Here is a 525490-nt window from a genome sequence, read left to right on the forward strand (position 1 = left end):
CTGTGACTTGCCATTAAATAAAATATTGCTCAGCTTGCACAGGGATGACAGTATCTGATCCTTCATGCTTATGACTACTAGTTATCCAGGAAAGCCTGGGATGAGGAGTGGGGAGCAGATTGCTCATGTAGGATTATAGAATTGCATTCTTACCTGGTGTGATTGGGTACAGATATATCTTCACAATTTGGGGAGAAATCCTTGTCTTCCTTGGTCAGGACAGTCCTAGCCCTCACTGAAACTGTGTTCATCCATATCAGCTGAGGATCTAATCCCTAGCCTTTGCCTTAGGATGCTAAACACAATAATTTCTACTTTGTAATTACATTGGACATAAATGTTTGAGAACACTTTTAATTAATATCAGCAGTGGCATGTTTGTATTGTAAAGGTGTGGTGGAGGGTTGTTGGTTTGGTTTTTATAATTCCTTTTGCCTTTCCTGTAAGTATTGGATGTTTTAAATACAGTTTCAGATTAGCACTTGGGACAAAATACAATTAGAAATGTTTCCTACATACAAACTTTGTCAAGATACAGGCATTTTTGTGAGGACATAATCAGATTGAGGGTAAATTGAATTGCGATAAGCATATTGCCATTGATTTAGGCTTGCAGTGTGACTCACATCTAGAAGATTAAATGTGAAGATGGTCTAACAGACTGTTCAGATTATAGACATACAAAAGACTAAGGCCAAATGTAAGACTTTTCCATGTTCCATCTCAACAAAGGGACACCCTGAATGCTGCAGGTTCTTCCCTCTCTCCTTCCCTTCTCCTGGAAGGAGAGGATCTGCTCTGGCAACACATCATTCCAACACTTGCACTGATTTTGTTTCATATTGTTCAGACAGCACTATGTCCAAGCCTTCCATTCCACTCTCATCTTAGCTGTTCCCAGCCTACCAAACATCCTGCCTCTTGGTTTCACCTCCACATTAACCTTCTGCTCAGTATGGAAAAGTCTAGAAGTGAGTGAGGAACCCTTCCTCTGGCTTGAGGAGATCATTTCGTGTCAGCCATTTCCCCTTGGTGATCATGGCAATCCTACCACACGTGCACAGGGAAATTAAATTGGTGGCACCGGGAACAGTGGGGGACAAAGACCCCCTTTTTGGCCTCAGTGGGTGTGTTGGATTGGGCCCTCAAGGCTGAAGGCAGTCTGCTTTCTCCCCAGGTTAGCTTGTCGTTCAGGATAGTTTCTCTTTCTGGAACACAGCAGGCCAGAAAACTTCCTTGTACATACAGCATGAAGTTGTTTTTTGTTTTTCATTGGAATTAACTCTCCGTGTGAACAGAATATCAACGTGTGTGTTAGAACATCTTTGAATCCTGCTAATCCTTTAGTCTAGGAGCCCCAGCCACCTTCATGTTGATTTTCACAGGCAAATGCTTGTCTTTGAAGTCAGGATTGGGCAACCCTTCAATGGGTGGCCAGTTAGTCACACCACAAGTGTCCTGTGCGGCTACTCAAGTAAGAAACTGCTTTGCAGTGAGCGTAAGCAATTCCTGCTCTGCCCTTCAAGCTATATGGGTTTTGAAGCAATCCAGCAAATACTTCAGTGATTTGAAAATCGCTCACTTACCACTTTGTACTTTTTTAAAAACTCTTGCTTTTGATAGTATAGTAGTAAATTTTTTAGCATTTTTGTGGCTTTAACCTTCTGTTAATATCTGCACTTGTTTGAGTGTACATATATAAATATATATAAATATAAAAAGGGAGCCTTAATGGATTTGTTTTCATAATTTAATATTTTTTGTATTTGCTCTTGTATAATTGTTTTTAACTAAAGGTATTACAAGAATGAGGGTGGAATACTTAGAACCAAAGTTATGCTTAATAAAATCTACTACATGCTTGGTGTATGTGGTGGTGTCTGTTATATCCTGAAAAAAAAAAAAAAACCTTGGGGGCTGCACTGAGATATCTGCATTGTTTAAAATTCTGCAATGTGGGGGGAAATATCAAGATCATAATGGCACTTGGTTCCCTAAAACCCTGCATCCCTGTTTGTATGTGCAAAAGTTGGCAGAAAGAGTTTGCTGCATCTCTTAGCAATATAATTTTTTGAATATATTTGATGCAGAAAGTTTTTAACAGGACTGTGCAGCTGTTCAGGTAGCACAAAATGAAGCAGAGCATGAGGGAAAACTTCTGATGGGAGTCAAGTAATTTGTGGAGATCATTCCCTATCCTTGGAATCGTCAGCCTAGCTCCATTTCAAACAGGAGTGAGAAGAGAGTATTGAGCCTGGTTCTGAGTTCAAGTCCTACAATGCTCCTTTTAATTTAGCCAATGCTCCAACCTGTGGTTCCAGTAGGAAGGACTTGGTCATGAGAAAGAAAGCACAGGCACAAATGATTTGCTGGGTTAGGGTCAGACAGCTCAGTGCCAAAGAGCAAAATCCTGTGTCCACAACTGACAGGAAAAGTAGCAGGGGATGAACAGGGCTGGAAGAGGTGTGTGCCTTCAGTTCTCCACAAAGATCCTCGGCTCACACTGGTGAGCCCTGGTCAGCCAGGCAGGTGGCAATGGAGGGGGAGCTGGAGAGGAGCACAGGGCGAAATGAAGTGGGGGAGGAGGAGGAGAGCAGTGAATTCAGACCAGATGTCAGGAAATGCTTTTTTCCTTCAGGAGCTGCTCAGCATGTGGAATGGTCCTGGCAGTACTGCTGATGCAATGATGCTGGACCCGCTCCAGGAGCTCTCAAATGCGGGGGAGGTAAGAAAGAACAGAGAGTTAGTAAGGGGTGAGTTTCTATGGCCTGTTGGAGATACTGCCCTGTGCTCTCCTACCTCAAGTGTAGCAAAATGTGCTTTGAATTATCCTTTGATATTTCACTTCAGCTCCAGAAAGAAAATGGTGAGGCCATGTGATCTGCTTTTGTAGCATGTCCAGAAGAAAAGATGACCTCCTTTTGTCTGCTTTTTTGGGTTGCATTGAGCTAATAGGTTTTGTCATGTAGGCTTTGCAAGCACCAGTCCACTGGGGACTTTGCCTGTGCTCCTGTGGCCATAGGCAGATGGGTTGTGTCATGCCATAGCTTTGTGAAAAGAAGTACCTTGAGGTCCCTTAGCTACTCTTAAAGGGTCCGTGGATAGTGTCTGTAACCTAAAATGCCTGGTGGCACTTGTGACCAGTTTCACTTAAGAAAGTAACTGGAGACCAAAGAGCTGCTGCTGTGCAGTTTCCATGGGATCAGAACTGATGTCTTTGGGGGGAAGAACTGGAGGGCAAGTTGGGTTCTGAAGGCATTGCAATAGAGCACAAATGCTTGATGAGATCTGGAGGAGTGGAAATACAAGATACTTTCCCCCTCCCCCTGCCAGTTTAAACAGTGCTCTATTTGGAATCTTTCATCTGTCTGAGTTTGTGGTGCTCTTGTCAATATTAAGGATGACTCTCCTCCATGGAAGTGGCATAAACCATGGCCAGAGGAAGTATATGGTGGTGGTAATAGAGCACAGATGTCCTGACTGTCACTCCAGTGCTTGTGTTCCACAGCTCATGTTTTGGCATTGCTGCAGTCCTAGGTGAGGGCTGCAGTGAGTCCATCCCACGGCCTGCGGTGCCTCTTTGGGGTTAGCAGGGACTGCTTCTGTTCTCTGGGCTGACTTCTGAACCTCAACTACATGCATTTGAGCTAATCAGCCACTTTTCATTGATACCAGAGGAGAGCAGTCAGCCCTGTGGAGTGTGGTTACCTTCCTTTGACTGTGGAGGAGCCTACAACGCCTGACTCGTAGAGAACATTGTCTACGTTGCATGGATTCTGAAGCTGGGCAGCTCAAATGCCACCTCCAGACCACCTGCTCTTTTTCATGGAGTTTGCATCCCAGGATAGATGAGGCACCTGGATGCCTTTAGTAAATTTGGCCCTTCATGTCTGTGTGGTTCATAATGTGATAAAGAGCCCGTCTCTGCACTGTGCCCACTGGCTCTGGTGCTCAGTGCCATGGAGTCAGCCCAGCTCCTTGGAGGGGACAGGGGGCCTCTGCAGGGGGCTGCAGAGGAGGGACCTGCCCCAAGCCAAATGCTGACCAGCAGGAGGGGAGGTGGCATCTCCACAGTGGTGGGAGGGAAGGAGGAGGATGTGAAGCACCTGAGAGGGGGCTCCAATAGCCAGAATCACCCACTGCTACAGCCATAGTACTTAATTATCTGAGTAATCATTTTTGGAATTAACTCCTATTATGCACCCAAGTCTAATCTCTTGGGTGCATGGCATGAGCAATTTAACAGAGATGGAGGCTGGCACATGGAAACTTCAGCCTGATTAAATGGGAAGGAGAAACATGTTTCTTTCCCCCTCTTCAGCTATTTGGAAACAAATCTTTAATAATGCAATCTAAATGCCAAGTCTGCTTCATTGTGCTCAAAAATTAAAGAGCACCCAGCAAGCCTAAGCCCCTTAGTGGGGTTCATTTGAGGTATGTATTGCTTGGTATGGAAAGGCAGAGGGAGCTGCCTGTGGAGCGCTGAAACCTGCCGGCTCTGGAGTCAGGACATGGCAACCCAGCCCGCCTGAAATGGTCTCCCTGGAGGGGTTGTGTCCAGCTGGTTATCTGTCCTTCCTTTGGTAAATGAAACCTAAAATATTCTCTGATGAAAAGCTAATCAGGAATTTGCTTTCATCAGTAGCAGCAGAAAAAGAGAGAGACCCCCTGAACTTACGCTGTCAAACCTGGAAAGTCCTTCATCACTGTGGCTGTGGGCCATACGGGGTGATTATTGTGCAGTTTGAGCACTTGTCTTCATTCAGCTTCGTTTTGGTGCTAATCTGAGTGGAATTCTGCTCCATGCAGTTTCAGGGAACCACCTTCATGAGCTGAGCTCAGCAACAAAGTGGATTTGGGGAATTTGCTAAGCACAGTGGACCCCATACATCACAATCTCTGGTATGTTAGGGAAATTTTACTCTCATTTTTAATACAAATAGAATTAACTTTCTAAATACCAAGGAGTAAATTCTCTTCAGACAGAGATCTTGCATTTTTTATCATTTTTTTGTTGCAAGGGAGCTGCTTCTGCTTTATAGCAAGAACTCTATTCTCTGTGTACTAGGAAATTGTTATGTTAACCAGACCAGAGATGATCTGCAAACTACCTGCAGGTCCCTCAGCAGTTAGACCCACTCAGTCCTGATGCTGGAAAGCAGAGATTGCTGTCAGGGAAGGAAAAAGGAGGTGCTAAAAAGGAGGAACAGACAGTGGGAAGGCGAGTACGTGACTGATGAAGGCTTCCACCTTGTACCCAAGGTTAAACATCAACTCTGAGGATGATGCACACAGCCTGCATCTGTGTTTGCATCTAATGTACCATGTGCCTTTTTATTTCCCCTGAAGCCTCATTGTGTTTTTGATTCCTTTCCTATTGTTTCCTTTCACCCCAAGCTCTTCCTGCCTATTCAGGCCTCCCTGCCTTTGGATTATTTCCCAGGGCTGGTTTGTAATGAAAAGCGTTTAATTAGCAAAGAATCCTTGGGATGGATCCTAAAATGGGTGTTTGAGGCTGACTACTGCAGTGTGGAGGGAAACCCAGCCCAAGCCCTTGCATGTGGGGAGTGGAGATGGGAAATATTGGGTATGCAGAGACCAGGAGCAGGTGGAAATAAAAATTCTGAGTGGCTGTCTGACAGAGCATAAATGAGAAACCAATATAGATATCTCAAAGCTTTTATCTCAGAGCCCTACTTAAAAAGAAGGACCGTGATGAGAAAAACCCTGTTGGGGTGAAAAGGAAGATGGCAAAAGTTTGCTCCTTGATTCCTTCTCTACTGCCCCTGACCTTGTGAGACCCCACCTGCAATGCTGCATCCAGGTCTGGGATCCCCAGCACAAGGACATGGAGCTGTTGGCGTGGGTGCAGAGGAGATCACAAAGATGATCTGAGGGCAAAAGCATCGCTCCTAGGAAGACAAGCTGAGAGAGCTGGGGTTGTTCAGCCTGGAGAAGAGAAGGCTCTGAGGAAACCTCATTGTGGCCTTCCAGTACCTAAGGGGGTCTTAAAAAATTGAGGGGGAGCAACTTTTTATGTGGGCAGATAGTCATAGGACAAGCAGAATGGTTTTAAAGTAAAGAGGAGAGATTTAGGCTATATGTTAGGAAGATGTTCTTAACTCGTCGGGTGGTGAGTCACTAGAACAGGTTGCCCAGAGAAGTCATGGATGCCTTATCCCTGGAAGTGTTCGAGGCCAGGTTGGATGGAGCCCTGACCAGCCTGGTCTAGTGGAAGGCAGGAGCTAGGTGATCATTAAATTCCCTTCCAACCCAAGCCATTCTATGATTAGCAAGAAGCCTAAAATACATAGAAGCAATGCGTGGGCAAACTCAAATTGCGCTCCTTAAAGCCATAAAAAGCCTCTTCGAAGCATTTGCGGTGCCGGCGTTTCCTTACCCAGGTCTTACCCAGCGCGCAGCTGCCAGGGCCGGGATGCAGCGAGGATGCTCCCGCAGCCCCCGCTCAACTCCCACCGGCTGCTGCCCTCTCCTGGGCAAAGCGGAGCGGGATCGAGGGGTTGCCTTTCCTTCTCCCTCCAGGGCTTTCCTCTAAAACACCGCGGCGCTGAGCTGTCGAGACTGAGTGACTGGTGCTTTCTTGGGAAAACGCGTAATTATTTCGTGATTTTTGTTATGCAGATGTCACTAACACTTCCGCTAAGGCATCGCTGGTTCACCGTGTTAAAAAGCCTTGACTGAGTGTGTTTCAAGACCTCAGTAACTCAGGAGCTGGATTCACAAAGGGGTGTTTGGTGTCTTGTGTTCAAACGCTCGGTCTGGTTTGCCGTGGAGCAGTCTGTGATAGCTGTTGTGGAGTCCCTGGGGCTATCCACCGACAGATCCCTGCAGAGATCCAAGGCGTTCTCAGGATGATTTGGAGATGTGATAAGCCCAAATGTGCCAGGGCTGTGCTTGGAACAGCCTTCTCCAGTAGCCAGTCCTTCACCTTACGTGGTGACAGCCACCACTGTTGCAGTCTGGGGTCGTTGCAGAGGATTTACCTCCTGCTGCAATTCCAGCAGCAAGCACGTCCCTGTGCTGGCCCCCGTCTGCCGCCTTCCACTGCCCACACCAGTAGCAGTCGTGTTCATCCTGCTGCCACTCAGGAGAGCACTGATGTGCCCCCTGTGGTCTGGGAGCCCTTTCTGGCAGGAGAGAGACCCCAGGCAGACCCTCCCTCTGCCCCAGGGAAGGAGTGCAATGGGACCATCAGAATGCAGGTGGGGAGAATCCTCCATTCCTACATATCCCACTCGTCCGTCTGCATTTGCCATCCTGGTTTCCATACCTACAACTTTTCCCTCTCTCTACCCGTTCAAACTCTCTCCTTTTCTTTCTAAAAATGTCCCCCATCCTCGGCTCCATGCCTCGGCTGGCAGCAGACTCCTCCTGTTGCTATAACAACGAGCAGCAGCCCAGCCAAATTGGCCAGACCCTGCCACATTTCCCTGCCTGCATCCAAATCATCACTCCCTAGGTGTGAACACACTCTCTCCTTCCTCAAGTCTTTGCCATCTGCCTGCAAGGGGGAGATTGCTCCCTTTGGGGGGCTGCTTCCCTCTGCACACCCCATGTGCCTCCTTTCCCCTCTGTACATACTTTGTAGCCCTCCAGCTGGGTCCACACACATAACCTGGACCACACTGACTGTCCCACATACCCTCTGAGCTAAACCACCATTCTTTTGGCCCATAAATCCCATGCAGGTTAAAGTATGAATGGAAATGTGGACAATTCCTTGAAATACAGAGAAAAAGATGTGTCCAGGGTTGTATCCTGGTCTGGTCTGAAAGCTGGAAGGTGTGTCCAGCACAAAGGCACAGGGGAAAGAATTTTTTTCTAAAGTAACTTCTCTGGGTGTCCCTGCCCTGTGGCATAAGCCACACATCCAGCCCAGGAGTACCCACTGGTGCTGTGTAAAGCCTCTCTGTTACTGCAAGGGTGCTGTGGGCAGAGCTTGCTGTCCTGCAGAGAGCAGAAAAACAAGCCCTGCCACACTTGAGCTCCTTGAGGGCCCTACTAGCAGACATTCATGGTGGCTTTTCCACCCTGGATCATGAGCTCCAGTTAAAACTGCTTTTTCCAAGCCTTTCTGGGCTGGCAGCAGCAGACTGGAAGATGCAGATGGAAACAGTGAGTTCCTCTCCGGCTGAGAGAGTGTGACACGAGGCTCCTCATTCTGAGCTGCATCTCTGCTGCCCTTTCCTTGGGCAAACTGCTGTCCCCATGGCTCATCACAAGGACTTCTGACCACCCTGCTGAAAAAGACCTAGGACAGCCTCCCAGGATAATGCCAGACTGGAGGGACATCAGGAACCTCGAGTGCTGTGCTCAGTTTTGGGCCCCTCAGTTCAGGAAGGACATTGAGGTGCTGGAGCTCGTCCAGAGAAGGGCAGTGGAGCTGGGGAAGGGGCTGGAGCACAAGTCTGATGAGGAACAGCTGAGGGAGTTGAGGATGAAGAAAAGGAGGCTCAGGGAGGGATCCTATCACTACAACTCTAGGGAAGGAGGTTATAGCCAGGTGGGGGTCAGGCTCTTCTTCCAGGTATAGGACAGGAAGAAATGGCCTCAAGTTGCACCAGTGGAGGCTTTGATCAGATATTAGCAAAAATTCCTTCACTAGAAGGGTTGCCCAGCATTGGAACAAGCTGCCCAGGAAAGTGGTGGAGTCACCATCCCTGGAGGCATTGAAAGGATGTGTAGGTGGGACACTTGGGCACGTGATTTACTGGTGGACTGTCAGTGCTGGGTTAACATTTGGATTCAATGATGTTAAAGGTCCTTTCCAACCTGAACGATCCTATATCCTCTGCCATCTTCTCACTCAGGACAGCTCCAGCTGTTGCTTTACCTGTAACATTTTCCATTTTCCATTCCTAGTCTGGAGGCCAGGGGAAATCTGGGGGTTTCACGGAACAAGTATTGAATAGTGCAGCTTCCTCTAGTGAGGGGGCTGGCGAGGTTGAGGAGCTGTTCTCCTCCACCACTGTTTGTTTGACAAGCAAGGTGCATGGCCAGAGAGACCTGCTGAGAGTTTGTTCCCTATAAGTACCTTTGTGTGCATTTTTCAATTCTCCAGCCCCTTGGTGTTTATATCTCACCCTCACTAACTGGAGTGAAATCACTTTAAACCCAGCAAACTGGAAAGCTCTCTAGAATAGTTCTGTCAGTTTCTGCTCCTTTTAGCAGCGAACTGTTTTTGCACTCTTGGCTGCAGCTGGAGCTACGTATCTGCTACTGTTAATTTTGGGATTATTTTTGTGGCCTCAACTGCAATATAAATTTTCTTCTTTATATACAGAGCTTTGGATTAAAGAGCTGTTTTTGGATTTCTGGTTTCAAGAGCTTCCTTATTCCAAAGCTACCAATCTCTTATTTTTTTAAATTACTTTTAGGTGCAAAATGTTTTTGGCTCGGTGTACAGATGGGCTTTTCACACAACCTGGTTTTGATAATTGGGAAAAGGCTTCAGACAAATTTGAGCTGCGACTGCCACTCTTCCATCAGGAGGACACATATGTTCCTCCTGTGACCACAGGGGACAGTGTCCCTTTGTGCTGAGCTTTCCACCCTCTGAGGAAGCAGTGAGGATATCTTTAATGAAACCGGTAAATATTATTGGTTCTCTTACCAAAGAGAGGTGTGGTCCCATAAGTGGATACTCTCAGCTACCCTTTTTTTGTTGGCTGCACTCTGTACCTCTAAGCAGGCTCAGCTGGAATCCATGGCAGGCCCAGGCTGTGCCATCCCAAAAGCAGCAACCAGGCCCAGATGTTCTTGTCCTCACCTTGGCTGAGGAACCAACCTGCTGCTTCCCAGCCTAATCTCCACCTCCAGTGGTACTGGCCTGCCTTCCCCAGCTTGGGGATGCTCCAGAGACAGGGACAAGGGCAGCTGACCCAGCAGTGAGATGGAATGCTCCACAGAAGACATCCTTTGACCCAAGTTGACTGATCCAGTGAAATGGAAGAAATTCCAACAGCAGATCACCTTGGTACCAGAGGTCCTGCATCCCCTATTTTCTCCAGGGAAAGCATCATTCTTTCATTGATCCCATCCAAATGGGAATGTGTGAAGTATCCTGGATTTCCACCTGTCATTTCAAGGGCATTTCAGCCCTGCCACGTTACATTAAGTAGTGGTTTTCTCACTCCATGTATTTTTCCATTCCCAGTTTTTAAATCATCCTGGTATGTAGGGCTGTGTGTAGAGGAGCATGAGAGGGAATTAAGCCTCAATAGCTTGGATGTCTTTTTCATCCTCTTGCTGCAAGATTTCAGACCTGAGCTATGCTTCTGAAAAGCTGTTTATATAGGCCCTTGTCAAGTTTATGCCAAAGAAGTTCTCCCAAATTTGTTTGTTCTCACCTTGAGTTGGATTTGTTCAACCAAGCATTCAGGAAAAGATAATGGCTTTTTTATCAGCAGTTATTCTAATTCCTAAAGATTTTAGCACTATCTGCTGCATTTCATTCTGGATTCTAGGCTGAGTTTGTAATTGGATTTTTTTACCGGTGAGTTAAAATGCAGCAATGATGACATCCCTAAACTTAAGCTAATATAAAATTGAAGGTATTTGGAATAGCTAAGCTTCCAAACAAGAGGAAATAATCTAAGAAAATGCCTGCATAGTTAAGTGATGCTATTCAGTGAAGGCATTTTGTACATGCAGCTCCCTCAAAGCAGCTGTCTTCATAAAGGCCAGTATTCAGCCAAGGAAGTTTCAAAAAACTCTCATTGTCTTCAAAATGCCATGATTATCTCAAACATAAGAAGGATGGGACTAGCAGACATCCTTCTTCCAGCCATGACTGACTGATTATTTCACCCCTTTTGAGGCAGGGGTTATCTCATGGAAAGAGCACTGAAGGCAGTTCAGAAATACCTTGGCTGATATTTAAGCTCAGAGGTATTTGCATTACAGGCAATGTGAATGTCAGCGTTCTGCAGGAGGTGCTGGGAGTGGTGCTGGAGATGTTTGCAGTGGGTGCTCTGCACACGAGGAGCTCCAGGACTCTGCCTTGTGTTTAAATGTGGCTGGAGCCCACAGCAGTACGAGCAGAGCTCTGAGGTTTTGTGTCTGTGCCAGGGGGAAACTGCCTCAGGATAACTCATTAAGCAAAACAAAGTAGGGGCAGCTGTTTGGGCCACCTCATATGTGTAGTTTGTTCTTTTCCTTTGTGCTAAAAAACAGTTTTAATGAGTGGCTTCGTGTTGCGAAGGGCCACTTCAACAGTTTCTTCTGTTAAAAATTAAGTGTTCTTTTTATGTGTTGTAACATTCCTGTTTTGTAAGGAGGGTTGAGGAAGTGTGGCATTTAGCCTCATTCAAAGTTGTTAATATTCCCGAAAATCTAGAAATGTCTTATTTCCTGAAGTCTGTTGCTTTCATCACAGATCACTGTGGCAGGTAATACCGTGACCTATGTGTTTAATTATTTCTAATCTTAGCTTTCAAGCCAGTTATTTGTGCAGTTTTATTTTCTCTCAATTAGGTATGTTCAGATTTGTTACATCCCTCTCCTCAAATATTTTCTGTGTTGGTTACCTGGAACATCAGTCACTGTGAATCAGAGATGCACAGACCATCCCCAAATCATGCATGTGGGCTCCTGTGTCATCCCTTATTGCTCCCACATGACATCAGTGGAGAGAGGAAGCCTGATCCTGTGTCCTGAATGAGGAACAAGGAGCCAGGAGGCTCCTGGGTTTTATTCTTGGAGCACTTTCCAGCTCACTGTGTGGTCCTGGCCTCCTCCTTGGGCTCCAATTCAGCCAACCATCGCTGCTCTTTGCTCCTGGTGAGACTCTGAACGTCCCACTGAGCTCAATGGGAAGTCAACAGAATAAATGCTTTTGTGTTTGGGTCTTAACTTTCTGTTACCAAGTGTTCTGGTGTCAATATGTTGTGCATGTCACACACTCAGAATGGAAAGAAATGAAGGTGCATGAAAAACAGGAGTGAGTATCTGGGTTTCTCACTGCTGTTTGTAGGCTTAGAAGTCGAAAATTAATGAGGTGTAATTAAAACAAAAATGCAGCGTGCGAACACAAGTCCAGAGCACCAATTAACCTGACATCTTGTCTGTGGGGTGAGAAGATATGGATTGAGATGCCATTTTGGCTGATGTATTGCACATGTAGGTGCAGACCTGTGGAGTTAACATCTGTTCTTCCACCCTGTGTTAAGAAACAGAGACTCTGATGCTGTGTGGAGTGGGCGCTCCAGGGAGTGGGCAGCAAAAAGAAAAAAATAGAAGATTACACAGAGGTCCTGTGAGACACAGGTGCCAGGGATGGGGATCCTGCTCCCGGGATCCTTCCTAAGCATGTGCAAAGAATGTGGGTTCCTCAAGCAAAAAATCCTCAGACCTGTTCTGGCACCCAGAGTTTTCCCTCTGCCTCACTCTTTGCCTGGGCAGAGTAATGAGCTGCCTTCAGGTATGATTTAAAGGTGGTCATGGTGATTTAGGGATGGAAATACCCTTACTTTTTAACGTGATTTGTCTGCCTCTAAGTGCTGCTTTGAAAATATATTCCCTGCTGATTAAAATTAATGAGGGAGTCTAGAAGAAGGAAAACAGTGTTCAATATTCTCTGCTTTCTGAGTTTTGGAAGGTTGCCTGGGAATATTTCTAAATTTTGGAAGCTTTCTGAGAAAAATCTGTAAAACTGAAAAGCACGAGGATAGTTCAGCTGACACGGGTTATTTTTGTGCCTAGCTAATGAAAATCAAATAAATACACTTGTTCTCAAGCTGTGTTTTCTCTCTGGAAAACCAAACCATAACTGGCTGAGATGCAAATCCCTCTCACCCTGTCTTTTGGAGGGTCAAGAGCAAGATCTCTTGTTGGCAACCCCAATCTTATTTGTCTGTCCTGTGGGCCTCATCCCATCTGTTAGCCTGAGTTTGTAGCATAATTCAGGTTGGAAGGGACCTCTGGATGTCTCTGATGCACTCTAAAATCGGGGCCAGCTTAGGGGAGGTCACTGACAGCCTGCTCCAGCTGAGTTTTTATTATCTCAGTGGACTCGATGATCCCTGTGGGTACATCCTATCTCAGGATAGTCTGTGATTCCATGATCTCCAAGGAGAAGATTTCACTGCCTCTTAGATCAGCCTGTTCAGTGCCTCATCATGTTCCTCACCCTTCAGCTGGGTACCTCTCTTATTTTTCTGGGTTCTTTTTTTGGGCTTACTTAGGTAAGGGCACCGGCAGATTTTAGTTACCTGAACATTGGTGTCTGGTCCCATTTTAAGTGCCAGTGGGGACTGTCACCTCAGGTAAACCCCTTCCCAGGGTTGCCTGGGAAGTAGAGATGGGGACAGCTGGAATTATATGGCAGCCCAGGCCAAGAAAATATTCCTGGTGGAGAACTGTCTGTGGAGCTCGCAGTTTCCCAGCCTGTCCAAGCCCAGGAAGGATCAAACCTCCTTCCCGTGCCTGATGAGCTGTGCTGCCTGAGGCTCACAGGTAAAGCTGAGCTGGGGCTCAGTCCCTGGAGAGGTGGATAAGGGATGGAGAGGAAGGTGCTGCCAGTCCATCATGGTGTGAATTGGCAGATCTGCTGCAGTGGTGCTGCATCGATTTTGGCTTTTCAACCAGTTGAAACTCTGCTCCATTATGAGAGGAATATTGTATAATTACTGGAGCTACAGCCTGAGGAGGACCTGACAGTCAAAACCTCTTCACACAGAGTTCTAAAGATTTAATACATATAAACCATCTTATGTCAGTATTATAATAATACAGATATTTAATGTATAATGTTAAATTTATGACATGACCAAAGGGTTTATCCTCTGATAGGTGACATCCTCGGCTGTATGAAGGGCTGGTGGTGTGGAGAATGATGAATAGTCAAATGAGCTGCAGGGGACAACCACAGCCAGGCAAGCCATAAATTTAAGCTCTTTGTTCTCTGCCGAGACCAACCTACAGTGATTATATAAAAATATGACATAGGTGCATTCTCTACCTGAAAAGGAGAGGTTGACAACACCAAGATTCCCCTGCACAGAGCCTCTGTTTTTCTTGCCAGAGGTACATTGCAACAGACACAAACATTAGCATTTTCTGCTTCACAAGGCAATTGCTGGATGGGGAGTTTTTCATCCAATAGTGTGGAAATATAAAATGTTTGACAGAGGCAGAGCCTGAATGGCATGTATGAATAATCAAAGGCACCAGCCTGCATCTGGGGTTTACAAAATGCTGTAGCACACTGAAGTTTTTTTCTAAACAACCTCCTTGAAGCTTGAATTCTTGAGCTTCCAGACTTCTCATGGCCCAGAGGCACTAAAGAAAAAAAAAAAAAAAAAGATGTACAAACAGAATTTTAAATAAAGCTCTCTCCAGAGAGGAAACTAAGAAAGAATAAGACTTTTCTCCTGTAAAGGAGAAAAAGACCTGAACACACAGGTCCTTTGTTGCATTAGACCCTTGAACTTCTCTACATGGTGCTATCATTTCCAGTGGCTTTGTCTCGGGGTCCCTAACACCAGGAAAAAACAATGTGGGATTGTATGTCAGCTTCATTTTGAGGGAGACTTCCAGGAACTAGAAATCCCACCTAAGCTGTAACTGTTTTATTTTTGTGAAGCAGCAAAACAGAGTCTGGAGGAAGGACTCCCTGTGGAGTTAGTCAATGGAGCAGCTCCCTCTGCTCTGGCACAGCCAGCAGGAGACCCAGCCCAAAGAGCTGGTGGTCTGTCTGAACTCACAAACTGTTGGAGGCTTTGAAACACTCTGTATGTTGGTCACCAAAGCTCCTGCCTCTTGCTTAATTATGTAAATCTCAGTCCTGATGTGAATGGCCAAACTGCAATTTATCAGTGACCTGCGTCTTGGCTTTTAATTCCTAACAAAATCCCTGGAACGTGAGCATACATCCAACATCACCATTCAGGACATTTAACTTTGGGAAAGATTGCCTGTGTTTGTCTTCAGAGAGCTGGAATTGAGTGAGGGTCCTCAGGTGGGTTTGAGCCCTGGCAGTCCTTGAAGGATTCGGATACGTCACAAGGATTTAATTAGGAGCAAATATGTAGTACCTTGTTTTATACATCTGGCACCTGCTGCTCATTACAGGCTGGAGACTTAAAGGACAAGCTTGTTGTGGTCCAGAGACTTCAACAGAAGTGCTGCAGACATCTGAGGATAATCCTGCACCACTGACCCAGGTGGGATGGAGCTTTCTGCAGGAGATACCCTTCACTATGTGCAAACTTTGAGTAAGGAAAATAAAAGTCCAAGGAGTGTATAAAGGAAAAAGCTTGTCTACTACAAGAAGTTACAGGTAAACAGCTGGTGCCTAAGTGAATTTTGCAGAGAAACTGGCTGGTTTCAGCACATTAAGGCATTGAACAACCATTTAAATGTGGTTTGGAGTTTTTTTTTCTGAGCTTCTGGCTCAGCAGATGAATGGGAAAAAAGAATGAAAAAAAACGAAGTGAAGAAAAAGCTGCTGTCACCTCAAAGTACTCCGGGTTTAAATATCTCCTTATGCATTGCCACATAAGCATTTTGATCCCTGACAAATAAAAGAGCACATACCCTTGGGAAAGAATGTAAGGAATTGTTTTCCAGGAAAAACCTTTTAGGGATGATTTGCATGCTGGGGAGAGGAAGTAATCTCAGTTGTGCAATTCCTAAGGTATTGCAAAAATGTCTGGAGATGTACCTGTGCACTAACGACTCCCAGGACTACAGAGCAAAGTGAAAGGAGTAAGGGATAAGCCTAAGAATGTTCCTCTGGGAAATTCATTGCCCTGTGATGAACAAGAGGCCTTTAACCCTTTGAAAATGCCTCTAGCATACTGGAGATGTGAAAAATGTTCCCTGCACAGTAGTTCTCCTGTGAAACCAACAAAAAAATTGGGTCATATTGCACCCACATTGTTACAGAACACTGGTCTAAGTGTTGCTGAATAGAATTTCCTTCTGGCCTGGAATTAACATTTACTTAAATAAGAGGATCCCACTGGGGATCCCCCGCTGTTGATACTGTTTTATGCCTCTCTTCCTGCCTTCCATGTCCAAGGGAGAAGGAAAGAATGGGTTGTTGTTCTTCAGCTGCCCTGACCTGGCATTCAGTCCTGCCAAGCTGTTGCAGGGTGTCTTGGGGTACAGCAGGCACCAGCAACCAGCCCTTCCTAATTCTCCTGCTAGAAACAGCAAACTAAAGGATCTAAAATTACTGTTTCCAAACATTCAAAAAAGTCAAACGGTAATTAAAAAATTCATGAAACAAGCCTTAAAACTTTGCTTGAAAAACACTCAGTGGGATAGTTTCATTTTCTGCCTACAATTTGTGTACAGCTTCCGGGGCCAGACACTTTGATAATGGTGGACAAGCTGTCTATGCAGTCATGTATGGTCAGGAGGCAGACCTATTGACAAATATGCCAAATCTTTCTAAATACCAAAGGATTTAGCAGTTATTTACATACAGCCCTCAGTTTTGTAGAGCTCTTGGTGAAAAATAGGGAGAAGTGTCTCTGGAGAGCCTTTCTCCATGGTTCTGTGTTCCTAGGGAACTCCTGATAATTCATGCTTTTCTGCTTCTCCATGGTGGTATCTGAACAGCTTCTTGAGCCTAAAGCACATGAGTAATATCTGTCAACACTGATTGCAGCTTTACTGCTGCTGAGACACTGTAATGTCAATTCTTCTTACATTTAGCTTCTCAATAGCCCCACTCTGAATTCAGATGTTTGCTATAATTTAATAAAATACTCTAACAAATATATTTGTGTCAAACAGAAGTGTCCTCAGTGGTAAGTAATAAAACACTTAATCCAGCTGCAGAAGCATGAAGTGTAATATTTCCTGTAATCATTTCCTTTTCTGTCTAGCAAGATGACCTTAAAATCTCTCAGAATGTGTTGAGCTCCAGTGTTGAAGCAGTTCTGATTTGCTCTTCATCATCTAATGAGTTTTTTTTTTTTCCTTCTCCGGTCTCCAGTCTGAAAGGAGAAGATATAAAAGAGTAAGTACTGTGCCTATCGCAGCACTGAATGATCTCAGCCACACATCGCTCCATTTGTTTTAAGCAATTTAATGCTTTCTTTTTCTTTGTTTTGATTTTTTTAAATGCCCGCAAATTTGAAAAGACAATTAAAAAAAATTGCTTTCATTTGAAAACAATATATTCTGCTTTGATTTTTAATTCAGTTAGGAAACATATAATCTCATGGAATAGAGCAAGAACCTCTTTCCCCCTCTTTCACTGCTTTTTTTCCTGCTTCTTTTTCTTTTATCACAAATTACTGTTGAGTATCTGTTAACTACCTGGACTCCAGATTCTGGAAGAACATTTCATGTTTCCCCCTACAGCTCATAGGAAGGACTGGAAGAGTTTTGGATGCCTCCCCCTGAACTTGGGATTGGTAGCAAGTTGGAGATTTTTCCTTTTTTGATATTTCCTCCCTGGGGCTTTTAAGCAAGAGAAAATTGTCAATTATGAGCTGCAAATAGCAAACACATGAGGGTGCAGCAGAGCGCACCATGGAAAGGTGTGAACATCCAAACACCACTGCTCCAGCCTGGTATTATTAATGACTGCTACCAAGGGAAGGGAAGGGAAGGTACCACATCCTCTCATGTTTTATTTCTTTGTCTGGTGCATAGAAACTTCTTTCCTTTCTGTGCTGTGGCAGATCCTCTCCCAGATCCTCATTTATTTACACAGCCATTTAAAATACGTATATTTAAAAAGCAAAAAACGAGTGTAAGGAAGAAAAAAACCAACAAAAATCCCAGAGGGACACACTGAAGCTGAGCTTCAAAGTCATTCCTTCCCTGCCACCTCCTGTGACTGCACATTACTCAGTTATGGAGCACCCGTGCTCCATTTAACTCGCTGCCACCTGCACAGCGCAGCCTTCCCATGTTTATTTGGGATGAAAGAGGAATCTCAAGGGAGCGCAAGGGACAGGAGGTGGAGGGGACCCAGCCTGGCCATGGGACTGTGACACAGGCTCCTGGCCCAGGCCAGGTTCAGTGCTTGGCTTTGCTCAGACATCTGCTGCCCTCCCCAAGCTCAGCTGCCCCATCCACCCACCGCAGATGGGACTCACTGGGAGGCACTGGGGACCTGGGAGGGCCACGCTGAGCAGCAGGGCTGGACACAGAAAGGTATCAGCTGGTTCTCAGCGGGCTCCTTCTCCTGCCACTGAGATGCTGGAGCTGTCAAGATATAGTGAAGCAGATCAGAGGAGTTCAGACAAGCTGGAAAGAAGATTTTAAAAAAGAGCTACAGTGGGAAATCAACCTCTCTGCTCTTTTTTATGGCTGTAGCACATTGAGTCTTATTCAGCAAGAGTTGGTGGGGGTTGAAGGAGAGCAAAGCCCGTAATTTCTACAAAAGCTATATGTTCTGTGGTTTTGATCTCCCTCATCTCACTGAAGGTGGTTCATAGGGGTCAGGATTTGTTTAGGGTCAGCACTTGGACAAGTGAGATCAAGGGAGCTGTCTGAGACTGGCCAGAAGAGAAGGGGATGTGACCTGGGCATCTGGGGATGCTTCTTAGAAAAGCATCACGGCCTTGGGAAGCAGGAATCTAACTCTGAAACTGATGTTTGCTTTTCTGGAGTAGCAGTGATGCCTCTTCTGGATAACAAATCTACTTGCCATAGCAGAATCTGATGTGCCTGAAAACTGGGGCAGAAAATCCTGAGGCTGTTGTGCCCAAACAAACTGAAGCTGTGTCACTGTGCTTCCTATAGGCAGCCAATGTACAAAATAAAAGGACAGGGTCAGATTTCTTCCCCTGACTTTGTGCTTATTGCCAGTTTTACTGCATCATTCCAGCATCTAATTCCAATTCCCAGTGATTATGCCCTGGGTAAAGATTTACTAAGAGGCATAGACAGGTTTTTGAGTCGTATAGAGGACTAACAGTCAGCAATTAGACAATTCTCTTGAGTGTGACAGAGTCAGGTGCTGGTCCCTCTTCTGCTTCGCCTAAAATTTGCATTGAACTCAAGCTCCTGCCCCCCAGGGACCTGCCTTCCTCCTGGGCATTCAGAGATGTCGTAAGCTGCGTCTGTCTTGGCTGGCATTTATCCACTTTCTATGGTAATTGAGATGATGGAAGAAGAGGAAATAAATGAGAAAGCTTGGGAGGGGCAGCAAATGCAAACTATTATACAAATACTGTATTTGATTTAAAAGGTGTAAATGATTTAAAGGCCCAGTACTTAAAATTATGCCCTCATTTATTATTAAAGAGAATTCAGGGCTAAATTTTTAAATGACATAGCCTGTTTTGTTGCCAATTCTTCAAAAAAACAATTATGCAGATCATCACTTTGTGAAGAATGGGTTGGCAGCATGAGACCAGCTAGAGCTTTAAGGCTGAGCTTATTATTCAGGCCACTGTCCTCTGACAGATATAGAGATCCAGGTTAAAACCTAATTTTATTCCTTGCTCTTTGGGTTCCTAGTGTCTGGGAAGACTGGCCAGCAAGAACAGCAGCATATTTACCTTGAAGGCTTTATAGATTTTATCTTAACTATAATGTTGTGTGTCATCAGAAGAAACAGGTGTGGTATTCAGTTGTCTTCTCTCATTTTCACCTGCACCTGTGAGATTTGGAGAGCTGTCACTCCCCTGCAGGTAGGGCACTTTGTCTCAAATTAGAATAATTCCTCAATATTCAACAGAGTCTGGTGTAATTTCCATCACAGCATCCGAGTGGAATTTGATCCATACAGACCCTGTGGATCTGTTCATTACTCTGCCCTGATTAAGCAGACACATCAGTGCATCTCTATTCTCAGTCACAGACTCCTTGGAGTTCACTCTTCAGGAACATTAATTACTCCATGGCTTGATTCTGGGAAGCCCCTTTCTCATGTCCTCCAGATTGTGCTTTCTCTTCACAGGGCCCATGAATGGCTGGAGAACCATCACATCCCTGCATGTGTGCTCAGAGCACAGATCTGGGGAGGGACCTGTGTTCCTCTGCTGCATCCCCCTGACTGCTTCTGCAAGGGAGCAGATCCAGGGAATCACGTGCACAGGCAGGGAGACAGCCAGCAACAGGCCTTTCAGACACCTGCAATATATCATATGAAAATGAAATACACATTTAATTGGTGTTGAGGCTTGTGAAATAATTTGTCTTCTCTGAATTTGACCACTTTTTATTTTTTTTAAACATCAAGGCTGATGTATAACTACCCCCAGATGTCTGCTGCCAACAGCTACTCAGATAAACCTATTTGGTCATGCAAAGATGAGTATTGTATGAAATACAACAGTACTTGGTCATCGCAGTATTTTTTTCAGGTGAAAAATTGGTGAAGCACAAAGAGCACGTGGCTCATGCATGTGGCATGCACAGACATGCACAGCCACCTCTAACCCATGTGTCCCTTTTGGGCACAGCCTGGCAGTAAAATCCATGCAGAATTTTTTTTTATACAAAAAGCAATCTTTTAAGTCTAATTTGCAACTCCACTGTGTGTGGTTAGGAGAGGAGAGCTTTAGCTGCAGTACTTGTAATCTATAGTTATATAGGTTCTCTGAGAAATCAGTATCCTTCCAATTGGAAGGCTGCAGAGGGTTTGGATGCAGCTGGATCCATATCTGCAAGCAGGTATGAAAAGCAGAGTCCAGAATGGTCCTGGAGCAGCTGCTCTCTGGCTGCTCACATCTATCCTGTGATGCCATGATGAATTTTTGCCTTTTCTTTTATACCCCTGTTATACCTTTTTACAGCTTCTGTATTCTTAGTGCTTTTTGCCTTCATTCTTGGACTTGTTTGTTCAGCCAGGAGACCAAACATTTTAGAAGCTTTGTAGGTAGAGGTTAGTGTGCCCCAGACCCCAAGGTCCTCTCCAGAGCACATTCTGTAAACCAAGATAGAACCATCCAGGGGAAGGTTCTTCAGGGGGAGGGGGGCTTATTCAAGCCTCTCATTGGGGAATTTTTGATAGATATGCTAATTAGTAAGACCTATAATGTTATACCAGATCTTTTGGGGATGTGCACTGTGGCGTGCATTTCAGTACATTCGACCTGGACGTGTGCACCTAAGGATCCTTAAAATAAGTACCAAGGTAAAATCCCTTTTTCCCTTCCAACCGTGTTTGACTCTTGATTTTAAGACCAGGAAAAGGCATCACCTGAATCACAAAATATCAGGTACTTTCAACAGAATTCTGAACACTGGATCAAAAAATACAAGGAAAGAGCAAGTGGACTGAAGGGTTTTATCAGCTTTCTGCAGCTGCATTTATAACTGGAATTTTTGCATATACTGATGTTCAAGTAACCCTTTTTGAATCTTGTTTTGCAGTTGCCAAGAAAAACTAAAAATAATATTTTTTTTTTCACTTTACCTTTACAATAAAAATGGCAGGGGAAAAAGGTTGTCCTAAGCAATGTGAAATTCAAAGTATTTTCAAAGTTAATAGCTTTTGCCTCTTCTTCTTTTATGGGACAAAATTACCTTCAAATCTGCTTCATGGAAAACATTCTCAATGTTTTCCAGCTCGTGCAGACTGGTGACTGTGCTGGTGACCAGAGGGGTTACTGCTGAGGAGAGTCACTGCCTTCAACCTGGCAGCTGAGGTTCCCAGCCCTGCATTCCCCTTTGAAATGAGCTGCTGCTTGTGTTGGAGATAAAAGCCATGAGTTTTTGTCCTGCTCAACAACAAGATGAGCTGTTCATTATCTGGCAGAATTTAAAATATAGCCCTCACCTTTTTCACCAACTCCTGAGCTGTTGAGCTTGACATTTTCCCATTAGGGGCCAGGTTGTCCAGGCAGGATTACAGCAGACTTCCCTGGCTCTGGCCTGCTGCCTGCAGCCTCATGGCCCCAGGTGCCAAGAGCTGGAGCCAGAGCTTGAGAAAAGGTGCAAGGTCAAATTGAGGGGAGGTAAGGAGTCATCCTCTGCAGACACTGCTCTCCCAGAAGAGAGGCTGCCTGCTTGAAGTCACTCTCTGACCATCAGTGCAGGAGCAGTGGACTTTGCTGTAGCTAAGAGTAATCCTTTGTAAATGCACCACTGAGAATAAACTTAACAGCTGGAAGTGGAAGTAGGAAAAAAACATTGCCTTGTCTTTGTAGCACTGAGGCTGTTCTGGAGGTAAGAGGAAAGACGACCCGCACTTCTTTGAGCCCAGAGGTGTCGTCTCTCTCTGGCAGAAATAGTCCTCTCTCTTGTATCAAAGTAACTGTAGGGTTTTCCAGTGGGATCCTGTGATGCTGCACAAACCTACCTCTGTGCATCACCCTGGTGCCAGTTACCCCAGGGCCACCCCTGTGATCAGCCATTCAGACCCTCACACTGAGAAAGGAGATTCACCGGGGCAGCAGGAAGAGGAGAAAGGCCCTAATTGACAGGAGTAGAAAAACCCAATTACAGAGATGAAAGAGGCAGCCCAGGCATATGTTTCTCGGCTTTGGATCATCAGACCTGCCAGTTCTCATTATTTTCTAGCAAGACTTACTCTCTCCCAAGAAGAGGCTCTGGCAATGTATGGCTCTTTGTGCCTGCCTGACTCACCTGAGCCTGGGTGAGCAAAGCACCTGGAGGCAAAAGCGGCAGCGTCGGTGCATCATTCCAGTAAGGAAAAAAAAAATGGATTGGAGGTAGATCAAAGAAAGGAGGAGTAAACAGGGAGACAGGGGAGAGGAGAAGAAAAAGCATATCCCTGGAGAATAAACTAATCAAAACCATGGCATTAAATAAAACAAAGCATCTCCCATTAATAATTGAGGAAGCACGCCCGCGCGCTGCGTGCGCCGTGGGTATCTCATTTGTCTGAAGAATGGAGGGAGCAAAAGGGAGTGAAGCAGGTATGAAAGGCATAATTTCCCTGTGTCTTTAATGAGCACTGCTGCTTGCTTTTTTCCCCCCACACACCTCCTTTCCTCATTACGCTCCCTTTTTCCTTCACCTATTTGTCATCTGCAAATGTCTCGCTCTTAAGAGGATACTGGTGTGGTGTCAGGTCTGAAGGAGACAGCAGAGCTGCTTTGTCCTTGGGTGATTGCCTGGACTTGTCCCCTGATTAGGGCCTTTCTTCAGAGGAGAGGGAGGGGTCAGTGTGCGGCATCTTTGTGACCCCAGACAGTATCCAAGTATCCGATACACAAAGAGACGGTGTTTTCTTGAGGTGGTGAGACACAAGGATGGGTGTGTAAATATCTGGCTCCCACACACTGCATATCAAATACAGATTTGGAACTTTAATTTGGAAGAAATTGGGCGCTTTAAATTAGGAGAGGGCAGGGTTGGTGGTATAACCCAATCTGATCTTTTTCACCTGTGCAGATCTAATTATTTCTTATGTGATTGACTATCATTTCCATGCAGAGCGATGAGTGAGGCTCATGGGACCTTGCCTTGCTGGCTGCAGCCACGGGCGATTGCAAAGGAAGCAAAGGGGGTTTAATCCAGTGGCTAAAGGGGCCAAATACAGCCCTTCAGAGCTGTATCCCATGTGTCCCTAGGACAGCTCCCTGTGTGAAGGGTTTAATGATGCCTGGTGGCACACATGTCCCTCTTCCCAGGATGCCCTCTGAGGAGACTGCAGCTCTGTTTAGTCTGTCTTTAAACATCCCCATCTGTAGGGAGAAAAAAGATCTGAAAAAAAGCCTGCCTCCATTCAGGTTCCTGTTTGGGTTTCCAGAGTCTGAAAGCTGATCTGCTGTCCCAGGCCTCCTGCCTGGTCCAAAGAGAGGAATAGGAGACTCCTGACATCTACCACCCATGAGAACTGATGCTGGCCCATGGGCTGAGCCCACCTCTCCCTCCAGAGCACGGGAAGCCCAGGGCCACCCAGATGGCCACAGCTGCAGGAACACAGGCCCTGGTGAAGAACAAAGCTGAGAAGGAAGCTAGGCTTCTGACTCCTCCCAGTGCTGCTGACCAGGCTGTGCTGCTGGGCAGGGAGACAGGGCTGTGCCCTGGTGTCTCTCCAGCTTCCTTTCCAAAGCCATTTCTCCAGGCGGTGACCATCGCCTTTCCCAGCCAACAAAGAGCGGCCACACACCAGGACCAGCTTCCAGACAGGGAGGATGTGGGAGACACCGACACCCTGTGGACTCACACTGCTCTGGGCAAGATAAAGGAGATGTTGTGCAATGGCTTGTAGAAAAAGGGCAGGAGTTTTGGGAATGTTTCTACAAGCAGCTTAGAAACCCCCTAAACTTCCAGCCACACAGATGGGGAGCCAGTAGCCCTTTGTGGGACCTGGAAATTCAGATATTCCTATTTCAGTTTACATGAACAGAATCAAAACTGGGCATTGCTTCCAAAGGACACAGGGGCATTTTCAAGATTGTAAAGTGTACCAAAGTAGCATGGAGAGACCCCAGCAAGGATCAGAGCTTTACTTTGGTTAAGTTGAAACTCTTCTTCCAAAAACATGTAGTCTAAAGTTTCATTAGTCATTTGCTTCCAAGCCTTGGTGAGATTTGGAACTGAACCCCCCAGCAGCAGCCCCCATGCAGGATTTGCATTGGTTTTCATACTGGGCTTGGTGTGCATAGGTTGGGTTCCTCTTGGAGAACACACAAGCTCTGCCACCACCACTGATTCTGTCTAGGACCAGAGAGAACCCTGTGATTTGCACAAGCTGATACTCTTCAGTGAGCCCCACATTCTCATTTTACAGTCCTTCTGAAGGGCATGGAGATGGAAGAGAGCCTAAGGAAGTTTTCAGTCTAAAGGAATTCCAATAGCAAATTGCTGAACTACCTGCAGCGGTGTGTAGCCTATCACTGGAATCAATTGCACTAGCAGGGAAATTCTGTTAAAAATCAGTTCTACATTAAAAAGGACTCTAGGGAGTCCAGAGAACTATTACTTGGACTGAAGTAGCTATTTGCTATACCAGTGCAAATATGTTTGTTTGCTAGTGTATCTGGTGAATGTATTTGACTTCCACACCAGGAAAATCATTTAAAGCTATAATATAAAATAATTAGTGGACACAAATATAGGCATGACTTTTGTCATGCACCACAGATGTGTCAGAGCTCTTTAGGCGTCTTTAGGGTACAGAATAACTGAGTGTTCTTAGCTGGAACAGAGGTGTCTGGGGGGTCAGGGGGCCAAGCAAAGCGGAAGTGTCTCAGTGGAAAGCAGAAGGTGCCAAAGGCACAGCTGTTTTCTCTTTGGGTGGCAAGAATGGCACCAAAAGAGACCTGCAGGTGCCAGGCTTTTGAAAGCAAGCTGAAGGACACATGAAAAACCACTGCTGTAAGAGTGAGAAGCAGCAAAGGTGCACTGGAGGGTCTAAGCTGTTTTTTCACACGGCACAGATTTAAATTATCGTGCTCCTTGCCACGGGATGATCTTGAAAATTTTCAAGGGTTCAAAGAGAAATTAGACAAATCGATGGAAAAAAAATTTCTTACAAACTGTATCATACAAAAACACTGAGTCAGAGTCAGGAAGCTTTTAAGTTGCAGATTTCTGGGTCTGGGGAAAGTACTCAGGGATGGCTAACAACCCTCTCAGTGTCCTACCCTTGCCTTTTTCCATGAAAACTCATGGTCCCTGTCTGGACTCTCCTTTGGCCTCCACTCATGTATCCATCCTTATGCTTTTATAGCACAGTGTTCAGGGGTCACCTTCAAAGTGAATGAGCAGAATATCTTAAATGAGCAATGGAAATAAGTATTTTCAAAACACCAGTGAAACTGTGGCAGTTGCAACAAGTTATCAGGGAAGCCAAAGTTAAACTGGGTTTGGAAAGAAGCTGGACTAATCCATGGCAAACACATGCATCCTGCACTGTTAGACACGAGGGCCCAGAGGCAGTGTGAGCCGTGGAAGTGACTGTGCTGCTGGTGGTTTGGGGCCCTGTGAAGGTAAGGAACACTCAGTTTCTTATCTCCTCTCTTAATATCCAGCATTAGCTGTTGTAAAAATATACAACATCCATTTCAGCAGACCACATTAAAGAATGTTATCTTAGCCCTCACTGCTGCAGGGGCCCGTGGAGACTTTTATCAGCTCCAAGCTTTTACCACTCAGAGGAAGGGCTCCAGCCCAAATATGCAGGTGGGGAAATGATGAACTGGCACAGGTACAGCTCTCTGGTGATTATTGACTCTCTGAACATGGTAAGTCTGGTGTAAGTGGAAGCCTGAGCCCTCAGTTTAAGCTGAACTACTAAACTAAGGCATCTCTCCAGCTGATACAGATCCAGCCTCCTCCATCCAGCTTGCCTTTGAAACACTCAGTGCACAACCTTCTCCAAGGAGGAAGGACCCCATCACAAAAGATATTTTACTCAAACTGAGCCTGAAACACTGACAACAATTTTTCTCTGAGCAAACCAAAGGCATTTCTTCCAGCTGCACAAAAATCCATAATCACTACATAGCAAGATCTAAACCAGATCTTTTGGCAAAGGAAGCCTATCTTAAAAATACCTTGGATTTATGAAGATGCTACTGCATTATAAAGCCAGTATATTCAGCATTTCTATAAAGAGATTTTACCCAGGCACTCATATTTAACTTCAGCTTCCATCCCTGCAGCTCCCTAATCTGTGAGGGGGTGTTGATAACATATAGGTTTTTCAGTAGGAAATTCCCTAAGTTGTAAGAAAAAGTCCTTTTATTTCCATGAAAAGCACAGAGCAAATTTGCTTTAAAACCTTTATTTCCCCATAAAAATTGATAGAGGAAAAGCCCATAGTCTTCCTGGGGTTCAGCTCTGTAGAAAGTGGTGATATGGAAATGGAACTGAATGGAAACAAGATTTTGTTGTGTTCTTATTTGCATCACTGCGCACCTCATGACTATAGCAAAATAACACATTTTTCTAATCAAAAGAAGCATTATATGAGCTACTGGCACTGAGAGGAAATTAATTACATGTTTAAGTGCTATATTTGATATTTAAAAGGCTTGGTAGGGAAGGTAGAAGGTTCTCTTTTCTTATGAGTGACATTTCTCAAAAGGATGCTGGGATTCCTATGAGGGTAAAATATCTTTAGTTTATATGGCAAGTGTCAGAAGTGTATGTCTCACTCCTGATACATTTTTGATTCCGCAATATATTCATAATACGTCAGACATGCGAAGAAGTTGCTGAAAAAACGCGTTAATGGAAGAAATATGAGTTGAATTCGTGTAGAGCCCCTCCAGAATACCAATGAGTAGACTGATCCATCAGAAATATCCACAAAGACCCAATGCATTAAAAAACCCCTGTTGCTGCAAGTTGTATGATTAACTTAGCTGTCAGATGCTTGCTGTTCTCTCTCTCGCTTTCTAAAATCATAGTTTAAAACATAGATTTTCACAGTCATCTGCCCTCCAAAGTCAATGCAATAATTTCATGCACTCCAGAAGGAGTTTCAGTTGGAGGAGCTCAAAGGACTTTTCAAGCAATACCCAGGCACTGCATGAAATCGATGGACTGGCTCTGAAATGGATGAGGACAACTTCGGACGAATCCAAAGCCACCCAGCAGTTTCACGCAAAGCTGGGCTCCTGTTTTCTCCTCGTGGGTGTCTGGTAAAACTTTTGTAGTGAAGTAGTGTTTCAGCTGAGCGCCGGCTCAAATGTAGGAGAGTTGATCCATTTGGGGAACCATGGGCGGAGGATCGTGGCAGGCACTGCACGAAATGCCCAGCTCAGGGCGGGGGAGTGGAACTGAGCTCGGGAATGTCTGCACTGGTGCCCATGGTGGCGGCTGCAGTATATTCACTACATACAAGGAGCAGTAAGAAAACACTGACATCAGCAAAGAGGGGAAGATGTGGTGTAGTTGCCACCAACTGTAGATACAAAAATGCTGCTGTTGGGGTTTTAGTTTAGTCCTAGTTTTTTTCTGTTAAAGGAATTTTTCCCTATGCATGTTGCTAGGGGAACAAATGGCTGAGTGCTTAAGAAAAAACAAAGGACCTGGCTGCTCTTTTTGTTTCACCTGGGGGTGTGGGCAGTTGGGTCTCGGCGTTCGGAGAGAGAGAGAAGCTGATGGTTCTTTTCGGCCGTTTTTCTTTCTGCGGAGAAAGATCCCAGGATCCCCGGCCCGCCTTCCCTGCCCCGCTGGAGGCTGGGCTGTGGCCACCCTGCCCCGCTGCTGCTTCGAGCCTTCTCTGCGTTGTAGCCGTGCTCGCCCTGCCTGCCCAGACCTCCAGGGGGTTCCCCGTTTGGATACATTGCGTCTGCCATCCGGGATTTGCGCTCGTCCCTGCCGTTCCAGCCTGCTGTTCCCGAGGGTCCGGCCGGACACCGGGATCGGCTGCCCAGGGGTTTGTGAAGCCTTTGTCCCATCCCTTCCCGGGATCCCAGGCCGCCAGTGCCGCGTGCTCCCCGAGCTCGCTCCGGAGCGCCCCCTGCAGCCGCGGGGGAACCATCGCACCTGCCCTGCTCACCGGGAGCCGCCAGCGCCCCTGCCGGCTGCGAGCGGAACTGCACCCGAGGGGAAAGGGCCCGACAGCCGAGAAGGCTGGCACTGGGTTTGTGGTTCTGTTTGCTGGTACTGCCAGAGTTATTGCTGTTTGTTTGACTGGTTATATATATAATAGTAAAGAACTGTTTTTCGTATTTCCCACATCTTTGCCTACAAGCCCTTGATTTCAAAATTATAATAACTCAGAGGGAAGGGGGTTGCATCTGTCATTCCAAGGGAGGCTCCTGCCTTCCTTAGCAGACACCTGTCTTGCAAACCTAGACAGCTGCTAGCAAGGATTTTCTTGCTATTTTCTAAGTCCGTGAGAGACTTTTCTCTCTCACAGAAGAGGTAGCAGAGTATGTAAACAACCAAGCCACCTGCAACCTTGAAAAGTCTTGTTTATGGTATAGTAGAAAAATATTTTGACAATAGATGTTTTAGGATTTTAGCCAATCACCCCAAGGGGTGGCTGATCCTTTGTCCAATTAGACTATGAGGAAAAAAGTCTATAAAAGAGTTTGTAAAATAATTAAATAAATCAATCTTGCTGCACAATTCCTGCCTGCTGGATCTTCTCTCCTCCTCCTCCCTATGGCTGCAGGACACAGTGACATACCCTAGGGCCCAGGCCTGTGGTAATAGCCACCTCTGGCTCAGTGGTGACATCCTGCAGTAGGTCAAGATAATTCACAAAGAAAAAGAAAGTAAGCAAGATTTTTCCCCCCAGTTCACTTCCCTACATGCATATAAAGAAATCTGGAAGTACTTTTGTCATGCTTGCCATCAAAAAATTGCCCTTTTTTTGCCTCTCCATGTATTGAGAAAGTACTTTGATTTTGGAGAGTGACTCAGCGATCTCTAATGCATATTAGAAATTTTTTTCAACATTTATTTAAAAAGTAGGGACCTAATGTCATTCCATCAAAGGCTTTTTCAGAGCAATATCCCCCCCAAGGTGTATAAAAGATAATTAATGAATCACACATTAAAATAAAGCAGAAATCCTGAGCCTGGTGGCAATACTTGTCTTCAGTATATTGGATTTTGGTAGTTAAAAAAAAAAAACCAACACAAAAAACCCTAAAAATCTTTTCTTCTCTTAGGCATTTAATTTACACGCTCTTTTATGCCAATTTTCCAGTATTTGAAAGAGTTTTTAATAATATGCAAGTTTTAAGAGTATAATTTCTGGTTAAAAAAGACAAGACTTTATTCTAAGCTCTTTAACTGTGGTTGGAAAAGGGCTCCTTGGCCTCTTTTTAATTAATTCTCCTGGGAATGTCTATGGACTTCCCCAGTTTCAGCACTGATCAACAACATCCAATGTGTCTTGTTGTTGTGCAGTCTCCAACTCAACACAAGTCATGGCAAATCCCAGTTTTTCTGAAGTTCTTTTGATTTCCAGACCAAGAATCTGAACTCTCATGCTGTAACAGCATGCCCTTAGAAAAACATCAAAGAGGCCAAGAATTATGAGGATTAAAAAAAAAAAAAAACAAACATAAATAAGAAGACAAGGACTTTAAACTGTATCTCCTGGATTTGGCTTCTGTGCATACACTCACTTCACTGAGCTTCCTCCTTTGATCTGGAGAACTGTGGAAATCTTCTTTCTTTAAGTAATCAGAAGTTCTCTCTCAGGGTAAAGTGTTCTAAAACTCACTGGAAAAATAATGCAAATTCCTGTAACTCCAAAATTTTAATTCAAAGAAAATTGTTGGTACAAGAAGCAAAGATTCTTATCAGCAGCTCTGGTCAATATTATCTCACATCTTATTTGTGGAGCAAACAGATTCTTGTCCAGGTGAAGTTGTGATGCCGAGATCCATGCCAGTCCTCATGAGCTGTGCCTGGGTGGATGCTCAGGGTCAGTCCAAATTTAAGACCCCAGCGATGACACTTCTGTCAGGGTGAAATCTCCTACTGGTGAGCTGGCAATGAGGAGCTTCCCAAAGAGCTCTGCTTTAAGATAAGGTCTGAACTGAGCTGATACACATCTTGTACACAGACAGTGGGAAGACATCCCATCCATCCATGGAATGATGAAAAAAAGAGAGAAATGAGGGATTAAAGCAGAATACAACAGACAAGAGGAGATGTTCTCATGCTGTATATGTTTGACTACTTCTGTCTCACCTGTTATGAGGTCATTAACTCTTCAGTTTGGGATTGTGTCTGTCGGCAACTGAACAAATAGGTCCCATTTTTTACAATGAATCCTTAAGCTGCTGCAACCTCTGGAGATGTTGCAACATAACCAACAGTATTAAAAAAAGATTAATGTGAGGGAATTTGAACAGTAATGGAGGTAAGAAAACACCGGGCAGAGTTTCAAAGGTGAAGTCTGAAAGGACTTAAGGAAATGAATCATTCTTACTGTTGTTATTATTCATTTATATTGGGCCATAAGTGCACGTGTCAAATCTGTGAAGCGGAAGTCAGAAGAATCAATATTTTCTTATTGCATTTATGTATTTTTGTCAGAGTTTCATAAATTGCTGCCATTTTTGGAATCAGGTTTTGAACGTCATGCCAAATCCAGCTGTTGTTCTATTTCTAATAGAAAGCATTGCTGCCATTTATTGTTAGGCATAAAATTGAGGAACTAACCATAAAAGGATGCTCAGTACTGTAACTCTGACAAATGCATCTCAATGAAGGCTGTTATCTAGGGATATATAAATATTGAATGGGGAGACGCTTGTTTCCTTTCAGCACATTCTCCTGGATAATCCATTTGGCATCACAATATCAAAAGCTTTATTTTATATATTAAAGAGATTTGTTTCTCTGGTCCCTACTCATTCTGCCTCTGGTTTGCCTTCCCATTAAACTGGTTGAAATTCAATAGCAGGTGCCACGGGTAGGAGAGAGGATTATTAAAATACACCAGGCTGAGCAGGTCTCTCCCAACCTGACACTTGTTTTTAAGAGCTGCCACTGTTTAAAGCTGATTTTCTAATTACTGCTGGGCTTCTGGTACAAGGAGACAGGGCAGTTCACCATGGAGGGGCAGCAGCAACTACAGTGGGTGGGACCTGTGTAAAAGGAGAATGAATGACAGGAGATGCAGGAAAATTATTAACTCATGCACTTGAAACACCAGCAGACCATACACATCTGAGCAGCCATCTGCGTTTGAACAGTCCCCTGTATGGAAACGCACATATTCAGATTAACTATGTCAGACTTCCTCAGGGGATGGAGAGATTATGTGAAGAGGGGATGGAGGGACTACTGTGCTATGAATAGCAGGCTCCTTGGATATGTCAAGGGACAACTCACTGGTTTATCCTATAGACAGGCACTGGGGAGAGCTGCATGGTCCTGCTATTGATACACAGTGATCCTGTTTGGGGCTCCGGCTTCTGCACTCTTCTTTCCTTCACCTAAGTTGGTTGTCGAATACAGAACTAACAAAGGAAGAGAGAGAACAATTTCAAACCTTTGAATGAGATTATGTGGCACCATTGCCCATCAGAGCAACCTCCGTCTTCAGGTCATGGGTCAAGGGGTCCCTCTGTCCTGTGTTCCTACAAGCAGTGCCAAACATCCACTTGATGGCTTTTGGTGCTAATACTTTCCTGCTGAATTCTGAAACCCCTTTCAGCCTCACAGTCTGCTGTGCCAATAGAAAAGTATGATTTTGAAGGTCAGCAACATTGCCTTTATTTATGTGTATAAAATTAATCCAGGAATGTGTTTTCCCCATTAACTTCAAAATACAGGATTTTAGGGTAGCATTATGGTGTTCAGCATCGGCCCTTGCACAAACACAGTACTGGGAAGGAATCCACAGCAGAAATATACATGGGGGAGAGAATGAAAATGAATTAAATAAGAAATTGGCTGCTTCATGTTTCACAATTCTTGCAAAAGCTGAAGACTTCAGGGGCCTTCTGTGAGTGTCATTCCAGATGACCCAATTAACTCTTGTAGATGGGCAAAAGGAAAAGGGGAGGCCTATAGGGGAGTGTCTGTGAGTCTTATTTCTGCATCTTCAGAAATAAGACTCACAGATTTGGGTCTGACAATTTCTGGGAACAACATATTCCATTTCCCTCTTCTGTGTCTTCTCCTGCACTTTGTGTAGCCCAGTTTGCAAACTCCCTGGGCTGATCTCTTTGAGACAACTTAGTTTTCTCCTGCAGGGAAGTACAGCAAAAAGAAAGCAGCACCCCTGACTCTGTGGAGCCTTTGGAAATTATTATACCTTTGGGATATTAGCAATTAACTGCATAAACTATAAGTTTTAAGGAGATGCCATTTTGCAAATGTTTAAACAGATGTACCAAGAATATTTTTATATTTTTACTGTCTGACCATCTGTAAAGCCAGGTGTCCAAATTACACGCCTTAAGAAGATTAAAATAGACACACATATAGCTAATACACTCAGAAGCTCAAGCACACAATTGTATGGCAGCTGTGAAATGCGATGTCTGGGCTGGGTTTAGGAACCTCATATTTCTACACCAAGGAATGCATTTATTACTAAGCTGGAGAGGGCCAAATAGAAGGACACTAGGGTGGTGAGGATATAGAGAGGCAAAGGGAACTGGTCTTGGTAAACTTTGAGGAGAAAAGCAAGGGTGTAACAGCAGCTTTCTGACACTTGGAGGAGCTGGTATGGAAGCTGAAGCCAGACCCTCGTCAGAGGTGCAGTGATCTCATGGTGGATGGGAGAAAGTTCTTGGAGGCTTTCAAAACTCACTGGCCACAGCCCTGAGCAACATGATCTGATTAGGGAGCTACCCCACATTGTACAGGGGACTCAGGGACTTCATGAGGTCCTTCAGCCTCTATTGTCCCGTAGGTCTCTGCTTCTGTGAAATGAGGTTCCTCTTTCTGTTTCTGGAGGGGTCCATGTGGTGCTAATTTCTCGTATGCAGATGGTGCTGGCTGCCAGAATAACTAAGTACCTTAAACTGCCTATTATGCCTCACAGCTCCTGGCGGGATGTGGCAGAGTTATTATTTCATTAGAAAAATGAGGGACTTGTGTCAACCTCTTCTCAAAAAGGGAAATTAATTTCAACCCCCTTTAGCCTTTAGATAGGAGTCTGATTGATTTGCAACTGCAGCAGTGGCTCCATGCAAGCCTTCCCTACACAAAATCACTCCTTCAACCAGGACTGAGAGAAGAAGGTCCTTTAGGGCAGAGAGAGGTACCTGAGCTATTTTTTCATCCCTTTGATGCTGGACAAAAATTTTAAAGTGAGAAATAATGGACTTATTAATGGACTTGCCTCATTAACTGCTACCACTTATCAGAAGGCGGCTGTGGCTACTGGCTCTGTCCTGTGGCACTGGGGAGTGAATTCCAATTTATTTTATGAAGGTATTTATGAAAGAATCTCCCAAATTTGTACCAAATTCTGCACTTTTCCTCAATCTTTGTGGAATTATTGGGATATTAAAACATTAGTATTGGTATTAGTTGGGGGGATTATCCATCCTCCAGAGCTCCTCTGTGCTGAACCTGGTGACCTGCTGCCCCCAGTTTATGAGCGGGGTGTTAGGACAGCAGTGTTTGGTTGGGTTTTTTCTACCTGTCAGAAGCATCAAGAGATGATTTCTTCCAGGCATATATTTTGAGAACTGCCTATTTAAATTTAGCAGACCTGAGTCACTGCAGCCCTAGATCTACCATAGTGTAATAACTCTAGTTTTGCACTGTCTGTCTCTCTTCATTATGGGAACCAGCTGTTTCCCTGTGATAGTACCAAGGAAATTGTAGTTGTGTAAGACTGAGAAAATGGTTAGTCATTCTATGTGGGTATCTTGGTAAAGAATTTTAGTCCATGTCATGTGAAAACACTTGTGGATTTTCCTTTTTTTTTTCCCTGATGACGTTAAGAAAATCCCCATTGGAATCTCTCACTAGCAGGTGTGGGTCACTCCTTGTATGTAACTCAAGTCATGCAGAGATGACTTTCTAAGGCATTTATTTATATTTGTATGAATCAGGCCAGTCTCAGGAACTTCTGAGATGAGAAGAGCAAGGATAGACAGCGACTCAGATGGGTGGAGACCCCAAATTTTATCCTTCCACAACAAGATCCCCATACCTTGCTGTCCCACCTGTCCAGCCAACACCCACAGAGACTGCACAGGCTACAGGATACTCTGAGGTTTGTGCTGTCTTTTTGTTCAAGGCCAGGCTCGATGGGGCCTTGAGAAACCTGGTCTAGTGGAAGGTGTCCCTGCCCATGGCAGGGGGATTGGAACTACATGATATTTAAGGTCTCTTCCAACCCAAACCACTCTGTGATTCTATTTGTGGCCCACCATTGTGAGGACAGTACTTGGTAACCTTGCGTGAGCGCTCACCTCAGTCTCATGCATGCATTGTCTGTATGTTCCTTTCATTCTCATTCTTTCAGCCTCCACTTGCTGATAATAATGAGAATAGTAATTCCACCAGGGAAATTTACTGAACTGAGAGAAACACAACTAAATTAAGATGTAATTTTAGAAGAGATCTAATAGAAAAAATAATGCAGAAGAAAAGGACTGATAGAAAAATAACATTTTAATTTATGCTAGTGCCATTAAAATCCTAGACAGCCTAATTTCCATCTCTCTTTGCATACCCTGAGTATGCCAGTGTGTGTATTTCTGGAATAATTATGTCCGTGGGGTGACCTGCGGATAACAGAGTCAAGTAACTTCATGTAAAAACAGCTGAGCTCTTCCAAGTTGCATGAAGGTTTTGCAATGGGCAGGTGATCCATTTGGCCAAAAAAATGAAGCTGCTAGGTGGTCCTAGACGTCTGTTCAGAAGAAGGTGGTCCATGAGCTCTCCCAGAGCTTGGGGTTTGGGAGTGGCCAGCAGCAAAATTCAGTTACCCAGTGGAGTGGTGGTGTTCGTGTTCAGCTGATGTTACTCTCAAGAACTGTCCCTTTCCTGTGAAAACTTGGAAAATTCAGCTTCTGTTATCCAGTAATTCAGATAAAGCTGGAGTAAATCCATCACCTGGGGCTATTTTCCCTTTCTGCTGTGCCCTTGCCTCTCTCCTCCAAGCCATGGGTGGGCTGAGAGGGCGATTCAGCAGCTGCAGAGGAAGGAAGGACAGCCAGCTGGTCAGATACACATCAGCCCTTCTCACCAGTTATCAGGTGAAATCCAGCTGCAAGGTTTTGCTACAGCATACAGTTTGGTTTTTGCTGGAGTAATTCAATGGGAGATCCCTGACTTCCTATGCATTCTGTTGTCCAGGGAGATAAGTCTATGCCATGAGCATTGGGTCAATTCCCCAGGGTATGGGAACAGGGTCACTTTGGCTTCCATCGGCATTTGAGATTTACAAGTTCCCTGCTGGTTCAGAGAGCTTGGCATAGTGAGATTTGCATTACTCTCAGGCAAATCCAGCTTTCAATTAACAATTGTGCTGTGGAATTGGAGGAGACATATAGGATAAATGCCTGGGGTAGGAATTTGGCCAAGTGACTTAATGACCTCATTTAAACTAGCCTATTCTTTTTCCTGATCAGTGGAACTGTTTGGCAGTGAGCCTTTGAGTCACAGAGCGAGCTTGGCTGTCAGCAGAGAGCCCTTTGGCTGGGGTAGCATTTGTACATCACCACCCATTTTGTGGTGATGTCTGCACAGCACCCCCAGAAACAGCCCCCTGCACTGCCTTCCAGCTCAAGGATGCTTCACTGTCACACACAAGCAAAAGGACAAGCACAGAGTCAGCTGGTGCTCAGGCTCACCCAAGCCTCCCAAGAACACCAAATATAACAAAATAAAATCAAACCCCAAAGCAGATTTTGAAGGATTCAACTCCAACCCCAAACTTGTGGAGGTGTTGGCAGCTTTAGCATAAACCTTAGCTCCCAATCTGCTGATCCTCCCTGAAATTGTGTTGTGCAATGCAGCCTGAATTGACATCTGCACAACGATCTATAGATGCTCTTAGAAAAGGAAGTGCAGTTCCGCTCTGCAGATACAGGGCATGACTCATCCACTAATTAGAAAGGACACCGAGAGTGTGTGAAATTTTATTGTGCTGCAGAGTTCCATTTGTGGGTCAGGCATGATCAGCAGACCATGAGACTGAACAGCTTGGGAACATGTAACAATTAATAATGAAATACAGCTGCATTCATTTGTAATTTGTAATCTGTTATTATCTAGCAGGGGCAGAGGTTTTGTAAATACATGATAGGAATTTCGTACAAAAGGCATTTTCAGCAATATGAACTTTCAACTGCTGGCAGTATTTTGGTTGTGAATGTTTTTAAGGGCTGAACTCTTTCTGGGGGGAAGCATTATCCTGGAGATGTGAATCCTGTTCTTAATCCTAAGGGCTTTGTTCTATTTCTCCATCTTCTCTAGTAGGTGATTCCTATGAAATGAGCATGAAACATCTTGGGAGAATAAGAATGCTTCCATGGTTGTTCAGGGAGAGTACCAGGTGAAAGGCAAGGGAAGATCAGGGGTGCCAGGCTCTGTTTGTGCCAAGGGCACTGGAAATTCAGTTCAGTTTTTAAATTCCATGACTGGAAGTTAATATTTGAATACCAGAATTCCTTCCCCTCTCTTTCTTCTTCTCTTGTCCTTGCCCTTTCCCCTTCATCTTTCTCTTCCTCATTCCCTCCCTATATTGGTTTCGTTGAGTCCAATTAATATCGTTAGAAGTTGCATGCAAATAAAGAGAAAAATAAATGGTGTTCCTTATTAACATTCCTGGCAAAGCTCTTCCACTTGCCAGGGCAGGCAAGCTTAACCCCAAGCCTAGGAGTTAATAAATGGCAAAATGAGGATAACTTGGTTAATCCAAACTCTGCCCCTTTTCACATATGCACTCTCACTATCTTTTTAAAAAATGTGCTCTCAATGTGCAGGATAGCAGTTTTGAATTCTTCACATCTTCTTCATTCAGAGTATGAAATTCAGCATATTTATGCCTCAGCTAAAAATTAAATCCACAATTCCCTTGCACTGGACATAGGGAACTTCCCATATAACCTTTGTGGATCTTCTCAGGATGATGCTTGAACATCTCTCAAATATTGCTTCTTCTACCCAAAAACAATCCTCTGAGTTTGAGAAATATAATTTCTACTATAGCAGGGGACTGGGATGCAGAAAGGATAAAAAAGGCTTGCTTAAAGTCACAGGATAAATTTTTTGGACAGGTGAGAATCAAACGTGTTTTGCCTACCTCTTGAATCTGGCTTCAGTCATTAGGCATTGCACAACAGAGCTCAGATCACTCTGAGCCTGATCATATTGCCCTAAGAGAAAACCTGCATGGGCTAGGAATCCTAGGAAAGTGGAGAGACAGAGATCAAAGAGCCAAACTTTTTTTTTATGATTCCAGAGGTCTTGGTTTCCCTTCATCAACTGCATATGGACACTTAAATTAAAAGAACAGCCTAACTGGTACCTAAAATACAGGTACAATGTAGATGCCTGTGTTAGATAACATGGATTCCACCCTCTGCTGGCAAGATATAGACCAAAAACTTCTGTTCTGGGTCATTATTTCTACCCTGTGTTCCATGTTTGACTTTGAGGAAAGTGGATTGGAATAATTTCACTTGAATAATGACATTTACTAAATGCCACTGAGGTCTGCTCCCTGCTGAGACAGTTCCAGGAGGAAATTAACCTTCCATTAGGCCTGGGTTGCCCCCTGGATGCATTCCTCTTTCTGGTATCTACAAAGTGAGCAAAGTGTCTGATTTAAGATCATGGTGGGGCTCTCATCTCAGATAAGAAGAAAAACTCTAACTACCAGGATGGAAATAACATGCACAATGTGTACACATCATGGTTTCAAACACCTTGCCAGCTTCCCACATTGCAATCCCACTCTGGCCAGAATACTTTTGCTCCATGAAATCACATGAAGTCATGAGACAGAAAGGTGTCTCATGAGCTCTTTGTAAAAAGGGTCTGTCCACAATCACACTAGTTATCTGTGGGAATCACCTTTCAGTACCCAGTGCATGGAGCTACTCAATGCACAGAGCAGCCTGCTGAGGAAATCAGGTTTGGTCACACCTTTATACAGTGCCAAGGAAATTGTGTCCCTCCTTGGCCATCAGATCCAAGCCTGTGTGGTGGAGTTGGCATCAACTGTTCAGCACTTCCTTGCTCCCATTTTAGCTGCTGTGACTTTGGTGGTGGCAGTGTAACAGTCTGAAACTGGGACAAGGTGAAGGAAAACAAAGGACTGTGATTTCAAAGGGTGTCCATGAGCCAATTAATTAGTCATGTTAGAAAAGTTGTGCTAAGAAAATAGGTCAGTTGCTTCCCCCATTTATCCCTTTGTAGGCTCTTGACTCCAGTGGACCAGAATTGATTTTTCAGAAGCAAAGTCTCAGGACTGCTGTCTGTCTGACGTGCTGCTCCCACTATCGATGTGAAGTCTGCCTTTGCAATGGTTTACCTCCCTTGAAATGATTTGAAAAAGGATGTGTGAAGTCAATAAAGAACAGGCCATTTTTTCACTGCACATTTCCTGTTTTAGTACCAAAAGGAAAAAAAATTACTCTGCAGACAATAGGAACCTCTATGGCCATTGAAAAGATAAAGTCTTGCCTTAAAGCAGGTATTATTGTTTTTTTCAGGGTAATGAGACCTCTCTGTGAGCACTAATAAAAGCTGCAATATGTGAACCTAACTCTTTTTGTACCTGTAACAAAACCCATGTATATCTTAAAAGGTTATGTGGACATAAAAAAAAATCTAGTCTAGAAGCCACATGAAAGTCAAGATAACCTCCTGAGAAATGTAACATAAAGTAGCAAAGAGAGGGCAACATTTCATGATAGAATACATAGATCATACAGAGCACGTAATGAAAGACATAGATTTTATGGTGAAATGGCATTCTTTACTGATACGTGTGTTATGTGGATGGGGTATTAAACAAAATAGATGCACTTTTTCATCAATTGAACACAGCACTCCACAACACACAGAGCAGAAAAACATGACATCAGTGAACTAAAACTACAGGGTTGTGGAACTGGGAGCAAAACCAATTTCAGCTTGTAAGGGTGGATGCAGGGAAACTGCAGCTTCCCCAAGCCAATTCCTCTGCCTCTACCACAGGGTAGAAGCCTATCACATTTTTGCTGCAAAAGACAGAGCTGGGAAACCTGGGGGAAAATTACAGGTGGAAACCTAGAGAATGGCTTGAGCTGGGATAATCAGAGGAGTAGGCAAGACTTGGTAATTACAGCTTGTGCTCTGGATTCACTTTCCAAGAGCTGTTCCCTGCTGCTGGGTGAACATATGTGCATTAGCATTGTTTAACATTAATGTGTTTGTGCTTTTGTAAGAGCCCCTGGTGAACTCAGGCCAGGATGTGGGCTTGATGTAGGACTTCTCTTCCACCAGAAGGTGTGAGGCCAGGGCACTCTTTTCAGGGTAATTTAGTCTGTCACATGATGCTGAAAAACGGGGTCAGTTAGTGCCTGCTGAGAAGTGTGGTGCCATTGAAACAGTGACAAACACCCACAGCCTTTCCATTTACAAATGTTTGCAGTGTCCCCACCTTTTCTCTTTTCTGGACTAGAAAGGCAATGTAGTTCCAGCTTTTGCTTGAGGGATAAATCACATCCTCTAAAGTAAAGAGCAATCAAAAATACATTTTAGGGACTAAGCTGGGTTTTGCTGTGGCTATCCAGTTGTGGGTGGAGTGGGAGCTTCAAAGTTTATGAGGGAAGCCCTCCTGTTGAATCATGAGGTGTGGAAAGGTCCCCCCTTGCTTTCTAGATGCCTCCTGGAATTCTCTCTGGGTGTGCCTGGGTCTAATCTTAGTCCCAGACTTTGTCAACGGTTTAAATCTGACAGATTAAAGAGGTGTGATCAAAGTTTTGTACAACTTTGTCCCTCATGATTAAGGATGGCAAACCAGAGAGATTTTTATAGAAAAATGAATGATTTATTATGATAAATGATCAGTTAAAAATATCTTAATCAGGATTATTTGCTACTCAGTATAGAAGCTAAAGCTACTGGTATGGTATAGTGTATGTATCAAAGCAAGTGTACTAAAGCTAGCAAAAAATCCCAGTTATTAAGTAGAGATTGATGTTTCTCACCCAAACCAATGGCTGTGGGCAAATCTCTTTTACTCAGCCTCAAGCAGTAACCTTGAGGTGTCCCCACCCAATGGAGAATCTCCACACACACTCCAAGAAGGAGAATCTGCTGTTTGAAGGTAGGACTGGACTTTTATAGTCAAAAGTGTTTGACTATCAGTCATATGTCTCCAGGACAGCTGTGTCAGCTCAGCATTTTCAGGTAAGGAAACTTTACAGTATCTGCCACATCTTTGCCTCACTATCAGGATGTTAAGCTTTGGGATTGATGAGTCACACTGGTTTTAGCATAATTCAACACCAAAGCAGCATGATTCCCCCTCAGTTCAGCACTGACAGCCTTAAAAATAGGGCATTTTTTGGTTTTTTAACCCTTCCAGGCAGAGCATCCTGTCTCATCTCTATCTTTGCCAAGAGAAACCAGAACCCTGATCCTCAACCTTCCAACACCTTCCTCAAAGTATCTACGGAGAAATGGGATAAACCCTCTTTTGCAGTAGTTGGAGAGGTAGCAACAAAGAGGTCTGAGGCAAAGGGGTGTCTTCATTGGTCCAGTAATAGCCACAGCCCTAAGTCATCTGGCAGCAGATGTGCTCTCCTGGAGCCCTGAGGGGAGGTTTTGGCAGCTGGAGCTTGAAAATATTTCTGTTCCCTAATGCCAGAAAGTGTTGGTGTCTCTTCCTGTGGAAGGCCCTTAAAAAATACAGAAAATAGCCACAGACACAACAGTAGCTAGATGTGATGCCAGTGGAAGATTTCCAGCTGTTGGTGACGTACAGGGAATAGGGAGCCCATTTTCAAGGGAGACTTGCTCAAGAGCCCAGTCCGCTCTCTGTCTGTTTAGTCTCTGTACAGCAGCCACTCAGTGTGCTTTTAAAAAGAGCTTTGTCCTCTAATTGTGCCTCCTGGCATTGCATGTCTGCTCCTAATGAGGGGCTGGACATCACATTGCAGATGGCTTTCTTATGTTTCTGGAGTGGTACTGAAGCAAGTAATAGAAATACTGCGTGGATCTGGTCGTGGACAGATTTTAATTCTCCTCCCACCCATCTCTACTAAAAGTTTTGAAGGTCAAAGTCCTCTGCTTAGTTAAACTGTGGAAAGGATGAGTTCCTCATCTGAAGTCCTTCCTAAGGTCAGCATAATGATGCCTCTTGGCAGAGGGACATGGGCAGGGGGAAGGATGAAGCATCCCTCCACTTTCTGGAGGGCAGTGATGAGAAGTGGAATTAGGTCTGTCCATAAGTCAGGCAATAAACCCCCATTAGTGAAATGATGACAACCTATTTGGGCTATTCAGATGTGTCCCTTTGGAGCCATAGAGAGCTGTTTAGAAAAGATTAAAGCTTGCTACAAAGGCTATAAATGAGAATTATCGGCACATGATGACTCCAGCCCAACTCCCGTCTGCAGCACTTCATGAAGCCACAGGCGGCACTGGGAAGCAGGTTCCCTGCTCCAAGAAAGGCAGATCCTGATGGCTTGTATTTCCTATCTCTGACAAGTGCCCAATCACCCAAGGGCAGGACAGGCTGTGGGACAAGTACACATCTGCAAAGAACCACTGCAGGCCTGAGACTTGTCAGGGCTGTGAAAGCAGATAAAAGGGATCATGATTCCTGCCTTGTGGCAGCAGGGAGATTGCAAAGAGCAGTAACTGTGTCCTTTCTCACTGCTGGCTTTACTAATCCCATCTCCACTGCTGTAAGCATCATCAAGAGAAACACCAAGCCCTGGTACAAAAATGTGATGTTTTTGGTTTGGTCTGGGTGTGTATATGCTGATTCCATGCAGATTGTGTGATACCAGCCAGAAACTGCAAGCTAGTAGACCAAAAGACTGGAAGAAGAATTTTTTTTGGCCTAAATTACCTACCAAAGAAGTTCAGAATTCTATGCAGAGTTGAGACTTTTCTGCTCAGTAGTTTTCCAAAGTGTCTTCCTTCATTTGAGGCAGCAAAACTGACAGTAATTCCTGGAGAGTTGGAGCCAGCAGAGTAGCAGCACCACATGCTCAGCAAGGCACTTGATTGTTTTTACTGTTTTCATCCAACCATACAACTCCATTTCTCACTGTGACTCAAATAGCATTCAGTCAGCCTGCTAGGGCTAGAAAATTCATATTGCACTGTAGTTCAAGGAAAATTTCTTCCTTTGAAAAACAAACTAGTTCCACCTGATTAAATTTTCTGGGTTTTTTTCCTGACATAGCTAGTGATGGATTACTGGAGGAGTGTACCAAAGTGTGAAAACAGCAGGGAACTTTATTATAATATCTGTAATATTTTTAATAAAAGGACCCTGTGGAAAGTAAAGGAAGAAACTCACAAACTTTATGCCCCCAGCTGACTTTGATATCTATAAATCTGCTTGTGAATAAAACCACTGATCTGTGTGAGACTTTGTAGGAGTGGGATACTGCTATGATTTATAATTATGACCAGGATGAATATGAATTGATGAACTTAGGGTGCTCTGTTGGTATTTTGAAGCAGAGCTCAGATGGACAGCTAGGGCTGGAGCCCTTCTAGTTGTGCTTATTTCAACTCCAATTAATATGCCATGTTGAACAAAAAAGATCCTGTAAGTCACTTCCCAGCTGCCTCTCTGAACATTTTGATTATGACTCTGTAATTTCACAAAGGTCATCACTGATTTTTATTATTTATTGAGATTTTGGATAGCTGCCTTCCATCCAACTCAGACAAGAACAAACAGCTCGAGGCTGTCAGGTGATGATGTGCAGACATACCTATCATATTGCAAAAGCAGGATGTGTCTGCATTAATTTCCTTTTCCAGCATGATCAATAGCTATGAGGTTTATTGACTTCACACAGCACCCAGCCTGACAATAAAGTATATATCACCCTATAGACCAGTCATCACATCTATGCTTATCTTTGTTATCAGACAGTCCTTGTCTGAATCACCCACCAATAGGGTTGGAAATAAAAGGACAGGGTTTTAAGGTAAGAAACAATAACATTTTTTTTAAATTTCAGCTGAAAACAAGCCTTTATTTAACCCTTCTTTTTTTCTCGGTACGAAGTGTTGTGTAAGGGACTCATTTCCCTTCACCTGCACTTGAACTCCTGAAATTTTATCTTTGGGCTGGGTACAGGAAATCATACTCAATATCACCTCGACTGCAGCCTTGCTGGAGTTCATCAGCTGTGATCTGAATGAAAGTAATCCAGTGTCTCTATTTGCATGCACACTGAAAAACAAAGGCTTGAAGAGTGTTAACAAAAACTCCTCTTGGCAGTTAGCATATCTGTCTGAAAAAGGAAAGTTCTGACATGATTGTCAGTGCTCAGCACCTTTTACACGTTTCACATGAAACAAAACTCAGGAGTACCCCTGACTTGTCAGCCCCAGGCCAATGTCCTGCTGCTGAGTGTTTCTTGCTCCTTGTTGGCCTTGAGTGCTGCTCTCTGCCCCAGAGACTGGCATTCTTTGCTGACTCTGTAGGAGGATGGAGCAGACATTGCTTTGACCCCGTCTTTGGGGCCATTTCATGAAAGACATGCGTTTTCTCTGGCACACACATTTACTGGAAGCCTCCTACAGTCCAGGCTGGCCATGAAGTGAAAGGCAGGATGATGGACATTACATGATGTGTTTCAAAAAGCAAAAATGGGGATGTGCTCAGTTCTTGTGAGAAATAGAGACCTGCTAGGCTCAAGAAACAGTGCTAATCTGGATTCAAAGACGGAGATTTCTGCTGGCAGGCCCAGAAGAACTTCTGTGCTCACCATTTGCATTGTCTACCTTTAGGGAGCTTTTTGCTCCAATTGCCTCCTCCTTTTGAAATAGGATCCCAACCCAGCAAACACATTGCAGAGGAAGCTGCAGTGCTCCACCACTGCAGCTGCAATGCAGCCTCTGGAATGTCTGACAACTGAATTAGAAGCTGAAGTAGCTCCACATTAATACTCTCTTAACAAACACATTACTTACATCTATTTGTTGAATGAATTTCTAGAGGATCCATGATCACAACAGCAAAGAGTTTGGGTCGTTTCTGAACCAACATAAATGAGAAGCAGGTGTGTATTTGGTTCCTAGAGACCCACGTGAGATAAGGCCAAGAGCACCATGCTGAGGGACAGCCAGACCCCGGTGAAGCTTTGGTTAGATCTCAGTTTTGTAAAGCATTGAGCCATCTGGCCCCTGTCCAGCAAAGCACTTCAGCGCATATTTAATATTAAGCTTGCAAGTAATGCTGTTGACGGCAGTGGGCATTTGGAAAATATAGTCTCCTTTTATAGAGGTCTCTTTATTGCCTCCCTTCAGGTGTTTCCAGTCTGTTTTTCCATGGGTTTGCCAAATACTCGGTAGTTTTCACGAAGGAGGTGGACAAAGGTGATCACTGAATACACCCGCCCAAAAAATGCATCCAATTCCTTTGCACCCAATTCCTTTGCCACAGTCAAGGGACTAAGATACTGCCACATGCAGCACAGTGCATTCTTTTCCTCTAATCACAGTCCTTAAAATATTCTTGTTTTCCTACTATTTCCAAGGCCAAAGTCTAAGTTCAGTGAATATGCACAGAACATTATGAAATCCACAGGCAGCCCCTTTTCCATCAGATTTTCCATTCCACTCCATCAAATAACTTCTCTCTGTACAGGAGAAACTAAATGAGGAAACTGAATTTTACCATGGGTAATTTCAGAAAGACTTCTCTCTTCTCATTAGCAAAATGCATGAGAGAGGTGTATCTTCTGGTGCAGATTGTAGTGGAGTTTAATCAGTTTCAACTGAGCCACATCAATGTATATCCCAGCACAGTAGCTCCAGTCTTTATTTAGTAGCTGCATATGTAAATGCATGCCTATAAAGATTATATATCTTGAGGGGCTTGTGTGCCCATTTTTTCATGCCTCCTTTATATCACAGGAGCAGAGATATGTGTTATACTGATGAGGCCAGGAAAAAAATCACCACTTACTTCTAAATATTGTATTGGTATTTGTTATTTTAGAGATAAAAAATTTTTGGTGATATTTCATAGATCTTCCTCATCCACGCATTTCTCCCAGTACTGATAAGAATTTTATATAGAATTTTATTATTTCTGTGTGAAGGTTAATCTTGGCAGTGTAGCTAAGGAATTACACTTCATTGTAGTACATGAATAAGATTGTCCTTCTGCCTTGTTATGGTCCAGAAATTTGCCACACAATGTTAACATGTACACTTTAAAAAAGGTTTTATTTGATTTGTGCTGTGAAAATTTGTATTCACAGAAGCTACAGTTCCCTAAGTGTGTGCACACACCTGAACAAGCCATGCCACTCCTGAACTGCTAGGATGTCTCATTCAAAACCTCTCCATTCTGTGTTAGTTATGTCAGGGAAAACAACCAAATAGAAGAATATGTGTGTGAATGGATAATTCCTCCCATTGATTTCTGCAAATAATTACTGATTCAAATTACCATGGAGAAGTGTATTTTCAGTTCCTCACCTCCTGCTTGGAAGAAAGGAAACCTAACTGTATTCAATTATTGTATAGCAGTTCTACATGTGACAAAGACTTGACTCTATTTTAGAGGCAGGAATAATTACATTAGCAATATTGTTACCATGGTGTCACCACTGCTTCGGGAATTTATTATATTGTAGTAAATAAAATTCAGGCTCCACAATAGCTTCCACAGACAAGTTTAATAAGAATTCCACCTCATTATGAATATATGTATAAAACATCTGTAACTCTTGTGGCTTAGAGGAAAGTGTCATGTGATGTTAGTATAGGAGCAGCAGAAATAGGTATGAGTGAAAAAAGAGTAAGGAAAAAGGAGTGATTTTCCATGGTTAAAATCTTCTGCTATTTCTTTTGGGACTGAGCCATGTTTATTCTTTCCCACTCATCTCCCTTCATCTGCTATGGACGTGTCCTCCTCAGCATTTGGAGGCTTTTTCTATATCATTTTGTCACCTTTAAGTCTCAGCCCTTGTCTCAAATCCTCAGCCCTTCCAGGAGCTCAGGCTGCATCGGGTGAGGGATTATAATGACAGAGGTGTGACCTCACTGATGAGGAGGGCTTGAGCCTTTTTCTGCAGAAAAGATTTCTGCAGTGGTTCCTTTGTGATGGAAAGTTGCACAATAGTTAATATTTTAGCAATTTATTCCCCATTAGAGCAGTTGTTTCATATCAGTAAAATACCACCTGTTACAAATTGCTTCATGCTTTTGAAATAATTTAGCTGTTTTTTCTGCCCTTCAGTAAGCAAGGAAACTGTTGAGATAGAAAGGTTTTCTTTCTTATAAAAATGCAAGCATAAATCAATGCCAAGGTGCAGCCACTGCAGGATTATTACTGAAATGGGACCCTGCAGGCCATCTATGTAATGGTACTGTGTAAAGCAACAAAGAAGAACAAGGCTTAAAAAAAAAAAAACAACAGGCAATGAAACTTTGTGACAATTATGGTTTTAAAGAGGGGGAATTCACTTTTTTACAGCAGATCTGTAAGGAGATTCTCTTCCCCGACTGCAATGCTGTTAACTGCCAGGTGTGTTTGTCACGAATGAGTGATTCAGGGTTGCTCAAAGAATCACCACCAAAGGTATTGGCAAAATGTTTTTTATATAAATTTATCAAAGTGTGACTTAACAAAGTTCGATGGCAAGGTTCACACTATTACTTACTACATGGATAAAACATGCAAAGGAAAACTGAGTTAGAATCAATTTAGAATGAATTATATAGAGACCAGAGGTACGAAAGGGTAAGTTAGACCTGCCTGTCGAGCCACGAGGTTCACAGTGGGCCCCCATTGTTTCCTAAACTCCTGATGGATCTTAGGTCCAATCTCAGTCTCAAACTTGGACCATGGTTTATGTCTAAAAGAATCAACTAGACAGATTTTATTATCACTGATTTGGCATGCTATCAGCAGCTTTCTGAGGGTCTGTTGGAAATAAGGGGTCTCTTCACCTTGGCAAAGGAAGGATATCTCAGTCTCAGGTAAAGAATCTCAAACCTTGAGAGTCATCCCAGCTCAAAAGTCACCAGCATGCAGTTGAGTTATAACTGAGAAAGAGCTTGAACTGGACTTATCCAAAGACATGTCCCTGCCTCAAGGAACAACTTTGAAGGGTATCCCAGCTCAAGAGGGGATCACCACCACAGAGCCACACTGCCAGGCAAGGAAATCCCAAAGAAGGTTCTCTTAGGCTCTCATATTTACAGGATAAAATGGTTGACTCATAGTCAACTTGCATAATCTAGGAAGGGTATGAGACTCCTTGTACCGAAAACTTTCTTTGTTCCCTGACAAATGAGTCTTAGAAAAATCACTGCTATTCATGTGTCAAATGCATGATCAGTGTTCCAAGATCATGTGCATCGATGCTCGCTGTGTCACTTTGCCCCTTTGTGGGTTTCCTGGAGGAGTTTTTGACCTAAATGTGACTCATAGAATCAAAGAACTTGCTGAGTTGGAAAGGATCCATTAGGATTGTCATGTCCAACTCCTGGCCCTCTGCCCTACACCCCAAAAATCACAACATATGACTGCAAACGCTGAGGCCTTTACCTCCTCTGGACACTGTCAAACTTCTGCTGCTTTGGTTAAGGGGGTCCAGTGCATCCATCACAGTGTTAACACTGTGAACAGATTTCTAAAGAAATGGGAATATCCATTTATATTTATATAAATTATTTTGGTGGTGGAAGTGATTCATTTAGATGCAAAGTTAATTAGCATTCTTGGTACAAAGATTTATTGGGAAAGAGTCAAGGGGGAAGAATTTCCCCCATGTTTTTCTCATCTGATGCCTTAAGAGAAGCTTTAAAAAATGGAGGTTGGACTTTTTGTTTACATCTTTTCTTTTACTCTTTCTGCATCTTTGTGGATGTGTTTTCAACTATGGTGCTTATAAGCCTGTACTCCTGTAACCAGGAAAAATCTCAGAGAAAGTTAGGTCAGAGTAAGTTAATACTTTTAATAAATAAGCAAACTTAAACAAAACAAGACCAAACTCCTCAATTCCCCAATGCCGAAGATATTTAATTAATGTGAGCCTTGCTTGCGTGCTGATAACTCCTAATGAATATGAATGTCTCTGAGTAATCTGGGAAAGGATTTCTGAGAATTTTGTTTGCACCTGAGGCATTGTTGTAGGGAGCCTGGTGTGGCATCAGTGAGCTGAGATACAACACACAGGGGCTGCTGAGAAGAGATTGGTTTTGATTATTTTGATTTCTTCCTTTAGCCATAGAAGGTGAGGGTGCCTCTCAGGGAGTTCTTGCACAGCCATGTCCCACCAGATCCTCAAGCTGCAGTGGGTCCCTGTGGCTCAACTCAGGGGATGACTCTGTGGCAGCCTGTAGGAATAAGACACCAGGGATGCTCTGCCAGAAGAGTGGGAACCAGTTTAGCAAAAATAAAGTGATGATACAGCTGTGAGCGGGGCAGTGGAGTGTCCCCCTCGGTTTCTAGAGTGTGAAGACTCCATTTTTCAGAGTGTTTTGGCAAAATGAGTGGAACCACTCAACACTTTCTCTTAAACATTCACTGCCCTGGTAGTAGGACTTGGGGAATGAAATGAAAACAAGCCTCAAGCAGGACTTGCTTGGTTTGACATTAAGCGTGGATCAGAACTTTGCTTTTCTTTGCTTTTCCTCTTTCCCATGTTCTATCATGGGGTTTTTTTACAGGAAGCCTCAGGAGGAACACTTCCAAACCCAGACTGTGGACCCTGATTAAACACCTCTTTTTTTTAAAAAAAATCTTATCCTTCTGTTGCTGTGAATAAATGTCTTTATTTCTTCTAGAAATGGGTATCTTCACACACGTGACATAATCTGCAGGGTCTGACCCCAAAACCACTCATATATGTCTCTCTCCTACTTTCAGTGGCATTTGGTGAAAGAAAATGTCCCAAAATCTCCCTGCAGCCTCAGTGTAATGGGTGCTTTAATCAGGATCACTTTCATTAAGATAATTTTTTTATATTCCTCATTGAACTGAAAGACTGTCCAATCAATAACAATTTTATTCTACAAATCTCCACCACTTAACAGAGAACACATTTTCAGTAAAAATTTTCAATATCCTCTCCCAGAGGGTAGATTTTCAGTAGAATTTGTGTAATCAGTTTGCAACCTTTTAGCAATTGTGACTGTTTCTCAAAGGACATGCACAATTTGAAACTCTTATGGGAAGATTCTAAACCAGCAGCAATTGCAAGAATGACTTGTTGCTGTTTATTTTCTTCTCTTCCTGGAACAGATGGGCACAGCACAGAGCCAACACTTAGCCAGGGCTGTTTGGATCCAGTCTCACACACCTGCCTGCAGGGCTTTGCTCTGCCCACAGTGCCCAGGCAATTCAGCACATCTATTTCCTGCCATGGAAGGTATATAAATACCTCTGTCAGCTGCCACAGCTACCAACCTCCCTATGCAAGCTGGTCCTTGGAGTTGGGAACTCCAGCCCATGGCTCTCAGCATTTGGCAAACTTGAGTCTTCACCACATCCCATCTCCTTTTACCTGCCACTTTTCAGCTATACTAATGGCCCTGAGCACTTCACATGTTCTTCACCCAACATTTCCCTTTTGAGGTGTCTTCTCACTTAAAATCATAACTTATGTGGGGGATTCCTGTGGCCTAACTTGAGATGTCTGCAAAAGTGATGACTAACCCTGAGCCAGCTGGCTTGGCTGTCAGCACTTTCTTTCTGTTGCAGTCTTCCTTCCTACCACTGTTTGGCAACCTGGAAAAATCTGGAGTGAGTCAGCTTGTGAGACATACTTATTGGCTGGCTAATTAATGTCATTCAGAAAGACTGAGTGAATTCTTCTTTTCGAATTCCTGTAACTCCCCATTGACTATCAAGGGGACCAACACACATTTTTTTAATTGAGAGGCACAAAATCCACCCCAAAGGCCTAACAACGGATTGGAAACATGCTCCAGCACCAGGAGAGAATAGAGGTGTGTGTTTGTATGTGAAATTGCATGTGGGACTCTTCTGGAAGAGGAAGAGACACCCCAGACAGTGGAAGAAGGTGGCATAACTCAAGACTATCGAACCCAAAGCTTGTAAAGAAATTTCCTTCTCTCTGGAAGGAATCACTCAACTTCCAAGGAAAAATGGTCTTTAATAATGTTATTGCTTCTCCTATTCTATCCTACTAAGTAAGTGTGTCTTATCAGGTCAGTGTTTCCCCCTGGCTGTCAGATGGTAGCAGAAGGGAAGGAGAGTTTTGCCAGCAGACAATGGGCTGCAAGGCAAGAATGATGGGGTTCAAGTTGAGCAGGGACAGCCTTGTCCAGAGTTTGCCCACTATCAGGGCCCCTGGCAGGTTTTTTAGCTCAAACACTGTTACAATGGAAAATAAACAGTTGTGTTTGTCCAGGCTGATAGCAGGCATTTGCCCACAGCAAATATATCTATATGCAAAAGGCCCTCTTGGTGGATATGCTCAGAGTAAGTCTGGATAATGAGATGCTCATTGCTTCACTGTCAATTCTCCACCAGGCAGCAGTTTAAATCTTTGCCCCCCATTTGTGTGCCGTATTTGGTCCATAATGTACTTATTTTCAAGTGTCATTTTTAATTTAATGCATGAGAGAACTTATTACCCCTGGCAGAGTTAAATAGTTAAACCAGGTTCTGTCAATTCCTCCCGATCTGTTGACAAGTGGAATAATATTGCACCGTGATTAGTTTATATGAAGACTCATGGACAAGCTGAAACCCCAGGAGGCATGCAGGGATTTATGCTCTGCATGCAGCAGGCAGAAGAGGCATCTGTGTGTTTTTCTTGTAAGCTCCAATGGCAGAAAGTGTTAACTTGAACTTAAGACAGGTTTGGGTCCCTGAGCACCCCAAAATTTGAGTTTGCCTAATTACTGAGTTTGCAATGTCTGGAAGATGTTCCCATGTGCAAAGTTTAACACCATCCTTAATGATAGCAGTCAGTATCCCTGGAGGAGCAGGATCTAGGTGTGAGCTGTGGATAATGCCAGTAAAAGACACTTCCATGAGGAGTTTCCTCACCTGCTTCTTTCATGAGCTGTATGAGACCCTGTGAAATAATTTTTTGTGTCCCTCTCCTCCTTTTTTTTGTCCTGTGTGAGGGGTGTTGCGGGCTGCCTTTCTTTTGCTGGGAGGCAGCGAATTGGAGGCAGCTGCCAGTTTTGCTCAGCTGCGGAGAGCTGTGACTCACATCGTCCTGCCCGATGGAGACTCCTTGCTGACTTTTATTTTGCTCCTCCTACTAAGAAATGAAAGGTCCCTCTGACTGAAATAGCTCATTATTGCATATGGGGAAACATAACACTTAATGCTGCTGTGAAGAATCCTTAAACAGGAAATTAATAGGAAGGAAAATCACATCCCTCAAAAAGACCCCAATGCTTTGGATCACTCTGAAGAAAACCTGTCATGAAATGGTTTTATACATATCAACACTCATGGAACAAGATGGTATTTTCTTTATTGCTAAGGATATTTGGAAAAAGCATCACAGCTTGTGTTTGGGTGGGTAAAAATAATGAGTACCAGCTCTTACATCAGTTTTTTCACCAGTAGATCTTATAAGAAATCTGTATCACTGGCCCCATTTCACAGGATGAAAATTTGAGGCACAGAGCAGGAAAACAACCTGTTCCTCTCTCACTCAGAGACCAGTGGCTTTGCCAGAAATGGAGCTCAGGTCTTCTGAAGCCTAATAGAGCTCAGCCTGACAGCTGAGAATGCTGATCTCCATACATACTCCAATTTAATGTTTTCATTGATTTTTTTTTGTTTGTTTGAAGCAAGGGAATGTTTATTTCCCAAGAGTGAAGCTCTCTTGTTTCCCATATAGCAATTGTGAAGGCAGATAATCCTACCATGCTGCTGCCTGAGAGCATAGAATCCTCTCAGGGTGACTTTTCTATCTTCTGGTTTGCCTCATCCTTGGCACATTTACTGGCCTTGCTATCACAGTTATCTGCAGTGGTTGTTCTAGGAATAGAGGTGTGGAGAACTGGGAAATGGCCAAGTCCCTCAGGCATGTCCTGGGTGAAATCAGCCCTTCAATTATCTCTTACCTCAATGCAATGCTCATGGCAAAGGTTTTGGTCTCCTTCCTGGGAAAGTGACCCTGCCTGGTGGGTATTGTCTGCGTGGTGGGGAGATGGAACACTACCAGGGCCTTTCCCTCTAGAATGCAGGATGGAGCTGTAGCACTCTGTTCTCATTGATATCCTGCCTGGCAGCCTGTTCATACTGAGTCACCTCACAAAACCTCTGCCCTTGTGATGAGCAGCATCAGGACCTGCTGTGGAGGGACCCAGGGAACAGGGGAATAATTCTCCATGAACATCACCAGGCTTGGGTGTTTTGGAAACAATGAACTTGCTCCGGTGGCCTCGCTCTGCTCAGCAGTGAACCTGGAGCTATAAAGAACAAAATGACGTGGATAATGGCCTTGCATTCCCCAGAATAGCTCTGCAAGAGGCAGCCTGCTGGCTTTGTGAAGAAGAATTCCCACATCAGGTGAGACTCTTGTTGGGTTCCTATTACTGAAGTGCAATATTTTTAGTAGGAGACTGATTTGAAAAGGGGAATTACTTTGAACTTTCCTAGTTTAGTTCTACCAATTTTAAATACAGTAGATTTCAAAGGTCTCTGTAATAAAAAGTGTGGCACAGCAGGAGTCACTGCATAGTGAAAGCTGTAATTGATGATGGTTGAAGCTGTCAGATTTGCTAGGAGCACTGATCAGCCAGTCAAGGGAAGCAAAATAAATTTCACTGAGACCATCATATTTCATTGGATGTGACTGGAGTGAGCAAGTTTGCAGCAGCACAGCCACCATGGGCTGACACAGGAGGCCCTGAGTTGTGTTACAGTGGTGCAGTGACTGATGGATGTTCTTGCACCCACATCAGTAAAATTTCAGGCTGAGGCTGTGGGGATGCAGTTGCACTGAGCACTATTTCAGCCTTGCTCCTCAGGAGGGTTTCCCACCTGCTGTTTGTGCTCTGTTTGCAAATTCAGGTGATCACCTTTCTCCAGGGATGAGATCACAGCCCATGTCCTTCTGGAGTTACGTCTCATGCTGAAAATACAGCTTCTGTTGAACTCCACAACATCTGCTTGCTTTGCCAGGCCAAGTCAAAACACCCTCCTCATTTCCACTTCCCGTGTTTTGATGGAGGGATTGTTGACCACTCCTACAGTCCTAAAAGGGTATTTGTAGTCAGTCACCTTTGTCACTGCATTTAAATGTTGATATTCTGTTTGGTATTGTGCAGGTGAATACAAAAATAAGGTTCAGAACATGGATACACTTCATACAGAGAGGAGGGAGGGGGAATTTTCCTTCCCTGAGTCCAGGACTGTCAAGGATGTGACATCTGCACTAGCAAGGCTGTGCTGGCATCTCCAAACAAGTGGAGCAATTCTTGTTGTTATTAAAGACACATCAGTCTTTTCCTTCTGAAGACATTAGAAACAAATATCTTTCAACAGGAAGGAGTAAATCTGGCCAGATACTCCTGAGGGCTCTAAAAAGGAAATGATCTATAAAATCTAGTGTCATCTACCAGGAACATATTCTCTGAAGGATGAGGCTCAGACTGCACCCCTAACAAAGGATGTGTCGGGATGGTTTGTGCAGTTGGGATGCTGTGGGAGAGAGAGACAGAGAGACCAGGCAGAATTAACCTCCCTATGACCAGACTGTTCAAATATGTTCTTTCATTTCTTCTAGCTATGTCTTTCATGAGAACTGATAATTACAATTGGGTTTGTTGCTTTGTTTTTATTTTTTTAGGTGTGTAAATAAATATATTTCTTTTCACTTTACCTGAATAAAAGTTAAAGGAGATTTCTGGTTGCATGTGAAGTGACAAGACATCTCTTGTACACAGCCCTTCCATGGTCAGGAAGAGGAAGAAGTGTCTTCTGATAATCAGAGCTGTCCAGAAGAGCCTTTGAGGTGGGGAAGGAGACTGCACCCAGAGTGTCCTCACAATGTCTCCTACAACAGAATTCCCAGAATCATGTGCAGGTTGGTATTTTTACAGTCCTGCTGGTAGCAGGACTTGGTAGGACTTCTAAGATGCTTCTCAAAGATTTCTAAGATGTTACTCGAAGACATTATTTCTGAGGAGCCTGTTGGAAGTGTGCCTTGCTAAGGATGTGACCCCAGGTCCCTTCCCAGTGCAGACTGAATGTGTCACAGTGCTGCAGGTCACCAAAATCTGAGTCTGGTCAGCTTTGCTGAATCCTCTACATGCAGAGAAATGGGGAAATAAATAGCAATAAACAGCAATCCCAGGTATCTTCCTGCTTTCCCAGATCTCTATGGGAGGTGCAGTGTTTTGGGGTGCCCTCAGTAGCAATCAGGCCTTTGTTGCCCATCTGCAGATGTTTTGAGCTTTGCAGGAGGGAAGGAAGACCATCCCTCTATGTCCTCTTCAGGAACTGCTTTGTTCTCCTTCTCTACTGCATTTTGTGCATAACTGATGCTGCTGAGTGTCCCTGTGGAGCAAATAAGAGATTCAGTCCACAGATACCACATCCTTGATGTACAAGAATGATTTATGGGATCAGAAATTAATTAGATTGCAATTATAGGGTGTAAGTGCTGTGTCACTCTTAATAATTGGGTGATTAAAGTCAGTTAAAAATAAAGCTATGGTGATAAAACACAGTGGAGCCGAAGATGGTTGTTTCCCACTGCTATCAGGGACAGAGAACCTGATTTTGCAGAAGAGAATGTTTAGTCACAAAATAGAATGCTGTGGAGATGACCCAGGGGAGGAGACAAATCATGGACAGCATGTGCCCATCCCAGCTGAATGTGTGGGGCTGTTGCACATCTCCAGCATGTAGGAGATGGATGAAAATGGAACAAGCTGTGCCCATTAGCTCCCCTTGGGTATACCAGGAGGGTGGTATGAGATGCATTTACTCAGAGACGCCTTTGCACCAACCCAAACAGTCCATTTCTCATGGCTGAGGGGTTGCAAGGTTGGTGTAAACAGACAGACATTATGAAAGAGACCTTGGAACTGCACTGAACACCTGTACTGAGTGTATCTACCTGCTTTTCACCCTTCATGAGTCCTAAAGCAGTAAAGTACAAATTTTAGGAGCATCTTTACCAAAATACTGGTGCTCCATGGCTGTTTTGGTTGTGGGATGAAGCCCCTGCACATTATTGGTCCTTTTTCATACCACAGCCATAAGCACATGTGGTCTATATGTAAACTCAGATCTATTCTTCACATATATCCATTTCTGTTTTCTTGAGCCCTGCCTCAAGTGTAAAGACACATTTGGCCCTGTGCTGTTGTGTAAATGTCAGCCTGGTAGAGAGGAGCCAGGATGGCATCAGGGGCATGTAAGAAACAAGTGAAACTGGAGAAATGGAGAAATGTGAACCTGTTGTTTTTGAAGCCTGGTGAGTAGGAGTCTGATCCTCCAACTCCAATATTAGTTAATGGGATCTGAATGCTTGACTCCCACACACAGCTCTGAAAATTTACTCCATCTGCTCCATTGCTTGTTATCTTGCCTTTTCTTTTTTTTTTCTCTAGCAGAAAAGACAGAGCCCTCTCTTCCTGAGATAAGATTTGAGAACTGTAACAGTTTGAGTACAAATGTTAATCTTACCAAAGCCAGTTTTAATACCAACTGGGAATTTGGTTTCTTCTCTAGAGGTACTATATCTACCTTTAAAAATAGACCTGTGGGCAAATTAATGCTCAAGTTCACAGATATAAGATAGCAGTAATGGCCAGATTAAAACCTCATATTGTACTGATTTTACCACCCAACTAAAAAATGGATAGTGATCATCTGCAGGGTCAAAGGGTTACATTTTATTGATCTCCCAGAGTTCATTTTATTTTTATTTGTGTTGCTCTTATTACTTCTCTGGCACACACAAACACATAGGTTGTTATAACTCCTTCAAACCAGGCTGATTGGAGTCAGCTGAGCTCAGAGTGACTTACTGGTGCAGCTGATTTCAAAGGGAGCTTCTCAATAAAACAATGGTCAAAATCTATTTTTGTTTTTTTGGCTAAGATCTCTTTTCACCATTTGTTCTTTCAATTACTTTTTTCACTCTTTTGAAAAAGTGTTGTCAAATTTTCTTTTATCTATTTCTATCTGATTTTTGTCTTCTTCTTTCTGATTTTTCGGCTTTCTTTTGTTCTTGTGGGGTTTTTTTGTTGGTCTTATTAAATGGCTCTAGTAGCAATAGCAGTGACATGACCCCCCTGTTTCACTTTTAGCATTTTACCATCTCTGATAAAACAAAACAGAAAATTTTACCCAATATATTGATTTCCACAGAACATCCTTGAAATGCTGTAAAAATTATATTCCTCTCTTTACAACTCAATAAGGGAAACTCAGGCACTCTTTTGCTAAAAAAAGACATGACACCTTATGCTATGTTAAAGCCCTAAACTAAACTTTGTATTAATTAGCAAAGCAATAAAGATATTCAGGCTCATTATTTGTGAAAAGACACACAGCACTTACCCTGATGCAGCAATCACTCAGCCATTGGTTAATATCGAGGCTACAAATTGCTTCCTAGATGTATTCCCAGAACATAAAACATGTACATCACATTACTGTTTAACAAACATCACTGCCTAATTTGAGCTATACAGGCTTTTATTTATGTCCTTTGCAGTAAACATAGCATTAAATATGATGTCTGGATAAGAACTTTCCTAAGAACACTTGAGTCACAAAGGAAGCTGGGAGCCCTAAATTGATTGTAAGTTAATCTGACATTTTAAAGGAAATTGTCATTATCTAATTCACCAGGAGCTGTTCTGAATGACTGTAAAAAAACTGTTTTCATTTTGCTTAGATCTAGCACTGTAAAAGGTCACATACTTCTAAGCAGACCTCCTCAAATTACACAATACACTTGGAAAGATTTGCATTAGCAGAATTGGTATTTTTAACTGTATTTTAATGAAGACAGTCAGTGTTCTTTGTCTCTGAAGAAAGGGAGGAAGGAAAGGCAAACTAGGATGCTGAAGTTCAAACACCTGCTTCTGTGTGTGTCACTCACAAGGCTTAGCACATAATTGACTTTTTTGATTTTCTGTTTGATTAAATTTAGAAGTAGAAAGAGAATTTTACGTCAACATAAGACAAATATAATCTTTTCATATTAATTAATTTTTTTCCAAATAAAATTCAACAGTATTTTTTTTCCCCCAAACAAAACACATACATCTTTATTTACCCTATCAGAGCAGAGTGGGAATTCACTTGCACTTAGCTTGAAACTATATCTCTTTTCGGTACCATTTGTTTGCTGATGCAAAGCAGAGAAGTTCCTGACTCTCTTCACTGACTTTACCTGTCTCTTGTTAAACTCTGGTGCCTCAGTGGTGTTTGGACAGAGCTGCACCTGTGCTTGTTAAGGTGTGTCCCAGGTGAGACTGACCCACAAGAAGATCCTTTGAAGATTTCAAATGAAGGAATAAGGGAGGGTGGAGAGAGGTAATTGGGGTGGTTTCTGGGAGAGAAGGAAGAGTCGTTATCAAGAGATATCACTGAAAGGTCTATCATCTTGTTGGCCTTGGAAAACAGCTTTGTTTAGGTAGAAGTTACCAATTTTATGTTTGTATCGAAAATCTATTACCCTGAAGGAAGAATCGGAATGGGTTATAGAATATTAGCATTTCCCTGGCCAGGAGAGAGGAGATATAGGCTTCATGGATGGCTTGCAGCTGCTTGATTCCTGATTTCCAGATGGTGGGCTTGGCTCTTCCTTCCTAAGGACAGCCAGTTTGTCACAGGCAGGTAAAACCCACTGGCCAAGGAAAGTGTAGTTGAGCCAACTGAAACTGGTTGTGTGGGTTTTGGTTGTTTATTTTTTTGAGACTCAAACAGGTTGTGAAAAAATTTTAGGTCTGTTGCACCTAAATGGGGCTACCACGACATCTTGTCTCTATGGTGGCTCCTGCATGGAGCCATAAGGAATTCAAATAGCAGAAGAGCAAATGCAGCTGTCCATGACTTTTGTACTGTCTGCCCAGATTAACAAGCAATACAGGCCAAGAGAGTGACTCTGTCACTAAACCCAAGCAGGGTAATCAGGATGCATCTGCCTTGAGGGGCTGGAGACATGCTCTGCTCAGGGGGTTTTGTGGATCAGGATGTTCACCATGACTTTGGATTTAGCCTGATGGTCTCATGCATTGTGCGGACCAGGAGAGGAGTGGGGCCCTCAGGAACATGTTGAACACAAGAGCAATGGTGTTGATCCCCACTGAGAAGGTGAGCACGAGTATTTCTGATTGTGGAGTCCAGCTGGGGGCCCTGAGCCATGTCAGAGATCCTTGGAGAGACTGTATTGAAGTACTGTTTGTTGGGATCTCAAGGAAATAAAATGATAAGTATTCCTGTTCTCTTCTAAAAATCCCATGTATTAGTCATGCAAATGGAGTGTCGTTCCCTGGTGACACAGACCCAAACTAAAACGTTTTTTTTTTTCCAGCTTTGACTCTGTGTTTTGTTAACGCCACTCTAAAGGCTCTGCTCTGCTCTTCCACACTCCTACCTGTGCCACTCCACATTCTGCTGAGGACAGTGGGGACATGAGAGCTGTCAAGTTGTGATAATGGTGCAAAATTCATCGTCTGAATATTCCATCTCAGCACAGCCTTTGCATACCTGAGCACTTAGACGTTGTAGGCCTGGGACTGTGCAATATCACGCAGGTAACATTACCCTCAGCTCAAGCATGTACTTCACTGAGTGGCAACATCTTGTGGAAATTAACAGGCATTTGCTTTATCCAAGGGAAGGCACTCCAAGTAAAATGCACATCTCTGAGCTACGAGCTCTCTCTGTGTACCTAGAAGAGCTGGAATTTGTTTTCTCAGTGAGAACCTGATCTAAATCCTCCTCAATTTCAGTAGGAAAATGTATTGAACTCAGCAGACTCTAATTTAGGCACCCAGTGTAGCTGAAAATGCAGAGTAAAATATTATTTCACATGTATTTGCTTTGGAAGGAGTGAAGTGTGTTTTTTCAGCTGCCTGTGTGAGTGAAATTGCATGTTTAAACTGCTGGTGCAAGGCAGCCAGGACTTCTCCCCCGTCTGATGGCGGGGGAGAAAGTGCATTAACACCACATTTGAATCTGGAAAATTAAGGAAACAAAAATGCAGCAGAATGGCACTATAAAGCTTAAGGTTTATATGTGCATGTGGAGCCAAGTGTGCCATCAGCATCTCTCAAGTTTTTGCTTTAGGAGGGCGCAGGGCAGCTCTCCCTTCTCCACCCTGCTGTTGCTGTTAAATGTTTTACTGAAACTCAGTGGGAGATACCACCCAGAACACACTCTAATGATGTACAAGAAGATGTCTTCTAAAGAAAAGCCTCCGTGGTACCTCAGAGACAAAATATTTGGTTTGAGCTACTTCGCTGGAGTGATGAAGACTGGAGATAAACTCGGTATTCTGCGCATCTCAAAATCCAGGGGAGCCCCCTGAAATTCCACCTGAGAGGTGATGCCCACATGCTCTGCAGGGCCGAGTGAGGTGTCTGTGAGTGGCTTAGCAGATAGGTCAGCTGGGTTAACACAGGGTCACAAGAGTTTGAGCTCACTCCCTTGGTCCATTGTGGGCATCAGTCCATGGTGTTCCACACCGTTTGGGAGTGTTCCAGCCTCTTGATGCTTGACTGAGGCAATTGTCTTTTGTGTATTTCTCATCTGCACCTTCCTCCACTTTTTGGGTTTCTGGAAGAGCCTGGCATGAGCCCAGCAGGGCCTTTTGGATTGCAGATTCATCTTATCACTTCAGGTTGGTTGGATGCCAAAATCTTTGCGGACAAGGAGATGGAGCTTTCCATCTCCTCACTGCTCAGCACTGTGGAGAGCGCTGGCCCTTCATTAGGCAGTCTCAGGGTCTTGGGAGAGCTTAAACACATCTTGTTGTCCCTTGTGCTAATGTGATTGGAGATGCTGAGCTCTCTGGGGTCACCACAGTGCTATGCTCACACCTAAGAGCTGTCACCTCTCTGGCCCACGGCTGAGAGATCGTGAGGACGAGGAACTTGATAAACTGCCTTAATGGCAAAGCCCAACATGGGGATGGGGAAAAATCAGTGTTTCTCTTGCAATAAGCTGAGGAGGGCTGGGAAGCCACCTTCCCAGCTGCAGAGTGACACAAGTAACAGTTTCTCCAAGGGGTTAAACTTGGTCTCCTAAAAAAGAAATTAGTTTCTTCCTTCAGGTGTGGTACCACACTTGAAACCAACAAATAAGAAGTGGTGAGAAATGGATCTGTACACAGACCTGTGTCACTGTTCATACCCACAGATCTGAAGGGGTGGCCACTCAGTGGACCTACCTGCTAATTGCTATGGTCTAGAACAGCATTTAAATACATTTAGCTCTTTCTTTCCCCATAATATGAAAGCTACTGTGCATAATGTGCTCTATGGCCACCCGATTTCTAGGTGTAGAGTATCCCAGCCAGAGCCTTATCTGTCTACATCATTTGTCAGAGACACCAGACATCCAAAAATCTCTGGCTGATGTGGCACCTTCTCAATATCCCACCAATTTGGGTTCCTGGCAAGAGGAAAAAATAGGAAAATAGAAAAAACCACATCTGTGGAAAACTGGACATGCAATGTCCCTACATGGGCCTGGAGACCCAGTTCCTGGGTGCCCAGAGCTGTTATAGGGAGAACCTGATTAGATCAAGTGGAGAATAAAAGTGTCTTTAAAAATTGAGTTAGATGGGCGACCATAAAAGACTGGACTTAGGATTCATAAAACCAATATTCATTATGAAGTTGCTTTACTGTGAAATCACTGTTGGCTCTTTAATACTGTTAAGCATAAAATACAGTAACTATTCTGCAAACTAATTGCCAAGAAAGCAGAGGCAATCCATCTTGGCATTTGTTTATGTGCAATGAAGTTTTATAATCTAATTTGCAGATTACCAGCCATGATATTTAAGGCAATTAATGGGCTGAGCTGAATTGCTCACTCCCTTATGTGAGGTTTTCACAGAACATATTTCTGGACTAAGGAAGGGTACTTAAAATTCTGCACTCACTTCTGTTTATTAATGGCTGTACTCCTCTGGAACTGTAGATGTTACCTTGTGAACACAGTTCTGTTTTTATTACTGGTCCTATAAATTAGTTACTTGTAACAGTAATTCAGAAATGAATAAAACTAATTTTCCTTTTTATTCCAAAATTTACTTCTGTTAAATATGACACTGTTACCCTGACTACATTATGGAACAGCAACTGAATGATGAACTCTTTACGCTCCGATAGCTCGCTCTGGCAAGCACCAACATACTGACTGCTGTAAATATTCTACATGCAAAAAGCCTTTGCATCTTACTGCTGCGAGCATAATTTTTTTCCCATCTTAAACCACTGTTTCTTCCACCTCGTTGTGGATTGTCAGCTCCTCGGTGTGAGCAATGCATCTTACTTAGGTCATGCCACAGCAGTCAGTGCCGAAATAGCTGTGGTAGCCTGGGAGGTTACAGTGCTGTGCTGGAAGCCAGGTGAACAAGTTGTGAAAGTATTCTTCACTTTTCTCTTCCTTGAGCCCACACTTTGCTCTGAAGTGAAGGATGATCCCAGTTCTAGTAAGGTATATGCACAGTGTCTAACACCACAGGGTCAGCTACAGCTCGGATGGAAATCCAAGATGCAACTGTGGTACAAACAAATAGTTTTGACAGATCAAGAGTAGATGTTATATTTTCAGCCTGTGCTATTTTTATTCCTCAGTCCAAGGGGGATGACAAACCTCTTTGCATATCCCATCCTTGCCACTCTTGGTATGGTTTCCTTGTTTCTGTATGGGAACCTTCTGAATAATCACTTTAGTCTCCTTCTGGGTTTGTCTCAAGTGGTGGCTGAAGAAAACAGTAAACAAATGGAAGCATCCTGAGTAGTCAGCAGCCCCCAGGACCTGGGCCTGTGGTTTGCATGCACCCTCAAAGCACTGCAGTGGTGCTTCCTGATCTCACAGCATGTACAACCAGCAACCCTGGCAATTGAGGGCAGCTCCCAATGCTAATGCTCAAGCTGAGATTTGCTGACAATGTTAAAATAGTCATTTGGGATTCTGCAGTAGCCAATGGAGAGAGCCCAAACTCTCCAGAGAGTACTCATCCCATTGGAAGATTAATGGGGTATGTAACCTGCCCTCTGGAGCTGCATGTGTTAGTCCACTCACTGGTGAGGAAGCTCTAATGAGTTGTCTTTGGCTGGATGTCTTCACTTATAAATTGTTTTTACTAGGTTGGGTGGCTCCAGGTCTGAGGACAGAAGCTGAGAACAGACAGCTCTCAGTGATATTCACATTCAGGTACTTATTATTGGGTTTAACTTGTCTGGCTGTCTGCCCTAAAGCATTGTGTAGCAGAAGTCACTCAACATCCCACCAAACAAAACCTGAATGAAGTCCACAGCCAGAGAGGCTGTTCTGAGGCTGAAAGGCAGAGGCTCAGTGAGGAGAAAGGGGTTTCACAGGGGGATATATGTGGGCCTAAAGAAATGGACATGCAGCTCCCTGTTGCATCACAGACTGTCTCTGAGGATAGAGGCAAGACTTACAGTGCTGCCCTAAAAGGACCCACAGGGCCTGACTTCAAAGTGTAGAGCCCTCAAACCCTCACTTTCGAGGCACTAAAACTGGTCCACTTGATGTGCTGAGGTTTTCACTAAAGTTTCAAAAGGTCAACCACACCTTTCAGACCCAACGGCAGTGCATGGGACAAAGACTGGAATTCCCAGACCCTCCATAATTCCTAGCCACTTACATATAATCCTGTGCAGAAGCACTTATCCCTGTTTGTGTCATGATTTTTGTAATGGGACTTGGGTGGCCATAAAGACAGGTGCAACATATTGGCCTGAAAACATATTTAAAAGCCGAGTGAGTGTGTAATGAGATGCACTGAGAAGAAAAGGATTTCAGTGCTCTAGTCTTCCCCAGAGGAAAAGAAAATTGCATGATCTGTAGAAATATGAGGCATCATGTACCAAAGGTTTCAGGTCTCATCTGAAATAATGTAGATGGTGTTGGTCAATGCTGTTCAGGGAAGACAAATCCTAATTGATGTGGGTAGCAAAGGGTTTCTAATGGAAAGAGACAGTCTGTTCCTCAGCAGGCTGCTGGAGAATTCATAGAGAGAAAAACAAAAGCTCAGAAGAAATTTGGTTATCTCAAATGAGAGATCTCAAATCTAGAGAAAAATCATTAGGATCTAGAGCTACTTCATTGAAATATATTGTCAGCACAAAGATTCAGTACTAGTTATCAATAAATGCAGGTGGGAAGTTAAAAATGCAAAGCAAAACAAAATCTGAAAAGTTTTTTAGCATAGCTACACAGAGCTTGACTATAGAAGAAGAACAGGCTAGCCTTGTTGATGAGAGATCACTTCCCCCAGGCTCTGAATACTATAATAAAAAGAAAAAAACCTGAATTGGTTGAAAAGTGCTGCTTAATTTCTCTAAATTCACATGTCCAGGTGCAGATTTAGCTCAAGTAGCACAAGCAGAGCCCAATAGATCATGCAACAGCACTGAGGAATAATGCATTTCTAGAGAACAAACGTAACTGCAGCGGTGATGCACATTAGCAGACTCCACACCCTCTACTGGGACTCTGTGTTCAGCTGGACTCATGATATCTGAGTCTGCTGAGGCCATAATCTTGTAAATGTCAAATTAATATTAAACAATCATAATATGAAACCCAGGCCTTTCAAATTGAGTAAGATGGTTATTGAATGTTAATTACTATGCTGCTATTAAGTCATACTTTGAGTTACGACATGTTTATTTTTCTAGTTATTAACCTTCAGGGGTTTTTAAATTAGGAACGTCCCAGTGCACCATTAGTGTTAAGATCTCACATGATAAATTAAATAGAATATACGGTGGAAGAGCATCGGAGGTCGGCTTTTGGAATATTTAATGTCAGGTTTTTCTTTAATCTATATATTTTCTTGACAGAGGTTTAAATGCTACAGGCTATTTCATAAAGTAGAGGGAGTTTGGAGTTTTGCTTGGAACTGGACTCCTCTCCTGGCCTGGTTGGTGTGGAGTGTGATAGCTGGGTGGGTATGTACTGGGGAAGACAAAATTCCCTCTGCTGTGGGCTGGTCCAGCTGCTCATGGGTGATGCCACATCTGGTTGAACCTGCCCTGTTTAGGACAGAAGTAGCTCATGTCCAAGGCTGCCCAGTCCCTGCTGAGCTCAGAACAGAAGAGTGGTGCTGATGGATGGGAAATACAGGAAGTGCCATTGGGTGTCAGCTCCCACTGGCCAGAGCTCAGCAGGAGATGCTTTGCCTCCCAAATATCAGGTGCCAGCTACCAGGACTCCTGAAACCTTGCACAGGCTGAAGGGGGACGTGGAAGACAGGAGGCCTTCTGATGTTGAGAGGCAGAAGAAAGCAGGCCAACCTCATCTAAGAATTGAGAGAGGCAATAGCAGTGTGACAGATGGCCCCATGCAAGGGCAGTAGGTCTGCTCAGAGTCCATTCACTGCTGCTGATGGGAAGCCACCCCGCTTCCCACTCACATTTCTTGTATGTGAGTATGGTCTGCAGCTGTAAACCGGAATCCTTGCTACTCACTTACCTCTCTGGACATTCCATTTCTCATATGTACCTACAAGAGCTTTTTCTGGCTTTCTGAGGTTTCTTGAAAGTGGGCATTTTCTTGAAAGGCTGGGCATTGCATCATGGTTGGCATGGAGGACACAAGAAGCCTCAATTCTCTTCCCAGCCCAGGCAGCTTCTGCAAGGGGACTCTGGTCTGGTATTCTTGTTTTGCCAGGTCTCACCCTCACACCTGTGGGAGAGGTGTGCAATTTTTTGCAAGGATTTTTGTACTCCAGTGATTGTCACCATCACGAAGAAGTGTCCAAGAAATATCTCTGCCTCTGGCAATGACGGTATGTCAGGAAAGTTTTGTGCAATCTCACTCTTGTCCATACAATTGATGATATTTCTAGGACACCTCTTATTCCATAGCAGTGTCTGTCAAAGCTAATTAGTGTTCAGACATAAGTCATCTGGAGAGTGAGACTGCTTAGCAATGAGCAGCCTGTGGGTTGCTTGCACAGCTCTACAGACAAATGATTCAGAGGTTCAATCAGGGAAGCTTTCAGCACTTGGATGGAGCCAGAGCCTCTGGTTTGTATCACTCATGAGCAGCGCTCTTTTCTTAGTGAACAGTTGCCAAAAAATGCAAGGCAAGGGAAATGTGCCAATCAACATATTAGAGATGAGTTTGAAATCAATCCTTCTCCTAGCCTGTGTCATATTCTAACCTGGTATCCATCTAACCTGGACAGATTTCCAGCAATGTTTTCTGTAAACCTCCTCATTGAGGGAAAAAAGAAAATATTTTCTCAAATATTTAGTAGGGAACCCTTCAGTAAATTCACCCTAAGGAGAGCATGGCAGTGAAGGAAGAGGCTGACCAGAGACCTTCCCCCTCAGATGTCTACACGTAGTGGCTTCATTTGGCAGTCTGCTGGCTCCAGGAAGGACATTTCTCCTCCTAGATGGTATTTCTTTGGCAGCCTGGAGTGTTATCCTTATCACTGCATTTTTAATTATCAAAGGCTTCTAGGAGAGTTTTCAGAAGGAGTGGTCCCAGCCCTGCTGGGATCTGTTTGTGGGGCATGACAAGTAACTTTTAGAGCAACTGGGTTGATGGAAGGGAGTACAGGAAGGTAAGGAGAAAAGCAAATTCAGTAAGTTCCTTCCAGATCTTTTTTAAAGCTGAGTGAATAATTCCCAATGAATAATTTAGTTGTTGGCATCAAGCTTTTATCTTCCTTGGAGGATATGCTACAAGCAAAATGTGGGTGCTCACATCTGTCTGAGTATTTTTTTGTGTAATTCTCTATAGCTTGGTTAAGCATCTTAGACTTCCCAGCTTTGTTACTTTCTTGCAGTTCGTTGTATGAAGTGGTTCCTCCTTTGTGGATTAAAGCAGAAGCACTTCTGCTATGGCCATTCATCACGCAAATTTGATTTCTGTGACTAACACATACTTGAAAATAATCACTGAAGTTCCAGTAAACAGTTAAGATGCATAAGGAACACATGAATGGGCAAAGGAAATTGAATAAACTCAGACAGCTTTTCATACTCTCGCACCATATATCCTTTTCACACCACTGAAAGCTCATAGTTCTTTAAATTTAAGGTTAAATATTTACAAACATAGCATGAACTTTGATATATCTCAAGTTCCAGTGCTTGTTGAGCTCTCCATTGATTTCTTGGATTTGTAATTGTCTTGTAAATGGGTGTGATTCTGGTCATATCACTGTTCATGGTAACATCATCAACCTTAGTGTACTATTTTCATGGCAAAAGAGTATCAGGACTTGCTTTATTAACTCCTTATAAATTGAGGTGACGACTTTAACTCCACTTGATAAAATAATTTTTTCTGTATATGCTTTTGCTGAAACAAGGGGCCTCCTGGCAATTGTCATATAACTAGACAACATTTCACTCAAACACACATCTGTGGTGCAGGAAGGCAAATCAAAATTCATAACGGGATTTTGTTCTCTCACAAATGTCACAGCGACTGGAGGGACAACTTTGACTTTGTGTGGTTAAACATGCACGGTAGCAATACATGAGAAATTTACTTTTGCTGAAAACTAGAGCTCCCATTTGCTCATTGAAGAAAAAAACCCGGGAAATAATAACAAATATAAGCTCTGTACCAGATGTACTCAAGTCTTGCAATTAACTCTGAATTCTGTCTTGCCTTTATTCATACCTTTAGTAACACCTTCTTCTCAGCTTTCTGCTGAAGACAGCAGGTGCCCATCAGTTTCTGGATGTCCATGAACAGGCAGCATAATGTGCTTCTAGCAGAGGGTTTTCCTGCCACATTGCATTACCAGAACCTCAACTTACATCCCCAGCAACCACCAGCTCTAACAAAGGTGACCCACCATGATATTTTGTATCTGTGCTTATTTATCCCTGTCAAAGTTCTACCAGTGATAACACTGGAATTGGAGGTTCTGTCTATATATAAACCAGTCTGCAAGTGCTTTGTGTCTTCTTACTGGTATCAATTTTAATTAATCCAGAGTTTGCGGTAATATTTTTTCTTTGAGTGATTGTAAGCAGTTACTTTGTTGACCAATTGTAGCAGCTATTTATCTCAAAATGCAGGGGGAAAAAAAGAACACATCTAATCAATTCTTTTGCTAAGGTCTCAGAATCACAGAGCAGAGAAACACAGAATCAATGAGGTCGGAAAAGGCCTCTGAGATCATTGTGTCCAACCTATGACCAAACACCACCGTGTCAACCAGACCATGGCACTGAGTGCCACATCCAGGTTTTCTTAAACACCCGCAGGGATGGTGACCCCACCACCTGCCTGGGCAGCCCATTCCAATGTCTAATCACCCCTTCTGTGAAGAAATTCTTCCTATTATTCAATATAAACCTCCCCTGCTGCTGCTTGAGGCCATGTCCTCTCATCCTGTCGCTGGTTGTCTGGGAGCAGAGCCCGACCCCCACCTGGCTACAATCTCCTGTCAGGAAGTTCTAGAGAGTGATAAGGTCACCCCTGAGCTTCCTTTTCTCCAGGCTAAACACCCCAAGCTTCCTCAGCTGCTCCTCACAGGACTTGTGCTCCAGCCCCTTCCGCAGCTCCACTGCCCTTCTCTGGACTCCTCCAGCACCTCAATGTCCTTCCTGAACTGAGGGACCCAGAACTGAGCACAGCACTCGAGGTGTGGCCTCAATGTAATAGTTTTAGGCCTTGAAACAAAATCACAAGTCTGTAGTTTTAACTGTATCCAACAAGTTCCTTCAAAAATTTTTTCTTCTTGTCTCTTGACAACCTGCAGTGAATAATGATCTATGTTTTTCCTCTTGTGCTACAAAATTTATTCACTTAAATAGTAGAAAATGGCTAAGCTATAGGTAAGTTTGCAAATATACCTTGAAGCCATAGATCATATGCTTGTACACAGATGGTTCCCTACAGATGATCATTAGTCTGAGATTTGCAGAGCTCAGGAAAAACCTAGGAATTTCTCAAGGACAATACAAATCATAACTAGCTCCTGGTGTTTGATGAATTTTTACCTTGCCCAACTGTGGAGTGAATTCAGGAGCTAGAGATGGAAGAACCATCCATATTTCCAGGTTCTTCATTTTAGTTGAGTCCAAAAATGCAGGAATAGGCGGTTTCCTTAAAACCTCTTGGCAAAGGAGAAACCTTGCTTGTCAAACTCGAGAGCTACTGAACACATAATTTCTGCAGTCCCCTTCTTACAGAACTTCAGATTGGGTTAGTGTAGGGGAAAATGTAATAGCCTTGGGATATTTGTTATGGTGCCGTTGAAATAGATTTAGTTACATATTTTATCATCTGATGCTTTGAGACCTTAATCTTTTATTATGCATATTTTCCCCTTTCAAGAGATGTTTAAGTAGCCTGTTTTTCCTCTCCTTGCAACAGCCAACAACCTGTTTGTCTTCAGGGATAAAGACAAATCTCTTGGAAGGGACTGCAGCAGATCACATTGTGTGACAGCTCATAGTTTCTGATGGTTGTGAGGAAAGGGTGACCCACTTCAGGCAGCCACAATGGGCACTGCGGTTAGAAAACACCTTGGAACTGTCTCAGCTCTTTGGTGGGTTGAAGCAACTGGCTGAAGGCCAGAGCTCCCTGATGCTTGGGTACCTTTGTGGGTTTAAGGAAGCTGGGCCCTGGTTGTCTCTCAGTGGAGATGACTCACACACAAGGAGTGGAGATGAGCATGGCTGCTGGCAAGTGTGATCCCAGGAGCTACGTTCACTGCAGGGAAAGAGCTCAGGTCTCAGAAAGAAATCAGTGAATGCCACCTTTAGGTGTAGGTCAACAGACTTTCCCTGAGTGTTGATGTCTGTGACCCAAAACCAAGGAGGGAGAACCCCAGAAAATGCCTTCCTGTGTGTCCATGAGTGAGTTTGCGCTACCCCTTGAGAGGTGACCCCTCTGTGTAGGAGTGGCTTCCCCCTCCCACACCTCTTGGTGGAAAACGTGGGGAGAGGAAAGCCCTTGCCATCACCACCCAGGCTTGGGGATACAGTGAGGACGGGAGTGGATTTCACTGAGCTATGGATTTAAATGAAACAAACCCAAGTTTCCCTATCTGTCACATGCCACATAGGAAGGGGGAGGTATGGCTATGCCACAGATGTCCTGGATGACCTTCCCAGGGCAATGTCTGCAATCCCACGTGTCACTGTGTTCCCTTTGGTAAAACATAGTAAAAAGTGATCAAGAGAGTTTGGACAAACAAGTACTCCAGAGCTGTACATGTCAGAGCTGACCTGCCAGATGTAACTTCCAGAACACAAGGAAGGATTTCTGCTGCCTTCATGGAGACAGTAATTTAATTCTCTCTTCTATCCTGGTGCCAATTTCTATAAAAGTTGCAGGAATGACATGTGTCAGAGAATTCAACTCTGGTTGAATTTGTCTGAAACTTTTAATTGGGTTCCAAAATCATGGGGGGAGGGAGGGGAATGTGCACGTGGGAGTTGGAATATGAACAGACATTGTCATTAGATGGAGCCTAACATTTTAGGAAAGGAAGCCAAAATTCTGCTTCTTCAGAGGGGTGATATGAGTGTTGACACACTGAAATCCAGGAGGCTTCTGAGCCCCACAAAATAGGGGTCTGACAGGTCTGTCAGGGCACAGCTGCATTAGAGGACCGGCCTTCCTACCAGGATGCTCTGTTTATTTTTAAAGCCTTTTCAAGAGCCATCTTCCATTCACACCTAACATTAAGCAAGGTGCTTATTTTCAGGGCTAATTTGTCTCTGAGTCTTAAGCGGGCACATTTTCACAATTGGCCGTCTGCGGCCCCCCGAGCTGCGGGAGCTCGGCGGGGGATGGCAGCGCGTCTCTCCTCGGGAAGGGAGGGAAGGGGGGGCTGCCTGGCTGCCGTCTCCATGCGGTACAGGCAGCGTGATCAGAGCGCTAACACAACAGCCTGTGTAATTACATGTTTCTGGGAAGTGTGTTAGCTCCATGGGGAGCTGAGTCCATTTGGAGGGAAGGAGGAGGAAGAGACTTTCTTTGGGGGGGCGTAAGGTGAAAAGGGTCAGTGAGTAACCCAGCTCTCGCTCGAATACGATAAAGGTAATTGTTGCTCTCAAGTGAGCATCGGGTGCTTCCTGGCTCTGTCTGCTCTCATTGCTCATGCCTGTGTTATGCAGGCGTCTGCTCTCCTGAGCAGGCGAAGCAGGGCTTTGCGAGAAGAGAGAAGAGGTTTGACCCTGTTGGAAGCGGTACGTGGCGATATTTGACGTTGTTTCTGTGCTAGCATCACCAGGGCAGGGAGGAAAATGCAGAGTCAGGGGCACGGCACTTCTGTGCTACCTAGGATTTATTTAGGTGGAGGAAGGACCATGGCAATTAAGAGCAATTAATTACAGTCTGCGAGCTGGGGCAGGGGGAGGATGGCTTGGACCTAACCTGTCATGTAGGTGTTTGATACATGTCCTATGCTGCTGCTGCTGCTTTCTGTGGTGGCGTGCGCCTGAGCTTTAAATATCCTGCAGTTCCCGATATCTTGTTTCTCCAGCCGGCTCTCTGTTTCATTTTCCTCTTCTCTCTAGTGTAAAATTTGGCCTAGCTTAAGCTTCTTTCCCTGGCTGTGAAGGTTATTTCCTTCCCTCCTCTCCTCCCCACCCCCTCATCCATCCTCTCCTCCTCTTGCAAATGCTCTCCGACCCTGATTTGGGGTTTCTCTCCCTGCAGTTAGCTGTGGTCTCTGTGGATGCTTTGCTGTGACGGAGGGCCGAGGGCTGACCAAGTCGTGGGGAGGATTTGTATGTAGGAAGAGAGGAGATGGCTGTGCAGCGTGCTCCCGAATCTGCTCTGAGCCTGCTGATGGTAAGTGCTTGCTGAAATCCATTTGGGAAGGGGGGGTGGGCGAGGGGAGCTGCACCGCATGGATTCAGGGCTCCAAATCCACAGGAGGATTTTGTGTGAGCCAGTGCTTGGCTTTTACAGGTCCCAGGGAACTTTGCAAAGGGCTCATCTGGGGCTTGCAGAGACATTCCTCCCACGATGGGTTTTAGCACATCTGGACCAATGCTCAAGGCAGGATTTTGAAGTCACCTTTCCAGCAGAGCTGGCACTTGCATTCGGGGTTTATCCTGAGCAGCAGATTTCATTTATCTCATTAAATCTGTGTCCTGAATTCTCACGTCCTCCTGCTTTCTCCTGCTTTTGCCCTTGCTGATTGTGAGACAACTTAAAAGATGAGAGGGAGAGCTTGATTTCTCTGCTGGTTGAGAGGCATGTTTTTAGCTGTGACCAGACTCAGCTGTGGTATCACTTGGGGAATGGTCCTCTAATGCAGTGAATGCCCATTCAGCTTGCTGCAGAGTGTGTCAGATCTCCTACTGACTGCAGACCACAGGGTAATGACTGGTATTTATCTGAGCTATTTGCTACAACATGTTGAGCCACTGACCTACTTCTGAAAGTTCTGCATATTTATAATATTTTAAAGAAGATTATTTAGCAGAATACGTGCCTGACTCTAGAAACATGCCAGTGTCCTGCTGCAATTAAAATAAACCCTTTTGGTGGGGTATTAGAGAGTTGCTTAGCTTTACTGATTTTATTTTTTTTTTTCCCCTCTGGTACTTCTGTTGCCATTCTCTGTGCAGCAGCATCAGAGATGGTTTTAGTGTTTTAGATCTCTGCTGGATGTTTTTCTACCTAAATGTCACTGTAACATTTCCACTGGAGAGTTGTTACAAGTAGCACGTGTGTGTGTGCACATGTGCGTGAGAATGCATAGATATGTAGGCATTATATACATATTTATATAATTATTGTCATTATTACTGATCTCTCTTCTGATTGCATTAGGAAATGGTCCCTAGCACTCAGAGGCATGATGAGTTTAGTAAAGGGAATGCTGCAGGATAAGAGCCCTGCAGTGCCTAAGGTTGTTAACAAAGGTCAAGTTGAGAAAAGCAAATTTTATGTCCATTACTCAAAATGTTAAACATGCTATTAAGCCTCCACATGGTTTGTTTTATATTTGTCAGTGACTGACTTGCTGTGCAAGCTCATTTTATTTCTTCTTGCTTACCTCTGGCCTTCCTGACTTCCTAAACGACCTCTTTCTAATTTCTCTTTCAAAAATAAATTGTTGAGTGTCTGTAACCCCTGTGTCATTGTTTGGGCTCTATATGCTTTTAGTTTCAGTACCCTCTGAATTCTCTAGTTGAACCTCTCTTTCCCCAATTTCTGTACTCCTTGAATAGACCTTGTCAAACTTCAGGGCAGTGCCAAGCTGTCAGCAAATAATTCTCTTCTAAAATGTGTCTTTCTGTGGCTACATGGCCTTGCCTCGGTTGCTATTTTTAGGTGTGTCAGGTGTTTCTGCAGCTCTGGCCTGTAACCAGAACTCCTTGGGTGTCCTCACCTTGGGCACAGACCCATGTGGATAGGTTGAGTTGGGTGTCCCCGGCCAAAGTGGTCCCTGCCTTTGATCCTGTGGATGGCTGGGGGCTGGTAGGGGTGAGATGTATTTCTGGGCTGAGAGTGGATTCATGCACTGCTCTGGCATGGTCTGGCACTAGAGGTTGGTTATGGGTGTGGAAAAGGTAATTTGCTGTGGAAAATGGTCCACTTTGCAAACCGCTTCTTTTTTGCCTTGGGTTTTTCTTGGGTTGTGAATCAGCTTAGTTAACTATAGAAACCTCATCCTTTCCCCTCTGCTCTGCCTTGGCTTTGATTGCACGCTCTAGCAGGGTCCCCTTGAATCAATAATAAATTCTTGCATAATTCATCCCACAATTAGCAGCTATGATGGCATCTCTTCTAAAACTGCCACCCTCCAGAGATTTAAAGATTAGATGTCTTTGGGAAGTCCACAGAAGTAGGTTTTAATACTTCAGTGAGCATTCTCTAGTGAGAGAGTTTTCTTTTAGCAGGGAGGAGAATTTCAGTACTGCATTTCCTCTGCAATAGGATGCAGAATGTGCATCCAACCATCCACTTTTCATGAGACATAATCAGCAGCAGTATTTGGCAGTGCTGCATCATAGTCTGAAAATATCTCCTTCTCAATGGGGTACCTCAGAGCACTTTGTGCTGCAAATAAAGAAACCAAGGTACAGAGCCATTCATTGCCTTTCCTGGAATTTGATGCACTAAGTGATCCAAATCAGGACTTTGCTCATCCCAAAAGCCTTTCTGGTTGATGAAGGAAGATGGACATCTCTGGAGTGTGGGCTTTCTTTCCTATAGAAGGACCATCTGTAGGACATGTGTGCCCCAGCAGAGGCGCTCATGGGACCAGGTGGCACTTCAGGGTGCCAGCCGTGATGACAGCTCACGATGACTTACCTGTGTCCAGTGAATGTTACCCAGGACATGGTGCTGGTGTGGCCCAGAGCAGCTCCCAGGCAGCAGGTCAGTGGGGAGCTGCACATTTCTTGTGCAGCCATTATCTCATTACACCTGCAGTCGTAGTTGGACAGATCCCACTTCTCTTTAGTGACAGAAATATTGACTATATAATTAATTAATCTAAATTTAATTGCTTTTTGTTTTTATGATGGTTTCTAGCCAGTTTAATACTCAAATGTGCCTTTCCCTCTGTTTGTAGTGATTATTTCTTCTTCTTCTTCTTTCTTTATTTTCCTCCCAGACCAGGGAACAAGGCTCAATTAAGGAGATTTTCAGTCTTAAACATATATTTTCCTGGAATAAATGTATTGTTTTCATACAAAGACTGCAATCTGCAAATATAACTGCAACTTATCCATTCTGGTAAATATCTTGTACTGCAAATGACTCTGGATTGTGCCTGGTCTGCAGGACTCCTGCCTCTACCTTGCTCCAGAAATCACAGAAGATGAGGGATGTTGCCTGGTTCAGTATGAAGGAAATTGGGCTGAACTGTGCCCAAAGTGGCTCTGCCTGTAGCATTATCAAAGCATTAAAACAGAGCTTCCTCAGCTTCTGTGAATCAAGAGAGGGGAGCCTCCAAGCATGAAATAGCAAATATTTTGTTAGGACTGATAACACCTGCTGTGTTAAGATCATTAATACTGATGGGAGAGATACCAATAGGTTTTTATGTCTATCTTATTAGTATATTGTAAAATTTTAAAGCTGCAGACATATTGATTGCACATAGTTTAACAGCACAATAAGTTATGATACCTGGTGTCTCCTGAGACAGCATTACTGCATCTCATGAAAATACATCTTAAGGACTTGACCTTCAAACTACTCTAGGTCATAACACTAACACTAATTAATCTGTGTTAAATGACAACAGAGGTTCCAATGAGCAAGGTATATGGCTCAGTGTTTACAAATTAATCTAAAATGATCTTAAAATGCTAGGGAAGAGAAGCACAGTTCTCTCTTTGCAGTAAAGCTTCAGCTTCTAGCTCCAGCTAGCTGCTCTCACCCTCTTTATCAAAATGAAGTTTTTCCCTGGTTATAATCCAGCTTTACTCTTTCTGATCTGTATATACAAATACTTTCCTCCAAGAAATAACAGTATAACATTAGAAAATAAATACACTTGTAAATTAATGTTAACTGCTTGTGTTTGGAGGAGCATCATTAATTTCAGGGGTCTTCATGTGATATTTTCACATGGTTAAATTCATTATTTTGGGTCTTGGATGAGTTGCATCCAAACTGAGGCTGGAATAGAGGTGTATGTGAGATTCCTTCATTACATAGGACTTGGTTATTTCTATAGTTTAGGGAGAAAAAGGCCAGCAGGGAATTTGGAGCAGTAACTCAGTCTGTGGTGTTCACAATGCCCAGGCTGAAGAGTGAGAAATTGGGTGGCCAGCGCAGTATTGAGGCTTCTGACCTTGGTGTTTCCTTGTTCTACTGGGAGGCAGACACCTGCAACAGAAAGATGTGAAAACTGCTCAGTTTCTAAACTGCATCAGCATTAATTGGCATCTGACTGCCACTGTCCACTGAAAATTCCAGATTTCTGATGTGATTCCTCCTTTTTGAGAGGGTTCTCCTGAATCATCCTTCCATCCCTCAAGCGAAACGACACTGGAGTCCTCAAAACAGTGTGAACCTCCTTGATCTGATAATTTTTCTGAAGTGTAGCACTGAACTCTACAGAATTGCTCTTAAAACACACTCCAAGATTTAACTGTATCCTTTCTAAACCCTATGAGGGCCATGACCTGCTTGGTTGGCTTCTGAGCTGTTGGACCTGACAGCATTCCAGATATTCCATAAATTATTTCGTATGCTTAACTGCTATGTTTTATGTCTGAAGTCCACCCCTGTGAAGACAAATTTGGTAACTAAAATGATATAGAGCTTCCAAGCCCCATTTAGACCTAGGACTGCCCCCTCTCCCCCCAGAAAGCTGTGTTCTGTCCCCCTCAAACCTCCAGACAGATTGCAGCAGCCCGGCTCAGCTTGGAGGATCATATTAAAACCTTTGGGAGCAGCAAGCTTACAGTGGAAGGATGAGGTCATTTTCTGCCTCTCTCATCTCAGGCTTAAATTATTTCTGCATTGACAGTGTGCAAAAGCCCTAGACATTCAAACCTCCTTGCCACAACCTTATCTACAGGCCACGCTGCCCTGGAAGGTCAATGCTTGACACGCTCTTTCCATGGAAACAAAACCCACTCATTGCTTTCTGTGGCGTGGTGAGGAGGTTAATGCAGCTCTCAGCTGATGCTGAGGCGGGATAACGTGTCAGCAGTGCGTGACCAATACTCGCCACTCTGGGTGTGAGCAGCACTGCTTGGGAATGAATAACGCCTTCCCCCGGGATCCTGCTGTGCCGCTGACATCTGGCCCTCTTCAGCTTCATGCCCAAAATGAGCTCTGTGGGGACACTTGCACAGCAAGGGGAGGTGATTATGCAGCCCTCTCCACCCTACTTATATCCACACTATATCCACAGATATTTCCACCGTGCAGTTGTGTGGGCTCCACCCGCAGCCTTCCCAGAAGGTCTGGGCAGGAGATGATAACGTACCACGGCACCCGGAGGTCGCTGGGGAGGATCTGTGCTGGCAGGAATCTCCCTTCCTCCCTGGCTCTGTCCTTGCTCCAGCCAGGCAGTAATTTGCTAATGGGCTTCACAAGCAGCAATAGCTGAGCTGTGCTGGTTGCTCTTTTAGAGGACAGAATGAGAGCAGCAAATTCCTGCTTGGTGCTGTGTGGCTGCATGCTACCGTGGACTGGGAATTTAGCCATTTCTTGTTGATAATTTCCCCTGTAGCACTGAATTATTTCTGAACTTTACTATTTGCCTTTGTAAACTTGTAGTAAGACTTCAAACACAGTGATTTAATTCAGCTAAATGAGATTAAACACTCCCCGGCATTACTCTTGGCTTCCCTGTGGTGGATGTCACCTTTTACCCATCTGAGCTGCACGACTATAAAATTGTTATCCTTCAGTTCTGCTCTAGTGCAAGTCATCAATTTTCTTTTCCTTGTCTACTTGAAGAAGTAGACCATAATGTTTGCACATCTGAATTCTCACATTTGTTACTATGCCTTATAAAAGGAGAAAGAGGGATTACTGGATTATCTCTTTTTTTATTATGTATATGGCTTTCACTTTGCATTCTAGCTGTTCATTCTGAATAACTGATAAAATTATCTCATCAGAGATGTGGCCATTGATTTTATTTTTTTCCAATTCTATAGAGCATTGCTATTTGTAGAAGAGAATTAGTGGGCACTTGAGTAAATGATCATTATGATTAATAGGAGCATTTCTACAATTAAATGAAAAGTAACATACTAACAAATTGAAAAGATCTCTAAATATGTCAACTTCTTTTGACAGTATACAAAAGAATCATATTGCTTTGGCTTTTTAAAAAGAGAATGCATTGGGAAATTTGACTGATATCCCTAAACTAAAATAAAACGTTAAAAAAAGCTATAATTGCCCTAATAAAGATGTGAGGTTATAAATAGCTATTAGTATATGGGAAGGACTTGTAACGTTGGACAATTGCAATTTTTCCTGTTCTTTGCCTTCTGGTTACGAATGTCATACTTCTGTAATTACTGTACTCATAATTTCTCAGCAAGGCAGTGATCCAGCCTGCTGACAAGCTGAGGTGGTTAGCACATCAGGGCTCGGAGATGTACAAAAGTCCCACGTGGATCCTTCTTCAGTACATCCCATGAAAATGGAGATTTTTGTGATGTGGCACCTAAAGCTGCTGTGCTCAAGTGGCCAGTCCTGCCAGCACCAGCAGTGGCTGCTTTGTGTCATGTGTCTTGCTGAAAACAAAAGCCACCACAGTTAGTGGCTGATCCCCCACCAAAAGCTGGATGGGGGGGGGGTCAGTCAGGGAGAGTGGATGGAGGTTTGTGCTCTCAACAGCCAGCATGCTGTTCCCAGCTCTCCGAAGCCACCACAAAGGCTGCCAGGGAATGTGTGTTTCTGCCTTTGGCATCACTGGCAAACCTTGGGTAAACACCTCCCTCTGCTCCTCCTGCCAGACACATACATTTTGCCCCCACATGTCTTAATTCTTTCTGCTTTTAACTTTCAGCAAGCACAGAAATGTGCAGAAGTGCACTGAAATCGGCCATTTCACAAAGAGGTTTTAATGGCACTGAGCATCAAACTAAGCTGAACTCAACATTTATTTCAAGAGATATGAATTTTCTTATTTAAATGAATTCTGGCCTGAAACTACAGCTCTCAAAGCATGTGATTAAAGTTCCTGCTTGCTTTTTGGAAGGGCCTTATCATATTAGGGAGTCCTGCTCAGAGCCCTGTTAGCATGCACTTGTCCAACAGCAACGCCTGAGACCAAGATTTGCTGGAAGGCACTGTGGTACCAGTTGTTCCTTGAGAAGCCTCCCAGGCATGAAGACACCCACAGAGTGTCTGTATTTCATGGAAACAAAAGCCACAGTGAATGCCAGAAACCTATTTAGAGGGGTGGATCTACAGGCACAATCTGATCAGCTTTTTGCATCCTTCATGGGATTGAAGCTGGTAATTCCCAAATCAAAGCCAGCATCTCCTGGTGCTAGCTCCAGTGCCTGGCCTTAGCTCTTCAGGTCCCCAAAACCTAGTGATAGTGCTGAAATACAAACAACTGACCAGGAACAATGACACTTGAGCCCACAGTGCTTGGTTTTCAGGGCATGTTACAAAAGCCTTGCCGAAACAATAAAATGTAGTGAATGAACATGAATTGGGAGAGCACAAACCTGGATGCAAAAATAATCTACCCCAATATCTTTGTAAATCTGTTGCAGGGATATTGGGGCACCACAAAATTTGCCAAAAGCCAGATGGCCCTTCTCCTTCCTTTCCTTACCCCAGCACACACTGCCCACCTCTTGCCACTGAAGGGATGTTCTCTGCAATGTGTCCCTCACTGTTCTCACTTCTCTCAATCCATTTACAACCACCAGAGAGACGAAAATTATTTTGGGGGAGACTTTTCTAGCAGAGAGGCAGAATTCACACAGAGCCTTGCTCCACAATATTTTTCTGTCTGTGGGCAGGCTGTGATAATCCTCGTATTGCAAGACACTCGGCTTTAGCTCCCCGTAATTTGCGCAAACTTAATGGAGGAGTGTTGTAGAACATATGTTTGGCTTAATATAGGTTCAAGGGGTTTTTTAGTCTAATATGCTAAAATAAAATCCAGGACACCTTTAGAGTAAATAAGATTGACAAGTTTTTCATTTTTTAATAATATGAGGCTAATTGAGCCGTAGTGGTCAGAGCACATTGTATTTCCTGGTAATTAATTGCTGGCTGCAATAGTTGACTGCATAAAACTACGCCTCGGGCCATTAACCCCAGGTCATTAGTACTCAAGGAAATGTCTAGTGAAGGTCATTATTACTGCTGCTACATAAGCTACTGTAATAGAAAAGAGTTGACATGATCTTTTCAAGAACCCATTTTCCCTGTTCTAGTCTCATTTCAGATAACTGGGTGCAAAGGCTCTTCCCAATTATTCTGCATTTACATTCACTTTCAGGGGGTGAGAGGTTGCTGAGAGGTTGTTATTTAGCTTTATGTGGCCTGAAATATTGGCCTTCCCAAAGAATTGACACAGGTTTGTGCTGTCAATCCCAAGGGGATGGACAAAGCCCCAGTGAAAACCCAACAGATTCTTCATGTTGGCTTCTTTAGCAGCAAGGCACAGACTCTGGGTGGTTGGCTGTGGGGTAAATGGGGCAGTTGTTGCACCATGTGGAACCAGTGGTGTTTGTGCCCTGATATCTCTGCTTTGGATTGGGTTTCCAAGGTTTTGGTGGTGGACCAAAATCAGCCTTCTCATGTAAAACAGCCTTTATTTTGGTTATCCTGTCATCTCTGGAGGGGCTTCCAACTCCCAAATCAAGAAGGAGCCATAGGGAGATTTGTGTTTGTGCTGTCCCTCAAACTGTTCTGTAGGTCAAAGTCTCCAGAGCAGCAGAATGATATTGCTACTGAAAACTAAAATTAAAAAATAACAGTTGTGAGGACTAATTTATTTCCTCCCCTGGTGTAGTTGAGAATTCCTTTTTATTTTTTTTTTGTTCAAGACAAAGTGCTAATGGAACAAAAAAAAATAATGAGAAACATTTTTAGTACATTTTTTAGTACTTTAACAAGATATTAGTAATAATAGCACTTATTTACTACCTTAAAAACAGTTTTATGTTGAATGCTGTTTTCTCTAATCATGTGTTTAAAATAGGGTGAGTATTTTGCAGAGACCAAAGTCCTTGAATCAGTATTATGAGACTGCTGGCTCTAATGACTTTGTGAGGAAGCACTTCGGCTCTAAATAGACAAAATTACAGACTGAACAAGACACAGTGATGGCACAAGAAAAAGAATGGGGAAATTTTGTAATATGCTGATGTTCCTAGCAGCATTTGGTTTTTTCTTCCCCACTTCAAAATTTTGGTTTGGAGTCAGGAGTTAAATAATCTATATGGAGAGACCTATTTTGCCCTCTTGATCAATACAGAAACTTCTTTTGTCACCATCCTTATATAAGCAAAGGGTTACTTGTTCTGAGTCCCCTGCTGATGGAATGTGTCTCTTCTACTCTCTTCCTCTGGATCTAATATCATTCACTGTCTTGCAAGAAATAATAAACTAACCATGCTGCTTATATTGGTTCCAACACAAATGTTTTTGTATTGTGGGAATGTTTTCAGCTATTCTCCCACCAAAACTGTGCTACTAGACTTCTTTGGTCGGGCAGGGCTTAGGTCAGTTTAGGGAGTTTCTGATTTTTGGATGTCCCACTTAAATTTGAAGATCTAAATAAAGAATCATCCATGTGAAGTTTCTGTGAGAGCTCTGATTCACCAGTAGGAATTAAACCTTAATTGCAAAGTCCAGAGGTGCCTGGTTTCTTGGACATGGATCCTGTTTTGAATGTTCTTGTTTGGTTTGTCTCTATTTAGGGATTACCCTTTCCAAATACAGGTTACAACATTAACTTTCTGCATTTCTTCCAAGAAAATGTATCTGTGCTCACATTGCAAATAAAATGTGCCTGCTGTGGCTAAGCATGGATATATTTGCGGGGAAGAGGAGGAAATGAGTGCTATCCACTTGCATGATGAAATGTAAACTGATTGCAGAGTTACTGAATATTTTAAGACTGTATGACCCCACAGACAAATTGAAAAACCTAGCAGTTTTGTACATGATGGGAATAAGGAAAATGTCCTTTTTGAAATCAGCATCATTGTCCATGTATAATAAACTAGGAGTGGCTTAATTGCGAAAGCTTTTGCAAATTGAATAGTATAGTAATCTCTTATGAGAGTCAGTTTTAATTTTTAATAATCTTTAATTAAATAAGCATTCTCGTCACATTTGGTATTTGTGCATTAGCACAACAGTCTCTGGATAGTCAGTGTCATTCTCTCATATGCAGGCTGGTGTCAATTGATTTTCCATGGTCAGTAGCTGTAGTTGAATCTGTTTAAGTTCCATAAAACTTCCCTCATTGCACAAAACCATTCCTGTCTGAGGGAGAAGGATTTGTGCTTTCTTCTCTTAGGATCATGCTGGGAATAGAGTGTAAATCCATATTATTCTACTTATCTCCATGACATTTCCAATTTCTACAGATGCAATCAAAAGAATTTGTCTCATTGATCTTCAAACTCTGACGATTTCACACTCTGAGCTGAGTGGTGTGAGCTGTTCAGTCGCCCCATTGCTTTCCATCAATAAAAGTTTTTACCTAGATCAAGACAGCACGTTTGCTGCATATGAGCTATGAATCTTGAAGATTGTTATTGGTATACTGGTGGAATATTTATCTTCAAGCTGAAATAAATTCTTAGATGAGTCATTGCATACATACCCTCTCCTGATATTTTTAGGTGCTAAAGCCACTATTTCCATGAGGCTGGGTTGGGGAAAATTGTCCATAATGTTTCGGATGTACAATTAAAGTGCCATCTGCCTCTGTGATGCAGCAGATGTATAATTGATATTCACTGCTGATTTGCCTCTTGATTTTCTGCAGACATTGAATGCTGTAATTGTTTATACAGTATGATCCTGAATACCCATGTGAGAATTTTCCTCCTCTCATGTTCCTAAAAGAAGTATCACTACCATCCTCAATACTCAGGAGATGGATTCATTAAAAGATAATTTGCAGATAGCTAGACTAAAATCTTACAGAAATCTAGTGAGTAAGTAAAAGAACAAGTTTTCAAAAGGAGTGGCTTATTCCCATAGGATCATGGCTTAATATAGGAGAGCTTGTTGGGAAAACATAAAATGCTGATGCAAAATCTGGTTACCTTTGTACACTGATTGCAATGCAGGTTGTAGCTAAGAATAAAAAAATAAAAAAGAGAGTTATTTTATTTTCTGCTCCTTTTTTGCAAAGATAGAAACCTTCTTCAGGGGAAGAATTTTATGTAGAGTAAAACCAAAAGGTCAACTGTAACATCAAAAGAACTATCTTCTCTAGGGCAAAGACAATTTAATACAAAACAGAGATAGAAAACACAGCAGTGAATTCTGAGCAGATGGGAAAACAGAGATATGCTACTTTTTTTTTTTTTTAAATCCACTGTCTTTCCAGTTCAAAATACAATCACTAAAATCTTGATCAATCAGCAGGTGTTAATTTTACCCTATGACTGGTTTCTAAAGTTCTTCTGAAAATACTCTAGACCTGAATCTGCTTATGCTGAAATAACAGCAAAATGTGACCAGTCACCTCAGTGGCAGGAGGTTAGTGGCTCTACTTCATATTGCTGCCCTTCTTTTTGACAGCAGTGGCTTTTAAACACATTAGTTAAACTCACTATGAAGCGGCAATGATTGTCCAGGGCTTTGCATTCGCTTCAAAAGAAGGAAAAAATGGTGATGTAGAACCTGAATCTGGCTTTGCTGCAAGTAACATTCTCAGTAATCGTTTCTTAAGCCCATGCCTGGCTCCCAGGAAAAGTCAGCTCTCTGGGCACCCAGAGAAACCAAGGCCCATTATGTTGCAACTTGTTCCCTTTTTGTGAGGTGTTGGCTGTACTCAGCGTAATCCAAAAGAATCCCCTGTGTTTTCCCGGGGCTGAACACTTGTTCTCACATCTCCATGTCTCTAAGGTAGCAGTGTACTTGTAGGTAAGGGACATCATGCTGATGGTTACAGAGTGTGACTCCTGAGGCAGTCTAAGCAAAGGACCAAGTGAAGGGCTGAGGGTGCAGCAGAAAGAAAGCACAGGGGTGTGGATACTAAAAAGCTAGGAGCAGAGGAATTTTCCAGCTGCTGCAGCATCCTGTGGAGTTTTTCTTTCTCATGCAAGCTAGCTGAGAAACAGTTTGAGGTTTTTGTAAACCAAGGCTTTATCTCACAGGTGCAAACTTGTATGCTGGTCTTGCTTTGATACACTGAAGAAAATATTTTGAAATGGGTGTCAGAGCCTCCGCTAATCAACCTGAGAGGTGGATGGTCAAGCGACCAATGGGGTCATGCCACCCTTGTGAACAAAGCTATATAAACTGATTTATATAATTAAATATGGGCCATTTTAGCCACTTATCCTGAAACTGGACTTGTGTTGTTCTTTGCCAGCAACATAGAGGATGCAGAGGATGGTTTAGGGAGGGGAGATGGAGTCAAATCCAAGCAAATGAGGTGCAGTGCCCAACAGATCAGTCTGGTTCTGTTCAAGTTTTCTTTCACATCTCTGTTGCTGTCTGCAGGAATCCACCAAGTTAAAGAGAACCAGAGAGACAATTCAGGAGAATTTGACTATGTTAATGATGTTGAACATTTGCAGGAGGGAGAGGAACCGCTTTTCTCCACGAGTCATTTAGTCACAGCCTTGATGGGTGCTCTGGGATAAACACAATCAGAAATCCAGCTACAGAACAATGTATGGGTAATTTTATGCATGTTTCTTCTTGTTGAGGTCTAACTGGGCTCTTCAACATGGAGAGATGACAAGATGTGAAGGGAGGACATTTCACACTGTTGCTCACGTGTTCTTGAAGATTTTATTTGATTTTATTTTTAAATTTTTATTTCCTGTATCTTTCACTCACTCATGTAGCAAGCTTTTGGATATGTTTATTGCATAAAGATTCATCTTCAGATCTGGCTTATACTTACTGAGAAGGTCACCCCTGAAGGGGTGGTTGCAGTCTCACAGCAGATATGGTGCAGTGCTTGGGTTGAGCAGACAAGAAATTAGGAGACATTATTATTAGAGAAGGGTATGCAGAGTGGACTGGACTGTGATTAAACAGAGCTGAAACTTGCTCAGATATGGAGGCAGCACGAAACTGGGATCCCAGATCCTCTGAGCAGAAGGTTGAGCACCTCCCTGTGCTAACTCAGCAATACCACTGTCCTGCTGCTACCCACTTGTCTGAAGTGTGGCTTATTCTCTTAGTTGCACTGTACTACATATAAATAAATCAGCCATAGAGAAATTGGTTTTGCATTAGTCACTGGCTGGATGAAAAGCTTAGTTCATGTTAACACAAAATGAGTGTTCTATCACTGTTTAATTCACATGGTTCAAAACGAAACTCCAAGGACAAATTTAAGCTTTTATTCAAATCAAAAGGTCAAGATTAACCTTCACTGGTTACTTACCAGGTTTGCCATTCCTAAAAATTACTTGAATATATGGAACTGCTTTCTTTTCAGTAGCATGAAGGACTAAGAGACTATAGCAGTGGAAGGGAGAGCTGCAGTACCCGTTTGGGAGTGGGAATTCAGGGAGATGCTGGTTGCAGCTTCTGCAGCATGTTTGTGTTTGTATAGGACAGGTGTTAGAAAAAGTGAAGAACTCATCCTTGGAGCAGGAGTGTAGAACACAGGACTCCTGTCACCCAACTGAATGCTTCCCAAACCAGGAGACTTAGGGAAAGCAGAAAGATTTGCCTTGTGGATCCTTCATTACCCTGTGGTCCTGGGGGCTGTGCTCTGGGAGACATTGATATGGAGCCCTCCTGGAGCTCACACCCCTGCAGGGTTAGGAGAGTCAATGATGGTGATTTCCATTTTGGGGGGCAAAATCTCTGTGGAAAACAAAACAATGTGTATGGGAATGTTTGGCAGGCTAATGGCACCTAGCAGCCTTCCAAACAGCAGCTGCCCATCAGCAGCTCTGGTGACACCTCACTCCTCTGAAGACATCACATGCAGGTGACAACACACACATTCATCAGAAGCCTTTAGAGTTGTTTTGGCCCTCTGCAACACTGCTGAGTTTATTTTCTGTGCTAACCAATTGCATCCTGTGATTCCCATAGGACTTGCAAAAATATGTGAGCAACCCTAGGGGACCAGAGCCTTGTTCCCCCAGGCAGTGGGCTGGAAGGACCTCCCTGTGGGAAGAAACAAGTGTTCTCGCCTCAAAACCTCTTCTGCTACAGCTTTGTTTGGTTCAACTCTGGTCCTGTCAGTCTAAATAGGAAGGCAGCTTCCCCTCAGAGAAGCATTCAAAGCTTCACATAAAGTGTCTTCATTTTTGTCGTGTGGAGCTGTGCGGGGCAGATATGAGCTGCAGCATGTACAAAGGCACCACAGTGAGAGAAACCACAGCGAGGGCTTCCAGAGCACAACATCTGGTGGGGGAGCTGGAGTCTGCAGTGATTAGAAAAAGGGTTGTGTTATTGCCAGAATCAAATTATCTGAAGGTGTCCTGCTGGTAAGCAGCAAGTACAAGCTGTACTGAGTTCTAAATTGGTGAGTACAAGAGAGATACTATTAGATCTTTAAATCTCTCTTTGAGTTAAGTTGGGTTTTGTCAATATCCTCATCTAAAACCTAATGCAACATGTCTCAAGACACAGGCCATGTCTGAAACAAATTTTATTTTTGCTTCTGCACATTAATATTCTGTTCTCCAGTTTTGGGGAAGGTTTCCCATCAGAGTTTTCCCTTAGGAGTTTGAAGGGCTTTAGTGAGAAGCAGAAATCAATGGCTCACTTGTCCTAACAGGTCTCTGTCTTTCTTAAAAATAATTCCTTCTAGTTGTGGGGGAGAAAATCCTCCACAGGACAGAAGTCAATTGTAGCTGAAAATTAAGCTTGCAGGGAATTGGAATGGGATTCTGTGGGATGATCTTTGTCGTCCAAGGGATCAGGCCAGTTAGGTGTTCCCTGCATCCCAGCTGAGATGCAGTCTCTGGCCATGTGGATGCTCCCCTTCTGCTCTCAATGCTCTTCTTTGACGTTCTGTGTGAATTGATTTTCCTTTGCTTTGCAGCAGATAGAATTTAACTCCTGGGTGTCAGCTGAAGAACAGTAACCTCAGCTGCTTCAAATCCAACAGTTAAAGTGGTCTTATCATTCCCTATTGCGCTATCCTTACAACGATCTCAAAAACCCAGAAATATCATGTTTTGGAGGTATATCTAAGTTTTTAGCACAGGATGAGGCATCACTGGCAGTGGTAGGTGGATTTGCTCCTCCTGCTAGGAATTCACTGCTATCTCCCTTCCACATCCCAATAATCAGCCAGGGTCATCTAAACCTTATTCCCTCACCCACAATTATGCACCTCTATGTTACCCTCCTGCTGCTGTGTTTGCACTATTGCGGCACCTGGGCTCTTGTTAGAGGCAGGAACTTAATTCTAAAAGAAACTTTGCAAACATGGTAAAAAAATTAATATTTCCTTTTCATCCTCAAGTCCAAATCTTTTAGATCACTGTAAATTGGACATTTGTCTCCCTTGGCTGGCAAGGATAACTGCTCCATTGCAGGTTTTCCTCTGGGGAAATTTATAGGAAGATTTAAATATGAAGAGAATGGTCCCCTTTAAAGTTGCATATGCTAAAGGAATGTGACTTATGAATCCTGTTAGCAGTAATGGCTGCATGAGAGTATCAAATACTTAGCCAAATCAAGATTTTGCTGTGATGCATCTTGCACTAGAAGGGTTGCTATAAATTTTTGAACTGTGCCAAACATTTTTATGTACCTCGGGTATGCAGGCTATGTTTGATGCTTATAGAAGTTGCATCTGTTTCGCTTTTGTTGCCGGCTACTGGAGGAACACATGCATGTGTTTGTGTAGCTGAGCAGAATTAAAACTCATCTGGTTTGCAGTCTCAACAACAAAAAATGCTGCTGCCTGCAGTAAAAACAGGAGATAATATTAAAATGCAAATAAACCATCAACCTTGTGTTGGGAAGAGACCGGTGTTATTTGCATAATTTCTGGTGGCCAGCATAGGTGGCACCTTCTGGATAGAGCAGATTCAGTGGAGAGTAGCGACGCACTTGAAAATTGCCTGTATGAAATATTTATATAAAACTTTGCTTCATGCAGTGAATATTTGAACAATTAAAAATCTGTTCTCTGTCGCTTTCTGGCCGTGGGCTAAGCTGAGGGCCTGGCTTGAGGATGGTGGTGGTTGTAGCCTGGCAGCTGAACAGTACCTGTGGGATCATGCTGGAACAGATGGGAAGACCAGCAAACTTAGACGACTGTCATGGTCTAACGCCAGCCAACAACTTAACCCCACACAGCCACTCACTCACTTCTTCCCAGTGGGACTGGGGAGAGAATTGGAAGGGTAAAAGTGAGAAAACCCACAGGTTAAGGACAATTTATTGATTGAAATAAATAAAATAAAACAAGGTAATAAATTTTGGAGCCTACCAGAGACCTAGAGAGGAACTTTTTACAAGGACATGTAGTCAAAGAACAAGAGGCAATGGCTTTAAAATACCAAAATTTGTCTGTGGAGATTCCTGTGACTCCTGGTTGTTTTGTGGGTCCATTATCTTTGAAGAAAAGTCTTTGTTTTAGTGTCATGATAATTGCTTGACCACTGCAGAGATTTTAGTGCTTCTGCAATTTGTGGGAACACCAGAGTGGTCTCAGGGGCTCAGCCTGTCCTTCAGCACCTTTCTGAGCTGGGGCACAAGTCTGCAGGATTGTTTGGATATCAAACTGTCTCCCTTAATGATGAGGCCATTTCACAATGCACCAGTGATATGATTAAAACAAATTCTCCAACACTACATTAAAAAATACAGACCAGAAGCAGGGGGCTGTGCTTGCACCTTTTTGTTCACTTTTTCCAGCGGGGCTAAATCGTTTATTTTCTTTCAGATTGCCCACTTGAATCCCGCTGAATCAGGACAGAAAATTACTGAACGCATGAGAGGAGTGCAGTAATCATTTGGGGTCAGTGAGCTATAGATTGCAATATTTGGCAGAGTTATTGCACTTGCCTGCGAGCCACAGCCGTGTCCCCGCTGCACCCAGCGGGAGAGGAGGGACAGGCTGCTCTGCATTTCTCTCCCTTGGCCTTCCCCTTGTGCCCCCTGGGTCATCAGCCCTTCCTACCTGCTGAAGCCTTTCACCGCTCCATTAATGATTATTTTTAATCAAAGAGATCAGAGTTCTTTTTCCCAGTTGCCAGTTTAGTTCTTATCACGCTGCTGATCATTGCAGCTCACTGAGAGGATGAAAATAACCATCCAGATCATGAAGTTCAGACATAGGAAACCTGAGTAGCCAAGTAACCAGCTTTATTTGATCTGATGCCTTAATTTTTTTCCTCTGTCTCTGCATTCTATGAGGTATTTTACTTTGGCTTCCCCAAGGCAATCTACCAATAATTCAATGACAGCTCCCCAGTCTTACTCCTTGTTTTTTAAGCTTCTGGATACTAGACTTGAATTTTGAGGACCTGTTTTCAAGCACTGGCATGTATTTTCTGTATGCCCTTGGTCAGTCTCCTTCACTTCTCAGAATATTCATGGTTTTGTAAAATGGCTCAAAGTCCTTTTTGCAGGACCACTTTGCCACCTGCAGTGTGCCAGGTCCTTTGGCAAACCACTAATTCAATAATGAGAGAGAGGAGAAATTAGGGTAACTGGCCCATGCACAAAGATGAACATAAAGCCAAAGAAGGAAACTCTTGCTGGACTGGATTCAAACTCTGTCTCCTTACCAAGGACAACTTGTGTGAGCAGAGGTTCACTCCACGATGAGCAAGCGCCAGGCTGCTGCTCGCCATGGAAGATGGGACTCCTGGCTCCCTAAAACTATTAATTAGTTGGAATTGAGGCTCTCACTGTTGCTTCCATGACTCAGTCTATAACAGCAGTGGGAACTTTCAAAGTCAACTTTATGACCATACTCTGCCAGCCTGCTTATTAATGATATGCAAATTATAGAAGTTCAAACATTTGCATTTAATGCTCATAGCTGTTTCTTTGATTGCTAATGATGTTGATTCACGAAGAAAAAGCTTTCTAAAATAAAGAGACTATTTCATGTACCACACCAAAAGCAAATGAAAGGATGTTGCATGCAGCAATTTTTGGTCACGTTAAGCCCTGTCCAAACACCTCAGGACTCATAAATTAGGTGGAAATGAAATGTGATTTCATTGAGCTAATGAGATAGACTTTAATTTTTAAACAGAATTATAACTTAGAGCAAACAATAAACATGGACATTTAGTCATGAACTCCTGTCCTGAATTTCACTGCACAGTTGTCACAGATCTTTATTATTTATTCATGTTACAAGGTCAGCATGGCCACTGCCCATGTCCTAAAAGACTTATTCCTGGAGCAAGTTGTCCACCTCTAAACTTATGGTATGAATTACCTTTGCTACCTTATGAAGGACAAAATGCCAGGCTCCTGACACAGAAAAAGGTTCTCAGAACTTGTTACAAGGGTGGAAAAAAGAGATTTTTTTTCCCCTTGAATTGCTTTTTCAGACAATGAAACATCACTTGATTCTGTGTAGGCAAGTTGTTCACAGGGTTGAATTCATCTGGTCTGATCAGCTTCTTTCCTGTGAAAGCCATAAAAGGAAAATTGCTATGTCTAGGACACTGAACTGTTTTGGAGAATGCAACTGAAACTGGACAGATTGTGGCTTTGAAGTATCCACTTCCCTTTCATTCACCATAAAGAAAATGTAGTTAAAGCTAAAAGAGACAGATCCATCCTTGGCAATTTCTTGGTTCAGTTCCTGATATCTTCCTGACAAGTTTTTGTAGAGGTGTGATCCTACAGAAACACAAACTGCGCTTGTAGCACTGTCTCAGTTGTAACATCTCTTCCTGGAGTACGAGGCTCATCATCAGTACAGAAATGCAGCTTGCCCTCATGAATAATTTAGGCAATTGTGTGTCTGACTGGTAACTCCAGTGTTTACTTGTCATAAAGATGTCACCTGTTCAAAATGTGTCCTCAGACTTCATCATGTCTCTGCTTTATGAGGAACTGGGCTGGTCAGGTGTGTGGGTACATGCATACAAAGATGATGGCTCAATGAATAATTAGGAAGAAAAGAAATTTCACTGAGATAAAGAATGTGAATTTTGAAAAGTGGAGAAAAAGCTCAACAAGGCTGATCAGCAGATCCTGATGATTCAGCTAGGTCCAGCCTATTTGAAGCTTATATTATCAGACAAACTGAGGAAAGGTTTATCCTCAGATATTCTTCCTTAGAACCTCTACAAAAAATATTCTACAGCTGAAATAAAATGATGACACTTGGAACTTTGAGTACTGATGCTATTACTTGAGAAATGCAACTGCATCAGTTTTGTGCTATGTACAATACAGAATTTTGCTTGGAAATTTAGAGACATTTTGCTCTTCATAATGTTGCCTTTGTCTCTTATGACACTTTCAATCTTTTTGTAACACTATATTTTGCTGTGAAAAGGATAAAATACTGCAACAATAAATATTAATAAATGGAAACTGGATCAGGAAAGTTGTCATGGCTGACAGCCAAGTTACAAAAGATTGTCTGCTTTGACTCTTACACAATGATATTGAGAAAGGTACTGTATAAACTATTTTCTGGCTTAAATTAAATAATAATCTGTGTGTCTGCAGATAGAAAACACAGTCAGGATTGACATGGTTCTTGGGGGCTTTTTTTTTAAATCTATCTTGACAAATATAAATCAGAGAAATAATACCAGCAGTGCAAACAAGGAATGCAGAATAACATTACTTCAGTGATTTAAGCAGAGATTTTTATACAGAAACTCTCAAAGGAGTTGAGATTCATGGGCAACCTCAGTAAGATACATATTCTAGTGACAGTCAGCAAATGCTCCATTTTGCCTTAGGAAAGGTGCTGTTTTTCTTTAGTAGAGGAAAAAGTTTTGAAGGAATTGACATGCTGAGATACTTCACTCTTCTGTTCCTCCTGAGGCAACCTTGGAAGAAAGGCCTGGTTTGGATTTGTAGGTAGATGTGCCCATGACTCTTGATGTGCACAGTCAGGTGAGCTGACAATCTACTGCAGATGCACTTGCTGTGCAGCAACTGTAATGTATGGATTGATTTGAACTGTTCTGCAAGCAAAAACTTCTCAGACCACCTGGACACACCTCTGGTTTGCATTAGATTTAATGTTATTTGAAAAGAGTGTAAACAACTTGGGGAAAAAATGACTGCACGTTAGACCGACCTTAAAATAAATCTGCTTCTGCAGAATACTAAAATCTGAAGAAAACTGAAAGATCAGTTGTCAGAGATCCCTTTAAGTCACTGAGGCTGGGACCCATGTCTTCTAAGAGGCAGCTCATAGGTTCAGACACTCCATTAGGATACCTGCATATGCAGCACAGCTTTATGTTACCACCATCAGTGGGATTTAGACAGTGGAGCTGAGAGATGCTCCAGGCAGGAGGCAACTTCTATAGGCAGAACTGAACCCCACTGATTGTATGATTAATGTGCAGTCAGTGAGAGGCAGAAACCTGGTCACAGGCATCCAGATCCACTGGAGATCCCTCAAGATATTCAAGGCATCCATTCACTTTTGTCAGGTGGATGTGACCTAGGATCAGAAGAACACCTCTGCATCTCTAGAGTAGCAGCTGTAAAGTTCTAAAGGGCAGCTCAAATGGACCTACACCTCTGTGTATGGGCACATGGGCTGTGTTCAGAGGGTTACTGTCTGGTAAAAGGGGAGTTGAGAAACCTCAGACTTGCTCTTAACCATAAACCCACAGGTTTTGAGGACATCTTCTGAGGTCTGGGTTAGCTGGCTCTAATTCACATATACCCAGGCACTGGTGGTTCTGTAGGCACATTTCTGTGCCAACCTTGTCTTGCAGTCTGGGGTGAGGCTTAAGTCTGCATTCTTGGGGCCAGGGCAAGGTACCAGAACCATTCTGATATATCAGTATTGATGCACATCTCTCAGTCCTTGAGATAACTCCGGACAAGATTGTATCCTGGTTCTGTGCAACCACACAGCGGGGTGTGCCACAGGTTAGATTTAGGGAATAAAGACAGCTTTTCCATTATTTTCTCATTCTACTCTGCATCAGAGTGAGTGGGATGAGAAATTATGGAATGTGGGGGAAAAGGATGCAACTTACACCTAAGAGAAAAAGCAGTAGATAAAGGGATGTTTCTAAGTCTTAGTCTCCAGCTAGAGCAGGGCAGCTGAACCTATCTCTGGGGAGAATGGATGGAGCTTGTATCCAAAGATACAACCCAGCCTTGGTGAACATGTACAAGTTACCCGTACTGTCCTCTTTCCTGGCATTATTAACACTTTCATATGTTTGTGTTTATTAGCTTTGAAAACAGAGGCTATTAGTAACCAGTAAATACATGTCAGGAAAATGGCAACAATTGTCACATGCTTTAAGAATTGTGCTGAGCTGTTATAACTTCATTGCAGCTTTTAAACCATTTTTTCGTGTCACTTCTGCCCACGCTACAAGTAGGACAGAGCTGCACCACTGCACCTCCTCCAAGACACATAATTTGTGTTGGTGTGAGCCACTAATAGGATTCCAGGACAAAGCACTTTAATCTATTGCTAAGAAAGTGACAAGGTAGTAATATGGTTTGAGGACAGGACACAGCTAACATGCTACTTCTGCTCTTCAAAGACTTAGTTTAATAATCCTCTGCAAAAGTCTTTGTTCTGGTTTCTGGAAGTATTTTGTAACTGCCCACACCTGCCTTGAAATATTGTCTCAAGCCACTGTATCTGCTGCATAATGCAGTCTATAATTAGTTATGCTTTCAGTCTCCAAATTACCGTATAATGGTGTGTTGTGTTGGAGCTGTAACTATTAGCTTTTTTATTTCAGTAGGGTAATGGCTAATGGCTAATGCAATTTAAAGAACCAATGAAATTGTCACCAGCAGATCAGTAGTTTTATCACCATCACTAGATAAAACTCCTGAGTTTGCATACGACATCTGGTCAGGTATAGTGTGTCAGCCTCCTGACTGTCTGGGATAGTGGATACTTCCAGCCTCATTTCAACCCCACAAGCTTCAGTGCTTGTGTGGGAACATATTGCCCTGCTGTGTGGTGGTAATGGTGTGGTGTTTGTGAGCTGGTGGATTTTCCTGGAGTTTAAACCATTTGTGGTGTGTAGTTGAGGTCTACTGTGATTTAGGACTTAACATTTTCCTCACCTCAATGGCATACTGGGCAATTCAAGTTGGATAAGTCTAAATCTCTTCTTTACACAGTAATAAACCAATCTTTAGCTGTTTGGAACATTTGGTTGGGAATTGTCTGAAATATTGCAGGGCTTATAAGATATAAATCTAAGTGACCCTAGGATCCCTTTATAACAGAAATAGAGCTATTTAAATACAGACTCTCATCAGTGCACCCAAAGTTTGACTAGGTGAGCTGTATCCTAAACTCTGTTGATTAGACTTCAAAGGCCATGATGGGAGTCTCAGACAATTTGCTTAGATGCTCAGCCCTATGCTGAGGATTGTAATCTTAGGTGACATAGATCCTGTCCTTGATGAGATTACCAGACTGGAAGCTCTTTCTCTACCATTAACTCATTAAAATGGGACATTATGTCTGCACTGCTTTATATTGTGTTCTACTGAAAGGCGTTCTACTTCTGTTTTTCCATAATGGTATCCATATGACCTGTCTGGATGCTAAAGACTCAACCTAAAGAAGACTTTGAATTCTGCCCCAAAGCATATTCAAACCTGAGGTCTAACAGTGTTGCTGTGCGTGATGCTGAGTGGGAATGCTCAACGTCCTTACTGCAGCCCAGTGAGACTCACCCAAGTGTCTCAATCTGGGAAATGGAGATCTGGAGAATCCACTTTGCTGAGGTGTTGCCTTCACTTTCTGTTCAGTATGAGCTGTCAGCTGCAGGGAAAATGTGTGTGGTAAATGGGCAGAGAATCTGATATTGTGTGAAAAATCTGATATTGTATGAAAAGAATCTGATGTTGTATGAAAAGGCAAGGCTGGAATCACACCTGTTTTATTACTCTGCCTCCAACACAATAGGAAGTGGGGATGTACTGCATTGAGTAAAACACAGCTTCATCTTGTCCCTTGCCCAGGGACCCTGGCAGAGCTGCTGGGTGGTGATAATGAACATCACTCTTCATGCTCACAGCTGTGTCTTTGCAGGGCCAGATCATGGACAGCCAACTCACTTCTTTTGTGCAGTATAAATAATGAACTAAAAAGGCTGATGCTTTCACAAATGATTTAGAAACTTTATTCCCTTGTAGCTCAAAGAAAAACAGGCTGTTAAATATTGTCCCTTTGACATTAGTTGGTTGTATTAAGTAAATATCCTGGAGGTGTTAGCCTTGCAGTCAATGGCACTTTGGCTTCTAAATGCCTTTGTTAGTCCATTGATACCAGCTTTGTAAGAAGAGTTAATGTCTTCAACTAAAGCAAATGATATCTGAGGGAAGGAGAAGAGGCTTTGGGGCATATAAGCCATTCTTCAGGTCATCTGTATTGTGATTCTAGACCTTAGTTTCAAAGTGATGTACGAGCCCTTCAAAACGTCATTCAGTGAAAAGATTTACGATGTCTGACTTCCCTCTCCCCCTCCCTTTGTACTGCTGGTGTAAATCAGAAGTAGTTCAGTGGGACTAGGCTGTGTCAAACTGTCTGAGAGACACGGGCAGTGCAGTATATTCTGGTGCTTGCATGAAGAGAGACAGTAACTCTTCCTTTCTCAGTACATCTTGAAAGATGTCGGACAACCCTTAGCTCCCTGTCCTTTGCTTTTCTCTAGTGATCTCAAAATAGAGAAAAGTTGATAACTCTGGTAGAAAAAATGAAAAAAGTGCCCTTTGGCTGGAAGATGGAAGCTGAAGAATTTCTTTTAAAATACTGTGCGCTGCTAAGTAAAGTCATGGCTATTTTTACTAAATACTGGCTTTTTGGAAGCTTAATTATCTTCATTCTGCTCACAAAAATCAAAACGATACTTGTTGGCAGGATAGACCTAAAATAAAATCTAGTTGCTGTACTGACAGCTGTGAAAGATTTGGATGAACCAACTTTTTTCCCTTTTTTACATTTTTTTCCCCTTGAAGCAATTATAGATATGTTCTGTGACCTGACCTTATCTTTCTCTGGCTTGTCTGTGTACTGCAAGGCTTGTCACAAGCTGCGTGGGTCTCTGCTAGCTGTGCATGCACAGGCTGCAGGGCTAAATGCAAGCTCTGTGTCCTATCTTGTTGCCAGGGAACAGTGCCTGAGCTAAACTCGAATTTTGGATCTTTGCAATGAGCTGCTTATGTGACCTTGGGCAAGCAATTTGTGTGGGGTGAGACTCCTCTCTTCCAGTGTCAGGCTCTCTGTAGTTAAAACTGCAACTTCAGTTTGGTGGAGGTCTCTGCCTATGGGAGGGGAGAGCGAGAGAGGGAGACTGATTCACTATTTTAGACATTTGTCTAAAATTGGGACAAACTTCCCACTGGGGAGATCTGATTCTCTCCAGCTGCAATGTGAGCCCAGACGGCTGCCTTAGACTGGCACCTTAGACACTTTTATTGAACCTTAGGCTGACACTGAACATCTGGACTTCTGCGGGACTGAGAGTGTGTTTGAGCTCTGCATTAATCCCTGTCTGAGCAAGATATAATCTCTGAAGTCTCCACAGTTGTCACCAAGATGTCTCTCTGTGTTTGGTGTTACATGACATGGAGCTACAATGTCTAGGTCTTTTTGTACATCCTTGTATTTCTGAGGATTGTTGGAGATTACCTTTGAAGGCTGAAGACCATTCAAAGTACTCTATGGCCATGGTCAGTCCTTGTCTCCAAGAATTTCTTAGCTGACCCTCTCTCTGAGGATCATTTTCTTTAGAAGTGCCAAGAAGGGAACTTTTTCCAGCAGCAGGGATGGGGTGTTAGTGGATGGCTCATGGCACATGTCACCCAAAAATATCATGAGCCAAATAGATCAAGATGAGTAACTACAAACACACGGCCAGCCTGTGGCACAAAGATTACTTTGCAATAAACACACTGAAAATCTGCTTTGAGGAGCCTGGAAGGTGGAGCCTGAATGTAGAACAGATTCTTTCCAAAATCATATGATCCTGGTGGGATAATTCTGCAGCTGTAAGTGCATGTTCTGCATGGAAGTGGGTGCATCTTGGTTTAAATAATATATTATGAGGAAAGACTCAGACAGTTGGGGCTTTTCAGCCAAGAGAAAAAAAGGCTCTGGGGAGAACTTAGATCACCTCCCAGCATCTAAAGGGAATGTACAGGAGAGCTGGGTTGTTTATAAAAGTATGCAGTGATAGGACAAGGGGGAATGGCTTTAAGGTGAAGGAAGACAGGTTTAGAGTAGGTATTAGGAAGAATTTTTTCACTGTGGCAAAACACTGGAAGAGGTTTCCCAGAGCAGTTGCAGATCCCCTGTCCCTGAAAGTTCAAGGCCAGGTGGGATGGAACTTTAAACAACCGGGTCTAGTGGAAGGTGTCCCTGACCATGGCAGAGGGCTTGGAAATCGATGGTCTTTAACATCTCTTCCAACCCAAACAATTCTATGATTCTCTAAGTTTGGGTGAGGAAGTGAATCATCAGTTTACAACTTTTGATTTCAGGTCAAGCAGGTTTTCCCCAGAAGGAGAGTTAAAAGACTACTTTCCTTATACACATTTCATTTCAGATCCTCTTCTATTTGCTTTAAAGCCATTTCATTCCACCAAAGGGGAAATGCTTTTCCTGTCTCTTCTTACGAACTAAAGCTGAAAGATTTCTTCCATTGACGCTTTGACAGTTTTCTGAAGCATCTACCTTAGCTTTGATCTCCTTCTCTCCTCTCCTTATTAATTTTTAACACTTGTTAAAAGATCTGTTCTATTTGTGAGTTGCGAGAAGGTGTCTTAATTTATAGACTACTTGAGTATATCATTGCTGCAATTTCAAAGTGTAATTTTTTCCCCCTTTAAGAATTTAATTCATGTCCTCAGATACCATACTGCAGAATAAGTACTTTGCATCTTATGCAACTCTCTTGATATGCACCTGACAAGACTTCTGACCTTGTTAGTTATGGAACTAAGAGCTGATTTCTCACCAAGAAAGAGAGCCCTCTGTCAACTACAGCAAAAAACCTTGGATTTTAGTGGAGGAGAAAAAAAATTGATTGCAGGATTGCAGAAAATACCAAGGTTATCAATATTCAACAAGAAAAATGAGTGATTTTGATTCAGAAAATATATGAAAATGCAACTTTCTTTTTTGAAAATCGCAAAGTTTTCTGCCAACCTCTCAAATGCTGTGCTTTCATTTAATAAGTGTTTCTCCTCTACTTACTTATTTTTCAATACTGAAAGTGAACAAGCTTGCCTGGGATGCTAGTAATAAACATGAAAAAGAAATAAATACACAGTCCAGACTTGGGTGTGACCTATGCGAGAGATTAACAGTATTAGTAGGAACATTTCTTGAGAGAGTCCTGATTTTGCTTTTATTTCTTTATGAATGTAAAGTGACCATATTCTGATCTCCTGTCTGTACCATTAAGTGAAGAAATTTGGGCTTTTTTAATTTTTTCATCTAAACAATTCCTTCAATCACAGGACAACCTGCAGCACTTTTGACCATCTTAACGGCAATAAATCCAGGACAGGGATGAAGGCATAGATGGGGTACAGTTTCAGGCTGTTGTTTGAAGGGTGAGGTGCTGCAGTTTTAGTGCCAAATCAGTCTTTTTTTTTACTGGAGAAAGTATTTTTTGATCTGTGCAATGGACAAAATGTCTCTAAGGTTCATCAGCTCGATGAAGGGCCATGCTGCTCCTGCAATACTTGTTCTAAAGCAACAAAGATGAAATAAGCAGGCCATAGTCCAAGAGACAGTGCATCACATCCCACGGGAGGAGGATTAGGGCCCCTCTGAGAGGGTCTGAACTGGCTCCATGCTGCTGGTATCCTCCTGAAACACAGTGGCCTCCCTCGAAGTGGAATTTGGCCTTTGCCAACAGCATTTGACGTGATGTGCATTCCCAGGGCACTGGGTGCAGGTTAAAACAGCAGGAGCAGGTTCTGTTGCCCTGCCTCATGCTGTCTAATAAATGGCAGATCAGGGAAATCCCTTAAAGATGCTTTTCAGCTGTAAAATTCACTTCAGCTCTTCCCCTGCTCTCTTGTGGCATCCCTGCTATTTCCTTTTCTCTCTTTTAAAAAATTTTTATTTCCCCTGGTGTGTGATATTTGATATCAAAGAGCTTTTGTTGAAACCCAGCTCTCATTCATATCCTCAGCCTTTGCTTTTTTCCTCCCCCAGACTCAGGACATGGAATGCCCAAGCCCTGCTTTGGGGACAAGGCACTTGCTGGTGTTTTTGTTACTGGAGCATCACAAATGACCAACTCACCCATCTGGGGGCAGCTTACTTTAGCCATGCCCAGAGACAGACCTGTCTGGCAGCCTATTAACCCTCCCCATCTACTCCAAGGCTCTGATGGGTGCTGAGGGGGTGAAAAGAAAGAATTTTAAATACCCCAATGTAGTCCATTATTTGACATGTGGGAACATTCTTTTCTGAGGGGGTAGAAACCCTCTGTCAGCATCTGTTCATAAAAGGTGGAGTTGAGATCTGGTTGTGCTGCTCTCTGCTAATCTGGGCTGCAAAAAATTTCCTCCAGAATATGCTACAAGTGTTCATGCAAAGATTGATGCACTGTGCTTGCCATTGCTTCCAGGACTCCACAGCCACCCCTCTTTTCTGCTTAGCAAACAGAGGCACAGGAGAGTGTGGATCTGGAGGGAGAAACCTTTCACGCGTTTCATTGACTTCCCCTCCTTCTTTCATCAGGCATGTTTTGGCCCAATGGATCCTCTTTGGTGGCACAAGAGCTTTTTGCATGTGCATCTCATAGTTTGAACCCCAAGTAGAGTCCCCTTCAATCTACACTTTAGCTGCAAAATATCTTGTTTCATCTCTCTTCTGCTCAGAGCTTTGTGTGTCTCTGCTTTTGCTTTCTTCTTTTGTAAGTCGTTTTCTTCTGTCATCTCCATTGTTTTGTTCTGCATGATGAATTTCTGTTGCTTCATAGGGTGGGGGGAGAAAACACAATAACTACTTCTCCATATGCAGGTCCTTCCAAAAATGCTTGTTGTTGGTCTGGTCTCAGCACACCATGGAAATGAAATCCTCTGCTAATTCAAGTGTAAAAATACACATGATCTTGGTAATAAAAGAATATCAACACTGAAGTAGACAAATTTCATAAAACTGTTTTCCTAGAAAGAGTATTTTCATGTATCCTGTAATTTATCCAGTTTTAATAGATTAATTCCCCAAAACTCCACATTTAAGAGAATAAAAGTTTTATTGTTCTCATACCAAGCACAAAAATGCTCCAAGGAAATCACAATGATTATGCATTATTGCAGTGAGCACATCTATACTTTTTGACATTTGCTAATTAAATTTGTTCAAATCGGCGAGGTGTACCTTGAAGAAGGTGCAGAATAAATGTGGGTTTTAGAGGGAGGACGTGCTGGGAGGGAATAATTGTCAGGAATATGATAATATTTGTTTCTTGTGATCCATTTAAAAGGCAACAAAAACAAAATGCAGAAAGCTTTGAAATGCAAAATGTCCCTGTATCAATGGGCCTAAGATCTGCCCTGAACAAGCAGGAGAATCCCAGCTTTGTTTATCATGAAAAGTTAAAACCATGGGGTGTCTGGATTTCAGCCTGGGTGCAGATGTAAGATCTATGTTGACAAAAGCAAATGGAATGACTCTATATCATCTTCCACAATGAGTACAAGTAGGAAAGATCCTGTTTCCAGTGATGTTTTTATTGACCAGAAATTTCATATCAAAGCAGTTCATAGAAAAGCTGCAAAAACCAAACCTTGTTTTTCTTCTGTGTTCAAGAAAGGGGCAGTTTTGATTGCATTTGTTCTTTTCCCTCTGTTCTCTTCGGCTCTTCTCACTCATGTCACTCATGCTGCACCAGAGCCGTTGTGTTTAGAAGTTCTTGGAGAAGTCTCAGCCTTTCTATTCTGTCCATTCTTAGTTGTCTCCCCCTGAACAAGCCTCTCTGGCTTCCCTTTACAGACAGAAACAGAGCTTTGGAGCAGGAGTCAGCCATTTTATGTGCTTTTTTAGGGTGAAAGGAATTTGAAGTTGTATTTCTAGTTAAAAGGGAAGATAAATAACAGCCATTTCCACGTGTGAGTGGTCTGATGGATAGCATGCAAGTTGTCTTTGTCTCCCTACCTTCTAGGACATGTCCAATACAGTTCGATATGTAATTTCTCTTGAGCTAGGAGCTGCTATTCATTGCTTTCTCAAGTCTCTTGTTACCTCCTGTCAATATGGAGAGTCAATAGAACTTATGTCCCAGAGCAATATTTCCTGTGCAAAAAAATCTGTATCTGACTTTGCCTATGAAGACTGCTTTCTGTAAACTAGGACAAAAGGCATGCCAGTTTTAGAAATAATCCATTGTTGGAACATTCCCTACATCTCTAGGGTTGCCACATTTTACCCAGCCTCATCTGGGTATTTCAGGCTCATGAACTGAAGGAGAGGGCCAGGCACTGACCTCTTCTCCATGATGATCAGTAGCAGGACCTGAGGGAACAGCAGGAAGTTGTGTCATGGGAGGTTTAGTCTGGATTTTAGGATAAGGTTCTTCACCCAGAGGATGGCTGGGCACTTGGAACAGGTTCCCCAGGGCAGTAGTCACAGCACCAAGCCTGACAGAGTTCAAGAAATGTCTGGACAACACTCTCTGGCTCTTGGTGTGATTTTTGGGGTTGTCCGACCTTAAACATCCTGTCCTATGATGAGCAAAGGTGTCAAGGTGACATGGCCAACTTTGGCAGCCTGCTGAGTGCTTACTCTGGTACTGTGGTTCGCTTGCAAGAGCATCCTTCTGGGCCTTGCACTGGCAGTTCTTGCCCCTGTGACACGTGGGACCTGAAGTCAGGTGATCTGATTCCTTCTGGGCTTCCATTGGAAGCTATGGGTGAAACTCTGCATGCATGTCAAACGTGTCATAGTGGTGAAAAACCTTGAAAGCTTGCTCAAATCAAGCTTTGAAGTCTGCAGATGCCTTTGCTGCAGCAAAAGCCTGCATGAAATACTCTTTTCATTGGCCTAAAATTAATAGGGTTTGAGAATCCCTTTGGAAATGTGTTTAATACAACTATTTCCTAGAGAAAGCAGAATTTCACCCTGTGGCAGGGGTTGATTTATGCCACACAGCGCTGCGCTACCTGTAGCTTACCTTATTGTTTTAACTCCTCCACAACGTGCCTTCAGCTGGTCCTGCTGAGTGTGCCCTGCATAGCAAATCAGTCCATACAGAGCTTTACATTCCACGGGGACAGAGGCTGGAGACATTCCAATGCATGAAAGAATACAGAGTTAAACCTTTCTCTCCACGTATTAGATACTCTCCATTTATTCATTGGAGCCCAGAGTGCAGCAGGTAGTACGGGGAGAACTCCAGCAATTTTCATTGCCAGATCATTTTATGAAGATTAATGAACAGGGAAGTGAACAGGAGAGCTCAGCAATCTGTTAAATCAGGGTGTTCAAGCCTGTTTGTAACAAGCAAATAGGTCTGGGGACAAAGTGATACAGATGAGAGGTGTTAAGATACATTCACTGATTTCAGAGATTTGCAAACAAAATTCCTGCTGTGTGATCTGTCATTCATTTTGATTATGGATTACAGCCAGCAGTGGAAGGCATCTTTGGAGAGTACTGTGAGGAATCAGTTTCTTATACTGACAGAGTGAAATGCAGGTCCTGTGGACAGAACTAAGCTGTTTCATTTTAAACATGGAGTAAGCAGTGGAGAGAAAGCTTTTGGAAGCTTAAGGTTTTGTTTGATTTTCTTGTGGGTTTTTTTCCTTGTTTTGTTTTGATTTGATTTTTTTGCAAGCATCTTTAATTTTAAAAGATTGAAACATGAGCCCCTTTGTAAAAAAAAAAAACTTACATGAAATATCAAATTTGTCTCTTCTTGCTGCAAACCAAACTGCTTACTATAACATTTGAAAGAGCAGTACCTGACATCTTCTGAGAGTACAAAAGATTGAAATTAAAATAACGTATTTTGTGTCTCTGACACTAAATATTTCTTGCCTAGCTGTTTGTAAAATAATAGTTAGCAGAAGCAATTTATAGCTGTGTATGCTGAAATAATGCCATGCCTGCTTCAATGTGAAGTCCCTGGGGTTTTGCAGATCAGTGATTACCAATGCAGGAGACAGTGCTGGAGCTGAGCACACAGGCCTTCACCCTCCTCTTCATCTCACTAATGTCCAGTCCTGATGGAGACCCGTGGTGACACTGCCCATATATAAACCCCAGATCCTCATTTTTAGGTACTGGGACAGGGCATTCCCAGTAACTCAATATTCTCCACGTCTGATGGACGTCTCAGTAGACAGAGTGGAATCACACACAGGAGTGGTGTGGGCACCAAGAATCCTGTTAGAGTCATAGAATCATGGAATATCCTGAGTTGGAAAGGGCCTACAAGGATCATCAAGCCCAAATCCTGGCCCTGGATTCGGTGACCAGGCACAGGCAGTAAAAGGCCATCCCTTGATTGTGCTATATAACAGGAAGGGGACTGTTCCTTCACCCCAGGTGTAGCCTAGGAAGGGGTAGGACAGGCTCTTCTAAAGACTGTTCTACAGCAGAGTGAATCAGACCCCCACCAGGAGCATGTGCAAGGCAATTTCTTCCTTTCATTAGATGATGACCTTATTTTGGGTAGAAACAGGTTTTGAATTCCAAATTATTTAATTGATTAGCTCATAGGGAGAAGGTTTATGAACTGACACTTGGGAATGTGAAGGTTTCTTGCCTGTCCACATCATCCTATAAGCAATTTCAAAGGACACATGGCAGCATTTGTATCTTCTCTCACTAGAGAAGAGAAGCCCCTTTTATTGTGGTAAAAAGACTGGTTTTGTCCTCCATCTTTCAGAAGAGAACATGGTATTAGTGCTACTGTGAGCCAGGGTTCACTCGTGCTGCTTTTCACTGATGTGGCACAAATACAACCGACTATTTTCTGCTTCCCTTTTTCTGCACAATGAGCAGTTACTTTGACAGCTATCTGATTTTTTATCATTCAATGTTTTTGATATTCATAGTAGAAATCGTAGACAAATTCAGGCACACATGGCTTATGACTGTTATTGATACTTGCTTTCAAAAAATACCTCTTGAAATAAAATCAGTTATGTGGTCAAAGAGATATTAATTTCGTGAGCTGGATGATGGAGTTCTTCCTTTATGGCACTTTAGTTCAATGGTGCAAATATATAGACTAATATATTTGTGTATGTGTAGATGCTTATTTCAAAGTGAGGAATTTTTACTGCCAACTGTACCAAAGCAATATGTTAGGGCAGTAAAATAGGGAATTATTTGCATGTAATTAATTTTTCATTGCTGTACATGCATATATGTGCTTTATTGCCTCTTCAGTAGGCAGAACAAAAAATATACACAGTTTTACCTATGGGCAATTCAACACAGTAATGAGACTCTTCAGGCATGAAAATTCATCTCTGCTTTCTCACTCCCTGTCACACAAATGGGAACTGACTTCTGCTGAGGTGTCTGCCCAAAGTTAGTTCTTCACAAGGAAGAGACTGAAACCCAGAGTATTTCTCTGCAGTTAGTTCTGTATTGTTACATACGCTGAGTGATATACAGCCTTGGCAGACAAAAATCAAAGCACCCCTGCTTGAACACTGAACTCCTCTACACACAAACCCCTCTTCATGTTTGTTGATATATATACTATATAGATATGATGATATAAATATGATCCATTTTTTATTCCTCTGAGTTCAGATCAGATTATATATTTATGGGTTTTTACCTGTAGCAAGTAATGAAAGGAGGGAACTGTGGATATCTGAGTCACTTGCTGAAGAGAAGTGCTGTTGACCCATTTTATAAGAGATGTATTGAAATAAGGTCACAGCAGGCTTGCGTGACCTGTGGGAGTCCCTGAAGGTTGGACTGTCTCTGTTGACTGCTTTGAACTCATACTTTATTGATTTGAGTGCCATCTTCAGATTTAACATACTCTTCAGAAGACAATTTAACTTCTTCCCTAATATTTTTGTGTTGAGAGCAATGTTTAATTTCACAGAGGAAACATTTTGCAGAGAAAGATGGCAAAAGTTAACCTTTAAAATTATAATGATTTATTCCACTAATTTGTTGCAGACTTCTGCTGCTTATCATCAGGGGCTGAGGGAGCTGTTCTATTCATAGGTCATTGCTGTTACTGGATTCACTGACGTTTCCAGACATATCTGCCTGGAAATTGGGCACAAAGATAAGGTTGGCAGAGGTGTATTATAGAATTGCCCATGAATGGGCATTCCTGCCTTTCTTTGATGTGTCTGGTACCCAGCACACTGAACACAATGGGTTTGTGGTATGATCGATGGCTGATCTTAACAATTCCCAGTTTCCTTTGTTATTCTCTACTTTTGCTGAAGCAAAGAAAACAGCACTCTATCTACCAAAAAAAGAGATAACATGGTTTTCAGGTACAGTCTCCCAGAGAAATTATATCAATTTCTTTATGCCTCTAGGTCTAGCTTATAGGAAATCTTTGAAACATTTAACATAGCTGTAGCATCTGTCTCTCCCTGAAATTCTCCCTGCCTTGCTGCAGACCTCAGATGCAGCCCTGTCTGTTCCCCAGGTGAACGGGGCTGATTCCAAACCCTGATCATATATCCATTTGCACTTGTAAGGGTTGGCAGTTCATCTATCAATCACCCCCTGCCACCTTGTCTCTCTTCAGAAGTCAAGCTTTTGATACCTTTTTCCAAGTAAGCCCATGGGAACTATAAAAACCTTCTATGAATATGCCCAAAGTATACATGGGATTTTTTATTTTGCTTCACTGCCAAAATAAAAAACAACTATTTAACAAGTTGACTATATATACTTTAGACAGATTACTAACTCTGTTCTGCCATTACCGATTTCCATATGACCTTTTCAAGAAAAATCAGGATGTCAGGAACTCTAATGATAATAGCTTGGGGTCTTCCAGCAAGTGGGTTATTAGGTAAAATACTTAGTGCAATAACTTCTATCTGGTCAGTGATAATGGTTTAAATGGTCTCTTCTCTCCTCATCATATTCCTCCCATTTGAATGTCCTGAATCAATAGAACAAGTTCAAGAGAAAAAAAAAGAGGCAGAAATCCAGGCTTCTTTAACTATGAATAAAGCCTGCATAGTAAATTGGAGCAGCAGGGGGAAGAGAATTCCAATTTGATTTGCAAATTGACTCTCTTCCACTCCCATTTGCAGAAATAAGGCCCATATGCCCAGTAAGCAGTTGCTGCTCAAGGTAAAGCTCTGCACCACAGAGGGTTTCTTGGCAGCAAATGAAAGGAACATTGCCACTCTGTTACGTACGCCAGCTCCAATAAATCTGTGGATTAGTTTCCTGGCTGCCACAATTGAACCAACTCAAAACCATATGGTTCTCCTTTCTTAAACACTGCCATTCGAAAGGAGCACGGCCGCCTCCCTCCCAGAGCCGTTTTTGTTCTGAGAAGAGCTCCACAACAATAAGGAACCATAAATATGGGAGAAGTCTGTGACTTTATTTATCCCTCTTGCCTAGTCCAGCTGATGGCATGAGATCACAATTGCATTTTATTGGCCTTCTTGCAATTTCCTTCTGTTTACAGTCTGCCCTCTGGTTCCCTTTATGAACTGGAGTGTGGCACAGCATGTTCATCTGGCTTATTTATTTGCAAGGAAGAGTTCCTGGGATGTATTCTGAATCATTCTTGTATAATCCTAGAGAGTCTTATGAAATAGTTTAGTGGTTCTTGGGATGAAAATGAGATTTTGGTTCAGAGATGTATTATTTATTCTGTTTTTCCCAAGTCTCAGTGATATGCTCTTACTTGTTAAGCACTAACCTCCTTCTGTAAATGTGCTGGAGCCTGGCCCAGCTGTTGTTCTCTTACAGATTTATTTGGCTTTTGCCAAAAGTCTTCACCAGCTGATGGGACAAACCCCTTGCGTGAGTGAGAGATACAGGACAAAGCCAAAGGAAAACACTGAATTACAATGGGGGATGCTCAGTCTGTTCATCTGCAAAGCAAGGAATACCTTCCTTCTTGAAATCAATCTTTACAGGCTCTTCTAAGCAGAAGGGTCCCGTTCCCACATGTAAATGTAGGCAACCAGCAGTCAGTGTGGCTGCTGCATCAGCAGAGACTTTGGGCAGGAGTTGTGAGATTCCCACTGGGACACCTAGATGGAAAACAGATTCCCTCTTGAATTATCCTAGTTTGAAAACTTTATCTTCATGCTTGTAGAATTGACAAGGCAAGATTTTTTTAAATTTAAAATCTGTATTTAGTCCTAATTCTGTAGTAGTTTAACTTTTTTGGGTAGTGCTCTAGCTACTTTCAGTCGGCTGCTTTTTTTTCCCTCTCTCTCTCTTTTCTTTTGGGATAAGAGAAGCTTAACCTAAATCTTGATACTGATATAATCTCCAGACCAAATATATTTATACAGGAAAGTTACTTACTCTCCTTTTCAGATTCCTGCTTCTGAAATAAAGCCTCTTAACTGCAACATAAGTGTCTCCACATTGGTGGGCTTGTACACTTCTGCTGAAATCAATACCATTAAAGTAGTTCAATGTTTTTATGGAGACAAAGGTATTCTCTAGAGGTGCAGCAACAATTCAATTCAACTTGCAGTGTTTTCACCAGGTAATCACTGTGCAAACCATTTCTTGTTTTGCCTGGGTGGCATCTCTCCTCTCACCTCTCATTTTGTTGTTGTTGATTCCACTCTTCAAACAGATTTAGATGCATCACTTTACAGAACTTTTTCACTCCTTAATATAGTAGGGAAAGAAGTGTAGATTTCTAGGGGGTTTTTGCCTCCCTCACCAGTGGTTTTCATTTGAGCTAGGTAATGACTTACCCTCTTTCCAAGCAGTGTAATGGAGTCAGAGGAGTCTTAGAAGGTGAAGTGGAAAAAGACACCCCAGATTTGATTCTCCTGGAAGGCAATTTTACTCATTCAGAGACTAAACGCAGTACCCAAATCCTCCTTCTGCTATACAGTAGATTTCTACTTTTCCAAAGAACTCAGTCTAAAATATTTTTTTCTCCCAGCAAGAAATAGCTTTTTCCTTCTGTTATCTGATATGATCTGATGAACTTCAGACCTAGACTCATCCGAGGATTGCTTTTGGCTGTATGGTTGTTTGCAGTTCTGTGGTTTGTCACTAGACCTGCAATTTTGGACAGAGCTACAAAATCAGTGATACTTTGTCTGAGGATCCTGCTGGAAAAGGGATGATCTTGTGCAGAGGATGCAGGAAGGGGGCTTGCATCCTGTTTCTGCCACTGGATGACTGTATGGTCTTTGTCTAATTGGCATCAGTTGTTTCCTTTCTCTCAGCATTTGTTAGTATTAATTGACCTTTTTCAGTTTATTTTGCAAGCATGTTGGAGAAAGAGTTGCTCACTCCTCTTCATGGATTCTGTACACACAAATCCCAGTTGTAGCATCTGTGTGCTACAAAATACACATAACACATTTGCCTTTACCATGTCCCCTAAAATGCCTTGGACAACTATGACCTAAAGCTCTCAGGAAATCCTTAAACATCAAGTACTGAAACTGAAAGCCAAGATCGCCTTCTGTGTCTTGGACAGCCCAAAAGGGAAAAACCAAACCAAATAAGGGGAACTTTGATAAGTGAAATAACTCACCAGCAGAAAAAGCTGAACATGTGAAAGGTGGGCAACACAGAGAAAGTGGGTGAGTAGTCAAATTGCTCTGGAGAAAGACTGGAAGTCTGTCCTTACTTGATGCTCTCACCAGCTCTGTGGTCCCAGTGGGGTCTCAACCTCCCACGAGGAGCAGACCTTGAGCAGAAGTTGGAATCACTTGAGCCCCAGACTCAGCTTTGCAGACTGTTCAGGTTTAGGTATCCTCATTTCATCTCCAGGTGCAGGAGGAGCAGTGAGGCAGGTAACGTGAGTAGCTCACTGGTGTGGAATGCACACTGCTCCTGTAAAATGGAGCATCCCTCTGCAAACCTGTCTCCTCCAGAGTTCTCTCCTGCGCCTTTAATACATCACATTATGTGGTTAATGCACACAGCAAGGTACCAACCCTCCCCAGTTGTGCACATCAGAGCTGTTATCACTTCCCCAAGAACAATCTATTTCTTTGGGACAGATAAAGTCTTTAAGGCAAGTATATGGGACCAAATCTATCCCTGGTGCAATTCCATTGAAGTCACTGGGGTTTTACACCTGAGAGAAATGTGAAGCTATTGTATAAAGGCAGATTTTTTCCCCCCTCCCTTTCATTTACCTCTCTATGAATTTGAAATAAGCTCCTTTGCTTGTGACTTATTTAAGTTTATACTCTGGGTTTTGTCTTTTTTTAAGTATGGTATCCTTTTACATTATTGTTCCTGCTGGAAACACTCAAATGACTAGGCAGCAAAAGGAAAACATGGGCCAGCATCAGCTGCCACTCTCTCCCACCGAAGCACCACAAAGGACTGTACAGTTTGGATTGCTTTTTATCCCTTAGCTCTCCAAGGAGGAAACTTTCATCAAAAATGGGGAAGTTGTTTTATGTTAAATAGGAACAGCATCCTGCAAAGCTGTCCTCAAAACTCCAAAGAGATTTGCCTCAGGATCACTGAAATACCCTCAGCTGATCTCTGAAATGCCCTCAGCTGATCTCAGAGTGTATTTTTCTTACTATAGAGGATTTTTCAGGTAAGGCAAATAGAGATACAGGTCTCCTATTATCTGGGAACTTGCAAAGTGTGAGTCTTTCATCCTCTTTTCCTTCCATCTGAGCTCACATAGATATTTGCTTTCAGAGGAATATTTCTTTTCAACAGAAGGAGACAAATAAATACTGAAGAGGAGTGAAGACTGGGGGTGTGTGTGTGTGTGAATATAAAGAAAAGCTTCTGGGTGCAAGTGTGTGCCTGTGCATGGATGTGATCTCCTTGTTCAGCATTCAAAGTTCAAATTCAGCACACTTCTCCAACCTGGAAGAATCCCACAGTCCCCTCACCTATCCTTCCCTTTCAGGAGTCTGTTCATTTTAAAGGAGTTTTCTGTGCTCAATTTTCACAATTTGGGCAGAGCTATTTCAGGATGTGAAAAAAAATACCAGCATTTAAGCGAGCTCCAGAGCTGGAAGAAAGGCAGTGTCTTTGTCTTGCAGTGCCCCAAAGGTGCCATTTGACTCTATGCCTTCTTCTGAAGAAGCATCTCCCAAAAACTGTCAGAGCAAAACTGCTCAAGCCAGGTGTCTGTACAACCTTCTATAAACTGGCCTGGATTCATCAGCATTACAGGGGCTGGTTGGTAACATATGTTATCTGTGTATTGTAGGGTTCTTGAAAGACTTCCAGGTGTCTCTTAAATACTGTTTTGTGCCCTAGGAATCTCATACCACAGGACCATAATTTCTCTGCTGCTTGGCAGCTGTCAGGAAAGAGAAACAACAATGCAAAAGATTTTTTTTCCCTGAACAAATCAACAAGTGTTGCTACGGACAACATGGCAGAGTTCTCGGGATATGTAAGCCAGGATGAAGGCTGATCAAATACATTCAGGGGTTTAGTATGGGGGTGATATTTTTTAGCAGAAATGAGGGCTAGATAAGAGCAGAAACCTGGACAACCAGGTGGAATGAGACTTGGAAGACTTGGAAAATGAGTTAAGAAGGGAGACAGATTTTTACAAAAGCTCAGTGTTTTGAACAAAGCTGGCAGCTTGGTAGGTTTTTGTTACCAGTGCCTAGGGAGGCTCATTTGGATTCTGAGCAGGGAAAACACCTGACCCTGTGTAGTCTCTACAGTATATGTGCTTGCATGTGTGCTATTTGTCTCAACACCTTGTATTACCAGAGGAGAGAAACAGATGTTTTGAGGACCCGACTCATCTCATCCCAATTTAGCTAAAATAGGACGAGATGGTTCATGACCTACACACTCCTGTTTCCATTAAGAGGACAGGGAGCCCGGGCAGCCAGCTTGGGTCAGGTGTCTCAGCTGGGAACATCCTTTTCCAACCTTGTGCTACAAAATTGTCTTCTCTTCAATGAAATTTGTGGAGAAAATCAAGCTGTGAGTACCCTGGCTGGTGCCATAGGCTACAGGGGCTCATTTAAATGTGTGCAATGCACATTTTAAATAATGACATTTGTGTTTACACATGACTCTGGGAAATAGCTTTGTCTCATCCTTCAAATGCCCCTCTCCATAAAGCTGCATCTTCGCTGACAAATAGAAGATTTAGTGGGTGTTTAGTGTAACTGATTATCTGCTGATTCAATCAATTATGTGAACCTGGAGCCAAAGAGAACATTATGTGGCTTTATGCTGGTATGGCAGCTGCTCTGCTGCTCGACCCTGTGACACGTTTGCTAGCTGGTGTAAATATTTGCATCTGCCAGAGAAACCTGCCCTGTCCCCTACTGCCAAATTGTTCTGCTACAGAGACTGAAATCTTCCTTATTAGTTTGCATTAGAGCAAGCACTACCTGATCAGAATTCAGGTGGAATAAATTGAACAGAAAAAAGAAATATTTGAAAAAAATAAATGCAGCAATATTCCAACAATACAGGTGGAAAGGTTCCTAAGGTGGAGCCTATTCAAAGCCTGCTCTTGCCTCTAGTAGCTTTTCTGTTCTGTCTTTACGCAGTTATCTTTTGTATGGAAGTTGTTTTCCCAGTTGCATGGATGTAAAAGCAAAGAAAATGAGGCTGACAGTGATTCTATGTGGAGTAAATTGCAAAGGTAGGTATTGACAAGGAAAATGATGAGCAATTCTGCATTGGAAAGGCCTTGGAAAGTGAAATTCCTTCTTTGTGGCTGGAACTTCTCTCCATGCAGAACAGCCCAATCATGCAGAGGATCCAGCCAACTGCTTCAGTGACAGTGACCCTTCACAAGCAGTGACTGACACTTTACAGAGGCTTTAACATAGCAATTCTTAGTGTATTCCTCTTCAGCTGCCTGCAGAATGGGGGAGAAATATTCATATATATGCTATTGTATACACTTGCTCTGTGCTCACCATCCCCCAACAAACAAGAGAAACAAATGCACTTCCTACAGAGACTTGTTCATATCTGGGTTTGGAAAGACCAGAGCTTGGCTGCTCCCTCCAGCTCAGCCTGGGTGGTTGAGGCTAAGGATGAGCCTGACCTCATCCCCCTGCTTTACCTCATCATCCTCCCTGCCTCACTCATCCTCCCTGCCTCACTCATCCTCCCTGCTGCTGGAAGAGCAATGGAGATCCCGAGAGCTCTGTCCCAGCTGTCCTTCCCAGCACTGCCAGGGCTCCCTGATGCTCAGGTGGTTCTCCACAGCCCTTGCTCCTGGCAGCAGAGAGGTGGTGGCACTGGCAGAGCCCACGGCAGGAGGTGGAGAGCAGCCCTCACATCGCTTGGCTGCAGGAGGGACACCTGAGGCACACAGGCACACTGTAGGCTCAGAAAGTTTTGTCCCTGCTTTTCCTAATGAGAAACAGCAGCCTCCGGGTCTGACATTTCCAAAGCTGTCATCCACTGGCAAAAAATCATGGCAGTTCATCAGAGTGTTTTGGAGGAAGTGGCTGTGCCTGATGGAGACGGGATGCATGGACTCAGCCAGGTGAAGTGGGACTTGTGCTGTGGGCTGACACAGGACAGCTGGCAATTTTGGCAGCTCACTGCTAGAAAATGGCTAATCTGTCTCTTGCTTCCTCCACTCTGTCTGTCTGTCTGTCTCAGGCTGTAAATCCTTTAAGTGAGGAAATGCACAAAAAAGGAGTCTTCCTGGTGTTGTAGCAGCATGGCAGCTGCTCTATGCCAGCTGCTCCTAAATACTGTGATAACACAGATAAATAATTGAAGTATGAGGTCACTCTGATATAAAAGGGGTCCAAAATCAACATCTATCTTAGCCCTGGGTCTTCATTGACTTCACTTCTCAATTACCCTGAGGAGATTGAGATAAAAAGACAAGACCACAATACAGCTGTTCTAATAAAGCTGTTTTACTGTAGGGATGTAATGCATTAGTTGTCATAGACTGTGAAGAACGGGTCATTCTGTGCTTAGAGTTGAATTTTTAATGCTCACAAGCTGACAAGCTGAAGGTAAAGGCTGAAGAAAGTCAAACGGCAGCACAGCCTGAAAACAGGAATATGAGAAGCATGAAAAGAGCAACCCACCTCGGCACATTGGTTTTGAATTTCTAAGCACTTGGGGGGATGAAATAGAAAAGTCTACACAAAAAACCACATTTTGGACTACAGTAACTTGAAGGACCCCTTGAAATAGTTCTTTGTCTCTTTGGGGGTTTTGTTTTGGTTTCGGGTGTTTTATTTTCAAAGGTCTTTTTTATGGGGCCAAATTATTGCTAAAAAAAAGTTTCCCTAAGGATGAGTAACTATTTCCACAGACTTTTAGCTCCTTGGGTGAAGAGAGGTGACATTCTTGAAGGCTTTGAAAACCCGTCAGGACTGTCAAGAGAAGGATGAGAGAGAAAAGGGATCGGTGTGGGATGGGGCAAGACTGTGGGACCCCTCTCATTGGAGCTGGGGCTGTGTGCAGGGCTGAGTACAGACCACAGCTCCAGGCTATGGAGGCACGATGCTGGCTTCAACTCCTCTGACTCAAAGAATCAGAATCAGAATAGATTCTGATATTTAAATATTTTTACAACTTCCATATCAGGGCAATGCAGCTTTTGCAGATAAACCCTTTGTAGTGAGGGAATAAATGGTGAGTTACAAGCTGTCCAGAGAGGAAGGAGTTTGTGGCATTTATTTGGCTGTAATAAACTATCTGCCTAATTACTTCACATCCTAGGACATCCTTAATGTTTTACAAGAGAAGCACAAAGAAATAAAGGTACAAAGCATGCTCCTACAGCTTATGTTTTCTTGCTGATAAACACCCAATCTTCTCTTTGAGTTGATTTATGCAGCTGTGAATATTTGTATGAAGTATCTATTGAAGTTCCCCTTTAATTTAAGGCATGATAAATACAGCTTTGTTTGGAAAGTTAAGAGAATGCCATACAGGATTTGGTAAATGAAGCTATAAAAACTATGAAAAGCATGCAGAAGCTTCTGTTTTCAATGAAAAGACTCATAGGTTATGGGAAATTACTCCAGCATAACCCATACACATTAGCTTCTAGATCATACCTTCACTGAACACTGGACACTGAAGTGTCAAATCCCTCAGACAAATCTAATGCTGTTTAGAGGCCATAGGTATTGCAGAAGCCACTTCATCCTTGGACAAATTGTTCCAGTAGCTAATCATCCTTGTTAAAAATGTGCATCTGGATTTATATTGCAAACCTCAGCTTTCAGCCACTGGATATTGTTACACTGTTTTCTGCTATATCAAAAAACTCTTGAGTAAAATCATTTATGTTAAGTGAATTCTTCAAGATAATCAAAGAGATAAATCATGTTCTGATGATGATTAAAGGCTACAAAGGAAAGAAAATAGCAAATAACATGTTTGATGTTCAGTTTAGTTGAAGTTTTCTGACAATTGGACTTTACATAGGGCTGTGTTCTCCCAGCAGTTCCTATCAGATGTATATTCATGACATTACACATGCTGAGCCTCAGTAACAGACTCCTCTAAAGAGCCTCTGTTTTAGATGAAGTCAATTCAGGATTAATTTCAGCCCTGCCCTTGCAACTCCACTCACTCAGCAGAGGTTGCTCGTCACCTGAGGTTGTAAGGTTGGTGTTTACACGATTTGGCAAAGGACTCCTGTTGCTCTGGTACCTGACAAAATGGTTAAGTCACAAATATTTGCTAATGGCTAAAACAGTCTTGGAGAGATGTTGCAGTTCCCTCCTCCTTGTAAAGGAAAGTACCTGTAGCACCTCCATCCTGCAGAGCAGAGATGGCAAATACTGACCATGCAAAAGCAAATGTCATTCCCATCACAAGCCATCAGAGTCACAGTACAGAGCCAGAAGATAAAGCAGTATGGATGTAAAAATGTCATACTGCAGTTCATTCATTGGTTTATTTAATTTTTTTTTTCTTTCATGAGGTTAGCAGCCAGAATGAAATTGCTTTTTATAGCTGCAATTAATCATGTTTATTACTGTAATAGCTGGAGACCAACATGATCCCACAACCCAACAGAGGTTTGCTGTGACTGACTTTATGGATAAAGAGAAGACACATTTGCTAAAGGTCATCTGTATTTCATGACAGAATTTACAGCCTCAGCCAGGCAGACAGATGTGGCTGTTTGTTGGGAGCTCCTCTGATGGCAGGAGCTGCCTGCATCCCCATCCGGGCTCTCACCAAGCAACGAAGCAGTGACCAGCAGGATGAGACCCTTGGGCACAGCCTTGCTCCCTGTCTGTGCTGTTGGCAAGAAGACTGTGGCTGTGTGTCACAGAGAACAGGTTTTGTTTCTTTCTTTGGGGATGAAGGCTTCCAGTTTGGTGACCGGAACACGAATCAGCAGCTGCCACCATCTCCAGGTTGCAGTGTTAGCTGAGCAAATGGGTTTACTCAAAATATTGTGGCTACTGAAGAACATCTGTATCTTCCTGCTCCTATATCTGTTTGTATATTGGGCTTGAGTTTTTTTATCTTCTTTAGTGCACCTTACCTACCCCATGGGTAAGAATTAAAATCAGTTATTTTTCCCTTTCCTACAAACCCAAGTGTTGCTGGTTGAAGGTTATGGCTGCTCTGCTGTGAAAGGTGTAATACAGGTCAAGTTCAAAGCTTGACTGGCTGGTGCTGACTGGTTTTGTACTGATAATAATGAAACTGTGGGATCTCATGGGGGACATAAATCCCCCCCAGTTATACCCATAGATATTTATGCAACTGGCCTTGCTGATAACGTCTTCCATCTGTCCCTAGTTTAAAGTTTTCTCAGGTAATTCTGTGAGAAGAGTAAATTTATCCTGTCTGGGATTCAAATCTGACACTTCTGCACTCCCAGGAAAATCCACATGCCCTTAATACATCACTATTGATCATGGTTGGTGCCCAAAAATCAGAAAGATGACAGAAGGTGTCTGCACACTGACCACTTGCTCATACATATATCCAGCCTGAGGGGATGCTGAGCTGACAGTGAACCTGCTATGCAGTGTCCATAATGCATATATCATGGAGCAAGCTGCTCTGGTGAGGTCTGACAGACCTCAGTTCTTGTCTTATTTTACTTTACAGACTGCTTATTCAACTGTAGTTCCAACTGGAGGAAAAAAACACCTTTTTGGTTTTTGGGTTTTTTTAATAGTATTTGCTGTTACAGTGTTCAATGTCAGCTTCATCTTCACTGCAGTTCCTCTAGCTACTGCAAGGAATTGATCAACCTGTCACATTCTCCTCTTACAGGATAAGGGCTCCTCCAGTCTGTACCTCGATAGTGAGACCTCAAGAGATAAGGGGAGTTGGGTTTCTGTGTTTTCTCCACTTCTGTTTTTTACAAATCTTGCCAAGTGCTTCTCCACTTGCATTGCCCAGTTAAAGAGACTTCCCATGCCTTGTGCTTTTGAGAAATCCAAGCAGACCCATCATTTGGTGCTACAGGGATGAGACTGTTGAGGGCCTAACACAGGATCCCTTTTGAACAGCCCTTGTTACTGTGGCTTTGTCTCACCAAGCCAAGGAGCTTTGGGTTTAGTGGAAATTGTGGAGCATCCACACCATCAAATGCCTGCTTGAGTCTGCCACTGCCAGCTCTCCCAGACACCAAAGGTGCAGCACTGGCACATGGCAGCAAATCCTCTTCTCCAGGACCCATGTTTGCCCTGCTCTTGATCCCTGTTATCACACATCAGCAATCACAGTATTAAATACAGCTTCCTGCAGCAAATCCTGGGAGATTTCTCTGAGAGATTTTCCTGTTGCCTCAAGAAACTCCCTTGCTCTTTGACTTTTAATAAAGCAATTAGGAAAAAAAAAAAAGGAATGAATAATATTAAGCAGCACAGTCAGTCACTCACTTAGAAGGCAGGAAATGCTTTGAGCTTCCTTGTGCAACTGCAGCAACCAGCCTTCGTGGTTGTGTCCTACTGTCATGCTGCCCTGGGGGTGTTTGCTTCTGTGCTGGATTTGTGTGGCAAGGTTTTGGCAGCAGGGGGCTACAAGGGTGGCTTCTGTGAGAAGCTGCTGGAAGCTTTCCCTATGTCCAACAGAGCCAAAGTCAGCCAGCTCCTAGATGGACCCAATGCTGGCCAGGGCTGAGCCCATCAGCAAGAGAGACAGCTCCTCTGGGATAACATGGTTAAGAAGGGGAAAAAGTAACTGCAGCTGGAGTGGGGAGTGAGAATATGTGAAAGGAACAGCCCTGAAGACACCCAGACCAGACCAGAAGGAGGGGCAGGAGCTGCTCCAGGTGCCAGAGCACAGATCCACCTGCAGCCCCTGGAGGACCCCACACTGGAGCAGGGCCATGCCCTAAGCCAGCAGTGACCCCAGGGGAAGCCCGTGCTGCGAAAATGTTATATTTTTTGCAAATGTTCACAGTTTAATTGAGTGGGCAGATCTCCACGGAAGAGCAAAATTCTGCAGTGTGATTATGGTGCACAGATGATGCTTGACAACTTTCAAGTAGTTGCTACATGGCCTGAGGTTTGTACAGTTCTGCAGATTGCTGCAAGTGTTGAAAAATGCCTTCACTACACCCCCCTCACTGGCCAACCATCTTACTATTATAAACAACTCTAGCTTTTGCCTGAATTTAGGAGGAGAAAGGAATAATCATCCAGTATGGAAATTTCAGCCTGAATTATAAATCCCAAGAAAATCATTAGCAGGCTGGAAAGGGTTTTCCAGTCGAGAGGGGGACCTGTAATGATGTATGTGTCTATGGTGGTCCAAGGCAAAATTTATTCCTGACTTGAAAGTATCCATTTGTACCAAAGGTTTGCTGTTGCTTCTTCATTCACAGAATAAAGCAGCAGATTTTCACATGCTGTGTTTTACAGATTAGCACAAATATAAGCATTTTGAAAGAACAGTGATGCATTTTATATTTCTGGGCTTTTCACATCAACAGTCACATGGACCCACGTGCAAAGGGCATCCCTTTGTGTCAGATAGACTCTTTTTTCTGAGTACAGTCAATTTTTCTCTCTGTGTATTGCACCATTTTTACATCTTTCCAGTACTATGCTTAGCTCTGAAATGACATATCTCAATAAATTGTGTCATTCCTTCACCATTGATTTTCACATTTTTTTTTATCCTCTTCTGGGACATGAATTTCTTCCAACATTTCCCTGATTATGTAGGACTTGTTACTTCTTTCTTCCTTCCATACAGATTTGGCATCATAAAGTGTGATTGCTTTAGACACTTTAATAAAATAAAATAAAATAAAATAAAATAAAATAAAATAAAATAAAATAAGATAAAATAAAATATGACCCCCAAACGTAAAAACAAATAAGCCAATACTGCATTGGAAATGATCATAAAAAGAAGCACTAGGACTCACTTACAAACACCATGCCTGAATGAAAATTTGCAAATATGGAAAGATGCTTTAATGCATCTTTGATCAGAGGCATGGAGTAAATAGAGCCAGCACCTTTGTAAAAGAGAAAAAACCCCAAACATTTAAAAATAATTAGTCTCTAGTCCTGCCCCTCTGTTTTTCACATTGATAATCCAAGCAAGCGTGGAGAACACTCACTTCTGAAACCAGCACTGAATAATCAGATCAGTCTTCATAATGCAAATACCAGAGCAGACAGTGAAAGTGAGTGCAAGATTGATATGTTTGGAAGCTGTGTGATGCACTCCTGGTAGTCTGGAAGGCTTGGCTGTAATATGAAGGAAGCAAGATCAAAAGCATGACTACTGAGCATGTTTCAGTGTTAGCAGACCATGTCTCTGTTAGACTGCACTATGCTCTGTTAACTGTCTGGTTATATCCCTGTGAACCTGCATTGATTTTCTTGCAGATTGCATTAGTTCCAGTTGCAAAAGAAATTGTATCTGTTCTACAGCTAATGCAAACCTACAACCAGGATTTTCCTGAAGGCTGCTTTTTCATGTCCAATGCAAGAATTCAAATACATCTGTGAAGTGTGCATGGACTTTTAAAATGAACATCCATACTAAAGATACCAAAGAGGTGGTAGCAGTTACCACTGAGGGCACTTGTAAGTCTAATATTTGCTCGATTAATTACTGTCTTCTCAAACTTATGTAACATGAAAAACCATCCTTAAAGTTTAATTCAATCTGTAGGTGTGCTTCATTGCCAAGAGCAATTAAAAGTAAATGAAATTAAAAAACCCTGAGGATCCTGTTGACATCCAGAGATAAGGTTCTGTGACCTGTATGCTGGGATGAAGCAGCCTTATCCAGCTGAGAGGGGGCATCACACTGCAAAGCTGGGTAAATGCCCCTTCCTGTGCTGAGCTCCTCTGCCAGTTATTATATCTCTCTTTCATCATGTCATTGTGTTGATAAGGGATTTTTTTTTCATGAACTGCAGTCTTTCTTAGACCTACTTTTTAATATCTCCTTTTCCTTCCTATCTCCTGTCTTGATTTTTTTTTCTTCTTTCCACTGCATTCTTTCCCCAGGACTTGAATTGGCTTGCAATTAAGGCTGAACAAATCTCTGATTACCCTATAAATAACCAGGTGTTGGATGTCTCTGAAGTGAAGACCATGCCTTTCCCTCCTCCTTTCACTTGCTCATAGTATTCAGGAGAAAAGGGTTTAATGCACTGCTTCTGCTGTTCCCATCACCTCACACTTTGATGTTTTTTAGTATCCTGCTGAAGCAATGTGTTTTTTCTTGGGTATCCTCACCCTCCTTTGCACAGGGGCCTGCATTATTGTCAGGGGCTGAGCTCAGCCCAAGGGGCTGTGAAAGAATTATATGGAAATCCTTTCCAGGGAAATCTGTCCAGGGATGGAATGTACAGAGACATCACAAAAGAGCTGGGATTCTTAAGCAAAGCAAAGCACTGTACGAAAAGAAGGACTTGCCCATATTCCAGATGGCTGTGTCTGACATGAAATTGCTTGTAGAAAGTCACAATACAGCTGAGATTTTTTTTCATCTTCTACTTCAGTCTTACTTTTCCTCTTAGCTGTAAAGCTGGAGAGCTTTGTCTAAATTTTGACACCTGACTGTCAGAAGGCCCCATCATCTCCCTTTAAATCCAGCTAATCCCAAGGGTGAGTAGTGGCTCTCACTGGTTTCACTGACTATGAGAAACGGTCAAGGAACCGGCTCAGGGTTAGTCCATAGTATCTGTGTTACAAGGCTCTAAAACTAGTTGAGAAATTTTCTTGCCAAAAAGTCTCTGAAAGCTGTGAAGAGGGGATTTTAGACTCACTTGTGTATCCTAAGGATCTGATCAGGACTGAGGGCTGAGCGATACAGAAGGATACTTAATCAAACGAGGCTGAGCAAGTGATTCTAATTCCAAACAGAGCAGAATAATTCCTTGTCTGGCAAATATAAGCTTGAAATTCCTGGCCAGTTCTCATGGGAGGGAGCAACAAGGCAATGATTCAAGTGTAGGATAAACAAGGAAATTCAAATCTAAGTCTGACATAAGACACATAAATCAACCAGTGGTGCTTAAGTATTATGGCAAATAATATTTCATCTCTTGTACTGATCTGACAGCTGTGCAACTGCTTACAATGAAGAGAGTGTTGTCCACAACTTTGATAGTCCCGGCTCTTTTGGATTGAATCTAAATATTGCTCCAACATGGGGTTTGGATGAAACTTGCCAAAATTCCAAGTTTGAAAGAGAAAGGGAAGAAATTATTCCTGGAAGACAAATAAAACACAAGGCAAATGGCACAGCACCTAATGAAGTAATTTAAATGCAAATGAGGGAAAAGGTATATGTGAAAACTGCTGGGAATTTTTTGAAAGAAGAAAAGTTTTCCATTCATCAAAACATTATGATGTCATTTCAGGGTAAGCCCTTCTGACGCCAAATATCAGACCAGAGAGGGCTTTGTGTGTGTGGGTTTTGGATTTGCTTTAAGGCTGAGATGTCAACTGCCTCAGAATAGGAGGTTTAAAGTGAGTTGGCTGACAGCCTTAAGGGGAGCAGTGGGAATAGCAACTCAGTAATTGATTTGAGATGAAATATTCATATAATCCCCAGGGAAGAGGCAGCCCAATGCCCTTCTCAGCCCATATCACAGATGTCATCATTAAAGCTGGCGGTGCTCAAAACACACTTTGGCTTGGTTGGCATAAAACCCTCATCGCTTTCTTGGTTGGACTTTAGCTGTTTGGGTTTTTTTCTCCCTTAATCCAGAAGACTCTTCAGCAATCTGGCATGATCTGGAGAGTCCTGACTCAGAAGGACTGTCTGTGTTTCCACTGAAAATAAAAATGGCATCCTGGAAAAACAGATGAATTGTAGCAACTCCTCTTGCAGGGGATGCTCAGCAATTAGACGGCATTAGACTACAGTCAGAATAAAATATTAAAGGAGCATTAAGATCATGGCTGTACTTTACAGGCAGACACATGGCACATGGCTCTGGAAGTGCATCTGTGGCACATCTCGACAGGGGACTAGTAAAGGGATTTCTTTGTAGCATATTACAGAGGTTCCCTAGCCTCATTTAAAGACATTGTCGTGAATTTTAAGCAGGCTGGGGAGAGGACAAGGCTATTGTGATCTTGGAGAACAGGATAACAGCCCTGTAGTGTGAAAGGAGAAGAGATACATGTCATGTCCAGAACGGCCACTTGGATTGTGCTAAATTGATAATTTCTAATAATTGCTGAGCCTCACGCTCTGTGCAGTGAGTGTCTCTCAGTAGCACGGATTTGTAGAAGGGGGAAGGGAGGCTCTGTTTTCTCTGAGGTATAGCTGGAGCCTCCATCGTAAGCCGGTGGAAGCTCGGTTGCCACTGAATTCCACAAAAAGAAGCTGGATGCTGGCGTTGCCCCTAACAACGGTTGCTAAGAGACTTCTGCTGGCATACAGAAGGATGGAAATCGCCACAGATTATGGCCCTATTTATCATAGTTGTATGAATAGTCTTGTTAAGGGAATGCATGACATATAAATTTAGCGTGCACATGATAGAAATGTAACGCACACGTCACAAGATGAGACTGGTCTAGCAGGATATTTGCTGCCTTATAAATAGTCGCCTCAGCCCCTACTTCCCTCTTACTGCTTTTGTGGTTTCTCATTAAAACTTTCGTGAGAGTCTATGAATTATAAAGCAGTGACTAACTGCTTAACAAATTGGCTCTTTATAGAAGAGTCTAGCAGGAGCAGGGAGATTAAAAATCCTGATGGTGTTGGTATAACATTATTATTATTAGGTAGCAGCAAGTGACGTGTGAGGTTGGCCCAATTCTGCTTCCAATTGCTGCAGCTTGAGAGTGGAGCAAGTCCCTCAGCATCAGCATCTGATCCAGAGGATCCAGCCCCTGCCAGCCTGGATCTTAACTGGCCACAAAATGAATGGCTCCTTTTCATCTTTAGATCACTTTATTAGTAAATTACTGTGGCTCTTCTGATATAATTCACTTCCTGGGGTGAAAAGGATTTATGCCAATACTTGTTTTGTGTTTAATGGATTCATTATGCTTTTCATCATAAAATTCATCAATGTTAATTGAATGGATTAGCTAAATGTAATTAGAAGAGGGATATGTAAGGGGGAGGGAGTGTGTCTCTGTGTCTCTGCTTTCTCCTACAGCTCTTTGCTTTAACTACTGCCCAAATATTAATTCCCCTGTTTCTATTACCCTTTCCAATTTGGCTGATCAATATAATCTCTGCATTCAGTGTCAGGGCTTGTATGGTGTATTAGATTGCAAGTTAATTCAGGTCCAAAAGAAACATTATTGGCCTCTTAGGACCAGTGGTTTTGGTGTCAGTGGTGGTGTGGGTTTTTTCCCCAAAATGTTTTATTTTGTAGCAGAGTTTCTTGGTTAGAAAATTATACCAGCTTGTCAAAAATGATGATGCAACCTGATTATTCCCTTCTTAGTGGTGCAAAGTTTGTTAGCACATCTGATAATCACTTCCAGCCCTTGGTAGGGGAGTGTTCAGGGACAGGGTGCCACGTACGGTTGCTGAGTGATCTGGTTTTAGCTGGCTATAAGTAAATGAAGCAGTGATTAGGTTTCTGTAGCCACTTTTCCTGCAGATAAGATAATTGAAGCTGCAGTAGCTGCCTGGGGGAGAAATGTCACACCTGTCTCACCATTTTCTTCATGTCAAGGATGCATTTATGTCACATCTTTATAGGTCAATAAACAGCTGCAAGGGAATTTCAGCCTCAGGATGTTAAAGTAATGGAGCTTCCATCCTCACAGAACATTAATGCTTCTAAATAGGCTAAACCTGGTTGTTTTAAACCTCAATTACATTTACTAGAAGATAGGAAGGTAGATCTCAGATCAATCCTTGCAAGGCAGAGAATACAGACGAGAAGACCCTTGGGCTAGGTCCAGTAATGAAATTAAGCTCTTGAAATGGAAGTGTTGCAAGTGCCAGAGCAGCGATACCTCCTTTGCATTAGGAGCATTAAGATACCTCTGAAGTGAAAGTCTTTAAAGCTTAACTGTGAGAGGTTTCACGATCACCTGTGGACTGAGCTCTGGAGGGAGCCCTGTGTCAGGCCAGTGTGTGTCGCAGCAGGAGAGGCTGAGCCAGCATCCGTGTCCTCGGGAGACCCAGCATCCCTGTGCCGGGTGAGGGTGCCTGGGGCACGAGGCTGTTTGAGGCTGTCTGCACCAAATCCCTCTTTGTCTGCTGGGCTGGCTGGGGAGCTGGCATGTGTCACAGGAGCAGGGCCACAGGCAGTGGCAGAGCTGTCACTGCTGTGGGAGGCTGTGGAGCGTGTCTACACAGCAAGTTTCTCACCACACCAGTGGGGGATAGTTTGATCTAAAGAGAACGGTGCCACCCTGGATTCCTCTGAGGCACACAGCACTCTGCAGCAGAAAGGTGACATCCTGGCTCTGGTGGCTTTAGCTTGACAATGCATCCTGTCTTTCTCCCATCCCTTCAAACGGATGTGCAGGGAGGTCTGGGGAATATGAGGTGGAGTTTGTCTGCAAGGAAGTGTTAACATGCACCTGTATTTGATTTCAAATATACATTTATAGCTGCTTCCGTTTTCCACCTTTACAGTAGTTATGCTCTTTTCCATAGGAAGCATGAGCACGATGTCTTGTGTGAGAACAACTCCACTGTGGGCAATCAGGCATGTTTTTATTATCAGAGCTGAGCAATAATCTCATGGAAAAAAGTTCTGGTGTTGTAATTTTCATTTTAACTTCCAGCCGGTTCTGGAGAGAAGCTCTGTTTGCAGCTGTCCATGCTGTTTGGCCTCTGAAAACACCCCAAGGTGCTTTTGGGGGGAATTTCCCTCATGGGAACTGGAGCAGACATCCATCTGCAATAGAGGGGCTCAGCTGAAACTCTTCATTGCAGGTGAGAGCAGGAGATGGTTGTGGCACAGAGAAGGGCACAGTAAGGTGATACAATGACCTGGGCTTGCTGGGCAGCCCCCAGGTGTGCTGTGAAATACTGATTTCTGCATGTGCAGCATTGTTTGTGTTTGGAACAAGGACGGGATTTGTCCCAAGTCTTCCAGGGCCAAGATGTGGCAGCTGCCTCCCCAGCAGGCCAGGAGGGATCAAACTGCTCCAGGGAGGAGAAAGACACTGAATAATTATTTGGGTAATAAGTTAAGTGGAAGGGTTAAACATTTTTCCAAGTCACCTTTCTCTGCTTTCTATAAATGGATTCCATCCTGAAAGTGAGCTGCCTGTTCCTCATCAAAGTGAGAAGTCCTAGAACATCCCAGGACCAAATGTTATAATCCTTCAAACTTACTTGTTATCCCAGGGACATCACACGGGTCTGCATGCATGTATGTGCCTCTGAACCCTCACATCCAGCATTCTCTCCACCTCTGCTCAGCCTCTCTGTTTCTGGACATGCAGGCTGAGAAGGGAGGATGCCTTTAACCATCAGAGGGCAGGGCCCGCAGAGGGAGCTGTGGCAGCGCTTTCCCAGAGGGATGCCCAGCCCTCTGAGCCAGGAGCACACCCTGGTCCTCCCGCTGATGTCCCTGCAGAAGCAACGTGCGTCCTGCACCTGCAGCTTTGCCTTCCCAGGGCAGCAAAGCCTTCTGCAGAGCCCAGCTTTGCTGTGGCTGCTGAGAACGTGGGGACAACCTACCTGGAGAAACCACAGGGACTGTTCCTTCCCAAAGGCAGGAGCAAGATTTACCCCTGTGTATCACCTCATCTGCACTGCTTTTTGGGGGTCTGTTGCTCACCTGTGAAATGGGTGACTAACTGTAAGACCTTCAGAGGGAATCAGATTAAAACACCATTAAAATTTCTGCCTGGTGCCTGGCTGCATGTGTCCACAGAGAGTCCGTGGGAGCAGGCCTTGCAGTGCCTCCCAGCACTGGTGGGCACTTGTGTCGCTTCGTGGGGACACAGTGGGTCAGCCCAGAAGGTGGATTATGGACAACACATGCAAACAGAGGTGTACAGCAGTGAGGGAGCTCCCTGACCAAGCTGGGGCAGGTGGCTTCACTCCCAAGTACTTGTTTCATCAAGTGTAAGATCAGGAGTAGGTTATTTGCCTTCTTTGAAAAGGGTGGTGAGATTCTTTGTTGAACAGAGCTGTGCAAGAGGACATTATTTACCTTCCAAGTCTGCTTATGGGAACTTTTAATTTAACATTTCACTGCTGATGTTCAGCAATAGAATTTTTTCAGCCTGTCTTGCAAGATCTATTATTGGTGTTCACTGGACCAGATCGAAGAGAGAAACTGATGTCTTTTATTGCTTGATCTATACATGGTTTGCTACTTGGGAGAATAAAATATTCCATGCTTATTGAGCATCTGCATTATTGAGAATTGTATCAATGCTTGTTTTATGTTTATTGACATTGCATTTAGACTGGCTATTTGTGCCATGTTGCATTTGATCAAGCTTAACTTTCTTTCTAGGTCGCCGCAATCTCTTGCCCTGATAAAAGGTAAAGGGGGGAATTCCTATTTTAAACACAAAATAATTGTAATTTAATTTTTTTTGAGATATGCATATTGATGCATACAAGCCTTGATTTCTGCACAGTCCACTGGGGAGTCATTTTGACTTTGAAGTGCAGAATTGTGTTCATATTTAATAACCATTTCTTTTTAAAGTGAGGCTTAATGGAGGTTTGTTGGTAATTATTCTGCCTCATTGATAAAGATCCCAAACACACAAGAGTTTCAAATTATTTCACAGCTGATTTATATGCACAAAGCATAATTAGAATCATGTAATTTCCTTGCTAGTTTGGTTCTCATTTGAATATAGAAAGATGTCACTAAGAAAAACTTTCATACTTTCTTGTTTGACTGACACCGAAAAATCAAATATGAATTGCAACCAAAAAAACCATGTATAAAGTGCTGCACACTATTACTGAGTACTATTGAAATACTGCTTTGAAGGCAGAATTATAAATTGCCTCACGGGTGCTTTTAATGTTCTCCCTACTATATATTATCAGAGACCTTCACGAATGTCAGTTTTATAAACACCTCTGTGAGAAGAGAAGATGCTTTTACCACCATTTTACAGATGAGGAGCTGCAGTACAAGAGATTTTTAAGGTCAAAAATGTCCACTCAATTTAGCTACATTATTGGAAACACCTAGAACTTGATTTTTCAAAGCATTACACAACACAGTATATAGTTGAAGTGCTACCAAGACTGACTTTACTATTCAGTATTATGCCAGACCTAATTCTAGGATTTCCTCTTGATTTTAGCCTGGAGAAAGGTGAGAGCAGCAGATTAAGTGAGGTGTCTAGTGCCAAGCAGTGGCAGAGGAAGGGGCAGAGCCTAAATCTCTCCCAGGGTGTCCAACAATACCTGCCCAGGAAAACTTAACATCAGTGAGAATGTGTGTCGTCATCAGAAAAATGATGCTTAGAGAAAATTGGGGGGTTTGTGAGAAAAAGACGATGTAGAGAAATTTCCACATTTGGAAGGGGGCTGAGGGAACATGTAAATGGCTGAAATAGCCACTGGTGACATTTTCAGATTACTAACTTTTGCATTGGGAGCTGATTGGTTTTGCTTGGAAATTTTTCAGCATTACCAGCAAAGTTAAAGTCCAAGCTTATACTGAAATAGTGATTGCTACATTCAGGAGAATGAAGGAGTGTTTGAATTACCAGACAGCAGCACTTTTCAGAGACTTGTCTTTCCACCCTGGCATGGCATGAGAAAAAAAAAAAATCCCAGTTTTGAGTTTGTGTAAGACAGGAGCCCTTGTTCAGCTCTCTATTTAACTGCCTGCACTTGTGTTAAGCCTAAGCCCACTACTTTTTCTTCCTTTACCTTTCTGCCATATTTTTTGCATACTTCCCAGACTCAGTAAGTGTGTGGACATCACCCTCCTAAGTTACTCAGCCACGATGGATTGTAAGCAATTGGCCATCCTGCTTCCCAAATGAAGCAACAATCCTTCAGGGAGGATAAAAAGAAAATACATGATCATATAATGAAAGACTGTTTCATTATATATAAGTACCAGGTGTGGGATTGAGCCTGCCTAATTTAAGGTCCCAATTTGTATCTATAATTTAAGTGCCTAGCAACCCAGTCCTGGGAGGTGGGGCTGAGAATCCCTGTGCCACTGGCTGACAAAGAGAGGAAGGTGCCTTCGGACATCTCCAGAGGGAGGTGCCAGCTGCTGCCATTGGATGCATGTGGTGGGCTGGCAGTGGAGCCGGCTCAGCCTCCTGCCCCTGCATTTGATTTTTCACTGGGTAGTTTGCTCTTTGGGGTCCCTGGCTTGAGCTCTGGTTTGGACATGGGTACACCCTCCTGGAATTACAGGTGTCCAGAGCTGGGCTGAGGATCCCTGGAGAAGAGAAGGTGTCACCTTGGAGCACTTTCCAGTACCTGAAGGGGGTCTACAAGGGAGCTGAGAGGGGATTTCAGCAAGGGCATTAAGTGACTGCACAAGGCGCAATGGCTTTAAACTGAAAGAAGATAGGATGGCTTTAAACTGAGAGAAGGCAGGTTAGATTAGATATTAGCAAGAAAGTTATTACAGTGAGGGTGGTGAGGCCCTGGCACAGGTTGCCCAGAGAAGCTGTGGATGCACCATCCCTGGAAGTGCTCATGCCAGCTTGGACAGGGCTTTGAGCAACCTGGGTTAGGGGAAGGTTCTCTGGCCATGGCAGGAGGGTTGGAACCAAATGATTTTTAAAGGTACCTTCTAACCCAAACCATTCTATGATTCTCTTAAGAGCTGCTAGAAGGCACTCTAAAATCCCATGTGGATTATGCTCTCCCCACAAAGGCACATCTTCTGTTTCCCAATTCTTGGGTGCGGGGAGTCAGCCAACCTGCTGCAGCTGCTCAGCCTGGGAGAGGCTGTCCAAGCAGTTTACAGAAGACATCATTAAAAGCCACAAGAAAGCAGGAGTTTGTGATAAGAGAACTGACAGGATCTAAATTAAACAGTATATGCAAGGTGCTGTGCATTTGTTTATAAAACATGCTCTTACTCAGAGAGAAGGAAAGATCTTGATACATCTCTGTGTTTCTTGTCCTGATGTGCACAGGTTAGACCGTGTACCGTGAGTCCTCAGTAATGACCCCTTCTCTGTTTCCTAACTTGGTGACATTTGCCTCCTCTTACAGGCAGATGGAATTAATTTTTCCATCTCTCTCCACTGTGGACCCATTCTGTCTATAGGGAGTCTGTTGAATTGTTGGGGATTCTGTTACACAGCCTATTTGACACCTCAGGTCAGATCTGAACCACAGACAAAGAGAAATTGAATTCTTCCTCCTGAATTTCCACTTTCTTATTCTTCTACAGGTCTCAGTTGAGTTCAAGTTATGCTTTTACCAAGTGCCACAGTCTAACACCACATGTATGTTAACTGCACTTCAACTCACAGACAGCTGAAGCATCGTATGAAAAAAGGCTCATTTAAATTCTGTGTTATAATGGAGTGACAGATCCATACACTCAAAATCATGAGTAATTTTCCTTCCCTAATGGTATTGGCTTAAAACCCATAATAACAGAAAAGTTGTGTTTTGTTGTGATTGGGTTTTTTTAAACTTTATATTTTTCATCTGCATTTTGCAATTTCACATTTGAAAATGTATCCCTCAAGAACAAAGGTTGGGAACTTTAATTCCATGCTTTCTGGTTTTAAGAAAGATGAGGCACAAAGCTGAAGGGCACAGATGATATGTTTAATATACAGGCAATTCCATCCTGCCGCATATTTCACCAAAGAAAATACCTGATATAAGCTGTATATAGTCCATGCTCTGTTTATCCTACCCTGTTCCCTAATTATGGAGCTGTCACAGCTGTGTTGGGGACAGGAGAGCTCTCAGCTCCACAATGAACTTGGTCCATCACATATTTTAGCCCAAACCTTATTCACCAACCCATCTTTCTTCAGTTACTGAAATCAGCATTTTCTATCATGTTCATCACTCAAGAGCACTTCAACCAGACCTGATTGTCTAATGTGACCTCTGAAACCTTTGGAAAATCCTTGACAACTTCAAATGCTGTACAAAGCAAAAAAAGTGGGGGCAATTGTTCACCACTTCCAGAGAGGTAAAGAAGAGCAGAGAAGATGCAGTAACAAATTGTTTAGCATTTGTCAGCATATGACTCAGAGGTCCTTGTCTTGCTAAGCTCATAAGAATCTCTCATATGCCACTTAGGCTGAGTTAGTGCAGAGGCTTTACTTACTGCATCTGTGTTTTGACTTGAAAGAGGTGGGATCCTCTGTACAAGGGGAAAATTGTCTTGAAATCAGGCTATTTCCTAACGTCACCCCATCATACAATAAATGAGTTTTATGGTACAGTCACAGTGTTTGAGGCTTTTGGCCATGTTTCCTCAGAAAGCAGTGTGACCTTACAGCTGCAGGTCTGAAAAGTGAAGCAGTTGGTGCCAAGGACCTCTCTTATGCACTAATTTCCAGGCATTTACTCCAGGCAAGCTTTAACCACCTCCCATAAACTGCCTGGTCCATCAATGTTTGGAGCACATTAGGTGTGTTCCTGCAATGCTTCTGCATCATATTTCAGTTGGGGTTTACCTGGAAGGAATCCAGGTCACTCGCTTCAAGACGACTTTGTGAGGTGAACCACACATCAGTTGAGACAAACCAGAAGATTCACTCCAAAAGAGCATTCCCCGTGTGAAATAACACATGACTTTACACACACTCCTTGTTGGCAAGGTGCAGTGGTTGGTCTGGGCAGAGAGGACTGGTTCCATGCTTGTGCTTTCTGGCAGAGCTGCAAGGGTTGTGCTCCTTTAACTTGGCAATGCCTGTGCTGCTGGTCCTCAGGCTGGTTAAGGAGGCCGCTGTCTCCTCCTCTGGATCTGTCACGAGTTGGGTGGTTCATGGCTTCACAGATGAGAGTTGGTAGAGCAGAGCATCACTAATCAACAGGGCTTGTCCCACAAATCTCACTGGCAATAAGGTCACTCAGGGACTTAGAAAAAGCCTCAGTATGGGGTATAAATGAACAGGGAGTCAAAACAAATGTAGGAGAAACCACATTGGTCTGTTGTCCTAATTGATAAAACCTGTGAGCTCCATCCTCTGCTCTGGCTGTAACATTGGCCATGTAGTCAGACAAGGAGTGTAAGACATGAACTGATAAAGACCAAGGTCACTGTGGATGACTTGGTTTGTTGGAAACACCTTCAGGCTGCTGTGAAGTTTCAGCTGATGTGGGTAAGGATGAACATCTTCCTACACCCACTCCAGATGTTTTATAGGTCTTAACAACACCATACAGTTTTCTGTAACCATTATGGTCCTTCAAGAGGTGTGATTTCAAGAGATTTCTTAGGCTTTTTGCTTTCCTAAGTCAAATTTACTGGCTGGTGGAAAGAGGTTTGCTGTAATCTACTTTGCAAATATTTGCTTCCCCTGATCATACTGTAGTTGAATGTATTTCTGTCAGGCTTTTTATAGGAGTATGAGTCTTAAAGTTATGGACATTAAAGATTGTTAAGGACAGGGTTTGCAAGATGAACCCTTCAAGATGCAGCACTGGGATAAACTAAGAGTCATGTGAAATAAACATTCAGAGTTTGGGAGTGATTTTCCAGATCAGAATTATGCAGTGATTTTCCTGAAATAAAAGGAGAAGGCTGATTATTGCATGGGTGCTTTTCTCAGTCAAAGGTGGATGCATTCTCACAGATGTAATCTGAGCAATTTTAAGATGCCCTTTATGATGTTAGACCCTACCCCGCAACCTCAGTTGCCTTAACAGATCTTGTGAATGCCTCTGGATCATCTCAGTATGAACTCAGCTGGGTTTAATAACCTTTTGCCCCATAGCAGTCCTGAGTGAGCCCAGAGTTATTTTTAATCACACGTGGTGCCTCTCACTGCAAGTGATCCATGCAGCCCCAAAGATCAGCAGGCATCAGTCATCCACAAACCACTCACACACCGTATGAAACACGTAGCTCGTGACCTCCTGCTCCCTGAAGAATAGTCAATATTGAAAGCAGTCCCACAATATTCAATGCCACAGGCAGAGGTCAGATCAGACTGGCCCTCGTTAATGCACTGTGTCAGTATTTCTTTAGTGACCTCATCAGTCCTCTAAGAATTATCTGCCTTTAAAAGATGCCATGTCTGCCTCCTTATGAAGAAAGCCTTCTGGATGAGATTTGATCTCACATGTCCCCACTTCTAAGAGAGAGGCAGGATCATGGAAGTGGCAGTTTGACCCCTTTAACTCAGGGGGATTTTAACGCTAAAACTTAATGACACTTATATTTCTACCTGTCCTTTAAGAGAGAAATACAGCCATTCTGAGACTGTGGGTTTCTGAGAGGTGTGTAAGGGAAGCACCAGTAAATGTACTTGTTCAAAAATGCTAAAAATGTGTCTGCAAGCATTTGAGATGAGATTCAAGAGCAGATGGTCTTCGAGAACGAGGGATTGGCAACTGCGTCACCAAGTCCTTGAGTTCAGTGTGTTGTAGCAAGAATAAATGATTTTCACTCAGCTCATATTATTCATCAGAGAGTATGTATGTGTGTGCTTTTAAATAAAACATGATTATGTTTCTTTGGGTTAGTTTTTGCATACTGTAGAGCTGAGTATCTTTCATCAGTTGGTTTCATACTGTAAAAGCTGAGTATCTTTCATCAGTTGGTTTGGCTTTCAGACTTTGGGATTTTAACCAAACTAAATAAATATTCTCCAACTTTCTTAAACATGTATGCAAAAATGCTGAAAAAGTTAAGTTTGTCATAAATGTCATTTTTCCACAGAGAGCCAAGCTACCATTTTAATTGTGCTATCATATATTTTAAGGTGTCTATTCCACACATACATCATAAGGGAAGAATGTTGTAGGTAGGAAATAAGTTGGGGAGGGGTTAGGTCTGTTTTTTTGCCACATTCACTTTGTTTAGAGTTTATATTCTTGCTTATTTTCATTGTTTTCTTTGCAACAGCAATGCATTTACATCTATAAAAGTGCCTTATATTCTCTGGGGCTTTAGGAAAAAAAATCAAATGCTGTAAGATTTGCAGCACAACGATGGAAGCTGGCAGTTCTCAAATAGTATGAAATTAGTTTAGTTTAGTCTCATTCTTCTGTATCTCCTACTCATCTACTGCCCTCCCTGAGAATCAGGCATTATCTGTTTTTTTTCCTAGTGTTTCTCTGACACTTTTGCTCTCCCCTTGACAAATGCAATCAAAATATAGAGCAGAGCAGATCTGGTAAATTAAGGTACTAAAGATGAGAGTTGATTCCAGAAAACAGACAATTCTGTGTGGTTTTCAGACAAAACCCACTGAAGGTCATGCATGACCTTTCAGCCAGTATTGCCAGATTGTCAGAGACAAGCTGTGGTTGTGGGAGAGGAAGCAAATTGTCTCACTCACATTTCTGTCACTGTATGATTTGGATTTCCCCCCCAAGAAGCTGTCTGGAGTTTTTAATTACTGCTGATTACCTATTCACAAGAGAGGTTCTTCGCAGAAACACACATCTTCCTGCCCTCTCCTACAATACATACATTGTGAAGAAATAATTGCACAAAACAGCTGCTTCCTATTTCCTCCAGGCTGGCTGCTCTTGGGGAGCTGCACAGTACAGCCCCCTCTGATCACGTCACTCCGCTGGATCTGATCACAGCTCTGCCCCTCACTTCCCTGGAGACCACGACACTTTGCAACTCTTCATGTTCAGATCAACCTCTACTCTGCCAGTGGTCAGCAATTTGCTCTTGAAAATCTTCCAAAGATAGTCTGAGAGGTCCATGGACCTTACACATGATCAGCAGGGACCCAGTGGTTGGTTTCTGGCTTCTCCTTCAGATCCTGGAGGGGTGGCATTGCTCCTCTGGGATGGCTGGGAGGCAAATTTAGAGAGAGGGGTCCCCAGGGAGATCCCAAGTTTTGTTTCATGCCACTGGAAGTGACTCTGGTTTTTTTGTTCATATTACCCAAAGATCCTGCAATTTTGGTATCTCTATACAGAGGTAAGACAACAGCCTTGAGCAAGTTTTGAAGACCTCAGAAGGGAAAAATCCTCATGTGGGCAGCTGTAAGGGAAAGGCAGCTCGAGGAACCAGTAATGAGGCGCTGCTTCTGTGTTTGGGATGGAAACTGCTGGGTAAATAGAGCACTATGAGCAAAAGAGAGGTCGAGTGTGACACCCATCATGTTATGTATTTAATCAGGCTTGCTCATGGAAAGTGGCTTGATGATTTGGGGGAATGTTTTGTGCACTGCAAATGTTAAATGACCCTTGATAAATAAGGAAAACCTATTAACAGGCTGCTCTGAAAGCAATCAGCCTTAATTACCTCAAAATACAGGTTTTGCCAGACTATAAAAACCTGTTATTTATTTTAAAAGTTTTGAAAACATCTGTAAGCTAAATATATTTCAATGTGTATTTGTGTATTTACATACCCATGTATGTGGTGATTATTTAAGGAGAATGGACTTCTGCTACTCGTTGCTGCCATTTCTTCCCCTTTCTTGGCTCTAGTTGCATTTTCTGACTGCAGCAGTTCAATGCCTGGTGTCAGTGAAATGCATATTTTTTCTCTGCATTTTTGAGCTCTTGAAGGAAGATTTGTTCTCACCCTCCCAAAACAAAATCCTCGCCCACAACCTGCATGAGAATCCTTTGATGTCTGCTTACTCAGTATAAATATACAGGATTCTAGATCTCAACCCTCTCCTGTTTGCCAGTCCAGGCACTAATTCTCCCTTCTAATAAAACTTTGCAAGAGGTTAGAGTTGAATGCCACATCTAATCATTGATCAGCCAATAATGAATCACATATATTATGTTAACACACTCATGCTTTTATCTCACTGTGAGTATCCTTTTTTTCCTTTCTTAGAAAGGGGAGGGAAATGTAGCAGACTTTTTGTTGGTGTTATCAAGGGTAAGGAGTGGAATTATTTCAGCTTTTTAAAAAACCAACCCAAAGGCTGCCTTTTCCAGCTGCAGGATTTGCATGCACAAAATGAAGATGCTTGTCTGATGGCTCATGCTGAGTTTGGCATTGCATGCAGTCATTGGTGATCAAAATCTTTCTAATTCAGGTGTTAAATTTTAAGCAACTGTGCTGGTTAATAACAAATTACACAAGGCAGGAATGGCTGCATTTTGTTCATAAGAGACTGGCTGCTGTGCAGATCTAGTGCTGCCAGAGCACCCTCATTTAACAGCTCAGCTGTGCTGCATCCCCCTCCAAAATCCAGTGGTGCCGTTTCCAGCCTTATATGCCATTTCCCCACTATTGAAAACACTGTGATTTGCACAGGAATAGCTAAATGAGTTGTCAAGCTTTATCTTTCTTCCTCTTTGTTGTTGTTTTTGTGGACGAGAAACCTTTTGTTTGTTCTTAAGGGTGCACAAGGTAAGGAATAGCCACCACTGCCATTTCCACTCTCTTCACTTCTGATGGCAAATACTTTGCCTGCAATTGCACACCTCTTGTGTGGCTTGCATGTGTTTTGTTAGCACTGTCAGTCCCAAGAAGCAGGTCAAGAAGGGTGTTGAGAGCTTGACTGGCTGCTGCTCCGGGTCAGTAGAGGCCACACGACTCCTGGCTCCCCTTATTTACCCATCCGCCTGAGCTCCCGTCTAACTGGATTAAGTGATCCAATCCATCATGTCTGTGATAATCTCACTGAAGCAATTGATTGGGAAAGAGTAGATTAATGTAGTCCTGTGAGCCCCACTTCTCTCTGGCTAGTGATACAGCCACTTGCTCCACAGCTGTGGCCAAGCCTTTTTTGAGACAGAGGGTGCTAAGGCTTGTTCCCTACTCTCTTCCCACTCTCTGGACAGATTGCCAGGCTGACAGCAATCACTGGGAAACACTGATCTTCACACTCCTGCCACTGCTAGTCACCAAGGTGCTGAGGTTGAAATATATATCTATTTTATAAACAGACACAATATACTAAAGACAAGGCTAATCATGCCTTAATCCTAACCTTGAATATTGTTATGGTACCTCAAAGTAATTAATTCCTTTGTTTTTACTTATTTTCCCCAAAATGACTTTAACACTGTTTGTTAACCTGCAAATAGATAAAATCATTTGTTTATAAAACCCAAAGATGACAACATAGTGCAAAGCCGATAAGAACAGGTGGAAAGACATAAAAGACCATGACCCTGCACTTAGATTATCCCTAGTGGCTTCTCTTCTGCTTCATTATCTACTCTTGGTGTTCTGTCATCTTGTGGTTGCATTCATTGGAAAGAGCCCCGCATTGGTGCACCCCATTTGATTATATATCTTATATAATATATGTGATTATATAGCCTGGATCCATCACCACGGTTTATTTAGGTTTGATTCTCCTTCACCTCACTCACGGCACTCTTGTCCTTCCCTCCATCAAGATACCACCCACTTTGGTTGTGTCATGTGCCTTGAGCATTGGCCCAAGCAGTTCAGCCCTGCCAATAAAGGCAGGAGGTGATCTTCCTGACCTAATTCAGAACACTTTAAAATTAGACATCTAATTCTGGGGTATTCGCCCTCCTGTCTCCCTATAGTTGATGAAAAGTAGTAGGTGTCTCCAACAGGTGGTTCATGTCATCCCAAAATTGGCATCTAAAATCAGATAAGTGGCCTCTGGACACCTGTGGCTAGAAGAAAACACAATGTGAGGTGACCAACTTAAAATTAGACATCTGATTTTGACATGTCTGAGTTCCAATGATAAAAATTCTTCCCTTAATGACTGTTTTAACTCAGAGTAAGCCTAGCTCACACCTTCAGGCTGGACTTGGCAAAGCTATGTCTTGGATGTTTGAAGTCTTTTCAGAGCATATTGGGGTTTGGGGTTTTTCAGAGCCAGCTGATGACAGTCCCTTATTTTTTGGATTGAGTTAAGGGAAGAGAGAGTTTGTGGACTTGCCCCTCTGTCCCACTGCAGTTGTGGGGCAGAGGCGAGGGTCTGGAGGGTTGGTCAGGGTCCCATGTAAAGGTAGGTCCCTCCCCCTTATGAACTGTGCAGCCCTTGGGTGCTGTGAGGGGCTCCTTCCTGCCCCACTGCATCTGTAGAGCCAGATGGCCTAATGCCACTCTGTGTTGGCAGCAAAGATCAACTCCACCATCACTGGAGAAACAGTTTGCTGGGTGCCCCTGGGCCACCATCAGAGGCCGTGAACTTCCCACCTGCTGAGCAGCGATGACAACTCAGGTGAGGCAGCAGCTGTACCTGACTGCTGAGCCCGAGCCCATCTGACTGCAGAGAATTAATCCCCGACAGCAAAAGCGCATCGCGTGCGGCTGATTATTCACTGTGCGTAGCAGAACAGGTGCTCTGCTGTCAAGCAGAAGGACAAGTGCTTTACCACCTCAGAGGCTGGAATCCAAAAAATGACATTTTTTATTCTATAGCTGCTCCAACAGTGCGGGGTTTTCTGAGCTCCCTTGGGTGGTTCAGAATTGGGGGATACAGAGATGCTTTGTACCCCTGATGCTTCATCCAGTGCAGAATGCAGCCAAGGCTCGGTGCTGTCCCAGGGAAGCAACAGCAGGGTCCATGCAAGCAGCAGGACAGGTGGAAGAGGGCTGTGTTGCCTTTCCCACCTTCTCACCTCTTGTAGAGCAAGCCCTGCGCAGCTTGCAAGTAAATACATTTTTATCAATTGCAAGAGGTGAAAATGTTATGATCAAGGCCTGGTAGGCTTGCACAAATAAAAGCCTGCCAGGATTTAAAAATGAAATGGATTTTAATGAATTTCTTGTCCCACTATTTAACTTTCATGCGTTGACAGCAGCCAGGAGAAACCATTAAAGGTGCAGTTAATGGCAATTGTCAAATTGCAACTCAAATGGGAAAAGCAGAGTGGGTCGATAAAAATAAATAAGAGGGATGGCCCCCCGGGTGGGATGGAAAAGCCATTGCTTTTGTTAGTCTGAAAACAACCTATTTCTCCCCCAATATACAAGGGTGTTTCATTCCATAGAAAAACACAGGTGAAGCAGTAGTGAAGTGACTTGGCCTAAGGCTGCTCATTGTGCTGTGCACCACAGGAGCTGCATAAACCCAAACTGCTGCAAAACAAACAGCAAAGGAGGCTCTCCTGGTTGCTCTTCTGAGTGCTGCTACCCACTATCCCCGACTGAAACACGTCTCAGGAGCATCTTTTCGCCGCAAACCTCTGATTAGTCCTGTATGACTTCTCCCAGAGATTCACATTTCCCAATAGTACTGACCTTCCTGCTGGTCAGGTGCTCTGGTGACACCACTGGAGTCTTCTCTAATTAGAGCTTTTCCAGTCATGGTGCAAAACTTCACATGCACCCCAGGCTTTACCTCTACCAACTCTGCACCTGTCCCAAGGAAAGATGCTGGTTCATCCCTCCCTGGGCACCAGGGTGAACTTCCCAAGTTGTTTTAACTCCTCAGTGCAGACAGATTTGACCTTTGGCCTTTGAAAGTCAAAGGCTATGGCCCTGACACCATTGTACTCTCTAACTTCCACTTCATTTGATCTGTTTATATGGCCACTATTTTCCACATCATTGACAAGGCACTGGGTGGGTGATTTGTCACAGGGCTGACAGTTATAGACCATAATGTGTATAAATAGCCCCTGTTTTTTAAGAAAATCAATGGAAAAATGAGTCTCAAAGCCTGAAAGGTTACAAATAAATGTATTTGTTCCTGCCTTTTGCAGACACAAGGGGCAGGGGTCTTCACTGGAAACAACCACAAAAAACATTAATTTCATGGGCCACCCACAAGCCAAGACCTCAGCTCATACAGGGGAGAACAGCAGCTCTCTTTGTGACACAAGGGCTGCCTTTCTGTGTCAGACTTTATTTTGCCACCACAGACAATTGTGCTGTCCTCATAGGACAGGGTCTGTAGCACCTGCAGGTGTATGAGGCACCCCACAACTGCGCCATAGACTCCAGGGTCCACTGTGGGTTCTTACAGGGAGGAATAAGGATGTAGATCATCCTGCAGTGAATAAATTTTCTTCCTAAGCTAAAAGTTGCAGGTGGACCCTTGTGTTTAACAGCCATGGAAGGACTTAACCACTCTAAAAATATTTATTTATTTCATCTATTTTCTTTTGAAATAGATTTTCTCTTACACTATGGGCTGCATGGTATCTTTTTGCAATAGGTTTCCATTTAATGACAGAATATAATAGCATAAGAAAAGTACTGTGTTAAGTTCATTTTAAACTAGTGCTCAGTGACATTGCTGCACGCCCAGTAGGCCCTATATTATGAGAAACAAACCAGTACTATTCTTCTATTCCTCTTTGTTGCACTGTTTGTGATTTTACAAACCTTTTGCTTCTCTTCATCACTCTTCCAAGCCCAAAAGGTCTCGATTTTATTTCTTCCATTTTGTGGAAGTCCTGCTAAACCTTTGATCATCTCTGTCTCTTTTCTCTGTTTTTTCATGACAAAGTCATCAGAACAACACAGTCTTCAAAACAAGGGTGCACAGAAATTTTTTCAGTGGAATAATGAAGTCTGCATTTTATTCTCAACCCTTTCCCTTAGACTTCCTAACATTCTTTCTCACCACCACTCAGTGTGACCCAATGTTTTCAGAAAAACTATCCAGTGTCTCCAGCATGTCTCTCATGACTGCTATCAGCACTTTAAAAGCAGTATTGCATACACACAGGTAGGTTTATTTTCTCCCCCCAACTCTATTTGCACTAATAGACACTGAATACCATCTGCCATTTTACTGCTACATAATTCAGTGCCCTGAGATCCTCCCATAGCCCCTCTGGCTCTGGAATTGGCTCTCCTGAATGATTTGTGTCACCTGTGAATGTGGCACTTGAGTGCCTGTTTTCTCGGGCTGGATAAGAGGAGCTTAAGGGATAGCAGTGATGCAAGAAAAGACACAGCTCTTGCTTTGAATTTGGCCTCCATCCTTCTCCAGCTCTCAGCAGAGCAGGCTGCAGATTCCACAGGGGTCAGTGGAGGCTTTCTTAATCTGTGGAGCAAACAAAAGAAAAAGCGACACTGGCGGCGCGTGGGCCGAAACAGGAGCTGTTCCATATTGCATGCACACTGTGGGCTTTGTATGGCCTCATTAAAGTCAATGGGAGCTTGCCATCTGCTTCAGCAGGGGCAGCATCAAGGTATAAAAACTCTGCACATTGTTTAAATGATGGTTTTGCCTGAGCACTGGCTGATCCTTGCTGTGACCTGATCTAGGTGTGAGTTATCACTTAGAATCATAAAATCAAAGGATAGTTTGGGTTGGAAGGGACCTTAAAGATCATCTTGGTCCAAACCCCCTGCCATGGGCAGGGACACCTTCCACTATGCCAGGTTGCTCAAAGTCCCACTCAAACCAGCCTTGAACACTTCCAGGGATGGAGCATCCACAACTTCTCTGCTCAGCCTGTTTCAATGTCTCACCACCCTCACCATAAAGAACTTTTTCCTAATATCCAATCTAAATCTACCCTCTTTCAGTTTAAAGCCACTAATCCTTGTCCTATCACCACATGCCCTTGTCCAAAGTCCTTTTCTAGCTCTCTTGTAGCTGCTTTTGGTACTGGAAGGTGCTCTTCAGTTCTCCCTGGAGACTTCTTTTCTCTAGGCTGAACAACACCCTTGCTCAGCCTGTCTTCACAGGAAAGGTGCCTCAGTCCTCTGACCATCTTTGTGGCCTTCTGTTTTTCAGGAGGGAAAGCAGAAGCTGAGAGTAACACAGAGATTTCAAAGATCATGACTGTCTCTCATCTGGTCACATATGTCTGAGCGTGGGGAATGAGAAGCAGATGAAGGAATTCTTGGCAATCTGTCCTATGTGGCATCCCATACCAACAGGTCTCTGTATCTGTCTGGTTTCTCTTTTCTTCAATCTTGCAACTTCACAGCAAGCTGGGAGTCTGCTGGGAAGGTTGTGAGCTAAGTAGGTGACAACGATAGTGAGGCACAATTGCAGAAGCTGTAATAAGCAGTATTGATTTTGAATAAACACGTGAGTAATATTGACTTGGAGGAGCTCTCTCTTAACAAGTGGAAGGACTGACTGAATCCAAAGGATGGAAAACAGTAAGTCCCTCTCTGGAGCCGGGTAAGGCAGGTTTTTGTCATAGATATGAAATCAAGGTCTGTTTCCATCATCCTTTTTCTCCGTCCTGTTGGTAGATAAGAATTACAGGCTTTGCAATTGAATGAGAAATTAAAAAAAGTTTTAGATGGATTGGTAGAGGAAGGGGGACAACGAACAGAGCAGAGTAAGCAAGTGGTGAACAAATCATAGTTCAGAAGAGGTGGCCATCTGAATGATACTGAAATATTAAAGGGAAAAAGAAATTTTAGATGCAGAAAAAACCTCACGATAAGGCCATAATGCTTGTAAGTAATTAAAAATAAAACCAAACCCAAACTCAAAAGCAAACACCATCTCCCCTACTGTGTCAGATCCACACCCTCAGGTCCCCTCACGATAAATGGAGATATGCCATGGACTCAGTGGCCTTTGAATTGGGCTCACAACTCAGGAGCTGGTAGCACTGAAATCAGTCAAACCAGACAAATGGAAAATTATCATGCTGACATTATTGTTTGAACTGAGGCAGAAATGCCTTAACATGTCCCGTTTTTTGATGAGCAGATTCCAGACCTTTGGGTTAAGGATCCAGCTCTCACCTCTGTGACTTGCTTGGGATACCTCTCTGTCCAGGCAGGCAGCCATAGAAAGTTTTCTGTCCTGGGTGCTGCTGCAAAATTACTTCTGACCATTCATGCAAGCCCCAAAGAGCACCATGGACCCATGGACCTCAACACTGACCCCATGGATATGTGGATCATATTATGAGCAGTAATGCCACAGATGCCTAACACAGAAGTAAAGAGATAGAGCTCCTTTGCATAAAATCACACAGAAAGGAAAAGTAGGGCAACTGGGAGGCAAAACCCCCATTTCTTACAACTCCCTGGTTGTTTTTTCTGTATGGCAGCAAGAAGGCTGCTGTATGCAACAGGGGTCTTCTGAAATGAGGGCATCCCTTCTGCACATGCATATTCAAAGATTAAAGAGAAAGCTTTGAAATATTTTCAGAAAAGGGGTCAATTATGTAGATTTTACATGGCTTGTTATTAAGGCCAAAACTCACACAGTTTTCACAAGAGCTGGAGGATACCAAGGCAAAGATGTAAGGGCTGGAGTCCAGATTTGCCTGGAAGAAGGGAGGGAGAATCAAAACATTGTTAATTATATCCTCTCAAGAAGGGCTTGTGGTGCTAGGAATTCATCCCAAGAGAGTAATTTCAAGGCTACAAGATGTAATATGTATTATTGCTGGTCTAAGCAGGAGCAAGGAGGAACTCCAGCTGTGGCATCTTTGGTAGCTTTTTGCAGGGGACTCAAGTTGTAACTTAAACAACCTATTTTGGGGAATATGATATCCTTCCCCCAGCTTGTCTGAAGTCTTCAGCACCAATACAGCAGCTGACTTGAAAGAAAACTGATCAACAATGATTTCTCTGGACTTTGCAAACGCTTTGATGAATTTTGTTACAAAGGCTCTCAAGGAAACCAGAGGCATTTGGTGAAAGGTAAAGTATTGTGCCATTGATTAAAAAAACTAGCCAGAACAAAAAACCAGAGCAGGAGTGACTAGTCGGTTATTACAATGCCAAACACATAACAAAAGGCTATCAGAGGGAACATATTAAACATCTTTTCATGCATAAATAAAAGGTTTCATTTAGAGGAATTAAGACTATCATATTTCTTTTATATCCAATGAAAACTCCAGAAGTATTGCTTTTCTCAATTAATCTCATACACATTCAGAGGTTATTAGAAGGTTACTGAAATATGGTGTCTTGAAGGAAAGAAGGAGCTGGGTTTTATAATGTCCTGTCCAGTGTTTGACGTATTTCTTGAGTCTGGGAAAGAAGGCTGGGTCTTGGTGCGGGATAAGTGGTTTTGTGCTCAGTTTTCACAGTGCAAGAAAGGAAAATGGAGAATGGGTGGGAACAATTAACTTTCTACCTGGACCAAAACCTCACAGTAGATACAATGTTACATTTGGATAGCAATGAAAATTTAAAATCCCAACAGAGCAGCTTGCTGTTCCACAGCTGATCAAAACTGATCACATAAAACCATTTTGCAATGGCAAAGCAGATTTCAGTTAAAGATTTAAAGATCAGCATCAAACAAGCATCACTTCCCATGAGAAAATACCCAGTTTTCTCAAAAAGCTAAAGCATTTGGGCCCAGATAGTAATTTTCAGAGGAAATTGTGGAATCTTATGATGTACACAGCTTACATCAGAGGGAAAAACATTTTCTGATCAGCTTTGTAGACCCTACTATTCCTGACTTAGCATGAATCAGCTATGAGTATAGAAATGATAGGGTAGTAGTATAACACTTTTCTTCTAGACATGTCAAAACATTTCCCAAAGGCACTGATGTCTCTTCAGCATAGGAAGACTGAGGAGAAGGAGAAGGAGAGCTGAAGTAGGTTCTTAAAGCCAGTGTGAGGAATGAGACCTTTACATCCTAGTTCCCCATGCAAGTGCCCTTTACAGTAAATTGTGGGGTATATTATTATCAAATGAAAACCTCTGAGTTGATTTTTCAGAGTTGGCAAAAAGAGGCAATGAATAGTCACAATTGGAAAGCTAACTCTGGCTTTTTCTAAAGAGGAAAAATATAGGACTGCCCATTTATCTCCAAACTGAATCGAAGACTGTAGAACTCTGTGTGAGCATTGTTATTTTCCTTTATCAGCAAGGCATTGTTTTGTTGCATGAAATCTGTATGTTCAATAGATTTGATTTTCCAAGCAGCTGGGTTATCTTGTGCTGTGAAGGCTCTCTCTTAATCTCAGTTGCTGCGCTTTTCTCAGTGCCGTTCCCAGCTGCTCAGAAATGAGTGCAGTGCTTTTCATCTGTCTTTTCATACTCTTATTAGGTGTGACAGTCCCAACAATACCCGTATGTAGGAAAATATGCAGGTTTTAATTTGGTTTTTTTTAAATGTGATCGTCAAAAATTATGGGCAAAAATGTGTTGCTTTTAAATAATGAAAGTTCTGCCATGATCACACACTAATGATGTATTTCTTTGGAAGTACGGGCTTTTCTTTTTCAGTTTGCTCTAACGCATAATTGCAGCCAGTCCTTATATATCCACAGGAGACAAGAGAACAGAAAAGAGCTGAAATATGCAGAGCTGGGCCATAGGTGCTTTCCAAGTGAAGGTGATACACAATTAGGATTAATGTATGTATCTGATCATTTGGCTTCTGGCAAACAACTTTTGAGATACTGGACTGTTGATCAGCCACTTTTTTCTCTGTCTTGATAAGCCCTTTTTGTGTAAAGAAACCCTCCTCATGACATGAGGGGGCCATGATTTTAGAGAACACCTACTGGCATGACTGAAGTAACAACACAACAGGAGAAAGAGGGGGAGCAAAACCCTTGGGAAGATGGGATGCTCCAGTGAAAGACTCTTTGCTCTGAAACTAAACAGTGTTCAATGCTATAAGCAAGTGCTTAGAAAACCAAGCTGGAAATGTCTGAAAATTAGTGTCAGCCTTGCAGCTATCCTGGAGGCAGAGCAACTGCAGTGGGAGACACAGATCCCTCTGAAAGATTTCAGCATGTGGTGTGTTGTCATTTCTGCTCAAGTTTGCACCTTTCAGTGCAAGGAAGTGTTTCATAACCCGACCCCTTGTGAAGGCTTGTCCAGAAAAGGGCCAAGCATGCTAAATCTTCAGATATGATAAAGTGGTGGCCATACACAGCCTTGGCCCAGATATTTTTCTCCTGGGAAGCCCTGGGGAAGAGAGCAAAGGGAACAGGGCTTTGCCAGGAAGCAATGTGTTCAGGAGGGAGGAGGGAGGTTTAGATTTGCAAAGGTGTCCACATTTGCATTTCCTACCAATAGTTACAGCATGCAAAGCAAGTTCCCTTCTGCAGAGTTGTCTGGGCTTCACTGTTGCCAATGGCTCAACAGAACAGGCTGCACTTAAACCAGAGCGAGGGAGAAGTCACCACACATCCAGCTCGGCCAGCCTGGCTATGGGAGTCCTAACCTGAGGGCCAGAAAGTCTTTGTCCCACTGCTCTAAATCCAGCAGATCCCAGACAGCTCTGAGGAACGTAGCACCAGGAAAAAAGAGGACATTCTCTTCTCTGGATCACAATCACACTCCTGTTGTTTTAACAAAATGTGTGAGACAAGGAAATAGTGATAGAATGTACATTTGCTCTTGGAATGCCACCACCAGGCCTAAGTTAATGTCATTTGGATTAGAGGCGGCTATTCACATCAGCTGGAAATGTGGCCAACAAACTGACAAGTAGGTACGAAGCCAGTCTGCCTGCTGTTTACTTTGAAGTATTTTCCTATTTTCTTACTGCAACTGTATTTATGAAATATGTGCTCAGCACACAACCATTGGGGGCTTTTTCAACATCTAGCCAATGCAATATCTGACCCCTGTATTTGAGATGAAGTAATACCGAAACTTTAGATACCTGAGGCTACAATAAGGACTGTTAAACATTTTTCTTTTCTATGTGAAACTCAAGAAAGCTGCTGATCTACACAATAGCCTATTCTGCATTCTTAAAGGCTTATTGGTAAAGGTTTGATCTACAGCCCAACCCTTCTGGGTTGGGCAGCCCAGGGCAAAAGAGACCTTTGTGTAATGTAGTTTACTGAAGTTTTTTAACAAAATAGATTACCAGCAAAAGCTTTATTTTTCTACCCTAAGTGTGCCTAACGACTTTGCCTACGTAAGAAAAACTGATTTAAAAAAAAACAACCAAGCAAAGAACAAAATATAGTAAGTTACTTCTCACCAATGATGTGGAAAATGACACTTCAAGCAGAAACAGGAGACCTGCATTAGACTTTCTCCAGCAGCAGATCAAAGTTTTCCCCTTCTTGTGGCTGTTTGCTCTTTCTGCTGTAACTTATTGCTCTTCACAGGGCAGATAATATAAACCTCATTAATTCACTTTTACTTTTTTATTTCCTTGCATGTTTTTTTCATTTACCTGGGGTTATTGTTCTAATCCAACATCTCCCAGATGAATGGGCGCACAGACTTTGGGGACTGGGCAATGGATTTGGGTTTGTACAGGATAAGGAAGGACAGGAGCCCCTTCACTTGCTACTGCTAGATAAATCATCCCCTGAAACCCTAGTCTGCATGTCTGACACTGGTGCTTAGAGGTGCCATGCTACAGGATGAGTTTTCCTTGGGTGAGACAGTTTTACCTCCCAGATGGTTATCAACAGTGGGTAATAAATCCAATGATGTGTGACCTTTTAAAGTGAAGACCACTTAATTATCTATAGGACACTCATTTAGAGAAAAAATATATCTATTCTGTATTTTTTTAAAAGTACAAGATGTTAAGGATGTTTTTAAAGTGCATTAAAATTAGAAAAACATTCTTTAATAGATTTCCAAATCTGTGTGAGGTCCTGCAGGAATTAAAAGGTGCCTTGAGGTGAAACTATAGCAACTCAGTAGTAGTCAGCTCTGGCAGCCAAACAGACTCTGAAGACTGACTGGTTTAGATCTATGTCTATGACACAGACAAGAAGAGGCTGCTGCTCCCTTGGACATGCAGCATTTGCCAGGCAAGGGCCAAGCAGTGGGCTCCACCTGGGCTGCCCAGGTAAGGGTGTTGAGAACAGGTGGCCTCACTCCCCCCTTTCCACAACCAGCCACAGATGTAGCTGGTACTGGTGGGGATGCCCCATTAACAGGTTAAGCAGGACTATAAGGAGCAGCTTGCTGGTGATTTTTAGTTAGGGGAAAAAAGAGGATCTAAAAATGTATTTGTGCCTGTCACGGTTGATCTGCAGAACTAATCCTTTGCATTTCTTTTGCATCTTCCATCTGTGATTTCACAGTTAATTGACTTATCCATGCAATGTTCCTCTGAGGTATAGATTATCTCCACTTTCGTAGTGGTAAACCCGAGTGCATAGGTGTTTGAGACGTAACTTGCCCTAAACTCTCAAGGGATTACAAGGCAGAGAACAGAGTAGACATGGGTGCCTCCTTTGCATCCCCAAGGTGGGTTCCCTCTTCCCATGGAGACACACAACAAGTCATGCTCCACATGGCAGCAGCCACCACTCTGCACCCACTGCCCCTCACCATTGCCCAAAACCTTCAGCAAGGATCTGTGGGTCTGTCCAGGGCATGAAGTGTGGAGCTGCTCTTGTCCCACACATGTGAGCCCTGAGGTACAAATCAGGCTACTGCTCATGGGCAAATGCCACAGCCCCCACCATGTGGCTGGATTTATTTTTAGCTATCCCAGCATCAATAACCACAGCAGCACCGGCCGCATCGATCGCGCTGATGCTTTGAAGATCAATGCTCGTAACAGCCCTGGCTACAGCTCTTTGAAGTGATCAAAGCTCCATCCTCCACTCCTAAGGCTGAACTTCATCCCTCTGGAAGCTGCGGGTGACTTTCACCTGTTACATGCTTCAGATTACACCTATATAACTCCTGTAAGGATTCATAGAATACAAGCATTGGCCACCGTTGGATCAATAGCAGACAAGCCCCATCCCATGGATTTCTTTCCTTGACTAAATGGACTCCTTCCCCAGACCTTTTACGGTGTGTTTGTACAACGATGCTGCCTTTTAAATTGTTTTAAATAAACAAAGTAAGGTAAAGAAGGAAGGAGAACTAAGAAGTGCTCATATAATCACAAATGCAGTAGCAGGTGAAAAGCAGGTGCGGAAACACTTTACAGGAAATTTGGAGGAAAGTTAAGTGCCTAGCAGTCATTACATCCACGTGATGCTAAGACTTTAGTGAATGGTAATTGTTTAATTTATTGAACTCTGCAAAGATAATGGCCTTTGCAAATATCCCAAAAAAAGGTTTTGGGCAGATTTCAGGCTTTTGCCACGTTGTAGAACACCCACCATGATAGAAGTTCAGCTCCATCATCACAGTGATTGCTTTTCTTGTTGCATGCAAAGTATTTCAGATGGGCAATCAGGGTGTTAGGATAATGAGTAGAAACCTTAATGATATGCTGTCATCCTTATTTCTGTCAGGACTGTGGCACAGGAAACAAAGAAAAATGCATTTTTGTTGGGCAGTAAGGGCACATCTCACCTTTTCCTAGCACAGGTCAAGGGAACTGAGCCTTAGAAGTGCCAGTTCATTCCAGTTACTATAAAGAACTTATAATGGACCAGCTAAACTGGAGCTGTATCACACCATAGATATTTGAAGTTGGCTGAGATGAATCCCACCTCTGACCTGTCTTGATGAGTTTTCTTGTTGTTTCCAGATAAAGAAAGTCTGGGGTCCCTGAGTTTTAACAGCATCCAAAAGTGCCATAAAATCCAGCATCAGATATTAATTCAAATGAGGTTTTTATGCAAGTGGGGATTGTTGTTTAGGCTGAAAACAGGCTGATGATATATATTCATTATATGTAGGAGCTCTCCTGTGCCTTGCTGGGGATGCTGTGCCGGCATCTTTATTTTACATCTTTATTGACATTCTGGGAGATGCATAAACGTCCCGTTAGCCCAGTAAAGATGGCAAAATGAGACAGCAGGGAGACCTAGGATCAGAAATACTCTTAAAAGAATATCTACATGACTGTGGTTCATGCAGTGAAAGGAGCACTTCAAAGGGGATAACACCTCTGCAGGCACTTAGAGCCCCTGCCCCAAGGAACCAAATCTGGGAGTTTCGTGAAAGGGTTTGAGAGGACCAAGAGTTTGAATGAGCTGAATGGACCTCTGATTTGCTTTAGCTCTTGTCTTCTTTCCAATGTCAGTGAAACCTTGGTCAGAAACAATCACAGCTGGGACACACAGTCACCAATAGCTGGCTGGCCAAAGGACATCACCAGGGGGGCTTGGAGCACAAAGAGGACAATGACCCAAGGCGGGGCTCGCAGGCAGCTACCGAAGCAGCCATGGGCATAGCTAGAAATACCCACTACAACATAAGGCAACATGCTATCAACACCAGTTTTTATCTGGGGGAGTGACAGGAGCCCCAGCTGAGATGAAAGGGAAGGGATGTCTGTCTCCTACCCCAGAAGTGATAATCTAAGTGGTAGTGATGACTCTGAGTTTACAAACAGTTCTCTGGTTCTAGAGACTGGGATTCATCAGGGATGAACAAACTAATATAAAAATACCTAAAATGAAAAAATGTAGGATCATCATGAAGAAAAAAAGGTGTCACGTGTTTCCCTTGGTCTTGTGCTCTGGCATGTGATTACGTCCTGTGAAGCACTCCATGAAATAAGGGGAGTGCAGGATCTACCTCAGACGCCATCATATGGGGGATCCTCCTGCCTACAGAGTGTTTTACACACAGATATATTTCCTGAGACCTGCAAAATTCTCCCCCATCCTGCACCCTCGGAGGGATCAAAACTGCACATACACTTTGGAGAAGAGATGGTCTCTGGTGGCTCTTTTCAGTTGGGGTTCTGATTTGCATCAAAACTAACCCAGCCTCTAAAGATTAAAGAATCTCTGCATGAAATAGTATTTTATAGGACTCCTTTTGGGCACCCACAGATTATTATTATTATTATTATTATTATTATTATTATTATTTTGTACTTTGTCAACCCCTTTCTTACCCTGTCTTCAAGTTCTGCTTTATCCCAAGCCCTTCTGTTCACTCCCTCCTTTTCTCCTCTTCTCCAGGTGGAAATACCACCATCCAGGATTTGCACAGTTGTAATGACATTACACTTCAGAGAAATGGCTATTTCTCACTTAATGCCTTGTCTGCCCTGTGAGAGCTGGTCTCCTCTTCCAGCCTACACAGAGATGTGTCCATAGAGCATCCAGTGCATTTATGAGCATTTGCAGAGTATCTGGGAGTCACCTTGCATCAGAGGTTGTGTTTTTAGAGACATGAGGTGGCTATAATCAGATTTCTAACTGAGAATATAATAGCTGTGCTTTAGCAGAGTTGTAGCTTTAGGAAATAGTGTTTAATTTGACAGAGATATTGACAGGGATGGGATTGGAGTTCTTTATTTTGGAAAACCAGCTTCTGTTATCCTGTTCTGTTGATTTCTTCTCTCAAACCAAACACAAACACTCAGTGTTTATTGCTTTCCACATCGTGCCCTGTTTGAATGGTTCCTGAAGTGGATGAATAAATCATCTGACTGTTGAAACTGCATACATAGACCTAATGCTCTAGTGAAAGGCTTTGTGTGTGTTTTGACTGTTAACGTCCAGAACAGCAAATATACCAAGCAGCAAAAGGAAAATATAGCTCAGTTGCTATTTAGGGAAAGAAGTCCCTTCATATTTCTAGCACAGATTTTGTCAGAAGACTGAGAAGGATGCTCAGCCTCATGATGGTACCTGCTGGGAGCCAGGACAGCCAGAGGCCATTTTCTCTGCTGGGGCAGAGATTTTGCACAGCAATTCTCAATTTGAGTCTGTAAGCCCTATCTCTACAACTCCCATTTTTCATCTCTAGGTCTTCCCAGTGAGCCAGGATAGAGGCAAGAAAAAAGCTAGAAAGAGCCTTGCCCAAGCCACCAAGGCAGAGCCTGATCCTGGGAATCTGCTTATTCAAACACAGCAGTCCGCATCTCTGCTGGGGTGGTTTATTTGTGTGATAGGGAGGCAGATTTTCCTTCCTAAACTGCCACACTGGCTTAACAGGAATTGTCATAACAATGGCTGAGATCATTATGTGTTGTAGAGATAAATGCCTTTCAGTTACTGGAGGAGGATGGACAGACCCTGATGGTCCTGCTAAGCAGGGCAGGATGCTGAACTGGCTTTGCTGTAAGCCAGTCTTTCTCAGACTTGTACAATGACCTATGGTCCTCAGATAAGACTTTTTTGTGTCTGCCTTCCAAATCTGGAAGGCAGCTAAATCAGCCTTATTAATACCCTGAGACTTTAATATTCATCATACTGCTTTTGCTTTTGTGGAAAAAGCCTGTTCTGGAAAAAAGGAGGTCATTAGAGCCTTAAAGATGAAGTCCAGTAAAATAACTGGTGTTTCTAGCCCTTACTAGAATTGGTGCTGTACAAGGGTAAGTGGCAAATGATTTTGAAACCACTTACTCATGCAAATGCTGCATCAGTGGAACAGCTTGCAAAGAGCAGGGGTCTTGCATCCTCAGAGGCAAGTCCCTCTCCCTCTGTACACACAGAGCAGATCTCAAAGGACTGCATTGGCAACCTTGGAGAGGAAAACCTTTCTCCATTGAAAATACGCCCTACAACCAGCAACAAACAAACACAGATCCAGTTTCTCAGTGCTGCCAAAGCAACACACCCAGTACAGCACTGTTCCTCCCCTCACATCACCAACAAAGCTGCCAGCTGAATTGCGCCTCTATCCTTGGTGCCTTGGCATGGTACCAAGCAGGAAGCACACAGATCAGCTTTTGGGATCCCAGCAGCTTTTGCAGGGTGGCTAAGCTCAAAAAAGAGCCCAGAGCCTTGCCACTGGTGAGTAAAAAGAGCACATCTCACTCTTAAAATCATTGCCGAGACTCTGGCCTTTCTGAGAACAAAGCTTTATACATGCCAGGAGATTCCTTCAAAGTGAGATCAGATACATCACGTTTTTTTAACCTTTTTTATAACTTCACCTATAACTAAAGAGGAGACTGAAGAGGAAGTGCTATCCCAGAAAGAATGCACCTAGCCATCAGCACAACCCACAGTCAGTGCCAGGCTGCATCCCCCTGGCACCTCTTGGAGATGGGAGTCCCCAGGCTAGCAGTGCTGTGAGCTGCACCCACATGGGTGGGCACCTCTTCCCCATCCCACCCCAGCCAGTGCTGTTCTCACTTCCCTTTGCCATCCTCAAAAAAACCAGCTTGCTTATCACCAGGAGGTGCCAAATCTGCCTGCACAGTCTGGGCAGTAGCAGGTGGGACTCACCACCATGTCCACCACCTTTGCCTTTTTTTTTTAAATGTATCATATAAAAAGGCACATAAAATTATTCATAGTTTGGGCTTTTGGGTGGTTACACCCCTTTTTTTCACTGCTCACCATTTTGGGAAAAAGGAAAGAAAGAAATTTCAGGACATTTTTAGGTGTGTGTTTTTCCTGAATGAATGAAAGAAGGTTAGCTTGATTAATGCATTTATTTTCTGCAGCACAGAGAATTAATTGTTGAAAGCAGATATTTTTATTGGGGGTGGGGGGGGGGCGGGAAAAAAGCTCTAAAAGGGACTGTTTCCTGCAGAGTGCAAGCAAATCTTTCCCATTTTTAGGTACCCTATGAAAAGTTTCCTTTCATGAAAAGCAAGGGAAACCTGGAGAAGCAGTGATGAGAGAAGCACAGTAGCAATAATATTCATACCATTTGGAAGCAAATGTTGTGCTTATGGGAAGTATGCAACAAAAATAAAAAAAACCCAAGCATGAAAGGCACTCCGAGTGTTAAATATTCATTAGTATTCCCCGCACCGCCTGTTCTAAATATAAGATACGTTTCAGCACAGCCCTGGTGTGTGACTGGGATGTTTTCCCCTCCCTTACAGGATGCTGTAGCCATTCAGCTGGCGGGGCGTTGCCATGGCAACACCGCGATGCTACCTTTTGTTAGATGAATGAAATGACCAGTGGCGAGGTCAGCCAGGGGCACACGTGCAGGGTAGGCTGCATCCATTGTCCCTGTCACAGGCAGGTCTGGGGGCGGAAGGCAGGAGGAGATGGCAGCTTTTTTCATCACAGAGCAGTGGAGATTTGGTCCAAATCCAAATTGCCTCCGTTTTTCAGGGCTGGTACAGGCAGCACAACTTGGCTCTGTGTTGGCATCCCCACCCCAAAGGTTAGGAAGTGATCAGCTTACAGAATTTTATTCCAGCTTGGATGCACCTGCAAAGGGTGAACAAGAGGAAAACTGAGGGCTCAAATACATACCACTGAGTTCTGCTGTTTCAAGGACCCTCAGCCAGTAGTCTGACAGTGAACATAAGGATTTTTTGGGCCATTTTTCCTACTACTGGGCACACAGGGCAAGATTCAGCTCCAGAGTCAGGCAGCTAAATTCAGCCATTTACATCTACATGGCTAAATATCAAGAGACATCTCTGCTCTCCTTCTGGCCCATGGAGCTCTGCCAATGTAGTCAGCAGAGCCTAGAAAGAGACTGAGCTCCAAGGCTGAATCCAGGTAGGACATACCAGGTTCCAGCTAGACAGACATTTGCTTTGGTCTGCTGTCTAGAGTCCAGAAGACATTTAAATTATGACAGTCTATGAGGGGGTTACAAGGTTTCTTACTCCCATGATTAGCTAAGTGTGATTAGTCAAGAGTGATTATATTCCCATCTTTTAGGATATGGTGGTTTGAATCCAAGACAGGATGAACCTCTGCAATACCTGTGCAAACCAGACAAGTTGGTCCCTCCTTCTGCAGATGGAGAACCTGAGATACGCTGGGTGTAGCTGCCCAGGATCTGAGTCAAATGCTGCTCCCTTCTCCAGAAAAAGAATGAGGATGCAAGTGTTCACATGCTCCTTTTGCCTTTCCAGTGCCTTTGATCTGAAATCGCAGGAGCAGAGGCTGTGGAACAAGTCTGCAGTAATTTGAGCATTACTGTGAGCTATGCAGAGGAACGAGGTGTCAGACCATGGCACACACTGATTGGGCATTGCTCCCCTGGCTACAGCAACTAAAGCTCTCATTTTAAAGTGAAGATAAACTTCTCTGGCTCCCACAGCTGTAAAATTACTGCTCTGAATGTGAAGGAGGGGGTGCAAACAGTCTGAAGCACACCAAGAGTGTTCATCCTGCTCCTGTAGCACAAGAAGGGCGGGTTGGTGGCTGCCCAGGCTAAAGGAGAGGATCTGCCTAGTTGCTAGCACAGCTCTAATCTAACCTGGTGCCAGGAGTTTGAGAGGAGGACGATGTGGTGCACAATACCCATCCATCCACTGATGGTCCAGCTCTTACTGGAAATTGCCAGGCTTTCCAAAGAGCCAAGACAAAACTACTCACAGGTAGAATCACTTGGGTCCCCAGGTCCCACTGGTGAAGGTGGGTGTGAACAGACCTTCCTGTCACACACACCACTTCAGCTGTGGCTCACAGCAATGCCATGCAGGAGCTGATAACTGACCCAGGGACACAGAGCATCCTTGGGATGCAGCTGGGGGTCACAGCCTGCACTCCGTGGATAGGCAGGCTCACTGCTGGCTCACAGCCACAGGAGCTGCTCAAACAGCACCATACTCTTTCCCATTCCTGCTAATCCTGCTGAGCTGGGCTCTGCTCTGACTCATGCAGTATCAGCACAATTCCCAATCCATTCAGACCAGAGAGGCTTTGAGTGCTGCTGAACCGGAAAGGCCCCAGCTTGCTTTTCTGGTCCCAGATTGAATTACTCTTTTGGACTTTAGAAGAAATGCTTTTTTTTTTTTTTTTTTTTTTTTTTGCTTGTAAACAGATAACATAAGAGAAGCTCATGAGGCCCTGTGGTTTAGCCTAGTTCAAACCAGAGCTGATCTTTAAGAGAACTGGGTGTTCATATGCTGCCATGGCTGCATCATCTACATTATCATATTGCATTAAATCTTGACTACCTGGCCTGACATCTCCAAAATACCCAAAAGCGCCTCTCTCTTTACACTCCTCTTGAGGCTTTGGACAGTCAAATTCCCCTGATGATTTGGACAAGATGCACAGACTTGTAAACCTCTCATCAGAGTCTGGCACAATGCTGTACAGCAGAAAAATCACAGTGGCCTTGTCTGACTGGAGCCTGGAATTCCTGCTGCCATTTATTCAAAGTCTTATTAAAGCCTTGTAAATACCAGTAGCAAAACATATTTATATACAACCAGCAAGAAATGGATGGCCTGCCAGCATTCTACAGTCTCTTTAGCTATGGAAAACTTATCTCTGCCTTCAGTATAATACGATCAGATTTGTTCACATTTGATAAGAACCTGAATTTGGCTGAGAACAGTTAATTATCTTTGAAATTAATATTAATCACTGTAGGGGGTACCTCCCCTCCCTGTTTTTACCCCATAAGGAATAATAAGGAAAATGGCCTAAAACTACAATATCTACATGGTCAAAAGGACTGGAAGAGATAGAGAGGAAAAGGGATGTGTGGGGTTGAACAGCCTCACATGTATCACTGTCTGGGAGCGCTTCTGCTGGGGCTTAAAGAGCAGGAGTTTTGTTTGTCTCTGGGTTCATCCCAGACTTTCCACCCTGGGATGCCATGAAGCAACCATGACACCACCATGAACGTTTTCCTTTGCATCTTCTCCCTCTCAGTGTAGCCTCCAGGAGCCTGGGCTGAGCATGAAGAATACATGGGGTCAGAGAGGGTCCCTGGTCTGAGCAGCCAATTACTTTGAGAAGGAATTGGTCTCTCTTTTTGGTTTTGCAGGAACCTCAGTGGCTGGCTTGAACCAGAAGGCAGAGTTTTAGATGGTGAAAGCTAAATGAGGTGAATCCCTATCATCATCCAGAGAACGTGGTATTTTCAGGAGTTTAACCAGACCCAGCTCAGTGCCTGAATCAGACAGTGACTGTCCCTGAGCTTGTAGCTTTGGGGCCTAAGAGTTGACATTAAAGGGCATTAGAAATTTCCACCTGTAATATGCTCCAACCAGCCTGACAGTGGTTTTTCTAACGCTAAAAAATCTAGTTCTGGTGGTGTAACAGGGTTTTTATTTTGCCTTTGGACAGCAGTTGGGTACTGGTATGTGGAAGGTTAACCCCCGGGCTGAGGAAGGGGTTTCCTTTTTGTGCCTGTGTTAGGAAGTGAGGTGGCCCCAGGGGGAGCTGACCTTCAGCACAGTGATGGGCAGCTGTGCTCATCTGATGGCATTTCAAAAGGGTTTTACTTTGGACTGGTCTAGCCTGGTCCTGTGGACTGAACACTGGTGTGTTTGTAGGTCTGAAACTTGGTTTTAGTTGGATTTTTTTCTGAAAGAGATTCAGTCCTAGCATCACTTCATGACGGAAAACAAAATGCATAAAGCAGGAGCAATAAGGGAATTTTCCACAGGAGCATGCTCTGATCTGAATTAAAATGCCAATAGAAATTCATTCAGGGAGTATCTTTTGCTGACCAACTTTGCAGGAGTATATTCCTTTTGTTTAGTGAGCTTTTCTTCTTTCTCTCCCTGAATTCCCGGCTGACAATTGTCAGGAACTCCCTTTCAGCGTAGGTTTGGTCACTCGCTGACAGCAAACGCGCCCAGCAGAAAATGCTCCAACTGTTGGCGTTCCCCGAGCAGGGAAAACCTCCTGGGCTGAGGCTTGGAATGAGGATTACACCCTTTTAAGTCAGTCGCGGGGAATCCACGATCTTGCACGCTGACGAAGTTTTCTGGGTGCTTTTCTCGGTAGCACGGCGAGCGGAGGAGCATCAGCCGCACACGGGCGCGTTCGCAGCTCGGTCCCAGCGGCACAATAGGCAGGGCAAGGTCCCACACCTTCCTCCCCAGCGCTGCCGCCGACCGGAGCCCCGCGGCGGGGCTGGGATCGCCTGTCCTGTGCTGAATGCATTACGTAAGGCAGGGATCGTTTGTCAGCCGCGATGGTACAAACATAGCTGCGGGCAGATTATGCACAGAGAGCGAGAGAGGAGGCAGAGGGAGGAAGGTCTCTCCAGGAACGGTGCTCCACGCGGCTGAGGATTGCAAGTTGGCAGGTTGGCAGCTGGCTGAGCTCCCGTGAAGGGTGTCGCTGGCGGTCCCTGACATGCTCTTGTTCGTGTGGGATGCTTGAGACAGGCACGAGATACTAAGTTGGGGGACGAGGATTGGCATGAGGATCGGACCAAAATGGAAGGGCTTCTGTCTCCGATGAGAACGAAGGTAGGGAAAGATGTTAATATCTTTCGAAGCTGAATTTACCCGAGGAGGGGAAGGGGAGTAGCGGGGCTAGCTCTGTGAATAGGGGGCTTGCCGGGCTTTTGTCTCTTTTCTTTTCCCTCTCTTTTTTTTCCTTCTTCTTTTTCAAAACTATGGTCGTGAATGTAACTCGGCAGAGGAGCAACAGCAGTTGCCTCCAAGAGGGGAGTAACGCATCACTCTTCCTCGACAGAGATGACCTTTGTAAATGAGTTTGCCTTTTGGAGTAGACAGCCATATTTTTGTTTGAATTTCCAGTTGGAGGCTCTCATTGTGTCTGTGTGTCTGTGCGTGCTCCCCAGGGAGCCGGTCGGGGGAAGCGTACCTGCGGCACAGGGACGGATGGGGACACTGGGCTACCCCAGCGTGGTGTTTTCAGCAGCAAGGGAGACATGGACAAGCAAAGTGGGTGGTTTTGTGCCCAAATACCCTGCCAGGGTGAGAGACCTCTTGTTGTGGATCCAGAGCAGAAAGCTGTAAAAGAGAGTGAGCGTGCAGAGCTAAGGAATTGCTGCACTTGTCTGCTGCCTTCTCACACTCCCAACTCTCTTTAAAGGTTTGACATTAATCCTCATTATTAAAGAAACTTGAATTCCAGCGGGGAAAAGACAGAGAAAAAACAGTGATGGTTTAGTTTGTAAAATTTCTTCCTGTGACATTATTTCTTTGTGGTCCTGGGGGATAGACTGAATCCTGATTGTATTTTATTTAGTTACTGCCTCCATCCCATGTGGTAACTGCCTTGAGTAAACCCTTCTGATTCCTGTCCATCACCACATTCAATCCAACCCTATTGTATTCCATCTCAAGACTGGAAGAATTGGAATTCAATGGCAATTCTTGCTGGAAGCAGGGTATCTTCATATGTCTTAGATGCAAACAGTTTTGAAGGGGCAGTCAAACCAGAGTTGTTTCTATAAATGCCAGACTTGAAAAAATTCTGAGAAATTGTCTGGTCCAGCCCTTGTGCTGAAGCAGATGAGCTAGTCTGGTCTCCTCAATTACATCCCTGCCATCCACTATCCTAAATTAAAGGCTCTTCAATGATTGAAAGTCTTTTCAATATTAAAACTAAGAAAAGTGATTTAAATAAAAATAATTTGCCAGCAAATGTCTGCACTGCAATTCTCCAGGGGAGTAATTTTTTTTCCACTTTAGTTCAGGATTTTTTGTCTTGCACAGTAAGTTGATAATTTAAAAAGGACCTGCCAACTTCATATAGCTCTCCATTACCAAGAACAATGCTATGGGCAGTTTTTAGAATGTATGATTTATAAGGGATTATAGACCTAGCCATTCATATCTCTCATTACTGAGGAATACATACATTAATGTTAGGCTTTGTAAGGCATTTCTCAGTATTATTTTTTTAAAATCAGATAATAGAGGAAAGCCCAAGCAGCTGCCCAACATTTCCATCTCATTTCCATTATTAGAAAATGTAACTTTCATCGCTCTAGCTGATGTTTCCATTCTGCTCCTCTAACCAGGCTTGAAATGACTGCTGGAGGCAGTCTCTCCCAGGACTGGTGTGCTCTCAGGCTGATGTGTGGATTACAGTCAGACGTGTGTAGTATCAGCACCTGCAGCATGTGTGAAGCTATAAAAATGACAGAGTAGAGTAAGGGAAGTGGTCCAGGACTGGGTATTCTGTTTGTTCATCTGACCTGCTTTGTAGCTGGAATGTAAATCCTAATAATGCCATCCATAAAGTGTAATCTCAATTGCCACTATCAGGTTATTTATTGATCCTATAGAAGAATATACTTGGGAATATAGACATGACCCTTTGGATCACAATCTGCCTTAATATTAGAGAAGGGGAGAGATTCTGAGCTCCTTTGTGCGTGGGAAAATCTTCTCAAGCCAAAGCAATGCGATTTTAGATCATGTATTGCAATGATGTAAGATCAATGGGATTCTCTGGAAAATCCTGATCCTGACGTTGGTGTTACGTTGCCGTTAATCTGGAGTAGCTCCATGGCAGCTGATGGAGATATTCAAATAGACGCTGCGAAATAAAGGTCAGGATTTGGCCCTTACATCTTTACCTTTCAGAGAAATAACAATGCATAGATCACTTGAATAGATTTTAAAACTAGTATAATTTCCAAGATGCTTCATGGCTGGCAGTGGCTCCCTGCTCCCTGCTAGAAAATCAAGTGTAAAATCTATTAACTCCCCAAATACAACCTTAATATGTGATGACTACACAAAAAAACTTGACAACAGCGAGGCTGCTGATGTGCCGAGACCCCTGCCTGTCACACCCAAATACTGCCTCATTTTTCCCCCTCTATTCCCCCGTCTGTCTGATCCCATCTGTTGTCACTTGTTTTACACTAAGGCTGCAACTGTTGGAGGCTAGTTAGAAGTTTTTTGTCCTTTGGTTTATACAGTGACATGAAGGACAGCGGGCTTCTGGTCATTTCTGGCAGAGCCGCCTGGAGAGAGCCTGGAGCCTCTGGGAGCTCCAAGATTTGAACCTGTGCAAAAACATCTCCCTGTCACAGTGAAATGCACATAAAGACTCTGTTTTATCCTTAGAGTCCCAAGGAGCTCTATTTAGCCTGCTCAAATTTAGACAGAAAAATAAAATCAAACTATTTTCTTTGTTTCCATGGGTAAGTAGGAGGAAGAGCTGACTCCGCAGGTGCTTCTCACAGTCTGTCACCACTGGGTGAGAAAAGCCTCCATCTTCCTCTCATAGCCAAATGCAAGGGTCCCTGGAATGAAAATGAGGTCTAAATCCCTTCAGGTGGGCTTGGATGAATCTCATGGTGGCAACTGAAAATAAGATTGCTGTCAGCTCTTTGGTCCCTATTGCTCACAGAGGTTGTCACTCCATGTCAGAGCTGGCAGAGGGACAGGTGGGCACATCTTGACTAGAAAAGTCCAGTTTATTTTGCAGGAGGGCTGGAGCTGAGACACTGAACAGAGTCGTGGACACGATGTCCTCACTTCTCCAACCAGCTCCAAGGCAGGGCTTGCCAGCAGAGGGCTGGGAATATACAACCAAGATCATACTTCATAGAGGACTTGTTTCTTATTCCACAAGGTAATAACCCATTTGGCTCCTGGGCTGTACTGGGTGATCATACAGTGGGTACTTAGTAACTTAGGAACTCTTTAAAATATTTGGTAAATTGGGTATTAAACATTAAGCGCATTACACCATGTAATGGACTCCACCGCAGCAAGCCGTGGGTGATTAAAATATTTCTGCTTTTGTATAACCAAGGTGCACAAATGCAGGAATTCAAGGGAAAGGGAAGGGTTACAGGGTAAAATGGGCTGCTATATCAAAATTGAAGCAGATCAGTAGAACACACTGAACAGGGAAGTTACTGCGTTTTTTTGTTGATGGTTAAATTTCACTTGATTAGAAGTAATGGTGGGTTGTAAATATTTGGTGGGTTAATGGAGATACTTATAAATATTACCAGAACCAGTTAAATTCTGTAGCCTAGGATATCTGAGCCCCCTTTTTCAAAGCAAATGAATGCACACAATAGCAATGTCCCCATGCCACCTTAAGAGACTGTGAAGTTGATTGAGTACCGCAAAATGAAAAGAATGAAGAAATGCATAAATATTGCACTCCTTTTGTTAGCCTCCATTTTAATTTGTTTTATAATCCTCAACACATGCACAATTTGCCTTAACCCTCAGCGCATCGCCTTCAGCAAATTACACTGGCATAAGAATTTCAGTAATTTCAGTTTCTCTGCTGCTGACACTTGCCAGTGCATGCTACTGAATTTGCAATGAGCACCTGGCTCGAACCATGCAGAACTGGCTACTGCTCTATTTTCCTTTCAGAAGCCTGTGTTTGGCGCTTTTTTGTTTATCAAAGCACTGCTTCTCTTTCAGAACAGCTGAAAGAACTTTTTCAGTGAACTTTTCGTCTGTTCAGAAACACACGAGGAGGGTAAATGGAGATTAATTACTGTCGAATTTACTAAGCTTTGCATCCAAAGATAATGAATTTTGAGTGTTCCTGTGTACAGCGAATTCAGCAAGGGAACTCAGTAAATAATGTGTGTAGTATTTAGATAGTGCTATTTAAGCATTAATGGGGCTGTTCTCATTTATTGAATCTTATTAACTTTATCTGTTTATTGTAGATTTTGGGGATTAGCAAACTCCCATGGCGTTATTGTTAGTTTGTTAAACCCTGTTGTCTCTGTTTTCAAAGCCATTTAGTTTTTGACCACTGGATCTTTCACAAAGAATGGTTAAGTTGTCCTTGTGCCTTACTTAGAGAAGTTCACAGCGGCTCGAAGCAGAGAAACTTGGGGAAGTATCCTCTATGCTGGGAATCCTAAGTAGCAAAGGCTGTGACAGCTGGCCTTTGAGATTGTCAGGGGAGGAAATCAGGAGGGGAAATTACCACCGGGAAAGTGAAGTCTGGAGTTTGGGTTACACCTATGGACTGCTGTAGTCTTTCACCTTTCTTGCATGGCACTGAAAACAAGTTTATATAAGCAGGTTTTTTGTGCAGCTGCATGCAGCAAAACATTTGAACAGATTCTAACCTTTAATCTCGTCAGTTTTCTTGCAGAAGTTCAGGCTAGGATCCTGCACTGTCTGGACAGCTATGCATATTAAAATCACTTTACAGCACTCTTGTAGAAGCCAAGAGGCAGAATAATTGCCTGTGTTGTGAAACCAGTCCTGGTGTTTTTAAGAATACCAAAAGACCAAAAGACAAAAGTTGCCCCCTGTCCCTCCAAAAGCATTCACGTTCCTCCTATGGAGTCTCAGATCCCTGTTTTGATACAACTGTGTTTTTCACTCCCATTTTGAGTATCCCATCAAGATAGACACACACCAGTGCTAATGACACAGAGTGAGATTTCCAAAGCCATTTATTTCTGGGGTTTCTGATCTCCCAGATGGAGTAACTTCATATGGGCAGTGAGCACACAGACACAAACACAACATTTCAGGTTCCTGTGCAACCACGACGAGCTGACATGGACACATGAAGCTCGTAGCCTGGGAAGTGCTGGTGTTCCCTCAGCAGCCCTTCCACAGCGCCCCTGCACAGGCTGTCGAGCAGCTGAAGGGGTACCTCCTTCCCTGCCTTATTATCAGTTTGACACAGAGGTTAATGAGGCCATATGTAATTCTCTGAGCTTGTAGATGGCTAAAAAGAAAGGCAGATCAAGAAATAATGGAGTCCTATGTCTCCTACTGTTAATCATAATTTTATAAATACCTGGGAGAGAGGATGTAGGGGCATAACTCAGAGCAGACTTTGGCTTTGGAACAGCTGTACCATAACATTATGCCTCTGGAAAAGCAGAACCGTTTCTGTTCTGTAACATTTCCTAAACCCATTCAGATTTAAAGACGATATATCACTGAACATAAAGCCGAAAGGTTATTTTTCCTCCCCGGCTGTGCTTTGCAGCAGAGCAGTGAGCTCCATGCCTGACTGGGCATTCGTCAGCAGGGTGGGTTATTTACCATACAGAGAAAGGAAACTTTATATACCCTGGGCAGGAGCCGGAATCTGCGCTGTTAACGGGAATTGCACTGCGGAGCACTGGGAGATCAGAATCCAGCACAGGGACTTGTATGCTTAGTGCAGGATCATGAGAACACAATCCCTGTCCCCAAATGCTCCCTACTGAAGGTTGGGAGGAAATGGGGACATTTTGCTTCTGTTTTCAAAGAGGAAGGATTGTGGTTCCAGTTCTGGTATCTCACCCATGATCCAAAGCCTGGGGGGTACTGTCCATTCTCAGCATCCTCAGGAGCACAACCGAGTCCAGGCTACACTATCCTAGGACCTACCCTTGGCTGCACACCAGGTTGAGTGGGTTCAGCTCTTGCTGAGTTCTCCCGTGACTATCAGACAGCCCCTGAGATGAACCAGGATAGTCACAATGCTGGGATTGCTTTGCCTTTCACAGACAGTTTGATCCCCCCTCTGCCATCATCAGCTCAGCATCAGGACCACATCACTGGGAGGTGCAGTTAGGCTTGGCACACTGTTGTGTTGGAGCCTGGAATGATCACAGCATGCCTTGGTGACCAAAGCTCTCACAGTGTGTGTCAGATACCACTGGGTTCTTTCAGAGGATGGAAATAGGGACTACTCCCATGTGCCCTGCTCACCTCCCAGTATCCAGACACCATGTCTCAGCTCAAGCCATCCTGCACCCTGGCCTCAATTCTCCATGTCTTGCTCAGCCTGTGCAAACCCAGGCTGCAGCAGAAGTGCCCAGGAAGGTCTTACATTCCCTAAGCCTTCATGTGGTTGATGTTGCCTGAAAGTGCCCAAGGACCTTCTCTTGGCTTCCATGGGACCTAAGACTGGGGGGGCTACGTAAAGACCACAGAGGTACCAAAATGAAATTAATAATAACAATCACAGCAATAACAACATAATAATAATTGATAATAATGTTTAAAATGCAGTATGGCAAGGCATGGACTGGAGGGAATAAAATTGATAATGACAGCACTAAGAGCATAAAGCTTGCTAGCTCAGTGTGTGGGTCACAGGCTTCTTTAGGAAGTGCAGAGAAAATACACTGGTGAGCACTCATCTTCCCAGTCGTTTCATTAAGTATTTTACTTAATGGCAGCTGTTGGCAAGGCAATTGGCCACCCTTTTCAAACGCAGGACTCAGACAGAGACACCCACTCTTAAGCTGTGAATCACAGGTTGCATTCCCTGGGGAAGGTCACAAAGTCTGCAAATATGGGAAAGCTGAAAAAATGAGAAAGTTATGAGCGAGATGATTATGGAGCAAAAAATGATGGTTGCCCCAAAATGCCAGCCTGGTAGTTATCTACAGAGAAAAACAGCTCTCCTGCACATCTGCCTGATATATTAGGTCATTTTGAAGGCAGTTGTTGGTAGGGACTGCATGTGTTTAATGTTTGGGACTATATGAAATGCAATAAAGCATTTGCACGATGCATATTTCATGTAAAAAATATCTGATCCATAACCAGTGCATACCAGTATAGCTCTCAGGACCCCAGCACAGACTTCAGTAATGTAGACTTCAGTAACTATTTCTTATAGTATTTTACTGGATTTTAATAAATGTAAAAGATGTGTGCAGCTGGGCTTGTGGGCTTTCTTCCTGAGAACACACACCTAATATACCTTAACTTTTCCTGCGTGGCTCTTTTATCTGCATTGCAACATAAACCCCACCAAATCTATGAGACCAAAATTCTGACCCCGTTTGGGATTCAGCCAGCAAGACAAAAATCCCAGGCCCTTCAGGTTGTTCCAGTTCAGAGACCAGAGGACAGATGCAGGTGTCTTTTTGATGGGATTTACAAACATATTACAATGTCATTAAACATACAAAGTCCTGTTTCCCTGACCACAGCAGATACCAAACAAATGAGAGAGCAGTTTCCCTTCTCAGGGTGGCTTCTTTCATGCAACATTCATCCACACCTGTTTTCCCTCAGTGTCTTGATCCTTGGCTCGGTTATCCTCTGAGGGAGGGATTCCCCCCTCCCTCATACAGTCACAGAGTATCACAACACATGGCAGACCAGCTAAGGGAGTCAATTCCTTCTTCATCTCAAGCTCCAACTCCCCATTTTGGTGATTTGTTTGGGTTTTTTTAGGAAATGCCCTTGTTCCTTTTGTGCAGGAGCTCAGCTGTTGTGGAGGTGCTGTGTTGCAGCTTCCCAGCACCCAACATCTCTCCATGTTCAGAAGAGGAGAATCTTCCCAAATGCAGCTGTCCTGAGGCAGAGACATTGACTTGGGTCCCACATGACAGGCTGAACAGCTATTTAAGGCTGATTTAGTAGTAAATGCAGTATAAATATCAGCAGTAAAAACGCACCACTCCTTTTTTTTTAACAGAATCTTGTTCATGGCTCTTCCATGCAACAAACACCAGAGGAAAGTGGTGGCTCTCATGACATGACACGGGGTCACCTGGGCCACAGCTCTGACGAGGAACAGCCCAAAGCAGCAGCCAAACCCATTCCAGTCCCTCTGAAAACAGGCAGATATCATCACTCTTCTGTTCTTGGTAGCACAAACACTTGCAAAGCTTGCTGTGCTGAAGGAACATTAAAGGTAGAAGCCATCTCCAGAGTAGACAGCACTCAAACCACTCGGGGCTTTGAAGAGAGGAGGTCAAAAACAATATATCAACTCAGTTATCAGCCAGTCCTGTCTTCCCTTCCTCCCCTCCCTCTGGCTCAGAGCTGCAGGAGCTCAGGTCCTTTGATGTAAACCTGTCAGACAGTTTGGTCTCTTCCCTGCTCTGCCCTGCCCTATTCTTCCACATACACATTTGTGTGAGATTTTAATTATAGACATGATCATATTGGTAAGAAAACCCTTCCTTAATTACACACTCAATTAATTCTAGTAGCTTAGGAATTGAAATACAAAGTTAGGAGAAATCATTACTGCTGCATCTAAAGTTGAATCTCTCCATGGCCAGGTTCTGAATAATACTGTGGAAGTCATTTTTCTTTAGAAAAATGGATTTCATTTAGAAGAGATTAAATTGTTTTGGATAGAGGGAGTTCGAGTATTACCTGCTGCCACTGATATTCTTTTCCAGAAAGACTAATTACTTATAAGACTAATCTTTTCAGCAAATATTCCATGATCAGGCCAAAGAATTATATGGCACAAATAAGGCAATATTTAGCCTCATTAGGGTTGGCACAACCCCACCCCTAATGCATTGTGGTCTTTAGAGAGAGATCAGGTAAAATTAGAGATTAAATGTGTCTTCATAACATCAGATACCTCTCTGTGGCACCAGTGCCTCAATGCTCACACCCTCACTGGAATTTGGGTGGCTCTTCTACTAGTACTGATGGCACCCTGGTAGGGATGTCTGAGAAACATCTAGGCTGGAACCAGCTCATCTGAGCTTTAAGGCAGGATCTGTCCTTGATTAGACTGGTGACTCCCAATGGGTGGGACAGGAAGCCTGTGTTGCATCCCCAGGATCCCTGCTGACACCCGCAGCAGCGTGGAAAATAAGGCACCAAGTGGAGGGGAAACATAATCTGAGCTGGAATAAACAGTCTAGGAGGAAGGGAGGATGTGGACAGAGGATTAGGGCTGGAGAAAGGAGCTTGAGAAGAGGCAGCCAGGACTAAACCCCAGATAAGTTCTGGAGTCAGGGGTAGAGGGGCAGAGACGAGGTGGAGAACATGTGCCTATGGCATGGAGACCCCCTACAGCCCTGACCCCATGTCCCTGTTGGATGTGGGTGGTAAAATTCACACATGTAAAGCTGCTTTTTAAAGAGGGAACATCATCAAGATGCAAAGTTGGGAAATACTGGAGCAAAGGACATCCCTGCAGCCCTGTCCCAACTAACAATGCAGTCCCACAAATGGTTTTTTCCACAGGTTTCTCATAAGATGGACAGCGCTCAGATAATGAGCAGCTATTCCTTTTTTGTATTCTCCTCATTTCCTACCAAACAACCCTACATCTTATTTACTGAATACTGCCCTGAGAACAGAATTATTAATTTTCTTGTGTATTTTTTCTGAAATATTAATTACAACAGTATCAAAGTTCATCAAAGCCTGTAATCATACTGTGCTTTGTCTCTGTTTAACTGATGTAGAATTGAGCCATGAAGGAATCGTTAAAGGGTTCTTTCAGTTTTGGGACATTTCTGACTTTTCTGTATCCTCAACATCACACAGCACTTTCTGTGTTCATTGTGTCCCTCTCCATTTTGGTAGAGCCCAGGCTTTCTTCAAGTGATGTGCCAGGGGTGACTCCCAGAAACCCAAAAATAAAGCTTAGATGTCAGGGATCATTAGTAAAAGTTTGGGATATATGAATCACCCATCACCAAACATCTTCACCCAAAGACTTCTTCACCTTCTGCAGCACTCCCCAGCTTCGTTCCTCGTGCACCTTCTGTCTGCCACAAATGCCAAGGAGCTCTTTAGAAAGCAGACACCTTCCCTGGTTCATCCTTAAGGCAGCTCCACCCCACACAAGAAAGAAGGAAAATATGGGTGCAGAGGTTAGGGTGAAGGGAGCATCTGATCATGCAATTAAAAATTGCATCATGAAACATCCACTCATGCCTGGCATTTTTTAACTTTTCACCCTGATATCCACCCAATGCTGTGCATAACATCAACAAGCGTATGACTGCTGTCGCCTGGCTATTTTTTACTTAAGGTAATGTTACTCATTCCCCTAAGAATTCCAGATAAATTGACTGCAGTTAATCATTCTCCCTGCACCTTTTTGGAGTAACCCAGGCTGACAAAACAGACAGCCGTGGGAGGAGGTGTGAGCAGGGCTGAACTGACTGAAATGCCAGGCAGCTTCTGAATGCACAAACGAAAACACGGCACTGGGGAAAACCATGTGCTGAGGGTGGGGAGGGAAATTGTGTCCTCCCATTTGCATCTCTCTGTGTGCCATCTCTGCCTGGAATAAATGTCTTTGTCCACATGAAAGCTGAATCTGATTACTTTCCCCCATTGACAGGGCAGTAAAGAAAGCTTTATAAAATGGGTGTGACTTTTACGATGTGCTGCAACTCATTTTTAGAAATATGTGTCTGCATATGCCAGTAGTTACCCTATTTTAAGTCACTCTTGTGTATTTACTCATGATCTTTGCATTCTTGTTGAGTGTAAATTTTCTAGTTAGTAAACACTACATTATTATTAAAGTAGACTGTCAGGTAGATTGAGAAGAAAAAATTTAACAAAAATATTTTTTGGCATTTCTTTAACCTCCAACCAGCTCTTTAAAAGTTATAAGTACTTTTTTTTTTTTTTTTGGCTTAGACCACAGTTTTGTCACATATGTCTGGGTTTGAGGTTTTTTTGAACATCCTTTTACGGGTGGTAACAATGTTCTGGTGCCTCAGCAAGTGCAAGGGGGAAACATCAACCAAATGTTTCAAATCTCTCCCACAGACATAACAAACCTCTTTTGCCAAGTGAGCTGGCTTTTCTCCTGGATAGAGCAAGAATAAAAGGGAAAGGTGGCAGAACAATAAGGTAAATGAGACTGCATAATGTAGGGTCAAAGTCTCCCCTGACAAAACTCCTGAAACTCAGTAGAGATAAACTGTAGTTTCGCATACACTCAGCTCAGTCCCGGGCTTATTGGTGGGAATGACTCACATAAATATGGGAACATCACAGATGCACAGAAAGATGGTAAATTTGTTTGGGAGGCCATCAAAGGCTGAAAACCAACAAATAACAATGGAGAAAAAAACCCCCAAACTCAAGAGAAGATAACATTTTTTAATTTGGGCAGAAAAAGAGAAAGGGTTTCTTCTTCTTTTCTTTTTTTCTTTTAATTTTTTTTTCCCTATGGAAAGCATGCACCATTAAATCAGCTTAAATCATTAATCTTCCCTGGGAGGTATCACCCACAGTACAAACAGGGAGATGAAATAAAGCTACATTGCCTATTACGTATGTTGTAAAAGAATTAATGTCAGTGGAGAAAAGACCAAACCCAAACGGAATGAAACGCAGGGCAGAGAGTCAGTGATGTAAACTTGTGTTATACCACCACCCTTGAAGGAACATTCCTGGAAGGAACTGTGCCAGTTTGTATTCAGCCAGGAATATCGTGGCCCCTCCTTTGTCTGTGTGATGCTCCAGAAAGCACAGAATAAGGATCAAGAATTAGGAATGATTTAAAACTTTAATTTCCAGCAAATAACTGGTAAATTCAACAAACAAAACCAAAACCAAACCCAACTGAATCTCAGAAGTGAGGAGAGATTCATGCTGATTCACAAAATGAGAAACATAGAAATATTACCAAAAACCTAAAGAAATGGTTAAAGACTCTTAGAAGCAAAAATTATTGCTGAGCATTTACATTAATTTGACAGAATTTATCTACTCTTCTGCTCCATAAAATCTAAGTGCAATACTTAACCTGCAGCCCCCAGCGAGGTCTGGTGTGTGTTACTTCCCAGCCGTGCTGGTGCTCAGAGACGTGCTCTGGAATGCGGAATGAAGGATACGGTGGGGTCTGCGGGCTGAAGGGAATCATTATTACACAGTAATCAATGCTGTGCATCTCACATGGCTTCTCGGCTTCTCTGGCATCCTACCATAGCTGGCAGAGGTTGGGATTGGGGTTTTTTCTGATTTGAATAAGGTCATAGTTTGTTTGTGGGGTTTTGATTTGAATTGATTTTCTTCCTTTTATGATGATGGCAACACTCCTAAATTAGCCAGCAGCACTGAAGCCTCAGTATACACATTTTAGCACTGGGGGATAAATGCACGAATGGTGGGAGAGAATGTAATTCTCCCAAAATCAGTGCAGCTGAAAGTGCAGTGTTTTTAATTAATTTATTCTACATATTTTGTGGCTTTTTAAATGTAGCAGTGAGGCAGGGAGGAGTGGCACCAAGTGTTTTCCTCCCGATAATATGCTGATAAAGAGGATAGACACAGTCCTGCCCAGGCCAGACTTGCAAAGGCAAAGACTTTCACCATTCCCAGGTGGTCCTAGAGAAGGACCGTCTGGACACAGCTTGGGATGGACCATGAAGCCAAGATCCTTCTGCCAGACAGTAATGGGACTCACTGAGTCTCTAAGAGCAACACAGGGTGGAAATTTGGCTTAAAATTTTCCTGTCAAACCTTTTCCAGTTTGCTTGCTTCCAAGATGTCTTGGTCAAAGCATGTCAGCCTCAGACTTTCTCCCAGCCTAAGTCAAGGCTGCAATAGTATCCCAGGGCACTCAGCCGATGGATTCCCGAGGGCCAGGAGCTCTGTGATAACCCAAAGAAACTCACCCACAGGGCCCCTGAACCCCAGAAGTTCTCTGGTGGAAAGGACTTGTCATGGCAAGATCTTGGCTCTGGTCCTTTGGAACTTTTAGGTCCCTTGGTTTGATACCGAGGCCCTGAAGGACGCTGGCGTCCTTGCTGTTCAGTGTCTCAGTTCCTCCTCAGGAGGGATGAAGACATTGATACCCTTTCTGTTGTCAGGACTTCACAGGGATCTAGCTGATGGGCCTTTTACTGGGACTAGGGGTTACAAACACCCTAAAGAATGTGGGTAACCCCTGTTGTCCAGGTCCCAGAGACAACAGGTCAGAAGCGAAATCAGCATTTTCCAGTCCAGCACCATCAACTCCCCATGCTGCCTCATCACCATCTTCTTCCAGCAAACAGGGACTTCAAGAGTTTTCCACTGCGGCCTCAGAAACCTCTTTGTGCTGGCTCCCTGCCCGGTTCTGAATCGTCCTCACAGATTTGTACAAATGCTGTTGAAATAACACACTCCCATGGATAACACCCCATAAACTTCTGCTGCCTTCTCCCACCGCCCTCACTTCGAGACGAGGAATGTTAATGCCTCGAGGGCATCCTCTTAATTGCGTGGCACCCATCCAATGGCAGCATATGTACAAATTAGCTGTGACTGCCGGGGCTGGGGCTGCCTGGGAAGGCCTGTGCTGCTCCTGATGCAAATACAAGAGGTAACTCCACAGAGGAGTCAGCCATGGTTTGGTATCAATGCTCCAGCACAAGACATAAGGATTTTCTGGCTTGACTCTAAAAGAACCCGTGGTAATAATGGGGCCCTCCAGCCAGCTGATTATGAGAGATTAATTAACATCCAGCACAGTGTGAGTGTATTCCATGCCTGATGTAGAAAGGCAGAAGAAAGTGGAAGGATATTTCGGTGAATTAGCAAGTCTCAGTGAGGAAAAAGTGAGAAGCATTGATTTACATCTGTACCATTCTAAATGTGATTGTTCCTAGTCCCTCAAGGCCGTGGATGCCATCTAAGTGAATTGAAAAACAATGAAGGGCAAAAAGAAAAAAAGCAATGGCTGTCAATCTGAAGTGATGCCATTGTTGTGTTTGTTGCTTTGGCAGGCAGAGCTCTCATCTTTAAATGAGTTTGTGGTGTCCTTGGAGCAAGCAACCTCCTTCACCAAGAACTCACAGAACACCACCCCTCACCTTAAGCCAATGCCATATGAAAGCTGATCAGGTTCTAAAGACTGCTTATTCCCCTCTGAAACTGGCATTCTGAGCTGGCTAGGAGGTCTTTTTTCTGGGGATTTGTTATGGGGAACAGGCTGGGCAAGCAATGAGCACTGAGACATGCACTCCTGCCATGCGCTGACCATCTTCCAGGCAAGAAAGCAAACTCTCCTCCAGTCTGATCCAGCTCTTGTTACTGGAAGTTTGGTGGTGTCATTGGAGGCAGCCTTTTGCCCACTGGGACAAAATCTTGGGTCACTCCTATGCTTTATGCAGCTCAGCAGAGCTTTGGTGGAAGGGTTTGGAGGCTGGTTAGCAGCTGTATTCACTTGTCATAAGGCAGCTACAAACTCAAACTGTGCAATTATTGATGTGGTGACTAGCAAGGTGCTCAGGAGCAAAAAACAAGGAAGCGGCCAGGCAACTGCATGAAAATAGAGCCAGATGAAAAGGGAGCCCCAAAAGGTAGATGCTCTGAGATGGAAAGGGTAGATGTGAGCTTCTGAGGATTGCTGGATGCAGAAATGCTTGCAGCTGAACCTTGTCTGACATGCTTGTTGCTTCCTTGGCCTTAGGGAAATTGCTTAAAACTCTGTTTTTCTCTCCCCCAGTTTCCTACACTGAAGTTGTAATACCTGCCCACCCACACATCTTTCAAAAGAATATTCTGAAGCTCTGTCTGTTTGTAAACTGCTCAGGAGACAGTATATGCCAAACTCTCTCAATATACAGCAAAATTTATTAAAAAATTAGGTCTGGAAGGCTCTCAGGCTTGGACACAAAACAGGCACATTTGCACTGTTCACAGTACAAGTATGTCCAAACTGTTCTCAACATTTCAAAGAGATTTGTCTCCCAGGTGACCAGGCTCCTCTCCCAGTGCTCATCTAGTCTTACCCTTAAAGAGGTTTTCCTAAGCTCACTTCATTTCTCCCTGCAGAGAAAGCCAGATTGTCCTTCTCTTGTAATTAATCCGTGCCCTATCTTCCACCTTTCCATGACAATCTGTTTCACAACCCCTCAGGCTTCTCTTTTCTGGACCACAGAAACCTACGTCACTTAACCTTTCTTCACTGGTCATGTTTTCTAAACCATAATCATTCCCATTGTTCTCTTCCAGAAAGTGTCCCATACTTTATTAGAAGGTGGTGTGCAAATGTGGACACAATCTCCACGTGTCCTACACTCTGAATCTCCATTCACCTACATCCTGAATTCATCTCTCAGATGAGATCTGCCTTTAAATATATATATATATATATATTTTTTTTTTTTTTCCATCTAGCATTTTGCTGTTGATTCATGTGCAGTTTGGGATTCAAAACACTATTTTCAAAATTATCTTTTACATGTCATGAAGATTTACCCAGCTGATAAGCTACGGCCTGTATTTGTTGTGAAACCTTTCACAATTTTTCTAATTTGTCAACCTCTGATATTTTTCTCTCTGCACATACCAAAATGCCAATTTTTATTGGCAAAGTGTTGTAAAATTTAAGAGAAAATGCTATTATTGCTACAGGTTTACTTTAACCCTCCTATAAAAATTAATGTAAAATAAAATAAAAGCCCTGACATAAAATGCTTTAAAATCCATGAGCAGGATGTTCATCTCTGTTACATTTTATAGGGTTTAGAGAGACTATAACCCCTATGAATTTAGGGTTGAATCTTTATCACGGGTAAAGATATTTGCTTTGACTTCACATGTAGCAATAAGATTCACAGCAAGCAAGGAGCCAGCCTTTAACCTCCCCTGCAAGCCATAAAACTGAGACACTGCACACTTTGGACCAGATCTTCTTACCCTGAGAACCTCATGCATGCAAGGAGGGAGCAGCACAAGTGGTGGGAGGAGATGGCCTCTCTGTATCTGAAGCATGACCTGGATTTCTCTTTTCCAGGACAAGTAATAAGACCTAGACACAGCAGTGCAGCTAAAACTCCCTCTGTTTCAAGCATGAAATAGTGGAGGTATCTGCCAAGTCCTCAGTGTTGTAAGTAGTTTCATAAGGTGCTGATATTTTAGTGCTGCCCATCAGACCCAGATCAAGTTTGTAGCCAAAGGCCACAATCCCAAATCCCACACCCAGCTTTGTTGCAGACCTTCCCATTATGCTTCCAGTGACTCCATCACATCCAGCAACAGGAGGAGACAACATTTATTCTTTGATCCAAGCCCAAATTTCTGCTTGGCTCACGGTCAGACATTGCATGGAGGGACATATAGTCCTTGCTGGATAATTAAGGGAAAAGATGGACACAATTTGGTAAATAACCCACAAATTAAGCCCAATGCAGTAGCTCTTGACAGCAGGCTGGTGAAACACATAGCTGAGGAAAATTTGGCCCTCCCCATTGCTCCCTGTGAAGCTACCAAGTACCTTGCATATTGATTATTTACTAATCAGGAAATGTACTTTAACAAGTTTATCCCTGTATAAACTTCTCAGGCGTGCAGACGCTTAAAGCAGGCTACATTGCTACCAATTGTATTTTTAATTGCTGTGCTTAGAGAGACTCATTGATCTAATCAGAGCTAAATAAGCCCCATGGTACTTCCCCTAGTAAAGTTTACTGAGGATGTGTTTCTTTCATTTGCTGTAGATGAAACCTTCTGCTGTGTTGTGCCTGGTCAAACGCAACGCCAGCGAGCACAGGCCGCAGCTCCATCCTTTAATAAATTTGTTTTTCCTGCAGTTCAGAATTCCTGTCACCCAGGCAGCAGGAAAGCAGCTGGGTGACATTATCAGTAATTGCTTAATATTGTCATTGCATTTGCTTACAAGGAAAAAAAGCCACAGACTATCAATCAACCAACAGAATATTCATAGTCTATGATAACACTAAGTGCTTTTTGAATGTCATGGCAACAGTCACACAAGCAACGTGATCTCGTACTTGATTACTTCCTGCTGCATTCCTGATAGTGTCCATAAAGCTCCATTAATTTTGCTCCCTTCTCTTTTTTTTTTTTTTTTGTAATATATTTTGGGTTGTGTTTGGCAAGTGTGCAAAACAGACAGTACCTTTCCCCTGAGTCTCCCAGTGAGCAGAGCCTCTCGGGGTATTTGCAGCTCTTCTGTAGCCTGGATGTGTCCAATACTGGACCCAGCATTCCCGAGTGCATTTTAGGAATTATGTCTGGATTATTGCAGCAGGTAATCTCTGAAATCAGATTTGAAGCTGACTTCTGTGAAAAAGATTTAGGATAATCTCATTAAATAATTTGTCAGAAGGGCCTTTCAGACAAGGGAAAATAAATTGATTTGTCTAAGACACATCTGCACCTGACTCATTCTCTATCCTAGTGGCCTTTGTTTTTCAATTGCTTTATCTCATTCAAATTTGTGAGTTCATGGATTTTAAGGGCCAGAAAACATTAGTGGCCTTCTGCATCAGAAGATTATCCAGTGATTTCTGTATCAAGCCTGTAACTTTTTTAAAAGCAAGCGGCATATATTTTTTGCAAGAGATGCTTGGAAATCTGCAGCTGGTCAATATGCCACTATATTCCCCTAGCAGGTTCTTCTTAACATCAAAAGTAACCAACAAAATGAAACAAGGAAAAAGGTGATATCCTTATTTGCAGTCTGAATTTGCTTGGCCTCAACTGTTATCCCTTAGAGCTCATTATGAACTTTGCTTCATCTTGAAGAACTGAGTTCTGTACAAAATCTCCTCATGCAAATGCTAATAGGTTGTAATTGAGTTCTCGCTTAACCTTCCCAAGGATAAACTACTTTAGATAAATTGGTTTAACAAAAGTGAAAGGTTCTGTTGGGCACTGGTGTCTGAACTCATTATAGACATCTTCTAGATTCCTGTTTGACGACCACTGTGTTTCTCCTAAGGACCATTTCTAGTTCCATGAGGACCTGAAATGCAGGGCCCCAAATGAGCATGCTCTGACAAGAAGGTGCAAAGGGGTGAAAGGACCATCATTTGGAAGAATTTCTGTACAGCTCTTGAACAAATAGCCCAATTCCACCACCACCCACCACAAATGGTCCCTGCCTTCTTGATGTATTAAAAAAAAAATTAACTACATTGATAATTTTGTCATAATACCTTGACTATTTTCCTTCTCTCTTTAAAAATCCAAATCCAAAACAAAACAAACAAACAAAAACCCAAACAAACAAAAAAGAAACCGACTAAACAAAAAAACTCAAACAACAGATGCAATGTTTGACCAGAAAAGTAAGGGAAATAAGTAGTTTGGTCTCCTCTGAAAAAAACAAACTTCAGTTTTACCTTTTCTATTAGATCCATTTGTCTTATCCTCAGGATCTTGAGTTTCTTGATTTTCATAGTGGAAATAATGGTGACATTGTGGGCATTTGGTCCATCCCTGCAGGCGTGGCCACCTCTGGGGCAAGTGACCACTTGCATGATGGTGCCCAAGGACTCAGCTGTTCCTCTGCCAAGAGATTATTTGGTTGTATTATTTATAAAGCGCTTTGATAGGCTCGTTTACTGGGAGCTAAGTAATGGCAAGGCCTTTGAGGGCTGGATGCTTGTCAGACGCTAATACATTAAGTCTACAAGCGAAAATCAAACCTCCTGGCTTCAAAGAGGTTTGGTTGGTGTAAATTAACCTGTATTTTAGAAGTTCTGGAGCAGATGTCATACTTTGCCCTGGAGATCTCATTACTGCTCAAATGTATGCACAGATTTTGCCACATTAATAAAGCAGCAGGGCCCCCTCCCCCAGAAAGTGGGATTAGTGGCTGGTGTCTGTAGTTATTTTGGTCAAAAACCTTTTGAAAGTCTGTGTGAGAAGAGGAGGAAGGAAAGTTCAGAAAAAGCCAGTATCTGTCTTTATTAATTACAGGATGATTAATTATTTAATCTGCCCAGATATCTGTATGCACAACTTAGCTGATTCTCATTTATCAGGTTTTCAGCATCATTAATCAAGAGAAATTTTAAATGTGAGGGAAGACAGGTTGATTTAAGGTGTTGTGTGGTGATGACCCCTCCAGAGCACATACTGCCTGGCCCCAGCACCAGGGCCATTGATCATGGCAAGGGATGATCCTGCCTCCTGCTGAGGAGGCCCTGGCATTTGGGCCACTCCATGACTTGCTTTGGGCTCCTCCAGGGCTACTTCTTCAAATTTTTTCATGAAGTTTGAAACCCACCAAGTGAGAGCACAAGCTAGGTAACAAGGGAGTGTCTGGAAATGATTTTGGCTTAGAGCAGCTGAAGAGAAGTTGCCCCACTTCAGCTGAGACTGTCATGGTTCCCCTTCTGGGATCATCTTCTGGGAAGGTGTACATTTTTGGGAGTGCTGGATGGTGCCTTAGCTTAACCCTACTCCACCATGGTGTATTACCTCAAAAGTGCATGCAAGTTTCCAACATGCACAGTCACTGACAAGGTACCAGGTAGTTTGCCATGCCACAGGGCTGATCATACCTACTGATCGGATCCTGAAGTACACATCCAAGCAGAAGTCATTTTCCTACCTTCTTTAAATGTCTAGGAAAAACCCACTGCTGGGATTCAGGAGGGAGAATGACAAGCATGCGTGGACAATAAAGCATCTTACTTTGCTTGGGTGCTCTTCATAGAATATGGAATGGCCTGGGCTGGAAGGGACATTAAAAATCATCTCATTCCAACCCCTCTGCCATGGGCAGGGCCACCTTTCACTAGACCAGGTTGCTCAGAGCTCCATCCAAATTGGCCTTGTACACTTCCAGGGTTGGGTTGACGACAGCTTCCCTAGGATGCCTGTTCCAGTGCCTCACCATCCTCACAGTAAAGAACTCCTTTCTAATATCCAATCTAAACTTACCCTCTTCCAGTCTGAATCCATTCCCCCTGTCCTGTCACTCCAGGCTCTTGTAAAAGCCTCTCCCCATCTTTCTTGTAGGCTCCCTTTATATACTGGAAGGCCACAATTAGGCCACCCTGAAGCCTTCTATTTTCTTGTCCAGGTGAACAAGGGTGCAAAGAAGATGCAGATGGATGTAAGCTCCAAGCTGGGTGCAGAGTGTTTGTTCCATTTTTTCCCCCCACCTTCTTCTTAGGACTTGGAAAATGCCAGTTTATTGGACCGCAGGTGTCAACTCCAACAATTCAGAATAGTTTTAGAATTAATCTGATATTACTGGAACGGCTTTTAGATCCTTAGCTCCTGAAGTCAAGTTTTACTGGAAGCTGGCTGCCAGATTTCATTTTAAAGCACAATTTAGCTTTGTGATTGCTACAAGCAGCTTAAGAGTAAAACCCAAAGCATTATTGCAGGCTTAAAAGTCAGCTAACATATACAAACTCGAATGTTTATTTTTCATGTACTACTTTTTTCTGATTTATGGTGAATATTGACAACTTAGGGTACGTAGAAATATTCATAAACAATTGAGCCAAGGTACCTGGAACACTTGCACACTCACTTTTCATGGCAGAACCTTCTCATTGCTGAGACTGTATATCCTCACCCTGCTTAATTGCTTTGATTGCCACTGTGCGGCCAAACCTGGCACTGACTTTGCCAAAATCTGCAAATCATTCTTGTTGATCCATTTCAAGAGCTAGTTAGAAAAAAAAATGTAAAATCACTGTCCAAATTTGCCTGTGCTACACTGAAGGTAAATGTATGCCTTGCCTTTAAAAATAAATCTCAGTTCAAAAAATGTAGCTGAATAGCAAGGAAGTCTCACAGATCAATTCAGTTATTATTTCAGGATAAGGAAATGGGAGGCTAATTAGAGTCACAATCCTTGTTCTGGCCCTGAGCAGAAGAACAGGGCCATGCCTAAAATCTCAAAAGTCTCAAATACACCTGCTCTGCTATTTCACTCACAGATTCCTGTTCCTGGAGAAAAGACAAGACCCTCACACTCATTAGCCATAGCAGTATCCTGCACATTAAACTTACCCATTAGGCCAATCTCCAGGCATGACTTCAACTGCAGAAGGATGTCTGTCCTGTCTGACAGGAGGAGCAAGGATTATTTTCCTTTCTAAGCAGGGTTAGAGGTTGCCTCTCATCAGTGTCCTGGCAGTGAGTAAGGTGTCCTCCTATCATGATGATCAGGGAAGGGTGGATCAAGTCAGCCAAGGGCACTGTAGACCACAGAACCCCACTGCAAACAGTTCCTGCGTTCCTCCCCACACCTTAGTTTATTTTAGACTTTTCCTTTCTAAGGAGAATCTCCCTCTTTTCCCTGCACACATCTCATTTTCAGGACTGACTATGCATTAGTCATTCTTGCTGTGTTATTTCACTGGAGCTACCTGAGTATAGCTTCAGTACTCAAAAAAATGTGCAAAGCAATTCCGATGCCACTCAGGCAACAAAGTGGCTACTACAGATGTGGGCAGGCAAGAGCTGGCCTCCAGCAGATACCTGAATATAGGTTCTCATCCACTCCTCCTTCCCTCCAGTACATCACAGCAAGGGGCCATGGGCTATTTCTGCAGATTTAATGCTGTCCTGTGAATTCAACCCCCCACCCAGACTGCAGTGATTAATGTGACACCAGAGAAGAAAGAACATAAAATTAGAATTTACCTTATAATGAGACACCAAGCTAGGAGCCAAGGAGCCAAGCTATTTCGGCTGCAAATTTTGGCAACTCCCCTAATCTCCCAGTTTCCTACTCCTACAAAGAATGGAAAATTCCTGTCTGCTTTTTCTCCTAATCTCTATGTAGGTAAATTTTCATTTCACTCTCCTCATTAATACAACATTATTTGAGCTGAGAACTGCTGCCCAATGGACAAGCATCTGAACATCTCTGTGGAGTATTTTTTGACCTCCCTTTCCTTTTTGTGTGTCCATGATGGACTTGTGAGTCATAGAACTCAGAAACAGAGCCTCTTCCCATAATAAAATTCTAATTACAAATTAACCTTTTTTTGATTCCTTGTAAAAACATTATTCTCCCTGTAATTGAAAAAGAAGGGAGCACAGTAACAAAGCACCTGTTTATTCCTGAGCTTTCTCTGAAATGTTAAGTATTATGTTATCAACTGTTGCCTAACTTGTGAACTAATTAAAAGTATAATGTAAGTACATAGGATTTTTCAGGATTCTATGAGTAATAATTGGACTGCCAAAATACTTTGACATCTTAAAAATGCTGCTTTTGCATGGAGCTGCTACAATATGTTTTGGATTTTTAGCCTGACTGCATGTTCATATAATGAGAAAGAAAATTTAACAGTGCTTGCAGATAAATTATCTTTTGCTATTAATCATTTCTCTGCACTGACATCAATTCAATTTTTCTAAAAGCATTTAAATGCTGAGGACAAATTCTGCAGTCTCTTTGCATGCAAACTCTCAGAGAAATCATTTGAGATTTTTATGTACCATCAGCTTGCAGTACATTAATAATCTGATTTAAAACATTGTGAAACAGTGGTAAGCCTCCATTTGATATCAACTAGTTTTTCATCCAGCCATAATTGAAGAGCAGAGATATTTTTTGTGTTGAAGTTCTTTCATATACAAGTCCCAGTAGATGCCAATGAACTGAACACACGAGTTGTTATGGAAAGATCAGAAAAAAGGCTTCTAGTTAGTGGGGAACTTTATCCAGTATTTTCCTGCCTCTTTTTGTAGACTTAAGTCAACATGTTTGATGATTAAAAACATCTGTGGAAGCAAGTTCTGAGCGTAGTGAGGAGAAAAGAAATATTTCTCCTCAAAGTTCTCACTGCAATAAACAATTCTTTTCCTGAGTGTGTAATGGACTAGATCAATAAAACAATTTACGGTAACCACGGGAGAAGAAGAATAACAGCCTCGTTTAACATTTATAGACTGATGTTGCTGAAAGACTTTCTAAATGCTTTAATTAAGCATCACAACAACCCTATGATGTACCATACAGGAAGAGTTATTATCTGTATCTTACAGGTGGAGATCAGCACTAAAGGCCCCCTCTCCAGCCTCTTGCTGATTCACTCCCAGTCATTTACCCCCAACTTTTGAGGATACACCCCCATCTCTATATAACATTATTTATAGGTCAAGCTTCAGAATAAATGCTATTGTGACTAAGACTCAGGTCTGAAAGAGGTTGTTATGAGGAGAAGGTGTTGCTGCTTTGGGTACTGAGAATCTGTTGCTCTGTGTATGGGGAGATCGGGAAAAATCAGAACAGAAATTATGAGCAGACAGAGTGGGAAACGGCATGAAACCAATAGTTTCAGAGCAATATTTGCACATCACATATCCCACCTAAGTGTTCCTAATATTTTTTGGTGTTTGGCTCCAGGTTATCAAAAACCCTAGCTCATAAGAGCTATTAGGGGTCCTAGGTGTGATCCCTTGCAGCTAGCCAAGAGACAATGAAGAAAACAGAGTTTACACCCTGACATTTGATATATAAGTAATTTTCTCCAGCCTTCCTATCAAAAAATTAACCAGGGATTATTTAAATAGAAATATTACAGAGGTGAAAGAATCTTCCTTCTTGTCTTACACTGTTCTCTCCTAAGAAAGGAGGGAGACAGGCTCAGTTTCCCTGTTCATTTCCCAGGAGCATGTCCAGAGATGTCCTTGGATACACCTGCTCTCCATCATCCCTAGTGAGGCCTTCCCACTCCATTTTCCTGGAGAGAAAGGGAGCATTCAAGATCAGGAGAGGTCTTCTCCCAGGACCCCCTCATTATTTTATCTGATGATGTTCAGCACAGAGTGCATCTACTCTGGGGATTCTGAAGAACAACTGCAAGATATACAGTCCTAGATGCTCAACTGGAATACAGCAAAAGTGGCTCCACTCCCAATAGGAGATTTTCTGTGTCTTTGGTTTTATTTATTCCTCATCCTTCCACACCCTTTCTATGAAACATGACCAGGACTCTTTCTTCTGCTGTCCCCTCTGTCTTACTGAACTAAACAGTAGCTTCTGCCCTGCTTTACTCTTGGCACAGTTTTGTTGTGTTGGCTAATGGGCAGCTCTAAGGGAGTGACGAGTTATGAAAATAAACAGGACCAAAGCCCTTGCAAATGCAGCATATCAGGTCTACCAAGGACTGGAGCCTACTTCCTGCACTGTCTTTTCCCAGGCTGCTTTCACTTCCAACTTCAAGCCCTTGACCTTAGTTGGCAGTGGCAGGCGTGCAGGGAACAGCAATGGATGTACTTCAGCGTATGCAAAGATGCTCTTCCAGGCAGAGATCCTGAAATCCCCTCATTAGGTGCAGAATGAGCCATAAGACATTTATTTATTCAGGGATGATTATGTCATCTTCCATTACAAGCACATGTGTTCCCAGGGAACTGAACTGTGTCTGCTTTTCTACATCACAGACCCCTCTGTGGGACATCCAGAAAAAGTTTCTCTTGGAACCACTGAATAACTACATGTCAAAAACTATGTCTGTGCCTATGCATCACCTGCACAGTGGGAGACACACTTGGGTCTTCTGGAGATAAATTTGGCCTTTCAGGAATAAGATATGAGAAGAAATACTGTCCATTTACTATGGCTGAGTACAGGTCCTTCTCAGTGCTTCAGATGGTCTTGTCTTGAAAGCCTTTATCTACTGAAGGCAGTCTCTTCCACAATATTATGCTATAGGACCAGCCTCTGATTCAGGAAACCATTTACTGAAGTTAGGCTGAATTTCATTACCGAGTTTGGGAGACATATTTCTTCTTCTCTCATCTCAAAAAAATTTTAGACCCATCCTGCATTCATTCACTTCAGTTATATTCTGCCTCTCATTGCAGCATATGTCTCTTCAGAGTACATCCAAATCCCTCAATTGTGGCATAGAGTCACCTCCTGGGCCTTGGGCCTTACAGTTCCCCATTCCCGGTTGCAGGTGACCTCACATGGCAGCTGTGTCCAAGCAGCTGAAGTCCCATCCTTGCTGTTGAATCAATGAGAATTCGTTTTGTACCAATCCTTTTTTTCCTGTCAGGAGGCATGGCAGCCTACATTTGAGGAGAAAGAGATGAGAAGCTGCTGGGGGATTTCTGTTTCCCATGTATTTTTTATCCAAGCAGTGTTTGGAGCAGATTGCATTTACAGGCATCATAATTGTCTGGAGTGCTTTTACCAAAGAGTGCCTGGTAAAAATGGCCTTTTGCTTTCCCCTCCACAGCACTTTCAAATATCTCAGTGCAGAGTGCATCTTTTATCTTCAGCAAAACCAAGAGATGGAATTTTAAGCAGGGATTTTTTTTTTTTTTCCTCTTTGGTTTTCTCTTGCTGCTTTTGTTGTTTGCTTGATTTTTTAGTTTATAAGCTAGTCTTTAAGGTCAGGGAAATGTTCTGACAGAAAGGAAAGAGATTATAACAGATAATGTAGTAATCCATTCGTTGTGGCTGCTGTACTACTGAAATATTTATACGTTGGAAACCGCTAATAAAAATGGAGCCATTTACACATAATTTAGTTGATTGAGTTAGCTCTGACTCTTTTGCAGCTGCCTCTGAAGTACACAGTTACTTAAGGTTATTATTTTGAGAAGATTTTTAATTTAGATGGATGCCAGCGATGTAGGCTACTCTTATTAGGAGACATTCTGTGCTGTCCTTGTACTGTGCTTTATATAATTAGTACATACTTAGAGAGTACAGCTATTTAATAACCCCTCTGTGTGTTCCACGTAATGATTATAATTACACCAACAACTGAGCCCAGAACCGGGGTATCCTAAGGGATGTTCTTGTGGTGTAGAACGTCATGAATTTTAACCAATTTCCCACTCAGATTTGGCTGGGATATTCCAGGTGCACACCATGCTTTGTGGAAACTAAGGTCTTTGTGAGGTAATCCCAAGGCCAGACCCTTCTCCCAGCCAACAAGTCACTCACATACTGGGAATATTTAGAGATGCAGAAATGCAGAAAGCCTTGGATCTACATGGACAGTAGAAGCTGTAAGCAAAGTCATCCTCTGGCCGAGTCAGCAGTGGCTAAAATCTAATGCTTGCTCCCCAAAATGAATTTTTGGCATAGTTTTTTCATTTTTAGTAGCTGTTCACATATCACCAACACACTGTACATACTTCTTGGCAAAGAGAGAGCTCTGCAAAGGATGACAGATAAGAATAAAAGCCTAGAGTGCAAGGGTAGCCATGTGCCTACAGGCATTAAAATTAGCCTGCAGTCCCCCCAGTTCATTACACACTCCTCTGCAAGCTACATTTCAGCAGCTGTGGCATTTGATCCAAAGAAGGACAAGGCAGAAATGTATTGAACAAAAGCATTATTTCCTTTCAAGATTATTTTCCTACTAAGAAAACCTAGAAAACCAAGCTCACAGTCTTTAAAAGTAATAATGCTTGAAAAGTTTTGTGTGAAAATTATATTTTTTCCAAGTCCACTGGTTGTTCCTAAGCCAATATGCACATTCCTAATGTAAGGTCTTGAACCATTCTCCTGGCAGGAATCACATCTTAGCAAAATGGTCCAGCAGGCCCCCTCCTTCCCTCTTTGAGTTTGTGCTTCCTGGCACTAGTGACAACACTTGGCCAGTTAAAAAGCCACATCAGGAATAAGAGGAGGCCAAAATTCTCAGTGGTTCTCAGTGCCATTGCTTTGAAATCTTTTCTAAGGATAAGCATTTATATTGAGAGAACAAAGCAGATGGACCCTTTTTCACAGCTTTGTCCATTAGCAGAGAAAGCATCACCTCATAACTGGGTCTCTACTTGAGCTTAGTGTGTGGAGTGAAGGCAGGGAGGCCACTGACCAGATCCGAGTGCTGTCCAGCACTTCCTACAAGCTCCTGGTGCCAGACCTCACACAGAGGTCTCCATTCAGCCTTCTGCCAGGTGGATGCTGGCCATAGCCAGGGTGCCATGGCCTGCTCTTCCCTGCAGTAGTTCACTACTTTAGCCCACTTATTCACAAAACAGTTTATGCTAACAAACTTCAGCAGGTCAGTTGTTTTCAAGTTGCCTCACTCCCATCACAGATCCCATTGCAGCCAGAGGAGACCCAGCTATTTTACACCAGTGAAAGACACACCCTAAAAATGCTGACATCCCTGATTTGCCACAGTGATCTTCTTATTTTCCCCTTTTGAAGGAGAGTAGCAAAAAGCAAGTGAGTTGTAGAATTATTCATGCTAAACTTCTTCAAATCTCTTAGATATTCAACACATTCACAAGCATTTGTTAGATCTTGGAATAATTTCACAGAAAGAGTAATCTGATAACAAATCCTTCAGTATATCTCCCTGCAATCCAATCTGCTCCTTGAGTTACTCCCTTTGGCATCAAAATCCTTTCAGCCAAAATGTCTTTTATGTTCTTCATTGCCAACCCTTTGCTCATTACCGCTTGGGATGTCTAATTTCATTAACTTGCTTGTAAGAAGGAGGACATTGGCCTAGTAATTTTAATTTCTTTGGAATGATAAGAGAGACAGATTTCTAGTGCAAGTTGTTGAAAGGAAATAAAAACATACCTGCAGAACAAAAGACCGAGCTAAATGTATTTTGTTGTGGTACACTGGCAAAAGTTTGACCTTTTCCTGCCTTCTACAGATGTAGAGCTGGCTCCTCTATAGCTAAGTGAGAGACAGTCCATGACAGTGGTTTCTGCCCTACTGTGTCTACAGCCATGCCACAAGGTGTGGAGAGGTGGATACATTTCTGTGCTCAGCACACCAAGAGCATCATAAAGCTGCATTCTGGCTTGATCACAGCTGTTGCTATCTGAAACACCTACCTGAGAAGGGCAGTCTGCCCCAGGCTTCTTCCATACTCCATGGAGAGACAGGCACACTTGGCAAGTGAGCAGAAGTTAGGCTGAATGGCCCGAGTGCTCATTTTTTAACATATTTCTGCTCAACTCGAGACTGAGATCTGGCATGAAACTCTGATGTAGGTCCTTGGCATCTTTCAAACCTACAACACTATCACTACCTATCAACTGAGAGCTCCTTGAGACTCAAATCTCCACACCTCATGCAGGGAAGAGGGCTTTTATTCTAGGAATGACAGTAATGTTGAGGGAATAACAGAAAGAAGATTTTCTAAAATGCACTGTGCCAGTGAACAAAGAAAATGTGTTTCATAGGTTAGCATGTTGCCCGTAAGCAGATCTGACAGCTTAATTTTCTAACATGGTGCCTGGAAAACTTGAAATGAGCTTTTCAGTTAAGTGCACGACACAGTGTCTCCACAGTGTGTCCAATGAAGACTTTCAGCTATATCTCCTCTCCCTGCTCCTCAGCTTCCTCATTCTGTCTCTTTCCTTCCATGAGATACATTTCCAGATATAACTACCAAACCAAAAGTCTCTGTATTTGTCTGCTGGTTTTACCATGGCATACTGAGGACAGGGATACCTCATATCCTTCTTTTACAAAAAAAACCTTCAAGACCTGAGTTCTGGGTATCAGCATTGCACATATGACTGTTTCTAGATAGGAAGAAGATGCAAAAGTGCTTCAGCACACATGCAAATAAGGCACTGTAATGGAGTTATCTTAGGGTTAACAAAACCCAGCTAATTTTCATATCCAGGATGTACAAGACCAGTCAGCACTGACATCCTTGTTCCTATAACGTGAGGAATAAATGGGACACCTCTTCCTGGCCCTGGGAGAGGTCTGAGGATCACATGGTCTAGCATAGGACACATACGGCTCAAGACATGAGGTAGATACCCAACTGCTCCGTGTTATTTCAGGATGGCAAAGTCTTGCACAATTCGTAGAGAAACAAAACTCAGAGACCTGGATGTGTTTAACCAAGCACTTAACTTACAGTGATTTACAGCAGTTGACATTGCAGCACTTAAAGTTTTACCTACCATAATAATGACGTGAACTCTACATCCCAGCTGAACATCCCCGCGAGTAAGCAGTGACAGCAGATAGCGCTGCAGACAAATGTAGCTGCTGTGATCCAGGGCATTCAAGGGAAAAGAAAAAAAGTCCAAGCAGAAGTCCCCAGACTCAGCAGACCACGGGCAGGCACTGGCACAAAAGTATTCCACAGTGCTCGAGAGACATTAAAAGAAAGTCTTTTGCATAAGTCTGATGCTCAGAAATTCATTCTGACAGTGGGCATCATTTTTTCCACCACGTGTGTGCAAGCATTTGCCAGTCAAATGGTTGGTGATGCTGATGGTAAGTTTCTAGCCTAAGATATCCATAGGCTGCAAATATGAACCTTAATTTCTGTGTATGAGGGGGTGTCTGTGACATAACGAGAGAGACTACAGCTCACTCCCCTTGCTTTGACATGCTTTTGGTCACCTGCATCTGGTAATGCCCAGGACACCATGCCTGAATGCCACTGTTGATGTGAAGCCACATGAAGCTGTCAGAGGTGCAAGAACAGATGTTTCAGCCAGCCTTTCCCTTTGCTTCTCCTTTCCAGCATGGAGGCACAGATCTTTAAGGCTGAAAGGACTGTTTTGAATATCAAGCCATGGTCCCTTGTTTGCCAGCAGTAGGCAGTAGGCATTCCTGTGCTTGGGTTTAATGGGGAAAGAGGAGAGTGTACTTCCCCAATGTATTTCTTGCTCACCCAGCTCAGGAAGAAGCCAGTGAAGACTTTCATCTAAGTCCCTGTGCAGCTCAGGAACAAGCATCTCCATCCTGACATCATGCTTTTTCCTCTGGGAGAAGCCACAGTGATTTCTGTTAAAAGTAAAACTAAAATACTTCAGCCTCAAATGCTGGCAAACCCATGATACAGCACTGGAAGATCCATTCCCACAGCCAGCATCCCTCCCAGTCAGAAATGAGTGCCATCTTCCCAGTCCGATGCTGTCTGCCGGTCATTCCCAGCTGTTGGATCTGTTCTCCCAGCCCTCCCCTCCTCTGAATCTTTCCTCCCTGAAGGGAGTGGTGGGTTGTGTTGGTGGCAGCTCCTGACACACACATTGTGTTCCTCAACTCCTTGAGCTCCTGCATGGTTTACAGATGCCACCATGAAATGCTATGGGAGCAAAAATGTTGTCGCTCCATGTTGGAGGCTCAAGAAAATTATAACTGAGTTTCTGGGGTTTTTTTAAAGCTGGTGGCTCTATCTCACTGCCCAGAGTAATTTAACTTTGCAGACTATGAAGGGAGAATGCTAAAGTGGTTTTGACTGGGAGTTAATCCATTAATTCCGGCGAAGTACCCAAATATATCAATCTTTGGCTCCAGCTTTCAGCTTCTAATAATTGCCCAGGGACCGAATTTGGGTGTTACTTCAAATGTGAGATAGTGAGGCAAACAACCCAGGAGTTGATTGCAGAAAATGCAAGCTTTAATCTTCTTATCAGCTTGCCCCCTGCAGAATTTGGGGTGCACCCAGCAGCTGATGGGGAAGGCAGACCTCTGCCTCCCCAGCCTTGTGGGCAAGCTTTGCAGCATGCAGAGCAGAGCCAGCCTTCCCGGAGTACAACACAGCTGGAAATATCGTTTGGCTGAGCTTCTCATTATCTCAAGGATTTTGTCAGCCAGCACTGCAGTAACCAGAAAAAAGATACTTCAAACAGCTCTGATTGTGTTAAGGTCCTTTAGGAGGAAGGAGAAATCATCCTGGGATGTTTTCATTTGGGTTCTTCCAGGATCATGGACTGCAGACCAGTACACAACAAAAGAAGCACTTAGAAACATCTTTAAACAGAAACGAATGAAGCAAGAATCAGGGCCTAATTCTGTACATCAGCTCAGCCAAGAGAGCTCTCTGGTTTTATTGCTGAAAGTATTTTGACCTTTCTGATCCAAGGAGCACTGAGGTGAATCCAGACTGGGATGGGGTTTTTTTGTGTAAATTACAGTTTCAGGTACATGATGGCTCTTTCATATCTGGAAGAAATGGATGTGATACAGCCTGTGTGGAGGTGTGTATGTGCTTATAGCTCATGATTGTTGGGTTTTTAATAGATGCCTGTTGCTCTTTAAGCAGACTGTGATTCCAAGTGTCTTCATGGCTTTCACGTAGTGTGAATGGCACAAAGTTATTGAAAATATTGCTCTTGCAGATGCAATGATTAACATAAAAATTAATTGGACAGCTAAAGAAACCCAAAGCTAAACTTTGCTCAAACAAACGTGCTGTGCATGTGAACCATTGCTGTCTAGTTAGAATTACACACTACACAGACCTCACACACAACCGCTGTTTTTGCCCACAGCAGCACGAAGATGTAAAGCCTTTTATTGTCTTGCTGAATATCTATCCCAAGGGGATGCCATTTCTTACAGGAACCCTTCCCAGCAGATTTTAGCTCCTGCAAACATATGTCTCACCTTTATATGAGAGTGACAGTGAGAACCTGTTTTGTGCCTTTACTCCTGCTTTGGAGTACAATTGTACAGATTGCTGAGCACCTTTGCCTTCCACCAACATCAGGGAACTTCAAAAGGCATAGAGGGAACTCAGCACTGAGTAGGATCAGGCTGTGATGCATCAGTATTGAGGTCAGAATTACAATGCATTAATATCGTTGAACAGAAATATTAGCTGTCAAAAAGCATAGAATTATTCATTTTATGGCTTAGGGAATAGTGTTATAGCAGGAATGATGGGAATATAAATTCAGAGGGTGTTTACAAGGTGGGAAAACACGAGTCAACATAAACGGGCTATTATCTGTGTTTGGAGTTGCCTGATTCTCAGTGAAATGAATGTGGACAAGTTGTGCTGAGTCGGCTTTTTCAAGGTTAGCAGAGACACAGAGCCATTCCCAGGGGAGGAAGAGGAGCAGACGGTGATGGAGATGAGCCACAATACAAGATGTCAGGTTTTGCACCCCACAGCAGGGTTTCCAAAAGCAAATGATGGAAGATGACTATGGCCCTGATGAAGCCATTTGGCTCATCATGATCTATGAAATACTGCCTTTCTCCTCTACCCTAAGCTCCCAACAGATCTGCAAGGGTCAGCGGGGTCAGCTCCTTCTGTCTAAAATGCTGTGGCTTGCCAAAAAGAGGTTGAGACAAGGCACAGAAATTTCTTCAGAGAATTAGATAAATAAAAAACCTTCCAGAATAGCTCCAAATAATACAAAACCTGTGAACTCATTATGTATGTTGCTTTTAGAGCTTAACACCAACACAAAAATACCTGTCAAGAAATCAAGAGGTGAAAATGCAAGAGGGAAAGAAGTGAAATCAGCCACTGTTTGGTAATAAATGCATTTATGAAAAAATATTTTGTTCTTAGGCACCATTAAGTCCACTGGTGACATCAACTCTCAAAGTATGTCACATAAAAACCTGGTCAGGTCAAAAGAAACATTCTGGCCTGGACTTAAAAGGGAAGTTTGTTGCAGTGCTAGGTTTAGTTTAGCAAGCTGCAGCTTTCCCTGGGAGCTCAGCAGGGCTGCTGAGGGCAGGGCAGCCATTCTGTCCTCCCGAGGTCCATTTCGGACGGCTCCGCGCTCTTGCTCCGGCAGCTCTCAGCTCTACAACACAGTGACGGTGAAGGAGGCGAGAAGGGTCTCCCCATGAGGGTTTCAGAGGATCTTTTAATGGTTACATCTTGTCCCAGTGATCCCCAAAGGCACAGAGACCTGGTGATCCGGGTGCAGGGGGTTTTCCCAGAGGCTCAGGGGCGGTACCTGGGCGGAGTTGGGGTACAGGAACCAACAGGGAGATCCCGAGGGAGTGGCCAGGGCTAGGGGCAAGGGAAAGGGTGGGGAAAAATGTGGGATCAGAAAAGCAGTGGGTGAACAGATCACCAGGAACGTTTTGAAAAACTTTTGGCAGATTGGAAAACACAGCAGCCTTCAATTTATATAAAGATGGTAATTCCAAATATTATAATATCTTTCATGTAACAGAACATTATGAAGTTATTAAAATATCTGGCAGAGGAAGCAGTGAGACAAAAAATAAATATTGCTTGTAAAGAAAACCTGAAATAATATTTGGCTTCAAGGGCCATGTCAGGCATGCATATGGGTTGTGGTAAATTGCATATATTAGATATCAGCTTCTAGTTCAAAAATGGTTAATTTAATTTGAAACATTTTCCAATTATTTACCACAATTTAAAATGAAATGGAAAAACTTTTTATTGTGAGGTTTGGGGGTTTTTTCCCCTTTTTTGGAGTTTCATCTATTAATTCAACTGTATCCAAAACTTCAAATAGTTTGGTTATTTTTCAGAGATGTTTAATCAATAACTGTTATTATTTTACTTCCAAGATAGAGTTTTACAAAAAGGCCATGCATTGAGTGCTTCTGAAATACAGAATGTCTTGGAAAGGTTCTAGAAAATATTTCCTAAAAGAAGACTTCAAAATGGTTTTGTGGGAATAGGAAAATCTGTGGTTCTGCCACTGAATTAATGTAAAAATGGAAATAGTCTTTGAAAGCAAGAATGATGAGGTGAATTCTATGACCTGGTGTTTTCAGGTCAGGATAAATAATGAAAATTGCCAAGTTGTAGTCTTAATAATCTGTGAAAAATATCTTCAAGGTATCCCAGTAATGCAGGCATTCTTCCTGTCTCAAAAGCAATTTTACCACACTGGGATTTTTCCTTCTCTCTTCCTCATGACGAAATGTCCCACATCTCAAACACATCATGATATTCCTACTGCCTCCAATTTAATCCACCAATAATCATATTATACTTCCCCTGTATATTGATCTTGATGAAGCACTGGCTCCAGCAGCTCCCTTTGGTGCTTTTAGGTGGAATATCTTCAACCACCAGAATAAAGCCTGGTGTAGCTAAAGACCTGGTGCTGGAGACTTCACTACATGTACATGAATAGTTTGGTATGCACACACTGAGTTAGTCTTCACACAAAATGGGACTGTAAATGTTTGGGCTGCTACTAAAACAAAGCTCCAAGGCTGAAGAATTAATTTGCTTTTCCCAGAGTCTCTGGTGGTACCTGACACTGCAGTAAATGCTCGATCCTGAGCAATTCTGCAACACGCAAATACACCCCGGTGAGAGCAGGGCATAACAGGATCATCACAGCATCCTAGAATGGGACTGGTTTGGGTTGGAAATGAACTTAAACCTCCTCTAATTCCAAACCCTCTGCCATGGTCAGGGATACCTTCCACTAGATCAGGTTGCTCAAAGACTGAGTTAGGTCTCGGACCTGGTGCAGACATTGGGTTGTGGCTGGTCCTTGTGTGTATGTTAGTGTAGAGTGAACTTGCTAAACCCTCCCACTATCTGATGATGGCTCTGATAGGTGTTAGATGTACAAAAATATTATCCTTCCTGCCTCATAAAAACTTGGCATTGAAAGTACTTGATTGTCACACACTCATCACATTTACCTCTGTATTCATGTACCAAGAAAAAAAAAAACAAAATTAGCAAATAAATCTTGAAAGACCTCCAGTCCAATATTCTTCAATTAGTAAGACATCCACAGTAAGTCTTTCAACCCCCACACCTCAACCATCACTCCTTCTTTTTGACCTGACTGAGTTAAAATTTTGTCCTCCCAACCTTCAATATTAAGACTTTCAGGCTTGGGCATTTCTTTCAAACTGAGAGTGAGCGAAGGCCACATGCCCTCCCTGACCCCTCCGAGGCAGATTTTACCTGACTCCTAATCAGGTCTGACATGATGTCCTGTAAATATCCCCTGAAAGGCCCTCAGTACCTTCAACTCTGTCTCGATATTTAAGGGCTAGGTTGTTCCTGTTTGGCTTCTCCATCTTTGTGAAGTTTCTCTGTCCCACTGCATTGGGACAATGTATCAGATAACAGCTGCAGTCAGGATAGTTGCACAACATGCAGGACACAAAACTGATCAGTCTTTATGGAACAGTGCTACTGTCTGCATATTTTTCAAACAGATGATTTCCTGGTTTTTCCTTGCTTAGACACAGGATGGGATCTGAGGTGCTCCAGTGCTCTTCATGGACCACACAGAGAGAGGAGAATTGGCCACTTGTGGCTTAATTTTCAGGATGCATTTAATTCAGTGCTAGTGCTGGTTAGAAAAGCCATGCTTCTTTAGCAATTAGCTATTTCTTATTTGACTTGGGAAATAAATAGCTTTTTATATATCAGAAAGAAACCTGTTGGCTATGTTTTAATGGAGCTTACTAAGCTCTTCTTTATAGTAAAAGCTTTCTGAATTGGAGTTCTGCATAGAAAACCTCTCATTCTGTATTTGAGAAGCTGAGGTTCTCCCAGTAAAGCCAGGAGACTTTTCCCTGCTCCCTTCCCTGGACTCTTGTTCCCAGACTGCCATTCCCTGTTTCAGGTCTGGCTGTTAGCACACATCTCGTGCTTCTACCTGCCCACAGCCCTCATCCAGATCCCCACCTTCTGATCACACTGGCATCCGTAATTGTATTCTAGAGATTAAAAACAGGAAAAGAGAGCCCAGCCCCTTTTTCCTAACCTGTTTTAAGAAAACAAACTACTTTGGCAACTCCCCTTCACCACTGCAGCCCCACATGAGGCTCTCCTCACCAGCTAAGGGAAAGGGTCCATAATTCTGCCCATTTCAGGGGGATCCACAGGGATTGTCACATGAGCAAAAGTCATGCAGGGCAGCTGGGTAAACCTCTCTTTGATCTAGAATCTTCTTTGTGGAGTCAGTAAAGCTTTCAGAAATGGGATCATCAAGTAAAAAGAGTCTTGCTATCTGTCCCTCACCTGCTGCACCGACTTGCCTGGAACAACTGCTGCCTGAAGAGATATCCTCCTTCATATAATGGGTTTTGGGGGGCAAGGGAAGGGAGGGGGAGGCTTAATCGCCTTCCCAGAAAGTTTCACTAGATGGCAGTAAGCTGAGGGAAATGAGGGAGAAACCCCATTTTTGAAGGATTTGGTAAACACCTCAGTTACCAGCTGCTTACTCAGCATTGCACCCCAAAACAAGAGACTGCTCCTCAGAAATAGCAACTCTGTAAAAGGCATCATGGTTTATTTACAATTAATGTCCCTTCAGCCTCTGTGAAGGGTGCCACTGTCAGGAGACTGTCCGAGCTGGAAAACTCCTCCCTTCACCAGCTGCTCTGTAGGGATACAGAAATTTGCTCCTTGCCTCCCAGCTTCTCCCTCTGCCAGGTGGGCTTGTCAGATCACTTCCTTTCCAGCTTTTCTGTAACCCCAAAACAACCTCAAAAGGTCAGTTCATGCCCAGTACCCTGGAAGACCTCCCTGCCCACCCTTAGGACACTCAGCAGGACACTCAGTGCCAGCAGCATAGTTTGGTTTTCCTGCTGCACTTAGATGCTCAGAACCTGCCATTTCTTTCAGGTGGGAATTCTTTAGGTGGGTACTGGGTGTAATCCTTTGATTTGATGCTGGGCACCTCTCTTGCCCCTTTCCTCTTCTTCCTTGGTGGCAGGATGGCTGGTGGCGGTGTCCTGCCCCACACACAGTCTGGGGGCTGCGGTGCTGTGTCAGACTGTGCAGAGATACCTGAGAGTAATGGAGCCACTCACAGAGCTGGACTAGAACGTGCTAATTGCTGCCATGAGGCTTTTCCCTGCAGGTTCCTGTGGATATTGTCAAAGCAGGCTGAGGCTAGCCAGGGAAGCGCCACTGTGGGAAGCGCTGTCAGAAAAGAGAGATTGTCAAAAATTTGTCGAAATAGGTTTGTTTTAACAAAAGTCTGCCCAGGAGACTTCCCAGGCCAGCAGTGAGAAGGAGTATGTCAGTGTGACTAGTCACTGAGTAAGACACTGTCCTCAAGCCCCTGTCCCAGGCAGGACTTGCAGTGCTGCCACAGGGACACCTCCTTCTCCAGGCTCCTGTGAGAAGGTCCAGAAGTCTCTCAAGTTTTGTTTCCTGAAAAAATGCAACAACCCCTGAATTTAAATTCACATATTTCTACCCTAGAAAACCTTCTAGTGAAAGGTCTCTGTCCATGGCAGGGGGGTTGGAACTAAATTATCTTTAAGATCTCTTCCAATCCAAACCATTCTGTGATTCTGTGCTCGGAAGGGAATTTGAGGGGGTTTTTCTCTCTCAAGCGCTCATCCCAGGCTGCACAATGGAGCAAATGAACCAACCTCCCTGTGCATGAAGAGTAAGAGAACCCAGCTCCCTGGCAGACTCAGGGAGAACCACAGGGTGCCCCTGGTGCAAGCACAAAGCTTGAACACCATTTCAAATTTTAGCATTGAGGTGAAAAATCTAGAGAAACTTTTGCAATGAGCTGGGGCTATGTCAACACAGACCTCACTGGAGCAGAGGACAAGAAGGAGAGCTGAGCTACCATGAGTAGCATTCCTCACGGAATGGGATCAGCTGCAACATTGCCCCAAGAAGCCCTAGAATCCCAGTCTCCCAGCTCCACAGCCTGTGTCCCTAACAGGTAGCAGGTGGTTAAATCAGGAGATGGGTTAATTTAGATGAAGAGTGCTACTTGTGGTGGTCTCTCCCTCTTTCTGTTGGCTTTTGGGGGAACTTATACTCTTATTTTAGGAGATTTGGATGACCTGCTTATGGCTAATGTTTCCACATTTCAGTGATGCAGTGCCTGAGTGAGACAGAAGAGCCCCAAAGTCCAAGGATGTATGTTTCATATCAATCTCTCTTACAAACAGAAATAGCCTTGCAGGACCCAATTCTCCCCGGTTTTGTTATAGCCCTTAGTAATTATTTTGAATTGAAAATCCTTTCTAAAGCATGGTTTTAAATGAAATATTTGCTGCTTGGACAGATTTACAAGTTGAGCAACACTACACAGAGATTTTCTCACCTTTGTGTACCCTTTCTTTCCTTCAGGACATTGAAGTGGTGTACAGATGAACAATGAAATGCCATTTTCAGTCACATAAAATCAACCTTACTTAAATGGGTGATAGGAGCTCCCAAATGCATCTTGGCTATCCCTGGGGGTTGGCTGTGCAAGATCCATGCAGCCTCGCTGACATCAAGGATGACACTGCCGTGACTTTCCAGGACTTTATTCCCTTTTGTTCCTCATGCCCACTTAGAATGAAGTTGATATAACAAAATAAAGATATTAAACCCAGCTATACCTTATGCATAGTTGTCATGAGCACACAAGCTGTTGTCCCAGGAAATCTCAGCAATCTTTCAATCTCATTGCTATTAAGCCTCTTAAAATTGCTACAAGCAAGCAACACCAGTGCTTGGATTTGTTTAAAATCAGAGGCAAAAATGAACTTTCAGTAATAACGCTGATGTTGATAATATCAGGCTCTCCTACTCTGGGCATGAACAGTCATCTTCTGCTCATAACCCATCAGGGATTCCAAATCTGTATCAGTTACTCTGAATGTGAAGCTTTTGAAAGCACCAGCTGTGCTGTGTTAATTTGCTACTACAGAGCTTAGCGGGGCCGGGGCACCAAATCGCCTGCAACGCTCGTGGTATTGATGTGGCTGATCAGGAGCTTTCAAGGTTGGTTTGAGGTGATGTAATCTACACCTCACTAAGAAGATTAAATACATTAAAGGGAGGTTACTGCAAGCACTGCACTGTTGCATGCTCGGCAAGACTGCTGTTAATTATTGCAAAGCCACCGATCTCTGCTGCAGGGATTGTGTCAGCCTTTGATTGCACTGGTTTAGGAAGCAAGAGACATGGGGTGCATTTTAGCATCCCAGTTAAAAAGGAGTCCATGGAAAACAAGCAGAGAGATGAGAATACAGCCAAGAAATGGATAGCATCATGATTTTCCTTGCATTCATAGGTGCTGTCCTAACAAGCAGCTGTTTTCTAAAAGCTTTTAGGTTGTCACATAGAAAGATGGCAACACAGCCTGCTACTGCTAATGAGATTACAGACTAATGCCCTCCAGAGAGACCAAAAATCCCCATTCAGTAGAGGACTTAGAAAACAGAGGAGGGGTGATTAAAGGTGAGCTCTTACCCAGCACTGTCACAGCAGTGTCCATCCCCCTGCAAGAAAACCTACTGCACACACCAAGTATGACTCCAAACTCCTCATCCCACTGTGGTCAACCGCAGCTATTTACTGATAAATACTCTTGAGAATGTATTAATTGCCACTTGTTTCATGGGCTAACATCATTCAGTGGAGGAGGGGAGCATAAGGACCATGGTAATAAGCCAGATTTTAGGTAGGGCAAGTCTAGATTTTGAGTAAATCAAACCAAAAGTCCCTGCAATCAATCCCTCTCAAACCACCCCCCCCCCCCGCCAACAAACCAAACCACAAACAAGCAAACAAAAACAATCCACCAAGAAAAGCTCTCTTAAAAACCCTTCAAAGAATTAGGTTTATGACAAAACCAGCAGAGGTTCCCCAGCCCCTGGAATCCAAGGTGTTTTATCAGTTTGCTCAAAGTAGTGTGACATCTACACATTTCTGTATGTAGGGGGAAGAAGATGGCATTGGTATCTTGTATACTGACAGTCTCTGATAGTGTAAGCAAGAAAATAGGGCACAGCGTTATTAAAAAAACAGCCTCTGGTGAATGGAATTCCTTATGGCAGCTGTAACGACAGGAAATCAAAGGAGAGGGCTCATCTCTCAGGTCAGACTTCCTGGGATGAGACATGAAGACCTAGACCTTCCAGTTTTAAGGGGCGGGCAGCTGCAAATGTAGAGCTGGGTCTCCACCTGGATTGGACCTAAAACAGTGAAAGTCAGTGGTTTGGGTAACTTAGTCCTGCCTTCTACTGCTGTAAATGAGAGATTAGCCAGGTCCTTTGTGTGTGTGGTGGGTACACTGGTCTAAATAAATCCTTGTTTTGGACTCAGAGGGAAAGAGGGCTTTCTCATGAGAAAGAAGAGCTTGAGTTTTACAGATCCAATTCCTATTAACACCTTTGATCTCAGTTACCTCAGGCAGTTTCAGTTTTACCAGGTAATAACCATTATCAGCTGCATGTTGCTTCTCCAAAAGAGAATGTCTGTATTGCTCGGGGTGCACATCCCTGGTCTGCCATACCCCCTGACATCACAATGTGGAGGAATTTCACCCAATGAGGAGAAGCAGATGGAGTGGTGATATTTAATATTCCAGTAGCATCAGAAGAAAGGATGCTTTCAGCACTGAAGCCTTGGGGTCTTGGCTCTTGGGATCATTTCTCTAGTTCCAGTGGCCTCTGACAGGAGAGGGCATTTGCAGCTGCATCAGTGCAGACCAAAACTTGGCTGCACACAGACATGTCTGAGTAGTGTTTCCAAAGTGCTTGGTAAAACTTGCCCTGAGCCATAGTTGTGCTTTTAATCTTCTCTCCATAACATTTTCCTCTTTCTCTCAGTATCACTTTATTTTGCCAAAGTCAATATTTCAGCTGTTATTTGCTTTAAATTTGATGTTTATTCTCAGCGTTCAGATTTTATTAGTTCAACTCCTTTTTATTACTGTTTGTCAGCCTTAATTCAGGAGTGTGTGTCATTTGTAGGTGGAGTAGTATGACTACTAAAAGGCTCCCTGACATAATTTGCTGCCCTGTTAACAGCAGCAATAATTTGAGCAATTAGCAAAGCCTTGACATGGGCTTTAACTTCTCTGTCACATAGGAATACCTCTTTGGTGCAGCTGCCATGCCATTTATTACTCCTCCAGCAAGTCCCAGACTGAAATAATGCCCCAGGAGAGTAGCCTGTAATCAGTCCCCTTGCAATGGCTGTGACTGGATGAGCACTAAATAAGTCCTGGCCTTGATTATATTAACGAAGCTGTGTGGGGAATGCCCACCAGGAAATCCACAGGTGGAGCAGCCTGTGTGCTCACATCATCCCCGACAGTCCCTTTGCCAGTGACCATGGCTTTCATAACAGAAGGGTCACTTCAGCTCTTGGAGATCAAACCTGCTGGGATTCTCCCCCAAGAGAAGCAGAACCAATCTCCCAACTGCTCATCTTCATCTTCTCCAGTGGCTCTTGACAGCAGTGAGTTTTGTCCCTTATGTTACATACACCGCTGTGGCCCATTGTATGAGGTGCAGGGTGGCAACATTAGGTCTCCTACACCAGTAAGTACTGGGAAAACTCTTGCAGACTGACAGGGCATCACTGGTTCAGCCAGGTGGCACATCAGAGTCTCAGAGGAGATCTCCAAGGCACCTGGTAGTCCTGTGTTTTACCATCTCATAGTTTGGACAGGGAATTGAGACAGGGATGTCTCACTCAGAATAAGAACTCATGATAGAGCTGGAATTGCCTCAGGCCCTAAAGGCACCTCTGCACCCTGAGACAATCCCTTTCCCTAGCAAGGCAGGATTAGAGCCTGCATCAGAGGACCCATGGAGAGCAATCCAAGCCCCTCACTGGCCAGTCAGGTGGGATTCAGAGCCTGTGGGTCCCGTCAGTGCACTGTGACACAAAAAACAATGCTTTAGCTCTAGGAAAAAACAGTTTCATTAAACTGGAAAATTTCACATTAAAAAACCCTGCACAACATCAGCGCTTAAAGCCACCATGTTAAAGCTCTATTTTTGGATCTTATTAAAATAGATACAATCTGTGCATAAAATAAATTACTTGCCTTACAATTGTCAGTTCAGTTAAAGATTTACAAGTTCAGTAATTAACAAACTTGTTCTGCTTTTTGCCATCAAGACCCTGATTCAGCACAGGGTTTTGGTGAGGTCTGTGCTTGCCTGGCTTCCCTCAGGTGGCTGAGGGCAGGTCACAAGGTCCTAGCCCAGAGGGGTGCTCCCCTCTGCCTCTGCTCTGCAGGCTTGGAGGGCTCCACACTAGGCAGTGCCCTATGAGCTCATTCACCCACACCTCAGCTTTTACTCTGCACAGCCAGACCCACACAAGAGAGTTGGAAGCCACTTCCTCACCTCAGCAGTGTCTGGGATGCAGTGGACACGGGGTGACAATATGTGCAGGTGTCCATCCCAGAAGGATGTGGTTGTAAGATAGACGGCTGAGATCCATGCTTGTTAGCAGTTTGGGCTGGAGGCAAGTTTGAGCTGGCTTGTAAGTGTCTAACGCACTGTGTTGATTAACTATAGATTATCTGTTCAGGAGGGGTCCTTATGATCAGCTAATCTGCCCTGCAACACGACAGAACCCTGCAGTCTCACTCCTGCATTGGCAGAATAAGGAAAGGTCTGTTCCCAAGAACCTCTCCTACTGGACAGGTGCTTGGAGTCAGGTTTGAGTTACATCCTAGACTTACCCTTTCCTTCCACTGAAGTTCATCAGCAGGATCTCAAAATGAGCTTAAAGCTAAGCCAGCCCAGAGTTGATGAACTCACGTCTAAAACAAGTTAAAGTCTCTGCTTCACAGAAACAGACCTCAAGACTGACAGGTTAAAAGACTGCACAAAATAAGGTCAAAGTATACAAAAGAATGCAGTCTGCTTTAGCAGCAACTGGCATCTGCAACCAGGAGCAATTTCATTCTTTTCCTGTGAGTCGCTGCATGACGTGATCAAACAGGAATAAGTATGTGGAATTATAGGCCAAAAAAATAGCGCAATTGAATTGCTGATTTCTCTGTAAGGCTCCCTGAGATAAAAGAGTTGTCCCCAGGGAAAAGAGAGACTTGGGGAAAGCATGAAAGGCATGGCTGATGTTTTTCTGCTTTGCATATAATCCCCTGAAAATTGGAATGTCCAAAAGCTTGCGACAACACAAGCGGGACTAATGCTCTAGGATCACATGAGCCATTATCTGATTCACAGGTGAAGATGGTAATAAAGTGACTGAAAAGCCAGCTGCTCTAGAGAGAGCGAGGAACAGCAGGCTCACTCAGCTATGGGTCATGCCAGAAATACCTCTTGAGATCAAGCAGCAAAAATAATTAGGGTTGGGAAGGCAAGGAGTGAGGTTCCCAGATGGTGTGGGCGATAGATAAGGAGTCGTCCTTTTTATCTGCTGCCAGGCCATCCGTTCATCCAGTTTTGTGGCTGACTCAGATCTCTGTTGACATGCAGGGCTCTGCACCACTGCAGCTCTCAGGGCAGTGTTGCTTCCAGCCTGCATTCAAGGCTAGGCAAGCTGTGTCTTGTTTTGAGGTTTGGTTATTTGCTTTTGTGTTTATACAACAGAAAAGAAACTCTTGCCAAGGCGAAGATGGGTTGACACTCCTCTCTGGAGGATCACAGCTGGAAGCCTGAGGGTGGATAACCTGGCTGCACCACACATGGCTCCCACACCACGCTGTGTAACACCAGATGCAGCAGGGATGACATTTGCAAAACCTGTGGTCCTGCAAGGTGCATGTGGAAGCCCTGCCCAAAGATCAGTTTCATCATTAGTTGCTCATTCAGCAAATATCAATCACCGGGGTCATCTGACCACAGCCATGACTGTCTGCAAGCCAATCTGCCTTTCCTTTCCAGGTCTGCCAGTGTCCACACACAAAGTTGCAATTTGCCCACAGAGAAAGTCACAGATGGTCTTTTACAGCTCCCTGTGTATGTGATTTTGTGCAGGTTTGACTTTGGTTGATGGTACACCTGATCAAGTTCTTTATTGAGGAGCACGTGGAGAGAGTATCCTCTGGTGTTGCATTTGCCTGAATAGCACTAGCATTTACAATTACATTGGCTACAACAAAACTCTCTCAGGCATCCTCAGCCTCCAGGAAATAAGATGATCAACCCTGAGGTCAGGAAAACACCTGTTCCTTAGGGCAGCATTGCATAGGCTAGGGCTGCTTTGCAACTCCATTGCCTTTCTTTCAAAGCACACAGTCCTAAGCCTCCAATGGATAGAGTGGTAGGTTTTTGCAGTGTAGAGATATGTCTTAGAAGGACAGATCTTTGGGAGTGGATGAATAACAGGGCTGGTCAAAAGCAGATGTCTGTCATAGGGCCTGTCTGAAACACAGTAATCAGAAGCTGCCAACTGAGCTACCCAAAATTTTCCTGGCTGTGTTGGTGATGGCAGAGCAGAGCAGCTCCAGACTCTCTCGAGTGTTCACATTAGGGTACCTGTGGTGGAGCCTTTCTTTATGGGTCATGCTGGTAGCACATTGGTGTGTGGGCAACCCTGCCATTACAGACACATATAAGCACCCAGCAGTGCAGCAGCTGATGAGCTTCAGTAGAAGAGATGTCAAGCAAACTGGCTTCCTTGAGAAGGCATTTAATGGATCCATTTTATATGCAGTGCAGCTGCATGCCTAGTGCTATGTTTCAGGTCAGAACTAGTAATATCAAGGTGCATGGCCTGCACAACCAAGATGCAGAGAGGACACAGAGTGCCAACATTCCCTGCACCTCCTGCATTTGGTGGTGTTCACGGAAACCTGATAAGTGCTTGGAGAGGGAAAGGGAAATCTATCAAAATCCTTTGCAGTGTGGCTGTGAAGCAGCCTCCTTCCCAAGCCCATGCTGCTTTTGAACAGCTTCCTGCTTCACAGGATTGTGTCAGATCCTCCCTCTTCGGACAAAGATGCAAGATGTTCCGAAGGGAGGGACATAAACCTCTGGAGGGAGGAGAAACCTCACTGGGGAGAAGAAAAGAAGCTGGGGTTACTGAAGGAAATCCTGTGTTCATGGAAGCTTGGTAGGGGTAGTGTTTGCAAAGATATCACCAGGAACCATCACTCTTCAAGTGGCAGTGAGAAGCAGAGGGAACACTAGGTCGTGCTGTTTCCCTAAATTCTTGTGCAGCAGTGCCAGGCTGGATTGCACATCTCTCACAGAGACCGAGGGATCTTTTTGTGCTGTGGGTTAGCAGAGAACTCTGATCACACTGTTTGGGTGTTGTTGCAAGGAAATTAATTGCATTTTCTGCATGAAATTCCTGGAGAACACAGGCAAAGGGGGAGGGCAGGTTTTTATAGGGGACCAAAGCTCCTGTGCTATAACGTGAGATCACGCCTCTCACTTTATAGGGAAGGAATGATGAGTATCAGCAACAGTTCAGAGAGTCTAATTGGCCTTCCTGCTATTCCTATCATGAGGGGGAAAATAAAGTGGGAATTCTCTAAGGATACAACACAACCATGTGCTGACACGAGGCACAAATGAGTGCCACCTGGGCATGGGAGGAGGTGGCTGTCTCTGTCTTGTACTACTCTAAGTGTGTGGAACACTTGAATTCACTCTACCTGAGGGCTGAGCATTCAGCAAACTGCTGCCAAGTTCTCCCGTGTCCCAGTAGGGAAAGACCTTCAAATGAGTGATTCATCAGCTTTGTTTCCTTTGCACAGTAAAGAAAACTCTGCTCCCAAAGAAGAGTTTCTTTGTGCTGCCACTGTATAGTGTGGCTTGTGCCTCCCAAGGCTTTTCAATGAACACATGGAATCAGTGGGGGGAGTTTGAGCTCTGTGAAATTCATTGCTGTGTGTGCACTTGAGCAGCACACAGGAGCTTTAAGCATTTTTCTTTAATTTAGCAGGGGGCTGTTGCAGCTGCTGAGGCACTTCAAAGACCATTCTGTGTATTGCTCCTGCACCTGACAAACACAAGGCCATGGTGTTGTTAAATTGCCAGTTTGGAGGGAAATGGCTTTTGCAAGTAGCAGCCAGTGCCACCTCACGCTCTTATGTCTGGCTGTAGCCCCACCACATCTGTGTGTGTTTCTCCATCCCTACAGACATCACATGGCTTCAGAGCCACAGGAGGCATGTTGTGGATCTCAGACAGATGACAAAAGGTGAGGTCCATAAATAATTTGCAGGTTATAAATAGTGGTATCTCCCCCAAGACCCCGTACAGGCAGGGCTGGGCCAGCTCTTGAGAGCCAGGGATTCAGACTGTCCAGCAGCCCTTTCCCCACCACAACTAGCCAATAATTTATATGCAAATGTAGTATTTACAAAGCTGTGCTCTTGTACCTGACATTTTAACCTAATCCCTGAGCTGATGGCTGGAAAATGGCCATGACATGTAGAAGACCAGTAAAAAAACGAGACGTTTCTGTTGTTTAGATCATAGAATCACAGAATGGTTTGAGTTGGAAGGGACCTTTAAACCTCATCTAGTTTAACCCCTGCAATGAAAATGTCCCTATGTTTTCCATTGGATCAGATTGTTCAGGGCCCTGTCCAACCAGACTGTGAATGTTTCCAGGAATGAGGCATCCACCACCACTCTGGGAAACCTATGCTACTTTTTAACCCTCCTCAATGTAAAAAACTTCTTTGTTAGGTCTGATATAAATCAACCCTATCTTAATTTAAAACCATCACCCCTTGTCCTATCTCAACAGGCCCTGCTAGAAAGTTTGTCCCCATCTTTCTTACAGACCCTTTTTTGGTATTGAGAAACCACAATAAGGTCTCCCTGGGGCCTTCTCCAAGCTAACAGCCCCAACTCTCTCAGCCTTTCCTCATAGGAGAGGTGCCCCAACCCTCTTTGTTGCCCTCCTGGACCCACTCTAACACATCCACATCTGTTTTATGCTGGGAGTCCCAAAGCTGGATGCAGGTCACCAGGCTTTGTCCTACCTGAGTTAGTAGCAGCCAACAGATGCAGGTAAGAAGGCCAGTTTTGGTCACCCAGGGGCTTGAGGTAGCTGTGAACCTGGGTGAACCTGGCCCATCTGCCTAGCTAGGGAAAGCTGTGACTCAGTGAAACTGGCCAGTGAATTTTTGTCTGCTTGGCAGAAGAAACCTAAAATAAATAGATTGATTGAGCCTGTTGTCTGTGAAAGGAAAGGTGTCAGCCCTGTGAGGGTAAGTGCAGCTCTGTGAGCAGGAATTTGTTACAGGACCTGCACACACTGCCCAGAACTGTCCTGGAGGTAGCGGGGTCACAGAGCACGCTGCCAGAATGAGTCAGAACATGTGCTCATATCACAAAATCATTTGAGGTTGGAAGAGACCTCTGAAGATCATCTCATCCAACCACCTGCTCAAAGCAGGGTCACATACAGCAGATTGCCATGTCCAGGTGGGTTTTGAATATCTCCAAGGATGGAGACTCCACAATTTCTCTGGACAACCTGTGCCAGTGCTCAGTCATCGTCACAGCAAAAAGTGCACCTCTAGCCCTGCTTCCACCAGCCTCAGTCCAAAGGACACAGTGCACAGGTTTCTTGCCTCCTGCAACAGAAGGCTGAGATACCTTGGCAAGGCAGGTGTGATTCATTTTATCTGTGCTGTACCTATTTCACGAAGAGAGGGAATACTTCAAATGCCAAAGCAAGCAATTGGACTTCTAGAAGATCCTCAAAATAATGAAAAGAATCACTGTTCAAGCTGCTCCTATTAATGCTTTTATTTCTTCCCTCAATTTATCTTTTTTTCCCTTTTTTTTTGGCTGTATTATGACAATTTTGAAAAGGACATAGTTCCCCATGCTTCAGCCCAGAAGCTACCTCTTACTAACAGGGGTTAGGAACAATGCTTTTATTTTACTGCCTGGTAGGGCTTTTGGTGGGGGAGCTTTTGGTACAGGGGTTTGGCAGAGACCTGCATGCAGGATGCTCCATTGATCTCAGCTGTTCCTGCCTTCCTAAGCTGTTTTGTGACCATTTTATACCTCAAAGTTACTGAGAACAGGGCATTTGCTTACAAGAAGTGCAGTCATATCTGTCAAATACTATAAGACTGTGGTCCCTTACACAGCATAGTAGCTGCACAAACAGGCACTGAGGCTGCAAAATGGAATAGCTTAATTGGTTTGCTTTCCCAAGGAGATGCTGTGCCAGACAATGAACACAACAGCTTAAATCTGTGCTCAACAATAGTTTTGTCTATAAATAGGGTATTTTAAAGCAATGGGAAGAACATTTGGGGTAGAACTAGATAATGTTTTGCAGGTGAATAGTTTATTTGCTAATAAATGCTGCTTCAGGCGGACTGAAGCTACTCACAGACTCAAGCTGAATTCAGCTAATGTTTTCTGCTATAAAAATGGGGAACCCTTTTTTTTTTTTTTTTTGGCAAACCAGAGAATCTCCATTTTTGCATTTCAATGTGAAAAATTTAAACCATGAAGAAAACTCTTCATCTTAGACTTTAGCTTGATTTTATTTCTTTACTTTGAAATAAATGGTTTGATTTTCTATCCATTCCAGATGAATCCTTTCGGTTTTATAGCAGGCAGGGCAATTTATTTAGAGGGGACTTTTTTTAGTCTGTTCCCACAGGCCTGCTCTGGGGCTTTGCTTGCTTTTTCCAATGGCCTTGGAGTGTGAACATAATGTGCAGCTGGTGAGCTTGTCCTTACAGCTGATAAAGCGAGTTACACCAGGGTCATGTTGAAATGAACCCTGCATACAGGTTGAGTACATAAAATAAGAGTTCTCCTCCAGTGGCCTCATGTTACAGACCTGATTTATGTCTCCAGCACTGTGGTTCTGTTTGGAGCCTGGCATGGTTACGTGCAATCTGCCCAGCCGAGCTTGAAAGCTTCTCTTTTCTCAACTTTCTTGTGCAAGGTAGGGCAGGTAAGAGGCATAAGAAACAGCCTGAAAGGTCAGAGATGGATGGAGGCAGCACCAGCAGGTCTTGCTCCACCAAATGTGTTCACTGTCTGTAACCTGTGGAAAGGAAGCTTGCTGAAATTTCTTGCAGAGAAAATATGTCTTTTCCATGCAATCTAACACTTGAAAAGCTTCATTAATATTGATTGCAAATTGTGGAGAAACTACAACTTCTATCTATGGGTCACAAGGCATTTTTCAAGTATTACCTGAACATCAGAAGATACAAGGGAAGAAATCAATCTAGACCTGATCTTCACAGAGATTTCATGGTGGTGCCTGGAGAAATTATTAAAAACATCTAAGCAGATTAGGCACAGCTAAACCCTCTTAAAAGCAGTGGGGTTTAGACACCTCACTTGCTTTTGCTTTTTTTTGCAGATCATACCCAGAAAAGGGGACATTTAAACTAAGCAGCTTCAGGTTTCTAACATGTGTTTAAACAGACTGTGATTTCCCTGTGCTTCTCTGCAGTCCAGGCAGGGTGTGGGAGGGAGGGAAGGCAAAGCTGCAGCACAATCTTGTGCTGGATCACACCTGGGAGGACTCTCCCTGTGAGATAACATGACCTGTAACACAACATCATAGCTCTACTAGGTCAAACCAAGGTCCATCTGCCCCAAAACCAACAGCAGCCAGCCACAAACACTTGGGAGAAGTGTAAAGCAAGGCAAGGCTGGAGAGATGTTTCCACAGTACATCCTCCCACTGCCCAGGTGTCATCAGTTTAGCCACTTCCTGACTTCACCAAGTTTAACAACCCTTTATGGAATTTTCTGTGTGATATTTTCCCTACTTTCACCATAAGCTATTCGAATAAAAGATTTCTCTTCTTCTGAATCTGCAGCGTCATTGTGTCAGTGCATAGCTCTTAGTCCTGGTGTAATCGTATAAAATAACTTTAAAAAAATAAATAATCCTTCTCTATTCACCATCTCTTTCCCCTTCATGATTTCATACACTTTGATCATATCTCTCCTCTGTCATCTTTCCCAGCCTGAACACTCCTTATCCATTGAATCCCACTGCATAAGAAATTGCTTCCTACCTGTATAGGGAGCCTGTGATTAAAGCTTAGTGTGGGTTGCTACATCAGTCAGTGAGCATACATTCCCCTTGCCCTGCTCTGAAGTACAGATGCCTTTGATATGGCACACAGCAGGCATTGCACTGTGCCCAGTGCCAGCACTGCGCAGGGAATGGGATGGGCAGAGTTGTACTCAGCTGGCTCTGTGAAGGAAATGATAATAAGCCTGTTTAAAAATACTGTCTTTAGGACACACATTTCTAGATACACAAATGCTGCTTCTCTGGGATCCACAGATCCCAAGAAGTCTACAAAACTATTAGGAGAAGCCACAGATCTTGGGGTTTTTTCTTAGAAGTTGTGTGGACCAGAAGCTACTGCAATGCATTCAGACCTCAGTCCATGGTGTGCTTACTCCCAGCTCCCAGAGAGGCTCTAAGGAAATGCAGATTCTCAGCATTTATCATGATCAGTCCGAATGTAAATGACAGAGTCAAAATAACTAAAGGTTGGCAACCACATCAAGAGTCTGGGTGTGTTTCTTGTTCAACTGAGCTCAGGTGTTCTTCTCAGAAGGTGGTTTTTACAACTGGTTGAGAAAGGCTTTCTTCAGCAGCCCTGCATGCTGCCTTCCCCCATCCCTTTTCATTTTTCACACTTGAAGGAAAACCAAAAACTTACAAGTTGGGGAGAAAACACACAGAAAAAGGAGGCAGAACAAGAAAAAGTGATCAATTGTAGTAGGTGAGAAGCAAGTGGCAGACTGTCCTAGAGAAGTGGGAGAAACATACTCAAGATTTCTGCTGCTGTCCTTCTCCATTTGCTGAGCACTGTTTTCTCACCTGTTTTGGGAAAAAAATTCCTGTGCTGCTCATAGAAACCATCCCACCACAAGTTTGTCAAAACTGGCCAGTCATCCTAAAGCTATGAATCTTCTTTTTGTTCAATAGATGGGTTTAAAAATATCATAAAATATTTTTCTAGGTGGTCTAGAAAGGGAAATGCTCCTTGTGTGTGAATGTCTCCCCATTCCCTCAACCCAGTGAGAGTCATCACATAAACCAAGGGTATGCAGAGACTCTTGCAAGTGACTGAATTACCACAGATTAGCTACTTGTTACTCTTAGTTTAAATTAATGTACTTTATATTATAATTTGCTGGAAGCATGTAAACATCTTCAAGCTGATGACTAGTAATCTGTTAAGCCATGATAACTTCTGCTCTTGCAGTGCATCTCCTTTCTTGAGGGAAAAGCTGAAACATTTGATGATAATTTAACCAGTGACAGGTGACTGCTGCAGTGGCAAAAATAAAATTTGCATGTCCTTGGTGCTTGAGTTGGAGCACAGCAAGACATCATTTTGAAATTAAGTGGAACATACATTTTAATGTCTGCAAACATCAGAAAGTTGTTTCAAAGAACAAACAGATCTTCTTCCCTTGGCTTAAATGCTCCTTGATCTTTCCACCACCCAGGTCCAGGGTCAGTTCAGTAGATGTGCTGATGAAACCCAGCCCAAAACCTGTCCTTGGAGGGTCTCATGCACCTTCCAGAAAGGGGAAGCAATTTTACTGTGACACAACCGTCCTCCACAGATGTCAAGTGGTATTTTCACATACTTCAGCTGATTGCTCAAGTGGTGTGGAAGGCTTTTGCCATACAATCCCAGAGCAGCAGGGATCCCCAAGGATGTGCTCCCAGCCATTAGGTCGCTTGTTTAAGTGTTTTCTTCTTGCTTTTTTTGTGCATGCGACATCTCCATGCTGTGTGCTTTTTAATCTTTAGAGGTCTCTCACCATCCCATGCCACCAATCTTCCCCTCTCCAAGCCCTTTGATCAGAGCACTTTCCCCTGCCATACCCATCAGGGTCAGTGGACACACGGCCCCATGTAACTTTTGGGGACATCCCCCACAGACAGTGATAAGCAGCTGATTTCCAGGCTGCTCTTCCCTCCTGGATCTCTTCCCCCCTTCCCCTCATGCCGCTGCCCCTTGCTTTAATGAAGCACAGGCTCAGAGCCAAGCTGCTCTCAAGGGAGCTGAGCTGGGGAGTGGCTGTGAGCAGTATGACAGTGCTCCTCAGGACACCCTCTCCCTCCCAACCTCCAAGCAGGTGAGAAAATGACACAGGGAATTTTAAACACTGAAGTATATGAAGGGTGGTGAAAAGAATGGGGATATTTCCTTTTTGTTTTGGTGGCTTTCCTTAGGTGATGAATGAACCAAGCATGCCATCTGATACCTCTGCACCTGCCTGTTTTCCTCAGCAATACAAGAGCAGTCTGCCAGAGCTGTCTGTCTGTTTGTTAGATATGATTGCTGGAGGAGAAGGGATGTATCAGTGAGGAAGATATTTCAGCTCCAACATTCTCCCAGTGCCCCTCCAACCTTCTCCATTTCTTTGGACTAGGCCAGAATGACATCTGGGGCTCTGTGCTTATTTTACGGTATATAAAGTGTGCAAAGGTATAGAGACAGCCAGAAAACCCTTCTGTGGGTGTTTGTGTGACACCTCACACCCAGGGAATGCACTGCTGGGGTCGATGGGGTCCCTGATGTGACTTCTTAGATATGGAAAAAGGAAAGAAAAAAAGAATGTGAATAAACATTGCTGAGAGAGGAGCCTCAGGAGGGACTGTGCCTCAGCAGAAAACATAACCACCTTCATCCTATTAATAATATTTTTTTCAAGGAGGAAGAGGGTCATCTTGAAGCTGTCTGGTGTCTGGGCTTTGCTAGAGCACAGTGCTCTAATGAAGGGCAGGGTTAGAAGCATTTTGGGGCTGAAGGAATTAAGGATGCTGGCTTGTACCCAGAGTTGAAACAAAAATTGCTGTGGGGCTTAAACCTGTTTTTAATAAGAGTATGTAGCCTGCCAGACCTGGTGAGAGATTAGCAATTTAATTATACAGGCCCTGGCTTCCTGCTTCCCACTAAGTGCCTAAAACCCCTCTAAAGAGGCCCATTACCTTCCCTTTTTTTTTTGCTCTTGCATTAACTAGGCAATTCAGAGCAGCATAAACACAGAGGAAGGACAGGGGTTCCCTTGCAGAGATCTCAGGGTTTTATGGCTAAGTGCCTCCTGATGGATCTGTCAGAGCATCCCACAAGAGCAAACCTGTCACTCCCCGCAGCGACCATTAGCTTTATCTCCACATCCCTGGAAGCGTTTTCTGTTTGTCCCCTCTTGAACTCACTGAGGAAAGCATGGGCATTTTCAGGCACTGGCTGACTTTGAGAGAGAAAGAGGCAAAGTGAGCAGCCTGGCTCTGGGCACAGGGATTTGGGGCAGAAAGCCTCGGCAGGAGCCTTCGGGGATGGCTGAGTACTGCTTCACGTGGGAAACAGGGGAAAGGCAGGCAGAAAGCTGCTGAGAAACATGTGACATTCAACCTGCTGAGCTCCAAAAGACTGTTAGAAATAGGGAGCCAGGAGAAAGAAGTGGCAGACAGGGCCTTTTTGTCTTTTTCTTTCACAGGAAGCAAGTTTATTAAGCATGGTGAGCTCCCATACCATAGGCAATGAATTCTCTGCAACTGTTTTGCTTTCCAGCACTGCCTGTGGGGCATTTTCAGACAGTCCTGCTTCACAGATGATCTTCAGATGCTGGAGTTGACTTGTGTTACTACTGCAAGTTCATCCATGCATGCAACCATTGGTTTCACCTTGGTTTCCTGGGACTGTTTTGGTGTCTCTGGGTTCAGCTCTACTCTGCTGTCCCAACGCCACATCCTCAGCCAGGCACCCACTGATCCACAGTGTCTGGGTCCCACAACTGTACACACTAGAGCTTGTTTTGGCAGTAAGGTTCCTGCTAAGGAGTGCAGGGAGCAGGTACTGCCACTGTTTTACTGAGAACCGGCGAGAAACGACACAATCCAAATCCAAGGAGAAAAGGAAAGGAATTATTTTATTATTTACAAGCTAGGTCATATATTTTTGTACGTGAGAGAGCATGATGTGATTGGTCCCTTTACCAGCCACCTCCTAGAGGGATTGGCTGAGGATCTCTAACACCCATTCAAAATATTTTTTCCAGAGTACCAAAACAAGGCTGGAAAACAAACCCAGGTGCAAGATACAGAATTAGTTTACAAAACCATCTTTCACCGTTTCTCAGCTAAAGCATGAGAAAGAAAAACTTCACAAAATGCTTCAGCAGCTAGAAAATTCCTCTGGTCCTGCCTTTTAGCATCCGCAAGGTACCATATACTTTTAACAGGTATGTTCCTGATAAATGCTCTTATGACACAGAAAAGTAGAGATTTCTCCATCTCCTATGCCTTTGTACATCCAAAGGACAGAACTAGGAATGGGTCAGACCCCAGAGCACCAGGCTGCTGCTGTCAGAGCTGTTGGCTGTTTTACCTAAAATCTTTTCAAACCAGAGCAAAGACATCTACTCTGCAGGCAGCCAGGAAATCTTGCAAGAATGTAATGGAGTGCAATCACTGACAGATTTGTCATCTCTGTTCCATGGCTGAGGCGAAGTACCATGATGGATGAGACTGTGGCCTCTTCAAGCTGTTTTTATGGCATGCTAAGCCAGGCTTTCATTTCTGGGACAGGGAGGGAGAACTTCATTTCTCTTTGTTCAGTCCCTTGGCTCTGGAGGTCAGCCCTCTTTGGGGTCGTGCTAGGGTAGGGAGAGGATATGACAGCAATGGCACTGATCGAAGTGCTGCAGTCTCCCCAGTGCCTGATTTGTGTGAGCTGACTGCATTTTCAGAGGTGAGCCACACTCCACATTTGGGATTGGACAGTCATTTCCCCCAGTCATATTGTCAGGTGTTTCACCTTTACCTGGTGTGTCTTCCAGTCTGATCCCTGGAACCGTACGGGAAATATTTTGGTTGTGTGGGGGCATTGGCAGTGCACTGGTGATTTCTGCTGTGATTTCCAGCCTTACTTGCAGCTGAATGTTGGTGGGTTTTGTGATGATGGGAAGAAGATGTCCTCTGGCTCTTTGCCAGGTGAGGCCCATGTAAACCAAGATATCCCCACTGCAGGGAGATCACAGAGGGTGAAATGAACTTGGGGGGGAGCTGCATGTCAAGTCATGGAGAATGGTATCCCTCTGAGATTCTCACACTCCCTGGACCCTTCCTAAAGCCTTGACTCCTTCAACCAAGAGATTATCTGGCCTCAGAAGACTTAGTCATAAAAAAGGTTTTTTAGCCTTCATTGTCCTGGGGAGGAACATTAAAGTACAATGAAGTATAAAAAATCGAGGAGGCCATGAGAAACAGCCAAAGCAGTATTTTATTTTTTGGATTCCATAGTTGGAGGATTTATTTTTTAGCAAATAAAATCATGCTGAGGTTTGATTCATGTTTTTTTAATTCCTCAGAAGTCTGCAGTGTCATTCTCCTGGTTTGGCATCCTAATTCAAAGTGAAACACATAAAGCCAAAAGGAGTATGTCAAGGAGTTTCTCTAGCTTTCATCATCTTTTTTTTTTTTTCCATCAGAAGATGCCATCCTTTTTGAACTGACTGGCAGTGTGTAAAAAGGAATAGAGGGAAGGGCTTGGTAATAAAATGTTAATGAGATTTTTATTATTGTTTCCAGTGGTATCGGGATAGAACCTTTATGCATATAATAACAGCTAAATATTCAATTACAGAAACTTGTTCTTAGCAAGCTTGTAACAACTCACTGCAGAGCACTTGCAGTGTCCAGCCTTTAGGACAATTTAACAGCTATCAGTACATGCTGCCAGCAACTGGATACACACCATAAGAGGAGATTTATCTTTACCAAAAAAAGGATATGAAAAAATATGCAAGGATGAGGCACAAGCTCCCGCGGCTCTGCAGACCCCCACCGCGGGTGCCGGCCGAGCTCAGGGTCTGCACTCCCCTGCCAAAGGTGAGCTCCTGGCACCAGGGTGGGGATGGGTGCCAGGGGATGTGGAGGGCTGGGATGGTGGGGTAAAGTTTAATTATGGACTTCCTGTAGGAGTTTCCTGAAGATGTAATTTTTGAAGAGGGAGAAGGGAGGGGGATAGCATGACATGGGGAGGTGGGTACTTCTTTGCTGGGGGATGAAGTCCTCTGGGACATCCTCTGTCCAGGTGAAATGAGAGGTTGCTTCACTGCATTAAGTCTCTTCAAATTCAGGCTAGAAAAACAAGAAGAGGCCCCAGGGTCTGCTGAGAGTGGTCAGTTGGGAGCAGGTTGAAAAACCATCCTCCCTAATCCCCATCTGTGGTCAGCAGGGGCACAGGTTTCTGCTCCAGTCTGCCTCTAGAGAAACCTCTTTCTCTCTCTGACTCTCTCCAGAGCAGTTGCCTTTACAGGGTAGATAAAATCACTGAAGATCTCCCTGCTGCCTCTGTCCTTCATCGCCTCTACAGAATTATTTTATCCTGTGCATGTCTAGAGTTTCAGGACATTGTCTATCCTTGAGACATCAAGCTCTGCTGTCCAAAAGCCCATGCATCACATAGCACGAAACACTGCAAGTGTTTCTAAATGCTCAGCTGTACAAAGAGTGCCAGGGAGAGACCCTGGAAGTGCCTGAGGATAATTTCTGTGAGCGGTGCTGGATGGAGGAGGAAGGAGACAAGGGGATGTGGAGTCCAGAGGTTTGAGCACAGGTTGTTATTTTGGTACTTTAGGATGCATTGGGTTCCTCTGTGCTTCTGTGTATCTCTCTGTGAGCGGCACTTGTGAGCAGAGAGCATCATACCTGCCACAGGCAGGTTAATTCACTTCTGCTTCCAACATACCTGGGAATCTCAGCGTGAGGTGGAGGGGTGTCCCATGTTCACTGCAGCAGATGTGGGTGATAAAACCCGTCAGCAAACACAATGTGATGGAAATGGCCTTGGCAGTCCAAAGCCCCTCTGTGTGGACTCCAGCCACAGGGGTAGCATGATGATGGGAGCTGCTGTTTGCATCGCCAGGGCCCCAGCCCTCTTTCTGTGCCAGACTTTGTAGAAATGCTAAAAGCAGAATTATGAGCATGCATCTCCAGGGTACCGTAAATATCATTTTTAATTAACTGGCAATTCTACAGAGGAGACTTTGTGCAGTTCTGTGAGACATGGGAACAAAGTTCAGCCTGTCCCTGTGACAGAGCTCCAAATTTCCCCTGCACTTTCCCAACCCAACGCCAGCAAACAGATGTGCTCTGTGCCTCCTATTTATGCGCTCCCAAGAAATTAGCACCCCGTTAAGCTACACAATGCAGTGCATTTATTTTTATTTCACTGTGCTGCAGCCTTTCAATGGTAACTCCACATTATTTCTTCCTGGAATCAAATCCAGACTAGCATCAAGGGCTTCTTAAATCTACAGCAAATGAGGATTTGAATTTTGTGCAGCAGAACTACTGCCTATATCTTATGATAAAGTAAGATAAAGCAGCTGCCAAGCTGCAAAGTCCAGTGTTTGACTCAGGTCCAAAAGGGAAGGGACAGAGAGGAAGATTCAATTTCCAAATACCTGAAGCTGAGACTGTGATTTGTTTGCAGACCCATTTTAAGGCAATAAACAGCTATATTTATATCTCCTGAATGTGTCTATTATTTCAAGATCTCACCCACCAAGTAAAAGCAACATGACAAAGCAGCACTGTAGGGAGCCAAAAAATGTATAAAAAGCAATTGATCCATTATAGATGCAGTCTCAGGCAAGCTCAGTCTATTTTTAATCATTTTAATAATGCAGCTGATTTGCTACATCAAGGGGGGAAGCTGAAGTGGGATCCCTCACAGCGAGCTAAATAATAGGCTCATGTGGCTCAATGGCATCTGGACATCTCCAAGAGTATGCATGGCTCAGCCATCTCCCAGGGAAATGGTGTCACTGCAGCAGCCCTGCCCAGCAGGTCACCTTGAGACATGGGAGACCCCAGAGACAAATGGATGATGCTTTAGGAAAGCAAGGGAAGAAGTCAGTGGGACGCTGAATTGTGGGAAGTGGGATTAGAAAAGGGGAGGGTTTATCAACAGCATTTAAAAGGTGCATTTCTATTGCTCTGATTCAGGCAGGTGGATTGTGATGCAGGTTGCTGCCATGCAAGGCAGATTTGGGCATGCACAGCCAGCCTAGGAGACTGATTCCTCTCTGTTCTCCATGTTCTCCATGACCCCAGCCGTCTCTCTCCACTTGAAAGAGACAAAACCCATCTGAACAACACCCACTCAGCTTATTTGTGCCAAAACGGCTCCTTCATCCTTGGGTGGCTGGTTTGGCCCTGGGGGAAGTCTGTAAGAAAGAAAACTTGAGGTTTCCCTTCCCTTGCCGAGAGTGGCCTTTAAATGAAAGTGCATGTGAGAGGGACAGGAGACAGATGCCTTTAGCCAAAGGGTGGCTTTTAGGACACTCAGTTAAATCATGAAAATACAACAATGTCTTAGCTCCAGAGAGCTGTGGGAGGCCATCAAGGAGAGAGAGACCACCCACGAGAAGCAATGCAATGGGGACAGTGAAAAAAGTCAGCCATCAGCAGCTATGCCCAGGAAGAAGATGAGATGTTGGTTGAATATAGTGACAATAAAATATAAATTATAGCCACATTTTTTTAACTTGAAAGCTGAGTGCTCTGCAGCACCTGGGACTCCTCAGAGGCAGGATGATCGGGGCTCCATTTTGTTGACTCTAAGCTCACTTCATAAAGCAAACAGGAATGTCCCTGTTAAAGGCTGTAAAAGGGTTGGGACAAGCCTTGGTGCTAAACCTGCCAGGGCAGCAGGACTCTGGTCATTGTTTTTCATGCCCGCAATACCTCAGAGCTGCTGGCGTCTCCCATATGGAGACTTCCTTATAAAAACGTTTATCTTGTTGTCGTGTGGAAGCTGCATTTTTGTCTCCGTTATGGAGCTGTGTCAATCCCACTGCGGGCAAGAGGTCAGGAATGGGACTCCCACGCTCATTCTTCATCTGGCAGCACGGGCCAGCCCCAGCCTGGCAAACCCCTCAGATGCAAGCAGTGGCTCCTCCATCCCATTCCTGGTGAGAGGACTGATGGACATGTGGGATCTCAGCTGGCCCATGCAGCAGCCCCAGATGTGTTGTAGCCCTGCCTGGCAGTGCACTGTGTACCTGCAGGCTTGTCCCACATAGTTTAGGATGGGGAGATGCTCTTGAAGGCACGGAATGTTTTGCCCTCTCCATGTTACTCACCATCATTCTGTAAGTCTCTTTCTCCATATTTTTTCCCCCTAGACCAAAGAGTCCCTTTGCTTACTCAGTCATTTCTTTATGTAAGCCATTATTCTTACATGTAATCATTTTTATTGTCTTTCCTTGAATCCTGCCCCTCCTCTTTATGTCTTTTCTGGATATAAAGGGATCAAAAGAGAGTATTGAAGATGTAAGTGAACCCTGGTTTGATTCAGTGGCATATTAATAGTCTCTTTTACTTGCCTCTTGGTAAATGTTAATATTTTATTTGCTTATTCCACCACTACTGAGCAATGAACTGATGTTTCATAGAATTATTATAATCCAAATATCTTACTCCTGAGTGAGCCCAGAGCCCATAATCTTGTATGTGAAGTTCAGAACATTTTTCCTGCCATGAACATTACTTCACATTTGGCTACATTAAATTTAATTAGCTGTTTTATTGCTCATTTACTTAGTCTCATCATATCTTTCGGTAGGCCCTTGTTCTCACTAGCCTGAATACCACGGTATCACTTGCAAACTGTGCTCTCTCACTGCTGTCCCTCTTTCACAGACTGCTTGTTAATAGGTAAAGCAGTGAGTGTCCTCACCCACACCCCCGGAGAAAACTCAAAATCATCTCCCTGCTCATTGCCTTGACTGCATGGACTCAAGGTTTGCATGTCTGGAGATATATCACAGCTGGATGCCTTCATCAGATGAGGCTGTTGCATTTCATCCTGGATCAGAGATTTTAGGTGGAGCCATAGGCTGATGTCCAGCCTTTGATGCAGCACTTTAATTAAGTCAATGGATAATTATCACCAAGGCCTTCAGCTGACATTGAAAGCTCCTGCAGAATGGGGCTGACTTACAGCACAATGAACCAAGGTGAGGGCAGATGGCTGTGCCCTGGGCCAGCTGGAACCTGATAGGCTTCAGACTCAGCTCCAGATTCAGTGAATTAGCACAATCCAACCTGGAGGTGCCAGGTTGATCAGTTCCTGCATCCAGGTTTTTGTGTGGGAAGAAAAACTGGAGATGGAAAGAAGGTTTTGGAAGCTGATGGTTCCCTGTTATCCAGGTTTACCAAGAGGATGGGATGTCCCTCTTCACCTGCCCCAAAGAGAACAACTTCATGCTTTGTTGAACTCAAGAGGAGAAAGCATCGAAAAACTTGTGGAGGAGATCAAAAGGATTCATCTTCAAATCCTCACTTTGATTATTTCAAGCAAAAAAGTTCATAAAATTTCTCTGCTGGATGCATAGAAAGACAGCCTGACTTGCCACAGCTGAATGGGAGCCCATCCCACATTTGTGGGATGGCAAAGGCACTGCCCAGCATGGACTTTCACCCATATTTGTCACACATGTTCACGACTGAAGCCTTGGTCCCTTGGCTAGAGCAATGGAGGAGAGCCAGGAGGCCTTTCCTAGCACGCTCCATGACCCAGGAATATTTTTTGCCTCATGGACAAATAGCCTCCTTTTTCTCCCTGGACTCCTCAGCTCCCATCTTTGCCACCTGGGCTGGCCCAAACATAACTTCCTGGTACTAATTAAACTCAGATCAGCTTGTTAACCCTTTCTTGCCAACTTTTGGCCTTACTTGGTAAACTTTTTGTTTTGTTGTTACACCCCTGTCTTTGTAAGCCAATGCTTGCAGGGCAACTCTTTCCTACCATCACCAACCACCTTCACCCCTGGGACTCCCCTAGGAAAACAATTCTGGGATCCAGTGTGTCCCCAGATAACATTCCGGCTTTTGAAAAACAGCACATTTTGCTGAAATCTCATTTTGGCAAAAATGCTACAATAATCTCCCCTTTTGAGCTCTTTTCTGATATCTTATTCCCAAATGGTCGAAGAAAACTAGGAAGGAAGTGAGGAGAAAATGTGGGTGTAGAAGAACATCCTGTTCTGCACAGATACTTTGGTGTGTTGTCAGATGGATGCTCTGCTTTAAATAGAAGAGGTCTCATGCTTGCAAAGGCCAAGTAATACATTCTCAGAAATTAGAAAAGATGGAAATAATGATTTAATAAAGAAACTGTTTGGACCTACTGCATTAAAGAATCAACCAGGTTAGAGTTTCTTATTGTCACATGTGATCTCATTTCTGTGTGTTCCTGTAATGCACATGCACAGAGGTTTGGGGAATAATCCCTGGGGAACTCAGAGAAATTCTGTTTCTTGTTTACTGCATTTGAGAGGCTATCTCCATAAAAAAGGTCACTTGGGGTAAGCAACACTGAAGTGAAAACTAGAAGAGATCCAATGGGATAAATTCAGAGATTTTATGTGTTTGAAGAAGTTCTTCTGCTTAGATCTGATTTTGTGACTCTGATTTCTGCTATTTGCTTTTTCAAGGGGTTGAGTGAAACAAATTTCTGCACTTTGGTGCCCTTTTCTTCCACCATTAATATAATTTTACCACAGCCACACCAACTGCTTCGGTTATCACTGGAACAACGTGATTCTTTTTTATTTTCTGCACATTTTCTGTATTTTAGATTTTTTCCCATTGTGCTTTGCTTTGAATCTGAAATTTTATAGGAATTTGAAGGAAAAAAGGAACGAGATATACCTTTGAGTACAAAATGCCCTGCAGTCTCAGTGTCGGGAAAATTCCACAGGACTTTCAGCAAAGCAACTTTTCCCAGCAAGATCATTTTTACCCAAACTTCTGACCATCTCTACAGACAGTTAATATCGACCAGCAGGAGAATTGCTAAGCTGAATATTGCAACTGCAAGAGCCTAAGAGCTGCTATACCAATCTGTACTGTTTTAATAATGGAATACCAGGCCATGTAAAGCTGAGCCTGGGTGAGAACCTGGGAATCCATTCATCCTCCTTGCCATCGCCAGTGGAGCACATGGTGTTTTTAGTGCCAGGTGTTTCTTGAGTGGGCATCAGGGAAGGCATTATATGTTCCCCTAAGCCATTTTCTTGTGCCTGACACTGTTTTCTCCATCCGTTTTGAAATAATCTTGAAATTCATCTTTGTGAAGACAAAAATGAGCCTTTGTTGGAGTCGGCATCTGTCACATGGACACTGTGTTCTGACCCTGGAAGATGTCTCCTGTTGTTTATCTCTGTAACCAACACAATGCAGCTACAGGGACAGTCAAGGGGCACAAGTGACACGCTTGCCCTGTGCTATTGCACAGAGGGAGCCTACAGAAAAGAATCTTTAATTTCATATTTCAGTTTTTAACACTTAGCCTTTGTGCAATAAATGGGGTGGGGAAGACAGAAGCGATCACATGTTTGATTCCAGTAAAGTTCTTGTTGTGGTCAGACTGGTTGGACAGTAGTTGGGTCAGTTAGAGGTAGATAAATGCATGATTCAGTCCATCTGGACCAGTGCTGGCTCATCTGACACAGCCCAAACACTGCTTTCTGTGGGCCAGGGACCTGCAGAAGGCCAGTCATGTGTCTGGTACCCAGCCTGGTTGTGTAGAATCCATAGATTCCTGGAATCTCTGAATTTCCACACATGCTGGAGAGGATGAAGACCTTACCAGCAGCCAGGTCTTCTTCTGCAAACACTTCCTAGAGAGCAAAGCACATGAAATCCTGTCTGCAGTGAGACCTGTGGCCATGCACCCCAGCTCGCTCATTGCCTTACTGCTTTCTGATTCCCTGGGTTTCCACTGCCTTCCCTCCAAATGTATTCCTCTTTGTTTTGATCCATGCTCATTAAAACACCCCTCCACTCACACTGGTGAAGACACTTTGTCAAAGCTTTAATGAAAGGGCAACACATGAATGATTAACAGGCTTTTTTGCAGTAGACAAGCTTCTCGTGCTGGCTTTACTTCTGGAGCAGCCAACCTATTATCTGATGTAGGGCCATGTGTGAATGAGAGTTGGTCCAGCTGGAAAATGAATGACATGTCCTCCTTTGCTGTTGAAACCATCCATCATAACATGTCCCAAATGGTCCGTCATGTTGTTGTCTACTAAAACTCGGCCATCAGAGGCAGCTCCTGTTCCAATGCTGATGGTACATGTCGGAAAATGTGATTTGAGCTATAACTCTGAGAACATTAAGTTGGAATTTATGACTAGAGGTCCCTCTAAGCTCCATCAACTCTATCCATCTCACACCTTTATAAATAATACTGGTCTTCAGTTTCTGAAACCTTTAGAGCAGCCTTGTGGATGTTTTTTCCCAGCATCACATGCAAGGTTTCACTCTCAGATTTCAAGCTATGTGGGTACATGTCTAATACATAAAAAATAATTTGGCTGAGCAATGTGAACATCATGAAAAGTAGTTTGATGAACCTGTCACTGCCTAGGATGCAGAAGACTTTGGCACCAGTCCTGGCCATATCAAGACTGTCAGTATTTCTCCTTTTTGTGCCTCAGTTTCCTTTCTAGTTGGTTCCAGTTAACATTACGAAAAATCCTTGAAGGGAACGTCTACTGGGTTTTGCTTTGGTTGGGTTGTGTCCATCAGTACCTTCCCACTCCATGTAGCTGTGAGAGCTACAAAGTGCTAAGCAAGCAGAAACCTTTTCTCCATTGAGTTAAGTGGGAGCAGATGTGTAGAGGAACAGCAAGCAGTTGGGATCATGTTTTAAACTTTCCATAAATACAATAAAAGGAAGGGTCTAGTCCTGAGCAGTGCTTAGGGGATACTGCAGAGCTGAAGGGGTGGAATGGTGGGAGTATGTGTCAGAAGCGGTGTTTGCAGGGTCAAACCCTATAGTATTATTTGGGGTTATTCCCCTCCATTCATAACCTCAGCAGTCACCACTGCACGCCAGTGCCTTGGGGAGTGGGTAAGGGGATCTATTAATATTCTTAGGAAAAAATTAGTATCCAAACAACTTTTGTTTCCTTGTTTTTTACATGTCTGTGCTCTCCTCTGTCACTTGCTACAGCGCAGAGCCTGGTATGCTGTGACAAAGAGCTATTGACGGAGTGCTTGTGTGAATCGGCCCAGCACTGGTCACAGCCAACTTCTGTGGGACCCACTGCCCCTGTTGTACAATACGCTCCAGTGTGCTGGGCCATTTGTGAAAGGTCAGAAATGAACAGAGAAATGGACTGGAGTCAAAAACAAGCAGTCCTATAAATATCAGTCATAGTCAAAGGCAGTTTATTCCATTCCTCCCCTCTCTCTCCCTCTGTGTGTGTCTCTCCCTCCCTCTGTTGTGGTTTCCCAGATATAACTCCATGCTTCTGGCTGGGGAGCTCTGAAAGGAAGGCAGCACACACATTGCAGCTTCTGCTCCCATCTTGCACACATGGAATAATCCTCAGTCCTGCAAGCAGGACTGACAGCCGGCACGGAGTCCGGGCATCATCTGGACTCTGATGTTAAGTTTTGATTTCCTGGATTTTCCTTTTCTGTGAGAAACTCATTTGTGACAGTTTGAGAATTAGATTTGGCCACAGACGCTTTGGATTGCAACTTCTGACAGCTTTCCTCTGTTTGACTTCACAATGACTTTAGCAGCTAAATTAGAGGATATTGAAGTGACACTGGAGCACCTACTAATGGATGTGTTTGTAAGTAAGCCACAATTTCCTTTTTAAAGTGAGATGACAATAGTCCAGAAGGCAGTATACAAATTTTATGGCATATCCAAGGTGTTGCATTGACTTAATTCCTTCACATTTCCTGATAAACTGTGTGAAATCCAGCTCTACCAATATTTTGTGGTTTAGGCATCTTCTTCAAGCTATAACATACAAAACTGGAACAGTGTGAGATCCAAGACAGGATAGATTTTGCACTGGTTTTGTGTATCATCTACAATTTTTATGTGAAAAGGAGGAGAGATTTTGAGAGTTTGAGGAATATCTCTGTAAAACTATTGCATTGACAGAGATTTAAATTGTGCGTTGCTTGATATCAAGTGTCCTTGACTTTAGGATTTTGTCTGCTATTAGATTATTTTTGACTCTTGGGTTATTTTGCAAGAGATGGAGGAACAAGCAAAAGAGTTTTCAAGATAATCCAGTTTATTACTCCTGGATCGATCAAATACTTAACCCAGTGTTAATCTGGGATTGCTTCCTTGGAACCATCAAAGCTCACTGAAGCAATGTATGATTTGCTTCTACACATCTGAGATAAGAATCTGTCTGCATCATCTCATTTTAAAGTTTCTTAAAAATATCAAAGCATTTCCAAACACATTCTTGCCTTTTCCAACACAGCTTGATGGGTTTTGCCTAAAGGTTGGAGTTGGTCATGTTTTGGAAGGTTTTTTGGGGGGAGGGGATTGAAAACAATAGTGAGGGATTGCCAGTTCATTTGTCTTTGTGAAAAAAAGTCATGCCAAGGTGATCTGTATTCTCTGAATTCAGGCTATAAGAAATAAGATGGAGAGTGACCTTCCGAATTTTCAGAAAAGATTTTTGGCATCTCTTAAGTTGAATATTTCAGATTTCAGGATCTAGTGGTAAGGAATCTTAGGCATCAACCACAGAAGTGAAAAACGGGATCTTGCCAGATTTCTAGCCTGCATTCCAGTTATTGAGGTGTCCATCTGTGCTGTGAAATGGACTCAAGATTCTTTGTGCTGGCATCTCCCCTCAGTACTTTGGAAAGTGCCTTTGCCCCTTGCCCAGGCTGCTGCAATAGGGGCAGATGGACATTATTGGAGATTGCCCTGTGAAAGCCTCTACACAGGGCATGAAATACTGAAATACTCTTTGGGCTGTAATATCTGAGTCAACCTAATGATTATTGGCCGCTCTGGGTTCAAGTCCTTTTCCCAGCTCTCAGTACCATGAATCCCACAGAAAATCCCCAAGGATTTAAATCCCCATGACAAGCAAAGATGTAACATCTGCCTCTCATGACCACAGCATGCTGTGAAAGTTATTCTGTGTGGGAAGGGGCCAGTGCTTTTTTTGGAGTATTTGCAAATGTTGTAGGATAAACTTGGCACCATGATTCCTCTTAGTCTGTTTGTAGCTCAGCATCGCTTCACTGACTTGGGTGTTTGACACCTGGGGTACTGAGACCCTCCTGGGACAGGTGTCACTGAACAGTGGGTGCTTAAAGCATTTTGTCACAGGGTAGCTCCAAGCAGTGTCTCAGAGACTGACAACATCTAGAAAGCCAGGACTGACTGAGGCTGAACAATCCTACACGTGTCTGATTATGTTTGAAGGGCATGAAAAACCTCCTGTCTTGCTGGGAACCACACAGCCCAGTAAGACAGGGAAACAGGGAATCATATCTTCTTGGCTCTTCATGTCCCATTGTCTATTTTAATATCCATGCCTTGATTCCATCCAAATGTCTCTCCTCATGAGATTTTTGGGTTTGGTATTTGGTGGTTTTTTGCAATGAGGGTAACAGTTGGCCAAATAAAATGTGGGCCAAATTCTCCAGAGGTGCAGGTGACCTCAGTTTGTGAAACCAGTGGAGCTCTTCTCAGGTTGTGTTCTGAACTGGTCTCTCAAATTTGTAATTCCAGAAACCCAGTGAGACATCCCCAGCTGGGACAGTGTGGTCACAGCTGAAATTGTGATGCAGGGACATATCTGTGCAGTGCTATGCTGTACCACTCCTGAGCACAGCTGGGTCTGCAGGGGCTGGGGTGTGTGAGCAGCATTGTGCAGGGGACACTGCAGTAGTGTCACAGCTGTGTGCTCTGCAGAGCCTGGGGCTGTATGACCCCGGGGCAGCATGTCCAGGCTTCATGCCTTGCTTCAGGGCTGGGAGTCTAATCCAGCCTCTATGCAAATCAAGGAAAATGGTTCTCCCTTAGGAGCAACCATGTTTTCAGCTAGCTGGGCTCTTCTAAAATCTACCTAGGAAATAAGGCCGGAAGAATTTTGGGTAGCCTAGATCATATGCCAAATGCAGAATCACCACTCTCTGGCACAATTTTCAGGCTTTACTCATACATCACCTTGCCTTGCTGCTGTGTTTGATCTTAAACCACCTATTCATTTACAATGCTAAAAAACCCCTCTGGATGTACTGGATACAGAAAAGTAAATAAAAAACTCTGTATGAAGGAAGGGCGAAACATCAAGCTCTGGCTGTTACAGAGCATTCTAGCAGCTGGATTTGTCCAAGGTCATATACCAAGTGTTTTGCTGCAGCAAGATGGGTATTTTGGTGGGGAGCATGGGGCCAGACTGGTGGGGCTGGATGCACTGTGGGCAGACTGCCAGGTAACAGGACCCTCCTGGGAATGATCTTGAAGTCTGCTCCATGCCATGCATCTTCATCTGTGTCAGGTTTATTGCTGAAAGAGCGAAGCCATCTGTCACCATAATGCTCCTCTTCCAATTCTTCGGTGCCCTCCACTGCTCCAGACCAGGTGATTACTTAAAAATTGGGAAATTGTGGTCTATGGAGCCTTGAGTTATCTTTTTTTTCCTGAAAACTTACTTTTAATGCTTCTTGGACCTTAGGGACGGTAACTGATTCCCGGATCAGTGGACCCTGACAAAGCTCCCTTTAATAGCTTGTACTAAGCTATCAGGCCCATTTTGTCACAGTGTAAAAGGTTATAGCAGACAACAAATAAGAAGCAGCCACCAGTTTCTAACAAAACCTGAGACATAGCTCAGACTAACACACCTTAATGTAATTTGGCTTCCAAGTAATGCAGACTGAAGAAAAACTATAGGGTTGGGCCATATTTTTCCTCTGGACAAGGTTCTTTAACTAAATTCTCCTGCAGGAACTCACCTGGAGTGAAGTCAGCAGTTTTGCAGAGATGATGGCAAGCCTTGCCAGCAGATAAGTCAAACACTTCCTCTGGAAAGCTAGTATTACATGAGAACACTTTTTTAAATATTCTTTCATTTTGCGGAGACCAGAGATTTGCATCTACATGGCACGAGCTGCCACTTCCTTCCAGGACGTGGTGTTCTCGCCGCGTTGTCATCCCACTATCAGAGAAGCAGCTGGTGCTGCACTGACACTTCCTTTCCCCTGTTTCCAAAGGGCACTGGAGAGCTTTGCTGGGCTGTATGAGATGAGATAAAAGGGAAGAGTCTGACATGACATTTCATAATTAGCTGTCATCACTGGCGGGCTGCTTCCGAGCCGCTTGATGAGCTGGGACTTGGCTGTCTGGACAAGCTGGACAGGGAGACAGGGACCAAAGGAGGGGGGCAGTGCAGGGACAAGCTCAGCAGGTCCCTTGGGTGTGCTACAGGGAAAAGAAAATCTGGGTATGAAATGCAGGCTCTGAATCCTTGTTTCACAGCTTGCAAAAGGCATCCCTGAGCTAAACCCTCCTCGCCTCTGGACACGCTAATTATTCTTGTGCAGTCTGTGAAAGGAGACCTTTGAGGTAAACCTCAGGATCAACCTTGCTGCCTTCCAAGCCTTGCCTTAGGCACAGGTTGAGCGAACCTCCGGGATATATCATGCCCAGCATGCATGGGGCACTTTGCATGGGATGTCTGGAAGGGGTTGGAAGTGAGAAGGCTTGTGGAGCCTACCCCACTGAGGAATGCTTTTCCTTACATTATGGATGTGGCTTTAGACCTGCTAAAAAATAAACTTTCAAGCGAACAGGGTAAGGGATATTGATCCTGTTAAGAAAGTGAGCCTGAAGTAGTCAAACATCCTCTGGCCTCAAAAAGGAGACTGAATTCTGAGGATAGGCATGATGGAGCTGTAGTGGATGTCCCAAGAGAGAAAAATATCCCTTCAGATGAAGTCTTTAAACCATGAACCCACTCCAGATACCACCTGGAAGACAACGGGCAATTTATCTCTAGTGGTTCCTGGGGTCTTAGACCCCATCCAAACACATCCTGTCAAATCCACTGTACACTCCCTAGCTCCTTCTACATTCCTGCAAACATCCATTTCCACAGCTGGCTCCTCAGGCTTCCTCCCGCCACGCTCCACAGAAAATATATACTTATGTGTATATGCATATATGTCTTTATATGTATATATAAAAATGTTTCAAATATATTTTTGAATATCTATATCTGTATATATATCATATACATGTATGTATATATGAGACTATCTGATGAAATTGTGAGGGCTTTCTGGCATGGAGAGGAGCTGTGATTGCTTTGCCCTAGGTGGATGTAGCAATCCAGATTTGCCATGCTCCAGCCTCCTCCACCACCCAGAGAAACAGCTGCTCCTCTCCCTCCCCATTGTCAGGTCCTGTCAGAGTTAACACCAAAATATCAAGGCCATGAAACTCACACAGAGGAAATCACCTGGGATGAAGTGGAATCAAGATCTGAGTCAAACTCCTGTCTCATGACAGATATAAAGCTGGATATTTGAATGAGAGGGACTCAAACACTAAGACTGAAAAGTCTGAAATGAGGTTCAGGTCCCTTGGCCATGGCACCACAGGAGTCAGAGTTCCCTGGTAGGCTTTGGCAGTGGGGATGGCACTGAGGTGGACAAGGCCATCATGTCCCAGTAAGGATTTGGAGTGGTAACTACCAATACCCACATATTCCAGCTCTTAAAACTAAGCTGGGAAGAGAGGGACATTTATCTGGCCTGGCTTTTTATTAGTAATAGTGAAACAACAATAAAATCTGCACTGATAATTTTTTATGTTACAGATAGAGAAGCTGAGACAGAGGAACATGGAGCCATTTAAGCAGCGTTCTCCCCCATCTTCCCACTTAGAAAGGAGTAGAAATACAACTTCCAGAGCCCAGTTTGGTGATTTGTTCCCTCCAGAGAACTCCACACAATCGCAAAATAATCCAACCATCAGTGTCTCACAGATCTCTGATGCCAAGGATGAAGTGTGACTTTGGATCTAGTCCTAGCATGTTCTAACATAGATAGCTGTGAAATTTGTCCATTCTTTGTGCAATTACACCACTAACCTTCCGATTTTCTCATGCCATCAACACTAGTAAACAGTAGCCATCCTTACATCTGGAAGTGAGGACAATCTGGAGACAGAAGGGGTGCAGGAAGATGGTTTTGATGAACTTTCTTCAACCACCCTTTGCACTGTGAGCCATGCACACAGCAGTCCCTCCCTGCCATAATCAAACATTCTTGCAGTTGCTATCGACTCCTGGTGCCTGTGTTACGTTTTTCTTAATAACCATTGCAATAATAAGACATTATCAACATGTAAAGTGATCCATTAACCTCTACAGCAGCAATAAATTGTGTGGCTTTGCCAGGCTGCCAGGGCTTGCTAATTGAAGAGCAAGAAGCGAGTTTGTACCCAGAGCAGTCACAAATCATACATAATGCAGAAGTGTGGGTGCTAACCTCACCCCCTGCAATATAATGGCTATTTCTGTGTGTTTATTTATCTGAGAAATTGGCTCTTTGAAGCAGCTCCTAATGAGTTTCTCTCTGGTAACAACAGCATCCCCCAGTTTTTCCTCAGCATCCAGTTTGCAAGAGATTTAAAGCTTCACCCTCTACCACTGGAGTCAGCATGAGTTATGCCAGTGCAGAGGATAGAAGCAGAATCAGGCCCCTTGACCTGCAGTAAAAGCTGAGGTTGCTTTGCAGGATTGTGCCATTAAAGAGATCTAATTAGGTCGTTTGCCTCAGGTTTTGTTTAGACACTTCTGAAAGTGAGAAATGAAAAATAATCATACCAGGTCTTCCCAGTGAATTATATAGTTCAGCATCGTGTTTTGACCAGCAAATAGCATCAGGTCCCTACAGACAGCTCTAAAAGAGGGTAAATGCATAACCACAATCCCCGCAGTTACCTTCCAACCACCAGTTCTTTGCACTCAAGGGTTTCACAACCTAGAAGTGGCACCTTCAAATTTAGCAGCCTACAGTAGATGTTGTTTTATGAATTTGTTGAGTCATTTTTTGAGCCTGGCCCAGGAATCTGAGTTGCCAGGCACAGCTGCCATGGACAGTCCTGGAGCAGAAGAAAAGCCATAGTGCTGTGCTGCAGCCCTGCACACAGTGCCATCAGCTGCAGAGAACCCCCATCTCACTCCCATGACCCTCAGAGAGCCTTTGTGCAGCAGAAGAGCTCTGTGGAGCCTAGGTTTGGTCAACCATGCTGAACAACACACAGACACGAGACAGTAAGAATGAAGAGCTGGGAGTGTGAATGCCAAAAGGGATGTTAGCAAACACAAGGTAATTAAATACAGCTACCAAGGGATGCAGGAGAACCTCTGAGAGCTGGTGAGGCACACCACGAGTGGCCCAGTTGTCATGTTTGTTTTGTAATCGGTGGGGAGACATTGACACTTTCAGGTACCATTCAACCCCCACTAGAGCAGGCAGCTGAAGCAGGTCTGGTGCCTCAAATCTTGCAAGTGCCCATTTCCTTCCAGCTATGACAAAAGGAGTCCAGGTGACAAGCTCACATAAAGGGACCAAAGTTAGGAGAGGTAAGTGCCACTTCAGGTGTCTCCTACAACAGAGGTAGGGTGTTGTATGAATAGTAGGAATTACAGGAAGAGACTCCAGGAGTTCAAGAGTGAAGATCCAGAGAGTCAAACTTTTCACATTTTTTCATCTGTTCAGAAAATACACACAAAACACAACCAAGCTGGGTTTGTGTTTTGCCAGTGTTAGCCGTTCCTCTTTCAGCTTTATGCAGTTTTCTCCTCACTTGGAGAAAAGCCATCATTATTCCATGCCTGCGAGACCTCAGCTACAAAACATAATTTGCCTGAGAAGCTGTTTACCAAGTCTGGCAAAGCTTAAAAAAAACCCTGGTAACATCTCTCAGGGGTCTTCTACTTCCCCTCCTTCTTGAGGGACATGTTGGTCTCACTGCTATTCATGCGGCTTTCTCTTGGGGCAACATAACTCTCTCTCCTTCCCTCACAGACACATATGCTTTCCCACAATATATTATGATTAATCAAAGCAGTGTAACAAGGATGAAGTTTTAAAAGAGAGAAAATTGCACAGAACAAAGAAGCATTTATCTTCGCAGTGTTTGACATAGTCCATATGTCACATATCCTGTTTAAGGCTTAAATCGAGCTCAAGGCTGAATACCTTCCATGCCGTGCTGAGCAAACCCCTACTTCTTCAGGAATTGAAGCAAATCAGCAGTGCTGAGAATTCCCTGGGAATCGCCTGCTCACATTTTAAGATTTGATACTGAAATGCACCAAATATTCACACATTCCTTGCAGTCACCAGGATTTGCAAAGGCTTTAGACCAGACCCCCAGTAGAAATACTGTGTAGTCATCCGCCAGCTAAGAACATGCCTGCTATTGTGTGCATCACACCCCGCCTCTGCTGCACAGCCACCATGTGGGAATGTGCTGTTGTTGCCAATATCTCCTCCTTTGTTTATACTAGCCCTGGAAGTCAGAGGTGGCCCCTTCGATCCCTCCGTGATGTTTGCAGGGGCGTGTCTCCAGGGCAATGGGGTCAGGCGAGTTCCCTCCCTAATTAATTGCTGTCTCTCTGAGTTATGTGGGAAAAGAGCTGACCTGCCAGCACACTAAAACCCAAGGGAAATGTCCTTCCATCTAGCAGAGGCCCTACTTGCTATCTGCTGCTGTTCTGGACAGGGTTTTCCAGGAGCCCATCTGCCTGGATGCTCAGAGACTGGGACCACTTTCCTCAGCAAGGACTGCAGAGAGGTCGGAGGATGCAGAGGAGAACTGGAGGCTGCTCTGGGAAAGCCTGCCTGGTGCCAGGAGGGCAAGAGGAAGGGTGCAGGTTGCTCTGTCCTCTTTCCTGAAGATATTTCCTGGGGTCTCTGTGCCATGATTTTCAGTAGGGGCTGTCCCAGGAACTTGCTGGTTTGGTGGACACAGAAGCTGATGGGTCTCAGTGCTTGGCTAGGTGCAGGCTCAGCAGGTGACATCCTGGGCTTCACGGTCCTCTCTGGCAGCCATTCCCCATGAACACCCAGGGCTGAGGTACACAAAGCAACTGATGAGCAACCGTGTGGATATTTACGAATGAGGACATTTAGGAACACCTGACATGACATTCTGTGTCAACCTACAGCAATGTGCATCAGATAGGAGCTTCTGTGAGTCCAGAAAGGCTTGGTTCTGGGTTTCTGATTAGGCTTATGCTAGTCAGACCCACTAACGTATCTACGAACTGTAGATGGCTAACCAACCACGCTGCAGCATGATGTAAATTTGTGACAGGAGCCCAAATTTCTCATTGCTACACCCCATGGTCTTTGTTGGTACAAGTGATGGACATGCTGCACGTGCAGCCCAACACCACACTGATCACTGCATAAACCACAGCACCAAAACAGAATGAAACAAAGTACAAATCTCTGTTCAAGTGTGGGACCGACCTTCATATTCAGCCTGGGTAGTTGCACTCAGCAAAGGCACTCCCACGCACTGCTTGCCCAGGAGAAACAGGGACAGGATGGTGCCCGTGGCCCCTGATGTGACACAGCCCTGCCACACACAGGGGAAGCCCCCAGGCCTTCTGTGACTGGGGACCACAAACAGCCTCTCTCTCTCACCCCTGCAAGCTGCTGGGTTATTGCCAGCTCCGATGGAAAGGACTCATATGGGAATGGAGCTGCACCCGGTGTGTTTTCCCACATCCCTCCCCAGGCTAGAGTGATCATAACATTTATCTATAAAACACCATGTAAGACTGGAAAATTGTTTTGCTTTTTTTAAATCAAAAGCAAGCTGGATTTGCAATGACAACCTCTGCACATCTTTCACTCCCAACAAGGCAATTTCCTTTGCAGTCTGATTGTGAGTGCAATCAAATATAAGCTAAGTCACTGTAGGGTTTGCAGCCCCAGAGCTCTGGGGAAGCTCTGTTCTCCTCATATTTCCAACAAAATAGCTAGGGAGGATTGTTACAGTGGGAAGTAAGAAATCCCACAAAGATTAATAGGAGCTGCTAAAGAACTCAAATAGAAGTGGTTTCCCTATCAGGACTCCAGGGAAAAATTTGGCTTTGCTACCGACAGACCATAGATATCATCCAGGGTGGAAAACACTTCCAGGAGCTGCAAATTATCCTTATTTTCCCCTCAATCTGTTGCCATACTTGTGTCTTCATGGAATACCAAACTTAAGTGGATTTTTCTGTACCAAGTGACTTTTCAATTTTACAGTACAATGTCTTATTGATAGATCTGGTAGATACCACTCACTACATGTCAGTCTGTGTCACTGCTGTCACTGGTTTCCATTCACTGATCTCTGCTGGGAGTACTCTGACTTGAAACTTGACTCCTGTATTGCAAATATAAGACACGCTTTGCAGCAGTAAATGATTCCTCTCTCCTTTTCATTAAAGACCAAAAGAGAAATCTAGTCCAAATAGCAATCCATTGGATATACTTTCCTCTGATGCACTGTTACCACAAACCACTGTTCCTGGCAGCCTGCAACTAGTACTGAAAAGCATCCACTGCTTTAAAGAGCTTTGTCTTTCAGCAGTTAGTAAATACAGAAGTGTGTCCCTTCTGAGGGTCTGTGGGGACAAGGCCAGGATGTTCCCTTAGAATATTTGGGGGTTTATTTCCTACTGTGCTGTTCAGTTGGAGATTGTCTCTGAAGACAATGCAGTTAAATGAAGCCTCAGTGATGAGCCTGGTGATCTTAATCTACATCTGCAGCCACCTAAATGGGAAAGGGGGCTCTCCAGAGGAAAATTCAGAATCTGATGGGCTGAAGTACCCTTGGATGTGCTTATGACTGTCACAAACACCCAAATCACCCTCTGGGAACAACTAGAAAAACGCTCATGGGAGCATGTTTTACATTACCTACCTGTAGGCAGCCTATCAAATGAATTCTAGTAGACTGCCCTATACAGTTGCCTACCAATATGCTTTGAACAAAAGCTATAAAGCCAGCATCTCATCATCCTGGGTGGTTTCCACAGTCCTGATGATTAAGATTTGGCCTCCTGTCTCCAGATTCATACCACCTGGGAAATGAGGAATGAGGCAGAAGAAAGTGTCATATTGGGTCCAGGTCTGCAGATTTACATGGGGGAGACCTGGAGAGTTGTGCCTGGGGTGCAGCACAGTGAGGGAGCAAGGAGTCAGGCCCAGTGGGATATACAGGGATGTTACTGGAGCTGGTTCCAGTAACATGCCAATTGATGGGTTTCTTCTACTTTTCACATGTGCAAGAGGTTTCCTGTAAAGAATATTTTTATTATTATTCAGCTGCCTTGAGCAATACACAGATCTGCATTTCATTGGCAAGACCTAAAAATCCAGGCAAAAAAAAAAGTGATTTGTGCAAATGACTGAACGAATGCTCCCCTTTCCCCTATGGAGATAATCAGTGTGTGGTGTTTCATGCTGGTACCAGTGGACTGTCTGTGCCTGCTCCCGGGGCCTGATGACTTACAGACACATCTCCATGTGTGTGATGGCTCTTTGTCCCCTCTAGTGGATAAATTTCTATCTACAGAACTGTTTTTTCCATGAGCTGGACCTGCAGGAAGGAGAATACGCTTGCAGGAATATGAGAGCTCCCGGGGTAGGCAGCTGGTGTGGGCAGGAGCCCCACCCAAGGCTTCGGGTCAGGTGAGCAGGGACATTTTTGCTACTCTGCTCTTGTATGAAACATTCACCCCAAAGGTCCTGACTCAGGCATGACTCAGCTTTTATTCAGGAAAAGCTCCCAGCAAGGCTGACTGCTGCCACTTTTGCCCTCTTTCTCCAGCAGTTTTTCCCCAGGGGCTCTGCTGATGCAGGCAAAGGTTCCCCGTGGGAAATGCCAACCACTTCATGCTTGAAAAAAGAGGTAGGCAGGCTGTGAGATAGCAGGGGGGGCATGAACAGACATAAAAAAATCCTGCAACAAGCAAAGACCCTAACTGTACACACATTCCACATAAAGAACCTATATAAGTCAGTCATACTTAAGATGTTTCCATCTTTTCCTGTCTCTTTCACTCTCTTTGGCAAGAGACATATGGAACTAATTATGAACAAAGGCCAATTGTTTTAATATTTAGAGTTTCCCACATCAAGCTGCAGGTTTTTTTTCTTTGACTGGTTTTAATGCATGTGCATATGCTGAGCAGATACAGAGTTTCTCTTTTTTATTTGAAATGTTTGCTTTAATGTCATGTCCCTAACACCTTCATCCCAGCTTTTGGACTTGGATCAAAACAAAGTATTTTTAGTTTTGCATTAAAATGAGAACAATACATGGAGGAAGGGATTGGCTCTCCAACTCGGCAGATTTTTGCCCTCCCAGCTAGACTGCTTCAAGGAAAAGAACATCGGCCAACATCTTTTCCATTTTACTGGGCAAATTCAGAGTACCATTAAGGAATTGCTGGGTTGACAAGCTCCCACCTTGCACACATTAACTCTAAACTGCATGTGGACCAATTCCTCTTGCAGAGCATGGAAATGAACACAGTGTCCAAAACACTTTCTTTCAAAGGCACAGGATTATACCTGGCTGCTTTAGGACAACTCCTGGTGTTATAGACAGACTGTGGGAAGGGGAAATATTTTTCCCCTTTCCAGAGCATGTGTGTACAATTTAGAGTGTAAATAAATTTTCAAATTTTTCTTCCAGAGAAAGAAAACACCATCGTCTCCTAGCCTCTTAAGTGGTTTTATAAGAGAAAAAAAAAGAGGTAGACATTGAGAGTGACTTTGTGAAGTAACACTTCACAATTACAGACTGTAACATAACCATTTTTGTAAGTGGGTAACACACAGAGGCTTCAGGCGTCACCCATCAGGCTTTCGCTGATGTGGATATGTACGGATGTGTGTGTGAGTGGTACTGTCTGTTCTCTGTCCTGATGCACGTGCTGCTCTGTGCCACACAGACCCTGGATCCCTGAGCGCTCAGTTCAGCTGAGCAGCCCAGAGGAGATGCCCGAGCCCTCTGCTCTGGCTGTGTGCTTTCCAACATCTAGGAGAGAGGAATATCTGAACCCAGGAATTAACATTAATCTCTGCACCAGATGGTGATACACCAGATATTCTTTTTAAGGTGAACATGTGATCTACTGTACAGCAAACCAGAGGGGTCTGCAGTCACATGGCAAAACGTATAATAACTCAGATAGAGCTTTGATTAGACAACTGACCTGGTTACCATCTGTAGCAACAAGAAGCGGGCTTGACGTTTTCGGAACCTTCTCCCCAGAAGCTTAATTCTTCCACCTCTATGGCACAGCAATCCTGCTGAGCAAACTACACTGAGAAACAGAAGGAAGCTAAAGATACACTGCTTGAAGCATGTTGTTAAGGTTACAAGGCTTGGGGTTTCCTTTTTTTATTTATTTTTTCCCCATTTCCCCCCTCCTTCTTTCAAACAAGCCACATCTTGACTCATACGGTCTGATGTGAAAACCCACTCAGCTATTTGATAGTTGGGAAATCTAGATGAGACTGTAAGTTATTTCAAGGGAAGCCTGTGTGTGCTGTGAACTCTCTCTCTCTCTCACACACACACACACGGGTTAGCTCTGCACTATGGTAGTACAGTCAGCTGTGACTCCGGGTAGGACCCGAAGACTTTTATTCAAAATACCATATGGATCACTGAGGAGACGCAGTGTGGAAAGGGTAAGCCATGATTTCTTTGTCCTGAATGCATGCCCAGAGGATGAGGAGGGTGTCATTTGATAGCAGTTTTCTGCCCTGTTAGCAGTCAGAACTAATAGGGATTATGTCATGGTGTGAAGAAATTACCAGTGGTGTGTGCCATGGTAGGAATTACTGTTGGTGGGACCTGTGTGCTGATGAATGGGAGTTAATATTTGTCAGAGGCTGTGTGGTAACTTACAGTGGAAATTGGTGCCAGAAGGAACTGTAAGATAACATACAACAAATGTAACTAGTTAAAGACTCTGTGGCAATAGTTGGGGGTAATAATTTCTGAAAAAAAAAATAGTTTCAAATAATCAGTACTCACTGAGAGAGCATGATGGCATATGGCAGCACCAACATAATAAAAGTAATAATAGTAATAATAATAATAATAATAATAATAAATGTCAAATAATGAACACCAGAGGAAAGCTCAGGGTGGTGTGGAAGGGCTCTGTGTAAGTGAGCACAGATGGAGATGCCCACTGGTGTCTGTCCCAGCTGAGATGTGCAGTGAGCACTGGTGGCAATGAGGGCTCTGCAGTGCACAGAGCCTCTCTAATCAGTGCCAGCTGAAGTGACACCACAGGATAGCCCTGGATAGCCAAGGCAATGCTTCTGCTTTCATGCTGCAGCAGGAATAGCAGGGGGTCCTGGGGAAACTGCAATAGTGTTGTTAATTACTTGGAAGCACATCACCCTAGCAGCAGTGCCCAGGGAACCAGGGGGTCCTGGCGCTTGGACGATTGATGGGCAGGCAAAGAAGCGGTGGCTGGGACAGGGGGCTCAGCTCACAACGTGCTGGACACCCACAGAGTGCTCACTGAACACACATCTGGCACACACCAGGTGCTTTCAGGCTGCCTTTGCCTGGTGTGCTGCCTCTGACAGAGCTGGCAGGGGCAGCACAGCCCTCCAGAGCACAGGGACACTTTGCACAAACACTCATATCCCAGCTTGTCACTACTGATATCTCCTGAAACAGTGGTCGGCTCAAGGGAACAGGCACCCTCTGCTCATTCCTGCCCTCAGGGGATTTGGGTTGAGTGCCCCACAGGTGGGCAAGGGGTGCTGCACTCACTGGTGGCTAGTGTAGAAGCTCTACAAGCCCGGAGTGGCTCAGAGTTGGTCTTTTCACCGAGGACAGAGGAAAACCTTTGCTTGAGGCATCTGTTTTGCTGAAAAGCAGTCTGGCTGCAGCGGAAGCCACCTGTGAGTTTACTTCAAGTCTGTTGCACTCAAAAAAAAAAAAAAATCTTCTTTTGTACATTTCAAACCAATTTTTTCTGCATTTTTCTTTCAAAAAGAGTGTAATTTCATTTAGACAAATTCCTTCATTTTTTTAAGGAATACGAGAAAAATCGCAAAAATTAAAAGCTGTTCAAAAAATGTTTGGGTTAAACACAAAGCCTTTTTGTTGTTTGTTTTCTTTCTCCTCCATTTGGCAGAAGAGAAAGCAGAATAACTTTGTGTCAACCTGAAAAATATTTCCTTTGCCTTTCCAGTCCGTCAAGCAAACCAAAGATAATCAATTATTCACACAGCTTTGGTCTGCTATTGTTTGATTGTGGGTTGTTTTGGAGAGCATTCAGAAATGTCCCTCCTGGTAAATCTGGGCTTTGCAGTTCAAGATGCTGGTTCTGAGAGGGGCCCAGGGCAGACAGCCCTGATGCTTTAACCTGCCTTGGGTCAGGTTTTGTTTTGTCCCTGTTCCCTGCCTGGCACTGCTGCTGCTGGACCAGGGTTGGAATCTGGTGGTTTGCAGTTGCTCTTGAGAGTGTGGGGAGGCAGAGTGTGGTGTCCCCTTCCAAGGTGGCTTCCCGCAAGGTGGCAGATGATTTTTCATCCAGACTGAGCTCTCGGCTGCTACAGGGCCACTGTCCTCTGCTGCTAATGGCCACAGGGGGTCCCTCCCTAGCTGGAGAGGCTCATGATTTTATGCAGACTTTGCCTGAGGCTGAGTAGTCTAGAGACAAATCATAAAACTGTAGAATGTTTGGGTTGGAAGGGCCCTTAGAGATCACCTCATTCTGACCCCCCTCCACCACAGGCAGGATGCCACAAACTACATCAGTTTTTTCAGGACCCCATGCAACCTGGCCCTGGACACTTCCAGGGATGAGGCATCCACAACTTCTCTGGGCAACCTGTGCCAGTGCCTCACCACCCTCACAGTAAAGAATCCTTTCCTAACATCTAATTTAAATCTCTTCTCTCTTAATTTAAAACCATTCTGCCTTTTTTCTGTCACTATTTGAGAGACATACCACAGTGCAGAAAATGTGAGCTCACTCTCCTTCGTGCATGCACACATCCCCTTTGGAAACATCCATACTGACCTGCCTGAGCAACAGCTGCCTGAGTCTTTGCTTTGCTCTGTGCATTACTCCATGTGATGGAGAGGTGTAAAAACCAGCAGCACCCTCACAGGGTGTTTCCAGGATATTACCCCATGGCAGGGAGTAGGGCAGAGCACAGAAATGCCTTCAGAAGAAGGTGTTAGAGAATGTTAGTATTTATATAGGAGGCAAGAACAGCTGCATAAGGATGACCAGCGCTGCAGGGGCCTTAGCAGTGTGTACAGACTTAACAGCTCCACACACAGCCCAAGTGACACTGTCAGGGTGGTTGTGTTGTTTTATTTTCACTCACATCCACAGTTTATTTCTCTCCTTCCCACTTCTTGACCTAAGGTTGGGGTAGTTTAGGCTTCTCAGGCGAATGCTGGAGCCTTGCTGTGAGGGTTGCCAGAGAATTTGATGGGATGGCTTTTGCAACCACTTCTTTTTTGTCCTCTGTCTTTTCTGTTTTTCTCTCTGCCTCATCACATAAGTGCCCCATCAGGCATTTGACCCATGAGGCTGTGGTCAGCCTGGCTGAAGGATGAATGGTGTTCTCTCTGCCTGGAACCTGCCCCCACCAGCTAGAGCTGGCAGGGCAGATCCCCTGCACTTAGGGTCCTGAAGCCACACAAAATATGTTTCTAAGCTCAGTCCACAAAATCCCACTGCAGCAGTGAAAGAGCCTGAAATACAGTCCTGAGTGAGCAGGTTTCACATGCAAAGACTGAGATGTGAGATCTGTGCAATGCACGGCACACACCCGGAAGAAGATAGGGCTTTACAAAGGCTATAAAAAGGGCAGTGCTAAATATTAGTAGGTATGACATAGAGACCACCAGACATGTTAGCTGAGGCAGAATTAAGCTTTGTGCTTTGTGCCACAGGGCACACCGGGAGCTGGTGCCAGAACTGAGGCATGAGCTGGGTTCATCTAATTCAATGCCGATGTCTATGAGATGTTTCCATCCTGACCAGCACTTGGGGTGACGTTTGGGATCACTGCAAAGCCAGTAAAATACTGTGTGGGGATGAAAAGGAGGTGCCCTGAACTCACATTTGACTGATTTAATACCCCCTTAAACTGCAGCCAGCTCTACTTTAACCAGCAGATACACCTTGGTCAGAAGAGAACCCCCCCAAAAAAGCCCTACGAGACGTGAATCCCATCCCTAACACAGCATTTCTCAACACAGAGCCCTCCCCACCAGATCTTCCTTCTCTGGGTCTTCTTCCCGCAGCATGTTAAACACGCAGTCCCTTCTCCCTTTGCGTTATTGATGTCAGACGGTTTATGCCTCCCAGCTATGTTTATTATATCCATGTGCTGCGGATGTGTGCGAGAGGAAGACGAATAGAGTCCTGCTAATGTCTAACAAATGCCTAGCACCATCCAGAGATCTCTTTTTGCTGTTTCAAGGCACTGGTAAGGAAGAGCACAATTTATTCCTTCTCTCAAGGCCTCACTGGCTATTTTCCAGCCACAGGAATGTTTCTCACCACAAACACAAGGCATTGGTTTTTTGAGTTAGAAAGCCCACAGAAAGCATGCAGCTTTCTTGTATTAAAAAAGAACAAGTCTGCCCTCTCTTCTGCCTTTGAGGCTCAAAGCCCAGCACTACAGAGACAGTGTAAAAAGGAAGGCCATCTCCAGGTGAAATGAAGTGCTGTAAGAAACTAATCAAGCTGGGGGAGGTCTGGCTGGAAAAGCCATTTTAAATTGGGTTTTGCAGTTTGTGCCCCAGCTTTAGGTCCCAGTTCTCAGCTATGGTAAATTAAAGGCCTCGTGCCCAGTTGTGTCAGTAGATGCTTGCAGCTCAGCAGGAATTTAGTCCAGATTGCTTTTTTATTTCTTGTGCTTCCAAAGACGATAAGATTAAAAAATGCAGCCAAAGCCCCATGCCACAGCTCCACTGGCCATGACACAAATGTAAATCTCTACTATCACGGAGCTGGGACTGCTATTTACCTATGACACTTCCTCTCTGAATGGATATCCATGAACACTCACTTGTATCATGACTTTAAAACACACCAGGCAGAGATAAATCCGTAAATGGATATTTATTGCCATAGAAAACAGATGGCAGAAGACAAAGCTCCCATGTTCTTATCCCAAGCTGCAAGCACGTTAAGAATGCAGCAGGAAACGTCATTCCTCCTATAAATAAATTTCTCTTGAGAAGAGAGAACCCAGGGCTGAAGAAAAAGTCAGTCTTTCTGCTCTGCAGGCCAAGTCTGAAGCAGGTTTTCCCACGCTACTCTGCAGCTTATGGCGACCTTTGCTTTTGGCAAGAGAGGAGATTGCCTCCAAGTGAACCCAGCAAAAGAGTTCCAATGTGTCTTGCTACTGTACAAACCTACCAGCACTTTCATTATTCTGAGCTACTGACTTTCTTTCTCTAGTAGACAAAGCATAATTCAGCATTCAGCTTGTTACTAACAATTTTTCCAGCATGGATTCAAGAGCAGAGTGGTGGGAAACCTCTCACACTGAGGGCTACAGGGTCCAATGGGGTGGAACAGACAGACCTTGCAGCATCCATGGTGGAGTGATCCTGGCCCGTGGAACCCTTCGTGCAAACTCTGTGAGTGATAGTGTGAGCACTCGCTCTGACACCATGACTGAGCAAGTGCTCCAAGGGAAGTTGATCTTTCCAGTTCACGCTATTTCCTTGAAATCTCTTACACTGGCATGCAGGTCCTGCAGCCCTTTGCTTAGCACCTTCACTGACAGTTTTTGGACAGGTCTCTTACCTTGACAGCATCACTACTAATCTGATAGACTGCCAAGGTGACAGCAGAGTTACTCAGATATCATAGATAACAAACAAACAGTAGATACTTGAGTGCAGAAGTTGCCAAAGACAGAAGAAAGACCTTGAAGCAAGGAATTCCTGTTGTCTTAGCTGTTTTCTCGAAGGTACTCAAGTCTCAAGGTGATGAAAAATTATTCACTGTCCCTATAGACAAATAATTGTATCCAAACAAACAAAAAAAAAATTATTAAAAGGCTAATCTTAAGTAGCAAAGCTGTCACCTGTGTAATGCTCTGATATAATCACTTGTGACTGCCGAAACATCAATTTTATCTGCTTCATCTGAGCTTTATCTCTTCTGACCTGTTCACAAGTATTTTGGAGGAATTGGTTTAATTTGAACTCTACCTAGACAGATAAATGCTTAGTGCACCTCTCAGGTGTCTAGAAGTTATAATATTTAGTGACACTTCTAAAAGGTGTAACAAATCAAAACAGACTTCTCTGTGAAACGGATCAGGAGCTGTGCCAGACTTCATGCCCCCCAAATGCATGCAGGTTAACAGTACAAGAGGTAAGAGCATGGCAGAGGCTAATGGATAGTGACTGGTGAACTCTGAAGAATTTGGAACCAGGATACTGCTCAAATTGGCTTTCAAATGGTTGGAGTTTAATTGAATTATCGAGCGCTCTCAAAGCCTGGAGACCTCACGAGCAGAGGCTCCGCTTTGAAATTTCCAGCACTTCAGATTCTTATTTTGATGAGAAAATTAAAAGCTTTTTTCATTGCAAATTGGCATTTGTTGTCTGCACATTGGCCAAACACTGGGGCAGAAAGGCCAGGGAGCAAAGCAAGGGCAGGGCTTCCCCAGGGACAGAGGCTGGGAGACAGAAATGAGCCAAATGCTTTGGATTCAGGTGAAGGGAAGGGGGGAATCTTGTGAATCCAGTAATAAAACTTTAGGGGCATGAAAAGGCTCCTCTGGTTCATGGATCCTTTTGGCCAATAAGCCTGATCAAAGGGCTTTTTCAGGTGGCTGGTACCATGATCACATGCCCAGCAGCAGCCCCAAACTCAGGAGTTGTGATGGTTTAGTATCAGGTTTAGTTTCCCTCCATAGCCCAGAAGGCAAAAACTTACCACTCTAAAGTGGAGGTTCCTGGAAGGGCTTTTCAGTTCAGAGGTTGCGTTTCTTGCAAGGTCAGCCAGTGATAGATAATGCGAAGTGGCAGTTTGGGTGTTTGAAATACCTTCCAACCTGTCCCAACCTAAAGTCCTAGTCCTAACTTATCTTCTAGTCAAGACTTATCCCTGGAAGGGCTTAGACATGCCTTCAGGTGGGTTTTAAAATCCAGACATAGAAAGTCTTCAGACTTTATCAGTTCCTGATCTGTACAGGGGATTGATTGAATGTTGCTTCAACAATTTCCTGAACTAACAGCATCTTCAGACATCAAGAAATGCAAAGTATGGCACGTGCCTTTTTCTAGTTCTTAATTTCTTGATCAATCTTTTCATCCATTTAAGTCGGGATAATGTCAGTGTTTGGAAAAAAAATCAAAACGAAACAGTGGGTGAGCAGCAAATTTACACTTCATAGATCTTTTCCATTTTCACTCTAAAGCCTTCTTTGATGCAGACCAGACACCAACACGCCTGTTAAACACCAGAAGTGACTTCAGTGAAGCTCACAAGCACCAGGGCCCCCCCAGCCAGCCTGGTGGAAATCATGGAAAAGGCTGTTCTGACCAAAAGGGAATCTGTTGTGTAGGTAGTCAGTCACACAGTTCCTATTTTGCTGACTCAAGTTCAGAAAGTTGGATTGAGATTTCAAACACATTTCCAAACTCGTGGCCAAACTTTCTGTCTGAGCTTAGCTTATTTCCTGGTGAAGTATATATCATCCTCATTGTCTCAGTCATTTCTAATGGCTTCAAAGAAATGGTGATTTTTCATCCCACAAGAAAATGGATGTGAATGATTCTTACATTTTAATTGGTTTTTTTGTTGGGACCAAAGTTTCACGCTCTCCAAATTGCATAGGCAACGAGTACAATTAGTCTCTGCTTCCCAAAGATTGCACATGAAAAGCTTCAGGAAAGACAATGGACTGCAAATGATGCCATTTAGTCACCCGCACACACTCTACAAACCAGCTGTATTTCTGGAATATATTTAGAAGGTGCAATTAGGGTTGTGCATGCTTTAAAATAAGTGAGCAAGCTTCTTAATTAAGGTTGAAAATCATTTTAGTTTCCAGTACTCCCTCTGTAAAAGCCACCAATCTTGATGGGGTGGGACCATGGGTATCTACTTTCTCTCCAAGTTTTGCATCAACACAGATTAGGTAAACTCTGTGTGAAATAGCTAAGGACTGATAACCTGCAATTAATGTTGGGGCACTAAGCATCTACCCTTTGGGGATCCATGTGCAGAACAAGTACCATTTTACAGTTTTACTGTTTTAGTTCAGAATAGAAATCCCTGCAAGAGTGAATCAAATCAGCCTTAACTCAAAAGTTCCTGCCACAGGGAGTTTCCACCCTGCCAGCTCCCAACAGAGGAGTGATGAGATGAGATGTGTTTTGGAGAAATTCAACTAGGAGAGATTAAAGGTAGGGGTTGGTGTCTTTACTAGTGTGTGTTCCTCATGTTGGCTTCCATCCAATTGTACCTTCAGCCAGCCTATGTTTACAAGTTCATCATAATAATTTTTATTACTGTTTTAGGACTCTTCATTACTCAAAGAAAAGAGAGCAATATGTGTCTTCTGGTGACAACTCGTCCCAATATCTTCAGAGGCATTGTCCACCAAGTTGAACCAGGGTAGGTTTAGACTGGATGCTAGGAAAAAGTTCTTCCCCAAAAGGTTGGTCAGGCATTGGAACAAGCTGCTCAGGGAAGTGGTAGAATCACAATCCCTGGAAGTGTTCAAAAGTCTTGTGGATTTGGCACTTGGGGACATGGTTTTGTGGCAAACACAGTGGTTCTGGGTTAACACTTAAGCTTGATGATCTTAGAGGTCTTTTCCAATCTTAATGATTCTGTGACTCTACATGTATGACTCCAGTAGATGCAAGGCAGGTGCCAAGCAGCAGAGCCCTGTGCTCCAGCCAAGTCTCTGTGTCCTTGAGGCTGTGTCTACAGAAACAGTTGTTCAATTTTAAGATATTCTGTTTGAGTTTTTGGTGCGGGGACTCGTGGTGCTCACTGTTTCTTTTGGAGACATCTGTCTCCCGTGAGCCTGAGGGAATGTCTGAACCTGCTCTGAAGGACAGATACACGACCATATTCTGGAATAGTGTCCCATATTTACATGCTTTCAGGCTCTGGGTACCAGAAGCAGATAACTGAGTTTGCACCAGTGGCTTGGTAAAAGGCCAGATACCTCACCTGAGAACAGGGCATCTACGGAGGTATGAAAGGGACTGGATCCTATACTTGCACCCTCTCCAAATGCCTATCCTTCTCTGCAGGATAGGTTTAATTTGACATTCAAAGAGATGTGTGTCTCATGTCAGTTTCTCTGCACAAATACCCATATATTTACTCTATTTGAAAAAGATGCTGAGGTTTGGCTGGGTAAGAGCACTGTCAGAAGCTCAGGGGAAGAGCACAGGTCAGTGACCCCCCCCCCCCCGATCAATCTGATCCATGAGAAATTGTCACTATTCAGAGTGGAGAATGCCAATGTCCTTTTTGTCCTCCACAGTAATCCAAAAAAGCTCTCCAACATCTTGCTTTTGTTAACTCATTTGCTATAGATTCCATAGGCACAGTACATCTCTTACCACAAGGCTTGTTCTGCATGGGTTGTAATATTATCCATGATGCTTTGGCGCATCTTAGGAAGCTGAATGGGTTCGGCAACAAGTAACTTTCTGTCTTTCAGTCTTCTCTTAATGCACCTGCAGACAGGGGGAGGAAGATGATCAAGGTTAAAACCCCACAGGTAGTTTACCCTCATTAAAGATCCATATTTTCACAAAAAAACAAGAAAAGTGAATCACCAATGTTTCGCAGTCTCTCCTTTCCTCGGAGCTGACTTCAAAGCTGTTACTGTTGCCTGAGGGCAGAGCCTGGAGTTCCCAATATTTGAAAACACCATCCAAGAAAATCTGTCAAGGCCAATATGATAAACAGTCTATTGCAAGAGGGGAATTTGGCAATCCTACACTCCAACTTAAAATTATTCCTTATAATGTTATTGGACTTTATATATATTACAAGGCTCCACAGACACCGACCCTCTGCAGACCTCTGCAAGACCCAGCCAGTGCCATTGCTCCCAATTGGCAGCCAAGATGCTTTCAGGGTAAAAGCCAAGGTGAACTGCCAACACCCTGCAAATCTGGGAGTGTTTGATGCAGGATCAAACCTCAGGGTTCCCATTAGCTGGAAGTGCAGATCCACATCCCCTTCCTCCCTCTCCAGCATCTCTCCACCCAACTCATGCCTGCAAACCACACCAGAGACTGGGAGGAGGCTTTCTAATTTTCATAATTTCCACTCTGAAATGTTGGAAAGCTTCCTTTTTCCATCCTGGACTTTGTTGTAATGCAGCCATTGTGTATCCTCCCGTAAACTTTCAAATGCACCAATAGTGGCAGTTTCCTGCAGGAGAAATACTTGCTGTAACTGAAGCAAACAGGGTTTGCTTCAGTTACAGCAAGTGGGAACTTGGCCAAGAAGGGTCATAAAACCAGAGGACGTTGATTTTTAAAAGCACAGTTATGTTAGTGCGTTCCAATGTATCCAATCAGTCACTGGAGAGCAGTTAAAGTGGCCTTGGGGCCAACCTCCAGCTTCTGGAGAATGGTGTCAGGGGAAAGACAATTAGGCTGATGCCAGTGGATGACCTAGCCCCCTTTTCCTGACAATCAGTCACAGCAGACTTTGTGGTGCTGGCCAGGCTCTCAGGCACAGAAGTATTTTGAAAGCTTTTCATTCGTGAGCTTTGTTTCATACTAATCCATGAACGCTGTTATCCACCCTAGACTGGGAGGGAAATTGCTGAAAGATCTAGGACAAGGGTGTAGGCAGCAGAAATGTTTTCCTGCAAAGGCCAAGAGATACCTTGGGATCTCTGAACATCCCTTATAGCCCCCAGCACTAGTGTTTTCTCTGAAATCAGCACCTTTTTCCCCAGGAGTCCTCTGTGTAAGGGACTCAGGGCAAAAGAACCCCATTTTAGAGGGAAGGAAGCAACACGGTTCTGAAATCACTGCCTCTTAGAGACACTGCAGATGGAAACCCACAAATCCAGACACCCTGAATCATGTGAAGATGGATCAGGCATCTCATGCAGCCCAGGGTATCTACCGCCTCAGTCTTGCACTCAGCCCCTCTCCCTTGAGGTCAGTGCTTTGCAAGGAGAGACTGCAGGCCTGACCTCAAATTCCCTGGGCACCAGCCTTTGAGAAACCTTCTGCTGTTTCTGTTTCATAACCATTGCCCACTGGGGAGTCACTGACCAACTCTCCCTCCCAGTTCCTAGCTTGGAAAGCCAAGAAATACCAACATGAAAAGGTCCACATTCTCTTATCCTGGAATGAACTGACTACGTCTGGTCACACGGGGACAGAGCCCAGAATACCATCTACATGGGCTTTTCTTTCCCATGACAAGTTTCCCAATCAGAGCTTGAATAAACATTAGGTCATCACCAATTTATAATGGCAGAAATTTATGTCTCTCTTGATCACATTTTTATAGAAGCAGAAATAAACTTTCATTCTAGCTATTTTACCCATATCTGAATCACTCTCTGACAAAACCAAACACACTATTTTGAAATCAAACAGATTCACAGTGGGTGTTCCCTGCCAAGGCAGTGATTCTTGTCTGACTGCTGCCTTCAGTGTTGATTTTGGTGGGCTTCAGACATAAATCTTCCAAAAGACCATTTCTCTCACTGCACAGAATAAGAGCCCCATTGTTACAGCAATGATGCATTTGGGACACATCTCCATGGCTCTTTAGACCAAGGAAGACACTTAATAAGGCTGTTCTCATAGCTGAGTATCCTTTTTCATCTCCTTTCCACGATGGAGCAGAATAGTCCCAGGTACTGTACCTGGGAAAGGTGAGGGTGATTGTTGCTCTCTGTCCCCTCTTCTTGGTGGAGCAATGGTTTGGAGGAGTGTTTATACTGAGATCTAGGCAGAAGCACCTCAACAGAAATGTGCAGTCATTTATGCTCCTTCTGGATCCTGAAATAAACCAAATGAGGCAAATTAGGACCAACTTTGTCTTTAAGTGCCTGGTTCTCACTAGCACCTCGGTCTATGAAGGAAGTTTTCCCTGGCTTTTCAAAGTTGTGACACGGCTTTGTCAATTGATGCCTGTCCATGATAAGGCTGGACCACCACTCTCAGAGCCCTTCAGAGGGGGTTCCTCAACCCACATGTGCATGGCTTATCAAGGGCAATGGACCATGCACCACTGGTACTGTCTGTGGGGTGAAGGCAGTGGCGCAGGGACCAAGGGCAGCTCTCTGTCCTAGACAGAGGTGGAGTGGGAGCCAAAACAGGACAACACAACAACAAAAATCATGAGTGCAGATCAAAAGACCTTCAGTCCCATGGGATCTTCATGTCTGGGTAGAGATCATGCTGTGTCTGAGCTGCATCTGGAGTTGGGGAGGGTGTGTGGGACCTACAGGAGAGGACATGGTGTGGCATTCCAGGCTGACAGGGAGGGCCTGGTGGAAATTGCCCAGAAGAAATGAGGGCAATCTTGCATGTGGTTCAAAGTGGATGGCATGGATAGAATATATGGCTCTAAGCAGTGAAGCAGTGAATTTATTGCAACCACATAAGGCTATTCAACTTGTGAACAACATTAGCTGGGTTTTGATCACTCCTTTTTTTCTGAGCTACTGTGGCGCTTGGGCAGAACTTCCAAGTTCATCATTCTCCTAAAAGTCCCTATAGTTGTTTTCCTTAGACTCAAGACTTCTTTTTAAAAACAAAATCTGCTATATCCTTCAGCTGCAAATGATTTAATAGCTTTTGGCTTTGTGTGATCTGAATATTTTCTTGTTCTCTTGCTTTGCAGCTGTGACCTACTTAATTACAAGCAGGAAACAAGCCCCAGAATCATTAGACTTTCTGCCTGTCTTGAAGAAGGGGAAAAAAATAAAAATCTATGTTCTTAAATACTAGGATGTCCTTCTTAATAACAGGAAGTCGAGCTCCAGATAGCAACAGTGAACATTTGAATTCTTTGTGCATCAAGATAAGAACAGCAAAGAGCTTATGGGTTTTATTTTTTATGTCATGGATGTTTTGGGGGCAGGGGAAATGACAGCCTCTTCTAACAGCCAAAATGGGAATGAGTCATAAATTTCTAAATCAAGAGCGTAAATCCTCTTTGTTTTAGGTTCTGAACAGCTTCAGTCTGCTCTGTCCATAGAGACAATGAAATGACTGACTTGCTTCTTCGATCCGGCAGCTTTCGATCTATTTTATCCTCTTTTCAGGAAGTATGAGCAAACAAGCCAGACAGTGAGTTAGGATCCCCCATGGCAAACCATCAGGTTGGAAGACAGAGCATGAGAAGGTTTGATTAACTTCTCTCCACCTCTGCAGGAGTCTGGGCTACTATTTATACCTCCTGAAACTCAGTACCCCATCTGGAAATGCTGGTGGGATAGCAGCTTTAGAAAGCAACCAGAGAAAAGGAAAGTCAGGACTGCCAGCCTCTGAGACTGGCTGTCCCACAGAGGCACTTCAACCCCCTTGTCCCTGTTTATCAGAGCCCTGGTAGCAGCTCAACAGTACAAATCTCCCAGTGCATCATGAGGCAATAGAAGCTGATGTTTGCTCAGGGTTTTAAACCAACCAGCAACAGAAGTGCAAGTTATCCTCTTCTGTCAACTGTGCATGCATTATCACTGCAGATGGCATGGATCCAGCACTGTCCTACAACAAATGGAGATTTTCCATTAGCAGGAGCCACAGGGGTCTGCGTTTCAGGAGCAAACAGGGTCGAGGTCAGCTCTTACGCTCTACTGAGAAGGTCTAACTGGTCCCAGCTGGGGAGATGTTCTCAGCATGAAGATCTGCTGCCATACAGAAATCACCCTCTGTTGACTCCTGCATTTCCCATCTGCAGATTAATTGTGCTGTGGTAACAGAAACAACCTAGGAGCCCCATGTGATCCAGCCCCAGTGCAGATGCTGTGAGTGAGTGTGCAAGCGTGTGCACACACAGGGCTTTGTGGTTTTAGCAGCACAGTGTGGCTCAGTCTGGGACATCCCCTTCCTCCATGGCAGCCTCCCTACACACACTTAGCATTGCCTGGATGTGTACAGCACTATTCCCACAGGGAGCACACACGTATATATCCAATCTTCACCTCAGGGAACATTTATTTACCCATAGTTATGCTCATTTTGCTAATCAGTGTAGGAGCTTTCAACATAGAGGGTACATTATCGACCCAAGATATCTTAAGTATTTCTGCTTTTTGTTGCATAACTCTGTGGAACATGACCAGTTGGCTTTCTAGAATACTTATTTACTTTGTAATGTGAAACAGTTCCCCTGAGACTTCAGGTCACCTGACAAATGTCAGTGAATTAATCTATTGAGGAAATGGAGACCCATAAAGCTATGTGACTCTTTTAATGCTGTTCAAGAAAAGGATGACTTTTCTGGAATAGGACCAGATCCCTCCTCATTTTCACTCTGAAGGTTATATTTGACCTGCTTATCTTCCTCTCTGTCCAGTGACAATTACATCCTAATCTGCAATATCATTATTTACTAGTAATGATTTTTTGAAAGGAGCTTTGGAATAAATTAAGTATACATTCTTTATTTTAGGCCGGAACAGACTTTCCAACCCATAAGCAAGATCAAACATGAGAAATCTGGACCACTGATTTTCTAAAATATGTTCCCTTTGCCCTCTTTCTTTTAATGAAATGCTCACCCTTGTTTGCGAACAGAAAGGACTTTGTATCAGTCATTGAAAGCAGTGAGTGTTACCACTGGGTCTGAATCAGGCAGATACTTAAATATATCTGCAGGATAAGTTGTAAGAAAATGTTCTGCTGCAATGGGCCATTTGTGCTCTGTGTAGGCTTGTTTTGCATGGACAGCAAGGCTGCCCTTCATTAAATTATCCACCATGCCATAGGGCAGAACTGCAGACTGCCTGTTCATGAGGTACCAGATTTGTCTCCTCTCCCAGTCAAATACTGCCAGTTAAGGGACACCTGCAACATGAAAATGTGTGTCCTCCAAACCACAGCCCTCAGCCAAGGCCATTGGGACAGCTTGACCATCACCTGATAAAGGGTGGGGAGCACAAGATAAATATATAATTCAAAATTATATGAACACATACATAACAGGGGAACCTCTCATAAAGAATCATAGAAAGGTTTGGGTTGGAAGGGACATTAGTGATCATCTAATTCTGGTCCCCAAAGGCAAACACTTGCTCCAGTCACCAAAGGAATAAGCAAAAGCTTGAAACAAGAAGGGTGTAACTGCACAAGTGTATGACTTCTTCTGTGAGCAGTCAGGCATGTTCAATCTGCAGTTTGAGATTCAGACACAGGTTTGTCTCAGGCTCATGTTGTTTCACCCCTGAACCTTGTCAGAGGCTATTTTAGACATTGGTGAATAACATGGAAGGAAAACAGCTCAGCTGCTGGGTGAGCTCTAGGTTGTTTCCTGTTCATACATGCCTCACAAGCAGGCTGTGATTTTTTCTTTTTTCTTCTGGCCAAAAATAATTCTCCCGAGCATTTCTGCACATAATAGCAGAGAGCAGGGTGAAGATGAACCTTGTGGTGATGGGCATGTGCAAGCATGTGCTGCTTTCATTGGAGAACCCGGTCACAGGACGTTACAGTGCCCAGCGGGATCAGAGTTAATCATAAGCTTGGGTTTCCAAAGTGAATAATCGTATTTAAGATCTCACCATTCACTTTCTGCGGCTGTTCTGCACTATTTCCTTAATACATTGTCCTGACCTACATCCCCCCCTGCAGACTCATTCACCATGGCATCCATGGAGAAAGAGGATTGAATAGCAAATCTCTGCACAATCTCTTTCACGTTTCTGCATAGTAGAAGTGAAAATCACTTCGGCTGGTGGAATATTAGGGACAAGTACAAGCCCTGCTTTATAGGATTCACCTACTTTTAAACCTTGTGAAATCACTAACACAAGTTACTTTAGGAAATGAAATGTGTGTTATTTGAGGAGATGACATACTCTCCTCTGCCAGTCAATAAAAATCTCTCTGGAGTGAGGATACGAACAGCCTTACGCAGAAGGAGCTGCTGTTGGCATAATGATAATATTTAGCACTACCAGAGCACTTTACATTTTCAAAGAGCTTTAGAAATGTTATGATCAAGGTGGATGACTGGAATAGTAAATTTTCATTCTGTTATTACTGTGAAGCAGCAGTTCATTTCATTATGGAACATTTTAGGCCATATGGACTCGTGAGAACATCTTGAGGAAATTGGCCAGGATTTCTGACTCATAATCTTCGTCCTAAAATGCAACCAGCAGGGAAGTCTTCAGTTTCTTGAATTTTCTCTGCAGGAAAGTTTTAGGGCTGTCAGTGGTGGCAGATCAAGAGGGCCACAGGGAGACTGCTCATATCTGTGCTTTTGGAAGCATGTGGAAGGTGAGAGTTAGGAGGTAACTGAAGCAGTGCAGGCACAGGCATCATGTTTGCATGGGGCAGCATATCTCTGGGCTGATGCTTCCAAGAAAAACTTCTTGTCTAATAGTTCCAGAGAGGCAACCTAGGGGTGTTGGTGACTCCTCTTCAAGTCTGTAAAGGTTCAGGCATGTTCACTGTCCAGATGTCGTGGCCCAGCCAGACTGAGGTCACAATCTTTTAGCAATCCAAAATTAATGCAGAGCCAACTGTTAGCTGATCAAAGCTCTCAGCAGATCCAGTGTGGACATCTACACTTTATTTTCACTCCTCTTAGATTTGGGAGAGTTTCCTTTGCCTAGAGCATATATGCTGTATAATAGACCTCAAGGTCTCAGGATTTGCTTCTTCAACTCAAATGCCATTCCCAGTTCCTTCTAAACCCTTCCCTCAAAGCTTTCATTATATAGACAAAGCACAAAAATACAAGAAATAGAGCTAATAGTATGCAGTCCTTGCACTCTGGGAAGCTCCTGCTGAACAGACAGAAACCCTCCATGATCCCTCCTTGGATGGCAGCAAGGTCACACGTCAGGGGAAAGACAGAGAAGCCCAGATGAGTCAGCATGAGGAATGACAGCACCTTGACTTGGGTGGAAATAGGGCACTCAGAGGCTCAGGTTCTCAAGTGGATCTGGTGCACAAGGACCATTTGGAAATCTTGGAACTCTGTGGTTCAGTGCAGCTACAGGAGGGAGGTCACTGCTGCAAGTCCCCACCGAGTGCCCTGGCTCTGCCTGGGTACATATGAAGGGAGAAGGGTGGCTCCTTATCCATGTGTTTGATAACTTGGCAGTGGGACATCCCTTAACTGTTCCCATCATATCACACATGACAATGATGTGCCATTAAGGCACAAGGAGAAAATTGCAACTAGTTAAATATCTCAAGAAAGCATCTCCATCATAAGAAAGCATGAAACTGTGACATGAAAGGGAACTCTTGGCACAAAGCTCTGACAACATTAATCCTCTTTACATTGTAGAGAAATAAAGACTAAAAAGGGCCATGAATTTGAAATAGAACCTAAAAGACCACATTGGGCTGGAGCTGCAGGGACGGGGGCCATGTGTGGAGCAGAAACAGGATGTTTCTGGTATGTCTACAGCAAGCCAAAGGAAACTGCCTCCCACCAGGCACGTCCTTCTTTCAACCAAACACATCCACACCCATCAGAAAGTGGTGGGTAGAGGTTTACTCTAGAGCCTGTTGGAGAGAGATGCTGAACTGCTCTTTCCAAGGCCAGAATATACAAAGGTGAGCATGGACCTGTCTCTCAAGCTCCTGGTGCAGGCAGCACCCACCTACACCAGTGCACGGCAGGGATTTGCAGGGTCTGCAGAAAGGAGGAGATGCCTGCAGGGCTTGGGATGGGAAATCCACCCCCAGCCTTCAAGTCTCAGTGACAGTCCCATGAAACAACACAGCAGCTCAAGGGGGGTTGGTTTTTTGCCTTTTTTTCAAGGGAAGTAAGGAGATATTTTTATACCCTAGTAACAGCCTTTGGACTGTCAGTAAAATGTGGGAGGTTTCATAGTAAATGTTTTGGCTGACATTTTCTCAGAAACAGCGGGAAATAATCAGCACACAATTAGAGAGGAAAAGACCTGCAAATTTCTATAGACCTATGTAGAGCGCAAAGGGCTTTTTTTGTCCTAATTTACCTTAGTGAAGGGGAAGTTGAGCATGTTTTATAAAACTGTAATATGATTTTACAGTAATTGCTCAAATGGTACACCAGTGGAAGAGCCAAGCTGCCAATTCTCAATAATTTTTTCTCCTCTCTTCTGCCACTCCCTGTTGCAATAACCTTTTCTGACCATTTTGGATAAGAAAGAGCACATTCTGTGGTGTCTTGCTTGAAAAGAGCTCTTTTGGTAGAGTATGCCTTGACTCTAGAGAGGATGGACTATCTTCGCCCAAGAAACCTCCACGGTTGCAATTCCCTTGTGTCCTGCAAGGTGGGTGTGCAATCTGTACTCAGGCAGCTTTTACCCTCTCAAAAAATACTTTGGGTCTGGTCAGCAGGAAAACCTCTGCAGGAAACCAGACAATCTGCTCTAATCATGAAGGTAAATCTATCCACTGAAATGTTCACTGGGCCTTCTATAGACTCAAGTGACTCCTAAGGAGACTGCTCCAGTCTATCAGTTAAATAAATACATTGGAGAACTGTTTTCAGAAAAGTCTGATTATGTCATCAGCCAAGTGAAAAGGCTCCTTCAGAGCTGCCCTCATCTGTTGAGTAATTACTGAATTGGGACAGGGGCCGAAAATCTCCTTTCAGCCGTTAGGAAAGACTTGATGCACATAAGGAGCAGCTAATTTTAAAACTGCAGTATATCCTCCATTTCCCCTCCTCTCCTCTTTCCAGAATACCAAAGGAGTTAGGTCACATCCCAGAGCAATCATTTGCTGTGGTTTCTTTTCCCACCTCTGCTTTCCTTTATCAAACACATTTCTTTCTTTTCCTCTCTTGCGTTCCCAGGCAGAGATCTTAAGTATCAGGCTGTAGCCTGGGGCAAATATTGTCTAGTCAAGATATATATATAGATATAGATATAGATATATAGATATATAGATATCTATATCTATATAGATATAGATATATCTATATAGATATAGATATATAGATTCCTTTCTTCCAAATGTGGCTTTATAATGGAGATGTTTGTGGTCCCTTGTCTACATTGCTGCTAACAGAAGCAGTATGTTACTGAGTTTACAGGCAGGAAAATAACCAAGAGAGAATGAGCATAGGGAGACTACAGCAAAGGCTCGACACCAAGAAAGCAGGCAGGGACAGGGAGATGAGGAAGGAAAACTGCACTTTGCAGAATGAATAGCTCCCAGCAAGTTTAAAGGAAACATTATTATGATTTTATTACCATATTTTATGAAGCCACTCTGAAAACGAAGTCCTGAAGAAGCAATTAGGCTGAGAACATGAATTTTGCAGCTGTACTTTCCTGGCCCTCCACCTGCCCTGTCAATGAGCTGACAAGCATCCTTGTGCCGTTATCGTGACGCACAGCTCGCTTCGTGTCCTTCAGTCCTCAAAGAACAAATTATGGATGGGGTCATGGTGGGACAGACCATTCAGAAAATCAAGCAGATATTAATATTCCTGCTCCTTCCCTCTCCAGGGAGTTGAATCAGGGAAGACATTGAGGCTTTTTGGAAATGATGCCTTCTCACCTTTGCTAAACCAGCAGTTTTAGGAGTTCAGTGTGTGCAGGTCCCTCATGATTTCAGCTCAAGCTGTCCTGCCTACCCCTCCAAAAAGTGCCTCCGAGGAAGTGCCTCCACATAGGCATTCTCCAGCTGACTCCTGTCTGCTCCCTCCAAATTCTCTGGCCTTTTTGCACACGTTCCTCTGAAGAGAGAGTAAAATGAGTGAAAAATAACACTGACAGGCAGCTGTCTCCAAGGGCACTGGTTTGCACTGTGCCTTTGATAAAAATACTTCCAACTTCAGTTTCTCTACCTGGTGATTAAATAGGAAGTAGCACTCATTAGATTTATTTGGAAAATGTCTTGCAACTTAACTCCATGATTTTGTGGTGATTTAACTGAACTGCAAAATCCTCATCTTTCTGTTGTATTTTCACCCTCAATGGACCAGTTCCCTCAGCTGAACTCATCATAGATATTGACAGCATTGAAGTCTCCACCCAGACAAGCTGCTCCTGCAGGGAAACAGGCAGGGAACTGATGTCTTCTCAATACTTATTTTAGGAAGGAATACCAGGACTGAATCTTTGTATCCATAGACCAAAAAGGGTATTTTGGCATCCAGCTCTTCTGGAACTTTCTCCTGGCCTTAATCATATGAAACCCACCCTTATGAAGGCAAGCTCACCAAGGGTTAAAAATATCTCAACACCAACTGAATCAGAATGATATTAAAAGGCCATTGTTTAATCCATTTAACTTTCCAAAATATCACCCCCTGGGTAAATAAGGTGCTTTGCAGACTGTTGGCTAATTCTCGTGTAAAGATTAAGTTCTGTTATGAGTCCAAAACAAAAAGGCTCCAGAACAGACAGCTGGGTGGGAAAAAGACTGGAGTGTAACTGTGCAATGGTGAGTTAACACACAGAACGAAAGGATGAAATGTTACATGTGGCAGAAGTGCCTTCTCAGATGTTCTTCGGGAGTGTTTGAAAGAGTTAAGTCCAATAGTGGAATGTCTTGGGAATGCTGGCAGACGGAGAGTGAGCGGCTTTTTTCTTCCCTCTGGATGGAGTCCCAGGACTGAGCATGCAAAGTGATGACTTTGGATCCGAGTTTGCTCCAGCGGAGAGCTGGGAAGTGATGCAGCGTTACCAAGAAGTCCTTTGCAAGGGATGTGCAGATGCCTTCCTAAGTCAGGGGAGGTGTTTTTACCTCTTCCTTGCTCATGCTTGGGTGCAGCAGGACTCACTTTGAGAAGATACACAGAGGGAGAAACCACATCCAGAAGGGCGTATGCAAAGGGAGAAAGACACATCCCCAAACAGTTTATTTTGGCTGCTGCTTTTTGTTGTCCATTTTGGTTTGGTGGTTTGGTTATTTTTTTCCCTTGCTTTTTGTTCTCCTTCTTTGATGGAAATTTCAGTGACTCTTTAACCTTGCAGTTCATAAGGCGCCTTGGGATTAGCTGGTTGCCTCCGAGCAGGGAATCTGGGGTGATTCACCCAGGGTGCTGGCATGGCTGCTGTGCTCTTTGGCTTTGAGGATCTGCTCTACAGCTGGGACAGCCTGGTGTGGAGTCTGACATCCCGGGCTCTGAGGACTTGCCGCTTTGGAAACCTGAGGGTCCTGCAGCTCATGCTGAAGCCTTGGTGCATTTCCAGAGATGTTTATCAGGTAGGGTAACAAAACACCAGACCAGACCCTCAAACCCCAATGCTGCAGGGGGAAGACCCCCTGGGAGTCTCACGGGGTCCTGTTCTGTTCCTACCAACCACTTTGGGTTCTACACAAGTGGTGGGACAGAGGGGACACTGTGGGGAGGGGAGGGGTGGCAGGAGAGAGGTTTCAATTTGAAGGATGGTGATGGGGTCTCCTGTGGTGGAACATAGGTCCAAACTCTCCTTCCCACAGATCAGGGGGGAATAAGTGGAAGCAAATTAAGGTTCAATCTGCTGTATCCCCTTTCTTTGAGCTTTATACTCATAAGTACAACCTTAGCTTTTCTGCATCCTCAGGCTGTCCCTACAGCTGCACAGGAATAATTTATAATCTACCCAGAGGAAAGGATGCCTAAAGGCAGCTAATCTGTGGAAAATGGGCATTTGCAAAGGGTTTTAAACTGTAGTAGCACTAATCCCTAAGTGACTTGTGCAATGCCTTTTGACTGCTTCGTCTTGCAAAGTCCCAGGCATCTGATTGCCTAAAATTTCTGGTTTGCTTGATGTATGGTTTATGTGGTATAGAGAGCTTTGGGGCTTGGATGACTGGCTTCTCTGTAGAGTTACACGAACTGCTTGCAGCTTGAGGTATAGTGACACAGCTCTAATAAACTGTGTGCATTTTTGAGATTGATTAAACTGGGTTAAATAAACTGAACATCACAGAAGGAGCTAGAACGGAATGTCACTTTGAAAAGCAACTCATTCCAGTCCATAGGTGAGTCCAGGTTGTAATGACACTGTAAACCAACCAGCTTGTCTGCTTTTTTTATCAGCTTTAGACAATTGAGGCTAGACATTTATTCTGCTGTGGGGACAAGCCCATTACAATATTTATCATCTCCACAGATTTGTCTAATGCCAGACACTGGAGTGACTGGTATTTGCATTTGGAAAAGACATTTTCTGTTACTCCCATTTACTTGGTATTTTGCTTTTCCTGTGCTGTGGAAGTCTCCATGTGTGAAGCCAAGTCATACAGAAGGCAACAGATTAAAAGCCTGTAGAAATTGTGTGTGTTGGTTTGAGGGAGACCAGGGCAGGGCTCTTAGTAATTTCAGCAAACTCTGAACCAGCTTCAAATCATGCTCTGGTTTCAGCAGACTTCAGGAATAGATTTTATAGTCCTTGGAGTTCAGCAGGCATGGGCAGCATTTTTATTTTAAGTATTTGTTTGTTCCAGAACTTGCCCACAGCCAGTAACACAAACCCATAGCCCAGGGCTTGACTTTGAAACCCCCCTGAGAGGTACCACTGTGATGGCTCCAAGTGAACCACGCTGCCCTCCCTGGGCTGTGCTGGCTCTTGGCTGGGGTGAACCCCCAGGTCAGTCTGTGCAGAGGCTGCCTATGGTGTGGGGCTGCCCCACCCTCTCTCTGCAGCTTGTCTTAGAACCTGAACCTGAAGCCAATCAGCTCGCATGGGCCTGGGAAAGGGGAGGAGGAAGCAAGAGGGCTCAATGCTGAACCTCATTTTTACCCTCCACCTGCATAAAATCATCCTCAAAAACTAAGGAATTGGTTTACAGATGTGTCCAGATTCTGATTACTGATAATGTACTCCAGCCCATGCACCATGCATCAGGGAATGCCACTGCCTGTGAAGACTCCCAAGATTGGTGTTCTTTCAGCAGATTTAGGTTGCTGTGAACACTGAGCACATCCACAAGTGCACTTTTTCCTTTGCAAAATGCACTGCCTTGAACCGGCCCCCATGGCATTATATCATGATCCTGGCATGTTTATCCTCTTTGCCAGAGTCCCCAGTGAGATGGGACCAGCAAAGGTGCCTCCCTTCCCACCCAAAAAGGCATTAATGCAGCCTGAAAGACCCTCACAGGGCAGGAGGGACTTGAATAGTTGTTTGTTTCTCAGACAGAATCTGTGAACATCTGCAAAAGCTCAGTAAAACCACGTCACTTTATTTGTCAGTGTCCATGAGCTTGCAATTCTTTGGAGAGGATCTCAAATGCTGGGTCAGGTACCAGGAGAATTGCTGCTGGGTGGAGGTTTGTTGGGAAAGGCATCTCATAGCTCATCACTGCAGAGTTCCAGCAGCAGCAGTGTTATTAGCAGCCAGCATGAGCTGATAGCTAACTCTACACTTATGCATATTAATCCTAAAAGCATTTCCTCCAGTAGCCAGCATCCTCCAATTTAAATGCTGGCAGGGTATTTTAGTAGAATATTGCTTGGACAGAAAGCATGACAGTTTAATCACTTCCCAGAGACAGAAACTTCTTCCACTGCTGATTATTTAGATGAGAAAATAAGCTCTTAACAATGCTAGTTTTTGTTGATACTATATATTAATCCCTGTTGCTACTGCACCTTGAGAGGAAAGCAGATCAGTGTAGGACTTCTGCCTGGTACCAGAACCAGAAAAATCCTAAGAAGAAACATTAATTTTGTATAATTAAGCCAAGCTTTTTCATACTCTGAAAAGTATGTTTTGTGTTTTTCTTTGAGTTAATCACATCTCAGTGCATCTGTGCCTCTGGTGCCATTTGCTGACAGCGAGTTGGGGGTAGCAGAGCAGAGTAGCACACAGCCAGGTTCTGCCTGAGCAGGACCCACACTGCTGGGCACACACCACTGGGGAAAACTCAGCTCCTCCACCAGCCAAGATCATGGTTGCTCAGGTATCGCTCTGACTCAGATTTTTTTTTTTTTTGTATCCTTGCCCTAGTCTTTTGTCTCCACCATACAAACATTCCAAAACTTCCCAGTTGCCTTCTACTCTCCCATCTACAAAATATGTAAAATCTAAAATAAAACTGTACAGAGGGTACAGTCCAGATTTACTGCCAATACAAGAGACAGTGGGTTCTTGGAAAAAAAACAAGTTCCAGGCATCAACATAATCAGTGTAATTCCGTTATGTGTGATTAGAGAGACTTTGCTTTCTTTGCTCTCAGAAAATCAGCACCAGTGCATTAGCAGAGATAGATGGAATAACAGTTGTGGGGTGATGCTAGCTGAAGTGATCAGAGTGGGATCTGAAATACTTCAGTCTCCAAATCCAATCTGACACAGCAACTGGAAGCTTGAACTTGCTCAAGCTGCACTCTGAGCAGCAGTCGTTATAAAATAGGTTAAAACAATCAAAAATTTGTTCCCTCATTCTTGGTCTCCAGACTGGAATTGTCTCAGGAATGCTGAGTGACTCCATTTTTCACTGTCTGTAAGCAATGCTTTGGTACTCGGGCCCTCTGAGCAGTACTGAGAACTGGAGGCTTTGGGTACCCTGAAGGTACCATCATCTGTCTCAGGCTGCATTTCTTTCCCGGCAAACAAATCCTTCCCTACGTCTGCTGTGATTCCCAGGGACACATTTGTCTGCCTAGCCTGAAACAAACCTCTTTGCCTTGGTCTGTTTTCAGTGGGGATAATATTCACCAGTTGCTATATTTTAATTGTAGTTAATGCTTGTTATGTTTTAATTGTGTTTTTTGTGATCCACCATGTGGTTTTCTGACTGCATGATCGGAATTCATTTGAAAAAGGAGATTAACAAATAATAAACTTCCAGTCGGGGCTCTCAGACAGTCAGTTGTGCAAGATGTCACCGAGCTGTCGGATGTATTTTTACCAATGCCCAGATGTCTGACTGCTCTGACCTACTAAACAAATGGCCCTGTGAACTAACACACTGCCTGCTTTTGCAGAAATACTCACATTTCAAGAAGTACTGGGGGTGGGCTGGCTTATTATTATGGGATAGGCAGTCAGTTCTACATTTTAACATCCTGAAGATAATTCACTATTTATTTAATCTCCAAATCCATCAACAAATGTTTTAGTTTCCCGGCTATGCCTGTGCAATGTCAAAGAACATTAGGCAGTGCAGGACCTACATCTACAGTAAAAACGTGTTTATGTGTCTTGACTGTTTAAATTCCCACCAACTGCTCCTACCAAGTCAGAGGCAGACCACTGGATGCAGAGCCATCTCTCAAGGATAGATACCACTCACAGACATTTAATTCCTCACTCTCTGTAGACAGTAGTGTTGTGTACTTTTCTCACACTGCTTCTTATCCACCAAGTGCTTGGAAAAACAGTCAAGTAATTTTACTGCTATAGAAGCCAAGGCACAATCAGATGAAATTACTCATTTCGGGTTATAGGCACAAGTGCAGAATTGTCTGCAGTACCTCATTGCTCCCCAAATGTTCAACGACAGGCAATGGGATTAAGGAAGGAGGTGGGCTGTAAAATTTAGGGGCTGGGTGTTAATCTAAAATGAGGAAGTGGAAAGAGCTTTTGCTGTGCTGGAAGACGTGAATTCATGGAATATTCTATATTTTAGCAAAAAGTGTAATTTTGGCTATTAGGAAGAAATTGTCGGATATAGGGAACTAATTCTTCACTAGGGCAGTGAGGCAGTGGAACAGATTGCCCAGAAAAGCTGTAGATGCCCCATCCATGGAAGTGTTCAAGGCCAGGCTGGATGGGACTCAGGACAACCTGGTCTACTGGGATGTGTCCCTCCCCATGGCAGGGGGGGTTGGAACTAGAGGATCTCTGACCTTCCTTCCAACCCAAACCATTCTGTGATTCTACTTTCCAGATCCTATAATTTTCACTGAGAAGAATGAACCTCAGGTGTGTTTCCCACAGCATTCCCGCTGCTGGATATGGGGTGCTAGTTTTTTTCCCCCAGCTGCCATGGGCACTGGGAGTTAACCTGGAGGGCTTTGGGGTTTCTCCCCCATTCACCTGGTGTTTTGCTGGCACCCTGCTGGGTAGTGCATCAAAAAAGGGACAGACTGTTTCCACTTCATAGTGGACTCTGAGACATCCCCACATCCCCACACCCATATGAGGAAACATGGTCTTTCTCCCCAAAAAGGAACAGTTTGGGAATTCCATTCTTGTTTCAGCATCATTCTTCACCCTGCTTGCCTCAAAGACATCTTACTATGTTCAAGCACAATTAAAGATTCAGGAGCAAAAGCAGCATTTTGCACATCTGCCCTGCTGCTGTAAAAGGCTGTGCAAAGCAATGTTGGGCAAGGGGGAGGAAGGAAAGGGCTGAAATGTTAAACACATCATTTCAGATTGGCAAAATTTCCAGGTTTTGATTTATCGCTTCATCACCAAGTAGATTAATGTGGAATTCAAACACAACCAGCTCTTTGCTTTCCTTCCAGGCCTGACATATTAACATTTCCCATTAATCTAGTCAGCTCCAGCACGATGAAGGCTGAGGAAATGGGGGATTAGGCATGTGGGAGTGTTGGGTGGGCAGGGGAAAAGAGCCAACAAAATTCACTTTAGTTAACTAACTAAAGTAGAGAGAACGGGACCTTATTCAAGTCTCAGGTTGTAGCTGGAGCTGTTTCTGACTCCCTTAAAGACAGCAAACCCAGATCCTTTCTCTTCTGGTGCTGGGCAAAAGGGTTTTCAGTGGGGCTGTTGACTTTCTGCTCATAAGGACAATGGTTGATATGGGCACAGATGCCCCCATGGAGCTGGGCTCGAAGGGCTCTTTTCTGGCCACTGCTCTGTTCTCAGAACATTGTCATGCCCCGCTACAGCTGGGGTTCAGGAGGCTTCAGGCCCTAGGCTTGCAGTCTGCCTAATTCCCACTTTTGTGGGGAAGCAACTATGATTTCTTTTCCCCAGCACTCTTTGCTGATCTAGTCTACAGTCTCTGGAGCTGCCCTGGAGACTTCTCAAACTTTATTGCTACATATTCAAGCATTTATGAGATTTAAACTGCTTCTCTTGGGAAAACAAACAAACAAACAAACAACAAAAACACCCAAACCAACAACAACTAATAAAAATCACACCAAAAAAAAGAGGGAAAAATAATCATCCACCCACAGCTGCAGAAAGGGATAATGAGCCTCACATGTTTCCAAAAGCAGCTCGGGAACTTTTGGCTTGCAGAGTTTCACAGCCCATCTTCATTACAGAAGCAAAGAGAGTTAGACAGCGAGAAGAGGGGAGAGAAAATGCAAATGCTAAAAATTCTTTTTTGCCGGAAACCATATCCAACAAACAGAAAAAAGAAAAAATGAGCCTGTGGGGAAACCTCAAGCCATTTCCATTCAAGTTGTCCATGGAGAAAGCACAAGAAGCACTCACTAAGTTCCCACCCCCAGGTATTTTTATAGCACACTGTAAAGTTGCTTCCAGCATTTGATAGAGACTTCTCTTGCCTTTGTGGGGCTGAGAAGGGCTGGGACAATCTGGTAGGATCTGTGCCACTGCCACCAGCCCCACCATAGCCCCTGGGAGCACTGATGTCAGTGGAGGGGCAAAAACCCTTTTGCCTCCTGTACGAACACCTACTCCCCTCCATAGCCTGTGGGGGCTCATCTTCACTTCCACTGTCCCAAGGCAGCTGTGGGACAGGACAAGAGACACAGAGCTTTCCTGGAGGACTGGGAGAAGCTCCAGAAGTGTGCTGGGCAATGGCTGAACCTGGGCCATTAAACCACCTCAGGAATTGCTGTGCTGCCTTCCTGTTAAAGCTAACATGGAGCTGCACCAGGCTGGGGCTTGTGCTCACTAATTATTAGCAAACACAACACTCTGGTATTTCCCATGGGCTGAAGCTTGTCCAGGGCTGCTAGAAAATGAGGGGGACCTTAAACCATCATTGACCCTCCTATTTGTCTTTACATGAACTTTTAGGGATGGTAAGAGGAGACTGAGTGGTCAAGTCTCATGACTGAGCTTTTCTTTGTTCAATAAATAGAGCAGCCTCTTAAAAGAGGAGGTGTTCTTGGTGCTGTTTTGCTCCTCTGTGAATTTTTCCAGCCTGCCTCCCTGTGAGAAACACTCAACCTGCAGTTCTAGGCTGTTCATGACAGAGGAGTCTGGGTGCCCCAGTTGTGAACATGGGCAAAGTCTTTCACAGTGTTAAAGCCACTCCACTAATAAATGGGTTAGGATTGCCAGAGCAGCTTATAGAGGCCGCCAGCTTGAGCAGGCACAAGCAATGCTGAGTTGTTCCTAGACAGGGTGGATTTGAGTCTGTCCCAAAGCCAAGCTCTCTTGAAGTCCACCACCAATGACTTGGGCGTTCCTGCCCCATCTTTGCTTTAGTCTGCAAGGGATAAAAACTGTGCTCTCCACAGGGAATACAATCTGTCTCAGCTGAGACAGCCTCCAGCAGTTCACCCTACTTATAACAGGAATGCATCTCGCAGCAGGGCAAGGGAAATACTTTTTGATCCCCCAGGTTTACAGAAGCCAGGTCTGAACTGCTTCTTCCTAGTCTTAGCTATTTTCTGCTCAGTGTCTAGAATCATGAGATGAGATGCATCTTGTGTTCCTTTAGTTATCAAAAACTAGGCAATACATCCATGCTGGTTCCTTCCAAGATAGGTGTCTTGTGGAAGTCATTCTCTGGCAGTGCCAAGCCCTTTGTGCGGAGACCAGAAAGAGCTGAGACTGATAAACCCAACTGCATGCTTGAGTATTAAACACCCACAGTCCTGTGATCTAGAGCTCATTTATGTTGTTCTGACTAAATATATGTCATCCAAGGCCTGGGTGGAAGATTCTGTAAACCTGCAGGAAAGTCAGCGACTGTCAGGACAGTGCCCAGCAGTCCTGTTTGAGTCATCAAGCTTCAGCTTCTGGAGTTAACACAACATGCTCTGTACTGGGACAGGCTCCCAGGAACCTGCTTTTGGTAAAGAGCTTTGCTTCCCCAGAGAGACATTTGTGAACACTTCAATCCTCTAAAGTAATTGAAAACAGCAGGGAGTTTTGCCTGGAGCATTTTTGTTTGGTTCAACCCCTTCTCCCTCAAAGAGAAATCCATCTTGAATACATGGCTCACAGTAGCCCCAGAACAGGTCCAGTCCCATCAGGCTCCCATGTGTTTTTTCTCTTGCATAAAAGAACATGATCATGGGGAAAAAATGCTTTTTCCTTCACTGTTGTAACATGCCTTTGAGGCGCCACCAAAGTCCTTGTGCAATGGATGCCATTTCTCTCAGATGTTCTCCTGGAGCAAAGGTGGAGCTGACTGGTGCCACTGAGCCAATCCTGCCCTGTCTGTGTTTGCAGCTGCATCCAAGATGCTGCCATGAATCATCTGTGCTCTTGCAGAAACTCTCTTCACACCCAACCAACAGCATCCAGTTGTTTAGAGAAAAACAGGAGCTCTTTGGAATGGGAGTTTCAGGGACAAAACAGGCCAAATTAGGCACTTGAAAGATGACTCTTTTGTAATAGTGAAAAAGAACAGAACAAAGGCTCTGAAGGCCATCCAAGTGCAAGTACCAGAAGGCACTGAAGTTGAGGGATGGCTTGCATCTCCTCCATTCCCTCTGTCCCTCCCAGGCTGGATTGAGGAGGATAAAACCCTGTGCACCTCTGACACCTGGAAGTGGCTACAGGCAACATTTTCACATGAATTACTTCTTAAGTTTAAATATAAAGTTTAAATTTCTAGCGTCCATTCCTTTTGATTCATCTATAAGACTATTCACTTAAATCTCCTATGATTGCATGTGTTCATGAGCTCACGGCAGAGAAGGGTTATTGTTTTCCTAAATTGGAAGCTGATGAGCCCAAGCTGGAGGGAAATTGTTACAGGATTTCAAACCCTGCCTTTTTTCTTCCTCTCCTTTCAGTCCAGGAAACTTTTTTTTAACCATGTGAGTCCACTGAGACTCCAAAACAACTGACAAAGCATAGTTTTAGCCCAGTCCTATCCCCTGCTCCTGGAGAAGAGCTCTGCATGGCAGCCAGTGCTAAGTCTCAACTACAAAAAGTTATCCAAGGTCAAATTCCTGCATGCTCTGAACTTCCATCTGCCCCCCAATGGGGATTAGTGTCTGTCCAGCACCTGGCAGGAGTCACCCCGTGTCTGTAGCACTGCATAACTTGCAAGCCCCATCGTGTGCAGTTACTCACCAACTTCACTGGTCACTATGCTGCTGGAGCTGCTGAACCCCGGGACTTGAGGGGCTCTCATAAAGCTCCAGGAGGGCAGGAAAGTGGGGTTTACAGTCATTACAAACCTGCTTTGCCCTGCTTCCATGAGGCCTGATCTCAACCCCTCTGTGTTCTGGGGCTTAACACATTTGTACAGTCACTTCCGTGCCAGTAAAGAGGTAGCTGATGATGAAGAGACTTGATTGAGGGCTGGGAGTCTTTATGTTACTGTAAGTTGCTGTACTTGGGTTGACCTCTGCTTTTTTCAAATGTTTTTTTTTAATATTCTTTAGAGCCCCACAGCCACGGGAGCCTAGAGTCATGCAGGTCCTCATGTGCACAGCCACAGCTGAGACAACAACTTTGAGTATCGTCAGGGCTAAAGGCTGAGCTGGGCTTTGCAAAACCTCAGGTGATCAATCAGGGGTTATGCAAAACCAGGCTGCAAATGAGAAACAGTTTGTGCCAGACAAATTATATCAGAGCAGCCACTGGGATGAGGAGGTAGCGAAGGAGGAAGGGGAATAAGCAGCACAGGAGTTGGGTAATTTCTAATTAAAGTGAGAATAGAGCCAGTGTTCATCTCAGAAAAGAGAGGTTCTGGGAAGTTCACTACATCGCATATTCTCAGGCATTCATCATCTGAAATGTCTTTTAATTGCCACTATTATATCATATCACAAACATTCTTGTGATTTATCAGTCATAACCTCCTACAAAGGGATTCTTTCATTCAAGCCATTTTCATGGAAATCTTTTCCCCTTGGATCCCAGTCCTGCAACACACTCAGACCAGGAATCTGGAAGTGGGACATTTTTACTTCTTTTTTCCTAAACACAAGTCGTTGCTTTGCAGACAACATGTTTCAGTAACGGACTGTGTCCCAGTTTCAACTTCTTTCCTCTTCATCCCATGATAATCAGCTCTTAACAGCTCTCCTTCCTCTTATGGTAAAAGCTGAAATGTAAATAATCAGGATGTCCTAAGTGTCAGGAGCCAGCTGAGTCCTGCTAGCCCAGACCCTGGGTCTCTGACACCAGGCTGCCTTAAACATTTGGCTCAGCCAACAGACTGTATTTATAATGTAAACTCCCCTTGTCATCTCCTAACTCCTGGCTCCAATTTTAGAAAATTTAACATTTCTGGGGGTTGTATTTTCCCACCACTTAGTCAAGAGCTGAAATTTTTCCTCTCAGAAAATACACTTGTGTGTCAAAGGCCAACAACCAAAAAAATATCAGTAGTTTTGCAGCCTAAATATAGCACAGAACTGAGATCCTGAATTCCTGTGAAAGAGCCAGTGTAAACAGCCATCGTCTGTGCAACCTGGGAGGGGGCTGCACCCCGAGGCTTTTCCTTCATGTTATCGTGCACCACGGTGCCTGGATGTCCTGGCATGGGTGAGGAGCCCTTTGTGCAGGGACATCCTGCCCAAAGTCATTCCCATCTATGGCCTTCATTACCCAGCCTCAGCAAAAGGCTTCAGAGTTGGCACAGCCTGGAGATGCTGTCCATGCACTGGCTTACAGCTCTGGGTTGTAAGGGTTTGGGTGGGTGGCCTTGATGTGAAAGCCCCAGGTTCAAGTGCTGCCGCTGGTTTTGCAAAGGAGTCGTGTCACAGGGATAAGCCATGGGGATGATCCCCCTGTGAACACAAAACCAACCACAAGGGATTAGGCCTTGGCCCTTTGTTGGGTCCTGGCTCCAAGGAATAATCCACTGCCATCCTGAGTGGGAGAATGTATAAAAGCAAAACTAATCACATACTTACCCATGGATGGTTTAAGAAGCATAAACTCATTCCTGTGATTCATCTCATCTTGGAGTTTGTACATAAAGCAGAACGTTCATGCATAAAAAGTCCCTCCCACCAGTGCTGTCAATAGTGACCAGGAGACCAGTGCTGTCAATAGGTCACAATCCTGGGGGTGACCAGGAGAGATGAATTTGCCTTGCAGAGGTCTAGGATTGCCCAGGACCATCTTCCACCCACTTCACCTTCAGCCTATGCCAGTGTGTCTCATTTATTAATACACATGGATAATGTCTTAACCATTAGCTGTGGATGGGAAAGACATGATAGCCATTAGAGCTTCCCCTCCCTCTTGCATCTGACTTGGAAGGGTTGGAACTAAATGAAACCTGGCCTGGGAAGTGCAGCAGGGAATACAGCATGCATGGTGTTGAAATGGTTTGTGAATGCTCAAGGGTTGGCAGAGCTAATTTCTGTCAAAGCTGATAACCACTGGTTTACCGCATCCCTTTTCATTCTGCTAACCCAACTCTCAGTGGATCTCATTATCCTGGAACTTGTTCAAGAATCCCCGTCTCCTCTAACAGGGCTCCAGACACCTTTCAGGTCTCCAGAGATTAACTAATATTAATACAGAGTAGTCATAAGTTTTCTCAGTGGGGCATTTGCTCCTGTGTCTCACAAGTTTGTTGTGTTTTAGGGATGAGTATATTTGGATGGCCTCTTGGGATTTTCTCCAAAGGTTTTTTCAAAGGAAAGGTCTTCTCCAAATCCTTCTGCTCACATGCATCTTTTTGTGGGATGTGCCGTTCCTCTTTCATTCTCATCTACTATTTGCTTTGGTGCAGTTGGGTTGAGTAGCAGATATGAGACCAGGGCAGGGTGACAAACCAAAAGTGATGACAAGCCTATCGCCTTGGAGAGCTGCAGTACCCCTGAAATGCCATGTAATGGCCTCTTACAGATTCATGCAGACCTGCTTCCCTTCCATCTGCTGTTTCTCCTCTTGCATTCCAGTATTTTTTGCTCTGCCTATTCCTGTCAGGAGTTGCACCCTACCTCCTGTTCATAAGCAAATTAAAGTGCTTGCAGGTGACATTGCTTCTAACCTCCTCTGAGGCAAAACCCAAATGCCACTCAGGATGCCAAGTGCTGCTTCACAAGTCCATGGTGCACCCCAGGAGTGAGAGCAGCTGAGTGATTGAGCACTGTAGTACAGCAGCTGTGGAGCACGGGACCAGCTATTTGAAGAAGACTCCTCTGTTAGTCATCACTGACCTCATTTTGATCCCATCAATATGCTCACCCTTTTTATGTTGAAATATCCAGAAACTCTTCCTGCAAAATGAAACACACTCAGAAAAAAATACTCTGAAAGGATTTTGCTGGGCCCTTTGGGGAATCTGCAGAATCACTATCATTTGACAGTTTTCATGGCTGTAAAAATAAAGGGAGTTTTAAATTAGTACCATAAGAGCCATGTGGAATCTGGAGTCAGACTGGGACAAAGCTGCATCTCAAACCAGCAGTTGTTCTGATACTGTTCTGGACTGCAGAGGCTTTTGGGGGGGTAGTTGAATGCTGGCAAGTGCTGAATAAGCTGCCTCATTTTTGAAGGAAAAACATGAATAGGAATATTAATTTAAAAGGAGAAATTTGCCTTGGATCCATTGTCCTGGCCTGAGACAAGGACACTGGGCTCTGCATCCAACACTGCCAGGGACACTGTAGGATCTTGGGATCTTGCAAGACCTTTGATGCCTGTGGGTCCGTGTTTCCTCCTCCGTTGTTTGGACTTGCTTTGGCACAATCTGAGTTTATAAAAGGGCACTTGACAAGAAACTTCAGGCAAGCTATAAAAGCTGCACTGTGCATAGTAAACCCTTCTCTTAATGAGAGAGAGCACCATCATTCAGCACCGAATTCATGCAGTCAATCCAGTCATGGGCCTTCATCCTGAAAATGCAAGGGACAGCTTCCACACCATGGGCTGAGAGGAGCAAAGTCACTGTGCAGGGCTGAGACCATAAAACAGGAGGCAGAGCTGGATTAACAAGCATGTACAACAGGACCTGGTGTGGAAGCAAGGGTGGGTGTGTTATGTCACCCTGCTGCCCCTGGGCTGCTCAGACCTTCTTGCACAAGCAAGAAATATTCCCTTTTCCAAATTCTTTCAAGTCTCTTGAGCTTGGATTTTTTTCCAGGAAGCCAAAGGAGCACAGTGAAAATCCAACAAATCTCTGTTGTCCTTTTCCAGGCAGCGATAGGACTGATAATGGGTTTTGCTACACAAAAAGAAAAAAAAAAGAAAAAAGAAAAGGAAAAATAAAAATAAAAATAAAAATATCTTGTTTCTTTCCCTGTTTTCATAGAACAATTCCTGGTTTCTTTGGGTTTTACTTCCCTTTCATGAGCCTGAGCATCTGTAGCTGAAAGGTGTTACAACCCACCACCAAATGGCTTCATGAGGCAGCCTTAAAGACGTGCTGTTTGACAGCAGAAACTCAAGTCAGGCACCAGCCTCAAGTATTTGCTGAGTCTTTAGTTGTATTCAGCCATAAAAGTGTTTCAAATGAGGAGCAACGAGAGGACTTGAGCAACAGGTTACCTCTCTCAAAATACGATATTTACCAGTAAGATATCTAACCCAGGGAGTGGACAGAGGAGTGAGGAGTTAGGAGAAGGCACAAAGCTGTGATGCACAGTACCACCTAGTGACAGAGCCCGGCTGCATGAGAAGGGCACCCCCACATTTGCAATGTTCAGGGTTCGTTTCCCCATCCCACCCTTAATATGATTTCCCAACCGTGCCAAATCCATGCATCCACCTTCTCCGGGTGGAGGGACAACACCATTCCAGCAGCTGCCTGTTTTTTCCTCCTTTTTATGGTTTCTTTTTTGCAAAGCAGGGGTTGGATAGCCCGGGCTCCTTGTGTCCCAGCAGAGGCAGCAGTGGGTGCTGTTTTGTTGGCTGTGTGGGGTGTGCAGGTTGGGCTATGCATGCATCTCCCACTGAATCACCCAGGAGGAATTCCTCAGTGCATTGTGCAAACGGAGAAGGGAAAAATGCAAGGTCCAGTGAGTAATGCAGCATTTCAGGGCATCTGAAACGAAAAGAAATGCCACAAACTTGTTCCATTTGTAGAAACGATGTGAAAGAGCAGTGTGACAGGCTCTGCTCAAGAGCAGACTTGTAACCTTTTCCATTAATTTCTTTTCAAAGAATTGGTTATTGAAGGCTAAGCTGCTTTTTATAAGCCTTAGAGGCTGAGTGTATCTTTGCCCTTTTTTATTATTATTGCTGCTCCTCTCCCTTGCTCTCTTTTTACAGAAAGCGGTTACTGTACAGTGGTGGCATTTCTGTAGCTATCTGAGACAAGCCCAGCATCAAGATGGAAATTTTGTCACATTTTGGCAGCGGTGGGATTGCATACAGCAAAGTGAACTAGAGGAAATCCAGTTCTGTGGAATTTCCCCATATTCCAGCCCACAGATTTACCCACGATCCAAGCAGATGTGCTTAAAAGAATTTGATTCCTTCTCCTCATTAAGGTCCTTTTACACACATTCTGGAGTGAGGACTAACAGGCTCCACTCAGTCTCCATGTGTGGGTGAGTGAGCAGAGGCGACTCAGTGTCTGGGGTGCTGTCCTGCAGCTCGTGGGAGGCAGAACAAGAGCCCTGCACCTCCCTGCCAGGCCCCACGCACTTGCAATGCACACACTCTGCCTTAAATGTTTGTGGGAATTACCGTGGGGCTGGGCCTGTGCTCTCTGCGTTGTGTGAACAGACAGGATAGGGGTGTGTGTAAGGTTAGAGTTAGGGTCAGGGTTAGTGTTGGGATTAGTGTTAAGGTTGGGGTAGCCTTTTCATCCTCTTACCCAGGGAAAGGCTCTCCAGGGAGAGGGTATTCAGGCCCTCTCCTGGTCCTCAGCTAGAAGCTTTTCTAGTTGACGGGCAGTCTCTTGCTTGCACACCAGGCAACCTGAGATGATTTTCTTAAACTGACATCCCTTCCCTTACTTTCACTAAAGACTGTTTGGGATGGGAACCCAAACACCAATGCTGCCTTCTTTCAGTTGCTAAAATCTACTAAATTACTGGAGTGCAAAACAATAGCACATTTTTTGGGGCCACCAAGATGACTTTTTCCTGAAAAGGTAGTGTAGAGCCCCTGAGTGCACTGATCCCAGCAAGAGCACCCACGGAATGAGGCCTCTCAGGCACACGGCCATCCCATAGCAAACACAGCATTTCCAGCAAGATTTCTTCTTAGCTTTATTCTTATTGAGCTCATTGTTTTTTTCTTTCCCACAATCCATGGTGCTATGTCCAGCTCCTGAGCACGGCAGCTCTGGAGAAGCTCCTGCAGCTGGGTAAACACTCCTGAGTGAATGGGGCCCTTCACAATGGAGTCACCAGGAAATCCAAACACTGTAAAGGCCAACAATTCAGTGGGGACATAATCATGTCATTACAACCCAAGCACCAGGAAAACAGTCTGAATTGAGTTGCACCCCAAACAATAGGTTTTCCACCCCACAGATCTCCAGGAGTGTCTCTTTCCCTCTTGACTTCATTCAGCCATTCTGCAGATGGATATTAGGATCTTCCCCCCTACCCAGGATGTTTCAGCTACAATAGGCTGCACCAGCCCTATTCCCCTTACAGGCCTGCAGTCAATGTGGAGATAGGATGGAGGGATGATAAATGCAGAAATATTAACATTCTGTCCATGTTTGTACAAGGGTAAATGTGAATTATGACAGCAACTTTATTGCTGATTTATACCAGGCTGACGGAGAGCTGGGTCAGGTTGGCTGCTTCCACAGGCAGAGGGTTACATGGGCTTTTAGGCAGCAGGGTGAGGAGCAGAAGTGGAGGAGTCTCTATTGCATAATGATTTTCCCTGGCATGTGGCAACAGGTGTTGAAAATCCAGTGTCATTTACTTCTGTCTGTGCATTTGTACAGTGGCTTTGTCCACTGTGGTCTCTTCTGGCTCTTGGATTCGTTGCTTCGACCCATGTGAGCTCCCTTTCCCCACAATGTACTAATGGTATATGTTTTTCTGGAATGCAACTGCATGCAAATCAACTCTCATTAATCTCTGTCCATTGCTTCAAGGCAAACTTCCTTTGCTGTAAATTGCAGATTTTACCAGGATCTGACCTTCAACAGAGAAGCCAATATAATACGTGCTGATATGGGCAAACTGGCTGTGAGTCTCAAATGAGCAAACACCAAGCCAAATCCCAGAGTCCAGAATTAGGCAGCTTTATAGTAACGGAGGAGCTGGCTCACTGTGCTATTGGCATACGTGGAAATTAATCATATCCTGCAACAACGTCCACAGGATGTGTTTGATTTATTACTAATGCTGTACACTCCTGCAGCTGCTGATGTGCTGCCAGAGGGTACTGTAATGATGCAGCTGGCACCCCTGTCGTGACAGCCATCAACACAGCCAGTGCCTGGTGCTGGATCCATCATCCTCAGCATTTGCTACCTGAGCTGAAAAATCAAGCCCTGGAGCTGAGAGCTTAAGTTTGTCTCCTATATAAATAATAAGAATGTATTATTCTTATATATTCTTATAAAATGTAAGAATGCATAATGTGCCCAGACCATGGGAGCATGTGTAAAATAAGAGATATTTCAAAATACTCAAATCTGCAGAATAAAACTGGTGTTGGCTCAGCCTTTGTGAGTTTCTAGCACCCAGCTGCCCCATGCTGGGCAGTCAGTGGTGGAGGTGTGTGTGGAAGCTGTGCATCACCCCGAGGCCAAGATGGTTTGTAATTGAGAATAGAAAAACACAGCTATGGCAGCACTGTCTTCCCAAAACACGTCTGACCCTCATGAGATTAGGCCATGGAAAGAGGTTATGGAAGAAATTAACTTCTCATTCTCTGAGGGTTCCTTGCCTTGTTTGAGTCCAGGGCCCTGCCTGATAAGACATTCCAGATTTTAAAATTCACAACCCAATGTTTGGAAAAATTGAAATATATTGACTGTGACAGTATTTATATTACACATTTTTCTTAAAGTTTAAAAAAAAAATTGCACATTAAAGCCTTTTTTTTTTTTTTTTGGTAGGGGAAGTCAAAAATTGTTGTGAATTTTCCCACTTTTTCACAACTAAATATGACTTTTAGCAAAACATAGATTTCCAGGGCATTTTGTCATGAGTACTTTCTCTGCCAAAGTACTACTTTCATTACATCTTTCCAATTTAGCAAAGTAGTCCCTTTGCTCAGGGGGTGGTCATGCAGACAGCATTAAATGTGTCTGATGACCAGGAAAGGGCTGTGTCCATTCTCACAGCAATGGGCTCGTTAGTGGTACCAGTGACAAGAGCAGGTTAGACTTATTTAGTTCACCTCACTTCCCATGGAAGAACCTGATTTATGCAGAACGTGAGTCTGATTTCAGAGCAAGGGTGACAGGTTTCCAAGAGTGAAGATGAAATATGAGGTAAGATAGCTGCTCAAGAAGGTCCCACTGAGCTCAAGGTTGCTTCAAAAGACCTTTCTCCTCTAGGATGTACAGTCATGTCATGAGTTAGGCCTGGCTTTAAATCCCTCAAAATCAGAGATTGAGTGGTAGGGCTGGTTTAAATGCACATAATTCATAGCCATGGACATCAAGATACAAGGCTTTACCTGTTTTATTAACACTGGGATAGTGGTTTTGCCTGATGTCCCTATCTCCTTCCACCCTGGCCAATAAAGCAGGGGAAAGTTGGTGCATGACAGGAGACCCCTGCATCATCTGGAGACCCTTCCCCAGGGCTGGGTCCTCCTCCTCCGGCCCAAGCAGGACATCTGTGACCCAGTGTGGGTGACCCTGGGGCAGAGATCCTGGTCAGACGTCGCCCAGCCTGGCTGTTAATTATCCCACAAGGAAAGGGAAGCGGCTGCACGAATCGTGAAACGAGGGCTGTCAGCATCAGAAGGGATTCGCGCTGGGGATGACAGCCATGACCTGCTTTTCATGCTTTCTTTTTTTATTTGGTGACATGCTGTCATTCAGTGAAAAATCTGGAGTTTTTCTCTCAGGGGTTTCTCCCTTGTTCCTTCAGTACTGAGGATAACCAGCATGGGGATGTGGAACAGCAGTCCCACAGCTTCAAATACCCCTAGCACAGTCTGTTGCAGCTGGGTAACTCTAGTCCTGCTGGATGCATAAAGTCTTATTAAACGGTGATGGTACATAATGCACAGCACCTTCAGGATTGCCTTCAAAATTCCTTCAGCACAGTCACCCACTAGCCCTAGTTCTCACTGAAATACATCCATCACTAGAGCAACAACTATACATCAATTTTGCACATAAACCTATGCATGTGTACAGAGAAGAGTCCTTAAAACAAGCAAACTTCCAACCTTCTTGCAGCAACCTTTGGTTTTATTCTGTGTGCATGTTCTAAGAGGGAAAGGTGTGTTCTGAATCAGGATGGTCCTTGTTGTGCCAGGAATGGAGATACAAGTCCAAAAAGGCGATTCAAACACTTCAGAAAAGTGGGGTTGGTCTCTCAGCACCTGGGATTCAGCATTTACTTGCACATCACCCCAAATGTGTTGCCTCAAGTTAATGCAACCCTGAGTCTCCATTTGAGCTGAGTCAAGATATCTGTGTGCCTAAAGGTGACATTTGGGACAAGGTCTGTCAGCACTGCACCAGGGCAGCATTAGGCACCAAATGCTTTACATGAGATGTGGCAGCATGTTTAGACGTGTGGACATTCAGGCCTGATTTCCCAATCAAAATCTACCATATTCAACAGAATCTTGCTTTAATCACTTCTAGCTCATCAAGCTGTCGATAATTAAAAATCATAACTATATAATAATAATAAGACTAGATAAAAAATTGCTAGAGACTACAGAAAGAGAAATGAAAACATTCTCTAAATTCATGCTGTTGCAAACTGATTTTGACAGACTTTCTGCTGACAGCACCTTGCATCTGCCATACTGAGCACAACAGCAGGCTCAGTATGGGTCACTGCCTAAATGGGAGTTGTATTTTTATTTTAGTACATTGCAGATCTCTTATCCTGGAGGAAAGGAGGCTCAGGGGTGATCTTATCACTCTCTATAACTACCTGAAAAGAGTCTGCAGCCAGGTGGGGGTTGGACTCTTCTCCCAGGCAACAACTGAGGAGGAGAGGAAATGGTCTTAAGCTGTGCTAGGGGAGGTTCAGGTTGGACATTAGGAAGAATTTCTCCACAGAAAGGGTGGTCAGACAGTGAGGGGGCAGAGTCACCATCCTTGGAAGTGTTTAAGGAAAGCCTGGTTGTGGCACCCAGTGTCGTGGTCTGGTTGACAACGTGGGGTTTGGTCATAGGTTGGACTTGATCTCAGAGACTTTTTTAACGTCATTGAGTTCTGTGATCCTGTGATTACAGAAGGGTCCTGCAAAAGGTCTGGATACTGTAGCACAGGGAGAAATGTGCCCATTCACCAGCATCTTCTGTTCCCACCTAGCACCCAAAATGCAGGGCCAGCTCCTCCTGCCTGGCCAATGCCGGATGCAAAGCAGCAGCAAAAGCACTTTTTGCAGTGATTTTTTTGCAGCCATCCTCGGGGGTGTCATTTCCCAGGAAGCCTCGGGTGGCTTTGGGTACCCAGTGCTTCCCACAGCTACAAGCTGAGGAACAAGTCAGAGCATCATGGTTGCTCAAAAAAGGCAAAGCCCACAGAAAGCTGGGTTATGTTTATGCCTCCAGAGTGGGCTGGCATCCTCAAACACCCCTTAGTGATGCTGAGGCCATAATTATGGTCCTTCAGCTGCTGCCAGTAGTACCAAGGCACTTTGGTTGAAGAAGGGAGCAATGAGGCACAAGCCACCTGCTCCCATTCCATCTCCCAAGCTGCCAGTGGGTCACAAGGAGCAGCACTGGAGAAACAGCCCTGTCTGTATGGATACCCATACACAGGGGACTGGGTTTGTCATGTTTATGTAACTTCAGGCTCTGTTTCAGATGAAGACAGGGATTTGAGCAGGCCAGCTCCCTGGTGCTGCTCTGTAATTCAGTCTAAATATCACTTTTTCCTTGGAGGCAACCAGAGGCCACTGCAGATTACACTGGGGGTTAGCCACAACCTTCAGAAAACTACGGAAAAATACAACTGTGTCTGCTGTCCTTTGTGAAAACACTAAATAACAGCCCTACCAAACGTGGTAAATATTCCATTAAAGGCACAGGAGGCCTCAAAGTGCATGTTTTATCAGTCACCAGTACAACATTTGCATCTGGCAGAGATCCTGCTCTGCACCCAGAGCCACGTGAGTTTTCAGCATTAGCATTGCGCCTTGAATGCATTTTTCACCCAACCTCCTCGTTTCTAGGGATGCCATTATCAACAGAGGACCTGGTTTTATTATTAAGTAGCAAATCAATCTGGCTATGCTGAGCACAATCCAATTATTGCTTGTAGTTACTGTAGGCTGAAGAAGTCATAAATAAATGAGCATGCTGTTTAACATTTCAGTCCCACCATAAGCACCCGGACCCTTGTTGGCTCTGTGTGAATGGCTTGGTTTAGGAAGGAGTTCTGGTAGACATGGCAGGGCAGCACTGTCAGAAGGCAGGTAGTGGTGCTCCATGAGGGCCCAGACAAATTCAGGATAACGAGGGGTAAATGCAGATACTTTTTTCTTTTTTTTCCCAGCATGAGGGCCAGCAGGGGCCTCTTCCTGCTCCTCTCATGCTCACCCAGTGGGAGCAGAGTGAGCACACGCTCATGTGTCAGTCCATGGGTGCAGAAAAGCCAAGAAAAGGTGCTTTGTGAAACCCCAGACAGCTCCCAAAGGGACAGGGCTGAACCCAAGGCTTGCTTTCCTTCTCTTACCACCATTCCCAAAGCATCCCAGATGTTTGGTTTTGAGTTTCAAACCTTACTTTTAGACGGCTTCGGTTGTTTGTTGGAAATAAAGCATCTTGTAGAGTACTAGTTGCTCATTACCTCACTAGCACAATGGTGTATGAACAGCCACACAAGTACAACGAAGCTCAGCTGCAATATAAACACATCCACTGCTAAACTGACTCATTTTAAAAAAATTTTTCTTACATCTGGCTTTCTTTGGGGGTTTTTTCCTCTCTTCTTCCTTTCCCCCAGACTGTTTTCCCACTTCTAACTTCAGTTGTCCCAGTTTGTGCAAGCTGTCACAAGTGCTGCAAGGAGGGAAGGTGTCCCTATGCAGGCAGCCTGCAGGGACCTGCCACACAGAGCCTGTGTCCATGTCCGTGTCCCTCTCCATCCCCAGCCAAAGCAGCACAGAACTCTACCCATGCTGTGCTGGTGGTGAGGAGGGTGCTGGTGTTTAACTTGTGCACTCATTTATATTCAACTCTAGGGTCAAACGAATCATTTTTTCTAAGCTATTACTATTACTATTACCACCATTATTATTTGCTCTTTCTGCCAGGGAGTGTACAAAAATGACATTTGCAATTCTGCACCATCATCAACATGATTTTATCCCTAGTCACGTGGTAGGGCAGAAATCAGTTTTCTTAACTAGTTTGGAAGAAAACTGGTGAAGCATCAAAGCAGGTGGCAGCTTCTCGATTCTGTTTGTCAGAAGCAGCAAGCTGTCCTCAGCCATCCGGCAGTTAAAGGATTTTGTTTTGAGGGAATAAAAGGATGAGAGGGAAATGGGGTATTTCCTATGGATTGCCTTGTTTATTTGCTTGGGTTTGCTTGTTTCTCCACAAGGGGAAATCAGCAGAAAAAAGAATTTCTAGTGAAAGCCATGAAAAGGGAAGACTTCCAGATTTCCCTCCAGGCATTTTGCACAGCCCGACACACAATGTTTAGTAAGCTGCTACTGAAATCATCTCCTCTCAAGGGCTGTTCTTTCCTTCCCTGACAGCAATAGAATGGCCTGCTATGGGGCCTCCACTCTCCAGGTCTGGGTGTTGGCTGTATTTTAGCTGAAATAACAATCTGAAGCCTTAAGAACTGACATCCTTGTTTCTTGAGGGAGCCTTGTAACATTGTCCTCCCTCCCATGGACATAGTGGCATGGAAAGCTACTAGGACCAGCCACATCCTGATCTCCAGAGCTTTTCTCATGGGGTTGAAGAGAAGAGCAGTGGCCGCTGCACACTGTCCCAGTTGCTCTGAAGAATCAAAGGCTAGAGCACACTGCACACAGATCCAGTGCATCACCCTTAAAAGTTAAAAATTTAATGACATTGTGGGCTATCACCAGCTGTAATATGACATGACTTGAAAAACCTTCTTATTTCTAGGTAGGCTGTAGCCCAGAAACCTGAATTCAGAGGTCATGAGATTTTTCACTTCATTTAGGAAGTGGCAGCAGAAGGCAGCAGATTTCTGTCATAATCCTCACACTTGACTGTAGGTCTGCACCAGCTTAAAATCTGAGTATGTGTGCTCTTTCCTAGAGGGTTTATTTATTTTGCCCACATGCTGGTGGAAGTACCCAGCACTGGCAGCTGCAGGAACAGTGATGCTGTAAGGGCTCTGAGAATAACCACAGAGAGAACCTATGTGATCACCACTGGAAAAACCCACCATTCACCACCAATTATCACACTCTAGGTCTCAAGAGAGGCTACAATTTTTCCCTGCTCCAAGTCTAGAGCAAATCAGCATTTTTCCAGTAATTGCAGTGTAGTAACTATTGTAGATGTTGACTTTTTAATAGCAAACACTGCTCAAGCACTAGACTTAGTCATGTTAGTTAGCTTTAGTGACTTGGGAATCAATTACCTTGCTGTGGAACGTGACCAAAGATTATAGGGTAGCCTATGTAATAATTTACACTGCCATCTACGAGGGAAACTGTAACTTCAATGTTTCACATAGACACCCTGTTTGCACAGCAATAATTCCAGTAATAACAGACATAAAAAAGGAAAAGTAGAAAAACAGTGACTCCAAAATAGGGGCAGACCTGTGTAGAGAGCACTGGGAGGTGTTGGGAACTTTGCCATTCTCAATTATTTTGCAGAATTATAATGGTGGTAGCATTTGGTTAATGACTGTGCTTTCCCAGTTCAATTCACTTGGGTTGATGCTGCACGGCCCTGCCCAGAAGAAGGCTTGTCCCAGCCCAGGCACTGGGACACAGCCACTGTGTTGTGTCATCAGCAACACAAATCCCACTGTCATCCCTCACTAACAACTTGCCCTCTTGATTGGTGCCAATCAGCACTGCTGATTTCCAGGAGCAGTTTTATAGGCAGCATTTTGCCCATTTTCTGCCCACCTCTCTGCTTCCCAGCACTTGTTCCCACACTTGACTCTTTTATCCCACTTGGGGCAGGAAAAACTTATGGCTATTTCTCCAGGCCCCTTGGCACAAAGAAAACATCTTTCCTTTAACTCCTTTGAAGTGAGACCACCCAGGTCAGCTTTTCAGACTGTGTTTCCAAGCAAGTTATGGAGAAAGCACATTTAATTAATGTTTTTCCTGCTGCAAAAAAGTTGTTGCTGTGACCCTTTAACTATTGGCTTTGTTCATCTTTCTCTCATTTATTTCCCATTTATTTCAGTCCTCCCTTCACATGAAGCTGGCAGCTGAGCTTTTGGAAGCCTCCAAGTACAGTAGTCCCCTCATGAAATAATAACCAGAAAAATTATATGAAAACTGGTTACTGTCATTGTAAATTAACTAGGACCGAGTCCTCCATACACAAATATTCATCACCATACAGTAAAAAGTTTATGTAATATATCAGACTACTTCCTTGACTCTAACCATCAGAGCACACTCCGTTTCCAAAATTACTAAGGGTCAAAAATATTAAGACTGCTTTAAAATAATGGAATTAATAAAATGCGTAGAGTTGGGCTCTATTCTCCTTCACCTTCTGTATTGGGCCCAGAAGAGCAGGTTTTCAGAAAGACGTCATCTATCATGAGATTTGGTGACTTTGCTCTCTCAGATGGTAAGGTCACTGTCACTGCAGCAAGGCAGCTGTCTCTGGGATGGGAGGAGGGGCAGAAGTGTCTGACTACAACAGGGGAGAGGAAAATTAGCATTGCTCTAAACGAGGAGCCTGAGCTAGAGTGGGGAAATAGGATCACTGCCCCTCAGAGATGGTTCAAACCCGCTGGGGACATGTGTCCCTACTCCAGCCACGTGCCCATCAGATGGGGACATCCAAGCCATGGCCCCAGAGAGCAGCTCAGCCCTGTTGCCATCCATTGTGGTGGCTCCTAAGCAATTTGCAGAGAAGAGGAGAGCCTTTTATCATTGGTTTCCCCTGTTATATCTTGAATATGCAAAAGATAATGTATAATGGCAGTCGACTCCCAGTGCAGGTGTTTGTCCCAGTTTTGGAGGTGCAGTTTATTTGTATTTAGTTGCAGTTAAGCAGTGATTGCAAATGTCAGGGACTGTGGGGCACTTGGGTTTCGTTTCCTCTCCTACTGCCATACAACTTTCCATGAGAATGGCTGCAGAAATTCTTGTTTTGCCTGAAAATATGTATTTCACAAACCATGACTGTTTTTAAGCCTGTTCAATTGCTCTAATAACAGCCTTTCCAACACACTTAATATGAAAATGTTTTCAATGTACTCAAAATCTTATCAATAAAGAGTGCAGTCACCATCAGAGTGTTCCTGCAAAGCCAAACCTCAAATATTAGTGAGTTTGTTGTAGGGCTTAATTGCCAGGTATTCTTTATGACCAGTGGAACATGCTGCTATAGCCAATCTGAATATAGTTTCTTGCCATTTTTAAAATGAAACAAGCCCAAAGAGCCATTGCAAAAGGTATCACTTTAACAATAGTTGATTCATGTGCTATGTCTGAAATCTACATTTGCCTCTCAGGGTTTAATGAGTTATACTTGACGCTTAGGATGGAGAGAAGCGTGTTATGACCAAACTCAGGTTATAGGTGAAGATAGAGGGATAATACAAGCCAAAATGTCACTGAGAAATAGGTGGGAGAGAAGAGATTCAACCATAATCATAACTTTTTCCATCTGAAAAACAGGCACCTAGTTTTCCTTAGCCCAGAGACTGCAACAACACTACAGAACTGCAGAAACTACCATTATAGTTGCCATCAAGTACTGGGTTTTTGGTAGATGAGAAGTTCAGTGGAGCTCAGTCTTCAGAGACAAAATAACTCCTGTTTCCCACTCCCAGCAGTCAGGGTGGTCATGGGGAAAAGGTGTTACGGTGCAAATCCCACATCTTGTCTGAAAATCCAGCTCCGAGGTAGTGTCAGCCAGGTTACAGATGTTCTCAAAGTGGGGATTAGATGTATAATGATGACTTTTTATGAATCAGCATGCTGAGCTATCCTTACCTGTAAAAATGGAGCAGGGGATGACAAGTTGAGAGAGGGGAGCATCTTTGAAGCCACAGCTCCTAGGCAAGATGTTCACCCTTTTAAGGCAGAGGCTCTGTGCTTTGAGACCTTCCCAGGACATACAAATTTCAGCTTCTCATCTCTTATTTTTGGGGAGAAATATCTATGCCACTTATCCTACAGCCTCACATGTGTCTGCAAAGCCTGTTACAGTCATTAGGTGAGAGACATAAAGAGTCCTCAAAGAGGCATCAAAACCCAAGACTCTCCTGTCCCAAACAGCAGCCAGCAAGGACTACTGAGTCCCGTCACTGGGACACTTCCAGGCTCTCCTGCCCTTCTCAGAGCTGGTCTTTAGCAGCTCTGGATCTGTGTGGCCCATGCAAACAGAGTACAACATCACAGGGACATGACAGATTGGAGCAAACCGTGCCGACCCCGGGGTGCTCAGAAACCAGGCCACCACTGTGTACGGAGAGGAAAAGAGCAGCCTTTGTGGAGTGAACTCATCAAACCCTTCAGTCTCCTTAGCTGAGGTTTAATAGTCCGGTGGTGACCACCCTGGACAGGGTATCAGGAGAGCTGGGATTTATTCCTGGTGTGCCTCAGGAATGAAAAGGAAATAGTTTTCAGACAAGCAATAGAAGCCCATGCTCCCAAAGACATCAGATAGGCAGCAATCAGAGTCAAGTTAAACAATAAATCAAGTAACACTGAGCCTTTGCTCTAGCAGAGCACCATTCTGACTAGTGCTGTGTTTATTTAGAAGAGATGAGCCCATTTTAAATGTTTTCATATTAAATGTAATTTGGGTGTTTGTTATTGACTGGATCTAAATGCAAACATTATTGGTCAGATAAATATTTTCTGACATATAAGATCTGTTCTCTGCACTTTTATGATATAAGGGCTTACTTGCTCCGAGATTTATTTTCTGTTCACTTCCTCTCTTTGTGGGGATTGCCTCATAAAGATTAAAAAAGCCAAAGTGAACCAAAGTGCAAAGTAGAAATCACCGATTAAACTGTCAGAAATGGAGCAGCCTTTGTTAATCACCGATTCATTAGCTGGGGGAAGAAGAGGGGTCTCAAGCCAGCACAAAGGGTTTGGTGTCACAAGGCCTGTGATTTATTCCTATGTCTCTCTCTCTCTCTCTCTCTCTGTGCCCAATTTGGTACAGGATCTTACCCAGGTAAATTGATCTCTCTATGACTCCATTTTCCCATCTGTTCAACTTAGGTAATGATCATGCCTGAGAGAGAGAGTGAAAAACTTTCAGTAAGAAGAAAGTGTTACCTGAAAAACCACACCTGCATCTGAAATTAGGCTACCCTCTACTAACACCTACAGGAGCTTTCCCTGATTTTGTTTGTTGGGCAAGCAGTGGAGTAGAGAAAAACATTTTAAGAAATAAGAAAGTATAACCAAAAAGTAACAGAAATTGGAAAGCAAGTTTACAGTACTTTTTATTTCAATTGCTAAAGGTGTCATTTTACTGTGTCACTTTAGTATCTCTCAAGCCCTTTTTTCAAGGTTGCAATTATGTATTGAAACATTGTCTAAGTGGCTTTTTATTTTTGCTACATTCATTTAAAAAAGCTTTTAACAATTATTTCAATGCCATTTTGAAATATTCTCAGGATTTTCTGCAAAATGTGAAATAGAAAGCTTTTCCAACTGGTGTAAGTTTTGCAATCCTCAGTAGAAGGCAGTGTAAAACTACAAAAATATTCTTCAAATCTGAAATATTGCAAAGTACAAAGGCTATTTCAGTTCGAAAAGCCAAACAAATGAGAATGAGTTTGGTTTATTCCTCTGTGCAAAACAAAGTACTTCATTATGTAGCTCAGGGCAAGAAGTACATGTAGATTTTGCCTAACAGGAGGCACGTTTTTGGGCTTGGCTCTCTCAGCTGATTCATTTGATGTCCTTCACAGTTACCTGTGCTGCCTTTTGGCATCAAAGAAGGCTTCTGGCTGACTTTCACCAGCACCAGTCAGCTGCAGCATCTGAGGAAGATGTAGGGGGAGAATAATTTTGCCTTTTTCCAGCCTTGTTCTCAAGTTCTTGCTGTTCACTCACTTGGCATTTGCTCAGCAGTTCCTCTGCATGGATGAGGTTGTTCACTTGCCTTTGGATGAAAGAGGTTTTCTCTTACTAGTTGCATTTTACTTCTGCCTGCACTGTGGCCATGCTGGTGGCCTGAGAGGATCTCTCCGGGTCTCCCCCAGGCAAACAGTGCCCTTTGCCAGCACCATGAGCATCTTCTGGAGCCTCTGGCCCTCCCCTGGGGAAAGGCCTCTCCATCTCCCACCAACACCTATCCCTTTCTATGGATGGAGGGGGCCCCTGCCATGTCTGCTCCTTCCTGTGTTAGTTTGCTTTCAGGCCATTTCAGGTGAAAAAGGCAATATTCTGGGAATAGGAAGACGTTTCTGAGGCAGAGCTTTGCTCAGCTCTGAAGAAAAGGGAAGCAGAGTCCCACATGTTCCCTCTAGCCCATGGGAGAAGGGATTTGTGAGGACCTGACCACCATCAAAGAGGGGAATCTCTCAATCCCCCTATTCCTCCTGCAAGGACAGGCATGGCTCACAGCATGTTCCATCGGGAAGACTTCCTTCTTTCTTCCCCTCAGTCCCAGACCCAGGTGGGTGCAAAGAGGAAGGAACTGCAAGAACGGCCCCTTTCTCCAGCTCGTGGGTGACCCCAGGAGGGCTGGTGGCACACCTGGCTCCTCTTTGGTCCCTTATGCACACTTGAGCTGTTTGCTTTGTTTGGCCTCTTGGATGCTGGGATTACCCGGAGCTAAATGGGACACAAGTGACTTACACATGACTCCTGTCGCTTTCCACACCAGCCCCAGACTGGAGCTGGAGGCAGCAGGCAGGATTTGCCAGCCCAGGGTCATAGCACCAACCAGCTGGAGTTGGCTTGTCCCCACCATCCGTTTCAACTGCCTTGTGAGGACCAAGCTTTGCTTCCCTGCATAATAATCCTGCCAGCATGCACTTTCCTTGCCTAATGAAGGGAGGATTTATTGCACCAGCTCTTTGGGAACGTCAAGGTCTGCTTCCTTCCCTCTTCAGCTCTCTGAGATCCTTTAAGTAGAGTCTGTGTGAAAATTAATCAGACAGTCTGGAGGCTTATTTTGTCCAAAGCTAAAGTCCTGCTTCTCCCTTTCCCCCCGCCTTTTGTGCCTCAATTACTTAAGGGATTGTCCTGGAAATTAATGAAAGCATGACATGGGAATAACACCCACAGTTCATCTCAGAAGGGAAGTGTTTCTGTGAAAGGCTTAACTAGAAACATCTCGTGGTTCACCCAGTAAACCTGGAGATCTTCCCGGTCAGAAGTGTGCTGTGCCATGACAGTTGGTGTTGCACGTGCCCTATCTCCCAAGGTTTACAGGTCCAGACCCAGTTATGAGTCAGAGTCTGCTCCTGAGTAATTGCATTTTATTTTTTTGAATGAGATCCCTGTGGTTTCCACCTGGTCTCCAAAGTCCTCAACATGAATTGTCGCAAGGTCATAACTCATCAAAACTTGTTACGGGGGAAAATGGAGTGATGGGGACAGGCTTTGTGGTGGTACACATAACCCTGCATCTCTTTTGCTGGCCCTGGTCCATGGAAGGGGGTGAGGGCAGCCTGGTGGCTTGGGTGTCCAACCAGGCTACGTCAGTCCCTTTTCTGCCTCCCAATATTGAGGCATATTCAGTGTGTGCAGGATACAGATTGTTTCATATGCAAAAAGGTGACACCATCGCTTCTTCTCCAGCTCTGCATCAGAGCTCGTGAGCAGTAAGACCCTTTTATACCATGAATTTCAGAGGGACCACATGAATTAACCCATGGGCTAACCTGACATTTCATTTTCTAGGTCTGGCTGACCTTTGTCGTGGCTACAATAAATCAGCTGCATTGATTTACAGTGAAATTTGTGTGCCTAACAGCTTATGTCATCTCTGGAAATGGAATTCAGCTCCCAAGTTACTTAGGCCCATGTTGCTTTTTAAGTTTTGAGGTTTTTTAATCTTTTACTGCCACTCAGATATTATGAGTTAAGAGTTGTGCAATCAATGAGAGTTAGGCTACTGAACACCTTCCGCAGGGAGGCAGGCAGTTGGATACCTTCAGGAAATCCTGAATGTTCTTTGAAAGCATTTTCCTCACCTTCCATGGGTTTCAGATGTACCATATGGGGGAAATAACATCGACTTCTGTAAAGCACTGCACCTCTTACGGATGCAAATCATGGAGTAAGTGTGAATATTACTTCATGACATGACTCTCCTCCAGCCCGTTAGTGCTAATTAATGCAGTTCTGGGGGTAGACGGTATTCATTAAGCTTTTCTGAAACTACTAGAAATGTTCATGTAACAGCTCACACATTCTGATGGCACCCACTGTCCTATCACCACGTTCCCTATAAAGTACTTTGGTTCTTTAATCTTTGCTAACGAGAGTGGGAATGAATTGTCAACAGTAATTCTCCAGCACAAGGCCATGGTGTTTCCTCCTAGCTTTGTTAACGGGAACCAAGACAAAGGAATCAGCATGTTTTTTATTTTGGCACAGAGGCATCTGGTTGCGGGAAGCTGGATTTTGTGCGTGTCAAAGTTAAATATATGGGTTGCTGTTCTGTTTTTGGGACTTGCCATGATAGGAACCAGCTTGGAAGAAGCATGGCCATTCCCAGATTCTAATCATTGCAATGACAGCAGCTTTGCCGCCTCCAGACTGGATGTTTGTTACCAGGGTGTATTGTTTCGGTAGTGCCAGCTCCAGAGACCTTGTGAAATTATGGAATTTCCTTGAAGAAAAGGGATTTTGCTGCTGTTGCTGCTGCTGCTGCTGCTGAGGTATAACTGGGAAATTTAGAGAGGAATGTGCATGAGATGAATGACTTTTTATCAGGGAAGAAACCCAGATCTGGCCAGTTTCTCTAGGAAAGAAGGGTGCAATGAATAAATGAGAAGAGCTGGGGCAAAATCCTTGTCCAGTTCGGGGGAAAAATCACCCTTTCTGATTGAGTAATCATAATCAGCTCTTGGCAAGGACAATACTCCACTGTCTTTCCACATTATAAGTAACAGTTCCCGTTTCTAAGATCTTTGTTAACTCCATCAGATACCTAGAGGATATCAACTTCACTCAGACCAGCAACGTATTTTTATTACAAATGTTGCTTCACGGATTAGAGGATAAAGGAAATGTAGCAGGAATGTCTCCCACCATTGCAGGAAATGTTAAGCACTTCCTTTTGGGTAAGTGTTGTTCATGGGGCCTTGGATGGGTAGGAGAGGTCATCTCCTTACCAAAGATATGAGGAAGACACAGCTTTAGGTTTCACAGGTGTGAGGGTCCAACTGCTCTTTGGGCACACCCCACTGTAACAGGTGGCATGAGTAAAGATGCTCGCTTGCTGTCTCCAAACTATTCCAAAACCCTTGCCTGTTTTGGGGCAAAGGAAGAGACTGGACTGTTGTAGGGAGTTGGTACTTTCAAGCTAAGTGTGATGAAACTCCCCACACCTGCCCTGAAAGCTGAACATTAAAATTCTGGGCAGAGTGAACTTTGCTTTACAGTATTTGCTGCTATGCATGAAGCAAATTATTTTCCAGTTAGGGGCTTCCAATCTCTGCTGCTGCTTATTCAACCTCCCAGGAGAGCTCTTTTTTCACCGGATTGATAAAGCTGCACCACATTCTGGGTCTGCTCTGGGTTTGGAGGCAGATCCTGCCAGGAGAGATGCCTGGAGGGGCAACGTGTGCCGTAGAGCAATGGGCGAGGAAACTGCCTTGAGGCATTGCTAGTTAAAGGATCATCCTACCCCAAAGGCAGAGTCCATGGCTTTGGCATACTCCAAGAGAGCAACAAGCACAAGCAGGCACCCGTATGGTGAGTGCACCTTTGAAGCAGCCTCACCTCCTATTTTAGTGAAAATCCATGTGGGAGGGTGATTTTTCCTTGCTAGTTCTAATCCGGGTCAGAACTGAACCACTGCTGGGATTTCATGCTCTTCTTCAGCACTGCAGATAGGACCTGCTTGAGACACACTGTGACCTCTGATGAAGGAAAGAGCAGAACAGCATTTGGGAGGCAACTTGAAGTTGTACCTTTCTCTATTAGTAGGTTTAAAATTCCAGGAAGTTTTGCAGTTTGTGTTCTGGTGGTTTGCCCCTCAAGGTCACTGCAGTGGCTGGATCTACATGTGGATTAGATGAACCCATAAAACCACAAACTTTACCCTTGCAATGGAGCCATGGTCACCTGCATTTCCTGCAGCAGGGATGGATACTTTTGCTGCTTCTTGCCCCTGTGTCCTGACCTTGGGATCGCCTCCAGAGCAGAGCTGGGCCACCTCAGCTACTTGGTCTTAACCCTCAGCAGCCAGAGGTCAGAACTGCCTCAATATTTATCCCCTTAATCAAAGCCATCCCATTGGGTGGAGCGAGATGGACTGGTGAGCCTGCCTGGGGCTGCATACACAACTCTGGGTTTACAGCTGGGCCCTTAGAAACAGGAGAGGGAAATGTGCTCGTGTTCTAGCATTTGGTTATTGTATGCAGAAGGACTCTGCAGCCCACTGGCCCCTTTATGCCCAGAGAGTATGTAGGAGCAGGGGGGAAAATCACCAGATGGGATGCTGCCCTATTCCCCAGGGCTTCAGCCGAGCAGGAGCTGCTCTGTCTCCAGCCCCATGGGTGCCCGGGGTCCGCGCTGCCCGTCTCTTCCTCCAGCCGGGGCTCCCCTCGGAGCATCCCCGCTGCTCTTGCCCCTCTCCGTTATCATCTCAAGGTGTGCACGCGTGGGCAGCGGGGGTGAATACCGCCACCCCGCACCCTTCCTCCCTGCGTGCTTCCATCCCTTCATCCCTTCATCCTCCTCCCAGAGGCGAAGGGAAGCCCAGATGTTGGCAGGCCCGAGCCGGGTTCATCTGTTTCACATGACCCAGCGCCAACTGCTGCTCGCTGCCCTCCTCCCTCCTTCCTCCTCCTTCCTCCCCCTCCTCCTCCTCCTCCTCCTCCTCCTCCTCCCTCCCCGGCTCCAGCCTCGCAGCCTCGTAGCGCGGCAGCGGCCGCGCAGGAGCCGGGCGCCAGGGGCCGGCAGGCGGGGAAAGGGAAGAAGAAGGGGGAAAGGAGGGTCCCGGCATCCCGGCAGGGAGGATGGGACTGCCCTAGGAGCGGCAGGGAGCGGCGGCGAGCGGAGGGAAGGGCCGCGCATCCCGCGCACCCCGCGGCGGAGAGGCGGGCGATGGATGCGGGGCGGTAGAGCCGCGGCCTGGAGACGCGGTGCGGCGGGGATGCGCTCGCCCCGGGCTCGGAGCTGAGGGGCCGCCGGGGCCGCCGAGGCAGCGGGAGAAGGTAACGGGGTCTTTGTCTGCGGAGGGGCGGCGAGGCGGGCCGGGGCTCCCCTTCCAGCCCCGGCCCCCGGGGAAAGCCCAGCCGCAGTGTGCGGGCTGCTCCACGCCCCCTCCCTCCATTTACCTCAAACGGAGAGAAATGTGGGCAGCAGCTGCTTTCCCTGTCCTTTCCAAAAATGAAAAACCCAACCCCAAACCCTTGAATTGGGTGGGCGAGTAAAGGAGCCGAGCGTGGCGGCTGGGGGAAGGAGACGGTGTGTGGGGGGGGAGAGAAGCCGGTGCTGTGAATCCTTCCCCCCTTCCCAAGCAATCTGGCTGCCTGTCCCCACTGACTGCCAAGATGGACTGCTCCTTCCCTTCCCAAATGGCTGCAGCAAGTTTAATGCAGAGCCGGGGGCTTCGCTAAGGGGAAAGCCCCCGGCTTGTTTTTCCTTTCCCCTGTGCACCTTTTCCTGAGTCGGGAATAGAAAAGTTGCTCCAGATTCAGGGCTAGAAAAGACAAATGTATAGCTCTGCTTCCAAACTATGCCTGTATGGGAGTGCATCTGCACGCCTTGCAGACAGGCTCCGCGTAAGGAGGGCTCTTGGCCGCATTGTTACCCACTGGCTGCTGGGGAGGGCAGGAGAAAAGTTGTTTTAAACCTCTCTATATAATTTCCAGGAGAGACAATTGTTTCTAATAATAGCCCTGGCAGCGGTTTAGCAGCACAGCACACACAGATCCGGAGCGATCTAGCGAGTCTCTCCCAGGCAAGTCAGGTCGCAGGGAAAGCTGAACTCCCAGATTGTCGGTGTGGTTTGGGATTTTAAAACCTTGTCCTGAACAAAAACCCCGGCACCGCTCGCCCTTTCCGCCGGTGAAGGGGGTGTGGTGCCTGTGCCGGCGCGCTGCACTTCACGGGCTCGGCTGAACCGGGCTTTCCCCGTGCCTCTGGTATCGGGAGAGGTTGAATCCTGGCTCTGCCCAGCGCCAGCTGGATATCGGGGTGTCTCGGACCCGGCTCCCTCTAGATTGGTCCCCAGGGTCTGATCCCCCACCCATGCGTGGAGGGGACTGTTACCGGCGTGGGCGTCTGTGCCATCTTCCCTGCCCAGAACCGCCTGCCAGGCACCTGAGAAATCCCGGTGGAGCTAAACCCATCAGGCTGATCCCTTTCTCCTTTGGGTGATGGCAGAGGGCCTGCAGGAGGGCTCCTGCCTGCACGCTCACTTGGACCGCGATGCTGACCCTGCCCAGGCGATGGTGCACCAGCTCGGCTTAGAGGCTCAGAGCTGCTTGGCTCGACCTCCCCGGCACAGGTTACAGGTAGTCTGTTCTCTTCCAAACATTAATATTTGGAAGGTGGTTTTAAGCATCGGTGCCAGGCAGGTATGTGCAACATTCTGCAGGAGGGCGAGCTGCTTGTGCGGTGGTTTCTGCAGCCCAGATGTGCTGCTGAGCAAGGGGGCTGTGGCAGAAGCCATGAGGAGGTAAAGATTTTTTGCTTCTTGGTAAAAGAGGGAATATTTTGAAGGGTCTTCAGCTCAGTACCACCTTGTGCTGCTGCTAACATCAGCTGTATCCCTCAGAGGACCAAAAAGGTTGAAGGAGTTGGTGTTGCTCATCCATCACACTGTGTGATCAGTTCCCACAGAAGGGAGAAGTGCACCAGTGGGGCATAGCACATGGATTTATGCACGTCTCAAATAAACATTTTGTTCTTAGGTGAATTTTTGTTTTAAACAACAGGCTAAAAATATGGGATCTCTGCTGTTATTTGGGCATAGATGCACCAGTGAGCCACTCACAACCCTTTTGGTCAAGCTACTCATGTCTCCTGGCAGATTGTTTCTGGTGGTCCTGTTGTTGCATGTCTGAACTGGTTATTGCATTAAAAATGCACCTTGATATTTGATGATACCTGTGGTCACAGCATTGGGTTGCTCAGGGCCATAGAGCAATGCAGCATTACTTGATGCAGAGAGAGATCCTGTCAAACTCTTTAGCCAGATCAAGAGCTTCAGCTAGTGCACTGGTTGTTGTTAAGAGGGACAAAAGACTGGGGAAGACTTCCCAAGTCCTGGAGTCTAGTCCCACACATCCCAGGTAATTACAGTGGTGCATAACCCCTTTGTTGCTACTGTTATGAGGTGAATAGTAGCAGAAGGCTTGATCAGTTTTGAATACAGCTTAACAGACAGCAAAGGCAAAGTAAAATTGCATGCATGGCTGAGGGAGAAAACACTGTATTAGGGAGGATCGGAAAGGGGCTGGGGAGTCACTGAAGTCTCAAACTGCAATCTGTTAGGACTGTGAAGGAAGGGTCATGCACTGTGAGAGGGATGATACACGGAGAAGGTATTAAGGAGTCTGTTGATCCAGCATTAACCAAATTTGGGGTCAGGGCTTAGTGGTGTCCCCTGAAGATGTGCAAAGGCACTGTATGACCCACTTCTTGTGAGATGAATTGCTGGGACAAGCAAAGGCTGCTGTCACGCACAGCACCACGCTTATGCTCAGCTCTCAAGAAACATGGTGTCTTTTACTCAAAACACTCTGGGTTTGAGGAAATCAGGGTTCCTTGTTCTCTGAGCTGCACCCAAAATCTCCATCTAGGTGGGAGCCATCCCACAAATGTCCCATCTCTTGGAAAGCTGGGAGGACGCAGTGCTATGGGATCAGTTGTAAGAGCAGGTAACAGTGGCTCCCCAGGGTCCCCATGCTTCTTTGCAGGATGACGTGCACAACTGGCTTCCAAGGTCACTCAGCAATGCCAATGTCCAGTCATCCTTGCTGGCTTGCTCCTTCCAGCAGCTGGAGGAGAGAATTGCCCTGCAGCCCAGTGCAAGCAGAGCATGGCAGCCCAGCAGGCAGCAAGGTCTGACAAGGTTAAGCTCTGACGGAATTGCTTACAAGCCTCCACCAGCTCCAAATCCCAGGTTGTCCCAGACTCTCTCAGGTTCCCTAAGCCAGCAATGCATTGCCCAGCATGGCCTCAGGGACCACTGCAGCTAACAACATCCACTGATATTTTTTCTGCTTCCAGACTCATAGGAACTTAATCCCTAGCCCTTCTGTAAATCTCAGCATGTGCCACGTGCCTAGAAAGCCACAATTTTGTGGGGCTGCACAATGAGTTAGAACCCCATCTTCTTTTCTGGGGATGAACCTTGTTAAGGACCAAAAATGACTTTGATTGTTTTTCTCTCTGATCTGACACTGAGAAGGGATCCCAGACAGATATTTGATCAGTTCTGAGCTTCTGTGAGCACTTTCATGTTGATGAATTGGAAGCATACAAGTTTTGATCCTGTATCCTCTGCTCCAAGTCACCTTTGCTCTCCACCTACTCACGAGTCAATCTCAGTCTGAAGGTTTACTCCTTGCCTGTGTTTCACTCTAGTAGGCTGCCTGCCAAAAAAAGTAGAAGACCCTGATGTACCTCCCCTTCCCAGTGCATCTCTGCATCATGGCTGTGTGACACTCCTCTGAGGCTGCAAGCCTGGTTCCAGATACCCTGGATGCATCTCTGTGGGGTGAGGTAGGGCTTCAGCCCTTGCCCAGCCTTAAAGTGCAGAGGAGGCCAGAGGAGCTGGGACCATCTGATTTCCAGTGCCACCAACAATGTTCTTGCTTACAACCCACTTCGCTCCTTTCCTAACAGATAGACAATACTGCTGCTGTTGTCCTGAGCTTCTCTGTGACATTTTCACGTGGTGTGGAACAGTTGCTGCTTCCTCACCCTCAAGAAAAGATCACTAGTGGGTAGCTAAATGCTCTTTTCACCCTCTGCCTGCACTGGTGGGATGAGGTGGGATTTAGTGTAGTAATCTTTGGGAAAAATCATTGAGACAGAAAAAAAGGTAGGTAAATTGACTTTTTTTTACTTAAATTCACTGTAAAAAGGTCCAATGAAAATCTCCTAGAAAGCTGCAAACCAAAAAGAAGTTGATATTCCTATTTTGGCTAGAGAAATCCTTTTTATGTACACTTCTACACGTAGCGCCTAACATTTTGACAATGGCTGTTGAGCTTGCCAACCCACTAGGCTCAGGCTCTAGTGTTTAGATTATTTATTTATTTTTCTTCTTAGAAGTCCCCAGATCTCCCAATCAAAATAAACCCACCCTTGTTTGGGTTTCCCAGCCGTGTGGGACTGAACGTGGCTGCAGCTGTACCACACACGCTGTAAGCGCTGCTGGCATCCTGTCCTTCCCAGCTGAATTATTTCACACAGGGAAGTGCTTTGCAGATAGTGAAGCAGCCACAGGCTGACCCTGGGTTTACGCAGGACAAGCAGGGGATGGAAAGCTGCTGCATCAAGTGAGCAGCTTGGAAAGGCAGCACAGAATCTGAAGCTGAAATGTGGCACCTGTCCTGGAGAGGGGAGTGTGGATAGAGTTCTTTCCACATTTAAACATGGTTTTGTCCTTGCTGTGCATGGGGAGTATCTCTCCTGGCTACCCCCACCCAGGGTTTTGTGAAGACACCCATCATCCCAACACGTGGCTGCCACGTGTGTGCTCACACACTCATTTCCTGGTGAAATGGGGCATGCAAGGGGACAGGGATGATTTAGGGGATGTGTAATCAAACACAGTGCTTCCTTTGTGCACACACACACATCCTCCCCCAGAGTGGAAACATGCTGGAAAATAAATTTGGACGGTGACTACCACCATCTTCTGCAATTCTGAACTGCAAAATCCAAAAGAAAAAAAGTTCTGTCTGAAGTGGTCTGGGCTCCCTGGGATGCTTTGCATCCCAGCTGGGGTGGTTATGCAGTCATTGAAGGTGGCACCTGGGCTTGTGCTGCAGGAGGTGGTGGGAGCTGGGGAAAAAGACTTGTTCCTCACCGAGACCTGGGAGAACTGCAGGGAAGCACCGATTCTGCTTTGCCTTTGTGTTACACCATGGAATGTGCCTTCTGAAATGTTCTGGGAGTGTTGATAGCAATTCTGAGGGAAATCTGCAAATCCAACGATGCTGGGCTGTGTCCTCACTTTCTCAGTCCCCTCTCACAGGCACAGCTGATTGTGTCCATGGCAGAAGGCTGCTACAAAATGGGTACTGAGTCCATTGAATCCTGGGAGCTTGGGGTTCGGGGGTTTCCGATCCAGCCGCTGAGTTTGCAGACATTGCATCAGGCTGTTCCCTCTTCTCTTCCCATCCTTAACTCTTCTGCATTGATTCTTCATAGTACTAAAGAGCTGCTGAGTTTAGTTCCAGAAGGGAACATCCTTCCCTGGCTCTTAAAAAGCAGAGGCATATAGTAAAAAACAGGTTTGTATTGAGGTGTTTGTTCCAGGTCTCTCCTATGCAGAGGTTACAGACTGTCCATATTTAGTATGTCGTGAGATGCCTGGATGCAGAGATGACCTGGTCTTGCTGCACCAACAGCCAAAGAATTCTCAGTGCAGGTATACAGGTGATACAAGATCCTGGCATCAGTCAGGCAATGAATGGGGCTGTAAAAGCATAGGCTGTGTCCTGAAAGTTGTTTTCCCTTCTTGAGCCCAGAGTGGGGCTAGTCTGAGCTCTGGTCCTCACCAGACACACAAGTGTTCAGCATCAGGAGCTGTCAGGACCAGAGAAGGCAGGTTGGACCTGTTCCTGCCCCTCATGCAGAGTGTGCATGCAGAGCCCATGGGAGATGTCCCCAGCTCTGCCCTGCTCAGCACTGGATGCGCTCGGGAACAAAGTGGGAGCAGCGAGGATCAAACCAGACTTCTGCAAGCAGGACTGGTTTCTGAAAACCTCTGCATCTCTGAGGATGAGTCAGCTGCTTGTCATCCAAATGTGCTCTGCATCTCACCCCGTCCTGCCTGTGAAACCCAGCTGGGGGATGATGCCCACCCTGCACTGACCCTGTCAGCTGCTGCCGCTCATGCAGAACCGCTGGCGGCCGCCCAGCCTGGGCACAGCCACAGCCCTGGCTCTCGACATCAAATGTGTGTCAAACCTGCTGATTAGCAGTGGCTGGAAACAACCCGGTGACACATTTCCCCACTGGAAGCATATCAGTTCTTGGAGTGTTATTCAAAACAAGAAGGAAAAAACCAAAACAAACCCAACAGCTCTGTGCACAGATTAACATTTTGCTTTCCCCCCCCCCCCCAACATCTGGAATGACTTTTGTAAGTGTGTTTTCTATTATGTGTTATATATAACACTGCTCAGTGCTCTCTATTGACTGTCTCTGTTACAGTACCTGAGTGATGCACTGCCCAGTGACTTGGCTCCATTGATCAGGGCCACCACCACTCACACCTCCCAATGCTTAATGATACAGTAGGTACGAAACACTCAATGACCACTGAAAGGACACTTCAAGCCATAAATCTTAATTTGTCCTTTAAAAATATTTCACACATGCTATCACTTCCCCTGCCTTGGGTCACTTTGGTCATCTTCCTATGAACTCACATTGATTTTTTTTTCTCCAGCAAATCACATTGGTTTCAACAGCAAATAAATTGTCCTGTTTTCTTCTATAACTAAACGAAACCTCCTGCGAATGTGTTCTCAGAAGACTTGAATGCTCTCATATAATTACACCCTGCCTGCATGCACAAACAAGTGATATCTGGAACATTTTGCTGCAAGTATGCCACGTTTCAAGTGTGAAACTGTACAAAAAATTAAAATTTTATGTGCGTTTACAAGGAATTTAAAAAGTCAGGTGTAGGAGAGATTAACAGACATGCTAACATCTTTGGGAAGAACAATAATAATAATAATAATAATCTATTGCTATGTACTTTATTGCCACACGGTCATTATCCTATGATGACTCATCATGCTTGCTGCAGAATGTAGTAGGGAATGAACCAGAAGGTGACCAGAAGCCCCTGCAAAGAAGTTGATGTGACTCATAAAAGGCTTCTAAGTCTGTCATTGGTAAGGGATTTCCCTCGTAGATAATTTAGATCCTTTTCCCTTAGATTGTGCTGTGTCCTTTGTGCGTGGCAAACAGGATGAATACAGAGCTCTTCCAGGGGAAGCAAGACCCTTCCAAGGCATATCTTGGTTTTCTTGAAGCACAGCTATGCTCAAAAGTTGATGAAGCACCTGTCCCAGGACCACTCTACTCATCCTTGTGCAAAGACACCAGAGATCCTTTATCCTCTTTCCCTCTGGGCCTCCAATTTTAGCTCTGCTGTTGATATTTATTTCTTTGAGCTGCATTAGGGACTGGCAACCCAAATGATGGATCACAGCTCTTGTATGCAATGTGCAAACATGGGATGAAACTGCAAAACTTGCCTTAAAGGGATTATTATCCAGAAAATAAGTTCACCCTGGGGGAAATAAAAAAGAAAAGCTCACTAAATAAAGATGCTCACAGAGTTTGTCTGAGTTAGATCAGGTGGAGTTTATGTACTGGGCCAGTTATTTTGAGTATTAACTGGGAAGTTGTCAGCATGGAAGATTGTCTACCTGTTGTCTTAATAACATAGGTATGAGGGGGACTATTTTCTGCAATGTTTTTTTCTTGTGATAGTGGCAGTTTTTCAGTCTTTGGGCATTAATTTGACATTCAGAGGAAGAGCACAGTCTGGATGAATAGTCCCAAAGTCTGTAAGGTGGGATGAAGCTGTGGGCTGCCCTTACCATTCCCCTTCCACTTCCCATAGGATGCAATCCTTTGGCTGTAACATTTTCATATGGATCAAGTGGTTTCACCAGACCTAAAGATGCCCATAATGTGAACAGCTCATCATCTGCTCTGTAAGAAGCAATGAAACTCCAAGCAGGACTGCAGCTCTTCCTCTCTGACCAGGACTTGCTGTTGGCTCCAGGCAGGAGCTGATCTATCGGGTCTATGAGGCTGTGCATGAAAGTGTGTCAGGAGAGCATGGAAGCCCCATCCCCTGACTCATTCAAAACTCAGCCACCTGACAATGCTGCCAGCAGGGAAGAGCCCCAGGCTGGCAGGAGGAGGAGTATCTGGGCTGCCTCATTTACACAATTATTTATTTATTGTTTATTCCCTTACCCATCACTGGGTGCAGCCAGCTTGCTGCACATGCAGAAGGCCTGTAGGAGCAACACGGGGTTCCCAAGTGAAAGTGGAGGAGACAGTTAAAGAATCTCGGTCTGAAGCAAAGTTTTAACAGCTCTGGCATGTTTTTGACCTAAAAATGCTGGCCCAAAGCGGGTGTCCATGTTGAACCACCTGCACAACTAACCAGCTGAGTCAAGGTTTATCAAAACACACTTCTGCTGTGTGCAGAAGGGGTTTCAAATCAGTATGGTTTAAGACATCTGTGACCAGTGAATCCTTCGGACTAAAAATAATAAATAATACTGAAGACTGTGTAACCTCCTTGTGGTCAGCCTCAGCTCCAGAGCTCAGAGGATGATCTAACCAACCATATCAAAGCACCTACACTCTCCACTCCTGCCTTGTAAATAATGGGGATAATTCTTGGAAGCTGGTATATTTTTAAACTGGCAAATGGTTTATTTCCTTGCCAAGAAAGGGAAGGGAAAGAATTACAAGAGCAAAGGACTCAAACATAGTAAAAAGTGTTCATTGGGAATGCCTTCTCCTCCTGCCTCAACATCAGAAGGCAGGGAGGGTGCAAGAATTTCTTCCCTTTGTATTTGAAAAGATTTAGATCTGTATTATTTTCAAGGAAGAAAACAATACGTGACCTAAACCAGCACAGGCTCCATTCTAGTGAGGAAGCAGGTCTGTCCAGGAAAGGACTTTCTTATCTCAGGATATAACTGAAATCAGGCCTCGGAGGCCGGCCACGCTCAAAGCGGTCATTTAGGCATCTGCGGGTAATGCCCTGCTCGGTTTAAAATGCAGTGTTGGAATTAGATTTCATTCTAACTACACAGCTCAAGCACCAGGTGTTTTGAGGTTTAGATGCAGCATTCCTGACTTTAAAGTTCGCCTGAGAGTTATTGCTTGATGTTGTAAATGGACTTAAAGACCGTAGGAGACAGTTTTTCATTTCAGCCCTGATACAGTAAGCCACTTAAACACTTGCTTATGTCACACTGAAATAAAGGGGATTTATGGACACAGCTATGGGCTTTGCTGAATCAGAGCATTTTTGCTGAGCACTGTTTAGGGGAAGAATGGAAAATAACCTGTGCAGATGTCCCTGGGTGATGCCGCAGCCCGAGCAAGGCTGGAAAGCTCTGTGTGGAGGAAGTGAGGAGCCCCTGGGCAGGCCAGGAATTCTTTTGTCAGCTCCTAAGACAAAACAGGGAAGTCACCAGGTCACTCAGCCTGTAGCTGGCCTTAATTTTTATCCCATCGCTCCCTGTCAGCATCCACACAATGGCTGGGTCGCGCCGTCCGAGTGGTGCTTCCGACAGGGTGACACTGTGGCTGACACTGTCCCACCTCCTTTCTCAGGCAGGACTCTTGCTTTCTAATTACTGAAGCTGTTCTCCTCTCTCCTGACAAACGAGTTTTTGCAGAAATAGTTGCATTACTTGATACAAACACGTCCCTGTGCAGATCCCCCATGTGATGGGTAACATCAAGCATCACTCTCTTCCTGCTGGATGGGAGAGGGTTTTAAGAGCTGTTTCTTTAACCATGGTTTTGAAAATTTTGCCTCTGTTCACTAATCCTTTGGAAAGGATTTTTCAAGGAGTGGGATAAAGAGGTGCGCAGGGAAAGCCAAAGGCCTCACACACAATATATTTCTCTGGTCCTACCAAACCTGTGGGAGGTGCTTCATCATTGTCAGCTTCTGTTTTCTGGCCAGTCAATCCAGCTCTGTACTGTGCATGTGTTTCACAGAGCCTCAAAGCACTTCCGTAACAGGGAAACCCACACTGCTTTAGAAGGTGAAGTCTTGTTAGGCATCAGCCATTGGCTACTTCCCTTCGTATCACCGTCGTCCCTATCTACAGCGTATCTCTTGGGCCTTTCTTCTCAGCTTCAAACTTACATCTGCCACAAAGTTCCCTTGAAATGGAATACTTAAAAGGTTGTTCCTGTTTATTTGAATACATGACGTCATAGTTCTCTTACCAAAGTACTGCTAGAAGGTGACAAATGCCTGAGAATACAGCTGGGATACCCTTCCCAGGGAAAAAACAACTGGCTTACAGCTAACCTGTCCTGCTCCAGAGCACCAAATAGCCTTTCCCATAAGAAATAATAGCATGAACAAATTTGAATGAAAAAGCATTGTCTAATGGGTTCCTACTTCTTCATACCTGATCCCTGGAAGTGCTCAAGTCCAGGTTGGATAGGGCTCCAAGCAACCTGATCTAGTGGGTGGCATCCCTGCCTGTGGCACAGGGGGTGGAACTAGATGGTCTTTAAGGTCCCTTCCAACACAAATCATTCTGGGATTCTGTGATTCTATACTGGCTTATTTCAGAAAGCTCAGCTCATGTTTGGTACTGTGTTGTTGACCTTGACAGACAGGACAGGCTACATAGACCTCTGCTTACAAGACAGGAGTCTTGGGTCAAAATAAAATCTTTTTTCTCCCTCTTGAAAAAAATAATAACAACACAAACTATTTATCTAGGAAAGACTCGTGGAAACAAATAGTGGAAATGAGGACTGTATTGAGACAGTGAAACAATAGTTTCACCTGACTGTCTCCCATCCTCAGAGCTTTGAGCCAGTGAGGCACAGGTGCCTCAGATATTGCCCATTTTAGTGAAAAGGGAGAGCAGGGGAAGTGAGTGCGTGTGAGGGCTTCGGAGTTGGACCAGAGGATGGCATGAGCAGTGCTCCAGACCATGCTCAGAGGATGGCATGACCACTGCTCACCAGTGCAGGGCAGTGGGCAAGCGCCATGGCTGGGACAGATGAACCAGATTTCCACCAACAATTATCCTCCTCCTCTTCATTACATATTTTTCCCATTGAGTCACACCTAAAGGAGCAGATTTAAGCATTGGAACAGGGTTTCCAGGGAAGCCCTGGAAGTGTTTGAAAAACAAGTAAGTGTGTCACTTCACAATATGGTTTAGTGGGCATGCTGGTGTTTGGTTGAAGGCTGGGCTTGGTGTTCTTGGAAGTCTTTCCAACCTTAATGATTCTGTGACACTCTGACTGCAAAAACAAGCGAGTCCCAAGGGCAGAGCTCAGCCAGTGCTGCTCCTCACCGAGGGCAAAGTCATCTGTGGCCATGTCCCCTCTCCCAGGTCCCCATCAAGGGTCAACCCTGACACTCAGCTCAGACATTCCAAGAACTGTCTCACAGCCATCCTCATCCCAGCCACCATCAGTAACATTTATTAGGTCCAGATGCAGACCAGCAACAGGGAGGATGGTCTGCAAACACATGGCATAAAAAGAAAGATAGTCCATTCCTCCAGGGTCTTGAAGCGTGGGTGTAGGACAGGAGATGGCAGATGGATGCAGGCACATGAAGAGCCAGTGCTGGTCAGTGCAACAGGCAGCTGCTTGCCAGACTGGCCCCAGTTCAGCAAAGTGAAGTGCTGCCACGTGCACAAAGCTGTGCAGACATCAAAAACATGCTGCTTTTCCCCCCTCCCTCTCTTGACAAGCTTAGGAGTTGCCAGGATGAGAAGGTGGTAAGAAGTGGTCAAGTGGGAGCAGGGTGTTTATTCTAAGAGTTTATTGCAATCAGTGGGCTGTCATCTCTCCCTACCGCCTTTCAGCAGCTCTGTCCAAACAGTGGACAGAGTGACACAGATTTTTGTGGATTCAGCACAGTAATTGCCTCCCATACAGGCAGTGAGCGTTTAGGAAAGATTCTGCCTCCAATTATAATTTCTGATGTGATTCAAGGAAGAACACGCTGTATTCTTCTTTATTCCTGCAGTCACCGGCTAAAGAAACGTGCCATGGATATTTATAGAACTGACATTGTAAATAGCATTTGCATTTGGTGCCTTTGAGTTATTTAGTGTGACGGTACTTTCAGCAGGAGGGACTTTTCGTTTTGAAAGGGAAAGGTTCTCTTTGGAGCCATTTTCTCCCATCTCCTTGGCTGTTTGTGTTGGATGGAGCAGTTCTGTGGGCAGTTGTGATAATTTAGTGACAAAGTGACGGCTGTACAGGGATTAGCTGAGTGTGGTGAGGGTTTTGGGGCTGTGTCACAGACAGTTTATAGGATTCTCCGAGACAATGTTTGAGTTACAGTGAAGATGAATAGAGAGGAGGGCAGTCATCAGAGCAGTTCATGGCACAAAGCAAAACAACCGCCAGCCTGCCTTCCCTAGGAAACCCATTGTGTAAATATTTGGGTAGGAGCCTCCAAAGGAGATTTAAAGTCTTGTGATAAAGGTAACTAAAACGTCCTTTCCTTGAGAAAAACAGCTGCGATTCAGAAGATCCCATGAGTAACCACAAGACAGATTTCCTCTCTGTAGCATCTCTGTATTAGAGTAAACGAATGTATATGGCAGAACTTGCTGTCTCTGATGGACCTCAAAACATTTTGCAAAGGTCAGGATCAGTTTTTTCATCCTCGAGGTGCAGAAGCCAAGGAGCAGAGAAAGAATGCATGCCCTGTGTATGATCAGCCCTCCTGCAGACTAATCCAGCTCCTCAGCCACACAAACACATTGCTCCTGGTCTTCACGTGCCTTACAAGCAGTATTTGTGTTTGGGTATTGATTATATATTATCCCTAGTCTTTACACACTCATGTATATAAATGACAGAGCTTTTTAAAAGCATTCGTGCTCAGTTCTTCAAGCACTTGGGGGGTCGTGCTGCATGTGCAGGCACTAAAAGAAGTGGCAGATTTTCAGAAAAAAATGTGACTTACTGAGATGTTTGGGGGGAAGAAAATGTGTTCTGCATTTTGGTGCATAATTTCCATCTGAGCTTGTGTTAAGTCTGGCCCATGAGATGCTCGTGGCCCATATTCACACCCAGCGCGTGCAGCTCACTGCCATATGGATGAACTGTTAGCACTCAGGAGTGTGTAACACACTCCCACCTCTTCACATGCCTTGAGAAGCCTTGGAAATAGGAGGGATTGGTGTGGATACAGCATCCTGGCAGCGCTGCAGCTGAGTGAGCAGCAGGAATAACCATGGAACTCAACTAGGAACTCTCACCTCACTTGAAATGTCTGAGTGTTCTCTCTGTTTTGAGCATCAAGGGCATCTTAACTGTTAGGCTGAACTTGGCTTTTTAATTTCTGGAGGTAGGGAAGAGGGATCTTGCCATTCAGAAGGAAAGTGGAGGACTGTGTTGGTACAGGAAATCTCACTGAGCTCACTGTGAAAACCAGGACTTGATTAGGACTGAACTCCCCTGTTTCCCTGCCACATCAAGTGTCCTCCTCTTCTGACAGGAAGTCTTCTTAACCATTGTTTCTTGTCCCTGTGCTGGGATTTTGCTTTTTCAAGGTGAATGGAAAGCTATGCCTTTGTGCCTCTTAGTTCAAGTTCCTCTTTGCTTAGTTGTCCCCATCCTTCTCTGGGTATGAGCCTTGGGAAAGGAGAACATGTGGTCTCCCTCCATCCAAAGTCTGGCACTCTTCAGCTCATCTTGGTGACCTCCTGCTCCCATCCATAGGGCTTTGGTGTTGATTTCCTTTCTCTGATTGCACAGGGAAGCAGAAAGCATTCCCTGACTCGTTTCCCAGGAGCCAGCAACAGCCCCATGCACGGCAGTGCAGCAGACAGTGCAGAGCAGCCAATTTGCAGTGTCAGAGGCAGCATCTTTTACCCAGACTGTGCTAAATCAGGGCCTTCTCGCTGTGCTTTGAAATGTTCCTGTTTCTTGCTCTGACAAACTAGCAGAGTTTGTATTGATCCGACGATGCAAAAAAGCACATAATGTGGGCTTCAGACACCTGGCGGAATAATAAAGCAGAAAGAAGGGAGGGCAGGACCATCATATTTTAGCTTATATCGAATAGGAAGCCTGTCTCTACCTTCTTTTCTTTTCTCTTGGAGAGCACTGTGCATTTCTAAGAGAAATGAAAAGCCTCATGGCTGGGGGAAGGAAATGCTTCCAACCTGTGGACCTGCTGAGCTTCAAGGGATGTTCATGAAATGCCTTTCAATTAGTCAACCACCATGTGCTGCATTTCAGAGCATTGCTTTATTCAGATATTTATTCATGTTCCCAGCTGTTTGCATTTGGGATTTCTTTTAGCAGTGAAAGCACTAAGGGGTTATGAAACTCTGGGCTGGAAAAGCATGGAGAGCTAAAGCTCCACACAGAAAACAAGTGCTTTGCTGAAACATTAAAACACAAAGTCAGACATCTCAGAAAATGTTCCCTCTTCCCCCTTTCACCTTCTTTTATTCATATTTCAACTTTGTTATAGCAAATGGAGCATAACACACGAAAGCTGGACTGTGTTCCCATCGCTGCCATCACCACAACAAACTCATTGCTTTATCTCTTGCCTTGGGTTAAGTCATATAAAAGCTGGAACATAAGTGCACATTCCCCATCTTGGAGATGCAGTGGATATGTGGCAGTAAGAGGATGAGGGAGATGTCAAAGCACAGCTCAGGCACTCAGAATTTTATCTGCCGGGGAAGCCCAGTGAAGGAAGCTTGCAGTTCCTTGTGCCTGCATGAACATGATCCACACGACTCTTGTTCCAAGCAGGAGAAACCATTGCAAAGCCCTTCTGTGAGCCTCTGGCGTAGCTTTACAGCTGAGCTGAAAGCTGTTTAACAGTGAAAAATCTCACTCACCAAGTAATACACCTTAGGAGAAACTATATTTTGCATAACATTTCTTACTGGAGGAAATTTTTGTAAGACAATTTACTGCCATGGCAGTAACTGGCTGACATTTATGAGAAGCCTTGTTTTACAAGGCTTTCCTTTGGCTGCAATGCCAGGGCTCCAGTTGTGTTGATGGAAGAAGAGAGGGAAAGCAATGTTATTTGGCATGCAGGATACTCAGAGACGTGCTGATGTGAATAACAAAAAGGGGTAAAATCTGCATGAATCACATGGGATTGTACCTTCCACAATTGTAAATTGTGCATAAGTTGAAGGGAAAAGCTCATTTTGACTAAAGTTTTCTCATAATACACTCTGCATCTTGCATGGCCAGCTTGAGGTTCAATAGAGTTGTTGAAACATTTGAATGTTTGCTTTGTGGACGGGGCTGGGAGCAGGGTAAGACTCACTCCAATCCAACCCTAAGGGGAGATGGATGTGGGACAGAGATGTCAAGAGGGAGGACAGAAGCACCCAGAAAAGGCTGATGGGCTCAGCAGGATGAGGATGATACTGCTGGAGATGGCTGAGGTTGCAGATCCCGCGGCAATGGCCACACGTCTGGATTCTTGAATGGGCAAAGTTGATGGAGGAGCATCCACCACTGCCTCCCAGATGCCAGCACATCCAGCCCCATCAGCCACAGGAGCACCCGATTTTAAACCCACAGAGCTGAAGCAGAAAGCTGAACTGTCCTCAGTTAACCCCCCAAGCACACTTCTCCCCACTCTCTGCAAGGCAGCTTTGCATCAGGGGCTCAGCTCAGCTGGCACTGGTGGGGAGAGGTGATGGATAAGGGCAGTAATGCCCAGGGTGCTGCGGCACTCATGTCTTCAGCAGTCTGTGACCCCCCTGCCAGGATCCTGTGGACCCTCTGCTCCCTTTTGGTGATGCTTTAGGACTCATCATGGCAAGCAACATTAATAAATTGAGCTGGGGATCCGTGCAAAGCACAGGAAGGTGCCTTTGTGGGGGTGGGTGGGTCCCTGGTGGTCTAAGCAGAGCTGTGAGACTATGCTGGATCTGTGCCAACATGGGTCGAGGTGTGCGTGAGTGTTGCAGGGCAAGCCCACACTGGTGGGGGTGCCTGTGTGCTGCCTAAGTCGTGCTGAGAAAGGGATTTCCAAGAGCCAAAGAGGCTTAAGGCGGCCCATATCCCATTAACAGATAGTGGGATTGTGCCTGTGCCTGAAGGGCTTTGTGGGACTAAGCTGAGATCTGTAACTCTGCAAAGCGAAGTTGCTCCTCGCTCACGGTGCTCTCTGCAAGAAAGGGCTTAATGCACTGTAAAGGGCTTCTCTCATATCACAGCTCATTTATTTCTTAGGGCCTCAATTGATGGACCTTGGAAATCTCATATAAGTCTTGTATATGTAATAATTTCATTGATATCATTTGCTAACTGCTGTAATAAACTGTGCTGGTATGGAAGCACCTTTGGACCAGTACAATGGTCACAAGTGGCTCCTGTGGTACATCTTAAATAGTATGCTCCAAGTAGGACAAGCCCATTTCAGGATTCAGGGCAAAGCAAACACCTGAGACCACTCCAGGGAACACCATCAGCACGGCCCAGGGAGGAGCCTGGCTCCTCAGTACCTGTGGCATGGCTGGATCACTGCTGTTGAGGGGCTTGGGGAAACTTGCCTGGATGTCTCCTCTGCCAGCTAAGCCAGCTGCAGAGCTGGAGGTTTCAGTATGAAATGTCAGGACTTCTGTGCTGCAATCCATCCTGTGCCCCCATTGTACATACTGGAACAACCTCCTCCTGGCAGCTGCATCCAAGCAGGCACCAGACACCGCTCCCTGACAGCTACCAGGGTGGCTGTTCTTTTTCTCCTTCCAGCCTTTTCTTTACCCTGGTGCCAAAAGATGGGGGACTAATTTAAAAAGAAATAAGTAAACACAAACCAAAAGGACTGCATCAAATGAAAGCCTCCAACTTGTGCTGGGGGAGACCAGCAGCCATGTGCTGAGCTGGAACACCAAGCACCCTGACACACGTTCCTCTTCTCTCTTGCAGATGACGGAGGGTCGCAGATGCCAAGTGCACCTTCTTGATGACAGGAAGCTGGAGCTCCTTGTTCAGGTAGGAACTGCATGTTTCACCATTTGATAGTTTGCTACAGCCACAGCTTTTCACAAGCGTAGGGAGAGAAAAGGGTTTTCAGCTGATTTTCTCAGCAGCTTCACACCGTGACTGCCTGCAGAGCTCAGGGAAGCTTCAGTAGTGCTGCCTGGGAAGGATCAGCAAAGGCATATCTGTGGGAAGGTCTAATTCAAGATATTTTTACTTTATTCTTTGGCAAAACTGTCCCAGTCCCTGCCAATGAGATAGAAAAGCACCACTGGTCATTTTTGACACTGTTATTATATCCCTTAACTATGTTTTTTGAGGCACTGCTTAGCTTTGAGAAATGGATTGCATCTGCTTAAAATACTTCCAGCTTCTCTGCTCGCCATCGTAAATTGCTGGGATTCAGTGCTGGGCTCCACACCTGCATTGGGAACGTGGTTGGCAGCAGAAGACATTGTGATGGTGCCACAGGCGGGCATTGCTTGTAGGCTCATGAGTCAAACACAAATATGTATTAAAATAAGTCCATGCTCCATCTGCCTTATTTTTTACTTTTGTAAAAAAAAAAGGAAGACTGGAAACAATGAGAGTCTGGTGGTGGCTTTGTAAGGATGGGCTGGTGAAAACTATAGCGTCCTACACTTTCCTGACAGTTTTGGCTCCTGTCTCAGAGATCCCCAACGGGTTAATAACAAGAATTAGAAGAATGTCTTTCCTTTTACAAAGGCTTCAGGCCAGCCACAGGCAGCCAAAGCAGCAGGAAATGAAACTTCCCATAGCACCCAAATGCCCTGGCTACAGCTGATAAGATGGGGGGCGGGGGCAGGATCCTACCCAGTACCGACAAACCTGAATGGGGATGGCTGAAGGCGACTTGAATTGCCGGAAGCACATTCAGCCTCGTTTTCTGTAAAGTTGCTTAAAAATACCATTACAAAATTGTTAATGGGTAATGGTTTTTGAGCACATAGTCATCTAGGAGGTGAAATCCCTCAGCTGCCCATGACACTTGGTGTGCTCAGAGAGCACCTGGATAACCATGAGTCAGGCCAGTGGTGGAAGGAGAACAGCTAAATCAGGATGACTAATTAAAACAATACACCATACCAATGGTCTCTGCATAGGCTGCACCGCATTCTCTGATGCTTTGCAGCTGGCTGAGGGGAAGTTTAGTCACCTTCATCACAAGGGCACAGGACTTGGCTTCCTATGTCATCTAAATGCGTTTTCTAATTTTTCTTAGTTCAATTAAAAATTAAAATGGACTATTGGAGAATATCTCTGCTAAAGTACTGCTCAGTATATTAATAATCACAGCTTAAAATATACTGCAGGAAATCTATGTGAGCTGCCCTGGCCAACCTACTTATTTGGGGTTTAATCAATGACAGTAAAAAACCACAGGAAGATGACAGCCAGGAAGCCTGGTCTGGGAAGATGTGTCCCCTTCCGAGGGAGCAGAAATGGTGTCACGTGATATTATGTTTTTTTAAGTGTTTGATCACACCTTCAACTCCTTGTAATCAATATGGGAAGCAAATTGCTCTGTAAATCACACTAACTAGTTTGCAAGTGACCCGTGGTTGAATTTTATTAGTACAACAAATCGTTTTGCTGTTTTCAAGTAATGTGTGAATGGGGAAAGCCAGGAGGGTGATGATGAAAAACTCATGGCCAGAAAAAGCACTAACCTCTGTTTCATGCAGTACTCAGATCTCTGAGCACCCCAGTGCCCCCATATGTACAGGAATGTCCACTGCAGCATCTCAGATGCTTTTCTGGCTTAATGACAATGCTGCTAGGTAGCTTGTACTCAGGGTGAAATCACCTTTAGGTGGAACAGATGAAGATAAAGTGGATGTTTTGGACTTGAGTATGTCTCCAGTATTAATACTCTTTGCAGATATGGGCACAACACTTCGGTTTGCCTGCTTTACAGGCAAAGCCACCAGCATTGGGGGGTCCTCGAGCTGCTCCACAGGGGCAGGAGTGGGCTGAGGTTGCCAAGATGAGCAGCTCTTTGTCCCAGCCAGTCCTCAGTGGGCTGGGCTCCCTCTGGGAGCAACATGTGCTTTGCTAGGGGAAATCTCACCAACTGACCCATATTGTTTGTGTCTTATAATGAGATTTCAGATGAAAGTTGTTTTGTAGGTTCTGAGTAGCGTTGTTTTTATTAATGTTACCTTATCTTGTAGCTGAATTGAATTAGAAGCTGTAAATAAAATGTTCATCCAAGCCCAAGCTTCTGGCTGTCACTTCAAAGCTGTATTTTTCCACGAGTGTCTTGTCACGGGCTGGAACAGAGGGCTGGTTTGCTGGGTTTTGCCATGAAAGAGGTTCCTCCATAACTTTGTTGGGCCTCAAGATCTGGATCTGCATTGGCTTGAATTGCTCAGGATTCAGTCTCTTAAATTCTCATGTGAAACTTCCTTCTTTTCACCAACCTCAACCTTTTTTGGAGGCTTTTCCCCTCCTACGGAAAGTTTAGGAAAGAGCACTGGGGATCAGTAGAACTGCTTTCTCTGCCACAGGTGAGATCAAAATAGCAGCCTAACCTGCATCTGGCTTTACATTGCCTTTCAGTGCTTGTGTGTGTGGTATTAGGTGCTCTGCCCAGTGGAGAGTTCAGGGGTCCTGCTGCTGTATTTTCATAGAATCACAGAATCATAGAAAGGTTTGGGTTGGAAGAGATCTTAAAAACCATCTAGTTCCACACCCCCTGCCATGGGCAAGCCACCTTTAACTAGAACTGAGTAAAGAATTTCTTCCTAGCATCTAATCTAAATCCCTCCTCTTTTTAGTTTAAAACAGTTCCTCCTTTTCCCATCTCTATCTGCCCATGGAAAAAGTAACTCTTCCTCTTTTTAATAAGACTCCTTTAAGTACTGGAAGGCTGCAATGGGGTCTCCCTGGAGTCTTCTCTTTTCCAGGCTGAACAACCCCAGCTCTCTCCTCTTTTCTTCATGGGAGAGATGTTCCAGCCCTCTGATCATCTTTGAGGTACTCCTTTTTGGTGTCGAAAAAAACCAGCAGAAGATGGTGGGTCTGATTGAAGGAGAGAGCTGGGTACCGCTCCCTCAAAAGGATGCAGGAGGGCTCCTGGAGCTTCTTGAAACAGCTTTGGCCAGTGATTCTGGGGAGCTGAAATTATTTCTCCTCCTGCCTCAAGTGCTGCTGGGCAAAACCGGATGCATCTGGGAACAATCAGGGTGTTTTCAAAAAAGCAGTGTATTAAGCAAATGTACTCCCTTTCTGTCTGTGAATTAGCTGTGATCAGACTCGGGGGTTTATGAATATGTCATTTGAAACATATCAATTGCTGAGTAATGAGGACCATACCCTGGGCTGCAGGAGGACAGGGAGTGGAATTGGTGCTTCTGCACACAGGAGTCACCAGTGGCTCAGCGTGACAGCTCTGCCAGGCCAGATTGAAATGTTTCGACACCACAAGTTCGCTCCCAAAACTGCAAAGACCCCTCTGACAGGCCACACAGCTATTGCCAGTGGGACCCACCAGGCACATAGGTTTTATTTTCATTCCCATACCCCAAAAGTGAGATTTTGGCTCTGAGGCAGCATTTATAACCCCTTCTGTGAATGTTGGCTTGCTTCAGTGTTGGCACAGAATGCAAGGGTTTGGGGTTACCATCATCTGAAAAGAGATCCTGGCTTTACTGAATCAAAGGGTCTTGACTGAAGTCTTTTCCTCCCAAGTTGAGCGGCTGCAGAGTGATGCAGCAGCTGCTAAGGAAAAGCAGAAACATAGGCTTTGCAGATAAAAGAAAAGCTTCCCCAATGTGTTTTGTCAGATAAATGCTGAAATTTAGAAGGGCTAATCATAAATGGAGACAGAGGAGGATCATATGGAAATCTCTTCCTGAGGGTCTGAAACTCAAAGGCTGTTTGACTTGGGATTAGGGAGAAGAGTTGTATTTGGTGTGTGTTTCATTTGATAAATGCCTGTTGAAGATCTGGGGTGTGTGGCAAGTTTACACAGTATGATTTTTTGACAGTTTTTTCTTTCTGAGCAGAAGCAGAGTGTGGCTCCTTGGATCTTAAGATCTGGGGGTTTTTTCCTTTCTGCTTGATGCATGTTTATTTTCTAGCACAGTTCTCTTTTTTTAAGTGTTTGGCTTCATCCAGCTGATCATTTTCAGCAAGCAAGAGCCTTTTCTTATTTCTGGAAAATGGATTGCCTCCATTCCCCACTCTCAGCCTCCCTCTCTGTTATATTGTTTCCCTGTGACCGTGTATCATTTGTCTGCTGCACATGAAAGGTTTGTGTTGCTTTATTTAAAGACTTCTGCATAATTGGCTATTCATTCCTTTTCATGTGGGTTTTATAAACATGGCTTTTTTTCTGGGATGGCTGAATCAGGCAGCCTGGCTTGATCCTGGCTCCTGCACCGGCTGGCGGTGCCTGTTATCTGACAGCAGCTCCAGCAACTGTCATCCAAAAGTGTTAAGCCTCCTAATTCTTTCTCTCTGGAGGAGCTATTGCAGAAATGGAGCTCATCCGAGGCTCATAGCAGAGCTGTCTGTGGGGTCTGGAGGCTCTGCAATTCGATTGTAGGAAATATCTGGGCAATTTGTTGCTAACCTTCTTCCCAGGAAGCACTGAGCCTGATTTGGAAGAGCCAGGGAGAAATGGGGAAGTCAGCACAACCCATAGGTGTTTTGGTGATTAACCCACCTATACGTACATGTTGACATTTCTTGAGTAACTCTTCTTGCAGCATTTCTATCTCCCAGCTGCCGTGCAAGTGCACCCAGAAACACGTTAGCAGTGATATGTGTACATGCACAGCCAAAATTAATGGGATGCACTGGACCTCCAGTGCCTTGCTCAAAACCAACTCTGCTTTGAGTGAGTCAGGAGTCTTTCAGGAGCCCAGGATTTGTTTCCAGTGCACTTGCCGTGGTTCAGCATCTCATCCCCAGGAGCCGCCTCCAAGCCAGACTGGGAGACGCTGGAGCTGTGAGCCAGAGCCAGGCTGGCAAAGTGCCCTGTGGGCTCCTGACTCACTGCCACACAGATGGATGTCACCAGCGTGGCTGTCCCAGTGGAGATGCTCCGTTTGGAGCACACCGGCGTCCCTCACTACTCTGGGATCAGCCTCACTAGCACCAGCCTAAGGCTCGGTGTCCTGGGGAAGCAATGGCATATTTTGAGAGCAATAGCTCCACTAATTATAGCTGGAGGGAGAAATAAAACGTTCTGCTCTCCTCCCAGGAATCTGTTATATTTTTTGCGGTATTTTCAGTACTGCTTGTGATCAAGAAATTGCAATCCATGGGGTTTTATCCATGTTTTGTTGCAATCTCCCTTCTGTATGCCAATGAGCAGGGTGGTTACCTGGGCTGGCATGGTGGGAAAACTGCAAGGGTTCCCCTTCAGGTGGTGCTGAGGCTGGCATCTGCCTATGTTGGGAGAAGCTGTCTAACTTTAGATACAGGTTTTGCATGAGGACCACAGCAATATATCCCATGCTCAGTGAGGGATAAACAAGCCCCAGGACGGTCTCAATCTCCCTGGGGAAGCCACAATAATTGCAGAAGAATGGGGTCCAGCCCTGCTCCACTGCCAAAACTGGGGATCCTTTTGGAAACATCAGCCCTGGGGCTGATGCAGAAATGCAGCCGTGCAGCCCTGACCGTAAATGGAGATGTTTGGGTGCCAGTAGCCGTCCTTGCCATGCAGGAGAGGCAGCCCCGGTCCCTGCAGCACACCAGGCTCTGCTCCAAAGGCGTTTTTAACTGTCCCTGTGGAAGGAGGGAGCAGCCAGTGGGCTGGGAGCGAGGAGGCAGGAGCGAGCACAAGGGTGAGTACCACCCTGCTGACCCCACTGCCCTCCCCTACACCCTTGCAGGAGTATCAGGTGAATATATTCTTGGAGTTGCCTATAGGGCATATCCTACTGGTCATGGAGATCTGGGATGGGCTGGTGATGATGCCCTTGGTGAGTGCCCAAGAAAGGATCCCTGCATCCCCTCAACCCACCCAGCCTCTCTACGCAGTGAAGCAGCTGAAAAATGTTCCTTCAGCTTCATACAAGGACTCAGAATTGACTTGATTTCTGTCCTCTGAGTGGCTCTCAAGGCTGTGGGTTGGTGTGTTGCTCCTCCAAAGAAACAAAGCATGTTTTGTGTAGGCAGACAAATAACTGGAGACGAGGCTGAACATGAGTGGAGTTTTCTACTAGGGATCTGGCAGGATCTAGTCCCTCACACTGAGAAAATGTGCAAACATTGGATTTGGATCATAATTTAAAATAAATTTGAGCTGAAGGGGGCTCAATTCTGCCTTTCAGAAAGGAGGCTTTATTTTCCCAAATTGCAGTGCTAGGACTTTGGTTTCTTTAGGAAATAAATCCTGATTTACTACAGAAAGAGTGGGACTGTAGTCCAGCTCAGCAAGTGTTTGCAAAATTGCAAAGGAGATGTTTTAACATCTTTGGCATTAAAAATTATGGAGCTCCAAAGCATTGGATCAACTCAGAAGGATCCTGCCAAGCACTGTCTGAAGTAGGATTCATATCACCGTGACAAAGCACACAATTGCCCCTTCACAGCCTGTGGCTCACGGCAGATGAAGAGTGTGAAGCCTCTCTCTTGACAGGAAAGATTTATCCTGGCCTTCCTGTGCTTCCCAGGTTCCTGTTTGAAACTTCTGATCATTTTGAGCACAGCTGCAAACTGCAGATACATGGCAGGGCTTGGTCACCATAGGATGGGGAGAGATGGAGGGGACATTGCTCTGCTAAAAGGGAGGTGGGAGCCCGGACTGGCAATTCATGTCTGTGCTCTCACTGAGCAACCAGTGAACAGTGAGTTAAGAGCTTTTCTGCTGAAAAGTTGTCTCTTCACAAAAAAAAAATATATATATTTAGTGCTTCTCCAAGGTAAATGTGGTGCTGGGAGTGTGGTGCTGGGAGCATTCCCAGTCCGCACCCCTCCTGCAGACACGGTGCACAATACCTAGATGTTGTCTTAGACCAGGTAAATGGGTAAATGAAAAATGGACCAGGAGAGCCAGGTGTGCTCCCAAATCCATCCTTCCAGCCTGCAAGGTGTGCCTGTGTTGAGCTGCTCTGCAAAGCCTCTCTAATCTCTCAAAAAGCACCCAGCACTGCTATCCATGGCCTACAGAGCTTATGGTGTCAGACTGGAGGGCTGTATCTTGGGGGTTCAGTTCTCAGCTTAGGCTCTGCTGAACCAAGAAGTCCACAGAAGTCAAGCCTCTAGGGGAGAGTGTTTGCTTGAAAAAGGAAATGGAAGAGCACAGGGGCAGAAAATAAAGAAATTTGATGTGCAGAGCTGGGGAATGAACAATTCAGCTTAAGAGCCAGAGGGATCTCAGGCAGGATGAAGGTGGCAAAGCAGATAATCTCAAGGTTGCCCTTGATTATGAGGGCAGAACTGAAAAGATTTGGGAGAGGAAGCAGAATTAGCATCTCAGGGGGAAATCCTGAGCCGGGTTCAGAAACTAGGGGTGAAGAGCCTCTGCTGTGCACCCTGGCTTGGCTCCATTAAGAGCAACAGAGTGGTGCTAGTCCAAGCTCAGCAGCTCCCAGGTCTGCTGGATGCTCCAGGCTCCCTGGAGCTCACCATGGGTGAGAATGGACATGGCCTCTGTGCTACAGAGAGCATTCCAGGGATGGAGCTTCCACAGGAGAACATTCCAACAAGGCAGCCTGTGCAGAGCAAGCTGGCAGGTAATGCACATCAGTGAGGGTCACAGGGAGCAGGATTTGAAGAGGTCAAGTAGGGTGCACAGCTGCAGGCAGGGATCAGCAGTGAGCCCAAACAGACAGAGAACACAGAGAGCCTCCAAGGGGATCTGCCATGCAGGAAGGTCAATCTGGTCAAGCAGCTCTAGAGAAAGCAGAGCTGTGTCTGGGAAAGGCAAGACTGGAAATTAATGAAACCCAGCAGGGATAGTTCAGCCCATCCAGATTCGTTCCTCAGCATAGGCATGGGAGGAGCACGAGCAGAAGCTGGGACAGGTGGAGGCAGGGGGCAACAGCCGCTGGGAGCAAAGCGTGTCGGGTCAGGACTGACCTTGCCGAGAGCAGAGGTACTCCTGTGTCTTGAGGAAGTTAATTGGAGGGGAGGATGCTTCCCTGGTACAGCAGTGCTGCACATTCCCTTCATTCTGAGCTGCCTGATGGCTTCTGAGGAATGCTTAGAGCTGGTTTTCCCCATGTGCCCCAAGACTGAACCTGAACCCTGCACGTGTGCCAGGTGCCACATGAGGAGCCTCAGGAAAAAGACTCCCACAGCAAAGTACTTACAGCCTCATAAGAAAATGAGCTGGGAATGGCAATCATTGCCCTCCACAGAGTGAAATGAGGGTGTGATTTCCAAAGGCCTGCATAATCAATATCCCTATTATCAGTCTTCCAGAATAAATTGCTTTTAAACTAATACAGGCTGGGGAGCTATCCATGAGCTGTCAGGAGAGAGATAAGCTGAAGACACATGTTTATTCATACTGCATATTCTGAAAGCAGGATGTTCTTTGCAGCTGGCTAAATGGGGGCGAAGATATTCAGCAATTTTTTGCAATTCTTCTGCTAAAATTTGTCAAATATCCTTAATTTTGAGCACACCTGGAACTTTTCAAACTTACGGGGGGAGCTGATGAAAATCCCACTAAAACATCTGGTGAAGGGAGAAAGTTATTTCCTTTCCTGTGAGGTAACTCCTGAAGTTTTGCAGAACATCAGCAATTTAAATTGTCCTGCTGACCTCCCACCACATACACCAATACAGGAATGGCACATCCAGCATCTAATGGGTCTGCTACAGAGAAAACATCTCACTCACAGTTACTTGGGAGAAATTCAGAAATCCACTATTGTTTCTGACTGGCTCAGCTGCTCTGTGGCTTCAGTGGAGCTTTTGTTCAGCCTGGACCAACCTGCCAGTGTCCAACAGTGGCTGTGAAATATGTCATTGTATCCCATGAGATGCTGCTCCAGCCATGGACAAGCCAGTGTCCCCCAGCCTTGCTTCCCCCACCCAGGGACAACTGCAGGATCTGCTCAGCCATGAGGCACCAACAAGGTTAACAGTGGAAATAAATTAAGTTTAGCAGCAGGACAATGAAGCTGAAATGCACAGAGCTCCTCCTGCTCTCTGCTGCTGCTCCTTCCCGGTGCAGTAGCCCTTGTACTGGTGCCACATCCCATCCCTTGCCTTCAGCCCCAGCTTGTCTGATGTGTTCCATGGCAGGCAGTGGTGAGATTAATCTCTTCTAACTTAAGGCATAAACAGTGTGGGTGTCTGTGCCTGAGCCATGATTTTAGAGATGATGGAGGGAAGAGGGCACTTGTAGGGCACAGCTGAGCTCATCCTAAAAGGGATCATCTGAAATGAGTCATGCCCCTTTCTCTCCTCAGTTGCAAAAAGACTCTGCAATCAGCTCTCTCATAGGTATTCACACTGTGGGTGGTTGTGTGTGGTCACATCAGTCCTGTTCTGGCTCCAGCTCCTCCTTTCATGTCCTCCTGGCTGGACAGGAAACCCAAGGAGATCAGAAAGTGCTAAATGTGGCACAAGACAGAATCTACCTCCTGGAAGGTAGTGGAAATAGAAAATTATTTTTTATAGCATGGTCTGAGCAAGCAATTTTGAAAAATAATAACAGATGTACCAGAGATGATTCCAGGAGATATTGAACAGTCCAGAGGAGTGTAGCTCAGGAGAAATGATGAATGAGGCAGCATAGCAGATTTGCTTTTGAGCAAGGTAAAAAAGGTGCATTTCCAATTGGAGCTAGCATTTCAGGATGGAACATTTCCCTTTATTGCTGCCATCAGGCTGTGCAGCACAAGTACGAGGTTGATAGTGAATGGGCGAGCAGCTTGATTGTCTAAGCTGCGTTACTCAGCTTATAGAAAATAGTTTTCTATTCCCTTTCCTTTTCAGCCTCAGTGGATGCAGCTTAGACAAAAGATCTCAACTTTCAACCAGAAGGCAATTCCTTCGGCACAGCACAGTGAGAGCTTTGGCCACAACTGAGGCTGCTGGGCTCAGGGGCATTGCACATAATGAGTAAAAAGGGTCTTGACTGTCTCGCTGGGAAATTATTTCCTTTCCCTTTCCCTTGCTGCAAGTAACCCAAAGCAGCAGCTGACCATGGCTGTGTGGTGTCAGGTGGGAACAGTTTGCCTGCAGCCACAGATTCAGGCCATGTAGTTTAGAGCAGCTCAAACCTGTGCTTAAACAGACACAGGTCTGAGCATCACACCTGACAATGGCACCGAGCGAAGCAAAGATGAGCTGGGTCTGGCACCAAGGTGCTACTAGCAAAGGCTGCTGGGGCTAGTTCAGCCCCCCTGTGGCACAGGAGGGAAAGTGGCACCTGTGACCACATAGAGGGGACAGGAGGCTTGGAATGGGCAGAACAGGCATGCAAGGACACCATGCTGCCCTTTCTGAGGGAGACCTGAGTGTTCCTCAACCCTGCTTACCCCACCTCTCCCTCTACAGTCCCAACCCATTCCCTCTGCTTTTGTCCAGGAGTGTGTTTTTTTAGGCCCATTCTCTCTGGAATGATGCAAAATGCCATCCTCAAGTGTTAGAGCAAATCTCCAACCCCCAACCCTTGCCATATTTCCAGTGTATGGCTTGTTGGTCCTTTCTCTCTCTATTTTGGGGAGGTGCCTGATCATGGGGAAACTTTGGGCACTGTGAAGTCAAAATGGATTTGTCTCTCTCTTTGGTGGATGATTTCCCTGATTTCCCTCCTCCCCCAGGGCTGCAGTAGCTTGCTGACAGCAGCACAGCCATGAGTTGGGTGCCTGGAGAAGGAGTGAGGCAGTCACTGCAAGCACAGAAAGGCTGCCTGTGGCACTTGTGTCGGTCACAATACTGGATATCATCAGAAAAACCATCAGCTTTTCTAATTTTCAGGACAAAGGAGATGGCTCTTGGCTTATAATTGGGTCATGCTTTAAAAAAACCTGCATGAGCTCATCATAAGCAACAAGCTGTACCCCTTCTCCCCTTATATTCCTGCCCCGACCTCTCCCAAAGAAGCAATCCTTTTGGATGAGAGGTTGTTAATACAGATAGGATGTCTTTTACTTTCCCATCTCTGTGCACTCAGACATGGCTCATTACTGTTATGTTTGAACGAAAACGCTTCTGTTATTACCTTTGCTGGGAAACTGCCCGTATTTGGGGAGGAAGAAGCACAATTCTAAATCTGCCTTGGGAGGAAGCTTCAGTCTCTGTTCCGACTTCGAAGATATCTTGGTAGCAGGTCAAACCAGATTCTTGGAGGTAGAGCCAGCAAAACATACCAGCTCTGAAAGGTTTTCACCTTTGGGAAAATTGATTCATAGTACAGATTTTGGTTTAATGAGTTATCTCTATTTTGGAGTCTCCCATTCTCTGTGCAGCCTGTCTCCAGCATCCCCATTAACAGAACAAGAATAATCTCTCCTGTGCAAGCAGGCAGCAGACTAACACTGCAGCCTGGTCCCTATCACATCTGCCTTCAGGAGCCGCCATCCTCTTTATCCCCTGGAATAACGCAGGCCGAGTAGTACAGGCATCCCCTCATATTCTCACAGGCACCAGATATATTTTGGGCCACTGGGATCAAACTGCCAAGCTGCAGAGGCACCACTGGCTCATTGCTGGGTGTATAACCCTGTGGTTGCAGTGCAGGATGGAGAAATTGGGGGTTGGAACAGGAGGCACGGCAGTGACTAAATGCAACCTGACGAGATCGTGAACAGGCCAGCAACTTCCAGCTCATCCCAGCCCTCCTGGCTTGGCAGCCCAGACAGTGTTAGAGACTCCAGCTTGTCAGAGTGGATCTTGTAAGATATATAACTTACACTGGTCTCCTGGAAAAGGGATGAACAAAAGAGATTGCATCTGCCCTTTTTAAGAATATAATAAACCAAACCAGCCAAGCCGTTTTCACTTCATTTCCCCTCCTCACTTTGAAGCCAACTTCAACCAAATGGCATTTAATGCATAGAGTTGTTCTGACCCACATGGTGATGTAGGCAAGGCCACTGCTCATGTTTCCCCAGTCCCTCTGATGTGTATTGGTTTGTTGTTTTATTGGTTATTGTTTGTTGCTTTTAGGCCAGCATGCATGCATCAGTCCCACGTGGCAGCCAGACCATTGCATGGGACGAGCCTCCCACTGCTGAGCAGCTCAAAGGCAAAAAGAGTATTTGGCTGTGGCATTGGCTTGTGGAATTTCTTGATTACCAGAAAGACTAGTTTTTGGATTAATTTTGTTCTGTCTTTTGAGGACATTTCAGCAGTAGACACCTGATTAGAATACCTTTCCTTTTGGGCTGTGTCTTTAGTCTTTCATCTCTATCACTAGTGGGCAGGGGATGAACAAGCATATTTCATGATGTTCAGTTCTTCTAAACTTTATCTTCTCTTTTGATTTTTATTGTCTTTTGAGCAACAGAGAGTTTATATGTACTAATGTGCTTTAAAGAGGAGGAAGCACCATCCATGCCCCTGACCTTGCTCATCTCATGGGGACTGGATGCCCATTTCTGACAGCTTCTCACTCTGCTGTTTCCCTCCACTCTTCTCACAGCCACATAAACTGGGAGCGCAGACAGAAGCTGGGATAACCCTCAAGCCCCAGTGATTCCAGTGTCTTTTCTCTCTGTACCCATGTCCCTTTCTCAGGCCTTCTTATGCTCCTTCAGCAACCAAATCTGCATCTGTGTGCTCCACCATGGCTTTGGGTCCAGGCTTTGGGATAAGAGGGTGAGATCTGTCCCTGGCAGGACATCATATATTCCTGAGGATGGGTACCCCAGAGCCAAATATTTCTAGAAAGCAGGATGGTGACTTTTATATGTATCTGGAATTTTGTCAAATTATTCAACAAATGTCACTGAGCTACAGAGACACTGATGGTCAGGCACATTTGCTATGATTCAGAGCTTGTCACAAGCATTTTGCACAGCTCTAGCTCTTGGGCTCTAGCGAGTGGTTTTAAAGCAGACCATTCCCTGAAAAACACTATGGAGGCAGAGAGCATGAATTATTATTTGTTTTCACTGTGTGGACAGTTGATCGGTGACAGATGTTTCTAATTGCATTAAGCAAGTGGAAATAATGAGAATTAGATAGCAGATTCTCCAGGAATTTACATTTAGATTGAGTTACAATTTGCTCTTAAAGAAGCAAATTCAATGTAGATGCATTGGTTCTTCAGCAGAATTGGGAGACAATTATTTTTAATTATTATTTGATTACTTAAAAATGAGCTGTGTTACTATACTTAAAAATATTTTACTCAAGGGGATGACTTAATATATGCACTTTATGTCTCCCTTAAAAGATATAGAATGATGAAATTGTTCATCAACAAACATCTCCACCTCCCCATTACAGTAATATTGAAAGGCAAATGAAGAACAGAGGCTGCCAGAAGCCCATCTCACAGTGCACAATTTGGCCAGTGCTGGGATGGTGGTGATCGCATCAGGCTCACCCAAACCGTCTGCAGCCCTGACAAATTGAATTAAGTTGCACTGATGGAAGACAAGCTGCATCCCCCTTTGGACGCCATGCTCCGCTGGGCTTGGCAGGAATTCCAAGCTGATAATCCCCGTGCCGTGCATTTCATGGAGCTGAGGCAGAGCCAGGCGAGGCCAGGCAGAGGTGGGTGCTCAGGCTGGAGCAGGGCAGGGGGCGGGCAGAGCCTCGGCACGCAGGGAGCGGCAGCATCTGCTGCCTCCAGATGACACAGATCTCACAGTTATCTCCCCGTCCATGCCAAGAGGAAATGAGCTGTGGTTCAAACCGCTGGAGGTTTTCCTTTTGGGGATCTCTCTCACAGCTTTTTTTTATTTTATTTTATCTCCTAGATTTCAAGTTCAGCTTCAGACTCAGAAATGTGTGAGTCCCCTGTCAGCAGAGGAGGGATTTATGTGCAGTGCAGATTATTGTATGTCTCTGTTTAGCACAGAATCCAAGCTATAATATTTTTTTAACCAACTAGCTGGCTCAGCTTTTAATTTTTTTTTCCTTTTGCTTAATGAGAGCCTTATCCAGAACTCCTTGAAGTCAGAGTCTGTCTATCAGCTTCAGTAGGCTTTGGATCAGATTTCACATCACTGATTCATTATTAATTACACATCTGGGACTCCCTTTTCAAAGAGTTCATTGTTAAATAAATTCACTTTTAGACATTACAGACTTGGCATTCTTGTGCATTTAATAAAAGTCTGGCAAACCAGCAAAGAGCCATAGGCCAGCTTCTCTTCTGGTATTGATGGATGAATCTCCACTGAGCAGCAGTGGTTTATACTATAAGGATATAACATACCCCTTTGCTCTCATATAACTACTTTCTGTCTGAAAATAAGTCTATGTTTGAGAATTTTGCCTTTTCTGGGATTTCTCCTCTCTTTTTATAACTTCTCCTACCAGCAAGAGTTCCTCTGTGGACTCAGACACTGCAGGGTGAAATATATTTGCCGTTGAGTTTCTTTTCTCTTCAAAGAGATACTGGCATCTTTTTCCTTGGACAAACTGCAAACCCATATTCAGGGCTTCCTGGGAGAGCAGACAGGCAGGCAAATGTTTTCCTGATCCCTATTGCAAGTGGAATGGACCTAGGGTCTTTCTACAGGGTCTTTCCAATAGTCCTCAGTAACATAGTTCGAGTCCAGACATTGAAGTGACCAAGGAGCTGCTCTGGAAGCTCCATTTACAGAGGAATAGTTTTGGCAGGGGAATATGTAGAAATAAAGGTTTTCCTCCTGAAGTCCATTCAATAGGAGGCTATATCCTAGGTGAACAATGACATCTTATGTAGTGATTTAATGGTACAGGGTATTACTCCCACTCAGCAGCTGATGGGACAGGGACCAGCAGCCCATACAGGTGTTTCCTGTGCTGCAAGGATCTCCTGAGCTGCACTCAGCTCATCCTGTGCTTTTGCAGGGCTGCCCAGACACAGGGGGAAAATGGATTGAGTGAATTCTTTTTTTTCTCCTGATGCCAAATCAGAGTTTGGCTGAACGGTCCTGGTTAATACCAATGTCCAAATAAATTGTGAGGATAGATTCAGATGACTGCTACCCATTTTCCAAAGCTTTCACTTAGTCAACAACTATTTAAGGTATAAGGAAAGGAAAACCAACAGAAACTCAACTCCCACTGTTTAAATAATGAAGCTCTGAATGTTGATCAGAGGCAGACATACAGTGAGTCCATGGCATGCTCCCAATGCAAGGGATAAAAACCACCACACAGTTGTGGAAGAGTCTGTGGAGGAAGAGAGAATTTTGACACTGGAGCACTTGAGCCCCTGAAAAGTCAAAACTAATTCCCTACTACAAGTGAAACATCTCTCCTGTTTTATCATGGAGAATGACAAAACCTTTTCCCTGCCCAAATTCACCTTCCTCAGTTTTTCAGAAATCACATTAAATGGGATTATTCTCATCTCCTTCATGTTTGAAGTGCAAATCTTTCCAAAACTGCAGCCTTTCAGAATTAGAAATTATTAAGTAATTTATTCCTTGCCATAGAGCAAGTTTTGGGGTGGGTCTACAGCCACCTGGTTGGATATGATGAGGGAGAAATGGGAGAGATCTGTCACACAGGCAGTGTGACTGCTGGCCAGCCAGCGGAGATGCCTTCAGTTGCCAAGGGCCATCAAGACCTCCAGCATCATTTTTGGGAGGTCTTTGTGCTTCCAGCATCTGCCAGCAGCATGACTGATCTCCAGGCTGGCCCAGCTTATGAGGCTTTGTCTCTGTCACTCAATGAAATGTACTGGGGACAGCCTTGCCCACACTGCTGCTGTGGGATCTGCTCCTGCCCATCTTCCACATTGGGTTCAAGGAAAGCAGGAACAGATACAGTTGCCTAAGCACTTTGATCTCTTTTTTTTGCAGTGAGGACGTGTTCTGGGCAAGACCCAGAAAGAGATTTTCTGGATGCTGGCAAGGAAGTTCAGCCTGTGCCCAGCAACTCCCTGTGCCATGCCACTGCATGGCACACTTGGGCCTTTCCCCATACACAGGCCAAGGATCCCTCCTTTTCAGAAGCCAGGCTGCCTTTATTTGCTTTCTACCTTTCCTGCTTAGAAAAATTTCCTCAATTCTCCATATTCTCCAAGCTTCTCCTTTCATGGTTCATTACATTCATTGGCTAATTCTGCTATCGCCCCAATACATGGGTCATCACCCACATTTGTATGCACTCAGATTTTCCACTTATTTTCTTAGTAGCTGTTTATCACTAACAGTTTCTAGCCTGCCTGAATTCTCTCCTAACCATTCTTTTTCTCTTTTTTATTCTTTCTTTGCAGAAAAAAGAAGATGGGGTTTTATTTTAAAAAAAGACACTCACTATCTCATCTGGTCATTCATTTCACCCTCCTCCTTTGTAATGGAACAAAGGAGTGTTTATTACCAGCACTTCTTTTTACAAATATCAGGGGAAATAAGCCTTTCTTATCCTCCTATGGAGGATAAGAACAATTCCTATGGTGAGCAAGTATTTTGCATTCTTTTCTTTTGAATTGTGGCCAGTTGTCATTTCTCTCCATTGCCTCCTCATTTTTTTATAGGGGTCACACTGTGACATTGGTGAGCCTGGAGTCAAGAAAGCCCAGCATTCTTGCCCCCTTCCCATTCCCCTTCAGGTTTGCCTACAAGGCATTAGAACAGAGCTGTGAGGAGGGGGGACTAGTAGGGCACATTTAGGCTCTTGACTGTCCTGATGTGCACCAGGGTGATTTATCTAGAAGTGGAGGCAGGACTTGCCTGTGCCCATGGTTTCCCCATTGAACCTTGATCTGCTCCTTGAGGTGTCCTCTCCCTGTCCTTCTGATATTGACATCGACAAGTGCTGGATGTGGTGAGTGCTGTGACTGATAGAGGGGACCAGACCAGAGGATCCAGGCAGCTTCCTTGCTGTCCCAAGGCATGCTGGACATGGAAAACTTTGCTTCTTAGGGACACACACAGTTGGTTGACTTCATATATAGGCTGTGAATGTATAGACTCAGTAGGAAAAACTGCAGAGTCACTGAAGGCAGGGAGAGTTTCTGTGCTTCTGTAGATGAAAGGTTGTTGATTTTTCGCATTCCCTCTGAAATAACCACACTTTTATCACAAGCCTAATCCTTGGTTATATCCCACACCTTGTGCTGACTCAAGAAGCCAAGTCTCCTCTTGGATGCTCACCCAGAGCGGAGGAACCCTCTGTCTTACAGGACAAGGTGTATCAGACCCTGCCCCATGGCCCAGTAGAGTCAGGGTCCTGTCCCAGCCACTGCTCTGGTAAACTTGGGAACCACACTCAGTCACAGATTAGAAGCCAGACTACCAGTGAGGAAGTAAGTGGGGTAGCACTGATTTCCTGTGCCTTGAGAGCTGGACCTACACAATGCATCACACTTTCATTTCAAGTACTTGAAGTTTAGTTTACTACTTGACTTCAAGGTTAAAGCAGCTTCCTTAGCTATCCAATTTCTCTCTTTCACTGACCACTTGACTCCCCATAACACCTGAGCTTTGCCATCAGGCACTGAGCAATGTAACCAACATCTGGCAAGTGAAGTTCAGACTCTCTCTCCTGACCTGTCTGTCTGATGGGTAGTATTTTCATAGTATGCTTTACATTTGAGCGTGTTAAGCAAAAAGCTTCAAAACATTGTGGTATGTTTTTAATATAGCAACTGTGCAAATATACAGAGATAATTAAACTGATGAGAACATCCAGGAAGACCAATGTGCTTCAGCTCCCAAGTTCTTTAGGGGAGGGAAATCTAACATTGCTGTATATATGGAGAATCTATTAGTGGAGTCAGCTCTTTTGACTGCATCCCTAAGTATAAGTACAGGTAGAGAAGATGAATGCACAAAAGCCCATGTACCACTATGCTTCTGGAGGTATTTGCCTTCCCTAGCCTCAGCACATGAGGATGTGGCTCTTGTCAAGTTTAATTCATTTCCCTGCACTCACAGTTGGTGTGTAAAATAGAAGAGGACAATTTAATCCTATACATCCTAGCACTATTATTTACTTTATTTACTTTTATTAATGTTAGGTTCGCTAGCAGATGGTTTTTTTAATAAATTATTTTAATGTGTTTAGAAAATGTGCTACAAAAATAAGCATTCACTTAGCTTATTAAATATTTTCAGTGATGAAGAAGTGACTATGGGTGAGGATGGAAATAAAAGTCCCTATTCAGGAGAGATTTTTAAAAAGCAAACAGAACATAGGAATGCAACTAAGCTAGTATATCTTGAGAAATTATTTTTCCTTTTCCACATCAGCAATAACAGATCCAGAGCATTTCCAAGCATCAATTTCTGTAGGCTGCGTGAAGGGAGATGGACATTTCTACAGTTGATTTGAAACTGGATGAACTAGAGCACTTCAGAGGTTTACAGTCGAAAAGATAAATGGATTGTGTGAGCTGTCCAATTTCATTATGTGCCCTAGCCAAACTCTTTCTTTAATGTTTGATAGAATTATGATCAAATATTTCAAAATAAAAATGCTGACCTCTGTAGAAATTGTTGTTGACCTTGTCAAGGTAGGTTTAATGCTTTAAAAGAAGACCAAGAATCTCTCAGTGATATAAAACTTCAACAGACGCTACCAAATCGAAATATATATAGAAGGCAGCTGGTTATTCACACTGGCCGAGTGCTTATCAAGCCCCATTGTCAGCTGAGTGTGAAATGGATTCCTGCCCAGAAAGCTGGCTCTGAAGCTTGCTTCATGTTCAAAGTTTGATTTGCCACATGTGATACAGTCAGATGATTTAAAACACAATTGACTTTCTTGAAGCAGTTGACTACCCTGCTTCAAAATTATCTCCAGAAACGGAAAGGCAAGTACACATGAAGACCCTAAATACTTTAAGCCGAGCATTTGCAATACCGATTATCTGAAAAAATTTGGAAGTGCTTTCCTAAAGTAGGCCACCTCTCTTCCAACCCAGAGAGCTGCAGAGAATGCCATACCCATGTCTTTTTTCCTTTGCATTAAGACAAGAGTTTGAACCAAAGCCCTGTACACAAACCCTCTTAACTCCCCAGCATGTGCAATTTGCATCTTGAGCTGCTTCAGTTTGTATTAATTTAGCACCAATCTCCAATTGGAGAGCTCCGTCTAATCTGGCCTCTGCATCTATCACTGCTGCATGTTATGTGCAAAGGAAGGTGAAAAATCCTCTGAGACCCACAGCTCTGTGATAAAACCATGAGATTTGTTTAGTCTCAGTAATATCATTGCTTGCTTAAATTGATTACAGATAATGGCAACGAAATCCATCTCTGTTGCAGGGGCATCTTCCACAGGTTAAATGCCTTTGTGTTGAAAAACGAGACTTTTCTGAGTCTTTGGAAGGATGAGGGAAAGCATAAAGTGTTGCCTGGTTACCCAGGCTTCTTTGAGGCTGTGGTAGCGTGATATGCTATGGCCTTCTTCAGGTTACTAGTGCTGATATAGGCAGTGCTGCTAAACCGTGGAGATCCAAGTGCCAAATACACCCAGTCCCAGCGATCTGGAGATCAGGTGGAGTGGGAGATTCTGAAGTCACTGTGACCTTCAAAATCATGGTTTGCTTTGAAGCTTAGATACTTCATTCTACTGCTTATATGAAACTGATGGCCTTAAACCAAGGGAAAGTCCTCCTGTGTGTGGGCATCTTCCTTCTCCTCTGCTGATCTATCATCCATATTTTTCTCATTTATAACATACAAATCTCATAGATGCTTCATGTATGAGGAGATGGGAAGCTACGAAATAGATCACTAATACGTTCAAGATGCTGAAGATGATTTAAAGGGCTAGTGAATCTGATCATCATAGCTGGGAATGGGTTTTCTTCTGCTCTAAAGGAACTGAGTTTGCTTGAAAGTTGCTTGTCTGGGTCCACATAAGTGAGCACCTTTATTTTGCACCAGTCCTTCTGAGTTAGTGCCTCATAAGTTTGCTCTAAATTCCCTGAAAGTTAAAAAAAATCTCAGTCAAAATAGTCAAATTTGGGATGTATTTTCATTAAAACTGTATTAACCCACAGCATGTATTTCTTGATGATACTGTAAAACTTCTCATGGAGTTTGGAGCAGCCTCCTGAAAATACAGTATATGCTGGAGTAGGCACATAGAGAAGCAAGCAGCCAGCCAAGCTTGTCTTCAGGATTGTCTTGTAAAGGTCAAACCAGATTCGATGTTGTGTTAGGTTTTGGGAGAAACCCAAAGACAGATAATAGAGGAAGGATCTGTTTCTTCCAATAATCCAAAAACAAATCTAGAAAGTTTAAGTAAAGAATAATAAAAGTTGCATGCGCAAATTGACTTGGGGCGACTTTTTAACTTGCTTCAGTGATATTTTCACGGCTGATTAGATGAGTTGGCAGTAACCTTGGCAGTGCTACAAAAGCCATTTTTACACCAGTCAGCATAAGGAATTCCACACTTTCCATCAAATCCCTCCAAAAAAGATGTCTGCTTTCCCCTCCAGTCTGGGTTTCCTTCTGTGGTTGGCCATCTTTTCATTCAGTTCATGCTCCTGGCCACAGTTCAGTTGGAAAGGACTCAAGGGTGGCTTGAGTCCTCACATGAGGTTACCCTGCATGATCTTTCTTACTGCCCAGAAAGATAACCCAGGGGGATATGTGAGGATTTTGACCACATTCCTCTGGAAATCCTGTGCAGAAAGGACTGCTTGTGCATGCACAGACCAGCGCTCCAGCGCATGGGAGGTGCACTGGGGGACACTGGACCTGGAGCAGATGCTCCATAAAGGGGATGTGCATCGAGCCTGCACATCCAGACTGCACAGCTCAGAGATGCAGACTCTTGGGGGATCCCAGGAAGAAATACTTTACAGTGTGCTCCTCCTGCTGGCACCCCATGTGGTCAGGGCAGACCAGGACAGTTTGAATGCCAGGCACAGCATCCTTTCTCTCTCTCCAGCCCTGTAGGAGACAGAGAGGCAGGTTCTCATGTGGGACGTAGTGCTCTAAGCCACCAAACCTCCTTGTTCTTCAGGTCTATGGAGAAAAAATGTGTGATCAGAGCCAGGGCCAGCCCTAAACCTGGGCTTTTCCTTCGGCCATCCTCAGCACATCAGCCAGGCTCTTTCAGCTGTATGCAGGGACATCAGCTGTTCCCAGTGGAGACAAAGGACTGGAGCAGGCAGAGGGCTAAGGGAGGGAAGAGGGAAGTGCTGAGGCTTTTGTTGTGGATGAGAGAGAGATCTGAGCATGGAGCAGATTTCCTGTCCCGGTACCAGTCGCAGCTGGCTGGCCTCTTTGGACGCAGTCACCTGAAAACTCTGTTGGAGTAGCAGGGCGATACAGATGGCAAGGGAGGAATGGGGTCACTGGGCATCAACAGAGACCCCTTCTGAATGGGGGAAGAGTGCAGCTGCCTCTGCGTCAGACAAGAAGGGGAGGAGGGATGCTAGAGACCCAAAAGTGCCTTTTTCATCCCACCAACTGCTTCTCATTTTGCCTTTGACATGAATTTGTCATGCAGACTTGGCCAGCTCATGCTTTTGCTTTCTGTGACTGCAAAATTATTTAAGCAGATTCCCATTGCTAATATGTAGGGGAATCAGAGAGTATCAGCAATGCCTTCTGACTTAAGATATGGAGTGTCAGGTATCAGCGGAACTCAGAAATGTAGCTATCTGTGAATATTTCTGAGTCAACTTGTCAGTAGAGTGTTTCTAATCCTTTTACCAAACAGATTTTTTTCAGAAAACGTGGGAATTTTTTTTGTCTATTTCTCTCTGACCTTAATAAATCTTAATTCCCACAACTTGCGGGTGTTGACTTTCCAAGAAAAAACGTCAGTGTCACTCTGTCACCACCCTCCACATTCCCGAGGCAGCTGCTGGAGGCAAGTTCTCTCATTTGCTTATGTAAATGAAGAAAAGAGATTTTTAGAGCCAACCGCTGACTCTGGGAAGAAGGTGCTGCCTGTGCCAGTGCGAGCAATGCTCCCGCCGCCGGTCCCCAACACTGATGGAGTTCAGCTGTTCCATGATAAAAAATAAGGCACTCCCTCTCCAGGCATTTTGCATTTCAATGAATAATTTTTCACCCAACTACATCCCAGCCTGCTTTGATTATGTGCACTTCATATACTGACATAATAACATGGAGTTGAGGAATAGAGGATCTATCCCAGAAGGGGAATTGCAGCCCCTAAAGCCCCAAGCCTTCAGCCTGAGCAGTTTTGTACAATATTGTTACCCTGTATTCGGATGACACAATGGCCAAAAGGGCCGTTACTGGGTATTTACACAGCACTACATGAAGTGACTTCAGATTTTTCTTTTCTTGGAAACGCGTGAAATGGGTTAAACAAGAGGATGACAGAGCTGTTGGGAGACCCAGTTTGATGAGAATTGCAAGTGAGGGACAGTTCAGTGGCTCCTGGATGAGAGAATTCCGTGTTCTGTGCACAAGGAAGCAGGGGAAGGAGTTACAGTCCATGGCTATCATGGGGCAATGCACTGTCTAATGCACACAGGTGAGCATGGAGCATTTCCTGGCTTTCAGCAGATAAGGCTGCTGACCACTGAGTATCAATGTCCTGAGGAACAGAATTGTAACACACAGGGCCTATGTGGGTTTCTTTACTGCCCTTATCTCCGTGGTGTTGGAGGATGGGGTCGTGGCTGGTTTTAGCAGATGATTTAATTCATGGGGAGGACCTGGAGTTTGCTTCATTAGCAAATGCTCCCCTCGATGGAGGGGAAGAACTGTGCATGAAGCACCGTTTGGCATTTCTATTTCCTCCTGATTACACCGCCCAAGGCTCGAGCAGACCAAAGAAGAAGCGCTGTTCCCTGCCTTGTAGGACTGTGCCGGGCACAGCCATGGGAGGAATTGCTCTGCATTCATGCAAACCATTCCTTTTCCACCTCACCTCTCCTGCTGATGGACTGGCCACATTGCACGCATTCCCCAGCCTACACTGCAACTCAAGCCACCAAAAATATATTTTTCAAACATTCAGCCTTTGGCTGTTGAGCAAAATTTGACCAAATCAACAGGACTTGAGAGGCTGGTTTGAACAAAACACGCTTCACAGTCCATCCTGCAGAAACCAAACCCATTCACAGGCAAATGCCAGTGGTTTGAGTCCTGGAGCCTGGGCCTGGCCACAGCTGGGTTAGAGCACAAAACCAGTGCTAAGCACCAGTCCTGCAGACAGTCTTTATCACTGGCTTTATCAGTCTTTATGCTTGGCTTAACAGTGTCCCATCTCTGCATTCTTGCGCTATATCACACTGTAAATCCCCCCAGCAAGGAGACAGTGGATGGTAGCAGTGTTTTTAGCCTAATGAGATGAGACATTGCTCTGCTGTGAGTTAAGTACGTGGTTACCACAGCTCAACATGTGTCTGTGCTGGATGGATTTGGGCGGCATGCGTCTGTCCATATGTTGAAACATACATTGCCCAGAAACCTTCTGCCACAGAGAAAAGGGAAAAGCTGTGACGTGGGGGAGGGGGAATAGATAGGCTTGTTTGACAGTTAATAAAACAATGAAATATACTTTGTGTGTGCCTGAGTTTCTAGGCACTTACCAGCAGCTGCTAATACCATGTCATCTGTTTTTTATTCATGGCATTGCTGGACTGTGGATAGATAATCTCTTTCTATAACTCACTCATTTCTAAGCTTAATGGGAAGCTGTCACAGAGAAACATGCTCCTCTGCCAAAGGTGGGCAGTCTGTCTTTCCACTGGGGAAACACATGATTCCAGAGTTCCTCGCTCTGCTCAAATCCCAGTAACACTGTCTTTTAATTATATTGAATATTTAATACTGGAATGCTTGTGTTTCTGCTGTATTTTCCACAATGACTGACAGAAACAGCCCATTCTGTCTCTGTCAGACAGAGAGGTGTTCCATCCCTCTGGTAGTCTTTGTGACCCTCCTCTGGACCTGCTCCAACTGGTCAGTGTCTTTCCTGCACTAAGAGCTTCAAAGCTGGATGAAGAATTCCAGGTGGGGTCTCACCAGAGCAGAATAGAGGGGCAGAATCACCTCCCTAGACCTGCTGGGCATGCTTCTTGTGATGCTGCACAGGACACGTTTGTCTTTCTGAGCTGCAAGTGCTGGATCGTGCCCAGCTTTTCATCCACCAGTATCCCCAAGTCCTTCTCCACAGAGCTGCTTTCCATCTCTTCATTCCCCAACTTGTATTGATACCAGGGGTTTCCCTGACCTGAGCGAAGGGCCTTGCACTTTACCCTGTTGAACCTCATGATGTTCCCAAGGACCCACTTCTCGAACTTGTACAGGTCCCTTTGGATGGCACCACTTCCTTACAGCTTGGCAACAAGCTTCTCCCAGGCTATGAAGTCCTTCTGCCCAGAAGCCCTATTCCTCCTCCTTCCATCCTGTGGCCAACACATGCTCATAGCATGTCAGTATTATCACTAAACCTGTGTGACACTGACTGTGGCTGGTGTTAGGAGGCACCAAAATGGGGTCAGCATGTTACCTTGTGCTGCAAAATCTTGCTTTTCATCACCTGTATCTCACCTCCTTTTCCTCTTTTCAGCACTGGGGAGGTCTCCCATGAGCAGAGCTCAGCCTGTTCCCCCTGTGAGTACAGCAGCCCATATTAGTGAGCTCATGCTAATATGAACTCAACCAATAAATCCATCAAGGAGAGTTGAAACTCTGGGATTTTGACACTGAATCAGTACGAATCATCATTCCTCGTGTAGCTTCCCTTTTACAAGGAGCTCTCAGGCTTGTCCTTCCCCTCCCTACTTGCCTTCAGTGTTCTCTGTGCTCTACTGTTGTTCAGGGAAGTTGCCATCATGTCTAATTGGGAAGAGACACCTGTAGAGTGCCTCTGTGCAGAGATAACTGGAGTGCACGGAAGAGAGACTCATCCCCTGTGGTTAATTTGCCAGTGCTGAGTGCTCCTTTAAACAGAGCCAAGGAGATACAGACAGAGCTTGGGCATTGCGTGCATTGAAGTTTTTTTGCTGAGGGTTTCACTAGTACAGGCTGTGCCTGTGGTTTGGGCGTGGTGTGGAGTGGGCTCTTTAAGCAATGGGGAAAGGCAAGGGAGACATCCCTGTGAGTGTCAGCCAAGTGTGATCCCATATGGGCCTTCTTGTATTGCCTTTGGTGCCTTTCCATAATCTTTCTTCATGGCAAGTTCAAGTCACAGAGCTGCTACTGAGGCTCAGCCCTTTCCCTGCCACCTCCTGACACCACTAATAAAGATCTCCCTTTTCTCTAAGTCATTATTTGAACAAACTTCAGCTATTTTGGAGGGCAAGGAGGGAATGAGTTTACTGCTTCAAGCCTGCAGGGTTGCAGAAAACCCCAGCCATGTGGTCGCTGTGCTCCTCACTGCTGAGGCTTTGTGTATGTATGGCATTATCATTTCAGACTAACCTCTCCTGCATGGCCCAGGGAGCAAGGAAGGATGTCTGGGTCATTTTACTAATAAGGAGGCAGCCCCTAATGAGTCCATCTCTGCTCCCCTGCCTCTCCAATCAGAAGGAAGAAACCTCAGAGTGCTCTGAAGTCAGACTTGACTTCACAGCAGAGTTGTCTGCTCCGCAGAGTATCAGGAATCCCCTGGACAATGTTTTATGCCATCATACCTGGCAGGTGGATCCTGAGGTATTAAGTTTTGTGGAAAATGTCACATTTGCATGTCCAGGAAATCCAGGCTGCAAAATGTAGCTTGTTCCAGTCTGGAGTAGGAATTGGGGAATACAAGTAGGGGTCCAGAGGCAGGAAAGCACTCAGGTTACTGCCATGCAGAGAAGCCTCAGGGACAGGGTTTGGCTAATAAATAGCCAATGTCTGTGCCAGACACTCAGATACACAGGAGTATGGGTCCCTCATCCTTTCTTCCTGACAGGGGTAAGCACTTACCAGGAGCAGACTCTTCTTCCCCAGGGCCACAGCTCCAGCATGCTGGGACCACAATAAGGTCCCTGCTGATTTCTCTAGTAACAGTAGCAATAGATTTACAGAGCACTGTTCTTTACATGCCTTTCTGCAAAGAGGGTCCTGTAGCAGGAGGGAGCAGCAGGGGATTCCCTGGCTGAATAATGCTGCTCTGACAACCTACGTCACCAGAAAAGCATGTTCAGCCCTCACTGGTCCAAAGGATTTTTCCTGGTGTTCCCCATCCCAAGTTCAGGCCAGGCAGCTGCAGCTATGACATGCCCCACAGGCTGCCTTTTGTGATACAGGTTACATGGAAGATGCCAGGGAGGTGTGGGTAGGAAGGGGATGAAGAGCAGCTGATGCAGAGGGGTCTCCACACCTGCCTGGCCAGCTCACAGGGCACTACAGTCCAGCTCTGTAGCTCTGCATCATTGAGGACATGGTTCAGTTTCTACTCTGAATGCCACCTGTTACCCTGATTTATTCCTGTGGGATGCACAAGGCGCATCTTGCTGACCATCTGATTTTATTGAATTCAGAAGGTGCCAGGCCCACTTTCTACTGATTTCTCCACGCTCAGAGACCAGTCCCCATCTCCTTCAATGTGTCTGTGATGGAAGTTTTATTAATGCAAAAATTTTCCCTCTGGAAAATGAAGTCCAGAAATTAATAATGAATTAAAACAACTTGCCACAGGCATTGCTAACGAGCTCTTTGTCTGAGCAGCTCACATGAAAGGAGGTCATTGCTCAGCCGTTCCCATCGCGAATGGCAAGAAGATTAACCACTAACATCGACCCTGTGTGTCTCTCCTGAGACAGCAGGACAGGCTGCAGCTCAGCTTTTGCCTGGCTGGCTTTTCCTGCCTTATTCCTGCTTTGCAGGTTTGTCTCGAGGAGTCTTTACTACCTGGAGAAGCACCTTCCTCCCCTCCCCTCCAAACACTCAGGTTGCCCATCTGTGTTGGGAGGACACCCAAGTCATCCCATTGGAAAGGACAATAACCTTGAAGAGCTTAAGGGGAGAGAGGAAAGTAATCTTGGAGGGGACTAGCAGGGCTTAACTTCACTGCCATAAGCCTCTTCAGGAACTCTGGCCCAGTAACTAACCTGGCACTGCTCCAATGCTGGGTGTGCATCTATTGTTCTTTTCCCTTATCTTGCAAGACAAAGCGTTATCCTGCCTTATCTGCTACCACAGGCTTTAGAGGAGGCCCTATGGCAAGGGCACTGGAAATTGTGCCCCTGTTGAGCCTCGGGGGGCTGAGCTGGGAGAGGAGCATCCGCATCTGGGCAGTAGAGATGGGAAAGCTGTCACACCATGCTGACCACCTCTCCGTGGCTTTTTCAGCCTGGTCTCACTCAGCAGAAATAAGCACCACGTTGCATTTACGCATCCAGGGAAGGATGGCTGAAGGCAGGTGGGTTCGGGTGCTGCTCCTCACTTGTTAGCTGGGACTGGAAGCAGCAGTGTGTGCCGCAAGAGACGTTGAGCATCACTTCTTCATGATGTGACTGAACAGCAGAAGAGACTTGCTCCCTTGTCCAGTGTTCCTTGTGAGAGTGTTGTCTGACTGCAGCAGAGGAACCCATAACTCCCCCATGTCCATGGGCAGCCAGTTACACATCAACTGTTGATTGCTCTGTTCTGCTTTCTTGCAAAAGCTCAAGCTGTACCTTCCATGTGCTTAACCCAACACATTGGGAAAACTCTGCTGTGTTTGAGGCATGAAGTTTTACCACTCTTTCCCACCCCTGCCCTCTCAGGTGGGACACCCAGCCAGGCTGAATGATGGCTCATTCCCTTGCTTAGCAGCACAATTGCTTGTTTATCAAATAACTGAGTCACACAGAGCACTGGGCACCAGGCAGTGACAGCCACGTGGCTCCCAGCCTGCAATACTCTCCAGCATGAGGATGCCTGGATTCACCTCCACCAACTGCCCTCACCATGGCCTTGGCCATGGAGGAGTCAGTCCTGTGATGCATTCCCACCCCTCCTCTAGTGTCAGCCCTGGGCTGGGTAGAAATCCCTTTCTGGTGCAGAGAGAATTTGGCCCAGCAAGGAGAGAAAAGAGCAGGGACCATTGGGCAAGGGTGGGGAAAAGCAAGGCTTCAAACTGCACGTCGATGGGAGGAAACAAACCCTTCTTCCTCTCTCTCCTTTAAAAGTTTGTGCTTGTTTGCCTGTTGTTAAGCTGAAAACTCACCCAATGCCCCCAATAAGTACCTGCACTGAGCCTGTGTACCTCTGAATTCACCTGGCAGTCTTGCCCTCCTCTTCATCACAGTATTTGTGTATATCATAAGTCAAACTGTAGCTTGCCCTTAAAATGCTCTGACAAAGTGAGGTTCATCTTACAGGGGACAGGGATGATGCAGATGTCCATCCCACCCAGCACAATACCAGGAGAGAAGTATCTTAGGAGTCTCCAAAGGGACTGGTGTAGCTGGTGTGCTCTTTGTTTGGGTCTTTGATGGGACTCACAGGGACAGGGAACCTGACTATGATCCCATGCCAGGTCCACTCATCTCTGAGCACCGTTTGGGAGCTTGTTCAGGAGTGAAGGTCAATGCAGTCACCAGTGCTGTCATAGCAGAGCCTCCAATATTTGTGCCTGAGAAGTCTGACTTGGGAATTAAAATGAAGGTGGTTGCATCCCACCTATTTATTATCTGCCAGAGTGTTCCTCCTACACAGCAGCTTCTCTCGTATTCAGAGGCTGCTTCAAGCCAGGGCTGCATTTAGGCACAGCTATTGCTTCTTTCTTTGCTGGCATGACCTAGAAACCCCCTGTGCATTGGATGTTCCCACAGGGTGGGTAGAAGATGCTGTAATGCTCATATGAATGCCAGGGAAATATACAGAGAAGTGAGTTTGTCCCAGCTGTGTCAGATAGAGTGATAGTGCTGGGTTTAGGGACATTTTCAGAGAGTCTGAGAGTCTTATGAATCTGTTTAGGAGTTAGGTACAAATCAGGGTTTTTTCTACTATAGTTGTGTTTGTGTTTATAGGACAGAGCAGTCGATTACAACAGCAGGGTTTTCATGTCCCTGCCACCCGTTTTCCTCACAGCATCATCATTTCACCTCCGTTTAACAGCAGGTTCACGTCTGGGGTAACTGACTCAGCTGCTTGGCAGACTTGTTGGGGCAGTCAAGCCTGCAGACAGTTTTATTTTCACTGAGGTTTGCAGCACAGAGATTTGTAGACCAAATCCTTATAGGCAGTCGCCAGGGAACATTGTTGGGATCTCTGACCCCAGCTGTGCCAGTGCTGCTGTAACAATTGTAGCTCTGGGATCTGGGGCAATTACAGGCTACAGTTACCTGGATCCTTTGTACCCCTGTTTCCCACAAGTGAGTGTGCTATTGCCAAGTCTTCAGAAATGTGGTTGGAAAAACCAGAGCACAGTAGAGCAGATGAAAATTCATCAAGGCAGGAGTACATATTAGAGTTAAAAGACAAATAAGGTTTTGCAGTAAAGGTAGTAATGAACCATGCTCTGTTTCTCTGAGCTTGGCTTTTATTGTCTTACAAAGAGTATTCTGAGAGTGTGTGCTGCTTTCCTTTCTTTCCTTCCAAGTGCCTAAATTTGAGGATGCATCCTTATCTCTATATGACAAGCAATACTGAATGGGAAACTATTTTGTTCTGTCATTTACTTCCCATTTGGTCCTGTCACATCCTATCTTTTGGCACTGTGTATTTTCTTAGTGTTATGAGCATATATCTATGCTGTGTGTGAGAGAGTGGGTGTCTGATTGCGTTTGCAAAGGTCCTTGATAAAAAGTTTTAACATCTAAAATTATCAGAGAGGCAGGAGTGAGCTGGTCTTGGTAGATCCGAATGCTGGCAGGCAACAGATCATCTGTCTGCAGAGACATTAACTGCTGAATAGGTCAGAATTGCCAGGTTTTTAGTATTTACCTAGGAGGGAAACTACTGCTCATTTCAAGGAGCTAATGTTCCTTGCAGATTTAGCTTGAACACCAGAGGGAACATAAAAGCAACAGCTGTGGAGTAGTTTCAAGGATAGTGTTTTCCTCCTCAAGCACAGTTCAGTTCTATCCAATTCTCCTCATTAATCACTTTCTTTCATTTTTGTTTTTCAGCCAAAGCTTTTGGCCAAGGAGTTGCTTGACTTGGTGGCATCTCATTTCAACCTGAAGGAGAAGGAATACTTTGGAATTGCATTCACAGATGAAACGTAAGTGTGAGAAATCAAAGACCTAAGAGGCAACTCTTGGCAGCACTGTGTGCAGCAAGGTCCTAGACTAAGGTCTAGGGAGGCAGGGACCAAATTACCACAAAATTTGAGGTTTTGTCTCAAGACAGGCCATATCTACCCCCAGATTAAACAACAAGAATAAAATTTGCACTGGAGAAACATTAAAGGTCTGCCAAAGGCTATGATTAGTCCCAGGCTGTGATCCTTCAGTGGTACTGCAGCACCCTGTTACATTTTTCCAGCTGTTTTCTCTCAGGAGGTGTGCCGTCCTTGGCATATGGACTATGTCTTGTATGGACACCCACCTTGGTTTGCAATAGGTTTTTCCTTTGTATATTAATCAGGAAGAGGCTTCCCACACCCAAATCATCTCAAAAAAACAAATTTCAAGCCAATGCTGTGTCCCCAGAACAGCTGAGTCAGCGGCATTGCTGTCATGAGCCAGTTCCTCTCTCCTACTGAAGTGGAAGGGAAATGTAAATTATCTGCTGGAATAATGATTCAGGATCGGGTAATCAGAGGCTTCTGGATAATTGCACAAACATATCCGCATTCATCTCGGCAGCAATCACCCCTCTAAAGTCAATTCCTTTGGCAAGCACCTGCCTTGGGCAGCCTGAGGCCATCTCAGGACACAGCTCCCAGGATGGAGGAATGCTCAGCAACAGGCACATGCAGAAGCAGGACCCAAATCAGACAAGACCTCAGAATCTATCCCAGCTCACTGACTTGAGTAGCTCAGCCCTGTAGGGAATCTCCAACCCAACACAAATTAACGAGGTTAATTCTCCAAGGAGCAACAGTAGGAGGCACTGGCCTTCCACAAAGCAGGAGGAGAAAATTGCTCCTGCCACAGTGTTTATTCTTGGAGAGAGCAAGTTACTCAGTGGTTGCTCTCTAAGAGGCACAGGAAAGCCATGAAGGGAATCCAAAGCACACTAGGAGATGAAAATGTTCCTTTAAAAATCCCAAGAGCACAGCTGAGAAACAAGGCACATCTCAAACTGTAACCAGAGACCAGCTGAGGAAGTCCCAACTCTCAGTTCAGCTGGGCGGGCACAGGGCTCCCCTGGGAGTGCAAGGAAAGCTAATGAGGAGATATCAGTAATTAGAGAGAGCCCAGCCTCCCCTGGAACTTCCAGGTTTAACTGTGTGAGCAAAGATCTGGGTTAGCAAGGGAGGAAGTGTGAGAAGCTGACAGAGGTTGTCAAGGCAGAGCTCGGAGATACGTGGTGGGTGCAGATGGATGTGCAGGCAGGACTCAAAGGATTAGGTGATGGCACCCACTCACTGGGTCACCCTCAGGCCGGTAGATGGAGCAGGGTGCTTTTCAGGAGATGCTCAGCCAGCCCAGATGAAAGATTTGGGGTCACCCTCATTAAATGAAGGAAATGCAGCCCAGAAACAAGCAGGAAGTCCTAGCTGGTCTGAAGCTGGTCTGCAGCCCTTCTGCTGTCCCACAGTGATTGTATCATTTGCACTGAGGCTTCTTCAATGCTGTGAAAATAACCTTGAAAAAGTATTTCCTCTTCAGTTGTAAAATGCTTTGAATAGAGTTGGCATGAACAGCAAGCATTTTATTTGACTGAACACAGCAAAAGAATATACTTGGGGCCTTGGGACAGAGTCTTGGAATAGATGTCCCGAGTCAACTTCAGAAAATAAACAGGGCTGTCTATACCACAGATCTTAACCTGCAATGTGAAATGGAAGTTTGAAAAATCCCTTTTCTTCAAAAAGTAGTAAAAACAGTCTTTTAATGTGCATTTACAGGGCACATAACACAGACCTTTAGCTAATACAGACCAGGAATGCAAAAAGAAACCCTTTAATTCTGTGACAGGCCTTCAGGGACTTCCTTCTCTTCACTCTCCACTGAGTTTCTATGTGCTTTACTTGAAGGGGACTCATAACCAGCTAAAACAGAACATGCCTGGTTCATAAATGTAGTTTGAGGTTGCCTAAATTGCAAGTTTAGAGAGAAGAAAAGCCGCTAAAGTATTAAATCAATTCTTCTATTTAAGAGTACAAGCTCTATGAGAGTAATTTATTTAGAAATTATTTGGACTGGGGATTTCCATTCATTAGTTGTTCTCTATCATGACAACCTTAGAAGAAAATCAATAGGAACAACCTTTCCGTTGGCAACTTAATAGTTTCTTGTAATAATATAGGGTCATTACTGCATTCAGCGTGACTAAAATTAGATTGTCAGACCATTATGGAGGGGAGAATAACGCCTCCTATTTTAATGATCATAGGAACATTTTATAGCGTGAGCCATTAACTGCAGGAGAGCACAGGTCAAAAGGGTGTCCCTGTGCAGCACAAGGGGCCAAGCTTCACAGGAAGCCAGAAGAGCAATATCCTGCTTGATTAAAAGTGAAAAGGGATGGGGAAAGGGCTTGGGTTTTAGTTCAGCTGGTTATGAATTGCCACTAACCACCCTTTCCCTTGGTAACAGCTCCTTCAGCATTCACTGAGACCAGGTGGCCAGGGTTACTGCAGACTCCCCATCTGGGCCATGGACAGGGTTTCTACATCCCTTACTTGTCCTTAGATCAGAGTCACCTGCTCCATTGAGAGCTACCAACTTTTGCACCCCACAGCTCCCCACAGTACAGGGTACCACCCTTCCCTGGAATACCCTCTCATCCCTGGGAATGGGGGGAAGCCTATTTCCACTGTCCAGCCATGTGGCAGAGCCAAAGTGAGGGAGCAGGTGTCCCACATCCGGGTTGAACAGCTGGTCCAATGGAGGGTGCAGCTCTCAGAATAACGTCCTGCTCTGGCACTAGACCAGTTCCTTTATCACCAAGTCCACTGTGTTGCAAAATTTGTAAAGTTAAACTTTTGCGGCTCCATGAGCTTCTCAGCCCCTTCAAAAGTAATTGAGAAAATCTGTGAGCTTAAAGGGCTTTTTGTTTCTGTTGCAGTTGATGGAAATATAAATAGTTTATATGGTTCCTATTATGTGAACTGCTCTTTCTCAATGTCCATTCAATTCAAAATGAGTCTGACACTGAAAGGGTGTGAGATGATTTATTGGTCCAAATACCTTTATAACACAAATCAATGTGGATCCACTTTTCAGAAAACTGGGCACTAAGCAGTAAAACTGTATAAATGGAACCACCTGGAGGCAAAGTACTCATTGATATGCCACTCTTTACTTATAAAAGAAAACAGAACTACTGCACACAATCGACGAAATGGACCCTGGGCACCAAAATCCATATTCAGTCTGTATCCTAAATGGACCCAGTTTCTTTTCCTAAAAATGATTATGTGGTTGTTATTGACACACCAGTTTAACTGCCAACATGAGTACAACCAACAGAGGAAAATTATCTGGCTTCCTATAGTCAACCTCCCTATAGGTCTCCCAAAACTGTTTGCACCATTATTTGTGAATACACTGATAGAAATAGCTGAATGAACAAATAGATGGTGATAATGAAACAAAAGCTACTTTGTGTCTCTAAACTGAACCATGAAGGAAATCCAGCTAGACACGGGCATGTATGAATGGGATCCCAGTGCAAGCTGCCTAAATTGGTCCATGAAACTGTCAGGATTACTACATGCCTAGGGTTATATGCCCATACTTTTTCCTGTCTTACACGGGATTGTGCTCCATGAATAGTTCTGCTGACAACAGGAAGACAGATTCCAGAGCAAAGTGTTTGTGGTGCAACGGCATCAGGGTTTGGCTCCCTGATAGTCCACATTCACAGGCAGATACCAGTGATTGCTCGCTGCTGCTATTCTCTACATGCCGCACATGCACACTTGAAAACAAGGAGTTAGGTGACAATCTGCAGTGCAGAAGCCCTCAGCAATGAAAGACTGTAAGTAGTAATTGACTACAGTGAGCAGTTAGCTCCTGGCAGGGATTTAAGTGACCTTCCTCCTCTGAAGGAGCTTTGGATTTAAGCTCCATGCAGATGAGACTAATGAAACTCTTCAACCTAAAAACTCAGCAGCAATTAAATGTGTTATCCAGTACTCAGAACCGTGTACGTGTGCAACATAAACGTGGAACTGGTATGCATATGTATATGTATGATTATACCAACCAGTTTCTCCTGTTAAAATGAAACAAAAATGAAAAGAGCAAGTATTTTCAAAATAAGAAATACCTTGAAGTGATTTTTTGTGCTGTGCACCATGGCTTCTCAACCCTTTCTTGTGCATGTTAGGCAAACCCAGACATTGCTCTTGAATAAACATAGAGGTAGACAGTAAGTCCATTGTCAACAACTCGCCCTAGGTGGGAACTGCTGTGTAACACCATCAGCTGCTGGTGGCTGCTGCATTGGTGATACAAATGAAACTGGACAGGTTCTGCATAGGATGTCAGGTTTAGTGTGGCTTTTCCTTGCTCTGACAGCATTTTGTACCATGGCCTACGTGGTAAACGCTCAGGTTGTACTTTGGCTAGGAATGGGTGAGCACGGCTTGTTTCAATCCCATGTGTAACTGTGCCTTCACAGTTAATTTCAGCCTTCCTGAGGCCTATTAAAAGAAACATAAAAGCACTTCATGACAAAAAGAATACGTAAAATTAGATTTCAAGATGGGAGATGCAGCAGGAGATGTAGATCCCTCTAATTTTTTTTGGTGCTCAGGCTGAGAATCTTTCAATGGGAATTATTATCTGACAGCCTGGAGCATCTGCCTTTTCAAAACCAAAACTTGTCAAAGTACACATCTGTGCTGAACAACAGGAAATCATGCAGGGATCCCATACTAGCATGCCAGCAGCAGAAATGATGGAAGGAAACCCCCCTCCACTGTGCTGCATGCCCGGCTCTGCATCCTACCCAGAGCAAGACCAGTTAGTCCCTACATCCAGACAAGTTAACAAGGCCATCCTCACCCTGATCCCAGCACTGTCCAAGGCTGGGCAGACTTGCCGTCAGCCCCTGTACTGTAATAGAGACATGAGAAGTGACTAGTTTGGCTTGAAAATCTGCATTATATCACCCCTTTCCAATAGTCACACTGACAGCAAGTCTGTGCTCCTACTACAGAGTATAGGCTGCCCTTTACCTCAAGTGTAAAAAACAGAGAAAAAAATTATTTAAAAACTTTTTCTAGAGAAAAAATTGTCTGAAAGCTAAAATGTCTTGGAGAGAAACATGGGTGTCTAGAGCGGGGGATAAAATAGGCTTTGATCCTTTTGTACACCAAAAGATGTCCAGGATGAGTCTGAAAAGTCCCTGACTCCACATGTTTCACTTGTACCTAGCTGAGACTTAGTACTTCTAAGTAATGCTAAACAGATGCAAAGGCTGCTTAAACTGAATTCCTGACTTCTATATGGCAAAATTCGAGGAGAGTTTCTTTCTAGATGTTCTGATCCCGAACCCATAAGAGCGATGAGTGGAGCTCACCAGTAATTTTGAATCCCTTGGTTCAAAGCAGCTTGCTGTGCTCAGGTGAGCATACACAATGTTCCATCAGGTCTCCAGGGCAGCCCAGAGCTGCCTGGGCAGGAAGGTCCCTGAGCTGCCCATCCTCTTCTGCACCTCCATGTACAGAAATTCCCATTGAACCCAGGCAATCCAAAGCTTCCTGAAAGTGCTCCTTTCCCTTTTATTTATTTTTCTAGGAAACATGGAGTGGGGGAGCTGTAAATCCAGTTAAATTGCTACAGGGATGTCATTGCTTATGTTCCGAAGGGGCTTCTCAGTTGCCCAAAGCTCATGCACATGCAAACCCTTGTGAAAGCTGAGTGTGTTTGCTGTACACAGGGTACATTGCTAAGGCTTGTGGCAATTCTAGAAGTTATTTAATTTTTTTTTTTTAAAGCAGGCTCTTTTTTTTTGCCTTTTTTTCATTTTCAGTGGAAGGAAGAATTATTCTTGAGGATTAGAATGAGCTGGTGAATAGGCACTGGAATAAAGCTCAGGACCTCTGAGTTCCATTTCCTGCTTTATTTGCTGCAAGATTCTCCCCCAAATCATTTCAATTCTCTCTCCCCTTGCTTGTCTAGACAGCAGAGTACTGAAGGCAAGGGCTGCCTCTGGGTGAAATCTGGTCAGACTGAAATCAACAGCCAAGAGCTCACAGCATGCAACCCTAGCATCACTGAAGGCAGTGGTAAAATTCTGGCCAGCTTCAGTGGGGCCTGAATGTCACCCTAGGTATTTCCACAATGCCTAATTTAATAGGGCCTTTATCTCAGCTGGAGAGCGAGATGATGCCATCATGAATTTTTGCCTTTTCTTTTATACCCCTGTTATACCTTTTTACAGCTTCTGTATTCTTAGTGCTTTTTGCCTTCATTCTTGGACTTGTTTGTTCAGCCAGGAGACTAAACATTTTAGAAGCTTTGTAGGTAGAGGTTAGTGTGCCCCAGACCCCAAGGTCCTCTCCAGAGCACATTCTGTAAACCAAGATAGAACCATCCAGGGGAAGGTTCTTCAGGGGGAGGAGGGCTTATTCAAGCCTCTCATTGGGGAATTTTTGATAGATATGCTAATTAGTAAGACCTATAATGTTATACCAGATCTTTTGGGGATGTGCACTGTGGCGTGCATTTCAGTACATTCGACCTGGACGTGTGCACCTAAGGATCCTTAAAATAAGTACCAAGGTAAAATCCCTTTTTCCCTTCCAACCGTGTTTGACTCTTGATTTTAAGACCAGGAAAAGGCATCAAGATGCCCCTGTAATGCAAATAATGGTATTTATAAAGTACCTCTCACGCACATACAGTGCTGTACAATGCGGGGAACGTGACAAAGAACAGAACTTCTGCCCAGGAAAGCTTCCAGCAGCAAGGCATGAATGGATAAATTATAGGAGAAAATAACAGTGACAGGTACCATCTAGGCAAAAGAAAAGCAGCATGTGGTAATTGGAGCTGGAACGCTTCATGGAGCAGCTGTTTTTCAAGAGCTCTCTGAAGAAGGAAAAACGAGGGCTGGGCAAACATAGAGAGGCTATTGCAGGCATGTGGGTGGTAAATAAACTGTCTGAGGCTGTAGAGTCAGGTTTAGCCTTGAGTGATATACTGTAGGCATCATGGAAACTCTTAACCATAAGGATTTCTAATGAAAATCTTGACAGACTTTTAATGATACAACTGCTCCAGGGGCCTGTAATAAAAAGGTGAAGCTTATAACATTTTGGGCTGTCCTGATTGCTCAGTGCTGCCAGCTTTCACCCTGACAGATTGAACTTTAGCAGTTCGATTCCCAGACTGAAACACTGCCAGGATGATATCGCCTCTGCTCCTCAAACATTTATTGTGTGTTTTTCAAATATCATGCAATAGTCCAGGGCAAATAGCACACATTTTGGTTCACATTTTGTAACACGTCAGACCTCATTGCTGTGAGGAGTGAGAAACCTCTTGGTGCCAGGCTCTAAACTGTCTCTTCTCTTGCCAGGGGACACTTGAACTGGCTTCAGCTGGACCGCCGGGTGCTGGAACATGACTTCCCCAAAAAGTCAGGACCAGTTGTTTTGTACTTTTGTGTCAGGTAAGTGCCTGATGGCAAACCCTTCCCATGGGATACAGCTATGGACAGCCTATTTCCTGGAGGCCAGAAAGTGAGGCTGTCAGTTTCTCAGAAATACCTGTGGGCAAACAAGCACTTCCACAGAGGTTTCTTTTGAGGTCTTTGGCTTTGCAAACTCTTCTCACACAAGTGTAAACAAGTAGTAGCCACACCAACACCCACAGTTGTCCACAGGGAAATGTTGTATGAGGGCAAGATCAGATGTTACGTATTTACACTTCTACTTGTGGACTTTGAGCTGGAAAGTCCAAGCTGGGTAGGGTGGCAGAACAAAGCCCTCTTTCTGCCAAGATAACCCACTTGAGCCAGCAACCTGCAGGGAAAACACTTGCTTCCTCACTGGTGAGCCATCAGTTTCCTCTGGATTGTTTGTGCCCACAGTGTGCATTCTGTCAGGGACCAAATTAATCCCTGTACAGCTCTGTCGTATTCACCTTCTGAACTCAGTGCTACAGTGAATTACCCACAAATAGCAAATGATGGCATTTTATGGCAGCCAGTTGGTTTCTACATGGCTGGACCGGACTATAAAAATTTTAATGAAGATTATAGCAGTTCAGGAGCTCCAAACTTCATCTGGGATTTTTACAAGGAACTGTTAGTGTTTGGAAGCTGCTGGAAGCTGCCAGTGCTCTTGTGCACACAGTGCCTTTGCCTCCAAGGGAGATATTTTCTGAGAAGACAAATTTGCTCCTGCAGCTTTGAAATGCCCAGAGAGAGGCCAGGGGCTGGGATGGCATATGTACAAAATTAAGTTGAGGGTTTTGACTTACTTTTAATGGATAGCTCATGTCTAGATCAAGCCAGTGCAGCGTAACTGTGTCTTTTTCTGTTAGGCTTTCTACTCCAGTGTTATATTACATCTGACATCACTCTCATTCATTCCATAGTATCCACAAAAAATGAAGACCTACTTTTGAGTTTCTTCCCCTGAGAAGCTTTTTTTACTCCGCACAGTGGTTGTCATTCTTTTAACTTCCATTACAAGGCAGACTTTTTATGAGAAGAGATTCTTTGTTCTGTTATGTCCCCATATTTAATGATGTATATATCTTAGGACAAATCAAGACTGCACAAAGCCCTGTGAGTCCAGAATTAGTCTGATATCTCCCAAGAGAAGAATTTAGTCAACACTTTGGGTGCTTCAAACTGTAAGGGTAGATCTTGAGCTGAGCATCTCCAGCATGTGAGGTCCAGATCCACCTGTGCTTAGAGCTGTTGATGCTCATTAAGAACACGGTGAGTCAGTTACCAAATATCTTGTCCAGGTACCAAACTGAGGAGTCTGTGCTAAGACAGGGATTCCATGGAAAGCAGGAAAAGCTCTGAGTGAGCAAGAGCTAAGTGCCGGGCTTAGGAGTGGAACTGTAAGATGTGTGAAAGCCAGTGCTACTGAGCCACTCTCATATTCATTTCAAAGACCACTCAACAAGCATAAATATTGCCATCTGTATTGTTTTATGAAAATTGGCAGCACAGTGGAGACCAGTCATTCTAGCAGGGTCTTAGCCAAGAGACATCCTAGGATACAGATCCGTATAACAGTTAGCAAATGAGTGACCCCTCCTGTTCTGGAATCGTAATCCGTAGGGAAAAACTCGGCATTCAGTATCTGCGTATGTGAAAACCAGACTGACTCTGGGCTTATACTCCTATTGGTGGCAGTAGTGAGTGGATTGTCACACTGAGTTAGGATTTGGATTGGACTGGGAGGCAGATGCCTCAAGAGTTAAGAACAGGCATTAACTTACCATGCCTTTTCTAGTGCTTATTTCCCTCGTGGGTGTCAGATGCTGGCAGAAGTTGAAAAAGTTTCCCAGCACATGAGTTCCCATGTCCATCCTTAAATCCGATCTGAGCAGAAAGCGATTGAAGACACCAGCTCCAGTCAGATGGCTGAAGTTGGAAAGCCCCACATATCTGTTACCCAGTGGTTTCAGTGCTGGCTTGGGAACTAAAGCAAAGGCTGAAGGAAAGGTCATAAAAAGACCCACCCATAGACAGGGGTTTATTTTCATAATCTGGGGGTGTGCAGCAGCTTGCAGAGCCATTCATAAACATACTATAAACAGAATGCTCCCTCTCCCCTGCTGCCACCAGGCAGAAAGCAGAGATAATTAGTGCTGTACCATACCTAATCACAAATGTGTTAATTTTTAAGGGACTGGGTGCCCATGACACCTACTGTATCACTGGTAAAGGCTTGCCTGAGGTTGCAGGTACCTTCTTGCATTACCTCTCCCATTGCAGCTGACAAAGCTTAGTTTGATGCTGGGGGTCCTAACTGGGGAGACACAAGTAATACAAGTGACTGGATGTGCCAGATGCTCACAACACAGAACTCTGTTTACTGCATCGGGATTTAGTAATTGTATGGGGTTTTTCCCTCTAGCCGAAGTAAATGTACAATTCAGTCACACTGCATAACTACTGAAGAGATGAAGCCTCAGGCAAGAAAAGTAAAGGGTAGTTTGTGAAGCAGAGAACCTACAGTGAAAACATTTTCACCTTTAATGTGACCATCAAATGGTTTTTACCCTCAACGTTCCTGCAGCAATGTTGAAGGGCAGCATGCCCACCAAAGATGCCACAGATTTTAACCTGCTCTAAAAGTACATTTAAAGGGAAGCCTGCCTTCTTAAGAAAGGCTTCTTGAAAGAACCGTGCCGAAAATAGGAAGTTTCACAAGCTTAGCAGTGTGAAATTCTCCTCCCTTTTTTAAAATCTCTGCAGCACTGTTGAAGCTTTGTCTTTTGACACACATTTCCTTGGGGTTTGACATTGTTGAACACTGATCTCCAGTGTCTTTACTCTCTTCTGTTATCAAAGACCAAAAATTTCACAGCACTGTGTCAAAGGAGGAGGATTTTAGAAGGATGTTTTTAGCATTGGTTTGTAAGAAATTGCTTCTTCCATTGTACATTTACACAGCTACTAAAGCCTGCCTGTCTTCAGGTTGTCATCTAGTGCTTCAATGGCAGATTTCCACTGAGAACAACATAGGAACCTAGGAAACAATCAGAACTCTTGGGCAGCTGTGAACTGCCCCATGGCTATTGTGCAGTATTATTTTATAAGACTGCTAATATCTGTTTACATAGCTCTAAAGCCACACACGAAAGTGAGAGGGAGTGTTGTGTGTCTTGCAGGGGAGGAGGCACATCTAGCAACAGAATGAGAGTGATATTAATTCTCATCTTAGAATTAGCTTCCCTGGATGGCTTTCTATAGCCCTGGTTGGTTGGTTGGTGGTGAAACTAATTCCCTGCCTTAAAGGGTTTACAAGTCAGATGAGAGTCACCACTGAAGTCCAGAAGAAGCAAAGGATAGGGATGAAGAAAGGAGGGATTGCCTGATTAGTTGATTTTACAGAGGTGTTTTGAGGCCAGAAGAGAACAGAGAAAATGTACCTCCCACCACAAGCTTTGGGGTAAAGTGCAGGAACCTAAGTACAGTATGGAGACCTGGGCAGCAGAGGAGGTAAACAGTTTGCAGGGGTTCAGATACAGGTACACCCTTTCGGCAGGGAAAGAAGCGTTTTACTTGGACTCATACAAACAGAAGGAAGGCAAAGTTACTCCTTTTGTATAAAGCTTTGAGGTGAGAGAGAACCAGAGCACAGACACACTGTTTATTCATGGAAAGCAAAGTTGGCCAGGCTCTGCAGTGAGTTCTCATCCTCAAACAATGGCTGTGTGAGATTAGCAATCCTTAGCAAAGGAACCACCAGCATGGGTCTGATCTCTTTATCTTCTGTATGTTTGTCATGCTGTTAATTTATATGAACAAGCTTAGCAAATAAAATTCACTCCACTGGTGGATCTTTTCCCAGGAATGAATATATTTGTTCTCAGGGTAACTCTACCAGCTAAACAGTGACAACTCACTGCAGAAGTCGTCACACTAAATCAGACTATGTCTCATATGGAAAGGCTTTTCTTTCAGAAAGGCATGGAACAAAATGTGAAATAAATCCTCAATATTCACATACACTGTGGGGCAGAGTTTGTATCTATGGGCTGGCAGTATTCCCACAAAGGAATGCCTGTGTTCAGCAACATCTGGCATGTGTTCATACATACTGGCTAGGCTGAAGTCAGCATGGGAGCTGTGGAGGCTCAGGACTCTCAATATTGAGGCCAGACATTTTGCCAGGTTACCACAGTTACTACAGAACAAAGTGGCCCTAAATAAGAGACTGGCACTGAAACACAGAGTGCAAAGCTCATGGGTGTCTTTTCTCCCCTTAACCTGAAGGAAAGTAGCTCTGTGTGCACTGGTGGTCGTCCAGATCTGGGTCAGGTGGGCAGTCTGAGATGAGATTCACCACACCAGAGCTGAGGTCTTTACCTGGCAGACAGCACTATATCACGGCTAATTAGTGCACTCTCCCTGTATAGCCACTGGAAAGAAATAGGCACCTTTCAGGGACAATTCATCTGACTTATTTGAGATGAGTGCTTTGGAATTCAACAAGTTGCACACTAAAATACCTGTGTCTCTTCCCTGACCTCAGACCCCTGCTCAGATGCAGGCATTTCCACCTGATGCATCCCTCTGTCCCATCAAGGGCAATCTGTCAATTTAAAATTATTATTTCAAGCAGGTTGGTACAGCAAGGGTTGATGAAGCATTTCCTATCTACAAGTTTTCACTTGGCTGCTTAAATGGAATTGGACCAGATTTCAGCTGTTAATGAGGCCTTCTGCTATTTTAGTCCTTCAGCCCTTCTTTATAGCCATCTTTAAACCTGTATTCCATTAATACAGGTAATGCTAACAGTGAAAGAAGCCAGACACCATTTGAAAACAGTTGACCCTGGAAGGGAGACAGTGATTCTTCATAGGGCTAGATGGACCTTAGAACTTGTTACTGAAATGCATTGCTGCCTCACACATGGGCCAGAGACACTTATGAGGTGCAGATTCAGAGCATCCTGCTCCCAACTTCCCCAACTGACTCACGTGGCAATCCCAGCACACCATGGCTGTGTATGCCACTCACAGCTACTCAGCTTGGCTTCTCTCCAAGAAATCAGATTAGAGGTTGTGATGACAGAACCCTGCCATGCCAGGAAGAACTGAATAGAACCACATGAAATTAACCTGAGCAATTTTTTGTCTCGCACAAAATGGGCTGTGTTTCTCCATTCACAGCTTTCCCCACCAGAGGAGGGTACGTGATGTTCCAATGCTTTGGTCCAGGCAGGGAATGAGGAAATCACCAGCTCCTGTCTCTCCCCTCTGAGGAGGGAGAAGGAGAAGACAGCCCTCTTTCTGCCCCATGGTGTGAGACTGGGGTTTAGAGGTACTGGGGGAAATGCACAAACAGATTATCAAATACATCAAATTTGCAGTCAGGGAGAGGGAGAGAAGTGGTAGAATTTGCTCTCACCCAAGCTTCGTTACACCTGTTAGCACCCAGGAGACGCTAACTCTTCTCCTAACTGCTCCTCTCCTCTTCCTTGGTCCTGTGCAGATCCCTCTGCACTGCAAGCAGGGCAGCACCTGACCCCAGTTTGCCATGGAGCTTGATCATCCCAGGAGAGCTCAGGGAACCACCCCGAGATGTTTCAGCACCTTGGGATGCTCCATCGAAATTCTCACGGCTAGCTGTTTCTTCCCAGATCTCCTTCCAGCTGCGCTGTCTCCCTCACCCACTGCCAGTACCAGTACTGAGCCAGAAACTCCCTGTACCAGGGAATTCGTGCTGCATATTAGGGGAGACAAAGAGCCATCTCCTGCTTACATTATAGCTCTATGTCTCCATGCACTGCTGTGGGATGCTGTAGAAATAATAGCAAAAAACCAGAATATTAAACCCACATAATCAACCCAGTCCAACCAAGCTGCTTTCAGGGGCTCCTGTAAGCTGCTCTGTCTATAAAGTCTGTGCCATAGCCCAGATCTCTTTGCACAGCATGTTTTTTGCTGGTTGGTGTGCACCAGCTGTGTGTATGCTAAGCAGGAAGATCCCAAAAGCCGGCAGTCCTGCAAACCCCCTCCTCCCAGCCAGCCGCAGTGTATAAATACAGCCGCTCAGACCTTGTTTGTGCTGGAAGACAAGGCTCCCTGCAGACAATTTATTGCAGCCTTCCCAGGGTGGCCCCCTGCTCTGTTCAGCCGGGGGAAGGTGTAATAAATTGCCTGTGGGGAGGCTGTGCTCCTCAGAGTCTCTTTAGAGATATGAGAAACTTCTGTCCAGTCGGAAGATTTACTTGTGTGAAAACCGACCTTTGCTTGAGGAAGGGAACTAATGGGGCTCTGCTACTTAGCACACAGCTCTGAGCTAAGCTATCCATTACACACACATCTTAATAGCAGTCTGACTCTTGAGTCCCATAACATCATTTCTGTTTTCTGCTTAACTAGGAATATATTTGTATAAGTGAGCTGTGTTGAGAGAAGGGGCTAAGTTGTTTTTCCTTTCCATTCAGCCACCCAAGGGGGCAGAAAAAGTGTCATTCTGAAAACTTGTTGGTTTGGGCCACATTTTGAATGTGTTGATGTTGGCAGCATTGTCTTGTCTAATTTTGGGAAGCACTTAGACTGCATGATAGGTACCATGAAGAAATGACGGATGCTGTCAGTGTAGGATTTGTACCTAATTTGGATCAAGATGCGATAGCTGTGTCAGTGCCTACACACGGATTCTCTGACTGGGTCAAAGTCATGCAGACATTGTTTTCACTGCAATTTGTGTGTTCGCACCTTACGCCAGTGGGTGTGATGTGCTGCCATCAGTACAGCAACAGGAAGGTGCGCTATGAGGGGTCCCATCATCGTGGCATTGATCAAAGGCTGAGTCAGTGAGTAAGTGATCCTCATGCCGGCTTTGACACACAAATCATACCATCATGTGCTGCTGACAACACATGGAACAACTGGAGGGATTTCTAGTCCTAAAATGGTCCAAAATCCTTATATAAATGATGTTCTGAGAGATGATGTTATGTAATACAGTGCACCCAGAGAGTTACCTCCACTAGCCATGATGTGACTCTTGGCAATGACCAAAGAGCAGGAAAGGACTGTGCTGATGCTCAGGAGATTGAGGGGCAAATGCCCCTGGTGACTGAGGGAAAAGAGGAGGAAGGCAGTGTGCTGCTGTGATATGGTCACTGCTCTCACATCAGACAGATAATCACATCACTCCAAGCCAAGAGGAGCTGCAACAGCTTTTGTACAAAAATTGACACATCTTTTTGTATAAAGATGCACTTCTTTTGCAAGCCAAGCTAAGCTCCAGGGGACATTGCAGTGGTGGAGCAATTTACAGACTATGTTGAGCTGGGTTGCTCCTTTTATAGCTTGGGCTGGCCAGGTTCCCCATGTGGGAAGGGGGCAAAGGACTCACTATACTCAGGTCAGTGCCTTTACTTGATGCTGTAACCAAATATGGGGGAGGAATGTACCTTCTCTACCACACTGATTCCTCCCCTTCTCTACATTGATACTGGAGCACTTTGTAGCTTGCAAAGACTCCCAGGATATACAGCCTGGAAGAGATGAAGAGAGTTGGTCTCTATATATTCCGAAGCAGACCCCTAAGTGTTTTGTACATGGAGAAGATGAGGTGTAGGAATGAGCAAATATCCCCAAAGCACATGGTTTTCCAGGGATTCAATAGGCCAAGATCTTAGAAACACTGGGAAAAATGGATTGACAGTAGGTAACGATGCAGGCAATTTCATAGTGTAGCGCAGCTGGTGAGAAAGAGAGAGGGCACAGGCTCGGGTTAAATAATATCCACAGCTTTTTATTTTGTTAGCTGCAATTCCCTGTATTTCTAGAATCAAATTCACCTCCAGTTTTACGGCTTCCCTTGCAATGAGGTAAAAGTTGACACACATCTCTCTTGCTGCCTCCTGTTCCCTGCATACTGATCCCAGGTGCTGGAGAAGGTGGACACAGCACAGACACAGGGGACAAGACATGGAATCCAAAGCAAAATTAATGCAGAAGGGGCAGTAAATGGAGCTTTTTAGCTGATTTTCATTCCTCTCTGATTACTTAACAGGCCAGCTATTTAGCATGAGCATTGTCTGCTTTTAAGTGTCAGCAAATAAAAGTGTGCACCCATGACTATTAGCAAACAGGACTGGAACATAAAAGGAGCTGTGCAGCCTGTGCCACTCAGAATACTCATTTAGCATGAGACACTGGACATAATGACATCTGCATTTAAATCCATTATACCGACGCATGCGATTTTTCTTTTGCCAGTTAGCAAATGGCCTCATATTTTTCAAATTATCCTCTGAGGTTCTGAATGACATAGTGAGGGATAATGAGCCAGACCCCAGGATGGATAAGGCAGAAAAGGGGTGTTCTCCTTTACCCACTGCTTTGTAATAACAAAATAAGGGGTAGTCCATCGACAGGGTCACTGCACTCTGCTGACAGCTCTGTCCTGCATCCCAACCAGATCAGAGTTAGCCAGGTGGGAAAGATGCGGATAGAAGTCTTGTGGACTAGATGGCTCCCACCTGCCTCAAACTTCACAAGAAGGAGGATGATATCACTGCCCCGGGAAAGACAGACACCTGAAGTAGACAAGACATCCATTTGCTGTGGTCATGTTTTGAACTACCATTGTGTTGAAGACCACAGTGAAATATTTTTACAGTTTGGCAGGTTCTGCTTGGAAGTAAACACATGGACTTGTGCTCTCAAATGCTGTGACAGTCTATCTGCCCAGTCAGCAACTCAGCTGCTGAGAGCCTGGTCCCTGCTAGGTGATAGATGGCCAAGTTCAGGCTGACAGGATATGTCTAGGGCTGAGTGTGAGAGGCAATGCTAAACATTTTGTATTCGACAGTTTCTTTTGGTGTATGGAGATCAGGAGTGCTGCTCATTTTTTCTCTCACTGTTCATACAAGCACCCCACCAGCTCAGGTGCTTGGCAGTCCTGAGTTCCTCTGTTCCCACTGCAAGGATAGAACACTAGTGTTCAAACACCTTCCCAACACTGCTAAATTTGCCCATCTGCACACACACACTTGGGTTCACAGATGAGACCAGCAGCAGCAGTCAGGGATTCTCCATCTCCTGACAAACCATTAATCAAACTGGTGAGTCCAAGACCCAGTTGGGCATTTCTCTGAGCCATGAGTCGGAGGTGAGTGGGCCTGTATATAATGCAAGGGGAAAATTGTGCTAGTACCAGTTTCCCCTCACCCAACAATCAGGAGTTTCCACAAGCACCACTGTGAGCCCGTGCTTGGCTGGTTATGATGGGAATTGCCATTCATCACAGCATGAGGGGGCTGAGCTGTCTCAGAGAATGTTGTCAGTTAACCAACACTTAATAGAGAGCAATCTGATCAGTATGAGACATGTCCTCACAGCTAAAAAGCATTAAACGTTTGAGGCAGCAGCTTCTGAAGTCTTCCAAGACACCTTCTGCAGTACTCGTTATTTTTTCTCTGCTGCTGAGAGGGAGCAGCCAAGATAGGCACTTTGTGTTCATTACCCAGCATAATATTCACTGGTCTATTTAATTAATGCTTAGAAAATGTATTTGATGAATTACAAGTTACTGGGGGTGGGGAGGCAGGAGGAATGCAGAAATAGATGAACACTGGCTGATCTTTTAAATTTTCTCTAAAATTATTCCTTTGGTTTTTACACTCACCAAGTCTCATGGGGTGTTCTCCCTTCCTGTAGACAGCTAATTTCTCACAGGCACAGTTGCTGGCTATCAAGGAACCTCTTGTAGGAGCTGCTGGAGGCAAAACTATTTGCTGAGTGTATTGCAAAAGATGCAGGTAGTGGAGCAGAGTTCTTGGACACATTGCCTGTTTCTCTGTCCAACCTATCCATTATATCCTGGACACATCAGCTTCACACCACATGAGGAATGCTGCTCTCTGAGGAGTCCTCAACAGAAATCTGAGAACTGCCTCTCAAAACTGACGATCTCGAAACACGCCTTGAAAGGCTTCTAAGCTTAACAGGCAAAACAGACAGAGGGAGGCAGAGGAGGGAAGGGTATTTTCTAAGCACGGCACAAAAGCCCAAGCAGCTAAATGATTTTATGAAGGTCACAAAGGAAACTTGTGTCTGAGTTGGGAACTTAACCGAGATTTTTGTGCTTGGTTCATTGCCTTAGCAGCTGGATGCCCCTGCCTGCCTCCTTAGTCATTGACAGATGTCATTGTGAAGTGTGGTTTCCTTCACTGTGCTTGTAAAAGATGGAAACAGGAGATTTGACAGAAATTTGTCATCAGTGCAAAAAAAAAGTGTCTTTCCCTTCCCTTTTTGTTGTTACAGCACCAACTGTGAATTCAGGGTAGTCTACTCCAGGTCGGGTTTTCTGAGCTTGCTACACAGAAAAGCCCACAAGAGCTCCCTCTGCAAGTCTGTTTTCTTTTAAGTAGCACCAATTTCCTGGTGCACATGTTTCACATTTGTCTGGGTACATGTGTGAGACCCAGTAGCTCCCCAGCTCACTCTCCGCTGTAGAGATCACTTGAGAATTGGGTTTTCTTTGTGAGATGAAGTACCATGTTCAGGCTCTGTGCTCCCAGAGACTTAATTTTGTACAGAAAACGATCTATGTCCATGAGGAAAGCCTTGGGAAAGCTCCCTGCAGCCTTAAGAAATGCAATATTGCCCTCTAGTGATGATGAGAACAGTCTCGTTTGATCTGGTGAAACAAAAAGCTTTTTGGCTGACCTCCACTGGGATTCAAAATGGAAAAAAATGTTCCTGTTTTCTTCTGACCTTGGAATACGAAAACCTACCATCATAACTTGGAGACCATTGGTAGTAGTGATAAGAAGAGAAGGTTGTTCAAGAACCACAGAATGTGTAAAATTACCATTATTCTCCATGAATTCAGCAGATGGGAAGCCAGCCTCACTCAGAGAGCAGATCTAGTAAGAAGGTTCCTTTTTTAATGCATCATTTTTGACATTCCTAAAGCCAAGTGTATTTTTATTTTAAAAAAGGAGAAGGGAAAAAAAAAAAAAAAAGGAGGCCATTTTGAGGACAAGAGGTGAAACATTGAAAACCAGAAAAAAATAAGAAAAAGTTTAATCTTTTTGTGCTTCATCATCACTATATTCAAATGTTTTGGGGTTTTGAGGGTTTGATTGGTTGTTGGTGTTTTCTTGGTTTTTTTTTTTTTAATTTTATTTTATTCAGGTTTTATTTTTATTTCTCTTCTGAAGGGGTAGAAGGAAGGGTAATAGAGATAGGAGCCCTTCAGCAGATGAACAAAATGTTTCTCTCACTCTAGTAAGCAGGGAGTTGGTTCTGCCCGTCAAGAAATAAAGTGTTTTGAAGAGCCTTCAGAAGACACTTAGGAGCACTACAAAGCTTTGACCTTTGCCCCTAAGAAGGTTACATTTAAGGCCCTGGACTCTGCAAATAGCTGGATGTGGACAATCCCTTCCATACTTGTGTGAAACCTCAGGAGGGTCCCAGACAGCGGGGTCAGGGAGTGGGGTTTCTCCGTAACTGGACCCCACATGTCAACCCAGATTTCTAAGGAATTCGGTTTTTAAAAGTCCCTGATGCAGACATCATTTGCCTGGCACCTTCCCTATTCTAATTGCCTCTGACAAGGTACGATAGCACTGGAATTTATGTAAAGAACATTGCTGTCACTGCACTGCAACTTAAAGATCACTACAAAACAGCATCAGCAGAGAGATCTATTTATTTTTCCTTACCTAAAACACTAAGTAAATGCAAAATTCACCTTTATCTTCTAGGCTTTCTGTGTTACTACAGGAACACACAACATACCTGTATGGAATTATCAGTCATTAACACTGACAGTATTCTGAGCATTTTTTCACAAAAAAGATCACAGGACAGAATTAAGGGCAGGAGGCAATTCTCACAAAGCTCTTGCAGAGTTCATTGCCAAAACATCAGACCTTCAGAGCAGGCAGGAGTACTGAATAAATTCATACATATCATGGGCTTTCAACATAATTGCAAATATTTGGGGCAATCAGCCAATGCAAACGAGTGGGTTTTTCTGACACAGAGGGTTTGAGCTTTCTCCTGAGTTCCGAAAAGTCACTTCAGCTCAAAAAAATTATATCGTGATCATTCCGTGTCATCCCTAGCATTGTTATTCATGGTACTGGTAAACTTTGCAAGGTTAGTAACTACTGCCTTACTGTGAGACCATAGATATAATATGTAAAGAACCCTTTATAAAATTTGCTTTATGCAGAGCTGAAGGGCACAGGGAAGGGAGCCAGAAAGGCATTTCTGTAGATGAATATTTTACAAGATGGAGGTTAACAGCACAGAAATGGTTGTGATGGGTAAAGGAGTGATGAAGAAAGGCTGATGGTGAAAATGTGATGGCGATCAAAGGTGAAGCTTACAAGAAAACAGGATAAAGGTTTATTTTAAGTCTAAAAACAAAACAAAGGATTATTTAGAACCTAAATCACCCACTTGATGATCCAGTTCCTTTGGTATGGATGGGGTGGTGGTGACTGATCATGTTCCTGGAGTGTGCACGAGCCTCCTTCACCACCTCAGTCTGCTATAAGCGAAGAAAGTTCATTTTTAGTACACTCATCATGACTCCATTGACCACATTTTTCATTTAGTAAGTGCATTTCCATGTTTTGTCCTAGTTCCCTCTTGTGTCTAACCCCTCTTTCTTTCCCTTTCAGGTTCTACATTGAAAGCATCTCCTATTTGAAGGACAATGCCACCATCGAGCTGTTTTTCTTGAACGCCAAGTCCTGCATCTACAAGGTGAGGACTTAGAGAGGTCTGGGTGGCACCGGAGTGGGCTGAGACACCTGGATCTGCATTCCCTGCCCCAAAATTTACACTGGTCACACCTGGACTTCCAGATACAACCTTCTCCTCTTCCTCCTCTCACATTCCTGCACTCCTCTGTCTCCAGCTGCCCCCACACTTGGCAGCAGCTTTCCTGTCAGAGAGTGGTTCTGAGGTAAAACAGCCCTGGAAGTTAACTCTTGTGGCTGGCAGGAGGCAATCTGCACTGCTAAAATTATAAACTGGCTTGTATTTAGAAAGAAATGTCCGGTTTTGTGCTAAAAACGCGCTCTGGGCCGAGTGGCTGTCGTGAGGGTTTCCCGCCCGCAGAGGGCGGCAGTGTGGCGCGGGCGCCATCTTCGGGAACGGGGGAGCGGTGTGTGTGAGGGGGAAGAGTGGGAAAGATGGAATGTCCTCAGTTGGAAGGGACCCGCAAGGATCGTCGAGTCCAGCTCTTGGCTCTGCACACATAAACCCCGAGAATCCCACCATGTGCCTGAGAGTGTTGTCCAAACGCATATTGAACTCTGTCGGGCTCAGTGCTGTGAGCACTTCCCTGGGGAGCCTGTTCCAGTGTCCAACCACCCTGCGGGTGAAGAACCTTCTCCTGATATCCAACCTAAACCGCCCCTGTGTCAGTTTCATGTCATTCCCCCGGCATGTCACTGTTCGCCAGAGAAGAGTTCAGTGCCTGCCCCTCCATTTCCTTTCCGGAGGATGTTGCAGATCACCATGAGGTCTCCCCTTAGCCTCTTCTCCAGGCTGAACAAGCCAAGTGACCTCAGGTTTGTGGGAATGGGTTTATGTGCGAGTGGGGTAAAGGTGTCTGTGGATATGCACCAAAGATCACCTTGTACAGGAACAAGCCATGCACTGAGAAATGTTCTTGTATGAGAAATTGCCCTCCCGGGTACACTCCTGAAAGACCAGGCTGCTGTCCCTGGCACTGCAGCTCAGAGCAGCTCCTTGCAAGGTACTCTCTGTGCCAGAGATAAGGGCATCCTGGCACAGCCTCAGCTTGGAGGAATGCCCACAGCAGAGCCATGAATCTGATCCCTCTCATGCCACAAGCCAGCTGTTCATGGAAAGATCCAGAAAATCAACCAGCCCCAGACCACGCTGAGGTAGAGATTGGCAATGTGCAGACTCGACCAGGTGGGCTGGATGTCTGGGACTGGGAGAGGTTTGTCAGCAACTGGGATTCCCTGGGAGGATCCCTCCTACCTCCCTCTGTGCTGGCAGAGGCCATTCCTGTGACTCACCTCCATCTGCCAGAGAGGAAGTGGTAGGAAAAGACAGATGTAGTCAGGGAGCAATTGTTCCACCATCCCACAGCCCTCAGCACGTTTGTGACCTGCTAAGCCAAGTAGATTACACCAAATCTGTAGCATCACTTGACATCTGTATGTCCTAAAATGCAGGGACTAACTTTGTATCTTCTAAAATGCAGGGCAGAAGCCAGAAAATTCCTTTTTTTCTTTCAGTGCCGAGGAACGAGGCAGGGCTGCTGAGCTGAACTGTGCAGTGCTTTGCTCTCCGGCAAGGCTGCAATTAGATGTGCTTAGTCAGCCCTCTCCAGCAGCAAACTTAGTGAGCATCACGTTTTGGTTTCTGGGGAAAGTTCCTTTTTGAAGTACTGCCAGGAAAAGCTTACACTGTTGTTCTTTTTCTGGAGAAAGCTTAATAATAAGAAGAGAGGAACAAAAGAAAACAAAGTCCCTAGGTTGGTCTATTTTAGTCTGACCTTTCCTGAAACCATTACTTTGCACATTCAAGCTGTGTCTCTATCCAAAAATAGTCCTGCTGAAGCCCCAATCTCCCATGCAGATCGTTCCCCACTTGACTTCCAGCCACTGTAAGCCATGCTGTGCCATTAAAAAAGGCACTGAATTTGAAAGTTGGGTGCGAAGTGTCTGCTAAGACTCAGGGCAAGCACCCAGCCTGGCGGATTCCTCTTAATGTAGCGTTGTGGGGAACTCGGTGTCTAAGCACAGCCAGTGCTTGTCATTCCTGTAGCTAGCACGTGATGTCGCATGCTGCCAAACCTTGAGAGCGTCCTTGTTGAAGCAAAAGTTTCCTTGTTGGACTTCCCATGGGTACCTCCAGCCCTGACTCCCCTGCAGCCCAGAAAGACCACATGTGTATGAAATAAGTGTAGTTCCTAACACTGTGCTAGCACCCTCAGACCTTCCGCTGTTGATTGTCCAGACACACACCCTCAAGCATCCCTTTGCACAGGGCTGCTCAAGGTGGGAAAGAATAAAACTGAGGCCTCATTTGGGGCAGCTGGTCACTGGGTTGCCAGCTGACCTTGTGCTGGGCACTGTGCTCCTCTGGCTGTGCCCACCACCCACACTCACCAACCCTGTTGAGTAGTGAGGCATCTGTGAACCCACACACTCAAACCCTTGCACAGGACCACAAGAAGACACTGGTGCACAGAAAGGCCAAGCCACATTTGTACTACCAAAGCAGACAGGGCTTGGCATCAGGCACTGTCCCTTGATCAGACAGGCTGTTTAATTACCTGCACGTTCTGGCATGGGTTTTGGCATGTGCCAGCTAGCTCTGTCCCAGGCATTGCTTTGGCACTGATCAAGGATTCACACCTGTTCCCAGTAGGCAACACACTGATGGAAACCCCATCTGGGACTGGGGGAGGGAGGGTAAGTGTTTAGTTATGAGCTGTACTGCACCCCATGTACCCTTGGGGCCAGAGAACGGGCTCTGGCCTGCTTCACCTGCCAGTATAGACTTGCCATAGCATCAACACGTGGTTGCATGGGCTGGTTTGTCTGTGCCATGCCTGGTGCTTCCAGACAGGAGGAAGACCAGGTGCTCTGGTTCTACTCTGCATTGCCCCTTGCTATGGGATGTGCCTGACAGCCCCAGCCCGGCCCTGCCTGCAGCTGAATCAGCCTCTTGCACCAGCCGCTTCTCTTGGCACAGGCTCGTCGTCAGTGCAGGTGCCTGCGTGACTCAGGCAGTTCAGCTGAGATGGGAAAGGCGTGTTTATCACCCCTAGCAGAGCTGCTCTTCACTCCCCAAGGAGTTGTTATGAAAGAGGTGAACTTATTTTAAAAAGCTGGCACTAGTGAAAGCCAAGGACACCTGGATCTTATCCTGTGTTTTGCTCCCTTTGTTTTTGATTTTGCCAGAGACAAGCCAATGCATCAATTGTGGCTTGTAAATGAGGTGTGGCCATGACTTGGCTGGAGCATGGATCACAGCAGTGATCTATATTTAGATCACTCATTTCTTGCCAGATGAAGTAAAATATTAAAAACAGCAGCTTAAATAAATACAACAGAAAAACCACCACAGGAATGAGCTGAACAATGACCCAGTTTACTGGGCCATGTCCATAGGAGACAATGTAGGAGTTCTAGTTGCAGAATAGAGAACTAAGCAGTATCTCAGTAAAAGCGCACTAGCTTCCCCAGCAGAGACCAGAGAGTCAGGAATAGCACACTTGGCCTCCAGAGTAATGATCATGCCTCCCATCTCAAGTATCTTTTATGCTTGGACTGCATACATTCAGACAGAGCAGTGCCTGGAACCCTTGGGTCTGTAAATGCTGTCTCAAGCACAGCAGAAGAATCCTGAGAGGATCTTTTGGGACCATCAGTGTCCTACATGTGACCATGTTGTCTAAGTAGAACTCTCGAAGATTGATTTCATCAGTGGCAGGATCCTATAAAATGGAGCAGGGAAGATCTACCAAAACACTTGCTGTCAAAGTTCATTCTCAAACCAGCCCCAGTGCTCTTGGGGATGAAAAGGCCAAAACCAGAGCTCAAATCCTACAAGAGCAAATGTGGTTCATTTTCCTGTGAGTTTACCTTTTGCAAGGGCCAGAGAAGCCTAGTGGGAGCTTTGACGCCACCTCAGTGTGTCAAAGACAAATTCTCATTCCTTGCTTCTGTGAGTCAAGGACAAGGCTGTGTTCCCTTGAAGCATGGTCACATCTCGGGGCAAAAAATATCTATATCCTAGACTGCCTTTCACTAAATCACACATGAAAATAAAATTTACCCTGATCCTTCCCCTTCCATCTGCCTTCTCCTCACTCCTCCCCCGGGAATCCCTTCATGCCACATGCAGTTATGCTTCATTAACCAACACATTACATCAAATATTTGGCTTTGTCCATATCTGAGTGGGCAGGTTCTCTCCTCCTTTTGTCTTCAGGAGCACAGGGAATACTTTGAAGCCTAGCCAAGGGAGAAAACTGGCACTGCATGCCTCACCATGCAGTAGTCAGGAGGTGATGTATGTCCTTCTTACAGTAGCTCAACTCTCTTTTTCTTTCTTGTTTTCTTCACCTTTCAAGGAACTTATTGAGGTTGACAGTGAAGTGGTGTTTGAACTGGCTGCGTACATCTTGCAGGTAAGCACCCGCCTTCTCTCACTTGGTTCTTCCTCATGCTGCATTAAATCTTTTGATTTTCCAAATCCACAATGGCTCTATGGAAGTGTAGGGGTTCCCCCCAGTTGCAGGAAAAAGATGTCTTTGCACAGTTTTCATTGTTTCTGCCAAAATGGGTACAGAAGGCTCTCAAACTAGACCTCCCCACTCAGGGAGCAGATACTACTGCTCAATATTTTGCATGCAGATAAGTGTTATGTTTGCACCAGCACAGATATCCAAGACTCTGGGGTATGATATACAGCCAAAGAAAATCTAAGTAATGAATGCAAATTCCTAGGTGAAATCCATATGCAACGGGTTTTTCCACCAGTGACTTTACTTGCATTTGTTTTCCCAATGGGGCTTGGTCATCTGATGAGCTACATAAGCTTCTACATATGCAACTGTCTGTATTCTCCAACATGGGCAGAATGGTTTAAAGACTTTCTGAAATGGTGTCTTTCAGAGTTCCACTCTTCAGGAAGAGGGAAAAGGGTCAAAGGGCAAATGACCAAGAAGTGTTTGGTAAATGTCAGGTTCCCAGAAAGGAACCTTTTCAGGGTAGCGGAGCTGGATTTTGTGAAAGTTCTCTTTTTGGAAGCATGACTGTGGGAGCAGATCAGACATAATTGTCACATGATCCTTGTTCCCCTCTCTTACTGTCTAGTTTTAATTTTTTTCCCATCAGCCATGAAGCTATGAGGAGCCATGCGAGCAAACAAACCAGCTCATCAGACTGCACTAATAAATAACAATGCACTGCACTTCTAGAGCACTTGCCATGTTAAAGAAGCAATTAATGTGTAGGGATTTGAACCTTCATTAAAATCATTTTATGTAACAAAAATGGAGCGAGAGAGTCAGGATGGAGGACTCAATTAGCAGCACATTATAGAAATCACGTATTGGCTGTTGGGGGAATACACACCAAACAAGGGGCTCATTGTGAGGAGCAGCAGTGGGGTTATGAATCTATTGTCTGCTCATCCTAGTGAATAACTTAGTGCTTAGTAATTGTACAGCCAGACCCAGAGCTGTCACTGTAACTCTTGTTGCTGGGATTGTTTCTTGCCACAAACACAGGATGTTACGCTTATTCCTGTAGTAGTTCGATGTGTAACTTAAGTCAAAACAAGCCACACCTTTGCTGTCTGTAACCAGAAACTACTACAACCTGTGTTTGTGACAGGATCCAAGCAAAACAAAAGGGATAATACTGCATTTTGTTTTCTCACTGCAGCATTTAGGTCAAAGCACTGAATTATGAAGAATGTACCCTACAAAATTGTTTTTTAAATTCAGTATGCTCACACCCATGCAGGCCAGGGCATATCCTTTGTGCTTTGCTCTGTGTTGAACCATAATTATTACATGCTCAAGGACTCCTTCCTATGAACCAGAGAAGTGCTTGTCTGCCCTTCAGTTCACTCAGAGGGAAATGGAAAGATAGTAAAGGTCTGTCAGAACTCAAGTGATTTAGTCTGCAGCCCTATTTCAAATTGTTTTATTACTAGAACAAATTAAAGTACCACCAGAGCTCTGAACTTTACCCCCGCCTCAGGACTGAAACACCACTGGACGTGGGCTGGCAGGTTTTGCGGGTAGATTAATGGATGTAAAGACAAAAGACCTGAATACAAAGCCCAGTCCTTTTGGCAGTGGAAACTCCCTCATTCACAAATTACATTCTTGCACAGTGCTTTCTGTGTAGCTGGTGGCAAATGAGGTGCTTTAGCATGAATCATATGAAAGGCATATTGTCTATGGAAAAAGAAAAATGCAAAATGTATGCTAAATCTGTTGCGGAGGGCATTCACCAGATTTTGGGGGCTCTCCAGCTATGCAATAAGACTGATCTAACTACTGTAGTGGAACATTATTCAACCCTTTAACATCGGGCTGTGATGGTAATAAATAGAAGTATCTAAGTGTACAAGTAAGGACAACCCCAGACACCCAGCAAGGAGTTAGAGAAACCTGTGTCTTGCATCCCCTTGAAAGCTGACAGTGAGCAAGATTTTTGAAAGTCTACGTACTAGAAAATGGTCAGAATACTTGTAAAAAAGGCAGGTGAGTTGCAGCCTCAGAGTCTGCAAAGCCACTGAGATTCAGAGATCTTCTAGTAATGTAGCATCCACATTGACCCAAAATTTCTTATTTACTGGCATTATTTCCTGTAGCATCTTAGGTATTCACAGCAGAATGAAGAATCATCTGTCCCTGTGTTAGATCCTTTGTATGTTAATCTGCCCAACTCACTGTATCATGGCACTTGACATTAGATACCGGTTCCAAAAAATACATGAGGAATCAATTACAACAGGAAATTGCTGCTAAATGAAGTTTGCAAATAGAAAATCTTGAACAGCCTTTTCTTCTCTTTTTTTTTTGCTATTTTTAATTATATATTTTTAATTTTTCTTCCTTGTTTTACAGGAGGCAAAGGGAGATTTTTCAAGGTAGGTGAATTTAAAAAGTTTTTGCCATTCTGTGCTGTGAGAATAAATCTGATAAAATTCCTGTGTGAGACATGCAACTCAGTTGTAGCTGTGTAGTAAGAGGATTGCCTGTGTTAGCACGGCATCTATGTGTGCATGGCTAACACAGACACGGTATTTCCTGACAGCATTTCTTCACCAAACACAACCTTTGACCAGAGCATGCGTTACAAACAATCATTGTTTGTGATTTTGTTGTTGACAAATCCCATTATGTGGTCATGAAGTTCAGGAAATAGACTAGTCTTCAGAAGGAAATTGCTAAGGAAATTACTCTAAAATCACTGTTATATCACAGATCCTGCCAGAAGCAACATTAAAATTCCATCACTAATTGATATTTCAGTTTGAATTTGGACACTTCTCAAAATCAAATTCAGTAATTGGTTTTGTTGAACTTCCTCTATCCCTTGAGCCAAATCTTCAGACTTACTTGTAAGAAATTCAAAGAGGTTACTGTACTTGGGTTTCGGAAGACTGTTAATTAAATGCCGAAAAATTTTCTTTAAGTAGACAGCGTCTGTGATTTACGCATTAGTAGTAACCAAAGGTCGGGTGTTGTTTGATGTCTCATGTGAGAAACATGAAAGTTCTTAATGTGAAGCTCAGGAGAACTGACTATGCTAAAAATTTCATATACTCCATATATTACTTTTGCTGACCTGAATGTGAGTCCAGCTGGAGGACCACAATATCCATTAAAGTTAGTTTCAGAGAAGAAAAGAAGTGGGCAGTGGGATTGAATTGTCAGGTGAGCCTAAAGAGTTGTCTTAATTTTGTCAGCATTGGAATACAATGAGAGATGACCATAATGATAGGAGGCTGTGAAGAACAGGCAGGTTCCACTTTCTGGTGGACTGGAACTTCCAGCTAGCTAAAATTGAGACAAGTCAGTGAAAAGGAACTGCATTGTAGATATTTCCTGCCCATTGTGGAATCTGAGATGACATAAGGTAACCCTTGCTAAAAGGAAGTTTAAGGTCTGTGTTATCATTTCTCAAAACCTTAAACTTGCAAAATCCTGGCGTGCATCTGACCACAGAAACATAAACCCAGTCTTGCTTCATTTTTCAGTTCTGTCCGATTTGGAATAACTCAGCTATCAGCACTGTTTATTTAGGGGGTACTGGAGTGCATGTGGCTCTGACTTTTCAGTCTGGTTTTCAGTGCACTGCCAAGTGCTCAGTCCAGAAGAGCTGTGCCAAGCAAAGTGTTGCCATTCCAACCTGTGATAAACCAGTGGTTCTGTTAAGAAGAGCAGTATTTGTGTCCCAGAATGTCTTGGATATGGTGAAAAGACACTCGGAAAGTGTATGTTCAGACTGTGAAACATAGAACAGAAAGGAATCAGATAGCTAGGAGTAGTAGGACTGAAAGCATTTTATCTTTGAGCATCCATTTCCAGACCAGAAATGGAAACAGCTGGTGGAAAGTATCCACCTGCTAAAAATTGTGTGATGTCCCTTGTAAAAAGGATAGTTGAGTTTATCACAGCATGTTTCTCTAGGCCACAGGGGAATGAAGAATCTTCTCTGAGGGCACAGAAGACACCTCAAGCCATGGTGTTAACTGCTCCCACCATGGCAGTGTGGCTGTCATCACCAGGCCTATTAAAACAGCTCTGAGTTCTATCACCAGTGGATCACAGTGGTTTGAAGTGGAAGCGGGATTCCTTACATCCAAGTCAGACAGAGAAGGGGTGTCATAATAACAAGGGCACTGCCAGGGATATTAATCTATAAATGGACTTGGGTGACAAAGAAATCTGCCATCCTAGGGGAGTTTGAAGCCTGTCCTTGGAAGAAGGTAGAAGAATGCCGCCCTGATCCTCTGTGGTCTAGAAGACTTGGCATCTCCAGGGATCTCTGTCCAGAAGTTCCCATCTAATGTGCACTGACACAGGTTTATGTGCTGGGTGAGATCCAGGTGCTACTGAAGTCAACATGAGGTCATTGTGGTCAAGATTTTTGCCTGCTGAGATTTGTGGTTATCATATCAGCAGTGTAAAATCTGTCAGGCAAATGAAGCCTCGGGCCAGCCAGAGGAACTGCAGATGAAGGCAAATGTTCTGACTTCTCTTAGGGATAAAGTTAGCTTCAGTGTCTGAAGTTAGTTGATGTTGAACTACTGTTTAAAGTAGAAGTGGCTACTCTTTGAAATGGAGAAGCTTTGCAGTTGTGATTGTCTCACTGCTGAGATTTAAAGATTATACATTGTGCATGGCAGCATATGTTGTGTGAAGGCTGAACTCTTGAACTCCTTTGTTTTTGAAGAAATAATTTAATTCTAAAGGGTTACATGCTTGGAACGCAGACTGCAGCTTTCCCACACCTGTCCTGTCTACTCCCACCAACAGATTTATAGCCTGTGAGAGTACAAGTTCCTCTCTGGCCCCGATCCAAAAAAGTGCATAAGCACTGGCTCATTTGTAGTGATGGGAGAATTGCTGTTCCCCATGGGAGCCTTCCTATGAGTCACTGCCGATCACCTCAGGTGCTGGGATAGTCAAAGCCAAACTGTCACAGTTCCAGCTGCGTGTTGGCACCTGCCCGTGGTGGCCAGAGTGTGATTGCCTCCAAACCCCACTGCAGCCAGGTGGAGGATCTGCAGCTGGTGCAGGACTCCTGAATGCAGTTGCAAGTCTGCTATTTGGGCCTCGTGGGAACTCAAAAAACAGAATCAGTCTTACAAACTAACAGTCAGCTTTGTATCTCTGTGAACTGATACATCCTCAATGACAGCAGCTCCCACTGCTGCTTTTGAGGAAATTATCCCATACCTCAGACTAATCACTGTGCTCAGAGTACTCCTTTTTTCTTTCCCCAAAAGCAGCTCATGTGTCATTTCAAACAATCCTTTGGTAGGGCGTTACCATGTGTGAGTCTGTTATCACTGATTCTTGCCACCTCGGGCATCACAGTGATTCCCAGGTTTTCCTAAGCCTGGGGAACAGTCTGAGTCACCCTCACCTGTCTTGAAGTAAAATGCCCCTGACAGATCAGTTTAGCAGCTATAGTAAGCAATTATTTTAAGACCTTTTCCCTTTCTAATGTGTGTTTCTTTTCAAAAACAAGCTCATCAGAAACCCTGAGTTCATGAACCTGTTTAGATCAACTAAGTATTTCTTAATGTTTGCTGTAAGTATCCTCATCGACCTCTTAGTTGATAGAGATTCAGGCAGAATGGGGTTTAAAATAAAAAGCTTTTCTTTTTAAGAAGTTCCTAGTCCTCTGCACTAAAGAAGAGCATTTTCACATTACTGAAGAGAATGCCCAAATGCTTCAGATGACAAGACTTAAATAGGTTTACTTTTAGTCTGGGACATACCATTGAATTTTAGACAATCAGGTATCCCTGTTCAGCTGATTTTCAAGTTGAACAGACCCTTAAGATTGGATCTGTGCTTTTCCATATTAGCTGCAAACATTTTGACTTCAAAGGCACAGAATCACACGTATAAAGCTCCTGAACTAGTACCCTGCAGACAAATCTAAAGGCTATTAGCTCAAGCTAATCTTGTCTAGTTGAGAGCTGAGTCATGCTTGGTTGGCAAAGCATGGGTAGGACAAATTTCAATTCCTTAGATGGACACAAATCCTACAGGTGTGACTCTCTTTAGGCCTACATAGAGGAATTACCAAGGCTGCCCTGGCTAGGGGGGAAATACGGCATATTGTTAAAATAATTGAGATTTTTTTTTCCCCCTAACTTAATCCTGCCATGTTTAGAGTACAGTCCCAAAATCTCTGGGAAACTCACACCAGCTTTGTTTTTAAATGTTCATAATCCAGTTCTTCAGCCTTAAACAGCTTGTATGCCAAAGCAGAAAGAAATAACATATACTGATCATTTGTCCCTCAGTTTGTGGATGGGAAAGAAAAACCTCTGAGTAAAACAAAATCCTGAACAGCTGCAGCTATTTCCTCATTGCTAGATTTCTTCCAGTTAAACAATATGAGACATTTCGAGTGAACTCCAAGTATCTCCCAGCAATATATGAAAGAATAACAAGGGAGGAAAGCTAACGGCCAGTTTCCTGCTAGGCAGAATTTCACAATAATTTCAGCGTTTGGGCAGATGGTAATCTAGCATAGTTTCAGGCTTACTTTTCTTTCTGTGTAACCAAGTGACATTTAACCAATTGGAATGTATTAAAGGGTTAGAAAACCCAAGCTGTATTCTTGCAGCCTAATGGTGAAGATCCTAAACACTGTATTTCGAAAAGTACCATCTAATCTGAGAATCTCAGACTCTGCATTTCCTCTTGCAGTTCTACAGAATGAATTACCATGCTGAGAAGAGTTGGTAACTTTAAACTGCAGTTTTGTTTTGTTACTGATCATTGTTATTATACATGCTGGAAAATGTATTTCCTGAGACAACTGCATATGTAATCTTGCTCAAAATTATTGCAACTAGTTTGCAAGAACTTGTTTTTCACAAAATGTTTATGAAGTGGCTAGGCAGGCCTTTTTGCCCCCATATGTAGATAGAATACTGAGAGGTGGTGACTAACTTATTTGGACAAGACTCATTAAACAGGCAGTACCAGAACAAACCCAAGAAAAAGGAGTTCTGTTATCTAGGTCCATTGTTAGTCAACCTTACTTCTGCCTTTCTAACCAACTTTCAGGAACCCATGCAGATGGCTTTTCCAGTTCAGTTTTCATATTGTTATTCAGTCCTTTAAATATTATCATTTCCACCATAGGAAAAAAGGAAATAAAATGGTCTAGGGAACACAGAGAAAGTGTGTTTGGAGCCTTTCCCTGCATATTAATAAATCTGTATCCTAAGCACCCTTCTGTGTATATCAGCCCTGGAGGCTGGACACTTCCAAATATAAAATAAATGCAGCACAAGTGACCAAATTAAACAAACACTTTCTAAATACAGTAATAAAATAAACACCCTGAGATATTTCACTCGAAAGAGCATGAAAGGCAGTAAGTACAAAACTGCTTGTGATCCTGCTGGAAACATTTTAAAATTTGAAGGGTTCAGTGTTTTATAAGGAGCCAAGCAGAAAGTGACCTCATGGCCACTAGTTCGAATGCAGCCTGAGTCATTATTGTTTTCCATTTTTGATTTGACATCTTTTTGAGAGCCTAAATTAATTTGTCTTGGGATGAGTCTTGCCAGAAGGCTTAGTGAATATATGGACCATAGAATGAAATGCCTTTTTGTTCCTGGAAATTATTACATGACATATATTTGGTGCTTTAAGGCTGTGAGGCACTACCCTTATGATATTTTCTAGGTGCTGAGCAGAAATGTTAATTCTGCCCAACATCACTAAGAACGTCTTTTTTTCTGATTCTTAAAAGACCTTATCACAGGGTGGGCAAACTTTGCTCCTCACTGACAGAAAAAACAGAGCTGACTGGTGTTAGTCCTTTCTTTTATGGGAGCCATTACTGACTCAGAGTTTTTCCCAGACACTCAAGGATCGTTAGTCACCACTAATCTTGCCCTATTTGATAGAATTCTGGGCTCAGAAAGTCCCTGTTTGGAACTCACTCTGTGCTTTCCCAGAAAAGTTTTGGAAATCTCTCAACTTCCTTCTATGAGCAGCCAGCTTCAAAAAATCTTCATTTGAGGGCAGTTAGTGCTGCTTCTGCTCTGATTGTCCCAAGTTCTGTTCTTTTTTCCCAGTTTCTTCAAAATTTCAAAAACCTCAGTAAGAGCTGAGTATGAAAATTCTGTGGAGGAGAAAGCTCTGGGCAGACCCGGTAAACTCTAAAAAGCAACAACTTGTTTTCTAGGCAACAACTTGTGTCCTGTCAGTCACAGAACAGAGCATCCAGATCAGCAGATAACATGGAGCAGAGCAAATTCATGTTCAGACTTGTGCAGATATTTACCTGCCATGGAAGAATAAATCTGAATCATTTTTGAGCATTTGCACTTAGAAAAGAAGAGCTCTGATGGCTGAATGACCATGGGATTTGAGCAGGAGTGGGTGTTCAAACACTGTTTGTCAAAAGCCTTTTGGCTTGGCATAGGAGGTGTTACAGAGTAGTTTTCCATGTGCTTGGCATGGCAGTGGTTGCCTCAGTTCTTGTATCTTCACTCTGCAAGATTTGAGCCTAATTGAGACTTGGGCACCTCTCATAGATTTCTCCCGACTAGAAGTTTGGTCCTGTTTTAAAACTACTTATTTGATTGTCAAGAAACTACCATAATAATAAATAATAGATGTCTGTAGACATGTCCAAAATGCCTGCTCCAGGATTTATGTCAGTGGTTTACCCTATGGCCCAACCTAGCAATTAACCTGTAGACTCCAATTAAGACAAACCCACCTAGGTCTCAGGCAGAGCCTGCTGCTGGGATGTGCAAATGGAGAAATGCTGTGGGAAGATTTTTACTACTGAAGAAGTATGACCTCTCTTCAAGCCACCATACAGACTGTCCCAGAGACAAAACTGAAACCCAGGCTCTGGGATGTCCAAGAGCTCCTCGAGTCTATAGCAGATGTTAGGATCTCTGGTCTACAGCCAGAGAGGTCAAGACTACCTATCTGACTGTCTACCAGCCCCACTGGAGAAGCCAGTGGGCTGGGAAATCTAGAGCTCTGGAAGAGGTATCTCTCTGTGCAGCTCCAGCACAACCACACTTTTGGGTAGGATAAAGGGAAGGGTTTAAGAAGGCAGAAAAACTTGCTGGCAAGAAGTAAGCCGGTCAACATTAATTCTTTGGCACTCTTCTGTGTCCTGTCTGGCCCTCTTGGCTGTGTATTTCTACAATTTTAAAAATTAATAGCAGCACTGCCTTCCTTCCCAAGCCTTTGAGGCTTTTTTTTTTTTTAATGTGCACACAATTCCTTGTGTGTTTAAAAGTGGGAAGGGAGGCATTTGGGGTTTGTAGGAGAAAATCCCACGGTTTCATTTCATCTGTGAGAATCTGCCTCCCATTTCATGAGCTCTCCCTGCTCTCTGCTGTGCAGTGATGCTGCTCCAGCTGGCCATTGTGGCCACTGGAGGCTGCAGGAAGAATGTTAGTGAGGTGGTTCTGTGGGAGGGTTTTGTGTAGCAGGACACAAATTCAAACTGTAGTCTTATCAGTGAAGATGTTATGCAAAGGACAGGTCACTGGGTAAGAGGTTAAGAATAACCTGTGATGCTAAGAAAGCAAATCATTACTTTTTGCAGTAGTTTGTAAAGCATTAAATAAAGGTGTATAATTGCAGCTGAAAGCATCACTTTCTCTTCCCCTTGTTTTTTTTTTCCCTATATGAAAATGTCCATGGCACACTGCTCAGTGACATGTGACATGGTGGCTTTTGTGTCCAGTCACTGGTAGGAAGTGCTTCAACATAACCATCTGGGAGAGTTTCTCTCCAATTTTGATAATAGAAGGAAAAGTTAACTGGGCTGCCATAAAACAAATAAAGAGAGGAGAAAAAGGAAACCCCAGTGCCTTTTGTTAAGAAGGAACAGATGTAGAGCCATAGCAGCCTGCCAGCTAGGTCAAGTAATATCAAATATTGTGGTTGTTTTCTTGTAGCCTGATCCTCCTTTTGAACTCTCTTTCAGCAATGAAGTTGTAAGGAATGAATTAAAGAAGCTGCCAGCCCTTCCAACACCAGCGCTGAAGGAGCATCCTTCCCTCGCTTACTGGTAATGTATCACCCTCTGCAGTGTCTTGTGCAGGACCTGGCTCTGGCAATGTGGTCTGAGAGTGAAAATGGGATGCAGAGATCCCTGTCTTCTGGCTCTAGGTGCCACTGACTCATTGCATGAGTTAACACAAGTAGAGCTACCACCCTGGGCCTCAGTTTCCCCATCTGCCAAATGCCTGGCCAAAAATCCACTGTAAGTGTGCAAATGTCCTGATGAAATCAAAACACCTAATGTGCCATTTACTTACCAGCATTTTCCATCTGTGAAAGAGTTTTCCCAGTTGGAAATGTCAATCTTTTTGACTCTGTGTTGAGTCATTCAGTTCAATCTTGCAAGTCCTCTCTGTATGGCACAGCTGAACTCATCTCCTTTTGTATGAACTCAGTGATGTTTGGAGGTGGGTGCTTGTTTGCTGTCTTTATTGCACAGAAAAGTAAACTCAGGGTAGGAGCAGGGTCACACTTAGATTTTATATGCCACACACATAGATTCTTTTTGCCACCCTGCATATCCCTTTTATCTGTGCACATAGAAAAGAATTTGGGGAAAGACTATTCATTAAAGGTGAGACACCTTCACTTCATTTTCTTCTTGTTGCTCTTTCATGTTTGCCTTTAAAGCTTTAGGCTGTAAGCCTGGGGGTTGGATTGAACTTCTTTATCTGCTACTCTTTTAATTTCTGCATTTTGGCAATCTGAGGATGGCAGGGGGAAACAAATCAGCTTGTAGGTTATGATCTCAGTTCTCTTTGCCAAAAAGGTCAGCCACTTCTTGTAGCATGGCTACAACAGTGACATTAACTCTACCTAATGTCAAGTCATAGGCAAGCTCATCATGAGGTCTCCTAATCACTTTCTGATAATACAAGAAGAGATTCGGAGTCCTCAGCAGAAATTAGGATCACTGACACAAAAACTGTGGATCATCACAATCTCCTGGTATTTCTCTCTAAGAACCAAATCAAATCTTCATGAAATGTGATAAATATAGGGTGCCATTTCATTGAAGAAGAATGCTCTTCGTCTTAGGAGCATCTCTTTTCCCAAGAACTACTCCACACCCTCAAAAGCAGTACATTTCCAGGTGGTCTGGCTGATTGACAGACTGGGAGCTCAAGCTGAAAGCCTCACAAGAGGAGAGGTGGGAACAAGTAGGCATTGACAGGGAAGGCAAATCTGACCTTTTCAGCAACAACATGGCCTAAGGTCTTAATAAAGTGCCCCATAGCAAGAAGAGCCATGTAAAATCCTCATGCTCAGAATATGAGTATTTGCATTTATACACAAGGTACAGCACTTGCAGCTGTACTTAATTTTGTGGGGGTTCTCTTGTGACTGAGAACAGGTTACAGGTTGGGAAGATGGTGTTGCCAATGGGGTAATAAAATCAGAGGCTACAGTCCTGTGACTCCCTTGTGATTTCATGTCAGTAACCAAGTCTCAGAGACCTCTTTAACATTAATAGTTCATTATTTTTTAATGATGGCTTTTTTCTAAAAACCCTCTAAAACACTTAATGCTCTCAGGAAGCAGCTGTTGCTGAATCAGACAAAAAGCCTCAAAAGTATAGATCAAACTTCAGTGATCTAATGGAGCAGATTTTTAAAATGGTGTTCACTTTGCATATCATATAGATTGTGTACTGAATGCAGATTTCATCCAGTCCTTTTCTGTGAGCAATCAGTTTTATTCTGCAGTTCTTCAGCATTAGCGCAAACAGTCACAAGTGAATCTCCAACCCTGGAAAGAAACTTTGAAAACATTAAAGGTGGGATGGGTAATGGCTCTAGTTAGTTTAAAACAGACAAACCAAAGAACTTTGTACTACATTTTTATCAGATGATATGGATTAAGAGATAATAAAATGAATAATCAAGTAAATATGGTGATACCTTCAGCAAGATGCTGTAATAGATCTGCATGAAATAATACAACATCTCCATCACACACCATGAAAAAGCATCAGCTGTTGCACCTACCAAAGAGACTTGTGGAATGACTGCTGGATTCTTAGATCAGTACAGTTTGTGTCTCTGATTCCACCTTCATGGAGTCTCCTGGTTCCATACCCATGGTGTAGGCCTTTCTCTTCCCTGTATTCTCTTGCAGCTTTCTCCAGGTTCAGAATAATCAGTTGCACATCTTGTTCTCAAGCATCTTTTGGCATCTCTGATTACTGGTGAAGAAAGAAGGGGCTTTTTGTTGCGTTTGTTTGCGTTTCTTTTCCTTTTAATGAAAGCTGAGCTTCTGGTCCTCCCACACAGTCCAGGAGTTGGGGCCCTGAGTTTTGATTTCTCTTGGCCATGCATGGAAACAGACATGAAACTAATCACAGAGACTGGAGAGAACCTTTAGAAATGTGTTAACTCACAGTGCTCCTTTCCAGACACTTGCCATTGCATTTTATCTCGTTTCAGATCCTCCCCAACAAGCCAGCCCAGTAGTGGGTTGTCAATAATAAGGCCAGGAGGAGATGCAACAACACAAAAGTAGATGCTAGAATGGAATTTTCAACAGACCGGGGGAAGAGAGACTTCTCCCAGGTTCCCACAGACTTTGAACGCCAGCTTGTTTGTAGCAACCCAAAGCATTAGTGTTGCCAGAAAACCCACCTCTGAAAATATCATCTGAAAATTGCTATTTAGTGATTTTCTCTAGTTCAACACAGTCCTGAGGCCCTGGTCCAGCTCTTGGTCCCTTGGCCTAAGAGGTGCTGGTGGCTTCAGAGGGACAGCATATGACTGTATGACAGTGTATGCAAATAAAGACATTATTCATTCAAGAATATAATCAAAATGGTCAAATCAGGTTAGAAGCAGAACAACACTAAAGAACAGCAATTTATTAAAACAGCTTGGTGTGCTGAGAAGAGAGGGAGGGAGCAACTAACTTCGAAAATCTGGATCTGATGATGAGAAACTCAAGGCCTGCATTTGCTTGCAAGTTGTCTGCTGTCCAGTTCTATAAGCTGCTGGGACAGGAGGGATTTCTTGTTGGTTCTAAAGATCTTTATCAGAGTTGTCTGCCTCAGGATATCATCCATGTATTAACTTCTGCATCTTTGGGGAGAATGTTTTATGAGCTGGCAAGCAGACAGCAGTGCTTCAGCAGCCTCCGTGTCTCTGTCTCCACATTAGTCAAGCATCCTCTGCCAGCCCTGCACTGTGAATGAGTTTCTGTGTCACCAACACAGCAACAAAGCAAAGCAGGGAGAGAGGAGATGTCAGCTGGTGGTCCCAGCAGTGTCCTAGCACTCTCCCAGCTGTCAATAGCAGCATGGCAGCTGCCTTGAGATGAACAGCTGAAATTATAGGGGAGCATGTTTATAGACTCTGCTAATGCTCCTTCTGACCCGTGATTGATTTTGCTTGTTTTCCCTGGCACGTGCTGGGCTTAACCCTCCAACCCAGAGCTGAAGGCAGAGAGCAACCTCTGTGCTGGATGGTCCTTCTTGCACAGGGCAGTGGGAAGGAAAAGGAAGTTCAAAGAATTGTTAGAGGAGGGACTGTCACACAGATTGTTCTGACTGTGAACATTTTTCCAGTGTGGATGTCGCTATCTGGGCTAGGTGCCCTCAGCTCCCTTTGCTGTCAGTGGAAAGAAGCAGCAGTAACCTCTTCCCAAGGAATCCATCCAAAATAGATTGAAAGAGTCATGCTCTGGAGTACATGTTTCTTTCCCCAATGATAAGCCCAGTGCTGCAGAAAGGTGAAAGGCCGCAGATCCCCGTCTTAAATATGCCTTGATTGATAATTCAGGCTTTGTAATTTTTGTCCAAAGGAAAGAAGAAACAAAGATGATACTTACCTGGCACTTAACATCTGTATACCACAAAATATTTTACAAAGGAAGATTATCAGTATCCTAACAGAGCAATGGAGATATAGCATTGCCTGCATTTGTTTAGAAGAACTGGGTAAAGCCTGGACTATCCCACATTTCTAACATGGGTTAAAAACATAACTATTTGTCCTGATGTTCAGGAAGGCTTGCTGACATCCGATCTGTCCTTTTGAAGGAAATGGGCCATCAATTGGCTTCCTGCCCAAGGAGTATGGTCTAGGAACATATCAATAATTTTATAATAATCATTTATAAGAAAGCAGAGCACATCCAGAATCACATTAAATAATCAGCTTGTCCAGGTGCATCTATCCTTTCCTTGAATGGCAGCAATATGAGAGCTTGATCTGTGCAATAAACTGCATAGAGTGGAAAATAAAGCTAGCAATGTTTTCAACTGGAGAAACTCCATTATGTTCTGAGAAGTCACTCCTGGTTTGTTCCTGTCTGAGACAGTGGAATTGCATCCACATGTAATCATGGTTTTAAGAGGTAATTTCAAAGGGCTGTAAGCCCTCTCTGTCTATCTTTTTTATTAAGAATGATGCTTTTTGGAGTTCTTCCAATACTGAACACTCATGTAATTCAGTTATTGCTCCAAAAGTAATCCTGTTTATGACAATCATGGCAGGGGACCCAGGCTCTGCCTTCATGTGCACACCCTTAACATCTGTGGTACTTGCTTGGATCAGTGTGCTGAATATGGTTTCATAGCTGTAGAATTTAGAGCTTACAGATCATTTTCTAAGCATTAAAATGATTCTGAGGGATTTGAAGGGAGAGCTGGACCATTCCTTTACCCATGTAATGTGTCACTGGCTCAGTCAGCATCCTGTTCCTGCTGTGGCCTGCTAGTGGGACATCACTTCACCTTGCCCCAAAAAGGACTCTTTTATTTTTGTAGGATGAATGGGAGAAGCCACCTGATGAGTGAGTAAGGAAAGCAGTTACTCTCAGATAAACAACAGGCTTGTGAGGGAAGAGCTGGCCCTGTTGACAATCTGACAGACTGTCTCTGAATTGCTCTGTGCTGCCTACACTGGTGTTTCTGATTCTCCTCCTTTCTCTCTTCATTATTAGGGCTGCACAATCCTCAGCTTCCCTGTGCCTCTTCTTTTTAAAAGATGTTTTGGCTCCAGAGATTCTGCCTCTCTTTCTAAAAAGAGGTTCTGTCCTCTCTGGCACAGGGGTGCAAATGGGGAAGGCAGCAATGAGAAGGTGCAGTCATGTTAAGCCAGGCTAGTGAAAGGCTTTGCAGTCCTCCACAAAAGCTCCTGTGGGCATCTCTGAGCAGTCGTGGTGAGGTCATCTATCACATCATCCCACACTGCTGTGCTCCTTCACACTGCCTAGCAATACAAATGGCTTCAGTTCTGCCTGAGGAAGGATTACCACATGGGGGACAACTGAAAGGCCCCCTTAGGGGGTCATGCTGGATCCAGGAAATGAAGGGAGGGAGGAATGCCAGTTCACATTGCCCTAAACCACATGCAGTGTGATGGCATGGGATGGACACACGGCACTGCTGGAAGCTTATGCAGGGCCAGGTGGGGAGGTCACTAAGGTGGCATAAAGGTAGTTTAGGTTTCCTTCCTCTTGTCTGGCAAGTTCTGTACAGTATCTCCAGGGGACTCATCAGATTCCCTGTCCTTAGTATTACAAAATAAAGGGCAAGAAATTGGTTTTAAACCTGAGGACCTAAGTGTTCTGTCATGCCAGTGTAACAGAGCAGGTCTTGTGTGCACTACACTGGATCCTTTGCCATGCTGCGAACTTGCTAGCACAGCTGATTGTATGCATCAGGTACTTCTGCTGCCCACTCACTGGAGAATAATGAATGAAATGCTTTAAAAATGAACTTACGGGTGTCTCTCAATCTGTCATTTGGGTCGTGCTGATTTCTCTTGGATGCTCCATCTCTACTGCTTGTTGGCACACACTCAGAATTGTTCTCTGACACAGAGGCCCACTGGTGTAGAATAGCCTCCATTTCACCTTGGAAAACATGATGACATGGTTCATGTCTTTCTAAGACATGAAATGATCTTAGTCTCCAAAGAGCTGTTGGGAATGGGCCCCAGCTCATGCCAACTCCCAGTGTATAGCCAGGAGTTGCCTGGGGAATGCACATTAGTATAACCCAAAAGCAAGCAAAAGCACATGAGTACTTTAAGAGTAAAGAAACTCAAGTTTGAGTGCCTGGAAATATCCCCTGTTGCTGTTTAACCTGCTGTTATTACTCCTCTGTGTACACTAGGAATTCAGCTTCCTGCTGAGAGAGGTTGCTCCAGAGTAGTTCCACCAGTGCACCTGCAGTTATCCAGTTGCAGTGAGAAGGAATCTGTCAGTCTTAGGGCTATGACTGGCCACCAATTTCTGACAGTTTTGACCATCTTTCAGAGGATGTGACGGGCTTGAAAAGAAGTTACTTCAGTTAGGGCAGAGCAGATCTTCATCAGCTCCAAGGTGAATCTGTTTCCCCACAGTGTAATATTGTGGGCATCATTTGTAGATAAGGAAAGGAATGCAGAGAGGGAAAAGTCTGTACAAGTAGGTACCATGCTTGTGAGGAAAAAGGGTTCTACTAGAAACCCAACTCTTAGAAAACCATTTTTATTCTCAGTCGGTGACTCCCCCTTTGTTTACCCTGGTCTGCACCAAATCCCCTCATCTAATGGTTTTGCTTGACACCTTTTGATTCTGTCAGGCAGTAGCTGTGTAACAGAAAGATCTCTTCAGCTTTTGACAAGATTCTTAGTCATAATAATGCCATTATATAAAACATCCAATTTTTTTCCTTTCCAGTGAGGATCGAGTCATTGAACATTACAAGAAACTAAATGGTCAGACAAGAGGTCAAGCAATTGTAAAGTAAGTGAAATAAGAGTGATTTCTTTGTGACCCTTGTATTAATAGGAAATATTTATACAGGACTGTAAATACAATATGTTACTATGCTTCCCATCTCATGCAATGCTTCATTTTTAAGTATTTCTTGGCATAATTATTTATTTATCAAAGGGTTTTTTTTCAGATCATCCTCTCAGCTTCTCAGACATGTTATTCTCTTCTGTGTTGTTTTGCAGTTACATGAGCATTGTAGAATCCCTCCCAACATATGGAGTGCATTATTACGCAGTAAAGGTACGTGCTACAAGAAGGGTCCTTCACTGAATTAAACTCCTGTTGGAGAGGGAGGGAGAGAGGTACAAACAGCCATCCTGCTCTCAGAATACAATACACTGCTACTAAAGTCTCATTTCACTTCCTGAGGTAGGGTAAACTTATTTCAACTGTGTGTGCATGTTTAGTAAATACAGTTCCAAAGAGGAAAATCCTGTTCTTGGAGATAAAACTCTTGCAGTCCTATTGTGCTGGAGCATTCAGCTCACAGTCAGCAGCATGGCAATGCCAGTGAACCACCACCAAAGGCACAAGCCAGACACATCTCTGGCAGGCACTCTTTTTTGTAGCTCCAGGAGGTCAGACCTTTCCCAGATGGCAGATCCATGAAAACTTATCTAGGGCCAGCCGTGACCTACATACTGCAGCTCCCCTCACATGAGATATGTAGATGGATAGAGAGATTGTACATCTTTTTAATGCCAGAACATTGTCCTGTACTCTAGAGATAGATAATTCATTCTCATCCCCAAACAGCTCTCCACTTCTATGTGGACTTCATGCAGGTATTCATGAAATCCCTCATTTCTTTTGTCTAATGATTTATCACCAAAATTTCCAACCTCATATTATCATTATTACTTCCCTGCCTGACCAGCTGTGTAGGTTTGTTATTTTTTTTTAAGTAGAGAAATCAATAAACATATAAAGAAAGCTAGATCCACATTCCCCAGAGCATATTCCCTCATTTATCACCCCTGAAGTTTTGATGTGTTTCATCATTATCTCTGTGCACAGATCATACGGTTTTTCACACATCTGTAATATCTTGCACACATGGGGTACCATAAAAACACAAATATCTGACTGTACCTGTCTCAGGGGATGTGGTTCTAGTCTATTCCTGCTAATAGGATGTAATAATAAGGCTATTATTATTTTGCAAAAAGCATTAGCCTCATCTTTTCTTAGAGGACAGGATCTCTCCAGCACCTTTTGCATCCAGATCTCTTGGACTATTCTAGATCAAGAAAAATCTAGTGGATTGGGCTGGATGTTCAATCCTACAAACACTTGAGAGCTATTCCAGTGAGCTCCCCATGGTCAATAAGCAGCAGTGAGCAGCAATGAGGCAGCAAATGTTGCACATAATAGGGTTTTCTTCTTCCTGATGTGAGGGTTTTGGTTTTGCTGTGCTTTACCCTGCCATTCTCTATCATATAAACAGAACAGATGTAATTTCATTGAGGACTTTAGCTCAGTAAATTGTAGAGACTGGGATCAGATATCAGCCATTACTCCATAAGGCCATTTTATTGCACACTCAGACACAAAGCAGTTGGGTCTCAGCCTGTCAGACCTTATCACTTGGTAGCTCTCAGATCCCATTACTGCTGCATTTTCAAGACTAATGCTAAAATCCCTCCACATAATTCAAGTCAGCTGGGTGATTTGCTTTCCTTCCTCCAATCTTCAGTGTTCAGACAATAATTTACAGGGGAGAGAAAGAGGATGCACCACTGCACAAGGGACCCATGTCAAACCTCCTCACCTCCCCTGACAGCATTTTGAGTAACTTGATCACATGTGCCATATTTTAAATTGTTTTATATGTCATGGCAAAAAGTGAAACAGATCTCTTTAAAACACTGTGGAGCTTTGTGACTTGTAGGAACTTGCAGGGGGATATTTAACAACACCCATTCAAAGATGCTACTTAGGAACAAATCTTCACCTTGAATGACAACACAGGAAATCTCCAGCATTTCCCCATCTTATTCAATATGAGTCCCTCTGTTTTCTCTTTCAGGACAAACAGGGAATTCCGTGGTGGTTAGGACTTAGCTACAAGGGGATTTTTCAATATGACTACCATGACAAAGTGAAACCAAGAAAGGTAAGTGTTCACTTTTCTACCAAGGTCTCAGCTTGCCACACATGTCATAGCTGGAGTCAAGGGTGTGATGTACACCAAATGCTGGCATTGATTCATGTGGTTTTTGAAGGATGTTCGTTTTCTCCCAAAATCGTCTGAATGTCTGCAAAGAATTAATGGGAAAAAGTAGCTCATAATTCATTAAAAGTTGTCGGGTTTGGAGGAAATAAGTGTCACTTAATCTTGCAATTGAAGTTTCTTTTTGTGTGGTTCATAAGACATCGATGGGAACTCAAGGACTGATCCTCTCAGGTGCTGGAGGCCTTCCATCCACTGGCTGTGGTGCATTGGGGGTGCTCAGCCAACCCTTGATACTGTTTTGTCAAGCCATAAATGATCCGAGAGAGAAAGAGATGAAGAGACAGGAAATCTGCTTCCATTTATTACAAAAAGAAAATTGCATGATTTTCTCAGGACCAGCATTACATTCGATAAGCAATTTTATTAACTGAAGAGTTAATGTCAAGGTAGCAGGTAAAGATGGCTTTCAACATATGCCTAAAAATAAGGCATGGGAAGTTTTGATTCTTGAGCTCAGCCTATGAGAGGGACCCATGTGTTCTGATCTTCCCACCTAGGATGCCATGTAATACAAAACCCTCATCCCTGAGCACATGCCCTGCAGGTGGGAATGTACAGCCTGTTAGCAACAGTGCTTGTTGCACTGCAAACCTGTGGAGACAATGGGAGGCAAGGATTCAGGCTTGCTTGCAGGCTGCAAAACTGGATGATTTGGAGCAACTGGACAGCTCTTCTGTGAATGGAAAAGCTTCCACAGTGAATTAATGCACTGTATTTCTCTTTGTGTTGTCTCTGTGCCAATTCTTCTTCCACCTTTTCTGGTCACATTCAAGTTGGACACTGCCTAAAGCTCACTGAGAGCATCTTCTATTAAAATAAACTAGAATCAAGGTTTTGGTAGAAAACTGAACTGCTAAGGAGGCAGCAAAAGACAATTAGGCATCAATTAGGCTTTTATTCACTGAAGGCTATTAATAGGGCTTTTATTCATTGAAGGAAAGGACAAGGAGAGTAAGGAGGTCTTCACAAAGACTAAAAGACACATCTATTCGGGATCAATCATTACCTGCAGGGCAAGCCATCCTCACACATGATAGTTTAAAACATGCCTAGGCTAGGTGTTTGCACCCACATATTTCCAGTAGTGCCAACCCCCCAGGGAAGACATGTCCTTAAAAGATACCTTCAGAAGTCAGGAATACAAACATTTCTTTGGAAGAAATTATTGCCCTGCCATGACAGGACTCAGCCTTTCACAAGCTATAACAATTATTGTCAGCCCTCTATGGATGAGAGGGTTGGTGGAAAGCATCAGAAGGAAGGAGAAGAGAGATCAGGTGCTCTGACTGCATGAGAGGAGACACACTTCCACCAGAAGAGTCAAGCCTTCTCTTCTCAGCTGTTGAGAGTAATCTAGTCTGTAGCATTGGCTTTGGAACTTAATAAAATCTGGGGCTTTAGGCACCTCTGATCCTTTTTCTGCAAGTGTAACCCTAAAAAAATAGGGGACTGGTTTTCTCTTTATTGGGAATTAGGGGCTTTTTGGTCTCAGCAAATCATGTATGAAATCCAGCAGACCCAAAACAATGGTGCTGCCTTATGTATAAACCACTGAGAACTGTGGCAGAAGTGGTCGCATATCTGTGAGGGAAGGTTGGATACAAAGGGAGAGCAGGAATTTCCGGGCTAGAAGCTGTTCATTGCCACAACCCAGAGACCACAGCAGTGAAAAGACAGCCTAGATGAGCATTTCTCTGCTACACGATGCTTGAAAACCCCATCTGTTGGCAGAGCCATTCCAAAATGAACAGCCTAAATCAGGGATGGGACTCGGACAAAGTGGCTGAGGCTTTGTTATTTCTCCATGGAGTGATTTTACCTTCTGTGGAGCAAGTAAAAAGACTTCTTACCCTACACAGGTGGTAAAACCCCTCTGGTGAGAGCAGATCAACTGCCTCAGTGAGGCGCAGTGTTTAATCCTCTGCTAATTAGATTGCAAAATTGCACTCGATAACCCTGGTGTCTAGGAGCAGCCTGCCACAGTATCTGATTCATTTCGCTGCACCAGCATGGGCTGGTTCAAGTCTTTGCTGTGCAAATGGGAGGGGTAAACTTACTGAACTTTCTGCAAGGTGAAATTGGCAGGGGAGGGGGAAGGAGATTATGGCTTTTCTGATCTTTAATATTTTGTTCCTGCACACTGCTGATGCCAGAAACAAATTGAAAACTTACAATGGAAAAATAAGTCTCCCTGGAAAAAACACAAGCAGAAAATTGTAGCAAGAAACCAGCTGAAATCAAGACATTTATATTAAGTGCATATAAAAGCCTTGCTTGTTTTATGAGGGAGATTGTAATGTTTTCCTATATGTCATCCTAGATAGATTTCCATCTTTCTTGTGTTTGCGAGTAAAACTGTAGCCCACACTAAGCAGCTGTACCTATCTAATGGTGATCCCATTAGCAGTCACTCAAAACCATGGTTTTATTAAATTGCTGGAGTAAATCAGGCATGTGTCTCTGGAAAACCAACTAGGTTTGTCAGCAAGTTAGATGAGACTGGAGAGGGGAATTGAGGCTGATGCAGGGCCAGAACCTCATCCTGCTTGCACTATTCTCACTCAGGCATCAAGTCCTCCAGCATTACTGGGGATACAGCTGTGTAGGATTTTGCGTGAAGCATTCTGGAAGTTGGGCTTGCAGAACCGGTGTCATTTGTGTAGAAGCAGCTCACAGCTTCCAGGGTGGACAGAATCCATTTCCCTCTACGTTAAACTTGACTTCTACAAATGCTTTCTTGTGAAGAGAAAAGACTAAACCATCGTTTTCAGAAAAGGGTCATTAGAGGGTTTTTTGCTTGAGTTGCAGGGCAACTGGAAAGAGAACCAAGGCACTGCAGCCGCCCTATGTGAGCATTTGTCTGTGAGTGGTGTGTGTCCATTTTAACCAGCACACAGGGATGTGACTCCACTCCATCCCCAGAGATCAGTGCATGAAGACCCGCAGCGTAGCCTGGAGCTGTGAGATCTGCACACCCAAGTAGTAGCACTAGGCATATCTCTGTTGTTCTAGTGAGATAGTCTCACTGATTTAAGAGCCCAAAGGCATTTTCCTAGTGCACACAGCTTAACAGTTAGTAAACAATTAACTCCAAGCTGAAGAGTGAATGATTAACAAAGTCAGCCAAAGAACTTCCATATGGCAGATAAAAAGACAGACAAAATGTTTAACTTCTCACAAAAAATAAAATTACCTTAAAGGAGAGTCTGGTAATGTTTAGTTTCTTTGTAAGAAGTATGTCTGTATAGTGTTATCTCATTTTCTTCTATAGAAAGCTAGTGGCAATGAAATCTAAAGTTAGCCTTTTTTCTCAGACTCATAAACATTACCGCTGCTCACATTATCTGGTCAATGAAGAGAACCCAAAGGGAATAAAGGCTTTTAGAAATAAGATAAAATGTGAGACATCACAAAATTCAGCCATGAACATAACTTGACAAAAAATTTCCTTGTGACAGAAGTTTCTGCCATTCTTCTCAGCGTTACCCTTTCTCTGGGATTAAATGAAGCATGCTGTGAAAATGCTCTGTCCCTTGCCATAAAGTGTCCTCAACAGTCTGTGATTCTCATGCCAAATTTAATTTGTAGTTTATAGTGTCATTGTGAATCCAGAGCAAAGATAACAGGTTGACCTCCCATTTAAACATGCAAAAACAAGAAGCGAGTTGGACCCATCTTAACAAGCAATGCAGAACACAAGTAAAGTCAGTAGTTTTAAGTGCCTGATCAGAGAAAAATCACCTGCTTGTCAAAAGCATGAGCAAAGTAAGCAGCACATTAATTGTGTCCAGAAAGTGAAAGATTGCTGTCTGGTGCCACTTGGCCTTTTCCAAACAACAAGAGATAGAGTGAACTTTCCCAGTTCCAGAGGCAAAATGAGATATTTACACAGGAGGAGCAATAGCCTAATTAAGAGCTGCTTTATTGCAGAACAAGTAGATCCTCTCTGCTTTAGGGCATAATGAAGCATTGTCAAGTCAGTAATTGCATTGATGGAGTGGTTAAACTTGTGCTTCCTGTGGTGAAGGAATGACAGACCAGTAACTTAAAAAAATATAAGGTAAGGATTGATGTGAAATGTACAGAAACTAGTGAATAATGGGAAGGAGAAAGCTGACAAATTGTCAGCTGTCCTAACTGATCATAGAACACTGGGACCATAAAAAAGGCAAAAGAAACATGAAATTCAGTTTAGTTACAGGGTGCCCAATTCACTTGCACAGCTTCTTGCCACATGATACAATAGAGGGCAAGAGTTCAGAAGGATTGAAGATAGCACTAAAAGTGTGACCCTCCATCCAGGGTTTTAACATTGAGTTGGTTATTTTCAAAGAGGATTTTGGGAGGGGTTATAAAACCTCATGTTCAAGGAGGGTGTTTGGTTTGACACCAAGTTGGTTTCTGTTGTCAGAGGTATGGAGGATGTGTCTCGTTCCTCTCTCTGGCATGCTGCTGAGTCACAGGGTGTATTCAGAACAGCCTGGACTTTCTCTAGGGCCTCCAGAATCAAGTGAGGTCAGAAAATGTATTGGAGTCGCATTTCATTGGGATCCTCATCATTTCCTAGGACCTTTGCAAACGCCTTTGCATTGCAGACAGGGATAAAAGGTTTCAAATTTACAAATGATAAAAAAGGAGCAGAAACCATTTCCAGGAAATACTGGTTTAAAAGCTCATGGAGTCCCAGTGGCATTGCTGTAATAAATTATTCGCTGTGATTAGCAGGCTGTTAAGGACTACCTGCTGACTCCTTCTGCTCTGGGCTTTTATTTCTCTTCCCGTTGCTGATCCTTCGTGCTTCTTGGGTTATGGACTTGGCTGTAGACTGAAACAGTCTTCAAGTCACAGTGGGTTCAACTCATTTTATAGTGCAGTAATTCAGTCTTGGTTTAGTATTTGGAAACATGGAGCACTGAGGAGGGAAACATACAAAAAGCGAAGTTCCTTATCATGCTGTTTCTTCTCATAGAGAGAGGTTGCTCACCCAATTTCTTTCCTTATCAAAATGTAAGACCCAGACCTGTGACTGCTGAAGAGCAGACATAGTTTAAAACCTTCCCCTGCTGAAATGTCTTATTCCATCCCCATTAGACAGGAGACCATGCTGTCACCAGCACCTTTTTTTACTGCTTCTTGCCCTCAGTTTGGGGTTTCTACCATCCAGCACCAGGCACTTCCCCTTTCAGCACCCACTACTCCATGCCTTATCACTGTGCCAAAGAGCTTCCAAACACACTGGGAGCTGAATAAATGACATCAAAGCACACTGGGCTGGAAAGCAGAATTTTGTCCTTGACACTGAGAACTTCCACAGGATTTGGCTGGACATGCCACTGGGCTGTGATTCAGTGAACATTTCTTTTGGCAGCAGTATCAGCTGAAGTGGCCTTCAGCACCCTCCTCCCCCATTGAAATCCTGCCACCATTGCTCACTTCCTCCCCTGGGCCCCTTCCTCAGCCATCCTGGTATAATTGTGCGGTTGGGAAGAAAACTGCTCCAGAGAAGGGATCAGACTGGCTCAGTTCAACCGAGTCATAAAAAGTGGTCACTCTTAACCTCAATCAGTTCCCAATCCCATTCACCATCTGACCCACAATCAGTATCCTACAGCAAAGCTGTAGGAGATGGATATGGATACAGGCTGCATAAATCACTGCAGCCAGAGAAAGAAAAAGCCATTAACCTACTCAGTAACTTTGTGGAGTGAGACAAGAGCTTCACAGCCCAGAACAAGTTGGAAAGAGTTCAGCTGTGTGGAGTTTGTTACAGTTGAACCAGGATGAATTAACAGTTAGGTATAAAGTCATCATCACCACTTTTTCCTTCTCATAAAAGCTGGTAAAAATTTGCTTCAGTGTCTCTTCCAAACAGGGCTTTCAGACAGTTGAGTATATTGTCTAGGTAAACCAACTTTTTAAAATCATACAATGGTTACCCTCAATTTCCATTATGTAGATAAGTAAGTAGTTTGATCAACTACAATGCTTGCAAACATTAATAGATAGTCTAAGGCTGTTTAATAAGGAAACTAGCACTATTTTGGTGGTTTAGTGTGCTGTGGTGATACCATTAGACATAAAGTTCCCAGAGTTTTCTGTGAGAATTAACATTCAGAAAGGCTAGAGCATGACATCCCATCCCATGATCTAGCCAAGTAAAGCCCATGGGCTACCATTAAATATAGGAGTAGTCCCATCAAATTAAAACTCCCTTCTCTAAGTGCTTTGTCATATTCAGATCTTAAAGAGTAATTCTCTGTAAAACCAGCAGCCAAGTCTTAAATGGTTCTGCAGCACAGCACACAGCAGGAACTTCAACATGATGCAAAGACAAATCATTCCAACAGCACAAAGTGAAACAAATTGGACCTCAGAGCCCTGGAGTTAGGGTGGAGATCTGGAGCAAGCTGAAACCTCCTTGAGCACTTGTGCTTGGCTCTGAAGTGGTAGCAGGCTCCTCCACACCCCACCCTGCTCAGATGCTGTCTCAGCTAACCAGGGCTGCTCTGAAGGCCTGGGCCCTTTTCTCACCAGATGAAGCCAGGCAGGGGTCCCATTACTCGGTGGCTGTGGGAATGAGGCACCTTTAGTCATTGGTCCGGCCAGGAGGCTCAGAAGTTCGAGCACTGCAGCCATCACCGTGAGAGTGGGATTGCTACTGCCATGGCACCTCCTGTGCAGATGCCCAGCATCACAGGACTGTTTTCAGTCACATAACTGAATTCACAATGTGCATTGCCACAGCAGCATGGGATGGGCATCGTGATTCCTGTATTTTGGTTCCAAAACAGAGATACTTTAGCCAAGACACTGGAGAAGACATAAGGATACTTAGGAGAGAGAGGAGCAGTAATGGTTTGTGGGCAGCATAAATCCTTCTAGGGTGCCACAGCTGATTCATAGGCTACAGACTGGGCATCCTTTATCTAATACATAGTGTACTGTGCCAGAAAGGAGAGCTCTTCAATGCAGAAAGATCCAGTCACTCTGATGCGGTTGCAGAGAATAAGAGGGAGAAAGTTTAACTTAAACCAATCACAATAAAAGATTTTTTGTAGACCTGTTGATTTAGACACACACAGCATGGTGACAGCAATGCAAAATCTAACAGCAGCTACCAGATATATATGTGCAGTGAAAGTGGATTTGGTTGTATATAAAGTCAAAGTCCGATCTTCCAGTCTGTGTACAGTTACAGACACAAATATCAAGTTGCATTATGTAGATAAATAATGCTTTGTCCAAATAGCAGCTCTTCCCTCTCTGATCTGATTCTCTGCTGTCTCTCAGAGCCAATAAGCTACTTTGAAATTTAATAGGGAATTATGTTTCCATAATGGAAATGAATGCAAAGTGGTTATTATAGAGACCTAGACTCAATTTGTGTTTGGTCAAGCCAGAAATGTTTGTTGGGGTGGTGTGGTCCCACAAGAACAGCACACAGCAAAAGGGATCTCAAATTGGACCAGAAATTGTTTGTCTGTTTGGCAAGAAAAGAGGCCTGAAGCCTGAGGCAAAGAAATAATTAGATAGTGAGCTGCGATTGCTGACAGACCACTGAAAGTCCCACTTAGCCAAGCCATTCTCTCATTCCATGAGGGAAGAGAGGACGGCAAGCCTCTGGGAAGATCATTGGTAGGGCTTTTCCCACATCAAATCACACAGGAAATCTTTTCTTTTTTATTTGTTTTGAGAGGTGAAAGAAAAAAAAATACCCCAAACTAATAAAAATAAAGGAATGAATGGAAGTGTGGCAGGATGGAGGACTAGGTTACGGTGCAGCAGCATCCCCATCTCATGACCCAGGGGCACCCTCAGCAGTGGGTCACACTTATTCACAGGTGACAGCCCACAGAAATCTCTTGGTAAATCTGCCCCTGAAACAAGAGCCCATTTGTTTGAGCTAAGATGGTGCTGTTCTGCCGGGACCAAATCCTTCCTCCATCACTCTAACTAGTTTGACAGAGGTATGATTGATGGGAGCAGGGTTGGCTTGAGGCAGAACACAAATCCATGCCCGGAAACCATGGCCCCGCTGAAATCACTGGGACAAAACTGCCATTGACTTCGCTGGAGCTGTGATTTCCATAGAGTTTAAGGCCAAAAAGGGACCGCTCACAACCTCCACCCTGACCTCCTGCATAACTCAGCTCCCATAATTTTGCTTGCTGGTTTGTTCAGTGGAGGGAATTACATTTCCAAGGAGGAATTCCTTTTGTTATGTTTGTTTTGTCTTTAAACTGCAGGACGAAAGACTTGGGAGTTTGTAACTGCACTCATGCAAGCTGTGTGAAAATACTGTCATTGTTTTAGTTCCATTGTTTAATACCAGTTTTAGTATCAGGATGTCATCCAGTGCTGGCTCTTGCCCATAGCGTAGGCGAGGGAAGGGGTTGCATTTGGGCTGTTATAAATGTGCCACATTTCTCTGCCTTTCCCAGAAGCCATTCAGAGCACCCAGTCTGGGTGGTAGTCCATGCATTTGGAGGGATGATTTTTCCTTCTGCATAGTGTGATTTAACAAGGCATTAATCATCTAGGAAGTGGCAAGACTTGAAGGACTGGGAGACGTCATATAGGTCAGCAAGTCCAACAGCAATTACAGTTGGTCATTTATTAGATGTTTAGAATCAAAGAAAACTATGGGTCAGAAAGGCCTCTGGAGGTCTCTAGTCCAGCCTCCTACCAAAAGTTGGGCCACCTTCAGAGTTTGATCAGGTTACTCATGGCCCTAGTGTTTGACCGCCTGCACTGATTGTTTTGGGGTTTGGGGTTTTAATTTAGGTATCTTCTAATAATTTCCCTTGCTGCAACCCTGCAGCCTGTGTCTTATTGACTCTTACACTTTTGCTGGGCACCTCTGAGCAAAGTCTGTCATCATCTTCTTTGTAAATCCCCTTTGGGTCATTAAACAGAGCTAACAGCAGGTAGATGATCCACTGTAGATTTCTGCAGATGGTTTGACTGTGAACAGCCACCAAGCATGAATCTGGAACCCTTGAGAGTGTTTGCATTCAGCCTGTGCCCCATCTCAGCTGATTCAGCACACAGAAAAGAGAAAGAAAATGAGACTGCTGGGCACTTATATTTGGTTCTTAAGAGATCAAATGCAAAATGGTTCACACTGTGTCCCCACAGGATGCCCAGCTATAGCGCACATTCCCCACTTCAGTGCTGAGTCTGGCTCCTCTGGGCACAGCAGGCAGAAAACAGTATCAGGGACCCCGTACCCCAACCTCAGGATTTGGAATTATTCCAAAAGGTACTATTTGGGCATGTTTCTCTAGGTACCATAGTTCAGACAGCACTTTGCACCAACCTCCAGTGCTGGCCTTCAGCAACCCCCTCTGTCCTGTGCCTAAGCTGAAGGGCAACACAGGAGCAAGCAACAGCCTCATTACTGCCAGGGGTTCCCAAGTATATGGCATGGTACTTCCACTGAATACTCAGGCAAGGCTCCCTGAGCACAAAGGGGCAGAGCACAGCCCAGCGCACTAACTCAGGACCCCACACCTCTGCAAAGTCCAGGTCACCCAGGCCATGAGTGACCAAGCCAGAAACAATCATATTTCATTCACAAAACACATTCCCTTCTTTACCAGGAACCTCCAGCATTTTTCAAATACTCTGACACTGACCCTACCTCCTGGCATGTGCAAACTCCATGGCACCAGCCTCATGGTCAATAAAAATGGTAAAAAATCCTTCAGACTCACATAGCTGAAATGGATGCAGATCCTTGGGCCTTCTCTCCTCCAGGCTCAGCTTAATTAAGGACCATCCAGCAAACCACAAATGTGCTCACAAAAGAAGCTTGCGTCTGAAGGGCTTTGACTGCAGCTCTTTGTAACTAGTCACAAACATCTGGTGCCTGGCAAGCTTGCCTGCCTCTTGGAAGGGATTTCCAATGAGAAAATTCCTGTAGCTTGCACCTGAATTCTCTGCAGCGCACCATGCAGCACTCAGATCTCTCTCCTGGCTCCTCTTCTAAGCTGCCAGCTTTGTAGAAGCCATTTCTGGCACTGGTTTCCCCATCAAGGCCTCCCCACCCACTCCAACACATTTTAAACAGTGCACGTGGTCTGACAGGGAACAGTTATTCCCTTGAATGTTCAAGGGTTGATAAGCAGTTTTTCAAATTCAAGTGATAGTGTCAGTTCCAGTTTTCTTGGCACGATGAAACAGAGACCACAGCGGGGACAAGGCCCTCGGAGGAGGAGGGAATAAGAGTAATTCTTTTCTCCTCTTTTAGTAGCCCTTTTCACATGCATGTGTGAGTGTGCAGCTGTGCTCAAAAGCCAGTCTCAGGGATACTTCCTTAAGTGTCTGTTGAAGATTAAATCATCTCATGTGCAGCCTGTAATGATGGCCACTACCAAAAATTGTTCCCATCTGAAAGCTGCCCAGAGCTGCATGATCCAAAATGAGCTGCTGACCTCAGAAGAGAACCCAGCGGGCAAACCACCACATCACAGAGACTTGGCCCTCTGCAGCACCGCTAATTGTCCCCTTGTCTGCAGGCACTGAGTGAAGGCAGCTACTCAAGGGCAGGGGAACTGTCCTCTAAGCTTGTGTTAATGACTGACTTTCTCCTAAGCCCCATTTCCAGCGTGTTTGGGGAGATGCTGTCCCAGTCCTTGCTGACATACTTTTTGTCAAAGGGTCACTGCACCTCTGCTACAATCCCAGTAAAACCTATACAAATTGTCCCACCCACAAGTGCAGGCATTGGATTCAACCCAGCAAATTAACCAAAGACAATCATAAGCCAAACAACACAAAACCAGACCCAACCTCAGTGCAGGGAGAGGCAAACCTGCCATGAACCTGGATGCTTTGACTCAAACCAGCCCCAAAACCAGCACACATCTGTTGTCACTGCATTTCCACAAGACCCTGTTGAAATTATGACCAGCTCCCTGCTGTGGCTCTATTCCCTAGTGAAGGCTGCAAGCACCAGCGTGGTAAAAGGATCTTGATGGGTAAAAATTATGCTTCCATTTAGGAAGATCCACTAATGGCACCTTGTGCATCTGTCACTGCATTAACATCAATTTGAGACTGTGCATAAGGCGGGCAACTGGTGAAGGGAACAGCTTGCTTACATTAGGAGGTCTGGCTGAAGGGGGACCTTCGGCTTTGTTTCTCTGGAGGGATTGAGATCAGCTAACAGGAAAGTGGATACTTTCTTGTGGGTATTCACATTTTTGCAGATTGGATTCCTTTTGTATAGGAAGGGAGAGACCTCTCAGATCAGTGTGGGAAAAAGGAGTGGGAGACTGTAGAAAAATACTTGGGGAGCAAATGGAGCATAATTACAGCAATGGTAAAACACACGTGCACGTTCTGGAGAGCAGAGCTATGGAATAAAAGACACGAACTCCGGTTGTGGGGTCACTTTCACCCCCCTCCCTCCCAAGAGTCTGGATTTGCCTCCTTCTGTGCCCGGCCAAGGAAAATAACAAAACTAAATATAAAAATTCAGCAATCTGGGGAGCTGCTCCAGTGCCCAAAACGTAGGTGTCTAATGCTGGTTTAGGCACTGCTGGTGATCCAAGACATCTGCGTGAGGCTCACAGATACAGCACCGGACCTATGTCAGGCTTCCTCCCACCCAGGGCAGCAGCCAGCGGCCAGGCAAGGAACCCTGGGGCATGGAAAAGGGCACTCCATGCCTACATTAGGGCATCTGAACAGCTTCCCCAGAGCCCTGTGTGTTTGGACAGTTGGAGTTAATCATCGAAGAGAAACGAGAAACAGAGCTTCCGTTAGCAAACAGCACTGTGAGATTTGGTAGCAGAGAGGGTAAAATAGAAAAGGATCCGAGCACAGGGGACCATCCGGCAGAGTCAGAGGGGGAGGATGGGCAGGAGAGCATCCAAACAGAGCAGCTGCCAGCAGCTCAGAAAAGTTTCAAATTCTTCCTGCGCCACGCCGAAGTTTAGTCATAAATGACAACGGGGGACCTGGGGACAGAGGGATATTTTCTGAAGGGTGTGATCTGCTGGCTGTTTAGACTCTTATGTGTTCCACATGTCTGAGCGCCTCCCAAACACGTCCTCTGCACATGCCGTGCAGCACAGCCGCGTTGTCCTCCCCGCCTTGTGGACAGGCATCTGGAAGCATGGAGGGATGTTTTCAGCTTGACCCCAGTTGTTGTCTGTGGGAGTTTAAGCCCCAAACTTCCTTTTCATGCCTTTGAAGCCAGGCGCTTAAAGAGGAGTCAGACTTCAGCTTCCAGCTTAACCCTTTCACCCTGTGTCTGTCCTCCCTCAGTGGGTAAAATAGTGGGTGTTTCTGTGCTTCATTTGGTATTTACAACTTTTACGCAGCAATTAATATTTCCAGTGGAGGAATAAAATAACCCCCTAAGGACAATGCAACTCAACCTTTCAGACTTCTCATCTCTCCTGGCCCCCTTCTTCCCCTGCCCCCTGCAACGTGGACAGCCCCAGAATATGAGGCAACTCAGTGCCCTTCTTACTCCCCACCCTTCCTTCCAAGCACCCTGTTACAGAAAGGGAAAAAAAATAATAGAGAAAAAAAAACAACCTTACTTGGAAACTTTAACAAACAAATATTCTCAGTTCTGCTGCCCCCAAAACACCAGCAAGGAGAAAATTTTGAGTCCTCTCTGGAGATTTGTTTTATTCTCTAGATTTCAGCTCCGCCAGCAGCTATATCTGTGTAAATCAAATTACGCCTCCTGTTTACTTATCTCCAGAGCGCTGACACTGGCAACCGAGGCTTATCTCGGCGTGTCAGGAGCTAGCGCCTTCCTCGGGGGTAGAACAGGAACTCCACAGAAGCTACTTGGAGTGGGAGAAGGAGTGTAAATCAGGGAAAACTCTGCTGGCTGTGCTCCCCAGCAGCGGGGCTACGTTCCCCACCTCTGTTGCTTGCTAGGGGCAGTGCAGGGAAGCCGAAGTCCGCGATGCCCAGGGGGGTGGAGGCTGCCTCCTCCCTGTGGATTAGAAGCCTGGAAGCCAGAGTTTGGATTTCGGTTTCCTCATTTGTAAGGAGGAGGCAGTGGTGGAGCTGCCCGCGGTGGTGACGGTGTGGTGGTTTGAGGAGCTGGCACTGTTTGGCTGTCACCGCGTCCTTCGCTGCTCCTGAGGTCGGTCCGCCCTCCTGCCTGGGAGACGGGGGTTACTTCACGGCAGAAGTGTGGGCACAGGGACCGTGTGAGAGCATCCCACTGCCCAGGAGCACGCAGAGCCCTCCAGGGCTGGCCCATGCTGACTCAAGGGCGAGGGCACGCCGCATTTTGCTCCCATGGAAAGCTTCGTGCCTCAGTTTCCCCCTTGGTGGTAGTGTTTGCTTTGTCCCAGTGCTGCTATGAGATGCCCCGGCAGGGCAACCCCTAAAACAGGAGCTGGGATATGACCTGCTCATTGTCGTGTTCTGTACTGCCGGGAGCACCTGGAGCCTTGGGCATCGCCACCACGAGCCTGACAGCACCTGGGACAGATAAACTGACTTCACTCGCCTCATGCTTGTGCCAGTTTTACGTGGAATGCGGGATAAAAGCAGAGCCTGGGTATCGCACTTGGGTGGAGCGGGGCGAGACGCCCTCATGGGGGTCTCACCTCCTTCACCCCGGGGAAAGTCTGCTGTGCCAGGGGCCGATGCACCCACCCCAGGTCCCAGCCCTCCAAGGAAAATGTAGTCGAATCCCTGTTTGCCCGGAGTTTACATGTGTTTCAACGCATTTGGTCCCGCAGAGTGAAACCGGCGCCCTTCCCCGCCTGCCCCCGGCACCGAGCCCTCCGCGGGCAGCGGGGGCCCGGCGGGCGGGAGGGAAGGAGGGACAGAGGGAAGGAGGGACGGAGGACGCCGCCCGCCCCGGGGCTGCCCCGCGGGTCCGGGGCGGGGGGCGCGGGCGGGCCGCGCGGGCGGGGCGGGGCGCAGCGCAGCGGGGCATTCCCGCCGCAGCGCCGGGAGGAAGCGGCGGGCAGGGCTGGGCGAGGCAGCGCGCGGAGGCGCCTCATCCCCTTCTTCTCCCCGCAGATCTTCCAATGGAGGCAGCTGGAGAACCTCTATTTCCGCGAGAAGAAGTTTTCGGTGGAGGTGCACGATCCGCGCAGGTGAGCCACGAGACGGGCCGGGCTGAGCCGGGCTATGCGGTGCCGAGCCGGGCTGAGCCGGGTCCTGCCGAGCCGCCCTGCCCCCGCCGCTGTGCGGGGCTCGCTGCGCTTGGTAGCTGGGGAACACGTAAGAGAAAGGCAGCGGGTACCAAGCCGGGGGCTGCTGCTTCCTTCCAGCGGGACGTTTCGGCTTCTGGTGTGCGTTTTTGAGGATGTGTTTCCCCTCGGCTCCTAGCGGTATGCTTTTTTCCCCTTCCCTCTGTTCTGGCACCTTGTGACCCCCGGGACTGTGCAGCTCCGGTGCCCCAGCTGCAGTGCCGGCAGCCCCCGTGCGCGAAAGGGGGGTTTGCCTTGTGTCCGTGTTTCATTCAGAGCCCGGAGACGAGCGCCAGATTTTGTACTCACATGCTTTTTTGTAAATAAATATTCAGTAGTACAACCGAAAGGAATGGCACGGAACCAGACTTTTACCGGCAGCCTGAATGAAAGCCCATCAGTCTTTTTGGCACAGGAGTCTTTTTTTCTTACTTTGGAATCCTAATGTCAGAGTTCAAGGGACTCTGTGCATCTCATCAGTGCGTTTAGCACTGATGGTGTGTTTGCATTACCGGATGGTTACAGCACACAGTGTGTGCATGGCTCTGAAAGTTATTCTGACTAAAAGCAATGTTTCACTTGCACTGTTAATATGATACCACTGATGGAAACCATCTCTCTGCCCAGACTGATTTGATGATCTGCTGGTAGCAGTGTGTTTTGCTGATCACTCAGCTGTGATCCTGTTTCACCTGTTTCCCATGCCTATCTGTGTACTAATAGATGTACTTTTATTAGGGGAATTTTGCATGCAATTTCTATCCTTATTTACCCTGATATGAGCACAGTCACACCAGTACCACAGCGCCTGTCTGCAGAGGTGCATTTTGTTAAAACAAGCACCAAGTAAAGCAACTCATGTCATTGTGCAGCTCCAGGTCAGCAGAACCTCAAAGCATCTGCTTAATATTAAGCATGTAAACAGTCGCATGAAACCTAGCAGAGCAAATTCCCAAAGTTGAGAATACACTGGGAGATCTTCCAGCAGCAGGATCTGGGGGTAGTGCACTCCTTCCCCCACTGAGGCTCCGGCAGCCGGTGAGGCGTCAGAAACGCGTGCTCTGAGTGACCAACAGCCAGGAGCCCCTAAATGTCCTAAGTTCTGGCTGTTTCCTGGAAGGAGCAGTTGCAAGAAAAAGAAAGGAAATAGCTTTGGGACCTTAAAATCATGGTGACATTTGCAAAGCGATGCCCTGCATGAAATGTGACCACACAGAGCAACCTCTTCTCTTTCATTTGTATTTAGGTGATAGGAATTAGTGACACAGAAGAGCTTCCGTTTTTAATTCCATTGCATTGTTTCTCTGACTCAACACCAGGAGGACAAAGCCGTGCCCCAGGTTGTCAGCCTGGTACTTTCTTGCTACAAGGGAATTAGTTTGGTTGGGTTTTGTATCATTTTGATTGGTTTTTGTATCCAGAGTGCCCCCATCCAGGTGGAACTGGTACTCAGGCTGTAATGCAGCACAGCACGTTGCAGTGGCGTGGTGGGAAGACAGCTCGGGTTGTAGTCTCCCAGCCAAGTGGGATGGACTCCTGCAAGGAGTTGTTCAGCTTGCGGAGGCGGAGGAGTAGCCAATGCAGTGCTCTCTCCACATTCCTCTCCTCGTAGCCAAACCAGAGCCTGAGTCAGCGAAGCCACAGTCAGGAGAGCAAGCGCAGCTCTGTGGTTGTGGCCAGGGCTGGGCAGCACAATGTATGTTTTTAAGCCCTGCCTCTGCCCATGGCTTCCTGTCCCCAACAAGCCATTTAACCTCCTTTCATTGCACTTACTTATCCCATAAAGGAGGAAAATGATACATTTTAGGGGCTATCAACAGGGTTAATTCCATAGCACATGTAGCATGCATGGAGGGAAGCCATGGAAAAAACACCCATGGGCCATCTCTCTCAGGTCTTCAAACACAGCTGTGAAAAGCAAATCCACAGCTCTGACCAGCAAAGTCTGCAGACGTTCTAATGGAGTCTGCTGTTCTGATGGAGAAACATGTACAGGTTCCAAAAAAAAAAAAAAAAATAGAAATCACTGCTTTTAGAGTAAGAAGATGAATGGTTTGCAGAGTATGTTTCTAAGAATTCAGGAGTAACTGCATTTGAACTGAATATGATGACACTAGAATTAAGGCCTCAGCCCATGTTTGAGTGCCTAAATGCCTTAGAGCCTTACGTGCCAATGTGCTGCAGTGGTTTGTGTCCTTAGACCAACATAAAGCATCCAGAGTTGGATCTACTCTCCAGTCTCAACTTTAAGAACACCTCCCAGCACAGCCTTCATTCCCTGTCCAGTGACAGGAATGAGGCAGCCCAGCACCATCAGCCGCTGTCCTGTTGCATCCACGGAGGCTTTTCTCACAAGAGCAATACTCCTAATGGGACAAGATCTCTAGCACCATTCACAAGGAAAGGACTCGGCACAGGGTAACACTGAAACATGAGATCCCAGTTGTCTCAGAGCTTGTTTGCTTTGGCCACAGCGGTTTTCTCAGAAATTTCGCTCTGATTTGTAGCTCCATAATTTGACTTTAACACATTTTGAAGCACTGAAAAGGCCCTGATGCAATGGCTGTCAGCCCTCTCCCAGACTGAATGTTGCCAGCAGTTCTCATTTTGCTGCAGAGTTTTGGTTTTCTTACATTCTTGGCTCCATCACAACTTTCTTCAGCTGTTCACCCCTCCATGTTCACCTCCAGCTTTGGACAAGGCACTAGCCTACAAGCACCAGAAGAGAGGTGGCCAGTGCATGGACAGGTGGGGAACCTTAGCAGGCTTGAGGACTTGTGCGTGCTGGTAAAAGAGTTGACTCTCCCTTGCATAGTACCGCAGAGCTCCTGGGCTGTCCTGCAGTGTCACCTCCACACCTGCATGGCTCAGAGTCCCTGCTGACTGTGGACTGTGGCAGGCCCTCTTCAGCACCCCTGCTCCCCAGGCTGTCTCTTGCACTGGTCCCTCTTCACCATCCATGTCCCCAAAAGTGTCATGTTTCTGAGCAAGCCTCTGTACTCATGTCACATCATTTCATAATCCTACTCATCTTAACAGACTGGAGAGGAGGCCCTCATTTATTTGGGGCTCTGTAGGTCAGTGGTGTGGTTTATTCCAGCCAGAGCTCCACCCCTGCAGTGGGAAGAGTTCCACAGACCAGGATGCTGAGAGCCTGGATGTGTGCTGTGCTGGTGTCAGGGGCTCTGCTGCTCTGGTGGGGTTGCTTTTGAGGGATGGGGAGGAATAATCAAGCAGGTCTGTACAGCTGTGAAAGCATGGGGAAACCTAGCCTGTGTTTTTTTGCTAATGTTTGAGAACAATTGGGAGTCCCAGAGAAGAAATATTTAGCTCTTATTTTTCCTGTTTATAAATCTACTCAGCTAATCACTGAGTCCATTCTTCTCTCCAGGGCAGTAGGCAGCCCCCTCTGAGCCTCACAACTCCCTGCTTCCATACCATGTGGCAAATCCTGCTACATCTGTTTGTAAGTGGGCAAATCAAGGTTCCTGAAGAGTTTCGCTCACATTTCCTAAAGTAGCCACTGATCCTGTGGATCTTCAGTTGTTACCTGGGTCCTAATATTTGAGAGCCACTGTCCAAAGCCAGAGGTAGTGGAGGGTGTGAGGACTTAGCCTCAGATGTCTCTGCATGTGATGAGACACAGAGGATTCATGCAGGCTTTGACCTTGGTGACTCCATTGGGATATGCAGCAAGTCAACACCAGCTCAGACAAACCCAGAGATACAGTCTGAGCTGGACAAACTGGATGATCTTTACCGTTAGTCCTCTGGAGCTTGCTATCCTGAGGAGATATTTAAAGTAAATGCTCCTATGGCTTGATTAGATACTTATTCCTGGTTTCTAAGCATTTTTTCCCATTAGCACAAGGGTTTACAAAGTAAAGACAGCAGCTTTTACTATGAGATCTGTGACAGGTTCTGCCACAGAAGGCAATCTGGTGAAACCTTTGTGTAACCCCAGTTCATTTTTTTCTCCTCTCCAGGGCATCTGTGACCAGGAGGACTTTTGGGCATAGTGGCATCGCTGTGCATACGTGGTACGCCTGTCCAGCACTAATAAAGTCTATCTGGGCTATGGCCATTAGTCAACATCAGTTCTACCTGGACAGGAAGCAAAGCAAGGTGAGCATGGGAAGTGCACATTGTAGTGGGTGAGTCCTTCTCACTCCTCACTATCCCAGCCAGGCCAAGTCCAGGTGGTGGCTTCTTTCCTGCCCTCCCTTTCTACTCAAGATCAAAAAAAAAAAAGGCAGATCGACTCAAGATATTGGCTAATCTTGACCTGATTGAGAAAATTTATATTGAATTCATGCCTATGGGAGTAAGGATTGAGGAAAAGGTTGTCTGGAACTGTGGCCAAATTGAAGGAGCCAAAGTTAGCAAGCAGATAGGGTCACATCCCTGTCTGGATGGTTTCCACGTCTTGAACTCTGTCATAAAGTTAGGGCAGTTTCCCAATAACTGAGTTCAAAGTAGCTTTACAATCTACAACTGGTTTTGGATTCTTCTTGCTGTTCCTTGCTTTTTACTGTTGTATTTCCCTAGAAATGAGGGGTAGGGATATTATTTTAGGAGGGGGGCAGGAGGTTTGACAGCCTGGCCATACAAGGAACGATCACAATCTGGTATTGCACAAAGGGCCACGCAATACACAAAAGAAACCACCTTGAAACCAGAGGAGTGTGTGCTCTCCCTCTTAATTCCTTTCATCAGTAATTTTAGGCATACCCAGAGCAGCAGGAGATCGCTTTGATCACTTAGAGATTACTTTGATACAGAGAAAAGACTTCTCATGCAGACTTCCCTCTCCATACGAGCACACTGGAGTAAAGCTTCACAGAGAAGACAGAGCCTGTATTGAGTGGGTACCTGCATTGGCCCTCATCTCTGGTAAAATGGCAGAACGTGCAGGTGATGATCCTCCAAATGCCTGAAACAATCTTAATATCTTGCTATTTTTGAAAGCACTGCCTGCATTTTCAGGCCGAGGCTGCTCCCTTCCTTGCCCAGGCCCTGGCCCTATCAGGTCCCTTCATGAGTCAGTTCAGCCCACTAAACTGGCAGAAAAATATTTCTTTTTCCTGCTTTTCTTTATTGCATTATTTTTTCTGCCAGTCAAATGAATCAAGTTGGCTTTCTGGGATTATGTGGAGGGCCGTGAGTGGGCTGTTAGTCCCACTCGTTTTAAGCCCTTCTGATATTGCTTTCCCCATCATGAGCTCTGTGACTATTGTAGAGTGGGTGGACTTTTGGATGCCTTGGGCATGGTTGCACCCACTTTGGCCATGTCTCATCTAATGCAATTTCACCTTAATTGCTGTAAGCTGTATTGAATTTAGGATGTAGCCAACTTCCCAACCCTGCCTAAGTGCCAGCTGTAAATATGGACAAAATCGCATATTCACTGATACCAAGGGATGCCTTCCTCTCCCCCTGCTCTGCTCAGGACTTTCAGGGCAGTGCACAGTCCTCTCTGTCAACTCAGAGATAGATTTCAATGAAACAGAAGTTTATTTTTCTTTACTTTTAGCCAGATGGATTTGCTGATCTAGCTGTAAGGTATTTAGGTCACAAGCAACCAACAAACAAAAGGAGATGCCCTCCTCCTCCTCCTATTTCTTTGGTAAGAAACCAGGTCTCAGAAACACTCAGGACTTCCCTTCAGTGACTCCTTTTGTTGTTGGCAGATTGTGTTTCAATCTGATCTCCCCTCTCTCACACTCCTACAGGCAGCACCACCCACCAGCCCTCGTTTGTCAACCTGTCACATCTGTGACCATGTCAGCATGCTTTGTCACAATAATCCCAGTGGTCATGCTGAGGCTTTGAAGTTAAGGCGTACAAATATTTTTGTCCCTTTCTCTTAAGGGAACTGGTATCTTCGTCTGTTGTCCTCATCTTTGACGTATTGACACTGTCAATATTGATAGATCCATCAATTTTAATTGATCTGTTCAGTTCATCCTGCTGGTCACTTCAAGGACACTGTGCTCATATGAGCTTCACTTTGGAAAACCAGTAAATCATATCCCAGAGAGGGGTGATGTGAAATGTCTTCGGTTCAGCTCTCAGGGGCCTAGATAAACATTTATTGAGTTTCAGGTCGCATGGGTTTGCAGCCCCTTAAATCTCAGGCCCCACTTCAATTGAATCCTCAACTTCAAAGAAAAATTAGATATTCCTTCCTTTCATGTCTAAACTTGGCATTTCATATCATTTTGACAAAAGAAAGAAAAATAAAAAACAAACTTAGAGGAAAAAGCCTGCTGGAGCTCACTGCAGCTGAGCATTTGCTCCAGTGATGTAGATTAGATGGCAGGAGATGTGACATAATGATAAAGAAAGCTTGAACTCTGTTCTCCTCACATAACTGGGCACCAGTTGGAGCTGGACCAACAGCTCCACTGGAAAGAAAACCCTTCATTTTATTTTTAAAAGAAATAAAATCCGCTTTGCCTGGATTCTGACACTTTTGCAAGTGAGGTCCCCGACATTTCTGCAGCCTCACTCCATGCTGAGCTCCTGCCAGCTCTCCGGGTTCCCAGCGTCTCACTCCCCACTGATCTGTCTCTCTCTCCCTGCAATTGAAGCGTAACGTGGAGACTGAAAAGATCCCCAGCTTCCCAAGTGAGCTTGTCAGCGTGCACAACTCCTGTCAGCTTCCCCTATTTTTTTCTGGAGACAGATGCAGCAGGACTTCAAGGCATGTCTTTGCTCTGGTGACTGCACTGAGTCAATCAAACGTTTGGCCTAGAAACCTTGAGAAATCCCATTTTGTGGGAATTTTCAACAGCGTGTTCCTCCAAGTGCAAGGCTTTTTGGCTGAATGAACTGGTAGAAAATAGGCCAAGGGTTTCAAGGAATCACCTCCAGCAAAGCCCCATCACTGCAGCAAGAGGGATAAATTCATCCCTAGTGTCCATCTTCTTCCTCATTTCACTTATGGATTTTTCTTCACCCTCTGACCCTGTCAGAACAGCACTGGAGATCAGTTTGGCCCCATGCTTTGAAATGACTCATGAATGAGCCAGTCTTCCTCCATCTAAATGAGACTTGGCAGGTCTGCACTAAGTGCTTTAAAGTTTCTGAGCCTGGAGGGACTGCGGGGCTCGGGGGAGCGCTAATGGGGTGTAACCCAGCTTTGCAGTGCTGCACTGCAGCACACAGCCTGCACCGGCCTCGCGCTGGCTGCTGCTCAGTGGCCTGTGTGAAATAAGCTGTTGGTCTGATTCCTGCTGCTGCTGAGAGCCTGTCCAATGCACGAGACCACCTGACGCTGACTGGCACTGCTGTAGGCAGCAGAGGCAGCAGGGACTGAGCAGCAAAGAAAATTAACCCCATTCCTTCCAGGAAATGTTTCATCCACACTGTGCAGTGCAGGGCACCATTAGCACAACTGTGATCAGATCTAAAACCTTCTCCTATGTCTTCAGCAGGTTTGAATTGTACCCTCTGTGGACGAAGCTCACTCTGTCCTGCTAATCCTGTCTGCTGGTTTGTTCTTCCTCTCTCCTGGCTTCAGGGATGCCAGGCTTTGGTCTTATATCATCTTTTCATTTGCCCTGTGTAGGGCACACTTCCAGCCACTGCTGGCTTGGCCAGGACCACAACAGCACCCAGCAGCCACATTGCCTTCACTCAGCACTTTGGTTGGTGCCCAACCAAACAGGTAGAGCCCAACCAGACAGGTAGAGCCACAGTGTGCCCTAATTTGTATTCTGAACATGAGTGGAAATAAACTGCAGGGCTTCTTGCTGTAACTATCCTACAAAAACAGGAAAACCTCATGGAGCAGGAGGACCTGTCTGTGCAGACTTGGGGTTTGTGCCTTTCTGGGGCATGCAGTGCCAGGACTCAGTGTGTTGGGTCAGGCAGACACTGGATTTGATCAATATAGCTGTTTCCGGAGTTATACAAGGTACACATAACCCTACATCTATGTATGTACATATACAGCATATATACAACTGCAGGGGATTTATCTGCAGAACAAAGGCAGTTGCAAGGCTTGTTACCTCCAAAGGTCTGGCATTGCAGCAAGAAAGCAGTTCATGCTTAGGCTAACCAAGATTTCAGTAGAAGGAAATCTCATTAGATAAAAGCAGTGATTTTCCTCCTCACCTGGAACTATCCTTCCAGAGCTGTTGTGATGGCAAAGTCCACTTTACACCCCCCTCTGTTGCTTTCAAAATGGTCTCTCCCTAAACCACTGTGCTAGAAAGTTCTCCCTTTACCGAGATTCCACTGGTCACTGGCCCTCTCCCCCCTCCCATCCCTTTTCCCATTGGCCCCTGTTATGTCTCTCAACCTTGCCCTGCCCCCGAGCCCTCAGACCATTGGTTTTGGATGCTCTGCCCGCCTTTGGGAGCTCTCAGGATAAAACCACGAGTGGGTTCTGTTCTTGGTTCTTTGTCCCTGCTCCCTTCGGGTGTGTTGGTTCCATTAAGCGCCTCGGCAGTGCAGGCAGAGAACCCCTCTCACCTCTGTGTCTCCGGTTCGTGCACAGACTGTGGGTGTGAGCGGCTGTTCGTGACCACCTGTGAAGGTGAGATCGTGTGCACGCGTGGGTGCTGGCAGCGCCGCCTGAGCGCTCCACGAGGGACCCTGTGGAAAAAGATTCACTGAAGCCCTCCTTTCATACAGAGATACTTGGATATGTTTCACAGGCCTTGTTTCTGACCAGAAACATCTGATCCAAGAAGCTAAAGAGTGCTGTCCTTCTCCTGGGGCTGATTTTAGGGAGGAACTGCTGGAAATGAGACATGTCTAACTGGTTTCAGCATTAGTTGAAGAGGGCTAGTACTGGTTGACTGATCTGCTCCGATATCTTGTTAGGTAGTTCAGCCTCTGCACTCAAACGAGACCACACGCCCTGTTATTGGCATTGTTATGGAAATAAGCCTGTGAGGTATTTGGGTACCTCGAATGGTAACAGTGGAGCCTATAAATACCCAAGAATATTAAATTATGATAATACTTCTGAGGGTGTTTTCAGTGTAAGGCTTTCCTAGTACTTTCTTCATTTGCAGTCTTAAATTAATCTTAAAAATACAGTGTGCTACAGGGAGACATTTTCCTTCCCTTATTATTTCACTGATATGCAAACAGAGGTGGGGATCACTAAGAACTTAACCTTAAGCATCTTACCCAAAGCCCCACAGCATATCAGTAACAGAGCTAAGAAGCTCAGTGGTGCGTACTCAGCCATCAATTCAGCCTTAGTTCTTGTTGGAATGGTTACTTTTTCCTGAGGATATGAAGTAACACTGAAAATCCCATCATGACAAGTGTTCCTTGTTGTCCTGTTTCATGTTATTTCCAGCGGGAACAGATCACACCCTGGTATGTGGACATCAGTCAGCTTTGATTTGTTAGCACAGTAATGATGTGCCCATCCTCTGAGCTGTATGGCCAGGGCTGAGCCTCTTCTGGCCTTGAGAAGGTGCAGAGGTGAATGCTTAGGTGATCTTTAACTGGGGCTTTGCCCCTTTTTTTGGATAAAACTCTTCTTGCAGTTGGAGAGTCTTGGCAAAATGTGACAACAACTTTCCATGTTCTGGGAAATCAAATTTGCAGGTCAGTGGCCCTGCAAGGACAATTTAATTGAAGCTCAGAAGCACAGGGCTTGTAAGATTTGAGCAATGGGCTGAGATGACTGTTGGAGGTCCATTCCAGCTGAAATATTCTATTCTATTTTCTAGGTTTACGTACTATGCATTATTTACTTTCTTGTAATTACAAATTGCAACAATCTTGTTGATATTTGGTGCTGAACAATGGCCATGCCCTAGTGTGACCAGTTACTGAGCTGGGCTGGCTGTTGTTTCTTACTGGAGTAATGTTAATGCTTTGAAGAGGTCCCTCACAGTAGGGGCACTTCATGCAGCTTGTTAGTCTGGACAATAACCTGAATGTGTTTTCCAGTCAGGATTTTCTTCCAACTTCTCATGACAGCCCATTTAAGCCATGTCCTCACTGTCTTGTTCCAAAGCTTATTGCTGATTTGTGAAGGCCGCTTCTGGCTTCCTTTAGATGCTAGAGATGGTCTTTAGCCTTTGAGCTTTTCAGCAGGTTATTATGATGGCATTTCTGAAGGTTTCTTATTGTATGTGGTAAAACAGTGGCTCCATACATCCTTTGTTTAAGAGAGAAAAATGTGCATGGCAAAGCAGAGAAAAACCCAAACAACAGGAAGCGATGCCAGAATTGTACCCACTTAAGAATGTAAAAAGTACAGCAGTGAATACTGTGCCAGATTGCTTCTATTCTTGTAAAATAATCCAAGTTTGCTGTGGAGGCCTGTTTCCTGTCACAGCGAAAGGTCTTTTTTCTTCTGTGAGCTTTCAAGAGCAAATAGAAGTTAGATCATTACTAACTCCTGTGTCCACCTCCAGTCCAAGATTCATGCTGCAAGAAGCCTGAGTGAGATTGCGATTGACCTGACCGAAACTGGAACCCTCAAGACCTCAAAGCTGGCCAACATGGGGAGTAAAGGCAAAATTATCAGCGGAAGCAGCGGGAGTCTTCTGTCATCAGGTAGGTTCTTTGTCCTGTAACTGGAAAGAATATGGTGGGAAGGGCCATGGCCATGGTATGATGGGGAGCAGCCAGAAGCTGCACTGCAGAAATGAAAGTCACTTCCCTTTAGACTTTCTGTCTGTCCAGGTGGCAGTCCATCTCTCATCACATTGTTCCACAAAAAGCACAGGCAGCAGCCTCCCCCTCCCTCTTTACTACCACTCATTTCCTCCTTGACTCCAGGATGTCATCTCCAACCTCTCAATTTCCAACTGAAACCTGGTCTCTCTTCACAATTTCTACCCTAACCATCCCTTGGTATCCAGCATCCTGAGGCAGATGGGTTTGTGAAGGAGTCCCCAGCCAGCACTGGGGAAGCAGCCAGCCAGTGCAGCTCACAAGTAAAACTGAGGCTGGGAACTGGTGATGTTCCTCAGCATTGTTGAGATAGGGTGTCTTCTTCACAGAGTGCACATCTGCTTTGCCTCTGTGTTGCTGGAATTTGGCTGCTGTCCCAGGCTCAATAGAACTATTCCCTAGCACTCTACCAAACTAGTGCCAGGGTCCAGGAGGTTTCTTGTTGTGGCTTTGAGCATTTTCCTGTGTGAAGATGTAATCTGTGAGAGAAACCCAAGGGAAGGTAATGCAGAGGAGAGCTAGAGCATGAGGAGAGAAGGACTGGAGAAGGGGGTTCAGGAGGTTGTCTGTGACTCTTTGATACTCTTCTGTCAGTCTGAACCAGGCAAGCTGTGTGCAAAACAGGGATAAATGTCACTGCAGGCATAAAGCAGGGGTTGATATTTAGCAAAGAGCTTGAAGCTGCTTAGGTGAGCTATTCAGGAGGGCAGTGTTGCTGGTATCACTGTAATTAACAGTTTCAGACAATTAAATACCTTCTGTTAAGCGTTGTATCAAGTTATCAAAACCAAATGTGTTGAGATGTGCAACAGCACAGAATAACTTTCTTATACTTGCACAAGGGAAGAGCCTGTGTAGGAATGCAAATGCTTTAAAACTGAACCCACACTGATGTAGTAGATTAGCTTTGCATCACTGTATCCTTCATGTCTCTTAAAAGGCACACTTTCCTGCTTGGTAAGTGTTCAGCAAGGGGTTAAAATGTGCAGTGCTTTCAGAGCTGCTTGCTGTGCAGTTCCTTGCCTTGCCTGCAAACAGAGTTGCCTTTCTGTTCCTGAGGCCTTCCCGACAAAGTATACAATCCACTGTCTGTGCCTCCCATCGCTTAGGGAGTTGCAGTAGCTCAGCAGCTCCCAGATTGGTGTCGGGTTGTTGGAACTCTTTGTTTGTTTGGCATTTTTTCCAGCTCTCCTGCTGGAAAGTAAATAACGTTAAGTACCCCAAGAAAGTTCTTAAGGTCTTTCCAAGATCTCAGCCTCCTGGGCACTATTCCCAAGTTTGTGAGAGCTACTTGGTAATAATCCTGTTTCCATGTTAATACATGGACTTTTTGTGTTCCTGGAGAAAAAACAGTGGTGTCTGCTTCTGCTCTTACACCTAGAGAGAGCAGTAGCCAGGTGAAAGCCAGCAGGAAATCAGGCCCAGAAAAGCTGCTGTGGGGCCAACATCTATCAGGGTTAAGTGGATGGAAATTCCAAACTGGGAGCTGCCCGTGCTTTTATTTCTGTACATTTGTGCTCCCTGCACCTTTCTGGCTGAGCACAGGATTTGTACACTCATCAGAATTGCACTAGTGACTAGACCCACCCGGAGTTCATTGACCAGGTGAGTAATTTCTTCAGTCCTGGGTAGGTGGATCTGCCTACCTGGGTGCCTTGATAGGGCTCTGTGAACCTCTGTATCAAGGTGCTGCTGGTGGGTCAGGCAAGCACGGCTCCCTCTGTGTTCCTTTCTTCAGAGCTGCCTGTTACATCCTGCCAGCTCTGAGGACAGGGCTCTCACAAAAATGGTGAGGAAAGCTGAAGGGGTTGCTGCTGTTGTGTGTGTTCCAGCAGCTACAAGGAAGTATTGAGAGATGTCTGGCAGAGTTCAGGTATGAGGGAATTGGAAACCCTGGATTGCTTCCACACAGTCACTCAGACCTCTCTGCTCCAAGAGCCCCTTGCCTCAAGCCTGGCTGGTGGAGGTGGCCCATCCCTGTCCCACTGGATGGGAGGGGGCATTCATTGCCTGTCCCAGTCACTGGCTCTGTCCCAGGCTTTCTGTTTCCTCCCATTGTGCCAAAGATTATCGGCACACAGCCACAACAATGATGGGCTATCGCAGTACAGCCTGCACACTGGAGAGAATAAGTGCAAATGATTAAGTGGCCACAGTAGACTTCCAGGCTATAAATATCTCAAGTGACTCGAAATCACAAGGTCAGGACTGAATCTCTGTTTTCCCCCCACTTCCCTACTATTCTCAGTCATTTTTTTTCCTGAAAATTATTTGTAGTCATTTCTTCCCTCCATCTCACTCCTCCTCACTGGAGGGGCTGTCAGCACTGAGGAGCATGCCAAAACTGGCATGTCTCCCCTGGGCTTGCAGCAAGTCTGCAAGGAAAAGTCTGTTGTTGCTTCCAGCTGTCACACTGTCTGGAGAAGATCCTGCTGTGCAGTATGAGGCAGTCGCTGCCCCATACCACTTACAGTCTCAAGAGACAGCAGAGGGGAGATGGAGTCTTACACAGGGAAGTGGCTTCCTCATGATCACAGCAATTCAAGACCAAAGCTTCAGGTCCTTCATTTTTCCCACGCTCTTGATCTCAGTCTGTCCACTGCAGATTTGTAATTCTGATGCCCAAGTCCATTTCTGACAAGCTGACTCTTAACATTTGTCATCCTTTTGGATCTAAAGGGGCCTCCCTAGGACAGTGGGCAGCTGTGATTTAGCTCAGGGATCTTCTGCTCAGGATGTGTGGGCCATCCCTGGACATCTGGGGTAAGAGTTGTCCATGAATGAAAGTTCTGCTTTCACACAGGCAGGAACCAAATCAAAGCCAGCAGAACAAAAGCAAGTTAGGTCTAAGGTGGATTTTTCCTTTAGAGTCTGTGTCGTAAGAGCTCTGCAGGTCTCCGAGCTAGTGAGGAGCCCTGTAATCACTGGGTTATTGTTGGTCTGAACCCCAGACCACCTTCTTCATCTCTGTGGGCCAAGGAGACACCCCAGAGGAGCATCTCTGCTCTAGCTCTGCAGGCGCATTCAAGGAGCCTCCAGCCCCTGCGCCCCATTCCTTCTGCAACAGGAGGTTTCCTGTGCAGGGGCCTGTTTACGTTTGAAAACGCCACAACAGAGTCCAGCCAGCTGGTTCCCAGGGCCTGCCGCTGCATCTGGCGGGGCCGTGTCCCAGCTGGACCGCCCCGGCGGGCGTTGGAGCGGATAAACAGCACCCGCATGGCCCGTGAGCACAGGGGCTGGCAAAGACGAGTCGCCCACAGGATATCTGAGCGCATCCTGTGTGGAGCAGCTCCAGCTGAGCTCCCGCGCGCCGCGGAGGAAATCCCATATGTCGGGCAGGGACCAGAGATAGGGGCTGTCTGGGGTTGTTGTGCGCTGACATCCTGGCGCGGTCACTCAGCCCGTGCTCTGGCACAGAGAGAGGGTGGGGGAAACTTCCCTCCCCGCCTGGGGGACAGCCTTCCACAGAGACCTCAGCCAAATGCCAGTGAGCTGGAGCCAGCAGCCGGATGTAGCGTGAAGGGTTTGCCATATTTAGATGTGTTTTTCCTGGAGCAGGAGACTTGGGGAATGAGAAAGAGGAGAGATGCCTGGATGCTTTTGCCTTGCTGCTGCTGCTCAGCCACCTTGTTGCATCTTCTCTCTCAGGTGGTGTCACCAAGACTTGGCTCCCTCTGCTCTTCAGCATCCTATCTGTCCTCCCTGCTTGTTTTCATCCTTCTCATTTTCCAAGCTGACTCTCCTCTACTACAATAGATGGAGGAAATAGGGACAAACAATGAGTCACTTACAGGGCTTTTCTCTCTGAAGTGCTATCTGGTCTCATCCCTTTGGCAGGCTTTAAAGCAAAGCTTATCTTGGACCCCAGCAGACCTCTACCTGCATAACACTTGACCAGACCCTTCATGGGTATGGCCCATGTGCTACATGTCCCCATCAACATCACCAAGACTGTCCTGACCTCACCAGTATAGAAGTGAGCAGAACACAGCCTGTTAGCATTGGTGAAATTCAGCCATGAATTCTGCTGGAGAAGTGAGTTGGGCAGGGAGGACCATGTTCTCTCTGTGTTTCTCAACTCATGTTCTCCCAAATGTCAGTGGATGAAGAAATCACCCAGAGAGGCCATGTGAGTGTCAGAAGAGTACTGTTTCCACAAATTAGTAGGGTAATAAGCAGACATTTAGGTCACCAAGACCTGTGCCGCATCCTGTGTGCTAAGGAAGAAAGGGCACATACACATAAAAACAGCCCCCAGTTCAGGAGGTTCCTGGTGCTCACGAGAGAGAAGGTCCTGTGCCTGCTACCTGGTGTGCTTTCACAACCCTTTTTCTTTTAGGAACATCAAATTGTTCTGCAGAAGTGTGTGTTAAAATGAAGAGTTTGGTAAATCCTTACACTGCAAATGGAAAGGAGGCTGAAAAATAATTTCCACAAAAAGGTTCAAATGCCATATAGGAAAATTATATATTTCAGCAACATCTATCCCATTTACTGCATTAGGAATTAACCCATAAACACCTGAGAAAGCCTCCTATTTCTGTTGCAGCAGGAGCTTCTTGTGTTAGGGCTGATCTCTCAGGACTGATGTTTCTCTGTTGATGATCCCCTTTGGAAGGCACTGGGCAGCCATAACTCAGTGACCATATCTAATAAGGCTGATTTAAGGTAGTATCTGCTTGATTGGTTTGGTTTGTGCTGGCCTTTATTTTTTGGTTGTTTTTATGGTATTTTGATTTGTCCTGACATTTTTGGGTCAGTTGCCACTGGGTTTAGAAGTGGATCTGTGATCACAGCCTTATTCAAGGCAGGATTGATACATATTTATAAATAAAAAGCCTCTAATGGAAGCCATAGGCACCCAGCAATACAAAGCACTGTTCTCTGCTCATTTACAGTCATCTCATACAGGTGTGGTTCTCTTGACTGATCAAGTTTCCATTTGCTTTTCACCCATGAGAACAATCAGTGAATCCAGCCAATACATATCTAATAATACACTCCAAAATAATTCAGCTTTTAAATAAAAATTTTAAAACAAACATTAGTGCCAGTGAGTGGATGACTTTGGTTTCAGCAGTAATCCCATTGTTCACTCAGAATGTAACAGCACACTTCCAGGTCCCCTCCAGTTCCTTTGCTTTTTTGGGAGCAGTGAAAAAGATGGCAAAATGTGCAGTCAGTGGAGAAAATGTGCACCAATGGCATCAGGGTTGAGACCAGCGTGGTTCTCACACAGGGAAAGCACAGCTGGAGCAGATGCTGTAAACTGTCTGTGCTTGATTTGGGTCCGTACCAGCTCAGCCAGAAGCTTTTTGTTTCCTTCTTGTGGGCATACCCCAAACCAGCGCAGGTGTCTGGCCAGGCTGTTCATATGCTTTTAAATGTTTCTGTGTAGCTGCTGTGGCAACCCACACAGCAAAAAGGAATAGCTTTTAAAAATAAATCTGAAGCTGGTGTGGAATTATGGAGCAGACAGAGGAAGGAAAGGGGAAGAGCAGTTGAAAGGAAAACACAGGCCATTAAAGTTGACATAAAAGAAAAAAAAAAAAGGTTCAAAACATCTGCTGGAATCATGAGCAACTTTTTACTCGGCAGCTTGTTGACAAGTCCATGAAAAAGTTCAGCAGTTCAGTTTTGCTAGTAACTGCTCACCTGGGTTACTGTTAAGAATTACTAAGTGCTGGAGAGGAGTTTCCCTGCCAGTGCAAATACAGGGCTCCTCTAGAAGGTCCTATCAAGTTCTTCCAGCACAGACGTGTCTGCAGAGTTGAGTTTTGTTGCTTTATGAGGGCAAACACAAATGAAATGAGGATGACTACAGCAATTAAACAAGCATCTTACCGTAAGGTTCTCCTCCTTTGTCTGGTAATGCTCAACCTGGCTGACCTTTAGAGAGATCTCTTCCACCACCCCCACTTCAGGACAGCCCAGTAAAAGGTGTAAGGAAGCAGAGTGGTGTTTCTTTGAATAAAATAAAAGCCAGCTGTCTTCCTCTATGAAAACTGCAGAAAATAGTGGCGGAAAAGATCTGTGAGATTCTCTGCTCCCCCTGGGCCAATGCAGAACTGTTTTGTGGTAATTTTTGCCTCAATCCTCTTTCAGTTTAGCTTTAATGGTCTGCTGGAATAGTAGCAATGAAAGATGAAGCTGAAAGCACAAATTTCACTGTTTTGCTGCCAAAATAAAGAATTGTTCCCAGGTTCCTTCCAAAGCTCTGTGAAATAACAGCTTTTTCAACCTCCTTGGACTGAGTGTTTTCACTGAACACTTGGAAGCCAAGCTCTAAACATATCTAGGAGCCCACTCTAACCCCCATCTGATGGCAGGTGCACAGAAAATTCCATGTAGCATCCTGTCGTATCTGACTGCTGCAGGTGATAAAGGTCTGCTTTCTCTGTGCCATTGCTTAAAAGGGCAGGGAACAGGTCACTGATGAAAAAAATGTTTCTATTGGTACACCATCAGCAAAAGGAGGGATAAGGAGAATATCCATCCTTTATTGCATGTGGGGGAAACATAGAGACAAAGGATGAGGTTACTTCATCAAGAAGTTCCCCTGAAGAGCTGAAATTACATATGTTGTCATGACATCTGAGCAACAGAGTCTGATTTAATGCACAGACGTGCTTCAGTGAGTGTTACTGGTAATTGCCACTTGAAGAGCCAAGCCATTTGGACATGCAGTTAAGTACCTCGACCTACATCTTCACAAGAAACAGCTACTACCCCAGAAGGAGCTATGACTGGGGTTTTTTGGTGTATTTTACAGGAATCTTGCTAGGTAATTTTGTTCCATTACAGTTTTTCAGAGAACAGGCCCAATAAGTGGGTTGAATTACATGTTTGCTACTAGGATAATTGCCGTTCTAAGAAGTAGGCTGTATTGTCAAATGGTTTCTCCTAGGCTTAATTTCCAAAAAATGCATCTCCAGGGCTTTGTAAACTGTACTGTTGTTTGCCATTGGGAACTTTCATGGGAATTGTGTGTAGGTTTCCTCTAAGATCTTTAGATGAACAATTTTCCTGCTTTTATTTTTCCAGATAATGATTACAAATGTCTTTATGTGCTCCACTGTCCAATCTCTGACTCTTAGCTTAAACATTAAGGACTTGCTGTAAACAGACATTACTGGGTAACACCTGCTTCATGTCATAGTCCCGATTTCTTTTTGGAAGGACTGCGTCCAGGCTTTGGTAAAATTACAAGCACTCCAGATGTGTATTCTGCTGTCAGCTGGCCTAGTGAAATCATTGTTTATTGACAGGTTCCCAAGAGTCAGACAGTTCTCAGTCTGCCAAGAAAGACATGCTGGCTGCACTGAAGTCCAGGCAAGAAGCTTTGGAAGAGACACTGCGCCAACGTTTGGAAGAGCTAAAGAAACTGTGCCTGCGGGAAGCGGTAGGCAGTGGACATTTTATAACCTGTAACACTTTGTTTCTGGCTTTGTTACAGCATCCTTGTTGTTTGGAGGTGGGGTGGGGTCAGGAGATAAGATTCCTTCCACAGTCACCTCTTCCAAAATCCATTGTACAACGGCTTCAGGGAGATCCAGCTGTTTCAACTCCAGATTGCAATGTCCAGGACTTTTTTCCCCCAGAGAAGGGGACCCCAGTCAGCTAGGAGGCTGACCCTCCAGGGGCTAGGAGGGTGCTCAGCATGCCTGTCTGCTGTTTGAAATTGTGAGTAAGTTGCATTCAGCAGGCTTCTTATTAACTTTGATGAGACTATTATGCTACCTAAATGGCATAGGAAGGCTGTCGTATGTGCTGGTCACCACTTCTCAGATACTTTTGACTGCATTAGCAAAAAAACCCAGAGGCTGGCACACTTTCTTCTTGGAGCAGGACCGATTTTACATGCTTTTCTTCTCCAAGCATGCTCTTCCACACAGCACACAAGGTCCCATCTGCTCCATGGAGATTGCCTTTATCCAGTTGGCTCTGGCTGGAACAAATGCCAGTGTGGTGGCAGACCTTGCAAACAGGAAACACTGTGGTCATCCCAGGACATGCAGGACAGCTAAGGAGCTTGTAACTTTCCCACTCACCTGCCAGTTCATTTTGGAGTACGTAGGAGGCCATTTAGTGATTAGTTTAATGTTTGGGTAAATCACAATCCTGCTGCAGCTGTGTGTGGAGATTAGCAGCAGCATACTCAGGCCATTAAGCAATCATCCCATGTTTACTAGGCCTGAGTATCTGATTTTAACAACAAATTGTGATGTGTAACACAACAGGAAGCTGGCTGCAGACAGTGGTATAGAGATCTTCCAGTTCTTGCTTAATATTTGATGTGTATTTTAACAAAATTGGAGAAATGGGTAACTGATTCAGGTCTCATTGCACTTTGTTTCAATTATTGTATAGTTTTTAATGCCAAAAAGAGCGTGTTGGGGGAAATACTCTTCAACAAAGAGTGTCAGCAGAAGTCTCTGCTGCTCCTGTTCCCATTCTTTACTCCATGGGAGCAATCCCTTCCCACCTGAGAAGTCCTGGTTGATTTCAGCAAACAACTTGTGCTGTGAAAAAGGTCACAGGACTAGATCCAGTCTCATAAGTCCATTGAGCTGAGATCATCCACAGGAAAAAATCACAGCTCTTCAAGGGCTGACAGTCAAGGTCTGGAGGCTCTACTTAGTCCAGAGGAATTTACTACCCTAAGCTGACCCTGCCTGACTGCCGATGATTAATCCTTGCAGCAGCACCGGATGCAGGGAAAGATGTGCCTGTGCCACAGTTGCAGGAGCTCACAGCTCAGTGCCTTCCCTTTAACTCCAGCCCTGTTTTTGGTGCAGCCTCAGGCACTTCAGGAGCAACCAGGATGCCGGCAAAAACTCTCACTGGGGCGTGGAGCTGGGGATGAGGAGCAGTAACTCCTTAATGTGCTGTGGCAAGGCTGGCCAGAGCCCATCTGTCAGCACGTTAAGAGCTGAAAGAAAGTGTTCGTGCTTTCCATAGGTGATTTGAGAGAGACAATTAATGGACACTTGGAATCTGACCCCGTCCTGCAACCCTACAGCTCATCCATCAGCAGCTGGTAGTTGAAAGCTTCCTCTCAGGCTCCCCTTCGTCCTTTCTGCTTTGGCATGGGAATGGCCAAAACAGAGGAAGAAGGTGGCAGACCAGGAGATATAAAAGAGTTAAAAGTGGGGGCATAATTAAGAAAGCATGGCCAGAACCATTCATAATGCTGGCATCAGGTTACTTTGGGCCGTCACTACTCCAGTTACTTATTAATTTAGATTATGTTTCATGATTGTGCCTTTGAATACTTTTTAGCTTGTGGAGGCATCATGGTAGCCGACATTAATTTTGTCCTGCTCTGATCTTTACAGATTTTACAGCAGATTAACTCTTTCACCACTGCCCTGCTTCATATTAATCTAGGAGTTATAAAGAAAATATCCCTGTTACCCTCAAGATAGGATACAGGAATCTCTGTCTCAGTGCAGTGCTTAGAGCCACATCTCAGTAGAAGGAACACATTTTGAAAGAAAAACTGAAATAACCCCACAGTGCTGGAGGGGCGATGCGGAATGGGACTCTGAGACATTGCAGCCATGCCTCTCGAAACAGGGGGCTGTGCATGTCGACACAGAGCTCTGCTGCAAACCCATTTTGCTGGGAATTGCTTAAAGGGAAGATTTGAAAAGGCCAGGTCCTTGTTTCTTAGTGACCTGAAAAGAGTAGAAAGAAAAAACCCCATTAGGGAGTGGGGGAGAGGCCAGGGCAGGCAGGGACTGGGCTGTGCACCCGCACTCGCATTAAGGTCAGCTGTTGTTCTTTGGGATTCAGATGATTTAGGTTACTCTGCCAGCTGGATCCTCTCAAGGCTGATGCTAAGGAACACAAAAGCCTTTTGTCCTGCATGGGGAGACCTTTGAGTACAAGGAGTTTGGGCTGTGCTGGTAGTCAGGCCCCTGCCTTTTTCTGTAGGGAGTTCAATGCCTTCAGTTCAGATATGCGTGCCTGTATTGTGTAGCCCAGGGGAAAAACCCCACAGCATTCACATCAGTAATGGTGCTTGCTGCTTCCTGTGTTACACATATTCCAAAACTCTGGGGTTTGCTTCAGATTTTGAGCAAATCTTTGCAAATAACCCCATCAGTCTGACAGAGTATCAGCTAAAAATTGCTCCAAAGCTGCCCATGACATCACTGGGGCTTGGAAGGCACTCTAATACATGAAGTGTTATCAGACAGGTAATGAGGTACCAGGCACTGCTTTTAGTGGCCATTTCCACTGCATTCCTCTCAGACACATCATGAATCAGGTGGGAATGTTTTTCTGTGCAGGTCATAACCTGCATGGCTGTTACCATTGCGGCTTTCTGACTCAGCAGACCTGCATCCTGCAGGAAGGCTCACGGGTCTGCTCACCCCTCTCAGAAGTAGCTCAGCAGATAGGAGTTCTTGGTTTGTGCTCACCCTGCAGCAGAGATGAAAGCTTGTGTGCTGCAGCCTGCTCAGCCTCAGGCCCTGATGCCCTAGGGATGGGCACCACTTACAGACCTTCCCAGGGCAGGCCACAAAGATCTGTATTCATGCACAGGTTAGAGAAAAGGTCCCCACCCTCAGTGTCAGGTTCTGAGTTTGCAGGGCTGGGTGCTCTCCTGTGTGGTTATCAGCTGGCTGAACTGGATATGTTGTTAATGAACGCCAGTCATTTTAGGGTCACACAAGAGTGGTGTTGTGCTTTGCTCTGCTGCAGGATTGCCCAGAGCACTAATAGCATTTTCTGCTTACAGGAGCTCACAGGAAAGCTGCCACGAGAATACCCCCTGGATCCTGGGGAGGAGCCACCGATTGTAAGGAGAAGAATAGGAACTGCCTTTAAACTGGATGAGCAGAAAATCCTGCCTAAGGGAGAGGTGAGGCTGTGCCCTTCCCTTCCAGACCTGTGTCTCTAAGATGTCCACTGAGCATCACACAGGAGCCCTCAGTCCTGCGGTCGTTTTTGCTTTGAATTACTGTAATTGGTCACAGTACCCATTTGGGGTTTTTCTATATCCGTCAGAATGAGGAAGCAGTGAGAGAGCTGGGGACTTTACTTCAAACTCGGAGTAAAGCTGAAATACTTGAGGTTCAGCCCTGGCTTTACTGGAGGTAATAGAATTAGCCTGGGTGATCAACTGGACCATGGCAGTGCAAGTGCTCTGGTGATAAAGTGCAGTGATTTGTGTGAGCAGGGAGCATATCAGGAGCTCCCCAAGCCATCTGAGCCCTGATTCTGCCTGTCTTGTTTTTGCAAACAGCCGCTTGCTTTCCACTCTAGTAGCAATCCAAATTCAGGCCCCCTCTAACCAGGGAGAAAAGCATCTCAGCCCTGCCACAGCAAGATAAAAGCATTTTGCTCCCCAGTCCTTAAACAAAAAATCCCTACCTATGGGGAGCTGGAGTTACATTTTTCTAAGTTTTCCAGGGAGTGTTTGTTCCCTTCCTTGCTCCCACAATGTGCTGGGTCGGTGCCCTGAACCGTGGCTGTGAAAACAGGCCTGCAGCAGCTGTAAGGCGGGACCGGATTCACAGAACAACTATTGTCTGTGGAGGCACATTTGTCTCAAGACACTTGTGTATATTCCAGTCTTGAGTTTCCTTTTTATTTTTGTAGGAGGAGAGACTGAAGCTGGTGTGACTGTGTGGTTTGAGGCTTGGTTCAGCCAGGGAATTAACTGTTTGTCGTTTTGTTGGCATTTTCCTTCTGCTGAAAAAATAAACAGCTGGAGCTCTTTAGTTTTGCTCTCAATGGAGCCTGGGAGAGGAATTCCACTGCAGTCAAATATTCATGAACTAGCACATTTAATTAAGCTTTTCAAAGGGAAGCATGTCTTAGCTGAACTACTCCTAAAACCCCTGCAGTCTGTTGGCTGCTCAGTTATAACCTGATCTCCAGCTTCCCCAGCTCCTATTGCTACAGGGCGGCTTTTGGGGCCAGCGGGTGAGGAATCTCCTTACTCCAGTGGCAAGGTTAGGTGGGGAGAGCAGGAAGGTAAAGCAGCTCCTCCCTAGTGCAGGCACTCTGCCTTTGGCACCAGCAATCCAAACACGCTGACTCAGCTTTTCTCTACCTCTCTCTTGCTTGTCAAATTTTAAGGCTGTGTTGAAAACCATAAATTTCTGTTCTCGAAGAATGATGTTGAGCTGTGTTTGGCTGCCAGTTTGAAAGCATTTAGGGAGGCTAGTGATGGTTTTCATGCACTTTTCAGCAAGTGCAAACACTGGGAAATCAATTTAAAGCAAAAGGTGAAATATTCGCTCAACCACGTAAATCCAGGACTGAAATTACCAACTATGACAAGGACCTGAAACAAGGAACTTCCATCTGAAGGCAGATGATAGCTCTCATTTCCTAAGGCTTTATTTATAGGGCTCTCACTGGAGGAAAATAGACAATTATGGACAGGAGGAAAATTAATATATTTTTCCTAGGATATACTGAATGATTCAGAGCTGAATCTGTGAAGGTCTGAAATTACAGCTCACATCAAACTCACCAGACCTTTAGCAAGACCTTTGTCAGAGCAAGACTTGCAGGGAAGGGTCCTGGTTTTTTTCTTGATGATCACCTTTACCTGGCCTGTAATTCCTGACTCTGGGAAGGATTTTACCAGAAAATGATGAATCAGGTTCCAGGCCTTAAAACCCCATGGTGTTAAGTTCACTTTTAATAAGTCTGGTGCTAACAGAGTTTATAAAGTCTTCAAAGCAAAAAGGAATCTGTTAAAAAGACAGAAGGTGGGTTCAGTCTTAAGTGAAGTGAGTAAAATTATAATTATAGTTTTAAGGCAATGCTGACTCACCACTGATAGCAAAGGTATATTTTTTAAGCCAGAAGCCCAGAATAAAAACTTCAGAGAATGACTTCAGTCTGATTAAATCCCACAGCATCAGCTCTTACACTGCTGCTGAACAAAGAGAGGATTTGAATTTGTGTAACAGGGATCTCCAGGAATATATGGCTGTCTCACCATTCACTAAAAGTAGAAAAACTTGTCATTTTTTTTTAATTTGCAATGTCCTGGGTTCCTCTTTCTAGAAGACTAATTCCTTTGAGCTGGGGGAGGTAGCCAGATCCATTGCAGATTAGCAAGGCCCTTTGAAGTTCACAGCTTGGGGTCCTGATGCAGACTGGGAAGCTCTGTATCAGCTTATGCTTTGGCATAAATTCTCCTAAATCCCTTGACTTTGGAGGATAACCAGAAATGGATAGGTAGCTTCCAGGGTACACCTGGTTGCATTTAAAAACTCAGCTGAGACCCTACAAGACACTGGTGGCACTGGTTCTTTCTGGCATACAGAGAGCTTGCTGTTACACCCTGCTGGCTCTGAGATCACCCTCCTGGCTGGTAACTCGAGGAGACAATCTTCTAGTGCAGTCAGTGCAGCAACCCATAATTACTTCAGCTCATACTCACTCCTGGATTTTGACAGCCATACACTGGGGAGAGTTAGCCCGTCTTTGCCCTGTTTTACCTCAAAGTGTTTGGTGGACGCTAAGCAAACCTTGGTCAAGAAGGTTAAAGCTGTAGCTTTGCATCAATACGTAGCTGTGAAATCAAATGGGGCTGAAATATGGAGATAGGAAACAGGGAGAAGGAGCAGGTGGGAGGGAGGTGTGACCCACAGATGGCTGTAAAAGGATGAATGTGCAGTAGAACACCATTGAACTTGGCCATACTGAATGTCATGAAAAGTCAAACAGCAGCGTGAGGGCTGGAACACACATGGGCGCTCCAGCCTTGTATGGATCATCCCTTCCACCAGCTGTGCTTCCAGGCACTCGTGTGAGCAGGTGAAGGTGAGATGGGTATGCTCAGGGAGGCCCTGAGGGCAGCAGCATGATTGTGGTTGCTTTGTTGATGGAGAGCCTTAGTTGGAGGCCACTGGTCAGGTTCAGGAGAGCTTCCACGTAGCTGGGCTTGGGGAGTTTGGTGGTAACCAGAATCCACTTGCCTTCGCCAGGAGGCAGAGCTGGAGCGCCTGGAGAGGGAATTTGCCATTCAGTCCCAGATCACGGAGGCTGCGCGGCGCCTGGCGAGCGACCCGAATGTCAGCAAAAAGCTGAAGAAGCAGAGGAAGACATCCTACCTGAACGCCCTGAAGAAACTGCAGGAGATCGAGAACGCCATCAACGAGTATCGCATCAAATCTGGGAAGAAGCCAACCCAGAGAGCCTCCCTGATCATAGATGGTAAGGGGGACTTAGTGCCCACAGCGTCAGGGAGGGTCTGTGAGGGCAGGGAGCAAAATTCTTACCAAATTTCCCCTCCCTCCTCTTCCCTGTCCTGCCTGGAGGACCGCAGGGGTGCTGTCAGAGGGTGCTGTGCATTAGGGATGTGCTGAGTCACAGCAGCAAAGCTGTGTTGTGCTGTGGATGATCAGGATGTCAGCAGAGCAGGCTGTGACTCCTTTGTTCTTCACCTATGAAATCGCTCTCTTGGCATCTCCTCCAGAGCAGTGCTGTACAAATGTAATTAATGTTAGCAGATTGGGGTGAGCTCTCTAGCTCAAAGGCATCTGTAAAATCAAAGTGGGAGCAGTGTCATTGCTGTGTTCAAATATTTCTTTTCTTTTTCTTTTTTTTTTTTTTTTTTAACAATGTAATTCTCAGGGCACTTTATGGTTTACTGGATTGTTGATTGGTTTTTCGTGAAATCTATTAACTTTCTGCTGTGGTTCTTTCTCCCTTGAGGATTTTTCCCTTTGTCTTGCAGAGCTTTTCTCTGTGACTTTGTGGCAGGAACTGAGATTAGAGCTGCTGTATTTGTGATCTGGGTACCAAATTGCACCTCAGTCAGGGATAACAGACAGCCATGAGGACACAGGTTGGGGGAGGCAGCTCTAACATCTGCGTGCCAAGAACCTGAGAGCTTTTCCTGCTGCTGCAGAGGATGCTCAGAAAACATTTCCTTGAATTCCACAGAACTGGTACTTAGAGTGAGCCTTTAGTTAGCATTAAGATGATCATTTCAAGAAGGTGGATCGAACCCAGAGTCCTTAAGGGCCAAGATGTGAATCTTGCTAATGGCACTGTGCCAGTGTGCATCCTCTGGGGATCTTGGCTCTCTGTTATGATTCAGTCTTAATCCCCAATTATTGAAAAGAGTTAGCAGCTCCTCTCTCAGCCTGCTACTGAGAGACCTGACCTGCAGCTCTGCCCTCCCAGACTGAGTGTGGGCTGAGTCAGTTGTTCATAGGAATTTTGCCTCTTGCTCTGTGAGGAGGAAGGTGTGGGTGACTGCTTAAGGCTAAGACTCAGTGGTCAAAGATCATGGTGCAGTTCAGCACTCAGTCAGTGCAATTCTTGGGACCATCTGACCATCTTTGTATTTTCTTCTCTTCAGAAGGAAACATTGCCAGTGAAGACAGCTCCCTTTCAGATGCCCTTGTTCTCGAGGATGGTATGTTGGCTGCTGTATGTTCTAGAGAGCAGGCAGGGATGTGTGAACTCCTGATTGACATTCCAAATAGAATTACTGCTCTGTGTAATAGTCCACTGATAGATCCCAGGAGCAAAAATGCTTGGTTTCCCCTGACTCTATCTTGTAGTCAGGCTTCAGGCCTGGAGCACTGAGTATTGCTCTGGTTATCACTCTGAATTATCTCAGAGGACAGTCCTAGAATGCCCTCTTATTTTCCCTTACGTTTCAGTTGTTTTAATGCATCACACACTCTTGCTGGCCATTCTCTCCCAAAATGGGAATGTCAAGCCAGTGCCCTTCTGAAAGTGAGCTCTTCAGGTTGTCCCTGAACACAGCCAGGGGAATTAGGATAAGGAAGCAGGCTCTGGAGGTGCGATGGTGTCTCTTGGAGTTGTGCTGCCATTGGAGGTGTCACACAGCCATCACCTCTCTCCCTTCTCTTCACAGAGGACTCTCAGGTCACCAGCACAATCTCCCCTCTGCAGTCCCCACACAAAGGCCTCCCGCCCCGGCCGCCGCTGCACAACCGGCCGCCCCCGCCGCAGTCGCTGGAAGGGCTCCGCCAGATGCATTTCCACCGCAACGACTACGACAAGTCCCCCATCAAACCCAAGATGTGGAGCGAGTCATCCCTGGATGAGCCCTATGAGAAGGTCAAGAAACGCTCCTCGCACAGCCATTCCAGGTGAGCCAGCTCTCTTGAAGCTCTATCACAGAGATACTCTCTGCTTTCAGGAGGGACAGGTGGGAGCCCTTTCAAAATTTACAAAGCTGTCCCTTACTAAAAGACTTTTAAGTGTTTTGGCCAATATCCAGGTCATAAAAATAGGCTACAGCCACATGATTGCTGTTGGGTATCTCAGTGTTATTCTACAAAACATGTAGAAGGGAAGGATGGTGGATCATCTGAGGGCTTTGACAGGGCTTGGCTTTGACCTCTGTCACTGTAGAAGCACAAGCGCTGGGACACAAGCTCAGAGCAGCAGCTGACCCAACTCCCACTCATCCCCACAAGATCCCAGGCATGTGCCTGAGATCTGGAAAGATGCACGGGAGGCACTTGCCCAAATTCCTGTGGGAGAGCTGAAGCAGGGTGTTTCCTCTTCAGCAGTCACAAGCGGTTCCCCAGCACTGGGAGCTGTGCCGAGGCAGGAGGGAGCAGCTCCCTGCAGAACAGCCCCATCCGGAGCCTTCCCCACTGGAATTCCCAGTCCAGCATGCCGTCGACGCCAGATCTACGGGTACGCAGTCCGCACTACGTCCACTCCACGCGGTAAGTCTTCCCAGCTCCAGTTTCACCTTGATTACCCTGAAATAAATTTTCCTTGCTTTATCCTTCCCTCAGGGTATGAATTAATTTCCAGTTCAGGAAAGGACACAAAACATTCCTGTTCACATAAGAGGCTCATGTGCTCATGCCAGTAGAGAATCTCTTCTGAAGTGACATCATGAAATCCCTTCAGATAAACACAGTTCTGCCCCTCATCCCTCCCCTGAAGTGATCAAGCTTTTCTTCTGCTGGGACCTTTCGTCTCGGACTGTTTATAGGCTCTACAAGCCACTTTTAAAATGCATGTAGTGCTACTGCTAAATTCTGCAGTAAATTCTTCCATGGATCCAGCTGGAGAGAACATGTTGCTTCCTGTCCGATACAAAATGTTGAATAGTGGTAACTTTCCCTCATGGATAAAATGTTCGTAGGTGTGTGATGTTACAGGGAGATCGAGAGCCTGTATAAAGCAATCCAGCTGGGGACCCAGGTGGCAGTGGAATTTAGCCCAGGGTTGACAGAGGAAAGAGCTAAAGTGTGTAAAAGGGAGGTGATTTGATGTGTGGGCCCAAAGTTGACTGCAATTTTCAGCAGGATTTTTACAAACTGTTCAGCTTCATTGCGCTTTTGCTTTTGTGGCAAACTCCATGGACACTGCAGAGAGCAGAGCTGAGCCACAGCTGTGTGCTGGTCGGTATCCTGCCCTAAGGGGAAGTGCTACCATCATTTAGCTCAGAATAAATCAAGAGTCATGCCAACACATCAGCCTTGGGCAGAGACAATACAAGGCGTTAAAGCCCTGGGTTAAGTTTGTTACAAACTTTTGGCTTGAGGGTACCTTACAAAGGTGCAATGTCTGTTAATGCTGGAGCCAAGCTGCATGAGATATGAGCCTGGCACAGAGCTTGAGAATGGGCCTTGACTGGGTAGGGGCCATTTGGGTGTTTGAAACAACCATTGCTGAGTCTGTAGCTTATTCATGAGCTGCATGCCCTGGCCTTAGCCATCCATCAAGTAGATGTGTTTCTGCTCCTTGAATGGATGGGTGGAGCTCTTCAAACAGTCAGGGTGAATAGAGACCTCCCAGACTTGGCCATGAATCAAGCCTTGTAAGCTGTGATTTGGGGTGGTTGCCTGAAGGGTTGTCACCAGTAAGAGTCCTGCATGCGCTACCCATGGCTGGGCCCCAGTAACACCAAGCTGCTTGACAAGGGGTGACTTTTTCAATGGCCAGTGGAGAAATCACAACATTCAGGGCTAAGTATGGGCAGTCTGTCTGTCTCTCATCAGGTGGATTGTACCCATGCAGGACTTTCATGGGCCACTTGCAAGGGAATCTCACCACCTTTGTGGCCTGTGAGGTTGGCACGAGGTGAAGCTGGTAGCAAAGGGATGATGCTGATCCAAACAGCTCTGCCATGAGAGAGATGAACCATCAAAGCCAGGGCTTGAGGTTCCCAGACTTTACCCTTCAGACTGGGCTTTTCCCAGGGTGGGAACCACAGAGGAACTGGGTTGGGCAGGGATTTATGTCCCTCATGGTGCTGCAGACTGAATGTCACCACCAAGGAACTGAAGAAGAACAGGAACACCTCAGTCACCTCAAGCCCTCCAGCAGGGAAGCAGATGGCATTGCAGGGAGCAGCCCCAAGCAGTGCTTGAAGGGTTCAGGTTTCCAATACCCTCAGATTCCTTTGCTGGCTTTGTGTACAGACAGGGATGGGGAATGATTGAACCTGTTGACTTACAGCCTGTTTTGTTTCCTGGTACCTGCAGGTCAGTAGATATCAGCCCAACCAGACTGCACAGCTTAGCTCAGCACTTTAGACACCGGAGCTCCAGTTTGGAGTCACAAGGAAAGCTCCTCGGCTCAGAAAATGAGACAGGGAGCCCTGATTTCTACACCCCAGGGACTCGTAGCAGTAATGGCTCTGACCCCATGGACGACTGCTCTTCCTGCACCAGCCATTCCAGCTCGGAGCACTACTACCCTGCTCAGATGAACCCCAACTACTCCACCCTGGCAGAGGATTCCCCGTCGAAAGCCAGAGAACGGCAGAGGCAAAGGCACAAATCAGCAGGCAACCTGGTCTCTTCCAATTCAGGGAGTATGCCCAACCTGGCTGCGAGGAACGGGACAGGACACCATCGTGTCTACCTGCACAGCCAGAGCCAACCCTCCTCCCAGTACAGGATCAAAGAATATCCCCTGTACATCGAGGGCAGCTCCACGCCCGTGGTGGTGAGGAGCCTGGAGAACGACCAGGAGGGACACTACAGCGTGAAAGCACAATTCAAAACCTCCAACTCCTACACAGCAGGAGGGATGTTTAAGGAGAACTGGCACGGGGATGAAGTGGACTCGGTCAGGCTCACCCCGTCCCGCTCCCAAATCATAAGGACTCCATCTCTGGGCAGGGAGGGCCACGAGAAAGGCTCGGGTAGGACTGCGGTGTCGGATGAGCTGCGGCTCTGGTACCAGCGGTCCACGGCCTCCCACAAGGAGCACAGCCGCCTCTCGCACACGAGCTCCACCTCCTCAGACAGCAGCTCCCAGTACAGCACATCTTCTCAAAGCACCTTTGTGGCACACAGCCGGGTCACAAGAATGCCTCAGATGTGTAAAGCAACATCAGGTAAGAGCCAGGCCCAGGCAGAGGGACGGGAGGGATGGCAGCCTCATTCAGCCTGGATTTGTGCCAGGCATTACACCCCAGCTGGAGAGCAGTGCCAGACCACAGCACATTATCTGGCCTTCAGACACTGCTCACCAAGCCTGGAGGTGTAACACTGGGGAGAAGGCCTTGTCCGAGACATTCATCAAGTGGGAATGTTTTTCCATGGAAATCATCACTTCTCAATGATGCGCTCAAAAGACAGAGAGAGACCAAAGCCCAGTTATTGTCAGGTCTTTCATCAGAGTGCAGTTGGGTTTTGGGTGATGGCACTAGAGGCTGAAGGTGACAAAACCACAGGGAGCATCACTATTCATAATCACAGCGAGGGGAGCAATGAAGCAAGCAGGGGTTCAGCACAGACTAGGAGAATGTATGTCCTCACTGAAACAACAAAAGCATGAGAAAGGTGAAGTGGGGCATGCCAGCCCCTCCACCCCCCACAAAAATGTTTGAGCAATGACATCTTTGTGCACTGCTGAGACTTGGTTTTCCCATGCAGCTCCAATAACTCTGCTGATAATACCCTGAAATTCAGTGCTGAAGTTTGTGCAGTACTATGCCTCTGTGTCATGTACAGAGCTTTGCACTCCTCTGTGCTGTTAATATTAAATGGTAAGAAAACAGTCAAATTCATTACACTGAGAAGGCCACAATGTGCTTTGAAACAGACCAAGGTTAAATATTTACTGGCCATCAGTCACTGCTTGTCCAGCCAGTGTGGACAGATCAAGGACTTGCTAAAAACCTGAGCCACATGCCTCAGCATGGGAGATACCATTGCTCTGGCCTCACTTGTCACTGCCTCCCAGGCAGACCAGTGCATTGTCCAGCCATGCTGGCTGCTGGCCTTCTGCCATCCCAGCATGGTGTCCAGTCCATGGTGACCACCACGCTGGCAGCAGTGGGGCCCTGCACTTGCTGCCAACTCCAGCATGGAGTCAGAGATGGTTTGACACAGGCTCCTCATGGGCCACCAACAGCTGCCCAAGAAGAGGCTGATTTATGTGTGATGCCAACACTCACAGGAGAATCAGGTGTGGACCAAGACACAACTGAGTAGCTGCTAGAACCATCCCATGTCTCCCTGTGAAAATCTGTCTTCCTCCCTTTGGTTAATGGGTATTATGTTCCATGCAGCAAGAGAAAATGCTTGAACACTGGAAAGCTTTTGGTTGGCCTTGGAAATGGTACCAGTTCAGGAAAATTGTGGCTTTGGGGTGAGAGCATGTAAAAATCACTGTCATTCAGTCTATTACCCCACTCAGCTGGGTCTTTAAACCTAAATGTGATACCTGTGCAGCACAAGTGTGCTCAGTAATCACAGCATGGCCTGACCAGTTGGCAGCGTAGATTGGTTTTGTGTTCAGAGTCTGTTCCCAGTCACCGCTGTGGGAGGATACTGACCTCAGGAGCTGTCAGCTCCAAGAAGCAAATTAAAATTTGGTTTTCCCTTTAAGTGTCATTTGGCAGCAGCTAAAGAATTTAACAGCAGAGAGGGGTGCCAGGTAGAAGCCTCCATAATTTCAGCTGATCAGTCCTATCTGATAGGTCTATTGGGCTGCACACTGTCCTTCAAAGAGGATCAGACTCCTTGGCATGTATTAAATCCAGAGGGTCAACACTGTATGGACTTGAGGAAGAGGAAGGGTTGGTCAGGTGGATTTATTTGCTGGACCCTCACCAGGGAAATTCCCCCAAGAACCACTTCCCATTTTTAGTCCAGATTACTTCTGTCTTCGTTCAAGTAAGCTAAGCCTTTCTTTGGTCCCTAATAGGACTGTCAACAAAGCCAAACATTTTTTACAAATGCACAGTGAAAGGAAGTTGTAGCTTTTGAAATCTTCAGCGCTGTCTTCCTCCTTAGCACGTGACCAGTGTACTTGTCCAGGCTCTCACCACTGCCAGCCCTGGCTCCTAGGGACACAAAGCATCTCCCACCAGCCCTGGAAGCAGGAGGCTGAGCCTGGCAGGCTGAGCTCCTCCAGTTCAGGACCCATGGAGCCCAGGCAGCAGCAACCAAGCTTCTGTGCTGGGAGAAGCGTGGTGTGTCCCAGCCAGGATCAGGAGAGTCTGGGTAGCTGTATTCAGCTGGAGGCTGTGTTCCTGCAGAGCTGAGGCCACATCCAGCCTGTGACTTGCAGCAGTGTCAGCAGAGGCTGTGCTCCTGTGCCGCGTCCAGGCACAATCGCCCAGGAACAGGGCGAGGCCTGTCCCAGGCTGTGTTTACTCACAGCCAGACATGTTTCTGCTGGTCTGACCAGCTGATGCTTCTGAACCACCCTGACCTTTGCGTTCTCACCTCACCAGTCGTTTTCCTCCACCCTTGGTTGTTTTCCAGCTGCCTTACCTCACAGCCAGAGGAGTTCCACGCCGTCGAGCGAGCTCGCAGCCACGCCGCCGGGCAGTCCCCACCACATTCTCACGTGGCAGACTGGGTGAGTGTCTGTGGGGACAGGTTAGAGAATCCACCTCACTCAGTGCTGCTGAGAAAAAGCGCCCCACACACAAGCACAGCTATGGGGAATGTTTCCCCAGTGCTCTATTGCCTATATCTGCACGGAGCATTTCCAGTCTCCCACCTGTGCTCTTGTGGGGGTGGAGCTCTGGTTTAGGCTGACCAAGACATGGCCGAGCCATCCACACCCAGCAGCAATGCTCCAAGCAGTGTCAGACTGACAGGGAAAGAAGCCTTGCAGGTTCCTCCTGCTTGGACAATCTCCTTCCTTCAATCTTCATATGTTGAAATAGCTGATGTTTCTTTTTCAGCAGCCATCACACTGACTGTCCACACCAAGACCTTGTGCAAAGACAAGGTTCAGTGCCTGCCATACCTGTGTGTGCAGCAACCTCATTTTTCTGCTCAGTTTTCCCCAGCAATGTGTCTGCATGACTATTAAGTGCATCTTTTTTCAGCTACCACTAACATGAAAGTGCTTCACCAGAGTGTGAAGGGAGGCATTACACATAGGTAGCCATTACTCATGTAAATACAGTAATTGGGTTCTTTGGCACACCTTTACAAGGCAGGGAGTTCCAGGAGTAAATAAACAACCTTTTGTAAGCTCCCATGGGTATTCTCTAGCAATCTCTGTCCAGCAATTCTGTCCTGCCATGGGAAATAAAGGTCACTTCCAGATCCCATCTAACGCAGCACATCCCAGATTAGGGGATGAGATTTTGATGAGATCAGCTAGATCTGACACTACAGTCCTCAAAATACCCTAGTCCTTTGAAAACATTTCACTGTGCAGCCACTGGAAAATCTCCTGCCCTGTAATTACCCTGGTCACCTATGACCAGGTTTGACCTCTGGTTTTACTCCAGCCCTGCTTGTGACTGCACTTTAAATAGGAGATGAGGAGAACCATAACCACAATCCCTTAGGCTTACCTGGATTTTAAATTCACACATTTGACATCCAGCCTCACGTGGTCTTTGCATGTGCTTCCAGCTTTAAAACAGGAGAATGTTCTTGGTCTCATTTCAGAAAAAGTCAAGGAATAGCAAGATAGGTAAAAGGTACCTACCTTTATCATACACAGAAATTTCCACTATTAAGAGTTTGAGTCTAAACTCAAATTTTAGTCTCAGTCTCCATCCAATCCTAATTCTTCTAAATATCTCGATGATGATCAGAATGAAAACTGGTGAGCAGCCAGCTGAGACATCTGTTTGAATAATCCCAGCTTTTCTTATTTTTCCATACAAGATAAGCCCTGCACTTTGTCTCTCGCAGCAAAAATACATCAAGCCAAATTCTCAGCTGGTGAAAGTGAAGTTAGCTGGACTTAGAGTTTAGGCCCTGCACCAACAACCAGTGCAGAAAGAATTGGAGACAAATCAGCACTTTTTTTGTGCCTGGGCATAGCACCCAAGGTGTATGTATATAAATACAGGAGTGGATGCAGTCTGCCATTGGATGCACAACACAGATTCCCTCACTGCAGGAGCAGCTGTGCCCACCCAGCACGACTCAACAGATTGACAGTTCTCCCCAACATGTTTTTGTGTCACTAACTTTTTCTAAAGATGATTCATCAACTTGTTTCCCCACTGGATTAATAAGCTCATAACAATGTCTGTGTCACTTCTTTTCTTTAACATTTCCTCTCTCCTCTTTCCTCCTTTTTTGCTCTCCTTTGTTCAGGGAAGCAACAGACAACTCACCCACTATGGATGAGTCTCAGTCTCCAACCCACCAAAGTACTGATGAATAGAGGTATAGTAAGGGAACGTTTTGTTCTTTCCTCCTTCTGCCCCACAGTCCGAGAGCACAGTGCGAGTGCCCGGCCTCCTGCTGTCCTGCCGGAGCAGCCCTTTAGCTGTGAGCCCGCTTGGCTGCCAGCAAGGCTTCCCTCAGTGCCTGGGAGCATTCAAAGCCCTTTCTGTGCCTTTTCAGCGAGTCTGTGCCTTTGCCCTGTGAAAGGGACTTGGGCCCAGCCTGCTTGTGTCCCTGCAGAGGCTGAACGGGCAGAGAGAGAGGGGAGGGGGGCAACAAATCTGTGGCTTGGGACAACGGAAAGCAGTGTGGGCAGAGTGCTGTGGGAATAGTCTGGGAGCAGCCTGGTGGGGACATGAGCTCGGGTAAGCTTGAAGGACCTGGCCAGAGCTCCTGGCCTCGCTCCAGCCACAGCTCCATCACCCTTTCCTCTTCCCTCCCTGCTGCAGAACTGAGGCTGTTTGCAGCAGCCGCACCAGCAGAGAGGTTTTATGGAATGAAAAGCAACCCTGGTGCTGTTCCGGTGGGAAGACAGAGGGGGAAGAGTGAAGGGAACAAAAAACCCTCAGAGTATTTCTCTTTTAATTAAACTGCCGTCGCTGTCTGACACTCTCATTTGAATCTACAACCATTCACAGCTGGCATCTGTCAAATGTTTCAAGCCCAGCTTTCTAGAGATACTCCCATAAACCTCTGTGCTACAGCACAGAGCTGGGAAACAAAAGGCTCTTTAACATGCAAATAGCGATGCCCTTGCTCAGGTTCCTCTCAGACACCAATCCCAGGGAAGTCAGGTGGAAAACAGGGCAGAGGAAGCAGGAACTGTATCACATGTGAGATCAGTCCTGTGATGCGGGGAGGGAGTGCAGGAAGGAGTAGGAATCCCTCAGTAAACAGAAAAAATGTGCATCTCCTGCTTTTGGCCTCAAAACAATCTCTAGTTTGGAAGTCGGTTCAAATCAAAGTGTGAGGGACAGACATCAATTCTGGCTGTGATGGCACAAATAGAGCAATCACTTTTCAAAAGATCCAGATTTTGACCTGAGTGTTTTCCTCTGGCAAGAAGCTCTGCAACCTAAGCCAGGAGCTGACCCTGGTTGGAGCTCTTAATGTAAATAGCAAAGAAAATTCTCATGAATTCTCTCATCTGCTCAGTACAGGCAAAGAAAAAGCCAGGCAGCAAAAGAAGCAGTAGCTTGTCAGAGCTACCCCGAGATGAGTACTAAGCTACTGCAACAGAACACAGTCCTTTCCACATCAGACCTGGCATGGTCTCATTAGGCCCTTCCTGGTTCATCCCTGGAAAGCCACGTAACTCTGGGATTGCTCAGTGTTGCACAAGGCTCTGCCCAGAGAAGAAGTGCTACAAGAAAATGCCACCACCCTCCTCCTTCCACATTCCCACTGGGTGATACAGCCTATGGCTGAGAGAGCTGCTCTAAGGACTTGCTCCTTGGAGAGCATCCTATGGAAAAATCTCTATCCCAACTTACTACCAAGCCAGACAGCAGGCAGAGCCCTCAGACTGTGCAGAGCCCTCAGGCAGGGCAGAGGCACAGCAGTGCTGCTGTACCCAGGGCAGGGGGGAAGAAGACACAGCAGAGTGCAGTGGGGTCTGTGAATATCCTGCATTCCTCTCCACCCATAATACAATGTTTTATGCTCAGGTTGAACTTCCCAGGAGCGCTCACTGTCCTAACAAAGTTTCCTTTCTCCTGCAGGAACTACAATGATAGCTGTTTCCTGGATTCTCCCCTCTATCCAGAATTAGCAGATGTCCAGTGGTATGGGCAGGAAAAAGCCAAGCCCGGGACTCTAGTGTGAACCCCTGACCTCAAGTTAATCACATCAATGCCATTCTGAGATCACCTCACTGCCTCTCATTTGCCTTACCCAGATGCACTGTCACGCAGCACCAGCTTCAACTCTAAGCACTTTTTTCACGATGCAATTCAAGACAACATCTATGGAACACTGGCCCTGAGACACCCACCAGGACAGGAACAGAGCGCAGCACATCCCATTGCCAGACGGGTGCCCGTCCCTCCCACGGCCCCGGGGCAGCGGGTGGAGAGGGGCAGCCATCTGAAGAGTCAGTTTCAAAGTTGGTTTTCCTTTGAAACAATGAAGCCTTTCAAGGCTCATATCAAAGATTAGCGTTGCACAGCACGTAACAGCAGTAAGAGTTCCATGACCTGCGAGATGAAGCCAACAGCATTAGTTTTAAGGGGGTGGGAATAGGACAGAGGCTGAGAAATGGAGACCATCATCCTGAAAATGCATCTGTTCTGAAACAGCAAAATCCCACCACTTCAGAGATGTGTCAGTCTCACAATCAGGTCAGCACTGCCAAAGATCGCCACACCACTGTTGGCAGGATGAGTGTGCTCAGCAAGTTCTAGCTACAAGAACATCTCCCTTCTTTAACTCAATGGCAGGCACGACCACCCCCTGCAAAATGGCATTTCCTTCTTTGCTTGGAGTCCACCTACACGCAAGCAAACCAACCCCCTGTGCTGCAGACACACCCGAGGTCTGGGCTGGTATCACAGCATCACTGTCTGCAAGCCACTGTTGAACTGGACAGACAAGGTTTACAAAGGCATTACCTACAGCAGAGCCAAGTACTGCACTCACAGCATCTCTGTGGCTGGCACAGAGTGCCCACCAGTACATGGAGAGGTTGGGATTGCATTGGTTGTTTTGATACAGATAAAAATTACCAAAAAAACCTTTCCACAAACAGATACAGCCAATAAATTTGAATCTATTTCTGCACAAAGCGTTAAAGTGAAATCCAAGGGAAAGCACATCGCAATCGACCTGACACAGCCAAGCTGCGATCACATATCGGTTCCACTCCTCTTCCCTTCATTAGCACCAGTGTAGCAAAGGGCTCGTCACCCGTGCGCTGCCGTGTGGGAGAACCGGTCTGTCGGGAAGCGGGAAGGCTCCTGGAGCGGGGTTGGACAACCAGCAGACAGGCAAATCTTCCCCTTGCCAGAGAGAAAGAGAAGCGACCAAGCAAGCGTCGGACAGAAGCGAGAGCTGCCTGTGGACACCAAACGGAGTCGCACGAGTGCGGCCTGGAAGGAGCTGCAAGTTTACACATACTTTAGAGCAATGCTTTATACATGTCAAGCCATGGAGCTTTCAAAGGCCTCAAAGACACTTTTGTAACGAACAAGTGCACAATCTAGGTGGATGTTGAAGCTGGCACGTCTTAGTCTTCACTGCGGTGCTATGCTGTTTTTATTGCCACTCAATGGGGGTGGGCGCCCAGCCTTCCCCTGTTGGTGCGTGCAAACGATGATTTCCTATGGGAAAGGCATTAAAAGAAACGGCTGGAGGGGGTTACTTTGTGAAAAGCAGAAACTGAAGTTAGCTTTAGTTTAAGGAAAAAGGAAAAAAAAAAAGCGTGAGTGTGCGTGCGTGTGTGTGTGTGTGTTCCAAGAATAACAACAGCATCTACCAGACAAAGTAGAGCGAGACGTTTCGAATTAAACACTGCAACTTGGGGGGCTGCCACACCTTTTGGTATTAAGGTTGCTGGAAAACTGCATTCCAGGCTTTAAAAGAGAATGGGTTCTGTGTAATTAGGCTTTGAAAAATGATGGGGTTTCTAAACATTAATGCAAGCGGCTCATGCCAATTCCTTCCTGCAGCTCACTCCAGAAGTGTTGGCTTCGGTTCCCTGCGCTGCTGCCTTGCATCACTGGCGAGGTGGGGAGGTGGCCTTGCGGAGATGAGGCAGCAACGGACAGAAAGGCTGTCATTTGTCCAGGGAAATCTGTGGCAGAGCCAGGATTGGATGGGGCAGGAGGCCAGGGGCTCTGAGCAGCCTGGTCCAGTGGGAGGTGTCCCTGCCCATGGCAGGGGTTGGCACCAGATGATGTCACTTCCAAGACAAACCCCTCCCTAATTCTACAATAAGGAAACTCATGTTTACACATGAAGCATAAATGAATTTTCCCTCTGAAAAAAACCAACAAAAACACTGGCAAAGGGTTTACAAAGGTAGCCACACAAACCTTGTGCTTCTGGGCCTCCCTGAAGCATCACCCGGGAGTGCAATGCACTGTGACAGTAATAGAAGCCTTACTTTCAATTCTGGAAGAACAGCCAGTGGTGAGATTGCAGCCTTTATCTGAACTTGCAAAATGCTGTTTTCACCATCTCTTTGTGCTTTGGGGTCTTTAACATGGAAATTATTTCAAGTTCCTAATTGGATTTTTAGCTGGATAAGAGATAGTACTGATTAATGACATTTACTGATAAGATTTGGTAGCTAAAGTGAAAGGATTAAGTAAGGACCAAATTAAGCTACAGAGAATAATTTAGCCCAAGGATTTTTAGGGGCTCTGAGCAACTGTCTGTTTTCTTTTTAATTTCCCTGGTAAGTGGTTTGGGTTTGGTTTTTTTTTTTTCTGTGTACCTTCTTTTAATTAAAAAGAATTCAACAACAGCGGCACTATGAGGCCTCTGGGCACTACAGGAAGAAACATTAATTCCTCCAAGACCAGCTCTGCAGTTTTGCAGCAAAGGTTAAAAGGTGGCAGCCCTGAAATTAGGGGGGAAAAATAAAAATGTTTAGCCTGAATTGCAAACAGGCTGGAGTGGCAAAAAAGCTTTCTAGAAACGGATTGAGTTTTGCTTTGTGTTCTGCTTTTCTGGTTTGCAATCAAGGCACATGTGAGCAGCCAGTCTGGTAGTAAAGACAGATTAAGTAAAACAGGTTTTACTGTTTAGCTCAATTCAATTAAACACAAATGTACATAAAATGTTAATCATATGAGATTAACATATTTAAGTATAACATGGAGGGGTATATACATAGCTATTATAGACAAGCACTTGACTACCAACTTAACCCCTCCTTTACTTTTTTATTTTTCAAGGCTCCATCTGCCATAAAGCCACAACCGCGTTCAATCTCCGTGTCTGACACTCCCTCTGTGTGGGCAGGAGCCAGGGGACGGTCCCTGCACGGGGCCATGCTGGGAGGCAGGGTTTATTTTTAAATGATATTATATGCAGTCGAGTGTTGAAAATGTTGAAACAGTCCAATTTGTTTTCACTCTGTATTAGTTTTAGTTTCAGGCATAGCCGATCCCCATTCAGGTGCTATCAGATGACCAGTTACTGCTTAGTTAACTAGATGTAAAGTTTTACATATATATTAATGTCAATAGTTTTATTACAAGTTGTGTAAAATGGACTCTCTAGTTTAAAAAAAAGAAAAAAAAAAAGAAAAAAAATTAGGTCTCTCCTGAAATTGACTTTAGAGCATGGAAAATGATTTTACTGGATTCTGTTCAACTGTAATCAAGGAAAAAAAAATATGTATGTTGTAGAAAAAGTTGCAGAATTAAAAAAGATCTGCTTTTAATTTATTCTTTTTGTATTAAGAATTTGTATAGTTACCTTTACATTTTGCAAAACGGTGTTGTCAACACTTCCTTATTAAAGCATTTTCAAAATGAAACCTTGCCGTGGTCTCTTCAGTAGGGCAGAGCCTGGGCCATCCTCACCACTGCTAGAGATGCTCCGTCCAGATGTGTGCACAGCTGGGCAGGGTGTCCATGAGGGACCTGCTCCTTGGCTGCCAGGGAGCCTGATTGCAGGGAACACTAGGCATTCCCCCAAAAAAGCCCATCCTCTAGAGATCCCTTGGGATTCAGCACCCAGCAGATTCATGCTCGCTCCGTGCCATGTTCTCCCAAGCATTGGTCCCAGGGGTCCCAGGAGGACAAAGAGTGTGACTGATATCCCACTACCGTGGGAAGCAAAGTCACAGAAATAACATTTAGTTACAACACACAACTTGAAATAACTAAAAGTAAGGCTCACTTACATGGATTGGATGCCAAGTTGCTGCAACGCAGTTTCAGCAGTGCCAACCGCTGTGGGACAGGCTTCAGCACCAGCACATTCCCCATGCTCCAAGGAACTGCCTGCTGGGTGAATTCCCAAGGGAACCCAACCCAAGAGGCTGCTCTAGCTCAGTAGGGCAGCAGTGATCCCCGCACAGGGTTAGGGACGTCACTTAACATCACTGGTGTCCCCTCTGTGGGCAGCAGTGACCCCTTTGGCCACCCAGCACCCCCCAAAATCACAGGCAGCTTCCAAAAGCCACACAGTCTCACATGGGGCCTTCCCACACTTCCCAGCACCGTTGCTTCGTGCTCCTTCCATTTATTCCCACTGTACAGGGAGCCTCTTCCCACCCCAGCACCTCCTGTATCATCCACCCAATCCCCCCCACATCCCACAGGGAGTGGGAGTTCCACTCCACAGGGAGTTCCCGGAGTGGGGAACCACTGCCTGCAGTAAATGCCCAGGAAGGTTTGGGATGGGACCAAACAGCCACAGCGAAGGCTTTCAGACAGCCCCCAAACACCAGGACCTGGGCTCAGATTTCTTGCCAGTGACTCCAGTAGTGCTGCAGGCCCCTCTTCCAGCTCTACGCCTCAGGAGCAGCTTTCAGGGCAGCCTGCTCCAGATCTGATACCAGCACTGCCCACCTTGCACCAGCCCCCTGGGAAGGCACCACGCTGTGTTCTCATCCCTGGGTCCAGGAGTCAGAGCACTCTCTTCCCCCTGAGAAATGAAGCCACTTACATCCCAACCAGGTTCATTCTTTGGGCAAGACTGGATCAATGGTGGCGATGCTATGGCAGCCAGCAGGAGGGGAACCCAGTTCCTCCATTAAAACAAACTGATCCCACATACACCTACCCTGAGAGCCTTTCCAGCAGCACAAATAGCAAACAGGGAATTAAAGGCATTTAACTACCACCAGGCACAATAATACCAATGTCAGGCAGGTACCGCATAGTGTGAGAGTTCACACAGGTCCTTCTGCCACCGGGCTCGGGAAGGGGGCAGGGACTGCAACAAATGACCAGGGGCACTGAAGTCCCAAAACCACTCCAGACACCGCTATGGCAAACTCATGACTTCATCCTAAGGCTAAAAGTCTTAGGATTCAGCAGAGTTATTTCCGCCTAATGCAAGAATTATCAGAAATAAACATCTGGAAAAGCCCAGAGGGAAAAGTCTAAATTGCTAAACTGAAACATACCCTCCTCACAAAAAAACCCCAAACTGTCAAGCAGTATGACAGCTGCACCACACCCACTCCTCCCCAAACTAGACTGAGGGTTGGGATTTTTTTGGCTAACAGGCATTATTAACTATTTGATCACAGTCTGGTAGCTGCAATTTGGGGCCATCCAGCTGCAAAGAGCCTCCAACTGCTGATGAAAAGCAGCTGCTGTAACAGTGTCCCCCCGGCCTGCCATCCCCCGAGGACCAGAGCTGGCTCTCACGTGCTGGACAGCTGGAAACTCTTACACTGATGTGCCGTGAGAAAGTAGTTCCCAGCTCCTTGGTTCCCCATCCAGCACCATTCCATGGATTGCAAGGGGATAAAGTTTTTCCGTCATGGGATTCATTCAAGCAAGGCGGCTGTATTTCAGGGACTGTCAGCAAGGAGGCACATTGCTTAAATTACATTCTCTAAAACCTGAGCAGACTAAGACATTCCAACCTCAAATTCACATCCCTACAGGAGGTGCATCCCCACTCAAACCTGCACTCAGGGTACCATTAAAATTCTCCTCAATAATTAGCTCTAAGGCAGGAAGGAAAAATCCATCTAGCACTATTACAGATCCCCTAAGGAATCTGCTTCCCACTAAAGCAGATGATACAACACTCCTTAAACCATCCCCTGGCTACTCACTTGCTGCAGCTTCCAGAGAAATTACAGCTCTTCTGAACAACGGACAATATTGTCCCTCAATTATTTACAGAGTTCAAAACTAAGGTCAAGATGAAGATTTAGAAACAGTTCAGGAAACCGTCTGGGTAGGGAGAGGGATAAAGTTGCGGTGTTACAAATGTTTCCTGTTGTAATAATGCCTCCAAAGAGTATCTGTACAGAGCACTGCAAAGAAAATCATCAGAAACCACTGCTAATGAAATTCTTCCATGCTCTTGGTATCTGCCCAGCTTCTCCCCACAAATCCCCATCTCCTCCCCAAAGGCCCCTCCCCAAGAGCCAGTGAGGTCTCATCAGCCTGATTTTATTACTTCTAAACTCTAAGCTCTCAACATTTTCTCTGGGGTCAAACACTCCAGACTGAAAATCTCCTGTGTCCAAAGAGGCACTTCAGAATCTAAGAGTCTCCAGAAAAACCTGAATTTCCTCAAGATACTCCACCAAACTTTCTGCCAGCTAACATCCCCCAGCATCGTCTCCCTGTGCCATGGGACACTGGGAATACCCACGGCAGACAGGTCAGTCCTTGGGAAGAGGGCACCAGTTCCTGCTCCACGCTGCCAGTTGAGGTAAGGATACAAACAAACCCATTCTCTGGAATAATGACACATTTCTTCAGGAAGCAGTTCTGCTCAAAACTATCAAAGTTTCAATATTTCACTGTTTATGCAGAATTAGACATCATCCTTCCCAGGAGTTTCTTCACCATTCCCAGTCAGGAGGCACAATGGTAAAGATTTGTGGCTGCTAGAAATACTGTTCATGGTCATGGGAGGTCCTAATTATTTTCTCTGCAATGCCCAGCAGACTGAAAATTTTCTCCAGATGTATAAAAATGGAATCTGAAAGCCTCAAGAGCCATAAGATTACTTCCCCCAAGCCCAGAAGGTTTATATTAAAAATGCTGTTACAAAAAAGAAAAAAAAAAAAAGCCAAATCAGATGCATTCAAGATCAAAAACTCTCTACACTGAGGCTGAGAAATATATAAACCCTTTTTTTTATTCCTGATAAATACCACATGAAAGATTAGCCAATAAAGTCTTTATATTTACAGAAATAACCAAGATTCAGATTCAACTGCTTCCCTCTAATCATCTCCCCACGTCAGTCTCCAATGCAAAAACAGCCAAAAAAAGCTCCACATATGCTCCTTGCAGGGCTGAGACTCACCTAAAGCTCTAAAATATGGGAAACAGTTCAATCAGCACAGTTCCCTGAATAACAAACTGAAATAAAAGCAGTGGTCATGTGCATTGTCCCTTGGTCATTGTCTTGGTCTTAACCTCTTCAAAAACCATCCCTCTGCTGTACACTGGATGTGTTCAGCAAAAAGCAGAGATTTAAAAATAAATCTAAATAAATGGGGCTTGTAAAAAGGAAGCTGTAGAAAATCTCCTGCTTTCTGGTTTTTTTGCAAAGCCCACCCCAAGTTCCTGTTGGTGTTCAGGCTCAAGCTCTGCCTCTTCCATCCTCTCTGGGTCTTGGAGACCGAAATGTGAGTCACACCCGGCCCCCGCAGAGCCTCACAGAGCGTTGTACTCCACACACTTGGATGGGTCTGTTGGGAAGTGCTTCTGGCAAATGGTCATGAGCCTCTTCAGCCCCTAGGAATTAACAAAACAAGGACAATTCTGTAATAAGGCTGCAGCTATTAAACAAACTTAATAACCTACAGTATTCTTAAGCTTAACAAGAAGAATTAAAAAGAAAAGGCTGCTATTTTGGGGTTGGGATTTTTATTTTGGCTGTTATTCTGTTCAAAGTTTCAGGTTCCCTTCAATATTAGAGGAGTTCGTGGCATAATCAAAAAGGCTACAGCTTCAGTCCCAACTGATAAGATTCACAGAGAAGGATCACAGCAATTCTTTAATCCCTCTTTATCACCAAGGGAACAAATGATACCATAATTAAAGATATTTACAAGAAAGCTGAATATTAAAAATAATTCTGAAGAGCAAAAAGCAATTTCTGACACCAAAACAAGCTGCACAGCCAAGGCAAGAACCAAACACTTCTCAGGAAGACAACTGTGGTACCACACAGGACACCACAGAGGCAAACTGAAGTGGTCAAGGAGAAAGGCAAAATGTGGACTTGTCAGTTCTTTAAAGGTATCAATTGCCAAAAACCAACATGACAGGAACCCTGTGATTATTTTCTTCCAAGTCACACAGAAAAGTCTAACAGAAGAAAGCCTGTGGTGGAAGTGTACTTTAGCAGTGACACTGTACTCCAAGATGGCAGAGTCATGTCCCTTTCATGAGACTCTCCTCATGGAAGGCAGCTCCTCACTCAGGGAAAAATGATTCAAAAGGATAACGCTTTGGCCTTTCCAATGCAAGCAAGCATGGAAAGTCTGTCCCAGCACCATAATGACTCCTTGTTTGGGATGTTACCACTCCAGGGTGCTGTAATCAGGAACAAATTAGCTTCATGTAGCCACTGGGTACAGGTAATAAATATCCCATGCTCCAGTTGGAGCCAGACTCGTTAAACAAGACCCAATATTTAAAACCAACACAGAAAACACACATGTTTGGAGCCAACTTTGTCTTGGTGCTTCAGTGAGTTTAGTAATTCAGAAGCAGAGATACAAAATTCACAGTGGGAAGATGAACTCAAGGATTTCCTAGGCCAACAGACGTAGCCCCAAAAGCAGAGAAGGGACAAACTGAGGAGTTCACACACATCTTCCACAAGGCATGTTATGTTAAGAAAGACCAAGCAACACTCCAGAGGAGAGATTTTTCAGCTCCAGGTGTGGCAAATGGACAGAGAAGGCCAATTATTGAGCAGCCCGGTCTAGTGGAAGGTTCCCCTGCCAGGGCAGTTGCACTTGATGGTCTTTTAAGGTCTCTTTCAATCCAAACCATTCTGTGATTCTATGAATTATTCACTATTATGATTATGCAGATTAACACAGACCACAACAACATGATTTAGTTTAAAGCTACTTCATACATTAAATACTTGCAAGCATAACTGGAGCCTGTCTCTGAAGATGCATAATCCACATGCCAATTTTCACCTTACAAAATAATTGGTCAAATTTAATTTGTTGTCTCTGTAAGTGTCTGGAGCTCCCTCTGACTTCACAATGATATTTTTTCAGGTTATGCTATTAAAAACTAGAGTTGAAGAGAAACCAAAGGCTATACTTGCAGCCCAAATACAGACTCAAAGCAGAAAGGGAAGTTGCATTTTGCAAGCAATTTCCTTCCAGACATCTGCAGAAGCTGAAAAGCAACAGGAGTCCTGCTGCTGCAGAAGGAAGACATTTATGTAAACCTCCCCTACCAGGAGCTCTGAGCTCCATGATGCTGCTCTGGAGGCTTCAGAGTCAATCCAGAAGGTTTTTATCTGAATGAAACTGCAACTGGCAAGAGCCAAATACATATGACAATACAAAGAGAGAAGGCTTGTTTCCTCAGACCTGTCCACCCGCTGTGTTAAAAGTCAGAGTAGAAAAACAGCACTGCTACTAATTCTACAACCAGAAGTCCATATGAGTGTGAAGATACATAGGAGGAACTAAACCTGGAATTTTGAGCCAGATTGCTGAACTTATTTATGAATGCATTTATCTAGTTGCAGAAATAGTCAGAAGGACTGCATTTTACAGTATTAAATTCTGTGCATGATGTTTAAACCACAAGTTAAGCAGTGAGGGACCTCCAGAGAATCAAGCCTGTCTTCACAGCTGCTTTGGTGCTCATGCAGGATCACAGCAGTTCAGAAAAACCCATCAGACTGTTCCTGGCCCAGCACTGAAGAGCCTTCAGGTCCAGCATGACCTACCTATTAACTGGACGTTCTGCTTGACCCAAACTAAACCTGTCCATTTCTAGGACCTTTTACCGCATCACCTGACACAGATGTTTCTCAAAGACCCCCCAAGAAAAGCAGACATGTTGAATTTCCAAAGCTGACCTTACCTGTATGTATTTCCTCTGAGTTTCATCGTTGAGCACGTGGGCCACGTGCTTGGAGAAAATCTTCTCACGGCCCGTCCGCGCGTGGATGCCGACCATGGTGACGCCGATGGGCCAGGGAGCGTTCCCAATGGCCATCTGCAGGTAGGCATCATTTGCCTGGAGGAGGAAGGGCATCACTGAGCACCACAGGAACAACACTGCACAGAGCAGAGCATTTTTGCACTGCCAGGTGCAGTGAAACACCCATTCCAGTCTCTCTGATCTGGTGTCATGACATGGTATTAACCAACTGCACAACACACCTTCCTACACTGAACTCCGAGGGAAGCAAGGACTCTGGATTTTCCATTATGGAAAAAAAAAGGCACTGGATAAGGCAGTCTGGTTACCTTGATTAAAACTAAGGTACTCAGATTATTTTTGACTCAGCCATCTCTGGTTAAATTAGGTTACAACTAGGTTACATTTGTAACCATGTTTATATGGCCAGAGCAGCATCAGCAGTAAACCAGTCAGGAGTTTCCCCATCAAAAGCACAGCGCCCGTTTTAAAGCTGTAACAGACAACATTCCTGGGGAAACACAGGGATAAAACTCGAAGGGAAAATTAATAGAAAGAAAGGGAGAAAGGAAAAGGAGTACAGAGCTTAAAAAAAAAAAACCAGCATAACAACTGAGAACCAGCAAGTGATAGATGCAATTACAGAAAAAAACTGAAGGATGTGGCACAGGACATTCCTTCTCTATTAGAGAGCAGCTACAAAACTCACTGATAAAGAGTTTATTTACCACCTCCTATTCAGAAACTAGACAATAAGAAGTAGCAATCATGACCACTGGGTGCAGATTCTTTCCAGCTGGCACTGAACAAACTGGGAGGTAAATAATGAACGAGGGGGTTGCAGACAGAGCTAAAAGCAAATCTGAACAGGGGACAGGACTTAGTCATCACCTACATGAGGCAGATTCTGAACAGTCTTAGTCAAATACCTACTTGCTGACTTAAATATACTTTTGTGATGAAACAGTATGTGCACATGCAATTAAAGACCCTTGCAGGACTGTCACAACAGGGTTGATTAGGGCTGAGTGGACAACTTGCATTCTGGCATTTGCCTGCTGTCAACACGTTGATTTCAAAATTAAAACCTTTCAAGCTTTTCAACTAACAAAGCAGCAAGAATTTGCGGCTGACAGTATTCACGAGGCTGCACAAAGCAAGCAGCAGGCAAAAAGAGACAAGTCTCTTAGAAAGCAAAATTGAAAAGGATGTATCTGTAAAAGCACAAGACTCATTAGCCTAATTTAAAAAAAAAAAAAAAACACCAAAACATCCAAAGGTGTATTCAAGTAATCCAAATATCTCTGTGAAGTTTACTTAAAGCCAAGCACCTCCAGGAGAGAGAAGCACTGCTGATTAACCCAGAGATACACCACATTCCTGCATGCTCATTAGTTTGAGAAGGTCTTGGAAAGGGAATTTCCACATAAAGATGACAACCAAGAGAAAAGAAATGCCTCCAAATAAAACCTCACTATCATACATCCCACATGTTCAGTTCTACTTCCAAATGATTTGGATTAAATTTGCCTTAGGTCGTATAAAGTTTTTTTCTGTATCAAAAGCAGGTTTCCTTGCTTACTTGACAAATTACGCCAAATCCTCACAAGAATAGTAAGAAATACTAGAAACTTAAAGGCAAAAGACAGCTCAGTTTCCTTTGCACACACAAGCTGCTTCAGCAAATGCTATTGGTATTTGAGTTTCACTTCTGAAGGCAGCTACAAATAAAACCTAACATTGCCTTTGATCTTGTGTCCCAAAGTACTTCTGCCTCCGCCAGTGAACAGACTTTGTCCAAAAAATCTTCTTATTAACTTACCTCAACCTTACCAGGCCATCTAATGCGAGTGTAGACAAAGAAAGGGACAGTAACTCATATTCAGCTTCATATTCAGTAACTCAGTTTGCCTCAATTAATTCCTAATTAATTAATCATCAACACCCGATTGCTATTTATTCATTACCTTCATTTAACCTTAGAATATCAGGCTTCCCCTAGAGGAATGCTCTGCAACTTCATATACGCATCTCTGAGAAAAATTTTCTTCATGTTTGCAAAACTCTGCAGTTTCACGAATCTCAGAAAATCTTCTGTCAGGCTGTGGATCAAACACTACTTGGAACCTAACACTTCACAGCCATTTTTCATTTTGTTGGGATAGATGTTGTATTTCCAGCTATGCATTTTCAAAATTAGAAAAAAATGGGAATGCTGAAACAATAAACTCAATCTTTTACAACAAGACAGCATGAACATGATGGAAGAGTGCAAACATACCTTAACGTATTCTCTTTGCAACATGAACTTAATAATATCTGTTATCGATTCTTTGATGTCTGCAGGAAGTGTCTACATCAGAGAGGAAAAAAAAAGAACCACATATTTACTTCAGGACAGCAGCTCAGGAAAATCATCTTACTCAGCATTCACACAAAGTTTAGCAACTACCCTTGCTTGAGGACTTTCACAAAGGAAACCATGTTCGTTATTCATATGAAGGATCTGAAGCAGGAGAGGTTAAGTGGTTACACCTGGCAGCTGATGGCAAAGTGTAAAATGCAACCTCAGTTCTCTGTCATGTTTTCAACCCAGTGAGCAGGTGCTGCTTTAAACAACAGCTGGAAAACTAGTGGGTGGACAGATTTCACTGATCAAGATAAAGTCAGAACAGGGAGTCACGAGCTCTAGATACAGAAACTGTGACCAACTCATTATCCCCTCTCCTTCAGCGAGGCTCACACTGCCCTAGAAAGGGCACTAATGCTAGGTACTTGGAAAGCAAAAGTTGAAGCAGCATTTAAAGGTGATTTACCCTTTTGCGGAGCTTTCTGAAGAGAGGCCTCAGGTAGGACTCTGTCTGTTTCTGAGTGGCGCTGTTCAGCTTCCCCTGCACGCCGCGTTTCACGTAGTCCTCTCTGGCATTCAACTCCTTGGCCCAAACTCCCAGGAGGAACTGCAGGGAACAAGCACATCTGTGTCATGGTGCCATCTAGTGACTTCCTCGGCACATCAGGCAGAACACAGGTTAAGTCACCAAGGCAAAATGAGTTTTTTGGCGAAATCTGAGTTAAGAAGGTAAAACCTCTTTCAGAAAGATAGGAAAGGAGGGACAGAAACAACCCTCTTGTCTTAAATGTACACACACAAATTAAAGCTTCAACTCTTGCTGTGACTTTGATCACCACAACAGTTATACAGGCACCGGCTGACTTGGCTGAGAGGCAACACAGGTTTCTTGCCAGGAAACAAGGAAACAATTTCTGCCATCCACTTGAACCTGTGGACTTCCTTTAAAACTCTAATTTCACTAACAGTATCAGGTGACATTCCAATTCAGCTTGCACTGTTCCAAGGAAACTCCTCTGAAGGTTTTGATGCCACAGTACTACACAGAGGCAACTACTGACAACTGCCTCAAATACCACACAAAAATCAAAACTGTATTTATTTTGTCTGGAAAAGCACGACCAGATTTTGAAGAACGCTGCTCTCCCAAGAGCTCCTTCCCAGATCTGGCACAAGCCACTGTTGTGACTAACAAAGGCTGCAGAGTGCCAAGCATTTCAAAAAACCCGTATCTTACACATAACATGTGAGCTTTTCCTCTCAAGCAGCTGAAACCCACTCTTTTATTCCTGAAATATATCTGCATGGCAGTAATAATATGACACAGCTACAGAATAATTAGAGTCTGTTACCTTCAAGAACTTTGTTATGATGTCCATATCATAGTGATCATCACCCCGTCCTAAGGATTCTCCCAAAGCCTGGAACAGGGGGAAGAAAGGGACATTATTTTTACTTTGTCTAGTTTGCCAGCACCACTACAGCAGAGCATGGTTCACTACACCATGAACTGCAATAAATTCCACCAGAAATCCCAAACACTGGTCATGAAACAGAATGAAACAGCTACAAATGCTACTGAAATTCATTAATCTATTAAGAACATTTACATCACAATGCCAATATGATTATTTCTGAAAAGTCGATGCAACAGTAGTTCTTCAGTCATTAACTACTAAATTATTGGCATGATTAGCAGCTGTCTGACAGCACTGTATTAAGGGGAACTGTGGGTGCACTGCATTTTTTGAGATCCCCAAAGCCATCAATTAACCTAATTACTTTGTTATGCTATTTCAATTCTCTGATGTACTGGGGTTTTTTACCATTTAATTGCAACAAAAACCTAAAACAAAATCTAATCTAAAACAAAAACCCAAAACCAAGCAAAAGACCACTAAAAAAACCCAGCTATATGCTCCAATACTCCACCTTCCTGCCAAAACCTCAAAACTGTAAATACTAACAGCAAGTTTTATTAACATTTTCCAGTAGGTATAGTTGGATTTATAATCTATTTCCATTGCCCTCACATTTCTAAAGCGAGTTTTATTTCAAAAAATCTTCTAGATTTGGAGCCAAATTCAAATGTAAGCCTTTACGCTCAAGGCAATGCAGTTGAAGTAGCATAAAATTAAGACACAGTGTTTTCAAACTTTTTAGAAAAAGACTTTTGCATGGCTCAAACCAAGCCTGCCCTACTACCACAAAAAGGGGTTATTTTGAGAGCTAACAGATCAATAAAATGCAGCTCCATTACAACTGCTGCTATCTATTCTGGTACTGCAGTTACTTTAAACCAGAACCCCTGGCACCATAACAAAAAAACCCAGACTATTTCTTAATAATAATGTATTCATTTCAGCTTTCAGTTATAAATCGTATTATTTCTTAAACATACTTTTGGAAGGACGCTATGAAGATTAACTCCTACAAAGCGTTTTGAAGATTAAGGGTAAAAGTCTTCAGCTCAAGTTAATGTGCTTTTCAAAACACTACCCTGAAATACCAGGTGCTGAATGCATTTCCTGGCACTCACTCTCCATTCACTCACACAAACACCACAGGATTCTTTCAGAACAGAGTAGCCATTTGCACTCAAGTTTCTGGGACACATTATCTCTGCACTTCTTATATTTCCTGCAGTCTGCCTAGTTCTGATGCTCTTTTTTTTCTGTCCTAGATGTTTTCACATCAAACATTCTTTCTCTGTGTCTGTTTTTCAGAATCTTTCTTCCTTGTATAGAGAAAATTAATTGGTACTGGCCTTATTACCCTCTCAAATATTCATTGGAAAGGCTTTGAAATTTATGATCAGGTAATGTATTGTAATTAACTTCTCTACTTATGAAACCCCTGGAGAATGAATCTTAACTGTATCTCTGCAGGCAACAGCTGTCCCCTTTGGGATGAGGTGTTGTAAACAAAGACCGCTTAAGTTTTCACTTGTCTTTTGTAGGCACCTACAGTGCAACTCCAGGTTTGGAAACCTAAATTTTTTCTTGAAGAATACTTCAGAATGCCTAAGTCAGCTGTTGAAAAGAAGGTAATTTTGTCTGAACAATTCTGAAGCTTTCTCACAGCAATATACTAGATCTAACATCCTTTAGTTATGACCTATCCCATACTTCTAGTTCTTCAATAGTAGTATTCTCCTCATGGACTTTCAGGTCATTCTGGGAGTCATCATCTCCTGCTTCTTGGCCACCTACAATTTCATTCAGATACTGCTGATCAATCTTATCCAAAGCAGCCTTCAGGTCATTTCTCAGACCCTAAAATACAGAAAAAAAAAAAAAGTCTGATTTACAAAAAAACCCTCAAGTAAATAGAAGCAGTACAGTACTGTCACTGTGAGCATCCAACTTCTGTTGAAGGCGCAAATTCTCTAAAGCATGCATAAGGGTTTAGCCTTGTTGCTTGAATTTAACTGAACTCCAAGAACAGTTTCTGCTTCAGCACTTAACAAAAAGCAGGTGCATGAACTTCTGCAGTATTCATACCTATGAAAAAGACTTTTTACAGTATTTTCACCAAAGAAAGCCTGGAGGGTGGAATCAGCCTCTAGGACTTTCTTCAAGTAATTTTCTCCAAGCAGTGCACTAAATCACCCCAAAACAAACAAAAACCAGACCATAACCATCATCATCAAACCTCCACATCTGCCCTGAAAAAAGCTGTAAATAAGGTAACACTCCTTCAGTGCTAGACATAAAACAATTATGTTGTTTTCCTTTAATACAAATTATTTAAACATAGCAGAATGTTCTATATAGATTCACTGTTTAAAACCCTCAGCTTTAGAAGAGATGATTAAAAAAACCAGAATCAGTTTAAAACCATATATATAAAGTTAAAAGGTACTTTCAAACAGAACATAAAACTCGCCTTAGTCACAGTTGAAGGATTTGCCTTCTTGTCTTGATACATAAAATATAAAGCTCTATAAAGGATTATGACATTTCTTACTCTCTGATAAATTCAGCCACTCCACAGGGAATGGATATGCACAGTTACTTCCCCTCTTCTATCATCATACTTGGCTGTCTGAAGCATTTCTATTAATCATTTAGTTACTCTAAAAATGCCTGAACCACAAGGCTGGTTGACTAAGCAACATGTAGAATCCCTAGACAGCAACAGGAGTGACTGAAGCATTTAAGAAAAATCCAGTACAACCCTATTTATGGGCTCTCTATTTCCTAATCCTGCTCCTGTGATCGATGTCGCTGCAGGGAAAGCTTTCATTAGCAGAGCTTTTATTTCTAGATCTGCTTATCTTTATTTTAAAGACTTGGAGAGGAAAAGGCTTTCGTTTTATGGGCAGCCCCAGGAAAGACATTAAAACAATTCAGTTTGCCACAAATTAGGGAAGAAAATGCAAATTGTCACTCTGTTAGTAAGGTTGTAGATTTGGTTAACAGTAAATGCAGAACAAGCCCCAACTGCATCTCCTCACTTAACAGATAATTTCTTAAGACAAAAGGAATAAATTAGTTGTATCTTCAAGTCAGTTTTTGAGTTGATGGCTACTTTAAAGGGAAGGGGGAAAATGACATTTCTATAACAAGTTATAGCTCTGGAATCCAGGGATTTGAAAAATCATTTATATCCCATAGAGACAGTATGCAGTCCTGCTCTTACTTACCTGCGCCTTCTCAGGGATGCACAAAATCACAAACACAGGGTTATTTTAACAGTAAAGGACTGTTCTCTGCTCATTAAAAAGCAGGGGCAGCACAAGCTGAGGTATTAGTGCCACCTGAAGGTCCCTTTTCCAACTGACAAGGGCCTGGAATGTTTCTAAGGCTGAGCTCTCTAATGTAATTGTGCACAAAACTCTGATATTTAACATAGTTTCTCAGCAAATAAATGAAACGAGCACATATTCTCTTTGCTGTCTATTACCGCTTCCTCCTGAAAATGAACAGTTACTGAAAATGATTTTCGGTAACTTTTATAGGGTTACTCATTGATTATCCCACCACAAATAAGTAACTAAGAGCCAGTCTTACCTTGTTCACTTCAGGTGCAAGAATTTCTATCTTCCTCAGACGTTGAAATGCATCATAATCTGTTTCTCCAAACAGCCTGATGGGCTCACCCCTCTCTCGTAACCTCCTGATAACCTGAAAAGAATCAAAGCACTCCCTGATGCATAAAGGAAGCAAAATAAAATCCAGAATGACAGATTTATTTACTTTGCTTGGAATAACAAGCTGAGCTGGACCGGAGAGGAAATGGTGATATTTTAAGCAGTAGAAAAATGTTCCAGACACTTTACAATCTAAATATAAAGTTCCCATGGTATTTCAGTGAAAGGTCATTCCAAATATTACCAACCCAAATTTTGCATAAAATCCCAGGCTGTTTGATACAGCTGAACTTCTTCCTGCTCTGACTTGTTCAAACAAATACACAAAAATCATCCCTCTGGCAGAGCTTAAAAACCATTTTCAAAATCACAAAGGAACTTGACAATTATTTGCCTCACCTATTTGTCTTGGCAATAAAAATACTAACTGGGCTGCAGGTTGTCCCAGAACAACTAAAGATGATCTGCTGAAAACCCCCACCATTAAGCATTTGGGAAATATGGAGTCCCATAATCTAATGGGATAGTTACTTTAAAAGTAGATATAACAGAAGTGAAAAAGCCTCATTCAACTTGATTCAAACCTCAAACCAAACACAAAACCAACATCCCCCATTAAAAGTCCTGTAAAAAACTGAATATCCTGCCAAATTAAGGGGACATGTGACATGCTTGGGTGACCTCAGATGTGAATTTCAGTATTCCCAAGATTAGAGTGTATTCTGTACTTCTGAACTTCCTGCTTCTGCTCTGGGGTGTGGATCTGTTTGTGAACTTAAACCCACATAGGCATTTTTATCCTTAGAAAAGGCAAAGAACATCCAAGCTGCTCTGGCTTTAGGACTGTTTCTTCTAGAGGCTAAGGTGAACTTCCAAAACTTAGTTTCTAAATTTGTGTTCAGACCAATGAGTTACAAAGAAAAGAAGCTCAGGGGGAAAAAAATCTTGGAAAAAGCATGCCATCTTCAGTACTATCCAAGGATAATGCTGATACTCAGGGTACCACTCTGAAAGAGCTGTAAAATGTTACACAACATCTGTGTAAATCCCTGTAACAGAGAGGCTTTAACCATCTGTACTTGCCATGCATTCAATTAGACAACAGACCCCTGATAAGCAAAGATGATCATTAATTGCTGACTGCAAAAATAGAAGCTTATTATTTAATAAAACTGCCATTAAAAGTACAGTTCACTGGATGAAAACAGCTCTAACAAGAAATTTCAGGTACATTTGCTGTAAACTCAAGGAGTCTGTTTATGGTGATTGATTTTACCTCCTGCCTGGAAAGAGTCATTGGTAACTTTTCCTCTGCCAGTTCAAGTTCCAGCACTGGATTTGACGTAGTCAGTGGTTTCTCCTCCTCTTCCTCCTGCTGTACCTACATTCAACAAAGAGAGTTACTCACATGCAAAGGAAACAAACCCACATGTTGATGAGAAATGATGGGAAGATACAGAACTCTGGAACACAGACTTTAGTACGACAATATAAACCTTTAGTTTCATAGTTTTATGGTCCATAATTGAACCTCACAGAACAATAAAAGTTCTTGACAGTATCAGTAATTAATTAACACTTCTGTAGGTTGCAGGAAGCAGTCTCTCCAGCAAACAGAAAGGACAATTGCTGAAGTTTGGCTGTCACTTTAGCAGGCAGATGCCAAAAACAGCAAATCCACCCTCTGCCTGTTGATTCCTGCCCCTGTTCCATCCTCCCTACCCATGCAACACCATTTACATCGCTGTGTGATGAACCAGAAGGGGGAAATGATTCAAAGAGAAAATAATCTGAGAAACACAAATACTGGTACTATTCCCACCCGGCTTCACCTCCTCATCCAGATTCCCAGAACCAGCATATGCACAGACACAAGAACAGGAAGGAAAACCCCAGGGCAAGGTGAGAGTGGAGCTGCTTCTTCCAGTGTCAGTGTCAGTTACAGTGTTTATTACCTTCAGCTTCAGCGAGCTGCAAACGATTAGCAGCAATCCACAGTTTCTGTTGGGTCTTGAGATGTAATGCACCTCTCTAATCTTTTTTTAGGTAATGCACCTCTAACAACCTTGCCAGCTTCTTGCAGGTAAAAAAAAAAAAAAAAAAAAAAAAAGACACAACTCCTCATAGGAATGGGATACCATTAATAACTTCTCTTAGTCTAAAAGAAGGTCCCTGAATCAAACAGAGCATTCCTTCTTCATTATTCAGTATTTTAATAATGCAAAACAACTCTTTGATCAAAGTAACTTTGAGACAGCAGCCATGTAACTACAGTTCCCTGTATAAGCTCAAATTCAACACTTCTGACAGCAGGAGCAGATTGCTGGTGGTAATATTCCTATAATAAGGAAATATCTCCAGTGTTCACTCATATCTTGGTTTTTCTCAGATTTCTTATTAGAATTTATTTCCTTTCTGTACTTACTAAAAGGGAAACAATCCAATTAATCCTAGAGCACCCTGCAGCATTCCCTGTGCATGGGCAGCCTGGTTCTGGGTTGACCAGCTTGAGGACGGTACTGGACAGAATTCTTTTTTTTTTTTCTAAAGAGGCTTTTTAATTCTTTCAGGCCACAGTGCCAGCCTTGCACTTAGGTGTCAGTGTGACTCCATGTGCCTGGAAGGATCCACCCCTGGGGGTCCAGCTGTAAGATTCAGCCACAAATCTACATTCAATGCTGTATTAGCAAACACAGAAAAAAATCAATCCTACAACCACAGGTGTTTGGAATGAACAAGGGAAAGACAATTAAATCAATGTTTAACACATCAAGGGAGGGAGAAAATAAAACTTCATCAATGCAGGGAAGGAAGAATTGACAGGGGACAGAAAATACGGAAGAACCGTGTAAATTTTTTTTTAAAAAAATACACTCCCGTGGCAGAAAGTATATACAAATTTTAACTTACAAACATTCTTGAAATCATAAAGAGACAGCAGTACTGGGAGAAAAGATTTGATCCACTCTGTCAGCTGGACTCCAAGTCATAAGCAGTATCTTTACCACAGTTATTTTTGTTTCAGTGCTTTCTTCAAGCAAGTGAAATTATTCCAACTTATTAAGTCTAAGCAAAGTAAAAAGGCACCTGAATTCAGAAAGAAATCAGTCTGTGTTCCATGGCTTATTAACAGAGTAAAGAACAAATGCATAAATGTGGGAGGCTCTAAAAAGATACTAAATTTAACAAAGTAACTTATTTTAAAACCATTTGCAGGGTTACATTTCACACCAAAACTGGTGCTGCAGCAGCACAGGTCACACCACTTTAAACACATCAGGTTCTGAAAAATTCAAGCTAATGCTCAAAAGGCATCAGGCAGCCATTTCCACTTGGAAGTGACTGGATTCACAGAACTTTCCCATGACTTTATGCTGCGCATTCCGAGAATCATTTTGGCATTGATGTTCAAATATTCACAAACAGATCAAGGTTTCAGAATAAGTCACTAATTGGGTAAAGGTCACTTGAAAACAAAGCTCCTATTTATGCCCTCTAACAGCAAACAAGATTATGAAACTGTCTTCCCCAGGGAATGCATCCCCCCTCCCAGACACCCTGTCAGGCAGGCAGGCACACACACTTGTAAAAGACAACAACATTCTTTCCATTTCAGTAAACTCTTGCCCTGACACCGTTACAAGGCAGATAAAGCCTTCCAGATCACCCATTTGTTGCAAAATGCACCCGAGGTTACCAAGTGTTTCTAATATTTTGCCAACAAGAACATAAATGCTGTTGTTGCACAGCTTCAGTTCTGGGTGGTTAATGGCCAAAACCCAAACACAAATTTATGAGAGTTGGCAGATGTTTTTGATGCACACCCACACCATACTGATTTCTTTTGGACACTCTGACAATGACAATTGGATAAAATTATCCAAATGTATCCAATTATCTCAATAAGGGGAGGAAGGTGGCTATATCAGATCCAGTGTTCATGCCTAACAGCACAATTTAAAAAGAAAGGAAGACAAGCTTTGATCCCAAGCCACTTCATGCTTTCCACAATTAAAAAACAAACAAACCAAAAAAAAAAAAAAAGAAATAAAAGCCAAACCATAACATAAACTTAAGTAGATGTATGTCATGCATATCTTTTCCTGCATTGAAAATGGTTTTGGAAAGTCATACCTCTCCAGGTGGCTTCTCATTTACAGGCTAATGTATAACATTAACAGATTGAACAAAGAACAACAGTTATCATTAACAACATTGATACTGTTGATAAAAAATGCAGACTTCAAAATAAACACACCAAGTCCTGGAAGAACCATTTCCATACCTTGTAGCCACATCTCTGGAAGTAGGCCTCCTCTTCCTTTTTAGCTAACTCACTGCGTTTGAAATACTTCTTATTTCCCTAAAAGAGAGGAGAGCTGTTACCAGTTCACAGTTTTGCACAGTTGGGCAAAAATGGCTCAAACATTCTTACTTGGCTTGGTGAATTCAGCTACATCCTGTCCCAGAGATGGCTACACTGCCACAGAAAGGGAACTAGTTAGAAACACCTCCGAAATCAGCAATATAGAGTTATTTTGCAGGATAGATATATAAGCAAAATTAAAAGTACAGTGTGCTTGCCAGCACTCCAGAAAACACAAGTTTTTTGTCATGTAAGGCCTTGGTGATCATTGGTGTAAAGCTTCACTTCAGATGTGCACAACCAGGCCCAGGTTGTTTAGATAAACCATACAAAACACATCATTTGACATTAAACCAAGGAGGTGGGAGAAATCACCTTTGTACAGTATATTTTATAAGCTTGCTTGCAGCACCATTGTAGAAATGTGCCTGAAAAGACATTTCAGACACACAACAGCTGGAAAAAGTGGCCACCCCACAGCATTCTCCTTGATTAGTACAAACTACAACTTCTTCCTTCACGCTTTGCCCGACAACAGCCTCCAATGGCAGCTCCCTACCTCAGCCTCTGACACCAAAACTCAAAATCAGACACCCCTGAAAGGGGCTCTGCTGTACTGTGGGGGTTTTTAGGCACACACACACACCGCTCAGACCCTACCCATATATAGGGGTTTATAGGTGTACACACACACCGCTCAGACCCTACCCATATATAGGGGTTTTAGGCACACACACACCGCTCAGACCCTACCCGGATATGGGGTTTTTAGGCACACACACACCGCTCAGACCCTACCCATATATGGGGTTTTTAGGTGTACACACACCGCTCAGACCCTACCTGGATATGGGGTTTATAGGTGTACACACACACCGCTCAGACCCTACCCATAAATGGGGGTTTTTAGGTGTACACACACACCGCTCAGACCCTACCTGGATATGGGGTTTATAGGTGTACACACACACCGCTCAGATCCTACCCAGGTATGGGGTTTTTAGGCACACACACACCGCTCAGACCCTACCCGGGTATGGGGTTTTTAGGTGTACACACACACCGCTCAGACCCTACCCATAAATGGGGGTTTTTACGTGTACACACACACCGCTCAGACCCTACCCGGGTATGGACAGAACGCGGCTGTGAGGAGGACAGAAACCATACTCTGTTCACCAAAGATCGCACTGACTTTTCTCATCTCTCGGTGCCCGAAACAAACTAAACCACCGCCAAAAGGCCACGGGACACAACGAGGCTGAAGCCAGGCTGCATCCGCGCCCCCAAACTCCTCCTGGCTCTACCGAGCCCATCCTGGCTCATCCCGTGTTTGGGAAACCCGGCCCTGGGCCGCTCCGCGCCCCCTTCCCCGGCCCCTCCCAGGCCGCTCCCGCCTCAGCCCCGCCGCCCTCCCACGGGCCCACACCCCAGGCGGCTCCTGGTCTCCATGCCGGCCGCCCTCACCCCCAGGAGCTCCTTCTCCTCCAGCTGCTGGCGCTTCCTGCTGATCTCCCGCTTCAGGATGTCCATGGCGGCCTCGGGAAGTGCCGCAGGAAAACAACACCGTCACTTCCGGGGAGGCCACGCCGCCGCAGGGCGCCCCCTGGTGGATGGGAGGAGCGGCGGGATGGGGGGGTGTCTGTCAGTCCCAAGCGACAAATCGACAGGACGAGAGGAGATGGCCTCAAGTTGTGCAAGCAGACGTTTAGATTGGATTTGAGGAAAAGTTGCTTCAATATCCACGTAATATCATACTGTTGTTGGAAGCAGATTATTTAAAGTGATACACAGACAGTATAATGACTAATTATGAGACAGAGACAAAATATAGATGCTTTCTATCAAGGAATGTAGCAAAAGAGGTGGAATATGACTTACAGGGGTCTTTCCCTGTTTTAATACAGCTGGTTTTACAAAGGGGTGTTACTGACAGATTCTTTAAAGAGAGTCTGCGTGTAATTTATTCAGCTCTCTTCTCTGTGTAGCTTGAAAAATCTTTGGGGAAAAGTCTCTCTGACTGTGTGTTTGTACAGTGCCTCATGCAATGGGCCTTGGTTGCAGATGACAGCTAATATCAGGTAAATCATGGCCTCAGGTATTAGGTAAAATTTCTTCCTTGAAAGGGTTGTCAAGCACTGGGACAGGCTGCTCAGGAAAGTGGTGGAGTCACCATCCTGGGAGGTATTTGAAAGATGTGTAGGTGTGGGACGTGGGGACATGGTTATTGGTGGACTTGGCAGGGTTAATGATTGGATTTGATGATTTTAGAGGCCTTTTCAAACCTAAATGATTCAATGAGGCTGGTTACTGCCCAGCCACACAGGGTGCAAATGCCATGTAGGAGGGTGGGATGCCTGTGATGTCTGGTATCTCTTCAGGCCTAGAGGACTGAGGTAGCTGGTGGAGACTGAGCTCCTTAGTGTGCACATCCCAGAGCTAAACACTTTCGTCATCAGGCACTCAGCATTTGTGACACAGGTGGTAACATCAAGAAATCTCTTGTTTTGCTTATTTACTTGATTTTCTCCAGTTATTTCCACCCTGTGGCTTGTAAAGTCCAAAGGGTCCAGAAAATGCTTTGAAGAATGAGTAAGAACAGCCAGTTCTCACTAGGCTTAAGTTGATCAGGGCTATTTATACCTTGTTGGAAGTGAAGGCCACGGAATACTGAAGGGTGGAAGTCACTGTAGCTTTAGCTCCTCTGTTTTGTTTAGGAGCAGCCTGGCTGGTGGCAGCACCTCTGTCTCCTGTTGCCACTTGCTATGCACACAGCAACTTCTCCCTCCCTAGGTCCTCCCAGATTTTTTTTTCACCTTTAGGTCCTCACAGATTTCTTCCTTGCCTTTCCATGTTGTAAGCTCCATTGCTCCAGTAGCTATTTTGGAGAGCTGTAATGACAACTGGCTTTGCACCCACTTTAGATAACCTGAGCTGTGTGCCATGGCTCTTCCTTGCAGAAAATGGCACATTGGTTTACAGGGGTTCTTTAACCCCAGGCTGGAGGGCTCTGGATTTAGAAGTCATGCTCTGCTTTACCTCAGGCTTGAATGCAATCACTTTGCAATGAGGAAGCAGGAACAGTCCTCCTACACTTTTCATAGTTCTCTAAAAGGAAATTATATCACATCTGATGGTGATAGAATCCAAGAATGTCTCTGTATGAATCCTGGGGGAATGTGCCCACATTTGGGTAAGGGCATAAGTTAGGAGGCGTAGGAATACTCTGTAGTGGACTTTATAGTAAATGAATCCAGATGCTTATGTCAGAGTGCCAGCTGCCCCCTCAATTTACTCTAGAGTACACACAACCTTAGACCTTGCTTCATTTCCTGCTCCAGTCTGACATTGGCCTGGTTTTGGCAGGGATACAGTTAATTTTCTTCCTAGTACCTGGTGTAGTTCTGTGGTTTGGATCAAGTATGAGAATAAGTGATAACACACTGATGTTTTAGTTGTTGCTAAGCAGAGTTTATACTAAGTCAAGGACTTTTCAGCTTCTCACATCCGGCCAGCAATGAGACTGGGTAACACAAGGTGGCCAGGACAGCTGACCCCAGATGGCCAGAAGGATATTCCGTACTGTATGGCATTGCACTCAGTATATAAACTGGGGGGAAAGTTGGTTGGGGGCTGCTGCTTGGGAACTGTCTGGACATCGCTCAGCAGGCAGTGAGCAATCACATTGTGCATCACTTGTTTTGTGTATTATGTTGTTGTTGTTGTCATCATTGTTGTTATTATTACTGTTATTATTATTATTATTTTCTTCCTTTGTCGTCCCATTGAACAGTCTTTCTCTCAATCCACAGGTCTTCTCACTTTCACTCTTCCAATTCTCTCCCACATCCCTCTGTGGCTGGGGGAGAGTGAGAGAGTACCTGTGCACCATCTGGGATTAAACTGTGACAGACATTATATTTCAGTTAGAGACAGTACAAAAGGAAGGAGGAAAGCCAACTCACACACAGTATTCATGAGAAAGATGCAGTTACTGTCAGGTGACTCTTAGACCAAAGATCTCCCAGTCTGTAAAAAACAAAACAAAAAAGGTGTCAGGGAGGGGTAAAAGGGACAAGGAAGAGGCTGACTAGTTTATGTTGGTGAAGCAACTTTGGCAAGGTTGGAAAGTAACTCTGTACCTCTAAAAGGTGCCTAAAAGTTCACTACAGATGACTCAACTTTCCACAGTTGCTCTTTTTCCAGTAGTCCTGATTCTGTGTTCTCTTGCCTCCTCAAGCATCTTGTAATGTAAATCCCCTCTGTAATTAAGACAGTTGTCTTGTCCTATGGACAAGAAGTGGAAATCTCCCAAAAGAGTTACCGTATGCATGTAAACGTGGTTATGTTGCCTCTGTTTTTCTGAGGACATTCACCAATACCTTTCCAAAGAAAGAAAGGGAGAAAAAAATCTTTGGTGTCATCCATCCATTTGAGATTTCTCTTTTTGAGGAGATTACAAAACCTTCTAATGTGTAAGAAGAGGTGGTATATTTTTTCTTTCACTGACACCTCATGAAGAGATCCAGTCTTGCTTCCAGTCTGATCTCCAGCATAGCAAGTCTGTTTGGCTCCTCTTTGCCTCGAGGTCAGGGCAGCATTTCCAAGGGACATGGATTGTTGAGATGGTTGGGTCACGTCTCAGCTGGACACTGTTCAAAGCTCTTCTGTTCCTCAGAACATGTTCCCAAGGCTATCTCTATGCTGACAATTCATTATGGTCCCTGCCTGATTCGTTATGGATCTCTCATCCTCTGACTTCCTCCATTCACATGTGCTCCTTGGCTCTAGGGTGGATATCTGGAGCTCCGCTTCCCACACAAACTCACAGTGCACATGAAAGCACACAGTATGAGCTCTCGTCCTTGTTCAAGTTGTTCCACACTATGGAAACTGTTCCTCCACGCTGCAAAAGGATTTCTCCAAGTCACTATTGTTCTGAGCAGCCCTCAGAGTGCGGAAACTGTTTAACTGTGTTGTGAAAGCAGACAATTCCTTCCCTGTGCCAGTCCCTCATCCATGCAATGATCCATTAGATGATGTCACTGCGTAAGATATTTTTAACATGGTGAAATGTGTGCTTTTCCAAGCTGTATTTCAAATCATCCGTTTATCATATATGGCATTAGTCTACTCATTAGAGTCAGTTAGATCATTGCTATAAATCCAAAGCTTGACTATTTGTTTTCTACTGCTCCTGTTTTGCTTTTCAGGGCAATCCTGCTGGCTTGGTACCACTATGGCTCTGCATTTCTGTCTCTCATGTGACTAATAAATACATTTGCTGTTAGGGCAGTAGCCAGGCTTTTAAGCTCTCCCAAAACCACTTGCAGAGTCTTGAGAGCCCCCAGCAACTGAGCTTGGGTCTGGAAGCAATAGTGTTACCCATGTTTTCCCTAGATCCAGGTTTCCGCAGACCTCTGGAACAACCCCACAGAGTTAACCGCAAAGCTACTTTGAAATAATTTCCTTCACAACATTAAATATGAAATCAAGACTGGAAAGGGAAATCTAGAAGTTATTCAAAATCTTGGAACATTCATAACAGCCTTGTAAGCAATAGAAATACAAGCTTAAAACATACATGAGGTGTTTCATTCCAATTTCTTGCTGGTTAAGTGATTGCTCAGCTTTATCTGCTGCAAGCCAACTGTCAACCTACAGACAGATTATTGAAGGCAGCTCAAATAACCCAGTTTCACTCAAATAACCCAGATGTCATCTATTTGCCAAAGTGGTAAAACGGATCAGAATAATTTTGACTGCTTTCAGTGGATGTATTCAGTTTACATTTATTTGTTTACAAGTTGTATCTTTATGGACATCCAGTTTCACTTATCTATTTGATATTAAAACAGGGGAAACCCCCAGTTCAGCCAGCATATGCTTTCACTTGCACCCAGGAGGCAGAACTGATGCCTTGCAGCTGACCAAGATTGCAGAACTCATTTCAAGTAACAAGGGCACAGATGACTCTTGGAAACCCTTTTCAGATAAGTACATGGTTCCTTTTATTCGTCTTCAAAACACTATACCAAAAAGGACAGTGGATAAAATTGCCTTTACACCATGACTAAGTATGTCTGCTTCTTGCAAAGGGAGCTCCACACCCAGTCTCAGTCTTTTTTTATTAAAGCAGTCCTTAACTTTTTGGGAGGGATTAACCCACCCAATTCCCCATTCTTTGCCCCCACATTTACTTTGCTTACAGGTACCTCCAGCTTGTCACATCCACAGAGCACCTGCAGGTGTTCTATCAGACATGTTAGTATTTCTGCTAAGGATTGCAAACTGCACTTCCCTACAATTCTGACATTGGGGATGGGCCCATTCCCTCCATTTAGTCAATTTAGGCCACTCATACTGGGCTTTCACTTTCTTATTCACCTTTCCAAACAGCACACAGTCTCCAGGAGGTCACAATCGAGAAACACTCAGCTAGAGGGATGATTGAGGAAGAAACTGGGGATAGCACTCCACTACAGGTGTCCAAATCCCACTGGCAAAGACAAGGAAAGCTCATGGGGGCAGAAACAGCAGAAAAAAGGTTCCCACATTTCTAACAAATGTAAGTCTTCCAAAGAGTATGACACCTGTGTATCATGAAGGTGGCATTTGAATTTGGTTTGTTTTGCTTTTTGAAGCATCACTTGATTAGTTCTCATGGCAAGTCAACCCCTGCAACTCCTGTCTGCCAGGACACACCTCTGTAATGCACTGTTAAAATAGTTAGGAAAGTAGTGACATGCATATGGGTGTTACTGGTCAGTAAGGGTAGTGTGGCTTTTAGAAACATGCTTGAAATAATTGTTTGACAGCTAATTATTTCTGGTTTTGACAAAGGAATATTTATGAGCACTGTTTAGGTTGTCTATAGGATGCACGAGTCTTTCCTATCCCAGCAGCTTCATTATCTGTAAAACTGAGGTGGTGTAAAAACTCATTGTTGCTTCTAAAAGCTTTGCATTTAAGAACAACTAATTATTGCCAAACTGGCTGATATGTGAGATATCTGAGGAAAATGCTGTTGTTTCAGGAACAGTATTCGTAGCTCAGCTTATGGCACTGTGTCATCAGAGTCCCTAATGAATTGGTCCCAAGATGTCACTAGGGAGACTGCAATTTTTTGACAGCAGTCGCCATTTGTGGCTGTTAAAGAACCCAACACATCTTGCAGGAAAATGATCATGCTGCCTTTTTTTGTTGTTTTGGTTTTTTGCTGTTGTTTGTATTTTTGTAGTTGTCCTTTCTAGCCCTCCAGCAGTGCAGGGCAAATGATGTGAAGCATTGAACATCCTTACTCCCAGCATCAGTCTGCACTACACATACCCAAACAACAAAATCTTTCCAGGAAAGGTGCAGTTACAAGACTAAGCCCTACAAATGCAGACTGGGTTGTCAAACAGCATGCACTGAATTTCAGATCCATACAATTGTCTCTTTCTTCAACCTTCCCCAAAGCAAGGTCTCCGCTTAACATCCCTTGGGTTTGAGACATTTTAGCTGTATTAACAGACACCACCACCCAAAACGGCAAAGAGATCTTGTTGGATGGTAGAAAAGCACATAAAAACATCTATTTTTCTTCCACTTTAATGTGTATAGAAGATAAATGGTTGAGCACAAAGTATTGTACTTCTGAGTTCATTAGCTTCTATTCAACACAGGCAAGAAATCTCTCAAAGTTATTACTAAATGATCACAGTTCTGTGTTGTCAGTCTGATCCCTGCAGGATGTGTCCATCTCAGAGAAAATGCCCATGCAGGTGCACTGGCTGCCTCAGCAGAGAGGTCAGGGATTGAATGGGTGATGGAGTCTTCTATCTACACATCTCTGAAGGTAAATCCAGGGGGGGTCACATTAATGAAAATGCTGCTGTATGGATCTTACTGCTGAATAAAAGCACCACTTTCAGATGTTGTCAGTCTCCAGCCTGACAGAGATTTAAAATTCATATAATCTCTCTTTAAAAAGTGCATGTGTGAGTAGATTTTGAACTCCATTGTATCTTGCAATGAAATTTCATTTTTTAGAACTGAAAAGCAGGCAGGTGGTTATGAACATGTCTGAAGATATTTCTCCAGCCTGAAATATAAGTACTGTTGGAAAACATTTAGGAAAATATAACATCTTAGTAGGAGCTGCAGCAACTTTTCATGAATTTATTTTAGCTTGCATCAGTATTCTGAGCTACAGGGATTATAATTTAGTAGGGAAACTCTCATTGGGAGAGGGGATTGATGGCATCGAGGCAGCAGCCCTGTGAGTTGACAGGGATGCTAATATAGCCACGGCAGAAGTTTAGAGAGCAGATCAGAGCAGCTGGGTGGGCTGATAGAGAGGATCAGGGCAGCCCAGAGGAGCAGTAAGAGGATCCAAATAAGTGGATTAGTAGCATACCAAAGCACACATTACTTTTAGTTTTCAAACTCCCATTGATTTTACTGCAAGTCCATTTACTAATGTGTGGCAGGAGAAACGGAAGAGGATCAAGGCAGAATCGAGACACGGAGAGCAGGTCCCTGTGGCAAGCTGGAAACGGCGAGAGGCTGGGCTGGGAAGCACAGCGTAACATCCCCGCATCAGGCTCAGTCAGGACTTAGAGGAGGATGGCTGCTGCCTGGTTCATCCCGCAGCTTCAAGGAGCTGTCTAATGGTGTTAAATGCTTTTGTTCCTGCAGCTGATGCTGCATTTGTTTTCCATCTGTAGCTCCAGCGATTGCATCGTTGCACTCTTACGTCTGCCTTCGGCTGCTGTGACTGAAGCAAACTGATACAAAAATGGAGGTGTGATCAGCAGCATGACCCTCTTGGAACTCTCCCTAGCAGGGGGCTCACTGGGCTGCTGGACCCTGAGCTGAGCTTGCTGCAATTTGTGCCTGCAGCATTCATCAGAACTGGGACTGCTGACTGCTGTGCTCGGGCTGCCATGATTGACGTTGACTCTGGGATGACCCAGAGCTCAAATGTGCCCTTTCCGAGGACACCAGCCTGGCTTTATACTTCATCTCTTAGGCAGAGGTGGTAGCGATGCAAAGACACATTCAGACTAAAATTTATAAGCACTATTACTCTTTATATAGCACAAAAATTCAAATTTCTAGGCAAAATAACAAGCCCTACTCACATTGTCCTCAGCTCCCTCGAAGCACTTGGGTTGTAAGGGCAAAATTAGTGCAGTTCATGGTTTCTCCATGTTGCAGAGAAGCAGAGGATGTTCATGTATATGGGCAGATTTCCTTTCCACATTCTCTTTCATAAAAAAGAGCACTGTTGAGACCTTTTCTTCCTCATCCTTCAGCCACATCTGTTGCTTAGACACCTTGGTCTCCTCTTCAGTCCTCCCAGAATTCAAATCCAAACACTGGTTTGTCTAGGGAAGACTTAATACCTTAATAGCCAATTATCCCACAAGTATTGGATCAGAGTGGATGACCATCAAACTTTGACTCTAAGACTATAGTGCCTTTCCTTGTAGCCTTAGTCCAAGCTGCACATAAAGTCACAGCAGGGGGGAAAAGTCCAACCTTACAGTCAAAAGAGGGTTTGCATTCTGATATGGAAATATTCAGAGGGCTTGTGACTGCACACACAAAGAACACTGTGTACACAGATTCAGTTATATTCTTTATTGTTGAAACAGTTCTGGAATGTTTTGGTCTCCCTGAGCTGGCAAACAGATGAAAACATTGGTCTGTCCTGTAATTTTTTGCTTTAAAATTTATATGAGAAAGATTAACAAGCAGCAGAATGGACAAGAAGGCATTTCAAAACTGTGTTCCAAAGGAAAAAGAGAATAAGGACACAGACATGAATGTCAAGGACTATGACTCAAATGGTACAGGAAAAACTTAAGGGTTGGAAAACAAGTTAAACTGTACTCCTGACTTCAGAATTCTTCAGGACATCCAGACACCTTCCTCTCTAATGACCCAATCCTCAGATATGCCAGCCTGAGAGCCTGCTGAAAGGGAAGGTCTGTAGTAAGACAGCACAGCACAACATGGCCTGCTGTCAGTTTGGGAGCTGAGTACTGCCCACACGTGTCATATGACTACAAAACCACCACTGGAAACACTACTACAGTTCACAAAATCCTCAGTGCCATTCATTACTCATAACTAACCAAAATAGCTCACCTATTAACCTGTCACCTGTGCAGCTCCTGATCTCCAATTTACCTCTTCACCCTTCTCCTTCTTCCTAATACCACACAGAACCTCATCAGGTAATCATGGTGCTATCAATATGACAGTCAGCAGCCTCTTCCCACTTCACACGGCCTTGCATAGATTCCTTGACACTGGACTTTAAGCCTCAGATCATATTGAGTTTATGAGACTTTCTCCAGTATAATTTTTCCAGATGAAAAGCTGATACACTCATATAATTCTCCTCAGCTCTAGGACTCTTTAGTCATCTTTGTCCTACACCATCCTACTTCTGAAAAATAAAATATTGTAATGAACTGAACACACCTGGAAACAAAGAAAAAGACTGGGACATCCTGTGTGAAGGGCACTGCTGCTCTTAATACTGAAATCTTACTAGATTAATTATATTTAATTGGTTAGCTCACGATCTGAAATGGAAAACAAAAGCATTTTACACACCAGAAAATTGTTGGAAAAATTACTATCAATTAGAATGGGGAGGGGATATTTTGCAAGTAACTTGAAGCATAATACAATGTTAACTAAGAAATAATCAGCGATGATCATACTGACTTGGGACATGTTGCAAAGTAAAGCCCTCATTTAGTTGGCTAATTTCATGGCATTTTGAAAAACACATTACTCAGTTAAGGTTTGAGGAAATACTTTGAAACCATTCATGAATATATACAAAATGCTCAGAATTTTTCATATTTTCACCAGGAAAAAAGGACCGATGGGTTCTTAATATGTAATAATAACATGATACCAAGACAGAAACTGAAATAAAAGATGAAATTAAAAGCTGTCTGCCCCCCAGAGCCAGTGTGCACTTTATCCTAAGTCACTTGGCTGCCACAGCAATGCAGCCAGTGACTATCTAGGGGGACACAAGGCAGCTATTCTAATGGGATAAAGAGGACTTTCATCTCTGCATTTCTCCAGCTGGAATAATGCAATGGTGGCCTGTGACAAACGAGCAGATGATCCCAGTCCAGTTTTAGGATGCCCATCCCAAAATGCCCCACAGCAGCCTCACAGCTCCCTGTACATGGGAGCCTTTCAGTTTGTGTAGTTTTCTCTAAGTCCCAGCTGAGAAACACCAGCAGTGCAGGACAGAAAGCTGTTTCCAGCTACTGGATCCTCCTACGTGTTGTGTGGATAGCTACAAGACTTTGACCTAAAGTCACCTTGTCCTAGTTTCTAATTCACTTTTATGCAGATGAGATGGCAGGATCGGGGCTGTGGTATCCACACTGGCTCATACTTTCAGAAATGAAAATTGCAAGATTTATTCATCTGAATGACCACAATTAGGTTAGCTTGCAGGATCAGGCTTGTTCTGCATGAAAAGGATGGATCTCTCTAATTCACAAAAAGCAAAATGAGAAATACCGGTGGAAAAGGGGATGTGCTAACTCTTGTAAAACATTACTGTAAACTGCATTGCCCAGACTTAAATGTCATTTCAAACCACGAGTGTCCCTTTAAGCAAAAACATCAGCACAGGGAATGAACAACTAAAAGGCGTATGAGAGCAGCTGATAAAACACTCACAACTCTTTTTCATAAATTATACCCCAAAATGTTTCACAAAATTGAGTAACAGAGGAAAACAGAAAAGATGTTTTTATTTTTGTAGCAGGAAAAAGCCCACCATGTGAACTGAACAGTATATGAGGGCCTTATGCTTTATAAAAATTCTTCTATTGTCCCAGGAAGGATGAGAGTCAAGCAAAACAGTTTCTGCTCTAAGTCTTGTAAATAAAGTTAGTTAGCAGACAGGAATCAGCAGACTGTTTGGGGAGGGAAAAAAAAAAGAGAGAAAATACTCTTTTTGCAGGAAAAATTTAGGCACACTGCTTTTGCATATCAGAACCAACTTCATTGTACTGTACTAGAGATTAATTGGACCCACACAATCCAGCAAACAGCCTATGACATCCATCTACCTTTGCTGCTTCAGCATCCTCCCAAAAATATATAATGCAGGATTTTAAATAGTACGTTAGCCCAGTTTCCTTTCACAAAGTCTTACAGAGAAGTTTAGGAAAATTCCAAAAGTAGCATATTGATTGCCTCTGGGATTTTCCACTTAGCAATTTAATAGAAAATTACACCCCTACCCAATCTGTGAGGTTTCCATAACCTCCCTCGTGAATTTAATTTTCCAGCATATAATAAATTTTACCATTAGGCATATTTTCTGATATTGCTTCACCATTAAGGCTATTTCCCAATTTGGCTTTTCAGAACCACGTATACCCTCTGCGTGGTGTCTGGATGGAACCTTGCACCGAAGAATTCAGGTCTGACTATGTCTCTGCACACAGTTAGGATACAAATCACTATTGTTAGTATTCAATTTGCTTCCCTCCTGCTAATTTTATGTCATTATTCCGAGTGATAGGGTCAGTCAATATTACTGGAGCTAACGGGATTCTCCTGGGTACTCTGAGGAGACCAAGGCAAGATCCGCATTTGCATCTGTTCAAGTAGGCGTATGCAAGTATCACATACTCTTCTCCTTGTCACAACACAGTCTGACTACATGTAAAACACAAGATGATGATCGGAGCTGTGTTTGCAGTTATCAGTAGTCATAACTGTAAACGCCTGGGTCCTTTCTCTACAGGCAACAGGCAAAAGCACCCTCGGCTGCAAAAAAAAAACACTCCACCCGCAGTGAATTTAGCACAGTGAGCGAACTGAAAGTGTGGCTGAAGGCGTCAAGTGGTGAATAAATCAAAGCACTAATTTCAGCTGTGTTTGGGCCAGCCGTACGGCTGCGGTAACCTCACGGTGACCGTCGGGAGGGTTGCCAGACGCCCTAAATCTCGCTCCTCTGGAGAGCCGAGACTCTCCTCCTCTTGCTAAGGCGATCCAGTTTTTGGCTGAGGGACTCTCTTCCTCTTGCTAAGGCAATCCAGGTTTGGCAGAGCTCAACATCCCTCAGCCCAGCTGGCGGCTCGGCGCTCTCCTCCAGGCCTCGGTCCATGACACCAGCGGACACATCGCTGCGATAATCCCTTGTAAAACAGGGCAACAAACAGGTGTTGCCATCAGTTCCTGATGTTTACCCACTTCCGCACGCCAACTTCAACCCCCTCCCTTGCCGGACCTGCCTTGGTCCCGCTAAACACGAGGAGTTCCCCCCGCTCAGCCCCTGAGGGGAGCCACGGGCAGCACCGCGAGGCTGAGGGGGCAGCGCCGGTGCCCGTGTGTGAGGCGGGCGGCGGGAGGGGGACACAAAATGGCGCTGCCCCTCAACCCCTCGCCCTCAGCCCGCGGCGGGGCCGAGTGGCGGCGGGCCGGCCCGGGGGTGGCGGCGGCTCCCGGCCGGCGGAACCGCCGCCTTCCTTCCCCCAGCAGGTGGCACCGGGGTCCCGGCGCCGGCGGCGAAGCCATTGCGGGCCGCCCTTCGCCGCCGGGCCGCGGCCGCGCAGCCGGCGGGGGGGAAGGCGGCGGCATCGCCCCCGCGGGGCTCCCCCCGCCGCACCCCGCTTTCCCTCAAAGTTCGGGGCGGGAGCGGGGGGGAGACCGGAGCCAACTTGTCCCGGATCCCTTTATTCGCCGCCGGAGCCGCCGTCTCTCCCAACCCCCGCGTGTGTTGCTGATCGGAGGGACGGAGCTTGGTCCTGTGTCCGCCCCGCTCCTTCCTGCCCGCACCATGGAGTTCGCCCAGAGGAAGAGGAGCAGGAAATCCCAAAGCTTTAAACTGGTCAACGAAGGTAAGGCGGGGGCGACCGGGCTTTGTTCGCTGGCCGGGGGCAGCCCCGACTTTTGCCCCGGGGGGAGCGGGGCGTTATGAAACGCCGGCGCCCCCGGGCCGCCGCTCCCTCCCGGCTCTGTTATTGAACTCCGCAATCCTCTGCCTGAACTCCCCGAAACCATTGCACGCCTTTTTTTCTTCTTCTTTTTTTTTTTTTTTTTTAAATTTCTTTCACCCCCTTCCCGTTTCCTCTTTTTTTTTTTTTTTAATTATTTTTTGCATGTGTGTTACGTGTTGTTGCAAAACCACCACCCCAAGCCTCTCCCTCGCCACCTCAGGTGGACGTGTTATTTTTTTCTAGCCAGACCTTGCACAAAATAAAGTTGGATCGTGTTTCGTGGTAAATCCTGCTTGGGGGAGGCGGGGGGGGAGGGAGAGAAAAGGTAAAATTGGGAAGCGAGCAAAAAATAATGACACTTGAGCAGCGACGGACCTCCTTAGTATTCAACTCTTGTGGATTTATTGTATTTGGGGTGGTTTTTTTCCTCCCCTCGGCTGTGTACATCCGTGTATTTCAAAGAAAAGCTGAATCGAGGTTGCTTTATTAAAAATCCACGCAGGTAATTAATTGTACATGGGCAGGGGAGAGCCGCTGGCGTGTAACTTGTTCGCTCAGTGTGTGTTTGCTTTTGGAAAAGAGGATATTTTAAAAGGGATCGTGAGGGGAGAAATATTTGGATTCATGTCGGGGATGAAGCACTGCTCCGTGTTTCAGTCTTGTTGTTGTTTTCTTTAATTAAAGGGAAAAAAAGATACAGCCGCTGGTAGGCATTTTAACAGGTGGACTTCCCATCCCTAGGGATTTATTTTGCTTGGGGATTTACCCCTTCTCCGGCTGATGACATATATTTGCCTTGATAGATTTGACTTGAGATCGTTTCTCCTTTTGTGTTTCCAAGTATTGGACGGGAATATCTCCATGAAACGCTGTGTGTGTCCTGCATGCTAAGTTCAAGGCAGGTGACTGCTTGGGTGTAATGTCGAAGTGGTGAAAAGGGGGACACACACACGAGTGTCAAGACTTGCTGTCTGAGGACTGCTCTGCAAAATTACGTTCGATGAGGAGAAATTCAAAGATGGAAATAAACTCACTCGGTGGGAATAGTAAATAATGACTGCTGTATCGTGGTGGAGAGGTCTGGGGCATCAAACATGCTCCCTGTTAAAAACTAGAAGGGCAGTGACCTGTCAGATGTGTCTGAAATGTATTGGAGGTCTGTATCCATTAGCAAACCTATCAAGGGTGTAATTTTTACAGAGAACAGGTTTGGTTTGTAGGTTTTTGGTACTGAACATGCTCCTGACTTGGAGGCTGAGTTAGTGCAGAACTGGGCTGGAGCATGGAGGTGGTGAAAGTGAAACGTGGAAGAGCAAAACTGAAATTTTGCTTTGTTTATTTCTGTCCTAATGGACCTGTAAAAAGAGTATGCCAGAATAGGTGACTATTTTGCCAATCTCGGTTGCCACTTCTTACAGGTTTAGATATGCCTCAGTGTGTGAGATGATCTATTTAACCTTATTTTACTAGGTAAATTCAGTTATGATGGTACTTTATTAATAATATTTTATCAGGGGTCTCTTTTTGGATGTAGAAAGTCAAATAGAAAGCTACACTAAAAGCATATCCTATAGAGAAAATTGTCTTTGTACTTTGAGAATGGAGGAGATAAAAATCATGTTTTGTATGTGAGTCTGCACTCTCATACTCTTTTCTATCACAGTTGATTAGAAAGATAATTATGTATAAATAGTTGTCTCTTGTAATTGGCCTTTGCCTCTTGCAGGAGTCATTCTGTAATGTCACAGTTTAGTGTTTACTGTTGTGAAATTGATACGGTTTTTCCAGTGCCTGGACTGTGACATCCAAGGCAGAAGAAAGACACCAGAGAGAAAAGGCTATGCTGTGTGAATTCGTTGGTAACACCATCTGCTATTGATGTGTGCCCATACAATGCTTATTCTGTCCCAAAAATAACTTCAGAGCACCTTATCATAATGATCAATAATGACCAAATCAAGAGGAAATCCATTCCTGTGCTAAAACGCAGCCACCTCTGGGGTGCAATGTGGCGACTTTAAGGCAGCAGATGCAGACCAGAAGAATGTTGTGACCAGCTGGATGTATAGGGAAGTGCTAGAGAAGAAACCATGTGTAATTTGTATATCTAAGGACCATGAGTCCCTAAGTTATTTAAGGCCTAGTTTCCACGTACTTGCTCCCACAGATCTTGGAATGTCCCTGGGACGATGAAGGTGCAGACTGTGGCAGGTTGATCCTGACTGGCCATCAGGTACCCACCAAGCCTCTTCATCACTCCCTTTGCTCAACAGGACAGCTAGTGATCATGGAAGGCAGCATAAATCCCGCTGGTTTAGTCTCATGAAAGAAGCTTCTACTTCCTTGATATCATATCTCAAACTTCATCTTTACCCATTTCACTCACTGGGTGTGCTCAGCTGAAGAGCCCTTCATGTAGCACCTCATCGCTGACCTCTCCAGTTCTGTGGCATGTTTGTTTTCCCCTCATTTTCTTTCCAGGTCCTTCTCATTCTATTGCATTGCTGTGTTAGGCTCGATTTTAGTTTACTTATTGGGTTGTTCCTCCTCTTGTGCCCTCGAGACAGTTGTGCTGTTCAAATAAACAGCACATAACAAAAAAGTGACTTCCAGGAGACCTTTCCAATCCTGTAGCTGCTTGGTCAGAGGTGCAGGTGTGCTGCTTGTGGGAGATGGAGCTGCTTATGCCACTGTCCACTTCTGTTCCACCTTTTAAGTGAATCCCCCAAAGTGCCCTTCCATGAGTTAATCTGTGCCTCATTTTTTGTGAGGCCAGTAAACATAAAACCAGTTTACAGAGGGAGTAGCTGAGAGCGTTGGGAACTGGGAGGGCATTGAAAGAGTGAGGTGGGGAGGTGGCTCTTTCAAGACACTGAATATATTGTTCAGTCTTGAGCAATTTGCCGAAGGACAGAGTGTGTGCCAGTAGCAGAGTCAGAAATAGCATCCAGGAGAGCTGCCTTTAGACACCTTTTTTTTTCCTTGGACTTACTATTCCCTCTGTGTACACATGTAAACAAAGCTCTGGTTTTACTGAACACCTGCCTGCGGTTACAACAGAGACCTTCACAGCAAAGTATTCTTATATTTGAAATAGAAATTCAGTGGTGATTTTTTTTTTTTTTTTAATATCCTGTAACATCTCTGTATATGAGATGCCAGTGGTTATTCCTCAGGTTATCACTGTTAGTGATAACTGTTAGTTTCTATAGGTGAATATCCTAAGGTGTCCCTGATCCTCCTTTCTTTGGAATTGGGAGGCCAGTGACATCAGTGTGAGTCAGGATAGCTGAGCAATACAGCCCTGATGTACTTCCTTACTGAGGTGAAGTTTAAAAGTTTTGCTTGGTCTCTGGGAAGGTAAAGTTTTCATTATAAATCTGTTTTCCATCTGTAAAGCAAGAAGCCAGATAATTGGCATCTGGTGGGATAATTTGCTGTGAAAATGAACACAGTAATTTAGGGCAGGCGTAGCTATTCCCTAAAATCTGTGAAATATTTGAGCTGAGTCTCTCCAGTGTGAGCAAAGGTTTTTTAGGAGGTGCTGATACCGAGCACATTTTCTGTGGTTAATTTGATGTACATGAAATAAACTGCAGATATATTGATAAATTGTGTAGTAAAACTGTAGCGATGTGTTCAGTGTTCATTTTTTCCAGATCACTTGAGTTCTAATTTTTTTTATCGTTTTTCATTCCAGATTATCATCATGAGATATATAAGATCTCTGACTACAGCAATGATGTTAATGGGGAGACCAAAGAAACACAACCAGTTTTTTTAGGTATGTGCTTGTGTTGATTAATTTCTGAGCAGCATTGCGTGGCCATTTGCAATTAGGGAGGAAAAAAACCTCTGTGCAAGCACAAGAAAGAGCCTGCCATTGTTTAATATGACGTTCTTTTCAAGACCCTTTTATTCTACGAATTGCCAATATATCCTTTATTAACACTGCTAAAAGTTGTAATTTCAAGCATAAATGTTTATTAGTGTCTACACACAGTGCTAATTATCACTCACTCAGAGAGCCAGATGCTGACTCTGCAGTTTTGCAGCTCTGTGCTCACCCCATTTACATTGCATATTCCCTGGCATGCTTCACTGGCAATAGTTTGTGTAATTGGGGTATTACATCTTTGACATCTGGATAACAGAAATTCAATTTCCAGGAAGCTGCTATTTGTTTGGTTTTGCTTCTGCCTTGGGTGGGATAGAGGATTAATGTGCTGTCTTAATGTAATGTCCTTTCACCTCTGGAGCTTCCCTGCTAATCCTGCCATGGCAAAATTAAATTAAATCAACAGTTAAAAATGTGTAAAGAAAATAGAGAAGTAATATAGAGTCTGCAGCCTGATATGTATTAGAGCATATCAGTGACTGGCTATCAGTGAACCTTTACCTTTCTTGAGTGCTTTTTGTCCTGTATAACTCCTCAGATGCAGTGCTTCTTCCTTTCCTGCTTCCAGCCCCTTCCAGTTCATCCAGGACCTCACCTGGATAAAGCAAGTCTTGGCATAGATTTAGCAGGCTAAATTCAAAGAAGTAGGGGCCAGTTTTTTGAGCTGTATAAAGATTGTGGACACTTTGTTCGGGCTTTGGAGAAAGCAGGTGCCTTTGCAGCAAGAAATTTGGGGATGTCTGCCTCTCCTTTTCAGCATCAGGAGCCTAAACGTTTTTGTGGGGTGATTGAAGGTTTCTGTAGTCTGTGTGTGTTGCCTCCTGGAGCCAGCAAGAAGCATTGGAATGTGGGAATCAGCACCTGAAGTCAATCTGCATGCAAAATGGCTTTGTCTCCTAAATTCATAGTGCCACATGCTCTCCTAGAGGTCAGCAGCAAATGGGAGAGAACAGGAGGATGCCTTAAAACGGGGGTGGGAACTGTGTTAAATTCCCTTCTCAGCTTCTCACCATTAGGATATTGAGCAAGTATTTCCTCCCTACACCCATTTCTAGGGAGAAGCAAAGACAGCTGCTGTGCTTTGTGTTTGGATTTCATGTTCTGTAAGCACTTTTGGTGAAGTCTGATAAACCTGATGGAGTGAGCTCCACCAGAGGTTTACTTGAAATGCTTTCTCTTCCAAGCCTAAGTCGTGATAAAGCTTCGGCAAGAATTAGGCATCAGGCAAGGTGCTCTAAGAATGTGCAGAAGTCTGTGCTTTGACATTTGTGCTGTGAGTCAGACCATCTGATCTTGATTTTGGCTTGGTTGTGTTGTCCCTAGATTTGTTTGGGTTTTTCTTTTTTAGTGCATCCAGCTTTTCATTGTGACTGAAGGTGCTCTGGCATTTAAGTCCCTCAAGTTCACCTATTTCAAGAGTCAGTCAGAATTTAACCTTTAAGAATGTGAATCCCATCAAGGATCTTCCTTATCAGGTATAGTCAGGGTATAATCGCTGCTTCACTTGATTTCACTGCTTTATGCCAAAATTTATCTCAGAAGGATGTTTATTCCAACTTTTTGGTTTAGAGTCAAGTTTTTTCTCTGGTTTAAGCGATCCCTGGGATCAGCAGTTGAAACCTCAGTGTGATGCAGCCTTTAGTATGGAATGGATGCTATGATACAGCATTGAAACAATCACCTTTAGAGGAGGTGAAATGTTAGTGGCAGTCTATAAATGAGTGAAGCTTTATTGGGAATGGGAGGTGCAAATGCCTTGGTTGCACAGCTGAGCATGGTTAACTCAAAACTGCTGTTGAGAAGAGGGGAGCTGCTAGAGTAAATGAGTAAATCAGAAGAATCCTGTTTGTTTAACATACAGATAAATTAAGGATGAAATGTCAAGAAAGACCTGTTGAACCTAGATGGTCTTTTTTACACCAGCACAGATGGGCAAAATACAGCTTTGTGTAAATGTAGGCTGAAACTGGAGGAAGCTTCAGTGCAATTAAAAGAACATGGTACTGGACATGACCTCTGATGGTTGCGATGGTGCTTTCTGAACAGAGCCTGGGAAGTTTTCTCATATGGTGCGGTGTTGGGAGTGGGAGATGTGGGGGCTTGTCCTCTCCCCCAGTCCTTTGTTCTGATAAGATGATAAACAAGAGGTCACATCTTTCTAGATGAAGGACATGCTAACCACAGTCTTTACAAAATTACAGGGGAATGTGGAACATGGCTACTATATTTTGTGGATGAGGACTGGCATGTCTTTTGTTTTGAAGGAAAGGGCTTAGTTATCTGGTACGAAGAGAGACTGCTCAGCCTGTGGAGGAGGCAGCTCAGCGTGAAATGCTTAAACCTAAAACATGGGTGAGATTTAAAACAAACCTGACTTCAGTTTTTCCAGTTAAGTCACAGGGCTGCTAGCCCAGAGTTGGTATTACAAGCCCATGAGTGGACTATGAACACCCATGTGTTGTGGACAGTGATGAATAAACTTAGACTGTCTATTAAAAATAATTCTTTTGCATACACCATATTGGTTTTTTTTCAGTCTTAATATTTTATTACCATCACAAAAAAGTGGAAATATAGTATACCTCCAGACTGAGTGTTTTTACAATGCTTTCAACTTGAAATTCAGGCTCTATATTTGAAAGGTTAATGTAGAAAACTAATTATATTATCCTGGTAATCAAATGTGTGATGAGACATTTGTCTGTGTAATTAACAGTGAAGAACTTTTATAGTTTCATAAAATTGAATGCTATGCACAGTGTGCTTGGAGCATTTGTTTTGAAGAGATGTCCAAAACAGAGATGTTTATGACTGATATAAAGTGGAACTGAAATGTACTGTAATGCAGGTGTCTGTGCATTTTACAGCATTTCGCATTGTTGAAATGGAAGGCAGCAGATTAATAACTTCGCTGTGTCATGGTAAAAATAAATAATGTGTTCTTGGAGCAGGGGAGCAATGCATAAGTTACTCACTAATTTCAAGAATTTATTCTGTCCCAGAAATAATATCCTTTGCAATTTATTCACAGAGAAAAAGTTGACTTAACAAGTAACTTCACAGACTTGTGTTACTGTTAATAGGATTATATCCCAAGTCTGGTTGTTGCAGTAGTGGCTTCTGTAATTAAGACTGCATAAAAGTTTATTTTATGTATCTGTGTTCTCTAATGGTCTAACTTTTTAAAGCATTTCCCTTTGGGGCTGAAGCATGATCTTGGCCTGGGATATTTTCAAGTGGGGGAAATTGTTACATAACTATTATTACTTTTTAATTATATGATCCATTAGTATATACTTTTATTGAACAGTTGCTCACTTGTCCTTTCCCAAGTGATTAGCTGGCACAGCGTGGCATGAAAGTGTGTAACTTGTGCTTATGTAGCTGCTCCTGTTTTGAAACTGTTTCACCAGGCTCCTCCAAAGACTTACTTTGTGGTGGGAGTGATGGCTGGGCCACCTGGTCTGACCCAGTTTCCAGGGAAATAACCCCCAAATCCTGAATGGTGTCAGGGTCTAATCCTGGGTTTGATTCTGCAAATTTCTTTGCTTACATTAGTGTTTGTGGGGCTTAATAACTTTATTTGTCTCATGGTAGGCAGGGTTATCAAACCGTGTGTTTCTGTACTTGCTTTGGGAGTAAGAGGTCTGATTTGAGGGTGATCCAGTTTTCCTGCATCTCTAATCCTAGTGCTTTGTGTGGTGACATGAGCATAGGAAAGTGCTTTTAAGTGGTGTTTTAGAGCACTGCTAAGATGCCTCAACTAAGACAGCTTCAATGTTCCTACATGTTAGTTTAGCAGAGTCAAAATTTCCAGCTCGTAACTCGTGTTGCTTGTGTGATCCTCTGACACCATTCATGACCACTGTCCTCCCCGCTGACTTGGGGTTTAGGTTTTTAGTTTGCAAAGGGTGATGTTGTCTGTGTTCTTTCTTCAGTGTAGGATCTTATATGCTGGCAAAGACCTGGGATCGCTTTTTTGGGAAATGTGTGCTTACCCCATCAGTTTAGTTACATGGATGTCTGATTCCAGTTATGCACAGAGCAGTCACAATAAGATTCCACGTGATTTAGGAGACCTTTGCTCTGATAAGGAATCATGCACATGGATCCTCTATTTTCCCCATGCTAACCTCTGCAACTTTCTCTTTCAGGATGACTTGTGGTACAAGGTGACAAAAAATACCTTGGTTTTTGAAAATTATTATTTGATGTGGGTATAGTTCTTGCTAAGAAGGGATGCTGATACCCCTTCTAGGATAACTGTCTCTGAAGGAAATACCTGAACACCTTGTAGCATTCTAAAAGGTGTCTGGGTGAGTTCAGCTTGGCTGAGCAGTGGAGACATGTGCCCTGTGTGCACGTGCTTCCCGATTCCTTGAGCTGTTCTGAATCAGCCCTTACGGAGTCTTCAAACACAGCAGGCAAGTTTTGCTGGCCCCCTTCCAGGGAGAGCAGCATTCAAGTGGCATCTAATAAATTGCAATTTAAAATGCTTAATTATATAACCCTTTGCAATTGTTTATTATTTTTTGTTGAGCTTTCACACCATATGCATCGACTTCCACTTTTTCTCACCTCTGAAGCCTTGTTTCCGTACAAACCAGGCTCATGTTGTCAGCTCACATGTGCTTGTCTGGCTGTCTGTCACTGCCATTCCTACCCTCCCAACAGCTCCTGAACTCATCCACCAGTTTCAGCCTAGGTAGACACAAAAGTGGAAATCTGAGATGAAGGTACCGTCAGTAAGCAGCCTGATCAAGGAAAAAGCCCTATTTGTATGGTCAAGAAAGGAAAAAGTTCCATAGGCATTTCATCAGCCCAAAAAACATAAAATTAAACTCTAATTAATAGAAAAACTGTATTTTAAAAGTCAACTCGTGAATATTTCCCAAAACATGTGAGAAACATAAATGTTAGAAACAAAGAAAGTAATTGTAAAATACTGGACCAAGAGAACATGATGGTTATTTGTTTACGTGAGTTGAAGGAAGAAAAAATCAAACACAGATGATTGCCCAACCTTAATTCTGTTCGCCCATTTATACACTTTAAAACACACACATTAATACAGACATGGTTACCACTTCTCTAATACTGGGATAAAATTAATACTTGAACATATGAATATGGTTGCATATAATTTTATAATTCTATGCACTGCTATGATAATATTAGATAAACTATTTGGGAAACGTATAACAACTTGTTGGTAGGCAATGTGATATATTAAGTTTAATAAACCTAATAGTGAAAAGATGGACAGGCAGGTAGGAGCGAAGAGTATAATAACTGAATTATCATCAATATGTTGTTAACTGGAGTAATTTACAGGCCTGTTGCTTCAGACAGCTGCACACTTAGCACACGGATGCTACTGCACCCTGAAACAGTTCTGGTTTACATTTGTGCCTTTGTAATTTTAAACATTCTTGCAGCTTTCAAAGCAGGAAGTTTTTATGTCCTGTACACTTTCAGTAAGGAAATAGATTGAAATGAATTTTGAGGAAATTACTTTTTATGATTGTGTAGTATTTATTAAAGGTCTTTGTTTTGCTTTTTTTCTTATTTTTTAAGATTTATAAGATTACAGGTCATGCGGGAGAAAAAAGATGTTGTTTGTCAGGGGCCATTGCAGAAACAACTATAACAGTAGTTATTAAAAATTGTTAATATGTTTTTGTTATGACAACTGACATCTTTACATACAAGTTCCTAAATAGGGCTGTAACTTGCCAGGGTTCTGTTTTGAGTAGCATTTTATGTCTTAGTGTTTTGCAAGTAACTTCATTGATTTCAGATAAAACCCAGGAGTTTACATGGGGTATCCCAATGGCAAATCCTGTAGGCAGGCCTTTGGAGGCATCCCCGTCTCCTTGGAAATGGTGAGGACCTCTGGTATGTGTACAGAGAGGCTGAAGTATGCACCACTCTTCTCAGGCCTCAGCATCTATCTCGGAAAGCTTTGCACAGATAGGTAATGGAGATTTCTTTGCAATAAACTACTTTTTTTTCAGTGTTTCATTGTTCTATTTAGCATTTAAAAGAAGGCTGTCTCTTCCACAGGACATACTAATTTGAGTTGTTGTGTTTTCTCTGTGCCTCATCTTCTTTTTTTTCATTTTTAAATTACATGGTTATTATCTGTGAAAATTATCAGCAGTGGAATAACTGATAAGAAAATGCTGTCCATGGGCTCTAGAGCTAATAGCCAAATCAGATAACCAGGGAGCAAGAAGTTAAATCTGTTACTGGTGTTGTACCCATCTGCAGATTCAGATGGTGTAACATCAGCTGCACTCCACTCCTGTGGGGAAGATGCTGCTGTTGGTGGTCACTTATAAACTAAAAGCTGGAAAAAGGCATGATTGAGAGAGGAGCGATGTAAACTTGCACTGAAGACTAAGTCAGGCTTATAGCCTGTAGGTTTTTAATGCCCTTCCTTGTAAAAGGGAAGACATATTTTAAAAATAAAACAAAAGAAAAAACCCAAACAAACAAAACAAACAAAAAAAACCCCACCAAAAACCAAACAGAAAAGCCCTGAAAAAAATCCCAAACCCCAACAAACAAGTTTACAAAGGGTGAATCTCCCTGTTTAAGTAAGGATCTACCTAAACACAAAGACAGGCTTATGTTGGATGCAAGTGCAGGGTTTATTGTAACATAAATGTAGAGTTTTTTTCTATCTGGAGTTAAGTATGCTCATGTCACTGTATAGGAAGACTTCTATATAAAGGAACAAGGGAACAGAATCAAGGCTGAATAAGCTCAATTAACATCAATATTTTATGTAATTGGGTAATGGAAATTTAATCTTTCTAACAACATGTCACCCGACCAGACACATAGCACAGTCCCTGCACCCGGCAGGAGGAGGTGGGTGGGAAGCTGTTTTGATACTCACATACATTTTGCCATTGAGTACAAATCCGAATTGCCAACATAAAACTCCCAGGGTAATGTTAAATGGCACGACAGGAAGGGATTGCTCCAGGCTGTGGTGTGGTGGGAGCATTTGGAGCTGGGATATGGGCAGGTACAGCCATGTACAGGAGAAAGGCAGCGTGCAGTGTACGAGTGTGAGTATCTCAGTAATTGGAGTCCAGTGGTACTCTGCAACCTTTCGAGGTCGGGAACTGCAAACAGTCAACCCCCGGTTGGGCTGGGGCCAAAAAGTGTCATTTTAAAGGAATTGGTGCTGTTACTGTTAATTAAATCACACCCGCACACATAAATCTGCAGGCAAACCAACTAAATAAATAAATACAGTGCAGAACTTCCTTGCAGAGGGTTTTTCTTCCCGCTTTAGCTGGAGTGAAAATGGTGCTGGTGTGTTGCTGTTTGGGGTTGGCAAATATTTTTCTAAGTTTGGACTCAGAGCTTTCTTGCAAGCCGCCCATTCTCCTCGCTGGATCGGGGTGGGCTGGAGCCAGCTGGCACCAGCCCAGAGAACCGGTGCACCAGGTCACGCAGGAGATGCTGGGATCCAGCAGAGGCTGGAGTGCATTGTTCAGCTCCTCTCCCCTTGTGCTTATTCTCCTCCTGGAATAAAACCTCCCACTTTTGGGTATTTAGTGTCCCTGGGTACACCAGGCATGCAGCATGTCCCAGCCATGCTGAGCTTGGCCTGTGCTGGGGAGGAGTTTGCTGCTCTTTTAGCTGTCTGTTTTAGCTGCTACCTAAACGTGCACCTAAGTTTAGACAACTGAATAGTGCTGTTGAGTTGATAAAATTATTCACATGCCTGGCATTTAGCACACTTTCAAGTACCTTGTTGAACCAGAGATGGCACACCTTGCATCTTGGATTTTTGGAGAGTAGGTTTTTTTTCTTCTGAAGTTTCCTTTGTACAATTGCTTTGCCAAAAATAGGTTTATTTTGGGAAGCACAAATATAAATTGAATAGAGGACACCAGGCATTATTGTATTAAGTATTCTATAAAGGAAGGTTGATCATCAGTTTCTAGATCTTACTTATGCCATTTGCTTAGGATGTTTGATTTTTCTATTACCAGTAAGAAAACCAGAAGCTTCATACTTTAGAAAGGGGAATGAACACTTCCTTATTGCTCGTGAAATGTAATGTATGCTTTAACAAGCAAAATAGCTACTATCTGCCCAAAACACATCTATTCATTGTGCAATCAGCAGTTTCATGTGTAAAATTAATACTTAAATAGTGCCAGGAGTGTTAAGTATGTAACTTTTATTATTTAAATGCCCTGAATTTATTTGGAACAGTCACATTTTTCTCGTATATGTTTTCATTTTCTTTTTAGAATCTACATTTTTAAGACATCCAGCAATTCAGCTATCTGCAGTTACACACATATTAGCTACTGTTTAATTTATTCCTGTATAATCCAGTATTACTAAATTCTGTGGACTAAGGAACTGATTCTGTTCATTAAAATCAATAGATGCAGTGCTGTTCTGCATGTGTGTGGTGTGGTGCTTTCTGTGCTTTATTTTTTTTGTAGGATCTATCCTTCAGCATACAGCAAACTGATATATAAAGGGTCTGATCCTTTGGGCTTTACTCAGGGAGAATATCCACTGATGTCAATGCTTGAATAGGATCGGTCTGTTAAAAGGACAGTTTATTTGAAACTGCTGTAGCTATTATTATTTCCTTCTGGCAAAAAATAATCTTACTCATCAAAGCCTTAGAAACAGCATTAAGAAAGCCAAGTTCAGCAGGTCTTTCAGGCATGAGAGCTGTCAGCTATGGCTGTGTGAAAGCATAGCCTGGTACATCCCAACAACCACTCAACCATCCCTTTTCTTTCTTGTTGTTATTTATTTATTTATGTTCTCCAACTCTTATTGGCATCTAAAATCACTAATCGCTGCCCATTACTGTTTTTGCTAATTTATAGTGGTAACTGTGGCTCTGTTTTCATTAGGAGATGAAAGCCGGGAAATTAAAAAACAAATTACAGGGATGAGAAGATTACTGAATGACAGCACTGGAAGAATCTATCAACGAGTTGGCAAAGAAGGAGAAAAACTGAAGGAGGAGCCCCAAGATTTAGATTTAGCCTGGGCCCAGCGCCTGAATCCCCCTGCGGAGTCCCAGGCGAGCCTTCATCCGTCACAGAGCGGTGCATGGAATGAGTTATCACCCCAAGCCAGCCATTTTTCAGGGCAATACGGAACTCGATCCAAAACATTCCAAAATCAGGCTCGAACTGTGGCATCCAATGGTATGACCTGTGTTAGATACTGAGAAGAGTACCTTTTTTTTCCCCTCTCCTTGTTCTCTACTAAATATCTACCTTTGTTGTGATTATATATTTTACCACTGCACTGGAAGCAGTTATAGTTAAGAGTCTACAAAATGAGCACATAGTTATCACTTCAAAAAGGTGTGAAAGTGGGCACGGTGTGTTCTGCTACCATCTGTCTTAGCTTTTAAAATGGTTTCCTGGTGATAGGATAGAATTACTCAATGCCTTTACACGTTTAATTTCTATACAGTTCTTACTAAAACAGCTTTTGTCATTGTTATTAAATTAATGGCTAATTAAATGTCAACCTCTACCATTCCTCTTTGCTGTGAGTAATGTAGCACTGTTGTGACACCACTTGTGGAGCAGGATTCTACTACCTTTCATAAGGAGATGGCATCAGCCTTATAACAGGCCACTGAACTGCAGGTACAAAATTCCATCACAGCTTTAGGCTTTTATTCCAATGAGACTATTGGAGAAAATAGATGATGGAGTCCACCTATGAACAGCATGTACTAGAGTGTGGCCAGTCCAGTACTGGCAGAGAATTCTGCCCTGAAGTAGATGGCAGTGTGCCTTTAAAATGCCTTTCTCTTATTAAGTCCCAGAGAATGGAAGTTTTGCCTGCCAGATTAAAAAACTCTGCTGTCAAAACTCCACCATAACAATCTCCTAAATATGGAAGGACCCAAAATTCATCACACATCTCCTTCTTTGTCCTTAGAGGCCCTGGGCACTGGCAGGGACAGTTCTGTGCATGCAGAGAAGTGCCCAAGCCTGCATAGATTAAGTGTTTTGTTCCCAAATCCAGAAAGTAGGTGGAGCAGCACCTCTATCCCCTCAGGGGCCTGATTCAGCATGTGAGCTAAAATGTGTTGACAGGATTTGGCCCTATATGCAAGAAAATGTCAGCTTTGATTTTTTTGTATGTGGTGGAGGTATTCAGTTCACTTATGATCTCTTACAGGTTTGGAGTGGTCTGTGGGACATGGAAGGGTCAGGTTGAGCAACCTCCTGGGCTGGGCAGGAGGAATGCCCAGGTTCCCAGCTCTTGGGGGAGCACCCCAGGAGGCACCTCCCTTTGCAGCTGTCCTGCTGCTGAAAGGAATGCAATCTTTTGGGTTATTACATAAAGGAGGGTGTGGGCCCTCTCCTCTGGCCACCTTTTGAAAAGATGATCTGGTAGCAGTTTGATTTGAGGTGTCTGCCTCTAGTGGGGTTTTGTGATCCCAGATGCTGCTTGGGCTCCAAAGCCTGGTCTCTAGGGAAGAAAAACTTTTGATGCATTTCTGGGTGGTGAGTAAGCCCTGAAACTCCTCTCACCCAGCACACAGCTCTTCCAGGCATTTTAACAGCCGGATTCCCCCCATCCCTTGCATTGGGAGCCTGAGCATCAAACTCAGTATTTTTTAGATGTTGTTCAGAGGATGGACAAAGTTCTTAAAAGCTGGGTGTAGAAATGCTGAACAATACTTCAAGGGAGATACTACTCCTTGGTACTTGCCATGGTATTTAAGTTACCAGAGCAAAACTCTTCAAGCCAGGCGTGAGGTTATTACCTGGGGCTGTCAGGCTTAGGTCATCACTAGGGAGATGTTCAGGCATCTGTAGTAGGTGATCTGAGTCCAGAAACTCTTTCTGTCCAGTGTGGATAGATACTTTGTAAAAAATGAAGATAGATGTTGTAGACCATCTGCATTGCTCAAATTTGAATGTAATAGACACATCAAGTCCATCTCACTGGTGTACTTATCTACTCACAGGGTAAAGGTGGTTCAAGGAGAGGCTGAAGTAGGTGTTTGACAGTTGCTGGTATAGAAAGCATTTATGAGAAAGTTATTGACAGAATTCAAAGTGAGTAAAGGAGGAACAGGGCGAGCCTAGATATTGCTGCAGCAGAGGGAAGAGTGGGAACATACTTTAAAAGCAAAGTGATTTCTTCCTAACCAGACTAACAGGGAGCACCATGTCTGTCCTATTACAGACAACAAACTCACACTTGAGTTTCATTTCTTGTGTTCTGTACCAAATCCAGCAGTGATGCAGCAGCTGAATTGCTTTTGGGTTGTATCAAGATCATTTTCACTGGGTAGTTCTTGCATGCTTTTCCAATATATACTGGTACCAACGCTACAGCGAGTGAATTTCCTCTCAGCAGACCCAGCTGCAAGAAACATTGTCCTGGGCTATTTACTGCTCACATGGGGGAAGCAACTCCTGTACTCATCATCTCCTTCTCTCAGTCATACAGGCAGGTATCAAATTTGCCTGCTGGCTAGCTTCCAAAAGAGAGGGAGATGGCTCTTTAAAGACTTCTTCATAAAAATAAAAAGTCTGATCTCCTTTTAAAATTAAAAATTGATTTATAACAAGTTGAAAAGGGTTGCTTTTGTCCTCTAAAAATGATAAAGATAGTGCTTGGAACAATGACTGAGAACACTCTACTAGATGTTTCTTACAACACAATAACTGATCAGAGGAGGGAGGATAGAAAGAAAATAAAAAACCCTCATGAATATATATGGAGTCAGTAGAACCCTGCTTTGATTTGAAATATTGGTGGTCTGTTCTTCCATTCCTAGTGCCTATGGTAGATTTACATGGGTAATTTCTATCAGTGCTAATGGGGATTATAATGTAAATCCCCTATGCCTCAGTGGGAAAATAGACCCTTTTGTTTTCCATCAGGAGTCTGTGTGCCTGTGTGTTTTCATTAGGAACATGTTATATTGCAACAGGAAAATGTACAGGTATTTACTGATACAGTTTGTTCAAGTTTTCACATGCAATTCACCATGATGTAGAGTCTTTGTTAAGAAGGGGACAAAAGCCACCAACCCTGTTTCCCCCATAGTCTTTCAGATATCATTTCCAGAAGCCCACTAGAATATTGAATTCTGATCAAGAGAAAGGACAGGCTTTATCCCAAGGATCTTTTAGTCTAAAACAACTGAGAAAGCACTGAAGGAAGGATGGTCTTACTTTGTCATCTGTTATTAAAACTCTTCTAATTTCTGGAAATTCATCTACTTAAAAGTCTTCTTATAACAGGTAGGTAAAGGGTATTGGTGGAGCCAAATTGAGGGATTATTATTAATCTGCTGCAAAGCTAAAGATAGCATTCTTTTTTTCTGTACCTGTAACAATGGGCTAAACACTTCATGGACCATTGAAAAGGTAAAATCCCATCCATGCCCCAAGGAACTTCCAGTGAATAGACTGGATACAAAGGAAGGAGGAGATCAAACTAGGCAGAGTCCCACTGAGTCAGAAACCTTTTTGTTTCAGTTTGAGATTCTCAGCCTGTTTTCCAGATAACTTTTTAGTTCTAAAAAGTTGTTTTATTTGCAGCTGAAACCTTGGAGAGATGAAGCCAGTGGTGCTATTGCATTTGCATTTGCTAGATTTGCAGGGATTTTTAAACTACTCCATTTATCTTAATACAGTTTAAACAGATTTTATCCATGGAAGATACTTTAAAATAACAAAATTTGTAATTACAGTAGTATGGAGAATCTAAATATCTGAGGAAAAGAGGAGAGTGACACCCAGAAGGTGTCAGCAATCTTTAAATGATTGATTAGTTTAGCTTTACAAGTAACTCACTTTTGGAGTGTGACCATCAGTTTGCTCAAGTCTCATAGATTTTGCTTCAGGTCTGAAGGAATGATATGGAAGGAGGTAGAGAACAAATGCCTGGGAAGGGAGATTTGAGGATGGAGGGACACACTGGAAGAATTAGGAAAGAGTGGGAGTGATTTAGTGGTGGCCAGATTTTCAGCTATTTCAAATGAGGATTAAAGTCAAGGGACCTGTGTGGGTCTGACATCAGGGATCTCTGATGAAAAAACACAACCAAACCTAAAAAGATAGTAATAACCTGGTTCGGCATCAGAGGAATGCAGAATTAATAATGAAAAATGGGAAGATTTATAAATGGAGATTAAATGAATTGCTTGTGTTCACTTTAGCTAGGTAATGATTAAAGGCCACCTGGTAAGTGTCGGGCTATGGAAGAAAAAGGGAAATACACTGTCTGAAGTCCACATGTAACACAAAGTGAGGTGATTTTTGCTGGGTGCATTTGTACCTATCTTGATAAAATGATCATCCCTCCTCTTGCATTCTTCGATGAGCAGTAAAATAGCCATCCATTTAAATGACTGTAAGCACGTTTGGAAAGGACAGGAGGTGCATCCCCATCTAGCCTCAGTTTCAACCGGGTGCTGTTAGGTATTTGGTTGAATTTTGAAATTTTTATTTGCAGCATTAGAACTAGGGATACAGCTGTCTTAAACTAAAGTGCAGGATGCAGCTGTCCAGGCAAAGTTTGAAATCCCTCAGCTCTTACAGTCTGATTCAGAACAATTAGGAACAAAATTTGATTCTAGAACAATTAAATTCTAATTTAGCACAAAAAATGCAAAACTTTTGGAAAGTAAGGCGGTAATAAAAGCACTGCTGAGGGCTAAAGCTAGAACGATGTAAGTTCAGTTAAGCACTAGTAAGAATTACTAGAGGAAAGGAATCTCTTGAACTACTATATTAATTTTCAAAGGGAAACCATGGAAAGCCTGTCTTGTAGGTCACAGTGATGGAAAACATCACAGAAAACAATCCCACCCTAGCATGCAGAAGAGCAGATTTGAAAGCTTTCCTTGCTGGTGGTTCTTTTCTGGCCTGGTCTATTTTTTTTCCTCCAACTAGGGTATTTTATTTTCATTCTCAATTCTTCACATGGTAAAGAATCACATGCAACATTCACGGAGTTTAAAAATTCCTAGACCCTCATTTTATGTACAGTACAAACCTTTATTGCACAGACTGTCTTCATTCTTTGTAAGACTGTTCCAGGAGATGGGCTTTTTTGTGTGTGTGATAAAATGAGTATGTTTGTAATGAGGTTTGGTGCTTTTGTTATTCAAGATGAACCAGCCTGACAGTAGAGAGCCCTGCTGTGAGGAGTGCATTATATTCACACTCTGAACAGTCTTCTCCAGCCCATGTAACATTGCATCCCAACTCAATACAATTGCATGTATTAGTAATTGAATAAAAACTAGTGGTCCCTTCCTCTTAAAAGGAATCATGTTGAAAATTATTTGCTTTCATGCTTTTGATCTAATTTTGCAATCTGATATATTGATCATAGTTTCAGACACCTGCTAATTGTTGTTTGGGTGATTTTGTGTGGGTTCAAGCCCCCTTTTCATTCCTCTCTTTTTCAGGAGAAATCCCAATGGCGAATTCATCAGTTGGACCAAACTGCTGTACATGTAATTGCCAGTCAACCCTGCAGGCGATTCTTCAAGAGCTCAAGACCATGCGAAAATTGATGCAGATTCAAGCAGGTACTGTGACCAGTCCCATACATGCATGGTTATGACAAGCATTGAGTTGAAGATGGCCCAGCTTACTGCAGGGGTGTTGGACAAGATGGCCTTTGGAGGTCCCTTCCGAACCCAAACTGTTCTTTGATTCTGTGATCTTCCTGTTAGGGAATGGTCTAGGAAATCAAAGTCTGTGTGGGCACTCAGAAAAACTTGGATTGTTTCCTGTTCTCCTGACATTCAAAGTCAAATTTTCACTGGTTTCTTGGAAATGCAACTTTTACTTCTCAGATCCTTACCTGTAACATGGGATTTTGTCTTGTAGCCTTTTAAGGTTATATTGAAAGAAAATTAATGTGATCAGATACATAATGAGAGCTGAGTGGGCAGGTCAATATGCCATAACCATGTGCAGTTTGTTTTCACAGTGCATTGATTCACGGGTGCCAAGTGCTACTTTACCCGTGTTCTTCTTACCAGTTCACTAATCTTGGGGGTAAGAAAAATAAAATTTGAAGGTGACTGAAAGTTACCTAATAGCTTTTCGTTCAAACCTCTTTCAGCTCTGTGGTAGTCTCAGCTGAGCTAGCCACTGCATGTTGTGGCCTCCACCCTTCTTCTGGCTGGGAAGTACCAGCTTTCAGTGTGTATACCAGCAATAATCTGTTCACTGGGGAACAGTCTAGTTTTGTGCTAGGTTGGGAGCTGAAAGAGAACAGTGCAGAGCCAGCGGACCAGCTGAGCCAGCAACATAATGAGAATGTGGCAGGTAGAGTTAAGTCATCATAGGCTGATGTGAAGCTGCAGCCTCTGTGCTACCTAAAAATTAGTGTTAATGCTAATAAGGAGATAGAGATATTGGAGATTTTGTCAGTTGACTTGCCCATCCAGTATGAGTGATGGGGACTGGAGCCATGGAGGTTTCTCTCTTGGAGAGGCTAGATAAGACTTCTGTAAGAAAAGAGAGTGTTGAGTAATTAACTGAAATATGTGTGAAGTAAAGGGCTGACTAAACTCCTCTTCTCCATGGCGTTTAATGTTTGAGTGAGTGATGGGAAGGATCAGACAGGTTTTGTAGTATCAGTTGACACACATAAAAATGCTTTTCTAGAAGCCATCAATTTACAAAGAAGAACAAAAACTTTTTTTTACAATCTTTACTGGTACATGGGATTCTTTATGCAGTCACACCAATTTCATTGAAGTTACACAGGTGATTGAAAAATGGCTTGTGAGTGAGAGCTAAAAAACCAGGGTGTATGCCAAAAGAGCTGACTCCTCAGTAGCAGGAACATTTCTTATTTATTATGTATCTACAGAGTAAGTACCTTGTTAATTTGTGAATCTCTTGATTCACTTGGAATACTTCATATCTTCTGAAATTATGGTCTTGCAGAGAAAAAAAATCGTTTGGCATTTTTGTTGCTAAAAGAAAAAAACTAAAATGCAAACTTGTAAGTGAAAGTGTAATAACTTATTTTAGTATTAAAACACCCTACTGTTGTAATTACAAATTACACATCACAGTCTTGTAAATCCTTGCCAGAAATGAAATATTCCAGAAATCTTTTAATAAACAATATTCTAAGGTTTATTTTCTTCCTCAAGCTTTGTAGGTGAGGACTTTTTGTAGCTCACTCATGTCTTGAATGAGTTTGATCTGCATGTATAGCACTTCTGGCTTTTTGTTTGTTTGTTTTGACCTTGATCTTAGTGATTTATCCACACATATAATTGTATCTTGATAGCATTCTTCTGGAGGGCTTGCTCATACTGATGCAAGTTCAGGATTAGTGCCTTAATTTATACCAATGATTGTGGATATTGGAAAATGCAAAATACTGATAAATATAAAGTACGGTTTCTCACATTTCAAAGGTAATACATGTCAGTTTTTGTGTATGAGCAAAACAATCTGATGCAACTTTGGGTTACTTTTTTCCCCTAGAAATTAAACTATTGAATAGTGTTTTCACTCATTCTTGACATAATGGTACTTGAAATGTTCTTGCTTAGCTAATTAACTTGGAGACCACAGTCATAAAGATAACTGTCATTGCATTAGCGCTTGTATTATCTTACTTTATCAGGAAGAGATCCTCAATGACAGTGAGATTCTCAGTCATTCAGAGGGCAGACGAATTAATCATCACTTAAGTGCTTCATGTCACCAACCATCCAGTGGTCACTAGGAAAAAGAACCATGTATTCCTAATTTTCCTAAAATACTGTTCATCAGTGTGACTTGAAAAGCCTCACAGCAGAGCTCACTGTCATTATCCCCATTGTAGCGATAGGAAAATTATGCAAAGGTGATAAAACTTATTTGTTTCCCAGGCAGCAGCAGCCCTGAAAATCACATCACTTATCTAGAATATAAGTTCAGTGTGTCAGTAATTTATTGGTGCATCTGTGTGGTTATTCATGGACTTTTGTCTATAAAATTAATGCATTAATTTCTTTCATTCAGTTGGGACTCAAAACAGACAGCAGCCTCCTGTTCCTCTGATTTGTGCACAGAAGTCAACAATATCAAGAAAGAGAAATAAAAAGAGAAAACTGCCCCTCAAAGCTGTTGAAGCAGTTACCATGAATAAGAAACCCAGCTCTGCAGAGAACGAGAAGAGACTGTCAGCAAACTCTGAACGATTGAGTCTGCAAGCAATTGAACCCCCCCTGAAACCAGAAACCCCTGTTTCAGGGTTTGGAATTATCCTTGAATCAGCTTCATCCGATGTAAGTTAAAATTTTAATATGCAGGATTGCAAGATTTTGAAATACTGACTCATTCAGGGGAATCAGTACTCAAGTCACATTGATGCATCTTCCCAATTTTTGTTAGAATAAACAAACAGATCCTGTGTAGGAGTGGATGGAGATGTTAGGGTTAGATGTGTGAAGTGCTTGTTACAGATTTTGGGGGGTTTTGGTGTTTTTCCAACTTTCACAAGCATGAAGTTTCCCCTTGAGTTCAAGGCTCCTGTTTTTTGACCTTTTAGTGGAAACTTGTTCTTTGTGTCTCCCAGTGGCAAGAGCCACAGTTGAGGTGAGGAGCCATGAACAGCCCCATCATTGCTGATGAGCCCATGTAGCCCACACATGTCTTTATCCTGCCAAGGAGTATTTATGTGCTTTCCTGCCTGTCTGGTCCCACTGGCTTTGGGGGACTCCTCACCTCTAGAAAATTCATATTCAGTCTTTGCTGAATTGGGTCACTTGGTCTTGATTTCTGTGGGTGCTGGAGTAGGGCCTCAGCACTGTCAATGATGTCAGTGTGACTAAAGAGGCCAAGATCTGCCACTCTAAAAATGGCACTTTTCCTATAGAAAATTGCATTAAGCATGTTTTCTTGACTCGTGTACACACTGATAGAAATTTCGTGTACCTGGTGGATGATTGGCTTTATTTAATGGCCAAATTGATGTCATCCGAACCAGCTCACCGACAAGTAAACTGTTCATTAATTCCTCTAATATATTTTTAATTTTGAGCAGGCTCTTTCCAATTTCCTAAGTACTATGAGCTAGAAAAACATAATTAAATTCAGTATCAATAAGCATAAATGAAAACAATGCAGCAGATAATATTCTACCCTTCTGGAAGAGAGAACTAATAATAAAAAAGAGCAGTCAGGATAATTCAGTTACAGAGATGCAAGCCACACCACTAATTAGGGTGCAGTCTCATGCCACAGAGTCAGTGTAGTGATACAGAGTAACTAGCATGATGCTTTTTTTCAGAGGGTTTCCTTTTGTAGTGCTGAGCTTAATAATGTTTGAGGTAAAGGTTTGGGGAGGACTGGTAATTTATCTCCAGAACGCAATTTGTGCTTATAATTTTTCTTTGCTTGTGGCACTCTTGTCAGCTTGGAACACGGTTTTGAAAACAGTTTTGTGCTTGCAATGGAATTTAATTTGGCTTTGTGAATGTGTTCCATCGCTGGACACGATTCTTTGTAGTTGCCAGTTTGACCTAAGGAAAAAAAGAAGAGAAAACATGTGGCTCATAAATCAGGTCTTCATTTGTCCTTCCGTGCTTGAGCCCCTGCTTGCCACAACAGTTGTTTGACTAAATTTACAGAGCCAGAACCCCAAGACAAACAAATTTATTTTGTTTTGTCTTTGGAAAGAAAACATTTGAGTTCTGAAAACAGATCTATTTAATGCGAAAATAAAATGTGACCTTAAACATTTTGAGAAGGCTTAAGGCTTAAGAAAGTCACTTCTTTGAGAACAAATGGCAGTATTATCTTTTCTACTTTTTTATAAGCGTCTCTGGTGTGCTCACAACCACCATGTCTGTGTGCCTGAAAAAACCTGAAAGACATTTTACAAAGCACCATAAATGAGTGTTCCATGGAGAATATTCTACAGGTTGTCTGTAGTGTGTGCTGTGTCATACATCACCCCTGATGCCACTGCTATTTTGCCAACATTTCTTGAACTTTAAGAAAATTCTAAGTTTAATGGGTATAAAACTGGGTCTGCCAAAACCAGTGCAATTAATTCAGACCTGCTGAGATGAAATACTGCTACTTACGGAGATGGAAAATGTCTTTGTGAGACAAACCCTGAATCTGGTCCATGGATCAGAGAATCTGCTTTTTAAATGTAATGATCTGATTACAACTCTTAGTGGAACTTGTGTTTGTTTTACAGTTGTAATATTTCATTTATAACCTAATCATTTTTAATCCACATACTACAACCTACTAAAATATCTAGGATTAAATCTAATTCACTGCCTGTTAATTTTAGCACAGCAAAAACCTTTAGCATTCAGGTCTTTCCTATTTTGTTGTTCACAAATAGTTTACCCACCAGTTCCTTTTGCCATGATCATTGTCTATTAAGAAGTGCTTTTTCTTTGAGAAATCACATTCAAAGTGATCATAAAGTTCAAATGGTTACTGATTGTCTTTGATTAAAGAATAGCTAACTACTAAAGGAAAGCAAGAATAAATCATAATTTTGCCTTCAAATTGTTTCACTGGTAAACACATTGATCCCTATCTTAAGAATAAAATAGTCAAAACAAAAATAATACTGACTCTCCCACACCAGAGCAATGGTAAGGTTTGAAATGTATTCTGCAGCTGTATTGTAGGGTGGTTGGTGCACCTGTCGAAGTGTAATGCAAGTGTCCTATGGTAAGACCAGGGAAGAGGGAAACCACCCACAGAGCAGGAGAGAAAATACTCACTTGATCTTGATTTTTTCAGTACAAATACAGAAGGTGAAAGCAGGGCCTCATGATCCTTCTGGAATTTTGGTTTTTAAGTAGGAGGTGTCAGAAAAGGTACCACAGGAATAACTGGCTTTTGGTGAGGGTACCAGCAATAGTGTGGCCAGCAGAATCAGGGCAGTGACTGGAGAGGCCTCACCTGTACTCTGCACTGGTGAGGCCTCTCCTCAAATCCTGGGGTCAGTTTTGGGCTCCTCACTACAAGAGACATTGAGGTGCTGGAGCATGTCCAGAGAAGGGCAATGGAGCTGGGGTGTTTATCCTGGAGAAAAGGAGGCTCGTGGGGAACCTTATCACTCTCTTCAACTCCCTGACAGGAGGGTGTAGCCAGCCGGGGGTCGGTCTTTTCTCCCAACTAATAAGTGATATGACAAGAGGAAATGACCTCAAGTTGCACCAGGGAAGGTTTATTTTGGATATTAGGAAAAATCTTTTCCCCAAAAGGGTTGTCAAGCACTGGGACAGGCTGCCCAGGGAAGCAGTGTCAGTCACCATCCCTGGAGGTATTTAAAAGATATGTAGATGTGGCACTTGGGGACATGGTTTAGTGGTGGGTTTGGCAGTGATGGGTTAATGGCTGGACTCAATGATGTTGAAGGCTTTTTCCAGCCTAAACATTCATATGGTTCTATAATTTCTCTGGCCTGGGTGTCTGTATCGTTGAGGTCATCTTAGATGCCTGTCACAAAACCTAAGTAACAGAATAGGGCAGGTATCCTTCATAACCATGTCAGCTGCATTCTGGCTTTTAATTTACATGAAGCAGAATTTTTCCCAAGTTGTGAACTTGGCCTGCATTTATTTACTCTTGAAAATCTTGCCTGTCACCAGAAGTTTAGAAGTAACATATTAAAAACCCACCTACATCCGAATTCTGACAAATGTCAGTAGCTGACTGTTTTGTTGGATCCAGCATTTTGAAAGTTCTTGAGGTAAAAAACAATTTTTCATCTAGAACAAGCTGAGAAACTACACGCTTCTTAGATTATTTTTGTTGTTGTTGTTGTTATTTGCATATTTTAAGATTCTTCATCCCAGCTTCCCAAAGCATTTTATTCTTAAGTATCACACAGTACACATCCATATCCTATGACAATACAAGCTTTGGAAATACTCTACTTGCAGCAACACTCTTGATACTGATTTTTAGAAATTCATGGGAAAAGAATTACACAGCCAAATTGTTCCGAGACTGGCAGCCCTTTCTTGTCTAGACTCAAGATGTTCACAGGTGATATGATGGGAGATGGCATTTGCTCTTGCTTTGTAAACATCTTTGAAAATGCACCATCATTGGTGGATATATTTCATGTAGGGGAAAAAAGGGCAGGTTCTTAGAAGCAAGGCTTTAATGTTGGCTTATTTCCTTACATCATGACCACTGATTCTTTTACCTCCTTGCCGACTTTTAACAATATTTTTAAAATTTTAGTTTATTCACAACATGTCTTCATTCCAGATATATAATTGTTCCATGAAGAAGTCTTACCATATGCATTATGTGATACTCACAGAAGAAATTTCTGCAAATACTGTTCATGTAATTTCTGATATGTACAGACAGGGGCAGCAAAAAGACTCTTGGTGAGGGGACTTCCTCAAAGGCCTTTGTCTGCTTTGGCCCTCAGTGTACTTGAGAGAAGACTCTTGTGAAATACAGCATGATTTTCTTTTGTCTTCTTCCCCTCCATTTCACTTTCTGGCAGTCACTTAAATCCCTGTGATTCACTGTTGAGGATTTTTGTGCTGAAATAAGCTGTGTCTAACATCATCCTCTTCTAAACATGCATTTTGGGAATGAGGGACAAATGGATATGCAGCAAGTGCTGGCTCCAGGAGCAACCTCGGACTCATGGTCTACTTCTACTCATATGGGCCATATCTTCACTGGAAGCCCTCTTGGGAAGCCACATGGAATGGGCCAGTGTCCCTGCATTTGTGCTCCTTGGAAGTGCCTGGCTGCCCCACAGCACACTCGTTCACAGCATTTGGCAGTGAAACAAGTCCATTAAATGGTTAGCTAAATGTCCAAAAAGCATCGCTTAGGAGCACTGCTCTGAGATGATCCTCTGCTTTGTTGTTGTTACCCAACACTGAAAGGTATCTCTTGTCTTTTTGTTAGCTGTATGCCTAGAAATTATGTCAGTAATTGTTAACTTTTACAGACACTAGACAAGGAGTGTGATTGTTTGATTTGCCTTTTAAGGTGCTTATTCACTGACGGGGTTTGATTTCAATGAATTAGGCTGCTGTGGTCCTGAATAGCTGGGAAAATATTCATGGTTTGATGAAGTGATTGTAAAGTCTCGCCAGATGCATGATTGAAGTAAAATAATGTCTTTGAATGCTCATTTAATTAAAACATTTGTATTGTATTCTTTTGGTAGCCAGAAGTGCAACTTGCAGAAGGATTTGATGTCTTCATGCCGAAATCTCAGCTGGACTCTATACTATCAAACTACACTCGCTCAGGAAGTCTGCTCTTTAGGAAGCTGGTCTGTGCATTTTTTGATGACAAGACTTTGGCTAACTCATTACCAAATGGCAAAAGGAAAAGAGGACTCAATGACAACCGGAAAGGACTAGACCAAAATATTGTGGGTGCAATAAAAGGTATATTTTCTGCTTTCTTTCCTATGTGTAATTAGAACATATGCTCTGCTAAGAAGAGTGCAAGGGGATTAGAATTTCTGACGTGTGTTAGGTCTATTAAAATATGCAGTCTTATTTTTATTCCCTTTCATTCACTTGTTAAAAATAGCTTCTACGGGGACAGCTTGTGTTAATTTTAAGCCAGTGATCCTGGTTTCTGAAGTCAGGCTCTAAGGTTAGAAACTCAATGTTCGTATAAGATAATTTTTTTTTCCCCCCAGATATCAGAGATGCAAAGAAATCTTGAAAACATAATGACAGTGTAACTGATACCCTTCAATCAAAGTTCTGAGTCTTGTACTGTATCTGACTGCGTCTGCCCTGTAAATTATTCAGTAGTTGGTGGCTGGATTGGGGAGAGATTGAGGAAGATATTACTGACATGAGATGAGTTTGATGCCCATAAGTACAGTGATCCTTCTCTTGGGGGAGCAAATTTTGTGGTGTGAGCACCTTTTGCTGGGTGATTTTTCCTAGCAATCAGTGCTTTCTAGCTTCCAGAAGAACACATGTACCTTCAAACTCTGTGACAACAACATATAAAGAGCTGGTATTAGGCCAGAGATTCTGGACTGGATTCTATTTTGAAATCTGATATTGTAGGGACAATACCCACATTACCAAAAGACAGGCCAAAAATAAGCTCTAAGAGTGGAGCTTATTTTAGAGGCTGTGACTCGTTCTCAGGTGCAGATTGCTAACTTAGGAGGCACATGGCAATGAGAAGAACTTCTCTAAGTCCATTGGCAGCAAAAGGAGGCAGGAGAATCTTCCGCAACCACCTCTGTTCCAACTTTTGGACCCCTCTCCCCATAAAAGAAAGGCATTGACAAACTGGCTTGAGTCCAGTGGAGGGGCCACCAAGACTTACGACTTCAGCACTTCCCTGCTTCAGTACCAGATGAGGGGAGGCTGAGAGAACTGGAGAGATGATGATTCAGGAGAAACCTTACTGCTGTTCACAACTACCTAATGGGATGATGTGGAGAAATACAGTCAGAATCTTCCCAGAGGCACAAGAGGCATTGAACATGTGGAAAATTGCAATTTGATATAAGGAGAAGCATTTTCAGTATAAGGGTGGTTGAGCAATACAATAGGGGCTTCAAGGAGCTGCATGATCTCCATCCCTGGAATTATTCAAAATGTGACTGGTCACAATCCAGAGCATTAAGATCTACTTTGAGCAGCAGGCTGGGCTTGGAGGCCTTCAGAGGACCCTCTCAAGTGTGCAGTTCTGCAACAAAGTGTATGTTGTGCCTACATCATAGTCCTAATATATCTTACAGAGCAGCTGACAGACTTTCTTAGAGTTATACTTGTATTTAGGTTTAAATCACAAGCACTGTTTTGTACCTTCTTTTCTTGAGCTCAGTAATCTGCAAAAATTTGAGTCTGAATTCTATCTGTATCTCATTGTTCCATAAAAAGCTTTAATAAATAAGTTAAATGAAAGAAAGACGAGTTCAAAATGACTTCAAAAAACCCACTCTAATTTGAACAGCACCTGATAAAAGAAATGTTTCACAGTAGATGCAACAGCACTACTAAAATAGCAGCTGGTACCCACTGCAGAGAGCAATGTATCTCAGTAGCAAAGACTGTATTAGTGGAGCACATTCTGAGGCTTGGCTTAACCTCTTCTCTTGAGTTTAGGAGAAGAAAGAGGGAACTTGTAGTTCCAACAGAAAAATTTCATCTGGGATGGTACTACTAGGTACCACTGCCATAACTGATCTTCATTGGCATTTCCAGTATTGCCCAGATGCTAGTGCCTGATCCCTGATAGGGAAGCTTGTCCCTAAAAGCTGTGATGGAATAAGATGGCAAGGTCTGACGTCCTGTGGATCTTTATTCAGTCTGGCTCCAATAGCACCCTTCTTCCCTCCAAGGAGCTGGGCTATCAGACACTGTGGTTTCATTTATTCCAATAAATAACTGAGCCAGTATGAAATCTCTGCAAGAACAACATCATGTTGTTTGCACTATTATCACTAGGACATTCCTCTACCACGTGCCCAGATATCCTTTAGTGGCACTTTTAGTCCTTTTCCATGACAGAGATACAAAAGGCTACATTCATGGCAAAAACGGGCAGAGAATTTAAAGGAAAAACTGTTTGCTTGAAAGTCACTCTTCCTGTCTGAAAACATTTTCACTGCTGTCCTTACAAGTAATTTAATGCTTCTGCAACAGAATGATTAGCCAGGGAGCAATTCTCTCTTTTGACTTGGGGTATTCAGTGGCACTTGTTGAATCAGTTGCAGTGTTTCTCCTGGGCAATCAGCTTCTCTTGTGAGTCTTTCACTCAGAACTGGGGAAAAAAAAAAAAAGATGAAAAAATAAAACTAGTCAGAAACAGTTATTTTTCCTTTGTGTTGTTGACTAGAAATTCAGCCAGTGAAATCCTTCCCAGCAGAAATCAATGAGCTGTGTTCAGATATAAGTGTGATGTGTCCCTCAGGGATCCATAGTGGGACCAATATGATTTAATATTTTCATCACTGACACAGGCACTGGTTTCTAGGGCACCCTCAGCAAGTTTGCAGGTGACACCAGGCTGAGTGGTGTGGTTGGTTGACAGGAGGGAAGGGATGCCATCCAGGACCTTGGCAGGCTGAAGGAGTGGGTCCATGTGAACCTCCTGATGTTTAACTAGACCAACTGCAAGGTCCTGCATCTGGGTCAGGGCAATCCCCAGTATCAGTATAGAGTGGTGGATGCTGGGATTGAGAGCAGCCCTGCAGAGAAGGACTTGGCAGTACTGATAGGCAAAAAATTAGATAGGAGCCAGCAATGTCACAGCTCAGAAAGTCAACTGTGTCCCAGGTGGCATCACAAGAACTGTGGGCATGATTCTGCCCCTCTACTCTGCTCTGATGAGACCCCACATACAGTGCTGCATCCAGCTCTGGGGTCCCCAGCGCAGAAAAGACATGGATCTGTTAGAGCAATTCCAGAGGAGGCCACCAGGACTGTCAGAGGGCTGGAGCACCTCTGCTATGAAGACAGGCTGAGAGATTTGAGGTGGTTCAGCCTCAAGAAAAGAAGGCTCTAAGGAGACCTTACTTTGGCCTTTTAATATATAAAGGGGGCTTGTAAGAAAGATGAGGATGGATATTTTACCAAAGCCTGTAGTGACAGGACAAGGAGGCAGTGGTTTTAAACTGAAAGAGGGTACATTTAGATTGGCCATTAGGAAGTCTTTTTTTTTTGGATGATTATGGTAATCAGACATTGGAACAGTTTGCTCAGAGAAGCTGTGGGTTCTCCATGCCTGGAAGTGTTTAAGATAAACTTGGACAGGGCTTTCAGCAGTCTGATGAAGTGCAAGATGTCCCTATTCATGGCAGTGGGGTTGGACTAGATGATCTTTAAAGTCTCCTTTAAATTCAAACCAGTCTATGTTTCTGTGATAGAGGGTTTGTTAATACCATACATCTTGGGTGGACTAGAAAGTGCAGGTCCCAATTCTCCTGCCTCCTTGCTGTTTCATTTCCATTCCTTTTTGTCCACGTTGTTATTTCTCTAATCACACATTAAGCAGTTGTAGGAGTAAGTAAGTAGGAGTCACAAGTCATTATCAGGTTCCTATTGTGTCAGGTACCATATGGATTCCAAAGGGAAAGACTATTTCTACCTTCAGAAAGACAGTGTTTGTTGCAAATCAGACACTCTGAATGTGTGGGGATGTATTGACTTTTCTGGGCAGCCCTAAGCTGGTCTGATGTCCTTGCAGATCAGACTGCACTGGAAAGTGTTGCTGATGCCTGCCTTGCCATGGTTTTGTGAAGCTGTTAACATGGAAGGAGTTCAGAGGGGGGGATTACTTTTGGTTCCCTTATACTTAGCAGGTAGTGCTGCTTCAAAAGTGCATGTATAAAAATACTGAAAATGTCATTTTTTTGTTGTGTGTTTCCCCGTCCCATTTGTGTGATATTTATTCTCAAGGATTACAAATCCCTTGAGCTAGGACTAGCTTTCTCTCTTTGTTTGCCAGTTGTAATAGGACACTGGGCTCTGAGATCTCTGACCAAGTTTACAATAGCAAGAATATTTTTTCTATTTCTGCTCTTGTTTATTTTTTGCACACCTCTCAGTTGCATGATGAAAATCAATTGCATCAGTTTCACTCAATTTATAATTCTGTATTTTTGGTATAACACTGTTAGGTTTGCTGTAAATATGGATTTAAAGATAATGTTGAACCTGTCTGTACCTTTTTTACAAAATACAAAATTGGACCTGTAGGATATTTCTTTTTTTCTCGATAACGGTGCTTTTTATTTTTTCTTGTAGTAGCTTTATAAAAATTCTATTCCATCTGGTTTGGCAATATAAGAACTGTGGAGATTTCCACAGTGGTAGGATTTTACTTTTTCATCACGTTGCCTGCAGCCTTGGGAACCTGGCCAAGAGGCCACCAAATGACCAGATCTTCAGCTCTCTACCTATGCCATATGGAAGGCAGCATTTCCAAGTGCCTGCCACATCTGAGACTCAGTTCAAAGTACACGATTATTTTTCTGTGATCATTGGGACAGGCTTTTATATGTAGTAACAATGACATTACTGTGATATTTATGCAGCCAAATGACTTCTGAATGATGAACTCATGAAACACTTTATTCTCACAATCCTATGTTTGGCCATTAAAATTCTTTTTGATCAGTCAGTAATTTCATATATTTTGATTATAATTCTCTCCAGTCTCCTTTTCTTCATTCTGGTGGCAAGTTTCAAAAAGGTGGTATCTTTTTATTTCAGTCTTTACAGAAAAATACTGCACTGCTAACCATGTGGATAAACTTCCTGGTCCTAGGGACTGGGTCCAGATTCTTCAGGATCAAATCAAACTTGCAAGAAGACGATTAAAAAGAGGCTCAGGTATGTATAAAAAAATGAGGAACAACATGTGAGCGTAAGATTAAAAACTTAGAGCCTTTGTATCCACAGAAGTTTTTCCTGTTGACTGCAGAGTTGTACTTGTTCATGCTGTGAAAATTAGAACTCAACACTTTAGCAGGTTTCTGTGGGTTTGGAATGGTAGCAGGTTTAGGAGCTGTCTCTACAGACAAGTTAAGTTGGAGTCTTTCTCAAATGTTGTCTCCTTTCCTTTAGCATCCAAACTCTTCTTCCCAGAAGTCCTTAAATTAGCTGATCCATCCAGGGCTGCAGGTAGAAGTTTTTTAATTCTGTGTTATTTGGTCTGACAAGCCACTCACTGTACTGTTAAGACGTAACCCAACTGACCTTTCCCTCTAAACTATGTGTGTCTGGAAGAATAGATGAGTCTTCTCACATTCCTTGTGAAAGAATCAGCAAAAAAAAAATCTAAACAGAAACCAAAGAAAACCCAACCACCCGCCCTGGTTGTGCCAGCAACGATCTGCAAACCGTGGGAGGCAGCTTGCCAGCAGTGACAGGTAATCTAGGCAGGGTTTTGCAGTAAAGCTGCAAAGCTTGGGCTGGGATAACCTAGATGCTTGGGACCAGCCTGCAGCTCAGTGCTGAGCTTTCACCCCAACAGCATGCGGCTCGTGAGCTCTCAGCTCCAGCCATGAACGTGCAGCCTGGAAATCCCCAGTAGGATTCTTGGGAAAGCAATGTTACTGTTTAAGAGACATGTAACTACCTTGTAAACCATAACTAGTCTCCTTCCCATCTTCATCCCTCCAGTACTACCAGGGGCTTTCTCCATATGAGGCTTCACTTCCTTGTTCTCATCCTGCAGTTTTCTTAAGGCTCTCTCGGGGTTGTATTTCTTGCCTGTCTTTCCCTGCACACATCTGACACTGTTGTCTGAGCCACATCATGTGTGCTACCTCCTTAAACACAGTCCTTTGGCTGTTAACTGTATTTAGCTGCCTGCCTTTTCACCTCTTCCCTTCTGCCCATCACCACAATTAAGTGCCTGTTAACATCCATGGGATGGGAAACCTGATGGCTCCACAGGGGATGCTCACCCCGTGGTCCCTGGTGGTGAGCGAGACCTCAGGAAATGTCCTCTCCATCTCCCTGTCTCGCAGAGCCAACCTTTTCTGTCCAAAGCTGCATCTCTGAAACACACGCTTATGCTGGCATCTGAAATCATTCTCCACAACGTTATTAATGCCGGGAGGGAAAAACATCAGATGAGGAAAATGAGAAACACCCAGAGACAGAAATAACACTGGGGGAGGAAAAAAGTGCAGATTATTCGGTAGCATAAGCTTCCCAGGGTAGAGAAACAAACCAGCACTGGCCTTAAAAAGGGTTTCTTGTGTGTGTTGGGGGAGGGAGGACAGAGGGATACAAGATAATCTTGTTAAAGGCAGTGTCAGATTACTGGTGTTGTACAACAGGATTGCTTTCTGCCCCTTCCAAGGCTGCCTGTCAGCCTCCCCAGGACAGGAGGGTGGAAGTGGGATGTCAGGCTACAGTAAAGTGGAGGGTGCAGTGCAGGATGTGGGGAGCAGAGGGTCCTTGGGTTGACTGCAGAAGATCCCTCAGGAGAAAGGATTGACCTAATTTTGTTTTGATTTTTATTTTCTTTCATCGTTTTTTATTTGCTTTTCTTCATGCCCCTGCAGGATATTAATTAAAATGACAATGACGTTCAGCTTTTGCTTTTCAAATGGGGCCACCTCTGTCTCTGGTCCTTGCTCAGGATGGGAGAATCTAAGCAGAGGATATTGTATTTAAGCTAGCAAGACTATGAAGGAGAATAAGTGAAGCTGAGTAGTGTGCCAGAATCAGATAGGCTCCCCTGTCTGTGCTGCCTAGGAAAGGTAACTTGTTCACATGTATGTATTTGTTGAAAAAAAACCCTGCACAATACTAGATTGGTAGAAAAGCTCTTTTTTTGTGCTGTTTACTGGCCAGTCCCTGAAGTGCCCCAGTTTCTCTCTGATGTGGCCACAGGCGGACATGCTGTTTTCAGTGTGTCAGGAGTGGCTGAACACACCACTGTGGCCACTTGCACCTTTCCATCCACTGCCATCTTCTCTGGTGGCTGTAACTAGCCCAACCTGACCTTGCACTGAATCAAAGAGGTTTCCCAGGCCTTTGTGAGAGCAAAACAGTAGATGGGAGTGGAGAGGCAGGAGCAGAGAGCTGGTTGCAGGACAGTCTTCAGGATGTTGAAATAAGGTTTGTTAGTAATTTTATGCTACAACTGTGAGCTTCTGATGTAAGGAATCTAGAGCTGACCAAGCAACAGATCCATCTATTCCCGTATTTTGTGTCCAGCAATGGCTGTTAAGAGATGCTTGGGGAGGTCTGTAGGACCAAGGGAAGGATGTTGTGGTGTGTGGTAGCATAGTCTCAGCCCTCAGCAGCTTTATCCCAATATAGAACTGGTGATGTTGGAATTATGCACAATTTATCTATTCATTGTTAAACCATACCAAAATCATGTGTAATTTACAGGGACCAAAACAGGAGGGGAGGGCAGACATGGAGGGAGAAGCTCTTCCAGGTCTTCATGTTGTAAAACTTGGTTTTTAAGTATCTTAAAACTATGGGACTTGCAGCCACTGAGATGTGGGATTCATCACTCTTCTGGCTGAGCTCTTGAGCTCTTCCAGTCTGCCTGTGGTCAGTAGAGTAAGGTGCCCAAAGAACAAATCTGAGGCAGCATTAGTCTAACTTCACCCAAAACTTTCTGAGCCAATGTGTCTCCCTGCTGCTTGATCACATTATTTATCTACATCAGTTCCTGGTTTGTCATAATGCACAGGCTGTATATGGAGAAAGCTTAAGATGATCCATTTATTTCAGAGGTCACAAGACAACTTTTTAGTCAGCACTATGTTGGGCTAAATTTTAACAGCAGAAGTATTTAAGAGGAGGGGTGGGCTTCTCATCCTGCTTGCCTTCCCCCAAGCCATTCAGTACATCCTCTGATGAGTTTTTCATTTCAAACCAGACAGTAAGACACTGCATTCATGAGCAGCCCTCTCCACTTTATCCTGTGAAACATTATTTCAGTCTGAAAACATAAATCCTGCTCTATCTTTCAATTACATTAATAATTTCAGAGAATTCTATCAAACAATTGGGGTGGATCTGCTTTTGTAGCCCCTTCTATAGAGTGTAGTCCATGAGTATTTCCAAATTAAATAAAATTATCATCACTGGATCATAGATGCTGCCCAGCTTCAACCTTATTTATCATGTTTGACTCATCTCCTAGAATTAGGGACTGAAAAAGCTCCTTATTTCAAAAGCTAATCAAAAAAAACACTTTAAAATTCTGCTTTCTAGAAAATAGTTCCCCCGTGTAGATTTTGAAAAGTTGTTATCCTAAGCCAAATAAAAATTCGTTTATGTTCTGAATCAATGAGAATATTTTTCATAGCTGGGAATATTCTATTTATTTATTTATTTATTTATTTAGCTTCAGCTTTTTCTTAGTTCTTTTAGATTATTGCTTGAGATCTGAGACTTGGATAAGGTTTTTTTTATTTGTTAGATCTGAGAATAAAGCTGCCACTGCCATTAAATTTTTATTGGCCTTGTTCAGTCTTTTCAAAATTTCACAAGTTAGCTGTCACAAAGGGGAGAAGAGACTACGAGGTTAATGTTGCAAACAGATGTTATAATTAAAATTAAAGAGTATGATAATATTCTTCAGCCTTGACTACTGGTCCCATGTCATGCCAACAGCAGAGCATAGTGGAGCACAGCTTCATAATGCCAGGTCTGTCTTCTCCCAGAAGAGAAGCTGAACCGTTTTAGTGGATGGGATGGGATGCAAAGTTGCCCGGAAAGGGAAGAAGTCAAAGGAAATGGATGTGCATAGGTTTTTTCTCTTAAGGCAGTGTGAATTACAATGCAAATTGCCTCATAATTTACGGTGCCGGACTTGCCCCAGCGTGGTCTCTTCACCCTGCAAAAGAGACCATGAGCAGGTGTCTGGTGGCCTTGCCAGTGGCAGCACAGAGGGACACAGTCAGCCATTATCACAGCGATCTTAAAGCGGGTAAAATCAGAGGGAGCTGACTGGCTGTTCCTGTCACCTCTGTGCACACACTGCATTCGAGCCTTTTGATTACTAAACTCTCCATCCATTAATAAGCAGCAGGTCAGGGTTCACACATCTCCCACAGCAAGTTCTTCCTCCCTTTTTATGTTTTGAAGAGCCCATGAGCCATTATTCCATAGCGGCTGTCCATGGGAAAGCTGATGCTGTGGGGTAATATGTAATAAGAGTAATATGTAAATTACCACAGGGTAGGATTCCTGGGGCTGTCCTGTGCAGGGCCAGGAGCTGGACTTGGATGATCCTTGTGGATCCCTTCCAGCTCAGGATATTCTGTGATTCTGTTCTAACACTGCCACAGTATGCAGGCTAGGAGCTGTTCATGCCAAGTGATTACTTTGTGCACAACCTGGAACCTTTGGACTGCCTGACTCCTTAGAGGAAAATACAGCAATTTTGGAAAACATGCTGAAAATGTTCAGGCAGGATTCATTTAAATAACTTGCATGCCATGATGTTTCATCCTTGAATTGTTGCTTAAAATTACATTACTTTGTTGCATTGTAAAATAGGGGGGAAGAAGGAAAAAAAATTGTGGTTTTTTTTTTCCTGGTAGTATGCCTTTTCTCCCAAGTCCTTGCTCAAACTGCTGCTTCCATTGTTTTGTGTGAGGTTTTTTTCTTCTTTCTGGTTTTCTTCATCCTCCTGATTCCCTGGTTTGTGCTTTTGACTACATGCTACAAGAGACTGGGTTGATTTTTGCTTAGCAATACACACAGGGCCAGGAAGGATGTAGAATGAAGTCCAGCATGTGGTACAGTGGGTTTGCAGCCAGTATTTTAGATATATTAAAATAGTAACTGCTGTATTTAACTTCCCAGCCCTGAGCACGTGTGTACTTCTGTCCAAGGAGCAAAGCAGCAAGTGTACACTTAACAGACAGACCTGTACCTGAGAAGCTGCACAGTTTGGGGGGAATCTAAGGAAATGACTACCAGGATTGTTTTGCAAGAGTTGCTGCACTCTATCTAAGCAAAGGACAGAGAAGAGGCTCTGAGTTCCCACAGTAGGCTCTCTTCCTGCTTGCCTTGTCTTGCAAGCTGGCTCAAGACAAAGTGAGGTTTGGCTGGCAGTCTGTGGGGTGTGGTTGTGAAGGCAAACCATCCTTCCTTTTTGGAATGACATGTGAGAGGCTGATGGTTTATATCCATGTTAGGAGGTCGAGGTGTTTGTCATTCCCCTGTATTGTACTTCACCTGGAGCTGCAGTTACACATCCAGTTTCATAAAACAAATCCTGGCAGCTGCTGAGAAGAGTGAGTAGCTCTCTGGGCATCTGCTGTGCTCCCACTCCCTTTCTGGCACTGCCACATGCATTCCTGTGGCCATGTTGTCAGTTTTTAACTGGATCTGATCTTGGTGACTGTATAAACATTTGTGCTGGCATGAGAAACAAGCCTGGAACAATTGATGGAGAGCTGAACCTCATCTATCAGTCCTTCTGCCAGATTAAAATTGCCAGGTAACTTCTGGTTCTGCAGAGATGGAGACTCAAGTCCTTATCTTCTGAAAGTTCCTTGCTTACATTTGTTTCTGTGTTACTGCCTTCCTCTGGGTTCACTGTTAGCCAGGTGTAAGAAGAGCAGTTAGGTAGAAAGATGACCACATCTCTGGAGCTACTTTAGGAGCTGCTGCAGAGATTTCTATAAAAACTGTCACTACAGTGGGCAGCCTGTTGGCACCACCCCTGATATTCATAGAGGGAAGGCTCTCCAGTCCATTGCCAACACTCAGATCTGGCTTCCCCTATTTTCATAGCTTGGGTCCTTCTACCCAAGGGGCCAGATGCAGCTTTGTCTCTTGTATACGGAGTTGCTGTGCCACAGAATCACCGGGTGCAGGTAGTTCTTCACAGCATTACTAGAAGTTGGCCTCAGACTGACACTCCCAATTTTTTAAGCTATGTGTATCCCATTGGCTGAGTCTCAGCTTATCATTGCACCATGCTGTCTCCTCCCTTGCATATCCAGTCCTTCCATCACTGAGAGTCTGGTCCAGATTCAAACCAGCCTAGGTGACCTCTCCCACTTAGTGAGCCACTTGTCCCTTCCAAAATTCAGGGTTTTCACAGTGAGCTGTACCAAGCACTGGATTTGTTTCTGCTCAGGGTGTCACCTTCTCACAGAAAGCAGAAAAAGGCACCGAGTCACTTGCAGTCTGTGCCACGAACTTGTCAGAGCTCTGCATTTAAACCAGGAAAGAAGCCTGGTACTAGGGTTTTTTGTTTGTTTATGGTTTTTTTGGTTGAGTTAATTTTGCAGAACTGAGAGAATATAGCTAAAAACTAACCTGACATCCAGGCATGTGGGAGGCACAGCAGTCTCTTGGTCCAGGGATGGATAGACAAGGGTTGATGGATTATATGAGAAAACTAATGTAGATTAGGAGCTGGATTGGACATTATCATCATGAGGGCAACAACTCAACATCCTCATGATGAAGGTGATCAGGACAGTTAGCTTAGTTCCAAGTGGGAAGTGAACTGAGTTGCTTAGTGCATCTGCAGCCTTGGTTTTGATGCCTGTGGATATTGTGGAGTGCATGGATGTGAGTAGATATATATCCACCACACTGACCTTGTACAATGTAGTTCATAGGACAAGGGGTGACCATTTTAAACTAAAAGACCACTGATTTAGATTAGATATAAGGAAGAATTTTTTACAGCAAGGGTGGTGAAACACTGGCACAGGCTGCTCAGAGAGATGGTGGATGCCCCATGCCTGGAATTATTCAAGGTCAGGGCTCTGAGCAACCTGTTCTAGTTGAAGCTCTCTCCCTGCTGATTTTAGGAGGGTTGGACTGGGTGACCTTTAAGGTCCCTTCCAACCCAAACTATTCTATGATTCAGTGATAATGGGCTTGTCCTGTATGACCACACCTCATTTGCTGAAGTGCCTTCAAATATCTTATTGCACTTCAAAGGCCTTAAATATCATGCTGCAGTGACAAAAGACAAAGGTAATAGGATTTTGAGTACGGCTTGTGTAGGTTAGACACTGATTTCCTGTTACACACCTTTGATTTACTCAGGGTTCACATGCACATTCTAGGTACTACAGCCTAACAAGTCCCTGCACATCTGCTGAATGAGACAAGCTATGCCTGTGCATTCCCTTGGCCTCTGGCAAATACAAAATGAACAAATTAGGCTTTTAGCCTCCCTTCACCGTGGGCCAAATTAAGTCAAATGCTCTTGCATAAACTGTGGGTTGAAAGCACGTGTGCATATACATGGTAATTGCCAGCGTGGTCACATGCTTTTTTAATTACACTGGGCACCAACCTGCATCTTTGAAGACACTTTGCCCTAGTAAATCTGTCCCCTGCAAAATGAGCTTGCCTGTGGTCACGGGAAGTTTGGGTGCACAAATGGGAGTGTTCCTTTCCCTGCAGGCATCAGATGACTGTCGGAGGGTGGAGTTCCAGCCTGCAAGGCTCTTCCTCCGAGACTTTTCTTGTGACTTTATCAGATGATCACAACTCCTTTTATCATACAGATATCCTGAAACCGTAAAAAGAGCAAGTGTTACTCCATCCCGTTGCTGGCACAATTGCTTCTTAATACCCAACTCCCACTTCTGAGTTTGCATTTTTATTGTATGACCTTTTCCTCCAAGCAGTGAGTTTTTAACTGAGCACTTGTAAATTGCAGCTGAGGAAAGTAGATAGAAAATGCAAAATCACTTTACAGTCTGTAGCTTTTTAATTGCATTCCCTTATTCAGTAAAAGTAATGAGATTTCTTGTTTATATTTGTAATCAGCAGAGGCAACTGACTGTGATGAGAAGCCGGACATTTCTCTACTACAAACAGGTAAAATGCATTAAAATTTTTATCAGTCTCCCATATGTGTTTTTGTTTATTTATGGCACAGAAGCACTTTTCAATAATCCTGACTTGCCATGTACAGCTGGGTAATTGCACACAGGACTCTGCTATCTAAAGTTTTGAATGGTCTGTGTTAAAAAACAAATGCATCACAATCTTACAAATTTTCCCTCAATTTCATATTCATAAAACGTCAAGGTCCATGGGAGCAGCTAAGCTAATAACGCCCGTAAGTTACACTTATGCCAGATAGGGACTTGTGCTTATCCCTGATATTTCTGGGAGTATTTTTTATCTCTTAACAGAGTTATTGGTAGGGACAAACACAATAATTTGTAGTGTCACATCTATTGAGTTGTCTGAGGTATTAGCAATAATATCTTGGGCTCAGAGAAGGATTGTAGACATATTTACACGCTAGTTAAGTGCTAGTTTACTTATTCTTGAAGTGCAGCCACCCTGCCTTAAACGCCTGACAGTTGCTATACAGCAGCTAGTCTGTGCAGCTGTGTAGACTGGGAAATAACATTTTTCCACACTGTTGAATTTGACGTTGAAATCACCAGTCTCACCAGACTGAGACTGAAATTTGAAGCACCCTCCCATTAAGAGTTGGTCCATCAGCAGGTGCCGTGATGGTAGGAGCTGAGCTGCCATCCTCTGAAAATCCAGTGGGGCCAGAGTCTGGGGAGATGGTCATTTCCCTGCATTTCAGAGTCTATAATGTCACTGAGATGCTGCTTCTTATCCCCAAAGCCAAATCAAAAGGAGGGAGGATCTTGGGCAGACAAGTAATGTCATTGATTATAGTGCGGTTTTGTATTATTTCATTTAACAACAAAGGGTGGCTGGAGATCAGCAGTGCCATTGCTGTGAAGAGCAGGACAGGGCTGGTACTGGGCTTCTGAGCACATCACACAGTACCTGACAGCTGTGGGGAGGATGGGAGACTACTGGTGACCATCACAGCATCTGTCTCCTGTGCCAGGACTCCCTAATCTCTCTTGCATAAGGGCTGGAGAAGGAGCTTTCACACCCCGCTGCTGTGTGCTGGAGCAGCAGCTGCCAGCCGTGGAGCGCTGTCGGAGCACGTGCAGTTACTAAGGAATAGGACCAGCAGAGCAGGAGGGAGGACAAGCAGCTATAGTCTGGTTCTGGCATGGACCCAAGGGGGGCTGGGAGCACGCGCTGCCTGGGAGCCGCTGTCCTGCTTTCCTGGCCAGCCGCTGAATAATATTTCAGGGTACGGCTGTGATGAAAGATGCAGGAAGCTCTGCATTAAAAGGTCCCTTCCAAGTGACATCCTGTTGGTTTCCTTTATCAGGGAGGAAAGCAATTCCACTGCAAGAGGACCCTAATAAAGGTTGTTAATGTGATGTCGTGTTATCTTTTCATTGCTCCGGTAATCACATTAAGGAGCAGAATTAACAGTTCGCTGTAAGTTTCTTGGAGCACAGTTTCTGTAGTCTCTACTCAGGTTGTACATCAGGGATGGAAATGAGTGTGTTGAGATGGTTGTGGTGGAGAAGGCAACTCCCTTTCCACTCCACTGCAGATCACCATTGTGGTCTGCTTGCTTGTACACCTTTGAGCATCCATGCATGCAGCTTTTGAGCTGAAATGCTTGTGTGTGATGTGTACTGCTCCACACTATCTGTGGAAGGATGCCTAAATAAACCATGCTGCAGTTTGCATTGGGGGGAGGTGATGCTCACAGGCTGTGAGCCAAGAGTTTGACTCACACCCATTATTATATGTGTGCCAGTGCCTCCTTATAGGACATATCTGTGTAATATCATACTGTTGTTGGAAGCAGATTATTTAAAGTGATACACAGACAGTATAATGACAGTAATTATGAGATAGAGACAAAATATAGGTGCTTTCTATCAAGGAATGTAGCAAAAGAGGTGGAATATGACTTACAGGGGTCTTTCCCTGTTTTAGCACAGCTGGTTTTACAAAGGGGTGTTACTGACAGATTCTTTAAAGAGAGTCTGCGTGTAATTTATTCAGCTCTCTTCTCTGTGTAGCTTGAAAAATCTTTGGGGAAAAGTCTCTCTGACTGTGTGTTTGTACAGTGCCTCATGCAATGGGCCTTGGTTGCAGATGACAGCTAATATCAGGTAAATCATGGCCTCAGGTATTAGGAAAAATTTCTTCCCCAAGAGTGTTGTCAAGCACTGGAACAGGCTGCCCAGGGAAGTGGTGGAGTCACCATCCTGGGAGGTATTTGAAAGATGTGTAGGTGTGGTACTTGGGGATATGGTTATTGGTGCAGGATCTTAAGTATCTTTTCCAACCTGAATGATCCTGTAATTCTGTGATCAGTGGTTAACCTGGTGCTTTGGTATAATAAAACCAGAGTGAATTGGGTTGCTTGAGGGGATCTTGCAGGAAACTGGATGGGGAGAAAAGACAGGGTACAGGAGCTATGCATGAACAGTTGCTCTCTTGATCTTCAATAACTGAACAAACTCTAAAGCAAAAGCACCCAGAGAGAATTACTTGAATCAGTGGTAAGCATTGGTGCCAAAAACCAAGGGAAAACTCAGATGCCTTTAATCTGCCTTTCCAGCTCTGTCAGTCCTGCCTGAGACACCGATGACATTATGAACAAGCTCTGGTATATGTGGACTAGCAATGCTGAAATGTCTCAGCCTGGATCACAGCGTCTGGCTGACACTTCCTTTGGGACACCTCAGTCAGAGGTGTGGTTGCTCTCAGCTCTCTCCATCATTGGTGGGAAGAGAGTTCCTTCCAGAGGGAAGGCCAGGTCAGCTGCAGTCATGTTTGGAGGTGTCTCTCCTTTGGTGCCAGCAGGACCAGGCTCTGAGTGCAGTTAATTGCTGCCAGTACCCACAGCCAGGTCTGAACCAGCTCCCACTGTGCCCACAACTAACGAGGTCCTGGGCTTTGAGGAGAGCAGGGGATGTTTTGTTTTCAGAAACCTCTTTTGGAACTCAAAAGCCTGGTTAAAAAATGAAGCTAGTACATCCTCATAAATCTATGGATGACATTTTTCCCAATTATATTTTAGCACTCCTGAGCAGAAATTATGCTCCTGTGTTAAAATCACCCTCTACACTAAGAGGGCCTTGGCTTTAAAGGCTCTTGATTGAATGGTGTTTAAAGTAAATTGGAAGAACTGTGGCAGTTAAACTTGCTGGGAACTTTGGTGCATTGACAGATAAATCTCAAGAAAATACTAGAAGAACTTTCTCTAACAAATGTTATCAAAGCTCAGGTCTTGGAGAGCTCCAGTTTTTGCACCTACCCAAAGCTGCAGGCTGTGTCCAGACCTGAGCTGAGACAGATCAGACAGCTGGGGGGGTAATTATCGTGGGCTCAGTGGAAAGGCTAATTAGTTTCTTGGTGATACAGGATACCTGGAGGGTGTGAGATAGATCTTTATCGGGATGAGGATGTGGCAGCTTTTAGAGTCTTTCTATGCAAGTTGGTATTGTGAAAAGGCTCATCTTATTTCAGTGTACAATTTACACAAGGTGTCAGGATTTTGTGGTTTAAAAGAAAAACAAAAGGAAGGCATAACCCATAAATTCTGCATGTGGGAACAAATGTAAGCCAGCTGCAACACCCTTTTTTGAATCCTCATATTGAAAATTGGATTGGAAAGATGTAGGCAGATATAGGACCATGAGGCAGCACTCCTTACTCCTGCTTTGGACCACAGCCATGCTGAGAGTTTGTGTAGTTTCTCCACTCTGGGGTTAATTTCAAGATGAGAAAGAATTTTGATATCCCTAACGGAAGCTGAAACACTAACATCCCAATCCTCAGGTCTAGGGGTGATACAGCTTTGTGAAAAGATGAGAGCAATCTCTTGGTAAAGAAATAGATGATAAGAAAACAGCAACAATCCAATTCTATATAGGTTGTCTCCTTTTCTCTTGAAATACAATATCAAGAAAACGAAACTTGAAAAAAAAATAAAAAAACCTTTCCCGAAACCTTAAATATAAATCCTTTATTGTAATATAAATCTTTATCCTTTCAATGCATGATTGTATGTCTTCCCTTTTCATTGAGGTGTATTTGCCTCTCAGGCTGATTGATGTATGTCTTCTGTTTGCCCTGTGTTCTTAGCGCTCTTGTCATAATTCTTCTGTCCATCTTTTCATTGTTCTGTTTAGAAAAAGCACATTCTTAAAGTGCTTTAAAAAAGAATGGATATAATCATACCGTGCACCTTTTATGGGGGAGGGGGGTGTGTATATATTTTTTTTCTCCTATATACATTTAGACTGCTGTGGAGTGGTGGGGGTTTTTACCAAATAAGATCCTAAAGTATGTACTCAAGGTTTAAAATTCATGGGGTGCTTTTTTCACTTCTTCAGAACCGTAACTTCAAAGGGGTGAGCGTCGCAGTGCAGTTTGTGCTGAAGACTAATGCAGCGCTTTACACTGAAGTGGGCTGCACTCTATGTTGTGTGAAAAACTTGGCTGGCAAATTTTGTATTCAAAAAAATCTATTTAATTTGCTTTTCTTTAGCCAATTGAGCTCTGCCTCTAAATGGAATTCAGCAGCGCTGCCTGTGTGCACACCAGCAGTTCAGCCCCATCACTAATTAAAGTTAAAATTCAAATACATAATTTCCATAATTCTAAAATACTAAATTTTTTGTTGCAAATTACTGATATCACTAATTCTTACATTTTTTTAACTGATTCCTTCAAACTCTTTCTCCTTTCAGGTAACCTTTTCGACACCACAACAGACCATCTGATAGATGCAAACCCAGATTTTTCAGTTTGAATTTCACATCCTGCATCAGTGTTATTAGCGGATAGAAACATCCTCTCCTTTGAGTAATGTTCCCGCAAGCTCAGCACGAGAACTTCAGTGCACCACAAGACATGGGCATCCGTACAGTTTTTCTTACAAGTCTATGTTGTTTCCACACATTTTCCATGTAACCTCAAGTAATGAAACCACCAGATCGCTTCACTGCTCTTCATCTTAATTAAGGATGATTTCCCTCCGCATCCAATGCGTTACCGAATTAGCGGGTATCCACTCTGAGGTCATTCTCTTGCCTATGTTTCTCCTCCTTGACTGTATTTTTCCACATGATTGTATGCTTGCCAGCAGTGTTTCATCTTAAACCATGCAGAAGTGGTGACTTCCTGTCCCCAGGGACCAGGGTGGCCTCTCTCTCCACCATGAACTGTGGGGGCTTGATGAACATCCGATTTGGTGAAGCTCTTTGCTTCTGCAAACCCACTTTTCCTTTCCTGGCTGCTGTGGTACCAATGACCAGTCGCACACAGCTCTGATTAAAAAGTCCTTACTGGATTTAGGAGGAAACAAAGCAGGATTTCTCTCAGCAGTTTCCTAGTTATAGAGAAGAGAAGCTAGTCCTCAAACAATTTACCTTATGTGGCCCTAGTGGAATGGCTCTTGAGCGTATTTGTAGTGCAGATTGCTGGAGGTGGTCATTTTCCTCTCACTGTAGCCCCCAGCTTGTTCTGCCACCTCAATCTCAAAATGTATTAATTTTCTAATATCCAAAAAGAGGGTCTGCTCACTGTGATTTTTCAACCACTGTCCTTGGCAACAATACTCACCTATTTAAAAAAAAAAAGTCACCTTTCAACTGGCACTGTATTGATATCTCAGCAGTTAAGACTAGTGAATCGATCGAGAAATTGCACTACCCTCTTAGACACTGAAAGGGTCAGTCCTTTCAGGTCAGGGCTAAGGTAAAACTGTGTGCAGCCCTCCCTGAAAACCTTCACTTCTGCACCTTTCATCAGCACTAAATTCACTTTAAAAATGTTGCGAAGAAATCTTGAAGGTCTTACCTGCAACACCTATCGATCACCAGGCAGTTTGAGCACGTTTCCTGCAATTCAAGGGAGAGCTTGCTAGAGCCTTTGCCATTGTGTTTCCTTTCCTTGTGTGTACCTTATCTTAGGTACTTTTTTTTTTTTTTTGGAAACTATTTGGCCTTTGAGTGTCTCAACAGAAGTGCTATTACAGAGTGGGATGGTTTTCAAAATACTCAACACCTCTTTTTTTAACAATCCTAAAGCCTGTTTCTCAGGTGTCACGGAATACCCACAAATAACACTGAAGCCAACATGAACGGTTTGTTCTCTTGGCGCCTGAGAAACCAGGCTCCCAGCCCTTCCCTACCCACCTTCCATGGACTTTTAGGAATGACCATGATCTCTCTGAAACTGTGGAATAGATTGAATGTGCACTGCAAACCTTAAATTTTAAGTCTTTCCTTCCTTCATGGCTTGGAGTTGCCTGCATTGGGCAGGGGGCACCAGTCCGTTGTGTTGTAACCCTTCAGCAATGAAATCTGCATTTTGTAAATTTGGAAGATTGCGTTTGTGTTTACTTACTGTGACTACTGTTCAGACTTTCTTCAGAAATCTTTTTATAGGGTTTATTAGAGAGAAGAAAAAAAAAATCATTCCATATTTAGGTAAAAATGTCTCAATCTTCTGTATATATGTTTTATTAATATGTAAATATTTAGATATTTTTAAATTACTATGTTCTTAATAAAGCGACAAGGGACTAGTTGTGAAATGGTGTATAACATTGTGTCGTGTTACCGATCTCTGGGAAATCCTCTTTGTCAGTTCAGAAAAGAAAACCTACAATAAATAACTTTAATTGCATGTGTGTTCCTGTGTTCTGTGCTGGATTCCCATATTTTAGAGGAATTACCTTGCAACCAGTGGGCTACACATAGGAAAGCCCTAAAGTTACCACCACAATACTATTTTTCCAGCTGGCTCAGCCAGAAACCACACTGCCTTGCCAATCACAACAACATCTATATCCAATCGCGTAATAACTCTTGAGTATTAAGTACTGATATGCTTGAAGTCTAATTTTAATTGAATTAGGTGCCTTTATAATCTGCACTTAAAAGGTTAAGCTCTGCTTCTATGGAAACAACACACAGGAAGGACAAACCAATACTCATAGTTTGGAGTAGCTGCAAAGAAATATGCTTGGTAATTCATTATCACACCCTCATCAAATGTGCAGCCTTAGAAGATACTTCCTGCAAAAACATGTTCCTGGTAATCTTCCATCAATTCCAAGGAGCCAGTGAAGTGAAGCAGCGGCTCACCACACCTTCTTGGCTTTATACAAGGAGCACTATGGAGACACTGCTGGTAAAAAGTCCCAACAAGAGCTTCCTTCACATTTCAGTGGCTGCCCGGACCAGCTGAAGCCTGGTGCACATCCTGCATCTGTGTGGCATGACAGGGGCCAGTGCAGGCCCTCCCCTCTGGGTAGTGCTGAGAGAGCATCTTGGTCACAGATTGCAAAATGGTTTAGGTTAGAAGGGATGTTTAAAATGGGCAGGGACATCTTGCACAAGATGAGGTTGGCCAAAGCCCTGTCCAAACTGGTCTTGAACACTTCCAGGGATGGAGCATCCACAGCTTCTCTGGGCAACCTGTTACAGAGCCTCACCAACCTCATTGTAAATATTTTTTTCTTAATATCTCATGTAAATCTACCCTCTTTTAGTTTAAAACTGTTGCCCCTTGTCCTGTCCCTACAGCCTCTAGTAAAAAGTCCTCTTTGTCTTTCTTACAAGCCCCCTTTAAGTACTGAAAAGCTGCTCTAAGGTCTCCTTTTCTCTGGGCTGAGCCCTGCCAGCTCCCTCAGCTGCTCCTCAGACTTGTGCTCCAGACCCTTCCCCAGCTCAGTTGTCCTTCTCTGGACACCCTCCAGCACCTCAATGTCTTTGCTGTAGTGGAGAGCTCAGAAGTGTCACCAGGACTCAAGGTGTGGCCTCACCAGTGCCAAGTTCAGGGGGACAATCACTGCCCTGGTCCTGCTGGTCACAGTATTGCTGATGCAGGCCAGGATGTTAAAGCGTGGCTTTGTTTGGCTTGGATTTTTTTAAACAGGAAGCAGGTTAATACACTGTTGCTTGTAACATTTAAGTGGAGCACCTTAAATTGTGTTTAAGGTGCAATTATGAGCAAGAAATGTTCCTGTGTGCTGCGATCTGCAAGGCACTAAATCTCATCTGTGCTGCAGAGCCACCAGCACGTGCTGCTGCCAGGCTGCAGGGTGACCTGTTGAAACAGCTTTGGGATGGAGCAAGTGACACAGCCAGCACCCAGACCTGAGCTCCAGCCACGCTCATGCTTTCTTGCTGGCCCATTCTGCCAGGGCATCCCTCTGTCCTGTGTACAGAACACTGGAGATTAATACTTTGGGTGAAAAAAATCCTTCTGAAGCTGAAGAGGGGAAAGGATATCCTCCTGGTAACATGAAAGGAAACTAGAGCCTGGGCTTTATAAAAAATGCATTAATTGCGAGACAAGAAGAAAGTCATCTCAAGTGCCTGTGACATGTTGGTTTAGAAACGGCTGGGTGAGTCTTTCAGGGGAAACATGCTCTGTCACATCAGACTGGTTTGGGGATGGGTGGTCCTGATGCAGCCACCCCTCCTCTAGAGAAACCTTCTCCCCAAAAAGCCTACCCTCTGCTGAGGCCTCGCTGGGAAGCGCATCTCTGCTGGGGAAGGGAGGGGGCACAGTCCTAGGGAAAAACACCCATGTGGCCACATCCTCCTAGAGAAACTGATGCAGCCAGTGTTTTGCAAGACTTTTCAAAAATAACCCCCTTGTGCATGTTTTCCCCCAAATCTAAAGCAGCAAGGTGCCTTGTAGGAGGTGCTGAGATATCTCTTCTCCCTCCACTGGCTCTCCTACTGCTTGAGCATCCCCACAGCTGGCCTGGGGTGAGCACCTTCACCCCTTCCCACCGCACTGTCATCACGGAGAGGCACGAGAGGGGTTTGTACAAGTAGGTCAGGTATGATTTCTCATCCGCCGGCTGCTAATAAAAGCCGCCGATGTGAAACGTATAACATTATGTGTATAAATAATTTAGCTCCAGTGTGTAAACATCAATTCTGGGTTTTAAAAAAGACTGAAATAATTTCATCCGCTTTTTCTCCACCCTCCATGCATATGTCGTTATGCCCAGCTGCCAACAGGGGCAGAAAATAGATAATAGTGGGGGAATTTGGAAATGGGGGGAGCATACCCCTTGTGTTTCAGCACTGGCTCCTTCCTCCACCCAGGTCCTCAGAGGTGTAGAGGAATCCAACATAACTTCATGTTAAAGTGTTCACAACACCACAGTTGCCCCTGAAGCTACCAACCAGCATGGGGTGAAGGGCTTCATCCACCTCTGCCCAGCAAGAGCCATCACAGGTGGGAGAACCATGGTGGCCCATGGGTCCTGCTGGAGCCCAGCCACAGGGGAGCTTGGGGTGGCAACCATCACCATTGCCAGGGATGTCTCCTGGTCGTGTCCATCACCAGCACACTCACAAGAAATGTCTTTTTCAGGTGATGCCTGGACAGGTTGGGGTGGATGGAAAAAGCCAACCCACATAGTTCTGCCATCCACTGACCCTCAGGTGGCCTGGAGGACCTTTCCTGCCCCAGGATGGTTCAGCAAATTATATGGACTGCATGTGCACTCCAGCAAAGGAAATCAGTCCAGGAGACTTTAAAAAAACCTAACTGGCAGCAATGCTCCCACACCACAGGATCCCCTGCTCCGCTTTTGCCCCACGCCCAGCACTGCCCTGGAGACATCAGGTGAAATGGGTGTGGGCTGGGGAGGGATGAGGGGGACATTTGCGTGTCAGGACAGTGTGAGCCTGTGCCAGCTCCGCAACGAGTCACCGGGAAGTTAGCGGGGATGGATCTGGACTGGAACCAGCATGTGGCTATTGCCATTACTGCAGCTTAGAGAAAGCAAAGATTAATGTAATCATTTAATCCCAAGAGATTTCAGGATTCACTGACTGTATCTCATGTCTCCATTCATCACGGCACAGGGGATGTGTGTAAACTGCTCTGGTCTTAGCTGGGCCTCTGCTCCCTCCTGATTTCCCTTTCCCTGAGCTCCTGCACAGGCACTCAGAGCCCAGCTCTCCCTGCTGCTGCATCCCTGCCTCCTGACAGCTGTGGTGGGCCCTGCCTCACTTTTTGGCTGGTAAGAATGCTGACATCATCCACCCTTTGTTTTCTTGACTTTTTCTGGTGATGGCTCAGACCTCAAAGCTGAACCTCCACCTCCTTGGCCTGATGCTGGCAGCACCAGTGGGATATCTGCTTCCTGCATCTCCATGTGCCCTGGACTGATGCTGTGAGGAGAGCCAAGACTGGGCTGGACACCCTGCAGGGAATGGGGTTTGCCTCAGGGTTAGAAGCCACCTTTGCCTGCATAAAATTTGCACAACCACCACAACAGAACAGCATCAGTGACACCCAATGACTTGCTGTGGATTTGTCCTTCCTGTCCCTCTGGTCCCGGGTACCACATGTGATCTGACACCATGTAGTCCCATCCTGCTTGGAGGTCCTGCTGCCCTCACTCCTTCCCCGGGGATTAAAACACAGACAGAGGCTCCTGAGCAGCCCATGGCCACCCTGAAAAACCAGGTGCTGCTGCCAGCCCCCAAGGAATGGCAGTGGATGTGCTGCATCTCACAGAGATGGAGTCAAGGGTGTTGCTGCAAGACCTCCATCTCCTGGATCCTCTGCTTGTCAGGTCATCGTGTTCCCAGTTTCATCACCTGGACAGCATAGAGTGCCAAACCCCAGTGCATTAACACAGATGTTACATTTAACATGCATTACAAATGAGCTCCCACGTGGCTCCTTTGCTGTCTTTCACTGAGCATGATGCACCATCCCCCACCTCTCATTTAAAGTCCTTTTGGGGAGGCCTTGGAGCAGTGGAGATTTCTGCCTTATGCAGGCCCCCAGCATCCACCCCAGTGGGATGGTGTCCCTGGGGATTGCCGTGACTCAGATGCCAGACCTTGCACTTGGCCTTGTTGAACCTCGTGAGGACCCACTCCCCAAGCCTGTGCAAGTCCCTCTGGATGGCTTCCCTTCCCTCCAGCACATCAGCTGCACCACTCAGCCTGGTGTCATCTGCAAACCTGCTGAGGGTGCTCTAGAAACCACTATCTGTGTTGCTGATGACAATATTAAATGATTTTGGTATGAGTCCTTAAGGAACACCACCCTTTACTGGTTTCCATGTGGACATGAAATGTTTGACCGAACCCTTTGGAAATGGCCATCCAGCCAATTCCTTTTCCACCTATAAGAGCCCCTCCATCAAATTCATATCTCTCCATCTAGAGACCAAAGTGATGGGGAATGACCATATCAAAAGCCTCATGGAAGCCCTGAATGCTGTGGTTTGTAGGTCATACAGCACCTAATGCCATTTGAAGAGTAATCAGGTGGAAGCCTGTCTCACCCAGATTTTATCCCTGTCACGGAGTCAGGGATAAAATCCACTGTAGCCCCTCCATGCTGGATCTGGGGCGCTGCGGGGCAGAGACCGCTTCTCCTGACCTGGCAAATCAGGTGCTGTAGATGCACACAGGATGCTGGCACAGCAACACTCCCAAGAGCCTCTGACCCAGCAAAATCCAACCTTGGCACGCAGAGCCAGGGCTCAGGGGCTCCGTGTCCGGGCGTGCAAACCCTCTCTGCTTCGTGCTGCAGGTTTCAGTCGTTGAAACCGTGAAGCAGAACACTGCTGGGCCGACCTTGAGCAGCTCTCCCATCTTCTCCGTCCTCCGAGGAGGAGGGGGGGTGGAGGGGGGTGAACCCACCCACCCCACGCAGAAACCACTTTGCTTGGGTGGGCCACAGACCCCTCTGTGAGTGCCAAGGTTAATGCACAGCAGAGGTGCCCTCCCAGAGAGGGTTCGCTGCTGAACCCCAGATCTCTTCCTCCAGAAACAAATTGCTCTTCAACTATTGCCATCTTGTGGCGCCTGTGACCTGTTACTTGTTCCTTTTATCTGCTAATGGTGTTGGTGAGAATCAGCAGTGTACACAGGCAATTTTAAAATGAAATGTAAATTAATCAGAAATGCCTACGGAGGAGCCATTAGCATAAATCCAATCAAAGGGCTTTGTTTAACTTGTTAAAAATGACTAAATATTTAGTGAATGTGGGTGGGTGAGGTGATTCTTGCTCACACTAGGGAAGTTTTAGAAGCAAAACTAATGCTGATATTTTAAATGGCTGAACTTAAAAGCAATTTTCTACCCCGAACTCTGCCTCCTCAGTCTATAACTCACTGGAATATCGTCCCCTGTTCAATATCACCTCTAAAATATTATGACAGAACATGCTGAGTTGGAAGGGACCCACAAGGATGATCAAGTCCTGCTCCTGGCCCTGCACAGGACACCCCAAGAGTCACACCTTCTGCCTGAGGGCATTGTCCAAATGCTTCTTAAACTCTGTCAGGCTAGGTGCTGTGACCACTGCCCTGGGGAGCTGTTCCAGTGCCCAACCACCCTGTGGGTGAAAAACCTTTTTCTAATATCCAACCTAAACCTCCCCTGACAGAACTTCAAGCCATTCCCTCAGGTCCTGTAACTGGGCACTAGACAGATCAGTGTCTGCCCCTCCTTTTCCCCTCATGAGGATGTTGAAGACCACAATGAGGTTTCTCCTCAGTCTCCTCCAGGCTGAACAAACCAAGTGACTTCAGCCACTCCTCATAAGGCTTCCTCCTCCAGACCCTTCACCATTCTTGTGGCACTCCTTTGCACACTCTCTAATAGCTTAGTATCTTTCTCATATTGTGGTGCCCAAAACTGCACACAGTATTTGCTTCTAGGAGCAGTCAACTCACTCAAGGAGGTATTTGGACTCTTGTGAGCATTGCAGGCATCTCCTGGCAGTGGGAATTCCCTTGGAGCAAATCCTCCCCATCCCAGTCATGCCAATGGTGCCCCCCCCGGGTGGGATGCTGAGGGTGCAATGCAAGATGGCATCACCAGCAGTGCCAGATCACCCTGACCACCTGTGCTGTGCACCACAAAGATCACTCTGGGGATGGTAGACTCAACAGCAAGGAGGTATTTTTTACAATGAGAGTGATGAAACACTAGAAGAGGCTGCCCAGAGAGGTGGTACATGCCCCATCCCTGGAAATATTCAAGGTCAGGTTTGTTGGGGCTCTGAACAACCTGATTTAGTTGAAGATGTCCCTGTTCATGGCAGGGGGATTGGAACCAGGTGACGTCTAAAGGCTCCTTCCAAAACAAACCATTCTGCGATTCTATGAACGAGAAACATTCCAGTGCCTATAGGTTTTGTCCAAACTGGTAAGAATGGGAAGGGTTCACTGCTCTGTCCCCAGTGTGATCTGCTGAGTGTCAGAAGGTGCACGTGAAGCCAATGTTTGGTGGCAGTTTCAGTGGCACAAGTGGACCTGCCACAGCTCCTTGTATTCCTCTGCTGCAGTCCACCCATCCTGCCTCCACTCCTCATGCTCCCACATTCACAGCAGCTTTTGCAGAGCCACCCTGATCAAACCAGCCCTAAAGTGGAGAAACTCCTTTTTATGGAGCCCACATCTATTCCCTGACTCATCAGTCACATATCTACACTCTAGATATATGGATAGCGCTAAGAATATTGGTCATAGCAAGGTGTGGCTCTGCAGCTTGGATTAAATCAAAAACTGAGTTAAAAACAACGCTCAGACTTGGCTCTGATGTGACTCCTTGGGCTCCACAGGCATCACTCAAGCCGGCATCAGACAGGGCTTGGGGCAATACTTTGCATTTGGGAAGAGCAGCTATTTCCTGCTGCTTTGCTCTCTGGAATGGAGTTGCATCGGGCGAGTGTTAATTGCCTTTCTGAAAATCAAAGCAGCCGGCACGGGGGCTCTTTGCTGGTCTTTGCTTCCCCCAGGCGCTGCCCATCAGCGGCTTTGCCTTCCCGTCTGCACAGGGGAGTACTTCACCTGGAGGGATGTCTCTCCCCAGGGATCCCCAGGCCGCTCCCATCATTTGCCCCTTTCCACAGCCTTATCCCGTTGTCCAAGCGTGAGGTCCTGCAAAGGCACAAATCCTGGGAAAACACACTCAAAACTGGCTGCAGGGAGGGAAGGAGGAGCAGTGGAATGCAGGGAATGGGAAAGAAATGGAGAAATGGAAAGAATTAATGTGTGATTGTTGCTCTCCCTGAGTGTTTTTGGTGTTTTTTTTCTTTTAAATGCTGGGGAAAAAAGCCCTTTAGGAAAGCACCTAAAGCACCGTTACAGCACTTCCCACTACTGCCAGGTGCACCTGCTGAGTGCAGGGTTGCATTTGGGGGTTCGGAGATGTGTGGAACCCTGACAGCCTCCTCCATCCACCCCCCACATCCCCGCCAGTCCCACCAGAGGGGTCTCACCTCCTGGCAGCTTTAAGGATCCATCATTCCAGTGAAACAGCCTTTGCATCTCTTGGTGCATGTAAATCAGGGGCTTTCCAGGAGTTTCTTGAGGGAGCCACTGCCTGTGCCAGCAATCCTTACTCTCTACTAGCTGGACTGGGTGCAGGAGAGATGTTTCAGTGCCTCCTCTGCTGTGAGACTGTTATGGCAACACACTCACATCCAGCCCTTCAAGGAGATCAAACCACCCAACCCCTGCTTAGGGGCTTGGGTTTGGTTTAGTTTTGCTTTTCCAACGGGGAAAACACACCATTGCACAGTGGTTATCCCTGAGGAGATGAGAGGTGGCATTGGGCACACCTGATCTCTCCCAGGGCACCTCACCTGCAGCCATGAGAGCACTTTGCTGATGTTGCACCTGTTTCCCATATAAACCACTTTTCCCCATTTGCTCAAGTTTTAAGTGCCTGGTTGGCACAATTCCTGGTGGGATTCAGCTCTGTTTTGACAGACAACAGCTCAGGCGCATTTAGTGGATCCTAATTACATATTCATCTAATGGATACTGCTGGGGCAGGAGAAGGAGAAGGGGCAGGCACAGACCTAGAGGGCTGGCTGCATGTCACCCTAGGGAGGGAATAGGGAAACTGGCAGCAACAGTGTCCCTCACTCCCATGGCCCTGGTTTCCAGCAGGCAGGTCTGCAGAGGTCATTTTGCTCCTTGGAACAGCCGCCTGTTTTCCCTGGGAGCTGTTTGTTTCTCTGCTTGTGCATCCAACCAGCTTCAGTTCAGCATCAACAAGTGCCTGACATCTCAAAAAACTGTGGATACCCCGTCCCTGGAAGTGTTCAAGGCCAGGTTGGCCGTGAGCAACCTGAAATATTGAAAGCTGTCCCTGTCTTTGCCGGGGGGATGAACTTTTAAGGTCCTTTCCAACTCAAACCAGTCTGTGATTCTACAACTGTACGGTTTAAACAGCACATTCACCCTCTGCTGTGCTTTGGCAGCAGGACATTTCCCCCATAGATCCACCTAAACCCCCACCCATCAGTACCAACCCCCCCAGCTACTGCATAGGGCTGGCAGCAGCGTAAAGCAGGAAAATCCTGGATGGAGAATAAGACAGAAGACTCCTTGCCAGAGAAATTATCCGAAGCAGGTGGTTCCAGCTCGGAGGAACTCAATTTATATTCCCAAATGACATGCCGGGAGCTGCTCACAGCTCCATCAACAAGCACAGCACAGGTGAGGCAGATGTTTTGGCGAGTGCCAGCAGCTGGAATAGGATTGCTGGCTCAGCTCGGCTGCACCCATCACTCCAGACAGCAATTTGGGAAGTCAGTATTCGGGGCTCATCCCAAGGGAGCCTGTATCGGGCGGCTGCAGGTCTGGCTGGCGGGATCACACGGCTTGTTCTGAAACAAAGCAAGGTAGCAGAGTGTGGAGCTGGGCAGGAGGAGAGACTCCTGGATTATTTATAGGCTCCAGCCTTGGGAAAAATCTTGGCACAGAAAAGCACAGGCTGTGCTTGGGGCCAAAGTCCATGGTGGTGATGATGGGGTTGTGCCCCCGCCATCCACATTGCAGGAGCAGCTCTGCCCAGGGCACGTCCCTGCCAAAGGAAGTTGCAAATATTTGGGGATGTCCAGGCTCAGTGTGGTGGGATGTGGCTTAGGGACACGAAGCCCTGCAAAGGGAGAAGGACACAAGGAGCATTCTAGTGGGCAATGCAAGGCACGAGGCTTGTCCCCAAAGCAGACATTGCCAGCACAGGTGAACTTCCAGGTCTGGAGAGGGAAGAAGGTGGTTCCCACAAAGGCTGGGCACTGGCACTGAGGGGAGTGTGGCAGAAGCTGCTGCATCACCAAGCCCCGTGTGATTGTTTCATTTTCCATGTGGTGGCTAGTAACAAAGAGCAGCTGCACCTCCAGGCTTGCAGAAGAAAGGGGATCGATGAAATGTTCCCCAGGTGTGACACAGAGAGGATGTGACAGGCCGAGAGAGCAAAGGCAGGGTGGGAATACCAAATCAAGTGCAGTTTTGGAGAGACATAGGTAAATCCATGGGGGGTTCAGCAGAAGCCACGCCTAATGCTACAAGAGGCCATGGGAGAGCACACAGGCACATCTCAGCCACAAAATGCCACCTACCCAAACTGCCCACAAGGCTTCCCAGAGCCAGGCACACTACCACCTGAGGTACAGCTCAGCCTCCCCACCCTGGGAACAGCCCTCACCACCCCAACCCAGGGCTGGTGGCTGTTTGTACAAGTCATGTAGATGCCTGGACAAATAAACAAGTAGAAACTGCAAAGTGGACTTTCCCTTGGGGCTTTTGGGGTGGCCAAGTGCAGGAGCAAAGTATGAAACACTGCAAAAGGGACGAGGAAGAGACAGATGTTGTGAGGGTGCCTCTTCAGAAGAAGGGTTATAGCACAGTGGTGTTTCTGCTGCAAAAGCAGCCCGTGGCCTCTGGCTGGGCACACAGCAAGGGAACAAGGACCAAAACCCCAGCAGCAGCTGTGTGCACACCACCTTCCCCATCTCACATCAGCAATCCATGGAAAATGGGGTCCAGGTGAGTCTAGTCAGACCCCATTGATCACTCATAGGCAGCATCACCCTGTTTGACTGGTACATGGTGGAGGTTGGTAAGGGGCTGGTGCTGGAGCATCACCCAGGAGCAGAGCACCAGGATCCCTGCCCGTGGGTACTCCCTCCATGGAGGATGCACACCTGGATGCATGTTGAGCTTTTGATGGGTTACCCTTCCTTCTCAGACCAGGGTAAGAGAGCAGAGGAAGCTGCTGTTCTGCTAAGTTCTTTATTTCATAGTCTCATAGCTTTCTTGAGGGCAGAGTTCAAGGGGGTTACATGATAAAGCAAAGCAGCAACAGCAAACAGCAGGCAGAAAACAGCTTCTTCTTCTAATTCTAGCTTCTTCTAATTATTTTTTTTTCTTACAGAAGTGTGGATTATATTTGCTAACTGACCAATAAGATTAACACACGATTCTAGTTTTTCTTAACCTATCCTGGTCTAATTCTAACAGTTGTAAGCCTTACACAAGTGTTACATAGGTATTACACAGATTTGTGTATACAGTTTCTATCAGCTCTTATTGTTTATGTGAACACACTATCTAAAAAAATGTGAACAGAATAATTCTATCTATATTTTGTCTAAAGTAAAGAATTCTGTGAAAAGGTAACACTGCTGCAGCAAGAACTGTGTTTAAAGTCTCTGCTACAGCTTTTTAATGTTTAAGGCACTTAGCATATATTTCTCCTAAAAGTTAAAAATCTATATTTCTCTTTCACTTTGGTGTGACTTCATGTATCTCAGCTTGTCCAAAGGTTTTGATTTAACCCCTGTGCTTTGGCTTTCCTCTGGGCTGAGTCCAGAGAAGCCTTCACTCCAACAGGTGCAGGGGATAAATACAGCCTGCAAAAACACAGAGGAAACTGCCCTTCCTTGGACTGCTGTAAACCACGATGGGAATGTTTAAAAGAAGCTGCCAGGCAGGTATGATTTACTTGGCTTTTGATAAAATCTCATGTCAGAGACTATTAAAGCACCTTGTCAAAGGTTAAAGGCGCAAAGTCCCCATGTGACATCAGAAAACAAAGACCAAGAACATCTACTCCTCGAAGCAAAAATGAGCAAACACCAAGGCACAGCAGAGGTCACTACCAGCATCATTATTATTTAATAACACTTGTATATTAATGAGAGGCAAGAAAAAGACAAAAAACAAGGCAAAGAAAGCCAACAATAGCCCAAACACGCTCTGCTTTGTCCAAACAGATGTGGGGAAAAAGTAATGCTGTGAGATGTGCTTTACATGAGAAATTAAATTATGACACTAAAGTTTGCCAGTGGAAGTAGTTTCAGTGCATTAAACCTCATATTCAGCCCAAGTGGGGCTGAACCAACTGGTCCCCTTTTACCAGCCACTTCATTGTGAATTCTAAAATGAGGGGAAAAAAAAGACAAACACTTTTGCTGTCATTTCTTACCCTGGTTTTAATCAGCCGGTATTTCCTCATGCTCTTGTGATGCCACAATTTCTTGGTTATGAACATTGCAGGGGAAGGCTGAATTGTTTTATTAAAAAAAAAAAAAAAAATTTCTTCTGACATTTAAGAAACAGAACAGGGAGAGCTCAAACTGATCATTTTTTAAACACCAAAGATGCAGAACCAAGTCAGAAGCCTACATGGATCAGAAATATTGTTTAGATTTAACCCGGATGTGTACACAACACAGCACCTCAGCCAAAGAAATCTGAGCTGCTAATAATCCACACTCCAGGTCATCCATGGAAAAAAGACTGATGAAATGCAGGCCCTGCACCTGTAAAGGTTACAGACATCTGTCACATCCTCAGCTCAGCACAGGAGGCAGCTGGCTTTGATGAGCAATCGGGCACAGCACCGAGGGCTCTACCTTCTTTTCTTTCTGCTTTTTGCACTTCCTAAGGTGTGTGGAGCAGTCCCTTCTCATGGCATTGGATCCAATCACTCCAGTAATGGAGTTTCTGCTGGATATTTTGCACACAGGTGAAAAAAAAGCCTTTGGCATGGGGGGAGGAAAGGAAATGTGGTCAATTTTTAACTCTAGAATACCATTATTTAACTCCAGGAAAATATTCCGTGAAGCTGGTGGTTCCAGCAATGTGGGGCCCCCCCCAGGGCTGCTGGACCCACGACTACCCTTTCAGGGTTTTGTTTATTGTCCTGCACAAAAAGGACACTCCCCTGTGTGCACTGGATTCCCTTCCTGATCCCACACATACTCCAGCAGCTGCTCCAAGCGTGGAGCCCCTGGAGAAGCATGGGGCACGTGTGTGCTGGGTGCAGCAACACACCTGAAGCTGCAGTGAAGAGGTGGCTCGCTGCTCCTCTTGGCTTGGTTTTCTTGGCAAAGCCACTTTCCTGCCCCTTGCCTGCCCACACAAAGCCTCACCCCAGCACAGGTAGCAGGCCCTGGTGCACATGTCCACTGGAACACCTGCAGATCCACCCAAGGATGCTCCATCACTGTCTGTGCCAAGACATTGCTTTTAATTAATCAGGATTTCAATTATGTGCAGTTCTCATCCCTATACGCTGGTCCTGGTTAGCTTCAGCTCTACAGAGTCACATATGTACTGGTACTAATGAGCATGAATTTCCATGTATTCATGTTTTCTTTCAGCCATGTTACCACCTGGAAATCTCTTTTTTTTTTTTTTTCTTTTTTTTTCTTTTTTTTTTTTTTTCTCTGTTAAAGAAATGTCTACTCCTCACAGATGTTGGGGGGGAAAAAAAAAGAGGATAAAAATATGATGCAATTCCCTCTTCCCTCCAAAAATATCAGAAAGGAAAAACATGTAAGTCAGGGCTCAAAATCAGCAACATTCTCATGCTTTTCCTTATACTTCATTTTTTTTTTTTTAATGAGGTGCTGCTTGTAGAGGTGATGGCTAAATGCTGAAGAAATGTTAGATCAGAGCATCTGATTTCCAGCTCTCAAGATACTTACAGGGTTTTTTTTCAGATTGAAATCATCTCTCAAGGAACACCTAGACATGATACGAGGCCAATGCTCAGCAAATCAGCTCAGATTGATGGCAATCAGAAGATTGTGAGATCTTCCACCTCCTCTCCATCTGGGAGGAGGGAGAGGCACCAAAGGTTCAAATTCCAGGTCAGGACTGCAGATGCCGTGTCCTCGATTCATCTCTACTGTCAAAACCATCAGCCAAATGCCCAACAGCTGCTCATGGAGAAACAGCTTCTGTGTGTGGAGCTTGAAATGCTTTTGGAGAGAAACACGGAGGAGCCTGGAAATCAATTAATTATACAAATATTAGTGACTTCCTAAATGTGCTCAGTGCCAAGAGCTCCCGTGCACCTCTGGTCCTCTGCCCCACAGTCCTGGGGCACTACATTCGCTGGGAGATAAAAAGAGTAATTAAAATCAGGCAAGAAAAGCAACATTTTAATTTTTTCTCTTTCTGCTTGTTTTTAGGCAGGACTTTTTCAAAGCCAGTTGCAGGAAAAGCAATCTTTGAATTAACAGGCAATTACTTAATTAGATACTTAGCTGCAAATTACATGAAGCAAAGTGCCTGTTTTATCTATTTGGAAATGTAAACCGGGCCCTGTGCTATCCCTGACACAGAAATTCCCTCCTTTCTGGGGAAAACTTGCCTCGCATGTAAAACAAGAGACTCATCTGAATTCTGGCTTTAATCATTTGGGAAAAGGGACTTTAGAAGTGCAAAAAGCACTTTCAGGGAGAAAAATGAACTGGAAAGACACTGGAAATCAGACTTGTTATAGACACGCTAGATTCCAGTGATTCATATATTAAATGCATAAGAAAACAATGGGATGCTGTGCAAATCAGTGATGGAAAAGGGTTGATTCGAGCAAATAGTCTGTGACAATCCTGGCTGTTGGGACCGGAAAAACAGCACAGCTTCCTAGAGTTGTGCTGAAACCATCACCACCTGCTGCAAAACAGGATTACATTTTTCCTGAAGCATGCTCAAAAGCAAATTCTGGGTAAAAAAAGCCACCAGTTTATGCACTCAGCCACATTGCGTTGTTCCTGCTGTGGTACCCGCAGCCTTCCATCGGCCACACACTGACCAAACCCCTTGGAGATGACACCTGAGGAGATGACACCTCTGTCTCCCCAGGGTACCGCCTTGGCTCTGCACTCAGAAAAATTTAACATTTGCCAAATTTTGCCCATTGTCAGGTCCATTTGACCCCCTCAGTTTCCTTTCCTCACACATTTTAGTGTGATATGGATCAAATGTGACTTTTTGTCCAGTTTCTGGGCAAAATTCAGCACTGGTGGAGGACCTGGCTCTGGAGAGTGCCGGGTCTCTTCAGCTCTGGTTAAATTTCCCACCTGAATTGTTCCCAATCCCAGTGTTTTCATATTGAAGGAGAACATGTCAGAGGAAGGAATTCCACAGGCAGACTCATGTTTCTCAGGGGAAACAGCAGCATTTGGGCAGCGGTGAGGAAGAATTTCTTCAGGTAAAGGATGAATAGACATTGGAACAGGTCCCCAGGGAGGTGGTGGCATCACCATCTCTGGAGCATGGTTTAAGGAAAGCCTGGAGGTGGCACTCAGTGCCATGGTCTGGTTGACAAGGTGGTGCTTGGTTATAGGTTGGATTCTATGATCTCAGAGGTCTTTTCCAATCGATTTCTAATCAATTCTGTGATTAGGGGAAATGGCATTAAACTGAGACAGGGGAGATTCAGATTTGTCATAAATGAGTGAATGATAAATGTTGACCCTCCTGAACCATATCCCTCCCTGTCACACATGGTACAGTGCATAGATTTAAAAGATGCATTTTGGGCTTGCCCATTAGCAGAAAGTAGCAAGGACTTCTTTGCATTTGAATGGGAAGATCCTGATACAAGAAGAAAGCAACAATTACTGTAGACTCGATTGCCCCAGGGATTTACAGAATCTCCGAATCTGTTTGGGCAAGTTTTAGAGGCTCTTCTTACATCTTTTGAACGAAGTGAAGAGATACTTAACTTGCAATACCTAGACGATTTATTATTATCAGGGTCAAATGAGGAAACAGTTCGGAACACCACTATTAATCTGTTAAATTTTCTTGGGAAAAAAAGGGCTACAGGTTTCAAAGAAAAAGCTACAGTTTGTAGAACAAGAAGTAAAATATTTAAGACATTGGCTAAGCCAGGAAAGTAAGAAGTTAGATCCTGGAAGGGTGCAGGGTATATGATCCCTCCCTCCACGCAAACCAAAAAGGAAGTTAGGAAGCTATTAGGATTACTGGGGTACTGTAGGCAGTGGATTGATGAATATAGCAAAGTGGTATAACTTTTGCATAAAAAGCTGATCAGCGAGGATAATATCTGTTGGACACAGGAAGACGATGAAAAGCTAGAAATAGTAAAAGGGAAGCTGATATTTTACCAGATGTAGCCAGACCCTTTCAGTTGTTTGCTGATTCAAATGAAGGGGTAGCCTATGGAGTACTCACACAGGAATGGGGGGGATGGGGTCCAAGAAGCCAGTAGCATTTCTGTCTATATTATTAGATCCCGTGGCCAGAGGGTGGCCAGTCTGTGTACAAGCTATATGGGCTGTAGCACTGTTAGTAGAAGAAGTTTGGAAGCTCACGTTTAGCGGAACCCTGGCAGTACGTACCCCACATGTCCCACGATCAGTATTAAACCAAGAAGCCAAGATGTGGCTCACAGATTCGAGGATGCTAAAGTATGAAACTATGCTCCTGGAAACTCCAAATTTAACCATCTCCACCAGTAGCCATGTGAATCCTGCCCAGTTTTTGTATGGGGAACCAGAGGGGAATGTTACTCGTGATTGCTTAGAACTAATAGATTATCAAACTAAAAAATGGGAAGACCTACCCGTATGTGAATGTGAACTACCGGATGGAGAAAAGTTATTGACGGGTCTTCCCGGTGCCAGCAAGGGCAGCAAATGTCTGGGTATGCAGTGGTAGATGGGAGAACAATGAGACAAAGAGAAGGGAAAAGTGCCTAGTCACTGGCCAGCCCAGTCTTGTGTACTGTATGCCTTTAACAGAGCCTTGAAGTTATTAGAAGGAAAAGTAGGGACAATCTTTACAGATTCAAAATACACATATGGAATAGTACACACTTTTGGGAAAATCTGGGAAGAAGGAGGGTTATTAAATTCAAGAGGTAAGGGGGTGATTCATGAAGGACTTATTTTAGAAATCTTAGAAGTGTTAAGATTGCCTAAAGAAATAGCTGTGGTACATATTAAAAGACACCAAAAGGGGAGGACCCAAGAGATAAGAGGGAATAATTTAGCAGATCAAGAGGCTAGGGATGCAACAGAAAATGGAGGTGAAAAAGTTATATTAATCCTAGCTCCAAGCAAAGAAGAATCAGAAATCCCAAAATTTAGCAAAGCCGAGGAAAAAGAACTTCATAAGTTAGGGGAGGAGCAAGACCAGTCTGGGAAATGGAAACTCCCTGATGGGAGGCAGTTACCTAATAAGCCCCTAGCCAGAAAAATATTAGAAGACACGCATACAAAAACTCATTGGGGAACTCAAGTCTTATGTGATCATTTTTTGAGGAATTATAGATGCATTGAGATTTTTGGATTAGCCAAACAAGTGACTAAAAATTGTGTAACATATCAGAAGATAAATTTAAAAACTATGAGAAAAAACACACCAGGAGGGCACAAGTTAGCCCTGTGACCATTTCAAAGCATCCAAGCAGGCTTTACTGAACTTCCCCAAGTACAGAAATGGAAATTTTTATTAGTAATAATAGACCATTTAACTCATTGAATAGAAGCTGTCCCAGCTGTTAAGGCTACAACCAATGTAGTATGCAAAACTCTCCTGGAACAAATTATTCCCAGGTATGGAATGGTTCACAAAATAGACTCAGATAGAGGAACACATTTTACATCAAAGGTGTTACAACAAACCACATGGGCCCTGGCAATGGAGTGGGACTTTCATCCCCCGTGGCACCCTCAAAATTCGGGTCGGGTAGAACGAATGAATCAAACTCTAAAAACACCTTAACCAAACTAATGATTGAAACACAGATGTCCTGGATAAGGTGTTTACCTTTAGCCCTATTAAGAGTCAGGACACAACCCAGATCAGACCTGGGAGTGTCCCCCTCTGAAATGATGTTTGGGCTGCCCTTTCTGATCACTCAACATAAAACCACTTCTTACGAGGAAGGGGAGGCAAGTGTTAAAAATATATCGCCACAATTGCCCAAACCCTGGA

The 525490-nt window shown here is 44.3% G+C and overlaps 3 protein-coding genes across 7 annotated transcripts; 2 read left to right on the forward strand and 1 right to left on the reverse strand.

Moving 5' to 3' along the window:
• Nucleotides 1–71368: 71368 nt before the first annotated feature.
• Nucleotides 71369–429998, forward strand: FRMD4A (FERM domain containing 4A; the record flags this gene model as incomplete). 3 transcript variants are annotated; one of them, XM_082280836.1, is made up of 23 exons in its annotated part: nt 71369–71413; nt 302201–302266; nt 332304–332398; nt 339823–339915; nt 352604–352688; nt 357049–357105; nt 359563–359585; nt 367163–367246; nt 373897–373962; nt 374178–374235; nt 376025–376111; nt 390242–390318; nt 394401–394539; nt 400812–400953; nt 408342–408475; nt 411824–411946; nt 415038–415266; nt 416420–416476; nt 416945–417182; nt 417606–417770; nt 419544–420403; nt 422784–422880; nt 424593–424662. In XM_082280836.1, 23 exons carry the CDS (start codon nt 71369–71371, stop codon nt 424660–424662), a joined length of 3090 nt encoding a protein of 1029 aa, XP_082136962.1. The 3 variants fall into 3 exon arrangements, with proteins under 3 accessions (XP_082136962.1, XP_082136961.1, XP_082136960.1); XM_082280835.1 differs by lacking the exon at nt 71369–71413 and adding an exon at nt 232384–232476; XM_082280834.1 differs by lacking the exons at nt 71369–71413; nt 424593–424662 and adding exons at nt 252989–253147; nt 426386–429998.
• Nucleotides 429999–433420: 3422 nt separating this feature from the next.
• On the reverse strand, nt 433421–449800 carry PRPF18 (pre-mRNA processing factor 18). Of its 3 annotated transcripts, XM_082280782.1 has the most exons (11): nt 449726–449800; nt 448178–448255; nt 448027–448053; nt 445169–445273; nt 443813–443926; nt 441926–442072; nt 440150–440218; nt 439264–439404; nt 438729–438800; nt 436388–436543; nt 433421–434056 (listed from the first exon to the last, which is right to left on the reverse strand). In XM_082280782.1, the coding sequence occupies exons 1-11, from the start codon at nt 449789–449791 to the stop codon at nt 433976–433978; spliced, it is 1056 nt and encodes a 351-aa protein (XP_082136908.1). In that variant the 5' UTR covers nt 449792–449800; the 3' UTR covers nt 433421–433975. The 3 variants fall into 3 exon arrangements, with proteins under 3 accessions (XP_082136908.1, XP_082136909.1, XP_082136910.1); XM_082280783.1 differs by lacking the exon at nt 448027–448053; XM_082280784.1 differs by lacking the exons at nt 448027–448053; nt 448178–448255; nt 449726–449800 and adding an exon at nt 446803–446823.
• Nucleotides 449801–461838: 12038 nt separating this feature from the next.
• BEND7 (BEN domain containing 7) lies at nt 461839–508089 on the forward strand. The gene is made up of 9 exons (XM_082280790.1): nt 461839–462144; nt 465944–466027; nt 475051–475350; nt 480606–480728; nt 483178–483443; nt 488339–488564; nt 493371–493490; nt 501393–501443; nt 506174–508089. The coding sequence occupies exons 1-9, from the start codon at nt 462084–462086 to the stop codon at nt 506233–506235; spliced, it is 1293 nt and encodes a 430-aa protein (XP_082136916.1). The 5' UTR covers nt 461839–462083; the 3' UTR covers nt 506236–508089.
• Nucleotides 508090–525490: the final 17401 nt, after the last annotated feature.

This window comes from Coloeus monedula (assembly GCF_965178545.1).
Source record: "Coloeus monedula genome assembly, chromosome: 4".
Lineage (NCBI taxonomy): Eukaryota > Metazoa > Chordata > Aves > Passeriformes > Corvidae > Coloeus > Coloeus monedula.

Excerpts from the sequence above, each read along its gene's own strand:
- PRPF18 (XM_082280782.1), bottom strand. The coding sequence starts at position 449,791 with ATGGACATCCTGAAGCGGGAGATCAGCAGGAAGCGCCAGCAGCTGGAG. Across the intron at positions 439,405-440,149 it reads TCATAACAAAGTTCTTGAAG|TTCCTCCTGGGAGTTTGGGC; the intron begins GTAACAGACTCT and ends TGTTCCCTGCAG. Across the intron at positions 438,801-439,263 it reads TCAGAAAGCTCCGCAAAAGG|ACACTTCCTGCAGACATCAA; the intron begins GTAAATCACCTT and ends TCTCTGATGTAG.
- BEND7 (XM_082280790.1), top strand. The coding sequence starts at position 462,084 with ATGGAGTTCGCCCAGAGGAAGAGGAGCAGGAAATCCCAAAGCTTTAAA. Across the intron at positions 462,145-465,943 it reads CTTTAAACTGGTCAACGAAG|ATTATCATCATGAGATATAT; the intron begins GTAAGGCGGGGG and ends TTTTCATTCCAG. Across the intron at positions 483,444-488,338 it reads TTGAATCAGCTTCATCCGAT|CCAGAAGTGCAACTTGCAGA; the intron begins GTAAGTTAAAAT and ends TTCTTTTGGTAG.